Source organism: Acipenser ruthenus, chromosome 15, assembly GCF_902713425.1.
Source record: "Acipenser ruthenus chromosome 15, fAciRut3.2 maternal haplotype, whole genome shotgun sequence".
NCBI classification, from domain to species: Eukaryota; Metazoa; Chordata; class Actinopteri; order Acipenseriformes; family Acipenseridae; genus Acipenser; species Acipenser ruthenus.
Genome location: NC_081203.1, coordinates 2,622,713 through 3,161,664, shown reverse-complemented (window position 1 = coordinate 3,161,664; position 538,952 = coordinate 2,622,713). Strand labels below are relative to the sequence as shown.

Here is a 538,952-nt window from a genome sequence, read left to right as displayed (position 1 = left end):
TCAAACTGGCCTGCCCTCGAACCCTGCAGACCTGGTCTGCTGTCCGGTTTGTTTACATCCCCTAGCGGGCGTTTCAGCTTTCAGCTGTGGGTTTACTTTCGTGCAACCTATTTAAACAGAGCATCTGCCGCTACCTGCAGCATTATGAGGTTATTAACGTCACCTGCAAACTGCAGTTTTTCAAGAACGACATCGTGTTTTTAATAAGCAATATGCTTAATAGGAATTACTGGTGTTGACACTGCACACATATGCATTTATCAACAATTTATACAATAATAATAATACACTTGCTGATTTTGAAAACCTGTTACATCAAGCGAAACCCTAACAAAGTATTATATGTTTCAAGCCTTGTACAGGAGCTCCACAGAGACCGTGGTTCACTACCGGTGCAGCGACAACCGCTCCGTCTCTTACTCCCAGGTCCTGTCCAGCCCCGACCGGTTCGAGATCTTCGTGCAGAGCCCCTGCGCCTGCCCCAACCGCTGCTACCTGGAGGACGTGGGGCCCGGAACCATCATATTAATCATCCTGTGTCTCGCTGCCGCTGCTTACTTCATACTGGGTAAGGGCAGCCCCGCTGACGTCGCAGAATCTGTTCGTTAAATTAGGAACCATAATCAGGAACTATCTTTCTGTCTCGGTCTCAGGGTCCTGTGCGCTCCGACCCATCAGAACTCCCAACGGACTCCAGCTCGTCCCTGAAGAGAACGTGTGGTGCGTTCTGTGCTACGCCTTCGCGGAGAAGCAGGGGCGCAAGCGGCGGAAGAGCTACTGCTTGAAGGGGATCACTTTCTGAAGCAGCGCTGAGCTTGCACGCTGGCCCAGGCGGCCTAATGCGTTCATAGCCAATATTTTTACTCTTGTACAAACGCTGCGCATTAACGTGCAAAACAGATTTCTATGCAAGCAATCTTAATGGGAATGTTCTTAATAGCAACAGTAATTAATTATGTTGTCTAATGCCTAATGAATAAACAGCTTCTCTCTCAGTCTTTATTTAAAAGGTAGAACAGAGATCTCACTAAAAGTGTTTCAGCTTTAGATGATAACAAAAGCAATACCTTTGATACCATAATGGATGCAATGTCTATCGTCAAGACTTTATTAACACTGCAGGATTAAGGATGGCTGAGTGTGCTGGTGCATTGGAATTAGTGATGAAATAAATAAATAAAATAAAAGACCAAACGTTTTAATTGAGGTACCAAAAAGATATCTTTATTTTCCCCAAAATATTACATGTATACTGTTGCTATTGTACTGTTACAATCTAGAATAGGCAACACTGGAATATGTAAATACAAATATACTTTTCAAATCAGGTACAGTACAGTGCTCCATCTACAAGGGAATTTGATTTGAGCAACAAGATAAACCTGCTTTTTTTTAACAAAATATAAAACAACAATAAAAAAGCGCCTTCGGAGCAATAATATTTTTATTTATTTTGTTCTAAACCTTTATGAACCAAAAAAAAAAAAACTTTGGAGTATCATAAAAAATATAGTCTTCTAAATCTCTTTATATATTCTGGTTCCTTCCATTCATGGGAAGAATTCTAGAATTCTTTGTTGGAGTTTTTTGTTGCTAAATTGAATTCTATATGTATTATTTATTCTAGGAGTTAGACACATTATTAATAATCTATCTTACTTGGGAGTCTCGGACTCCTGTGCATAGCTTAAATCCCTTTCCAGAAAGAAAAAAAACACGGAACAGATTTGAAACTTGTGGAGTGCTGTTGGAGCGGGCATCATGCAGCCCCTGAGCTTTCAGAAAACAGACTTTATAAAACCCCATGTGTGCCAAAGAATGCCCACTGAGTGAACAGGGCGTTATCCCTACACCCTACAACACACTGTACTGTATTCAAGCCACACACACACATACAATAGTCCCATCAGCTACACATTGTGACATTACTGTATTACCTGTGATATTTTAACACCTGGGACCGGATTACAAAACCACTGTGATCTGTAAGGGTGGAACCTACAGCAATTCTAGAATCCTTTTTTGTTTGTTTTAATATTGCACAATATTATTGACCAGCCTTAATTTAAAATAGGTTTTTAAAATAACTATTATATATTAGTGCTGCTGCATAGTTTTGATCACTCAGGAAAGCAGGATATTAAAAATATCTATATCAGTATTAAAGATATATATATATATATATATATATATATATATATATATATATATATATATATATATATATATATATATATGGGTATAACTGCCAAACATTTGGTCCCTTTGTCTTCATAAAAAGTGTCACACATTTAAAAATAGAAAAAGCGATTCAAAATATAAAATCTTGTTTTCTGAAAACTCACGGGCGTCCCCGATATTATTTTTGGCATAAGAAGATCCACACAGATCAATCTACATCGATATTGTTGTGCATGGCGCTTCTGTCCCCGGGGTCTGTGTTAATGATCTAAAAAGCGGCGGATCTGATCATCGCCGCTCTCTTAACTCTCCGTCCCACAGGAGCGAGTTATTAAAACATGGATACAAACAGTAAAACACAGGGGAAAGAGCAGTCTTTAGATCCGGCCGTGTTCAGCACACCTGTGGTCATTTATAATTACAATTCCAGCTGCATCGTTTGCTGAAATTACAATGACATTTGGTTTAATTACAATTCTGCTGCAGTGATTTCAATTATAGATTACAATTACACCACCAAAGTAACAAACAGCCACACAGATGAACATGTTCACTGTATCTCTATAAATAACCAAGCCATAACATCACAGGTTCAAATACAGAAACATGCCAGATCGCTTTTTATTTGTGCCATTCAGAAAGATTATGCCGATGTGCAGTGGATCACTTAATTCTGGAAAACCAACAAAAAAAATAGTCGTGTAGCTGAACTGTGAATCGTATAATTACAATTCTGCAGGTGTGCCAATGTTCAAGCCTAATTACAATTATATTGTAATTGATTACGAATTAGACAATTACAATTGACCCAGGTCGGGTGTTAAAATCATTACAATATCCCCTCTTATCTACATACGGTCAAAGTTTGATTGACAGTAGTGGGACTCCACGGCTACACAGAATATCGAATGGCCAAAACACATTTAAAACACACACGCTCACCTTGCAGTGTTTCATCACAGACGAACCACAACGACTACCTGCGGACAGACTGGCAACCCGTTTATTTCAGTCCACAACAACAGCGCTCGATTATGCTAAAGTATTTTATTTATATATTTAATTTTAAATATAAAAATCACAAGTTACAAACAGTCAAGTATGAAGGAAAAAAAAAACTTGTACATCAACCAAAAAAGACGCTCTCGTTTACAAAACAGTATCATAAAACATGACCCACACATAACTGTCGTTTTTAATAATACGCAGTTGTTTTTTCATCCGGCTATTCGGATCTTGAGCCGAATGGGTGCGTGTGGGGGGATTAACATATCAAAAAAAGGAAAAAAACCAGCCCGCTGGTTTTAAAAAAAAAACCCAAAACGAATTAAAATCAAATAATAAAATCTGTGTAACACAGTGAAATGAAGAACCTGTTATTAATACCTACAGACAGCGGTATAGGGTTAAACAGAACCGCCGTTATTAAACAAGACACGTGTTTCAGCGTTCAACTTCAGAACACGTCACCACGACACAGAAAAGGGCACCATTTATACTTTAATACTCGCTTGCTAAACCTTGCAACACTTCGCTATCAGAACAGTGGAAAGGATGAGTGTGTTCCAAGCTGGCGGGATACGCGGTTAATCAACAGCCTAGAAACCTGTGCAAGAACAGTTGCCTGGCCGGTGCACAGATATGCACAATAACGAAAGGAGCTGCTTGATACAGAAAACGCAACGCAAGCAGGTCTAGTCCCTCTGCTGATGACTGTAGGGTTTTTTTGTCATGAATTAATTTCTGGATTTTTTTTTTTTTTTAGGGTAAAACAATTAGAACAATTAGATTTCCAAATTGTGGAAATTACCCCAGTGTCTTATCCACTAGAGGTCGCTGTTTGATGCACCTGCTCTACATCTTAAAACAGTTTGTACCCTCTTGGTTAAAGACAGGGCTCTTTCCAGGTTATGTGGATGGGGCAGATCATTGTTTTAAAAAAATAAATGCATAATGCAGCACCTGGTTTATTTTCCTATTATGGCACATTTCAATCAATTTCTTTATTAAGAACTCTTGTGTTCGCATTGCAAGCCCTGAACTAAAGTCACATATAATTCAAGCTGCACCTCTTAATTAAAACTGCTGTAGAATAGGAAACTAAGGCAGGCGCTGTATTTAACTGAATCCACCCCACACCGAGTAGAGTGGATGCAGAAGAGCCATGCAATAGAGGCAACACAAACAGTTCTGTTGTGGTCTATATAGCTCCACAGTAGCAGCCAGAGTGACCCTAAGAGACAAAGCTTATTGCTAGGAAATGCTAAGGAAGGACCATACAAAAGTCAAGCAGCTCACAGACTTAATGAAGAACTTCACGTTGTTTCTCTCTCGTACAAGCTAGCCCAGCTGGCATGCACGAGAACAACTGTTTTTGTGGAGAAAAAAGAAACCTAGCCGTCTCGGTTCGTTTAGGAGAAGGCCTCCCTGAACAGAAACACGCTGTGCATCGCTCTTCAGGCAAACGCAGGCTCATGTCAAATCACAACAGTCACTGCCTGCGTGAAGCAATCTCTACTCATACTAATAATAATACAACAACAACAACAAGACAGCTGGTTAAGTCTCCAAGAGCACAGGATCAGGGTTCAATTGGTTTAAAACAGTTACAAACTGGACCACAATCCCTGCCCTCACTTACACCAGTATGGAGGAAAACTGCAAGTGGAGCACTGGAAAGGAGGCTGTGTTGAACAGACCCCCTCCACAAGGGAAGAGGCAGATTTCAATGCGCTCTCAGCACTAGCAGAATCCCCCCCCCCCCCCCCGACACAATCAAGACTGATCTCTCCTCTTACACAGGGTTCAAATAGCATTTCACTTCCAATGGACATCCCTTTTCTCATGGAGCCACACAATACAGAATATATTCTGATGATCCGCTGGTTACAAATGCTTCGCACCCAGTATTCTGTATTGGTTCTCTCTGCTCTCACAATACAGCCTTTTAGGCAAAATACTCCCGCAGTTCACTTGAACACTTCAAAACCGCATTTCCCAGACAACCTGGCTGTCCGGAAAGATGTTAATACAACAGAACTACATTTCCCATCACCCTTTGCATCTCAAGAGATCAACTCTCTGTGCGGTGCAGCAGCAATAGCTCCTGGGAAACGTAGTCTTCAGAACATCCTACAAGTCAATACGTAAAACAGCAATATATAGTTCTAGACATTTAAGAGATCTTCCCTGGTCACCCTTTTTGTTTTCAGTGGCTGTCGTCCAGCAGTAGCAATTCTTATTAATATTAGTAGTATAATCTTTAACATGTCACACTGGCATGTCGGAACCCCATTAGTGGTATACAGTATATATAATCTATACATCTATCATTAACATTATGAAAGGTACTAGGACGACACACAGTGAAGGTGGTACAGGAACAGCAGCTTCACAGGTTTGGTAGCTGTTCCACAATGGTCTCCAGTAGAGGGAGCAACTCCACTTGCTCGCACAGTAACACTATGTATTACAATATTTAATGGCTCTCGATTACCACCGGTTCAAACACACCAGCCGACACCCTGGAAAAGACAGGAAAGGAGAAAAGGTTACTACAGTTCACACAGTGCACAGACAGGGGTCGCTATTGAGCAAACAGACACGTGTCATTAGATTGATGGTGGTGTGTATTTACTTAGTCTCTGTAGAACTACACACATTGACATATTCACTCCGTTTATTCTAAATAACCAAAAGCGATTGAAATGACAAATGTGAAACTGAACTGTAAAATCGATCAATTATAATTACAGATACGCAGTTGTGTCAAGATTCAAAAACACGATTACACTAACATTGTAATTGCATTTGCTTCCGAATTGAACCCGGGTGTGGAACCCGGGGTAACCCGTACCTGTTTCTCAGCTGAATCCCGCTCAGGGCAGTGGTGCCGTCTCTGCTGACAAACAGCCTCAAGTTACTGTCTGCAAGCGAAAAAACAGAACAGCCACATTACAATGAAATCAAGAGACAGAGGGCATCATGGGAAAGAACCAGAAAGAACCACACCACAGCATTCAAAAACACAAGGCAATGCAGTAACGCTGCTACCAGTGCCTTTTAATCTGGCTACAGCTGGTATAGATGGTCTGTTGAACCCCAAACTCTGTGGCAAATGTTTTACATCCTAAATTCTCTTTTTATATCTTTATTACCCTTCTTTTTATTCTTATGTAGCTGTTTTTGTGCACATGTTTTACTCATCAACTACAAGTAAATAAATACTAAATACTAAAAGAAATCCAATAAACTCAACGACAGGAACGTTTCCACTAGAAAGGGTTTCCCAGTGCCTGGACTTCCGGTCGAAACGTTTGAAAAATCGATCACGCTTCTCTCAGTATTTTGAAATCTAGCACTGTTGAGCGATTCACAGTCCTGGCTGGTTCACCTTCGTTGTTGCTGACGTCGCTGAAGTCTTGGCTCTGAACGATCTTCTCCACGATGTCGTCCGCGTCCATCCGCGTGTCGTCCACCCAGGTGGGGTGGCTTTCCACCGAGTCCTTCTTCCTTCTGCGGGGCAGAGGCAAGGGCAAGATCAGCCATTGCAAAAATCAAAACTACACGCCCCAGAGCAAGAGCAGAACGAAGGTCAAAAAACACACAATCCCTACACTGAAGACTGCAGCAGCAGGAGTTCTCTAAACGCTGCTAACAGAACCAAGCAGGTTCGACTCTGAACGGACGATTCCCTCTCTAGGAGGATACAGGGGCTGGTACCTGGCAGGTCTGTCTGGCAGCACGGCAGGCCGGGGGGGGCGTGGGGGTCTCTCGGGGCGGCTGGGCTCCCTCTCCCCCTCGGCGCTCTCCACTGCCATGCTGAGCCCCCCCGAGGCGCTGCTGCTGGTGGAGGTGTTGCGACGGTGTGTCAGGTCTGACATGCTGGAGGAGCGCGAGTGCTCTGTGCTGTAACCTGGAGAGGAGAGGGCAGAGAGGGGAGGGCATGAGAGGGGACTGCGCCACGCTCTAACCTGGGACACAAGGCAAGCCACGAGAAACACTACAACCCACGCCGTGGCTGCAAGTCCACAAATCACAGCTACCAGAAATAACCATTTGAGGAATCTCATTTCAGGGATTAGCCCCAGGGTATAGGTAACAAGCTCAGGTGGGCCTTATTAACCCTTTCATGCACAGCGAAAAACACACTTCTAGTCTTTACATGGGGAAATATGGCAGACGCAAATGCATTAGAAATAATGTCAACGAAAATATATATTTGTGTGTCCAAAACTTCTTTTTTCTTTCAATATTTCATGCATGAAAGGGTTAAACTCATGGTCAAATTAGGAATGGGTCAAGCTGCTATGCAACGGGACGCCCTAGCAAGAAGGAACGAAAGTGCAAGTAAATTTTGTTAAAAAGGCAGACATTATATACTCAAAAAAAAAGAAGATTACACCTCCACCCACACCAAGGAAAAACTCCAAACCATGCAAAGAACGGATCAGATTTCACCCTTGGGTTTAATTTCGAAAGGGTGATTATTATTATTATTATTATGATGATGATGATCTGAAAAGGTCATTCTGACAATTTGGATGGATTAGCTGGCAAACCTCTGTCTCTACACGGGGTGACAGGAGTGGGGCTTCCCTCCGAAGAGAGAATGTTAGGAAGGGAGGTGGGCAAGATACCGAGCTGTTTCCTGCCTTGGACACAAGCAAAACCACAAACAGACGTTACCAGAAATCACTGAACGCTTCCCAGCTGCAAACATAAGCCTTACGTCTGCAAGTTTTACTTTACCAAAATCTAGATCGACACACGCAGCACTTGAACTTAATCTCTGTATACTTTTTCAGTTACAGGGGCCTGAAACCTAGTCTCCTGAAATCAAGTTCCAAGCCACTAAGTGGCTTCGTGTTCCCTCAGCTGTAAAACAGTTATCTTTACAATACAATGTCTATCTATAGATACAGCAGGATGCGTCAATGTGCGTGTGCATTTACTGGAGACATCGATAAAGCCATCTAAAGGGTTTTTGCTGTCAGTTTCTTGTACTCCAGCACATGCAGAATGTGTGTGTGTTTCTACACAGTTTACTGTAAAGCGAGACACCCTGTGCCAGCATGCATTGCGATGCTTGATAAGATCGGTCTGCACTGTCCCGCTACCTGATATCTTGGATTGCTGGCTGGCGTAGCTCGAGTTTCTGGAATGACCCGTGTGGAAAACTTCATCTGGACTCGACAGGTTCTGATCCGGTTCCTCGGACAGACCTGCAGATTAGAAAGAAGAGATTGAGGACAGTCAAGTTAGACGCAACACATAGAAAATGGAGCTTCAGCATCTCTGTGGGGAGGAAAAACCACCAAGAAATGGATCCTTTTTAGGCTTCAGGTTTCTTATTTTATATTGAGGCATTATAAAAGCTTCTGAAGGGCTTTATCTGCAGAATTAACAGAAACATTTAGACTTCACTTCTGCGGTTAAGAAAATTACAGCAAGTTATCCTAACAATATAGTTAAAGAGAAAATGAAAAACAGCAGGCAGCTCCAAAAACACTCCAAAAAATTACAAAGTAGCCGGTCTTCAAATGAGGCCAGCAGCACTTAAAAATGGGTTAAACATAAAAAGAGTATTTCTCTCTTTAGATGTGTGCTCTGTGCAGGGGATGGCGTCTGTAACAGCGGCTGCTTGAGTTCTTAATGGTTTAGAATGCGTCACATGGTGCTGAACAGCCAGCACTGTGCCCTGCCCTGGCTCTCTGTATGTGCAGCAGCATGGAGGCTGTGAGGACTCTCCCCCGGCTTACCGGAGCTGAGCATGGAGGCGCGGGTTTTCAGCTGCCTGACAGTGGTGATGCCGGTAGGGGGGACGCTGCTGATGCTGCCCCCTCCCGTCCCCTCCCCCTCGCCCTTGCAGTCCAGCTGCAGGGAGTGATCCAGTCCGGGGATGGAGATGGATTTGGCAGTGTTGGGAGGCCTGCAAAGAGAATACAGTGAAACCCAACCCCCGAACACAGGGCCTTAATATTGAATACTGAACTACATGGACAGACAGAGGCGTCTTTTAAGGTCTACTCAGGGATGCAATCAAGACTCCCGTTGCACAGCAGTTGGATCCATTTACTATCCGCTTGAAATGATTACAGTAAAGCCATAGAGAGGAATACTCACGTTTTGAAGCAGGGGTCTCCGGACAGCAGGGTCATCCCTATAGTTACCTGGTTTCAAATACAGAGAGGAGTCAGCAGAGCCTGCGCTCTCATGACAGGGAAACACTGCCATCTCTCTAACAGTGAAGGCTTTTTCTACTGTAGCTGTAGTTAAACCTGTGGCAGGCCGATCATAATATTAGGCAGTTTACAACTCGTGGTTTTCAATCCCAGTTCTTTTTAAAATCAGTTCCTTCGAAGGAATTGGAATCGATATTTTAGAGACATTATTCAACTGCTTTCATTTGAAGGCAATTTAATTGACTAACAAAAGCGTGACTTCAATTGAAGTCATTTGTTGCCACGGTTACCGAGAAGCTAATTTGAACAGAACACTGCTAATTGCAACTTTGATCACTGATGTGTTGGAATTGATTAAAAGGGAATGGCAATTGGAAATGGATTTTAAAATGGAATTGAAAAACAGGAATTGACCCGAACCCTGGCAGTAGATATTATTATTATTATTAAGAAGCTATAGCAAATACAGCAGGGGTGCCCAATCCTGGTCCTGGAGGGCCGGTGTCCTCCTGGCTTTTGTTGCAACTGTGCCCTAAATTACTTAATTGGACCAATCAAGCACTTATTAGAAGCTTAATTGGTCCAATTAAGCAATTTAGTGTACAGTTGGCACAAAAACCAGGAGGGACACCGGCCCTCCAGGTCCAGGATTGGGCACCCCTGAAATACAGTGTAATGGAAATAAATAACCATGGCATTTCTAAAAATAATACAATAAATGAAAGTGGTACAGCGTGATACAATAGCAGAGAGACATGAGCTCTATGCTGCGGGACGTCCCGGCGCAGCTCACCTTTAGGATGGAGTTGTCTTGCCGGGTGTTTTTGGTGTCATACCCTTCCAGCAAGCAGCAGCGTGCAGTGGAGCCTGAGCCAGCAAACTCCGCCATGTTGAGATCAGCAAAACCAAGCTGCAAGACAAGGGGGGGAAAAACACCTTACAATAAACTTTACATAAACTTTACACAGACCGCCTGAAACGAAGAGCAGGCGCCATCAATCTGCAACGCACACTTTAGCAATCTGTCCAAAGACAGCACTGTGTACAAAACAGAGCAGGTATTTTTTCTGTTTTGATTACTTGACCATCGCACTGTGTGTGTGTGTTTTAATTTTTTCCTTTATATATCCCAGCCCTGTTTTATTCAGCTACTCACTTTTAAACCCAAGATGTGTGTGGAGGTTTTCCTTGCACGTATGTTGAGGTGCGCCACCTCCGTCAGAGATGAACTGCACCCTGACGGAAACCGACTGGCACAGCAGACTGCTACAGAAACTTGATGCACCAAATTAAAAATCCTGCCGTAGCTCAGGAGATGCAAGCACAGGTTCGACACAGACAGGGAACGCTTAGGTTAGATCTTCTAAAGCTGGCTAGTACCAACCAAGACACGAACGTCTTTGAATTAGAAGTGGATTACGGTAATGTGCTCGGCGCTAATGACGCTTCTCGAATATGTTCAGGGACGCTACGGCAAAATCAAATCACATGTGGTTCAAACTTAATCAGCAGCATAGAGAGATCTAAAAATAGGATAAGTCATATCGATTTGTGTATCGATATGACTGGAGGAGAAGCATTGGCAGGAGGTTCGAAACAATTCCCAAATCCGATCTTTAAAACCAGAGAAGATGATCAGCTTCCATCTTCATACTATGGATTTGAACGTGATGATCTGCACGCCAAGCCCATGCCTCAATGTCAGAAGTCTCCAGTCCGTTTCAGTTTATAGGTGTTATCTGGACTCTCGCAGCAGGCAGGCATGCAGGCAGGCAGGCAGTGTTTTTCTCAGCTGCATCCCAGTGATCGCAGCCAGTAAGTGGTTAATTTTCCTCTGAGATGTTATGTAATCAAGGGCATGCTGGCGGAGGAAGGTTACTGTGAAACGCGCTCAGTCATGAACACACACACACACACTCTCTTTCTGCCTGAAGTCGCGCCTCGGTAAACAGCGCATTGTGAAATTATTTCTGGATGTTGTGTAATCGCTAATAGGAATCTCACTCTTGGGTATTTGTACATGCGGGACAGTGCAGAGCAGCGATGGACCATTTGAAATGAAAAGCATACAAAAAGCTTGTCTGTAAAAAAAAACCCTCAGGCTTTTAGTACACTTTCATTCTTTAAATGTACAACAAAAAATGAAAGAAAAACGCTGTAGACCCTGTAGCACTCTGAACAGTATAGTGCGCTGTACTGAGCAGGGCTATTCAATGTGTTGCATTGGTGTGTGTGGATATCTTATATAAAATGCCAGCTGTTTTGCATTTTATGTAAGCACAGTTTTGTGTTGACCTCCATTAAAACTCATTTATATGCTTTGATATTTTAGGTTTCAGAAGCATAAAAGTGAATTGTTTTCTACTTACAGAGATGGACATAAGACTCCTACTGCTTAGCACTTTCATCCATTCCAGACTTTAATACAAGCTTGATTAGCCACAGTGTACAGGTAACAAGCTCTGGTGTGTCTTATTAAACTCACAGTAAAACCTGGAATGGATCAGACTGCTATGCAATGGGAGCTTTTTTCCCATTCCTGACTTAGCTCTAGGAATCTATATGGTATACATTCCCATGTAATAAGCAGTCCAATCACCACTCCCTTCACAAGTTTATAAGGAAAACAAAAAAGATTGCAAGTGCCCCAATTGTTTCCAGAGCCGGTCACAAAACAATTAAAATTTGGCACAGCAGGTTCTTTCACTAGCCTTGTGTCTATTTGAGTTGGATCTGGTTCTCAGTAGCCCTCAATAGCTATTCCAAAACCCCTAGTGACTTTGATACATTTGGCACTCTCTGTCTGGCAGGGGTGCCCAGGACTGACTGGCAGTAGACAGTGTCAAAGTCCCTGGCATTTCACATGCACTGAATCACAGCGACAGGAGCAGGGTACTCGCGATTAGTTTGCGCAGGGTACTGATGCAGTTAACTGTCAGGTTTTTTTTTGTTTTCCCCCCTATAGGAAACTCACTCACTGCCTGCAAGTCTCCACATGATCTCTGCTTGTGGTTAAGCAGGAATGACGCATCTCTTCGTGTGACAATCCTAAGACGTCAGGCTGCCCTTTGCAAGCTCCCGTGGGAAACCAGTTCCTCTGAGAAAATGCATTGCGAGACTGAAGGATTATAAACAAGACTGCTGGCTTTTCCAAAGCGTTCTGCATGATGAAATGCAGCTGTCACCCCCGATCAGCACAGCAGCAAACCGCTGTACGATGAAATTCATACCATTGACTGAGTCCCACAAACGGGACATCTGTGTCACACTGACGCTCTCTGAATACAGCCCTGAATTGCACTCCACGCGCCCTGTGGCAGAAAGGCAGCTCTGTTCTGTGCCCAGGGTTCTGGCCCCACAGCTAGACAATGTTCTCATTTGTTTCCAAGGTGTCTGAATCTGCTGGCACAATGGAAACTGATCTCTCCGTTTCCTCCTGGATTCTGGCAGCAACAGCAGAGACGGGAGGGCGAACGAAGTTAAAATGTAATAAAGGAAACAGAGGCAAATGTTTAAAAGCACAACATCCTTTTCAAGGAATGCCATTCCCTCCGCTTGCTTCCTCAAAGCACCGGGGTCGTCCCCCGATCAGAGACTTCATTAGGCCCGCTGCCAGCTGGACTCCACCGCGTACAACAATTCATAAACAAGAACGAACACAGCGCTAAAAAAATTAAAGAATCGCCTTTTATCACAGGAAAGCAATCCGCCTCAGCAATCAAGATTTTCTCCTGATATACTTAAACAGGAACGATCACCTTTAGCTTGCATTTCATTAACTTTAAAAATGAAAAAAAAAATCACAACTTTCACAAAATCGCATTCATGGGTTCAAGTCTAAAAAGCTCCGTTTTGAAAACTGGTAAATAAAAAGCATCAGTACTTGCATTGATCACTGGGACCGACAGGGCAGAACTCCGCTGAAAACCAAACAATTTACTTTAGTGAATTCCATAGCTGAATCCTTTGGGAAGGAACAGCTGCTGTACAAGTTACACAACAGCCCTAACCACACCATGACTGCGAGACTTTGTGACGACCGCAGAACACACACGAGTACTGGTTGTTTTGATGGCATTTCTGATGCTCTGTTCTTGTTTTCATCTCGTCTCCTTGAAGAAACACCCTCTCAATTCCAGCGTGACATGTGCTCTTTATCATCCTCGATCGCTGTTCCTGCACTCAGATATTCGTCATGGTTAATTAAGACACCAGCATGTTTTACCATTGTGGTCTCCAAGCAAGCCTGAGCAAGATGTGTAGAGACCAAGGCTCCAGAGATGCGTACCACTGGTATCTTCCCCTCCAAACAGGGAGTTTGTTTTACAACGGCAAAAATATAATGTTGGTAAAAGAAAAGTACAGAGCAGTGCCTAGCAATTAACAGAATTCGTTAAACAAACAAACAAAAAAAACACACCTTAAAGCCACGCCACTAATTATTATTATTTTTTTAACCATCTCTATAACAAACTGTTAAGAAGACAAAAGTATAAGCGTACATTTTGATGAAAAGATCCTGAAATCCAACTTCACCGTTAACAGACCCAAACAACGCTTTTCACTCCAACAAAAACAAACACAGCACAGCCACCAGGGTCACAATCGGACACAAAGCTTTGTCCACTCGTTTCAACTCAGCAAATGCCTGCAGCATGTGTTTGAACTCAAGCAAGCTTTCTCTTCCCATACTCTCATCTCCCCTGGGAGTGGTGCATTCCAGTGAGAGGGGGCTGCAGAACTCAGGTCTTTCAGGAACTACTGTAAAAACATTTTTTTAAAGTTTCATGAACTTTTGAATTGTGCCGTTTGTTCCAGGGCACGGGCTCTTGTCTGTACCAAAAATCTGTGATTTCTTATACGCGATTATAAAATCATAACCCTACAGGACGAATGTAGCCCCTGATTATGAGGACTCCAGCGCATGCATGTGTGTGTGCTTTTTATTCATGCAGCTGGAAAGGTTTGATTCAGGCAGCTTGCTTTGCGTTTAAGATCTGTGAATACAGCACAGTGTGCGAGGGAGCAGGAGACGCTGTGTAAAGCTGTGCTCCACCGGCAGTATTGGACCCTGGGGAGTCCAGCAGACTTCCTGTGCGGTCGGAGTGCCGGTGTGTTCCGTCTCCAAGCCTCTTCTCCATTGCATTGCCTCCTCTGGTTGTGCAACGTGTTTGTTCCTGCCCAGCTCTGCTGCCTGCTGTTCTCTGGGGAAAGCAGGGAAGTTGATAGCGATGTCTCTTAAACGCTTCTTACCTTGGAGTAGGTCTTTCCGCCTTTGAGCTCCTGCAATAAAAACAGGAAAAGGGAATTAATCTTTGACTAACTGGACCTATTATTAGACTGTTTCCAGTCGAAGAAGAGTGGGGCAAGGGTAGTGTTAAAACACAGGGCAGAGAGAGAGAGAGAGAGAGAGAGAGAGAGAGAGAGAGAGAGAGAGAGAGAGAGAGAGTCACAACAACACACACCTTCACAGACTAGCAGGCTCTTCAAGAGTTTATGCTTGCATTACTGTTTGATAATGATGCACAGAATCGTTTTGCTCACATCATAAATTAACACATCAGGATCAAATCACTCATTTCCAGCGTTGCTTTCCAATTAGTTCTGGGGGTTCTCCACATGTCAGGGATGGAAATGAGACTCCCATTGCACAGCAGTGTCACCCATTCCAGGTCTTAACACAACCTGGATTCATCACAGCGTATAGGTAACAAGCTCAGGTGTCTTATTAAACTCGTAGTAAAACCAGGAATGGATCAAACTGCTATGCAATGGGAGTCTTATTTCCATCCCTGCATGTTGCCCCTGTCAATTAAACAGGCTTTCTATCAGTTCATCGTAACAAGAACCACATGCATGTTTGTGTAGGACTGGTGTGCACGTTTCTCTAGGGATAAAAAAAACAATACAAAACAACAACAAAATGCATCAGAGTGGCTCTAGGCAACAGATTTAATACATCTGCAATGGAACAATACCATGCTCACTGCAGCACCCTCCAGCTTACTGGTAATAAAACTGGAGCGAGGACTTTGGTGAGACTGATTCAGCACCTCATTAAATAACCATTGCCAGTTAGGAGGTCCAGAGGGTAGCGGATTGGAGAATTCAGAAGCTGCACTGTCCATTAGGTACGCTTCGTGATCTAAAGAAAGACAGCGTCCTTGTGTTGGGAGCAGAGGGCAGGGCTGCTGTGCAGTACAGGTCACTGCTTCCTTTGACTGGGTCCTGTGTTTCCACTGTGGAGTGCTGGCAGGGTTTGACACAAACACACACACTATGGATTCATGATCACCAGCGACCCCTCCTGCACAGGATAGGTCGGTGGTATTTTGGATGGATAAAAACGTACCTTGCGAACAGACACTCTGCAGATGCAGGGGTCCAGCAACCCCGTGGTGGGATTGGCACTCATCTTGCATATGAAGCTGAACCTCTTCTTCCAGCGAACACTGTTCTCCAGCACCTCCTCCCTGGAACAAGCAGAACAGACACGTCAGAGAGAGGGGCGAGCACCACACCGCGGTCATACACTCGCACACAGTGATCCGCTACAACACCGACAGTTAAAACTAGAAAAAAAATCAAGTAGACAGCGTTTCATGATTGTGTTTGACGTTAAAGGATGAATAATTTGTTTCCTGTATTTCTCCTTTCACAGATAACGGTGCTAGGGGTGTGTACAGAGTGATCCCCCGATACCATCAATGGGAAACAAGAAGTTTAAATGGGAGGTGACTGGTGCATCCTTAATAGCCCCACCAGGGGCAAGTTCTTGGAATGGGGGAGGGGGTCCCCTTGAAGGAAAAGCAATTACACTGTTTATCTACCCCAAATAAATTACTATACCACAGACAAGCCTGCCCAATTAAAACCAGTACTAAAAGACCCAATCTAAACTGTTGGACGAGGCTCAATCTACACGATGGGTCTCACAGGAAGACGGGCTGATCAGATCCAACTGCCGGACAATCGCTCGTGTGACTTGCATCAGCAGACTGCAGGACAGTGCGACGGGCATTAATGGGTTAAATCTCCCTGCCGGTTTGCCTCCACAACACCTTCATTCAATAACACAAGCTCAATAGGGGTGCGTCCACTCCTAGTTTATGTAAAGAGCGATCTGGTTCCTACGAGGAGACCCACCAAAAGCAAACAGCGTGCGATGCGACGCACCCGAGCCCAGGTGAGCCGTACCTGCGGATCATTGCACAGCCACTGTATTCTGGTAGACTGCTGATTTATAGCTGGTCTTTCTGTACTGATTGCATTAGTGCGTTCAGGAGAGCTGCAGTGACTCCACCCCTGTAGATGCTCAATAGCGAGGTCTACACCACAGCTACTGAGGATTTAAAAGCACATCAGTAGCTTTGATGAGAGTATGCGCTCCCTGCCAGTGCTGGGGTTGGACGTGGCTGTGGAAGCCAGACTTTCTTTCCATTTAAAAGCACGCATCTATACGCAGAGCGGCCGGACATTACCTGGGAGTACAATGCAGTACGTATCCTTATTTAGTCTTGAGATCTGTCCGTCAAAGCCAACCTTTCAAATCCTAACCACGCACACATTGAGCATGCTCCGATTACCCCACAGCGAGAGCTAAAGTTTATTTTGCAGTCTGATGTTTATTTTGGTTTATGCTGCAGGCTACTCAGCACTGGAGACACTCTGTGGTACGTAGTTTCTCTCTATATATAAAAAAAAAAGGGAAGGACTGTGACAACTCAAAAGCAGGCACATGCAAACACACGAATCTAAAGTTATTATTACATGGAAACCTGCTGTGGTGAGAATAGGTCAAAGCCTTGACGTGCATAAACATCCTAAGCAACAAACCACAATGTTCAGTTAATGTTCAATATAGCCTGTACATAAAAGCCTGGAAACACGCACTCTTATCAGACCTAGGGGCTATTACAATGCAAGCGTAACTGAACCTGCACCTGCGTGATCGCAATTCTACCACATAACTGATCCATTACAGTTCAATTAGGCATGTATTTGTCATGCCATCATTATTCATGTATTTTCAAATCGCTGTTGGTGATCCCAAAAAAAAAAATTCTATAGCATGTTTCTGTATTTGCAGCTGTGATTAATTGCCTGGGTTCTTTAGAGCAAACATGTTCACGTGTGGAGTTTGTTACTTTTTAGTTTGACAGGAACACAGTGTCTCGCGCTTTGTGGTCATTTTCAGTTCTTCTTGGAGTTCAGGTGCAATCCCCTTCTCTAATCAGGACTGTATGCTTCAGCTTTCTGCAGTCCCGGTTGTACTGCCCTATTCATCTCTGTTGTGAAGCAGAGATGTAGCAGCTCTCCATTCTGCCCTCTTCAGAAGCTTCCTCCACTGTGTAATAACTGGGACTGCACTGCATCAGGCATGCATGCAGCCTCTCCATCGCATGAAGTTACACATGAAACTCCTCTCCTCCAGTGCAATGATAAGGACTGTAAACTGGCTGCTCCCATTGCTTAACACAAGCAAAACTCCCCTTCACAGCCTACTGTAGCAGAACACAAGCTCCCAACTGGCTACCGAGAAATGCTCCAGCATGGATTTCTACATCGCATTCCCAAGGCTGCAGAAGGCTTTTTAGACAAATAAGAGATGGAATTCAGCATATAATTGTGCCTTGTAATAAACATGCATGTCAAGGCACTACCGTGGGAGTTCATTAAAATCCCATTACATTATCTGATTCAACAGCGCAAACCACCCAGCGAGCCTTAATTACAGTACAGGAATGAGTTGCTGCTGGAAGATTCATTAATGCTTGCAAGGTGGGACAGCAGCCAGGTTTAACTCTGTGATTGTGCGGGGGGGGGGTTACTGTGTGTTCACAGGTATCGCTCTGTGATTGTGCAGAGGGAGGTTACTGTGTGTTCACAGGTATTGCTCTGTTCGATTCTTCACCCTGCGACACGCAGCACTGGCCCTGGACTGCTGTGCTCTTTCAACTGCAGTGCCTAGCACAGATACAGCAAGTGCTGCAGTACACGTTCACAGTGACTTTATATCGCAGCGGAGAAGATCGCTCCCACCAGCTGCTTCACACCGTCACTGCCCTCTGTTTAAGAAGTTCATAAAGAGCAGGGTGAACCATTTGAAATCATCTGTGTAAACAAAAAAAAAACAACTGTAAAATAGACTAATTTGTGTTTCCCTTGCATGTTGATTTTCTACGGGTCAGTATCTGGCTGTGTCAAAACGGAACAAAGAAGAAGGGCCAAAGGTTAAAGCAGTTCAGTGGACTTTAGAAAAAACAAAAAAAACAAAAAACATGCTTACAGTCCTGTGTGTCGCTCTGTCTAAAAGGAGCACTTCCACCCTGACCAGCTGACTCAGTCACAACGCTGGCTCCCGACTTCCTCCTGAGCTGGGACCCTCCAGGGCTGTATCCTGGAACCCAGCCCCCCATCCCCCCCACCCCCAAGCAGAGAGCCTGTCCAGAGCCCCGCTTCCAGGATACAGCTGTGGCAGAGCAACACAAACATGACAGCGAACACGCAGAGGAAGGAATGGGTTGATAAAACAGCAAACCCTACAGTGCTGCGTGTGCGTTCACAGTTCAGTGTGAAGCAGGGCTCTCGGGGTTACTGCATTCACATCTGCCTGGATACCTTTCCTAGAGTCAAACACACAGAGTGCGTGTGTGCGTGTGTGTGTGAGATTGTGGATTAAGTGCTACAGTATAGACATTAGGGTTTTTTTTTGTGAGAAATGAAATGACCATAAGAAATGAAAACTTGTGAAATGAAACTACAGCTACTACAAAATGTCACCACCAGGGGCACCAAGTGGGAAGTTCAAAAACCATGTGAAATCAGAAGAGGTAAAACACCACCACCTCTTCAGTCCTGATCGGTATTATAATTTCTAGAATAATACATTAAGAATGATCTGATCCTCCTCCTCCTCCTCCTCCTCCTCTCTTTTCCTAATCAAAGAGGGAAATGTTTGCATCCACTCTGCAATGGGTTCGCTGCAGTGTCCTCTCCTGCGGGAAACACACTGAAACCAGAGCGCGCTACACAAAGAAATGTCTCTCTCCGACAATGCAGGCTGAATAATAGCACTGTTGTGTTTGAGTCGGGCTGTTGGGAACATGAATCCTTGACTGGAATGCTGTGTACAGACTGCCTCGCCTCGCCTCGCCTGCTGAAAGTGGGTCACCATGTCCCTGCCAGCTGGGTCATTGCTATGCTGTTTACTGCAGCATCGAAACGAACCCCCTGAGGAGATGAGGGCGATCACCGCAGAGCCGACACTGCGGGGTCCGTCTGCTCTGCGAACCCGCGGTCCAGGTCACTGTATAACACAGAACCACCACCAAGCTGCTTATTCAAACCCAAGCCTGCTTTCAAAATCTAAAAAGCTGGAACTGCATCATCTTCCAGATGGGCATGAAGGTGGCTGAAGTACACCGGCCCTGCCATAACAATGATCCTATCAAGTATAAACTTGCACTGCATTCCCCAGTGCAGTTACTATGCTGTATAAGAGAGCTATACGTTTTCTTGTACTGCATTAACTCCCATGTGTTACAGCTGCAGTGTGGTTAAACCACAGTATAGCCACTACCTGGCTATTAGTAATGCTGAATGCACTTTGACTGTGCACAGTCAATTTTCACATCGGTTATGTAAATGGACCAGACAGTCGCCTATTGACACACACATGGAAACAGGGCATAGCACCCTGGGTGTTACTTAAGACTCCTAAAACAACGTTGCAGCTCAGTGGTGACCGGTTGGCCCTGGTCACTCCCATTTGTGTTGCCACAGGCCCATTAGGACTCCGGGCTCTGCTTTATCGGATCAGTGCGGTCACTATGTGAAAGCCCTGCTACAGGATCAGAACAATCCTGAAAACCACAACAATACAACTGGACTTAAAAAGACACTGAAGAACATAGAGCTCCAGCTCTAAATGATAGCTTGGACGACTACCGTACGCAACTGGAAACACAAAAGGAGCTTTTAATTAAATGAACAAAAACTAGCGATTTATTTCAGCTCTCCCAGGAAAATGACTGTAGGGCAGTAGATTTTAAATGACGTATGTCTTTGAACAGTAGCTTCGGGGCACGGATGCGGTTTCAGATAAATACTTGATTTAAATACCCTCTAACCACATTACATGCTCCAGATTGCTCTCCCCAAAAATCTTGGTTTTCCCCGGGGCGAATCTATGGCTAGAGCAGTTTTTTTTTTTATTTTAGCATGTGTTACAAAGTAACTTGCCATCAGAAAACGGTAGCTTCTGAAGATTTAATTCCCAAACACCTGACCTCGCTTGCTCAGTGTCCGAAGACAAAGGATTTCTAAATCCTTCCCTTTACAGGGAGACGGACACACTCAGTAAATCACCCAGGGAGAAAAGCACCAGCCTATCTCATAACCCTAAACCTTCGGGGGAAGATTAGACCTAATCAGATTGAGAAGGGCCCACGTGCGGCTTAAAAACGCCTGCAGTCTGAGCTAAGAAGCTGCTTTGACCTGCCAGAATACGCAAGAGCAACACAATGCCAGCCAGTCGGCCAGTGAAACACACCAGGCTTGCCACACAAGGTCGTGACGCGGCTCCAGACACTACAACGATAACACTAGCAATAAATCTGTTTTAAAAATACATCTTGAACTGGCTAAAATCACATACGGGCAGAAATAATGAGTTACACCCCAGTCAAACCTTTACTTTACTCTCCGTTTTAGTAAAGTTGACCTCATCTTTACACAGCTTTGCACCACAATGGCAGTGTGTTATTACTGCATGCAGCTGAATTACAGAGGAGCCAGTGCAAATGACACATCACAGACAGGGTGTGTGTGTTTGGAGTCCACTTTGAAATGCTTTGGGAGATCTCTACAGTATAATCAAACCGGCATTGCTGGGCAAAATGAAGGAGTGGCACGCCTACATCGCAGCAGACTCCATATCTACGCAGTGCACAGGACAGAGGAGGAGACATGCTCTGAAACAGATTTCATTAAAGCCGAGACTATAGCTGCAGGCGAGGCCAAGAGAGCTGAAAAGGTCAAACTCTCAGCTGATTTTTCTAAATCAGAAAAGACAAGGATTCTGAACCACTCGGAATAATGTGAGAATCATAAAAAAACACATCAACGAAACACCAAAAATAAAGAGCGACAAAAGGTTCCCTGAAAGTAATCCTATGATAGATGCTTTATATCCATTACATGCGCATCTTTAAAACTATCAATCAGCGAGGTCTATAACAAGATATGTGGGGGCTGCCCTCCTATCTTCATGAAGCACAATACAGGAACCCGGTCCTCGAGCCTGTGTCTGTGGTGTCGCATGGTACCAGGCCCTTCTGGGAGTGCCATTGTTCAATCTGCTATCTTATCCAGCAGAATAGCCAAGCCTTCGGAGTACAAACACAGTAAAGTCCTGACCACGTCAACGACTCTGCTTCCCCAGCGCCTTGCGAGCAAGCCTGGGAGCTTTGTACTGTAGCCATGGCAACAGCCGGCCACATAACACTGGCCTTGCGAAGGAGCTATTCAAACAGGCTGCCTATTACGAGTGTTACAAAACAAGGCCTGGGCTACATTTGATCTGATAACAGGAAAGCTACTGTTCAAACAATGACTACAGTTTTTAATGGACAGCACTTCTGGCTGCTGGGAAGTTCACCTTTAAGATACATACACAGGGAACTACTGTATGCAAGACTGGCTTTCTGACGGGACTATAGGAAAAGCACAATCTCCTGCTTTAAACAAACAATCAGAGTGACCTTACTGTGAAAGTGTGAAGCATTAAGATGTCAGTATTGAACTGCTGTCCCTACAATGGTAACAACCTTATTTTTCCTACCCTTTTCACTGCTCAATTCATCAGTGTGGGCGGTGAAGCTGAATCAGAAGTAGATTTTGAAATCCTTTGTCACTTCGCCTGGAAGATTTGAGGGCAGTTCAGCAGATTGCCACGGAGGGTAAACCACTCCTTGACTCTCTTTAGAAGTTCAGCAGCCACCAGATCATGTGTCAGGAGCCCACGAGTCTTCCACAAGGTGGTTTATCTGGCCCCAGTGCGTGGGACACATATCGGAAGTGAGACATTTTCTAATATTGTTTCACAGAAGAAGGAGGCTTAAAGTTGTTAGCTGTCTTTGGAAGCAACGTCAAAAAGGATTGTCACTGCACACAACACCTTAGATTTTCTTTCATTCCTTTAAAACAAGTATTACAATCTGGCATACTGTACTGTCATTATACTAAAACAAGCTTCCCTTTAGAAATTCTGTGCTATTAACGAAAGTCACAATCACAAACTGCAAATACAATAGTTGGACACCTGGTGGCACTGCGTGCTATGGGAAGAAATATAAAATTTAGGTAAATAAAAAAATACCACTTAAGTGCATAAAAACAACAGATACTCAAAAAGGAACAGCAGATTACCCAAAATACACACACCATGCTCACAAACCAAGGTTTTCAAGTAGGACAGGTCTCCTAATCTGAAATGTTTATCATGGCAAGACCCCAGAACTGAGGGACTGCACCTTCATAAGCTTGAGCTGGGTATCTGCCAGCTCTGTGTCTGGTGGCAGCACTGTTCTCTGTCTCATTGTCTCCATCTCTGCTCCAGTGAAACCCCCTCAGTCCTTCTACACCCTGAGCGTGCGTAACCCAATAGCAAGCCGTGAATGGAACGATTGTGGGAAGGAATTTGGGGCAATTTCGTTTCGACAAAGGACTCGAAACCTGATAGGGGCTGGAGGGGATGAGAAAATGTAATTAAAATGATTTTGTTCCCCACCACTGCCTTTTTTGAGGATGAATGCAGAAGCCAAAAAACGGTTTTGGGGAACAGGGGGTACCCTTTCCCGGCAAAAAACGAATGAACAAACCCAATCTAACAATGTATAGATACTACGTACATAACCATTCAGTAACCCAGTATAAGACATGGAAACTGTTGGGATTAAATCCCAGCATCAGTGCTGAAATACAAATCAAACAGTTCTCTGAACTAACCGTTCGCACACTTCAGATTTGCCTGTTCAATCATGTGGAAGTGGTTTGCATGCTGTTATTTCCAACGATACAGAGGAGTATGGGAATTGTTTTCAAGCAGCAACTGGTGTGCGTGTCATACAGGAAACGTATGGGCTTCAGCCAACCTCATCACAGCTCAGAGTCTCCCTGCTTTAACTGCTGCTGCTGCTGCTGCAGGTGGTCCAGATCAGGGGCAGGTTCTGCGCTTTGGGAGTTAATTACAGTGTCTAATTTCACCGCAGTGTTTAACTCTCTCCTCCAACCCCCCGAAAAAAGAGAAGCGAGTAGAAACTGTGCGTCCCGCTGCCTGCGTGTTTTGCATGCGTGAGGAATCACACAGAGCCACGCTGCCTGAACCACCATCTGTGTGGTTTCACAACACCTCGTCTTTAACACTGTCAAGCAAAGCCTCCATCCTCCCCACTCCAAAAAAAAAAAAAAAAAAGAAAAAACCCATCTTAAACTACTAAAATTACTTTTCAATTTAGGTTAAATGAGTTTACTTTGAGTTACTAATGTCTGTGTTCTTTTTAAGTAACAAAAACGACTTTAAATAAATGGTCAGATCTTTTAAATCACTACAGTAATGCACACCGCGAAGTTCCAGCATTAGGAGATTGAACACATCTGTGAATAAACCCTGTGAACCTGCACTGGGACCGATTTCAGAACCTGCTCTGCAGTATCACTTGCCAGCTAGCAGACAGTTATCCTGCTTCAAAGCTTAATTACAGTGTCTGGCATTTCAAAAGGCAAGAGAAAGATCTGAAACCAGTGTGTCCATTTCTTTAGTGCAGTAGAACTATGGAGGGACCGTCAGTACTTTACTGTGTGAATGAGTCTCGTGTTTATGACTGGAGTGGTGCAAACATCACATTGCGTGACAGCTGCTATTATAAACACTGTTGCTGCTGAGTCATAACCATGTGACAGCCACCTCTGAGCACCACCTTTGCATGTTACCACACCTACAGTACAACCCAGCTATGCAACACTGGATAACTGTGGTCACAGCTGCACTGAACAGCACCGGACACACAAAGAGAAGCAGAAACTTATTACCAGGAATCTAAAAGGCTGTTCAGAGAAATTCATTTTCATTACAGGAACTGTGAATGAAACCAACAGCCGGTGAAAGCATTAACAGAACTGCATGAACACCATAAAATTAGGGTTGCCACCTGTGAGGCACAAATAAAACGTGACCTCTGAACGGAAGGGGGATTGTTAAAAAGATGAAACTCTCTTTAGAAATCCTCTGATCGGAAACATTGATAATACTACTACTATAGGATTGAAGAAACGGTTTAACCATTTCACCCTCAGCCACCAAGAACCATCAAGAACAGTCAAGACACATCTATAGCTCTTACGCCATTGATCAGTGAGATGCAGAGGCTTCAACATCACGGATGATGACTCTGACCTACAGTACAGCAGGTAATCCTACTTAGAAACCTCAGCCCGACCCCGAGCTCCAAATGCCATCCCTATATTGCACTGCACCAAGAAGCGTCTGAAGGTAACCCCATCACAGCATGACACGGCAATCTGCTGCCTTCCATGGCAATTATCTATACACAAACTTAGAGCCCTAGAGACACACTGCTTAATACCCAGAGTCAGGGAGGAGGACGCAGGGGAGGGAGGGAGCAATGACTACATGATGTAGGGGTTACATTGACCTGGCAGACTGGAAGATGCAGACACAAGACTTCATATCCTCACTGCAGGAAAACAAATGAACTGAAACTTCTGGATCGTAGCGATGTAACGATTCATTGTGAATCTATGAATCGCGATACTTTCTTTACATTACAAGTCAGCATTTATCTAGCGAAACTGAAAGGACAGTTTATAGCATACACAGCAGGCGTGTAGTAGAGGATTATAAAGAGCTGATAAAAGGCCTTTGCTAAACTTTTTTTTTTTTGCTTTTCCCAGTAGAACAGAGTGCTTTAGTTACGATTATAAGAGAGGCAGACCCTAGTTCTGGGATTTAGTCATTACTGTACAGTACTGTGTCTTACCAAATAACAGCATTTTGTGCTGCTAAAGTGGCCTACTGTACTTCCCTGGGCTGCTTCCCCTATCCTGAAGCAGATGCAAAGCTATACCCTGAACAGCACACAGAGAAGCATCCTGCCTGCTGTACTTGTTGATCTGCAAACTAAATATCGTATTAGGCACAGCTTTCACTAAAACAGAACCTCTTGGGGAACCGGAGACAGAACAAAGCCTGTGTCTATCGGTTACTGCGAGTTCTGTATACAGGACAAAAAAACAAAACTGATAACAGATCCTTCTCTTTGGACACGGCTTTTCGGACTCCAGTCTAATGGATTTCTAAAACCGCGTCTCTCTCCCTCCATTCCAGCTTTTGTTCTGGTGTATTTTATTATTGATGTAACCCTAGAGCTTTTTACTGGTGCCAAACTGCACTGAGAAAAAAAAAAAGATATATGGGAGCACAGAGTGCCTTGCTGGCAAAGCTCCTCCCTGAATATTAGACACAGCTGTAGGAGTTTAAAAGCTGGATTCACAACAGCAGATCAGAAGACTCCTCTCCTAACAAGAGCAGCCGGGTTACCAACATGCCTTTGAATCAAGAAGGGGTTTCGGGTCCATTCTGTGTGCTGTTCAAAACACACCTTGCCTGGGGTATTGATTGCAGTGCTGAAACCATCCCTCCCAGATTAAACAATGGGCTGGATTCTTCTCATAACCTGGACACACGCCAGGTTAGCCCACATGACAACGACTTACTCAAAACCTACTTGGAAAAGGGTGCAGCATTAGGGTTAAGGAATTTAGGCTGGGCTGGTGTGCTGTGCTGTACCGAAAGCCTTCCAGCTGGAGATAAAACCAAAGACCTGCTCGTCTATTCAGAGTGAACTATACAGTGAAATCTTCTAGCACTAAAGCTCTATTCTGTTGCCTAAGCCCAGCCCCCAATCTGAAAGGAAAGCGTCACATGATAGACTAAATAAAATCAAGGGTCTGTCATTCTGACTGTAAACGTGTTCCTTCTTTTCTGTTCCTGGTGCTGCCGAGGGGGAGGGAGTCTGTATGTCAGCGAGAGGAGCGAAGAGGCAGAGAACAGGCACAGAATCTAAACCGTGTACTCAGGGTTTCAAAAATCAGGCTTCCCCACTGTTTGCGCTTCCCTAGCAAGAAGCGTAATTGCTGCATCAGCAATAGTATTATGGCGATAAATGGAATAAGCCATTTCTCCTGCACAACTAGCTGCTACAGCATTCCATTCATCCCCAGCACTGGTAATGCAAAGACCAATTAATCCAGTCTGTCGGAGTCTGCATCCCCTCCCCCCACTGTGGAGCAGCTAGCACTGAAGGACTGTTTCTCTGCAGCACACCGAGCATAACACAGACTTGAGGAGCGTTTTTCTATTAAAAATAAATTCTAATAAGTTGTAAAATCACGGATGGGCTGATCTGGCAGACTTCGACAGTGGCCTGACAGTCTATGCTTGGTTGGCAGGAGCTGCTGTGTTAAACTATATAGAAGTTACAGATGTTTCTCAAAAGTAAGATTCTGCAGGCTATGGAACAGATTTCCTCTTCCAAGTTCCCTAAAGGAGCCAGAGGTTAAAAGTTGAGGAATGGCTTCTCCAAAAATCAACTGTAACACCTTGCAGACTGTACAAAGCTCTCGCTGTTTCTGGTGCTTCCACCACCCCCTATTCAGATCCTGAAGTGCACTGCGCTCCGTGGGGAGCTAAAATCAAGCTCAAGCGAGGAATTCCACCAGCTACCCAAGCTGGATCTGAACCCTGGACTCCAGAGGGGAAAGGTCAGAGTCTAAACCCACTGCAACTCCGAGTGCAAAACAAGCAGTGAAACGCTCTGTGAATGATCAGGAGAGAAACAGCGGGTCCTGTTTGACATCTTCCTAGCAATCTCTTAAAAGGGTGAAGCACACATTCAGAAATCAGTGGCTTGTTGTCTCTGTGGAACAAGGTCCAGTCAGATTAAAAAGACCCTACCAAGCTGACAACACTGCATCTTATCTAGAAGACTGCGCTTTCCAGATCAGTGCTTCCTGACTCGATGTTAGAATACAGGTTCCACCACGATAGCAGGTCCAAATGCACAAGAATAGCAATGTAATATTTGCCACTTTGGAGCCGCGGGAAACAGAAGCCCACTGTTTAGAATTCCCACACACATGGCTAGCCAATCACAGAGCGAGCAGACAGGAAGTGAGGTCAGAGTTAGTGTTGGATTTAAAAGCGTGCCTGGGGTGGGCAGCGTGCCAGGATATTTGAACAGGAAAAGACTTTCAATAACAAAGCAATAAAGTACAGTACAGTATCCTCTAAATAAGGACTACAGGTTGGGACCCGTAGAGGTGAATGCTCAGGGTAAAAATAAAAAGACAGTGGATGACCTGGAACCTGAAAGCAGGATCTCCTGTTCCCCAGTCCTCAGCCCCCTCAGACAGGCCACATTCCTGGCTTAACCCTGCCAGGCACCCATTGCTTCACACTTCATTACAAAAGGGACTGCAAGTCTTCATCTCAACACAGACACAGCTCTGCTAAACCTCAATTACACAGCATGTCACTTTACAGCAAGCCTCCTTTTTATTACAGGGATCCTGTGCGCAGGTGTCTACACACTGGTCTTGAGGTATATTTTGTAATAAGCTGTAGTTTGTGAAGGTACACAGCCAAAGCTATTTCTGCAAGCTGATCAATGCAGGGCTGCAATAAACACATTCTGACAAAAAAAAAAGGTGCCACCCACTACCCTGAATCCATTAGGCCTCCAGAGTGCATTCAATTTACTGTAGCGTGTGTCAGTGCTTTTAATAATGAAGCAGCATGATCTTACACACCCCTACCCCCTACAGCAGCAGCTCATAAGATCGTGATGAAACTGGACTTTTTATAGGTACACAGGATTCCTATGCAGTAACAATGGATCATTATTACTGCATAGTGATTTGAGCTTTAAACAAACACACAGAGAGAGAGAGAGAGAGAGAGAGAGAGAGAGACAGACAGACAGAGAGAGAGAGAGAGAGAGAGAGAGAGGAGAGAGGAGATGCCGGGTTAGATCCTTTGACCTAGATTATTTTTATTTAACTCCATCTGCTAGCGCGCTCTCTATAGTAAATCCACATTTTTAATCTCGTGCTGCGACTTCTCAACATTACTCATCTGGAACCAAGCGAAACACAGAGCTAAAAATATCATCATGCTTTTAAAACATGCACTTAGTTTAGTTAGAGGAGACTAAAATATTCCCCACAGCAGCTCACACACCCGTATGCTTCATCATCAGTGAGTAAATTATTCTGTAATGTGAGATTTTATAATACGATACTTTGTATTGTGATATTTTGTAAAACACAGAGTGAATATTGCCACTCTCTAGCATTCCGTTGAATTTACAAGACTTTAGAAAGTTCAATGTTGTATAACATTTGTCTACTCTGGTTTTAAATACTGTACCATATCTCTCTCTCTTTCTCCCTGTGATTAGCTACAGGAAGGAAAACCAGATGCTAAACAGACCCAGGATTATGTAGCTTTCTGACAAAAGGCATTAAAAAGATTTCAAAAGAAAACGAGAGTTCAGCCGCGCCAACCTTTTCAAGAATCTCTGCATGTCTCGTGTGTCAAAAACGCACAATTCAATAGATTAGTCATTACTGCCCGGCTTTCATTTGAACGACTTCCTCGGGAGAAAACATCTGCTCAATGAACTGCATAGAAAAAGGAAGCCGTCCACGCGGACCGCTTTCGTAGGAGTCATTAAAAGTCACGCTCGTGGTTCCATTTAAAAAGGAAGCCCCTCTTATAATCTGGAACTAGGAGACAGAAACCCAAAAGAAACCAGCTACTGTCTGCATGAAGTTTCTTCTTGTCAGCCTCCAATCAGTACCTTCCAAACACACAGGCACACTGTAACCGCTGCAATATATCCAAGGGAACGATCCTATCCACTGTGCTGTCCTGCAACGCTGCTGAAACTCTCTTGTTGCAGCATGTTTGCAGGGACAGCGTCAGCTGATCTCTACTCTGGAGATGCACTCCTCTTTCTCCTCTGCTGTAACCTTGCTATTGCTGAGAGATTGCTATTGCTTTGCAGTCAATTCGGCTAATCACTGAATACATCCCACAGCAGTCAAGGAGAGAGACATGTCCACACTGGGATTAACGGATTTAAGTCACACACAATTGATTCCAATAAGAGGTCACTTTTAGATTAATTCCAGCCCTGTCGCTAGTCTATGAATCGTAGAGTAGCTCTACAATCTGGAAGTTCTGCGTCAGCGTTGATGAGAGGTTCTGTACAGATTCCAGCTCAATACCCTTGTGCTTCTCCACTGTCCTGAAGTTACAAGCTTGAAAAGAGATTCATAGGGGCTAAAAACAGGGATAACCGTACAGAACTAAAAGGATGATTCTTGCAGTCTTGGGGCACTCTTCTGAACCCTGTCTCCTGCTCCTCCTAGTCTTACCCGTTTCTGGAGTTCTCCACTCTCTCTCTCCCTGTCCCGGTGGTGTAGGAGATCCAGCACGGCTCACACAGGGAGCCCGTTGACTTCCGCTGCAGATACCAAGCTTTAACCCTTCAAGAACCAGCTGCTTCAACACTGCCAGCTACATGCATATCCTTTTTCTGTTAATGCTTTAGGAACAGACCTCATATATACACTGTACTGTGTTGGCTCATACCCTTGCTGCAGGAGTCTAGCTGTGCTAACTGTAATTCAGTATTCAGTCATGTACTAAGCTCTCAATAGCTCAGATTGTCCAATAAACCATTGAGATACTGTGCCACACACACTGAATATCAAAAGGCCTCCCAGGAGAACCAATTCAATACTTTGCGATGCTCTAGAGCAGTTTTCATCCATCGATTGCTAAATTGCAGGCTTTTAGCAGCTGCTGTGTATTGCTTGCAGTGGGGCTGCCTAGCTGCTGCAGAACAATCTCTAGAGGCTCGGACAGGAATGATGCAAGGGAGGGACATGCTACGGCAAGCTTAACCCTGGAGCAACACAGAGCCCCATGAACACACTCGCACGGAGCCACAGAGCAGACTCCCAGCGCCATGCCCGCCTCTCTGAGCTTGCACACATGAAGTACCTTCATATTTCTACATTTCAAAGCAAACAGCTCTTTGATCCCCCGCTTTTACGAAAACCGTTGACCCTCTGGCATGGTTTGCCTTGTTGATTATTCATCCTCAAAATCAAATCAGTAAGCCATGGGTAAAAAAAATAAAATAAAAAAAAACCGCAGCTTGCAGTTAGCTCAGCTATCACGGAGCAAGTGGACTAACCAAGTAGCTGCAGACACAGAAAGATTCATGAAAATGTGTTCAGTGATCCCTCGTTATTTCACGGATTTGGATACGTTAACAGTAAACCGTAAATTTAGTGCAATTGACTGTACTGTGAAACCACTACCCTTCATATTTCCTGTTTTTCTATGCGTGAGTCAGAGATCACTGTGCTGTACACTGATAAAAATCACATAAAAACGTTATCAACTGCAAGAGCCTATCCGAGACAGGTTTGCAGTACCAGTCGCCATGGTGAGTAGCGTTCTGTTTATGGGATAGCAGCCTGCGGTTTCGAGTGGAGCGATCTCTCATAGAAATCTACACCAGTGTTGAAAGAACTGTTCTAAACGCTTTTGTTGGAGGAGGGGGTGGGGAGGACACCCTGTGCAGTGAACACACTATAACTGTCCGCATACCTTTTAAATAGTGAATGCATGCACCCCTTACAAGGCGGCTTGGGTGCCTCAACATGCTTTGGACGGTCCTCCCAGATCTCATTCGGTTGTTTGTCGCTCCCTGTATGCTTGCCGCTGTTCTCCGGACGCTCTCGTACTGTAGCCTGTGCTGCTGCAGCACAGAGCCAGATTCCACACATACCCAGGGGATTTGAACAGCATCGCTGACGGGCCAGTCCAGGGCACAGCAATCTTATCAATAGGTCCTAAATCCACCAACCCATGTTATTGCAATATGAACAGTGCTTTCTATTCGCAGGTATTCACCATTCTTGATCAGCCCTTTAGGCCAAACAGATACTTAAATCCACAGGCCCTACTACAGTCACAGAATCATGGGATCCACTTGTTTTTGCAGTGGGGGGGGGGGGGGGGGGGGGAGTCCTGATGGATACGAAGGTTTCCAGCTGCTTTTCGTCCAGTTTGATTCATGCATTGCTAAACCATCAGGAGTCCTGAAAGTAAATGGGTGTCACTCCAGGCTCCAGTTCCCCTTCAGAATTGGAATTATTCATTTGCTTTGCAATTATCCAGGTCAGAGAGCTGCTGCACAGCCCCGTCTGCTCCAGTGCTCGTACTGTAACGCAGTCTCACTTCATGCACACGCACAGTTTATGCAGAGCACAGACACCCCGTTTAAACACCACCTGCAGGCACTGTTCTTTAATCTCGTTCGTGGACAGACTAAAACACAGACAATGAATGGGAGGTTTGCTAAATATAAGATTCAACCAACACACCAGGCTCTCGGCTTCAGACAGCTTATAAATCAGAGGAAACCCTCTTTAATTCCAGAGCCCCTAAACACTGCTGGATTACTATGACCAGAACAAGCAGCTGAACTGAGACGAAGGAAGCAGCTCTATCTACTCTACTGGGTCTGAGGAATGACCAGTACAGCATGTTTTAACAGCCCGGGTTAAACAGTTACTTATAAACCCAGAGCACTTCATGACACCCGGAGAAAAGAGATTGTACTTCGAGAGTCTGGAGTGCGACACGCTGTCCTGCAAACAGTATAAAGGAGATCTACTGTCCTGGTCAGTCAGAACTTAATATAACTCAAATAAATACGAACAGCTATACAAATTTAAACAACCTTTCAGTCCCGAATTCTATCAAGCTGAAAAACGCGAAATGAAGTTATGCAATTCAAAAAGAAACTCCTTTATTGAGCATACATGAGAACAGGACAAAACTTTTTTTTCTTTTAACCTATAAGTGGGACTCGATAAATGTACAATATTAGAATAAAGGGAAATAAATGGTTAATAGACTCAATACCAGGATGCCTGAAGGTTTAAATAGAAAGGAACAGTAGATTGTTACATCATTAGCTGTGTAGTCAATGACATCACAAGCACATTAATAGATGTAAACAGAAGTAAGCGAGTGTGGTTGCCATGGCATCAAAAGCCTACAAGCACCTCCATTGTTTGTTTGAAACACACTTTCCTTTGACAAACGGGTGCTAAACACACCGAAACGTTGGGAAGTGAGTTTTCATTGCATGGGGACTGGAAATAAGACTCCCGTTGCACAGCAGTTTGATCCATTCCTGGTTTTACTAGGAGTTTAATAAGACACACCAAAGCTTGATAACTGGTGTTAAATCAAGAGACTATTAAAACATGGAATGGGCGAATCTGCTGTGGAACAGGAGTCTTATTTCCATCCCTGCAACAGGATGGCTTTTTGATCTAGTCCTGCAACTCCATTCCTGAGTTTAATTTTATACAGCAAAACTCCAGCAAAAAGGCAAAACCCTTCCCCCCCACCTTCTACCTTAAATAACTACTTTTGTACAAAAGGAAACCACAGAAAAGGCTGTTAGTCTACAGCTGATGAGGCAGGAAGCTAGAAGCTTCATTTTATGTGTTTTTATACATTTAACTCAAGGGCATAGCATTGTATAGTTCTCACTGCTGTCAGGGAATACATTTCAACCTCCACACTCCCTGCGAACACAAACTACAGCTGTACGGATTTCCTTAGCGTGACCAACTGAACGCTAGTCTATGAAATTCCCAAGCCGTGGCGCCTTTGTTTTACGTGGCACAGGCGGTACAGCCGTATCAGTAGATGCGTGACGCTAGACCCGCACTGAAGGGATCAGATTGTAGATGGTATCGGAGAATCTATTCTCAACGATCCGAAGCAACGACATGCATGAGGGAGCCAGGGAGAATACTTTTCTGGCTTAGTTTGCGATAAAGGTCTTGCGTCCGCCGGTGAAAGAAATCTGGTGAATTTGATGCTTATGTGATAGTGGTAAGGAATGTGGGAAGCGATTGCGACCACTACTGCTACAAATAGAATAGACGGAGAGTCATGTGTGGAGGATGGCTTGGACTGGTTGGGCCTGTTTGGGCACTTCTGCTGTACTGGGAGGGAGCTCTCAGGCCATGACTCACAGACATGAGCTCTCACTGGGTTGGTCATTTTATTGGGTGTGTTTCCACGCTCTGCGAAAAAAAAGGCTTTGAGAATCTCTCCCTGTCTGTGTTCCAGACCACCATGGAGGTCAACTTGTAAACCTGAAATGAAAAAAAACGATGGGGCTGGATTCTTAACCCTATCTAACATACACAAAACAAAACAAACATTTAGACTTCTAAAAGGAATAAGAAAACAACTTCCGACTGCTTCACAAGCCGTTGAATTTAACGACTTCGGACCCGTTTTTATTCCGGTTTGGGGTCTTTTATCGGGGAGCGTTTTTCAATAGCGCCAATGACGATTTGCCATTAAAATCGCTATAAGAATGATCTTCAATGTCTTATTTCTATTGTGCGCACCATATATGAATACAAAATCAGCCACACACACACAATAGTGTTACGTTTAAAAACACTAAAAAGAATGTCAGAAGTTTCTTTTACAATTTTTAAATGTATATGAATATCCTGTATATCCAGTATCTGTATGCATGTATGTATGTATGTATGTATGTATGTATGTATGTATGTATGTATGTATGTATGTATGTATGTATGTAGAAATACAAGTAGCTTCCCATTTAAGGTGAGAAAAAAGCAGTAGCTATAGACTTGTGTGCAATCAGGGATATGCAAATTTCAGCATTAGAAGACGTCAAAAGGCTTCAAATTTGGCTCTTGAACAGCCAACCTACCTACGACTTTCCCATGTGGATTGCAAGCCCTTACTTGACTCTCAGGGCTCCAGGGTTCTGAGGTTCTCAGGGCACAAATGCTCCCTGAAGCAAGCCCTCACCTCGCACAGACCCGGCCCTGTGCATGCGCAGAGACAGTTAAAGCAAGCCGCTCTGAGCTGTGCTGCCTGGCACCTCTCCGAGCCCTTTAGAAAGGTGTCGACTCACTCCGGTTTGAAGTTTCTCAAGCAAAACCTCTTCAAGTCTAATATCCTTCGGAAAAGAATGCAATAATATTTAAAAACATAAAATCGAGGATTAAAACTGTTCATACGGAACCGGTAATTCGTTTTACAATAAATGATCCGAGGGAAGAAATATGTGAAAAACTAGAAACAATTTAAGGCGTATTTAATGTAATTCGCACAGCTGTTGTTTTTTAGACGTGCACAGATTGGCTTCTGGCCTAAAGAAGGTTTTCGTCTGAAATGCAGCTGAATGCCAAGAGATAAAAACACTGAGCACTAAACCACAGGGCAGGTAAAGGAAAACATCTCCGTGACAGCCTGTCCAATCCTCCCAAAAACAAATCGACAAGACTGGAGCCTGGTACCTGCATCTACTGCGGAGCGTCCTGACGCAAGCAGTGCGATAAAAACAGGACGAGGTTCTGGTAGTTTGAGCTATACTGGTGGAAGGGAAGGCAATGGCATTTCAAATCAGTCTACAGAACATGATCAGACCCCGCCCAGCGAATGCCTCTACTCCTTATTGACAAAACATCTCACCCTGAATGTGGAGGAGGCATGGCTCAACACAAAGGGGAGTCTCCCACTCTGTCAACATGCAGGCTCGGTTTTAATGATCTAGGGGAGAGAAGTATAAGGCATGTCACATTCCACATACTTTTCAAAAGTGGAACACCACGATTATTACAGAGAGCAACGCCGATAAACATCTCATCGCTCCTGCTTTGCATCTCAGAGTCTCAGACAGAGACTGCGCTTTACCCAACATGCAACCGAGTACAAAACACTGCATTTTAAACACAGTGCAAGAAAGTTTCAAATGCGTGGAGGGGAGCAGAGTAGACCCTTGTTTTAATCTGAACGCCCCACAAAGCTGCGGCCTGGATTACACATTGAGAACGTTGCACTCGTTATTTGGGACTTGTTTAAGGCTGCTAGGACGATTGCATGGCAGCATCACATCTAAAACCGCTAGCAGTTTGAGTGCTCAGCAGCCAGATCTCCACTGTCCTGACGGGAGAGTGTATCCTACAGTGTGCTCATGGTCACTACAGCAGTGTACTGTAGCCCCTCCCTCCTGCAGAACACATGGCACTCAGCCATTAAAACTGCCCTAACTCCCCAAGGACGTTAACGCCATTAAAATACATACTAATCCGCAACAGGACCGGAACAGGTTTATGCCAGATGTAAGAGAGCTGGGTTACCACCCGACAGCCAAAATAAACATGATTTGTCAAGCACTGATCAAAAGCACAGTGCGGCCGCCTATACAGCACGTATCTGCTGGTTCTAACAATGTCTCAGAGTGCTGTCTCATTAACTGCCTTCAGCCATTGCAGGTCGGGCTTCTTCCTGTAGGGGTCGCCGTGGGGCAGGCTCCAAGGACAGCTCATCACCGATAGGTTGGTCAACAAACCGCGTTCTGTTATTTCATTAAGAACAGCCCGGCATGTGACAGACGCACGCTTTCAAAAAGACTCAACGTTAAAACCAGCAATTTCAAAACCAAAAACTGGTTTTGCTTTTGAAAGCGTCTCTTCCCCACAGGAACTGAAGAGCGTAGTATCGGGTTCTGAAAACAGTCACGGCAATTACTGCGGCTGAGCTTCAAACAGGAACGAAGGTTTCTGAGTGAACTGGAGAGGGAGACCATGGTGACCAGTGTCAGATCCACACCACACCAGGACTTGTGCAAATCTTTAGCCAAAGCACTTCGGACACCCGTGGTTTAGGTATCCTCTAGGATCAATGGGAAAGCACAACAGCTCTGATTTAGTTCAAAGGATCATTTATAAAACACATTTAGACTTTAGTTTAACGATGCATTACAAGGTGTTACACATATATGAATCATCTAACAATAGGTGTTAATATTCTTAATACAACATCATGGGGACGGGTAAAACAAACAAATCAGGAACTGTGTGATCAAACGCCTACATTTCTACATTCATTACTGTGCATATGCTGTGTTCAGCGCACAAAATAGCTGCCATCACACCAAAGGACAAGAACATATAATTACACCTTAATGAAAACAATATCCTCGTCTTGGTTGCTGTAGATAAGGATGCATTACTGTGTCTATTACATAACTACCTGACAAGCAGCAGTTCATATCCCTCCCCAGAGCTCAGTAAACCAGAAGTGAGCATTGCAAAACTCCAGTTCACGATCCCTGCCCATGAACCTACTGAAACCTGCTCTGTCTTGTCACAGCAACCGCTGCTAAGCCCAACACCCAGAGGGGAGAAATAGATTTGCATGGATACAATAACCAGTTAGTCAATAGAATTTGTTAACAGCTTTTGACTCGCTTCTCCTGTTTTAAATTTACCCTTTTAAAAACGTGCAAGGCTTTCGTTACCGGTTTTATGGAGTGCACTGAAGTCAGTATCATCTTGAAGAACTTTCTGGCTTTTATTAAAGCAAAGGCTCCTCTGCCAACACCACAGGCCCGTCACGCAACACAATTCTTATTAATAAACTCTCGGCAGAAGTTTGGTTGTTTGGGACAAGGCCGTTCCAAGAGAAATGTATTTTAACTTTGTGTGAAATATTTCACAGAGCAGAACTGCTTTCTCCAAAACACAAAACAAAACAGTTACCATGGCAATACAGGGCCCATTCCACCGTCGCGTGTGTCACAGAAACAAAAGCACTCTGCAAATGAGGTTGTGTTTATTTTAAATGTTCCTTTAGGAAGCTTTTGGCTATATAACTTTCTAAATATGTGGTACACCAAGTTTTCAGCCTACATTGCAATGCAGGAGGGTGCTCTCCAAACTGACTCAGCAGACAGTAAATCACAGACACATTCCTTGAGAACTGGTTTGTGTGCCGATAAAGAATGCTGCTGCGCTAGGACAAAAAATAGGTTCATAAATACTGTAGGAATGATTGTGTTGGAAGCAGTGATGTAACCAGCATTCAAACAAACACAGCTGGAAATGTGTTCAGTGGCACAGATAACCATGTTCGTATTCTCATAGCAGAACTGACTGCATCAAATATATATATATCATGCAAAGTAGTGCCGCGATGTTGCTGGAAATGCATTCTGCTGTACAGAAGAGAATTCCTCGGCTTTCTTTTATAAGTGATCCGATGGGGTACCAGGGCTACTTCACTCACAAGCACAAACGAGAACGCAAAAAGAAAAAAATATAAATATCGGGGCTTATTTACTTATCCATGTAAGAGTGGAAGTGATTTTTAACTGTTCAACCTAGAGGTTTGGTTTGTCTAGGATTTAATCCAATGCACTTGTTCTGCGGTCCAGCAACACTGAAGCATGAATCTCAGCAGTGTACAAATCACACAGTGCCAAAGAGAGCAGCTTCCTCCCCGGTCTGGGAATAACCAGAGGGCATGACCAGACCTCCGTGGGACTGGGCTGTATACAGGGTCCAAAACAATTGCAACCTGCTAGCAGAAACTTTTGCGAAAGGAATGGGGGAATATTGGATTTTTTAATGACCATCTGACTGCTGGCACAGCGCTGCTTGTCAAAGCCCCTTGTCTCCCAGTGGCTGACGGATGAAAATCAGAACAATCGAAGGCTACTGTAGAAAGCACAGAAGCGGTTTGTGTCTGGGAGGCGTGATGTGAATGTGAATGAGAAAGAGAGTAGGGTTGAGGTCACTACAACAAACTGAGTGAGGGACTGTTTGCACCAGGGTTTACAGCAACACAGGACACAATGCCTTTATGAAAAGACGCATTGTCAGATTAAAGACAGGCGGATTGGCATTTTAAAAGCAAGACTATTCATGAAACCTCCCATCCAGCAAAGGGAGAAAAACCGGTTCTTTTACCATATAAAAAAGGAAGGAAACACACCCCTTCACTTCATTTACACAGCTTGCTGCTACCTGTGGAAAAAGACAAGGACTGTAACAGCGTGCCTGCAGAACAGCACGGTCTGTCTGTGCAGAAGCAGGTGGACTCAAACAAACAAGCTCAGAGCTTTAACCTTCACTCTCATTCTAGCTGCACAGTAGAGCAAGTCACGCAGCATGGAAACTCCCTCCCATGCTTCCAGGAGTCTGTACAGAATGGGTTTGCTCTGGGACAGTGACTCTTCTGTTCCTTGCATTCCTCTGCTTAGTAATCCATCCCACCAAGCTGAGGTCACTCCGAACCGGACATTCGAGTCAGAGTCCTGCTGATCGTCAGCTCTCGGAGTCCTACCTCCCGATCCCCAGCTCATTCCAGTTCAGCAAAGACCCTCGCAGTATTAAAATCAGCAGACGTGTTTGAATATGCACTGGTGGGCACCTTTACAAGTGAAGTAACAGCAAGTGTTGAATTGGTGTTGCAAGCACCTCTCGAATGGCAGGGTAATTAATGAGCTGGAGACAGGCTGGAGAGTCCTCCTAATTAATTAGAACTTCACCACAGTCTCCTCCCCCTCCTGCTCCTCCTCCTCTCAGCGTCTCGAAGCAGACTCCCTTTAATACAGGCTCTGCTCCAGATGGCACGGAGAGGGGGGGAGGGAGGGAGGGAGCTGCACACTCTACTTCAAATCCACGGCTTGCTGAGTTTAGCAACACAGATACTACAAGTAAAAGATTTATAAAGAGATTTAAGTCGGATTTTCTTTGTCTTCAGTTTGCATTTCTTACTGCTAGTGTATATCCCTTTTGGCCAAGATTTTTTTTTTAGTACATTTTTTGAAATTTGAAAACAGGTTTGCGTGAACTCTATGGAGTTGAAGAAGTCGCCCTGCCAAAACTGTGTATCTATTTCATAATGCAGTTATTTTTCATTGATCGGACACTTAACGGGATACAAACTATACACACAGTTTGCAGTTAACAGAGCAAGTTATCATGACAATATAGTTGAAGAGAAAATTTTAAATAACTGGCAGATGCCAGTCAAACCCGATCAAGGGGGATAGCTTGTCTATAATGGAAGTGTAGGCAAGCACAGTTAAAACACAGCCAGGGGTCTGGTTAACAATGTTAGAGCTGCAGAATGGTAGAACGGCAAACTCTTAACAACAGACCACCCCCTGCTTTCAGAGGTGCTGGAGTTTAATGGCAAAAGGAAAAAGTAACTGGAGACTCTGGTTTCATTACATCACCCGGAATGTAAAAATATAATAAAATAAATTAAAAAAAACATTCCAGTCCAAATCACCCAGCGCTCCAGTATTTAACAGCTAAGTAAGGCTTTGACGTCTTGGATCTACACAAGAATAAAATGAAGCTTGCCAAGGGAACAGGGGACTGCGATTTCGCTTGTGAGACCCGACAGTGCTCTCACACATACTGTACACAGGGTCCTCATAATAAACGCTCATAGTCAAATGCAACCCTAACTGTATACAGGAGGCTAGGACTGAACAATCAGAGTTTGGTGAAGTTTCTTGTTATATAAACACTCCTCACTCTCGGGGATGACCTTCGCTCCTCTGAAATGTTGTCTATTGTTTCTGAAGGTCAGAACTGTAAACTCTGGCCAGCTCACCACTTTAAGCTCTGAAATGCTGCTCGGCAGGCAGGCAGACTCCAGGAGCAGCGGCAGGCACTTGAATGCACCGTTTACAAAAAAAAAAAAATCAATTGGGGGGAAAAAAATGCTCAGCGTTTATTAAGTTGAATCCGACGGCTGCAGATTCGCTGGTTTGTAGAAAAACAAGGTGGGAGCATTGTTTGAATTCCACCAGGGTCATGCTTATATAGCAAGGCATTAACTGAGCTGAAGGAAAACATATGGATCCTTTTCAAGTACAACGCACACAGGACAGCGGAGCAGAGGGGTGTTAAGAATGAGCTAGAACCCAATGCTAAATCAGCACAAGAACACAGCCATTAAAATACCCCTGCTTCCTAACTTCACAACAGTTAGCTTTGCATAAAAAAGAAAGCCAGCCCTGCAGGTGTTTTACAAGTTCTACCGATCTGAATGCAAAGATGCTGACAGGTTACTATTCAAACTGGGCAGGCACTGCTCAGAGAGCTTGGATACCAATCTGAAATTCTGCGTCACGCCTACCATTAATCCCATGCAAAGATTCATCATGCAGTCAACAGCATGGTTACTATACTCCAAGCTGAACAGTAAGGTATCTGGGTTCATTAAGAGGGATCATGGTTTCTGCATAGTTTAACTTCAAAACTAAACCCAAAGGATATCGATATCATCATCATCATCATCATCATCATCATCATCACCCCCTGTCTGGTTTAACCACAGCCTGGATTCCTGCTTGCCACAAGATGAAAACATTTGCACACACACACACACACACACACACACACACACACACACACACACTCAGATGCTGAGCTGGCACAGGATGACACACACTTCCTTTCTGGGAATTTCAGTGTTTAGAAAAAAAGAAAACAGGACAAATTATTGAATTAATGATTTCCCTGGGGAAAAATTTGACGGACGGACGGAAAAGCTGAACTGAATGTTTTTATTTTTTTCTGGTATAAATCTGAATTTTCACACACCTTTGTAAGTGATTTTAAAAAGGTATTGGAATTAGAAAACAGAAATTGACCCGAACCCTGCACTAACGTGGGACTGAACATCACAGAAAGGGAAGCTTTGATTCCAAGTACAGGGAATTGATTTCAACTCGATTCTGAAAAAAAAATACACATTATTATTATTATTATTATTATTTATTTCTTAGCAGACACCCTTATCCAGGGCGACTTACAATTGTTACAAGATATCACATTATTTTTTTTACATACAATTACCCATTTATACAGTTGGGTTTTTACTGGAGCAATCTAGGTAAAGTACCTTGCCCAAGGGTACAACAGCAGGGTCCCCGACCGGGGTTTGAACCCACGACCCTCTGGTCAAGAGTCCAGAGCCCTAACCACTACTCCACACTGCTGCCCTTGACATTCAGCAAGCAAGTCAAAAGAAAACACAACATCCCCCATACTGTACATCCTCTCTGAAAGCAGACTTGCCAATTATCCCTCAACTGTGTTGCTAAAATACATTGATAACATATTCCCAGTAGGAGAGGTTGTCAGGTTTATTCTGCAACAAATGAAATAATTAAAAAATCAATCTTTAATGCACATGCCCTCGTGGGTTTGGATTGCAATAGAAAAAGAAATCTATTTCGATTTTTTTTCCCCCTCTCCATTTGGTCCGAGAAACCAAGACGTGCTGCATGGCTGAAAGCTGAATCATCTACACATTACCAAACGAAACACAAAGAAGCCTGAACAGATATTGAAAACAAATGGGCCCCTTTGTTCGAAACAACAGTGGCTGAAGTCAACGCAAACCACTTTTTTTTTTTCTTAAAACCTTTCAGGAAAAAACTGTATTGTTCCAATCTAATTTGAAAATCTGACAGTGTGTTAGGAATTTTGGCAGAATTATTATTATTATTATTATTATTTAATTAAACATTTGCTCTAGTATAAACTGTCCTTCGGCTGCAGTGCCCTAGGTTTGCAGACAAAGACATGCAGGCAAATGCGGGTCTCCGTCTCGCCCGCTGGCCTTGACAATAACACACTCTGTATATCTCAATCTGCTATTGCAATCGTTTCACTGAACAAAGGAGAGAGAGAGAGAGAGATAGAGAGACAGAGACAGAGAGTGAGAGAGAGACAGAGAAACAGAGACACAGAGAGAGACAGAGACAGACAGAAACACAGAGAGAGAGAGATAGAGACACAGAGAGAGACAGACAGAGAGACCACTGAGAGAGAGAGACAGAGAGAGAAGAGAGAGAGAGACAGACAGAGACAGACAGACAGACCACAGACAGAGAGAGAGAGAGAGAGAGACTGCGCTACGCTTTTAATAAAGGTGTGAGGAGGCGGGGGGGGGGGGGGGGATGGTCTTAACAGGAAGTCTCCAAAAGCTGCCACGTTATACTCAGTCCCTTCAGTGACCCGTCGACACAGATTTCGCTGTGCAAGACAAAATCTAAGTTTCTGTTTTGTCAAAGCCCGGTGTTGCTCTAGTAATGACCTGCAGAACCAAAAACAAGGTAGACAGACGGAAGCTGACCGTGTTTCTGGGAGTTTGAAAAACGGTTCCTGTTAGGACAGTCTTTTAGCCCACAGCTGGGCGTGCACGGTCCTCTTCACAAGTCACTGCAGGGCTGGGGAGGCTCGTGCAAAAAACAAAGGCAGCCTGTTTGTGACATCACGGGGTCTTGTACCCCCTGCCCCCCGGGAAACAACGCCTCGCTCTCAGCGTCACGAACGCAGCGCACATCGCCAAGCTTCTCGTTTGAGAAAACAAACAGTGCTGCAATGTGCTGTGACGTTAAACCCCTCGCTGCTCCAGAGGCTGCATCTCTGTAGAGAGGGCAGCAGCTGCCTGGTGCAGCTGCGGGGGGGGGGGGGGGGGGGGGCATCGCCGTTAGGCACTGACTCACAATATTAGGCAATCCACACGCCCCCTGTTGAGAATGGTTTGGGTTTAATACTCAGGGATCATGTATCCAAGGCTAACAGCTCTGCCCATACCAGTGACTGGGAGTCATCACTAATTCAAGAGGGGCGATTACCACTTGAAAAAACATCCATGTGGTGATGATGATGATGGGGGGGGGTTGTGGTGTATTACCGGATGCTGACAGGCTGCTATATTCATGCATGCAATAAAACCAGCTGTGTGCCACACAGCCGCTCCCAGCTGCAGACAGACAAGTCCTGAAGCACCTGGATGCCTGGACTGCAGGTGGATTATTTCACTGCTCAATCCCCTTGCTATGGCGTTAGACACTCCAGGGAGCTCTTGAAAACTAGAGCATCCACCTCAATGCAAACTGCTCTGGTTAAAGCACTTTTAAAATAAGAACTTCCAGCCTCGTTTTAAAAGCCCTGAGACACATTCACAGCACTGGGAAGAGGTTTTAAAGAAAGGCACTGGATTGGAAAAAAGTTTCAGCACATTTAAAACCTAGAACGTGCTGTGAAGCAGTGCTGTGTTGCATCACTGTTTTAGTTTGTATCTTTTGCAGACAATAAAAACACCAGCGTGCTGTTTAGACAAAACGGCACGGAGATCCGTCTGACAGCTCAGAAAATAAACACGTAGACCTTTCGACTGCCCGGGAAGGGAAAGACGTCGAGTTGAAACAGCCACAGCAAGCCGGACAAGGAGGCCTGCCGTTGGGGGCAATTAAGGATGGACGAGATGTAATTGCTTGACCACATCACACAGGCGAAGACCGGAGGAATTATTTAAATGGAGCTGAGAAATGCTCTTTGATCATGTTGTTTTGGTTAGGAACAGCCAAAGCTGGGAGGCAAATTTCTCAAACAGGCTCTGTCGTAGCACATCAACTGCAGAGCGCCAGACACACACACACACACACACACACACACACACACACACAGTTAAACAAGCGGCCTCATTTTAATGCAGAATCTTTTGTTTCTTTGTGAGCACCAATTCCTTACAGAGTGCACTCTCTCAACAGGGAATACCAGCTATAAAAAAAGGAAATAATCTATCAAATCCATCTGCAATAGCAGAAGACAATAGCATTAAACCCTGGGTATTTGAATGAAATCGATGACGAAGAACATCCCATTTCTATGTGCAGCAGAACACAAATGTGTACAAGTGTGCTGTCCTGTTTCAATGATTGGTGTGCTTTTGTCATTGGTTTTATAAATCTTGCCCCCTTCTCCTTTTCAAAGAACTGCCTGGGAAAAAACATTTAACTCAGGGGTTCAACCCTGGTTAAATAAATAAATTAGAAAGTTTATCGGCTGCCTTTCTTAACTCTGGCAACTCCATACACAGTAACTGTACACGGGCACACACACACACACACACAGAGCATTTACAAGGCAATGAGTGCCATGCTGGCAGTGCCTCTTACTCCAGCTTCCAGTGCACTGCTTGCTAATTACTGTCAGGTTTGTAAGCATGGGCTTCGGCTGAGCATAGCAAGCATTGGGATGAGGCCTGGGGGGGGGGGGGGGGGCTGGTGTGCACATCAAACCGAGCGCCGGGCTACAAACCACACACAGATCAAAGCAACGTCTGCAGTGTGGGTCGCATTTCTGAGATTTGATTTTCTTGCAAAGGAAAAGAAAGAAAGGGAGGGAGGGAGGGGCAGAACTCGCTTCTTCCAGTTCTGAACACACAAGAAAACGCAGCAAGCGCTTTATTTGAGTTTATCAGGCTTTACTTTTAGGAGGTTCGTTTGGTAATAATTATGCAATTACCTCCCTCTCTCCGGTCAGGGTCAGAGGCTACCTTTAATTATAATACTCATGCACAGCTGGAAACGCACAAAGCAGACAGCACACAGATACGGGGCAAACCTTTACCAGGAATGCTTCATGACCCAAAATTATTGGATAAGATAGGAGCAAACAGCTGGGAAGCACTGCTTCACAAATTGTAACAAGATTTACATACAGTCGTTTGTAGACAGTAATGAATCATTAAAACACAGGGATGGGAAGGAGACTCCTGTTGCACAGCAGTTTCACCCATTCCAGGTTTTACTAGTACAAGCTTGATTAGCCCCGGTGTATAGGTAACAAGCTCCATAGCCCAACACTCTGGAAGCTTTGACAGCAAGGCTGCTAGCTGTATACCGCCAACCTGGAAACAGTGCAACGCAGCCGAATCAGGTTTGCCTTTGCTGTAGTAAGGATCAAGAAAGAGCATTGTATGAAAACATGGTTCAACCTGAAGTTGAGACTGAACAAACATGGGTTTCATTTCAATAAACAGTGCCGGCTTTGAACTGGGTTCACTACATAAGGCTTCGTGCGTTTAAGATTCAACCTAGGATTTAGCCAGACCCAAAATCCTTTTTAATGATCAAGAAGTTCCATTACTGACTCTTCCAAGCCTTGTGGATTTCAGATGGGTCTGTAGTGCCCTACAAGCGAAGCCTAAAAAACTCTGCATTCATTCCTGAAGGGGATATTTGAGGAGCTCTTCAAAAGGACGAGGACGTTAATAAAACGTGAAAATTCTCAAAGCGAAATGGTGCGTGCGTTTGTTACAATGATTTCAGCTTCTCTTCACATCACAGGTACAGAGCAGTGCTCCAGTCACTGGACATGTGCCATTTCATGGGTATGTAAATCAGTGATCAGCGGCAGGCAGTCTCTGTCTAACACAGGCCTCTATTTCCATACAGATAACTGTGCAACGTAACTGTGCGCTAAACAAATCTGAACAAATGAGGCAGCTGGGAGCTCCAGCAGGGAGGCAATGCTGGCGATGTGTGCACCTGTCATGTGACAGGGGCTCTAGAACTCCTGCACCCGTCATGTGACAGGGGCTCTAGAACTCCTGCTCCCCGGAGAACGCAGCCCTGGACAGTCTGCACAGCGTTTCCTTATCAGAATTGCAGGATAGCTTTATTATTAGATTATAACTTTAGGTTACAATTGCATCTCAGGCTTCGCTCGCATGGTTTGTGGAGTCACCAGAACCCCTTGATGCAATTACAGCCTTGTAATTCACTATTATTCCACTGTATACAAAACAACACGATCACCAGCACACAGCTCCTCACTCTCACACACAGTGAAATGAACAATCACACGGGGAGATAATACTCTGGCACACCCGTTTCGCATCCAACTGAGAGTCAACGACAAAACCGACAAAACCACCAAAACGGTTCTAAATATAATTTTTTTGGGGGGGGCAGGGCTTTCCATGACGTCACAAACGGAACCCCTGATTAGGAACCCTAAACTGAAGGTTCCAAAGAAAGCCCTAAGGGACTCTGTGGTTCCACACAGAAAGCCCAGGGAACCACTTTTCCTAAGTGTGTAGAAGCCCTTAGCGCCTCTGGACAGCATAGCCCTGAACTAAGCTTCAGACACAACGGCACAGAAGACTTTGTGATGTAAAGCCTGCAGACAGACACACCTGCATCGCCAGCCCTGTCGTTAACTGGAGACTGGGGTGGAGCTCAGACAGGACAGCATTACCTTGATGCCAACAACAAGAACGATTACACAGCATCACATCTACAGATCTGTACTGCAGATAAGTCTTTCAATTGTACACGTACAGTGCACGCAAGCAGTCCATAGCTGCTGTGTTTGCTAGGCTGAGTCCCTTCATAAACATGCTACCACGCACTGTAATGCAGCACCGTCACTCTTGACATAGCAATACCAGCTAAAGGCACCCGGCATCTGCAACATGAATGCATCCATCGCCGTGTTTATTACGGAAGCAATGCACTGCACCTATGGAAGCGCCCAGCAGTAAGCAAAGTGAAGCTATAAAACAGAGCGCCCGAGGACCGTCCATGAACGCGCCGCGCATGTGACTCAGCTGTGTGATGGAAATGCACGGCCGCACCGGCGACTAAGATTCGACAAGCAGGGCTCAATAAAACACAATTTGGCATCACAAGTCTGGCGGAGATCAAAAGATCAAAGTGGTAAATAAATAACAGTGAAAAAAGGGCGATGCATCTGTTGTTGGGTTTAGCAGCTGCTGTAGGAAGAATGGGGGTGACCGCTTAGTACAGGTGACTGCAGACAGGTTTCACTTTACCTGTAGCGGCACAGGAACAGCAATACAGGTAGCTGGCTAAGAGGCGGTCTTTATAGGCGGTCCTTATACAAGAATGGTCGCAATAGCGGTCCTTACATAAATGTGCTCTTCGGTACAAATGTAACTAAATATTATTATTATTATTATTATTATTATTATTATTTTTATTATTATTATTATTATTATTAATGAATAAAATGATCTTACCTTGAAGATAGCGTTGTAAAATCCCCTCCATCCAGCAGCCTTACTTTACAGAAAAGCACACCATTGACAAACGGTACAGCGGTCAGCTCCTCCAAGGTAAAGGTCGTCTGAAACTTAAACCTCTTTTTCTTCATTAGAAACGCCATTGACAATCAGTCCCAATGTCTCGCAATTAGGACGAAAACAAACAAAAAAAAAACGTTCTTTAATATTTCCCACGGAATGAAAGTAATAAGACACGCGTGTATGAAAAAAAATAGAATTTAAAAAAGTACACAACGGACTGTAATAAATTTCAATTTAAAAAATGAAATAATACAAAAACAAAATAAAAATAAACAGTTCTGCTAAACCATGAATACAAATCGGTTTCTGGAACGTCCGGTTTTAATCTGGCGCTTGGAAATTCTTTCTGATGATTCGGTTTTGGTTCGTCATTTCTATAAAGGCTGGTTTCGCAGGACACCAGAAGATCTGTAAGACAAATAAAAAGCACAAGACACAACGTCAATATAAAGAAAGTACAGTATCATGCAACCACCCAGGACGTAACTTTCGTCAAGATTCGTCGCTTGAATGGAATTGTACGTGATATCGCAACATGTTGAACCGGTTTGGAGTTCATACAGAATTGTGTAATAATATAGATTGAGCATTAAAGCATATACGTGCACTCGCATTACTGAGATTTATACACCGTGAAACGGATAATTAAAACTCGAGGCGTGTTTATTTATTTTGTTTTTTACCTGATGCAGTATAATGCTATCCGAGAAAACTGAAATCTTCAGGCTGTGCTGAACCTGTGGATCTCACGGCTGGCTGTCAGCGGGAACATCACTTCGGACAGAACCTGAAGCAGCGAACACAACCACAACGCAGTGTATAGATACCCGGAGCAGCACCGACTTCCCCGGTACCGGTCACGGTATGTGTTCACGTTTCTGTTTCTCCTGCAGAACAAGATTAGCCGAAGCGATGCTCCGTTTTGTTGTTGAGTGAAGCTTACTGTTGCTCGCTCAGATTTCTGCCAACGCGGACTTACTCCAAAATATCCTCCTTTTTAAATTTACATTCAGTTCAGTTGCGGCGGGGTGGCTGCGTTTCTTGTGCTGTTTTCGCTGTGCGTTTGCACAATTCGCTCTCTAGTCTCTCTCTTGTCAGTTTACTGTGCGGTCGCTGATTTCATCCCCACCATTAACAGTGCAACGAAATCCAGATTGAGTTTTCTGCCTTTCACTTCCCACGTCCACGCACACACACAAAAAATATATAGACCTCGATTCTTTCTTTAGGTCAGCCTCCAAAGCGTGGGCTTGCGACTGGGATGAACGATAAACAAATAATCGATCACAACAGAATTTAGGGGGTCTATTTCCGAGCCCATAACCTACACCTCTTTCCGCAAGCCGATCTCTCCATCTGCTCCCCGCAGTTTGAGTGCAGATGGGGATATAAGCCAGCCTCCTAAGCACCGCCTCTAGGAGTCACATGCATCTGGTGCAGGACTGTTTGCAACGCAATGGGCTTGCAATGCAACGCCGCTGTTAAAACGCTGCCTACGCATGAGCAGAAACCGTAGCTGGGTTAAAGAATCGCACCGTCCCAAGATACTTACCGAAACATACTGTGTTGTTATGGAGGTTACGCAAATTCCTTTAAAGTAGGGCTGGTCTATATTATTTTTCCTTGGCTATATAATACACTGTCAGTGGGCGTGGCATGTGTAAAGCCGGTTTCGGCGTCAAAACCCGCAATTATTAAAACGATACTGTGCAAAACTCGAATAATTGGCGTTTTAATTTATCCGACGACTTGTGAATTGGAAATGTTAGTGTAACGTAACAGAAGACCCGCTGCTCAAACCAATGCTTGTGCAGACAGCTGTGCACATCCCATCTATTAGAATATGCTTTTGAAAATATCCCAGCTACAGGAAAGTTCTTTAACCCTTTAAAGTGTCCTTCTCCTAATTTGAGGACAGGCTACTTCGTAATTTTAGATCTTGTTTTAACTGGCATCTACCTGTTATTTCAATTGTACTTTTCACTAGTGCAAATTGAGCGCATTCGTCATAGTTTACTGTTCGTCAAAATGTTTGTGTGGAGCGCCCTCTCCTGGATTCGTTGCAGTATCACAGTATCCAACCCGAGTCCCACGCCTCCTTAAGATGCTTGAGTTTTTCTTTCATTATTTAATATGTCCCGATATTAAGTGCAAGTGGCTGACGGTTAATACACTTTAATGCAATTTAAAAACATTATTTACAAATACAGCAGTTCAAGTAGTACAGCGTTATAGTAAAAAACCCCACAGGAATGGAATTTATATTTGAGACATAAATAACTGTTCAACTGCTTTCGTTTCAAGTCCATTTATTTCACTGACAGTGACTTTGTCAGTGTTTGTCGACCTTGATTTCTAATTTCAGATCAACGGCTTTTGAAGTTATGGATTAACAAATAAAATGAGATCCCTTTTTCCCCCCCCATGTTTATTGAAGCACTGTACAAAACAGAATTTAAGCAGGTTTAAATTAAAATATATATTTAATACGCAGTATATAAAGCGTGGTCTACCTGTAGTTTTGAATGTTGTTGTGGAATAATAAAAGGGAATCAAATAAAACAAACTTCCTAATGCAAAAGTCTCCTGTACACAAAAATGTCTCTTGCAAATAAAAAGGGTTGAAACACTTCAATTGAAGTCATTTGTTTTTCCACAGCGAGAAGCTTGTCTTAACGGAACAGTGCTCACTGAAATTCTGATCAATGACGTGATGGAACAGCTTAAAACAGAACTGGAAACTGAAACGCAGAAACTGAGCCCCAACCCTACAACCATTCCGTACCCCCACGCTTTCACTGTGCAGTGTCTGTCGTTCGCTTCTCAGTGTCTGTTTTGACCTGTTCGGTCACACTTTTTCCCCGTGTTAACCCTCCAGGGTCCTCTAGGGCTGCCCGCTGTCCTGCGGTCCGGTTTCAGCGGGCTGCTCGTTCTGCGCCGGGGGGCTGGCGATCGAGTTGTTGCCGGTGCTGCTCTGCAGGAACTTGCGGAAGTCTTTGAGCGCGGGGCGCAGCATCTGGATGAGGGCGATGAGGGCGGCCTGCGTGCCCTCCAGAGCCTGGGCCTGGCGCTCTTGCGCGCACGCCTGGGCCTCCTGCGAGCGACGGATCATCTGCAGCAGGTCGTTCTGGTTCTCCAGGTGCTGCGCGATCTCGCGCACGTGCAGGTTCGTCACTCTCTGCTCCTGCAGCAGCTTGGCCGAGTTGAGCGCGATGCGGCTCTTGAGTTCCTGAGGCTTCAAGGGGCCCTCGCCCGGGCTGGTCAGCACTTCCATGGGGGGCTCCGTGGCGGGGGGGGGCTCCGTGGTGCAGTATTCCACGACCCCCTCCTCCAGCGTGTGGTACGTGGTCTCGTCTGGAGGGAAACACACAAGTGGGGTTCAGAGTTCACTCTATTTGCTGCTGTCACTCTTGGTGGATTTTAATGGTCATTCCAGACAGAACCAGGTCTACACACTGCCACCATTCATCTTTACTGTAAGGCTGGATCTTTTATTGTTTTTTTTTAAATCTTCATACAGGACGTTCCAGGCTTTTCTTGCTAATACATTTAGAATCCTACTCAGAATAAAGCGTTTATAGATTAAAATAAATCAATCAATCGGTTGGCATGACGATATTCCAAACTTAGCATCAAAGATTCCTAGGGTCTTAAAACTAGTATGTTAAAATGTGTCAGGCAAAATAAATAATCAAAGTGTTGCATTACCTTCTAGTGTTTTCTGCACTTCACAAACTGCAGAGGAGGAAGATGTCTGAATGTCTACGAGTTAAAACAATAAAGAACAAAAATACTAGGCTTATTAGGAAAGGCACTATAGAGCTAAACAAAATCCTTTTAAAAGCACCCACAGACACGGCTTTGAAATCGACTTCCTGGCTCCCGCTATTGTCATCACTTCCTTCATTATTAAATTAGGATAATTAGCTAGCAGACGCTTTTATCCAAAGCAACGTACAGAGACTAGGGGTTGAACTATGCATCAACAGCTGCTGCTGCAGAGTCACTTCCAATAGGACCTCGTTTGTTTTACGTCTCATCTGCAGGACGGAGCACAAGGAGGTTCAGTGACTTGCTCAGGGTCACACACAGTGAGTCAGTGGCTGAGCCGGGATTTGAACCTCCTGGTAGCAAGCCCTTTTCTTTAACCACTGGACCACCAAGCCTACCTCCATGCCGTAGGTCAGATTCACTCCAACGACGCTCTGACCTACAGCACAGGAAGTGTGTTGTTTTTTTCAGTGGCATTGTACTTGAAAAAGCTGCGATACCTAATGAGCAATGAGTCAGTGGCTGAGTTATTTGACAAGAGTCCTGAAAAGGAAATTGATAGAATGGGACGTACTAATCTTACTCGAAATTAGACAACAAGATAAGTTTAATGCTTTTGAAGAAAGAAAATATCATACTAGAGGGCGCTGTCATTCGTTAATTTTGTTTAGTACCTCCCCTGTTTTCTTTCTCGCGTTGGAGGAGATCATGTATTTACTTCAGAGCAGCGCGAGTAGGTTCAAACATTTCTAATAACGATGTTAACTTTGCCGGCTTGTCTGCCCTCGTCGGTGGTTTGCTAAATGCAGCGTCACTTCTTCAAAGACTTACTTTGCGTTATCGTTACGGTTGTTGGCGAACTCAGTGGCATCGCTACCGGGATCTCGGTTCCCCCGTCTCCCGCCGGTAAGCTGATGATCGTCGCCTCGCCCAGCAAATTGCAAATCCGCTGCTGCGTGGATGTTAGGATCACCGGGACCGAAGTGCAATCGCCCGTCCCGTCCATAGCCGCCCTCGCCTGGGCTACTTTGCGCCGGACTTCGGTTTTGAGATCGGACCACTTTTTTTTGACCTCGGCCAGCTCTCGCTGGCAGGTGGTCACGGCGTTCACTCTTTTCAGTATTTCCACCCAGGCGCTGTTTTTGGTAATGTGCGTCACCCCGGCATTGAAGTGGTTAACGAGAATGTGTTTTTGTTTTTCCATCTCCTCCAGTATAATCTCCACCTCCCTTTCAGAAAAATTCATTTTTCTCTTTTTTGCTTGAGATGCCATTATATTGCAAATGTTTTATTTATTTTTTTCTTTAATTAATTTTTTTTAAAAAAAGTGTACGTAGTATACGCAAAAATAGTAGGATTTACTTAATGGAGGTGCGCAGCGTAATGGCTACCAGAATTAGCTTCTTCCTCCTGCTTACGTCCGCAAGGGCTCGAACGCCCCGCCTACTCCGGAGTCCTGCATTCCTATTTGTTCAGGTCCCGAGGACCGCGCCGCACTTCTCTGCAGCTATTTGTTAAGTTCTAGTGTCACTCAAAAAAGACTGCGGACACGCCGTAGTCTTGAAAAAAAGTCAATTCAATGGAGAAATAAAACTGCACAAGGTGTGAGTTTTGCTGAATGCAAATGTGTGCGCATTTTACATGCGAGATGCCCCTTAAATACACAGCCTGGTGCAATTTGAATACAACACAATGTAGGTTAAACAGAAACACTGAGAACCCTGGATTAATATTCGTGTGGAAAACGTCACCGAAATGCGCGTATGACTCGCATCGAATCCTACCTACCCAGTGCATGAAGTTCAGCAAATTGAAAAACGGTTCCTCATAATAATTTACAGCTAAACTTGAGACTAGCGTGTACAGAACAACATCGGTTGTTACGTTGCCGGACAATGTATGCATACAGATTCTTATGGTGTGAATTTTTGGTTATCCCAAGCTGGAAAAGTGTCAATTTAATAAAAAAGTGTAATCACTTCCAATGACCACTAGAGGGCACCACAAGTAACTGAACCCAAGACAGCAATGGCTTCAGCCGACTGGGCTAAAATAAACTATAGAGGTAACCTACGGGTTTTAAGGGCCAGTCAGGAGTATCTCTGGTAAATGTTAACCAGATATACTGTCTGCAAAGTGCTTGCAGAATACATGGAAGAATGTGGGAGACACCCCTAATAGCGGTTGATTTAGTCACTCTGTATGCCTCCAGGATAAACCAGAGCTGTTTTTTGTTCTGGGATAACCCCTAACAATCCTGTGGGTTACCTTGGCAGTGTAACGGTGGAGTAACTGACCTCTAAGTGAGTGGTTTTACACCTGATGCAAACACCTACCCACCCCCAACTGCAACGCAACGCGCTGCGCTATTAAAAACCAAATCGTGGGCACAAGTATATCAAATACGGGTTCATTTTTTGTTTTGGAATTAAAACTACCTCGTGCCATTTGCATAACAGATACCATTGTTATCTTAAACTGTATCACTTTTTTTTAAGGTTATTTATTATTCCGAGTATAGTATTTTATTATGGTATTTTTTTAATCGTTGAGAAGGCGGTTATCGAGAGATCATTGGTTGCGTTCCCTGTCAATCATTGCAACCACGCCCACCCACGAGTGAGTGTGACGAACCGTTTCCTGTTCCAGAAACCGAGAAACTGTCCTTCATTTACCGGCGTCTCTTTTTTTAATCTTGCATCAACTGGAGAGGCGAGCGCCAAGTCAAATATATATACAGGGCTAATTCTTGTGAAATTCACAGCAATCCCGGAGATACGGAGTTTGGAATTGCGAGAAAGGGACACCCGAAAGCAATCTGAATCGGACTTTAGCTTTTCAGAAAGACAGATTGCACAGGGCAAGCGAATCCGGGTGGGCTAGCTGAGCGGGAGAGACCGAACAAGGGCGACGTAGACTCCAGCCAAATGAGTACAGAGGCACGGGATCTGCATAGCAAGAGGAGCTGCAAAACCGTGCACGATTAGATTATCTTGTATTTGTATTTAATATCTTGAATCATCGTCAAAACCATCTTTTAAATAGACACTGCGTTCTTTTCTTAACATTTTTTTTTAAACTCAAAGGAAACTGTTTTAATTTTGGTTTTGTTTTGGTGGATCGTTAAAAACACATATATTACATTTAGCGGATACCGGTTATGCAGAAGGAGAGATCGATCATTTCCCCCTTGCTAAGCGGAGTGTTCTGCCAATGCGGTTCGGACCCGGGCGGCGGAGGCGGCACCGCTGTCTCAGAACCTCACCAACACTGCAGCGACGCACACGCCAGTTCGGCAGAGTTCGGGTCCGGTTCCTGTGGCGGGGCGCTGTGTGGTGCTGGTACCGAACAGGAACACCGTCTCAAGGTTCTGTTTCAAGTGCTGGACGTCAACAAAGACGGGGGTATCTGTGTCAACGACTTGACCATCGGGCTGAAGAAGCTGGGAGTTCACCGGACTGAGAACGAACTGAGGGTAAGCTGCTAGTGAAGTCTGCGTTTTATTATATTCAATATCCATTACAATTCATACCGGCCAACGCTGTACTCGAACACATATAGAGTTAATATAAGCAACATGGCTTATTCCTAAATCGGTGTCGGTAAGATACATTGATGCCTTATTATGTATCCCATATGTTTTTAAAATCCTCAACTTTATTATTGAAAGCGTGACTCCAGTACTTAACTACAAGTGAAACAGACTGGTGTGTATTATATTGATATACAGGGCAGTGTTGGTTATTTCTGCGTCCGATGCGGGTAAGCAACCCCTTTGGAATTTCATCAAGGACCCCCAACAGAAACTGAAGTCCGGTAACAGCAGGAATTCCTATCCGGTAAATCCCCATGAGTGACGTCACTGTGTTCAATGCGTCAGCCTGGGACAGTGAGTCCGCCGTCTCTGTTATCATATTACTCATCTAGTCAGGCGAGGAGCTCAGTTATTCACACTGGTATGTACCTGCCTTTTTCGTTTCCTACCTGGTGATCAAACCGTGCTTTTAACTAGCAGCTGGGAAACAGTCTGTCCAGGGAGGGGGAGGGGGGAGGTCCGCAGGCCCTCTGAATGGAAGTTCACAGGAGGAGCAGAGGTCTGTGGAAAGTTTTCAGATCCCACAGGCTAACAGCGTCTCCTCCTAAACCTGACCCGAGATGAACCTGAGATACAGTCAGATTAGGAATGCAGTTAGGTGGTTTTCCTTGGTGGGGTAAAACCGTGGGGGACATTTTGTGCACATGGCCTTCTCTGAGAGACCCAGCTGCCTGTAGCAGTTTGTGGGGTTTGCATTTTACTTGAGTGAAGCAGCAGCTGAATAAAGGTCTCTTTCCATTGTGTGATTGGAACAGGCCTGTTTGTGCAGACCTCACAGCTGTACAGTCCCTTCTGTCAGCCCCCTGTCATTCACAAAAGGGTAGTGCGATAGAGCAGGCGTTGAGAGCACCAGGCGTCATTATCATTATGGGATGGATGTGTGTGAAAAGCACCAGCATTCAGGGATGGGAACAAGACTCCTATTGCACAGCAAGTTCACCCATGCCAGGTTTTCCTATGAGCTTGATTAGCCACAGTGTATAGGTATTATTATTATTATTATTATTATTATTTATTTCTTAGCAGACGCCCTTATCCAGGGCGACTTACAATTGTTACAAGATATCACATTATTTTTACATACAATTACCCATTTATACAGTTGGGTTTTTACTGGAGCAATATAGGTAAAGTACCCTGCTCAAGGGTACAACAGCAGTGTCCTCGACCGGGGATTGAACCCACGACCCTCCAGTCAAGAGCCCAGAGCCCTAACCACTACTCCACACTGCTGCCCTGTAACAAGCTCAGGTGTGTCTGATTAAAAACGCATAGCGAAACCAGGTGTGATGGGACTTATTCCCATCCCTGTGTGCGGCTCCTATTTCTTCCCTATTTATTGATTTCTTTTTAAATGATCATTGATCTTATTTTCTTAAGATCTCTTGGTAGGTTATCATTGTTTTCAGTCAGTGTAAAATGATTAAATATGGGTCAGTATTAGTTTGGTATTTGGTCACATGCTGTTCTGTTAAACACGCACTCACACACACACACACACACGCACACACACAAATCAAAGCATTTGTATTGCAAATTCCGATCTATCGTCAGTAGACGCTACTGCGGTTCCCACGGAAACGGTTTGCATGTATCTTAACCTGATTGCAAAGCAGGCTGGCGCCACAGGAATGTGCACTCGTTTTTCAAAACCCATTTGCATGGCTTCAGTCGCAGCATTTTGAGAGAGTTTGCGTTTTCCGAGCACGAACGCAGAACGTTTGTGTCGTTTTCTTTTGCATTTAATGATGTTGCATGACGGGGGTGATGCGTTGCTGGAGCTTTGGTTTGGAATGAGAGAATAGCGAGAGGGCAGGAAGGGATCAATCTAATACACCCCTCAGGAAGAAGCTATCAAACAAATGCCAAATTCAACAGCGCTTCCCTACAAATGATTGGATTGCTGCCAAGCTGTTTGTCTCTCGTTCGGCTTGCCCTGTTTCCTTCTCCAATCCCTCTGTCTGCAGTTGACGTGGCAGTAGCACATGTTTGCTGCTGCACAGGATTCCCAGTCTAGACTCAAGACCGGTATGCTCCTGTGATGAGGCAGAGTAAAACGCGACCCCTTTTTACTTTGGGGAAGATCAGTGCTAAACTGGTTAGCCTGATCAGAGCCCTGGGAAAGCTTCAGTAGAGCTGTGATTTAAAAGGTCTGTTTGTTTGTGAGCTGGTGATTTAACATCAGCATGATTCATGCTGTAATCCCCAGGGCTGTCCTGTCTTGATACGGAACACACTGTGCAGTACACAGACACAGGACTCCACCAATCACAGGAGAGCTATTCGATGCATCATTCATGGAACCGAAACCACATTCTACTGTATAATTAGAGCTGTGTTTTTGTCCCCACTGTAATTTCACGGTCTAAAAATAGGTATTTCAATCTATTTTATGATTGAACATATTTTTTAAAACATGTGAATTGATCAAACAAAATAAAAACAGAAATCAATGTAAAAATAAGACACTACATATTACACGGCAGTGGGTAAGTTTCCTGTAAATCGTGAAATCTGTGATAGCGTGACACAAATCCAGCCTTGTGGATCGGACGTCAACGTCGTGTTCCCTGAAGAGAGATGTTTTCAAAAGGGACATGCCTGCGTCCTCTCGTTCAGTGAACTGGTCAGCTATGCTGTGGAATCCAGAGAGATCTGCCTGATGATTCACCTCCAAACCTTTCACAACTGTCTGCCCAGCACAGTTCCACCGCCCCATGAAAACCCTGAAGCAATGCAGAGTTTGAAGCCATTGTTGATCATGGAAACATTCACGGCTGTTTCTGAAGCAAGCTGTCACCTGCTGCTGTAGTTCAGGGCCAGGCAAATCCTGAACGAACCTTTCCTGCTGTTCTCAGAGGTCAAGCTACTCCTGCAACTGTTTAAGAGCTGAAAACAAGTACAAGGTTCTAAGTAAGCGAGTTATTAGTTCAGTTTAGGGTCTAGTTAAGTAAATCAGCTGGAATGAAAACCAGCACACAGGGGGACCCCAGGACCAGGGTTGGGAAGTGCTGGTATAGACTCTGCAAACCCAAGCAGCTGTTTCACTTGCAATGGTAAATGAACCCAATCAACACCTGTGACTGCCCCCTGGTGGAGAGCTTATCCCATTAATGGGTACCCGCAGCACTGCAGTCATTGTAGTAGGGGGGCAGGCATAACTGAAACTGAGGGGGGGTGGAGATTGGACTGGATTGTGAGGGGCTTGCAATTCTAGTAGGGCATTTGAAGTTTAATTGACACGTCTGGATTTCCTTCCATGTCTACCTCCTGATCAAAGTGACTTGAATTGTGTTGCTGTAGTAAAGACTGATGCCTGCGGGTCCCGTCTCTCCCCGCATTGCTGTGGCCTTGTCCAGTTTCGTTTGCTGGGTTTGCTGCTGTGCTGTCGACCGGAAACCCCAAATCCACCCTCATAAAAACCCTGAAAGCACTCTCTGTTCATTCATTCCTTTATTGATGGTCTCTGACTTGCTAATGCAACCTCCCCTTTTTGTGCAGAGCACTCTGGGGGATTGGTAGTAGACAAACGCCCCCATGTGACGGACTCCAGCAGCCATGCGGTCCAGGCAGTACAGCCCTGTTGTCTGGCTAGTCTCGTCTCGGCAGTGCACCTCCTTGTGGCTAAAGAGGCTAAGCCATGCCTGTGTAGAATGTGACCCTTCAATTCGAAATCCTGTTTCATTCTTTGAAAAGTATCTGCCCGGGTTTCCTCTTTCCTACATGCCATGTGATTCTGGGATCGTTCTGCATCATTAAAAAATTAAAAAGATTCCAAATCTATGACTGCAGTACCTGGAGTCCGTGTCCCCCCCCCCCCCCCCACAAGGGGGCGCTCTTTGCTGTCTTTACAGCCTCATTTCTTTTTTCTTTCTTTCTCAGTGATACGGCTTGGAAAGTGACTGTTTTGTATTTCTGGTGTTCTTTATAAATGGGAGGAGACAGCAACCCTAAATGACTGGAGTTGGTTGGAGGAGTGACACAGGCAGCAATGCTGATGCTGTACAGCAGTGACTCTGCAGGGTTTAACTGTTTCTTTCTTTCATGTTCTGCCTAGTTCGCTATGCGGTAACACATTGTGTAAGTGCTGTCATTTATTCAGCTTTTTATCTTGTAAACGTGACGTTTACCCACTCCTGTCTGGACTAGATCAGCCAACGTATGAGGCTGGGAGCACTGCTGGGGAATATTGAAACAGACGGGCAACTGAAAAGCCACTGCTTCACAACGCACAGCATCCATCCCCCTCAGGGGAGACTGATGTGCGTTGCCACGGCGATGCATCCAGCCTAATGGAATAGCTGGGAGTCATCAATAACAGACTGCATAGAGAGAGAGAGAGAGAGAGAGAGCCCGAGAGACCCTTTTGGTGATAAGAAATCACCCAGCCAGCGCTTTCTAATTGGCTGGCCCTTACTAATGGACCTGTTAGTGTGGGCCTTTGCCATTGGCTGGGCCACAGCTGCAGTGAGGATGCAGTTTGATGTGCACTGCTTGCTTCCAGACGCTTTTTTTTGCTGCAATATTTCTTCTCCTGACTGGGCCAGGGCTCGCTGGGAACTCTCAGATCTCAAAGTGAATGCGTCTGAAAGTAACTGCGCAGGGAGAGAGAAAGAGGCAAAACCCGTAGCGAGATTCACACGAGCTGGTTACCTGGTGAGAGAAGGCTGCAGGTTGTATACATGTAATACTTGAAAAGTTTATCTAACTTGGTGCGAGTCTCCTTTACATGCCTAGCTTTCGTAAGATGCATATTGTTTTGGCTGCCTATTAAATAATATTGCAGCAGTATTAAGTTTGCTTTGCTCTGGCGTAGGTAGGTAGGTATTGATATAAGGCTGACGGGCTTTGATCTTGCTTTAAGTAAAGGTCCTGGCTGTGTTCAGTGATGTGGTTTGAAAGCTAGACATCGGATAAGGTACTTTTTTTGTTTCAGGGAGACGATTGCCGGCTCTAAAGCAGAAATTATTCACTTGGAGAAGTTTTTTTTTTTAGCATTGCTGCCCTGCATTGGTAATTAACAGTATTCCCTCCCCTTCCTCGCTCTGCGTTGCGTCCACGTTCCTCAGTGCCTGCCTCGAGGAGGGATGCTGCAGGCTGTGTGGGGGTTCCTCTCCCCGTGGATTTCGAGGGCTCCTCCCGCTGCGTCGTGCCAGGCTTCAGGTGGGGTTGAGCAGGATGCAGAGAAAGCAGCTGCTTCTCCCAGAGCCGGAGCGGCGGAATCGACAGCTAAGCCAGCCGGGGACAGCCCTGCGGGAGAGAAGAAACAAACCATACTGATAATGGTGGTGCCCACGGAGCTTCTGAAACAGGTACGACCGCCACAGACCTGGGCTCGGATCCACTTGAACCTGGGCTCACCCGCCTTAGTGTAATTACACCATATACTGTAACTCATCGATTTACACTTCAATTACGCCTTTGTCATTCGCTCGTTATTCACGTTTGGTGATCACCATACGTCAGTACCTGTGATATTTTATTGCTCGGTTATTTAGAATAAATAATGTTAGTATGCGTAGTGGTTTGCTTTTTAGTGCAATGGTAATTTAGAATTGTAATTAGTGCAGCATACTTGTAACTATCATTGGAATTGGAATTCCGGTAAGTAATGCTTCTGTAATTGTAATTACTTGACCCCCGGGTCTGACCAGCAGTGCAGATCTGCTCACTCGCTCGGTTTAAAGATGCTGTGCCCAATGCCACTTCAAATCCTCACGTGTGGCTGGAGGTGATCAGCCTCTATACCTTGAGAAGCCACAGCTGGATTATTGAGCATTTCGCAGACAGAATCGCCCTGAATTGCATCAGCCACCTATCTGGCCAGCCCAGGATTACCCTTAAAGAGGCGTGCTTGATGTAATCCAGGTGGTTTGCTGTAAAATACTCTACAAATCCCAGCAGGGTCTAGGGTGATGAAATCAAGCTCCAGGTCTGAGCCAAGCATCAACTGTAAATGATCCAGGACAAAGTTTTATAAAGTATTGCATAACCACAGTGAAACCAGTCCTGAAGGACGCCGAACAGTTTTATCCGCTTAAAACCGGTGACTTCAAGTGCGTTCGTCATTCACTTGCATTTTGAAGGGGAGTTACTGGCTGGTAAAACAAGTTATTTTGACTTTACAGTAAACTTTTAGTTTCTGTATGATCTTTTCTGTTGACCAGAAACAAATCCAATCTCCAATGCATTGAGAGGAGTGGAGCTCTTGTGCAGGGCTGCACAAAGCTGGCTGTTCCACTCCTGGTCTTTGTTCCAACCCTGTTCTGAATTGGTTAACTGAACCAGTTAAACCTCTATCCAGACCCTGAATTAGTTCTCTCGTGTTGCCTGTTAAACCTGGAGTGGAATGGCTGTGAAGGACCGTGATTGAACACCACCGCTCAGTACAGTAGATGGTCAATTAATCTGGCTGAGCGGATGGCTATGGTTGCGTGTGTGTGTGTGTGCGTGCGTTGTCTCAGGTGCTCCTGTGATAAGACGGATCGCTGGTTATTCTTGTACACAGACACCAACGCACACGCTCTGTTTTTCCAACGCCTGCTGTTGCACAATTTAGCATCGGCGGTCCATAAAACCTGGTAAACAAATATTTATTCAGTGGAGGATCAAAACAAAGGGCTGTGTCCCAGAATGGAAGTTGACCTTGGACCGGTGCTTTGTCATGAAGTTCAGATGGTACACATGTTGGTGTTTTTCTGCTGTTTAATCTTTACCTTGGTGCAGATGTCTGGAGGAGTGCTATCGGGTCCTGTTTGTTTTGTCCTTCCCTCGATTGGTACGTCTGTGCTATGGGGTCATGAACAACTAGGGGGGAAAAACACACTTTCTGATAAATAACACAGTCCTAGGACAGCAGACTAGAGCGTCATCTATTTGGACTCTATTCAACAGGTTTTGTTCAGGCTTGTTTTTCGAGTTGTTTTTTGATTAATTAAATCAAGATTAAACATTTTCAGCTGTGTTTTATTTTTTGAAGAGGGTTTATTTGTTAGTCAGTTACATTTGGCTTCAAATGAAACAGCGATGTAATTCATGTCTGAAATATCAATTCCAGTTCGGTGCTTAGCTCCAGGATCCCCAGTCACGCTGTTCAGGAATGTGCCTGGTGATCTGAGCCAGGGCATCCGCTGCGGCTCCCACAGCATCCCTCTGGAAGCTGCAGCTTGTGACTCCCTCGAAATAACATCCGAACTGGAGTCTGAGCTGCAAGCGAAGCCCGCGAGGCGTCCTGGCTGCCTGCTTTGACCTGCCCTGAATGCGGATCCCTCCTCAGCATCGGGTTACAAGACTCTCCAGAGCTGCGGGGAGGGGTGGAAATGTCCCTCGAATATTGAGGGAGGGAGAACAGCAAACTCCAAGGGGAAGCGCAGGTCCGCAATCTGGACAGAAAAGGCTGTCGGCTTGTTTAGCTTGAGTTGTCAAGCTCCATGTTTAAAGGGGACTGCCCCTTTCATATTAAATGTATTGCATGGTGTGTTTGAACACAGTGGAAAATCAAGCCCTGTGTCTATAAACAAGTTCAACTTCAGTGCAGGTTCAGTTTCGTGATGGTGATTTTTCAGCTCTCCCACGTATTTTCAGTGATTCAGTGCAACTCCCTGGTTGCATGTTTCATGTATTTAGACAGTGGGTGGAACTTCCCATAAGTTCCCAGGTATTGGAATTTATCAGAGAAATCTATAAGATAAATAAGACTCCCGTTGCATAGCGGTTTGATCCATTCCTGTTTTTAGTAGGAGTTTAATAAGACACACCTGAACTGGTTACCTATACGCTCTGTGGCTAATCAAGCTCGTGTTGAAACGTGGAACGGGTGAATCTGCTATGCAATAGGAGTCTTATTTCCGTCCCTGAATACCATCTAAATAAAGACAACGCCATCTGAATTAAAAAAAACGACTGCTAATACTGGTTTTGTTTGTTGTATCATTTCAAAGATGAGAAACAATATTGGTTCCTCCATTAAACCCGTCTGCAATTCTATTATCGCTGTAATATGAGCTCTTCCCTGGACAGCCACCAATTTCAACCAGAAAGGGTTAAAACGGAGACCACGTGTGCCTTCCACATTACGTAAGAGGAGAGTCTGTAGTGATGTCAAGAAAAAAGGAGTGTATTGGTTTTTAACCAATGAAAAGGCAGCATTAGGGTGACGCATTCGGGGCGGGGCCAATAGAACCAAAGAACACATGTGTCAGAAGGCATTTGCCGGCATTTAAGATCAAGCGGCGCTGAGAAGAGCGAGAGAAGGCATCTGTTATCTCTATTTTTTTTTTTTTTAATATATATATATTATCTATTTATTTATATTTAAGAGCGTCGAATATTATTTTGAAATGCTGTGCCTGTGCCTTTACGTGCCCCTCCCGAACGCGGCTCAAACGGAGTTTGAATACTTTGAATCGGAAGGACTTCCTTCCGAGCTCAAGTCGTTTTTCACCAGGCTGAGTGTGTTCGCTCCTTCCGAGGAACTGACTGCCTATCGAAAGTGGAGACGGGTAAGAAGCTCGATGTTTGGTGTGTGCGTTTTTCTCGTGGAGTGAGTGGGATCTGTCCACTGTGTAGGTGGTGCGCGATCTCTGCTTGTAAATACTGGTATTCTTTCCAAGAAACGGGAAGAGGATGTGAAAATTGAAAAAAACAGATTCCCCCATTGAGAGAGCTGTCCTTTTAATGTATCTACCGATACAGATAACTGGTGTTTAATCATCTCAAACTGTGCTCTTTATGTCTGTTACATTTTAAAACCTGGGCTGGGTGGCAACGTTCGTTACTTATGTAAATCTCTATAGAAAAGCTATTTTAAACGGCTGATCTCTGACATTGATTGGCTCGTTATCTGATATAATAAAACGGAAGGAATGAGCAGTTCTAACCTCTGGCAAGAGCAATATTTATTTAACCAAACAATTTAAATCTATTTAAGGTGTATATTTGAATTGTTCACTCGTATCTGTAATTATCTGTTAAATTCATTCCAGCGTTAAATCCCAAACGGCTGTTTTGTGCAGTGTGTGGCTGGACTTGGGATCAATCTTCACACACTGTGTAACTCTTAATCTTCAAGTTCATTGCCGGCTCATGTAGACACACCTCCCACTGTGTCAATTGATACCCTTTGACAACTGGGATGGGAATATGGGAGGAACAGTGTAACGCACTCTGCTCATGTGATGCAGGTACAGTGTAACGCACTCTGCTCATGTGATGCAGGGACAGTGTAACGCACTCTGCTCATGTGATGCAGGTACAGTGTAACGCACTCTGCTCATGTGATGCAGGGACAGTGTAACGCACTCTGCTCATGTGATGCAGGGACAGTGTAACGCACTCTGCTCATGTGATGCAAGGACAGTGTAACGCACTCTGCTCGTGCTATCGTCTCTGGTTACTGCCTGGACTCTGATATTTATCCTCCTCCTGATTGCCTGCTGTGCTGCTCAAAGTTCAGCCACATGCAAATATTTCTCAGGTAGTGAGTCATACTCCGCTGGTTAAAAAAATAAAATAAAAGTGATCATCTCAAATGAGGTTCAGGGATGGCAATAAGACTCCCATTGCATCGCAGTTTGATCCATTCCTGGTTTTACTATGAGTTGAATCAGACACACCTGAGCTTGTTACCTATACACTGGGGCTAATCAAGCTCATAGTAAAACCTGGAATGGGTGAAACTGCTCTGCAATAGGAGTCTTATTCCCATCCCTGTGACAGAGTTTGCTGTTGCTCTCTGTGCGCCCCGCTGTGTTCATTCGTGCAACGTGGACATAGATCCTAAGGCGGTCACGTGCTGTGGAGCTGTGTTTAATGGTGTGGAAGTCGTATTGTACACATTATCTCCTCGTCTGTGATTTGCACTTTGTCCTGAGGTGAGGTGGATTCACTTGTGAGCCCTCCATGCCTGCACCCGGGCGAGCGTGGAGATGCAGGATTCAGCTTGCTGGTTCTGGTTCACAGGGGTTGCAAAAGCAACTGAAACCTGTACACAAGGAAACTACTTGAGGTTGTGCAGGGTTAGAGATTAACTGAGAGACGATTGATATTATTGATGGAAACTGAATTGTGCGAGCCTGCCTGTTCATGTCAAAGATGTTTTGTTTTAGCAGCACAGCTAACATATTTTATTTTTGTTGTTCCAGAAAATCTTGAAGGCTGGCGACAAGGATCTGGACGGCCAGCTGGACTTCGATGAGTTTGTTCACTACCTCAGAGACCACGAGAAGAAGCTGAGACTGGTCTTCAAGAGTCTGGACAAGAAGAACGACGGTGAGGAGCAAATATATTTATATATGAAATCCTTTTGTGGGGGTCGTTGGGGACCTTTTAATAGCTGTGTGTTTTTTGTCCATAGACAGCTTTATTTCTCATATTCAATACTCGACTTTTTTGTTTTCGTTCCCAGGTCATATCGACTCTCAGGAGATCATGCAGTCCCTGCGAGACCTCGGAGTCAACATCTCCGAGCAGCAGGCAGAAAAAATCCTGAAGAGGTAGGTTAAGAGCTGTGGTGTGCCGGTCTACCGAATGTCACGTTTAGGGGAGTGTCCTTCTGTATTGTCTTCATGGTGTGGTCCCTCTCTGTCTCTCTCTCTTTACTGGCCAGATTGAACTGCAGTAAAACCCCAGAGTAATGTGGGGTTTATTAAATGAGGCTGAACAAGAAATGCACCCCTTTTCAAAAATGAATGTGTAACGGGTCAAATTCTCAGTTCGAATCGTGCAATAAAAAATGAGAGCTCTCTTGCTCGGGCTGCATGAGGATTCAAACGTATGGCAATACCAGCATTCTCTTCATGCACCTGATTAGAGTTTTCCCCCCCAGAATTAACCTTCCTGAGGCACTTCTATAGCTAGGTGTAGAGACGAGACTCCCATTGCAAAGCAGTTGGAGCTGTTCCAGGTTTTGCACTGAGCTTAAGTTGCACCCACGCCTGTGTTCTGTGCAGTATGTGTGATTCACATGCGATTGCTGTGCAGTGGGAGTCTCGCAGGTCAGTAGCAGTGCCTCTGCTTGTGTTGAGTAATGGCTTGTCTCTGTCGGTCTGTGCTTCTCCGACGCCTCTTCCTCTCGTTTCTCTTGCCTGTCTCAGAATAAGGAAGGGTCAAGTCTGGTCCCCTGTTACTTAGTAAGTAATTCTTTGTGCTTGTCCATTTCAAACTCCACTGTCTGTGAAACCCTTGCATCATTTATTATTATTTATGACTTTTAGTTTTTGTTATCCATCTCCCCAGATCGTCCATGCCAAACTGTTTGCTCTTGCATGTGATTTCTCTGTAACAATCCGTCCTGGTTCCTGATTTCTAATTAGTTTTTGTTTCTCTTCCACAGCATGGATAAAAATGGTACAATGACAATAGACTGGAACGAATGGAGAGATTACCATCTTTTGCACCCGGCTGACAACATTCCTGAGATCATCCTGTACTGGAAACACTCCACAGTAAGTACAGGGAGCGAATACCCGAGGCTGTGAACTGCAGGCAATACCTGCACAAAGCTCTGTGCATAGACCTAGTGCTGGAGACAAATATACTCGTACACCATCAGCTAAAATGTAGGTGTCTAGCATGTGATAGGATCCTACTTAATCCAAACAGAGCTGGCATGAGAAAAAAATAAAAAAGGGTTGGGTTTTAAAAATAGATGTCCCAGGAATCTCCCTACAGTACATCGTGAACCTGGACGTGGGTCAGTGTGTGGGGTTGTCTGGGGCACGGGTGGTGCTATGTATAGGATACAGTTATCCGTCGCTGCTGACTGAATCTCTGTACTGTCACCTGACCCAGCGTTTAATGTCAGGGAACATTGAGGCTTAAATCATTCAACCCGATGTGCTGTCGTTTTCAGAGCTGCTGTCTAATTTTAAACCCGGGCGGTCGTAAACATCCCTTTTAATAATCACACGGTTAAGCTATTGCTTGTGATGCATTCCGATCTAAAAGAGAAGCCTGAAGGGTGTCGTGTGCAGACAGATCTCATCTGGAATGATCTGGTTTTTATATACAGTACGGAACGCAGTGACCTGTTTTCATACTTGCATAATCTGCAGTGTGTGTGTGTGCTTGCACTTTATCCTTTCGAAGTTTGTTGCATATGGAAGAAGGGGAGTTTTTTTTTTTAAAAGACAGGGGTCCCTGTTTGTCTTTAACATGTATTCTTCAGTTTGCATTGAAGTCGGGGTGTAATAATTACCTTGTATTAACCAGCCCTGTGTTTGACAAGCAAGCCCCATTGCCAGGCACGTTTCCACATGTAGTTCGTCACGAATCAAGGACACCGTTTGGATTTCTCAAGCCCTGTAAATACCACAGTTGGCACATCCGATAAAAATCGATTTCAGGGGTTAACTCGGCAAGTCAATTAAATGAATCCATCGTTCCCCCAGCTCAACTAAAAAGCTGCAAACACCCAGACTCTAATCATTTGTATTATTTTATTCTACATGTTTAAATCCAGAATGGACAACCTTGGATTTCATTTGGTTGAATAAAAAAATAATAATAATAATCTGCTGCCTCCAGTGCAGAAAGACAATCCCACTGCAGGACTTGTAGTTCTGGAAGCTGGCTCTAGTCCAGACTGCAGAAGGACACACTGTCTCTCTCCAGCACTTCCATAAAGGCACAGTTTTACAACAGCATGAAATGATGATGCAATGTTCAATTAATGTTGCATTGCAAAACAAATGCATACCAGTCATTTTTTTACATATCATGAGGTTGCATTTAGCATTTGTTATATTCTAATCGTATAAGAATTCGACTACATTACATTTTTGGTACCAAGTGCTTAAATTAACAAATTTTACAATCTCGTTCTGGAGATTTTTTTATTTTTTTTGCCCGGAGCTGTAAATGTTAATTTAATGGAGATTAAGAGATTTGTTGCACAATGGTGCGTTAGTCCTTGAACAGTGACCAAACTCATTCTCTGGTACTGTAAATATCTGACCTACTTGCAAAGAAATCGCTGCCAGATACTAGATATAATATTGTGACCTAGTCAGAGATTCATTTGGGACTCCCATTGCATAGCAGTCTGAGCCAATCCAGGTTTTCCCACGAGCCTCAATAGAAAGCTACCTGTATAAAAACGTGTGGGTGGTGTAGCTCAGCTTTTCTGTATTGTATTAACAGACGAAGCATGGAAAGAGTTTCTAATGCGCTCCGTTCTTTCTCCAGATATTTGACGTCGGTGAAAGCCTGACAGTGCCCGATGAGTTCACCGCGGAGGAGAAGCAGACCGGGATGTGGTGGCGACACCTAGTGGCGGGAGGGGGTGCAGGCGCAGTGTCCCGGACCTGCACGGCCCCTCTCGACAGACTCAAAGTGCTAATGCAGGTATGTTCTGCCTCTTGAAAATAGCCGCATTGTGGCACCATGGTAGAAAGGCATGCTTTAACAAGGGGCCTCTGTATTTATATAGTTTTTTTGTATTCCAACAACGTTTTGACTAGTTTCATAGCCAGCACTCAACTATCCCTGGTGTGTAAAGAGTGTTCCATTTAGCTTTGCAGTCACGTAATAGAACATTGCCCTGCTGCTGGACTTGCATATCCCAGTGTTGCAATGCCTGTTTCCCCAACGGCTGTAAACGGTTCCAGTTGATCGAGCCTCTCTGGTCACGGAGTTCAGCACGGCCAGCCTTGGCCAATCACAGCGTGGGGGAAGGGGTACTCCTGTCACCCAGATCCTGTGCATGCGTCCGATTGGCTCGTTGCAGAGTGGGTGTGCGCAGGGTGTTTCAGCAACGAGAGTGTTGTGTGCTCATCGGGAGCGGTGCCAGACTGACGTCCGCACTGTTAGTCAAAATATTCTGGCAGCAGTAGGGTACGCAAAGTGGGCCAACAAAGTTTAAAAACAGTTTAGCCTTTGTCCTACACAGACAGTGGACCGGTTGACCTCATTGATTCATCACCTTTTTGTGCAATTTTACTTCCAAAAAATCAAAATGTTTGAATCATGAAATTGTGCGTGTAATTCAATAGTTGTATTCATTTTTTTTCTTATTATTTTTAGGTGCACGGTTCCAGGAGCAGCAACATGTGCATAGTGGGTGGATTCACGCAGATGATCCACGAGGGAGGAGTCCGGTCTCTGTGGCGAGGGAACGGCATTAACGTCGTGAAAATCGCACCGGAGACGGCGATCAAGTTCATGGCCTACGAGCAGGTACAGAACAGAAGACCGTCCCTGCTATTGTCTTTTTAAGGCAGTTCTGAGTTTCCATTCACAGTTTCGCAAACGCTTCATGGTTTTTAAAAGCATGCAAGTCATCGAACGACCAGGTCTCATTTTTCTTGTTCATCTGCAGATAAAGCGCTTGATTGGCACTGATCAGGAGACCCTGGGAATCCTGGAGCGGTTCGTCGCTGGATCGTTAGCTGGTGCGATTGCTCAAAGCAGCATCTACCCCATGGAGGTAAGAAGACCTTTCTAAGATTACAGCGTCTGCTGTCTAATCCCTGCAAGCAAACGAGGAGGGATCAGTACATTGAAATTAAGCTGTGGTGCAAACTTTGAAAGCTTTCATCTCTGTTCTTGAAGATTTAACTAAAATTGGAAGGAAATGCTTTTTTCAGTCGTGCTAACCCTTGACTGACTTTGTACTTGACTGCGGTGGACTTTCTTCACTGCTGTGCTTTATAAAAACTTAGTATCCATGAATATCCGTGGCTTTTAAAATAGTCTGATCCGCCTTCTTCTAAGCTGTAGCTTTTGAAGTTAACAGACAGCGCAGTTTGACAGTGCTTGGCTTCGTTGTTATTCCGCAGGTGCTGAAGACCAGACTGGCTCTGAGGAAGACCGGGCAGTACTCTGGAATCGCAGACTGTGCAAAGAGGATTTTCCAGAAGGAGGGCTTCCGGGCGTTCTACAAGGGATACGTTCCCAACATACTGGGGATCATTCCATACGCTGGCATCGACCTGGCGGTGTACGAGGTTGGTAGAAAACCCAACGCCCATTTTATTGATCTGCTGTTTTAAATGTGTAATATTAAATTGATTTTTAGTTTTCCGTTCCAGGGCTTGGTAATAACCTCTTTTCCCCCTTGATTTTCTTCAGACATTGAAGAATTCCTGGTTGCAGAATTACGCCACAGACAGCGTGAATCCCGGGATGTTTGTGCTCCTGGCTTGCGGGACAGCTTCCAGCACCTGTGGACAGCTGGCCAGTTACCCCCTTGCGCTGGTGAGGACGAGAATGCAGGCACAAGGTAAACATCCAGAGGGGCTACTCCTGGCTATTCAAACACACGGCATGCAGAGTGAAGTTTCATTTCACTAGTTTCTCAGGGGTAATGCATTTGGAATAGCCTTTAATTAAAGCACCTTGCTGCTTAGCCCAAGCAACATCCTCCATATGGAGGAATTTGTTTAAATACTGCTTTCGTAAATTTGCTAGCGATACTAAAGCAAGTTTTTTTTTGTAGCGACGCTTGAGGGAGCTCCTCAGATGTCCATGTCGGGGCTCTTCAGGCAGATTGTGAGGACGGAGGGGGTTGCAGGACTGTACCGAGGCTTGGCCCCCAACTTCATGAAGGTCATCCCGTCGGTCAGCATCAGTTACGTGGTGTACGAGAATCTGAAGATGACCCTGGGGGTTCAGTCTCGGTGACGAGGAGAGACTGAAATGTGACGACACTGGGACTGAAGAATCTCGGGCAATGGGACTCCGGGCTGCATGGTCATCTCATTCTGTGAATGCCTGAAAACACTAGGAAAATGCTACTGAACTGTAGCAACAATCTTTCAGTGTGAGACGCAAGAACCTGGGGGAAGCTGCTGTGTACACTTTGATTTACTCGGAAGTGGTGCTAAAAGGGGCAAAAGATGCAGCCAAAATGCAGGCGCAGATTCAAAAACTAAAGTTGTGCTAGTCTGAAAACGAACATCAATAGAAAACAAATTAAATAACGAGCAGGGACCAAAAAGATGTCCACTTTTGGCCCACTTCCAGATTGCTGCTGCAGAAACACGGATACATATCCAAAAAGCTAGAGCTTTCATTGAGAACAAAATGTGAAGTGTGTGTGTGATCAGAAACTCCCCTCCCCTTGGCAACTTGTTACACCTCTATCGAGCAGGAGGCATGATGGGATACTGGAGGTTTCTGCCTACCTGCACAGCTTCAAAAGAAAAACTTCCTATACTTGTGTGCTTTTTAATTTATTTTTATTTGAGTTTTTTTATTTTTTTTAATTGTGCACGACTTGCTTTATCTTGTTTTTAGTGTTTTCCTGTTATGATCACAAGGGGCTTGTTATTTTGTGTTCCAGCTCTAACACCGTTCAGTCCAGTCACTGCTCGTGAGGTTTACATGTTTTGCTGTTTTTTTTTTTTTGCTTCTTAAACAAGCTAATCTTTCCTCTAATGGAACCAAAACTGTATACTACTTGAAGAGGAAAAAGCTTAAAACTTGCACACGTTATTATTTTTGTATTTTCTTTTTTACTTTCTTTTAAAGCTGTGCAGGTAGGAAGCGAGTGTCTTACACACTGAGCTGTCTTAATGAAGAACGAATCAGAGTTGTTTTAAAGTGTCATTTATTTTTATATGTCTCATACAGTGCTAACCAGATATATTTATTTCGAGAGAAAACATTGTACGTTCTATAAGTTTTGCATGTTATATATATATATATATTTAAATACATGTTCAGTGCTCCTTTTCGAATCGGGTTGCTTTTGTTTCTGAATCGGGTGACTGGAATGATGAGATCTGCTTCTCTTTTGTGTAATTGTCTGGCAAAGAGATATATTATAGACGCAGCATTCAGAAACTAGAGGCAATCGAGGAAGGGTTTCTCGCTTTCATATTTATTTAAAGAACTGAAATGGTCTTATGTGTACAAATTTCTTTTTTTTTTGTGTTTAACATTGATTGTGAAAGATAGAATGAGGCTTGAGTGTGTTTTTTTTTTTTTTTAAATGTATGTTTTATGTGTGACCAAACTGTGTTTGTGTAATGTGTGTGTGTGTGTGTGTATCTAATTAACCATATGCCCTTGAAAAAAGAAAGGCTTAAGCTGAGAGAACACGCTTCAGGAACAGAGGCTTGAAACCTGGTTCCAGGAGACTCGGAGACCTAGTGTGAGAGAATTTTGCTGTATTATTATTATTATTAGTTTATTTAGCAGACACCTTTATCCAAGGCGACTGTGTGAACTATGCATCAGCTGCAGAGTCACTTACGCCTATGTCTCACCCAAAAGACGGAGCACAAGGAGGTCAAGTGACTTGCTCAGGGTCACACAGTGAGTCAGTGAGTGAGCCGGGATTTGAACCGGGGACCTCCTGGTTACAAGCCCTTTTCTTTAACCATCGGACCACACAGCCTCCCCTGGTGTGTCGTGCACTGGCCTGAATCCTAGTCTCCTGAAATCAAGTTCCAAGCCACAAAGTGGCTTTGTGTTCATGCCGCTTCAGTAAGTATTTCTCATGGAAACAGCCTTACTGTGTGTGCTGTGGAGAGCGTGTTAACGTCGCCTGCCGGCTGGGTTCTGTGTGACAAAGTATTTGGATGTGAAGTGATGTTAAGGAAGGGGTCAGGAGACAGGAATGATGGGGATGCATTTTGAATCTCAGGGATGTATGAATGCAGAAACTGGGACTCCTGTTTAATGGAAAGAAAATTGCACTTATTAAAAAAAGGTCTTGTTTTAGACGCTGCTTTTGAACGGTAGGTAGTTCCTATCTCGTTGTTTTTGTTTTGTGTTCGGTCTGTTAACTTGCAGTATAAAACGTTCAGAATCCAACTGTTACAATACACACTAAAACAAAGACTGTTCTGACTTTGTGCATATTCTTGAAGGATTTTTTTTTTTTTTTTCATGTGGTTTTAGAGATGTCTGTAGCGTTCAGTTCTAAACGCTGGTTCAGTTGCAGGACATTTATTCATCATGTGATATGAACAAGGACTGCCTCGGTTCGGAGCGTGTAACAGCGCTGGGAGTCCTGCCCTGTCCTCTCATCTGTATGTAGCTACACCTATGCAGTGGTAAAATGATGAGCAATAAAAATGATTGAGCATTAGAATGAAGAGTGTTTATTTTTCATTAAGGTTAGAGTTATCTTGTCCATAAATGTTCGTTTCTTCTCTCTCTCTCTCTCTCTCTCTCTGTCAACATAAACTATCACAAATGTCAGCCCGACTTAGAAATTGTAATGCAACTGGAGCCAAGATCAATGCAGCAATGTGTTTTGCGTTTTAACAAAAAGTAAAAAAAAAATAATAATTCTAAATAACTTGTCATGCTATAGAATAAGAATTTAATGAATGTAATACAAACATGTTTGTTGAAATTGGGAACAGCTTTCGAAATAAAGTTTTCTCTGAATCTCAACTGTTTTGTTTTCTTTTTACTACTGTGAATTCATAAATCTGTCATTTACTAAAACAGTATCATTAGTAGAAAAACGTTTTTCAACACCTGATAGTTTGTCGGCTAACGTTTGCACACTATACCTGATGTAGGTGTCTGAGTTTGTTTTGCTAACAGGGTAAAGAGAGTCAGGTTGTTCTCTATACCTGATGTAGGTGTCTGAGTTTGTTTTGCTAACAGGGTAAAGAGAGTCAGGTTGTTCTCTATACCTGATGTAGGTGTCTGAGTTTGTTTTGCTAACAGGGTAAAGAGAGTCAGGTTGTTCTCTATACCTGATGTAGGTGTCTCTGAGTTTGTTTTGCTAACAGGGTAAAGAGAGTCAGGTTGTTCTCTATACCTGATGTAGGTGTCTGAGTTTGTTTTGCTAACAGGGTAAAGAGAGTCAGGTTGTTCTCTATACCTGATGTAGGTGTCTGAGTTTGTTTTGCTAACAGGGTAAAGAGAGTCAGGTTGTTCTCTATACCTGATGTAGGTGTCTGAGTTTGTTTTGCTGACAGGGTAAAGAGAGTCAGATTGTTCTCTGCCTGTTTGCTCACAAGTGGAAAGAAGTCCTGGATAAAAACTGATCTAGAGCCAAGTGAAAATTATTCAATAGGGGGATTCAACTTTAAATGAGAACCAAACTGTATTGTGAGCATCCTGTGGCAAATCTCAGGGGCATTAAGCAGCCCTGAGAGTTGTGTGGCTTGTATAATCCTGTTTTTGTTCTGTAATGCAGGGATGGAAATAAGACTCCTATTGCACTGCAGGTTCACCCATTCCAGGCTTTACTATGAGCTGGATTAGCCACAGCGTATAGGTAACAAGCTCAAAGGTGTCTTATGAAACTCATAGTAAAACCAGGAATGGATCCAACTGCTATGCAATGGGAGTCTTATTTCAATCCCTGGTAATTAGAAGCTACACATCACTTTATTAATGTAACTGTGTTTTTTGGTGCAATGCATAGTTTGCCAGCTTGTTGGAAACTCAAATATTGGAGCATCTATTGGAAATGTTGCGTATGGTTATTTCTCCGTTGTTCGTGTTAGTTTAAGGGTTGTTATTGACAGGCTTTAAGGTACAATTGCACCAACTAGTGTTGATATTCAGTACTGTGTCTATTGATACTGAAGAAAAACAAAATGCAGAATGTGATCATGTATCTATAAAGTGGGTGTGTGTTTTTTTTTTTACATTTGACCACAGAGGTTCTAGATTCAAAAATGGGAATTTGTAAATAATTCTGCAGACGTCAATTCAGCGCACTGAGCAGCACATTGCGATCAGAAAGCATTTTACAAGTTTGTTAATAGCATTACATATCCACGTTTAACTGGGAAACGAAAAATCAAAGTGGTAGAAATATTGCAGAGACTTTGAAAATAAGATGGAGTATTTGATGGCTTCAGCCTGAAGGTTATATTCGTAATGGTAACTGAAGGCAGCTAATGAAATGTCTTAATACTTAATCTCATACTACAAGGAAAGAGGCACAAATGCGGGATGTTTGGACAGGATCAAAGTACTAGCAATGCATTTATTTTGAATTGTATTCCAGTCCGAGGGTCGTGACATTCAAACAAGTTTTTTAAAAATCTATGTGATTAGGTATTTATTATTATTATTATTATTAGGCTGTAGATAATCTTCTTCTTGTCAGTGTTGTCACCCAGGAGGGATGTCGTCGGAGTGCTAATTGGGTGAGGAGGCTGCTTACACCCATCTGATCCTGAAGAGTGTGCGCTTCTAATGGGAAGTATTGATCGATCAGACGCCGCTAATGAACCACTGCGCAAACCCAGTAATGAACACTCAAAATTAACAACTGTCCCAAGGGCCAAAAAACGACATGTTAATAATGGTACCAAGAAACAGCTTAGCTGCAGAGCGGATGGAATTGTTCTGAGCAAATCGTTGCTACTTTTATATTTAAATTGGAATTGAACAGCATTTTGAAGTGAAGTTACCCACCGCTTGGGCCTGGAGTTAGCAATTCCAAAAAATAGTAGATATGACATAATCACTTTCTGAAGTCTTTTCAACTTCGGCTAACGTTTTCCAGACATTATTTTTGACGGAGAAAAATATTAAATATTTAGCATGATGTTTTCACTATGCTTTATGACGGGTTGCTCTGTATTTACTATGGTGACATGTTATAATGGTAGATCCACTTAATGAATGAGCTGAAAATACTTGATGCCTGCTTTATTACTGTCAGAGCTGGGTTCATGTGTTACTGGTTATATATGGTATATATAGAATTTTTTGCAGGGTCCGTGCGTATCAAACAGGATCTTTCTGGAATTGGGTTAATGACACCTCCGAGAACGTGGATTACCGGTGTCTGAGTGTAAGCCCAGAAACCCCAAGTGAGCGGCTTACTGGAGAATTAAAAAAAACCCACACGAGCGAGATAACGAACTGATACCCCTATATATATACAGTTCCAGCACTAGAATGCCATAGTCCCGTGCATGGCTAAGACTGATACAATTAGTGTGAAATAAAATTCTACAATATTCATGTAATATTAAAAGCAATGGAATAAAGACTGTCTTTTAAGAAAAGTCATATATTTCTTAACCCTGAATCAGAGGGCGCCTCCTGCCAAATTATTCCGCCACTCTTCGATACTGAAATACCTTGATCCCGACAGAGAATGCTGCTGAAGAGATCCCCGGCGGAGTGGACTCTCCCGCGGCTCTGCGGAGAGCTTCTCAAGCACACCTCGGCGCACGGGATCCCCAACGTGTTCCGCGCGGCGCACTGGTGCCGCCGGTTGCTCTGGGCCGTTTTCGTGGGCTTTGCTCTGTGCTGCGCGCTCTGGCAGTGCACGGAGATGGTGCTCAACTACTACAGATACCCGTCCCACGAGAAGATAACCTTAGTGTCCAACACCATGCTGGCGTTCCCCGCCGTTACCATCTGTAACCTGAACAGCGTCCGCTACTCCTCAGTGCGCAAGAGCGTCACCATGACAAAGTCACTGCAGGTACAGTTCATCTAACGTTATTTACATACCGGTATGTATGTATGTATGTATGTATTATTATTATTATTATTATTATTATTATTATTATTATTATTAATAAACCAGTTCCTAATACATTCTGACAACCCATCAGAACCCCTTTTTCTGTCCCGGTTTCACAAGCTTCTCTCCAAGCACTGCTGTCTCGTGTTTTCTTGTTTGATCGCACGCTGCTGATGCCGAGCAGGATCTGGGGTTGAAGCAATCTCACCGCAGGAACAAGTCCTCGTGCTGGAACACCACCTGCCCCGACGCACCGGCCGAGAGCGACAGCTACCCACGCGCCCTCAGGAAGTTTGCCTCGCAGTTCAACCAGCTCTCGGACGAGGAGAAGATCGCAATGGGACACCAGCTGGAAGACATGCTGATCTTCTGCAACTTCCACGGGCAGATGTGCGACACCAGGTAACGGGGGTTCATCGCACGCCTCCCCAATAGCATCTTTTAATATCGCATTTCAAAATGCACGCGATTTTTAAATTAATTTGTGTTCTGTACCACAGAACAATGAAAAAAACACATATTCCAACAATGCAACTACAAAAATACAACACAGTCAATTAGATGCAAAATCCAAATGGAACAGTCAAAAACAGTTAGTCTTACATGTATAAAGAATCCTATACAGACAAATACATATGACAGACCACAGTATTGGATTCATTTCGGGCTGTCAGATTCCCGTATTATATTACAGAGCTTTTGCATGGTGGTTTTGCAGTTGTATCCAGCCTTTGCCCATGCTTATATACTAGATGTATTTACCACGCACGCTGTGCCCTGGATTTCACTATGCTGTTGTTTACGAGGCTGCTAATGTGTACTGTCTGGCCCAGGAATGGGTTTGAATAGTGAGGATGCATTTGCTAACTCATAGTTTCCACAGTCGCAATGGGTGCAGAAATTACAGTCATTTCTAAATAATAATAATAATAATAATAATAATAATAATAATAATAATAATAATAAAGTGGTTGAAAAATAATAATTGTGCTGGAATAGTTAATAAGTCTGACAAATTAGAGAACATAATATAAGGATTTTGAATTTTTTTGCAGCTTCTTTTCTGGATTCGTCAACTATAAGTTTGGAAACTGCTACACCTTCAATTCTCAGAAGACGACAGACATCAGAGGAGCCCCGATCAGTGGCGCGGCTCTGAACACCACCAGGGCTGGCTTCGTGTACGGTACGAGCCGGAAAAAACGACATCTTTCCTGTCGGATCACATTGCAACGCCCTGCAGCTGAGAACTGTGGATTGCGAAAACAAACCACCCTCGATTAAACCAAATACTGTAGACTAAGGAAAACGCAATCCACATATTTAAACACCGTGCACTAGAACGCATTTCAAATATACTGCAATATATAGACACGTTATTGCCATTTTAATAAATACATATATTGAACAAAAATATGTTGTAAATATGTATGCTAATGTATGTTAATATATTTAAATATACACTGTATATAATCCCTATTGACCATTTCATGCATGGTGACCTCATATGTGGACGAATAAAAAACATGTGGAAGACGCAAATGCATGATGACCTCAAATGAGGATGCCATTTTTTCCCTGTATAAAGCAATGGAAATTAAATGTATTCTGTGCCCAGAGCTAGGTTTCTCAAATTTCATGCATGCAATGCCTGCACGGGTTCCATAAATCTGTACCCGTTCTCTGCAGGGCTGCACCTGGAGCTGTTTATCCAGCAGATTGAGTATGTGAAGGATGTCACTCACTCTGCAGGGATACGCCTCCTGGTCCACGACCACGCGGCCACGCCCTTCCCCGAGGACGAGGGCGTTAACATCCCGCCAGGCACTGAGACCGACATCGGCATGATGAAGGTGAGCGCGGAAGCGCACAGGTGAAGCCCTGTGAACCTGTGCGACGCTGATAAGCTTCCCCATCTCACTTCAGACCAGTTAGCCTTTAGGAAGGTTTTTTATATTTTCAGGTGCAATTTTTGTTTTTGATAGTGGATAGTGATCAATGAGAATAGGATATTAAATATATATATATATATATATATATATATATATATATATATAAAAAAATGTACATGATGTATAAGGTGACCATATGGCTCCGTGTTCAGCGGGACAGTTCAGGCTTTTCAACTCACACCCCCAATGCATTCTGGGAAGCGTAGTCCTGCTTCTCTTAAAGGTAAGAATGGTACCTGAGACAGGTGAAACGTACCAGAATGCATTGGGGTTGTGAGTTGAAAAGCCTGAACGGTCCCGCTGAACACGGACCCATGTGGTCACCTTCATTGCTCCCAGTGTTTTCCTGCTTTTTTTCAGGTCCTGATTAAACGGCTGAAGTCCCCTTATGGAAGTCACTGCACCGACGGGGATGGCATTAAAAACTTCTACCATGATGTGTATGGCTCCAGATACACACGGGAGGTAACAGCAACAGCGCCCTTTCCATGGGCAGTGTTCTGCCCTTCGACACACGGGGTGGAATGCACGCACGCTCTGATCGGGCTGGCTTGATTTTTAAAAACTAGTTTGCAAGTTTCTGATCCAGCATGAACAAAATCAAACAGCAAAGTGTGATGATGATGATGATGATGATGATTAACATAGTAGTAATAGAGTTATCAATTAAAAGCAGAAGGGGGTATCCTGTACTGAATCTAAGTACAGTAAAAACCTGTTTAATCTGGAAATAGTTCAGACTATTTGAACCCTTTTAAAACCCCCATCACAATGTGTGCAGTAGAAGCTCAGTCCAAGCATATCCTGTAATTGAAGTAGCTGATTTGATTGTGCCCTACTCGCGGGACATGTGCGCATTTACAAAACAGACTTCATTACAAACTTAGATGAACTGTACGTTGGTTTTAGGCAGATAAGACTCACAAATCATGCCGGATTCCAGGATAGACAGGCTCCGGATTGTGGAAGGCATCACGCCATTCTTTTCAATAGGGGTTTGATGGGGACGCACACATTCTACAGCATGACGGTTTATAGAGGGGCTGGATTAGACAGACTATTCTCAAGCATGTGCTAAAGCGGTCAATACTGTAATGAGGCCGGCATGTCATAATTATACAAACCTGACTGTGATCGCTGACAAAAAAAATAGAAACACCTGCCATAGCATTGTCAGCAGCAGCCGGTAAATCTGCAGAGTGGCGTACAGCGTCATCTCAATTCTGTAATGAACTGTACAAGTCAGCAGTGCTATTTGGGTAATGCATTCATACCAGGGACTGTTTGCACAGAAGCTTGTCCTACAAGCTGTTTTTAATTTGTGTTTGTAGAGATTAGAACATTTTTTGTTTCTTGTAAAATTGAAAAACAAATAATGGAACTGCCTCTCGCTCCCTGCAGTCCTGTAAACGGACATGTGCCCAGCTGAGCATCATGGAGAACTGTGGGTGCAGGCACTGGGAATTCGCTGCTCCCCCCGACCTCCAGTACCCCAAGTGTAACCTCAGTGCTGTGGGAGTCAGTGAGTACAACGCCCGGGAACTACAATCTAAATGGGAATGCGCTTGGGTCACACGCAAGCCGCAGTAATGTAGCAGTTCTTCTTTATTTGACTCTACCGTGTGTGTTTCAGTGCAGTGCGATTTTTGGCACGGTGGAGCCACCTGCTGGACGCTTTTTGCAGCGCCACATGGCACAGAGCCTGGGAAAAAATCGGGTGGGGTCAACCGAAATACCAACCCAAAAATAAAGTCAATTAAGCTTTTAGTTTGAACCGTATATATGAGACACAAGGTGCTGTGTTTTCCAAGTGTTTTATTCCAGTCCATAACAAGCTCCTATTTTAAAACAAGAAAAAAAACATAATTAGGACTAAACAGCAAGTAGTTTTTAAAGCACTCTCAGTGCATTGATTCAACAGTCTAACATTAACGTTAAAAGTGTGTGTGCAGATAGGGAATGCAATTAGTTTCTTATGTCTTGCAGGTGAATGTGTGGAGCTTTATGGATACAAGTTCGCTCATGGCATGCTGCCTTGCGACTGTCCTCTGCAGTGCAAGTGAGTGAGAGTAGCTGTTGTTTGATTGTATTGCATATATTTAATAAGGAATAACCACCATCAAGCTTTATAGTCCTTAGCCAGGGAACCGCATCTCTGTCCTTGTTCGCTGGTTTTGTTTTAAAGGTAGAGCCAATAGTTTGGCTGTTTTACAAAGATGGTTTAGTCATGAGAGCTAGCTTTGAGCAGGGTTCACTTACCATCCCTCCTTCTTGTAAACTGCTGAGAGAGGTGAGTCTCTGTTTTCCCTCAGGTTGTTGTATTAGTTCTATTTGCTCTGGAACGTAGAGTTTTCCTTCACAGAGATGCCTTATTTCTTCTGGTATGTTTTCAACCACCAGGCACACAGGAGGGGCTGTTCTTAACCGAACTGGAACTGCAGTTTTGCAATCCAGTCCGAGTGCTGCTTGAGAAAAACAAGGTTTTAAAAACTGTGGAATGATGTACGTTTTAGTGCGCTGATAAAATGCAACTGGGTTCGTTATTACATGACTTTAAAGGTGTTAGAACCAAGGGTTTAAAAAACATTTTCTCACCTCTTATTAACTTCACAGCATCACATTGCTGCAGATCTAATAGTTCTCTGCGATTTCTTTTCGCTTTGCACCCTGGTTAAGAACATATTCCCTGCTGAGCTAGTGTACTGTAGACTGGCTTCCTGTGCCACAGGTATTAGGACCCCACCTGAAACACCCACGTGCAGCAAAGTGAGTGGAGATCTCGGACGGGGTTGTAATAGCTGCTGCACAGGGCAGCATGTTTATCCCCTGATCAATGCTACCCTTGTTTTCTTGTTTTTAGAGAGGAGCTGTACCAGCTGACAGTGTCTGGGTCCCAGTGGCCATCATCTGCTTTCATTGTGAGTCAGCAGCATGTTGAAATGACACAGTTATAGTGCTGAGATTGTATATTGTGGAGATTGTAATGTTGAGATTGTATAGTGTGGAGACTGTAATGTTGAGATTGTATAGTGTGGAGATTGTAGTGTTGAGATTGTATAATGTTGAGAATACCATCATGCATTCTCCTGTCTTCTAGGAAAAGTTTTCCAGTGATCTGAGAGAGATGGGTGGTCAGTTGAGTACGATTGCAGACAGCCCTCAGCTAATACGGTGAGTTGAGTGATTGATTCAGGTTTTCAGTTACTATGTCTAGCTGTGTTTCCACGGTTAAACAAACTGGATCCACTCTTACAATATAAATAGGGGCTCATTCTGTAGATCACACACACACATATATATATATGCCTGCCTGCCTGCCTGTAACATTATTAAAACATACATAAATACATGGCAATTTGTTTCTTTAATTATAAATATTAACACTGTTTAGAAAGTGCAATTCTGTTGCATTTACTCATGAGAAGTAAGCTGTAGGGGTTTTTATGTCTTCGAATGATCTGCCGCGTTGCAGTGCTCGTATGTTTTGTGGTTCAGTATTCGTGTAGCTTATCCTAATCAAGCCCTGTTTTTCCTGCAGGGATAACCTGGTGAAAGTTGTTGTTTACTACCAGCAGCTGAATTCTGAGCAGATTGAGGAGGAGCCATCGGTCTCTGTAAGTGGGGTTTAAATAAATATAGATCAGCTGATCGACTGAAGGTTCAGCGGATGTCCTCCGATCCCACGACCGAGCCAGCTTCCTCTCCTACACCCAGGAACTCGAGAGCGGAGAGCCTCTGGAGGACAGAGGCCTGCCCTGCAGGTGTCCGCTCTGAGCTCACTGTACGCCTGGCCAGCAGGGTCCGCTGTAGCGCGATGTGGAGAGACACAGCAGCACGCTGTGTCCTACTGATACGGGACTCTGCATTAGATTAACCATGTGTATTAGTTAAAAAACAAACACTGTGGTAGTAATATGCCAATGCCAGCCTCTCCCCACTGTAGTCGTCTTTGTGTTTGCACAGCCCCGTTGCATTGCTTATCCAGTGCGCTGGCGATCACAGTGTGAGAGAAGCTCTTCAGGCTTCTTTGATCTTTTTTCTAGGAGATCGATTTGATTTCCAGCATGGGAGGACTGGTCGGTCTCTGGGTCGGATTCTCTGTCTGCACGCTGGCGGAATTCTTTGAGCTTTTCGTGGACATGTTGGTCTTCTTCGTCCGGCGATGTCTCTGGAAGGCTGTGCCCAATACCTACGCAAACCCATGCTCTGAAAGAGGGAGAGCATCCTTCACTGGACAGAAAACCACCAACATGTAGCTGTGCTGTGCTGTGCTTTGTTACATTGTAACAGCATTCTTCGTAGGAAATGGGAAATAATAAAGACCATTTGAATGTATTCCTAGTGCAGTAAAAATAGACGAGATAGATAGATAGAGATTGATAGACAGATTGATTGATTGGATATGATTGGGTAACAGTAGATATAATGATATAGTTATAACCCATTATTCAATTGTTTACTGTTCTCCCTTGTCTGGACTTATTGTGTTAAAACATCCATTCTTGAGGGAACGTTCTTACCAGAGCTCCACTTGATGGAACTAAACAGGTAATAATGGCTGATCAGAATCTCTGTTAGAATTGGTATCATTCCATCGTTCTGAATAAATAAACCAAATAAAACTCTCTGTGCTGTTTTCATCATTGTCCACGTGTTTAGGTTTGTGTGAGACAGTCAGACAAAGAGACGTACAGGACTCCTAGACTAAAGATAACGGTTTGTATCTGCGTGATTTAATAAAAATAACTCCTGCAGTTCTCTGCAAGAGAAGCCAATGAAAGAAACCCGCAGGTGTATCCACGTGTTTACCTGGCGCGGTTCAATGTCATTAGGACAGGGGATCCCAAGCTTTCTTGGCTCAGGCCACCAATGACATCAGCGATCCTGATTGAGAAATCCCACCCAATGAATGGGGTATAGTGGTACATACTGTTAGCAAATGCATGATAGGTCAAGACAGGGTTGTATTGCAAGTGACCCACAGCACCTATCATTCATCATTCAGCAGCATGACAGCGGAGAGATGGAGTGCTGGTTTGTGGGGATGGGAGAGAATATTTCTGTATGCTCTACAGGCCCCCAGGCTTCCTTGCTTTAGTAATCAGACTACAGTACAATAAAAACGATGCACGCAAGCCTAGAATTGAAACAGGGAGATGCAGCTTTTACAGCAAAACAGGAACTATCGGCAGCTTCCTTTTAAGGATGTCTCGCCATGGACATATTAACAGCAACACGTGTTTACGCGTGTAAACTGTACATATACTGTAATTAAACCGAACTGAGTAATTAGGCTAATTTTGCGGCATGCATATTTTAACACAAGCGAAATTTAGGGAATATTTCATTTACCAGCAAACATGTAAACGTGTTACAGTATTTGCATAGCAAATGAGGGACGGACAGTTTATAGTTAAGTGCGTGCTGTATAATCCTGGTGTTTCCGTTATTAAAATTGCTTTATATGTCCAAATATATCAAGAACAAATTAAAAACGCATCCTGCGCGGTAGCTCTCTCTGTGTGAGCCCGGATCTGATTGGAGGACGCCATGGGGAAGGAAGTTTGCGAGCTTGTCCGGCGCATAGTCCTTTAAAAGAGAAATATATCAAAACTGTACACGAACAGCGTTTTCCTTTACAGACTTGTTTTATTGTGGTATTTAGATTTGCTGCGGTAAGAAAGGATGCGGTGTTTTTTTTTAAATCACATTGTTGGCTTTTTTCTTGAATATTATACTGGCTGTCACAAGACGCTGGTTCCGTTTGAAGCTGCTTCCCTTGCAGTGCGAGTCACGAGTTTTCTCAGGTGAATCTTTGTTTGAGTTTCCAGTAAGGAGCGCATGAATTAGTACGGTCCGGGACAGGCTGTTTATTCAAGTCAACTGCTTGCATTCGGCTCAGGAGCCAACCGCTGTTCAAATTTCACCCGCAATTTGCTGTGGTGGTCGATAACGCTTTCTATTGATTTTGTTGCTCCGAATGAATATTTGAACAATGATTTCCTTGGAAGAAGTGAGGTCCCGCTTGGAACTGGCCGGCCAGTCACATTTGTTACGGTTCTGGCCTGAGCTCAGCGCCGATGAACGGGACTCCTTCCTGGGCGAACTGTCTCAGCTAGAGCCCGAGGAGTTGAGGGCGCACTGCCGGGCGGCTGCAGAAGCTGGCAGCCGGGATTCGGGTGCTGTGGGGCTGCTGGACCAGCGCATGGAGCCCATGTCCGCGGAATTCATCGGGAGCGTCAGCAGGAGTGACCAGGAGACTTTAAAACAATGGGAAGACGAAGGTGGGTCAGCTGATCGCTTTAACAATGGACATTTTAATATTGTGAACCGCAATAACACACAATACAATAAAATTAAGCACGGGTTGCGGTATTCCGTGTTGCACAGTAACTGTGTAGCACCATAAACTAAAAAATAAAAGCAAGCGAGCAAAAAAAAAACAAATCTGAGAATTTTTTCTTTTTTTATTGCCCACTCAGTATAAAAATATTGCAGCGTTTTTGTTTACCCAGTACAGATCCTTCTTAGCAGTCTTCACTATTACTAACAGTACGCTTGGTACTTTTTGCAGTGATAGCGCGACACCTGCTGGCAAGAGATGGCGGTGACTGGCCTTTCACGGCTCTGCAGCTACAGCCAGTCACTCTCAACACTGCAGACGTTGTAAAGAACTGTGAATAATACCTGCACGCACACAGCAGCTCAGTCCCTTTGCTATAACCCCTGTATAATTCCACTCTACCTGTTTATTTACTTCTGATAGGGCTGTCCTTCTGCAAAGCTCCTCAGAGCTGGACAGTCAAGGAGACGCCCCCACTAATCTTTGTTGTTCTTATATTCCAGGGTTCCGGCAGATTTCTCAGAACAAGGTGGCTGTTCTTCTCCTGGCGGGGGGTCAGGGCACTCGTTTGGGGGTGCCTTACCCTAAGGGGATGTACAACGTGGGGCTCCCGAGTGGCAAGACTCTGTACCAGGTGCAGGCAGAGCGCATCCGCAGAGCAGAGCAGTTAGCAGCTGAGAAGTGTGGCTCCAGCAAGTGCACTATCCCATGGTAAGATCACAGATAGTCCGGGGTGGAAATTAGACTCCCGTTGCAGAGCAGTGCGATCCATTCCTGGTTTTACTATGAGTTTAAACGCCTGCTACCTGTACACACTGTGGCTAATCAAGCTCATAGTAAAACCTGCAATGCAGACCTACCCCATAATCCACATTAACTTAACAATGCACGATCCACACATGTAAATTCAACATGAAGTTATCAAAACATAATGATTGCACCTTTTTTTTAATGTAATTCAAATACAGGTTACCCAACCAGTGATGGTAAGTCTCCCCGAAGCCTGTGGCTCTTGTTTGTTGTTCTCTTTACATTTCTATTGATCTGTGATTCCAGGTACATCATGACCAGTGAATTTACATTGGAACCAACAGAGAAGTTTTTCAAGGAAAACCAGTACTTTAAGCTAGACCAGTCTAATGTGGTCATGTTTGAGCAGAGGATGATCCCGGCAGTTTCGTTTGATGGGAAAGCCATCCTGGAAAACAAGGCGAAGGTGGCGATGGCACCAGGTGAGGGAATATGCTGTGTTCAAAGTGACCTGTGTTCAGCTGGGCTAGCAGCTAGGAATATTCTTTCAAAATACTGTTTAGTTTTTTCATTACATATAAAATAAGCCTTTTTTTGTATGATCTATACAGTAATGCATGTATTACAATCAATACAAAGACGGTAATACATTTGAAGAAATGTTAGTTTGAACCTCAGTAGGATTGCATCTAAACCTGCTGAAAGAAAACAGCATTTATTCATTTTCTAAGGAATTATTTGACACTTTCTTTGTTTGTTTTTGCAGATGGCAATGGTGGTCTGTACCGGGCGTTGGTGGATGGGAAGATCCTTGAGGATATGGAGCGGCGAGGAGTTCAGTACATACACGTGTACTGTGTGGACAACATCCTGGTCAAAATGGCAGATCCACTTTTTATTGGCTTCTGTGTGTCGAAAGGAGCAGACTGTGGGGCAAAGGTATGTTTGATTCATTCATTTGTTGGGTTTTTTTAAGGTATTGTCTGTGGCACATCAATATTCCCCACGCCTCTGCGTTGCGTTGCGTTCAGAATACAGAGCATCTGTTATTGATTAAATGCAATTGATTGCTATTTTTATCTACCTGAACTATACAATTGATGTCTTAAAAAAAAAAAAAAGAAAATGCAGATGATCTTGTACGAGTAAAGTCCAGAGTCCCGCGCGGATCAGGTACTGCTTACCAGCGTGACCCCCTGCTTTGCTTTGCTGGCAGGTGGTAGAGAAAGCCTACCCCACAGAGCCGGTGGGGGTGGTGTGCCGTGTGGACGGGGCCCATCAGGTCGTGGAGTACAGCGAGATCAGCCTGGAGACGGCGGAGAAGCGAAACGCGGACGGGTCGCTGGTGTTCAACGCTGGGAACATCTGCAACCACTTCTTCACCCTCAGCTTCCTCAAGTCCGTTGCAGAGTAGGTGTCCTGGAGAGATCAGGAAAGTCAATTTCAACTGATGAGACAATTGAGAACTGATTCTTATTTGCAACGATGACCCGGCAAGAGGCTCACGCCACCACAAGCGAACATAATCAATGGTGAAACATCAAACTCGGCAGCACCACGGCAGGCACAGATGTCAGTCTGCAGTGAGTCGACGCTGCGGCTGAAAGCAGCCTCAGATACGAACCGTTTTCATTTGAGCTTTTGCTGAAAGTCATTCCAGTCGTTGGCTGCTGCAAACTGAAATGAGGGACGAAGTTTGTTTTTAATGACTGTCTTTTTTTTTTTTTTTAAGGAAATTCGAACCCAAGTTAAAACAACACGTGGCTTTGAAGAAGGTGCCCTACGTGGATGAGGAAGGAAACCTGGTGAAACCTGATAAGCCCAACGGGATCAAGATGGAGAAGTTTGTGTTCGACGTCTTCCAGTTTTCCAAGTGAGGATCTTTTTACAATTTAAATAACAACATAAATTGGGAAAACTTGCAGATTTGGCTGTACCGATATATATCCTTTTACTTTAAGATAACTGGGGTGCACGTTCAGCAGTGTTTCAAAGAACCAACCCCCTCTAAGCAGTAAAGGATACCTAGACAGAACAAGAAACTGTTGATGAGGATGATGATGATGATTATTATTGCAATAACCAGGACGTTCAGATGCATTTTTCTCTGTTTCAGAAAAGCAGGACTTCTCAAGTACCTGCACTGACGGCATCAGTAATGTCATGCATGCCTTCATAGTCTACAACCAGAACTCAAATGATCCGCTGTCCCGGCACGCTGCCATCGGGCACTTTTTCAGCTGCGTCCTCACTTGATTGCTGCTGGTTTACATTCACAGGAATTTCGTGGCTTTCGAGGTGTCCAGAGCGGACGAGTTTTCCCCTTTAAAGAATGCCGACCCTGCGGCCAAGGACACTCCAGCCACGGCGCGCCGGGCCCTGCTGGCACAGCACTACCGCTGGGCGCTGGGTGCCGGGGCCAGCTTCCTGGACGGGGAGAACAGGAAGCTGCCGGAGAAGCCCAGGTGAGAGGTAGCGGCTCTTGAGCAGCCCGATCCGGGGGCTGGTGGGGAAGCAGAGTGCTCCGCTTGCTGTTTCTCTGCTGATGAAATAGAAAGTGTGCTCACTGGCTAGAGCAAGTGCGCTTAGTGAGTCTGCATCACCTGCTGTGGCCCTGTTAATCCGCAAGTGCATTATTTCTTCAGTAGGGATGGAAACAAGACTCCTATTGCATAGCAGTTTCACCCATGCCAGGTTTTACTACGAGCTTGATTAGCCCCGGTGTATAGGTAACAAGCTCAGGTGTGTCTTATTAAACCAGGAATGGATCAAACCGCTATGACAATGGGAGTCTTCTTTCCATCCCTGCTTCAGTTATTTTTTGACCGGGTAACATGCTGAAGCAGTACGGGATCAGCCCCCAGTGAACCCAAAAATGGAGGACAACACTGCCGACTTGCATAAGGCTCTACGAAAGGGCTGCTCTTGCGTTTGTATTGGGATCACTCAAAACAGAAGACCAGTAAATCTAATATACTAATACATTTACCTGTGTCCATTTTAACAACTTGTTTCAGTACAAGACGCTGAAATTTGTTGTCAGTCATCCAAGGGGAGGCTTTCTATTAGGATGACTTGATAATGGACAGCAGTAAAGATGCCTTGACTCAAAGAAGCGTTGTGATGCTATTGTTATCGCAGGCTGGATCATGCACTGTAGATCTGCTGTATATTCTGATGCTCTTTTGTTTTTTTTCCCCTATGGCAGTCTGTCCGAAAACGAAGAGCCCCCTGCGGTGTGTGAGATTTCTCCGTTAGTGTCCTGCTTCGGGGAGGTGAGGAGCAGTAGGGTTTCTTAAACACAGCATGAGGAGGAATGTGATATTTCAGCTGAGCCGTCTGTACCTCTGTTTTCGTGTTTGTAATGCAGGCTGCAGGCTGGGCTGATGAAAGGTACAGTAGTGATGCTGCCTCTATGCTGTTGGTCAGAATCACCTCTCGACTGCTCATCTTTGTGTTTCCAGGGTCTTGGGGTGCTGATGAGGGGCCGGGAGATTCACTCTCCCTTCGTACTTGATGAAAAGAAAGCAGAAGAGATCCGGAAGAGTCAATAACCGCTGGAACTGTTTACAATAAACCTGGCTGGTCACTTTACTGGAGTAAACATTCCAGATTTTAAAAAAAGTGCCTTTTTTTCTGGGAGAATGATCATGATTTATACTGTATTTGATTTTATTATTTTTTTTTTTTAATTTCCTGGCTTAAAATGTATCCTGTACTAATTAACTCCTGCTTATAAACATTTTGTGAAGTTTCATACGCTATGCCAAATGTTGTTTTGTCAATATAAAAGCTTTTATGTTATTTTTCAAATGTAATTACCAAATCCGTGCTTAAGTACTGTATGGCAAACAAGGTTCATGGTGTGAAAGGGTGTCTGCTCAAAAGGGGCTGAAAATGTATCTGCAAAAATAAGTTTAGCAGCTTCCCTTAACAGGGGGAATACAAGTTTACATCTGTCTCTATCAGGAATGGAAGTACGGCTCCTACTGCATAGCAGTTTCACCCACTCCAGGTTTTACAACAAGCTTGATTAGCCCCAGTGTATAGGTGACATGTCTCATTAAACTCTTAGTAAAACCAGGAATGGATCAAACTGCTATGCAATGGGAGCCTTATTTCCATCCTTGCTTTTAAATGCATAATCCTGGAGTAAAAGAGAATATCGTGCTTGAGCAGACTGCTGTCGATCAGTTAATAGCATTAAATGTAGAATTACAATTACAGCAGCGTGGTTTGCTGGTATTACAATTACAATGCTATTTTGTTGAATTACAGTTTATAATTATGCTGCATCAATTACACTTAGAATTACAATTACACTAAAATGTAACAAACAACTCCACACATTAACACGCCTGCTCTGTTTGTTCTAAATAACGAAGCAAGTCTGTCTCTCTCCTCTGCTTCCCTTTTCATGAGTGGTGCTTGTAACAAAACAAGGGTACATTTTTTTCATGTATAAAGGGAATATTATTAAACTGCTGAAGCTGGAGCTCTTCCAGTCCAGCCTGTATAACTGCTGTCCTGCTCTCTGTTGACAGAGAACTACAGCGACACCTCAGTATGTTCCTTTACACTTTGCATCTCCTGTGCTAGCGCTGCTGTACATGTGTATTCATCAATAAAAACGCAATACGACTTCATATACTGTAATTGATGTTGTTTTTTGTGCGGTCGGTGGGTCGATTGGTGAAGTTTCCAGCAAACGAATTTGTTCTGTGAACGTTTAGTTATGAATTGTGAATCTTTGAAAACATCTCATTTCCAAGATGTAACGCATCCAAACGGTCCCAGAAAAAGGACTGCTACGGTCAGAAATGTCATCGCCAATTACAAAGCATGTACGTCTTACTTAAAGCATTTCTTAATATCGTGGTACGCTGTGATCTACCTAGTAAATACTAATATAGCAGAAAATGTATATATACATGATTCGTTTCTTGACGGCTTCCGTAGATCGAGCAAGGACCAATGAAAATGGACCTGGGGTTTGCATCCGCGTTATGACGTTAAGAGGAACACAATCATAAACAAACTAACGATTTTAAATGATAAACACGGCAATGCAATTACATAAAAGACGGGTCGGGTTTGTAATCGGCAGCGTGGAGTATGCGTGGGAAATGCTACAGACTGTATAATCGGATGTTTGTGACGTTGAAAAATGGTTTGATTAATAAGTTAAGGAATACAGGAAATACCAGCAGAGAAATGCCGACACAAAAGAATAGTTTACATTGCTGTAGCCTCTGGAACAGTCACATTAACAGAGAATCGTTTTAAATGAGACGTTATCGCTGTGCTGTCGAGAGAAATGCTCTTGTGTAATAAGACAAAACGTTATTTATTTTCAACAACTCTGGGAACGCTGTTAGCTTTAACACTATACCAGTTCAGGATATGGTAGGCCTGGGTAATTTGTGACATTAAAAGTATTTTAAAACACATTCCATTTCCAGGTTAGCGTAAACTGACAATTGTTTTTAGTTTTTATTAATCCAAGCCTTGACTAGATATAAAAACTATCGCACGTTACTGTAATGCTAGAATGTTCAAAAACGTGTTCGGTTCTGGGTTCCTCGTCAGAACCGCTCACACTGTCCTAACTTGGGCAGTCACGTTGGTGCTTTTCTTGCACGACACAGGTGAGTTAAAAATATCTATTTAAATACACTGTATGTTGTCGTTTTTACCATCCTCACTGCATAACAACTTTAAACTGCATTATATTACAGTATTGATGTCACTGCCTTATGTAATAAGTACCAGGGTTGGATCCATTCCTGTGTTGCCGCTGTGAGAACACTGCTAGTAATTGCAGATTGAATAATAATGTATTGGAATTGATTAATGATGGGGGGAGGCACCAGTCTCCTCTTTGGAGCAGCTGTCAGTTCTTCCTGAAGAGTGTCTCGGTCCCTGTTTGCAGACCTGCGGAAACAGGAGGCGCGCGGGGAGCTGCTGCAGCCCGTGCTGTTTGTCCTGCTGGTGCTGGTCTCGGTGCTGCTGTATTTCGCAGTCTCCCTGATGGACCCCGGGTTTGTCTTCTCAGACAGCGACGTCAAGGTCAGACAGTTTATCCGTTCCAGGAGCTATGATCTATGACCGGGGTCTCCAATCCTGGACCTGGAGAGCTGCAGGGTCAGATTAACATGTGCTCCAGATCTTTAGTTATCGATGATGTGCAGACACCTATAAAACCTGCAGGATTGGAGACCCCTGATCTATGATCTAATCTTTCCACTTTTTTGTTGATTCATATGAAAATGCAGAAACGTTTGCCTTGTCAATGCATTGTGCCTGCGCTGCCTGCTCACTGTCAGTGTAACTAGGGGTTATGCTTCATCAGTTCACCCTGGGAGTGAGCGACGAGGAACAAGAGATGATCCCTCAGACTCCGAAGGCAATGAGACAGAGACGCTGCGGGTACTGCCTGCTGCAGGTACGGTAACCTCCTAATGGAAAGCATGTAGGGAAGCTGCAACTCCTGTTATTTTGAAAAGCTGTATTTTTGTGTAGGATTTAATTATATGTCCATACGTTGGTACTGTTTAGTTTTCCAGTCTTGTTTGGGGGGTACGTTACGGTCTCTCAACCTGTTTTTCCTCCCTCCCGAGCAGCAGCCGATGCGTGCCAAGCACTGCCCGACCTGCAAGCACTGTGTCCTGCGGTACGACCACCACTGTCCCTGGATAGAGAACTGCGTGGGGGAGAGAAACCATCGCTGGTTCATCATCTACCTGGGGGTCCAGCTCATCGCATTGATCTGGGGATTCCACCTGGCCTGGTGAGAGAGTGTGTGTGTGTGTGAAATTGCACTCTCAAAATTGAATTGTCATGTGAATCTTGTTATGGATGAAAGCACACTGTACACGATACACAGGTTGGGATGCATGTGATTGCCATGTGATTGCATCACGATACATGGGACTCACCTGATTGGCTACTTTGTATGATGCATAGTAAGATCAAATAGTCATTTAAAACCAAAATGAATTGACTGTAGACTCTGTTTGTTTTCTTCTTCTGTGCGGTCGTGTCCCTGGCAGGTCGGGGTTCTCTTACGCCCCTACCTGGAATCTCTGGCTGCAGCAGAACGGCTTCCTGCTGGCTGCCTTCTGTCTGGTGGCCGTGTTCTCCGTGGTGGTCATCCTGCTGCTCGGCTCCCACCTCTACCTGGTGTCCTGCAACACCACCACCTGGGAGTTCATGTCCCGCCACCGCATCTCCTACCTGAAGCACTGCGGGGCCGACGAGAACCCCTTCGACCAGGGCATCGTCCGCAACCTGTGGAGTTTCTTCTGCCTGTGCCGCACCGTCGCCTGGGAGAAGGTCTACTTCCGAGAGGGCAGCGACCCCGTTTAACCAGCTTCCTTTCAGCCACGAACAAAACCTGGGAGGTGGGGATCCCTCCCGCACTGCTCCAGCCTCTTAAACTGTACTGGTTTGGGTGTCACTTGACCCACCTTGTCTAATATTCTGGGACATTATTGTAGAAGCTTGACTGGTTTGAAGAAATGACCACTGGGTGACATTGCTTGAGCTGTTAATTCAGTAGGTGAATGCATTCCTCCCAGTGGGGTTTTAGTTAAGGATACAGGCTTGCAGGGTCTCTGGCAGTTTGGTACTGTGGTGCCTGGTGTAAAACAGGACACAGACATGTTTTAAAATTGTTTGCAGCCTTCCTTCATGTGAACAGCTGGGATGAGGTGTAAGTCCAGCTCCCTAGTTCAGTTCAGGTAATAGCTGTGTATACTGTGTTGTGCAGTTTCAACTACAGGGTAATGAATACAAAAGATGTACTGAACAATAAGAAAAGTATTGACATTTACTCCACAGGACTGTACACCAGGCACATAATCTGACTGAATTGTTAGTTGTTTGTTTTTTTACAAAAATGATATTGCGGACAGGGTTTGTGTAACAAGTGATTTTTTTTAAATCTAAAAAGTAATCTCGTTTTAAAATGAACAAATTAAAGCTTTGCAAGAGATACCTTTTAAACGTCGGACTCATCAGCTTCAGCTTGCTTTTATGTTTGCAATGGGTTTCTTTACTAGAAGTTCTGAAACAGTATTGTACCTTTTTATGCAAGCGTAAAACAGCACTTTCCAAATGAATACATTAAAATGTAATTGATGAGTCTCAGAGGATAAATCATAATATATAAAAAAATGATGTTATTGCTGCTCTTTTGTATATGTAGCTTGCTAGTTTGTCAGGTGGTAAAAGTTTACAGCACAGTAATTGTTTGCAGCTTTGCAGGACGGATTCCTGCAAGTTATTGTAACCCTTAAAAGAGTTTGAATGTTCTGTACTGCAGACCAAGGCAGCTGCCGTTGTAGATGTCTTCTAAATAGCAGAGTGACATTTGTCATGTGAGAAGATGTAGGGAACTACCAGTGTTCAGTAAACAGCAATACTCTTAATGGAAAAATGTGCATCTGTTTTTGGGAAACAAAATTCTTTTTGCAAAAATGAATGCAATTCCTAGGCCATCTATTTTTTTGTGGAAGTCTGTTAATTTGTAATTGTAAAACGCATCGATAATAAAATCTGCTCTGGTCCTAATCATCACCCGGGGGGGTGGGGGTGGTAGTTCTATTGAACACTTTGGTTTTTGTTTGTACAAGAACAGGTTTTGCTTCACCCAGCAGCCTCTCCCCATCTGCACACATGCTTTACGTTTAGTTATAAGCAGTCTTTTTTAATGTGCATTCGGTCAATGTACATTCAGAAATGCAATAACTGGATTCCAAAACACAATTTCAACACCAACTTCAGCGCCAACGATTATTCCCCCCCCCCCCCCCCCGTATAATAAGACACAATAAAATAATCTTACCAAAAAAAATGTTAGGTAGTGCTATGCTTCTTGCTGTTCACAGACTAGATGACTTCAGTAGTAAATCACACACATTCATAATAGATACACATTTCAACATACATACAAGAAACGAGTGTTTCAAGTCATTTCCCAGTGGATTCAATACTTTGCCACAGTGGCTTTGGCAGTTCTCAGAACTTGCTTCATTGTTTAAAAAGATATAGAAGGCTCACAGTAGTTGCATCCCTAGGGGGAGCCTGCATTTTAATGCTGGCATCACCTTAAACATGTTGTGAAAATGCATCTGAGGGTTAACGTTACATCGGCCAGGACCGTTCATCACTATTATCAATTTAGTTTTTAAACACACATCTCAGATTTTAAAATGGCTCAACCCAGGCACTTCATTAAACAGAAAATGGTCTTCCTTGATGTAGAGTATAGACTAAAGCCAACCTTGGATAAAGAGTAAATACAAAATCTAAACTACCAATAAAGAGTAATAATATAGAGCTGTCTTCATAAAACAGGGCAACGCTCAGCAGTTCTTGCTTCAGTCAGGCCCCCTTCATTTGTTTTTTATATTTACGTTTGTTTTAAAGTCCCGTTTAGGTAAACTGGAAACCACAGAGATTGAAAAGGATGATCAGGCCGTGGTTGAAAGAACACCCTGAACTGTACATCAACACTGCAGTTCAATCCCACGTCCTGCCACTGACTCACACCTCCCTGTGTGACGACACAAAGTCAAAGTCCTTGAACTGCGTCTGCTGCTCCGCAGTGAGCGGGTAGGACAGGCGAGGGGGGGTCAGGACGGGGGGCAGGGTTGTGAACTCCTCGTCAAAGTTGCTGACGTCGGTGGGGTCCTTTATCGACGGGACAAAGGGAGGCTTCACTTTCTTAGCTAGGAGAGCCTCCCAGTCAGTCTCCTGAGGGAAAATAAAACCTGGAAATGTGAAAACGCTAGAAATAAACGCAGCTACTGAACTGTATTTACAATTGTGATGATGCTCGAGGAAGACTGCACAGGAGATGTCTTTTGCTCTGTGGGCTGATCCAAACACAAACCGAAGTGCAGGATGAAACTTGGGCGCAAAAAGAAGAGATTACCTGAAAGAATTTCTGCTTTTTCACTTCCTCTGCATCTTGTTCTCCTGCTCCGAGGCGCTTTTCCGGATTCTTACGAAGTAGCTGAGGAACGATCAGCATTACATTTCAGTGTCTGCAATCTAAAGATGGATGTATTCTATAATGAATTCGACATTAGCAAGCTTGTTAAACGCGGACACATCCGAGGCAGGCGCTGCACGTGGAAACAAAGCAAAGTTACCTTCTGTATGACGGAGATGGATTCTGGGGACAGGAATCTTGGGTAACGGACTTCATCGTTCACAATGCTGTCAAACACCTCCTCTTCATCATCCCCTGGGAACGGAGACTGAGAAACAAGCATTTCATTTCATTCCTTCATCTGTACTGTGTCTAGACAAGGACGCTTCTCAGAGCTTTTCCCCTGATGCTAAAATGGTATGAACAAAGCCTCCTGAGACGGTCACTTTGTGACAACATTTCAGACTCGGATCCACTCGTTTGTGGCACCAGACGCCCAATTTTCCTGCCTGTACAAGATTAAAGACTCATCTATGCTGGACTGAAAGTGATCCTTCGGTGGTGTTATTTTATACAGACTACTGCAAGGCTGGGGTGTGCCCCTGTACAAAGCCTCTCACCTCTCCCACCAGCATCTCATAGATGAGGACCCCCAGTCCCCACCAGTCCACGGCGCGGGTGTAGGTGTTGTCTGTCAGAACTTCTGGAGCCAGGAACTCTGGGGTGCCACAGAACGTGCTCGTCCGGTCCCCGTGGCCCATTCCTAGAGGGGCACAAAAAACAGGGCATCCCAGCCTGGGCTCTCCTTGCAGCACCAATACTGAACCTATTTTATTTTACGCCTGGCTTATAACAAAGCCTCTCTAAAATATATACTGCATTGTATAAGAAGTGCATTATTACAAGCTTTACTTTATTTATTTATTAGATGAACCCACCTTCTTTACACAGTCCAAAATCTGCAATTTTCACAAAGCCATCCACATCCATCAGCAGGTTATCCAGTTTCAGATCTCTGGGAGACAAATAAGCAAACGTTTGATATTCTGCTCCCAGATTCAGAGACATTTATATACATCTTTTTTACTAGCTGGGATATGTGGGGTTTCATTCTTACTTTTGTTAGTAGCATTATTTTTTTGTTGTTGTTTGTTATGCCGCTTGCCCAAAACCGAAACGTTTGCGTCCGACTACCAAACCTACCTGTAAACAATCTTGTTTGTGTGCAGAAACTGCAAACCCAACACCACACACGCAGCGTAGAACCTAGAAGAGAAAGAACCCTCCAGCATGAGCGAGTGCTCCACAAAGACAGCGCATTCAGGCAAATACTTTGTCCTTTAGAATGTCAGTTTCCCCGTTGTACATCAATCCCTCCCCGGTACCCCGGCCACGCTTCTTACCGTGCCCGTGTCTCAGAGAAGACGTTGGCGTGGATGTGCATCATCAGGTCCCCCCCGGGCGAGTACTCCATGACGAAGCAGACGTGATCGGGGGTCTGGAAGGAGGCAAACAGGTTCACCAGGAAAGGGTGGCGAGAGGAGTTGGCAGTCTGTAAAATACGCTTCTCACTCATCAAGCTGAGCCGCCACACAGACACGCGCGACGAGTTATTAAGGGATCGGGAAAGCTACATGCCGAACAAACAAACTGTGATTTTTTTTTTTTTTGTACCAACCTGTCTACTTCATCTCTGGTCACGATGTCTCCTTTCTTCAAGGCTTTAATGGCGTACAGCTTCCCTGTTTGTATGTACTCTGCAAGAAACACCTGCAGCACAGCCGGGACAAATTCAGCAATAAAAAATATATTCATTTGCAAGCATACATTTAAAAAAAGGGGGTGGTCTTTTAACATGGAGTTTTAGTATTACTGGCCCCAATTTAAATTTTCTGCAACCTGCGCCAAACTCTAGTCCCGTTCCACAAAAGGTGGGACTACTCCACTTTCTGTAAGGAGTGCTCTCGCGAATGAGCTATGCTGTCAATGCCAGCTTACGCCATTAATACACCACAGTTTCACGGTACTGCAGAGACTTTATAAATCTATGCAACGTTACCTTTTAAAATCGCGCATTTAAAAATCAACTATCGCCTGGGAGGCAGGATTGAGTGGGAAAGAGCCTGGGAGCGGGAGAGACAGTAACGTCAACCCCAAAGATCTGCTTACCTTTCCGAAATGCCCTCTTCCGAGCACGGAGACACAGTGGAAATCTTCTATCTGCATGCCTTCTTTCCTAAGCAGAAAATCACAACACAACCACAGCGGTCATGTTTGAAAGCATGCGAATTACAAAATACATGTGATCAAAATATAATGAATCAGCAACTGAAACGGCTGTTACAATACCAAGGAACTGTATAAATGTGAAATACTGTTCGTCCTTCATTGACGAGTTTCTTAAAAACACGTTAATAAGGGCTGTGGATATGTTGGTTTGCAGTGCAATGCGGTCACTAAAAACAAACCAACCAAAAAATACACACAATTTGAAATTTAAAATGCAGTGAGTGACTTTTACTTCGGAGCGGGAGGGCACGGTCGCTGTGCTTTGATGTCGATGTCATCGCTGGTCATCTCCACCATGTGGCTCCTCTTTGCACTCTGAAAAACAGTCAACATGGGTTCGAAAAACCTTTTCACGTCACTGTTTTAGCGAGATAGTGGAGCAATATTAAATTGGATTAAATTAACACATCACTGTCTTTCTAGCCAAAAAAAAAAGGTGCCTGGAATTCTGGGACTAACAAGACAGCAGGGTGTATTGCTGACGTAAGTTTAGCACGCTGCTAAAAGCCGCGCTAATTTTTGTGTGCTTCAATTCAGTAGATCGTGCGCGCAGTACTGTACCGGGGAGAGGGAAGCTTCTGTGGGGGGCGGCTCAAGGTGAAGGCGTGGGGGTTTGGGGGGGCGATCATCGCTGAATGTCAGTTTGACTGCAGGGGTGTCCCTGGAAGAAGCAGAACAAGAATGACATGATTTAATTTTACTTCCTAAACGTTTCAAATTAAAAGATTGAATGTTTCAAACTGCAGCATATTAACAGGAAGTGGAAGAGGGACGTTGATGGATGGAATGTGGCTGCGCGGTCCTTACCCAGGTAACGGAGTGGAGGTGTTGGGCTGGCTCTGGGATATGAACTCCGGGGGGGAGCAGCCGTGCAGGGGCGGGCTCAGCGTTGTCATGGCGCTGCAGGGGGGCAGCACGCTCCGCATGAGCCGCCCCCAGGTAGCTATGTCAATGTTCATCTGAGCTGCACGCAGGAAGTCCTTCCCTGGGAGGGGGCAAAAAAAAGGGTGGAATACCATTCAAAATGAACCACCGTCGTGCGTTTGTGACACTCTTTGAAAACGGTAGATTTGGTGCATTCGTAAGGCGCTGATTTCAGAATAAGGGAAAGCCCAAGGTTATTTATGGGGGACAGGTCTAACTTAACACACAGAATCCAACACACAATGGTTCTACTGTTTAACAAGACATGTGGCATAGTTGGTGGCTTTTAAATCCTAGTGACAGCAATACGCAAACAACTAGGGTAACTATACCGAAAAACACAACACGCAATGAAATCGAGAAAATGCTCGCCTTTCTCTTTGGGGAAAATGCGTTTCTGCCTCTGCAGTTTCAGGTTCCGCTCGATGACAGGGTTGATAAACGTCACCTGAGTAAGAAATAAACTTTTAAAAAAAACGACGGTGCACATCTGCATTCTGTTTTGAAAGCGGTCCTGCTGTTTTGGGGTATGAAGAGTGTCGATTACCTCTGTGAAGAGCATCCCCTGAGGCTCCAGGTAGAGGCACATGCCGTGCCGCTGGTTGTCCAGGAAATCCTCCAGCCGCAGGAAGCTGACGGCGCACAGCTCCCTCCAGTCCCGCCAGTACACCCCGATCTCCAGCTCCCGAGACTGTGGAGGAGAGATGCTTCAGATCACCACAACCTCCGCCTGTATACCACGCGTCAGGCAGTGTAACAGACTAATACAACTACTGACTAAATAAACAAAAGAAAAAATGCATTTGGATTATATGCATTTTAAGAAGAAACCGTTTGACCCTCTCAATTCCCTGTGTACCTGAAGGGGTTAAGAATAACGTCGCTATTGCAGAATGATCGTGGCCTACCCTATTCAGCTCGATGGAGAAGCTCTGGTCCCACGCCTGGTTACTGACTGACTTCCACTGCGTGTGTCCCACCGTTTTATTATCAAGTTTCAGCACAGCGCTGATCTCCACTGTATTTGGGAACAAAGAGAGTTAGCTTCCTCTCCCTCGGCCTCATCGAGTCAGGTGAAGCACACGTCACTGAAACTGTTCAGAAACAGTCCTGTAAAATGCACTGCATCATCTCAATACGCACCGCTCAGCTCGTCCGTCTTGAGGTGGCGGCCACTGCCGCTGCGCCCGATCCGAGCCTTCAGAGACGACTTGGCATCACCGGGGCTGCCGGACGTCAAGGAAAGGCTGGTTACCCGACAACGGCCTGGCACAGTCTCCAACAGGTCCTGGCAACCCATAAGTCTGACCTCCAACTTGCCTGCAAAAAAAAATTAGCATTAACTTTAGCAAAAAGGCGGTTTCATAGACCATGATGTTAAATCAGGGCTTGAGAAAGCTGAGGCCCCTCAGCTCTGCCAGCGCGTGGGCGGTACCTGTGAGAGAAGCAGGTTTGAGGAAGGAGGAGCAGGGCTGGAGGCGGCTGCCCGGGACGGCAGGGGAGGGGGAGCTGCCCAGGGTGAGCTCTGCCTTGATGAGGTCCCGTTTGGAGTGGTCCTGGGGGAGCTCACTCAGCCTGCGCTCCAGAGACAGCCGCAACAGATCCATCTTCTGAGAGGACTCCTGCAAGCGAGCCTGGGCCTGGGGGAGCGGGGGAAACAGAAAGTTAGAGAGCACACAAATACAACTGGGCTTCTAGACTAGCTGCAGGGCTTGGAACTCACACCCGCTCTGCTCTGCTAAGAAGCTTAGCTGAGGTACATCGCTGAAATGATCAGGTGCCAGGAGTTTGCACAGTTCGGTACAGTTGTGTTTTCCACCGCGTTTTCCACCACCTCACCTCAGCCAGCGCCCGCCGGTCCTGCCCCCTCCTGCCCCCCAGCAGCTTCACCACATTCTTGGCTCCCTCTGCTACGGCCGCCTCGATCTGGAGGTGGTGCCGAAGCTCCTCCACCCGCAGCTCCAACGAGCTGACCGTGGCTGCAAGAGAGAGGGAAGGTTGATCTGAATTAAATAAAAAGGGGTTTTAAATAAAGCAAATGTTTTGCGAATGGCGGGGATCAGGACTTGTTTTAAAGAAGCATGTACTGAAGCAGTCGTTGTGTATAAAATGCACACACACCGCCTCCATTCCCGTCTGGCTCCACGCTCTGCTTGCCCCCCCCTGCAGACTGGCCCAGTTTGATGATCTGCATACGGATCAGCTCCATCTTCGTCCTGCTGTCCTGAAGCATCTGCTGGGCCGTCGACAGCATCTTCCGATCCTGAAGCCCGACGAAACAAAAAAAAAGAAACCGCAGATTGTTAAACCACAACGGATTTGAGCCATCGGGCCCCGGATTTACTAAGATGCAATGTCTCTATTTGGAGATGTCCAGCCACAGCCCTGCACCCTGCTTTTATAGAGGCTCTAGAGACCGTTCGACTTACGTCTGAGCTTTCACTCTCCTTCCTGCAGGCTGGTGTTCTCCTTAGGAGTGAATAATGCATGTGCTGTCTTGCTAAATGCCGAACAAGCACACCTGCATTACATAATGCTGCTGTAAGCTTTCAATTACAAAGTAACAGCTGCCTGGCATGTCATTGACAAAAATCACTTGATAAAATCTACTAAATATGACCAACACACATCAGGGAATATAAATAAGACAGGCATCTATATTGATTTGCCAAGTAGAATGATCAATCTATTCTAATACCTCTGATCAGTTTCACTGCAAAAGCATTTGAAACAGAACGCGAAAAAAAAAAAGCAGATAGAATTATTAACACCACGGAATAAGAAACAGCATTGCTAGCACTGTGCCAGTTTGGCTGCTGCTGTGTCTAAGGCAATCCTGCTCCTTAAAACAATCCTGCAGCGCGGACGCCTCTTCAAAGCATTTGTGCCTGATGCAGGTACTCCTCGTGCAGCCTCTCTTACTCTGCAATGCCATCACACATTGCTGATCGACCAGGATCTTCCTCCCCCGTCTCCTGTTTGCAGCCTATCTGTTCCAGCAGCCTGGTGTGTCTCTGCTTCCCAGACCGAGCTACACACTGGGTACTGCAATGCTCTGCTGTCAAATGCACACAACAAACACTCTGCAAGGCACATATAAAGGTATATAGAGCATCAAGGATTTGCAAACAGTAACAGCTTTGTAAAAACGGATTTCTTCGCTGTTCAACAGCCTGTGTGTGTTCTGTATGTATTTCTGTTTGGATTATATGCCACGCTACCTATCTATTTCAGCAAAACCAAAAAAAAAACAAATCTGAAAAGACCCCTGATCGCAGTGAAGAGTAAAAGATTTACGCGCTCATTAAACATGTTTATATCATTTATTTTTTTTGCATTCTGATTTATACCAAACGATAGTGACTCAAAAGCACCGTACTGCGGAAGACAATGACCCACGCGTGGCTGAAGAGCCCCCTCCTTGGGCCGCCCTGGGTGAAGCGAAGCCCGGTGTAGGAACGGGTTCTCTACCTTGGACGCTCCGTTGGAGTACATCTGAATCATGTTCTCGGCTCCCTGCTTGACCTTCATCTCGATTTTCAGCTGCTTCTTCAGGACGGAGATGCGGCTGCCCAGAGCGCTGGTGCTTTCTTCCCAGTGGCAGGGGTCAGGGGGCACGGCGTCACCTAGCAGATAAAACAAGACACAAGAAACCTGGCTTAGGAATAAAAAAAAATACAACGTGTTAGCGTCACCGACGCAGTGGAAGCGAGAACCACTGCAGATCACAGCCGCCCTGGAATGACAGGCCTGCAGTAGCCACTAATACAAAAACTTAAGTTATTTTGAATTTTTACATCCAATGCTCAAGGTACAAGTGCAGTCTAAAGACTAAAACCGGGAGCCAATTTGTGATTGGACAGCCTCTCCCCCCCAGTACAGACCTGCTGGCCTGCTGTTCTCTTTCTCCCTGGCAACAGCCCGGGCGTTCAGATCCTGCATCTCCCAGTGCAGCTGCTCCAGCTTGTGGTTGGAGGCCCTGAGCACCCCCTCCACGTGGGCCAGGTTCTTCTTGTCGCTCACCGCCTTGCGCAGGTTTTCTGCCCCCTCCTTGATCTTCAGCTCCCTCTGGATCTGCCTCCGGATGTGCTCCCGCGCGTCCTCCAGCCGCTGCTGGAACGCCGGGTCCAGGATGTCGGCCTCCGTCAGGCTCAACGGGAAGCCGCTCTGAAGGGCAGGCAGACAAAAAACACACAGACACACGAAGGGTTAAATAGAAAGGCACAGCAGACCGTTACTTTGACTATGGAGTCAATGACATCACCAGCACAGTCATAGATTTCAATAGAAATAAAACGAGTGCAGTTACCATGGCATCAAAGTACCTCACTGCTTCAACCTCAGCTGCAACCACTTAAGAGTGGATATAACGCGGATACCATCCAGCTGCAGCCCTTGTGTGTTTGTTTTAAAGAGGGTGCAGATAGCAAGCGGGTTCTAGTGGCTGGTATTTATCTGTAGATACATCAGCATCACACTAAATACACTGAAGAATGACCATGCATGTATCCATCTTCAATTACTTCACAGAATCAGATACAGCCTTATTGATTCCAGTATAAGCATTTCTTCAGTCACGGATAGCAGAGTATTTGTGGGATCTTTGGAGGGTTATACTCCAGCAGCTTCATCAGATATTATGCTCAGTCAGGGATGGGAAATAAGACTCCTATTGCATAGCAGTTTCACCCATTCCAGGTTTTAATAAGAGCTTGATTAGCCCCAGTGTATAGGTGACAAGCTCAGGTGTGTCGTCTTAAACTCATAGTGAAACCAGGAGCGGATCAAAGTGCTATGCAATGGGAGTCTTATTTCCATATGGATAAACCTCACAATGGCGCATTGGACAGTAATGTGACACCAAAGAAAGAACCTGAATCTGTCTGTGGAGACACATGTCTGCAGCTGTGTATTACCGCAGCTCAGAAGGGTGCTGTTCCAGTTCCAGCTTCTAGATTATGTGCACAAGCCGGGGAAAATGTGAATACAGTACTTTCATTAAAACGGGAGACATGCATGCGGTCGGCTATGCTGAAAAACACTTGCTAGGTTTCAAAATGGGATATTGTGACACATATTGAGAAACGCTGACTTACAGTTATTGCTCATGCTGAATATATTGTTAGTGTTAAAAAAAAAAAAGACAGAAGAGATAGCAAAACAACAAAAATAAACAATTCTATAAAGTAAATAATAATTTAAAATGAGGGAAGAAATAGCCTTAGCCACAAAATCATACAAGTTTTGGGGGCAGCGGTATTAGTAGTGATGCAGTATTCGCAAAACAAGAATATCAATGTGTATGCTTTTAAATCCTGACAAGATTCAATTCATTTAATGTGATAACGAGTAGGTGACAAATCGTGAGATAGGACATGATCAAAAACAAAACGAATGTCTACTTTCATTTCTCGGTCATGTTCACTGAAAACTGAGTGAGAGGGTCGAATAATTCAACGACTCAAAATCGAGATCTGTCTGTAAATACATTATATCAACGACAGTTTATCTGCGACGTCAGTTACTGGTCAAAATTCGAGATCATTTGAGACAGAACTTTTCACACACTTTTACATAATTACCTGCAGCCTCTCCCCCGCCATGATAGTTTGTTGTTGTATTCCTGTCAGATATACTCAGACTCAAACTACATCTCCCAACTGCTCTCTGTGTTAAATATATAGATATCTATATATAGATTAAAAACTGCTTCTAAAGTGTTTAATAGTTCACGTTAACGCTAAGTTATTTTCTGCCACCACCCCTGGATAAACTCGGAAAAGGGGACGAACTTCTCCTGGAAGTTTGAATCTCTCGCGTCGCCACCCTTCCCGTAATTCGATTGGCTTGAGGTGCGATCAATCAGCACATTTCCAACAGCGTTCCCTGAGGTGGGCGGGGACAATTTGAGATGAAAATAATAATCATATGCTTTTTTTTAAATTATTTTTGTAAGTGCATACATCTAGATTTTGTTTTCTCCCTGCAGGGTGGGTCGCATAAACTTCTTAAAACTTCAACTGTTAAATGTACTGAATAAAACAATGATATATAGCTGCAATACCCTGGGGAGCGCAAAGATGGCGCTCTTTCACAGATACAATACGAAAGCACTCATGCAAGGGTACAGTGTGTGTATATATATATATATATATATATATATATATATATATATATATATATATATATATATATATATATATATGCATATCTGACCGTTTGTCACTGTAGTACATACGCCAATAGCACTATAGATTAAATTAATTAGATAAAATGTATGATATCACACAAAACTACTTTTTGCCGTTTTTTTAAAACATATTTCATACACGATAGTGTTAGAGATGTTCAGCACCCCGTATCTCGTTCTGCATCACTTACTCAAGCCCCACTCACTCGCACTGCTCCCCGGGCAACGTTAACGCACCATTGGCCTGATCTCCATACTCTCAACTTTTAGCTATAAGCGCCAATAGGCTTTTTTTTTGAGTATGCGCATCATCACTGATCAGGGGTTGAAAATTGTATTTCAGACCTGAGTGCAATGCAAGTCAACTCTGAGCATTTCAGAACCAGGCTATGCAGATGTCATCCGTATTTCTGTACCTTACGCTCCTGCAACTATCTCAATGAGATTGCATTGGACCCTTTTAACGTTGGCCGTTGAGACTAGAATTGTATTTATATATATTTTTTCTTTACTGGAATTATTAACTCTCGTTATTTGTTTATTTTTTTCTGAGTTCAAACTGTGCAGACCGTGTTTAGGGTGAACCTGGCAGGAGGTGATGTTATTTATTTTATGTGTTATTATTTTTGGCTTGTTGAAGCAGCAGTGACGAATCGCGTTTTAAATGTGTGCCATTTTCTAAAATTAATTTTAATTTCGGGGGCGGGCGGGGGGGCTGAGTCTTTTTCGAGGCCACTTGTGGGCTGCGCAATTTAAAAAAAAAAGTATTTTAAAGCTGTAATGGTCTTCAAAATAATAATAATAATAAACGCTTAGATTAAAACGTGTTCCTAACTAAAGAAGCCGTTACTGCCGTGACATTTAAACGGGGAGGGAGAACGAAAACAATCCGAGGAAAGGACACGTGACCACCTTCTCTTTGGGACGCCGGCCAATCCGAGCACACGCACAAAAAAAACACAGCGAGCGCGCCGCGGAAAACCAAGGGCAAGAACGCGCGGGTCCCAGATTTGACGTCACCCCCCCCCTCCCCCTCCCTTCCACCCCGCCTCCTCAGCGGCGGTTGTCCAATCGGATGGCAGCCCGGGCGCGAGCAGCGGGGTTTGTACCGCGTCCCTCGTGGAGGCGGAGTTCTTTCTTCGATTTCCATTCGGCGAGCTCGAGCGCGTGCGTGAGTGGGTGAGCTCGAGCGCTGGTGTGTGTGAGTCTCTCTCGCTTTTTACGGTGTGGAAGAGCGCGAGACACGCTTTATTCGCAGATTTCCCACCAAGGCAGAAAAAAAAAAACAACAAGTTTTCTCGGTACTGAGGAGACCCGAAAACCAAAACGAAATACATTCTCGGAAGCCGTACGTTTAAAACCCTGCGAAAACATGTCGGCGTCGGCGGCAAAAGTCAGTAAAAAGGAGCTGAACTCTAACCATGACGGAGCGGACGAAACCTCAGGTAAGGAATGGCGGCGTCCAGCCCACCGCCATTTTTTTTTAAGTGTTGGGTCTTTAGTTTCGTTCAAGGGTGTTTGTTCTGTCGGAGAAAACGGGCGTTTTATTGCGGGAAACCTCTCTTGGTGTATCGCCGGATAGCACACGGGAGTAAGCGTGGCTAATCCTGCTGCGTGCGTTGAAGTATAGGGGGCGAGTGGGAGATAGACCGGCGAGGGAGGCCATGTTTTCCATCGTAGCTTCATTGTGTATTTAACACACGCTTGGAATAGATGTAGAAACTCGGTGTTATTGAACAGCGTGGCCGGTTAAAAACGCAATTTAACTCCCAGCTTTTAAGATAAAAGCGGTAGTTTTCTGCGGCGGCTGCTGCGGACCGTGCCCGGCTGTGTTTTGTTGCTGAATGAGCTACTCTGCGGCCTAAGTGCAGCTTATTGTTGTTTTCTAGCTCCGCCATGATGCAGTTGCGTTACTTTAGTGTTACGGGCTTCTTAAAAAACAAGCCGTTTCGTAGCTATTGGTTTGTGAGGTTTAACACTCGCTGGAGCATGTGTGTGTTTTGTGTTCATCATTTGTTTATGGTGGATACTGGCGCTCCTGTCCCGCAGGTGCTGCTGCAGAGAGGGAATGGGAAGCTTCCGAGTGAGGCCTCTCATTCAAACCACGCGGCCGGCTTCAGCAGCAGGAAACCGCAGTTTCGCTCGCTGTTCATTCAAACGCGAGGTTAACACAAAGGGATTTAAAAAAAAAAGCTTTTACGAAGGAGTGGTGGTAGTTATATTTTTTTTTGTAAATTTAAGTATACTTTACAAATACCTTGCGCACTTTGTATTAAGCCCATGTTTTTTTTTCAAGGCCGCGGGGGGTAGTAAACATGGAACATTAGTTATGATATAGCAATAATGTGGTTCACGTTTTTGACAAATTCCTAAACGCGCAAAACGTTAAGTTAATTAAATGTATTAAATACCGGTACATGCCTGCTTAATATATATATATATATATATATATATATATATATATATATATATATATATATATATATATATATATAAAATATATTTTTTACAGGATTTTAAATATGTGATCAATATTTATAAGCGCCACAAGAAGTTTATGGTTAAGGACTGGTGTTAAGGTATACACACTGACTTACCACAGTGTGTTTTCAAACTCGCAGGGCTCCCGGTGTTTTTTTTTAAAATAATAAAACCACGTGGGTTTGCCAAATTCAATCCCAACACGGTATTGCCAGAACCCTACCCGCAAATTGTTTAAATATACCGTGAATAAGTTTTGGCAGCACTGTGCAATCTGATCAGATCTGTGTTGTGTATTGAAGTTATGCTCGCCTTTTTACACATCTCTGTAGTATTACTGCCCTGCCTCGTATGGTCAAGCTTTGCGTTTGTGTAACTTGCCTCTTGTTCTGACAAGTAGAGTATCGGAGACTGTCGATATAAAAGTTGTATAATATTCGCCAAGGAAGTTGATTACTTGGAACACATTTTAATTGGTGTTTCTGTAAAACTACATCGTTTTTGTTTCCATATTTTAAATTGTTTACTACACTTGGCATTTAAAAGCACTTTCCTCCAGTTGATTTTACATGGCGTGTTGACCCGTAACAAGTGATTCTATGTTTGTTTCTCCTTACAGAAAAAGAGCAACAAGAAGCAATTGAACATATTGATGAAGTACAAAATGAAATTGACAGGTAAAGCAAAGTTCATCAATAAGCATACTGCACTGTTTTTTAATGTATGTTGTGTGATAGGGAATTTCATGAAGTGAAACAGTTTGGTAAACTTTGACAAACCTGAATAAAATCTGCATTTATGTAAATTGTGCAAGTCTACTAGAAAGATGACAATTTTTCTATATAAAACTAGAACCACACATAGTTGCTGCTAAGAACACTTATTAAATGAAAGTACCGTTATATTAATCAATCAAATGCATAATCTGTGTTTTAGATTGAATGAACAGGCCAGTGAGGAAATCTTAAAAGTAGAACAGAAATACAACAAACTACGCCAGCCGTTCTTCCAGAAGAGGTCAGAATTGATCGCCAAAATCCCTAACTTTTGGGTCACGACGTTTGTCAACCATCCACAAGGTGAGCTTCATCTCAATGTTTCCTGCACACCATGCTCCACTTAAACTTTTTTTTTTTAATAATTACAATAAACTGGATCTAACGTGTGAAGGTATACTATGGTACATATTAAATGTTCATTGTATAGTCAATGATTCAAACTGGGGGGGAAAATAACAAACTTAATTGTATGTATCAAGCTCAATGGATGATTGTACAAACAATTATTGTCAATGTGTTTTTATGTACCTCTGCTTCCCCCTGTTGCAAAATGAGCCGAATGATCCTGGAAGTAATATTGGGCTTGTGTTTGTAGTGTCTGCTCTTCTTGGGGAAGAGGATGAGGAAGCGCTTCATTACCTGACCAGAGTCGAAGTGACAGAATTTGAAGACATCAAATCGGGATACAGAATAGATTTTGTAAGTGGGCGTTTTATTTTTGTTCTTAAGTGTTCTGTGGTGAGGATCACTTAAAACCTTATCTGAATCTATTTTTATTTCTCTAGTATTTTGATGAAAACCCCTACTTCGAAAACAAAATTCTTTCCAAAGAGTTTCATCTGAATGAGAGTGGAGACCCGTCTTCAAAATCAACAGAGATCAAATGGAAAGCAGGAAAGGTATGGTATCCTTGATCTATCTGTATGTTTTAAATTGAGTTAAGCAGACTTTGTGTGCTCCATAGGGTGTGTTTTTTTTTTTTTTTTTTGCTCTGGAAATGACACCTGTATCTGCAATAGTGTAAACGTATGCAGTAGTTTATCACAATTAAGGTTAAAAGCAAGGCATATAAAACACTCAAACTGTAAAGCAGTCAAATCTTGCTAAGGTGTGGAATTCATGTTTTTATTAATAGAATAGATTTGCATGTTATGGAAATGGCTTGCTCCATATTTGGAGAGATCTGCGAGGACTTTCTTACATTTGTACTTGGAGACTAGGTCTGTCTAATCTTTTTGTTAGTTACTTGCTGTTTTGTAAGGGAGTTATGACATTTATAAAACCTGCTAGCAAACCATTTTTGGATGTGAAAGTGTCGTCTAGTCTTTGTAAAACAGTTGCACCTTGGGTTATGCTATCTCTTCATGATTCAGTAACTGTTTTGAGTATTTGTGGGATTCCCTTGCCATGCTCAGGGCACATGCTGCTAGCCTAACCACTGTGCGAATGACAGTCTGTCGAGACGCATATAGTGGAGATGGCCAGAGGTACAACAGTAGTTCATTTTGTATGGAGGACAGCACATCTGATTTTACAGTAATATTTGGTGTTCACTTTCTTAGCACACTTTCTTGCGGTACCATAATACAGGACACGGCAGCATACCTTTGCATGGATTCTGCCCTCTTCATATCCGCGGGTCCATATTTGATGAAGCTTTGTCCTTCTGAGTATTTGTATTTCATTTTTTAAACCAGTGTGTGGATGTAAATGGAGACTTTATTTCCGGAATACAGGCACGCATGTTAACGGCATTTTTCTGTCCCTCAGGACCTCACAAAGCGCTCTAGCCAGACACAAAATAAGGCAGGCAGAAAGAGGCAACATGAAGAACCAGAGAGCTTTTTCACCTGGTTCACCGACCACTCTGATGCAGGGGCAGATGAGCTCGGAGAGGTCATAAAGGATGACATCTGGCCTAACCCATTACAGTACTATTTGGTAAGTTTAATCGTCCCTAGTCGGTTTCCTATGGCATGGAAGTTTGGGTTATGTGTCACCCTCACTGGAGCCAGAGATGTGTTCACAACGATTTAGACTTGACAGATTTCAGAATCTGGTTTATTAGTACATTTGGCTTGCTTAGAAGTTTCTACTATCCTAAAATCTGTCCAGTAATTTTGCATTCAGATGTAGCCACAGAGTTGGGAACCTGGGTGCCCCAAATCAATTTAAGAATGTATTCCGTAATCTCTGATCATTCTACTTTTAATCAAAAGCTTAGGGCTTGATGGAACAGTTTTGTTTCATGTTTAACCGTTGTATGCTTAAGAGTAAGGCAGTTTTGATTTGTTAGTGTCTTTCACACACTCCTTGTATTTGTAAAGTCTTATACATAAATGTAGTAATTCAAAGGCAACAGTGCTGTATTCAAGAGCTTGTTCTTATGATGCATTTTCTGATTGGCGACCCAAGGTTTCTAATACGCTTACATTAAGAAGTTAAACTTAATCCAACCCCCCCTAGTAAGGTGTATTCATTTGAGCCATTTTGCCTGCAGGTCCCTGACATGGATGATGAGGAGGGAGATGGTGAGGATGACGATGATGACGACGAAGAGGAAGAGGGTTTGGAAGATATCGACGAGGAAGGAGATGAGGATGATGGGGAGGAAGATGAGGAGGATGACGATGGGGAGGAAGGAGAGGTAAGATAATTGAAAATAACCAAAGTGTCTGCCAGCCAGTGGATATATTAGTAGTCAAATATTATCAATCTGTGATGTCACCAGACAGATTGGCCTCAGTGTGGCACTAATGTCACTCTTAAGACTGGGTTCACTAACGTGTGCTTTGTAAAAGTTGCAGGTCTCTGTTTTATACATGGCTGTGTATTACAACTTGGTAGGTTAAAAACATGTCTGATCTAGTGTGTTTGTTACCCAGTTGTTTTTGCTGGTAACTTCATTGTTGGAGTAAAGTTTTATATAATGTGTCCAAAAGGTGATACTCTCAATTCAGTTTGATAACTTCACTGGTCTAGCAGTAAATATATTCTATGTGCAATATAATCTCAGTGTTTTCTTCTCTTTCTTCAGGATGATGACGGAGAAGATGACTAGACCTGAAGACCTATTCCACTCCCCTCCCCTTCTCCCCTTTTAACGATCCTCCAATCTCTGGGAGCAAGTTGCTGTCTATTTTTTTTTTTTTTTTTTTTTTTATATTTTTTGTGCTCGGTCTCCTTGATCTCTCCTTTTTGTCTGCACCATCCTTTCACATTATTACCAGGAAAGACTTGCCTTGGAAGTCAAGTGGCAATCTCTTTACATGAACTTCCACTTACCATTCCCAGCTCCCTCTTTCTTTGAAAAGAAACCCTTAATAGAATCGGCACGCCATCTTCTGTAGCTTAAAAAAAAAAAAAGCAATTTATATATTTTTTTTTTCTCCTGTTGAGAGCTGAAAAGTTTAAATCCATTGTGCAGTGATTTACCTAGTTCTAGATTGTCCATTTTTATTTTATTCTTTTCCCAATCCTTCCTAGGCCCCTAGAGATGGCACTCTGTTTTCCCCATGTGATTATATGGACAGTTAGGAAGTACCAGCCTGTTCCTGTTTCCTCTTGTAATAAAACGTAATGTTTGGGTCAATAGGCTAGGGTGGGGTTATTGTAGACTGTTGGTTTGGGTGGGTACAAGTGGGCGTTTTGACACAACATCACTGACTAGGGGGTTTGTTGATTTGATGCATTGTAATGTTTTACAGACGTCCACAAAGTTTGAGATGACATTTTTAAATAAAACAAAACAAAAAAAAGAAACCCATTCCTCTCTTGTGATTTTGAGCTCTGACACCTCATGGAGTATTTAAAACAAACAAACAAACAAAAAGCGTTACCTGTAGAAACTTAAATGGAATCTACATTCTAAACTTTTTTTTTTTTTTTTTCTTCCCCCCACTGGAAAGAACTGCTCAGTTTTAAATGTTAAAGTGTGCAAGTTGCTTTGTTACAATAAAACTAAATGTGTACACATACTGGCTTGTGGCTGTCTTACTGTCATTGAAGGTCTGTGCAGCAGCAATGACCAGCAGATACAGCACTCGCAAACTTTATTCTAAAGCTGTCTTAAAAGATTAAGACAAGGGAACAGCAACTGCTGGGGTAAATCGAAATAAAAAATGCAGTGTAGTGGACAGTGTTGAAAAGTGGGGGATGAATATGATGGTGTTGCTGATTAAAGATGAGAGGAGGGAGGATTGTATTTGCATGTTAAACAGCAACAGGCTTGTTTCATATGGGATCTGTTCGTGGCTGTATTCCCATTATAGAAGGTGGTGTCTGGATAAAACGGGCACTGTGGTCTTTGTGTAGATTATACATACTGGCAACAATCTGCTATTTGTGTTCTGTTTTTATATGTAACATCCTGTTGACGTAGAGGTCAAAGACTTTTTTCCTCCCTGACTTGATTTTTTTTTTTTTTTTTTGCAAAATAAATGGTTTCACAAAACTATGCTTTAGTGTTTTACCTGCTCTAAGCCTTAATCTTTTCTACAAACATGGTTTCACAGTGCAAATCCTAGTGACATCCTGAAACTTGTCTGTCAAAGGATATTTCAGTTTTGTGAAGGTATTGGATATATTAAAGGAGGGATGGTGTATACTAACTGATTTCAAAGAATTTAAAAAAAAATAAAAAATAATGCTGCAAATGCTTGCACCCACCTCCTATTTAATAGTGTAATATTTCACCCAAATAAAAGCTCACTTTAAGTACAATTGCATCTGGTTTCACAGACGCTGATCAGCACTATTAGGATAGACCAGTATTAGTGCTAACTAGCCATTGTAGGTCTAAAGGATTTAATGTTCAACACTAGAATTGAAATAAAACGTCTTTTAATTTGTTGGAAGTTAAAACCAGGCTCTGCAGTGAATATAATATGTTTCAACATCAGCATTACAGGCTCTGAACTTCTGTGGTAAAAAAGTGATAATGAATCGTTTCTTACCCAACATGACCATTGTATTCAATCTACAATACCACCAGTCAATGTTGACCATAGTAATCGTTTACTTGCACCTGAAAGATGAGGCAGTGTGGTCCAGTGGTTGAAGTCCAGGTCTTATCACCAGTTCAAATCCCAACTGTGCCACTGACTGACTCACTCTGTGACCCTGAGCATGTCACTGAACCTCCTTGTGCTCCATCCTGTTCAATCAATGTCCTATTGTAAGTAACTCTGCATATAATGCACAGTTCACAGCCTACCTCTGTAAAGCGCTTTGTGATGGTGGTCCGCTATGAAAGGCGCTATATAAAAATAAAGATATTATTAAAGAGATCCTCCAAAATAATAACAATTGTAATGTTAAAAAAGTGTTGTTTTTCTTAGAAATAGTTATGGTTTGGTTTTAAATACACAAGGCCACATTTGAGTGAGAATGAAGGACAGGGCAGTTTGGGAATCATAAAAGACAAGTCTTTTTTTTATTTTATTTTATTAATTTTTTTACATAATCTTTAAAAAGTAAAAAGCTCACACGTTACTAACTCCTAAATGTCCTTGGCACCACAAGGAGAGTGGCAGCAAAGTTCTCTTGCAGAAGTTTATCGATTATTAATGCCACAAATGTCTCCTCGGATTCTTCAAAATGTTTCTCTGTGACCTGACCCGGCCAGTTACTGGGCTGGAAAGACCAACCTAAAGCGGAAAACAGAAAGGGAGGGAGCACGGCATGGATAATTAATTCATTAAATACATGAATGGGAACACACGCCAGCTATGGAGTGAAACGTAACTGAAATAAAAACTAGAATGAACATAATATTGTTTATTTTATTTAACATCGTGTAAATCAGAGAAACTACAAATTCATATCGCAAAACTCTACCGGACGCCATAATAGTAGTACAGTATTTCATGTGAGATTTCGAAATGTCACATTTTTCGTTAAGTATATTAGACTACAAAGAATGTTTTTTTACTTTATCCTCTGAAGTATAATCACACTGTATGCTACACTGGAAATGACACTGTTTATGTTAGTAAATACAATCCACACGTCAGCTCCCTCGCTAAGTAAAGCAACTGTTCAAAGCAGTTTATTGAAGAGGGTTTATTTTTCAAACAATCTTCACTAAAGTTTCTCAAATCAAGATTTCCATATCGACTCTTTTAAGGTATTTGACTATTCGAATTTCATTAAAAAAATGCCACAAGCAAAAAGTTGCGTTATATTGGCTAGTGCAAAGGGCAATGTTAAAAGGTCGGAGGTAGTCTACACCACATCATTGTACAAACCAAACCAAACCAAACAAACCCCGCTTACCTAGATGAGCATGGCACCGAGGACACGTGGACATGGTCCAGGAGAATCCGGGGAACCAGCTGAAATGACCGTCGGCCGGCCAGTGCTTATGCAGCGCCGCTTGCTTCAACGTGATAACCTGGAAGCGTCGGCCGTGGGGGTTTTCAAAGAGCTGCAGCGTGACTTTTTGGTCTCCGATGACGGTGTCGTTTCGCTGTGCCAAAGCCAACTTGCTGGCGATGAATTTCAGGTCCAAACTTGATGCAATTTCATAGCCGCAAGACCTGCAGAGCAGGATATCGCCCCCTCTCTTACTGCTGCTGGCATGCACGCCTTCCTCGCAAGCGTTGCTGTAACAGAGCAGCCAGGAAACCAGCAAAGAGACCTGCACCAGCAGCAGCATGCTGGTAATAAAAAGCACCGAGCAGCGACTCGAATAAGAATCTCTCTCAGTTTCAATAATCACTGTTTTAAAAAAAAAGGTGGTTCCTGTTAAACAGACACAAGACAGAACATTTGTTATAATGTTGCCGTAGTTTCAGTTTTTACAATGTGCCATTTTAGCATTTATTTACACGTCAGGATCCACGCGTACTTTTAATTTTAGAATAGTAAAAAAAGTCAAATAATGCTTAAATAGGAGACACGCGAAATACTACCTATTTCAATCACTCGGCTTTTGCGACTCAAATCAGTCCTGTGAAGTCGTAGACAAAAATGTGAGATGTTAATTTAAGCCACAGCGCCGCTTACTGACTGGAGGTTTAAACCTGGAGTTTTTAAGTAAAAATGTTTCCCCTTCTGCACGTACTTACACCTTGTAAATCGTATTTTATTGTTCTTAACGCGTGTATCACATTGAAATTACTTACGTAGCATGATAAAAAAAAAAATATGTTTAGACCCTTAGCAACCACCACTTGCGTTCCTGTTGCCAGGGAAGCAGACGCTCCGGGCGGAAGTGGTTCCGCTGCTGGTTGGTAAGTGCGGATTATTAGCCATGAATTCGAGGATATTAAAACACAACAGATAGTTTGCAGTGTTAATGCTGCCGTCAAAGACATATACACGATAAATAAATACACGTAGCAGCACTTTTAAAATATAAACGTGACACTGAATCTATTCGTGCGTGGATTTATATGAGTTTCCATTGGAATGCATTGATATATTTGGAGCTATTTTAAAAACATGTAAGGACATTGGCGTTATTAAATTGCATTCATGGTTAAGTTTTAAAACCTAACGTATATATTTTTTCCTGTAACAACTAAAGCTAATAAGATACCAGAAGGACACAACGATTTTCTTGTATGGAAGCATTCGCTATATAATTTTATTGTTTTATTTTTACAATGTTTACTGACGAGACTTTGGAGACGGTGGGAGCGCAATCTCTTTGGAGGAAATCACGGCTGCTGCAGCAGGAGTCGGTATGTACGATTTCATTTAAAATAATATCCACACGCCCTTAAATATTGTTAGTTTGTGGTCGTGCACGATCTGGGATAGGGTTTTCATATTGAAAGCAGGGTTATTTCTCGACTTACTGAAGCAGCACATCTCGATCAGATTATTTAAAAATATAAGCGTTCATCAGAAACAGGATTTTGATAGTCTCGTTTGTTCACATTCCCTGCATTTCGTTTAACTCGCTTTTTATATTTTGCTCTCGGTATTTTACTTCACAGTTTATATATTTAAATGTTTGTCTGATTTGTTTACTCTCAATGTATAGCGATTTCAGCCACGCCAGCTGTTTGTTTAAAACCTGGACTGGCTCAAACTGCAATGCAAATTGAGACATACATAGAAAGTGTTATAATGTGGCCGTAATTTTTACTTTTAAGAAAACCTGTCAAACTGCATTATTAAAAACTGCCGAGGTGGAAGTTCAGGCGGGTGACACTTCAGAGAATGCTACGCAGACCGAAGCAGACGAACACCGAACGCAGCACTTTGCCCTGGAGCGGGAGTCTCCGATACATTACCCTGGCCTGGGGGAGTTTTTACACAGCGTGGAGGGCGTGGTCGTTAAGGAGTTAAAAAGGAATGTGAAAAGCCATGCCTTTGAGGGGTTTGAGGTGAACTGGGAGGACCAGAGTGAAACGGTGAGGATTATTATATTGTACCTTATTGTTTGTGTTAACACTGTGGAATTCTGAAAGATTTGCTCAAACTGCATTGATTAAAGTCAAATGGAGAGTTTTTGTATCATAAATATATATGTTGAAAAGCGCCCTGTGGTGTGAAGCACATGGAAGATCTGGACCTGTAGCTCTTGTCTGTCTAGGTGTCGTGCTTACACGCTCTACAGTACTCAGAAGCTCAGGAGAGTGGACTCCAGGTTACCAGTCTGTCCTGGAACACCACAGGGTCTGTGGTTGCGTGTGCATACGGCAGGTAAGCACCCACACTGCAGGAGTACAGAGCCATGACCACACGGAGCTCAGTGTTATTAATCATTCAAACATTTCAGCAGCAGACGCAGGGTTATCATGACTCCATGTTCACTGGGACAGTTCAGGCTTTTAAAACTCACAGCCCCAATGCATTCTGGGTAGTGTAGTCCTGCTTAAAGAAAATAAGTGAAAAGTACCCGAGACAGGTAAAACGTACCAGAATGCATTGGGGGTACCAGTTGAAAAGCCTGAACTGTCCCAAGCTGGCCCAGTGCATGTGGAGCCATAGGTAACTCTAAGCAGACTCTAAAAAATGTTAGTGATTTCATAGTTTTTTTTTTTAAGGTAGGAATAAAATGGTGTTTTCTTGAAGTTGTTACTGCGAGCAGCCAGAGCGAGCCTCGTACTGTGCAGATGCTGGAAGCTGGGAGAGGAGGTGTTTTTAAATTATTATTTTTTTTAATTCAAAGGCTGGACGATGGTGACTGGAGCACGGAAAAATCCTTCGTGTGCACCTGGAATCTGGACAGGAGGGGGTTAAATCCGAAGCGTCCCGATCTGGTTATAGACGTACCCACTTCTGTGATGTGTCTGTCCTTCCACCCATCCAAGCCTTCTCTTATTGCTGGTAGGCAGTCCCTAAAACTGTATTTTCAGTGGCTAAACCTGCCTGCATTGATGACTCGTGTGTGCTGGTGTTTGTGCAGGAGGCCTTTACAGTGGGGAGGTGCTGGTGTGGGATACCAGTCGAACCCAGGACCCTCTGTGTGCAAGGACAGCGATGTCAGACGAGACTCACAGGGAACCAGTCTACCAGGTAATCTTTTTTACTGCGGGTCCGGAATCCCTGAAGCTGCGTGTCACAGGACACTGTTTGTACGCACAGGTCCACAATTAAAACAATTCACTCCTGATAGAAACGTAGTGTGTGCCCCCAGGCCAGCTTATACTGTGAGTGCAGGAAGCAGTGAGGAGTGTGTCTTGTCCCGCAGGTGCACTGGGTGCCAGGAGCCAGGAGAGGGGGCGGGTTCAGTGTGCTGAGCGCTGGGGCGGACGGGAGGATCCTGGTGTGGCAGCTGGACAGCGAGGGGCAGCTCACACTGAGTGACGGCTTCACACTGGTCACACAACAGGTTCCACGCAACATCAAACTGAGCAAGGTGAGTGAGAGGGGCAGAGCAAGCCTGAAGGTCGCTCCGAGCACGGTCAAGGAGGGAGTTACACAGTTTCACAATTTATATATCAATCTTGAGTCAGTAACAGTGTAAAATGCATATATCCTCTTCAGTGACTGCGTGCACAGCTGTACCATGTTATCTGAGTGTCTGTTTTAATGGCTTGTTTGACCCGGTCCCCCAGGCCCGCGGGGACAGCCTGCTTGGCGTCACTTCCCTGTCTCTATGCCCCTGGGACTCGGACATGTTCCTGGTGGGGGTGGAGGGCGGGCTGGTGCTGAAGTGCTCGTTCTCCACGCGCACCCCTGCAGCGGTGAGCTCACCCAGCAGCGGCCTGGCCCTGAGGGCCCCGGCTCAGTTCTCCTTCTCCAGCCACGCTGGCCCCATCCACGCCATCCACTGCTCTCCGTTCCACAGGTGAGTGTGCGGCTGCGGAAAATTGCTTCAAAATGTTAACTGCAAAAAGCTGCCTGGTGTTTCTTAGGCTTTAGGGTCAGAGATCTAGCCTAGGTAAGGTCAGGGTTCAGGGTTTTATAAAGTAATTGTCATAGTAGTAGTTCCACACTGTTCCACACTGATGTTAACACTGTTTTGGATAATGTTAGGCAACATGCAGTAATCTTTGTAAAGACAAGTCCTTTAAATATGATTGAGGTTTTAATTATCTTTTTCCTGTGATAGGTCCAAGCTCTTGCAAAAGGACTACTGCGGCATGTTTTAGGGTTTTGACTATATTGTGAAACATTCCGACATGTTCTAAGAGAGGTGGTTAACAGCACAAACAGAAAAATACAGTTTCATTCTTGATGCGATTACCTTTCTCTATAAAATATGCAAGTGCAGTGCCCTGCAGCCTGTCCAGAGTGGGGTCTCTCTGGTGGAACCTTTGTGTCACAATGTTCCAATCCCTGCGGTTTCCAGGAACCTGTTTCTATGTGCTGGGATGGATGGCCACACCCACCTCCGCTCGCTGCTCCAGGCCACGCCCCTCCTCTCTCTCCGCCTCTCGGACTCTTACCTCTTCAGCGTGCGCTGGTCTCCCACGCGGCCGCTCGTCTTCGCTGCAGCTACAGGGCAAGGTAACACCCCATTCCTGCCTCTCAAAAATCTGTGGGTTTATTACTTCTGACAAGACTGGTTTAATTACAGAATCCAGTTTATTAAACCTGAACAAAGAATGTATTTAAAAGCCTCTTGCTGTTTTAATGCGGTGAAGGTTTAAGTTCCAGTGTGTGGTAGAGAATAGCCTTTGTTATTGAGAGATATCAGAAAAATAATCTGGTAACATCGCACTCTAAATAAACGAAGCAGCAACAGATGTTTTTCCCCCTCCAAACAGATAAACTATACATGTAAAATGCTTATAAATGGATGTTAGGATCACCTTTCCTTCCAGGTGAATTGATGGGGCTGTACAAATAAAGAATTTGTATTTAAAAGTTCATGATGGCACACCCGTGTCACTCACTTCAAAGCTAACCATGTGGTTCTGGACCTTGTGTGGTTTCTAGTAGCTTCTCTGTTGGCTTGCTGGTCTCTCAGGACAGGCTTTGTTGGCTGTTGGGAGCATGAGATTTGTTCAGAGGAGCTCCCAGCTACCCCTGTAACGAGACTGGGTCATTGTTCTGTAAAGAGGCTTGCTGTGAATTGTGTTGCAGGATCAGTAGTGATTTTTGATCTGGGACGGGGTTCTCTAAGACCTGCTGCCACCATTGAGCAGGACGCGGGAGGGAAGCCCGTTTACTGCCTGGAGTTCAACCCCAAACAGCCCCACCTGCTGGCTGCTGGCAACGCTGACGGAACGGTCAAGATCTGGCAGCTGAGCGCAGAGCTGATAGAGCAGGGGCAGAGAGAGGCTGCACAGCTGGAACAGCTGGCCAACGAGGCGACAGAATGAGCTGAACCAGCTTCAGGGTGTGTGTGTGTATATATACATACATACATACATACACCAACCTCCAGCTCACTGTTTGTACAGTTCATTGTAAATTTATACAGTGAAGAGATTTTAATATACATATTTAATAATTTCTTATTGGTTTCTTATTCATGCCTGTGTGTATTTGTATCATAGAGCCATCCAAGTGTATGTATCCCTTGCGACATCTAAAATGATTATACAATTAAATACTAAGTAAAGATGTGTTCAGTGCAGAAATGTCTTTTTAAATGGATATTGCTATGTAATGGTGACGTTCCAGTTACCGCTTACATGAAACACACTTTTGTATTTAGTAATGTTTGTATGTTGCAGGTACAGCCTTCCTTTGCTAAATGTGAATGCTTTAGAATTTAAACTAACTGGATTATTGCAGTGCCAGGTTACCAACATCAATTCCATTCCACTCTGAAATAACCACACACTGTACCACTGTGCCAGTTAGAACCAGTAGCATTTAATCAAGCACACTGCAGTTACAGGAGTGTTTTTTTAATTTCATTCTATAGATTAAAATCAAGCAAAGCAGTTATCAGCTAAAACCACAATAAAAAGCAGGACGATGCACGACGATATTTCAGGAGAAGCACAGAGGAGACAGAGCGCCTGAATCATGCAGATCTGCTGTAGGCAAACGCATCCCGATTGGTCACTGGCGGGCAGGGGGGCATCAGTTTACGAAGAGCGAGCGTGTGAACTCGACGAAGTCGAAGGCTGAGGTGAGCTCCCTGCCCTTGCTGTCCGTGTAGGGCTTCATGTGGGAGATGCAGTAGTCTGCCTGTTCCTTTGACAGGTTCTGATACAAAAAAAAAAAAAAGGAGAAAAGAGGAGAATTGGGTTTGTTACTCAGAAACAGAAGCAAATGCCCGTGCTGCAAATAAAATGGTTAGCTCTTTATCATCTCGCTGTTTATACGAAATCAGTCCCTTCAGGTACACAAGGAATTGAGCGAATGCTCAAACGGTTTCCTCTTAAAATACATTCGAGAGGGGCTCGGGTATCACGAGGAGGAAAGGACCATTTGAATTTGAAACCCTGTTGCGTGCACCTCGTTGGAAAAAGAAGAAAGGTAGCATCCCTTTAATCTTGATTTCACTGCCTTTGCATTGGATTTAGTACTGTTAAGTTGGGAGCACCAGGAGGGTTAATATAAAGAGTACTGAGGTCGTTACAAACACACTCTCTCACGTGGATTGGGGGATAGAGGGGGACCGGTTGTAATTATCCTGGGGCTGGGTCATGACACACTGTGGGCCAAGCTTGCCAGTCCTCCCTGAAGTAGGCTTTACCTGGTAGAGCTCCTCCTTGGTGACGTAGGGCTTGCTTTCGGCGCTCAGTGCCCGGAAGGCGCTCTCGATCTCCTCGCTGGACTTCACGTTCTCCGTCTCCCTGCTGATCATGAAGGCCATGTACTCCTGCAGCGACACGTGACCATCCCTGAGGGGGGGAAAGGAGAAAAAAAAGGTAGGCTGAAGTTTAAACGCACGAGCAAGCATAGAAATGGGGTTCGCCAACTGCAATGTATGTAAAAGGAACTTCCTGCAGTCAAGCACTGTCAGTCATTACCTGTTGGGGTCCACAGTGTTCAGAATGGTCTCGAACTCTGGGTCGGGCTCCCCCTCCTCCACCATGGGCAGGTCGTAGCCCAGCGAGCGCAGACATGACTTGAACTCCTGGTGGTTCAGACGCCCAGACTTGTCCTTGTCGAAATGCCTGGAAGAAAGACGACACACTTGGGGAAACGTGGTTTTGGTGAAATAAAAAACATGTGTTTTTTTTTATGCATTTCTGCAAACTTCCCTTTCATGGATAAATCTAAATAAATGAATCGACTAAACTTGTTTACTCACTTGAACATCATGCTGAATTCTTTGAGGGCTTCTTCCGTTACACCGGTTGTGTTTCTGAAAGAGGGCAAATTAAAAAAAAAAAGTTTAACAGTCTTGATTTTAATAGATTTTAGGGCACAGCATTTTGTTTTTATATATAAACAGATTAATGCAAGCAGTGCATAGCATTTCCAGCAGCCGACTAGAAGACAAGATCCTCACTGCTGCACACTGACCCCCAAAAAAGGGGACCAGCATCGTCTGTTTTTGTGTTACACCCATCATCACACAGCAGGCCTGGTCCTGTAGCAGCTCTTGTAGAGAAAGGCTCGCTATGAACAGGAATGAATGCTGGGCGTTTGTACGCCCGTCACGGTAGCAGCAGCAGCAGCAGCACTGACCTGGCTTGGATCTGCTGCTCCAGGTTGTGCTGCATTCTCATGCCCAGCTGGTCGAGCTGGTCCCACTGCTGTGCCAGCCCCACGGTGCTGTGCTCCGTGTACTTGTTATCCAGGATCAGGGCCTCCTCCATGGCCGCGCCCAGGTCCTCGATCTTCTTCAGCTGGCTGCGCATGGCGCGGATCTCCTGGTGCTTGCGCTGCAGCGGCAGGAAGGAAACACATGCTCAGGATCGGTCCGGAGCCATTTCCCTAGGCTGTCTTTCTATTGCTTTCTATGCACAGTGCACTAAAGGACTGGTGACACTAGGCAGTTGGATTTGACAGGGCACAGAGATTTCACATGTTAAAGACACACAGTACGACATGAAAGCAGTAGAATTGCCTTCTCACCTTCGTGGCCTCGAGCTGAGACTCCAGGGTTCCAGACTCCTCCACCATGCAGGACCTGCACATTAGGACGGGGCGGGGGTTAGAGAGGGAATGCAGTGCCAAAGAGGGGCACAAAGTTACCATGTGGGGGAGGGGGGCTCCAGTAATACAGAGGGGCCAAATTCAGAGGGCACTGGAACTTTCTGTTGTCTGTACTGGGGCATAGTAATGCAACTGAAGCCAGTCAGGGGTCTTTTCCATTCACTGCACTTGGTATAAGGAGGTCTGGACATCAGATGGTAACTTTGAGCTTTACATTATATATATTAGCTCAAAGAGCTTAATAATAAAAATAAAAAAAAACTACACACACACACACACACACAAATAAAAAAAGCCAAGGATTGGAAGCCAAGTGCATAAAAGATAAACCAAAACGAAGCTAAATTAAAAGATACACACTTTTCCACCCCACTGGAAACTAACCTATTTGTCAAATACAGAATTTGCTAAATAAAAAAAAATAAAAAAGTCAGGTATAATTCTACATAATCCTAGGGCTTGCATCAACTCTTACCTGCAATACATTTCAATCTCAGAAAGTACACAGCACACAGAGAAAGTCTCTCCAGGTTTCAGTGCACACCCATTCCCAGCCAGGGAAGCAGTCTGACATCATGGCACCCACACCATGCTTGCTTAGGATCTCAAGTCAGGGATGGAAACTGCAGTGTGCTTTCCCCTCTGTTACAGCCAGAGGGGCTTCGATATAAGAGACAGTCACGAGTCCTATTGGGATTGCAGGGAGCCGAAACAAAAAAACTGCTGCCTTCATAAAACCAACTGATGCTCCAAGAACAGCTGCATGTTGAAATCAAGCTACAGGAAACGTGTACGGAAACTACCTACGAGCTTAGATTCTCATTTAAAAAGACTTGTTGCAACCAAGGCTGCAACAGAACAGCGTGAAACGCAAGCAGCTACGTATGGGCCACTGGACTTATACTGCACTTCAAACATTATGGGGTGTGTCTTGACCTTAACTGTGTCATACAAAGAACACAGGGCATTCCTTCGCAATGGCTTATTCCTAGTAGTGTTGTAAATAAGGACTCGATCTAAAAATTACTTTCCCGTGGCTAGTTAATCTTCTTTATAGTTGACAGTGCAATGGATAGATTTTGTACACCACTGGCAAAAGGTCAGAATAACTAGCAGTGGTATAACTATAAGAGCAATGAAACTTGGTGCCACACAGGATGTTTCATGAAAGGAGACTGCAGTTTCAACCCGTTTTTTTTTTTTTTTTTTTTTTTGGTGCATTCAAATAAAAATGAAGGTCAGACCCAGCAATACTGTATATAGCCAGCCTCTCATAAAACAGTAAGCGGACAAATCAAGGAAACCAGAAGTGCAGAGTGTGTTAGTAACAGAGCCTGTAAGCTGCAAGGGGTTTAGACTCAAGCTGCTTGAGAAAAAAAAAAAAAAAAAAAAAAAAGTGGGGGTAAGAAAAGAGGAAACTTAAGAGAAAAAAGAAAGAAACCTTCCAGAAAGATCATCCCCAACTTCATACTGATAGACATGGATAACCCGTCGATAGGCTATGCTATTCAGGAGAAGGAGGGGAGAAGAGAGGCTGTGAATACCAACACAAAACCAGAAAATCGAAAGAGAGACAGACAAGACATGGAAAAGAAATGGAAAATAAAAAGCACACACACACAAAAAAATTTAAATTTTTTTTTAAGAAAAAGTAGAAAAAATGTATATTAACCCGTCCAGAAGATATGTCCTGTTGAAAGTGATCCAAGCATCAGGCAGCAACAGATAAGCAGAAGAAAAAATCAAAAAGGGAAAAACAACAGAAAAATCGTTAGAAAAACACAGGAGACGCACAGCATTACTGTCCATATACACACACGACAGTTTAACATTGAAGTAAACGTGCAGACAGAAAAACAAAAAACTCTAAAAGCAGCCCTATCTATCCAAGTCAAAAAACAGTCAATGTGATTATTGCCGAGAACTAGAATCGGATTCCTTCATAGTTTAAAAACAGAACGGTTTTAGGAAGCACTACATAAAACAGTCGATGGAAGCACTCTCATACGTGCACGCACAGTCAGTCATTCAATACAAAACTTTCCTTTAAAGCTAGAAAGTAGTTGTGTTTTCAACACTCATCTCTTGTTTCTGTTGTGTGCGTTTCTTGAATCACGCACAGAATCTCCCCTGTCGGGCAGGAGCAGCTGCAGGCTTCCCTACAGCCACCCACCACAAAGCTGAGCCTCTCGTGTGAGAATCTTCCAGAGCAGGCATCCCCCTTTCTGAAGCCCCCCCCCCCAGTGCAGCGCCAGTGCCCCCCCTCACCTAGTCTCCTGCAGCCACTGGTGGAAGGCGTTGGCGTGCTGAGCGAATTCCTGACGCAGTTTGTCGTTCTCTTCCTGCCGACGCTGTTCCTTCTGCAGCTCCTGTTCACGCTCCTGAAGAAACACAAAACAGAGAGAGAGAGAGACAGAGAGAGACAGACACAGACAGACCGTTAGACACTCGCTGCACGGTCAAGACCATGCTTTTAAACCAAGACTGCATTGCACTCAAGACACATAGGAATAATTCAATTAACTTTCCATCCATCTACCCTCCCTACCTATTAAACAGAAAGCCAATAAAAGGTCTGGCTACCTTGATGATCTTCTGCAGGTTCCTCCAGGTCTCCTCCAGCGCCTCCATGGTGAACCAGGTGTAGGGGTTGGAGGCGACGCGGTAGCTCTTGATCTGGCGGTCCAGTTCAGCCAGCTGGTTGAAGTCGGTCTGCGCGGAGCTGAGGGAGGAGCGGAAGGCGTCGTGCGCGTCCCGCAGCGCGCGGATCTCCTCCAGGGAGTTGCAGCGCACCGGGTCCGTCAGGTCCTCCTCCGCGTTCTCGAACCAGCTGTTGAAGGCGGATGCTTTCTTGGCGAAGGTCAGGAACAGGTCCTCCACCTGGGAACACAACAGGACGCAGTCAAGAGTGTACAGGCCTGCGGAGTGTCTAACTTCCCCACTTTGTACCTGGAGGAGGAACTTTTGCAGACTTGAAAGCCAGTGATCTAAATTTGAGAACCATATCCAATTGATTACAAAACTTTGTAATCTAAAATTGTAACCTTGATGATATTTTTTTATATATATATATAAATGTTACTGCAAATGATCCAAGTCACATTTCAAGCCAGTAAAAGCTAACATGTTTAAAAAAATGAAACTAAATAGGTTCTACACACTCATAATTCGACTTGCCACCAAGATTCTGATTTTGACATGGAATTTAGAATTTTTTGTTGCAAATTTCTTTGTAATCTGGAGCTTTATTTTATTCAAAGGGCTTGGGTCTATCCAGATTGTAAACATGTACACAGGGATTTTTAAAAAAAGCATGTCAAGTAAACATTGTAGCTCAAGCATGGAGCCCTTCCCCAGATCTCCACACAGCACAGCAGCTCCCCTAGCCTTCTCACCTTCCTGAAGTGCTCCTGTGCCTCCAGCAGCTTCTTCTTGCGAGCTTCGGAGTTGGAGAGCAGCTGGTTCCAGCGCTTCATGAGCGCGGCGTGGCGCGCCTCGATGGCCTTCGACTGCACATGCTTGGCAGCCACCAGCTGGTCCTTCAGGGCGGTGATGTTGGTGACGCCCTCCTGCTGGAAAGCCTGCAGCCCTGCATCGAACGTCTCCTGCACGCAGGAAGAGGCAGAGGGAGAGGGGTGAGGAGGGAGCAACCAGGACAAACAAACCAACACAAGTCAGCTTGCTGCTTTACCGTACCTGTTTAGTGAGGAGCGTCTGGACGGAGGAGAGATCCCGACCATAGTCATCCGTCTTCAGAATGTTTTCTTTCTCACCTGGGGAAAAATATAAGCAAATGAATGCGTTTCTCATGTCTAGTCTTGCGGTTTAGTATTAACCCTGTAATGGCCATTTCTCCATCGCATATGATACAATGCTAAGCCACCACCTCTTAAGTTTTCTCATTTCAAAAATGCTTGGGCATTGCAGAGTTAAGTTCTTCATGGATTTCGATCAACAGACCCCCGTCCCAGTGTCTGAATTCTGCCCTGCCGTGTCTCAACCCACCGATCCACGACTCAACCACGTCCGCCTTCCAGTTGAACTGCAGGAACGCAGAGTTCTCATCCAGCTTGGCTTTCCTCTGAGCCGCTGCCTTCTCCAGCTCGGACACCTTCCCTCTCAGCGCCTTCATCTTCGCACTAATGTTGTCCACATGGTGATTATTCTGCAGAACAGATCTTACAGGTCAGCTGTGTGCAAAAGGCAGTGGCTCGCCACTTCCATTATTTACACCGTACTGTAGACCACTAGAGCAAAACTATGCATCTTAGCCACCTTCTTTCTACCGGTTTTAAAAAACAGTATGGACTATGTAAAACGAAAGCTACATACCTTCTTAATCAGATCATCTCCATTTACACACACGTCATTCACTCTGTCCCTGTGCACTGTGAAATCCGTCTCAAACGCCTCGTGCTTCTTCAACAAGCCCTGTGCATGGAAAACAGGAGATATTAAAAGAAAAAAAGAAAAACAGGATAGTCAAAACGCCATCCAATGCAACACCAGTTTTGTTAAGCGTGCTGTAGGCTTGTAGTACACTTGGGTTGGTTGCAACGCTTTCAAAAGAACCATCATATTTCGCACGAAATACTTCGCCTGTGCTCGTCTCTTATCTATTCTTACCTGAACTGCGGCCAGCGTGTCTCCATAGTCCTCGCTCCCCACCAGGTTCAGTTTCTCGTTGATCCAGGCTTCCTCCTCCTCCACATTCGCCACAAACTGCTGGTACTCCAGAGACTCCTCTAGCCGCTTGCCTCTACAGTGAGGAGACGGGCATGAGAGAGAGTGAGGAACATCCAGACCTTTAAAACACTCCCTCATGATTCATAACAGAATTGAAATCTAGCTTTAAGAGCTTTCAAGTAGGCAATTGTTTTAGCCAAGGCCTTTATAACTCCGCTGTTGACAGGACTTGGGTTCCAGGCTCAAGTTCATCACTGCATTCTACACTAGCAGCATGAATGCTATCTTGTAAAAAGTGTGATCGATTCTCTATTTGATCTTTCTTTTTTCCCCAGGACGTACCGGGCGGCTGCAAGGTCCTTCAGCTCCTTCCAGTGCTCCACAAACTGGGCCAGACGCTGCTGGATCTCCTCCTGTCCGATCGTGTTGTCATCAGAGAGTTTCTTGCCAGTATCCAGCACAGACTTAAAACAGAGAGCATGTTACACTGTTACGCAAGAGGAAGGCATTTAGACCAATACCTACAAGCAAGCACCTCTCATGGGAATACTGCCTCCCTCCCCTTCCTCTCAAAGAAACCCAGGTAAAACTGAACCAAAAGCAACACATAGTCCTTTACAACATCAGACACAGCAGAAGGAACACACATGTACTGCAGCAGCCCCTTTATTTGCTGCAAGATTATAGCTAATCACGGTATATGTAACCAGAAGCAAGTGATCTGTAGTCAAGTAAGATCAAGTAGTTTCAGTAACGCTAGGCTGGTCCTCCCCACAGTACCTGAATTGCAGGGTCGTGGGCAGCCAGTTCAGCCTCCAGCCTCTTGTGCTTCTTCCTGAGGTTCTGAACTCCGGTCAGATCCCGGCCGTAATCCTCCGAGCTCACCAGCAGCTTCTTCTCCCTGCAGGGGGCGCCACAGAGCGGTCAGAGGATTCTACAGGTCACCTTCTCACATTCAAACTCAAGGGCAAAGGGCTCCCTAAAATTACTCTTCTGGAACTTTATTGGAGCTTCTTAAAATGTATACCGCAGAGTCAGAATCTGACCAAATGAAATCAATAGGTAGCCCTAGGTTTTGATCACATAGTATGCAGTGTATCATTTTCTGAGGGGGAAAACACACTCCTGCAAAACTATAACACAAACTGCCTCTTTGGCTAACAGTCTAACCAACAGGGGGCTCCAGAAAGCCTAGAAGAAGCAGCCACTGATCCTATCCAGTGCGGGTGCAGTAGGAGAGGCGCCCAGCTCTGCAGCAGCAGCAGCGCAGACCTACTTGATCCAAGACTCCTCATCGTCCAGGTCCCTGAAGAACTGGTGCAGGCGGTGAGACTCGTTCAGCTTGGAGCGTCGGCCGCCGGCCATGCTCTTGATCTTGGCGAATCGGCTGTTGACGGCGTCGCGCTTGTCCTTCACCTGGGTGGTGTCGAAGGCACTGCTGGTCATCAGGCTGTCTGCCTGCCCGTTCAGGTCTTTGAGACGATCCTGGAGAGAGAGGGAGGACACACGTCAGCATGGGCTTCACTGAACCTAGACTATAAAACGCTAAAAAAAAAAAACAACACCCACACCAGACAGCATTTAGTTTAATTGTGACTATCCTGGGCCTTAAAAAGGAGACAAATACACAAATTGTATATGTTACCTCATGGGCAGAGATGTCTGCCTCCAGCAGCTGGTGTTTCTTCAGAAGGTTGTTGACAGAGGCCAGGTCCTTCCCATAATCCTCAGAGGCGAGGAGGGCATCGACCTGCGAGAGAAGAGAAAGGGGTAAAACACAGGCAGCACAGCTGGGCACACGAAAACAAAACAGGCTGGAAAGTGGCAGCGAGGGGCTTGCTGTCCTACCAGCGCACCTCACACCCAGATATATTCCACACAGCGAATCCTGCACCGTCACTGCATCCCCGTCACTATTCAAGATCTGTGCCAGTGCTCGTCAACCTCATGCCTTTCACGTGGATGCACCGTTACAAAAACGCCACCATCAAAACGTGCCTGCCAGGGGGCAGGGTGTGGTTTGAGATGCCAGTCCCAGCCCGCCCTCCCTCTAAACAAACTCTTACTGACGCTGCAGTGGCTCAGAAGGGCAGGGGCTCACCTCGGACAGCCAGAAGTCAAAGTCCTTGATGCCAGTGTTGAAGTTCTGCTGTTTGTTGGCCTCCTTCAGTTTCTGGCTCTTTTCAGCCGATTTCTGAACCAGGAACTGCCACTGGTCATCCAGAGTGCTCAGACGAGACTAACGAGAGCAGAGAAAAAAATAAAATGAAAAACAGGACCGGAAGCATTATTCCTTTGTTTCCTTTTCACCGATTATTGTGCCATCTTCAGGATTCCGATCCCTTTCATCTTCACCCGTACAATATTTGATCTCAGTCTATCAAAATCACAGTATACTTTACATTGTGACAATTCTTTGTATTTTTTTAGAATAATCTGTACCTTGACTGCGTCCTCGCTCCCAGCGCAGGCCCCTCTCTGGATCAGCGAGTTCCCCGTGTCAATGACCCCGCAGATCCGGTCCGCATTGGCATGGAGCTCTGCCTCGAACGCCTGGTGCTTCTGGTGTTTGCTCTGGGGAGCCGGGAAGGGAGGGTTCAGCACATTACCACCCACAGCAACAGCACAGCCTCTCAAACCATTGTCTCAGCACTGGCACACACGAGCCAGGACACAACCCAGGCCATAGGCGCATGCTGGAGACCGAGAACTAACTTCCTATGACAAAGCGGTTACTAGAAAACTTTTAAAATATCTAGTTAAAACTGTATCCTGGGTAATTGCTACAAAACACATTAAAAGGCAGCCTACACAATGGAGATCAGATGTGTATTAAATCTATTGAAGTAAAAAACGCTGGGAGCTATTAAACCTGATAAACCAATGGCTGCTAAACATCCGTGCCACGTGGCTACGACAGCTAAAACCTGTCAGCCCGTTAACGGGACGATTTACATGAGAACCAGGGCTGCCTGGAATTACAATTAAATGAATTCAAACTGTGTCACAATGGTTTGAGAGTCTGAACACAGACACTCTCGCACAACATATAAACCAGCAGACGAAGACACTGATCCGTGCCCTAGCACAGCCACAACTGACAGGACGATTCACATGAAGACTGTCCGAGACAGCCAGGATGAATAAAAAAATAAAAAATAAAACCTTAAAGGTCGTTCCACGCTTGAGGTTTTCTGGAGAAAAAACGGTGGACACAAAGTACAGACATTTTTTCAACATACATTGAAATTTCACAGGATAGGAGCTTGCAAACCTCATCCCAGCCTTAATTCTAAATAGGGCTGGCAAAAAAGAGATTCAAAGCTGCAAAACTATTTGTGAAATTTCAATGATGCTCAAATATAGTATTCTTTGTGAACACCTAAACTAACGAAACTTGTTTTATAAAAATCTATACAACATCCCCCTGGAAAATCTCCCGTGTGGAAAGAGTTTAAAGCAAGATAAAAAAAAATGAAATTCCAGCTGTTAAGACAAAACAAATACATAAAACCATACGAAAGCCACAGCCAGCAACTTTAGTACCATTAAAATGGCAACTACACAAGTAGCTAAAGTTTATATATATAAAAAAAAAAAATTAAAACAAAAGCAAGCACTCTGTGTGAATGTGCAGATCGGCAGATGAAAACGGAAAAGATGGGAGAAAAAAAAAAATTTACAAAAACTAAAATGTGCCAAGACGAAGACAAAACACTGGTCAAGTGCTCCTATTGTTAGTGCAGTGACACTATTCACTTACCAGCAGTTTGGACAGCTAAAAACAGATATAGAAAGAAAAGATATTCAGTATTCATTCGGACAGATCTAGGAATCACAAGAGCTGGTAACAGTGCAGGAGAGTGTTACATCTGTATATAGTGACCGGGCAACACAAGGTGTTACTGTTCATTTAAAAGCTTAGAGCTTGGATACTGTGAATATGATCACTTAATGTAAACTGGTATCATCTGCTGAACGCAGGTTTGACAGTAGTTATAACTGGAAGGAGGATGATAACCTACAAGTTCAGATCGTAAATGTACAGTCTTTGCAAAACTGACAGAAAAAAAAAAAAAAAAAAACAGCAATCCCAAATCAATCATATTCTTGCATGTCAAATATTCACATACAAGTTCTGAGATTTAGAAGGACTTTGCAGTCCAATAAAACTGATTAAATTTTTTTTAAAAAAATGACCAAGTTTTACTGCAACAGCTGCTGGAGAAAGATTACAAAACATTTGAACGCGGCAGTGTCTTTGCAGAACAATCGTGAAGTGTGAATCGCTGTTCAACCAGGAGACGAAGGGCAGCAATCTTATTCAAGTGCTTTATAAAAAAAAAAACTAATGTTTTAATATATCAGCAGCTACACAACCTCCACTAAGTGTGCCTGCTAGACATGTTGAACCGTGCAGACTGTCTGCTTCTGTACAGCAAGGGGTCAAGAACAAGTCATTCTTTTCTGATACTGGTGGCAACACTGCACACAGTAACAGAGCCTCAGCGTTCAACACTGCTGTGTTTCTAGCTGGAGAACGGGACTCTGTTTCCAGTGGTCTGCGCTGCCTCTCTCTACCTGGATGTTGGTGGGGTCTTTGTAGGACTCGTCCGTGGCAGTCTGCAGCTTCTCGCTGATCCACGCCTCGATCTCGTCCACGTCTCTGCTGAACTGCTGCAGGGTCTGCGATTCGCCCAGCTTGGACCTCTTCTCGATCATCTGAGCCTTCAGTCGGCGCCACCTGCAGGGCGCAAAGGGAATTGGGATAAGCTTCCAGTGAGGCACCCTAGTCATGTCAATTACTGGAAATGCTAACTCCCCTACGCACAGCCGTTTGAGTCGTTACAGGTTTCACTGCAAGACTAAATCTCCAGACCTTAATGGCTGGTTTCACAAACCCTAATTAGTAGAAATCATACCTAAAACATTTCCGTGCAAATCAGGATCTTTGAAACCAGCTGTTGGAAGGACACCGGCCTTGGTGTTTACAATGAAGCTTGTGTTAAACTCCCCCCATGCAAACCTGCACCCTGTAGAGGGTTTCAGTTTACTTTTCTATCCGCGGCAGACTCACCTGTCCAGGACCTCATTGCGTCGGTTGGCGATGTCTCCTTGGGCGTAATGATCGGCTGCAATCAGCTGGTCAGCGAAGGACTGCAGGGTTGCAATCTTTTCCTCCTGTTGGGCACGGGAAGAACAGAAACGGTTACTCGCGTTCGGGTGGTTTTGTTTTGGTTTGCAGAAAGCAGCCAGGGCTCTCCGAGACGGACCTGCACGTTGATGGCCTTGTCGAAGTCCTCGTGCTTCTTGATGAGCGCCTCCGTGCTGTCCAGGGAGTCTCCCTTATCATCGCTGGCCAGGAACGCCTCGCGGGCTGCCATCCAGCTCTCCGCCTGCTCGCAGTCCCGGCTGAACAGCTGCAGAGACAGACAATCGCACACAGGGCGGTCAGTGATGCGTGGCTCTGAGAGGGGCCACTATTGAAACACACACACGTTTATAGTGTTTGAGGACTTTGTATCGATTTACTATACTATAATGAAAGTTGGGGGGATTAAATAAATACTGACATTCAACATTTTCACAGCATTTGTTTATGTTCTAAATACATCTTTAAATAATGTTGTCCTCAGAAGGCAGTTTTGCCCTTTATGCGATTTCCAGGTATGGGATATAAGTCTGTAACAGTGTAGATATCCCTTAAACTACATTATAACTTTGCAAAAAAAAATAAAAAATCTTCTTTGCAATTTCCCTTGCAGGTTAAAGCAAGCAGACCTTATTTTTACCTGCAGATGCTCCGAATCTAAAACACTGCTTCAATCTCTTTCGATACTGTCTGTAACAGATGTAAACGTATCTCTGTTTCAGCAGCGAGAGCGCCACCCCTTCTCCTTCCCCTTCAGGTACCTGCAGCTCCAGGCACTGATCCAGCATCATCCTGCGCTGCACCCAGGCCTTCTCCAGGTCTGCGCGCTCCCGGTCCAGGATCTGCAGCTTCTCCTTGATATCGGGGCTGGCGAAGTGACCCCGCGCCAGCAGCTGCTGCCCGAACTGCTCGAACGCCTGGAAGGTGCCGGCCCTGGCATCGATCTCCGTGCGGTGCTCCTAATCAAAGCACAGCAGAGACGATGGGTTAGAGTCTGGGACAACTACTCAGATCTGCACATTGTAAAACAATTGTATAGCTGTATTTAAATGGGCCTGTTCACAGAACTTTAAAACACCTGTTTTAATTAGTTTGTGGTTCGTGAAAATTCGTGAAAAACTGTTTTAAAAAGAGGGTTTATTAGTTTTTAAAGTCCTTAAAGTAACATTCCTTAAAAAGCTCAATATTGCTTTAGACAAAATCCTTTCTGTGTGTTTCCCCCAGTTTCACAAGTACCCCGGTTTACCTGGTGTCTCTCCAGCAGAGCTTCTGCCCCAGTCACGTCCTTCGCTAGCTCATCCGAGGAGACGAGACCTCGTATTCCGTTAATCCAGGACATCAGGTCCCTGGGGGAGAAAGCAGGACAGTCCACATCAGACAACTTCACTGGGTCGGTATTATGAAAAAATCTGCCTGCAATACCCAACAAACACTTGTGCAAGGCTAGAACCGTTACTAGGCTTATGCAGCACTCTCTCTATTTCACAATCTGAAATAGTCCGTTTGCTGTACCTGAAGTCGCTGAGGAAGCGCTGCAGGTCGTGAGAGTCTCCGAGCTTGTCCTTGCGCTGGTCCGCACGGCCCACCAGGCTGTTCCAGGCCTGGTTCAGCTCAGTACACTTCTCCTGGATGTCATCCACTGCCTCGGGGTGAGACTGGATGAGACGGTCCGCAGTCTCACCCAGGGAATTCACCTGCATGCATCACACAGACAGAGGCAGGGTCAGCCACTCACTGTACTGCGGCTATCCACCCTAAAGTCTTGCATATGTATCATCCGGCTCTTACCTTGTCTCCCAAGGCCGCCAGGTCTCTCTCAAAGCCCTCGTGTTTGCGCTGCAGGGCTTGCACGCTGGCCAGGTCGTGGCCGTAGTTATCTGTGTTCAAAGCCTGGTTCTTCTCCTCAATCCATTCCTTGGTCTCATCGGCGTCCCTGAAATGAGAGCAGGTTTAGTACACATATCACCGCTTTCTACAGTACTTTTGAATGTAGCTGTGTTAAATCAAATCAGTGACATGTGGGCACACGCTTCTGCCAACATGCGGATTGGCCTAGCCTCCTCCAACCTAATGTTGCACAACGATACATACAGTTAAAGCAAGCTGTTGGCTCTGCAAGGGGACAGAGTTCCCTCCTGTGCTGCTTCCTTACCTGTGGAATCTCTGCACCTCGTGGGCACTGCCCAGCAGATTGCTCCTCTCCTCTGCCAGCTGCTGCAGGGACCGCCAGCGCTCGTTCAGCTCCTGCACGGTGGGGGCAAGACAAAAAGTCAAACTGTGCAGCCAGCACCATGGGCACTACTCCCCAAAACTCCCTTCTAGAACTCACTGCAATAGCTCAGAACAGTTAATATTCAGATCACACAGCTTTTCTTAAATTAAATCAGCTAATAAGGGACTAGGGTGAGCAGTAGTCGCACTATAGGGTATATGAAAGACGCAATAGTCAAGAGATGCCAATGCTGATACACAGTTTCCCCTTGTTATAAGGGAGCAGATCCTCAAGAGGGTTATGGCCGACTATTTAATGACGTCCTTTATTAATCCAATCTAAAACGTGAGCGGACAGAAGCATATTTACATGCCAATGTCTGCTACATTAGAATTATAAATAAGAAAATACATAAATAAATAGGCAGGACATTTACAAAAAGACGTAGAAAGCAGACACAGAATTTTGTCAGCCGAGGAATTTGCCGACGAGGAGAGGCTACAATGACGATGGAGGTGTGTAACAGGGGAACAGCAGCGAGCGTTTCATATGTTAATCTGAAAAGGAGGGATTTCGTGTGAATGAGGGACTTGCACTGGAGTCAGAAGTGCACACAACTGCTACAGGAGCGGGGCTTTAAAACTAAGGACACACCAATGAACAGAAACAGGTTTACATTATATTTTTTTTTAAATGGGGAAATAATGGAACCATGAGAGGTAAAACACAAAGCACAGCTCTGTTTGGGAGCATGGGTGTGGGTTAGTCTTCATGAGGAAACGAGGCACAAGGGGGCCAGTGAACATAGACAGGGTCTGTGTCAAAGTCTTACCTTGATAGCATTAAAGTTAGCCACCGACTGTACCGCCATGCGTACAGACTATATTGAGAATAATAAAAAGAACAGGAAGAGGAGGGGAAAAAAACAAAACAAAACCAGTCAACAAGAGGATTCACCAGGTTAGTACAAATAAATCCAGGTACCTTTGGGAGAAATAAATAAATAAATAATCCATCCCCGAAGTTAATAACCCGCTCCACCCAAAGAACTCAACAGCATGCAATAAAGAAGATCAATCTGGATAGGATCTAGTTTGTGCGCACACTAGAGTTTGGATACCTTGGAGGGGGAGATTCAACCATAAAGGGGGCTCAAACTAGACAAAATACCCTTTTAAAAAGAAGCTGTTTATTACAAAGGGTTTCCAAGCACCCTGTATTAAACTCCTGGCTCAAATGACAAATGTATACGTTCTTCAGGAGTCTTCTTGGACAGCAAAACATGTGGCACTACCCTGTGTTCTGGCTTATTGTACAACCTGTTTCTCTATGGGAGTCGGAGCCTTGTGTCATAAGGAAAGGCGTTCATTAGGATACAGATACGACATTAAATGCGTTTCCAAGGATCCAAACCTAGTAAGCCACAAAAAACAATCCTGCATGTTTTTCATTGTATTCACTGGAGAATTGTGTAATGGGTTAGATGGAAGGGTGCAGAGAGAGAGAGAGAGAGAGAGAGAGAGGTTTAAAAAGTGCAAGAAAACTATATAAAGCCATAGAAAGAGAGAGGCTCCCAGTTCCATTGCAGCTGCAGCAAGAAGGCAGCCTGGTGATCAGCTGTTCAAAGGACAGATTAAAATAAAAACATTGAAATGTTTATATAGTAATTGAATTTCTTTATAATAATCCAATTGGTTTGTGAATAAGATTAGTTATTGATTTTATATATGATCCAGCATATTATATATTTGACATTTTTATGAACAAAAATAAGAAATAAAAAAGAACAATGTATATTTGTAATTGTACAAGAAATTCAAAAACTGACCCCTGAGGTGTGATAAATTCATTGACACTGATTAAGAGCCTTAATCCCAGGGGCTACTGAAATCACTAACAGACTGAATCTTAGACCAGCAACAGAGCCGGGTTTTTAACCCTGACATCCCAGACTATTACTCCCATGGTCTACATTTCTTGAAATGGGTCTCTAGCAGACCAAGACATTTTAGTTGTGATCAACGTTCTCTACTTCGACCCCTAGGGAAGGCACAGCACTCTCGTCCCTGCGGGACACGCTGCATGTAGAGGGACATGCATGACTTGGATGGGAGCTGGGTTGCAGTGCAGTGGTATGGAGGAATGGGATGCTGAAGTTGGTTTATTATTGGGGTTTCCCAGTGCTGTGAGGTTGAAGGACTGGACCAACTTACCTTCCAGGGAGAAGTGTTTTTAGAGTCGGCTTCATCCTGTAATTAAAATTAGCAGCCATTACTGTATTACATTTAAAATGCTCTGCAAAACACCGTTAGCAAAATATCAATGAACAGTGAATGTTCTAAAATCAGTTTAATATCCTAAAATAAATACAAATAGTACCGTTTACATTAAATACAAAATGTTTTATTTGATCTACAAAAGATCCGTTTTAGATCGGAATACAAAAGTAATATGAAAGCAAGTCCTACCTGCGAGACTCCAGGTGCGGAACCCAACATAACCTGCTGTAGGGAGAAAACAGCACGTTTAAAAAACACACCAGCTTCCCTCGAAGCAGTTCAAAACCCTCCTTGCCTAATACGCAGCCACCCGACAGACTAGCCAGAGCCACTGCCCCCACGTTTGTTACAGTCCAGAGTGCTTTTGCTAGAAAGCCCCATACCTGTGTCTGAGCCAATGCCACCTCTGGAGCTTCCTCTGTCATCAGCCCCTCGGACTCCAGCTCATTGGCCACCTTGTTGATGTCCCTCAGCCGGGATTCATTAGCTTTGAGATCCTGCAGAAAGAAAGAGGGGGGGGGGGGGGGTTGATGCTTAACCTCATGCCTTTCCCACTATGCATCTTTCATTGTTGATATAGAAATACTGATTAAGGAGAATACATTACTAGAAAGAAATGCATTTGTACATTTCCTACAACACGTGTAAACCTGGGGCACACACAGAGCGCTTCTTCATTGCAAGGCTGCCCTTTAGACTGCAGAGCCAGTTATAAGCCGGTGTGGTCGTGTCTTCTGCTTGCCCTGTAATTTCACTAGCACTTGCATTCTTCTTGTATGGCAGAACACAGGTTAGGAAAACTACAAGAAACTTAAGTCAAGTCAAGCAAGTGCCGTCTTCAGCACGCTTTGTACTGGAAGCACTAGCTGACATTGTTGTCACTTAGGCTGCTTGACTCATTTTGAAGTTCCGGACGCTTTACCTTCTGGAAGTCGTCAAATTTCTTCTGCAGGACCTCCACCTGCTCCAGGTCGGACCCCATCTCCTCGTTGGTGAGCGTCCCCTCCTTCTCGTTGATCCACTGCTGCAGCTCACTGGCTTCGCGGAACAGCATGAACTTCTTGCAGCTCTTCTCCAGCATGTCCTTGCGCTTCTCTCCCATCTCCAGCAGGGAGCCGTACCTGGGTTAGGTTAGCGTACACAGGCAATCAGCACTCGCTCCAAGAGACAGAGACCAGACACAAAGACCTTCATAAACATGCATGCTCATTTCCAGAAAGGAGACTCAGACCCTCCTGTCCCCATGCTGGGGAGGAGGGGGGAGGCCTTTGAGCATGCATGTTCTTTCCAAAGAACACGGGGATGTGAGTAAAGCATTGAAAAATAAAAAGGCTCAGAGAATCTGGAGCACACAGGCTCCCAACATCTAGACGGTTAGTTCCGATTGCAAAATGAACACAAAAAGGTGTTGCACCTGGGGTATTTCTAGGGCAGGGTAAATCTTAAAAGAACACCAAATGAAAATATCAAATCCAATATTAAATCTAGACTTTCATCCTTACAAGAAAGGTTAAATTCCCCTACATGTTTAGGTTTGGGAAAGTTAAGACCATTGTATACAAAATATAGATGGATGTATATTTGTATTACCCTCCCACCCCCCCCAAAAAAGTGTCCCCAAAACACAAGACAGTAACATTCAGCACAGGATCAGCTACACGACCACCAATATACAACACAAACTACAAAACAAATCCAGGCAATGGATGAATGAATGACAATGAAGATGGGGGAAAAATATCTTGTTCCATTTCATGGGAGATGTACAGAGTTTAAGGTAAACCACTTGTCATGCAGGCATGACAATTCACACGAACTGCAAACGCATCCATTAAACCCTACCGATTCACAGCCATTCGGTCATAATAGCAGCTTAGCAACATCCCTTTTAAATTTAAACTTTGCTTTCTAGAGTTTAGATTTAGTGAAGCTGGACACATTGCTCAGTACTAGTGTTATGGACTGTTTTTAGTAATAGTAATACAAACATGCATGCACACAAACACCCACATAACAAACACAAGCCCCTCCTTTATTTAACAGGATGCTTGCTAATTAATTCATACCCCCATAAAATGTGTAAAAAGACAGAGACACAAAACACACACACACAGGTGAGCAGTGGATTGCTTCTATCCGGTTCTCAATAGAAGCAGCTGTGAAATGTTCCTAATGGAGAATGCAGGAGAGAAGGGAGGGCATGAGCCGAGAGATCGTGTCAGAGAGACCCTGCACGACGTGAGAAACGATCAGGCCCTACTCACAGTTCCTCCACCTGTTTCATACGGAGGGAAACGCTGCCGGCCTCCTTAGTAACCAGAGCCCTGCACAGACAGACAGTAGAGGGAGGCACACCAAAGGCATGCAGATGTTAGTTGTTAAAAACGAATCATTAGAAGCCGAGGTCAGGAAATCAAGGCAGGTTAGCTGTGCAGTAGAGGCAAGAGACGGCACATTACTGCAGCTGTGCACAGGTTAGGTTAGTTAAAGAGTGAGAAAACACAGTTCCCTGTCAGATGTTTCAACTTGGATTTTCAGGTTGAAGTAAAAGTGCGAAACGATTTAGAAAATGCAGACAAACCAAGAAACTCTGAATGCTACACATATATATGCAGACAAACCAAGGGTTCATTCAAATTAATACTACATTTAAAATACGAATAAGCTGGTACTGCAGCACTACAAGTATACTGATTTTATACCAGCACTGGAGCAACAAAGCAATGCATTCGATGTGCTTCTCTTACTGGCTGTCGATCTGCTCCTGCCGCACGGAGATGCTGCCCTGCTCCTCCAGCAGGTTCTCCCGGGAGGCGGACTGGGTCGGGTCCAGCTTCTTCACATAGGCAGCAGGAACGAAGCCCTGGCGGTCGTTCACCTCCACCTTCCACCAGTCCTGCAGCGGACAGACAAGCAAGACGTCAACCAGCAATAAGGGAGGCAGAGACTGCCAGGATATCTACTCGACAGGGTTGGTGAAATTAATAAGATGGGTATGCCTCTGGTCTGACAGTCAGGGACGGGAGGGGAATAAAAACACAAGCAAACCAGATACACAATAATGTGAAGTGCCACACTACTGGCATCGGGAGTGAATAAATCGGTGCTTGAACATCGCTGGCTGTACCTTGTTGGTGCTGTTGAGCAGAGTCAGGATGTCTCCCTTCTTCATGGTGACTTCGCGAGGGCTCTTCTCCTGGTAATCATACAGAGCCAGGACCAGCTCCTTGCCAGTCTCGTCATCCGTGGGGGCCACTTGTTGCTGTAACCGTGGAGAAAGAGAACGTGCATGGCCTTATTGGTATTGATAAAACAGGTTAGCTCTGGAATACAGATTTCCCTTTTGTTAATGTCCGTCTGCAGTATGGATCAAGCAACACAGACAAGCCTAGAGTGAAAACGATGCAAAAAGAACAGTGCTCAATCCCAACGAGGCGACTCTGCACCCCTTGTATAGGTTTATGCTCAGAGACAAAGGCTGATGTAACAGGTACAATACTGAACCCTTGCGCTTACCCTGCAAGACTGTGCCTGCTCTCTCAGGGCTTGAATGCTGCTTCCATAAGCGCTCAGATCAGACATCAGGGCTTCGTGCTTCTTCAACAGAGCCTAGAAAGCAGAACAAAAAGTTAACCACCAAGACCTTCAAGATGGTCCATCTTACTTCCGAGTTTAATAAGACACACCTGAGCTTGTTACCTATACAATGTGGCTAATCAAGCTCGTAGTAAAACGGCTATGCAATCGGAGTCTTATTTCCATCGCTGTACCAGATGGAAACCTAACATTTAAAATTAGCTTCACCGTTTTATATAACATATAGCTAAATAAAAATACTATAGAAGATACAATCGGATCTGAACCGACTCAGAGATGCCAGCCAGCCAGACAGCCCTCTCATAGTAAAGCTACCCTGCCCTTGCATGGAGTGGCTATACAGTCTCATCTGCCTTCATGTGGTGGACATGCAGCCTATCTCGGCATCATCTCCAGCACTCGCCTCTGCAGAGTCCTCATCCTTGCCGTAGTCCGGGCTGCCCACGATTGGCTCCTTCTCCCTCATCCAGGACTCGGCCTCGTTGGCGTCCGCAAAGTACTGCTGAGCCTGCAGGGAGTCCTCCAGGTCCTGCCGGCGCTGGGACGCCTTCCCCTTCAGGGTCTCCCAGCGGCTGTTCAGCTCGCTCAGCTTCACCTTCACCTCGTCCCCGGCAAAGTGTCCTGGAGACCAGGGCAGAGACGGAGACAGAAGGTCAGGGGACAATAAAGAGCCTGCAGGAGGCCGCGCCAATTAATATATTACACCCTGTCCAGTTCAATGAGTGTATTACAGGGATGAAATAAGACTACTGCATAGCAGATTCACCCATTATAGGTTTTTGAAGTTGAGCTTGATTAGCTGCAGTTTATAGGCAACAAGCTCAGGCGTCTTACTAAACTCATTGTAAAAAAGAAGGAATGGATCAAACTGCTATGCAATGGGAGTCTTATTTCCACCCCCCTTGTATTTTCTCTGGTATACCAAGTAAAGCACATCCTTTACAGTTTTTGACTCATTTTATTTATTAGGAAATGATTAACAGGAGTTGTCCATTTTCACTGGTGATGTTAATGATCTTGCACGATGATCTGTGCGCAGGCTTGTCTGCGTGTGTGCGTGCATTTAAAGGTTATGTGCACTTACCCTCCTCGACCATGGCCTGTCCCTTCTGGGAGACGGCTTTGATCCGAGGCTCGTGTCCGGCGATCTCAGCCTGCAGAGCCTGGTGCTTCTTCAGAAGATTCTGGACACCAATGAGATCTTTGCCTGAAAAAATAAAATAAAAAAAATAGCAATACATTTCAAAAGTAGGTCAGCTGTGCCCTTGCTGTACCGTGGCTCTGACATTTTGCCTACTGCAAAGGGCTGACAGGTCTAACAGTATAGAAACTAGCAGGAACACACAATCACAAGAAGGAAGCGTTACATCCTTGCCAGGAACAGTTTCTTTGCTAGTTTTAATACAGATACTTTGAATTCCACTATAAAAAAAGACTGCCCACATTGTGCTATAGCAAGGCAGTCCTGAGGGAGTCGCGCACAACACTGACCCCTGTTGGTGGAGGCTGCGATGGGCTCCTTCTCTCTGATCCAGGTCTCCTCGTCCTCCACGTCTCTGAAGAGCTGCTGCAGCCGCAGGGAGTCGGACAGCTTCTGCTTGCGGGCCACCATGGGGTCCTTCAGGGCCTCGTAGCGAGTCATCAGCGCCTCCTGCTTCTTACGGATGTTGTCAACGTCAAAGTGTCCGGCCTCCTGGAACTGTCGGGCCTGGATGGTGATGCCGTCAATACGGTCCTAAAAAAAAAAAAAAAAAAAAAACCACACACAAACTGGATTCAGACAGACTCAATAATCTTGATCTAAAAGAATGCCCTTAGCAAGTTTCATCACAAAATCGGCCACACAGTTCTCTACATGTTAATGTAAAACACACATAACTTCCTCTCCGAATGAGGGAATTCATCATGTGGTTGAAGGCAGCAGCTCCTTACCTGGTGAGCGGCGATGTCAGCCTCCAGCAGAGCGTGCTTCTTCTGCAGGTTCTGCACGCTGGTCAGGTCTTTCCCGTAGTCATCGGAGGACAGGTGCCCTTCCACCTCGTACAGCCACAGCTCGATGTCCTCCACGTTGCGGTTGAACTGCTGCTGCTGGTTGGCCTCACGCAGCTTAATACCTGAATGACGGGGGTTAAAAAATACCACCATGGGGGTTACAAAGGAAGTCAAACCGAGATCGTTCGATAACACCCATCCCTTGGTCTTTAAATCGGACCCTTCCCGAAATGCCTTCAGTTTCTTGCGGAGCTAAATTACTGGTCTTAGGATCTGGTGTCAAACCTTCCCCGTCTCCCTTCCAGGACCCCTGGGCTCACCTTTGAACTCCGTAGCCTCCAGCAGTCTCTTCCAGAGGGAGCCGACCTCATCCATGCGCTCGGACACCTCTTCCGCGGCGTAGTGCTTGTCATTCAAGAGCTCCTGGCCCGCCTTCTGGAGGGCGTCGATGCGACTCTGATTGGCTGAGAGCTCAGCCTCGAAGGCCTGGTGTTTCTGCACTTTGCCTTGGAGGTTAGATGGGTCCTAAAGAAAATAAAAATAAAATAAAAGCACTGGCAAGTATAAACTGGCAAGTGTTCAGGATGGACAAACACTCAGTTCAGGTAGGATGTGTGATTAACAATAAACAGGGTCTCTACCCTTTCTATCTTTTGAAATGGAAATGAGAGAGACAACGGGTCCTTGCCTTGTAAGCCTCGTCGGAGGCAGTTTTCATTTTCTCGTTGATCCAGCTCTTGAGCTCGTCCGAGTCCCGGAAGAACTGCTGCAGATGGAAGGAGTCCTCGAGAGCAGCGCGGCGGTGCTGGGCTCGCTCATGCAGGGCATTGCGACGGCTCAGCAGCTGCACAGAGAAGGGAAAAGAACAAAACAAATCCGCTTCATTCACTACTTTGCTGGCTGCAACTATATTACTTACCAAGGACTAAAACATAGACTTATGTGCAATAGAGAAATGCACACAGGGTTACATGCATAACATCAGGAACCTTACAAAGTGTGTTTCTCAGACGCAGAATAAATACCGTCTCTGTTTTAAAACAGTTTGTGTGAACTCTATGGAGTAGCCCTGCCATCACTTTGAAAAAAAAACATATGTGCAATATCAAATAGTTATAGGATAGGAAACTTAATGTGGTATAATTGTGCACATGATGACTGAAGTGGATATAAAAACGCAAAAGCTTTCTAAAAGGCGCACAGCACTTTATTGTAGACATTAAAAGTATTGAATACTTACAGCATCTCTGCGAGTAGCAACATCTTCCTTTGCGTAGTGGTTATTCTGAATTAGTTTGGTGGCAAATTCATCCAGAGCCTAAGAATGGAATAAAAACGTGTTAATTCTTGTACGGGGTCAATGCCACATGGAAATTGAAAACTGTATGCAATTACTGATTTTATAAAACCAAGCACTAACCTCAAAAACTGAGCCCCAAGTAATAAAGTCACCGGGTTAATCAGATACAGATATAAAAAACTACCTCCTGGATGAATTAGGAAAGCAATTCGAAGTTCTCTCACCGTGATCTTCTCCTCCTGGGCGCTGAGAGACTTCTCGAAATCCTCGTGTTTCTTCAGCAGCGCCTCCACGCTGTCCAGAGAGTCACCCAGGTCCTCGTTCAGCAGGAAAGCCTGGGGGGGGTGGGGGGGGTAATATATTAACCAACGACGTACTTAAATACTGTATGTAAAAATGAACAAAAAAGTGTTTTTAAAACAAAGGTACCTCCTGCTTGCTCATCCAGTTGTCCACCTGTTCTGTGTCCCTGTAGAAGAGCTGCAGGTCCATGCACTGCTCGTACTGCTGCCTGCGCAGCTCCCACAGCTCCAGCAGGGAGGACCTCTCCTCCTCCAGCACACGCAGCTGCAGAGAGACAGACACACACAGTGATCCAACACCGGTAAAATCAAGCACGAACCAAAGAATTTACTCGGGTATTGGAAGAGAAAAATATTAAAACGAAACATGACATTTACCAATATAAAATAATTAGACAATTGTTTCTGCAAGTGTGCACCAACTCAGGCACTAGCCAGAATATTGATCTGCTTCACTCAAGAACAAACCAGTTGCTGGAAGGAGGTCGGGCTGTGCATTTGTTTCATGCCACTGATCTGCTGGCTGGCTCACCTTCTCTCGGACCTCGTCAGAGGCATAGTGTCCCGTAGAGAGGAGGGCCTGGCCGGCTTCGTCTGTGGACTTGAAGCTGTCTTCATGGGCATCGATCTCTCCCTGCAGAGAATACAGAGGCTTTATAAAAAACAAACCATCTAAAACCAAGGGACTAGCTGTTATTTAATTAAATCAATAATTAACACCTGATGAAAGCCAACCGATTTAGCAGGTCTAGGAAATAAAAGCTGCTTCTGCTATGTGTGCAGTTTTTAGAACATGTGCTTTGAACGTTTTAGAATGCTGTGTCACTGACATTCCGAGTGTGACACGCAGCTGCTAACGGGCTGCAATGGGGACGTGACTTCGTTACCCCTCCTCCAGTACCTTGTGCTCCTGGTGCCGGTCCAGCAAGGCTTCGGCTCCGGCCACATCGTTGGCCAGCTCGTCAGCGTTGATGAGAGCCTTCATCTCCGTCACCCAGCTGGTGAGGTCGCGGAAGTCAGCCAGGAAACGCTGCAGCCTGAGAACAAACAGCAGAGAGAGAGAGAGTCACACGGGATTCATAAGCTGTGCAGGTCCTTTATGATAAAACACATTTTAACATACTATCCCCCTTCCTGTGCATCATAATTTCTTGTACTGGTCACTATTTAAAAATACGTTACTACAAAAATGAATATAAAAACTGTGCTTTCTCATCTGTGACCATTTGTATCGCACGCAATGTCAAACCTATACAAATTTGCAGGATACTCCCCCAATCCCCACTGACAAGACGTAAGCTGTGCTTGCAAGCTCAATTAGCAGCTCTTGTAAAAGGACCGGCCCCAGCTTAGGGAGGGGCTGCCACAGCTCTGCCTCACCTGTAGGAGTCATTGAGGCGGGCGTGTCTCTCAGCGGCCAGGGTGCGGATTTGCTCCCAGTTGGTGATGAGCTCGTCCCGTTTCAAGTGGATCTGGGTCGCGTTCTGCGGGTGGGTCTGCTGCAGCCGGTCAGCCTCGCCGCCGAGAGTATTCACCTGCAGGGACAAGAGTAAGATCCCAGCTCACCCCAAGGAACCACGGGCATAGCTTTACAAAGTAGTGTGCCGCGTGCAGCGACCATGCACAGTACTGGTTATATACAACAGGTTTGTGAAGTAAATCCCTCACCCATAAAGGCATAGAGATGATCGACGACAAGAGAGGCAGTACCTTTTAATTAGACTAAACAATGCAGAAGAGACCTCAGAGGTCTTGAAAGCTTGCGATTAATTATTGTTTAGGTTAGTCCGATAAAAGCCATTACCTCTCCTTCTCTCTGTCTATTACAAAATGTGAAGTGTGGATCCCAACCACTGCTTTACAAAAACAAGGGATCACTATAACCTGTGCACCACCAGTAGATCTTGAAGTGTTCAAATTGTAATTAATAAATCCTGATAAAAATAATGAAGTCTCTGTAGATCAGTGGGGAGGTTTGCTTTGAGCAGCCTGGCATTTTAAAACTCAATGGTCGCAGACCTTGTCCTCCAGTGCAGCCAGGTCCCTCTCCAGCCCCTCGTGCTTGCGGAGCAGCGCCTGGACGCTTGCCAGGTCGCGCCCAAAATCATCTGAAGCCATCAGCTGCTCCTTCTCCTTGATCCAGCTGATTGTTTCGTCTACATCCCTGCATTAAAAAGAAAATACAATGTTGCCGTTCTTTGCCCGTGTACTGAAATCACTCTGTTCCGGTCGATTCTGCCCATGCTGCTCCCCTAGAGAAGGCGTTGTGAAGCTGGTGCTCTACCTGTTGAAGCGCTGCACCTCTGCAGCCCCAAACAGCTTGCCCTGCCTCTGGAGGGCCAGGCCCTTGAGGCGCTGCCAGGCTGCGTTCACCTCGTCCTGCTTGCGGACGATCAGCTCTGCCTCTGGGTGGCTCTCCTGTCCAGGGGAGAGGGGAGGAACAAGGTTAAACACAGCTGCAATTGGCATTTGACTTTATAACATAGCTCTTCTTTATTTTCTACACCCGATCTGACCCTGCAGTAGGCAACCTTGGCTTTTGCAGTTCATTCCATTGCAATACTTTGTTCCGAGGTTCCGAGCAGGTTTTCATTTGACCCTAAAAGGGCCATGGCTTCCTTCCCCCCCTTCCCCGACTTGATCAGAGGTACCTGCGTGAGTTTCCCGGCGAGCTGGTTCACGTCGTTGACCCGCTCCTCGTGTGCAGCCAGGTCTGTCTGGAACTCCTCAAATTTCTTCTGCAGGACCTCCACATGCTCCAGATCCAGGCCCAGCTCCTCCGAGGTCACGATCGCTTCCTGGGGGGCACAACAGACACCAGAGAGCGAGAGATTACTACAACAAAAACGAACAAACATTCTTAACTGGATATCTAGTGAATATATAGCTAACTGAACAAAAAGGTTTCACTGACCTGATTAGCTTGGCTTACTTAGATAGTGCAGGATCAGTGGTAAATCATGGGCTGCGAAACCAGCAGTGAATAACTAACTAAACAATACAAAAATAAGCATGTCCTTTGAACTGCTGCAGAACTTAAAAACAAGCAACTGATAAATTTCAGTTGGTTTTCCCTGCTCTTTCATGCACACAATGACCTCCGTAGTGGATTGAGAGGCGCGTGTGCAGCCCCCTCGCGGCTGCTGGTCCGAGGGCCGTACCTTGTCATTGATCCAGTCCATGGTGTCCTCGCACTCGCGCAGGTACTGAACCAGCTTCTGTGCCTGCAGCAGCCGCACACCCTTCTCCTTAGTCTTCTGCAGCAGCAGCTCCCAGAGCCGATGAAGCTCCTCCAGACGGGTCTGGAAGAAAACCAGCGGCAGCACTTAGAGACTGGCTTTAAAAAACACACACACAGGGCACTCCCGCGCACAACTTCACAGGCATGCTGGCTACATGAAGCACGCACACGTGTAAAAGCCAACGTTTAGGAAACAGAGACGCCTACTGCCTAACAGTTTCACCCATTGCAGGTTTTAGGCTGACAAATTTAAAATTCCAGAAATGGTAGACAAATACAAAATTGATGATAGATTTGTGATCGTCAGGGGGAAACCTTTTTTTCAGAAACATACAAGAAAACGACAAGTTAGATTCCATTAACGTTCCCCCTGAACATTCACAACGCACAACACTCAGATCTTATTTCCACCTCTGTTAAAGGGAAATAAAGAGACACTCAAAAAGAGATTTCCACAGCAACCAGGCACCTACTTTCAAGTAATTACTGATATTGACAGTTTTTACTTGGGGTCGCTGGGCTGTCCGGTAGGGCGTGAAGGACTGAACCAGACAAAGGATTCGGTTTTACAAACCAACAGATATTCACAATACCCAGTGCATTACTGTCCTCAACTACTAAACCAAGCAAACTGGCATCCTTACAGTACATGCTGCTGCACTTACTCAACGAGGCTTCTATAAAATTACTGCAAAAGCAAGATTCATTCTAAATCTCAAATCTAACAGAATTTATTCTGCTTGCATGAGTTGTGCTAGCGTAGGAACAGTTTTGGTGCAGAAGCCGATTTCAATAAACTGAGTTCCAATTCTCATGCTGCAAAGTACCAAAAGGCACAGCACTAATAAAAGCAGCTAGAATTGTCTATAAATAGTCCAAAGCACACTTTTAGTGTCCCAGATATTGTGACCTATGAATACGCAATGTAAAAACTGAACAGCAGCAGTGAACTTTACAATAATAAAGAAAAAAGTTATTTCCAGTGCATAAATAAATCTAGTCCTCACAGCCTCTGTTCTGCACACAGCGTTGTGTTTTGCATTGCGTCTCTGTTGATGTAAAGACTTACTCGGATGATGTCGGATGAGAAGTGTCCCTCGGTAATCATCTGGTTCCCCGTCTCGTCCAGCTTGACGATGGCGCCTGCGTTGGCCTGGACTTCAGCCTCGAACGCCTGGTGCTTCTGCAGCTTCCCCTGGAAAACCCAACACACCACCCCATCAGAACTGCAGCAGCTTGCCCTGCATCTCACCACCTTCATTACACAACTGTAATGTAATGACAGAGGCCACCGATGCACAGTATACAGCAAAACAAAATGCCAGCCTGGAACAGATCTTAAATATCAAGTCAAGAAATTACAGTAATTAAACAGATTCTGGTACTCTCAATAACTCGCGCTAAAGAATGTCCTTACCAAGTTTCACCACAAAAAAAAGGAATGGACGCACTCTACCGCCACCCTCACCCCCCAGCATGTCCCTCCGCTGCTCACCTGCAGGTTGGTCGGGTCCTTGTAGTTCTCATCGGAGGCGATCTGCAGCTTCTCCTGGATCCATTTCTCCAGCTCGTCCGCGTCGCGCCTGAAGAACTGGAAGCGGTAGGAGTCCTCGAGCTTCTGCCTCCTCAGCCCGGAGAGTTCCTTGAAGCGCAGGTAGCGATCGAGCACCTGCTGCCTCCTCTCCTGGATATCATCCGCTGTCTCCAGCACCTTCACCCCGCTCGTATCCATTCTCTAGGGAAACACAGGGCAGCTACAGTCAAACAGCCCTCTTTGTTCACAGCGCAGCAGCACAAAAACAAACACTGCTGCCAACGCAGTTCCAATGCAGTCCTCTAGCCCTCTTAAAATAGGAAGCCAGGACTAAAGAACAGTAATTAAGTGCTGAAACAGTTCACTGGATTCACAGAGCAACGTGCGCCGTAAGATAAACGTGTAACATGATCCAAACGTTCCCTCTCCTCCACCCAGATTTCTTTCTTGCCCTGTTTAACCTTCACAGTTCTCTCTTAACTTCCCAATTTAGATACATCTCCAGCGTATTATCAACTCCTCCCCCCCACATTTTTCAGCCACCGATGTCAGATTAGAGACCCAGCTGTGAATGAAGTCACCATCCACTGCATTCCACAGTGTTTAAACAATAAGTCCAGCAAATGGAGTCCAGCAGCAGGCAGGCAGGCCAATCCAGCATGAGGAGAGGAGACACATGAGAATGGGGGTGGGGAGTTCCTATTTTATTTCTTTTTGTCTGCCAGGCAGGATGCAGCCCCCACCCTCATTTAAAGGCAATCAGAGGAAACTGTGAACCCCCCAAAAAAGAGCCAAAGCTCCTTTTACAGTTTATTCTAAGTTATTGTTTTTATTCAACTGAACAAGTATTTGATCTCCTTGACCCTTCCACGCACGGCACCCTCATAGGAGGACGGATACAAATAAAAATAAAATCTAGTCTTCCTTATATGGGGACATGTGGAAGACGCAAATGCATGATGACCTCGTACGAGAATGCCATATAAAAGCAATGGGGTGAAAAAAAAAAAAAAAAAGTCAATGAAAAATATATTTATTAGTGTTCAAAAACTAAAGATTAAAACTGCGAAAGCGAAAAAAAACAGAAGCTCCCCTCTTGAAACCGCTACAATCAGGTTGCAGAACCAGAAATGTCACGTCACTGAAAACGTTGACAGCCTGCAAACGCTCCTCCAATCACACCACCAGTAAAGGCACTTGGACAGGTGTGAACCCTGGGGGCAACGGCATGTTCTGACAATACCTGGATTCTAACAGTTAAAATATAACAAAACAAGGATCGCTGGGCTTAGCACGTCAACGGATTTCACCGACCTGGGATTGTGAACATTTCCAGGCTGCTGTAAATAAAGTCATGAAAGTAAGCTTGGCTCGAAGTATTTCTTTGGGGCAGCAACTGTAGAAGTTGTTGTTTCCATCACAACCACAAATGTAAAATGAAATCGTGTATTAATAAAATGTCACTTGCAAACTGAAAGATTCACAGTTCAAAAAGCCTTCAAGCTTCATATTCCCAGGATTTTCCTCCCCAAGACGACCATCATGTAAATATGCAATTTGCCTCAAGGACTTCTTCCCCACAAACAGCACACTGACATAAGCCAGCCAAGCAGACAGAAAACATCCCCTGTTCACACGGGTCCCCTGAATAGAGAGATCCTTTGTGCAATGGGTTTTGATAGCACAGTAACGTGCTGGCTTTTATCACGCTGTGGATCAGCTGACAGCAGCTGGTTTGTGTGTGGCCAAAAGCAGTAGGAACTAGCTCCGCTTTCACAGTGCTGCGCCACAACTACCAAGCCATCTAGAGCACGTACAAACTCAATAGCAGGGACGATCCCATTGCAACACGGGCTTGAGAACAGACCTGGGATCAATCACAACTGCACTGGTGCAAGTCGAAATTCACTGCACAATGGAACTGGACGCGTAGTTGAACCCTGGCACACCTGGGTAACTAATACCATAGAACTGATCCACTGCAGTTCAAACACGCATTTGTCATGCAATCATTATTCTTGTATTTTCAACCACTTTTGGTGACCCCCATTTCTTATATAGCATGTTTCTGTATTTGCACCTGTGATTATTACTGGGTTATTTAGAATAAACCTGTTAATGTGGATTTGCTTATTTTACATTTTAGTGCAATTGTAATGCATAATTATAACTAGCTGTAATTGAACAATATAGCAATTGTAACAGTGCTGCTGTAATTGTGATTATAAATGACCCCAGGTCTGCTTGAGAAGAGTCTTGGAGAAATCTAATGATGGATGTGAAATCAAATGAATATCTGGATGGAATCTAATTGGATAGTACAGTCACTATGCAGGCACCAAAAGTCTCCAGGCAGTGTATTCAGTAACACAATACTGAGCTATATTCAAAACAGCTTGACTGTACTCCTTGACGACACCCCACACACACACATCGATCCGGCCCGGATAAGTGCATTCGCACGCTGCCTGGGTTCCAGCACCTCCCCATTCTGTATGCACCTGACAGTACAGCTGACTCCGAGCGATCAGAGGTCACAGCACAGTGGAGCACAGCCACTCCCTCTGCAGCCTGGCTCTGCCTGATAAAGAGCAGCCAGCCAGCAGCTAGAAGCTTCCAGCCAGGCAGAGAACACAGGGAGGAGCTCAGCCTCCAACACACTCTCCACCAGTAAATCAATAAAACACTGGGGAGGCAGTGAGGGAGCCATCCAAAGTTATTAGTCATATGAACAATTTGTTTTCATAGTGATGGAATCAATTCAGGATATTAAGGGTTGAACAAAACAGTTAAAACACCTGCCATAACATTGTCAATAGGCGGTGTAGGGACACCATGGGCAGCAGCAAGACGTCTGGAAGGACATGCATACATCTTTCTGGAGGGATACGCGACTAATCCGATAACCGCGCCGTTTCCTTCAGGGAAGAAGTCGGGGTGAAAAGGCTGTTCTCCAGACAGACTCCCCCCTTCAAAGCCCTCAGAAATGCAGTCATGATAGCGACGTGCCTGCCAGTCAAGCACCTAACCATCCATAAACATCTTTAAACAGGGTGTTCAAACTGAACCCACTGCAACAGCTTAAACCAACAAGACTTTATTAACCCCCCCCCAGTCAAGAACGCAAGACATGTTTCAATAAGGAGCTGTTCTTCTGAAGCGCACCATACTGATTCAGCTGCACAGTACACATTCCACCAGCGGTATTTATAGACCCTCCACTTTGTAATGAAATCACTGCAGAGCAGTTATGCAATGCACAGGTGGAGCAATAAGGAAGAGAGATAGCGAGCATAGGCAAGAGCAACTTGGTGACCATTTCACATCTTGGATGTAGTTTAAATGGGTCTCTTACCACTGGAACTGGGTTCAAACTTGTGTAGAGCAATAACGTGTGTGTGTAATGGGTTACCAGGCTATTGCTGTTACACGGTTTAAAAAACAATTTATACCGTCCCATGGCGAATGGGATAGCCTAAACGAACTGATCGGACAGTTTCTGACCATTCCTTTTGTTCTTCCGTAGTTCAAGAACCAAAAACAAAAAATGAGTGAAAATATCGTTGAAGTAAAGTAGTCGTCTATCCTCTTGGATTGGAAACGTACAGACTTTTTTTTACCTTGAGAGCTGGTTTCAAACAGGGCTCCAATCACCGTGTGACGGCATCAGTGAACAGCCACATAATCCACCAAAACCACATCTGACCTAACAAAAGGTCAAATACTGTGCAAAAAGGACACAGCTAGAGAACGTGCCTGTGGCTGCGTCACCCTGCCCAGGTTTCTAAGAATGTGACACTCGCTTGCAACGCACAGCTGGCGTTTACTGTAGCATATTAAGGAAATGGGTGCGGTCTCGCTCCGAGTCAGTCCAAAGGGTGTGGCGGCTCAATACAGAGAGGATGCAAGTCTGAAGAGACAGGGTGCAGTCACTGCGACAGCAAGAATCTGAGCAACACTGTGCAGACCAGAACAAATGCATGGGCTTTCACTGCACGTCAGAGACCTTATGCACATCACTGCGACACGTGTCTTTAACAGAAGTCCAGATACAGAACCTAAAAACTTTTTTGTAGGGTTTACAAAACCACCGTTGGTAGCCGCAAACAAATACGAGGCTATTTTCTTGTGTGTTGGAGTCGTTCAGTGGTCACAGCTGCAGCCACAGATCACACAGGAACAGGGCTCGCTAACCCTAGCTCTGCGTGGCATGGTAAGGTTTTATCTCTAGGGGTCAGATTGTATTTGTAACTTCACTTTCAAGTCAGATTAGGGGTGTGCTGGTACTCGGAATTGCTTTTGAGTATTTATTTAAAAAAAAAATACTAAAAGCAGGTAGAAAATTAATCCATTCCTTAATGTGTTGATTTCCAAACAAAAAAAACACAAACAAAAAATACTGTCCTTCCCTCACCTTTACAACTGAGTACCAATCAATGGCAATTAACTTCCGCACTTTTAAAAGCCAATCGGAAGAGAATTTTCCTCTCATCCAGGGAGCTGATATTTTTGCTGCCGGACTGAAAATATCGTCAGTTTATGAGAGTAAGGAGTATCACAGCCCTAGTATAGATGAAGTTTTAGGACTTGCAAAGCTACCAGTAATAGTATCTGTACTGATGTTTCCATGAACTGTAGAGCAGTTTGGAAAGGAGTTTGAAGTCAGCCAAGTAAAGCCATAACACCCATGGTACAAGCCTGAAATGCTGAGGTACCTACAAGTACTGCAGTACCGATGTATTACAGTTAACACCAAAATTATATGAAGTTAGTTACCTGAATTTAGAGGCTGCAAATCAGAAGTTACTCAAGAAGAAAAGGCAGAATACCCACTGCAATCCCACATCCATTCAAACCCATGCACTAGCACACGGAGGGTATCATTTCAAATCAAAACCAAAATGTCAAATCTCACACAGATCAGACAGAGGCAGCGGGAGTACTGCACTTTGCAGGACTGCTATATGCATTTGGCGTGCGTGCAAAAATCACACAAGACCTATAGAGCAATCTGCAAGCTATTTAACAAAGAGCTTCATCGATATCAGACCTTCGACTATCTATGTGCAACTCAGGACAGTCAGGAAGAATAGAAAAACAAGAGAGATGTCAAGAGCTTCCTGCAACAAAGCTAGCCGCAGAGCCTCTGCAATGACAGCGCAGAATCACTCACAGCCAAGTCACACCCCCAGCCCATGCACTGTCAGGACTCTGCTCCGCCTGGGAAACACACACGGTGGGTGCTGGGGCCTTTTGGTACTAGAAACCAAAGTAAAGCGCTTCTTGTAATGTATATAACGTTCATAATGCACTCTATTTCAATTCAAACACACACACACGAATGATACCTTCAGGTTGGGTTTACGAAACATGGACTGCATGGTAGCAGGTGATGAAGCTGGCTATAGGGTACAACAATACTGTTAAAGGAAAAAAACAAACCATCAATAAAAATAAATAAACAGTTTAAAAACACAACATGATGTATAGGAAGCAATATTCAAAGCAGTTTCTCAAAAGAGATGCACAACATCGGAAAATAATGCACATACTCCACTGAAAATATCATCCATTTATAGCAAACGCATGAGCTGTCAGTTTTGTGTTGCTGTAGAGTTACACATCGTAGCATTCGGACTCCTGCGTTTACTTCACAAGCCACTTCTTATGCATTCTGGGCATGTACAGTAGGAGTAAAATCCAAACTGTAAATCACCCTATAGAACACATTCAGTGCATGACAAACACTACATGCATGTGCACTTTAAGGATGTGTGCCTGTGTGTATGGAGGACTGGGGCAATTAATACCAAAGCTTAACACAGGCCAAAGTGCTGGGAAAAAAACAGTTCAACACAAAGACGATTCCAGTAAAACTTAATCTCACAAGAGAACACGCATACAATGCAGATTTGAGACCCCATGCACACAGAACAGAGACCTCATCCTTACAAGCCAGCTGGACGGGGTTAACGGAGGCAGCAGGTTTCAGCAGTCCAGTCCTGCCCAGCTCTCACGGACAGAGGAAGAGAGGGAGAGATGCAGTTTCCACATGCCAGAGTCCAGAGTTAAACAGCACGCGATTGGAATATAAATGGTTTTCCCAGCCACTTCCAGCACTGTTAACTAGCAATGGTTAACTAGCAGACCTCCAACTGTGCCAAAAAATGTCACGGCCCACAGCTGCCTTGTTTTTTTTTTTATATAAAGTTGCTGTGCTTTAACCCATGAAGGTGAAATCATATCAGCACCCCCCCTCCAGGAATAAGAAGTGTAGGTAAAGGACTGGGGGGGTGGGGAAGGAGGGGGGGGGGCGCCTGCTCAGCCCAATATTGTGATTTGACCCCAGCAGAGTCCTAGAGAGAGCCTCACAAAGCAAGGAGCAGGGGAATAAAGCAAACATAGAGATATGATTACACCGGAAAACATGCTCGTTATAACTCATCTCTGCAAAATAAAACGCTAATTTAAATAATAATAATAATAATAATAATCAGGCTCGTCATCAGACGGCACTGAAGTACCAGATCCGTGAGGAATTGACTTTGTGACTCGGTGAGGCGTTGCATACATTCCAGATCAGAGGAGTGTGGTCCGGAGAGGCTCGCCTTGATGCGCACACCAATCTCGATACAGACAGACCCAGCTGTGGGCTCCCATCAAGGGCCCCTACCATGCCGTGGGTTGGGGAGGGTGCGGCCTTACATATCCCAGTAATTTATACGGCAACACAGACCTATTTTAAAAATGCGCGACAGATTTTAGATGTAGTTTATTTTATACGTGAAGTCCATGAACTTAAAGCAGAGGGCTTATTCAACTGGTTGATGTTCTAGTGTTACTTGGAGAGACTGCTGCTGCACTCTGTATACGCAGACATTATTCCCATCAGTCCCGCAACGCTAAACCGTGACTGTGGCGTGTGAGTGGACGTGAGCTTTGCCAGCTTCTCAGTTAAACAAGTCACAGTGACAGTTTGGCACAGAAGGCAGCCATTTGCAGTGGTTGCTCTACTACATGTTTATAACGGCGCGCCTTGAGCAAGGTTCGCCGGTCACAATGTATTCGCTCAGGTCAGACGTCGGGCTAGTGCATTTTTTCAATGGGCGGTGTAAGTAAGTCTTCATCGACATTTTATAGCATCATTCTCACAGTAACTCGATATCCCTAAGCCGTATCCATGAATTTGATGAAATTCCAGTAGGCTGGGCGGGTCCTGTTTGCTCTAGAAAAAATAAATACAACATGTCTGCCGTGCGCCCGAGCTAGCCTCCGTTTCCAATTCCAGCTGGAAAATTCAGCAGCATTCACAACAAGCTTTCAATTTTCAACCGGAAAACAAAACCTTAGTCTTTACTCTTAGGAACCGAAGATTATTTTTTTTGTTTTGCAATATATTAATTTAGCTACAGCATTATCAATTTCAATAGAGGAATGCACACTAGCTTCCAAAGGAAAAAAAAAAAAAAGTAGCTCGTAATTTTGCTCACAAAATCAGGTGAATTCATCGAACGAACAACCAAACCAAATACCGTGATATACTACATACACAAACATACATGTTGGTTTTATTTTGAATTCCATGTACATATTTTAACGTGATGATTATGTACTTATAACATTATAAACATGATCGGTAAAGCTGCTAAAAAAAAATACATAAAAAAATAGGCGAGGAAGGGTGTGTCGCTGCAACACGAAAATCAGTAAAGACGAAAAAACAAAGATATTCTGTTTTCACTTAGCAACATAAGCTAAATATTACATTTAATTTTCTAAAAAGCGGCACCCAGGACCAAGTCTGTGACATCTGCTGGTTTGTTTAATGTATAAACAAACCAGTCTACAACAACCCAAAAATAAAGCTCCAAATACGCGGCTTGATCTGCCAAAACACACACAGACATTTGTTGTTCTTACCTGCCGTTTAAAGTCTGCGATCTGTAATATTTAAGGAATGTACGCAAAGCTTCAGCTCGCTTTCGCGCTGCCTCTCACTCTCGTGAATGAGTCGCTTCAACCGTCGAACCAGAATTAATACTCTGCTCGAGCCGGTGACATCATACACCGCAGCAACCACCCGAACGTGAGCCGAGGGTTGACGGAAAGAGCCGTGCAAGGGGGGTGGGGAGGACAGACGTTTGTCCACGAATGCGCATGCGCACTCTTACTGTTCCAGGCCCTTCTGAACCTAAACACAGTATAATTATGCTTAGACACCTGCTTTTATGATTCTTATTTTATATGTTCTAGTAATTAGTACATTACCAGTCACCCACAACTATAAAAACTACCAAATCATAGAGTAGGTAATAATAAAAAAAAAAACAAAAAAACATAAACCCTTATTTCACGAACATTTCCACTGAAATGACATTAGAGTTTTTCTACATAATTAGTCAATTAAACAGCTCTTTTGTTGTTTAATCCTCACTGCTGGCTCAAGAATTCAGTGAAGCCCACGGAGTATTAGCTCTTCATATTCCTGAGTTTTTACAGTTCTCAAATGATATAAGATTATACACACACACACACACACACAAACAGGCAATGCTTTCATTAACAAGAAACAAACACATGCTTCTACAGATACACTGCTCGGGTTTTATTTACACCATTTGCATACACCAGCTTTTACAATAACATATGCGTTTATATCGGACACATTTCATATTTCACATTAATAACCACCTTATTAAAATACGTACATTATTAACGTTTTTTTTGTTTGTTTGTTTTCCACACACAAGCCCGTTCGTAGAGCAAGTGAATTACATTCATGCAAAAATCAATCACTCGGTCAGGTAATACTGTTTCTGTGGAGTACAGTACCACGTCCCTGAATGAATCAGGGGTCACGTCTGTACATAACGGCAGTACAGGACGGTTTCAAACACTCTCACATACTGCTGACGGCTGGTTTCACAAACCCAGATCATAGACTACCTTACCTAAATTAACACTAGGTAGTCCAGGATTAGCGTGAATCAGCGTCTGTGAAACCAGCCAGACAGTTATGTGTCATTCCTGATTTAAAACAGAGATGGTGCCCCCTCCTAACCCTCCCCCGTCGTCTAGACTCTCTAGAGCCGCGGTTCTCAAACTGTGGTCCGGGGAACCTTGGGGGGTAAAAGAGGAGGTCCCAGACACTTCTATTATGTAAAACAGCAGTTATATATATCTGATGTAGATGAGGCATGCTCCCCGGATTCTTTGTATAATTTCTGCACGGATCACGTCGCCTCCTGCATTCCTGCAGCACTGCGGATCTCCTTGCTCTTTTTTTTTTTTTAATATTCCAGCCAGCACACCCATTTGACAACGCACTGCAATTTGCTGACTCAGGTGTTGCTACAGAGCTGTTAAATGTGCCAGCACTAAGAGCCTGGAATGGCAGCGCCGGGCTGAGCTGAATTGGCTGCCCCTTCATGAATTCAGTGCAGAGTCTCAGTTCACTGATCTGTTTCAGAGGGCGGGTTTAACCCTTAGATCCCAGAGCGTTGTTCCTGAACAACCACGATTCAGCGAATCAAAAGGGTGAAAGGGGAGAGGTGGTCAAGTCCAAGAGAAAACCACCATGCCCCTAATTCACATTCAAATAATAATCTATATACACACACACACCTTAACAGGTACACCTTATACAGTTAAATAAAATAAGAGGACTGAAGTTTAAAAAAAAAACTCAAAAAAATAAAACGATATTGCAGAGTACGGCCATTCCGTTGTGTTTCTACAGTTCTGAAACTTAAAATATCAAAACATCAAAATCATCTTAAAATAGGCAATTTTTTAACCAATGAGAGAGGACATATGCATTAAACTTCCTCTTAGGTACTTAAACCCAGAAATAAAATCGCAAACATTTATAATAGAGCGCCATTTCACAAAATGCAAAAGATTTAAAAAAAAAATGTAAGACAGGGCTACACAGAAAAGTAGCTTTTACATTTTTAGATACTTCCCTGTAACTACAGGTATGTTCAAGTTTTGCTTCTAAATCCACTGAGCATAGCAGACTATAACCACTGGCACAACCACGTTTATAATACCATATTAAAAAGAGATTCAAATAACACATGCAATGCAAGATTCACCCAAGACTCCCAGTCGGGGAAGCAGAGAGCTCCACTTGCTGTTACTGGACATGCCCCTGTGTCTGAGGAAAGCCGCTGGCAGTGTGCTCCTCATTCACTACAGTGATGAGCCACACCTGCTCCAGGGGTGTGGGTAAAAACCATTAAACCTGGAACGAGTTTGAAACATCGCAATTACCTTAACTAAGGTATTCTTCTTGTTTAGAAACATTGTGTCTCGTTTTCTGTTTCATTTTTCAATAGCACCCATAGGGTCTCCATAGAGCTCTCAAACATGGCTTAGTTCTAAGTACAGCTGGTACACCAGAGTGTAACCAATAACCTGTCCCCCCTGGAACACTGCCCCCACTGTTCTATATTAGCGTTTCTTGCACCAAGGGCAGGTTTATGATTACACACTGTAGTGCACCAGCTTTGCTCCGAGAGAAGACATGTTTGAGAGCTCCATGGAGCATGGGTTTAACATTTTTAATAAAATCACCAGGATGTGAGGTGTGAGACAGAACATGCTATACAAAACCTAAAAAGAAGAATATATTTGTTAAGAGAGCTGTGATATTTCTTTGTTAAAAAACAAAAAAAAGGAGTTGTTCTTTAACAGAATATGCTGCTTCTAGGGAAGCCCCTGCAATGCGATCATTAAAACACGATCACAGCTTTGGGCAAACGTGACATCGTGAAGAAAAAAGAAACATGTTTATCCAGTGACGGAAATAAGACTCCCATTGCATAGCAGTGTGATCCATTCCTGGTTTTCCTATGAGTTTAATCAGACACACCTGAGCTTGTTACCTATACACTGTGGCTAATCAAGCTCGCTGTAAAACTTGGAAATGGGCGAAACTGCTATGTAATGGGAGTCTTATCTCCATCCCTACAAAATGATCAAGTTACTGGTTTGCATGTGTAATCGGAATCTCTGTTTTAAAGAACAGGCTCTACAGATGCACACAGATCACAAGCAGTGTTGCACGGCTATGAGATCATGCTTCGGCTTGGCGCCCTGTTCCGAGCTGTAAGTCTAAGGTATAAAGTACAAAGAATAACAAAAGACAATTACTTCTACATCATGATTTCGCAATGGGACGATTTCATACTAGATTTGCCCAGTGCTGCTGCATTGAGATCACCTAGTTGCTATTTTTCTTTCTTTTCTAGATCCCAAAAGCGGTTTCAGATTCGGTAACGTCAGCACCACAGCTGCAGATCCCAGATGTTTCCAGTCAAGAGCTTCCTGCCCAAACGCCCTCACAGCACCCCGCTCAGGACCTCCAGAACGATGAACTCAGATGGCCCTTCGGTACAGGAATTTCACGACGTTTGAGGCAGTCCTGAGATACAAAACGAAGCAACAAGAAATTCAGAGATGAGGACTATTGGAATTAAAGAACGTCCCCCTTTTTTTACTCTGATCACGTTTGAAATGTTATTTACGTAAATAAAATAACACTCAGAAACATACAAAAAAAGAACAACATATAACAGTTTAAACAATAATAAAAACCGGGCTTTCTATATTGCTTGCCAAGGCGCTTCACATTGGGTCTGCAGCACAAATACATCACGAGGTGCAATTTAGTCAATTAAATTGGCTTTGAATGAAAGCAGCTGAACAATCACACCAATTATTCTGTCTCTAAAATATCAATTAATTTGAAAGAACTGGAATTGATTTTAAAAAGGAATTGGGATCGAAACCAGGAATTGATCCCAACCCGTCAGCAACAGCAGCAGTAACCTCCTCTACGTGTTTTCTAGGGATCAATTAATATCCTGCACAAACGGGATCGTTTTTACTGTTGCAAACGTGATGAATCGGCCCGTGCTTACTGTACCTCAAGAAACTGCTTCAGTCGCATCACTGATCCCATCTGTCCGGTGGTGGTGACCGCTTCGATCCTACAGACCAGGAAAACAAGTCAACGTCAGCTCATCCCAAATACAATTACCCTGCAGAGATGCAGGGGCCGAACCTGGTGGGATATAATGCATTCCAAAGAGAGAATCAGAGAACCTACTAATATCTCTGTGTGTACTGATCAGATCAGGAAGGGTCAACAGTAAAGAGCACAGCCAGGTAAAGCCTCCATCCATAGGGAGCACCTGATTGAGATTATCACAGATGAAAGCTGCAGTAATGGTTTGCAGCTACAGTTTGAGAAGCTGAACACAGGGAAGTTGGATAACCTTTGCTTTGTGGATGGGGCAAAGCTAGACTACAGTCTGTGCAAGAAAATAAGGAAATACACTACAGGGATGGAAACAAGACTCCTATTGCAGAGCAGTTTCACCCATTCCAGGTTTTACTATAAGCCTGATCAGCGACAGTGTACAGGTAACAAGCTCAGGTGTGTGTTATCAAACTCATAGTAAAACCAGGGATGGATCAAACGGCTCTGCAATGGGAGTCTAATCTCCATCCCTACACCGAGTGACGATCCCCGCTTTGAAGAGAGAGATCGTTCAGTTTATTATTCAGTACCTGGGGAAGTACTCTTCCTTAATCATCAGAATCAGCTTCCAAAACTGTCCCTGATACTGTTTCATCAGAGCGTTCCCGCAAACCTGGCGGAGCAGAAACACAAGCAATCTGTCAGAATCATAAGAGAGAGAGAGAGAGAGAGAGTCTAATACACAGCTCCCTCCCCCCTCCTCCTCCTCGCTCTCTTTACCTCCAAGAAATCGAAGAGCAGAGTCGCTGTGATGTCAGCCAGGGGCTCCATGTTCAGCATCTGTGCCAGCCAGCGCCAGCCGTGGTTCAGCCCGTGGGGGTCTGCCTGTAAGGGGCAGGAGGGATTGGAGAAGTCACAATGTTAATGCATTCAAGCACACCCATTCTGTTATTCTCAATGTGATGAAGAACGTTGCTACCAGCTACTGGATAAGCTGGCTAATAAGACTAATACGACTAATAATAATAATAATAATAATAATAATAATAATAATAATAATAATTACATTATTATTATTAGTCAGTCATTTAGGAGATGTGACTTACAGGGACCCCGGGGGTGAACTATGCATCAACAGCTGCTGCTGCAGAGTCACTTACAGTAGGACTTCGGTTTTATTCGGTCTCGTCCGAATTAGATATATAGTTTCTATCACCCGATTCACTTTGCAGGTGGCCAGTGGAATTTCACATTCCCCTCCCAGACCCTGGTCCCTACCGCTTGTTTGTTGCTGTAGGGCCACCGTAGCTGTATGATGGCGGCGTAGAGGCGGATCATCCCGGACATCCTCTTCAGGAAGCTGTCCTGAGCTTCCACCCCGATGTCATCCACGCGATATCCCAGAATCCTGTGGGGCAGCAGGTTACACACACAACAGCGGTCTCCCAGCCTACACAAGCTTTTTTCATCCGACTGCGAGAACAGCGTTCCTCAGAGATCTCAAAGCTACTTTTTTTTCCTTTCTAAAACTTTAAACATGCATGCAATCTTATAACACAAACATATTCTCAAATATATAACGTTAACATTCATCCATGTAAACCCACAAGCCATACCCATACCTTGTAATTACCCAAGCTAGTTTTTAGTGGCTCAAAACCACACTGTCCACACATCCAGTACACTAGTGCAGAGGGCAGCAGAAACAGCAGATGAGCTGCAAAACAAGGCTAGGTGTGGCAGCCCAACGTTCAAAAGCAGGCACTGACAGGTATTTTATTGCCCTTTATAAATATCAGATATTTATGTATTGGTTTGTTTTGTAATAAAGCTGGCAAGAGGTGTTTTTTAAACCCTTGGTAAGCACTGCGTTAAAATATCACTCCCAGTGTTCTCTCCCCAGCCCTGCCCGCTGTTTGGTGCTGGCCTTACCTTTGGTAGTCCTCGATGGAGGTGCCCTCCTTCATCGGGGGGTAGCAGGGCACGGAGTAGGGGCACTTCTTGTGCAGGTGAGCCAGAATGAGGTCCCCCACCTTGGGATGGCGCTCCCAGATTCCAGAGGCAACAACTGCAATGGGGAAGGCCGCCTCGTGGTGGGAAGCAACCTCCTCCTCTCCTTGTTTCTGGGGAGGACGGGGACGAACGACACAAAAGACGGACGGACAGTGAGGTCACTTCCTGGTTGTAGGCAACCAGCCATGATGTTAAAGGCCAGGCAGAGAAAGTAGGAAGTATAAATGGGGTTTTAATTATCCTGCTTCGAATTTTAACACGGGGGATGTTCATTTTATTATGAATTTTCTTAACAAAAGAAATGTTCTATGGGCAGCTTTTAGCATTAACTTACACCTCCTTTTACACATGTCAAAATAAACCTGGCGTAACTGCAGATCCTTTCAGTTGGGTAATAATACATCTAAACACACAGTACACCACACAGCAACCAAAACCTCAGAACCTCTGAGAAACACACGGCCCCACTCTAAGATCCTAGACCCGTGTGTCTCTGTATCACTCATCAGTGCTGTCCCGGCCTCGGACACTCACCACAAACTTCTCTGCCAGTTTGTAGCTGACGAAGTCCAGCCCCTGGGGGTGTTGACTGGCGGAGACGGGACGCCCTGCCGACTGGACGCTCTTACAGGACAGCAGGACGTCAATCTTGTCAAAGATCTCCCTCAGCTTCGAGCCTGCAAGGCGAACATCACCGAGAGAGGAATGCTTAATGACGGGAAGCAGCGCTCGATGGGGGAGGGGGGGGGGGGGGGGGGGGGGTGTCCCGTTTAAGCAAACGCTCGATAAAGTCAGGGATGCAAATAAGACTCCCGCTGCATGCTTTTTTTTTTGGATAGAAGGCTGTCAATGGCAAAGGATGACTCCCAGACTTGTGCAAACAGCTTGACAAGCCTCTAAGAAGCGGTGCTAAAAATCCAGAGGCAAAATTAAATATTAATAAAGATACACACTCAACGGATGTCAGTACTTAGAGTGAGTAGCAGGGTTCTGAAAAACATAGCGTTACACGTCCCCACGTGTTGCTACAACTGTTTAAATAACTTACCTGGCATTGTTCTTTTAAATGTTAACATCCTGACCGCTTTTAACATTTATAACTTTACTGTTTCACAGCTCTTTTGAAAACACGCGTGTGACATTGAAAGCTGAAGAAGGGTGTAAATGCCTTACAGACAGATAGAGAAGTCTCTAAGCACGCTGACCTGAGATGCTGGAGATCTGGCTGACTGGAATCGAGGCAGCCTTCTGCAGCTCCATGCGGAGCTTCTTGGTCTGCAGAGAATCGGGAAATCAGAACGCGTTCGTTAACAGGAGCAGAAAGAACGAAAGGCTCTGAAATCAACTCGCTGCTCTCCCCATCACTGTGCAGCTTTCATCTCTACAGAGCAGCCCATCTTCTCATGCAAATTACTTATTATTTAGCAGGAGGCTTTTATCCAAAGCAACTTACAGGGACTCAGGGGTGAACTATGCATCACAGCTGCTGCTGCAGAGTCACTTGCAATAGGACCTCGTTTGTTTTACGTCTCATCCGAAGGATGGAGCACAAGGAGGTTCAGTGACTCGCTCAGGGTCACACGCGGTGAGTCAGTGGCTGAGCCGGGATTGAACCTGGAGCCTCTTAGTAACAAGCCCCTTTCTTTAATCACCGGATCACCAAGCCTCCGAAAAGGAATTTGTTTTTTTTTTTAACTCTGTCATTCGCCGGTCTATCAATTTCAGTAAAAGCATTGTTCAGTGCTCTATTCCAAGAGTCAGCAAAAAAATCAACGAGTAAGACTGCCAAAGAGAGGAAAGGAATCAATAGGTGCAAACCATAACAGAGATGCGCTGTAAAGTGTATCAATCAACAATGTTACACACAAGGACAAGAGCGGCAGAGAAATGGGAACAGAACACGGACATTCGATGGTGCAATGAAAGTAACACAGTAGCAGGGATGTTTCAAAGGCAGATTTCTACTGCATCCCCACACGTCACGCGTTATTCCTCTCTCTCTCACACACACACACACACACGTGCACCTGCATGTCCTTGCTGCTGTTGAGCTCCTCGAAGGATGCGGCACACTGCCTGGATATTTCCTGCAGCTCCTTGTACCACTTCAGAGTGCTCTCCTCAGCCGAGGTCTGCAGCCCTGGACAAAGAAACTTTGTATTCAACTTCGATTCCCAGCATAAAAGGTGGATACGCTTCAACAAATGGATTTTACCTATAGGATCATTTACTGCAGATGAAAATAAATCAATTTTGAAAAAAAAATAAAAAATCATTGTAAAAAAGAATTTAGCTGGTTTATTTTAACAATTTTAACCCATTCCAGGTTTTACCATGAGCTTGATTAGCCGCAGTGTATAGGTAACTCATAGTAAAAACAGGAACGGATCAAACTGCTATGCAAAACGGGAGTCTTATCTCTCTACCAGTCACCTGCTTTCCTCTGCTTCCCTTTCTGCTCAGCAGAGGGCGCTGCGGTCCGAGGCTTCACCTCCTGCTGCCTCTGAAGCTCTAGCTGCTTCCTCTTCTCCTCCTCCTCCGCTAGGTCCCTCCTCTTCTTCTCCAGGGCCGCCTCGATGTCCTGCCGCATGATGCCGATCATCGTGCGCATTTCCTGCAGTGCCCCTTCTGCCCTCGCCATGTCCTCCGCGCTCGGGAACTCTCCCTGAGAGTAGAGAGAGAGGGAGGGACGAAATCGAAGGGAGTTTACTGGAGGAGCAATCAGCGATCAATTTCCTAAATCGAATACCATCTTTCATAAAGACTTAGAAACAAGTGCTGGGGAATGTTCTAAACCACCCTTTCAGTAACCCCCCCAGAGCCTGTGGTCAGCTCTGACCTCTGCAGTGGTGCGGATGATCTCGGAGACGTGGCCGCAGAGCTGGTTCCCGCGCACGCTGTACTCCGTCAGGTCGAGGGAGGCCTGGACAGAGTTGGGGTCGATCAGCGTGTTGAGCTGCAGCACCTCCTCCTGGACAGAATTGAGCCTGCGCAGCCTGTCCCGCCCTTCCACCTGCCGCTGGCGTTCTAACTCCGCCTCCCGCAGGCGCTGGAGCTCCGCCTCTCTCAGCTTCAGGTTCTGGATCTAGGAGAGAGGGACAGACTTATGGAGTGGCACATCTCTCTCTCTCACACTCACAGGCACACACACAATGCATACTTAGCGTTATGAAGTCTTTGTCTCGACTCTCAAGTTAAGATCGCTCTACCTATGAGACACTAGAAATGGACAACTTCACTGACCTCATGGTCACTGATCACCAATCTTGAAGGTTGTGGCGCTGCTAAAGAAAATGCTTCCGTATCAAACACTCTACACCAAACCTGTGCCCTGCATAGATCTGTATTCATTTTTAATGACGAGAGATTTCTTCCATGCCACGCTAGTTTTAGTGTGTTCATTACAGTGACGGATAGAGGGGGAGGGGAGTTCTGATACCTTCATTCTGTGGCGATGCTCCTCCTTCAGCTTTTCCTGACGCCCCAGAGCCTCCTGGGAACTGTAGTCAACAAAACAAAAAACTATTGTAAAAGGTGCAATGGTCACTGCAGACACAGTTTTTTTTTTTTTTTTTAAATTGCAATAAAATCACCATTTGATTCCAGTTAGAGAAGGCAGTTCTTGTACAGTGCACACACACTCAGGTGTGTCTGTGCTGTGATGAATGGAGGATTAGCGGCTGAGCTATCCTGTGGTTTCTACCCCTCCTGGGCTGGTTTTACCTGCGCTCCAGCATGTCTCGCACGCTCTGGTACTCCTGCCTTCGTTTCAGCTCCATGAGCTCCTCGAATCTCTTGAGCTGCTCCGACTCCCGGCTGGCCATCGCCCCCACCATCTCCTCCTGCAGCTCCAGCCTCTGCCTCAGCAGCTCCTGCGCACAGACAGGCAGACAGAGACTCGCTCACTAAGCATACAGGCACACCACACAGTCAGGCCTCTACGAGGTGCATTTAGATACTGTAGGGATGGTGGAAAGATATGAATAGTCCACCTCGCAAATCATAAATTAATTGATCGACTGCAGTTGTAATTATACCGTGCAACTGATCGATTACAAGAACAATGATTGCATGACAAATAAATCACTAACTGGACCGTATTTACAACCACTGCGGGCGACCCCATTTGTTCGATAAAACCGTTCTATAGCATGTGTCTGTATTTGTAGCTGCGAGGGCTGCCGCGGTTCTTTAGAATAAACAGAGTGATCATGATACTGTGTGGAGCCGTTGACGTTGCTTCGTTTGTGTCATTAGAATTGTAATTACTGCAGCATATTTGTAACTACGATTCTGCTGTAATTGTAACAGGGATTGAACCCTGGTCTGCTGCCTGCCTTGATCCTCAGAGTGCTTCCTCCCTACCTGTGCCTTGTCCCGGTGGTTCTTCTCACAGACCCGGATGCAGCCCTCCACCTGCGTGGCCCGTGCAGACAGCAGGGAGATGGAGGGGTCGGGGTCCTTCTGAGTGTTCTCCACAGCATCGCCCTGCAAAGCACAGAGTCAGAGCCAGAGATGACAGAGTCAGAGCCAGAGCCAGAGCCAGGGAAGAGAGAGTCAGAGCCAGAGAAGACAGAGTCAGAGCCAGAGCCAGAGCCAGGGAACAGAGAGAGTCAGAGCCAGAGAAGAGAGAGTCAGAGCTAGAGCCAGAGCCAGAGCCAGGGAAGAGAGAGTCAGAGCCAGAGAAAAGTAAAACTCAGTGCAGTAACTCGTTATTTTTTAAGAATTCTCTGTCTCTCTGTTTATGTATTTATTTTATACACAGGGCGATTAGAAAGTCAGTTCACCACATCAATGGTACGGTGCGTTGATGTGGTAAACTCACCTTCTAATCACCCTGTATATACAAACACCAAAACACAAAAACTAAACAGCAGGGTTCCTCAGCCTTGCTGAACTGAAGTGAGTTAAGACAGGCTGCTGCTGGATTGCTGTGGGCAAGGTCGTGCGAGAACAGGAGTGAGAGACGGGACCCTCGCTCACCTGCACCTCCTCCCACTCTACCGCGCCTCGGGGCTCTGCTGGAGGGGAGGGGTCCCGGGCCGGTGCGGAGGGCTCTGCGGAGAGCCCGGTCACAGAGACGGGGCTGGAGGGGGCTGCTTTCTGGGGCGATCGAGAACTCAGCTGCCGGAGGACCCATGCAGAGAGGCTGGGGGTCGTGTTCACACTCTCCAATACACCCTGCAAAGACAAAGGATCAAACACTGTCATCAGGGCTAAACCGAGGACGTGGTAAAACCTGGACTACCCTGTCATCTCTCTCATCAGAGCCTGGTCACCCGGTCATCGCTCTCATCAGAGCCTGGTCACCCTGTCATCTCTCTCATCAGAGCCTGGTCACCCTGTCATCTCTCTCATCAGAGCCTGGTCACCCTGTCATCGCTCTCATCAGAGCCTGGTCACCCTGTCACCTCTCTCATCAGAGCCTGGTCACCCGGTCATCTCTCTCATCAGAGCCCGGTCACCCTGTCATCTCTCTCATCAGAGCCTGGTCACCCGGTCATCTCTCTCATCAGAGCCCGGTCACCCTGTCATCTCTCTCATCAGAGCCTGGTCACCCTGTCATCTCTCTCATCAGAGCCTGGTCACCCGGTCATCTCTCTCATCAGAGCCTGGTCACCCTGTCACCTCTCTCATCAGAGCCTGGTCACCCTGTCATCGCTCTCATCAGAGCCTGGTCACCCTGTCACCTCTCTCATCATAGCCTGGTCACCGTCATCGCTCTCATCAGAGCCTGGTCACCCTGTCACCTCTCTCATCAGAGCCTGGTCACCCGGTCATCTCTCTCATCAGAGCCTGGTCACCCGGTCATCTCTCTCATCAGAGCCTGGTCACCCTGTCACCTCTCTCATCATAGCCTGGTCACCGTCATCGCTCTCATCAGAGCCTGGTCACCCGGTCACCTCTCTCATCAGAGACTGGTCACCCGGTCATCTCTCTCATCAGAGCCTGGTCACCCGGTCATCTCTCTCATCAGAGCCTGGTCACCCGGTCATCTCTCTCATCAGAGCCTGGTCACCCTGTCTGGCTGCCTGCATGGCTTATTGGTTGGGAAAGTCACTTAAAAAAAATATGACAGAATGCATGTCGTTTGGGTTGGGTTTATGTTTTATTTTAGTTTGGAACTTGGGACCAGAAAGTGGATAATTGAATGATGAGAAACATAAAGAGGAGGAACACAAGTCAAATCAATGAAAATAACCCTGAACTATCCTGTATTGAACACTGTTTACCGTCACGTCAACTTCACTGTCTGAATGAATGAATGACACACACACACACACACACACACACACACACACACACACACACACACACACACACACACACACAGTCTAGACTAAACTGAAACTTAAGAACAACGCGTTATAAAAGTGATGACCACAAAATACAGCCGCTCTAAAGATCTGTAATCTGCATACAGACAGTTCAACGTGCATGTTACACTGAGTTTTCACTCTACCTCGCCCTTTTCCAGCCAGTCTGTGTTGTATTTCAGTTTCCCTTTGCTGGAGTTCTTCAGGGCTTCGAGTGTATCCCAACGCAAACTCTCGGCAGGCATCGTTTAAATTCGTGAACACTAAGCAGGAAACTCTAAAGATACGGTGCAGAAGTCACTCCACACACCGCAGACTATCCAATATCAGTCTCCAGCATTGACACTGTACCAACGAATGAAACTCCACTTCCCTTTCCGGGTTATTGTTACTCAGTGTTTTTAAATAAAGATCTGGCGCCCCCTTGTGGAAAAACAGTATAGCGCTTGCATTCTGGTTGCAGGATCCCTGCTGTATGATGGAATCGTTTTTGGAATACACTTCTGATTATTTGCATGCTTCCTTATTCTAAATAGAACACATGATTCTGCAAAAATTCAAATTCTGCCGGCCCTGCCTGCATAGCATATACCCAAGCGAGCTTCCAAAACTTCCCCAGCCAGGCGTGTTTGAACAAGGGGTGTATGTAGTTTGGATTCTAAGAGCAGAGCCAGTAACAGACTTCCAGAGCTCAAACTGGGAAGGTTTTAGTGGTCTCTATAGAAACACCTGGTACGCATGTCATTTAGGTTTTCCGTCTAGATTTAAATGCATAACACTTCATATTGTGATTATTTATTTGAATTTAACTAAGAATTTTCCTGATTCATACACTTTTAAAAAACTACCTAAAAAACTGAATTCTTAAAATGCAGGCATTTTCTTAAATGACGTCTGTCTTTTGTTTAGAGAAAAGTAAATCACAGGGGTTGCAAGGAGACAGCAGCAGTTGAAAAGGAGAGTATTTATTTAGCAATGTCAACAGTCATGAATTTTTTTTTTTTTTTTTTTTACAAATAATTGTCAATTTATGTACAATATATATTTATATAAAAAATACACACAAACAAACATAGGCACAAATCCGATATTTGTACAACACAAGAAACTTGAACCTTTGACCCCCTCGAGCACATAAACACAATGCAGCATGGAAGCCCCAGGTGATTTATATTAACGGTATTAAAACGGGGCTCATTTGAGGTTCATCAGATAGCACGGTTGGTAAATTGCTGCCAATTTTTTTATTTTTTTATCTTAAGATAATTTCAGTTGATTTCATTTTCACACTGCTTTTATTTCTTCGGCATTCTTTGTGTTGAATTAAATTAAGTGGGAGTGCCACGCTAAAATGATATTACAAGACAAGCACAATATATATGGATGGCTGGATTCCCTCAGTGATTTTGGGGAAGGGTGCATCCCCCCTACCCCCTGAGAGAGCTGCAGGAGGCAGGGTAGCCCCTCAGATCGGGGAGGGCGGGCGGAGGGTGGACGAGGTTAGCGCTGAATCCCCAAAGACGTTGGCGTAGGAAGCCTTGAGGAAATGCACGTAGTTCTGCAGGCTGCGATTGGTGCTCTCTGACTGCTCCAGACGATCACGCAGATCCTGCAGACGACTCTGGAACCGACGATCCGCCTGAGGAACAACAATGGCAGAAACAAACAAACAAACAAACAAACAAACAAACAAACAGTCAAACACACTCTGGGCACCCCGACGCAAGACCACCAGAAAGGCATCCGAACTGCCCTCTATATCAACCCAGGCTAGAATGGAACTGAACTTCTAACAAACCAGAGTTAAAAAAAGCAGATGCTGTCTGCAAGGTCTGGCAAATCCACCAACGTGCCAAGATGTTACACCGAGTAGAGAGCACAGGGTTCTAATGTTAAAAAAGCCTCTCTTCTACAATGAAAGACACCCCAGACCCACAAGGTATTCGCTTATAGAATAAACAGGGTCTCCTTACATCCTCTTTGGACCTGCGATGCTGGTTCAGCTCGGTTTTGGTCCGGCTCAGCTGAGTCTCCAGGTCCAGAACCTTTGCCTGGGTCGCTCGCTCCTTGGACACTGCCCTGTCTCTGTTCTGATCCACCTTGTCCACAGAGAACACACAGAACAACCCAGGGTTCAAGGACACTTCTGCATCAGGGCATCACTTACAACAGAGCAGATATGGTGAATGAGTTCGCTGTGCACTGCTTAGTTTATGTAATGGAATCGGTCTATATTAAAACAAAAAAACATTCCACATAGCACTAAAACATTTCACAGTGGAACCCTCTCCTCAGAACAGGACTCCAGAGCCATGCCCCCAGGACAGTGTTTAAAGACAGCAGTGTTTCACCTGGTGCTTGGCATCGTCGATGGCTGCCTCTAGCTGTCGTGCCATGGCACTGCACTCCCGCGTCTTCTCCTCCAGACGCAGCTGGTTCTGGTGGATGCTCTCCTCTCGCTTGGCGATCACCTGGACCAGGTCTCTGTTCTGAAGGTTCGCTTCCTCCAGCTTCCTGTACGGGGGAGGGAGAGGGGTTACGAACACTCACAACACATTGAAAAGATTAAAAAAAAAAAAAATCTTGGCTGGATTAATATAGAGTCATAGAGCGGCTGTGTTTAGATCCGCCGCTGTTTAGATCATTAAAATCCCCCCTCCCTCCCTCACAGCAATGCCTGACCTCTCCAGGCTCTCCACTCTCTGCTGCAGCTGCTTGTTCTCCTCCAGCAGGGATAGGTTCTTCTCTCGGACACTCTCCACCAGGCTCCCCTGCTGCTCCACCTGCAGCACCGAGGAAAAAGACAGCAAACCCCTCTTTATCAGCGCGCTTCTACCTCATTTATCAGAGGTAGAAGTGTACACACACACACACACACACACACACACACACCAGTTAATAATCCTCCTCATCATAATAAATCGAAATCCAGAGATTATAAACCAGTCCGGATCAGCTGTCTTTATTTACTCTCCGGAACCAGGGATCAGGAAGCGAATGGAGGCTTTTTTCACTTCTTTGTTCCTGGTCAGCACTGGGGTTGAGCCCTGCCCAGGGGGCTCTGGTTGAGTTTCTGAAGCGCTCCCCCCTCACCTTGACCCGGAGTTCCGTGAGCGCGCTGCTCTGCTCGGCAGCCCTCCTGTCGCAACTCTGGACCTGCTCCTGGGACTCCTGCAGCTTGAGCTCGGTCAGTTTGAGCAGCTCGGGCAGGGGTTCCAGCTCTGCCATGCGGCCCTGCAGCTGCCTCCTCACCAGATCGATCTCCTTGTTCAGCTCCTCGCGGATCTGCCGGCCCTCCTCCTCTGCCAGCTCCAGCTTCAGGGAGTACTCGTCCGCCTCTGAGCGAGTCTTCAACACCTGCGGAGAGGAGAGGAGAGGTTAGGGTGCATGTATTTAACTTTAAAAAATAAGCCTTTTTGACAAAGCTAACTAAACTCCAATACAAATCAATACCCCCCACCCCCAGTGACTCACCTGGGATTTGTAGCTGTCCACTAGACTCCCGTACTGCTTGACCGATGCCTTCAGCTGCTGGACCTCAGACTGGGAGAGGGTCAGCTTGTCCTCAATAGTGGACACGTTAGCCTGAAGAGGAAAACAAACATTCCTTTACATCTGCAATCTGCAGGTCCTTGTTCTAACATAGATATGGACTGTGGATATTCCCAGCATGCTAGACATAGCCAAAAGCTGACTGAAAGACATTTAAAAAGTAACAGCACTGTGTGCAATTCGATTTGCAGGTGCGCAGTGCCCTTACTGGCTGTTCCCGTGCACCCACCCTGAGCCTCTCGTTCTCCAGCTTGCAGGAGGTGTTCTCGGAGGTGAGCCGGTGCAGTCTGTCCAGCAGCTCGTCCCTCTCGGCTCGCGCCTTGTCCTCCGAGCTGTGCAGCTGCTCTGTCAGGTGTGTAACTCGACTGCGGAGAAGGAGAGGAGAGAGAGAGAGAGAGCGAGCACACTGAATGAAATGCAGGGCCCGAGCACAGCAGCATCGCTGTCAATTTAACACACAAGTACGTTTCACCATCATCTCTCTCAAACCGGAATTGTAACAGCCGTGCTGGACCAGCCCTCACTTGTTCATGACGGTGATCTCGATCTCCATCTGATTCCTGTCCTTCAGCGCCTGGCTTTGACAGCTCCTCCAGCTCTCTGCTGCAGACAGGGCGTCCGCCAGCTGGGTCTCCTGCAGACACAAGAGACACACGCAGGGAGTGGGGGGGCAGGGTTACCAAACTGGGGGTCTCAACCAACACAGGGCTACAAAGACAGAGAACCTGGAAAACCACAACGGCGTTCTGCTGCCCTCATCTGACGGGGACTGATCTGAAGGAGCCAGCTGTGCTTCGCTCACCTTCTCCAGGAGCTGAGCGCTGAGCTGGCCCGCGGTGTCATCGCTGCGGTCAGCCCGCTGTTTCTGGGCGCGCGTGGCTCTCTTCAGGGCCTCCTTGTCCCCCTCTACGCGTCTCTTCAGCTCCTTCTGCTGCTCCTGCAGGTGGTCCATCTCCCCGCGCTGCTGAGCCATCGTCCGCTCCAGGTTCTGTGGGAGGAGAGAGGAAACGAGGGGTCTCGGAGACGGTACAAAACCCACCACCCCTCCCCCCCGAACCATTAGCCTTCCGCAACCCTGTGTTCAGTTACGGCTTCTTGTCAGGTTACAGGTGTAACGAGTTTGTGTGATCTCAGCTCTCCGGGTGGACAGAAGGTGGCATATTTACCCTGATCTGGACATTCAGTCGGTTGTTCTCGGACTCTTTGTTGCGGAGCTGCCCTTGCAAGTGAGCGCGGGTTGTCTCCAGGGTTTTGGAGAGCTCTCCTGCAGTCCTTGCGTTCTCCTGCAGGGGGAAGAAAGCACAACTATTAAATGACCCTGCTCAGCTTCGCTATCGATTGGTTCGGAGTGCTGATCGCAATCTGTACCATTTCTTAACTTCTCCTCGGAAGAGATTTTCCCCCAAGTAAACTCTTTGTTACCTTTTCAGTCTCCACCTGAATAAGAAGCTGATCAACCTCCTGCTCCCTCTCCTGCAGTTTCATCAGCAGAGACTGGAAAAAAAAAAAAAACAACATCTGGTGGTAAAAAAAAAACAGCTATTAGTCTGGTATTAGCTTCATGACGGCCCGGTTTCTCTCCTCGCATGTCAGCACCCAGCCCTGCACGGGATACTCACAGTGTTTTCTGCCTCATACCCGGTCAGTTTCTTCAGAAGCACTTCCCTCTGCTCAGCCAGCCTCATTGCATCTGTCTGCAAACCACAAGTTAATAAACAGAGCGACAGAATACAGTTTGAAGCGTCGCAACACCAGCAGTGTTAAACTAAACCAAACTTCTCAGTCCAGAAGACCTGAAACGCTTTTCTTGCCAGACTCAAATGTTTCTTTAGGATTTGCTCAGATCGGAAGGCAGTCTTTAGACCAACGCCCTCATCAGTTTTATGGGTTCTGCTGACGGTCAAATCATAAGAGAGGCAGTAATAGTAGGTAAAAAAAACTTGAGAGTGAGACAAATTCGATCATTATTCTTGTGTTTTCAAAGTTATAAAGTACGTTTCTGTATTTGTACCTGTGATCATTACTTCGTTATTTATAGTTAACATGCTAATGTGTGTATTTGTTTGTGTTACTTTGTATTGCAATGGTAATTATAATTGTAATGAATGCAGCAGGATTGTAACCCATTGGAATTGAACACAACAGCATTGGAATTGCAATTTGAGCAGATAATGGATACAGTCCCAGAGGACCCCAGAGGAAATCCCAGCCCCGGCGCAGGCTCTGGTTCTGGGTTCTGTCGCACTCCTACCTCGCGGCTGTGCTGCTCTCTCAGGAGGTGGCGCAGGGTCCGGTTCGTGGTTTCGAAGGTTTCCAGCTTCTGCACAAGCAGCTCCTTCTGCCTGGCGATCAGGTTCACCTCGGAGCCGGACATTCGCTTCTCCTGGGCAATGACATAGGATCTCACAGTTACAAACCGGGCCAGACTGCAGGGCTGGGCAACACATCAGGGATGGAAATAAGACTCCCATAGCAGTTTGATGCATTCCAGGTTTCACTACGAGTTTAATGAGACACACCTGAGCTTGTTACCAAGACACACTGGGGCTCATCGCGCTCCTAGTAAAACCGGGAATCAGTGCTTGCAACAGGAGTCTTATCTCCATCCAATTGCTCAGGTATGTCTTATTAAACTCCTAGTAAAACCAGGAATGGATCAAACTGCTATGCATTCTCCTGTGGCGTGGAGAATGCATGGTGTGGGGTTAACTATGAATAAAGACAGCTGCTTCTGTTGCAACCTGGGACTTGAACGCAGTCGGGATGCACTCACGCTCTTCAGGGCGCCGATGGTCTCCCGAAGCGCCGAGACCTGCTTGGATGCTGCAGCTCCATCCATCTCGGTTTCCACCAGCTTCTTCAGAAGAGCGTCCTTCTCATACAGGAGGTGCTCCTTCTCCAGCCTGGGAACACACACACACACACACACACACACACACACACACACACACACAGAGCCGTCAACAACTTCACTTAGGGGTTGATTTGATCAGGTTTGTATCTGAATCCAATTCAATCAGCTATCTTGCAAATCCTGCACTTCCTCTAATGGTGTACCTAATGTAGTCCCGATCTATATTCTCAATACAGAGACGGAAACGAGGCTCCCACTGCATAGCAGTTTGATCCATTCCTGGTTTTGCTACGAGTTTAATAAGACACACTTGTGAGCTACACACCGTGGCTAATCAAGCTCCTAGTAAAACCTGGAATGGGTGAAACAGCTGTGCAACGGGAGTCTTCTTTCCATCCCTGTGGCGCTCAACGGTTCTCTTACACCAGTGGAGTCCGGTACCTGGAGTAGTCTGTCTCCTCTCTCATCTTCTCGATGCTCTGCCTCAGCATGCTGTTCTCCCTCTCCACCTCTGCCAGCTCCTCCTCCTGCTCCTCGATCACGCGCTTCGAGGCTGTCAGCTGCTCCCCTCGCTTCTCCAGCAGCTGCTCCTTCTTGCGCAGCTCCACCTTCACACAAGAGGCAAAGCGTTACCACCCTGCGGGACCCGCACAGGCCAAACGGGGGTGCAGGAGAGGCTCCGCTCCGCTCCGGGGTTCTCTGTCCAGCCCTGGCATCGTTCTGGCAGTCAGTGCACGGCTCACCTGGCTCTTGAGGCTGCCCACTTGGTTCATCAGGCTGTCGATCTTCTTCTCGTACTGCTGCATGCGCCCGTGCACGGCGTCCTCCTCATCAGTGGAGAGGTCGGACAGGCGGAGAGCCGAGGGAGCGGGATCGTCATTCACCGGCGTGATCTCCAGGCGGTGCGTCGGCCCCTGAGGGACGGCATCACGAGAACAACGTTAGCACGGAGCTGCGGAAATCCAGGCACGAAAGCAAGGGCGGCCAAAGCCGGCCCTTCCACTCCTGGTCTGTGTGCCAACCCGGTTCTGAAATCGGAAGCATCTAAACACCTAGCGATTTCACCGGGCTTTTTCAAAAGCATCTCTCTACAAACACATTGGGAGGCTGGGGCATGAAATGACAACATTGCATTTTAAAAGAGACTGGACTGCACAGTACCCACCTCCCAGTTGTAGGCAGCATCCCGGACAGAAGCCTTTCCGGGAGGGATCCACGGGATTCGCGTTTTTACTTTGGCCGTCACTCGGAGATTCCCGGTCTCTTTTTTCAGCTTTGCCTCCCGGATCTTCATCTTAAAATACAACATGTCGCATACATTAGGGAGATCAGAAGGTCAGATGCTTAATGAAACTTGGAGAGGTACTCCGTGAGACAATGCCATTCTAAGACTCATCTGTAACTACATCCTTACTGAGGTTTCCAGTTCTGAATCATACACCCCATACTGTAGATCAGAGGTTCCCACCTGAAAAAGGCAAATTACACACCAGAAAAACTGTACTGCAGTGAAGAGAGACCACAGCCTTCTCTCACCACGGCCGGGAGTTTTAGGGATACCCCAGTTTGAGAACCACTGCTGTAGATGAGGATACGGACCTGAGCAGCCTTGGATGGTGAAGTCCTCTGGCTCTTCTTCACGTGAACATGCACAGGCGTGCTCTCGTCCACGTGGACATGCAGAGGGGGGGACGAGGCACGGGTCTTCATCGCTCTTCTCTGAGAAGAAAATATAGGGGGGGGGAGAGGGTTTACTAAGCTTTTGTCACTTTTATCCCCCCCTATTGCTAACTAATAATAATACTCTTTCCCCACCCTTGCATTTTAATAGATTTTGCAAATTTAGCAATTGATGAAAATCTGTTCCTAATGCACCGAGACTCAAATCAGCTTCGATGGGGAAGACACCCTGTATATTTACACAGTACCCAGGTATCACACCGTGTAAAGTCCGCTGTTCAGCTGCAGCGCATCACAATCGTTTGAATGTACAGAATTTATCTGCATCGCTTTACCACAACGCACACCTTGTTTGCACTGCAGTTTGTTTACATTCCCCAAAGGTCGTTTTTAGCTTCCGTAACACGAGCTTCAATGCAACGTTCTGCATTAGAATCCCCTCGATCTCGAACCCAGTGTTTACACTTATAATAATCCATTTTATTAATCGGGGTCACCGCTGACGTAAAGCAAAATGGAACTTGAAACCCGCATTTAAGAAAAACAACTAAAACTTCGTATTTCTCCATACGTTTAGCAAAATCTGTAAACATAATTGTACCACGTATCGATTTATAAATAACTTAAGTCCAGAATTGGCTGCATATTCCAATAATGGTTTGTTTAAATGTCTATCGATATCAGAATCTGACATCATCTTTTTTTTTGTATCGCATGAACCTAATTACTATGAATACGAGGAGTTTGATGCATGTAATTCGTGTAATTGAACACCGTTCGTAACCTTATTGTAATAGCCAATCTGTCACAAGTACCACAACGTTGCCTACCGCCTACAACTGCATGTCCGTGTACAACCATTCATCAATTTAAATGTTAAATTAAACAAACACCAACGAAAATGTCTATGTCGTGTTCATTTCTGCAAACAGTACCTATACTATGTGTACTATTATTTATACGTTTAAAATGACAAATACAACACATTGATAGCACAGAACAACTATGTCATGCCACGCTCAACAAAACCAAAAAAAAAACATTTCTTACCATGCGAAAAAATAAACAAAACTAATTTCAACCTCCCTTCTCCTGCTGTTCGCTTTGCAGCCCTTGCTTCCGGCACGCTCCTTGTTCGCACCTCATTGGCCCGTTCAAATCTATTTAACTGCTCTGTCGGCTTCTGATTGGGGGAGAAGGTCTGACCTAGGATATTCTATTTTACTGTTGCCGCTGGCAACCGTGAGCTACCCTGTGTTACCTTGGCATCCAAGCCAAACAAGTCTACTGGTTTTAGTGGTTTGAAGCGGTGGTACGTGTTGGCTGTTGTTGCCGACAGGCGCTTGACAACACTATCCGAAACTGGCATTGACGTTAACCCCTAAGGTGCCACAGCTCAGCTGGTGCTGATGTCACAACCACGTTGAGTTGTACAATATGTCTGTCTGGTGTCTGTTTATCATGAACAGCGTCAGACTCTGCAGTTCAACATTACTGTGCCCTTCAAATTTCATTCTCCGATTTTGCACATTTACTAGGCAAAGACAGTTTGAGTAATAAGGCAACGTTTTGAATTCTGCAGATTAATTTACATCTTGAGCTTTTCAGATTGTCATAGAAACTCCGAGACACCATGAAATAATCAGCTATTTAAATAACTTGTATAATCTAAACCCAGGATCTCAACAGCGAACTAAAATTAAGAACTAATAATAAAGACACAACAAGCAAATAGACTTTATTCATCTTTATTCAGGGTCTGCTCCTAGCATCCTTACACAGCCAGCGCTGCAACATTTTTTTTTTTTAGAAAGTCACTTTACAGTATTTATAGATTGCAGAATATTAACAATTAAGTGCTTTTAAATAAACGCGATATTTCACCCCCCCGAGGAAGACTTACAAATACAGATCACCCACCCCCGGTCCCCTGAACATGATCACTGCTCCAGGAAATCTATCCACACGTATAAACAAGGCAGTCTGGCTGAGGGGGCAATACGCTTCTAAAGGTTCCTTAGCTGGATTTTTAATCAAGGATTTAGATATTGACTTCCAGCAGCATACACTTTTCTCTGACCACGAGGAGTTCGTTATTACAGGGGTGTGCAATTTCCACTTGCACAGTAGTTAGGTCCACCTGTACCGTTATTAAACTTCATTGACAGACAACATGACCTGCTTCCAGGTCTAAAGGGCTGCCCTGATCAGCCACAGCTGGATTTTCTTACAGCATTTCACAGCAGTGGACGAAACCCCCATCGCCACGGTTATCCCGGGAATACCTTTAAAAACAGGCTGTTGGTGTAATCCCAGGGGATCCTAGATCAAACCTCGTTAATTAACTAACGATAGCTATAAATCTCGGAGGACTTGCGCACACCTACGTTTTCTGTATACACTCCTTAATGTTCTGCATGGGTTCCTCATTATAAGCTACGAAAATCCGATTAAACATTTGAAGCCAGTACAAAAAAAAAAAAAATGCTCTCTTCAGCTCAATAAGTTATTCAAATATACACACGTGCCTTTTCAAGACCAGGACTGTTTCGCTGTTAAAACTTCTCAGTTTCTCTTTGAACCCCTGAAGCTCAGAACTACACTATGATCGCTTCTACATGGATAACCATGGTGTGTAACAGAAACGACTGAGGTAGCGGAGGGCAGCGCGGAGTCCTGTTAGTCTGAAGATCCTGGAATAGGTTCCTGTATATTGAGGAGCTGCTGCACATTGTCAGGGAGAACAAGCCTGTATACATTTACAGACAAAAAAAAAAAAAAAAATCTGAAATGTTCTTCATTAGAGACTCTCTGCATATGATCACTCTCAATATATCACAGTATTACAATCCCTACAGTTTAGAAAAGAGAACAATGCAGTATCGGTCCAACAGCTCCCCCTACAGGATGGCAGACACACTGCATCTTATAATTTAATCTTTACCATTCTTAAAACATGTCCCGTGCAAATTACTACTGAAACTGTAGGATTACCAATAATACACAATCGATACTGTGAACAGTTTGTGTCCTTCATTGTAGGGTCTGGCATGGTCTTAAGTTTGCCAGAAAACAAGAGAAAGGATCTTGACCCACACCAAATCTAAGGCTGGGGTCTTCAGGAAGATAATGAGAATCCAGGGTTCTGTTTGGGAGATGGATGAGGGGGCAGCCAGGTTTCTAGAACAGAGGATGTTAGGAGACTGCATAGCAGCTGGATCCACTCCATGTTTTACTATGAGAGTTTAATAAGACTCGTCTGTGCTTGTTACCTATACAACGTGACTAACCAAGCTCGAAGTAAAACCTGGAATGGGTGAAGGTGTAGCCATTGCATCTCCCAGTGCTCCAGGTGTGGAACACAGAGGTGATTCTGGCGCCTGTTTCATGCCCTCCTCTGTTCTGTAAGCCTCGGGTCGGGTCACTAGTGCTTCCCCTGGTGCTGCTTGGTCGCTCTCTCCATGCGCTCGTACCAGGGCTGCACGCTGGTGTGGGCCATCATGTCATCGAAGGCCTGCAGTCCCTCCATCACACGCAGCACCCCATACACCGCCTGGGGAGGGACACAGGGAACATTTTCAATATATATGAGTGTGTCCAAAACCTTCAGTATTTCAAGCATGAAAGGGTTTCAACAAAGGTTGTTGCTGAATACGGCCAGATCCTTTTGTTTTTCTGGACTGCAGTGCTGTTTCTAGGGGTTTCGCACAGAGATGTTCCTACCAGGTCGGCGAGGTTGGGTCGAGTGCCTCCCATGAACTGCCTCTTCTTGCCGATGGCTGTGACCCAGTCGTTCACGGCCTTGTACAGGTCCTGCCTGACGTCGCTCTGCAGCTCGTGTCTGGGAATGGAAGCACAGGGCAGGGTGGGCAGTCAGTGCTGGAGCAAACCGAGCCACAACAGGGACACACTACATCTTCAAGCAGTTTCTTTACATTAATGTCCCCCATAGAATCCCTGAAACGTGGGTCTGCTTTAGTTTCCTTCATTATATGCCAGCCAGCTCCCCCGCCCGTACCTGCTCTTGAGCCTCTTGCTGATGATGAACATGGCGGCCGCGCCCAGGTACTTGGCGCAGAAGCCCTCGAAGGAGCCGAACTTGCCCTCGCGGACGATGTAGTCGAAGGAGGCCAGCGCTTCGGTCGGGGTGCGGTACACGTTGGGGGAGATGAGGTGAACCAGCCAGTCATCCACCCAGCGACGCCACTTAACCTCCTCCCTGAGAGGGATGGGAGGAGAGAGAAGCACATCAACACCATTACCAGGGAGGACACTCGCACGCACGCACACGAGCCAGCACACACGCACACACGAGCCAGCACACACACACACGCCCATGCACACGAGCCTGCACACACACACACACACGCACACACACAAGCCAGCACGCACACACACAAGCCAGCACGCACACACAAAAGCCAGCACACACACACACAAGCCAGCACGCACACACACAAGCCAGCACACACACACGCAAACTCAATCGCAAACTCAGGGAAACCTAGAAGAAGAAGTACCCTCTATAACCTAGATTCCAGCCCTCTTGAGACCCTGAGCCAAGGAATGGAGACAACCAGGGCTGGAGTTCCAATGCAGCTCCATTTCCTTTTAAGAGTTCCAAACCCCTTCACCTCACTGATCAGCTTCTCACAGCGGCGACACGTTCACTTGGCTTCGAATGAAAGCAGCTGATCAACCACGACCATGATCACGCCTCTATAACACCAACCCCCCCTTCCTTCCAAGGAATGGGAATCGAAATGGATTTTAAAACTCAGGAACTGACCTCAACCGCGGAGACAACAGACTTCATCCTGATGGATGGAAGGCATGAGAAACGGCAGATGTGACACACACCGCGGATCCCTCGAAGGACTTACGTCATGGACTCTTTGGAAGGGTAGTGCTCTTCCACCTCCTGCTCCCCCAGCATCACCCAGTACTTGTTGCTGTATTCAGTCACCTCCTTCCCTTTCTCGTCCTTGTACTTCATCTCAGGGTAGTACGAGAGAATCTGCTTCAGGTTTTTATCCCTGCAGGATGAAGCAAGGAGACAGTAGCTAACACACCGTGACCTACACTTAGTCTTCAAAGGCCATGAACAGCAGCACGTTGATAAAGCTGCTCATCAATATGCCAACAAGCCTTCACCAGTAACAACTGGTTGCCAAGATATAGCCTTTGGTGTCCACTGCGTGATCAAGGATTGGTATAAATACATGAAATCGACACAGAGGTTAGATGTTCTTACTTCGATATCATGTATGTCTTGATCGCGCTGCTAATCACAGATGAGTCATTCAGCTGCTGTGGGGAACACACACACAAAAAAACACTTTAGCAAGTCCTGGGATTTGTATTATTTTAAAATCACATGTAGTTGCCCTTGATATAAATATCCTGATAGACATGAATTATAATGAAATGGGTGTCATATACCTTTACTGTATATCTCAATTATTATTTAAACAAAAGGTTGGTTGGCATTCAATAAAACACTAACTAACAGGGCAGAACTAGACAGTGAAAGTACTCGGGTGAATGATGCACCTGGATCTGCAGTAGCCCTGTACAGTGTATTTCTTATCCAGACGCTAGTGGTACTCACCAATGTTTCGCCGTCGTCCGCCAGCAGGATGGGCACTTTCCTGTACTGGGAGAACTGGATTTCTTTCCGCATGACTGGGTTGACTTCCACGATGTCATAGGGCAGCCCATGGTAGTCGAGGAAGGCTCGGACCTTGCTGCAGAAAGGGCAGGTCTTATACTGGTACAAGGTCAGCCGCAGGTCACCCGTGTCAGACTGGACCGAAGCAAAAGGGTGTTACGCGCGCACAAACGCAGGCGTTCGGATTCAACGTCATCATTGTGAAAAACAAACGCCAGCTTCCGTGTGTGCACATGGTCTAGCGTCACCGCGCATTGTTTATACACGTAGCTACGGTAGAAATTAATATTGACATTCAGATGTCCTTATAAAGGAACACTTCTACAAATAAAATCGCACACTCAGTAAAAACAAGTCACATTATACAAGACTAGCAATTTACACCAACAGCAAATTATCTGAATACAGCATGTTGCCGAAGCTAAATTAATAAGCAACTTCTTGTCATCCAGATTCAAAAACACAACTTATCTTCTTAAACAAACATTACAAATACATTTTCAATTACGTGCTGCATCAATATTGTAACGTGCAGAATAATGTCAATGCGTTTTTGTTTTAAAATCTAAAAAACAAAACTGACTGTTTTATTGCAATACAAATAAAATACACGTGAATGTACTACTAATAATAGCGGAGATAGAAACTGCAACAATTTAGCGTTATCATTTTTTCTTATATATATGGTTGCGCTCTCATACCTGCGGTGTCATTTGTTGCGCAAATTGATTGTGGAAACAGAATTTAACTGTGTGGTACAATCCCAGTCCTCCTCCACCGAGCAGGAACGCACATCCCAACACCCTGCCGCTAAATCTCCGACCCGGGAGAGTCCAAAACCATTTGGATCGGGACCCCGAACCGCCCCCGGTTCCATACGACCTCCCCGCTCCTTGCAGCGGAACAGGACCGGCGATACCGCCGCGGGTCCGGAGAAACTGCAAGCCGATCCGTCCAAGTGCTCCACCACAGGCAGCTGCCATCTTTCTTTTACATAACCCTCCCACAATGCCCTTGGAAAATAACAAGCGCGATAAGATTGGCTTGCAGCAATGAGCCGTGAGCACATGGCGGAAACAGAGCCTTGGAAATACAGGGCCAGCAAATAACTATAATTACACTTTTCATGATGATGCGAAAAAAATACAGTACATTGGCATGCCTCAGACTAGGCCGGGCTCCTGAAAAAAAAAATGACTTTGTTTTCCCTCAGCTTTAAGGTAAGGAATCCAGGAATGCAATCTAGTTAATTCCAGGGAAGCAAAGGAACACATTTCGATGCGTTTTATTGATTTATTTCTGATGTGACTTTCAGAGAAAGATGAACTGTCATTCTGACCCCACCCCTATACAGTATGCAGTGCAAAACACAATACCAGGGCTTCGCTGAGCACCAGCCTCAGAGGTTTTAATGTGTGATAGTTAGGGGAGGTTCTTGTGCTTATTATCTGTTTTTAGGCATATCACTCATCCCAGGACATGCAGGGGTGGACATGTGTGTGAGAATGCAGACAGACAAGCCCAAACACATGTCAAACTCTTTATATTCACTTTCATCTTACTAAAACGGTACAGCATAAAGCAAGGGGGGGGGGGGGGGGGGGGAAACGATAAACATTTATCATTGAAGGAGGTACCTTTTTGTTTTACAAGGAGATACATTTACATTGAAATGTGATTCGTCAAAGTAAAAACAGCAGCCGTGCATCACCCGCTAAGTTTTTACAAGTTCACAAAAAAAAAAAACATAAAATACAAACAAAAAAGTTTAGATTGTATTATATATAATATTTTTAAAAAAAACAATCAAACCACAGAATTCAAACCAGGCCAGGGCAGAGACAGCTACTGCTTCAATAATAAAATGTTGTTGGAATCTGTCGCTTTTTTTCCCCTTGTTATATTCACAAAGTGTACAAATCTTCTGCGAGTGTTTAAGTGTGCGCATGTGTGTGTTCAATGTGTTTCTGGTGCGCATTGTGCATTTGCATTTGGAGGTTCCATCACTCCCAGCTGTGACCCCTGCTGATGAATGTCTATTAATGCAAGTTCTGCATGGCCTGTGGATTAAATCATTTCCACATCAACCGGACCTAAGGGCAGAGCAAGCATGCCAACGTGCTTCCCAACTGTGCCTAGCCGGTCAACCCCTCAGCCCTGCCCAGGAGGACCACCCTCCACGGGGGTGAAGATGGTTCAGTCTCCACGCTCATCCGATGCATGTGCAAAAGTGCCGCTAAACGCTGACCGTGACGTGTGGGTTTAGAGCTGCAGGTAACGATTATTCCATTATTCAGATAAGCTCTCCATAGGTGAGGGTCACTGTGGTGGACTGGGCTGATTTACCCTTGCAAGTGAAACAATTGCAGAAACAGCTGCTTGGATTTGTGATGATCACTGCTTTTCTCAAGACTCTGTGGAGAACAGCGATCCACACAAACCCAAGCAGCTGTTTCTTCACTTGAGTGTTAAATTAGCCCAGCCAACACCAATGCCCCTCACCTGTGGAGAGCTTATCCGAATGATCACATCATCGTTTCATGCAGCTCTGCGTGGATTATCTGGCCACATAGTCACAAAACAACAGTGCCACACTCTCCAGGGCCGTGGACCGGTTCAAAGCACGAAGACAATAGTGTGTTAAGCCATCAGGCCAGCTACTGGAACTCTGAGGAGGGAGGGAAACTGAGCAATATGATTTCGACAAGCAGTGTTTCTCTGCCCCTGGGCCTGTTTCTGAGTCAAAGCTTATTCAAGGTCTTTTACCCAAGAGCTGTGAAACATTAGGAGAAATACCGGAAGCATGTTTTTTTTTTTTTTTTTTTAACACAGTAAGAGAAAAAGATACAAACAACTCCCATATTTTTTTTTCCTTTAAAAAAAAAAAAAATCATCACTTGTACATGTAAAGTTTGCCCTGTGCAACACTAAAAACCACCCCTCCCCCCACGCCCCTCTTCTCTGCAAACCCCCTCTCTCCATCTCCTGCTGGTGTCTCCTGTGGAGGTTCCTTCCGGCAACGTGGCTGAGAAGCAAAAGTTCCTCCCGTAATAACAGTAAATTGTGAAAGACAAAAAACAATGCTGAGAAAAGTGGGGAGTCTCTTGTTTTTTTTCTGGCGCCTTCCTGCCGTTTTCTTTTCTCTTTTTACCTTGTAGTGTCCATGTGGTCTTCTTTGAAGTTGCTGCACTGGTCAACGACCATCCTGAAGAATCGAAATAAGCATACCATTAGGAAGACTGATGCAAAAAAAAATTCTTTCAAAATGTAAAGGCTTATTAGAATACATTTCGCTGGAGAACAAAAGTATGATTAAAAAAGTATAAAAAAAAAAAAAAAAAAGGGCCACAGTCTTCTGTGTAGCAGAATGGGTCTTATTTATTCCAAACGTCATTTAGGCTTTGATATCCGTTGCATGACGTTCACAGTGGTTCATAAACTGCTTGTTTGAATACTCCGATATCCGACACAGCGCTGTTAATATTGTTTGCTGATCAAGTCCTTACCGAGCCATTTCCTTGGTTTCCTGCCTGGACTTTCCCAGCTCCAACACTTTCTGCAGAAGGACGATTCCCCCTTCCTTCTTCAGCAGCGGGCAATACTTCTCAGCTAGGGGCACAGAGAGATCAGAATCTGCATCCTTAACACAGGCTTCAGTGAAAGAGATCTAACAGGCTGCCTGGTAGCACTGGAACGTCTACTGTAAACGCGTTCTGAAGTTCAGCATGGGGCAGTTAGGGGCACTGGAGATGGACACTGATATTCCGATCAAGTGCTGCACGAAATAATTATTCTGAAAAGCTCTCCACAGGCGAGGGTCATTGGTGTTGATCAGGCTAATTTACCATTGCAAGTGAAACGAGTGAAGACACAGCTGCTTGGGTTTGTGATAACTGCAGCTTTAGACTGTGTAGAACAGAGATCCACACAAACCCCAGCAGCTGTTTCTGTGCTTGTTCCACTCTGAATGGTAACTGTGTCCCGTCAACAGCAGTGATCCACACCTGTGAGGAGCCTATCCGAATTTCAAATGAAACAAAGTGGGATTCCAAAGTGTAAAAAAAGATGCAAAACAAACATCATGCCCACAGTAAAAGTTCTGCTAGCGACTCTGAATATTCAAACGCTGGCCTTAAAAGTTAGGGAAGAGGTGCTTTAAGATCGTGGGTGGTGGTGATGTAGGGATTTCACTAATATATTAGCAGCCATGCAAAGAGCAGATCAGCTTCCCTCTGTGCTGTACTCACGGTAGACTGAGATGAGGTTGTACAGCGCCCAGGTGGCCCAGTGCTGACTGACGGGAGCCAATTCCTGGGGGAGGAGGCGGAGAATTGGCTCAAAAGACCTGCGCGGGGAACAATGTGGGTGAGTAACTGCAGAGTACATCACGGGCTTCTGAACACCGCTTACTTACACACAGAAGCTCTCCACGGCGTGTGCTCCGGCTCCCTACCTGTAGTTGATGTTCCTCTTGGAGGTCACATCCCAGCTCTGAATGGCGGCCCACATGCGATCCATCACCTGCTCCCTCAATGGCTCCTCCATGGTCCAGGCTTGGGGCCCGTCGAACATGATGTGGGACAGGACCCCGCAGGCATTATAGGACACCTCGATGCCGTCCGCCTTGCTGTCCAGCAGGTTACTGTCGGGGACAGGGGACAGGACGCAAAATACTTCAGAGAACGGCTTTCTATGCATCCACCTGACCTAGAAGCTGTGTCGAGTCCCGCGGAACGAAATTCCCACCAGTGCTACTTTTAGTTAAAGTGGCAACGTTCCTGAAAACGAAGTGGGTTATTTATAACAGCAATTGATAAAGCTGTTTGTTTCCAATACATGCATTTGTCTTCTATAAAAATAGGTAAATTATATATTTAAAAAAAACAGGTACCATCACTCTCAATTTTAAAAATGATGGTATTTAAAAAAGCAATGTCATGGTATGTTTTTCCCTAGCAATGAGTGACGAGTGCTCCTCGTGCGTATTTCAAAGCTACACTTCCCTCCTGTCCCCTCCGCTCACCTGAACACGGTGATGAACTGTGGTGTGAGAAGCTGTGGTCGGAGACATCTGACCTCAGCGACATTACCCAGCAGCCCCAGCATATTCCTGTGCAGCTCCTGCTTGTCTGGGAACTCCTGGCAGACGCAGCCAAAAAAAACATGCAAGTGTTAAAATATCCCACTTTTATACATGGATATAACAATCTAGTAATGCGCTTATTGAGATCAGAGGAGAGAGTTTTAATTAGGAAGGGAATCTGCGTGTGTAAATAAGAGGACAAAAAAATATGATTCGGAAATCCTAAAACAGTCAAAAACTATTAAAAAATAAAAAAATAAAATAAAATACACAGCTCACTTTCAGGCATTCCAGGAAGAGTTTCATCCCGCTGTAGTTCAGGAACATGTCGCAGTTATCCGGAGTCTCGTCTGTGATGTTCCAGAGAGCGCTCCAGGAATACTCCATCACCTGATCACACTGTGGAGAGCGGCAAGAAGATACAGCCTTAGATCATCAAGCAAGAAGATACAGCCTTAGATCATCAAGCAAGAAGATACAGCTAGATCATCAAGCAAGAAGATACAGCCTTAGATCATCAAGCAAGAAGATACAGCCTTAGATCATCAAGCAAGAAGATACAGCCTTAGATCATCAAGCAAGAAGATACAGCCTTAGATCATCAAGCAAGAAGATACAGCTAGATCATCAAGCAAGAAGATACAGCCTTAGATCATCAAGCAAGAAGATACAGCCTTAGATCATCAAGCAAGAAGATACAGCCTTAGATCATCAAGCAAGAAGATACAGCCTTAGATCATCAAGCAAGAAGATACAGCTAGATCATCAAGCAAGAAGATACAGCTAGATCATCAAGCAAGAAGATACAGCCTTAGATCATCAAGCAAGAAGATACAGCCTTAGATCATCAAGCAAGAAGATACAGCTAGATCATCAAGCAAGAAGATACAGCTAGATCATCAAGCAAGAAGATACAGCCTTAGATCATCAAGCAAGAAGATACAGCCTTAGATCATCAAGCAAGAAGATACAGCTAGATCATCAAGCAAGAAGATACAGCCTTAGATCATCAAGCAAGAAGATACAGCCTTAGATCATCAAGCAAGAAGATACAGCCTTAGATCATCAAGCAAGAAGATACAGCTAGATCATCAAGCAAGAAGATACAGCCTTAGATCATCAAGCAAGAAGATACAGCCTTAGATCATCAAGCAAGAAGATACAGCCTTAGATCATCAAGCAAGAAGATACAGCTAGATCATCAAGCAAGAAGATACAGCCTTAGATCATCAAGCAAGAAGATACAGCCTTAGATCATCAAGCAAGAAGATACAGCTAGATCATCAAGCAAGAAGATACAGCTAGATCATCAAGCAAGAAGATACAGCCTTAGATCATCAAGCAAGAAGATACAGCCTTAGATCATCAAGCAAGAAGATACAGCTAGATCATCAAGCAAGAAGATACAGCTAGATCATCAAGCAAGAAGATACAGCCTTAGATCATCAAGCAAGAAGATACAGCCTTAGATCATCAAGCAAGAAGATACAGCTAGATCATCAAGCAAGAAGATACAGCCTTAGATCATCAAGCAAGAAGATACAGCTAGATCATCAAGCAAGAAGATACAGCCTTAGATCATCAAGCAAGAAGATACAGCTAGATCATCAAGCAAGAAGACTGTCACCTCTCCACAACGCTGATCAGTTAATCTCAATACAGTCACTGTCTGATTAATTCAAATCTATCCAAAACATAGAGAGTCGCATTCACTCTTAAAGAGATGCTGGCTTTCATAGCCTTGGCACACAAACAAACGACACAGGCTCTTTTGAAACGTTCCTACTCACCATCTTGTCAACTAGCTTCTTCTGAATCAGTTTCAACATGGTCTAAAAAGAGAGAAAACCAACAAACATGCTTAACTCTCCTCTGCGTGACTTCCGTCAACCAGGAATACACGCAGGCATAGCACGGCACAAGCCAAGAACAGCTCGCTATACAGGACCAAGGCGTTGCTCTTAAAGAACTTTCTGTTTCTAGGAAACAGCACATGGGAAACCTAATGAAAGACAACGGTATAGAGATTGCACTGGTAATGGAAGATAAAACACCAGACTGTACAAGACTGGGCGTGTAGTTCTTTTATAACCACTTTGCACCGTTTTGAAGTACGATTTATTACATCCATTTATTAGCTACAGAACTCCCTCTTTTTTTTTTTTAATTAAATGGACCTCTACACTGAATGAATCCCCCTGTGTTGCCCGCACCGTAACGAAGCCCATCTTGCCCACAGCCTCCTTGTGGTCGTTGTCGACCTGGCAGACCAGCGCGTTGCAGAGGTGCACGGCGATGCGCTGGATGGAGTCGTCCTGGCGAGACTGGTTCAGGATGCTGAGCAGCAGCTCGTTCACCCTCCGGTACTGGAACTCCAGCTCGTCCGGGATGGTGAAGTTACACAGCGTCAGGCAGCAGTTCCTCTGGACCTACAGCAAGGGGGAGACAGAGAGCAGCTTTCACGGGCATGCCCCGCAGCGTGGTAGCTGACATGGCACGCCAGCACAGGGGGAGAACCACAACAAACAACATGAACCAGTAAAGAATGTCTACACAAGGTCGTAAAGTTCTTAGCAATGGTAAAGCCATTATTGATTACTGGATATTTGTGGAGACGGGACGGGTCGCACACTCAAAAAAAAAAAAAAAAAGACATGACCACTGATGTCGTGCAGCAATATCTTCTTACATTATTTACTTAAAAACATTTTGATTGGAGCTGAACAAATCTAAAAATGACATGTTCCGACACACGGCGTGTCTTCATCAGGTGTACGGCAATTGCTAATTATTTCAACTATTAAACCTGGAGAAAACCCCTTTTTCAGGAACAGCGGCTTGGAAACCTGGTTCCAGGAGACCTAGTTTGAGGTTGCTGTATGAAAAATCCTGCAGTGGCCTGAAACCTAATCTCCTGAAACCAAGTTCCAAGGCTTCGTGTTGCCCCAGCTTTCGAACCCGGATCCCTCCTCACCGTGACTTCCTGGTAGGACTCCATGCCGTTGAGCACCACCTGTATGACCTGTCTGCGCAGCTTGACGCTCTGCTCCGCGCGGTACTCTGTGTTGGTCAGGTAGAAGAGAGCCGCACTGCCCGTCACCTGAATGCTCTTGTCATACTTGTGGCACCTGAGGGCCGCGATCACCAGCTGGGGGAGCGGGACACAGAGACAATATCCGTTTAGCGCAATCGAGGCTCACACACATTTCTCTTTAATCAGTGACTGTGTGTAAACTGCTATGCAGTCGGAGACCCACCCCTGTGCTGCTTCTCTTATTATAATGACCTCAGGGCATTGCATACACTGCATCTCAAGATATATACGGTTCTAAAAAGAAACGCATTGCAGGGGAGCTGCTCACCTGCAGTGCCCGGAGCAGCTGGCTGCAGTGCTGTATCCGAGCAATGTCAAACAGGTGGTTTATGGCTCGCGATGCGATCTCTGGACGATACTCTGTGTACGCCTCAATCGCGTTCAGGATCTGATCCTCATTCTTGGCACCTGTTACCTGCGGACCCAAGAAAATAGGGGGAGGGGTTAAGCGAATTAAAAACACAAAGAGGTATGGCGATGGGTTGTTAGGGACCGATACGGGATGTGCCGGTATGGGAGATTTCAATGTTTTACGTGATCAAAAAAAAAAAGGCCAAAGATTTCTTTAAACTCCTGTAAGCTTTTGATTTTGTTAGAACGGTGGAGTTCTCGCTCGCTGGGATGGAAACGGACTGCTGCTTCAACAGCGCTTCTTAAGGGATTAAGGAAAGATCTGCAAGTTATACAAAAGAAAGATTTCCCGCTAAGAAAACACAAGGCAAGCCAACTTACGGGGGGAAAGTCTGCCAGTGCATAAAAACATCTCGAATTTCCCTCGTCTCTACTGAAAACACTCAGACCTTCAAATACTTCCACCTGGTGCACTGTCTGTGTGGTCGCTGTTAAACCGGTTCCCCAATCTCCAAAACAATGAGCAAGTAGCTGCACCCGGCCAGGGTTTTGTTTCTTTCGAAGGCCCTACCTACCTTGTAGGCTGGAATGTGAGTCTGGTTGCAGAGCGTGGTGTCAAACAGCCCCAGGAACTGCAGCGGCCTCTTCAGTGCCTGCAGGGGGCAGATGCTGCTCTTTGAGGGCTCCATACTGAAACACAGCAGTGCCAGGATGAGCACACGGTGTGCGCATGGGAAATTTCAACAACAACAGGTATCACAAAGAAAAAGAAAAAACACTTTGCCAGAACTCCAATGTGACGAAAGGCTACATCGACCCTGGGTTTTATTAGAGCAGTTTACAGCATCAGGGAATCCCCTGGACTGTCTCGCCCACTTGTTTTTAGAGTACAGCCGGGATTACCACGGTTAGGTGAGGCAATCCAGGCTGATTCCACAGTGCTGTAAAATGCAGCTGTGGCTCATCCCGGCAGGGTATGGGCTGATCAAATCCCTATTCAATAAACGACAGCAAGGTTTACTCGCAAGGGTTTTGTTTAAGTTATCAGGTCCGTGGGGTAGCTACCTGGGGCGTCCCATGGCTTCCTCAATCTGCGGCACTGCGCAGTTCTCCAGCATCACATGACCCGAGATGTCCAGCGAGACCAGGTTGACCAGGCTCTGGACAATGATGGACAGCACCTTCCTGGTCACTTTGAACTTGTAGTAACTCAACAGCCTGTCCCGAGATATATCCAGATGTCTGAAATGAGAGAAAAAAAAAAAATCGTCTTTGAAAACTAGAAATAGGTAGCTGATATTCCCCAAACTTTTAGTTCAGGGTTTTTTTTTTTTTTTGTACATAAAAAAAAAAAAAAAACTGGCAATGTTACAATACAGTCATTGTTGGAAAGTTTCCTTTTATTTTGGCTATCTGAGAATTTGACACAAGCATAGAAAAATGTTCTTTATTTCCAAATAAAATCGCATTCGCTTTTAACCCTTTAAGTTTAACTGAAGACACTCAAAAAGACCTGTCCTTGAGTTTCTTTACATACTCCTACTTCTAAATTCAAGTGAAGACCTTGAGAAAGACTTCCGGTTTGCCGTGCAGTCTTGGCTGCTCCCCCATACTATACCGGAGCTGTATGAGCTCTGCGATGGTCTGGATGTGCTCCTCAGACAGGTCCATGTTGTAGAGCACCAGCGAGGACAGCCTGTCCTTCCACTGGGTGAGGAAGGTGGCTTTGCAGAGCTTGATCCCAGAGAGGTCCAGGGAGGTGAGGCTGCTGAGGGGCCGCAGCAGGGTCTCCACGTCCACCCCCTCGGCCAGCCTGCCCAGGTTGAGCAACCGCAGCCGGCTGAAGCCCTGGAAGGTGAAGTCCTTGACCAGCACCTGGCGCGAGGGGTTCACCAGGCGGTCGTCGTTCTCGTATCCCCCCGGGTTCTCTTCCTCGTAGAAGAGGTTGCTGCAGCCGAACAGGCTGAGGGACACCAGCGTGTGCCGGAAGCTCCCCAGCGTCTGCAGGCTCTTGGAAGTCAGCTTCTCGCAGTTGGTGAGGTGGAGCTCAATCAGATCCTGATGAGGGAGAAGGCAATGAAGGAACGGTCTTCCAGTGCAGGAGCATGGCCTGAAACTCACACTAGCCCTGTACCCAGTCCTGGGTTTGAGAACTACTACCAAGTATATTATTTAAATGATCATGAGTTTGAAGGTAAATAAATCATTCTTATAGCTCAGTGATTGCATAGCAGTTTGATCCATTCCTGGTTTTACTACGAGTTTAATAAGACACACCTGAGCTTGTTACCTGTACACTGGGGCTAATCAAGCTGGCACCTAAACCAGGCTAGTTTTGAAACCCAGAGCTAGCTGCAGGTCTAGTCCGAGTTTCAAGCCCTGCAGTGATACTAAAATGAAACTAAGCTTCCTATCGGCTTGTAAAAAACGAACACAATGATAACTGCGGGGAATTATTTAACATTAACAGAACTGCATCAATGGGTTGCTCATTTTGTCTTTGAACGTCCCCACCTGGCTGCCGATGGCCTCCAGGTCCTGGTCCAGCACAGTGTCCTCTCTCAGCTGGACCCGGGTCAGCCGGGTACTCCTGGGGTCCGAGAACAGCAAGAAGAAGCTCTGATGGAGCTCGAAGTTATGGTCTGCGTGCACCAGCTCCATGTACCTGCAGGGAACCCGACACAGGCCATCAGTCCATACACACTGCACATTAACAATGAACACACATACACAATCTCTCAATTCAGTGAGCTTCAAGCAGCTTTAAAAAGACAGCAAGACACCAACCTGAAAGAGGTTAAAGAGAAAACGCTGTGAAAACAGAGCAGACTTTGGGCACCTATTTATACTGTAGTAGACCTAATTAACCCTCCTATTATATTTCCGGTCTGTTTGACACAGTGTTTTACAATGATCCTTCTCCTTTTCTGGCGTTAGAAACGTGTACACAGAAAATCATAATCCTACAACAAATGGCATTTCCTTTGGACCTACAGGCCCTCGCCCCCGCTTCCAGGAACTACCAGAAGTTCAGCACTCGCTGATTTAGTGATTGCACCGAACGGCTTCAATTCTAAAATAGGGGTAACCCCCTCGACCCCATCCAGCTCCTCCCACACGTACGCGTTCACCAGCTTGTCGCAGATCTCGCTGGGCAGGAAGATGTCCGGGTGCAGCCGCAGGGTCTCGTTGTCCAGCAGGTAGCACAGCGTCCCTTCCAGGTTGCGCAGGCAGTACTCGATGGACAGGGTCATCAGCGAGTCCGGGCTGTCCAGTGCCATGGCTACTCCTCTCCGTCGCAGGCAAGCAGAATGACGGGCCAGGCGGGGCGGGGCGGGGCGGGTGACAGGCTTAGAAGAGCATTGGGTGGGAGTGGGTCAGGAGGGAGGGAGACAGAGAGAGAGAGAGAGAGAGAGAGAGAGAGAGAGAGAGAGAGGGGAATCCTGGAAATGATCTTCTTTGGAACGCTGTAAACAATAATAATAATAATAATAATAATAATAATAATAATAATAATAATGTAACACTTCTTCCTAATTAAATTATTCTACCAGGGTATACGTAGTTTTTTTTTTTTTTTTAAGTCACTCCTGCAAATGAAAATGCTTTGTTACATTCGAGGACTCATTCATATCAGGCTGCTGGCAAGACTTTGTGATGATGAGCCAGCTTCTGCCTATTAGGACAGACACTCCACCACAGAAATCCTGGACTTGGCTGACCAGCGTTACAAATGCTATGACCCAGGTGTCCCGAAGAAGCACGCAACTCCACGGCGAGGGTAGCTGCCGATTTGTAGTGTGGATATAAATATACAGTATATGGAAGAGGAGAAAAAAAACAACTTTATACGGTCACCTGGTCTTGACAGCAAGGAAATCCCCGAATTGAAGTGTTATGTTTTTATTTATTTAATACGACCTCATTTAGCTGGGCAGGAAGATATGTAACATTTCTACTAAACATTCATTTTCGTTTTGTGTTTTGTTTTTATAGGAGAAATACATATCATTCCAAGCGCCCCATATAACACGATACCAAACTGTATGCCTAAATAATACATTCATAAACAAACAAACAGAATTAAACAACGTTTTTGCCCGACACTTGACGATTTTGAAATGGTCGTACACTTGGATTTCTGTGGTGAAAAGACGTCACCGTTTACTTTACTTATTCAAATATTACGTTTTAAACCGTTAAATAAATAAACAAATAAACAAATAAACCTTACAAAGTGCTGGTTCACCGCCTCTACTCTGATAGATTGATTGTTTCTGTTTTGTTTTGTGGTTTTTTTTCTCTCCAGAGTCGACAATCACCTCTCTCACTTGTAAACTTAAAAATACCGGTGCGGCTTGATTTTGTAGTTGTCTAAAAACACACACACACAAAAAAAAACGGGTTCACTGCGACTAAAAAGGCGTTAGGAAGCTAAGAATTCATAACCATACCACTATGTTTAATGCCACTGTAAGTAAAATTGAAAATACCGTGACCCCCGAGCGACGGTCCAGTCGCTGACACTGTGTAACTCTCACACAGAGCAGTCACGATATATCGCGATAGAGTCTGAAATTCAAAGCTCCTGGCATCGTCTTGCGGATTCTGTCACCCCAGCACGAAATCACGCTCTTTAAGATACACACCTGCCGAAGCCTGGGCCGGGATGAAACTCTTTCGTCAATCTGTTATTATTTTTTAATTTGACAATGTTACGGTTCTCGCTTCGCTTTTCTTTTTTGAGGCTCTCCTGTCAACAAACAACGTCCATTTCCGGGTCAGTCTTTTCCCTAAAGGAAATGTTTCCGGGGAGCAGAAAAAAAGTGTGACACACCAACCAGCTGTCAAAAACGATTCATTTTTTTCCACCCAGAAATATATTCTGCATAATGTAGTATATTGTTGAACGCAATAACATAGAAATACACTAACGTGTCTCGAAGTATTGTGCTATAATTATGAGCGCGCATATTTACACGGAATGAGCATCTTAGCACTAACATAACATGATTATTAACAATACACACACACTAAAAAGAAATGAAGTCAATTGAAATTGGTATTAGAACGATTTACATTGCAGAAGGTAACACAAATATAACATTTTACGTTACACACACACCCCGTTATTTCAGTGGTTTTGTTTTAGGGCTGTAATCTGCAGAGCGTCGTTTCCCCGTCGGAGTGTTTTTGTTGTGATGCGGGGTTCCTGCTGACGGAGATGAGGAAGTCAACATGTCGAGCTCGTACAGGAGCAGGTGAGTGCGGCAGCGGGGAGACGATTTAACGCGTTCAAATCGCCGACAAGCCCCGTGCAATGGGTGGATGTGTAGAAAAGGCGGATAAATAACTCCGGAGTTGGAACAATGCGTTTTGGTGAAGCGCCGGAGAAGGGGGAGGGCTCTTTGGGCTCGCTGTGGGGTATCTGTCGATGTGCGGTGCGGGGACGCGTTTGCGTCAGTCCACTGAATTTAAGGACAGTGTGATTGCGAAGAGGCATTATGTATCTGTTGTATTGTTGAGTGCAATCGAACATTTTGTTACACTGGAGATTCGATTGAAAGTCTCGAAGGTTTGGACTGGGTGCGTTAGTAAGTGAAAAAATTTGAATTACAACAGAGGCTTGTCTTTACGCTAACCACTTGATAAATGACATTAGTAGATGTTAAAATGAAATACCTCACGTGTCTGTCTAACAGATCAAGCTCTGTTGAAGACTGGGACCGAAATAAAACTAACCTGATTTAGTACTTAAAGAGGAATTTGATTTTTTAAAAAATTTTATTTGCGGTTGTGTTTTCAGACTACACAGCACGCTGCATTGTTCTTGGCGAGCCAGTGTGACGTGTCAGAAATAAATACAAGAAATGTACTGATTAATTAATGAATTCACTGATAGCCTTGCACAAAGAAACCACTATTGCTGGTCTTATCACACAAGTTAAAACCTGGTGCGTATTGTATTGGACCAGATTTGACGCTGGAAATCATGCTACAGGCAAATGGAGTTACATACTTGCCTAATCCAGTTAGGCTACACTCTGAAAATAAACACAATTGTGCTTGAAATGTATTTTTTGGGGTGTTATTTTTTACTTTTTCAAAGTTCTTGCAATCTGTGTACCCAACCTGCTGGGCTGATAAAGAATAAAGTGCCCTCAATAATGTACCTCTAAATGCAGGATTTGAACTGCTGTCCTGACCTCCAGTTTATTATACAGCCAGTCTGCAGTCAGAACTTCTGGGTGGTGTTGCCCTGCTGTATGGAGTTCTTCTTGCATCGCCCCCCCTGTCAGTTGAAATGCGGTTTCTGTTCATCTCAGATCATTTAGCTTCACTTAAACCCAGTTAGAGACCCAGCTTAAAACTCAGCGTTGAAGCGGTGGATCTCCGAGTCACTTGGGAGGATTGCAAACATACTACAAAGCTGGAGGTCAAAGGCTCAGATCTTCCTTAACTGGGTGGGTGGGAGGACTAGCCTATGTACAGAAACTCTAGAACAGGGATCCAGAAAAGTCTAGAGATTGCAAAAGCAAAGCAACGAAGCAGCTCTTGCGTTCCTGCGATTGTTCTGGTGTTGTGCCGCTTGGAGTGCAGTTGACCAATTAGGCACAGGGGCGTGGAGCGCGAGAACGCGGGTTTGTCCAGGAATGCCAAGGTCACTGCTCTAATCTCGAGGGTAAAATAAAAGATTAATGTGTGTTTCTTTTGATTGCCTCCTGCTCCAGATTGTCACAGGAGCATGTTAAAAGCATGTTTCCCATGAAGGGAGTGCTTGTAGACTTTTTGCTAATTTCAGATTTTCTTTTTTTATTGCTTGTGCTGCTGTTTCTGTGTAAAGGATTCCTGCCAAGAAGGGCTGTTTCTCAACCAGCTGCGTGTCTGCAAACACAATCTGTTTCAAAAGTATCTAAATATGTACTCTAATTAAGGGTCTGATTGCTAACCTTGGCACACTCTCTATAAAACTGAGACTTTGTTCCGTGTGGAATCTTCCCTGCATTCTGGAACCTCAGTCTGCGCACTCCAGATTCTCAGAATCTTCACTACATTCCGGAACCTCAATCTGCGCACTCCAGATTCTCAGAATCTTCACTACATTCCGGAACCTCAGTCTGTGCACTCCAGATTCTCAGAACTTTCAGACTCTCTAAGTTTCTCTCAATTCTTTTTTTTCACATTCCTGCCTTTATGACATCCCAAGGGTCATGCAAAAGACATGTGATGAGAATGAAACTTAATCAGTGAACCATAAAAGCGCCATCGTAAGAGTATTGCCAGTAGTAAAGCATTCATTTGTAGATTTAACTGTGTCTGTCATTTTGAGGACTTTTTTTTAGGTGTCACAACTGTTTTTGCAAAAAATAAATATACATATGTTAACGTTACAAAACTTTGGTGCTTGATAAAGTCCCTAACTCAGAATTCTGTGTTTAAAAATCTGAAGCCTTGACTTTTTTTTTTTTTAATAATAGGGTTGCAAACTACACTGGAGCAAGAGTTTAGTCATTCAGATTTTTCTTAAAAGGCTTTTTGAGTGTATTGTTCTTTCTTTCTTGAAAATGCAGATTCTTATTTTTTTATTTCCAGGATTCAAGAGTTCAAGGTCGCTTTGAGCCAACCCCAAATCAATCTAAAGAACCTGCGTGAACTCTGCTTCAGTGGTAAGCCGGGGAAATGCAGTTTATCTATTAAACTGAATCCTTACCTGAATCCTGAAGATCTTCTGCAACTCAGACGTTTCTGTATCTGTGTGCATTTGAAGAGATTCAGAGTATTATGTATTTTTATCATAAGAAAAACATCATCCAAGTTGGTTCTTTGCGCTCTGTTCTTGCAGGCATCCCCTTTGAAGGCGGGCTGCGGGCTCTTTGCTGGAAGGTGAGGCTCTCTCCACTTCACTCCTTGTCAATAACGCTGCACCTGGAGTTACAGCACACAGGACGCTGAAGTGTGCATGTGTGTGTGTTCTCTACACAGAGGCTGGCAACAAGACTCCCATTGCACAGCAGTTTGAGCCATTCCTGGTTTTACTAGGAGTTTAATAACACTCCTGAGCTCGTGGCACGTAGTAAAACCTGGAATGGGTGAACCCGCTATGCAATAGGAGTCTTATTTCGTTTCACAGACACTGCTGTGCCAGCACTGTGCCCTTCAGAGTATGAAAAGGATGCGGTGTGAGCGCCTGATGTATCGTGAGGTAGAGGAGAGGAGCTGAGTGGGGCTGTGACTGAATGTCTTGTTTCTTTCCAGATCCTGTTAAATTACCTCCCCACAGAGCAGGCGATATGGGACTCGTTCTTAAAGAAACAGAGGTAAGCAGTGGCTGCTCCCATACATCACAAGGGATGATCGTGATGTTAGATTATTGTTAATGAGTCATTTAGCAGAAGCTTTTATCCAAAGCGACTTACAGAGACTAGGGGGTGAACTGTGCATCAACAGCTGCGGCCGCAGAGTCACTTCCAATACGACTTCGAAAGAGTAAAGTGTGCATCTTATTGACTGTTTTTCAGATTACATCACTCTAGCGATCCTTCCTGTTTGCGGTCGGTTTGCAGAACTGAGCTCTTAAAAAAAAAAAAAAAAAAAAAAGAAAAATTGCAAAAATCTGCCAGCTTTATTAAATAACCATGCAAACTGTTGCGTCTGGTTTGATGCTGTATTTCACATTTGTTTAGCATCTCTGAGCACACTGAACTAATATAACAGGTGGAGGGAGATTTTATTTCTTGCACATATACAAACTGCACTAGTAAGACACACTGAAGTAATATGTGGAGGTGAAAGGATCCATAGTACTGTGCGGCATGTGGATCTGTTGGTATCAATATACAGCAGTGTTCAAAAATACCATATACATAATGTAACGCTGTTTATTATATTTAGCTTTTAATTGTGTAGAAGAACAAAAAAAAACATTTCCTCTATGATTTTAATAACAACTATAAAGTAATTAAAGTATAAGTATTATTTTTTTTTTTTCTTAGGGAAATCTATGCCCAGTTTTTAAGGGAGATGATTATCCAGCCAGGAATTGCCAAGGCTAATCTGGGATTCTCCAGAGAGGACGTGACACTGGAGGACCATGTGAGTTGAAATCGGGTAGAGTCGGGGGTCGGGGTCGGGGGTCGGGGGGCGGGGGCGGGGGTCGGGGGCGCGGGGGGCGCGGGGGGGGGGGGGGGGGGGGGGCATGCTGAAACAGTATTTATCCCACGCGTGTTACACGTTGTTTAAAATGACTCTGTATTTATTTTGTTCATGCAGCCGCTCAATCCGAACCCAGACAGTCAATGGAACACCTACTTCAAAGATAACGAGATTCTGCTACAGATAGACAAAGACGTCAGGTACGGGGAATTCTCACTTTTTTTATCCTTGGTATTTTTTAAACGCATCACCTGTCGTTAATAAGTATTGATGACTGATTTGAAGGGCGTCATTGCTCACGAGTCCTGGTGTTGCGTTTCGCAATTTCTTAATGCAACTCCTCCGGAAGGTAAAAGGACCCATATTGAGCACATTATTCAGTGCATTGTGACCCATGGTGGCAGTAGTAGTCCTAGAATCTAGAATCTGGAATCCACCTGCCCAGCAGCAGTGTTTCAGAGATGGAAACAAGACTCCTATTGCATAGCAGTTTCATTCCATTCCACATTTTAATGCAAGCTTGATTAGCCGCAGTGTCTATGGGACAAGCTCTGGCGCGCGTCTTATGAAAGTCCGAGCAAAAACCAGGAATGGATCAAACTGCTATGCAATGGGAGTCTTGTTTCCATCCCTGTTCTATAGTTTTTTTTTTCAACATCAGCAGTGCTGCAGAGTAGATTTGTGACGCGTTGCTCTGGATTCGCAGGAGACTCTACCCGGACATGGCATTCTTCCAGCGGCCCACGGAGTACCCCTGCCTCCTGATCCTCGACCCCCAGAACGAGTACGAGACCCTGCGGCGGCGCGTGGAGCAGACCTCCCTGAAGGCACAGACTGTGGCCAGGAACCGCAGCGGGGTCACCAACGTAAGACTACAGCCGTCCCAGCGATTGGGAAATAAGACTCCTCCTCTTGCATAGTAGTTTCACCCGTTCCAGGTTTTACTACAAGCTTGATTAGTGTATCGGTAACAAGCTCAGGTGTGTCTGATTTAAAGTCCCACTAAAACCAGCAATGGATCCAACTGCTATACGACAGGAGTCTTATTTCCATTCCTGCGTTCATCTGTAACTGAGAATACAGTCTGTGGTAGAACAGGTAGTAATATTATTATTATTATTATTATTATTATTATTATTATTTATTTCTTAGCAGACGCCCTTATCCAGGGCGACTTACAATTGTTACAAGATATCACATTATTTTACATGCAATTACATTATTTTTTACATACAATTACCCATTTATACAGCTGGGTTTTTACTGGAGCAATCTAGGTAAAGTACCTTGCTCAAGGGTACAGCAGCAGCAGTGTCCCCCACCTGGGATTGACCCTCCGGTCAAGAGTCTAGAGCCCTAACTACTACTCCACACTGCTGCCCAATATCAAAAGGAAGTTTAATATAAATTTGATACATGTTTCCACTTTCAGAGTGTTCTAAGGGCAGATAATCAATCCTTTAAGAACGTCAGTGTCGTCCCTCTGTCCCGCCCAGGTGAGCTCCCCGGGGAAGGCCGTGTGCACCTACCCGTCGAACGAGTACGAGGTCCTGCCCAACGGCAGCGAGGCTCACTGGGAGGTGGTGGAGCGGATCCTGTTCATCTACGCCAAGCTGAACCCGGGCATCGCGTACGTTCAGGGAATGAACGAGGTCGTGGGACCCATCTACTACACCTTCGCCACGGACCCCAACACCGAGTGGAAAGGTAGGGGGCGGGGGGGGGGGCACCTCCTTTGAGATCTCTTGTGTACTAACCAAACAGTACAGTATTTAATAGAGTTTGTCAAATATAAAAGGAGCACTGTGTTTTGTTATCGTACCTAATTTGTGGAATGGCTACTGTACATTAATGTGGAGTGTCTGTAGAGGATCGTAATCGCAGGGTCTTGTTGTGAAAGGAATCTGTAAAGACAGCGGCGCTGCGATTCTGATGTAATCTCTGCTTCTTTGTCTCTTGGTTGTGTCCCTCAGAGCACGCGGAGGCCGACACCTTCTTCTGCTTCACCAGCCTGATGTCTGAGAACCGGGATAATTTCATCAAGAGCCTGGACGACTCCCAGTGTGGCATCACGTACAAGATGGAGAGCGTGTACGCCACGCTCAAGCAGAAGGACGCCGAGCTCTATCTCAAACTGGTCAGCAGACCCCGCCCTGCTCCACTCCAGTGCTGCGCCATTAAGTGTCTCTTTTTTAGCTTTATTTGCACGTTGACGTCTCCCGAGTCAAACCAAAACTGCGGATTTTGCTTGGTTCTTTAAAAATGAAGTCTTAGCATCACTGAGACCTCTAGTACAGTTGAACCACCCAGTCGTTCTGTGTTGGTGCTAAATGAATAATATTTTGGGTACCGCAGCACCTGTGGAACTGCTTACTCAATTAAACCTTTTGCTTATAGTTCAAGATTATTATCTTTATGGTGATACTAAAACTAGGGCAACAAATGCTCCACCCCAGAGTTGATCTGCATTTTATTACTGTGTCCCAAATCTTGTTGGAGCTGTTCAGTGGTGACTGTAGCGTGCCAGGGGGGTTCATGCAACGTCTGTCCTTGTGTTTTAGCAAGAGCAGAATATCAAGCCGCAGTACTTCACCTTCCGCTGGCTCACCCTGCTCCTGTCCCAGGAGTTCCTGCTTCCCGACGTCATACGAATCTGGGACTCCCTCTTCTCTGACCAGGAGCGCTTCGACTTCCTCATCCTGGTCTGCTGCGCCATGCTCGTGTGAGTCCTGCTGTCTGTCTGTCTAGGGATGGGAATGAGACTGCCGTTGCATAGCAGTGTCCCAAGTTGGGACAATTGCTCAGTAAAGACAGAATTGGGACAGCTGAACCTAACTGGTGCTTGCGTTAAGGTTTATGTGTGTGTCTCTTGTTTTTTAGTCTGATTCGAGACCAGCTGCTGGCCGGAGATTTCACAGTGAACATGAGGCTGCTGCAGGTAATGGAGACCACAGGGTGTGCTGCAATCTCTCTGACTCTTGGCATTATCAGTATCAGGGGCCTTCAGGGAATATCCAGTTTAGTACTAGCACTACATTGCCTGAATGCAAAAGACTTTTGACAGGAGCAGGGATGGAAAGAAGACTCCCATTCCATAGCAGTTTTGATCCATTCCTGGTTTCACTATGAGTTTTTAACAAGACCCACCTGTATATGTTAACATATACTGGCTAATCAAGCTTGTAATAAAACCTGGAATGGGTGAAACTGCTATGCAACAGGAGTCTTATTTCCATCCCTGGACAGGTAGCATTGTTTTATATTTGATTGGATCATCTGTATCTGTCGAAAAAAACCATTACAACCCTCTTGACAGGTGTCTTTATCAGTGTCTTGAAGTCTTTATCCCTGACTGGCTTTTCTGACTTCATTCAATATCTGTATAACTGTCGCTGTATTCGATCTCCCATTGAGGACGGTCCTGACTGCTGTCTTTGTTTGAAGGATTACCCGATCTGTGACGTGCACACCATCCTGAAGAAGGCAAAGGATCTGCAGGACGGTGCATAGGAGAGTGCCCCCCTCCACCCCCTCTGCACAGCCCCCTTCGATCAGCCAAAAAACAAAGAAAGAGGACGATGACACAACAGTGTAGCAGTGCGTTCTGGGAGAAGACGCCACATTGCCGTGCATTGTGGGAGCTCTTTCGCTAGCTCTGCGTCTCGACTGTTTTCGCTCTGGCGACCGATCCAGATGGTATTCCCTTTCAAACTGTATTTATTTTGCACTGAAGACTTTAAACCAAAAAAAAAAGAAACAAAACACACATACAAGGTTTGAAAACGCTCCATTTTAAATTACAGAGGGGTTTCTCTGGGTCAGTTGCTGTTTTTTCTTTGTTTGTTTTTATTGCTCTATGTGTAGATCCTATTAATCCTAATGTTTTTTTTTTTTAATGATGAAACAGTGAATTGGGGCTCCCTCGAGGAATCCCTAACTTGGTGCTGGTCTTTGGTGTTGTCATTCTGATGCAGAACGTTGGGAGTTCGGGAGTTCTATTTGGGTTCTGGTTCCGAGACGTTCCCCAGCTCCTCCTATATTAAGCTGTCTCTGCGTCTCTCTTGCTGCCTGTCCAGCATTCAGCCTGAAGGCGTGTCGTGTTTCTAAATGCCTGAGATAGAAACACTACAAACATGAAACACATGAAGAATTAACAAGCTGGCATTGCAGTGCATTTAGGTGTCTCTGTTATATCAGTGCACTCCTGTATATCAGTACAGTGTGTTGGGTGGAAGTTAAATGTTTTTTTTTTTCCCCAACTATATGATTATATATAAGCTTTATCCTACTACAAAAAAGGGGGTCAATTTCAGCTTTGGGACCTCCTTAAGGTAATATGTCTTCATTTATGTGCAACCAAAAGAGTCATTTTTAGAAGCGGACACTCCTCTGATTTGGAGACTCTGCACTCCTTGTGAAAAAGCTCATTGCGTCTGTTTGTTTTAAAGTCTCAGGTATGCATTGCATAAAAACAAGCTCTTGTGCAGCTGGCAGGGTTAAAATGAATGAGTTGGTGGATGCTAATCCTTGAATGAGGCCTTATCTCCCATGCTAGGGTGGTGAACAGCTGGTTAGTTTAATGTTTAGCTTGAAGGAGAGCGGTAATCACTGGAGGCTTCTTGGTACGCCACCCTGGGCCAGTTGCTGATTTGGAAATAGGAGCGATCGTGCCTCTCAGTCCTTCGCTTTTAAAGTGGGGACAGCAGTTTCTTACTCTCCTGAGCAAACCAACTTTCTTAAGCCCCATTTATCTGGCCTCAACAGGTAATAGGAGCTGGAAACTCCCATTGCTGAATGATTAGGTGAGGTCAAGTCAGGGGTCCAGGATCTGGGATACCTGATACCTGCTGCAAAGGGAGTGTGAATCTGCAGAGAGGTGGGACAGGGCAAAATGAGCTGCACCTCGATTTCAAAATGAAAAGGAGGAGTCTGGAAATCCAGGCAAAAGGAAAAAAAAAAAAAAAAACGAGAAGGGGCCTGCAAGACAGTCGCTTAATGAGAAGAAAACGAAGGTGGTGGTTAACCCTTTAACTGCTGCTGCTGCTGTTTCGGGTGCACTGCTCCGTTTTCATATCTGGGGTAAGGAAGGCTGATCAGTGATCTCCAGCCCTGTCTGTATGAACACTAGAATTGCTTACAAAGCTGAAGGCACTACTTTTTATTGAGCTGCGGCAGGCGATCTGCACCTCTGGAACTACAGACGTTGTACACCCTGCTACAGAGGCACAGTATTGCAGCTGCCTCATATACACAAGCCCTCCTTTATACACGGTGACACCCTTAACCCCTATAGAACTAGCCCTATAGAACCACAGAAAGGAAGGTGCCTCTTACACGTAGCAACACTAACTCCTTTGTGTTAAAAATCGCTTGCTGGATTGCGAGGGCTAGGGAGACGTTGATGCAGCAGATTTCAGGCTCCGGACAGCACTTTGCTATAAAGGAACATGGCTAATCTTTGTAGTGGTTTTGTGTCTCGCTGTGCCTTGCATTCGGTGCTGTGATTGCAGGTCGTTGATTGTGTTGCATTTTACAGGTGGTGTAAATGTGCCTTTTTTTAAATTTTCGTTTTCAATGCCGGGTCGTAGGCTCCGTGTGCTAGGGATCCAATAGAACACTACGGCCTGTAGTACAGCTGAACTTGTTAAACATGAGGGGGTAGTTTTTAAATGTTTTTATTCTAATGGGTGGAAATAAGAAAAACTGGCAAAGAGGGTAGTAAAGTCCATCTTTGGCCAGAAAATAGCTTACAGTAACCGCCAGCTGGTCCTAGGCGTTGATGTCAAGTCAGCTTCCAAACCTGTACCCTTCCTGATTTCTGTATTGTCACACTGAGCACTGGTCCTGACCACTCCAGCGCTAGTACCTCGTTTCTACAGAACCAGTCTTGGAGGCTAGTGGAAACGGTACCGTGTCAAGCTACTGGGATTCAGTGCGGATCTGTTGGCCAGTAGAAATGACTGCAAGTAAATTGCTACAGAAACGGGTTTATGAATCCACGAACAAAATGTGAAAGTGTTAGCCAGCGAAACGGAACAGCTCGCACATCTTGTTCCTCCCTGGCTTTATCAATGGGCCAGTAAGCAGCATTAACAGCATCTGCAGGCAGCAGTGTAGCGTTAGGCCGTGGCATCACCTGCTGCTGCACAATTCCACTTGGGCACGGTTGGTGTCGGATGGGCACGGTTGGTGTCGGATGGGCACGGTTGGTGTCGGATGGCCACGGTTGGTGTCGGATGGGCACGGTTGGTGTCGGATGGGCACGGTTGGTGTCGGATGGGCACGGTTGGTGTCGGATGGCCACGGTTGGTGTCGGATGGGCACGGTTGGTGTCGGATGGGCACGGTTGGTGTCGGATGGGCACGGTTGGTGTCGGATGGGCACGCCCGTGCAGTGGCAAATTGTGTTCATTTATTCATCATTCTGTTAAGTGGATTTCTGTACCGAACAGTTTCCAGTAAGAAATCTACATTTCTAAAATTCTTAAGAAAGGACTCTTGAGAGAACAGTACAGTATATTTGGCCACAGTTGACGATGACATCGTTGCAGGACAGTCTTGAAGCCCGACATGAAATGGTTGTTGCAGCAGTTTAAGAAAATAAATCCCACATTGAATTACGTTATGAGTTATTCCAGTTGTTGTTTTGAAGGAGGCATTGTTAATCCTGATGGGGCGCGTCATTGGGCATGGTAAAGCACTGATAGTGACAATGTAAAACACTGTCCATATCTCTTCATTCAGGGTGCTTTGCTTTGGGTCCGGCTCCCCCTATTGGCCTGGTTCTCCTTTGTTGGCTTCCCACACATAGACTGTGCAGTACAATAAAGTCAAATAAAGGGTCAGTTCAGCCGTTGGAATTAAAAAGTTGAGAGAGAAAAAAAAGATGAACTGAACTGAGTTAGGCGGACGAGATACTAATTTATTTTAACCCTTTATTGCCTGTAACGGGTTCTATGTTTGAAAACCGGTGCAGGTTCTTCATGTCTGTGAACCACAGGGAGCTCATTTGACAAGAATCGGCAACTTCAGTGCTCTCTCTCTCTCTCTCTCTCTCTCTCGCCTTGCGGTAAGTTAGGGAATGGTGATTCTTGCTGCTCGATGCTGCCATCTGGTGACGGCCTTTGTGTATGACAAGAATCAATTGTGTTGCGTGATTGGGATCATTAATTGGGGTGTGGGTGTAATAATAATTTTTAAAAAATGACAGGACTGTGTTCAACAGGCAGTAACGGGCTAAAGCAAACTGGTCTCATTTAATTTTCAAGTGTTGATCCTCTGAAGTCTTATTTTATTGTTTGTGTGCTCGTTCCTTGGTTTGCATGTGTGTTGGGTTTTTATATAGGTAGTCTCAGACCTGCGTACTGGGAGTGTAAATGTTTATACAGTGTTTGCAAATATATAATAAAAATGATTCAAAAAAGCATTTTGAAGTTGATGCAAATTGATTATTCCTGTGTGTTTAACCCCAGAACCCAAACATGTTATCAGTGATGAAGGCGTTATCAGAAATGTACCCCATTGACTCTTCTATGTATAATTCCTTGTTCTAGATGTCTGAAGTCTCGCTGCACGAACTGATTATCGATTATTCGGATTGCGCTCTGGGGTTCTTGCAGTCAGGTGAGGGTCATGGGCGTGGATTGGGCTAATTTACTGTTCCAGCAGCTGGTTCTTCACCAGGTTAGCCCAGTCAGCGAGCCTCACCTGTGGAGAGCTTCATCCTATTGAATAATCGCTTCGTGCAGCTCTTCTCTGAATTCACACAGCACCTTCCACTGCCAAAATAAAACACACAATGTGACTCGATCTGTTTGAACACAACGGACGCCAGTGTGGGCTCCCTGGGAATAGGGATGGGCAGGGGTAGCATTGAAGTGTGAAATGACCTTTATTAGGACTGTCCTCTAATACTAGAAGACCTTGGTTATCCCTGCTTTCAAACCTTGCTGTTTTCCGCACAGCCCCCCCCACTTAACGTGTCATCTTGTGCTCAGATGCCATTGAAAACGCGCTCGCTACAGTCGCGATCCATCTCCTGAATCTTACAGCACAGCAGATAAGGGGGTGTCTCAATGTAAATCTGTTAAAAGATTAACAACACCCCCTGGCCCCAGTTAGTTTGGATAACAGGCTTTACTGTACAGTTCTTAACATCCAGACAGCTTGTACGCACTCTCTTTTGTCGCTCTCTCGTCTGGTCTGGAGACGTGGGAGCTGGCAGTCCTTGAGCTGCCTGTTTCTATAGCGACGGCTCACACACAGTGCTCTCATTCTCTCATCAGTAAACCGCACTGAGTGTGAACACCAGGCTCCTGTGGAATGAAGGCACTGTAATAAATACTGTGTGTTCTCAGAAGCGAATCTGCATTATGTAGAGCTAGGTTTGCAGTTTAACAATATGAAGAATCCATCTCTGGCTGGATGACGCCCCGTCTGTTAAGAAGCAGGCCCTGCTGTCTGATTGGGCCGGGGAGGGGTGACTGAGCTCCTCCTGTCTGGCACGCTTGCTCATCGATTTCTCTGTCTGTGTGTCTCTGCCTCCCTCCACTTCCCAGAAGAGCGCGGCTGGTCATGTGACTGCTGCTGTCTCAGAGTCAGGAGTCTCATGATCTCAGGCTCCCCTGTACCATGCATGCTGTATCCTGCTGTGCTGGCTGCACTGTTTCCCTGTCAGGTGGAAAAAAAGGCTCACTGTGAGAGTCTGACACACACACTGTGTGACAACGCGTGTGTGTCACTGGCAGTTCTGTGCTTGAGAGAGTGGGGAATAGAAATGTCTCCCGTCTCAGTGTGCATGTTGCTGACGCCCTGCAAGTGAGACTAGGTTAGAAGCTCTGGAACTGCTTGTGCAAACAAGCCTGGCTGTTTTGTGCAGTGGTTAAGCCAGTCGCTGTGGGAGTCACTGGTTCCCTCCCAGTCTCTGCCTTTCTTGAAACAGAAGTCCCCCTCTCCTCTTTTTAGCTTCATGCAGACACACAGAGACCTTAAAATAACACAAACCAATCTGAGACTTTCTGGTTCCACTCAAATCATGAGACAATTTGACCTTTCCACTCCATTGACCCAGAGAGAAAGAGGAAGGCCACATTGTCATGTGATTTAAGTGGATAGAGAAAATCTGTTCACTTCAAAATGATTGGAAACATCTGGAAACAGCAAGAGAAAAACAATGAAAAGGGAGTTCACTCTAATAAAAAGAGGCGAGCATTAAAACTACAGCAACAGTCCAGTATGTTAAATATAACACCTACTACAACTGCCTGAGGAATCGAAGCTGAAGAGAGAGAGAGAGGGGTAACTAGCCAGGCGGATGATGAACGCTTTGATCAGGCAGGAGCAGTGCTAATGAAGTCTCCTTGGGTACAGTAACGGGAGCCGCGTTGGAACCTGGATGAGAGCCGAGTCCAGTCTCCTCACTTCCCGTTCAGAGTGGAATATCAAACGCGTACAGTCATACCGGGGTCAGTCTTTTAATAGTGCAAGGCAGAGCAGAGCCGCAACCCCCGTTCCGTGCGAGCCGTCAGGTTAGCTGCTGGGGTGCGATGTGAGCAAGTGTGTGCTGTTCGGTTTAGTGTGGGCGTCCTTTCTGAGGATCTCGTTTTTGTACAGTAGTCACGCTGTGCGTGTGCATTCTGTGGAGTGTAAATCGTACTCAGCGTTCTGCCCTGGGGTCGTTCCCTCCCAATCTCCCGAGGAACCGTCTCGCAGAGACACGGGGATTCCCTGGAGCGCATCATCGCGCAAGCGAGCCGGCGAAGCTAGCTTCCATTAGCTGCGCGAAGAGGCTGTAAACCCGGTCTCCCAACCCCGTGCAAACTGCTGCTGTTTCAACCTATTCAAAGGGCGTAAGGGATTTTAATCGCTCGAATCAAAGACGTCCAGCTGTTCTTGAGCGTTCTGTTTTGGCGTCCAAAGCGGACAGAGATCTGTTATTATTTGGGTGCATTGTTCCTTTTTAAAACTAACATCTGAGACGGTCATCCAAAAAAAAAATAGTGACCTGGAGACACACATTTTACAGCTTGCAAGAAGACGGGAGTTTTTTTTGTTTTTTTTCATCGTCTCTGCTGTCATTTCAAAAGCGTTTTATACTTCTGTTCTTTTAAGAGACACATCGATAAAGAGACCGTCCATTTTGTAACTGAAACAAAAAAGCATTTTGATAAAGAAGAAGCCATTTGGTGTTTTTTTTTTTACATGCTATCTTGTAAAAAGATTATAGATAATATATATATATATTTTAATAATAATCATTCTCGTCACAGGTAGGCTGTGACTTGGCGATGGGGCCGCGCTAAGGTGAAGAACGCACTTCGCTTCGTTGTGTTTTTGTTTTTTTTCCAGATTGAAAAAGGAAATCAGATTAAGTGGAAATCAATGGAAACGTTGACTCAGAAATCTGGATTTCAGTGCAAGCGGCTTCCAGCGGTTTAACCGGAGAATGAACACAAACTGCAGCGCTTTACAGCGGAGACCACCGGGCGCTGATTTAAGTAAAAAAAAACATTTCTATCAACCATTTTTTGTAATTAATTATTTTTTTTATTTAGCAGAGCTTTTAATCTTTGCAGTGATAATAAATTCATGACCAGGACGTGATCTGAGCGTCACGTTGATCGTGCACTCACATGCGTGCAGATGATAGACAGATGTTTTATATGCGATCAACATATCAAACACACACACAGGAAACACTATCCCAAAGTGCTTGTAAGAAAACAGTGTAGTGTACTAGTAGTCGACGTAGTAGCTGTGGTGTAGACAGTACAGCACGGTGAATCAGTATATGCTGTCAGAAGCCGACTCTCATAATGAAAAACAGATTCTAAAAAACACGACAGCGAAACACAACGCTGAGCGCTAATGGATCTGTAATGGGAGGCATTTATTATACTGTAATTCTACAAGACCGTGGCTGTCTAGGATCAATATAGAAACCTGTTAGCGTATGCAATGTAACCCTTGTCTTTATGTTTTATAATTCGTATGGTTTATTATTATTATTATTATTATTATTATTATTATTATAAAGAGAGAAACGTAATCAGATATTACGTAATGTTATTGCTGTGGCAAATTAAAGAACATTTAATATATATGTTTGTTTAATTTTTAATGACGGCAAATGTCAATTTTAAATGTCACAGCTGTCCTCATGTCATTTTGAAGTATGTCCAGCCACGTTTGACAGCAGCAGAAGACACGAATGTTGTTTCACCGGCGTGATGAAGGTCAGCGACTGACTCTGCCGCTTTTAAAATGGAATGTCGTTTTCACATCTTCTCCTCCTGTGTTTATGTGAATTGATTTTCCAGCGCCGCGTCCACCTCGCTCTGTCTTGACAGTTTGACTGGAATTCCACGCGTCTGCTGCGCGGCCGATCTGTGCCGTGTTTTATTGTAAATCTATACTCACACAAAATGTGGAGGAGATCGTAAAAAATAGACTAGACAAGCACTCGTCAAAAACTACACGACATAAAGACAAGGAAGGAAGAGGCTATGCATCTGAGAGGATGATGATGATGCTGGATACACAGGTACGATTATTATTATTATTATTATTATTATTATTATTATTATTATTATTATTATTATTATTAGACTTGTGATGTTGTTGTTCTGTTGTCATGAATGTGTTAATAATCTCCGCATTCCTGGGAAGCAGCAGAGTGAGACTGTCTGGATACTGTTAGTATTCACAGACACCCGACTCGGAACCTGGCACCGGCCCATTTCTTTTAACGGACCGCGGTACCAGGGCACCGCACGGGGGAGGGCTGGCGGATTCTCACGCTCGTAGTAAATGGGGCACGAAACATTGGAAGGGTGGCTTGAGGAGCGATTATGAGACAGAAAGGCAGCGTACTGTGGCGTTTAATGGAGGAGGACGTGTAGCCGGTGTGCTGCAGACTGATGGTAGTGAGACACCGGGTCAGGAAGGAGTGAGTTCAGCACCTCTCCGCCGCTGCACGCAGTGACCTTGGGACTGTACGTTATTTTTATTTTATGAGCCGCGTTCGAACGCAGGGGGTGCGTATGCAAATTACATATTTTAATGTTCTTTAAAGCAGTTTTGCAAACTGGACTGATGCGTGAATAAGCAAGAACATATAAATAATGCTGATATTTGCAGGACATTAGCATGCCAGCTACTGATTGAGTTTCTTAATAAATCCGCGTACTTTAGACCTGCACCAGAGCTACGAGAAAATTTGCAAATCAGTGAACCATTGCAATTCACTTCTAACATAGTAGGGGCTTTATAATTGCTAGTCAATTATAATTGTATGCAACAGAGAGAAATGTATTATCTGATGACGAGGTTCAATCTATATGCACATTGCTCCAACATGTCATTGTAAAATGTTTATTATTATTATTATTATTATTATTATTATTATTATTATTATTATGTTCCAGCTAAAAAGTGAATTGCATTGAGGTCCAAGTAATTTTTTTAATTTTTTATTTTTTAATTGTGTGGATATAGACAGCAACCCCACTGTCATAACAGGAACAAAGACCGCATATACCCATTCCATGCACGATAGCAACAAACAAATACATAAATAAATATGAGCAAATGGTTTTATGCAAACTGTGTCTTTCAAGGTAACAGATAGGACCTCCATGGCATTGCGATTCAAACCACTAGCAGGCTATACGTGAACCTAATTAGTTACAAGTGAGCCTGCAGCCTCCAGACATGTTTAACGGAGCTCAGGTGTGGTGTGACTGAGCCATTACCAAATGGCTTCAACGGCAATGCAATGGGATCTGCTACCCGCCCCTCCTGTCGTGTGTCTGAATGTAGGCTAAACAGGTGGAGGTCCAGATTTCTAATGTCACTTGACACCCCAGCTGTAAACGCTTTCCCTCGTTGCCGTATCCCTGCTTCAGCTGTCTCACGCTTAGTGCTGGTTGTGGTTTTCTCATTAGATTTACAAAGAACCCTGCTCTTAAAAAAAAAAAAAAAAAAAATCTGTCACATGTTTTCTTTTTCGTCTGCCAGGGAGCGGTGATTCAATCCACAGACGGCTTTCTAAATGCGTTCTCCAGCCTCGTGTGTCATACGGCCGTTATTTCATTTAGTTCCCCGGTTAGGCAAATCTGCATATTTTTTAGCAAGCCAGGAACCTGATATTGTAATCCGCGGAGGAATCAGCGCACACGCTGGAGCGCGCTTGTAATTCAAACTGGCAATACATTGCAATAAGCCTTTGTGCACAACGAGAAAGGGCTTGGGTCATAACAGAATAGGGAGGGCGTTTCCCAGAGCAAAAGCACAGCAGAGTGTAAGAAAACACAGGTAAGCATTGTAAAGAATAGCGAGGTGTGGGCAAGCATATTAGTACTAAAAGCATGGGAAATGCAGCAATACTGTGGTCAACTTAGCCAGCCAGTGTGGCCTTATTTCAGCTGTTATCATACCCTCCACTGTAAATTCCACAGCTACACACCTGCTACCTTACCAAAACACGCACACGCACATTACAGGAGCATGCTTGTATTCCCTGTGTGTTTGCTTCTGCAGTACATGCTGTTTCATTATAACCATTAATATAAGCACTGGAGTGAATCTAGTGGGACTGTCATCTAGAATAGCCTACAGTATCTGTGGCGTGCCAGTCAAGGAGAGAAACGAAGTCAGCTGCTGTACAATATGCAGCGTTACTGCTTGTTGAAGTGGATGTATTCTTCTATCTATCTATCTATCTATCTATCTATCTATCTATCTATCTATCTATCTATCTATATGTATTGGCTTGGCTACCTATAGCAGGTATGACCTTTCACTGGCCAGCTCTTGTAGGAAATCGCAGTACAGTCTAGATAGAAACACAGAAACTCATCAATCCATAAGCTTTAACCCCTCATAACCTTCAGCCACGTTTTGACACAATTGCCTGCCTGTTCTCTATAACCAAGCAGCAGCCACAAGATCCCATCAATCCTGCATCTGCTGTACCCAGTTAATAGCTGTATGCATTATTTAGTGATTTCTTTTTTTAAAGGGACCAGTATACAGAACCAGAGGGACAGGGAGGGGAAGCAGGCAGTTCTAGAGGAAATAAAACAGTGACAAGGAGCAATTTAGACAAGGGTTTCAATAAGTAAGCATGGTCTGCTATTGGAACCTGCAAACGCAGAGCTGTGGGAGAGTGTATTTTGCAGAGGTATTCGAGGCTGTGCTGCTGTAGATAGCTCTAAGCCAGCAGCAGCAGCAGCAGGTCACCTTGGGAATCTCCTATCCTTTGCTTTTAACTCAGTTGTAGCGCTGTACGGTACATGGATTCAGTGTACAGTGTGCTACAGCCATCAATTATTCAGCTGTGGAGTCTTGCTCCGGATCACATGTGTGGCAAGGGGAGGGTGGGGGAGTGGGGGTAGCTGCGGTTCAGGTCATCCATGCATTAAGATCCAGGCTGTCTTTTTATGCTGCAGTGTGGTTTAGATCGCAGAGTGACCACACTGTGGTCATTTTCGCCTCCCAGGCCCTTTCTCAAGCGCTGAGGGCTCGTGTTCGTAGTCCCAGCACTGGTATGTATTGCTCGGCTCTGGCTGTGTAAAATGAACAGATGTTTTCTAAAAAAAAAAAAAAGAATGATACTCAATCTGGCGCCTCGTACTGAGGTCTAAAAACAGACCTGTTTCTACTTTAATAAAAGACAATGAGCATTCATTACGAAGACTAAAAGAAAACAGCTTTACTGAACACCTGGTGCTAACCAAACCCTGCCAAAAATGTATCTCTGGTGTAAGAAAATGTGCTGGAACCGGAATCAAATCAAAGTGCGTTACCCACAATAAACAGCAGGTGGCGCTGGCTGGCAGTCTTACAAACATTTAAGGCACTTGAAATGATGGCAGTTATTATTGCTTTCAGTAGATATTTTTTTTTTATTATTTCTAATTACTTTGTTACTGCAGTCGTCTCCACAATGCTTTGATAGTACGAAATGAAGCAACGTTTCAGAATTCTTGGACGGCTAATGGATAAACATCAGAACAATGTTTCTTCTGATCAGAACCTGGACAGAACACCTGGCACATGCTGGACTGGACCAGAACTGGGTGGTTCTACATGCCCTGATATATGTGCGTCCCGATTCTGATCTGAGAAAGAGTGTTCTTGGTTTGTGTCCGGGACTTTTCTTGTGATGGTGTTGATTCGAAGTCTAATCTTGCTGTTACTGTGTTGCTTTAGTCACCTGAGGTTATCACAGTTCACCCATCAAATCATTGTCTATGGCGGCTGTTACACAGGCTGGAAGTGAAGTGAATTGTCATGTGTTTCTTGATAGTATCAATATGGGCAGTAACTGTTCTCTGTGCTTCCTCTTTTTCTAGCGGCTTTGATCCACAACAGTATATTAGAAATTAAAAAACAAAACAAAAAAAAAGAATGATGGCTACTGGGTAAAAAAAAAAGTAGAGGAAGGCACGGGTAAAAAAAACCCGGGTAACTATCGAAAAATACCCGGGTATCTTTTTGGGGTAATTTCAAGCACTCATCTGGTCACCTACTGTTAAATTAAACACATAAAAAAGACACATACTGTATCGAGGTCTGTTTGAAGTTCCCATGCTTCCCTCTTTGTCACCGCAGCACTGCAGTGCAAATTCAGAGGCTGAAATATAACAACGTGCAGGTACCTTGGTTTTCAGGTAGCTCCCTCAGGTAGTAAAAACAAGTTTTGATAAATAAATGGCCTTAGGGATGGGTTGAACTCTTGTGTTCCACCAGAGCCGATGCAGAAAACATAATATCTTTTTTCTTTTCATTTTAAATCAGTCTGGTAATTGAAGTTCAGCGCTGTACCCTCCCAAATCATGAACCTTGAATACATTCAATGCCCTCTCTGTTAACATAAGCACAACAGAAAGCAAGTTTCATGCCACGGAATTTTACACCATTGTTAAACTATTGTTGTTGCATTTAGCTTCAGGCAAATAAAGGGATCTTTTGGAAAACAATGTCCGTCTGACGCACGCTAGCGCATTTCCACCTGCGGCTTCTGTACAGAGAACAGCTCTGCCTATACATTTCAATTGAGGTCAGTTTAACCCCAGAGAGGCTCGCTGTGCACATCACAGCTTCAGCTTGCTTAGTAAGAACAGGGACATTTGAGAAGGAATCACGCTCTGCTCAAGTTCTTTAAGTGTAAACGGAAACGCACCTCAGGGGTTGTGTTTAACTGTTTCAGAAAACTAAAATAACTGTCCGAAAACGAAAAATAACCTGGAAACGCTGGAACGAATCACAAGCAAGCAAGCAGATACTCTCTGTAATTGAGGCAGAACATTGAGGCGAATTCAATACAAATTGCAAAGAACAGAAGCCGTCTAAAGCCCTGGAGAAAAGAGAAATGGTCTAGCTGTGTTAATCACAAAAATTATAAAAATCTTGTGGTTAAAGTTTAGATAGAGCTGTGATACTCTGTAACAGGATGTGCCTAATCTACAGAAATCTTATAGCAAAAGCTCATCTCTAACTATTGGCTTTTAGTACACTATGGCGTAGCGATAGTTATTTGAGAGCATCTCTCCTGCAGCAAACCGGGAGCAATGTGTTGGTTATATAAAATAGTCAGTGATTGCAAGAAATCAACATCCCAGCTGAGTTCCTGGGCAGCCTCCTTGCAAACCCAAAGCCATGCACCCTGGCCTCAGAGTCCTTCCCCAGTCCTCCCCCTGGTATGTGCTGCAGAGCTGAGCGTGGGCTGGGTTCTGTTCTCCCTGCCTATCTGTCTGTCTCTTCCTCTCGCTCCCTGATAACGCTGTTTGCGGAGGAGGCTTTCCGGCTTGCAATTTTTTCTTCTTTAAAGCACGGCTCGCTACGCAAAACACAACTGCATCGAAAGCTTTTCAAGCTACAGCGGGCTTGCTGCGTGATTGGATTTGCGTGGCAGTAGCGTGCCAGGAAATACACCCAAGTCAGTGATGGACACAGCCTGTGAGGCTGCAGTTTTCACTTCTCTCTTGCAGCGGTTTTGGAAGTTACCGCAGGATATCATGGTCAGTAAAAGCATGATAAAGAACAGACGTGTGTGTGATTAAAACTAGGGCAACGCTTAGTATGCAAAGGATAGGAAGCAACATGTTTAACTACAAAATGTACAGCACAGTTTGAGATCACTATACTGCACCGTAATGTAAATACTATCCTATACAGTATTCCCACTTTATAAGGCAGACCTTTATATCGTGGAACCACCGGCTCCTTCATTCTCATTACTTAGCAGAACACAGAGAACACGGTATGATAATGGTGGCTCCACACTGTAGCACCGTACAGGGGAGCACCACACTGTACTGTAGGGACCCACTGCCTCTGATGAGAGGCAACATCTCTTTAACCCAGTCCCACTGCTTACTGGGAGACTGGGAAGACAGAAGAGAAGAGCATTGCATCTGAAATGACTGTGGAAGAGCTTGCATGCCACCAGAGAGCCAGTGACAGCAGCTGCTGCCAGAGCCCACTTTGCTCCTGATTGCTGTATTCATTTAAAGGTTGAGAACAGATCACACAATGTCACTCCGTGATTCATTTCTAATCTAATGAACTGAGCATTGCAACGTTTGTACAAATCAATAACCCCTCATGCAATTATACTGTGTGTAAAGTCAGTTGAGTGTGTATTTATACAGTACATGTGTACCAATGCTGATTTTTCGTTATGGGGTATAATTAATATTCACCCCAGCATTTCAGACCCGAATGGTTTTTTGTCTAAGTGTGTACCAATGCATGCGCAACGCTGTGCAAAAAAAATGCAGGGTTTTTAACTGCACTAAATATTGGCTGAAGCCAGTCAGAGACAGAGTGCTCTGTTCGGGTCTCCTTCTCTCTTCCTACATTCACTGGGGACAGTCAGTCAACATTAAAATCATTGACTCCAGTCTTTAATCGACTCTTACAGCGTTAGGTGACATTGCTAGTAAAGCAAATGAAACCGTTTCAGAGTTCATTTAAGACTGGATTAAAGACTCTTTGCAAATATGGCACTTTGCATATAGTGTTCTCCAGGACCGCTGTTTTGTTTACAGCACCCCCTGTATTGCTCATTATTAGGATTATTATTATGTCACGTGTCCTTCTTGTTGGGTGACTGTTGCTCACATGCTCAATTCATTCATTCATGCAACCCTTCTGCACTGACCTTAACCTCAGAGAAACAATTTGCATGATCAACAGCACATGGCAGACCATTTGAACTTGGTCGTCCAGGTGGGTGGGGCCGAGCAACGGCGACGCCCCTTGGTGATCAGCCACGCCCCTTGGTAACTAACCCCGCCTAGTGTTGGATCCAAAACCAGGAAACTGATTGGGTTGGAGTTCCAGTGACAATGCTGCATTCAGCCGGAGTCCTTTGTAAAACGGTCAGAAGGGGAACTTGGCTTGATCCTGTCCTGTATCGTGTTTATCTCTAATGTAAAGCTGGAGTTAAAAAAGAGTATATTACTGGGGAGAAGTAACCTGCAGACTGTAAACTGGGTAAACTGGTTCAGGCAGGGAACTCACTTTAACGTTAGATCACATCACGCAAGCATGAAGCATATTTTAGGTTCTTCCAATACCAGATTAAATCGTCAGTCGGATAGCTAGTTTCTTATTTGTCCTTTTTCTAAACAAGATGTCCAACGATCGGCAAGGAAAGGATTTATATCTTATCTCAATCCACTGCGTCCCTGCTGTGCATCAGAGTTCACCTCCTCCTCCCCAGCCTCCACCTGCTTTTGGGCTTCGTCTAACGGGGGAGGGCAGCTATCCTGCCCCACTGCCCATGACTTCCCTACGGTCAGCCTCTCCACTTCTCTGCAAGGGATACCTCGAGAGGCCAGGCCAAAGGCCAAAGAATGGAAAATCTGTATATAACGTAGCAGCGTTGTCCAGTCTGTTTTCATAAGTATAATCTACCACATGAGTTTCCTGACTGAGCAAGGGTTCTGGAACAGTGGTGTCATTTGAGTAACGTGAAGAGATCCTGACACAACAAGCCCTTTATTGAGCTGTGGGGATCAGCAGCCTGCTTAACGTCAGCCCTGGCAATGCCACCGCGCTGTAGAGAACACTTCAGGAGGCAGTGAGCGTCCATTGCAGCCCGAGGCACTTCACGTGGGAGTGGGGGAGAGAGATAGAACTATAGACCCAGGACACAATGGCTCTTCAGATGGTTTTGTGATTGCAGAGTGAAAGTCATCTCAAGCTGAAGTACTGTTCGCACGATCAGTGCCCAGCTTCGCTCCACAGCCTCACTGTGTAACTGCAGCACATCGTGGCACTGCAAGCTCAGGGGCGTTGATTGGACGTGACGGGGGGTAGGAGGGGTACACACGGGCTTAATGATTGCCTCTATCAGAGAAGCTGAAGGTGGAAATCTGCAGGAAATGGACTAAGATCTGCATTTAAAAGTAAACTTGGTCCAGACAGTACAATCAAAAAAAGCACAGGGGAAAAACAGTGCTGTTTCTAAACGCAATGTGAGAGAGGTGGGCTGCAGCATTTGTCGCTCGTGTATAAAGGTCAGGAGGTGTAACGGGAAGGCTGGATGTAAACAGCAGATGTTACCAGGGTGAGGGGTGCGGTACACAGGGCAGCAGATCAGCACAGCGGTGAAAGCAAAGGATATGAAGTCAGGGGTCAAGTCTCAAAGCTGGGGGTCTTCGTCCGACTTCCTTCTGCTTTCGTTTTTAACACATCAAATTTAAAACATAATCCGGGAAACGGTGTAGGATTTCCGTCAATTACGCACAGACTATTATTATTCTTTTTATTCACACAGTGCTGAAATGTTCCATGGTGTTTTAATGTCGATAACAGGGACCCTGTCTGGCTGTCTGTCCGCCTGGCTGGCTGTCAAGGTGAACACAATGACTGCCTTGATTTCGCAGCAAACTTTTGTCATACACTCCTAGCCTCCTACATTTCAGATTGCTTTTGGCTAGATTATGAAACAGTATTGATTTTATACACTTTGTTTTTTTTTTAACTTTTCAAGTGCTACACTTTTCACTGCGATTCTGCCACTGTGAATACTGTTGTCTATAGTGCAATACATACATGGCCTTGGACCAATAATAATTCTGCCTGCCTTGACCATCAGCCAACCTGTCAATAGCCCCCATGGAGGTGCTCTGCTTACGAAAGCAATGAGAATTGAATCAGCAGCTGAATCCAATCGGATCTCTATTATACCAGCGTCAGAATCCGTTCCTGTCCGCCCAGCTGGGTTGGGGCTGTGCTGGGAGGTGATGCTTTTATCACGGCTGGGGGATGAGTGCTTCTCATACAGTCCAGCAGACAAATGTTTCAGCTGATGAATTCACCCGCTCTACAGTTTCGTTCTCTTCTGTTCAGCCTGTCATTTGTGGTTTGTTTGGAAATCCTTGTCTTTTGAGGGGGGAAAAAAAGTTTTAAATAGAAATCCTACTAAGACTTAAACAACCCTGTAATTTAGTATGTAGAATTGATTCTGCCTCTTATGTTACAAGACTTATTTGTTCTGAGAACATTGGGTGTGTCGTAGAAATGTATGAATTTTGATTGGATGAGATAGACTAAAGATCTATAGAAATGTGCCTTATTTTGTATTCAGTGTTAGTGCCAGATTCTGAGTCCAGTCAAAGAAAAACAGCAGCATCCCTGAAAACAGAAACAATTGTCTTTAGTCAAACACATTCCTGCACCGCTCTGTGTTAAATGTAACACTTTTTGTAGTCAACCCTCCCATTAATCAGCTCAGATAAGGAATGGGGAGTTTACTTGACAAAGCAGAGTTCAGTCTCTATTTGACAAAAAAAAGTAACAACAATAGCAGTGAGAATAATAGTAATAATAATAATATTATTATTATATTATTATCAGGCCTGCCAGTGACGTTGTTGGTTCAGAGAGATTTATCCAGGAAACGTCCGGAAATTCCTGTTTTTTTCCTTTTGAACGCCCTCAAAGGGAGAACCTTTTTTGAAGACCTAGCTGACCATCTCAAGCAAAGAGTGATTATGTAACAATGGAGTTATGATCTTTCTAGACAGTTATTGGATCTGGAAATGGATGTTCGTTCACAGTGCGAAAGGGCACTTCCTGCTTTCCTGCCTGGAGACAGGAAGTGGTCCTCAGTGGTGCCATGGAAACGCCACCTGGCTGCACGGGGATAGATGATGATAAACAAATGGGTAGGCCCAGGAGAGGATGTTTACAGAGAGGATTCTGCACAGCGGGATTTTGCGTCACAGAAGACTGCGCTGTAGTTTTTCCTGTGCGTATCCACAAGCAGTCTTGCGTACTTGAGGTTCTCTGCTTACTCCAGCATTCTAATTAAGTCATTTTGTTTCTTAATAAAGGAAAACAATCTTCATAGAATAGATTCTCTCAAATCCAGGACCCTGATCATATCAGCGATTAATCATAATCTGTGCCGTACTAAAAATGCCTTGTCTAGTCTTTGTTTGACGTTGTTAATATTTACATTTCATCAGTAATAATCCTTGGAATAAAATCATCTAGACACTGCTGTCATTTTGTTTTCCATACATGATTATAGTATTTAATTAGGTTTGTGACCAGTATGCATCTGGTAATGAAAGCATGGCTCACACCATCAATCAGTCTGGATTAACGAGAGTCTCCTGCAGTTTATTTATTGCACATTGATATTGCAATGTGAGCGAGATTGTGATCAACAAACAGAATATCCTCGCTCCTGTTTCCTGTTTTGACCAGCCCTTTTAGGAAGCTGACCGTGGTAAATTTGCAAGGCAATTTCACATTTGCTGCCGTGCATTTCCCCTGGTTTTACCAGGCATCTTCTACCCAGTTACAACACTGCTGGCTGGAAGTGCAATGCCAGCTCAGAGCTTGTTTGCACAGTTTGCTGCACATTCCCCTTGATCCGTTTGAGCGTTTGTTATCTCTACAGGGTTTGACGTGCAGCATTGCATTATTGCATTGAGCAGAGCGTTCAATCTTCTGCTCCCTTATCTGTTGCTGTCTCTAATTTCACAAAGATCACGAAAGCCGTGTCCGTGACTAGCCTTGCAAATGCAATTCACTGGGGTCACAACACACCGGGGCTCCCCCACTTAAACGTGTTCAGTAAGAGAGGTGTATCACCGTCTTGTTCTACTGTTTAAAACCACAGGAGAAATAATGCCTTTAATATTATCCTAGCCCGTTCTAACACTGTCCAACATTGGGTTGTTTGTGTGGTCAGAAGCATTTGCCCATTAAAATAACTGTGCTCTATGCAGCGTTCCTGTCTGGACTCTATACTGCCTTCTGGTCCGGGTCAGTACAAAACCAGCCTGCTTGTGGTTTCAGCAGATCAGCATGGTAAAGACTTGGTTTAACCGCGGCACTGCAGTGAACAGGCTTGGCAGAGGCATGAGAAACAGCACAACCGCGGTGCAGTCTTACCATGAGGAACATGGAAAAGCAAAAGATCTGTCCATTGTGCTTGTGTTTGAATCGCTGTCTGTTTGTAACGTGTGCACTGAATACATTAAAAAGCATTAGCATAAACACTGGATCTGATCTATGGGGCATTTGTCTCTCTTAAATAATAAAGTAGCTGCAGTATCTGAAACTGATTTCTATCATGAGGCTTGTTGCAACACATAGAAATCTTCACGGGGCCTGTAATTAGCAAGACATGTGAGTTATTTCCTTCCAGTCTAAACAACAGCGTTGATCTCTTGTCTGCTCAACCAGGCTTTGTCAGTGTGTGCAAAAGTTTCTCTATGGGGGAAAAAAAAGCTACAAAGTTTCCTGGCTTACTTTAAATGCTAAAGATTTTGACCCCTAACAATAGTTCATCAAGTATGAGCAGCACCCGATAGCCGGTTCAGTGCCATGATGTGTTACTGCTGTTGCTCACGGACAGCGGGAAGCCGAGGGTTAAAGACAAGCTTGGGTCTCTCTCAACCCCGCAGAGGAGGGAGGCTGCCAAGCGAACCACCGAACTGATGAAGTAGATTGGAGGCTTGACTTGCAAATTGAGTGTGCCGACGTGGAGCAGCTCTCTCCTGCAGAGAAAAACACTTTGCAAGGGAAACAGCGGAGAGAGACAGGCTTGTGAACCGAGACCAGGGTTTGTGATCACCAATACACTGGGACTAATTCTTGTTTATTGATGTGTTTTATAACTCATGGATCATCAGTAACCCTTCCATGCATGGCGACCTCATATGGAAGATGCAAATGCATGATAGCCTCATGTAAGGATGCCATCCCCCCCCATATAAAGCAATGGAAAAAAATGTAACACAATTTTAGATACAAAATATATGTATGATGTGTCCAAACCCACTTCCAATGTTCAGCTATTTTCAATATTTCATGCATGAAAAGGGTTAAAGTAAACCAAGCTATTTGTCTTGCATAAACTCTGTGATGAAGAGTCAGATCTATTAAGGGATACATAAGACATCAAAATGCAATTTGCTATGCTAAGCTCCAGCAGAGTCTGGCTAGAGGAATGCTCAGGGGAGAGAGGGGTGTTGTGGGTCTGTGCTGGGGGCAACGACACTCTTATAGCCAGCACCATGGCAACCAGCCAGGACATTTTGAATGGAAGGCCTCTTCTCCTATGCAATTCCAGGCTGAAGGCCTCTGGAGAGCAGAAGAAACTGGAGCATTGGAGAGGACAGGAAAGAGAACTCTACTGTATACCTGTGTGACCTATGTGTAAACATATATTAATATATATATATCATTCAGTAATGGTTGACGTCATGAATCGTGTTTCTCTATGATGGGCCGTGGAACACAGAAGGTGAAACGTGCGCTCTGATTGGCTGAAAGATCCTGAGCAGTCGGTTATATAAAATAATCTGGTTCAGAAGGCCAGCCTTATTAAAACAGGACTGTATTTGCCAGCATTTGAAACCCTTTTGATGAGCAGTAATCGTGTGTGTTTGAGCCCCAGGGTCATGTTTGATTGTATCTGGTATGGGGACACGCATCTCCTCTGCCTCTCTGCTTTCCTGCGGTTAATGCACACACGAAATGCGAAACTTTGTTGCATCTTCTGCCGTTAGAAATATCAGCTCCCTCGTCTCGTTAGTAAATGTCAGGCTTCCTGTTACTCTGGGTGATGGTTTTTCATAGTCACCCAATTGTATCCTAGAGTGTCAGGCCAGCTATCACTGGGGCCTTCATGTTATGAAGGCCTCTGTGTATCCACGGTAACCAAAGCTCTATTCACAGCACAGTCAGCCCTAGATCATTATGTTCTGTCTCTCTCTCTCTCTCTCTCTCTCTCTCTCTCTCTCTCTCTCTCTCTCTTGCTCTCTCTCTCTCTCTTGCTCTTTTTTACTTTGAAAAGTTAAAGAGGAAATATTGCAATGCACCAAAAAAAAAGTGTGAAAATGAATATTTATTTGTATTACCATCTCTCTGTAGTATTCATGTGGGATGAAAGAACCCGCTTTCCAAATCACTCTTCTTGTTTTGAGTAACATTAAAGGGATGGAAATAAGACTCCTATTGCATTGCAGTTTCACCCATTCCAGGTTTTACTACAAGCTTGATTAGCCCCAGTGTATAGGTTAACAAGCTTGGGTGTGTGTTATTAAACTTGCAGTAATAACAGGAATGGATCACACTGCTATGCAATGGGAGCCTTATTTCCATCCCTGCACTATGCACATAAGCATCCTGCTGTATTAATTGCCTGTACTGTAGGGGGTGCTCTATTTCAAGGTACCTACAGTACACCTGATTTGCTATTAAAGGCTACATCTTGGAACCCACGTGTTTGATTTTGATGAAACTGCGTTGGTTTTTTTATAAGATTTTCCTGTGTCAGTCCTATCTAGAGGGAAAGCGTATCCATTCCAGTCTAGCTCTTGAATCGATATTAGCGAATGACCAGACGCTCGGTACTGGGAGTAAACTGTATCATACTGGACTGTATGTGGGCTTCAAGAAGCGTCAGTCTCAGAGGCAGAACTAACCCAGTGGAGCTGGCTCTGCTCTGTTGCAGGCTCAGAGGTTTCCAGTAACTCTCACTGCCTCTCAAGTGGGCCCTCAGCAGCAGCACTTGGCCTTCAAGTAGGAAAATCTCCCCTCATGTTTTTGGCAGAGTAGAGCTTGGAAATGAGTCAGCTGGATGTGGAGCAAAATAGAGAAGGAACTGTAATCCAATCCTGTATAATCCCAGTATTACTGTCTGCAGACCAGGGAGACTCAGGGAAAGTGTTTGCTTGTGCAGCACATGTACGTATATACACGGTCCAACACACACTCACACACACACTCACACACACACACACACTCACACTCACACACACACATAAACTCTCCGTCTCTCTGTCCTCCTCTTTATCCCTTTTCATCTCCCTTTCTCTTCTGCTCCCACATTCTCTCTTTTGCTCTCAGTCTCATTTTCTCACTTTCAATCCTCTTTTTTTTCTTTCTGTCTTTCTCTCTGTGTCCCTCACTCTCTCTCTCACCCCGCCTCCTTCACTCTCCCTCTCTTACCCCTCTGTTTTTCTCTTGTCCTCCTCATAATTTCTAAACCCACTCTCTCTCTCACACCCTCTCCCGTTTTCACCACTATGCTCTGTCTCTTTCCTAAATCTCACACTTCTCTTTTCTGCTCCCCTATCACACTCCTCTCTCTCTCTCTCGTTCTGTGTTCTCATCACTCTCCCCTCTCCCTCTTGGCCTCTCTCTTTAGCCTCTCTCTGGTAAGTTTAAAGTTACACCAGATGTGGAAACAGGAAACTTCACAGAGCCCTCAAGCCACTCTGGCTGTAGTTAACTGTACAGTCTCTTCAGCGGCGTTTGGCAATCCCCGGCTTCTAGATTGCAGCTTGGTTTCAACATTTCTGAGCTGTCTGTCCACACGGTTTACCGTGCTGCATAAATCACAGTGAAATGGCTGCATCGTTCAGGTGAGCTTGTGGCCACCTTTTCTACATTTACTTTCAATTCATCAGTGGACTCTAGTATACTCTAGTATTTGGGCTAATTACAATAGCTACAGTATGTCAATGATATACATCAAGATATTCAATGGTTGATTATTAATCCATAGGATGGCTGTGTCCAGCAGGAGGTATCGCTGAATTGAGATATTTCCATTTATATAGCGTAATAGAGGCGTGCAGCGTGATTCATGTCCAAACCAATACTGCAGCTGTTTGCTGTCCACCAGAAAGGTTCTTGACTGATGAATAAATGTAACTCATAGGTGGGATGCATGCATGCTCCCCCTATCTCACGTGTTGATGTTTAACAGGTCCATTGCTAAACAATCACTGGCTCTTATTCCATGCATACAGTATCCAGTCAAGGCCATGCACAGATTGCCACCTGTATCATGACGTGATACATATTGTGTTGTCGCACCCCTGTTTATAATTGAGTACGACAGTGTGTTGCAGTTATTTGCAAGCAAATCTGAATGCATTCAAGGGCTGGCATGGCTGTTGGGATAGTCCTCCTACAGCTGGGATGGCTCAGAGCTCAGAAGCTTTCTGACCCCAATAGCAGGGATTATGAGCCCTGCAGAATTTCACCATCACTGAAATATAACCCCTTAGTGCCACCTGTCTTAAGCAGACAGTCCTTTTTTAAACAGAGCAGCAATGCAAAAGCTGTAACCCACAAAAAAAAAATAGTGAGTGCCACAATTCGTCCCCCCACCCCCTCATAACCATCTCTTTCCAATACTCAGTATTGTGCAAAGCTATTGTTTTAGATTGAGCCACTGCCTCTGCTGCGCTCTGTTTCAGAGTATATGCGTGTGCGTGTCTGTGTGCCAGCGCTGGTTTGCAACGTGCAGTGGCATGCTCAAGAAACAAGGCTCTGTCTGCAGATGAAAGAGCAGAAGAAGACGAAAGCAGCTGCTGTGCAGCAGACAGACAGGAAGCCCCTTATGATATAGTGCTGTTAGAGAGAGGCTGTGAGAGGGGGAGAGAGAGAGAGAGAGGGAGGGAGAGAGGGAGAGAGAGAGGACAGTGGGGGATTACCCGCGCAGCATCAGATTTCTCGGTATTCTAAAGGCTGTTAAAAGCTCATGTAGCCGTTTGCCGAAGCAGTGGGAATTTCTGGTCGTCCGTTCACCGCAGAGAATGGAGGCTAAGTCCATGTTCAGCCTACAGAAAGCACTGGTACAGCCAGTGAAAATGTGCATGTTTGATTTCCCCGTGTCAATACTGGAGGACCTGGTAAGTGTGCAGCTTGTGTGTGTGTTGGTCTTATTTTTTATTCACTGTGTTTTGGTTCATTGATAAAGGTAACGAAGGCTTATTCCATTAGCCTGGGACTGATCTGTAACGTGTGTGTGGCTGTATTAGTGACAGGTGGCTTCTTACACAAGGGTCCTCTGTCATTTACTTGTTAAACAAACAAACATTAAAACCCTTTTTGCTTTGCTGTCCATGTGTATTGTGACACACAGTAAGAAAAATGCAGTGCAACTATAAACATGCTGGCACAGACAACAGGGACTCACAGTCGCACTTGCACTGCGCTGTGCTGCAGCCCTGATAGGAACTGCCATTCAGAGCCCTTGGATTAATAACAGGGTGGACAGAAAATTAAAAACAGTGATATGTCATACGTACTTATGTTTAAACAGCCTCTCTGACACGCGTGCTGCAATTTATAAAAGCGAAATTGCCTGCCTTTTGCGGTTTCAATCCAAATGGGCAAGAGATTGGCAGTAGCAGGTGTTCGGTTGGCAGGTGCTTCTCTGTCAGTGTGGGCCATTTGATTAGCAGGCAGAGAGGTATGGAGCTGTTCCTTCTCAAAGCATACTGCGGTATAGCAGGGTACAAGCACTGCACAGGAGAAGCATAGTGAAAGCATGGCAAAGCACAGCAAGCAGGCAGGATACATCTCAGAGATGTCATGTATTATGCATTTCTCTGGATTTAAAGTATTATGGATTTTCTTGTTGTTACTGCATCCTGTAAAGCGCTTTGTGATGGTGGTGCTCTATGAATGGCGTTATATAAAATAAAAACTGATTGATTGAAAAAAAAAAAAAAAAAAATGATGGACCAAGCTAAAGTGCCAGGTCTGGAGCATGGCAAACTGTGCAGATCTATATGGTATAGTATATAGAGCTGAGGGACTGGCAGACAGTGTGGTATAGTGGTTAGAGCTCAGGGACTGGGAGACAGTGTGGTATAGTGGTTAGAGCTGAGGGACTGGGAGACAGTGTGGTATAGTGGTTAGAGCTGAGGGACTGGGAGACAGTGTGGTATAGTGGTTAGAGCTGAGGGACTGGGAGACAGTGTGGTATAGTGGTTAGAGCTGAGGGACTGGGAGACAGTGTGGTATAGTGGTTAGAGCTGAGGGACTGGCAGACAGTGTGGTATAGTAGTTAGAGCTGAGGGACTGGGAGACAGTGTGGTATAGTGTTTGAGCTGAGGGACTGGGAGACAGTGTGGTATAGTGGTTAGAGCTGAGGGACTGGGAGACAGTGTGGTATAGTGGTTAGAGCTGAGGGACTGGGAGACAGTGTGGTATAGTGGTTAGAGCTGAGGGACTGGGAGACAGTGTGGTATAGTGTTAGAACTGAGGGACTAGGAAACAGTGTGGTATAGTGGTTAGAGCTGAGGGACTGGGAGACAGTGTGGCCTGCTGATTGGAGCTCAGAGTGGGAATCAGCGTGGCCTAGGAGGTTTTGTAGCTTAGTGGTTAGAGCAAAGAGATTGGAGGTCAGTATGGACTAATGGCAACTGACACCCAGGTCCAGGGGCAACACTGTGTAAGGTCTGTGGAGCTGGAGTTTTTTTTTTTTTCGAAAAACAGCATTACACAGTGCAGGTGCCGTTGTTGTCTAGGAAGTGAACCAGCCCGGACACAGCACTGACTGCAGTGGCTTTCCTGGAACCCGTGTACCAGTGTGATCATAGCACTGCAGACTGGAACAAGAGATACTGAACCTGCTCTCACAGCGTGCGTGGGAGCCTCAGCCCGATCTCCTGGGGACAGCAGTCTGTTCCAGCCCCGCTCTGTAATTAGATAAGACCATGTCGGAAAGGGAAGCCGTCAAGCACTAGCTTCACTGTGTTTACAGCATGCTCTCAGATCAAGTGCAAGTTACATGGTACTGTAATTAAACCTAAAGATGTGAGACAGAAAAAAACCCGCCTGGCCGCCCGTGGTCGCGCAACATATTGACATTGCTATGGCTCTAGCTTCTGTACACAGGCAACGAGTCAAACATCGTACAGTGCTAAACAGACAATTAGAGGAGCATGGAATCATCAGAATTCATTCCCAGGGACATCACCAGTAAGGGACACTAACATTAGCCCAGGCTGGTTCTAAGTGGCACCAGCAGCAATCACAAGCGTGTGTAATGCTTGGCTTATCACATCCAGACAAGGCAGTTTTTGCTGTTCTGCAGGTATCTGCTGCAAGCCAGTGTAAACTAGTAAGAGGAGCAGCAGCATGCGGGCAGGTGTAGTTAGCTTCACGGAGGAGCTGTGTAATGGCTATTTTAAGTCATGATCTCATTTATATTAGTAGCAGCTGCACTTATGTATCAGCTGAGAGTTGGGTCAGGTGCTCAACATATGGACCAGTGTTCACGAAGCAGAATGTCAGCGATTTCAGCGATTGTACAATATCTTAACGTTCAATGCACACAGTTTAAATGATGAACGTGAATGCATAGCTACTGGTTATATCCGCACCTGTGCTTTACTGTGTCAGGTCCAGATCAGTTGTGTTTTCTGGTAACGCCTGTGTAGATGTTAGACTGCTGCCTTCCTCAGTTGGTGTGTAATCTCTCTCTCTGAAGCTCCACCTCACCACAGGACCTCTCTGATAGTCATGCTCGTTCTCTGAATTTCCCTGTGTAAATCCCTTGCTCAGCCACATCTGAAGAGGTTTTGGGTGTATGACTCAGGGCTGTGGTCCGGGAGATTGCTTTAACGAATGCTGACCATGGTTATTGTACCCTACACAGCTGTGTTTTTAGAAGAGGTGATTCAGGGGTAGAAGTGACACGAAAACGTGAGGGCAGCTTGACCTATCTTCACTGTATACGCTTGAAAAACGATCTGACACACACGTACACCCAGATTCTGACGCTGTGTGGAACTAAATAATGTCCTTAGCAAGTTTCATCACAATCGGACAAACTGTTATCTCGGGGCGTAGCAATTGAGAAAAAGCAACATTATTACATTTTTACTTCATAGATTTTAATTCATAGATTAGTGCACCAATGCCATATTTATTTTTTATTGTATTGCTGTACCAGGCAAGACCCCAATGAGTTTTGCAGCCAATTCTACAGCTAGGTTACAGTAAAGTGTGTGTTTTATCATATGACTCCACGTACATTAGGACAGTCTGGGACAGTTCAGGCTTTTCAGCACACATCGCAATGCATTCTGGTATGTTTTACCTGTCTCAGGTATCTTTCACAGCAGGACTACACTTACCAGAATGCATTGCCTGAACAGTCCCAAACTGTCCCAGTGCACATGGAGTCATATGGTAACCCTAGATAGAGCCAAACATCTTCACTAGAACTCCACAGCTATACCTGAAGGTCCGAAGTTGACCTTTCAAGAAGTATCAGTGTCACATTCTTATTTAAATTTGAGCCCCCATGCAACCCGTCACTGTGTGCGTGTGCTTGTGCGTGCGTGCGTGTGTGTGTGGGTGAGGTGTGAATGGACACTTGAAGTGTGAAGCACTGTGTGTGTCACTGTCGACAGTATACTGACATTGAGCCCTCTTACAGGAAAACAGAACTTACACTCTCAGCTTGATTACATGCTGTACATTGCTACATTGTGTGTTGAATATTGTGTCGCCCCAGGAGATAACGTATTGCCCTTCATATGGATAGTGACTCACTGGTGCCCTCACACTCTGCTGCTGCAGCTCCTCTGAGCCTGTCGGCTGTGTCTGTCCCTCGACTGCAAAAATAACCACGAGGAGCTGGGGATTATAGCGAGAGCGCAGGCATGCCACCCCCCTATCCCCCTGGGAGCCCCTACCCAACCCCCTTGTTACTTTCTCAAAGAGGGGAATGGGATAAGGAGCTGAACACCCTGGCCGATGCCTCCCTAACTGTAAACAGCCATGATTGCTGTAAATAGAGTAGGCGTGATTCAGTACCCAGTCATCTCTCTACAATTCGCTTGCTCTGTGTCGGGAATGCCAAGCAACCCCCTCTATCAGATGGGAAATTCCAGCCCAAAAACTCCTCTGCATGCTGATCTGCATTGTGATTAGACTAGGCTTTATAAAGCTGAAGTCATTACCTTCAATAGTGTTGTCAATGCGCCCTGCCCCTCCCTTTGGGATTGTAAGGTGCAGCGCTATGATAGAACAGCTCCTTCATGTTGCTCCCCAGGTATTAGCCCCCCAGTGGCCTGACAGTTTCAGTGCAGCAGGGTGGAACTTGAGAGGGAGTCTGATAGGTGCAGACCAGCAAGGAGGAGATCGACAGTCCTTCTATAGGGCAATATTCAAGATGTTCAGCGATATAGCGATCAGAGGGGGAAGTGAGAATAAATCTAATCAAGGGAAGAGAATTGATCATAAAAACTTAGACATTTTGAACCCTAATCCCGATTCCTCTGCTCTGCACGCACACGCACACACACACACACACGCACACCACTCACACACTCACACACGCACAAACACACATCCACAGCACAATGTTGCATCTGTTGGCCTGTGTTGAATGACACAACTGGGATCAGCCCTGTTTTTAATGACTGGTTGTGGTGGAGAGCTTGTCTGCTGGAAAATCATAACCCTGCCAACTACCTGGAACAGCCTCTGGGCACCCTTCTGAGTAATTACCTAGGAAATGTCTGTTGTTACTGTCACGTGGAGCCAGCAAAACAGAGGATGAGTTACTGCCTAAAAGATCAGTGTATTTCAGGACCATGTTTGTCATCACTAGGTTTGCCAGGTACAAATAAAACGGGACCTCTGACTGGAAGGGGATTGTTATAAGAATAAACTCTCTTTAGAAATCCTCCATTCATCCAGTAGGAAACATTGATAATACTACTACTATAGGACTGACAATCAATTCATATTGCAGTAAGATTGTATCCTGGTTTATCCTGGTTAAGTTGTGCTCAGTTTATGGTGCTGGCGTTTAGTGTCCCGGAAAGGCATATTGAATTCCCGGGACACCTTCCTCAAAACCGGGACGATCTGGGGAAAACAGGGACAGGTGGCACCCCTAGTCGCCATACCAAATATAAGACTGAGGGAGCGGTAGAGAGCGAGGGAGAGGGGGAGACGGAGAGGGAGAGAGAGGGGGAGGGAGAGGGAGAGGGAGAGGGAGAGGGAGAGGGAGAGGGGGAGAGGGAGAGGGTGAGAGGGAGAGGGAGAGGGTGAGGGGGAGGGAGAGGGAGAGGGAGAGGGAGAGGGAGAGGGTGAGGGGGAGGGAGGGAGAGGGTGAGGGGGAGGGAGAGGGAGAGGGAGAGGGAGAGGGAGAGGGAGAGGGAGAGGGTAATCGTTAGCATGGCTATGCTGTCTCTCCCTGTTGGTTTAATTGTTTGCTCGACCTGCAGTCTGACTGACTTCCAGTGAATCTAACACACTTGGGGTTCATTCTTTTGCTAATGCTCTGCAATATTCTTTAGATCAAACCCAGCATTGCTCTATGAACCCTTACAATTTCCACAGTAGTTAGTTCTATACAATGACTTTGGTAGGAAAAACAATTCTGTAGAAAACACACACACGCACACGCACATGCACACACGCACACACATAGACACACACACACACACACATGTTTCTTGTTTAATTTCATGCCAGCACTACCATATGAGTCACACACCAGACATCACTAAGAATACAGAGATGTTTTGTATAACTTTAAGTCCTAAAATACTACCAAAGAAAACAAAACAAAAACCAATTATACAGAATATAGAATACAAAAAGAAATCCCCTCCGCCGCCCCCCCCCCCCCCCCCCCCCGCCCCCCCGCCCCCCCGCCCCGACGCCACGGTGGTGAATTGGAAAGCAGGCAGGCAGAGAAAACTATTTGTAATGCAGGCCTTTCTAGTTACCATGGCGATAGGGGATTTCTTGTCTCCCCTGCAGTTGCTTCCAGAGACCTGCCTTGATGCTTTGAGGGTAGAACTGCATTCTCAATGCCTAACGGGACACAAAGGGGATGAGCTCTGTAATCCTGTCAGCTTGAATTCTCTGTCATTGTGTTCCAGGGGGTGGTTTTCTTTCCTTTGTTTTGTTTAGGTTAAAAACGGTCAATTGTGATCAACAGCTTTATGGCAATTGCATGGCACCGTGTTAACAGCTCCCCAGGATTGCTTCAGCGTATGTGTTGATGAAGTCAGCTCCCAAGAGCCTGATGAAATACTAGCAGGGTGTCAGCCCCTGTGTTATTTATTGATCTCTCCACTTCAGACGTGAATTTAAGTGGCCACCTCATCTGTTCAGATTTATACTTGTGTGGATCTCTAAATAGATATTTTCTCTAAATGATCTAAATAATACAACGGACCCATCTATTTATTCTATGGAAGCATCCTTTCATTAAAGAGCTAGGCATTTATAGAAATAATATATCACTTGGAGTCCATGCCAAGTCATTAAAGACTGCAAGACCAAATATTACCATAGGGGGCGCTGCTGGGGTCTCTCTGAGCATTTACAGAAAAAGTAGACTGGCTGTGGTAGTTACTGTATGTTCTCAACCCCAGTCCTAAAGTACATTTTTTTTTCTTCTAACCAGTTTGAATCTGCAGTTTTTTGAGATCACAGACAACGGTTTTGTAGGATTGCACTGTTAGCTAGTTCCACAGACCCTGACTAGCACTAACCCTGTAATGTGAAGTAAGGCAGTGCACGGCTAGGTATTGGGGTCTGTGAAAACAGATGTTTACTGTATGCACATCAGAAGACAGTACAAATAAAACAATGCAACAAACAGTGGACTCGCACAGGACTGAGAATGCAGAAGCAAGCGTTGTTTAAGTGACAACTATTGAGCCATGTCTCCAAGCTGGCATTCACTGGCAGATGTGTATATATCAACACATGCTCTTTCCAGCTGGCATGCAAGCATGTAGGTAATAATGACCCTTACAGCACCTTGCTGGTATGTCCGTGGATTTCCATCAGGCGACAGGGCTGGCCTTTTATCAAGTGAAGACACGTTCTTTCAAATCAAGCAGCATTCAGGGGGTCGGCCCACAGCCCACAAAGAACTGTCTAATATCGCACATGTTTCTGAAATTGACACTTAGGGGTGCCCAGAGCCCTGATTGGGTTTATTGGAGCTGGTTAATGTAAATGTTCCATTATTCTGTTCCTCTGAACCTGGATTTGAAGGGGAGGGAAGCAGAGGGAACATCAGCATTTCATAGTTAGTCTAGCAGTTTATGTTTCTATTGTTATTAGTATTATTGTAGAATTATTATTATTATGGTGGAAAAGACTCCCTTGTTTTGACTTTGTGCCGGGAGATCTTCTGTAAACAGGAGGAAACAGCACCGAGACAGCCTGAATAATAATATGTTCTCCCTGTTAGCTTTCAAGGACACACACTGAGCCTGACTGTGTACAGTGACTACCAGCCATGCCTTCATGTGTTGTCATGGAAACATGGGCATCCCAACATGTGGGCTCTCAGCTTGCACACGAACTGAAGGAAGGGATCCTCGACAGTAGAACCTTACACTCTCACTCTTAACAATTCAGGCACTCCATATAAATGGGGGTGCCTCGGTCCCTCCTCAATTTAACCACTGACCTTTTAGATTTGATCTGTGATTGTTGAAGGGGTGAACTGGTCACTGTGACTAACGCCATGGCGATGCAGTGTCCTGATGGAAGGGGCCAGCCTTGTTCTCTGACTCACACAGCCGGCTGATCTGCTGCACTGACCTCTGATGAGCGCTGAATACAAGGAGGGTATGAATCTGCTCCTGCATTGAGCTCGCTGCTCTGTGGGCAGACAGAGAATCTGCTAAACAGGGAGTTTCTGGCTGAGGTGTGGAAAACCCCAGAACTTTCTAATTCAGGCTGAGAGGAATGAACTGCAGCACTGCAAAAACAAGTGCTTCCTTCTGTAATTTCCCAAAGCAAAGCCTTTAATGAACTTCTGTTTGATCGTTATCTTATTTAGAGGAGACAATACCGCGGTAATGTTATGAAAACTGAGAGACAAAACTACTTTCCAGGGTGCTATAGTCAGCCAGAAACCTAAAATAATAATACATAAAACAAAAATGAAAATGATTCAATCACAAAAAAAAGGCTTATTAAATAAATTCTAGCATAGCATAATTCTAGCTCTGAGCCTAATTATTGACAGCTGAGTTTTGTTTGTGACTCAAGGATGCAGGACCTGTATCATCAGCCTGACATCTCAACGGCAGAACGCATGACTGAAATGATCAAGCTGAGTTTTTGTAAAAGTATCTTAAATACGCAGTCACGTGCCTGCTTGAGATCCTGGAGTTCTGTATTTAATGGTGTATTGCTGTGACGTGTCGGGTTCATAATAACAGCCCTCAGGTATTGGAGCACAGGTGTTCTGCGTTTTGAACGGACCCCGTGGTTGCCGATGGTTTTATTTTCTCATTATTTTTAGCGTCTGTTTTCTTTTTGTTACCAATAATATACAGTAAAGATAGTAAACCTATTCTAAAATCGTTGTTAGCTCACATTTTGTAAAGAAAAACTCGGGGTAAACGGTAGCATAAACACGGTAAAAAAATAAAATAAATACACTAAAAAATGTACGTTTTTATTATTTATTTATTTTGTACAGTGGACCAGACCAGAAATAAATAACTCAGTGTAGTCTACAGTTCTTACGTTATTAGGTGTTTTAGAATTGTTGACAATTTGAATAATGACAATTTGAAGTAAATACAGTAGATTTTGAAATCTGGTCATTTGTTTTGAAATGTACCAATAACAAATTCTCTCTCTCTCTCTCTCTCTCTCTCTCTCTCTCTCTCTCTCTCCTCTCTCTCTCTCTCTCTCTCTCTCTCTCTTCCCGTTTTAACTGCCCGTTTTAACTGCTGCGGGTTAAGGGAAAAAAACATGGGATGGAAAACGAGAACAAAACAGTACAAAAAAAAAACCCCACTGGAACAGCGAGTGAAAGTTAAACAGCAGATACAGTAACAACATAGAAGCACTTATTTGGCTTGTTTTTTCATCCAAAGTAAAATGTGCACAGCTTGCTCTGTTTCCAAATGGAAAGGAAATGATCGAAAATAAGTTTTAAACAACTCGGGCTTGGGAAGCTTCCCGTTTATGAAGTGATTTCTTATTAAAATGGAACGCGTTAGAAGAATGAAACCCAGTTCTAAAAAAAACTCAGACTTGCACTTAAAATTGATTGTCTGTGAAGTGGTTTCTTACTTTCCCTGTATGAAAAACGAAATTACCAACTGTCGCCTCTCTGCAGGATCTTGAAGCAAGGAACAATGTAATGTAGATACGCAGCGCCTTGCATAGGGTGTGGACTCTGATTCGATGCAGGCACCGTGTCCGTGTGTTTTCCACTGCAGTACCTATCCAGTGAACTCTCTGTGCACCCCTCAGATCCTGCGCGCTGAAATTGATGACAGACGCGTAGGATCTGCTTCAAGACACCGCCTGACCTCGATATAATCGTGTGTGTGTGTGTGTGTGTGTGTGAAATCGGGTCGGATGAGAGGTAAAACCGAGGTCCTACTGTAAGTGACTCTGCAGCAGCAGCTGTGATGCATAGTTCACCCCCTAGTCTCAGTCAGTCGCTTTGGATAAAAGCCTCTGCTTAATGACTCATTAATAGTTAAGGAGAATTCACGAGATTGATTTGTCCCCTATAATCTATCATCATCGTCATCATCATCATCATCATCATCATCATCATCATCATCATCATCATCAGTCAAAATAATTTAGATTATATTTTAGATTCTAAAGTAATTCTTCGTGGCTTTTTGTCAGACCTTTGACCCGTTATCTTAAGCACTTGCGTATTTTGTACCCTGCCGAGACCTTACACAAAATCTATCATTTAAATATATATATAATTTAGTAATCTTAATACGCGGTTGGGGAAACCCTTGCTGCTTAATACAGATTTGTTATTATTATTATTATTATTATTATTATTATTATTATTATTATTATTATTATTTTCAAATACAAAATCCGCCCCGACTAGATCAAAGTCCTCATCGGTGAGGTGACTGAACTTATCAGAACTCCCTGTACGTGAGTCCACAGCACTACGTCACTCCAGTTTGCATCTGTAAACAGAGACGAATTGTGAGTATCATCGCTTCCAGCCTGGGATGATGGTGCAGCACCCACGAATCAGGTGACGTGCTCGGTCACCACACGCAGGGCTATTGTGTTTTATTATGAAGAGATTGTGTGTAGAATTTCTCTCGAGTTCTTCCACCCACATCCCACACAAATATACTGCATCCACTGCAGTAAAGACAACAATACACAATGTGTACTATTATTTATTATTGGGCTAATATAATATCTCCAAAATTCTGACGTGCTTTTTTTTTTTTTTTTTAGAAAGCCAAGAGCTTTGTTTCTATATACGTGCGTGATTACTGTATATATTGCTTAATTGTAAACGCATAACTGACTCAGTCATTTAATTTTTCACGCAGTGTTGCTTCATCAGCGATGGCATTGCATGCATCCCTTAAGAAAGAAATCCAGTCCGTGGTTTGTGAAAACTGTATGCAGTTTGGATTAGTTTGCCCGATCCAGCCTAGAAATGACGTCATGTTTCCTAAAGGGAGGCGGGGATAGGCGACAGGGTGTCTCTGGGGGCGGAGCGTGCAAGGTTTAGTCTCTTTACTGAATCACCATAAGGCAGAGACAGAAGCAACAAGCGGGGAGGGTTAGTTACAGACAGCCTCCATCGCTTCAGTGTGCTGACAATACTGCGCTTCTAGGGGCTGGATTATATACATATATCAATATACCACTCAGCGTACGATCCAGGGCGTTTTTCTGCGATGGAGTAAAACATTACGAGAACGCCGCAACTAATGGTTTACCTAATGCAGTCCGGGTTGCAAAATGTCAAATCGGGGAGCCCCGATATGATGTTTGACGCGAACTCCTGGAAAATCCGGAGCATTTGGGACGGTGTGAAGTTGGAGGTGGCCGGGGACTCGAGCCCCGTAGTCCTGCATAGTTTTACGCAGTTGGACCCAGATCTTCCGCAGCTTGAGGTAAGATCACCAGAATTATTTATCTATTTATTTATTTTTATTTTCCCTTTATAAACGTGACTCAGAGAACAAAAACACGATGCAAGGGCTGAGTGTGTTAAATTGGGTTCCACTGTTTGTTCAGAATACAATTAGTGAACACGTATTTGTTTGTGAAGTTGACATTAAAGGCATTTCATACTGTACAGTCAGACCCTAAATCGTGTTATAAACTACCAGACAGAGTCGCAATCCGGACTTTTATAATTTAAATTAGGATGTGCGTGGAATGTCTATACAGTGCAGCAGGCTTTACAGAACAGCACGGGACTCTAGGATTTGCATCTGTCTGAAAAAATAACGTTTGATCACGCGTGAAGACATTGAATCCATGCATGGCTACATTCAGAGCGCTGTGCCTGTGTATGAAATGACACATGGGGGTTTCCTTGCATGGAGGGGAAACCCCCCCTTCCATATTGACGAGGTTCCAAAAGTACTGGTGAAGACCCTGTGTTAAAAGGTTAGCTGTAGGTCAGCTGTCTTTATCTTTGTGCTGTCTCTTGTGTCAATAGAAAGCAATCCACACATATTTTGCTCAGGTCTTCTTCAGTTATTGTTTGTTCAGTGATAACATGCTTTTTCTCATGCCTTGTGGGCTGCACCTTGTCCATTAAGCTGAAGCTGGTACCCTAACCTATACACTCAGTCTCTTAGTGCCTGCAGTGGGAGTCTTGTAACTAGACACTCTCTGCCTGTTGCATTACAATGCACACTGCTTTGGATATATGCAGTAAGGGCTGAGTCTTCTAAGCACTGCATAATATTACATGCATGTTACTGTCGGACAGATATTCTCTTCTGCCTGGTGTATTATCATTGCAATGGCAGCATCCCCCACCCCCCGCATTAGAATGTGCCGTTTTGTTCTGACCAAATATTACTTTAGAATTCTATTGCCAAACAGGATTTTAGCCTTGAATTGAAATATATAGTTTGCATAAGAGATGTGTGTCTCCCAGTGCTGGCTTAGCATTATTCATGGGATTTGTTTGTTGCAGTCTTTGCATGTTGTTTGAGTCGGTCTAGTGCCTTTTAGCCTAGCTGCAGTGTATTCTGTGCAGCAGTAAGGACTCTCATCCCTTCTCAGATACTGCCCTGTCCTCCACACCCGCCTTCAATCTAGTCTCTCCTCTGATGGTATCAGTGTATTATGGCTAATCTCCCTTCTGTCTGCCCCTAATGCTTTCCCCGGTGCAAGCATACCTTCCACGCTCTGTGTGCAAACTCACTGAACTGCAACACGGCTTCTAGAACAGCATGCTTAATAACGTTCTGCTTCCGAATGTTCCAGACTCCCATGCGCATTCTAAAGATTCCGCAACTAATAGAATGTCTGACCTGCATCCCACACTTTCCAATGGCTCTGTGCTGCATCAGCGCTGTGCCCCATCTGCTCTGAATTAAACCCGCGCTCCAGTTCAAGGCTATAGGGGAATTTGGGTTAGAGATGATCTGCAATTTAGTTTTACCCTGCCTTAAAGAGAAAATGAACTATCAAGACTGTTATATTGATGCATTGATGGCAGCTTGGATTTCAGTCTGTTTGATCACACAGTACTGTAACGCAGCCTATCCGCTCAGCAGAACATGTGTTGTTCCTTCTGGATGAGATATCACGTAGCAGGGTGGGGGGAGTGAAAGGCATTAGCACACCAGGGCAGCAACAGCGCACAGACACAGGCCGGCACTAATAGATTTGATTAGCTGCCGGTACTGAAGATGCAATTGAATCAGGCAGAGACAGTGAGATGGTAACAAGGCTGGGAGGGGGTTGCAGTAATGTGTCTGGATGATGTCATGGGTCAGAATGCTGCCCCTTGCATCAGTTTCCGATCAGCTTCACTAGCTAGCTGGTCCCTATTGTACAAATCTCTTGAACCCATGCCTGATTCCCCCCCACCCCCCACCCCTCCCAAATTTTGTTTCACAATCACACCAGTTACAAAACTTATATTGTTGTTGTTTTTCCTTTAGCAAAATAATCAGGTGCCGAGCAAAATTCCCACAAAGCCCTGTAATTAGAAACCAAGCTAACTCATCAGACAGAGGCTCTATTGTTGCGCCCCCCTCTAACTCCCAAATTGAATTGATTCGGCTCGATGGCGCTATTTTTAGAGCTTGTTTTCATCTGGCCAGCTCTTTTTATTGCAGTTCCGATCATCTGGGCTCTGTGTCCGCTGAGTTATTGCTGCAGGAATTCAAGAGAGACGGAGAGTAAGATGGGTTTCACATGCGGGAATGCCTGGAATGCTCAGTGAAATTCAAATGTGTTTGTGTGTGTGTGTTTTTTTTTTTAGCTGGGCAGGTCTGTGTTTTCAGCGTGCATTCTTTTTTTTGCTCTGCCTCATAGAGCTCATTAGAGGGGTGCAGCGTGCAAGGGGTGGTTATCGTTTTGGAATGCTAGGAGAATGGCGTGTATTTGAGGAATGATTGGAGAAACAGCCGGCAGGCAGATTCCTCAGGGCAGTTTCAGCTCACGATTGTAAGCAGGAGATCCTGCAGGACTGTTCCACAGGGCAGTTCATCTCCTGAAATGACTTATTTACCCCAGGCCCTCTGAACTGTTATCTGCCCTATTACTGCTATAGGCGTCTGTTTTCTATTTGCATTTACTGATAATGGAGCTGGTTATTGTAAGCATATTGGAGTCTATAGAGGGTCACGTGATCTCAATAAATATGCAGAAACTGTTACAAAAATATATATCATTGATACACAGCTAATCTAGATTGGTGATCAATACCCTAATGGCCTCAGCCTTGCTGAGCTGATCACTCGCATCTATTATCCTCAAAGCAGCATTTACCCTACAGTGAAATGGAGAGGCAGTCTGTGAGTGTGTACGATATTGATTCATGAGAAGGAACTGATGCGCACCCAACCCTTTGCCTCTCTTCCTCCCAGCTTCCCAGATCTAGCTGTTGGGGGGGCTGTGCTCTCTGTGGAGCCTGGCTCTGTGAGTGTGTGTAATGCAGTGTCAGTCTCCCCTCAGTGCTGGTCTCCCAGGGGGGCTGGAGGGGCTGTGCTCTCTGCAGAGCCTGGCTCTGTGAGTGTGTGTAATGCAGTGTCAGTCTCCCCTCAGTGCTGGTCTCCCAGGGGGGCTGGAGGGGCTGTGCTCTCTGCAGAGCCTGGCTCTGTGAGTGTGTGTAATGCAGTGTCAGTCTCCCCTCAGTGCTGGTCTCCCAGGGGGGCTGGAGGGGCTGTGCTCTCTGCAGAGCCTGGCTCTGTGAGTGTGTGTAATGCAGTGTCAGTCTCCCCTCAGTGCTGGTCTCCCAGGGGGGCTGGAGGGGCTGTGCTCTCTGCAGAGCCTGGCTCTGTGAGTGTGTGTAATGCAGTGTCAGTCTCCCCTCAGTGCTGGTCTCCCAGGGGGGCTGGAGGGGCTGTGCTCTCTGCAGAGCGTGGCTCTGTGAGTGTGTGTAATGCAGTGTCAGTCTCCCCTCAGTGCTGGTCTCCCAGGGGGGCTGGAGGGGCTGTGCTCTCTGCAGAGCCTGGCTCTGTGAGTGTGTGTAATGCAGTGTCAGTCTCCCCTCAGTGCTGGTCTCCCAGGGGGGCTGGAGGGGCTGTGCTCTCTGCAGAGCCTGGCTCTGTGAGTGTGTGTAATGCAGTGTCAGTCTCCCCTCAGTGCTGGTCTCCCAGGGGGGCTGGAGGGGCTGTGCTCTCTGCAGAGCCTGGCTCTGTGAGTGTGTGTAATGCAGTGTCAGTCTCCCCTCAGTGCTGGTCTCCCAGGGGGGCTGGAGGGGCTGTGCTCTCTGCAGAGCCTGGCTCTGTGAGTGTGTGTAATGCAGTGTCAGTCTCCCCTCAGTGCTGGTCTCCCAGGGGGGCTGGAGGGGCTGTGCTCTCTGCAGAGCCTGGCTCTGTGAGTGTGTGTAATGCAGTGTCAGTCTCCCCTCAGTGCTGGTCTCCCAGGGGGGCTGGAGGGCTGTGCTCTCTGCAGAGCGTGGCTCTGTGAGTGTGTGTAATGCAGTGTCAGTCTCCCCTCAGTGCTGGTCTCCCAGGGGGGCTGGAGGGGCTGTGCTCTCTGCAGAGCGTGGCTCTGTGAGTGTGTGTAATGCAGTGTCAGTCTCCCCTCAGTGCTGGTCTCCCAGGGGGGCTGGAGGGACTGTGCTCTCTGTGGAGCCTGGCTCTGTGAGTGTGTGTAATGCAGTGTCAGTCTCCCCTCAGTGCTGGTCTCCCAGGGGGGCTGGAGGGGCTGTGCTCTCTGCAGAGCCTGGCTCTGTGAGTGGAGCGGAGTCACTGCTGCTGCTGCCTCTACTTGGGCAGCCTAATGGAGCAGTCGGCACTTTGACAGATTACTGGAGATCATGAAACCTCTTGGAGCGTCTCTTAGGAAACTGGAGCAATTTCAGTAAGTAACTCCACAGAGCTGGAGTGTGCTCCCTGCCAGACACAGGCCTGACCTTAAAGGGGCGGCGTCCCATTTCTCTTGTATCTTTCAAGGTTGAGCGACGCTGCACTGTAATTTAGTTTGATGGCAGAGCATTTGCTTGCAAAGGAAGCACATCACTGAAAAAAGGCACAGAGCTCTGTGCTGTTAATTGTGCAGCGAGCTGGTGCAGGAGCAGCATCTATTCCGTGTTTCCTCCACGGTCTGTGGAATCCGGCTGTTGATTCTGGAACAGCTTGGTGAAACTGCGGTGTTGTTAAAACAAAGCAAAACAAGCAAACAGCATGTGACGCCAGCGTGCTGGATCAAGAAGAGTTTGAACTGGGGTTCAGCCTCCCAATCCATTGAAAAAAGCGATCGAATGCATTAGATCTAGCAAAATATGTTTATTATTATTATTCCGAATAAAAAAGAAAGAAGAGCAATGAAGTATCTGTAACCAGTTTGGTATCGGACTTCCAGACCCCTCCCCTGCCCCTACCCCATATAGTACTGAGAGCTCTAATTGCTCATGTGACACAATGCAGCAACAAGCACGTGCCGTTTGGAAAGCTGCTGTCGAGAGAAAGGGACTGTGTGTAAATCACAAGCCTCACTTTCACACTTCAGGATGAGGCTCTGTTTGTTATGTAGACGTGACATCACTGCGACCCAGCATGGGGGCCTGGACTCCTTGTAATTAGCAATGAGTAAACAGGTAACAGAACTTCCCCAGGCCCTCTGCATGCTGAAAGACAACCTGTTGTAGCGTCAGATGATATAAACTGCAGCACTGTCAAATCTGAATGCGTTAGTGTGAAAGGGATGCAGCAATTTTACACATGGTGAGGCATAGGCTCCTGTGTTTTAATGAGATAAATGCACTACCTGTTATATGTGTCACTACTGCAGAAGTATACAAATAAAATGTGAATTTGTATAATTATTATTGTTTAGGACAATCTATATTTTAGTGCGTTCCGGTAGCTTCAGATTTGACAAATGTTAACAGGGATTTATCCACTGCTTGTGCTGTAACCATGGCACCACCACAGTAACCTTTTCACAAGGGGTGGTTTCCCTTCTGTATCTCACCAAGGCAAAGGTTAAAGACGTCACATTACGGGTGGAACAGTCCTTTTTGAGGTGACTGAAGGAAACGCTCGCACGTTTCCCTGGTCTCGCTCAATCTGAATGCCAGTGCCAGAAATAACCATTACCTCTCACAGTTGCAGAAGTGGTAAGCCATTCCGTGATTGTATCTCTGAAGAGCCGTGTAAAGGACTTGCAAACTCGTTGCGTTTACAGTGACTCTTTATGGCAGGTGTTTCCGCTGTTTGCTCTTTGCTGATAATGCTTCTTATCGGCACGCCAGCTCTGTTTTCTTTATCACTTCACATGTGTGTCTTTATCCTCCTATACTGCAGCATAATACTGTGTGTTTATATGAAACAAAAAGGCAGCTCTGTTTATGTAATCAGATTGCCATGATATGAATGCTGACTCGAACAACAGCCACACTCAGGATCTTTCAAACAGTCTGTTTTAAGCCATCACATGAACTTGGGTTAACCGCTAAGCATTCAATGCTAGCCTTTTCCTGCACCTGGGCCGGGCCTGGTGGTGTGCAAGCAAGCATGCCAGATTGTTCAGAGTGCTCTAAATACCAAGGGACCACCATCATACAGCCTCTTAGCCAGATCTCATTGTTTTAAAATGACGTAACGTAAGCACTTGAGCTCTGATGCACGGGATGAGATCAGAGCTGAAAATGCTGGTCGAACCCCTCAAGGTGCAGAAGGAATCGAGCGCTTGTTCAAACGGTTTCTTCTTCTTAAATTACACTGGAGAGCGACTCAAGTATCGCGAGGAGCAAACTGACCGTTTGGACGACCAACCTGTCAGTGAATTTGAAACCCTGTTTCGACCCCTTTTCGGATTGTTTGTTTGAGAGTGTCAGCTGGACTCGGACACACAAAGGGACCCCTTTTATTCTGGTTTCCAGGGCTCGCAAACCATGTGGCTGCTTTGCAAGAGCCTGGCAGCCTCCCCTTTCACTGAGAGAGAAATCACATCGACAGGACACATGTAGCCAGCCTCTCTGATACAGTATGTATTGATCAGTCAGTACAGTGCCAGGTAGCGAGTTTAATGACCTCCAGGCCGATTGAACCGCAGAGCCCTGTCCAGTTGTCGGGAGCAGCAGTTGTCAAGAGCTGGGCTGCGCAGCTGGTCATAGAAATAGCATCAGAGATGGGCATGCTTTGAATATATGCTGTAACAGAATGGAAATTCCTCCACCTTCACTTGCTACAATATTTCCTCCCTCTTCAGTATTTCACTCTAAATACTTTTACATAGTAAGGTCACCACTCCAGACACATTCAGTAATAACTATATCATTTGCAGTTTTACTGAATGCAGTAAATAATAAACTGTCAAAATAGTTTAATTGCATTGATTTCTTAAGAGATGTCGGTGATCCTGAATATTTGAACATACCAACAGTGAGAAGTTCTGTTGGAAGGCAGGCTTTTGCTTTTTCTGCCCCCCTCGGACTGGATAAACTACCCACAGAACTCGGTAACGCTCTGGTTTCCGGGTTCTATTGAGGAAAGTGCTCGGCTGCTCCAGGGCTCCTGCACGGCTGGGAAATTCTGCCCAATTAGAGGGAATTCTTTTGTGATGCGTGGACGGAATGCTGGGGAAGGCAGGAGGTGAGTCAGAGCTGAGGTGCCAGCCAATCACTGCTTGTCATCTGTTCAACACCCACCTCAGGGTTCCAAATATACATGGGCTCACACTAGACCTGGCTCAGTAATTGTGTCATTTACAATTAATTGCAATGCAGTGTAATTGGAGGTGTGGTTGAACCTTGGCACACCTGCATAATTGTAGCTGCAATTGTAATCATTGATCAATTACACACCTTTCCCAGCTTAATCAATGACAGCTCCACGTTGTGTTTTGCATTGAGCGAACGTTATCCCCTTGACTGAAATGTCAAATCTAACCAGCCTTGTTGCACACAGCAGACCCACAGTTCCTTCATTTCTCGTTGGGACACACAAGGCCTGGTTTCAGATCCCGGACCAGCAGAGAAAATATTGACCTGCAATGGAAAGCAACATTGAAGCACAGCTGCTGGAGTTTGTTAGCCTGCAGGAACAGCCTGGGAAGGATTTCTAAAGGCGAACTTCATTGTGTGGTACAGTACAGCAGGCCTTTCTGCACTGAAAACAAAAACAGCTCCATGAACAATATAATTACAGTGAGATGTAGGTCAGGCTGATTGCTGGTGCATTAGGAGCTGGGAGCCGGGAGAGAGGCGGGGGTTGACCTGGTTTTGCTAACAGTTAGACCGAGGCAGGGATATCCACTCCAAACTCTCTGCTACTACAGAAATGCATGGAGGAAAACCATAGAGTATAAAACAATGTCGTGCATTCTGAAATCAAATCGGGGTTTGCTGGCTGCTGTGGTTGGTAGCTGCCAGTAAGAGGAAGGTCGGTACACGGAGTGTGTTTGATCACTAACTTTATAGGGTGACTGACGGTCACACTGTAATTAACATCAGACTGAAGCGGAAACTGTTGAAAGCAAATTACTGCAACATGTCCAGCATGTGTATTCGGCTTTGACGTTTTTGCACGAAAGAGCCAACTGCCTAACGTTGCAAAACATACCTTTGTCAAGGGAAAGTGTGTTTGAAAATAAACCGTGGAGGTACTTGTAGATATATCTGTGCGTGTCTAAATATATACATACATGCTATTAACACCCCTCGTTTCCAGGTTAACGTCACAGATGTGAGCCACAGATACAGCTCAGAGTAATGCCACAGATTGTGAATTGCTGCTGTTGCAGTATGCACAGGGGATATAGCCACGGCACACCCTGGATTTTAACCGGCATGGGAAAGCCAAGCTGCTTATATATAATTTCTCTTATTAAACTCCTAGTAAAACCAGGAGTGGATGAAACTGCTATGCAATGGAGTCTTATTCCCATCCCTGAGTAGGTATTCTGTTTGAATCTCTGTATTCTAGGGTGTAATCATTTTTGGGATGGTTTTGGATAGGTCTATTGCTCAAGGCATGTACTAGGGTTCAGTGGACCAGTAATGGCTTTGCATGGTATATCCTCGTGCTGTAGCTGAAAAACATTTGCTTTGTGTGTTTGCATGTAACTATGTGCCCACAGTCTATCAACACTCATAAATACTACAGTGCTGAGATGATTGAACAATCCAGCTATTGCGAATGATGTGTTCGCAAGACGACAGCAAGGGAGACGTGTTCTTCCACGTAATCTCTCCTGTGTGACTGTACGCACACCCTCCTTATCAGGGTTCCACTGCCACCACGCTCTCTGATGTCACTCTGCCACTGCTCAGGGAGTTCCCTCTGTCTCCTGCTTATCGCCATGGCGATGCTCTAAACAGATACCAAATAGCAGAAGCTATTGAATTGGAGTAGGTAGGTCAGCCTGCATCTCAGTACTTGACTTTAGTAACTTCTGGGCTGTGTTTAAGAGGGCAGCGAAGTTGCTTCAGAAGCAATCCCCAAGTTCAACAATAAATATATTTTTTAAAAAAACAGTGGCCTTTAAGCTACAAGAGACCTATGCGTCCCACAAATAAAAATGATACCAACTTTTTGCAATGAGGTGCACGAAAAACCGGATTTAAAATGTACTGGCAGGTTGGATCTGGTCATCCAAACAGTCAGTTTCCTCCTCAAGTATCTCATTTTAAGAAGGGAGGTGTTTTGAACAAGCGGCGCTCGATTCCTTGTGTACCTGAAGGGGTTAAATAGAGTTAGACACATGGCAGTAAAAAACAGGAAGTTGCTCCAGTCTGTCTGGGGTGGTGTAGTTATTCCCATCCCCTGCCTGCTGGGGCTCTGCGCACACACACACACACACACGCACACACACACACACACACATACACACACACACACACACACACACACACACGCTCTCTTCAGTTAAGCTGATTATCTCTTGTAATGCGTGTGGCTGAATTCGAGGCATGCGTTCCATCGGTGCTCAAAGGCAGCGTCTGGAAACCACAGATTTTCCTCAGGCCCTCCAGTCTACAGTTCTGCTAAAGCAAATCCTCCTAATGTGATGCTAAAACCCCTGCCCGGAATTAAATAAGGCTGTTATTTAATTTAGAAAAAAACAAGTCCCACGGCCTATCGCTTCATTACGAAACAAATTAAAACCCATTTCAAATCAAGAGGCCTGCTCTCAGAAAAACACTCCGATCAGATTCGTAGAACTGCGGCGGCCGTCGCCATGGAGACGCGAAAGGCCTTGCGCTGCTTGTCTGTGTTTTAATCGTGGAGTGCTTTCTCTGCTTGTGTAATTCAGTGGTACTGCAACAGCCTTCCCCTTTAAGAACTCATAGTGGAGGGGAGTGTTGTCAGGTCTGTGGGTTTCATTACAGAAACAAAACAAGGCCTGGTAGCCATGGGAACTGCCAGTGAGTGTGTGTGTGTGACTAACCTTGTGAGTAATACCATTACTAGGGGAGGGGTTTCTGCGTGGTATGCAGGAAGTATACACAGATCTTCAATGATACAAAAGCACAAGATAAACTCTGTGTTAGAATGCAAGTTTATTCAGTGGAAAGGCATGCCATGTCTTTCTTCATTATTGTGAACTTTGTTTATTTGCATACCAGCTTGCCAGTTAAGTTTGTGTGTATAAGTTGTAAGCCCAGCTTTCTAACCACAAAGCACCATGAAACCCAGTTTAGTTAAACACAGTAATTGCTGGAGAGCAACTATGTATTTTGTGGCAATTACAGTAATGGCTAAATTGCATTAAAGAAATTAACCCATTCATGCATGACGACCTCATATGAGGATGGCATTCCCCCCCCCCCCCCCCCCCCCATAAAGCAATGTCAATGAAAAATGTATGTATTATGAGGTCGCTGTGTCTGGATGCAAAACAGAATCTTCGTGGAGGGAGTGCTGTTTGCTTGTTCTCCCCAGAACAAGTAACATTGGAACCCTGTGTGCTGTACATCCGTCCTGGCGAGTTGAATTCGCGCCGGGACGGTTTATCTGGTGTGTTTTTAATTAAACGGAACAGTACAGCACAGGCCGTTCTTTCAGCGAGCAGCTTTGAGAACGCGCTTTTCCTCGGTGGAACAGACACACAAGGGACAGAGGAGAATGATTACAAAAACACACAGCACCCGTCTTACACAATGAAAAAAAAATAATAGAATGCCTTGAGATTCTTATCTGCTGGGATTAATAAAACACGTTTAGCATGCAAATAAAAAATTGGACACCAGCATCTAATAATTCTTGTTTTATCAGGGTGGCTGCCGTTTTTAATCCTGCTTCGTTCTTTGAAATTGGAAACTGGACACTGCAGCGGAATATCCCTCACTTAGAAACCTCAAACTGTCTCTAATCTATCATGTATTTAACACACAACCAGTATTAATGTATGACTGAAATGTATTTGGTGCTCCAAGGGGTAACACAGCGTAATATAATGGGAGTTGTTTTGCTGCTGTTTCAGAGCTCGACCCAGGAGATCGGCGAGGAGGTGGAGGAGGGAGCAGTCTACACCATCACACTCAGGAAGGTGCAGGTGCACCAGGCAGCCAGCAAGGGGCAGCGGTGGCTGGGGGTGAGTACTAGGAAAGGGAAGGGGGGGGGGGGGTTATCTGACAGATGAGGTGCTTGATATGTAAAGGCACGCTATTAGATTCATGTGTTTTAAAAGTGGGCACGTCGTTTGATCTCCGCGCAGCGGTGGAGTCCCCTGTCTCTGACTGTGTGGTGCTCTGTGTCCAGGTGGAGACGGAGGCAGCTCTGAGCCTCTACGAGACCTGTAAGGTGCGCACCATCAAGGCCGGCACTCTGGAGAAGCTGGTGGAGTATCTGGTGTCAGCCTTCAGGGGAAACGACTCGACCTACGTGACCATATTCCTGTGCACCTACCGCTCCTTCGCAAGCACAAAGCAAGTGCTGGATCTCCTGCTGAACAGGTACGCCAGCCCCGGAGGTCGAAGGTCAAGAACAAGGTGAAAGGACCTGAGGGGGTATCGTTGTGTGACGTCACGCCTGGTGAAACCCGGTGACAGATAATGACCTCATCGTCTCCACTTGACTCTCTGTAGTTGGGGGTGGTGTGGCTTTTTGTTTGGAAACTAATCGTTTTGTTCCGCTCCCCTGCTTGGTTCCAGGTATGCGAAGCTGCACCACCACTCCAGCGCAGAGGGCTCCAGACTGACCGGGGATGACCGGACAGAGCTCAAGAAGTAGGTAGCTTTGCAGTGAAATGCACCCGTGTCTTTTTCTGCTGGCAAACCCGAGCCCTGTGTAATGTTGTCCTGTGTGACTGTGTCGCAGCACTATCTCGTCGATCCTGGGCGCCTGGCTGGATCAGTACTCGGATGATTTCTGGAAGCCCCCGGAGTACGGGTGTCTGCTGCAGCTCATCTCCTACCTGCACCTCAACTTCCCCGGCTCGGACCTGGAGAGGAGAGCCTGCAACCTGCTGGCCCAGTTCCACCAGAGACAGCACCGCACGCCGGAGAATGAGGGTACGCAGCACGCTGGCACTGGCACAGCCATGCATTCGCACACACACACACACACGCACACACATGCACACACTGATACACACTCACACTTTGATGTGATTCAGCCATCTGACATTTCTGTGTATCAGATTGTCTCTACTATTAGATAGTTTGCATCAGGAGGAATTGATGTCACGTTTTAACGGTATATTATAGAAAATACAGTATAGTGTGCTGATACAAGCTGATACAAGTTAATCTCCACCCAACAAAAAGTCAAAGCATCTGAGTTCTAGCAGGTCTCCCTTTTAAGATTGTGCTGCGTTTGAAGGCAGTGGTTCTCCGTTTCTGGGTGCTTGGTGTATTGAAGCTCTGTCTCTCCCCGCAGTGCTTGACCACAGAGCCTGCACCTTCACCATGCTGGAGGAGAACGGATACGAGGAGGAGCGGCCCGACTTCCTGTCCTTCTCGCAGGACGTGGTGGCAGAGCAGTTCACGCTCTTGGACGCGGTAAGAGAGTGCAGCCAACGCACATGGAAATCTGCTTTCATAGGATGAAATGCATTTTCCGAATCTCCCCACGATCTCAAAAGCCTGTTTGAAGAGAGCGCGCCCAATTCACAACGCTTTAATGAATATATTCATGAAACTGGTGTCAAAGAAGAAAGCAGCCCCCCAGAACAGTTACATAGACATCAAACTATATTTTAATAATAATCGCAGAACAGGCATGGATCTCGTAGCGATTGTCTGATTTTATGACTCGTTTAAATATTTGAACGTCTCCCTTTTCTCCCTTCGCCTCCGACAGGAGCTCTTCAAGAAGGTGGTGCCCTATCAGTGCCTGGGCAGCACCTGGTCTCAGAGAGACAAAAAGGGGAAGGAGCACCTGGCCCCCACCATCCGCGCCACGGTCACCCAGTTCAACAACGTCACCAACTGTGTGATCAGCACCTGCCTCAGCGACAAGACCCTCAAACCCACACAGAGAGCCAAGATCCTGGAGCGGTGGATCGAGGTGGCCAGGGTGAGGCGCTGCTCCTGCTTTTAACAGCCTTTAGAAAAGTTTACCGCAGTGTTTTTGCAGTTTTCCCATGGCTATACATTTACCTTACTTTACCCTGGCTTGCCATTTTTAATATGCCTTACCGTACCTCGCTATTCTTTACAATGCTTTCACTGTGCTTTATTACGCTTTGCTATGCTTTTACTGTGATAAGATTGTGTATCTCTGGTTCTATCGAACATGAATATTGTTGTGAAGGCATTAGCTGACACATTAGTTAGTTTGCTTGTCATGACTGGCCAGTTATTTTTGTGCGGTCCGTCCTTTTAGGAATGTCGGATCCTGAAGAACTTCTCGTCCCTCAGAGCGATCCTCTCGGCTCTGCAGTGCAACTCCATCCACAGGCTCAAGAAGACCTGGGACGAGGTGTCCAGGGAAAACTTCCGGATATTTCACGAGCTGTCGGAAATCTTCTCCGACGAGAACAACCACTCCCTGAGCCGGGAGCTGCTCATCAAGGTGAGGGACTGACTGCTCGCTACAGCGCAGGGGCCAGCTCTGTACTCTGAACTGACCACAGCCGCCACTAAACAGCTAAAAGCACTTCCCCTTTAAGGTGCTATATTCATATTACAATTGCTCAATTTCATTCTTTCGTTTTTCTTTGAAGTATATATTAAGTCGTTCTGTGAATCTGAGCCCCAGTTGGGTATTGATTGATAACTGATGCCCGCGCGCTTGCTGGTGCAGCCCCCCGCTAGCAGGCTGCAGGAAGTCGATGCCAGATGTACGCAGGGCGGGCCAGCTGCTGTGGTTTTTAAGCGGGTTTGGGTCATTGGTTACTGAGAAGCCAGCTAGTCAGTTCAGCGAGCTGGTGTGGGTGTATAAATATATCTGTGATTCTAAGAAATGTGCAGCGCTCAGCAAGGCAGGATGTGGTGGATCGCCGGCCGTGCTCTGCTGACTGGAACTGCCTGCTGAGTGACCGCAAAGGTCAAGAGCAAGCAGCCCTTCGATCATAGAGATGTAATGAAGCCCCCAGCCTGCCGGAGGTCAGCCGCTTTCCAAACATTTTACAATATGCTTAAGCGGCTGTGTTTACATCACGGACCCCCATAATTACTGCAGGCTCCTGTAGTGAATCTGACAAAGTTTCAGTAACTGAGAAATATTGCCAGCGTTTGTCTCATAGAAGAGCTCCATCTTCAAAACATGACAGGGACACACAGCACTTTATTTATTTATTTATTTATTTATTTATTTGATCCCTCAGCATCAATGTAAAATACCCACCCTGGTACTCCTTTGAGCTCCAGGCATCTTACCTCCCTCCCGCTCAGTAGGTTGTGAACGGCGCATTCCCGAGATAGAATGCGTGACTGATGCCGTTCCTCCTGGAGCCAGCGGAATTCCCTGCCAGGAGGAGGGGGCGGGGCTTGGGTGGAAGGTGAGGTGAGGGAGTGGGAGGGAATCCCTGCTGATGTCACAGCAGGCTGCCAGGTCTGATTAGAGCCCCACCTCAGAGCTGGCTGGAATCCACATGTGTAAGAGCTGATTACAGAGGGATATCCCAGGAGGGGAGGAGAGGGAGGGAGGGTGCTGGCTGCACCCTTATCTCCCAGTCACAGTACGCATGAGTCGCTATAGAAAGTAAATTCAACAGTGTTGCACAAACTATTAAAGCAAATAACACACACAGGGGATTAATACACCACACGTCTAAATTAAGTAGGGTGTAAGAGATCCTCTAACAGTTTATAATCTAAAGTAAATCATTTTAAACACACAGATCCAAATTAGCACCGTCTGCCCTTCCCTAAGATTACATTAGGTAGCCCAAGACGGGTGCTAAAAAAGTTTTACCGAAGCATTTCTAGGGTTATCCCGTTCAGATATGCAACGCAAATATAAACCGTTAATCAAGAAATATTTTTCATTCTGTGAGTGGAAGCAGGGATTTCAGAATGACGCTTGACTAAATGGTTCGCTTGAGTCGGTCATATATGCTTGTTTAAATTGTAACTGCGTGTTATGTGAAGTGCCTAAAAACGCTTATTCGGTCTTTTCCATTGTGGAAGAAAAAGACAGCGCTCTAATTTTAGACTGATCGGGTCCTGCCTGCCTACCTACGCGGGTTTCGGTCGCTGGAGGTGTGCAGTTTCTCATTATGACTCAGTTTGATCTCTTTTCTACCTAAACGCTTTTTTTTTCTCTCTACTAGTTTCCGATGACACTGTTGTGTATTTAAACAGGAGAGACATCGGCAAAGACACGTCTTCACCTTTTGGGGTCTCCTGATTGTGTGTGTTTTTTTGAAGGCACGGCTCAGTAATGAGCCCCCGTTTGTGTTTCTCTCTCCAGGAGGGCACCTCAAAGTTCGCCACGCTGGAGATCAACCCCAAGCGGGCACAGAAACGGCAGCAGCAGCAGAGAGAGCTGGTAGGTGGACACTTCAGCAGCTGCCAGTCGCATGTCTGGAAAGACCCGACTCGATCTGAAGGCGCCCTCTAGTGTTGCGATTTCTGTTCGTGGTTGAGTTGCAGGCTGACTTCTGCATCATTGCCCCCTAGTGGTCAAGCCAGGTCTGTAGAGGGTGCAGGCTCCTCAGTGACCAGCGAGCCCCTTGCACCCTCTTAGTACAGAAACCAGGGAGGGAAATAATAAAACTCTTTGATCCATGCCTGGTTTTACTGTCCGTTTAATAGAACACACCTGAGCTTGTTACCTGCACAATGTGGCTAATCAAGCTGGTAGTAAAACCTGGAATGGGTGAAACTGCAATGCAACAGGAGTCTTATTTCAGAAAGCATTACAAAGTGGCCCAAAGGTAGCTTTTTGATACTTGGCATAATGCATACAAATGAAATCGACAGTAAAATGCACATCAATTTGATCTTTTGCATGTTGTAAATAATTGTAAGAATCATTATTATCATTGATGGGGGGGGTCTGGTTCAGTCGGTTCCAAACCCCCTCTCTCTGTGTTTGACACTGGCTCCTTCCCTTGCTGTTTCAGGGTGTGATGCAAGGCACTATCCCCTACCTGGGCACATTCCTCACTGACCTGGTCATGATGGACACTGCCATGAAAGACCATCTCGAGGTGAGTGCTGACCTCGGAGTGCTTAGTAAAGCAATCCTGGTCACTGTGAAGCCTGGTCAATCACATGCATGCAGAATGCATGGTACAGTGCAAAAGTACCGTGCAGATTTAGACTGCTGAAAAATGCTGAACATTCCTTTTGTAAGAAAGTCTATCTTCAATGAACCATTGCTTGTATTTATACTCCATTCAATTAAAGGGAACAGAGTTTCTATTTTTTTAACCTTCTGCTATAAAAGAATTTCAATATTCAATATTCTACCAATATGTAGTGAGATAATATTGATTCATAAACTACAATATATATTTTTGTTTTTATTTCACAGGGAGGATTAATAAACTTTGAAAAAAGAAAAAAGGTAATTTTTAAAAAAAAAATTTTAAATGATCTAACAGGTGAAGTAGCCAGCGCTTTGTAAAGCGAAGCAGTCCGACGATGAAGTAACATTGAAGACTACCTCCACTACATTAATCTGAAAATAAATGGAAATGGCTATAGATCTATACATCACTCTATTAGATTAGTTTACTGGTCTGCTCGTCTGAGTGGAGTTCTCGTTCTCTATACAGTACTGCAGTGTTAAGAGTGAGGCTATCATTGTAAAATAAACTCATTCAATTGTGTTTGAGAAGCTTAACAAGGTAGACCTACAAGACTCCTCAGAGCTAGTTTTTTTTACAAACCTTACCCTGTGCAAAATGACTATTAATACTTTATTAATACTGCCTGCTGGTCCCTGCCTGTAATCTAAAGCCTCATCGATTACTCCTTTATTGAGATGATTAGATCTTCTCTCTCTCTCTCTTCCCCCGCAGGAGTTTGAGGTGATCGCCCAGATCAAGCTGCTGCAGTCAGCCTGCAACAACTACAACTTTGTCCAGGACTCCCTGTTTGTGGAGTGGCTGTCCGGGCTGGAGAGGCTCAGCGAGGCAGAGAGGTGAGGACCGACAGAGCCCTGTGCTTCCGGGGGAGCTGGGAAATGCAGGACCACGGCCACCATAGGGTTGGGACAATGATCGTTTGTGTAGTCTTGATTAGTCAGACCTCAAAAGCTAATCAGTGCTTCTGCTACCCAGAGGAGTGTGATCCTCTCTCTTCCTCTGGACAATTTGTTCATAAAGAGAAGGACTAGGGAAGAGGGGGATGTGTTAGCGTGTGAGCGGGGAAGAGCTCCTAACTCCAGCAGTGAATAGGAGTTTAAACCTGATACCTCACATTCAGAAAGATGGGTGTCTCCTCCCACCCTCGTTCCCAGTCTGGCTGCTAACCCCTGGCTTGTCTTACTCACTCCACAGTTACAGCCAGTCGTGCGAGATTGAACCCCTGTCTGAGTCCGCCAGCAACACCCTGAAAGCCAAGAAAAACACGGGGATCATCAAGCGATGGAGCGAGTGAGTGTTTCTGTTCTCTCTTACATTGCACGCCCTGGGTCCGGTGCTGGGAATTGCTCATGGAAATGTGTTTGATGGTGGTGTTGTTTTGCAGTCGGCAGCCTGCCAGTGCGGAGCCGGGCTGCAGCAGCGCGGGGAGCTCCCACTCCAAGTCCTTCGAGCAGCTGCGCTACGGACCCTACCTGGGGGGCGGAGGGGGGGGAGACGGGGGGGACTCCCTCAGCGTGACCTCGGCCGGCTCTTCCAGCTCCGACGTGGAGGAGATCAACATCAGCTTCGTCTCCGAGTCCCCCGACACGACCGAGAAGAAGGTGGGTTTATACTGACCAGGCAGTATTCAAACCGAGCAGGACTGTGGGCCTTGTTAGGGTCTTACTGCGATAACATGTCAGGCAATATATAGATTCCTGGAAAAACAATCTGGCATTATTTTAATATTGACCAGGCAATATTCAAGCAGTAAGGCCTTACAAGATTATAGGTCCATAAATATAGAGATTTATTTTACAATATGTTCCTGATTTTGTATAAATTGTGCTTTTCATTATTATTATTATTATTATTATTTATTATTATTATTATTATTATTATTATTATTATCTATTTATTTATTTATTTATTTATTTATTTTCTCTCAGCAGTGTTTTATTTCTCAAATATTCATCAATGATTAATGTTATCAGAATGTTGTTACTAATATTAGTCATAGCTAGAAAGAAAAAAAATGCGAAGCATGTCTTAATCGGGCAGTGCTGTCCTGCAACATCCTTAAACACACACACTGTTTTGTTTTTAATATACAATTGCTGTACCTTTTGTGACTGGCGTTTAATTCCTTTGTAGAATGCCACGTCTACTGTAAAACATTCCAACTCTGCCTTAGGCAAGGGGAGCCACCTTCCAGAGCAGATTCTCACGGTATATATACTCTAAGAATCTACTTCCATCAGCTCCATGAGGGAGAACTGCAGCCAAACATTCCATTCCACTCATCCGCATCATCGCAAACCTAATAATAATACCTAATATAACACACTTAACTAAAAGTAGTATAATATCCCTTTATCATTTTAATGTGATTAATAAAAATTTCACGTTTGGTTCCACTGACCCTCATTAGCACTAATCTTGGGCTGCATTGTAAACATAAAGATATTAAAAACCTGGCAAGACTGCAGCAGCTCAAACCTGGAACACAGATCACTGCCTAGAACCTAGAACAGAGATGAGTGCCTAGAACACAGATCACTGCCAAGCACCTAGAACAGAGATGAGTGCCTAGAACACAGATCACTGCCTAGAACCTAGAACAGAGATGAGTGCCTAGAACACAGATCACTGCCTAGAACCTAGAACAGAGATGAGTGCCTAGAACACAGATCACTGTCTAGAACCTAGAACAGAGATTAGTGCCTAGAACACAGATCAGGAAGTGTGCATTGCGTCTGTTAGCTGTGTTAAAAGCTCCGCTCTGTTCTGTCCCCTCAGTTCTGGGAGTCCACGTCCATCTCCTCTCTGGAGACGTCTGGGATCTGCTCAGGCTCGGGCTCGGGTTCCAGCAGCGCCTCGTCCTCCTCGTTCTCCTCCACTCCCGTCACAGCCTCACGCTCGCACAAGCGCTCAGTCTCCGGCTTCTCCAGCTACTCCTCCCTGTCCCTGCCCCTCTACAACCAGCAGGTGGACGACTGCTGCATCATCCGGGTCAGCCTGGACGTGGACAACGGCAACATGTACAAGAGCATCCTGGTGAGGAGGACGCCCCCTGCTGGTGGGCTGTATTCACACCAAAAAAATCTAAATACTATACTGTATATAGAATGCAGGCTTTTATCTTAACAGATTTTTTTTATTACATTTTTAGAAATTTGAACCCAGCTTGTGTGAACTCGATGGAGCTGCCCTGTCAAAACTATAAAATATGTATTGAATTTGTATCTGTTTGCACTGGTGTCCAGTAGAGATCCTGGAACCCCAGTAAAGACACAGACTCTCGTTTCCCGCAGGTGACGAGTCAGGATAAGACCCCCGTGGTGGTCCGCAAGGCCATGGTGAAACACAACCTGGAGCGCGAGCGGCCGGAGGACTACGAGCTGGTGCAGGTCATCTCCGAGGAGAAAGGTGAGTCTGTCCCGTCTGAGCTTCAAACACAGCAGTAGAAAAACAAGCACGAAACATACATGAGATTACAGAACTACTGACTTCTTTCTATTGAAATCTATGACTGTGCTTGTGATGTCATTGACTACATAGTTAATGATGTAACGATCTACTGTGCCTTTCTAGTTAAACCTTCAGGCATCCTGGTATTGAGTCTGTTTATCCATGTATTTATATAATACTCATTGCAGGACTAAATACTAATTGAAAGAGGCAGAAATAACCCCCCCTGCCAGAATGTAGTAATAATGAAATAAAACATATGTTCCCTGCAGAACTGAAGATCCCCGACAACGCAAACGTCTTCTACGCCATGAACTCGTCGGCCAACTACAACTTCATCCTGAAGAGGCGGGGCTTCCCCAAAGTGGGCCGGACCAAGCACGTGGCCAGCTCCACCCTCCCGCGCATGAAGCAGAAGGGCCTGAAGATCGCCAAGGGCATCTTCTAAACCCGGGACCCTTCAGGGAGGCTGTGCCCACCCAGCCCCAGAGAACACAACCCTATCAGTGACATTAAAAAAACACACCTTTTATAAACCTGTGCAAACGAGGTGAACTGGACAGCGCTTACCCTTCAGAGGGTACATGTTTACAGATCTGCGTGGAGGCCCCCAGGAGCCGTGGACACCCCAGCTTTTGGGGTGGCGAGCCCTCGCGGGCCTGCGATGGCGCAAGATAACAAGAGAGAGCTTTTTTAACAGGAATGAACTGATGAGGTGCCTGTGCCGTGGAGAAAGAGCGGCTTATTATCCTTGCTTCGTTGTCGAAGGACACTGTGTCGGCACTAGCCCTGAGGAGAGGAGGTGGAACACCCTGAGGTCGGGGGTTCGAATAGCCCTCCTCTTGCCAGCTACTTTTGAGTTTAAACTCTTTCCCTACAAGAAAAGGGCAACTCACCTTTTAAAATGACACCAGAGCTTCAAGACGGAAATCCGACACTTCTGTAGAAGCTGGGAGTTGATTCAACACTAAATCTCACCGGGGTAAAGAACACACATCACTGCATTGTTAGCAGCTGTCACTCTGCACCCTGTGGTGTTGAAATGATCTCAACCACTACAGCATTAGAAAGAATTCCCCTAAGCCTACAGATTACGGATTTGTTACAGGGAAACAGGATGACAGAATCCTAGGGACATGTCTGTGGCTTTAAAGGAAAGAGGCCCTTTGAAATGGATACAGGAGTTCTGTATTAAATGCAAGCTGACTTTAAGGACTCTCCTGTTTTCTGTAATGTAAAACACAAGGCCTTTGTGTTGAAAACCCCTCCACCCTTTCTGCCTTGCTATTCTTCAAGTGGTGCTAATAGTTGTTGTTAATCGCTTGGGTCTTCTGTTCGTTTCCAGTGACTGCAGTGCACAGCGATAGAGGGAGAGGAAACAGTACAGCGTGCGTTCAATGAGGACAGTTCGAATGGCTACAGCCTCGCCTGGGCACGTTCCCTGCTTTGCCAATAGAGGGAGCCCCAGGCTGGTGGTTTCCACGTCAACCCCCGTAACCGTAAGGTGACGCCGGAACTCCGGAACTGTCTGAGGAACCAATCGCTGGAAGTCTTCTCTCTGACTGTGTGTGGCTGAGCAGGAGGAAATGCGCCCGTGCTAAGACCCAAAGGAGAACGCTTTTTTCTGTGTGTGCTTTTCTGTCTGTGGTGACCTGAAATGTTCAGACTTGTGTGTTTTTTTAATTTTATTTCATGAAGTGAGAGGCGGTGTGTGTGTGTGTGTGTGTGTTAATCTGAGACGTTTATATGAAGGCCTGGTCAGTTCCTGTGCTTATCTCGCTCTCTGAGAAGTGCAGAATGCATCTGTTGAGTAACCTTTAGTTTTACTGTACATGTGATGGTATAGCGCCCCCTGCAGTAAGTATTGTTGGAAAGACTTATAAATAGATAGAAAGATGATAAACAAAAATAATGTAATAAGAGGGGAAAAAGGAGACAGTTGAAATGGGCTATTTACAATGAAGGATTGATCATTTGTTTAAAAATTTGAAAAGAAAGGACGGTTTGCAGATAAGGAACCTCAGCGTTCCTTTAATAGATTTCTGTTCTGCTCCTCCAGGGGCACTTTTGGGGTTTGTTCTGCATGTGCCAAAGACCAGGGGGTGCTTCCCTCAACCCAGTGGACACCTCTCCCGACCTCAGCACTGTTTCCTGCATGGGGCTGGCTTCTGGCTTTCGTCAACAGGGGGCGCTGCTTTGTGGTCAATTGGGACCTTGAGCCCTGTGATCCCACACTTTTGAGATGCACTGAAAAAGGAACACTAACACAGATCGAGACAGTGCAGCCCTTTGAAACTGGCTGCCTAACAAGAAACAGTGTATGAATATCAAAAATGAAAAGTGGAGGCACAGACGGGATAAGAAACTGAGATAAGAGTGGTCCAGTATTTAGGGTTTGCCTTTCACCCGCGGTCAGTTTTATAAATGCATACAATTAGACAAGGGGTGTGAGGTTAAAGGGCGTCTAAAATATTGACCCCAAATTCTCCAGCGCTAGCTGGCAGTGGCACTTTATAAGTGGCACCACCTGCATATGGCAGGGACAGCCATGTGACAGCAGATGTATCGCCAGATTGGTGCTTGCTGTGGTACAAGGAAGCACGTTGATCTGACAAGTACTGTGGCTGTTTGATCCTTAATAATCACAAGGGTCTGTCTGTGTCAAGACTAGGGGAGGAAAGGCATTTTTTTTTTTTTTGTAAAAAGAAAAACGAATGAAAAAACGCTCTTTCGTAACTTGCCTTTCTTCCCCCTGCAGTATTTATTGATTTGTACATAGTGTCGTTGTGTAGCATTGTACATTTTTTTTTTCATATGAAATTATAAATATATATATGAAATTTATAACACAACAGTTGTGAGTTCTGTTCCGGTTTAAAATGCTTTTTGTTTTTCTTTGTCTTTCCTTGTAAAGTCTTTTGTATATTAGAGTGACTGCCTGTAACTTTAAGGCAATGTTTATTATGTTGGGGAAAAATAAAACCTGAACTTAAAATCTACAGCGTGCTGTAAAGTGCTGTGGCTGTGAGTTTGTGGTGCAAAAGATGACAAATGAAACTAATTTCAATAGTGTAGATATCGAGAGCGTCTGTGTTAGTGAGCTTAACAAGGGCAGATCTAAATAATATTATTATTATTTCATATAAATATAGCGTGCCCACTTATTTTACCCCTGACTTAGAATATCTAATTATGTTCCCTCACTGCAGCTCCGCAGAATTGCTGCTGTTTTCTTGGATCTCATTAACCTGGGACATGTGCATTAAAAAAATAAATAAATAAATGACCCACAATATCACATCCTTTTGATTGCATCAGAGGCTCCAACACTAGATTTTATTGAAAAGCAAACTGGGAGGGGCGAGAAAATACAGAAAACACCAGCAATAAAACAAATTCCGAATAAGGTACCAAAAAAAATATCCCTATATTCCCATTTTCCTACATTTTCAATAACTTGTCTCTAACGATTGTACCAGATTCAAAAGAAATGTGTTAAATCAGGTCTGTGAAAGCCATACAGATCAAACTGTAGTGGTGTGCTGCAGATTAGAAGTTTAGTTGGTGCGTTTAGAAATACCCTCTGTGCTGACAATGGCTTCAGTATACCATAAGAACGTTTCCCGCTGGTTTGTCAGAGCCCAGCGCTGTTCTGGGGGTCCGGGGGGTGCAGCACGTCTCAGATAGTGGGGGGCTCTGATTCCACAGACGGCAGGCTCCTGAAGGTCTCGCCCCAGTACTTCATGAAGGGGCTCCTCAGGTTCTCCTTCACTGAGCTGGCTGTGATCTTGGTGTTGATCTCCAGGTACTGCTGCTTGACCTTGGTGTAGGCTGGCCAGGCGCTGGGGACCTTTGACCCTCCGTCGCTGGGGTTCCTGCAAGAAGCACGGAGCAGATTATCAGAGTGAAAAATTCAATCACGCCGTATCAACTCAGAAAAATAACTGCAGGTAACAACCCATACCTGCGTGAATTTATTGTATGTTTATATATATATGTGAACACAATAGCATCTGGACATCTGGTGACCCTACGGTAACAAGACAACTAGATCTTAAGAAAATGGGCTTATATCAAGTATCACCCCAGTAAGGCGCCAGTGAGGTTCTGCTTACCCGGTCCAGGCGAAGTTGGTCCAGTAGGCAATGAGGTACCGGGAGACGTCCCTGTGCCGGGGGAAGTATGCCAGCGGGGTGGTGAAGGGTTTCCCGAAGACGTACTGCAGGTCCTCTGCGTGGTCCGCCCCCATCCAGCTGGGGAAGAAGGGGATACGAGACGGCACGCTGAAGACGTACGAGTACGTCCGCCCGCCCCTGGGAAAGAGACACGGGGTCAGTGTACAACAACACACTGCTCTCTGCAGGCACTACAGAGACTGGGAGTAGCGGCTCACTTTGAGTGCTTGAGGTGCAGGTGTGTAGCGGCCTGTGTCGGAGCCAAAAACAGGAAGTCTGTCTCCAGCTCCACCACCGTCTTCTTGATGGTCTCCTTGGTGGGCTCGGCCCCCCAGCTCTGGGTGTACAGAGCGTACGAGGTGTTAGCGGCCCGCTCCCCCTTCTCCTTCGTCAGCCCCCTCAGTAGGCCGTACAGGTCCTCCCTGCAAGACAACGAAAGCGGATTCCTGGGTCATGCATTTAGTTGTTGGTCTGTGACGCGCTGACCAAGGCCTGGAATGGTCTCTCTCTCCTTTGCATTCGGCTCTTGTTTTGAATTCTCTGATGAAATGGATTTTTGAACGCTCACTCACGGGGGGGTTGGGGTCCAGCGCTCGTTGACAGAGGGGATGTCGAATCCTGCGAATAAGTGCCCATCCATGTCATTGGTGCCGGCGATGTAGTCCACCTCCGCAGCGTTGTGGAACAGATTGCTGGGGTGCTCTGGTATGAAATCCCCATCCACCACCGGGGCCAATCCTAACCCGTACACCACAGGCTCTGCAAATGAAATGTCCCTAATTAATGGTAACTTGGCACATCTGCGTAACTGCAGTTGTAATTGTAATTTCAAACAATGCTGCTGCCGTTATAATTGTACAGCACTGCTGTTTAGACACTCAAAACAGCTGAAACTCAACAAGCCACAGCTGGACCCCTGGACCCTGGACCCTGGACCCTTCTCCCGTCTTACCGTTTAAGTTGAACAGCCTGAGGTTCCCGGCCAAGGTGAGGGCCACAGGGTCAGTGATCTTCAGGCAGCCCATCATGCTGGTCGTGGTGTCAGTGGGACAGCCCACCTTCTGCGCAATCTACAACACAGACAGGAAAGCATGGGGTTGGGGGGTTGGGGGTTTGGGGGTTTGGGGGTTGGGGGTTGGGGGTTGGGGGTTTGGGGGTTGGGGGTTGGGGGTTGGGGGTTGAGGTTGGGGTTGGGGGTTTGGGGGTTGGGTTGGAGACAGCCCACCTTCTGAACACTGAGCTAATTCTGGAGATGCCTGATTCGGGTGCTGTCCTTAGTCATCTCGCTCGGGTGAGAATGTTAAATTCTTTCTAGCAATGATAAGACAGCCGTTTCCCTGTCACTGACCTGTTTTGCCCAGTAGAGGGGGTCTTTCGAGAGGGCCCAGGGGCTCAGCGATACCCCACTCTGAGAGATAGCCCTGCGGACTAACCCTTTGTTGTACGGTGTGAGGATCTGGAGAGAAACAGACAGCGGACAAGCTTGATATAATGACTAACTGTCCAAACATTTGTCTTAAGATATTACTGAGGGGTCGTCCTGATCAAAACCCTGCCACAGCTGGATTTTTTTTCACAGCATTTTATAATATCAGGGGATCCCCCTGATTGCATCATCAACCACTTATTTTGAGGGATTAACCTGGCTAGGTGAATGATGCAATCCACAGGGATTCCCCAGAGCAGGCTACAGAGAGATCAAATCAACCCCTATGTTTCTGTTCAGTACTTGTATACCCTCAAAGATCTTTTCACAGTATGTGGATGAATTTCTTGCTAAATTACAGAGAAACGTTAAGGAAAAATCAACGTCAAAATGCTAAATTCTTCAGACAGCATGAATTCAAGAGCCCAAAAAAAACAGTATGAGATTTCTAGCTTTCATATCGGAAGCCCTTTCTTAACGCACCTGGAAGTTGACGCTAGCGCTCCCTGCTGACTCCCCGAAGAGGGTGATGTTGTCGGGGTCCCCTCCGAAGGCCTTGATGTTGCGGTGGACCCAGGCGATGCCCATGTGCTGGTCCCACAGACCGTAGTTACCTGCAGTTTAAATACGACAAGAACATACAGGAGCTGTCTTCACATGCCCCTGCTGGTTGACTGATTCAAAACGCAGCACTAACTTTTAGCGAGCACACACACTTTGTACCATTATACAACTTACAGTTAAGAAATAAATAATAATAATAATAATCTACAGTGCATTTTAAAAATGGACAGTATTTGGGGTTTTTGCAGTAATGGTAAAAATAGAGGTGGTTTGTCACTGAAGCTGAAGCTGGGAACTGGTAGGTAAGCCGTCTCTGAAAGTGCCTGGTTGCTGATTCCCTGATGCATACCGGGCCCGTTGGCATCTCCAGTGCTGAGGAAGCCCAGGGTCCCGACGCGGTAGTTGAGGGACACCACGATGACATTCCCGCGCTGCACGATCTCCTCCCCGCTGTACAGGTAGTTATCCATGAAGTTAGCCCCCTGAGACCCCCCCACGAGGAAGGCTCCCCCATAGAGGTAAACCATGACCGGCAGCCCAGTGGACACTGAAAGAGAAGGGAAGAGGAGAGGCAGCTATTGCACAGGACTTTACTCCTTCATTCAGTTTGCAGTGATATCAAGAGACATACAAGTCAATTGATCTGGGGATCTACCACCATCCCCACCCCTCCAATCCAACCCTGATGTTAAACGCCCCAAAATGCATTTGAAATCCAGGCTCCTCTCATACCTTGCGCCCCATGGGGCACCCAGATGTTCAGGTAGAGACAGTCCTCGCTGCCCCGCGTGGAAGACTGGGTCAGAGTCATCTGCAGGCACCGCTTCTTGAACTCCGTGGCCTTCAGCAACCCTGAAGAACACAGAGGAGCGTAGAGGAACACTGCGTTAGCAAGACCTTCCACAGCATCACCGTCCCGTCACTGAGAGAGGACCCTGGAGATACCAGCCAGGTGCCTGGGTCCCAACACCAATACAAAGCTTCTTAACATACAAATCCAGGGTGCAGCAGAAATAATATTAATAATACAAAATCAATGATATAACTATACTTTATAACATGAGCTAGTCCAAGATTAGTGTGCTTTATAAAGCTTTGCCATATTACTTGCAAAGTCATTTTGCAATATGCTTATACTGTGCCATGCATTAATGGCTCTTTTCCATGGCTAACTGTGGAATTGACCGTGTTACCAGTGGCTTACCACTCTTTCACTATGCATTAGCTATCATTTACTGCACTTTTTCAATCTTTTACTGTGGTTCACTGCAGTTTTTGTATAAGGCTGAAACCAGCTCAGCCACAGAAGTTCCAGACACTGGGATGGGAATGTCTCAGAGAGGCTTGGGAAGGGGAGTGTGGGAAGCGGGAATGCTCAGTGCTGGACAGTCTTACCGCTCCATCCCGGGTGAGGTTTAGCGACCTCAAACCGTCCTGGCTGGGCTGCGAAGGGAATCCCTTTGAAGACGTCCATATGTTTTCGGAATCCCAACTTTTTACTGGTCCCCTCGACCATACCCCCTTCGGTTAACACCGCACCTAGCTGACAGGCAGACAGACAGTACGTTAGCAAGAGAACGGGGGAGGAGTGGTGTTAAAAGGACACCTGCAACAGTCTGTTTAAACTACCTGAACAAGACCCACATTTTTACAGTACTGTTTTCTTCCTGGGTTTAGCCCATTATGCAAAACTATTTTCTATGCAGATTCAAGCTACCTATATCAGGAATCGACTTCCAAATATGTACCCTACATGCAAACCAGTTCCAAGCTGGGGTTCAGATTGGAGTTTTAATGGAATTCAGAAGCACTGATTCCCCCGAACTCCACTGAACTTGGCATGGAAACTCTCCTGCTTCATTTTTGCCGTTGCCCTTATCATAGCTGATGTTTTTCGTTCTAATATTCAGGGAATCGAAAACCTAACTTACGACGCCTTTAAACGCAATGCAAGCAGCACGACGAATCAATCCCCACATCAGTAAACACAGCAGCCCTCGACACATGCTTCTCTTACCGTGGCTGCTGATGCAGTTCCCACACAAACGGCGAAAGCCAGACACACCATCATACCCCACGATCCCATCTTGAGTTTCTGCTGCACAAGACTGCTCTTCCGCAGTTAAGTCCTCCTATATATACACGCATGTACATTTTCATATTCCCGTGCCAAATCTCCGATGACAGCTCCCATCGACCAGCAACGTCCTTCATCCCCTTAAGACACCTGGCATGATCAAGGAACAACAAACAGTGCCTTATCTTTTATCCCAGAGAGGTGTGTGTCCGGGCTGTCCAGTGTGTGCTGGCAAGCTTCCGATTCCCAGCCACCACCCCTGAAATGATTCGCCTTGGTTTGATTTTTTTGTGTGTTTTGGATTCTGATGACACTCTGTAGCCATTGGTTAAAGAACGACCCTCAGTTCTGACTGGTTTCACAGACCCTGATTAGATCAGGGTTAATTGGGATCTGTGAAACCAGCTGTTAAAGAGACACAAAAGGGGCAGCTCCAGAAACTAATTGAAGTACTCCTCACTTCTGTCACAATTTAGCATAATGAGCACTAGGCTTAACAGCATGCTCAGCTCTCCAGGGCTGACGTTACTCTGCAGCTTAATAATGAGCACTATCCTATACACTGCATTCTCAGCTCTCCAGCACTGTCGCCCCTTATAAAGGTTTCCTGCTGTATTTTTTGCAGTTCGCCCATGGTTATACTCTGCATTCACCATCGTTCACCCTGGTTTGCAGTGTTTATTACAGTGTAGCTCTGAAGTGTGCATGGGTTCATAATGTTTTATCTGTGCACCTGGCTGGTTCTCAGGTCTGGTAGAAAATGTTCATTTATCAGGCTGCCCTGCTGTTCTTATCTATATTTAGCATTTACAGAACTGCTAAAAAACTATTTCAAAGCATTTTTTTCCCCATTCAAGGGCAATAAACAGAACAGCTGACTGTTAAAACACCATGGGTTTTATCAATGACCTACAGCTTAGGCCAAAGGTTTTGCATCCCACTATAGAATTAAATCATTTTGCTTCATAAAGTCAGATGAAACCGGCTGAATAATGTTGAATTACACACCGCTTTGTAGTTTCCCATACACTTAGCAAAAAAACTGACAAAAATTGCACAACTATTGGCCATAGCTGTATATATTTTTAACAACCGTTTAGCAATAACGTGCCATTAAATACAGTGAATTGTTCTGTTTTGATTTTGTCGAAACGGTTTGGCTTGTGTTTTTTCCAAAGATTTTAGTTTTGTTGCAATGTTGGCTTTGGGTTGTTATTCACGTGGAAGTGAAGAATCGTTCTTGTGCTGTCGAGGTATGGAGATTGTGTTTCAGACAGTATTCCAGGGCAGTTCTTTATCGTTTTGTATCCTTGAAGAACAGCTTCAAGCTGCTTTCACTCGCTGTACAAAGTGTCCACTAGGACAGCCACACTGTTGCTATGGAATAACCAAAGCATTGAAGGTCATGGATGAACTCTTATGCAGTTTAAAGAAGCCAAGGAACAAAGGGTAGCAAACAAGATCTTTATTCAGACTTTGAAACGGTGGTGCAAAAATCCACTTGTAAAAAAAATTATTGGAGGGGAATAAAGCAAATGCGACAAGCAAACAAGTGGATATTGTTCCCAGTAGTTTCATTCTGTTACAATTCTGCAGGTTTTGAGATTCAAGGCATTAACCTTGAGTTGACTCACCCCCAATAATCTGTCCCTGATTCAGTCAGGTATGGACTGCTCAGCGTCTCACCTGTACCTCTCAAGGCTTTACAACCCTGCTTAGTGAAGGTACAGCTGTGTGTAAAACACATGACCTGTCCAAACTGCGCTGCAAGTTCACATCTTTACAAAAAAACAAAAAGATCAGGTGCTGCCAATACAGCACAATTTCAACGACTTCCTGCTGAATCTTTCTGATCTCTATAGAGGAAGAGGGGGGGGGGTGGGGGGAGTCACATGTAATCCAGGATTTCAGTCTCCATCTCGTTCTCGCTCCCCTCCGAGGGCTGGAACTCCTCTTCCTCCTCGTCTTCCTCCTCCTCCTCCTCCTCCTCTCCACTCTCCAGCTCCAAAAGCCCCTGCTCCTTACCCGATGACTTGGTCTTGGTGGGGAATAGAGCTAGAACACACAGAGACACACAGAGACACACACACAGAGACACACAAACACAGAGAAACGCATCAACACGCAGACAGAGACCCACAGTAGTACAGGAGTTCATTCGCCTTGATGTAGCGCAGGTTCTTATTTAGTTCCTTAGTGTTTAAAAAGGTGTGCTAATGACACATTTTGGAATAAATATCTTCTTGAATTTACCTCCCAGTTTTTTATAGCTTAACACAATGTATACGATTTTAGAAAAAAATACAAAAAGGGGGGCTATACAATGTTGAACGAGACATTCAAAAAAATTAAATACTATAATATAATGTCATCTGATCTAAAAGGATATGGGCAACGACGGGCGCTCGCACAGGGATCATGCCCCGTGGCACTGCAGGGAGGGAAGGGTGGAGAGTGGAGGGGCGTCTTGTTACCTGGTCTCTTGGAGAGGATGATCTGCTTGATCATGCTGAACATGATGTCTCAGAGAGTGGAGGGGCGTCCTGTTACCTGGTCTCTTGGAGAGGATGATCTGCTTGATCATGCTGGACATGATGTCTCAGAGAGTGGAGGGGCGTCCTGTTACCTGGTCTCTTGGAGAGGATGATCTGCTTGATCATGCTGGACATGATGTCTCAGAGAGTGGAGGGGCGTCCTGTTACCTGGTCTCTTGGAGAGGATGATCTGCTTGATCATGCTGGACATGATGTCTCAGAGAGTGGAGGGGCGCCCTGTTAACTGGTCTCTTGGAGCGGATGATCTGCTTGATCATGCTGGACATGATGTCTCAGAGAGTGGAGGGGCGTCCTGTTACCTGGTCTCTTGGAGAGGATGATCTGCTTGATCATGCTGGACATGATGTCTCAGAGAGTGGAGGGGCGTCCTGTTACCTGGTCTCTTGGAGCGGATGATCTGCTTGATCATGCTGGACATGATGTCTCAGAGAGTGGAGGGGCGCCCTGTTACCTGGTCTCTTGGAGCGGATGATCTGCTTGATCATGCTGGACATGATGTCTCAGAGAGTGGAGGGGCGCCCTGTTACCTGGTCTCTTGGAGCGGATGATCTGCTTGATCATGCTGGACATGATGTCTCAGAGAGTGGAGGGGCGTCCTGTTACCTGGTCTCTTGGAGCGGATGATCTGCTTGATCATGCTGGACATGATGTCTCAGAGAGTGGAGGGGCGTCCTGTTACCTGGTCTCTTGGAGCGGATGATCTGCTTGATCATGCTGGACATGATGTCTCAGAGAGTGGAGGGGCGTCCTGTTACCTGGTCTCTTGGAGCGGATGATCTGCTTGATCATGCTGGACATGATGTCTCAGAGAGTGGAGGGGCGTCCTGTTACCTGGTCTCTTGGAGCGGATGATCTGCTTGATCATGCTGGACATGATGTCTCAGAGAGTGGAGGGGCGTCCTGTTACCTGGTCTCTTGGAGCGGATGATCTGCTTGATCATGCTGGACATGATGTCTCAGAGAGTGGAGGGGCGTCCTGTTACCTGGTCTCTTGGAGAGGATGATCTGCTTGATCATGCTGGACATGATGTCTCAAGAGAGTGGAGGGGCGTCCTGTTACCTGGTCTCTTGGAGCGGATGATCTGCTTGATCATGCTGGACATGATGTCTCAGAGAGTGGAGGGGCGTCCTGTTACCTGGTCTCTTGGAGCGGATGATCTGCTTGATCATGCTGGACATGATGTCTCAGAGAGTGGAGGGGCGTCCTGTTACCTGGTCTCTTGGAGCGGATGATCTGCTTGATCATGCTGGACATGATGTCTCGCAGCTCGTCGTTGGTCTTGGGCAGGCACCAGCCGTCCCGCTCCGTGCACTCAGACTCCTCGCCGTCGTTGCGATGGACGATCTTCGTCAGCCTGAGAATGCAGAAACGAAGCCGAGTGAGCGATCCAGGGCAGAGGAGTGTGGTTTCAGCACGGCACTGGGGAGCTCATGCAGAGTGCTGTCCAACTCAGGTGTGTAAGAACTTCTCATGAGAACATCTCTGCTCTGGAGTCTCTATGTACACCAGATATAAATGCATCTTAGGCAGGCAAGACAGAAAGCAAACCATTGAGGTCCAGTTATACCAAAGCCAGAATGGTCCATAATGATCCAAACACTGGAGCATCATAACAGCACCACTATTTAACTCCATATTTAGGGATGGAAATACGACCCCTATTGCATAGCAGTGTCACCCAGTCCAGGTCTTACTACCAGCTTGATCAGCCACAGTGCGCAGGTAACAAGCCCAGATGTGTTTCATTAAACTCACAGTAAAACCTGGAGTGGAATAGCCCTTCAGCACCATGACTGGACAGTTTCTTACCTTTCCACCTTCAGATCGCACAGCTGGTAAAACATCTGTCTGTAGGGAGGCAGGGTCGCCTCACGGAAAACATACGCAGACTCCTGGAGAGGGACAAAAACGTTTCAGCTGGTCACTCATTGCTTTAATGCATTTCATTATTCTATTTACTGAACCCCACCTTAAAAACTTCAGAGTTTTATTAATGTATATTTATTACATAGTACTGTAAGGATAGGGATATGACTCCTTGCATAGCAGTTTCACCCATTCCAGGTTTTAATACGTGCCATGGTGTATAGGCAACAAGCTCAGGATGCGTCTGACCAAACTCCTGGTAAAAGCAGAAATGGATCAAACTGCTATGCAATGGGAGAAACAAACAAAAAAAAACCTCCCAAGCAGGTTTAGCATCACTAAGCATCGACTCCAGTGCAGTATTCCCAGTACTTGTGTTTCTAAAAGAAGAAAGCGAAGGCACGTACTTTGAGTTTGTACCTGGAGGGGGCGGGCTTCCTGCCGCTGGTCGTGCTGGAGATGGTCAGCCCCTGGGTGAACTCCTGCAAGCTGGCTGGCTGCGGCACTGGAGACAAGCACCACCAGTTCAGACATTGAGAAATACAACAGCATCAGGCAGTGAGAATGCAGCACAGGGCACAAGCACTGAGCACGCATGACCGCGCTTCACTGAGCTAAAGTAGTGACTGTATCGAATGAGTTCTGAATGCAGCATTAAATAAGAGTCCAGTTTTACCATCCTTTTCCTATGCATTAAGTTTACCTTTTTAATATGCTTCACCACAACTCGCTGGTCTTTGCAAGGCTTACCTAACCAAACCTCCACTTAGCTTTGTTTAACTGTGCTGTGCTTTTACTATGGGAATCTTTTTATAAGGGCCTGTCCTGTACTCTAATGTTCTTAAGTAATAAATTCAATGAAATATTAAAGAACTGCACTGAATCACAATTCAAATCACTGCGTATTAAACAATGGGATGTGCAATGAGTCACAATGCATTCCCTTTGATGAACAGCCCAGCATGAGAAGTCTATTGGACCCAGCCTGGCTGCTCTCTGAGCTCCTACCTGCCTTCTTGATGGTGACTGGCAGGCTGTAGTTGTAGGTGCTCCTCTTAGCCTTCACTGGCATGTCGTTCGGAGCATAGCCTGGAAATGAGACGACACAGAACCACTTATCATGCCCGGGAGCAGGCACCTCTGCAGGTCTAAATCACAGGCTTTCTGGAGCTCTTTAATCAAGGGTTATGTAATGGAATAAGCTGGTACCGTGTTTCATTCCGCAGCGGATCCTGAAGTCCAAGACCTGGTACGCCTTTGCCTTGGGGTCCTTCCTGGGATCATAGCCAAACCGGACCCACAGACTCCTCCAGGGGCCGGTGAGCTGAAAGAGGAACGCAGACGCTCAGCTCAGCCCGGCCCAGCCCTGCCCAGCCCAGCCCAGCCCAGCTGCTCCCTCTCTCTCTCACCATGTAGTAGGCAACGTAAGGCAGCAGCAGCTTCAGTTTCTCGGGGTGGATCTCCAGGTTTGCCTTCACCGCGTTCCGGGACCAGACGGGCCGTGACTGAAACAGCTGGGAAGAGGAGAGAGAGCTGGAAGCACATTCTGAGCAAGGATTTCTTTAGCACTGGAAACCGAGCATGAGAAACGGACAGACACAGCTCCGTGCACGTCAGTCTCTCAGTGACGGGGGTTTTGTGACAGCGGGCGGACCGGTACCTAAGACATGGTCCTTAGGTGTATCGCTCACACAGTCAACGTCTTCCGCTACAGCAGCAGACATTGAGGACCGAGATTAAGCACGGTCACAACATTCAGGAGAATAAAATTATTTATTTATTTTTTTTAAGAGGGCATTTATTGGTAACGAAGAACTGGAAACGAAGCACCCTACTGATGAAACCCCTGAATCCATCCACACGGACAGCGCTCCCCGGTGGTGGCACACTGTACCTGCCGCAGCTCCTCCTCGCTCTGCTGCTCGTTGGGGTGGCTGCAAACACGCTTCCAGTTCAGCACGGCGGCCTCCAGGGCCTCGGTGGGAACCGCCTTATCCTCGAAATTCACAAAGATTGCGTTGTGGGGGCGCCGGGCGCGACTCAAGCCAATCAGATTCTCGCTGGACAGCTGGGGGGGCAGGTACCCTTCTCTGATTGGACAAGGGAAAGCAGCAGGAAGAATCTGTGAGCTCAGACATGACGGTTCTGATTAGGATAGAAACTCATCCCAGCCCTGCACACCCAGTGGCTCTCACAACATGCTGAGGTATATCACATGACATGACAAGGAACCAGCAAGCGGGGCACTGCTGAGTCTACTCTGAGCTGATGGCACAAACTCCAGCCTCTTGCCCATTTCCAGAATACACTCAACTGCAGGCCGTCCTAAAAACCCAGGACTAGCGTGAGCTTCTAACCCTGGTGTGCAAACACTGCTTAGGGGTAAGTGAAGCGGCGCTCCACCCATCTCCTCACTGACCTGTGCTGGATGTCAGGCCGGTAGAAGTAATCGACAGGGTTATCGAGGCGTGAGAAGATGGGCGGGGGGATGTAGAGAGGCATTTCTTGATCGAAGAACTCTTTCTTCTCCGGGCGCCGCAGCAGGATCTTATTGTACATGGAGCTCTGGGTGCCCTCGGCTTCCGTGTGCACAGCCAGGTACTGAAAATCAGCCAGCCCTGGGGAGCAAAGCAGGGGTCAGTCAGCGTTTCCACTGTGAGTTCAATAAGACTCACCTCAGCTTGCTACCTATACACTGTGGCTAATCAAGCTCAAAGCAGTAAAACCAGGAATGGATCAAAGTGCTATCCGATAGGAGTCTTATTGCCATCCCTGCACATGATGACATAAGCAGAAGCCACTACAGAGAACCATACGGTTAGACATTGCAGGACAGCACGTCTGCTTTCAAAATGCCATCACCTTGAAACTTGTATGTGGTGCAGATGACCCCCAGTATCTCCATGTCGATCTGGCTTTGCTGCGCGGTGTCTCCTGCAGGGGGTGCTCTGTCCCCCTGGCCCCGGGGTTTGGGGACTCGTCTCCGGACCCGCAGCAGCATGCTGGTGGAGGGGAAGCGGTTCCCGCACACGGGGTGACAGTAGGGGTCCCGCGGGCGGAAGTACAGCTCCAGGCGCTTGGAAGGATCGGCGTAGGTCTGAAACACACCACCAGAGGGCAGCACTGTGACTTGAGGTCATAGCTTTCCAATGTTTTTGGCCGTACAACAGATATGTATTTCAAGCCCCTTTTTATAAGGCAGGGGTGGGCAAAGTTGGGAACTGGACTCTAACTGACCGGTCATAAGATATAGCACACATATTAAAACCCTGACATGGTTTACACTGAACAGGTCCATTTAGGCGTGATACACAACTAACAGCTGGCTTTACTGTACAGCAAAGGAATTGTTAAAGACCTATTTTTTGTGGGAACCATTTTAACCAGCACGACCATCTGAAAACCGGTCAAAACCACCAGCTCGGACCAGCATTCATCAGTGCTGCATTACTGCTGGCTTTAGACTCGACATCATTTCGGGGTGCGTTTCGGACCGTGTTCCTTACTCTGGACATCCCTTCCTCGCCCCCGAGCGTCTCCAGCATCTTCCCCACATTCAGCACCCGACACGGGTACTCAGCGCACACCATACGGCGATGCTGCGGCAAAGACAGGACAGCCGTGCTGCGGGGGGGCGGCGGCGGCTCTTCGAGTCGAGGTGCAGCCGAGGTTAATCTCTCATCTCCGGCTGCCCCGGTCTGCGATTTCCCTTCTCCTACTCCATCGAGCTCAGAACCTCCTGCACTCGGACTGGCCATATCAATTCCCCTTATTAAATATAAATATTACTTTTTATGGGTGTCGATTTTATTTAATTTATTTTTTTTTTCTCTCATTCTTTTGCCTCCAAAGTTGTCGCATACGCTCCGCACATAAAATACATCCGACCAGCACACCAGTGACACAAAGACTATAAGAGATAGGCCTACTTCCTAAAACGTTCAAATTCAAAGTGTATGATATAGTAGCAATTTTTGCCGTTTAAGGGAGAGTTCTATGTATGTATGTATTTAATTTTTTTTAATTATTATTATTTTACGAACATACTTCCTACCGACTGTATTTTTTCTTTTGAAGCCGGACGGAATATAATGTTACACCCGTGTAAATCCATTCCTTTTTCTCAACAGCTAGCTGCTTCATTGATGGGAAGTAAAACAAAAAACAAGAAAGTCTGTAAAATATCTGAGTAAAAATGGTCGTGTAGGAAGCAAGAGGATTTCTTTGTATAAATGTGTCGGGAAGTCCCTACTTTACCTGCTGCGTTTGCTTTAGGTGACACAGGCTACAAAATGTTTTTAGGGGGAATATTGTTGTTCTCACTCTAGCCACACGAGGGCAGCAGACCTTTTTTTTTTTTTAAGCGGTATAGCTGTTGACGTCACTGACAGATTCTATTACATTGACGATCTGTCTCTATTAGACATCACATAACAACAGTCTGTAACTTAGAGAGAACCAACTGAAAAATAAATAACTCCATACATTACAGGGAAGGAAATAAGACTCCTCTTGCATAGCAGTTTCCCCCATTCCAGGTTTTACAACAAGCTTGATTAGCCACTGTGTATAGGTAACAAGTTCAGGTGTGTCTTATCAAACGCCTAGCATAACCAGGAATGGATCCACCTGCTATGAAATGGGAGTCTTATTTCCATCCCTGAATTAAAAACCACTATACAATATGCTATCTTTATGTTTAATGACATGAAATATTTTAATGCCAGTTGTACAGAATTGTGTAAATGTTTTGTGTCACCAGTACTAACTGGGTAACACTTTACATTAAGTGTGTTAACTGTCTCTAATTACTGTGTATTTACATAGTAGTTACATAGTAAATAGATGTGCACTTACACACAATTACAATGTTATTCTGCATAATATAACCCTAACCCGAATCCTTTTCTGAAACAATTGTGTATTTATATGTATGGAGCAAAATGATTAGAGACACTTCATGGAAAGTGGTACCCTTGAAGAGAAACTCAAAGTGCCAGCTTAATGCGGGTTGCCTGTAAGAGAGAAGGGTCATGGAGGAAAAGCCGATGGATTTATTACTGCCCTGACTGGCTCATCCTTAACCTTGCACCAGATTGACGACCTGCTGTCAATCGCAATGCAAATCCGCTCCACGGATTTGCATTGGTGAGATGTGGCCCGTGAGTCTGCTGCCTGCAGTGGAGGCAGTGTCGTTTGCATAGGGAGCAGCTCTCAATAGCTGCTGGTTCAATTATTATTGTTTTTTCCTCCACCTGGTACTGAATCCATTAGATTCGGGGTGTAGTTATTGCATCACTTTAATTCTTTACCATAACTGTAGTTTTTGTGTATGTATATACTGTATATATACACTGCTGTGCAAAAGTCTTAGACATGCTGTATTTTTCTACTCTGATGCATTCAACAATTTCCTCAAAGCCTCCACTAGTGTTTTCTACTATTATAACAACCTTGACTTGCATAAAGAAGGAAAAACATTGAGTGAAATAGCTCGCATCACTTGATTTTCAAGGTGTGGTATCTGAAGCATAATCAACAAGCACAGAGAAACATCATCTGTAATTGACAAACCCAGGACTGGAAGACCCAAAAAACTGTCTAACAAGGATGAGCAATACTTGAAGATAATATCCTTAAGGAATAGAAAGAAGTGTTGAATTGACAACAGAACTGGCAGTCGTTGTCCATCAAATCAACAGTACGAAGGTCACTCTTGAAATCAGGACTTGAAGGATGTGTTGCAGTAAGAATACCTCTGTTAAGAAAGGGGAATGAGACTAAAAGACTAAAATATGCACAAGAACACAGAAACTGGACTATGGAACAATGGTCAAAGGTGCTTTGAGTAAATTGTTGATGCTCATAATGCATGTTCTTCCTCCTGCGGTCGCGCCCCTGCTGTCTCTTGCAGTGTATCTGTATTGCTCACTGCGCGAGGCTGTGTTTATTCTCTGCTGGGTGCAGTCAATCCTGCCACAGTGTGATTTGCTGCAGAGTCACTGGGCTGCTCTAGAGATTTGCTGAGTCACAGCGGGCAGCTGCAGGGTCCTGATTAGCCCTCACTTCCCTGCCCGGCTGCACGTCTCCCTCCCTGTGTTGCACTGAAGACAGGCTGGGTGCTGTGAGACCCCACTGCTGCTTTTCAGCTTGCATGCCTGGCTGGTTCAAGGGAGCTGCTCGATCATGATTAAAAGTCAAAGAAACAGGGGGTTCTCTTCCATCTAAACGACACCAGTGTTTGAATAAGTAATAGAGGCTCCAGTGTGATTAAAGTCAAGATCCTATCCATGTTGAGTTTATTTCTAAGCTGGGAGTTTGGTGGAATCCGTAACCTCAAACTCACAAGATAAATAGGTGCTGATATAGTTCTCTGGTACTGCTGGTAATGCCATGCGCATTCAACCATGCAGTGATATGTTATTGACTGTCATTTCGAAATATTAAAAAGTTCTCCCCGTTTATCAATGGCTTCTTTCTCAAATGCCTCAATGGATTACAATATACCATAGTGTCACTGTCTCCCTGCCATTGAAGACAATCTGGGGAAAAATATGTGTTTACCCTTATAAAAGCTTCCCATAGTAATAGCACTCCAAAGTGTTAATAAAGCATTGTGAAATTGTGGTAAGCATTGTAAAGAACAGCAAGGTATGGTGAAGCATATTAATAACCATAGCAACCCAGGGTCAATGCATAGTATAAACATGGGAAATGCTTGGAAAAAAAGTGTAAAAATACCAGCAGGAAAGCTTTTAATAAGAGAAGGGATCTTTGTTTTTTTTAAACCACAAACGCAGTAAGTTTGACAACAGATTACAGACGTGGAGGTCTTGCAAACATTTCTTTCCAAGCAGAGTGACAATCTGTCTGTTATGTTGGCTGTGGCTGAGGCTCATGTCTCTGGGTGCTGGTCCTGCGCCGCCCTGATTAGAGCGAGGCGTGCCCTATCTGCCCCTCCCAAGCCCCACTCCTCTTCACCACAGAGCGTCTGAGAGCCGGCCGTTACAAGCAGGCCGGGGTGATAAGACTTCACTTACCAGGCAGCCCAGTCCCTGCCCTCCGGTCTCCCAGACCTCAGATTTCACTGCAGCTTCTGATGTGCTCCCTGTTTCCTCTCTCTCTTTCTCCACGTTTGCCTTTGTCCGCATTTGAGGACAGGCTGCTTTGTATTTTTTTGGAGAATGTTATTTTAATCCTTTCACTAGATTGTTATGATAACTCTAATTTTGTTAACTGCAACAGTTAAGTCTAAATGTTTCTGTTAATTCTGCCAACACAGCCCTTCAGATGCTTTCAATATTAAATAAGAAACTGAAGCCTAAAAAGGATCCGTTTCCTGGTGTTTTTTCCTCCCCACAGTGATGCTGAAGCTCCATTTTCTATGTGTTGAGCTTCATAGCCGACGTGAAATTTCACTGCTCTGATTCCAAGCATGTCTAACTTGACTGTCCTCAAAATAGGACGCAACAGTTTACAGTCAAAACGAAGGATTTACAGTTTTTTTTTCTGTGCATGATTTAGATTAAATTACATAAATGCAGGTCGTGTTCTGATTTTTTCAAAGAAAACTGAATTTGGTACTTAATGGGTGAACGGGACAACTTGTACCACGCCTCACCATGCTGTCCTAGGATGTACACTGCTTGCATCAGCTTCACTATATTGTGAATATGCTTTACTGCTCTTCACTGTTCTTTTACTACGGTATACTGCAGCAGGCTTTAGACTGGAAATACAAGCGGCCCATTGAGCCTCTGAACACAAGCTGAATAAACAGAGTAAAGCAGCTGTGATCTTGATATCCCCTTTAATCAAGCCGCAGTGCCGCAGTGCATTTCCATGCCTTCAATCATTATTACTGACCCTCACTTTTATTACACTGATTATCTTTTGTTTCTGTGCTTTTAAAAAATGTTTTACTTTAATTCAGAATATGCAAATACTTCAAATACAAATACTGTGGATAGACTTCTCCTGCACCACTGCTGTGAGTTTGCACAACGCAACACGAAGTGATTAGGTAACAGGTTTTCATTCCTAGCGCTAATATTCAAATTTTTTTTTCCTAATTGAACAGGGATGAAAATAAGACCCCCCCCCACTCCCCCCCCCCCGCTGCATAACAGTTTGATCCATTCCTGGTTTTACCATGAGTTTAATCAGACAGAACTGAGCTTGTTACCTATACCCTGCGTCAAATCAAGCTTGTAGTAAAACCAGGAATGGATGAAACTGCTATGAAATGGGAGTCTTATTTCCATCCCCATTGAAGCAGAGAGATCTGCGACAGAAGAAAAGGCGGGTGAGCCAGTAATAACGTTGCCAGTGCTCACAACAAGTTGGCTGTGCCCACTTTTGAACCGCTTCTCCCTCCATCTGCATGGGCTCTGATAATGCTGTCCTGAATCTGAAGCGAGTAACCAGTGTGTCCAGTTCCCTCAGCCCTCGGCAGAGAGTTTAGCCTCTGGCACTGTAAGCACACATTAAGCAGAGTGGGAGAGGTACTTTGCATGCAGCTCATTTGCTAAGCAAAATAACCTCACAAGCCCTGTGTGTGTGTCAGGGTTATACAGGCACCCTGCAACTCAGTAATAAAACAGTAACAATAATATGATGTGTCAGTGCTGAGAGATTGTTTTTGTAATCTCTTCTCCCCCTGTGTGAAGCTGTTGCCTGATATAGCTGCTGGTCCAAGCGTTTAAAGTGATGCAAGCAATGGTGGGGTATAACTAGCAGTGACTGTACAGCTGTGGCCAAAGCTTTCGCGTCACCCTATAGAATTAACTCATTTAGCTTCATAAAGATGAATGAAACATGTTGAATTACATTCTGTTTTTTGGTTTTCCCGTATTCTTAATGACAAATGTGACATTTGGAAATCTAACATGAAATACTACTGTGCTACTATTATGGCTTCCGGTAGACCTTTTTTTTTTTTTTTGCGATATCATTTTGTAGTTTCTTTGATTACATGATGTTAAATAAAAGATCTAAATTGTGTTCCTATAGTCCTAAGATTCTTGGTGATGCTAAACTTTTGGCCATAGCTGTAGCTTCACCCTGAGGTTCTTAGAACACGAGGAGATTAGCAAAGTCCTGAACATTCTAGACTTTTCCCCCGCGTGTTACAGGCATGTATTTGAATAAGGGTTGGGTGACGAGGCTGACGGCTGTACGAATGCATCATTTATCATTGGGATTCCATGGCATTCTGCTTTGTAGGTACAGTGAGCACAAACTGTGAAAGGACCAGCTCCGGTTAGAAATGCCGGCCTCGCGACTGAAGCGTGAAGCAACAGTGTGGCTGAGTGTGGACAGACAGGTTCCCCTGCTCCTCCCTCCCCCCTCCTTCTCCCTCACTATCCTGATTTGCATTTCTCTCAGCTCTGGGGTGCCTGGAAATCAAACCGCAGCCCCGAATGGGCAACTGCATCTAAAAGTAGATTTGATTTTCCCGAAATTAAAAGATACTGATGGTGCCAAGTGATTCCACCTTCCTGAAACAAATGCAAAAAAGATGAGACACAGCAGATAATGCAGCAAGGGGTAGTGGGACTGTGTTATAGGGAGGCAGCGTGGCTTAGTGGTTAGAGCTGAGTGACAGGGAGGCAGCGTGGCTTAGTGGTTAGAGCTGAAGGACTGGGAGGTGGTGTGGTCCTAGTGGTTAGAGGTGAGGGACTGGGAGGTGGTGTGGTCCTAGTGGTTAGAGCTGAGGGACTGGGGGGCAGTGTGGTCTACAGAGCTGAGGGACAGGGAGGCAGCGTGGCTTAGTGGTTAGAGCTGAGGGACTGGGAGGTGGTGTGTTCCTAGTGGTTAGAGCTGAGGGACTGGGAGGTGGTGTGGTCCTAGTGGTTAGAGCTGAGGGACTGGGAGGTGGTGTGGACCTAGTGGTTAGAGGTGAGGGACTGGGAGGTGGTGTGGTCCTAGTGGTTAGAGCTGAGGGACTGGGAGGTGGTGTGGTCCTAGTGGTTAGAGGAGGCAACACCTTGTCCTTTACCCACCAGGTAAGTTAGCTTCCCTGAGCTCTCATCACATGCCGTCCTGGTACTTCCCCACAATGTATTAATAAGTAAGTGAAAAATTCCCTACATTTTGATTGATATGAATCCTGCTGTGAAGTTACCACCCTAACTGTTTTTAGCCCCATCACACCTTAACCAGGACGGCAGTACAAACAAACATTTGCATACAGACCACAGATTTGTTTACCAGCCATAACAGACACACAGCCGTGCTTTCCAACACTGATTTCTTTCTTTCTTTCTTTCTTTCCAGCTTCCTTCTGTGGTTTTTTTAAACATTATTTCTCATACGTTTCATTCCAGAATTCCCAACTGCTTTTTTTGGGGGTTTTTTTGCTGTGTATTTAAGTGTTGGAAATTAGCCAGAACAAACAAGCTAACACCCAGCTCCTCTCTGCCATAATCCCACGGCTCCAACATAATCAAGAGATCTGTAAGACAAGCATCGATCACACCTTTCACACATCTTTATATGGGAGACATATGAAAGACGCAAATGCATGATGATCTCAGATGAGTAGGATGCTGGGTTTTTTCCGCTATATAAATCAATGAAAAACTTTTTTTGTTCCGCTAGTTTCAATATTTCATGCCTGAAAGGGTTAAATAAAGTTATAATATGGAAGCCCAGCAATACACACGTATGGCACGAAACAGAAATATATATTAAAACATATTGTAATACATTCTACAGGTGAGAAAATATATTTTGGAAATTCATTTCAAGACAACTAAAAGCATTTTTTTAAACAGGTTTGCACAACGGAGATGCCTTTTTTATACAGCTATGAGTTATGCCATGAGCAAAACCAAATGAATCTAGCCATGTGAGCGACAGACCAGTGCCATAAAAAGTGTGTGCTATACCTGGCGGGTGTTTCCAATTCCTGGTCTTCTATAGCCTAGTTCACGGAATCCTCTGGTGCTGCATGTATATGTGGAAGGTGGTGATTAAGTCAGATTACAGCTGATATACAGTAATTTGTCAGTATACCGTAGTTGCTTATCAAGGGTTTTCTGTGACAGATTTCCTCAATGCTGCCCTGCGCAGGTGAAGCAGTGCTTACAGGTGAGATAAGATTGCCTGGCAGCACACAAAGGGCAGGCTGGAGCCTCATTTGCATGCATGACGTGAGAGGGTTTGAAATAAAAGAAAACAAAAAGGTCCATTTACCACAGGGCTGAGTTTGTCTCCTGTACCTACCTCCTCTCAGGTACTGCTGTCAAACATCCAGACCTTGAGGCTGAACCTACCTGCGCCCCCCGAACAACATTAGATAGCTGCTTTTATTTGCTTATCAACAATTTTAATGTGGCTGGGTGAAAAGGGATCATTGTAGCCTGTGGCAATCTACAAACATGCAAGATTTAGTGCTTTCTAATTGTAAAGCTGAGGGAACACAAAGCCCTTTTCTTCAGGATCAGTGGCTTGAAACCTGGTTCCAGGACACCGGGAGACCTTTGCTGTATCAAACCCCAAGTCTCCCCTGGACAGACCGAGGTGTCACTAGTAGGGCTGAATGTTTAAATGGTGATGCTTGCACAGCTAGTTTAAGAAGCAGAGCCTCGATGAATGGCTTCAGTTTTTTTTTAGTATTTGAAATTGGTTGGCAAGTGCGATCCAGATCCAGCTGCTGCCTGCGTTGTGTTTACTTGGAGACGCTGCGAGGGAGCGCCGCATGACATTTGTTTGGCAAAACAGTTATTGTAAATCATGAAGTGGAGCTGAGCGGCAGGTTCCTGGGGCAGAAAAAAAACCTGCACATGAGGTGTGTTCACTATAATTCAGTGATGCAGTTTCTGCTTAAATCCTTATTTACCGACTATGGGGGGCAGCTTCTGGAAAGACTCCTATAAAGACTGTGGAATACCTGAAGTGAGGTGGTTTAATAAATGGGGTTGTACAAAAATCAATGTTATTTGTTTGATCTATTCAGAGATACCAGGGTGTTTAGTAAGTAAGGGGTCTGAGTGAGGAAAAATATACAGCCCTTTCTGAACACACCTGGTACATAAATTATGCAACCGAAATAGCAAGCATGATACACTGGTCCTGGGTTTTATGTGAACTAGCTGTACATCATCAGGTCTTTATGTAGCTGCTCTTTAATTCTCTGCCAGGGTTGCCAATACAGTGCTGTATAGCATATGGCTCACTGGTGCCACTAAATACAATAGACATGTAGTGGAAAGGGCTCATGGATAGAGCAGGCATTTGCATTTTAGTGTGGCCTTATCACCGATGATAACACGCGCTGGTAAGGTAGTCGTTAACAGTTTATAAACGAGCGATCCCAGCTGAACACTAACTACCAGAGCTAAAAATAAAACCTGCTGGTATTATTACACACCACTGAGTGGGAACAGCCCTCCCTCTCTATGGCTGTTGCAGTTCTTATCTGTACAGGCCATTTGCAAACCCGCTCGACGGAAGAGATTTGCATTGAGTTCTAGGCACGTATTTGAATAGAGAGCCAGGAGGGCCAGTGCTTTGGAGCCACGGCTCTCAGAGATTTCGGACAGTTGAATATTAATCAGAACACATCTGTTATGGCATAAGAGTCTTGTAATGTAGGTTCTGGGATGGGTGGACCGCAGTGTGGGTGACTCGTGTGTTATTTTGTGTGTGGTGTATGCTTGTTTGTGATTCCTGGCTGACTCAGCAACTGTATCGCAGTTTGCAAAAGGAAAAAGGGAGAAAACAAAGCTACAGCCTGAAGATAGCAGGAAACAACTTGGCTGCAAGAAAGCTAAATTATTGCACCTGCTTTGCCTCGTCGTGGTATTAGCACCTGTCAGCCCAACAGGCAGATTTCAGGACGAGTTGTTTATTGCTAGTTTTTAACAATTTGATTTTGCTTCTACACAATGGAGCCTATTTACCTTGCTGGTCTGCTGTCTTTATTACACAATTACATGAAGATCAACACGGCAAAGCATGGAGATCCTATTCATTTATTCATGTATTTACACACATATTACATAGTTTTACACTGTCTTTAATAAATAATCCAGGAGACAAAATACACAATACATTTTTTAAATACTTTTTAATGTTTTAATTATACTGGTAAATCACTTCAAATATATATATATATATATACAATAATGAACTGTGCATCCCTAATTAGCTGCAGACTATATATACTGTATATATATATATATATATATATATATATATATATATATAGTCTGCAGCCTTATATTCTTCTTGACAAATATCTGTGTATATTTAGGTCATATTTTTTGGTTTAGAATATATTTCAATCAGAACTTTCTTGGTCTCGTTTGAAGCTGGCCAGTGCTGGTGGCTTTGTCTGCATATGAAATCTGTTGAATGAAGTTAAGTGAATCAAAACCTGAACTGCGTTTTTATAATCCGATGGGATAACCTTAAAAGGGAGAGTCTGCTTGCGTCAGGGGACTCCTCTCCAGTGCTGGACTCAGATATTTATATATATGGAAATAAGGTTCCTATTGCATAGCGGTTTCACCCATTCCAGGTTTTACTATGAGCTTGATTAGCCACGGTGTATAGGTAACAAGTTTGGGTGTATCTTATTAAACTCCTAGGAAAACCAGGGATGGATCAAACTGTTATGCAAGGGGAGTCTTATTTCCATCCCATAGTAAACAGTGCAGATAACCACTGAAGCATCAAGTTCTCGTTCTGTTCGGCCTATCGAAGGTCACAACGGATGTGATCTGAAGAGCCGGTCAGTGATTTCGGATGCTCTAAACAGCCCTCTCTAGAGGCAATCATGGAGGTTGGCTCGGACGGGCTGCTGGTCGCTCGCTCGGCTCACTTGAGTCCGTGCTGGCTCTCGTGGTGCCTCCGCAGGTCCACCTTCCTCTGGAAGCCCTTCCCACAGAGCTCGCAGCCGAAGGGCTTGAAGCCGGTGTGCTTGCGGCTGTGTGTGATCAGGTTGGAGCTCTGGCTGAATGATTTCCCGCACACCTGACACTTGTGGGGCTTCTCTCCTGCAACGCAAACACATTATAGGGAATCAGATTTTTTTTTAAAAGCTCGGGAATCGGAACACGCTGACGTTCGTCACTTCTAAGTATGTTTACTTGTGTGACAGGGTGGAGCCCACACCCCACAAGAGAGCATCTTAACCGCTGTGCAAAAGAGTGGGGATTTTTACAGCTTTAACCTCATCTTATCTCACACACATTGAGTATACAATCTATAAAGGCAGTTTGTCACACAATTACACTTGCAAGCTATTTACAGAATTAACCCAATCATGTCTCTTAAATACATCAACATTAGGGGAGGTTAAGGCGTCCTTTTGGATCAGACTGTCTTGTACTTTTTCAAGGTCTCCCAGGCTGGCTGTTGAATCTTCTTTTCTATAACGCCTGGCCCAGGGGAGTGTGTCAGTTCCTTACCGGTGTGGATGTAGGTGTGCTTCTTCATGTCGGATTTCTGGTGGAAGCGTTTGCCGCAGTACTGGCAGGGGTAGGGCCGCGTGTCCGAGTGGATCAGGAGGTGAGTGGACAGCGTGGACGAGCGCTTGAAGGTCTTCCCACACATCTTACACTCGAAGCTCCTCTCCTGGGGGGGTGGGGGGTGCAAAAACAGGGGTGCAAACACAGCGTTATTATTTCAGTGGATAAGCTCTGTGTTTAGACTGAGGTGTTTACAGCAAAGGATAATATAAATATATTAGAAGTCATTCAAGTTTAATAAAAAACAGACAAAAAGCTTATATTAACATAATCTATTTATTTAGATTCTGTTGTGGTTTAAACGTTAATACGGAGATGTGACTTATAATGTGATTATATATATATATATATATATATATAATTGATTAGGTGTCTCTTGTGAGATAATAATATAAGGAGACATTGCAGGTAAGCAACAACGCATATACATTTTTATATACAGTACAAGTTATCTACAGAAGCCTGTGCAGACCCGGTCAGTGGCAGGTTCTGATTGCCAGGCTGGTTTCTCATACCTGGGAGTGGACGTTCATGTGCTGCTCCAGGCTGACCGCATGGCCGAAGGTCTTCCTGCAGATGCTGCAGCCAAAGGGTCTGGTGCCGCTGTGTGACCGGCGCACATGGACCTCCAGTCCATGAGGAGTGGAGAAGACCTGGGAATGCAAGAACTACCACGCTTAACAACCGCATCGCAAACCCAGCACATACTGCACAGCTAGCAACCTGTCCACAAACCCAGCACACACTGCACAGCTAGCAACCTGACCACAAACCCAGCACACACTGCACAGCTAACAACCTGACCACAAACCCAGCACACACTGCACAGCTAACAACCTGACCATAAACCCAGCACACACTGCACAGCTAACAACCTGACCACAAACCCAGCACACACTGCACAGCTAACAACCTGACCACAAACCCAGCACACACTGCACAGCTAACAACCTGACCACAAACCCAGCACACACTGCACAGCTAACAACCTGACCACAAACCCAGCACACACTGCACAGCTAACAACCTGACCACAAACCCAGCACACACTGCACAGCTAACAACCTGACCACAAACCCAGCACACACTGCACAGCTAACAACCGGACCACAAACCCAGCACACACTGCACAGCTAACAACCTGACCACAAACCCAGCACACACTGCACAGCTAACAACCGGACCACAAACCCAGCACACACTGCACAGCTAACAACCTGACCACAAACCCAGCACACACTGCACAGCTAACAACCTGACCACAAACCCAGCACACACTGCACAGCTAACAACCGGACCACAAACCCAGCACACACTGCACAGCTAACAACCTGACCACAAACCCAGCACACACTGCACAGCTAACAACCGGACCACAAACCCAGCACACACTGCACAGCTAACAACCGGACCACAAACCCAGCACACACTGCACAGCTAACAACCTGACCACAAACCCAGCACACACTGCACAGCTAACAACCTGACCACAAACCCAGCACACACTGCACAGCTAACAACCTGACCACAAACCCAGCACACACTGCACAGCTAACAACCTGACCACAAACCCAGCACACACTGCACAGCTAACAACCTGACCACAAACCCAGCACACACTGCACAGCTAGCAACCTGACCACAAACCCAGCACACACTGCACAACTAACAACCTGACCACAAACCCAGCACACACTGCACAGCTAACAACCGGACCACAAACCCAGCACACACTGCACAGCTAACAACCTGACCATAAACCCAGCACACACTGCACCGCTAACAACCTGACCACAAACCCAGCACACACTGCACAGCTTGAGTGTTTAAAGAAATGGATGAAATATCTATCTGTTCAATTCCTGTTCCGTTGATCTGCATACCTTTCTCATCTTCTAGATTTCATTTTAAATTGCATGTTACTCTTTGTGGAGGGCTATATCACATACTGAAACCAGTAGGAAGTATTGGGTTGAGGTATTGGGTTGAGGTATTGGTTGAGGTATTGGGTTGAGGTATTGGGTTGAGGTATTGGTTGAGGTATTGGGTTGAGGTATTGGTTGAGGTATTGGTTGAGGTATTGGTTAAGGTATTGGGTTGAGGTATTGGTTGAGGTATTGGGTTGAGGTATTGGGTTGAGGTATTGGGTTGAGGTGTTGGTTGAGGTATTGGGTTGAGGTATTAGTTGAGGTATTGGTTGAGGTATTGGGTTGAGGTATTGGGTTGAGGTATTGGTTTGAGGTATTGGTTGAGGTATTGGTTTAGGTATTGGGTTGAGGTATTGGGTTGAGGTATAGGGTTGAGGTATTGGGTTGCGGTATTGGTTGAGGTATTGGTTGAGGTATTGAGTTGGATTCATCATGCAGGTCCCTTTCTCTCCTCTCCAGCACACAGTGAATAGTGAAACCCCAGTACCTTGTTGCAGGTGATGCAGTGGTAGGTGTCGGAGCTGGGGGAGTAGTGGGTGCTGTAATCCAGGGGCTGCTGGGGTTCGGGGGTCTCCTTCATGCGGGTCCCATACAGGCTGCTGGCTCTCTGCAGGAGGCTGGACTGGAAGTTGCAGGAGAGCTGGCGGAAATCATAGGCAGCGTGCAGAGAGTCCCAGGGGAACGAGGGCTTGTAGTAGGGAGGGGAGGGCAGCTTATGCATGGGAGGCACTGAGCATAAAGAAAGAGGTGGAATTAGTATCACAGAGTAATACAACCAGCCCCCTGGACAACTCGCTCCTGCCAGATTAGGCTAGATGCACCTTGACTAAGTACCTACCGGCTTTTCTTAAGCAACTACAAAGGTTCAGTCCTTTTGGTGACCAGTAAATGAAACTGACTTTTTTTTCAATAGAGATGGATTTGACAGGCCACAATGAAAATTATTAAAGGGTTTAAGGGTGTCATGATTTATTCTTGAGTGTAATGGGATTTTACTAATTGCATAGCGCCACCTGGTGGCCAGAACAGAATTTTAAAATCTTCCTTACCGGGACTGCAGTAAGAGGGGAGCCCCTCGCTGGGGTGCTCTTCCACTGTCACCCCCCCTTTGGGACTCCCCTCTTGTTTAATGTAGGGGTACTCCAGGCATTGCCCGTTGACAGGGGGCATGTCCTCCTCTGGGGGCGATGGCAGCAGAGCTGTAGATTAGTTAATGGTTATCAGTGCCATCCTGCTGTAGTCATAATCGTGAAAATAGTGAAGCTATGGAACGCTGCTGTGTTTCCTGGGGATTTAGGATTTATGGAGGGCACCAAGTTGTTTTGGGGAGGGCACCTTGTGGAAAAGGTCACCCAAGTCAAATAATTCACACCGTGAGATGACGGCGCCCTCGAAACACGCAGATTAGAAATCGTTATTGTATTTTGATATTTGTGTTTAACTTTATCTTTATTGATCATATGTCATAGATTTTTTTTCTCAATCTGGGTTCTGAACTGGATGGGGGGGGGGGGGGGGGGGTGAATGGTCCCCTAGGCCCTTGGCACAGGCAATGCATTTAGGAACCCCAATCTCTTAGAAAACAGGGTCCGATTCTAGGGCGTGTTCTGTATTGAAACATGTGGTCCAGGGGAACACCTGTTATGTTTAGAAACGACAGAGGGTTCTATATACAATATAGAACTATTAGGGGTTCCGTGATTGGATGTTTCATATTTGGAACCTATTTTTAGACGTTAGTTATGAAATAATAAGTTGAGTAACTGTTTGTGAAAGTTACTATTTTACAAGTCCCAAAGTGATTGCTGGCTGACTGGATAACAGATATAAAGGAACTAGGATGTTGCCGATTGTTTTAAAATATTGCATTTTTTTTAAGTGGTGTCGCATAAACGGGCGCCTCGAATATCGGTGATTCCCCTAAATATTTGGAAAAAGGAACTACGTGTGTTTTTTTTTTTTTGCCTCACATCGCATCCGAATACAGACAGCGCTTTCCTGGCAAAAAGCCCCGCAGCAAACTGACAACCGGATCAACTCCCTGCCTCTGCCTGGGTGGGATAAAAAGGTAGAACTGTCTTCATTTGAATGCAGATGTTTTGCATAAAGTCCCACAACCGCCTTGTCCTAACTGCTTTCACGCCAGGGATTTTAATGAAGCAAAGCCGTGGCAGGAACTCGAACGCAACCCGACCCTGGAAGTTACTGCGTTTGGAAACGCTGCAGCCGGTTCGCGTGCTGCCCGCTTGTTTTTCTTTCAAACGGCAGGCATTTCTTGAGTGACAAATTGTTTACCTTGAAAACCACGATAACAGACTCTGAGACCGGTTAGCTTTGTCAACTTAAAAAAACAATGTTTAACCTAGTCATTAAAAACTAATATATATTAAAAGTTTAACACATAAACAGATCAGTAGAATAGAGTAATATACGATGTATGTTCCATAATATTAACTAATTCCTATTTGAAGGCGGTTTATACACGTGCTTACATGAATTTATAACCCAAACGTGCTTTCTAAATGTCGTTAAATGCAGTATTGATAGTGCAGCGGAGGGACTTACCCGTGCTGTCAGGTACAGTTGATGGCTCCAGTGATGTAACCGGATCATCCTTCTCATACCGGTGCAGGTTGTAAGTGTGAGCCTTCTTGCTCTTGACGAGGAATGAACGCGGCATTGTGGAGCTGTGTCCTGTGGATCAATGAGAATACAGTGACATCTCTGTGCAGCTGTGTGCTGGGCAGTCATTCTGTACAGCGGATAGAGCCCTAGAATCCACCGCCTTCAAAGCGTGTCCACTTTCCTTGGAATAAAACAACACTTAAAGCGTCTAGCAGCATTTGCATTGATTTTACTCTGTTTTATTGTATATGTTAAAGGTAGCCAACTTAGACAATCAGATAAGTGGAATTGAGTTAATATATATATATATATATATATATATATATATATATATATATATATATATATTAATGTTTTCAGAAAGAGAAAAACTGCACATAAACTTTATTTTTTTGGAGGGTCATTGTGTCGACTAGGGTTTTAAATATGATATTGTCGAGGCACTCTTAATCTATAATATTCAGATTGTTTGCCCTATTGGTTTTTAGCGCTGTCACCAATATAAGACTAGGCAAGAATTTAAAAAAAAACAGTTTTAAGTGAATAAAACAACAAACTGTATTTTGTTTGATTTAAACTTAGAGATTTCATATTTTATCTTTCCATATCACACTTGTAATAAACTGACGAACGTCAGTGCTTTCTTTCAATATCGTTTAACCCGTCGTTTTAATTCAGTATAACACACATTAACATTAAACCCCGAAGAATGAACTTTACATTTGAATTCTGTCACGTTAGTTTTCAGAAATCTAAAATCATTCTGCCTAACTTTAAAGACGCAACTGACATTGTATACTGTAATAGTCTGTTTTACAAATAACAAAACGATCGAATGTAAATGTTTTTGCTGAATGATTTAACACTAACACATAAATGTTTTTTTTATAGTAAAATATACACTTTAAACGAGAATATATATATCTATACAATTATATAATAAAAAGCGTGAATACAAAGAAAGCGTAATTAATATAGTTTCGAACTTACCCGGAATTTGAAATTCCTCTTTCAGTGAATGTTTAAGAATCGTCTTGCTAATTAATATTCTTGGTGTTTAAACGAATTCTTGTAACTTTTTCTTTTCGTCTTGCTCTGTCCTGGCGTCCTATATCCTTCTTTCAAATTCTACAGAATACATAAATAACCCTGTCGCCCTTTTCTGTCTTTCTGTCTCTCTCTGTTCCCTGATTTTTCAATCTGATAATTCTGTGGTAGAATCTGACTCTGGTGAGTCAGCCAATGACAGCACAGAGACGGACAGGAACATTTGCCTAAAAAAATAAGAAACAACTCTGGGGACTACGGGATCATTAATTTGCTCAAAACAGTTACACAGCGTGTTCAGATTACTACACCGTTTCAAAAATTCAATTGAAATGCGTATTTACCATATTCTACACGTTCCAAGCGGTTTGAATTGCATAAGCAGACACTGCATCTCTCTGATCTCATTTGAATTGCTCAACATAGCTGCACTGTGCCTTACCTGTAACACTCAATTGAACCCTCTGTGGTTCAGTTAATGTAAATAAGAATGGTTCTTTATAGAACGTAATATAGTTCCAATAAAAGCATATAGATGCAAAGCAGGATCGTTCTTTTTATGTTGAACAATATAGTGTGACCCAGGCAAAGACATAACGGTTTAAAAGATGTTTTGAAAACATTTGTAACATCTGACATCTTATATTGGAAGCGCTCGTGCTGTATGAGTATCAGCTCTTGAAACAGGATGACGGTGGATTGGTAGAGGACAGCTTTAAGCTGTTTGTATCAAAGTCTGGTCAATAGTTCAAATCGCCAGTGCGTAATGGAAAGGTAAACACACGTTAAAACGGTCCCCGGTCTCCTCTGTAGCATGCGCCACGTCAAAAAGGTATACATTCATACAGAAGCTGAATACACATTTAAAATGATATACCACTGTTATCAAAGATTGGAAACGTGTAGTAAAAAAGTTTATTTTATCCTCAAAAATATATATTTCATGATATTCCATAAAAATATCGCAGTGTCAATTGGCTATTTTCACTAGAGCTTGATTTGTGAATTTATTTATGTCTCTGAATCCTCCCCTTTTTTCGAATCCAGTATACAATAAAAACAAATGTATTATTTTAACAGTTTTAGAATATACTTTTGACGTACAAAAAAAACTACCAAAATAAGAATGACATTATATAAATAGTAAAATGTCTTTAAAATATGTTAGAAAATATGCCATTCTTATACATTTACAGTTTAGGTACACTACACCAAACACCAAACACGCACTGCCGACTGCGTGCGTGCGTGTGTGCGTGCGTGTGTATTGTATCTATCATAGTTTTTTTTTTAGTTTTTTTTTTTTTTATGAATTATCATGATAACCACCATGAAAATACAAAGCTGCGTTCTTGTGTCGTCGCGGTTAATCAGTTCACAATAAAACACTGGAATGGTCCAGTCTGATATTTGCTGACAGCAGGACACGAGTTTACGGGGTTTGCATTTGGAACGGTGTAGGGTAAACTGCACACTTGCTTCGTTGTTGAATATCTAATTTCCATAACCGTGGCGCCTTGATTAATTATCTGTTGAACGTTAGCGGTGTTTGGATCCGTCGCCGTTTAGATCAATTGAATACTCCTAGAAAATGTGTTTGAGTACAGCGGAAACACATTGTATAATAATAATAGTAATAATAATAATAATGTATTTTTTAGCCGACGCCCTTATCCAGGGCGACTTACAATTGTTACAAGATATCACATTATTTTTTACATACAATTACATTATTTTTTTACACATTATTTTTTATTTCAAAATAGCTACCGGTAATCATAAACACACACACACACACACACACACACACACACACACACACACACACATATATATATATATATATATAATTAAAAAAGGAAAAATTAAGTATACTAAAAGGAGCAATATTTTATATTTTAAAAAATAAGGTAATGTAGGCACACTAATATGTGATTAATTGATTTTATATATGTGTGTGTGTGTGTGCGTGTGCGTGTGCGTGTGCGTGCGTGCGTGCGTGTGTGTGTCTGTGTGTGTATTTTATTTTTTTCAATACACCACACTGTAATTTACTAATATACCGTGTCCGGTCAATGTGTTGTCCACACATGCATTTACTCTCTTTATTATCCCTGTGGTCAATTCACGGGTTGCAATAAGATTTGTGTGAAAAACACAAAACAGTTCTTTATTAGGTAGTAGGGTTGTCGAGATCGTCCCGGTTTTGAGGAAGATGTCCCGGGAATTCAAAATGCCTTTCCGGGACACTAAACGCCAGCACCATAAACTGAGCACAACTTAAATAAAGCAGGATACAATCTTACTGCAATATGAATTGGTTGTCAGTCCTACAGCAGTAATCAGTTTCCTATTGGATGAATAGAGGATTTCTAAACAGAGGTTAGATTAGGTAGTCAGTTGACGTTTTAAAGACTGTACTGTATTTGTTTCAACAGTGTAACAATATAAACGATTTGTTTCACTCTGAGTCACTGATATGTTTTCTGCACATACCGGGTGCTGCTTGTATGTGTTTGAAACCTGTACGTGTGAACGTTACTGTTTAACCGGTGTGATTTTATCGACGCCTTTTCTCCGCTCCCAAGGCAAAAAACAAAAAAACAAACTCGAACGCCACCTGGTGGCCGAACCGCACTGCAGCCTTCCAACAACAGTACGGTACGTCGTGTTTGTGGTATGGTTTTTAAACTCCTGGTTTTGTTTTTAGTAAAGTGTTCGTCTCTGCCCCAAGACTTCTTTATAACGCACAGCAGTTCAAACTCAATCAGCAGCACGCAGAGATCAAATCATAGAAAAATAGTGTCTATTTGTGAATGTGGGCTGAAGGAGAATCATTGGCAGGAGGTTCTAATTCCAAAATCCGATCTTTGAAACCAGGGAAAGAAATGTATGTTCTTGCACTGTGGCCCCACACAAACTTTTACTGATGTCCCGCGATCTGAGCAGTCTGCCAGCACCCCAAAAGCTCCTCAGGAACCCCGAAACGAAAATGTGCAGAATGCGCCTGTAATGTGTCCTGCCCATGGCTTCAGAGTGTGCAGGAGTAGTGTACGTGTTTGAAGTTGTAATGTAGTAAAATGCCCAGTAGATGGCGGTAAAGACATCAAAAGCTGTCAGTGTTGGTTGTTCTATCCGCTATTTGTGTGTGTGTGTTTTTTAAAATGTTTTTCTATAACATAGTGATTCTTTTTTTTCCTTTGGCTATATCCTGATAAAACAAAATCATATTAACTAGATAAACAAGGCGTGTTTTTGTAACATGCAATACCCCAAGCTAGGAATATAAATTACACATTGCAGGTCTCAGTCAGTAACATGACACAGCAAGCCACCATGACCCACAGTCACAGTATGAGGACTAGAAACCCACAAAGCATCTTCTGTGGTTTACAGAGGGAGAGTCAGAAGATATCACATGAACTTCATGATCACTGATGACTGTGGTTACCATGCAGGCTTGCCACCTGTCCCTGTTTTCCCTGGGATGGTCCTGGTTTTGAGGAAGGTGTCCCAGGATTTCAATATGCCTTACCCTGGAGTGCCAGTCTGACACTGACCCCCCACCAGCCATTCAGTGGTTCATGGACGATATCGCCCTGCAGGTGAGTGAAGACGTCAGGCAGGCAAGTATGAAAGAACCTAAGAAAATGTACGAACGAGAGGTGGCCGTTCGGAACATCAGTGCTCGGTTCCTGTTGGCAGATTGATCTCAATGCTTTGTCAAGCCGGGTCTTAAAGGATCACAATGATTGAGCATCGGCAGCATAGCTTGGTAGCCCCATTCTCGTTCCGTCTGTCCCAGGAGTGTCTCCACTTATACAGGACCCGTGAAAGAATACCTTGCTATAGTTCTGTTTGGATTTGTGCCGTGCTCAGTGATCATCAGTCTGCCTGACTGTGGATGAATCTAAACAAGGCCTGCTTAAGGCGATAGGAGAAAGCACAAAACACAAATTATATTTCAGTATTCATGACTGAGAGGCACCGCTGATTCAGAATAAAGCCACTTTGAGACTAGGTTTCAGGCCACCAGGGGAGACTTGGGGTTTGAAACCACAAACCTGGAAGCTGGTTTCAAGCCACTGTTCATGAAAAAAATGGCTTTCTTCCCTTAGTTCAATATGTATCAAAACTTCAGTTCCACAACGATTGTGAGCGGAGGGAACCACATATTATTAAAAAGGGGTTGCACACTTTTAAACAGCACCGTGTGAGAGTGCACAGGGCTCACTTCTCCCGCTCTCTGTCTGGGATCACAGAGCCGCAGCAAAGCGCCCGTTTAGCAAAAACAAAAACAGTTTTTCATTTCAATCAGGCGCCTGCGCGGACAGCAAGAGTCACGCGAAAACCGCCTCGCACATAAACACATCCCTCCGCTCGGGAGAAAAACAACAAAACAACAACAACATTATTACAAGCCAGCCCCAGCGCGCTTCCCAGATAGAAACGGACACAGCGGATATGTACTACCCGTGACACTTCTGTGCTGCCGTTTGTTTTTTGCAGTTCACTCCCTCAAAGTAAGAGGGAGATTTGGGGGATTATTTTTCCTGCGGGGCCGCGGAGGAGAATTGCAGCGGGAGGGGTGGTGAGGTGTCCAAGATGGCGGCGCCCTGTGCAGTGGCGGAGTGTTAAGAGGTAAACAGCGCTCTTTAATTTTTATTTATCCGAACAGATTTGAACGCTTTTAATCTTTCACGACGCCCTACGTGCGCCGCCTGGGTCGTTATCTAAACTCACTTGAGTGTGTCATCGCTGTCACACCGGTGCTTTTGTTAGTTTTGAAATTATTCCGTTGGGGCTGCACTGGAAAGGTAAACCGAAAAAATATATAAAAATAAGACCATTTATAATGGAACGTTTCACGAAAGGAGATTACATCTTAAATTCTGATATGCTTTTTTTTTTAATGCTCATTGAAACGAGTTTGTCTCGGTGCAGTTGTTCTGTAGTTAATTGTTTACGTCAGTCTGCTCAAGCTATCGCCGGTAAACCTGTTTTCACTGCAGGAAAAAACCCTACTTGAATTGATAATATTTTACCCATTCAAGTGAATATATTTATCGAGTTTGGTTTTACATTGTACAGATTAGGTTATTTAGGATGCTAAAAAAAAAGTAACCAAGATTTAATAATTAGCACTGAATTAAGCTATTTAAAAAAAAAAAAAGAAAAAAAAAAGGCTAACGTTTACTTTTTGTCGGATCAGATCTATGGTTATTGCTGAGAATTACATTACATCATGTTTGCTATTGCAGAAGATACGTTAAAAACGTCCGATGCATTTTTCCTGTTCATTTTTTATTTATTTTTTGTTAAGCCCTATTTTTACTGGACTGGCCAGTCGATTGGTAATTTCATTAAAAACCACAGAGTCCTTTTGAACTTTTTAACCGTGTTATTAAACCGTCAGCATAAATCCATTCTAGAAATGCGTTCAAGCGGATGGATTCTGCTGACCATTAACGATACTGTAAAATGACAGGCATTTTGCACCGGGCTTTATGTAGCAGAGGGGAAAAAAATGAATGCATAAAACTACTTTAATTTAAAGCGGGTTTAATGTAAAGACATCAGGTTTTGTGCTTGTAAAGCAAACGACACTGTTGCATAATTTAGAAATAACTGCAACTTGTATTTTGCTGCAGCAGATTCTTATTTACAAAGCAGCATGCCAGAAACTGACGTGGAAACTGGAACCATGTGTAGCAAAGGTGGAGGGATTGGGTAACCTTGGCAAGCAGTGCCAATATCTACAACCGGCAGTGATTGTCAGCAATTTCACAGCGTTTCATTTAAATAGAATCGAGATCTAAAAGTGCAACTCTTAACAAATACGCTACATCCCACTGTAGTCGTGGGACTGAGTAAAAGCTTCAGTTATTTGCACAGTGGCTTGATCCTCCAAGCCATTGTTAATCTCGATATGTGTGTGTTGTTTTATTAATGGGCTGCTATGGGAACAAGGTGAATGAATGTGTTTGGAACTTGTGTTTTTATTTTAGTAGTTGTGCAGTTAGGGATGATTAAACAGAAATGTCCTCCACACATAATATCTTCTCGCCGAGACTTGAACTTGTTTTCCTGTTTTCTCATCAGCTTTGCAGTAGTCAGATAAGCAGTGGATAAGATTTGGCATCCCCCACAGGATACCTATTGCAAGTTATTTCTTGGACGTGTGTTACAAATAAATATCCCTATACCATCCTGCTAGTGACAGTCTTATAGAGAGACACTCTGCTTTGCTGTTATCCCTTGACAGTATGTTCTGCACATCAGTTTCCTGTCTCGCAAACCATTTGAAATAAAGACTGGTTAGATAAACATCTTGTGCCAAAATTAAGAGACCTTGCCCCTGTGATCCAATAGTTTTCAGCTTTCTGGTTTCCAGATGGAGGCAAACGCTTTGAAGATATTGAATAAACTGCTGTGTTGTTCTTCTCTAGTGCAGGTTTGATCTGCATCTGTGTCCTATAATGCAAGGGTGAATACGTATGCCCAGTTGGTGATTGGAAAATATAAACATAATGGCATATTGTTCACTGATTCGCCTAGACTAATACTCTCCTCTGTTCATAATTGTGTTATCCAATGGCAGCAAACCCCAAATTTGTTTCACACTTTCTATACTAGGTAACGTCACATAAATACTACCAGAGAATAACAAACAAATTAAATAGCACAGACTACTTCTACAGACAAATACACAGAAATGGACCGTTTACTGCATGTGGATTAGTTTACTGGTCTGCTGTTTTCTGTGCCTTTCTTTCCTAGACCCGTATAAAGGTCTGTATTGCTGAAAGAGTTCAGGTTATTAGAGCAAGGACAAAAGTAACTGTGCCTTTTATACTGTACATATCTCACTCTTGTTTAAGTTTTGCCTCGAGGCATAACATTGTTCAACAGGTCTGACTATCTGTCTTGCATTATGGAGTTGTTCACCAGTCCGCTTTTGCAAAAAAAACTGGATTTTCTTAAGACTGCATTTATGTTGCAGTGGTGGGACCCCATGACTCATAACTGTGTTATGCATGAGAAATTAGATTTGTTTAGTCTGAAATCACATAGGAAATATCATGGATGGGCCAGGTGGCACAGACAATGTATTTACAGTTCTTTCCTGAATACAGGTCAACTCTCAAGTGAGACTGTAGGTCCCAGTTCGGCCCGCATTGCCACCACAAAATTAGGCAAAAAAATTCAGTCCCTGATTTAAAGTATAAATATGAATCAAAACCTGCCTGGATATTCCAACCAGATGTTTCATTAAATGGCTATTTCGCTGCTTAAATTTGTTGCCTATAAAATGTTTGCTTTCCCCTAAACTGTTGCTGTTATAGGCTTTATCCTGGCCTAGACTGATCCACAGCATTCTTGCATTCAGAGCTGTCATCCGCATTCATTTTGGCAACCTTTGGCAATGTTGTTTTTTTCTGTAACCCTATGCATTACTTTGCTGTTGTGTAAAGGACCAGACACTAATGTAAGTGTATACAGCACTGTGGCAGGGCTGACGTTCCTGGGAGAGCATGTCTGTTGTGTGGGATTGTCAGGTGTGGAATCTAAATCAGCAGGTAGGTGTGTTCCAGCGGGGAGTCAGGTATAAAAAGGTTCCGTTTATTCAGCTCAGGGCTGCTGCAAAACCAAAGCCAACCGGGCTAAAGCAGCTGAAATCCACCGACGTGTGCGAGACAGAGAGAGAGAGTGAGAGAGACAGAGAGAGAGAGAGAGAGAGAGAGAGAGAGAGAGAGAGAGAGAGAGAGAGAGAGAGAGAGAGAGAGAGAGAGAGAGAGAGAGAGAGAGAGAGAGAGAGAGAGAGAGAGAGAGAGAGAGAGAGAGAGAGAGAGAGAGAGAGAGAGAGAGAGAGAGAGAGAGAGAGAGACAGAGAACCAGAACCAGGGCTGGATACCGCAGAGAGAGTAAGAAAGCAAGCTGACACCGCCGTCAGCCGGGAGAGTAGCCGGAGTTTGTTTATTATTGAACAGAGACGATTAGTTCAGAGATTGTAGATCTCAAAGTGTTTGTACACTGTGTCGTGTGTACAACCTGCGGGGCGTATCAACTTCAACCTCAGTCTCGATCTCCTGCCTGTCACTCTGCAGCGAATGCACCCATCACACAGCTACCCTGTCACAAGCATGAATACTCAGTATCTTTCTAAACAAGGGATTTGGGGGCGCTCCCTAATAAAAGCTGAATCTCAAAACAACAACTGTGTAGCAATTGTTACAGCTATGTCTAATGGCATTTAAAACAGGATTGATTTCTCCGACTTTTCACATCTCTGCCCTTACTCTGGTCCCACCGCAGTCGGATACGCGACAGTTTACTGTATAAAATAATAAGAGATTAGTCTTATCCTTACTGTACAAACCAACTGGTACTTGCAATTAAAAAAAGTCTTCAGTTTAATGGAAGGGATGTTTAATCTTTTATTGGTGTTATGGAAGAGCCAGCTTTGCACCTGTTCAGTGGAGGTCCTGTCTCGTGTAATATAAACCCCCTTCAAGGTAATACAACTCTTGTTGTAATGGGTGATTTGCCAGCAGATCGTGTGTTTATTACAGGTTCTGAATACTTCCTGGAAAGTGTATCTGTGCGTCACTACAGCTGGCCTTGTCTGTCTATCACCCATCCACCCCCTGGGACAGTTGGGTTCGAAGACAGAAAGATTTCTTTAAAACTGCAGCTGCATGTGTGTGTTGTTTTTTTTTTTTTTAATTTTATACCGGAAATCCTTTATGGTATGTTTCTGGGTTAACTTTGTGTTTTTATACTTTGTTTAAAGATTTATACATTTTTCTCAGTGACCTTAATATACAATTGCGAGCTCTGTAATGCATTTAAAATGGGGTAAAGTTGAGCCAGACTTCACAGCTAAGATAATGAAATTAAGGCGGGTCTAGCTAACAAAATGATGTCATCAATATTATTGTGGCTTCCATTTGCTTTTTAGGTCACATGGGTTGTGCAGCTTTGAAAGAAGCACCATTTATTCATTTTAATGACATCATAATCTGGTGTCATGCTAGGTTAAAGAAAGTTTGCATGCCCTACTTTCAAGCAGTCTTGCACTTTTTTTTGTGGTCTGGAAAGTGGAATTGTCCCCCGTGGTCATGCTTAATGACGTGAGCTTTGTGGAAAGATTAAAAGAAGGAAATCTCTTCAGCCTAGAAGAATGAAGGGAAAGAGGGGACTTGATTTGTAACTGGTATAGATACAGTTAACCCAAGAGACAACTTCAAATTTAGCACAGAGAGAAGAACAAGTGGGCGTAGATGGAAGCTGAGTAAAAGTTTAGAACAAGGTAGGAAGCACTTCTTTTAGACAGTTATAAATGCATGGAATAGCCTACCAGGTGACGTAGCAGGATCTAAAGCACTGGGAGCATTTAAAAAAGGGTACATTCTGTGCTTTTAAACCTGAGTAAGGGAGAATGGTGTGCTAACAAGAGACGAGCCTTGATGGGCTGAATGGCCTTTTCTTGTTCTCAAACGTTTCTTATGTTCTATAGGACTTAATAACCAGTGTTTGCTCTTAAACCCAGATGCACTGCTAAGATGAAATAGTGTAGCCGGCGGGCTGTAAGAGGCACACAGAGTTCTTCTGTAACACAGTGTGCTACAAAATGTGTTTGTACAGGTGCACAGCACGTTAAGATTATTATTTGTTTATTTAGCAGACGCCTTTATCCAAGGCGACTTACAGAGACTAGGGTGTGTGAACTATGCATCAGCTGCAGAGTCACTTACAACAACGTCTCACCCGAAAGACGGAGCACGGGGAGGTCAAGTGACTTGCTCAGGGTCACACAGCGAGTCAGTGAGTGAGCCGGGATTTGAACTGGGGACCTCCTGGTTACAAGCGCTTTTCTTTAACCACTGGACCACACAGCCTCCTGTTCATGGAGTTGTTACAGCTCTTTCAGATCGATTTAGTCTGGTAAGAAATCTTTTATTTATTAATTTTTTTGGCTTGGACACAGGTGGCTGAGCTCCAGATCTAAGTGATCCTGCAGATGCAGGGGTGGTGATGTTCCACATGGCAAACAGCTCCATTGTTGGAGAGCTCTGATTAGCTCTGAACAGTGTTGCGTAAACAGCTGTGCTGCAGCACCAGCATGCTGTCTGCAAAAAAAAACCCTCATCCTTGGAAACCAAGCAGTCTGTGCAAAATATGAATAGTTTCCTGGTAATACAAACACTGCAGACCAAATGTGTTGGTGAACTTGATCTCTGACCCAATACGATTGCCATATTGAGGTCATGTGACTTCTTAGGTTCCTGCAGAAAAATGTTGATACACGTTCTGTTGCAGGTTCTGTCCAGATAAAAGTAACACGTTCTCACTTTCAAAAATAACTTCATATCGGAGAGAGATGGCAAGCTACCACTGCCAGTTATCGATCTAGGAGAACACAAACATTATCTGTGTTTTCTGTATCTCATGCATTGCATAGTCAACACAAGCGCCTCAACTGCATTTTCAAAAATGAAATCCCTTCTATTTAATGCCATGAAGCATGATCTCGTTGGACACAGTAGGCCCAGTTTCTTACCAGGATACAGTGAAGGGTTGCTAAGTCTAGTGGCAATAAGTTGTTTTGTAAATAACAAAACTAAACAGGAATGTTAAAAACAGACATGCAGATACAATAAGGGGTGTAGACTTCCACGCATTTTATGGAAAACAATGTGAAGTACAGGCTTAACCAAGGAGTGTGGTACTGTTAGAAACTCAACTACTGGCTGCTAGACTCGCCAGATGCTAGACTCTAGTAATAGAACCCTTTTATTTTAGTTGACTGCTTTTTTGATTGCCAGATCAGTGTTTCATTAGTAAGTTAAGTAGCTGAGTAGAAGGTTAAGCTTCTAAGTAAAAGCCATACCAGGTTTTACTAGGAGCTGCATTACACACATCTGAGCTTGTGGCCTGCTTTACAGAAATATTCAAGTATTTTTATTTCTATGACTGTGTGGTGTTATTTACTGCAAGTACAAATAAACCATTTGTGATTCAGTAGCAAACGTGGGGTAAAGATGGCATGCAAAGTACTGGTAATCCAGATACCTGCTTGTTATCCTGGGAGAAACAAAGGGAGATCCGCTAGTTTTACAGCAGCTCCCTGCTGCCACTGAAGGAGTCCGCAATTAAACTGTTCAATTTAGATACATTGAGTGTGCGTGCATGTGTGAACTTATGGTAATCTTTATTCATTTTGCATTTTCAAATCTTTTAACCTTTAGTAGAACCCTGTATAATCTGAATGTCTTTTTACTGCCAGGCTGCAAGCTTGAGCAGGCTTGTGCACCATGCTGCAGGGCAGAGAAGGATTAAGGTGAACGCTGTCTGTTCAACAGGAAATAGATCCCTCTCGCTCTTTAGGAACCGCCTGAGTCATTTTGTGTCCAAATGCGTTTTGCGACATCATTTGTATTAGTTTGGCACAAGAAACGTTAGCCGTGGTGGCAGGCAGTTTATAAAATCAAACCGTTTCGGAGATAGATCATTGGTGCAAAACAACACACAGCTACAAAACGTAAGTGGAATGAAATCACAGGGCAGGTTGACGTTCCTAGCCTTAAAAACTGCAAAGACCAAAAAGTGCTTCTTGCTTTTGAATATTAAAGTTCTCAATTCACTGTTACCTGTCAAATATTCAATGAGGAAATTGGTCCACCTTTGTTACAGTAGTGAGCTGCAGCCTCAAGGGCTCTGTACAAGTTTGCTGTCTTGACTAGCTGTGCTGTTCTCCCTTCTCTGTTTTGTCAGCGGTGTCTGCATGCTGTGTGTCGGTGGCCAGCTGTGGAACCTGCTGCAGGCAGACTGGACTCTGTCGGAGTGAAGATCGAGACTCCCAAGCCTCTAACAGAGAGACCCTGAACCCCAGTCCCTCTCTGGACCCCCTGCTGCAGACAGACAGACAGAGAGAGAGAGATGATGGCGAAGGAACAGCCCAGCTTAGTGGATCTCCTCCATCTCCTGGAATCCTCAGACCTGCACGAACTGGATGAAATCAAGGAGATTCTCAATAACAACCTCAGCCAAGGTAAACTGCCCTGGAGTGCCTGCATGCTTTCCTATACCATGTGCGATTAGTCAGTATGGGTGCTATAGTGTTTATACAGTATGCACATACAGGTCCCTATACGGTACACATTCATTTTGCTCATCCTCATTAATGTTCTAGTATATCATTGTGAGAGGGATTGCATATTTATCAATTGCAAAAAAAGTAATTGAAATCCCTCCATCTGAGCTGACAGTTCATTCTGTAGCCTGGAATTAAAGCCCTGTTGTGTTTGTGTTTTTTTTTTTTTTTTTTTTTTTTTTTTTAAACGGTCCCTTTTCTTGTAACGGACGGAGCGGTTTTTGCTTTTTGTTTCTTCAGACAGAGGGTCCCTCCTCCTGAACAGTCTGGTGGATTATTACCTGGAAAGCAGCTCCGCTCAGGCTCTGCACATCCTGTCCTCTGTGAGGGAGCCCCATGATAAGGTGGGGAGATCGTCTCTGCCAGATCCAACCATGCACCAAATTCACTGGAGACACGAGTCACTTGGGCTCAGGGACTGACGTGGCACTGATGAATGCACCAGGCACAGGCTGCGTCTGCTTGACCTAGGGGTTGATGTGGGGTCTCAACCGCTTGTCTGTAGTCTTCCTGAGTATAAAAAATAAGTACAGTGCTCCTTTGCTATTTCACCGTTAGCTAGGCATGTTGACAGGTAATTGTACAAGCCCTGTGTTTTCCTGTATAAGAGCCCTTCACTAATTCAGTTTAATGTGTAATTCAGTCGGTTAAATACATAGGGAACACTGTAGCTTATGCAATATAGATGCAGTCTCTGGTAATGTACAGTTTCATATACTTATAATCCTGCTGTGCCTGATCCTTTAGGTGGGGTGTAGGCAAATCAGTTCAACCGCCTTAGTTTCCTTTAACCCCTTCAGTCACTGCGTGCACAATTGTACCATGTTAAGTTTCCTATCAGTGTATCTCTTTTATAATGCTTGGGTGTTTTTTTCAAAGTTATGGCAGGGCAACTAACTGAACTCCATGAAGTTCACACAAGCTGTTTTTAAAGTATCGTGAGCGAAGGGGTTAAGTTGATGATCTATTTCTGTAGATCGTTAGTTTAATGTGAATTACAAGAAGGATGCCTCGGAAATATGCGGTGCGGTCCATTTATATATGGTGAAGTACTGTTCATTGAAACGGGGCGTGGACTCTGTGCAGTGTCACTGCTGATGTTCTGAGAACACTGTGGATTCCACTTTCCATTGCACTTGATTGCGGTCAGGTGGAAGAGCCAGAAGAGAACCGATTTTGCATGAAATGATGTCATCGTCAGCGTTCACACAGTTCTGGAATGCACAGGATCGTATTTTGGGCTTGAAAGATGTTGCTGTGCACAGAAGCAGCTGCTTTGTTTGACAGTTTAATTTGTTTAGGTCTGAATTTGCCTCATTTAGCAAAGGGGGGGAGGGAGGAGAATACGATTATGAATGGTGTGTTGCTGTTCCTCCTTTCTGTAAACCTATGGGTGACATTTCGCCCTATTAGAATCGCAGCTTTGAAAGATCGGCTGTCAGGCTTCTGGCACCCAGCCTGCTCTTTGAGTCTAGAGCGTCGCTAATTGCTTTTAACTGTGTGATCTGCATGTTGAACTTCAGTTTGATTTGAAAGGTTAAAAAGGTGCACTAATGAAGACACCTGACGTGGTTCCCTTTAAGGTCTCTAGAGGATCATGCAAATCAACTACAGTACAGCACATCATGAACCTGCTGACATTTCCTAACCCTGTCCCTCCCCTTTTATTAAGGAAGATAATTCAGCTGAGTGGGCAGGTTTGTGCACTGATTCATATATATGTGCCAGTAGCTCATGGGTTTTGATGCTCAATTAAGCTACCCTGGAAAAATGTGTCGTGCAGTCTGAAACCCGTGGCTGGAAATTAGACTCCCTCCCGTTGCGTTATAAGCAGTTCAAACAATTTCAGGTATTGCTGTGATCTTAATTGAGCACACCTGAGCCTGTAACTCCTATAGTTTCTTTTAAGCTCCTGTGTGATTGCTGTGCTACGGGGATGGCTGGAGTTGTCTTTCCATCCCTCTAGCTGGGGCCAGTCTGTGTCTGTCTCCTGTCTGTGTAACAGCTGGTGATAAGAGGCCCGTTCTCTTGCAGCACCTTTTTGACAAAATGAACGAATGCATGGCGAAGCCAGCCTGCCGCTTGGCCACTCTCACACTGCTGGGTCACGTCATCAGAAAGCAACCGTCCTGGATCCACAAGATCTCCCGGAGCCCTGTGCTGCCGTCGCTGCTCAAATGTCTCAAGGTATACACAGGCTTCAGTATTGATGTGTGTTTATGTGCTAGCTTGCAGGTGTCTGGATTATTCACCTGGAAACATGCAAATGCCTTTTTAACCAAGTGGTTGCAGTGGCTGGGGAGGGGGGAACTAACCACACATCTGCAGCATTATCCAGGATTTAAAGGGTTAAAGTAATAATATTGTGGCAGTGAGCTCTGAATGTTCTAAATAGAGGTTTAGATATAATTTAGATGTAACTGTTTAGATATAATTAGGTCCGTCAGTGTTCAGAGAAGTTAGATGATGATCTGTGCAGTATATAAGACCCAGTGCAGTTAACCTGCAAAAAAATTAGAAATAAATAAACATACCATGTATCTGGAAACTAATCAAGAAGTACAAAATAATGCCACTCCAGTTACTGTTCAGCCCGTACAGACGGCTTTGAAAGAGTTTCCGTTGCTTCTTTCGTCTCCGTCTCCAGACCGATGGCGACGCTGTGGTTCTCATAACTGGAGTCCTGGTGCTAATTACCCTCCTGCCCATGATCCCTCAGGCTGGCAAACAGCACCTCTACGAGTTCTTCGATATCTTTGGACGCCTGGCAGCCTGGAACATGAAAAACCCAGGTAGCAGCTTCAGGGAAAGGGAACCGCTTCGTGTGTGTCGGAGAGTCTGTGGGAGAGGGGCTGTCTTGTAAGGGGAGGGGTTTGTGTTTTCTCTTGAAGAGTTGCTAGAATTGTTTTAAGAGAAGTTTCTACTTGAGTAAAGGATAACTGCTGTGGAAGTGGTGTGGGTAAATGTGATTTACTTAAAAAAAGAAAAAACGGTAAGAGGGAACATTCATTTTATACTAGCCAAAAATATAAGCAGTACGTTTTGGTGGGTACAAAAAAAAAAATCGAAATAGTACTATAAAAATCAAATAGTACATGCAAGCGTTTAATGTTAAAAGTGGTGATCTGTGCAATTGAAATATTTCAGGTCTTGAAATGATGCAGCAGCGCGGTGTGTTAACTGGTGTTGTCTGTCTGTAACAGGGCACATCCCGGAGGTGTACCTGATCCACCTGCATGCCAGCGTGTACGCGCTCTTCCACCGTCTCTACGGCATGTACCCCTGTAACTTCGTCTCCTACCTGCGCTCGCACTACAGCATGAAGGAGAACATGGAGACCTTCGAGGAGGTGGTCAAGGTGAGCCACAAAAGGGCTTGTTTAGCAAACCTGCGGTTATCATCTTCATTGTCTTCTTTCTGGGACATCAGTGGGACATTTCTTTTCTTTTTTTTCTTTGTTTCCTTTTCTTTTTTAGCCCATGCTGGAGCATGTTCGTATACACCCCGAGTTAGTGACTGGGACCAAGGATCACGAACTGGACCCAACTAGGTACTGGAGCTGTAGGAGCCAAGAACCGTTTGATACCCTCAGCATGCACTATTAGAAACGCACGCACAGTGACCACCTGCGGTACCTGGATTGTATATTAATATGACCCCCACCCCCCCACTGTCATGGAATGCAACAGGGATGGAAATAAGACTCCCATTGCATTGCAGCTTGATCCATTCCTGGTTTTACTAGGAGTTTAATAAGACTCGCTTGAGCTTGTTATCCAATACGCCGCGGCTAATCAAGCTCGTAGTAAAACCTGGAATGGGTGAGTCTTATTTCCATCCCTGTTTTATCTTTTGAGATAGAAACCTTCCTTTGTGAGTAAATGCTTTGTAATTGTTCATTAAAAAAAAAATAGTTGCAAGCTGTTATTCAATGCTCCCTCAATATTTAATCGTTCTGTATTTCAGATTAAAAGTCCCATATTCGGCTGTATACGTGCCCTGCACAAATTCACTTTTTGTTGATGTGCAAGTCGGATAGCGAAATAAAATGGGAGCATGTACTTGTGCCTAGATGCCCTGTTGATATTGGTCATTTTTATTTTTTATTTTTTATTTTTTTTTCTTTTGCTTTGGCTTTGGCTCTCCCTGCAGGTGGAAAAGGTTTGAAATCCACGACATTGTTATCGAATGTGCCAAAGTGTCCCTCGACCCCAAGGAGGCCTCCTGCGAGGAAGGCTACTCCACCATGCCGGAGCATTTCTCTACGCACGTCCAGCACCGGCAGGCGGACCCCACTGCCAGCCCTTTCACTGACCTCCAAAGCAGTTTCGGTGAGTGAGATCACCCGCCACTGTCACGCTAACCTGTGGTTTGAATCAGCTGCCTTTCCTCCCTTCCTTGTCCTAGAGAGCTGGGGCAGCAGCTTTGTGAGGGTCCCTGATGGCTGCTGAACTGTCTATTCCCAGCTCAGTGGAGGTGTTCACACACATTCTCTCTGGCATACAGCAAATCTTACAGTGTTTCATATGCTTGGAGGATGCCACCCTCTGATATGTTTTTCCTTAATACTACTACTAATAATAATAGTAGTGTGGACCTGGGCTGGCCCTTGGGGCACAAAGTGAATAAACTGAATAATAATAATAATAACAGCATCATGGATAGTAAAAGTCTGAGGACTTGTTTTTTGGTAGTAAGGGTTATCTAGACTGGTAAGTACTTTTCGTTTCGAAGCCGTTTTGTGATCACAGCGTGTTGTTTTTCAGGGAGTTCCTCCTCGACCCCCTTCTCCACCCCTCTGCTGGCCTTGTCTCAGCTCTCAGGGACCCAGCCCCCGTACCGCAGCCCCCAGACGTCCCGCCGCCTGCCTGAACCCAGCCAGGTAACTGCAGCCCATGCGTCCTTCCCTTTCCAGCGTCTCTGACCTGTCCTCTGCTTTTTTTTTTTGTCTTCACTAAACAGTTGGGGTGTGTGCAAGAATACTCCTACTCATTTTGTCTTTCAGAAGTATTTATCGTCCGGTTCAGTCCAGGCACAAGCTCAAGTGCCAATTTAATGATTGCAAACACTCTAAAATAGCATAAAATAGAATATAAAAAAAACAAAGCTTGCATTGAACAAAAGAAAATATGTTCTGGGGTTCAGTGGCTGGCGAGAGCAGCTTCCCAACGGCAGTGTTAAACTGTGAATCGCACTCCAGTTTCAAATGGCACAAAAGAAAAGCAACTTATTAACCCCGTGCTCCTGATGAGTCAGCGATGTGGGTGTCAGCTTGGCGCCGTCTTTTATATAGAGGATCATTTCACGAAATCCTCAGCCCATGCATTTACATCAAACGTTACCAGCAAGAAAGCATGCATGTCAAAAGAATAATGAAGGAAAATTATATATACATATCCTTGCCAGTTTAAAAAAAAAAATAAGCCCCTTAATTTTGCTGTGGATGCATTTCTTGACTCGGTTGAATCTCGTTCTATCCTGTCTGTGAAACCAGCCATGAATGTTTTGTGGTGTCATGTCTGTGGTGGGTTTCAGGAACTCTTCTGGAGCCCCTCCTCTGTGTGCGGGATGGCTACACCGCCCTCCTCCCGGGGGATCTCTCCCACCAGCACCCCCTCGGAGCTGTCCCACAGCGCCTCCCACCTGCCCGGCCGAGTACAAAGCACCCTGGGTATGAGCACCGAGACAGACACACCCCCTCTGCTTCTCTGGAAAATCTCTTATTAACCAGCCTTTGAATTTCAAAGAAGCTCAATTTTATTGAACATGAAAGAACAAGACATGCCCTTTTATAGCACAGTGTCATTTTATTTTATGTTTGATTACTATTAATTTTGGAAGTTAAATGAGTCTATTAGCTTTATTGTCCATGCCGGGTAGAGAAAGATTACAATTTGTTTCTTATCAGCAAACAGAGTGAAACGCAGGATTCCAGCATTTCAGATTTTAATTCATTAATGTTTTTTACTGTTGTTGTTTCTGCAGCCGGAGGCAAAGGCACCCCTTCTTGTAACACACCAGCCACCTCCTCTCCCCCGCCTCTCATTTCAGACGAGTTTGAGCACATCTCCCTTCCCCCACGAGCCGCCTCTCCAACACGCAAGGTACAGAACCATGATGCTTTCTTTACATGATTTACATCGTATCGTAATAGAGGTCTGCATCGTTTGTGTGGTGATAGAAGACCAGAAGCATGGCTCAAGGCACTTCACCGAGCGGTACTTAAATGTAGTCTCTTAACAAAATGGTCCATCAGTAATGACCATTTGATCATCTTATGCATCCTACAAGTAGCTCATCAGGACCACCCCCTGTATTGTGATGCTTACCGTGATACGTGCCGTAGCAGGGATGTAGGGATCATTTAAAAAGTGGTCCTACTTTTTGCAATGGTTTATTCAGGATAACTTCTGATGAAACATCTTTGTGGGAACCTGGCTGTCTCCTACGCCTGAAAAGTTAATCATTAAACTGCAATGCTTCCAAAAAATGTTCTGGTGTCCTAGTTTTTGTTCCTATTGCGAAACTATTTATAGTTAACATGTGCCGTGATTGTCAAGCGCTTTGTGGTTTTTATTTGAACGCGGTTCGTTTTTTTGGAATTCTTGCAGCATCCTTGTTATGCAGAATGTTTTCCCTAACTGGGAGGTTTGTTTTCCAGAATGGAAAGGCAGATTCCTGGAAGCCTGGCCTGACGAGACAGGAGAACATCAGAGACTCGGAGAAAGGGACCTCGGACGAAGCCAATAACCTAGGTAAGCAGGAGTCCCTCTTTGGAGATTCGGAGCGTTTCTTTTGGTGTGGGTTTTGTCTTTTTGTTTTGTTTTAAGCAATTTCCTTCAGATATATTATTTTTGCTTTTTTAAATTTTTTTAAACATCATATGTTTTAGCAATGCAGGACAAACAGGATCCGGTAAAAAATAAAGCACAGTTAGTAGCTATTTAGGTAAGCGATTTAAAATGTACATGGCTAAATCACGGTGACCGCACGGATCAAGGTAACTTTCTTTTCATGAATGACATAGTGGACGTGCCCGTAGACACGTTACAGTGTTTTGAACTTGATGCATTGCTGTCACTGACGTACCTTCTGGTTGCTGTCTCTGTTACTAGGTGGGGAGAGCGAGAACTTAAAGACTGTGACTCTAAATGAGCTGCCGGAGTTCATCAAGGAGCTGGAGCTGGAGCAGGACCAGCGGAAACTGGAGGAGCGGGAGGAAGGTAGGTGAAGTCACTTGGCAGAGCCTGCGGGCACCGGGGTGTGTCTGTGCACGTGCACGTATACCAGAGCTGAGGTTGAAAAAGTGGAAGACAGCGGAGGTCGCTTTTTCAACCTGTGGGGAACCGATTACAACTAAAAAGGGGGGGAAATTCTGCAATCCATATCTGTTTTATTAAACTCTTCATTATTCAATTCTTTTCAAAAGCGATCCATGCAGAGAAATCTGTGATGCTGTTGCTGGACTGCTATTTTATTGTATTTTATTTTTTAATTGCGGGCTGATGTCAGAGAATGTTGTTTTTTTTTTTTGGTGGGGGTACAACTGTATTAGCTCTGTGTTACCCATATTGGGCATGTGAGGTTTAGGGTTTTAAAATCTAGTTGAACGCCTGCCTTGCAGATGCCTTCACGGAGGAGCTGTACGAGATCACAGCAGCCAAGCGAGAGTCCCCGACTCTCAGGGGCGGCTTCGACTCTCCCTTCTATCGCACGACGGAGACCCTGACCGGCAACCAGAAGAAGCCTGTGGCTCACCCAGCCCCGATGGCAGCGTCGAGCTGCGGGCAGAACACCAACTCCACCCCGGACAAGCAGGCAGGGCAGCCAGTGGGGGGCCAGGAGCCCTGCTTCTTCAAGCCGGTCTTTACCCCCATCGAGGGGCCCCTCCAAGAACCCTTCCGCAGCCACTCCCCCCCAGCTGCGGATGAGGGCAACAACCAGGGCAAGTACAGCCTGTTCACCCCCAGCCCCTGCAAGGCACAAGCAGCCCCCTACGAGCCCCTGTTCGACCTGGCGCTGCCCAAGGCCGCCGCGCTGTTTGTGGGCAGGAGGACGGCGGAGGCGGTGCGGAGGGCTGGGGCGGAGCGTCTGGTGGAGGAGGAGGAGGAGGAGGAGGGGGAGGCATCGACCTCCCCTCTGGAGGTGCTGGACCGTCTCATCCAGCAGGGCAGCGACATGCACGTCAAGGAGCTCAAGAGGTAAGCCGGCAGATCCGGATATCACAACGGATGCTGGGAATAAGTAACATCCCAGTTTTATAGTTTCCTTTTTTTAATTGCAATTCCATACAATACAGTTTATGAAAAAAAAAATATATATATAATAAAATACTTTAAAAGCAGGTTTAAAAATGTTTTGGTATTTTTACTGGAATTTCTTAAAAGCTCCGTACTTCTGTAACAATTGCAGGCTTTATCGCTCTAGTAAACTTGTCAAACTTGCTGCTTCTTGAAGCTGGATTTTCAGCCCCAGTTCCCTTTTATTTAACATTCCTGCAGTGAGATTTTACTGTATATTAACCAAGCTTTGAGAGTCGTACAGAGCTGTCTGCATTAAGTTTGCCTGTTCCGAGATTCCTTCTCCGGACTATTCTAAATTGGGAACAATTGCTGGCATTGTCTGTTTTATCCTCCTACGTTGGACGATGAATGCCAAAAAAAAAAAAAAAAAAAAAACTCAAACAAATTGGCTTCCGTTTGTTGTTTTATTTTAAAGCTGAACAGCTGTTTAGCCACGTAGAATCGGAAAAATAAATTCATTTTTGAAATGAACTAAAGCACCCTGTTGAAGCATGACAGTGAAGTGCTACGGTACTCCCTCGTTTTTTCACAGTTTTAGTAAAGCAGGAATTCAGTTAGTTCTCAGTTAGGCACTGTACTATACGTGACTGTATGAGGGCCCTGATTTCACTGTTTTCATGTGCGAGTCAGGTTGTGAAATGCAGAGCACTGTACGTGGGAGTTAATGTTGCCCTGGACAGGTTGTATTTGTTGATATTGTAACCTGCTGGTTGGAATGTGTTTCTTTGTTCCAGGTTACCTTTGCCAAGCAAGTCAGCTGACTGGACTCACTTCGGAGGTAAACAAGATCTAGAAACACACCCAGACAACCCCAGTCCACAGGCTGCTTTTGAATTGTGCCTTTGTTACATTGTGAATTGGAAAGAACGACAGCTGAATTATGGCTCTCATCACACCCAGTTGGATTTTAACTCGGTTTAGCACTCTTTATCTCAACGTAATAACCAGGGACGAAACATTTGTCATTGAATATATTTTAATATTTCTCAATTCAGAGATATGTTTTACACTTAGTGATGGATTTTCAACACCGTGAAATTACTTTTACATAAGCACAAAAATCCAATATACCAGCCGGTGTTAACTACAGGGATGGAGATACGACTCCTACTGCATAGCACTTTTACTCATTCCAGGAGTTACTGTCGGCTTGATTAGCCCCAGCCTCTGGGTAACAAGCTCATGTGCGTCTTAGTAAAACCAGGAATGGATAAAATTGGCTACACAGCGTGTCTTATTTCCATCCCTGCATTGATTTCACCAGCATGCTCGTTATATCCTCCCTGTCTCCCCGCCCCAGGCACCGCCCCGGTGGATGAGCTGCATACCCTGCGCAGTCAGCTGCTCCTCCTGCACACTCAGCTACTGTACGAGCGCTACAAGAGAGAGCAGCACGCGACCCGCAATCGCCGGCTGCTGCGCCGCATCATCAACGCCACTGCGCTGGAGGAGCAGAACGCAGCCATGGTAACGCCAGAGACCGCCTGCCTGGCTCCTGTCACTCTGCTAGATACAGACTTCTACAACAGCTAGCGTTCCCCCCGCCCCCCCCCCCCCATGCTGTGAGAGTACAGGCCTGGTGGTAGCCCCCCCCCCCCGTCTTTGTTTACTGCTTGACTTGTATATTGCAACATTGTTGAGGCAGACGGGTCAACACACCAGCAGCCTCTCCTGTTGCAAACGGTTTGAGCACTCCAAGAACGGTGCGTCCTTTGCGAACCGATTCGAAGGTAGACCAACGTTGCGGCTAGGAGTTTTGCCTTGAAGAGTTTGCTAGGGTACTGCCTCTTCTTGGAACATTGTGTCCTTTAGACACCTTGCTTTTTCATTTAAAAAGAAAAAAAACAGGAGTGTGTGTTTTTTTTGTTGCTGTGTGGCTGCAGAAGGACCAGCTGAGCCTGCAGGAGGTGGATATGCAGTCTCTGAAGGACAGCCTGCAGGATGAGCAGCTCCGGTACCAGCAGCAGAGGGAGGAGCATGAGATGATGGTTTCCCGGCTGCACAGCCAGACCAAGCAGCTGCAGCAGGGTCGTGACGAGTACTACGCCAAGAGCCAGGAGCTGCAGGTAGGGAACGGCAGCGAGGCACAGTAATTCAGATACTGCTTACCCAGGAGGAGACCCAGCTGAGGGTCCGTGCAGCACCAGAAACAGTCGCTCGGTTTCAAATTGTGTGAAATATTACCAGTTAGCTTGGATATATGTTGAACAAGTTTCAGGTATTGAAGTTTCTTCGCAAAGGATTTGGTTTTAATTGTTCCAAGTGTTGAATTGGAAACTGATCCCAGTCCAGTTTGACTACACGTGTGCTCAGTTCTGCTAATAGAAATGTTTTCATCCTGAATGTTTTTATTTCTATAGAGTAAATTGGTGGAGTGCCAGAAAGAGATGGGGATGCTGAGGGCAGAATTACAGAAAGCCAACAAAAAAGTGTGCAACAAAGGACACCTGCTGAACCTGCTCTCACAGAAGGTGAGGAACCATGAGACTTAATCAGCCCTGGCTTACAGATACTGCCAACCAGCCTGTAAATCATGACGAGAGATTCAAAACAACACATTGATTATACAGCATTTATTTCCATCACTGATCGTTGAATAAAACACCTGAACAAAAAAAAGAAAAAGGGTTATAGATGGTTGTGGGGTTCATAGCAATATAAGAATGCAGACTATAGAAAACAATCCAGGGATGCGTTAAGAAATTCTGTTTCTTCGAGAGCTTCAGACTTGGGTTTATTGAGTTGTTATTTATTTATTTTTTAATAATTGTCCGTTCCCGGGTGCGTCCCCACTTCATATTCGGGAATGCTGTGCTATAAATTGACATGCAGCAAATTGATCACCCAGGCAGTGCCCTCCTTTCACCTTCCTCACGCTCCCTGAGCTGGAGGTGTTGAGCGCTGGGCTTTGCTCTCTGTTAACGGCTGCTGTGGTCATTCCCTCCTGCCAGCTGACCAGCAGCGAGACGGTCCAGCAGCAGCTCGAGTTCCTGAACAAACGGCTCCTCCTCCTGGGAGAGGCCAACGAGCTTTATGCGGAGGAGCTGCGGCACTCGAACCCGGACAACACAAAGGTAGGGGCGAGAGAGACTGGGGCTTCATCACCCAGCACCGGCACAAACACACCAGGGTTATTCCAGCTCTAGTGAACCACATTCTGGGGAGGTGTTTGTGGTTTACCATATTTGATTGATTAAGAGGTGTGTAACTCGTGCCCCTCCTCACATGTGAGAAAGTGTTTGAAGGCTGTTACAATGTTGATGTGGGGGATGACCTAAGCATATAACGTTTCCGTTTTAAAGCATATTTCAAGGGCTTTCTAACATTGTCAGTTGAAGCAAGTGAGCTGGAATGACCCAGCAGCTATAAAGGGCTTGGCGATTCTGTGGCTCTCACAGGTATGGAGCCCACAATTCAATCTCCTGACGGTTAAGAAGTCTAGATCGTTGTGGTTGGGAGGAAGCTAGATGCTACATTTATTTTTCTGCAGTTAACGGTATCCTGCAGCCTTTACAGTACCTGTGCACGTCCCACTGGGATATGAGCTTACTCTGTTTATCTGTGTGTGTGTCAGGAGGTGGAGATGATGCAGGCGTCCCACAAGAAGGAGCTGGACAAGATGAAACAGAGCGCGGTGCAGCAGAGCCAGCGGCTGGAGGCGGCGCAGAAGCGCATTGCGGAGCTTGAGTCCCATCTTGCCAAGAAGGAGCACCTCTTACTGGAGCAGAAGAAGTACCTGGAGGACGTCAAGACCCAGGCCAAGTAGGAATCAGGGAGTTGCACAAGTCCTGTGAGAACGAACCGATCTGTTTGGACCTGCTTTTTATTGGGTCCAAGAAACGCTGCACTTGAATTGATCCCTTTGATTAGCATCGCTGATTTATTATTATTATTATTATTATTATTATTATTATTATTATTATTATTATTATTATTATTATTTATTTCTTAGCAGATGCCCTTATCCAGGACGACTTACAAGATATCACATTATTTTTACATACAATTACCCATTTATACAGTTGGGTTTTTACTGGAGCAATCTAGGTAAAGTACCTTGCTCAAGGGTGCAGCAGCAGCATCCTCCACCTGGGATTGAACCCACGACCCTCCGGTCAAGGGTCCAGAGCCCTAACCGCTACTCCACACTGCTGCAGATAACACGCAACACGTGTAGTGATCCTGCCCTGCTGATATCGTTCATTTAGACACGCATGTCTGAATGGATCCTTTAACCCCTGGTTGTTTAAAGCAGGACTCAGTGAAATAGGGTGGAACACAATTTTACTATGGCAGGCAACTTTTTGCTACATTGTGCTTTTGGCACTGTCAGTTTGTCATGCTGTGTAACAAAGCCTCTTGCTTCACCGGTACGCATTGCTGTGTTACAGGGGCCAGCTGCAGGCGGCGCAGAGCAGGTACCAAGCTCAGAGGCAGATCACCCAGGTGCTGGAGAAGGAGATGCTGGAGCTGTACAGCTGGCTGGAGAGGGAGGGAGTGCCACAGAAACCAGGAGCAGCGTCCTGCAGTACAGGGGCAGGAGGGGGAGAGACCGAGGCCTGCATGCCCACTGACTCCAGGTAGGGACCCCTGAAACACAGCTTCAGAGCATCTTCTCAGGCTTCATCTCCGCCTTTCACTTATTAGTGGCTCTGAACTGCAGCCTCCGAACCACCTCCTAGTCTAATCCCTAGTATGCACAATCCCTGGAACACACTGTCTTTTAGTCACACAGTGCAGCGTTACATCCACTAAGCTTTTGCACCAGCATGTTTATTTAAAACAAAAACTAAAAATGATGCTTCTAAATCTGCAGTGCATGAGTTCAGTAGAATCCGAAGCAGTCTTTTTCCCCTTTCTTTTCTCCTCCACAGGACAGACGGCAGTGCTGCAGTGTCGATGAAACCAGGGGTCCCTGACGGTACAGCCAGCGGTCAAGCTAATTCACCGAAGGCCAGCAGCAGCACTTTATCGCACGGACAGCAGCAGCAGCTGCCGCAAGCTTCGTTGACGGCAGGCAGCGGTGGCGGCTCTGTGAACGGCAGCCGGCATCCACCCATCGTCCTGGAGCCTTCCCCCTCCCACTCCTCCTCGTCCTCCTCCGTTGGCGACATCCCGATCACCGTGGGCTCCTACCCCAGCGCCAAGAGCTTCCTAGGCATGCGGGCCCGCGAGCTGTTCAGGAATAAGAGCGAGAGCCAGTGCGACGACGACGATGGCCCGCGCCTGGCCAGCCTCGCCCAGTCGCTGAAGACTGACCAGTGCGTGGAGCCGTCAGCAGCAGAGGGAGTGGGCCAGGGCCAGGATCAGGGGAGGGGGCTCCCAGCCAAGGAAGAGCAGACTGCCGGACAGCAGAGAGCGCATCACCGGGAGCGGCAGAGGCAACAGCAGCTGCGGATCATGGACTACAATGAGGCACATCATGAGCACAGTTAGAGCTCTGAGAGCGAGCTGGAGAGAGAAAGAGGGGACTCCAGTGTTATTATTCTCATTCCCTGAATGGACAGCAGGATTTGACCCTTAATGCATCCCTGACCCCCATTGCACTCATCCCCACCCTATCCCTCTTCATTATCGCAGCTGAGTAAGAGTAAAATGCAGCCAGAAGCGGTTGGGTTGGGTTGGGTTGGGTTTGTTAGGTTGCTGTTTCGAGGTGGCTACCGGTCTAGCATCAGTGACATGGAAGGGTGTGGGGCGAAGAGTTAATGGTTAATAATAAAAAAGAAAAGATTTTATATTGTATAGCGCTTCACTGCGTTTACCATCAAAAGTGCTTCTCAAAAATTCAAAAATAAAATAAAAACTTACCCCCCCCCACCCCCCTGCTTTGGCTAACCAAAAATAAATACAAAAACAATACACAAAAAAATACAAAAAAAAAAAAAAAAAACCAACAAAAAAAACAAAGTATAAACTATAAGATGAACCCCAGTTAGACTGGGACTCGTCTGGAACGGATCGGACTGGGGATCTGAGCAGCAGGCTTGTTGGGTCTCTTAGTGACACAGGAGACTACAGATTTTGGGGATAGCGCCGTGCTGTGTCCACAGGGTGGACTCCTGTTCAGTTCAGGCACTGCTGCTGTTGTACAGTGAAGTATAGGAGTCGGCTCTGGTTGGGCTGCATTTGTTTTGTGTTGGAATCGTGCATATCTGCACAGCGCCCCCTGGTGGTGCGGTGCTCAAGTGAAGTATCAATAATAAATCAAAGCTCTAGAAAGAAAACACAACAGATGTCAGTCTTTCTATTTTATTCGGTTTTTTTCCTTCTTTATTTGGACTAACTCCCTTTCCCAGTCTATTAGACTTCTCTTAAAGAGGTGTTTTCGAATGTAAAAACGAATCTAACCCTGCTGAAGCGGTGTACGAGTGAGCACATGCCCGTACAGTATTTTTTCATTGGAGCCACTGTGATTCGGTTGCCAAAGTGATACCTGCAGCATAAGCTTCTGCCTGGAGCAAAACATGCCCAGGTCTGATTTTTGAAGTTCTCGATTAAAGTGCCAAGTATTCTTCAAGATGCTAGAAGTATAACGTGTGAATGGTTTTTGGAAGGTAAATAAGTGTCTAATAATTAAGAATGCTAGTAATCAGCAGAATAAGCTCAATCCTAACGTGTGGTATTACTAACTTTCACTAGGTTGATATATTATTTTTTTCTTGCCTTAGGTTAACGATAATATAGATGATCCCATTTAATTCATTTCAAACCCTCCTGGCTTCATGCTGGGCTGTGCTTGTGCTCAGTTAGGCAGGGCGCAGGTAGGTGAAGTGGCCCACTGGCTCTGCTCCCCCACCTACCTTTGAAGCTAATGCCATTCCTGCTTCGCCCCAGTCCTTACATTGATGCACAGTCACTTTAGACGGGGAGTCTGTATTAACACAGAGTGCATTCTGTCAATAAGGACAGGTTTGAAATACGATTCCCATAGCAGATTGTCCCGTTCCAGAGTTTACAGCTCAGAGCTCAATTGGTACTGGCGCTTATGACTGCTGTGACTAATCCAATCGTAAGAGACAGAATTACACTGCAGCGCAATGGGGTGAGGGAGAGGCGCAGGGGAAGTATAATATACTATAGAAATAAAACACGCAGAAACATGTGCCTCTCTTGGCTTTATTATTTTTTTATTCTATGGCTTTGAGATCCACTCGGGGCAGATGCAGTGCCGGTGGTCTGAAGGACATGGAAACTCATTTTAGTTGACTTAATTTGCTTTAAAATTGTGCTCAGTCTTTCTCAAGCAATCTGTATAAAATGTTCTATATTAAATATGTTTACGTTGAACTAGCTTCTCTAAACGGGCAGATAAGAGAATTGAAATCGTGCTGGTAAAAAATTGCAGCGCTTTTAAGACAAATTAAGGGCTAAAACTTTTTTTTTTTGCACACATATACAGCTATGGCCAAATGTTTTGCATCACCCTATAGAATTAACTAACTTTGCTTCATAAAGGCGAATGAAACCTGCTGAATAATGTTACTTTAACATTTTGAATTACATACCGCTTTGTAGTTTTCCATAGACATAAAGAGAAACTGGCAAAAATCTCACATGAAATACTGTACTACTATCATGGCTTCCGGTAGACTCTTACGATAACATTTTGTAGTTTCTTTGGTTACATGATGTTAAATAAAAAATCTAAATTATGTTCATAAAGTGTCTCAGTCCTAAAATTCTAGGTGATGCCAAACTTTTGGCCATAGCTGTACATACATACATATACATGCATGCATACATATATACATACGTGCATACATACATACAATAATCAGTTTGCGTTCAACCTCTAAACCTCTGTTGTGGTGATGTAATAATCAAACATTACGAAATGCATTATCGCACTTCTCTCTAGAGGGTTCAGCGTAAAGCACCCAGTGTTATTTAGACAATCCAGCTAAGGCACTGGGTTTAAAATCCCTTAACAAGGCTTTATTCCATTGTGGTCTCGATGTACAGCGCTCGCGTTTTGATTGAAGGAGCGCGTTTCAGTTGTGCCACACCAGCAATGCCACAGAACCTCCTGTTCACTTATAAGTGTGACTGTTGCCCTCCCACATGCACGGCACAGTGCCCCCATCAAGCACTGCTCTTCGTCCAGGCAAAATCCAGAAGTATTGCTTTGAGCCAACGTTACTGAAATCTGTGTACAAGTGCCAAGCTTAATGCAATAGGATTCATCGTTACCCAGTAGTATCTGATGACACAGATACGCTGGTTTGAAGATGCGAAACAAGCATCCTTGTTTGTTTTTGGTTTTAATGAAATGCGATTGAATGGCGTTAACCCACCTCTGATTCTAACCTCCTCTTGCTGCAATGGCAGCTTCACGTGTATGCTGCAGTTACTCCGCCCCTGACCCAGGGCATGTCGCACTACCCTGTGGTGCTCGAACATGTCCTTCCTAATCCAAAGCAGGCATATTCGGCTGGTCCCTGTTTTGAAGGAGCTTGGTGAATGTTATGCCCAACTTCAGACTTCTCCAATAGGGAAATCTGGGCATAGGAAAACCAGACTATTGAAGGGAAATGGTCTCTTTTTAAATACCCCCCTTTTAACACTACCCCCCCCCCCCCCCCCCCCCATTTAAAACCACCATACGGTGTGTTTGACTTTGCTCTGCTTCCCAGTTACTTGACCTAATGTCTGGGGTTTTTTTTTTTACGTTGGCTAAAATCAACAGTCTCACAGTCAAACGCCCAGGTGGTAGGGTGACTGATCCACACAGCGTCGTCCAGTTGAGATTTATTTGGAACTAAGCGGTTCTGTGTTTGCGATTGCCTGTTCTCTCCTGGTTACAGGATGCTAACCACCCCCCCCCCCCCCCCCTTTCCGTCCCCTTAGAAACTTGAAATAAAAGCGAGACAGCTAGCTGTCAATGGTTCAAACAATGCCATTATCTTTCAGAAGTGGTTATTATACATTATATCGTACTGTAGGTGATCACAAGCTGTTTTGAAAGGGTTATGATTCTGTGGGATAGATTCTGAAAACCTGGCAGCAGGTCAGCGTGCACAAAGTCTACATATAATACAAATCCTGTTGTCCGCTTGGGGTTTAAGACTTTGCCTTGCTATCATAAGCATGTACAACAATCCACTTCAAATGCAAATAACATTTACAGACTTGCAAAGAGAACCAATCTGATACAATCGGAGTGAAAGAAAGTTCCATCTCCTTTTTCAGTAGAATGTTCTGAACAAACAAACCATTCTAAATGTAAAAGAAAAAAGCAGTTGCTTGTGTTTAACTGTGAACAAAAAATAAAAAATCATCTTCAATGTTTTGCACTACAGGTTTCTGGGCTCTTTTTCTGTTTAATTTGTTACAGTTGTCTCTCTCTCTCTGATCATTAACTGTAACTACTTTGTCTATGCGTACTGGAACATTTTGCTCAAGTGCTTTAGAGATTTTGGCCTTTTATTTGTAAGTTAATTCCCCAAATGCTAATAAACAGTTAGATTCTGAAAATACCCAAATATTTATTTCTTTGACAATTTTAATAGAGCATTAGTCTTGGTACGTTTTGTGAAAGTTTAATTTTAATACTCTTGGTATTTCTTTTAGCCCATCTGTAACTCATTTTAGTAACCAGAGTTTGGCACTTGATTCTATAAAATATGGAATACACCAATGTGGAATAGATAGAGTTTGCTGTAGGTGTTCTGTCAAAACCTTATGTCTCCAAAATCTGAAAAGCATGGACCAGGGTTTGCATGAAAGCTGTTAATGAGAGGTAAGAGAATAACAGTTTGATCAGAATCAAAAGCTTGGAGGTTTAAAATCAACAGAAACTCTACTTTATTCTCTTTTTCTAGAAAGCGTTATTCTTTATCCTAACCAGAAAGTGGATTTTAACAGATCGCCGGCACAGAGAGGAAGGGTCTCAGTGTTTATTGATGGGGCCCGGGGGCCTCCAGGCTGGCTTGGTGGTGTCCCAGGGCCCGGCCTCGTTGTAGGGGAAGCAGCCCCCCTTCTTGACGGCTCCGCTGCCCGCCTGGGTTGCCGAGGTGTTGGAGAGGGGTCCTGCCCGGGAGCTGCGGGCCGGCTCAGCGCCCTGTTCAGCAGCCAGCCTCCTCTGGGCTCTCTGGGAAGACGTCACGCCCTGCTGCAGGAGGTCCAGGACCACCGGGATCAGGCTCACCACCCCCCCGTAGTAATTGCGAGCCTCGTTGCAGCTCAGGTGGTTCACCTCATCGTGAGGGTATCTGAAGGGAAGGAAAGCAATCAGCAGTCAGTAAAGCCAGACCTATTAATGTCACCCTCCGATACAGAATGACCACAAAGAAAAATGTCCTGGGAGTCCACAGGACCTTGTGATGGATGCGTATAGATGTTCGGTGGCTGTCTAATCAAGCAGAGAGTGTATTTCTCTTTGCTGTGTCTAGCCACCGAACACTTGTCCAGTCACAGTCCTGGAGGGCCATTCCATTTCAGGTTTAACAGGTAAAATGAGATCATTGATTACTAAAGGGTATGGATGGAGGTTTAACTGGTTCAATTCAACAATTCAGAACAGGGTTGGAACAAAAACCAGGAGTGAAAGTGCCACCTTTGGCCACTCCAGGGTTAATATCAGCCAGGCCTGTAGCATTGCAATGCAACGCACAGCACGCTGCAGTTTGTATGTAAGAGCAATGTCTCGGGGCTGCACTCACTTGGCACGGATGTGGCTGAGGTCATTGTTGTGATAGAGGAGAGTCCTGCAGGCCTCCAGGCAGTAACTGGCCGGGCTGTCCTCGGTCATCACGCTCTCGAGCCGCTGGAGAGTGTGGCTCAGGTCGCGCACGATGTCCAGGAAGAGCGTTAGGATGCCCTGGTCAGTGGTGTTGTGACAGTGGTGGTCAAGGTAGTTCTGGACCTGGAGGAGGGGGTGGACAGTTCGATTGATTTCCTCTAATTGTAATCACAAAGAGAGCAGTATCCTCGATTACAACGGTCACCATAACCACTGGCGACTCTTAAGATAAAGCCCAGAAATGTATGTCATCATTTCAACTTCAGAAAAACAAGACGATGGCGTTTCGACCGCTAAAACACATCACTGATCAAAATCCCAGTATTCTGTTAAAATGAGCTTCTCACAGTGGCAACAAATTACATGGAAGTCACTGCTAGCCAAAGAAACTAGCTTCAAATGAAAGCAGCTGAACAATCACGACAATTATATAGTTGCCTTCGAAAGAATTGGAATTGGAATTGATTTTAAGAAGGAATTAGAATTGGAATTGGAATTGATTTTAAGAAGGAATTAGAATTGGAATTGGAATTGGAATTGGAATTGATTTTAAGAAGGAATTAGAATTGGAATTGGAATTGATTTTAAAAAGGAATTGGAATGGATAACACAGGAATTGACTCCGACCCTGACTTTGTCTCAGACAATGCGGTCAACCTTTATTTTGTGAATGTATCATTGTTTTTTGATGACGCCCCTCCCCACAATGTTGATGAGCAGTATACCCTTTTGTGATTAATAACTCTAAGGCTGAGGGAACACGAAGCCACTTTTTCAGAAACAGCAGCTTTCAACCTGGTTCCAGAAGACCTAGTTTGAGGCAACTTTACTGCATCAAACCCCAAGTCTCCCTCGGTGTGCCAGGCCCTGAACCTTAGTCTCCTGAAACCTAGTTGCTTCGCTGTTGCCCCTGTCGGCTGCTCGCTGGTACCTGTGCCAGGGTGGAGACGGGCTTCGTCCTCTCGTGGGCATGCTCGCGGGTCCGCTCCAGCGCTGAGATGAACGTGAACTGCTGCTGTCTGAATCGCCTGCAGCTCTGCTCCAGGCTTTTTAAACTGTCCTGCAACTCGTTCATTCTGACCGATCAGCTTGAGTGGGTGTCACTGAGAAAATAATAACAACGATAAATGAGAGACACCCTGATGCGTTCTGTAGAACCAAGAAGCCAAGGATAGAATGATTCACCAGGCATTGCAAGAGAATAAAAAAAAACACAAACCAATCTAGAACAGCCTTGGGGGTGGCCCTGCAAGTAGCACTCTGGAAAACACATCTTCCAAATATTTTCCTGAGCCCGCAGTGCATGTTATGATCCAGGAATAAGGGCGGGCTGAGGGAGAAAGCCTTTGTTTGGGCACAACGGTTTCTAAGGTGGGAGTGTTGAAACAATACAGTATCTCTCCTTTGAAGCTCCGTTTGCCCAGTTGAACATTTTCTTCCTGGTGAGTTATTAACTAGGACTGGGAAATATTAATCTGCGGTGTAAAGTGTGCGTCTATTGTTACTAAAGACTCCCTGGCTGTGTGGATACGCTTCCAAGTTCAGGTGTAAAAGTTTTGCATTGTATCATTCTTCTTCATTACCTGTATTATTCAATTGTTATATTTGGATTTTGTTATTATTATTATTATTATTATTATTATTATTATTATGATCTATTGTTACTTTGTAATTTTTACTACTTCTCGTGATTGTCAGCCGATTTGATTAAAATCAGTCGATTCAATGGGACGTTATCAAGCAAAATCATCCCATAGGAATGAGCCAGTAGGTACCTACTAGCCTCCTAACCCCTAAATCTACCCTCTACCCCTAAACCTAATCTCTACCCCTAAACCTAATCTCTACCCCTAAATCTGATCTCTACCCCTAAACCTAATCTCTACCCCAAAATCTAACTGCGTCACTATTAAACATTTCAACACCGCTTGTTTAGCGCCCTCTAGCGGCTACTACAGCCGACGCCCATTAACCGACATGTAAAGCGCTTTGAGATACTGTGGTATGAAAGGCGCTATATAAATAAAATCCAATGAAATTCAATTAAAGGGGTCAGTTGAGATCTGCTCCTATGGTAACATTTTAAATAAGGAATACAAATCAAGCTGATAAAAATACTAAGCAGATTTTCAACAACCCTCAACAGATTCTTCAAACAACATCCCAGCAGACGTGTGTAGGACAGCTCTGGTGTTCAGGAATCGAGGGCAAACTGGTCTCTAAGATTCACACTCATCGTTGGTAACTGTATAATGTCCAAACAGACAGAGTGAACAATGCTGCTTACCTTCTTCGGGTATTGAGGAGAACGCGGTGTTTGACGCAGCCTCGTTCTTCGTTGGTTGAATTATTTATTTGAGTGTTGTCTTTTTAAAGCACAGTTCTCCCTCGCATTTACTTTCTACAGAAGGACTAGGGGGCGGGGTTTAACTGTTATTTACAGTGTTGCCTGGCTACGGGCAACGTCACTTAGCAACTAGCTGACTTCACTAGCAACGCAGACGCTTCAGAAAGAACGCGCCCATTGTTTGCTTGCTTAAGTTTCTTTCGACATCATGGACGCAACAGCCAAGCCCCTGCGAATCCCCCCTGAAATGCGAACCTATGCAGAGCAGCATGGCATCTTCGATTTGATACAGGTATGTTTTGCGTTTCAAATGCTCACACTGAACCAGCGGTTTATAATGGATACAGCGCCATATATATTTTAGGATGCGACACACGGTATATAACTAAGGAAATGACTAGTAGTTTTACACTCCAAAACGCCGAACAAACAAACTAGCGCCCTTAACACAGGGTCGTCGCTCCTGTAGGTTAGTCAGCCCCCTGCTGGTACTGTTCAAACCTGAACATTGTATTAATGGCCAGGCAAAGGCCGGCATGCAGCTACCAACGACAAAAATACGTCATTAAACCTTCACGCACATGGGAACTTGTAGCACAAGTATGCTTCTGTAAATCAAGGTCGGCATTTACTGCATCTTGAGAGCTCTATAGAGATAGGATTGCTGCCATAGATGTGTTTTATTTTGTAAGAAGCGTTATTGAAGGCAGCTGGCGGCTTTCCTCTCCACTGCTATAGTATTATGTAAAGTCACAGCTGCTGTACAGCCCTGTCAATCATGTTTATACTGTTGGGTATAGTGTTCCACAGTGACGTCATCGCGGTAAGGAGAGCCGTTTGGAAGCCCCTCGGGTGAAAGTGGTGTGTTTGAATGTATGCAGTGAGTGCATCTTCTTCAGCGTTCACCTGCGTGGATTTACCCACAGGCGATGATGAAAAGACTGCTGATGGAGAAGCCAGAGGACCCCATAGAGTACCTGATTGATCTCTTGAAGAACAACAGCATTGAAGGTAAGTTAGGCAGTCCTCGTTATGAGCAAAGTGTCCAATGGAAAACACACAAACGCCGACAGCTTCAAACGGAGTCGTTTTGAATAGCAATCGCTATTCATTGGTATGATTAGGACGCTGTAAAGTTTTCAAAAGGCTTGTCTTGTATCCCCGTTAGCCCTGCTAGGCCTGTCAGTCAGTATTTTTATGTCATGATTAAAAACTTACTTTTATAGCTTAGCCTTTTTAACCTGACTTGCAAATTATAATTGTTTTGATCGATTTATATGATTGAAAGACGTGCGTATTCCCAGAAGCAACACCAGATGGCACTGTTGTTCTGACACAATCCGTTCAGGCATTCAAAGGCTCGGCTGTGAAGGCCACTTGAAACTTTGTTACCATCTTTTTTTAAACTTTGTATTAAGAGCCACACACTTTTTCTGCAGGCTGATTCGGATTGTTTTGAATCCCTTTCTGTCTTTAGTTCCAAGGATTTTCGTGTTAGGCCCGCCAGCTTCTGGGAAAAGGACAGTGGTGAGTGTCATGATCTGTTATGCTTGTATTTGCAATTAACAAATGGGTTTGATCAGGATTGATAACGCATGCAGTATCTCCAGCGATTCTATACTTTCCAAAGAGAAGACTCTACCACTCGGGCCCTTCCTGTTCAATGCCCTGAACTCTTATTCTTTGCCAACTAAATGGCAGGACCAGGAGCTAAAGAATGCATTTTTTTAAATATCATGCTTACTGATTTTGAAATGAAGCCAGGATTCTGTCATTGTTTTAGGGTCAGAGAACGATCTGCATTGCCAGCGGCATTGAACAGAACCAAAGAGCAGCAGCTTCTATAGCTTAAAAACTCCACACTGATGAAGGCGTGAGACACATTGCTTGTCTGCTTTAGAGTTTCTTACACAGTTTTGCCCTTTTTTTTTTAACAGCTTAAGGATGCGATGCTGGCATTGAGAAAGCTTTGAGCTGCCACAGTAATCATGACATTATTAAACACCATAAAACACTAAATAAATACGTAATACAGCTTTAAATATAGGAGTCAGTGTCTTCCATTACAAAACCATATAGAGCTTGTGCAGCTGAAATCTTTACTGCTGGTAGTACAGCAGTATGGAGAGCACACCCCTTGGTCCCATTGTTCTGGCACATGTGCTCCATCTGTGCTGCCATGCCTGGGGCACTGCCCGGTACCACAAACCGATTTGATTCCACGGCTCTGCGACTCACTGCTTGGCAAACTTTGTTTCTGTTAGGTGAAGCAGCTTTGCAAGCACCTCGGAGCCACCCGCATCAGCACAGAGAGCTTGCTGAGGGAGGAGAGTGACCTGGTCAAGGAGGCCTTGGAGTACAAAGCAAATCAACAGGTACCGTTCCAGCGCTGAGCAGTTTAACCCAGGAACTCTGCACCGACTCTCCCCATTACTGCTGTGTCCGCGGGGCTCATAGAAATGCAACTGTGCTTTAAACTTGGATAGAATCTGCAGAGAATTTTACAAAAAACCCGTTTTCAATTTATTTCAGAAATGCAGTGTGTTGTATTTAATTTATCACAGGGTTTAGAGTTGCACGAAGATGTTCTATACTGAATTCCAAAAAAAAAATCTGATTGAATATCATCATGTTTTTTTAAATAGATTTTTCACCATGCTTAATGTGGTCAAACTTGTTGGAAACTTTTCTGGTGGTAGCCAAGAGAGATTTAAAAAAGAAAGTGACATTCAAGAAAATGAGTTCATTTGTCCTCATTAAAAACTTAAAGAAAACACATAAATAAATCATTCTGATAAGTAAAATGCTACATGTTTTTTTGAAGGGAGTTCTGAATAGGAAATCATCTTCCACAGACTGGTGTTTTAAAAACTCCATCACACATGTCCTGCCTTATTCTCTGCTGTCAGGGACACCTCAGATCAGGTCTGCAAGCTGAGCAAAAGTCTGGCTGCATGGACCTTTGAGATGAGTGTTCAGGCATACATGATGGTAGAGGCCGCTCTCCTGTCTTTGAGTCTGCAAGCTCAGAGAAAGAAAAGAAAGCTTGAAAAGCCAATCCCAGCGGTTTAATTATTTTAATTATCATCCTCTTTCTGTTTAAAAAAAAAAGCATTAAAGGATGCCCATTTGGGTTAATCTGATTAAGAACTGAGATGGAAAGCAAGATAAAAGGCCAAAGACGTCAGTGTTAATTAGGCGAGCTAAGGCTGCCGTTTGTGAGCTGGGAGTCTGTTTGGAAGAGGGTGCTGTTTTCAGGATTTGAATGTGCGCTCCACACATTTTTGTGGAGCTGACTGCCATATTTTGCTTTTATTTGTTCCAGTCTCATATCCCGTAACACCCAGTTCTCCTCGCTACACTTCGGAGAGCGTTGGGAACCCCTGAAAGTCATCCACGGGTGCTACACTTTTTCTCAGCCCGCTGTTAAATTCATATTTGAAGTATCATAAAAGCACAAGCATTGTAGAAAAAAAAAATGTGTTCATGTCGCTTTTAAAATAAACCACAAAATAACAAAGAAAGAAAATACTCAGATTTTCAGTTGAGATCATTCAGCCACGTTGGTAACATTTAAAGCTTTTCATAAAGTTAAACTACCAATGTAAATTAAATAAATACATAAATACATGGTATACAGAAGTATTGTACAGGAACTGCTTAGGAAGTGCAGAAGCCCTTACCATCGCCACTAAATGACTGTACCTGTGGCCTGATTAAAAGTTTAATATCTTTGTATTAAATCAAAAAAGTGTCTAAAGAAAAGAAGCCCATGTAATATTTAAAAAGTCAGTCTGTGAAAGATGTGCCGAGTGCCCCTCCCCCCTCCCCGGCACAGCCTCCCCCACACGGCCCCCATTCCCCTCTCAAGGTGACACATCAAAGCAGCGCAGCAGACACGCTCCGTCTCTGAAGCCAGCATGGAGCCCCTGCACTCCAGCACAGCCCTCCCCTTACCGTGCCGGTCAGCTTTAACCCTGCGGGACCCCCCGTCGAAAAGAAATGCATTCAAATCCGATAGAAAATCGCCTTGTTATTAGTTCACCTGCTTTGAGTGTTGGGTGGTTTGAATTTCTATTGAAGTAAGGGTCTGAATATTAAACCTCTTATTTCCTCATGTATTTATTTCATATTTATTTATATATTTCGTGTGTGTGTGCTGTCTGTTTAGGAGATTCCCAGCATGCTGTGGATCAACCTGGTCCAGCAGCGCCTGTCAAAAAAGGATTGCATCAAACGGGTAAGACTTGAGCCTTTGATAGAGAGGCCCCTGAACTCAGGGGCAGGGGTCCTGCAGTGCAGCTGGCTGCAGTATTGCAGCGTCATTAGATACTGGATGCGCTCCGTATCCAGCAACATCCAAGCTAAAGTTTGAGGGGGAGGCAAAGAAATCAAGTGGAGGTGCTCCACCTACCAGCAGATTTAGAGAGTGTGTGTGTGTGTGTCTCTCAGTGTGTGTGTGTCTCAGTGTGTGTGTGTGTGTGTGTGTCAGTGTGTGTGTGTGTGTCTCTCAGTGTGTGTGTGTGTGTGTGTGTCAGTGTGTGTGTGTCAGTGTGTGTGTCTCAATGTGTGTGTGTGTGTCAGTGTGTGTGTGTGTCTCTCAGTGTGTGTGTGTCTCAGTGTGTGTGTCTCAGTGTGTGTGTGTGTGTCTCTCAGTGTGTGTGTGTGTGTGTCTCAATGTGTGTGTGTGTGTCTCAGTGTGTGTGTGTGTCTCTCAGTGTGTGTGTGTCTCAGTGTGTGTCTCAGTGTGTGTGTGTATGTGTCTCTCAGTGTGTGTGTGTGTGTGTGTGTGTGTGTGTGTGTGTCTCTCAGTGTGTGTGTCTCTCAGTGTGTGTGTGTGTGTGTCTCTCAGTGTGTGTGTGTCTCAGTGTGTGTGTGTGTGTGTGTGTGTGTGTGTCAGTGTGTGTGTGTCTCTCAGTGTGTGTGTGTCTCAGTGTGTGTGTGTGTCTCTCAGTGTGTGTGTCTCTCAGTGTGTGTGTGTGTGTGTGTCTCAGTGTGTGTGTGTCTCTGTGTGTGTGTGTGCTCGTTTATAGTGCTTGCTTGGTTAAAAAAAAAGTCCTCACAAGGAAAGAAACTCTGACAAAAGCTACCTTATGAGGCCACAGGCCCTGTAATGTTTAAACAGTTATTTCCCCCCTGTACCTTTCATGATTGTATTATGTACTCAGAACGGTACACTTTTAAAGACATAACTAAACAGCAAACACTCCCTGTTAGAGACGTGGGTTTCAATAACCTTGGAATACAAACTAGCCTATTTTAATAATCTAATAAATGTGTTGAGGACGGCTTCTGTTTAGATCAGTAGAGAGTGAAAGAAATATTTCCTGTTTACAAGTTACCCGTTCCATTCCCCGAGCGCTTCGAAACCCACACAGATAGCCAGCAGAATAACGTGTTCCACTGGTGAGCCGTGGAGCAGTTCCTAAACCCTGACTGGCAGCACACAGGCAGAGCGAGTGGGCTAATTGATTTGTTGCCCAGTGAGTGGCAGGGTGGCAAGGGACGGGTTATAGATTTATTAGGGGGCTAAGGAAAGGGAGGAAGGGAGCGTGCATATTATTATTATTATTTGTTTATTTAGCAGACGCCTTTATCCAAGGCGACTTACAGAGACTAGGGTGTGTGAACTATGCATCAGCTGCAGATTCACTTACAACTACATCTCACCCGAAAGATGGAGCACAAGGAGGTTAAGTGACTTGCTCAGGGTCACACAATGAGTCAGTGGCTGAGGTGGGATTTGAACCAGGGACCTCCTGGTTACAAGCCCTTTTCTTTAACCACTGGACCACACAGCATATGTTAATCCACTGGCTGAACGGTGATCAAAGGCTGGAACAAGTCGAGCCCTGCTGCTTGCCTCGGGGCAGACAATGGTCTCTAACAGCCAGGAGTAGGTGCAAAGTAAACAGATAGTTATAAAAATCAATACCCAGCAATTGGGTCTGCGAGACACGGGTGATGAAATGCGGGGAGATTTGTGGCTGGGAGGGGAGGGGAGGGAGGGGGAGCAAGTGAACCGTGTTTAACTCTTAACTGCTTTGCAAGCTGTGGGGAAACATGCTTGCTTTGGCTTGTCCACGTTGCTCTTCGTCAAAAGCCCAGGGTTTTGCCCGACCGCTGTAACCACTAGTCTGATGCTGAGGTCTTTACTGCATACATAGTGGTGGTGGATTAAATCACTGTAGTGCCCTTACAGGAAAAAACAAACAAACCAATTAACATTGAGATCCCTTTATAATATTACCTAGAAGAAACCGGACCAGCTGCATTGTTACCAGCAATAGCCACACATTGCCAATGCCATTCTAGCTGCCCTGTGTGCCACTATTGCCACCTGCAAAGAACAATCTTAATGCTGTTACTGCATTGTCACTGTAGATCATTGGGCTTCTGCAGGGCAATGGAAACTGCCAGGTGGTGCCAACAGGCTACGGGCAATACGATTGTAATAAGACTGGCATAATAAAAGCATTGTCCCTGCTTGAGACACATGGGAGTGTGCAGTAACACTCAAATAACCCTGCTGTCTTGTGCATCCTCATACCAGGATCCAGTGCTCTGCAGTGAATGCTTTTTCCACAGCAGCATCTGCACAGCCCTCCTGGTTTGTGAAAGGAGGTGGATTACACTAGCCGGGAGATATGACTAATGGGGAACTCAAAATAGAAGCATTTGAGGAGGAGCAGCTGCATGTTACACCAGTGTGCACCTGCACTCCCACAAGGACCACAAGAAAGCGCTTCCAATCCCAAAGGCCCCCAATGACTGCTGAAGACAGCGCTCTCAGACAGCCCTCTAAAGTGTACCCAGCCCTGCCACTCTGAAACTTTGAATGCCAACGCGTTGGCTCACTGCAGCAAACCGACTGAGTCGAGCAGATCTGCCAACCAATCAGCTCAACTGTCTGTTTCAATAGAATCGACTCGTTCCAGCCTTTGATCATCGTTCAGCCGCCGGATATATAAATCGTGCTGTAGTTTATTTTTAAATATTTTTTTGCAAATTGCTTTTTGCTCAAGCTGCATTACTAAACTTTCGCCTGGCATCCTTTAACTTCAGCTTTTAAGTTGTAGTTTATTTTAGTTATTCTTTTTAAACTGGTAATGGATGTTTATCCCTTCAGGCTAAATGTCTGAAGGTATTTTTTTTTTTTTATTCTACATAAATGCAGGGAATTCATCAAGGAATACAGTCTCTCTCTGTAGCTGCAGGGACTGTAGTCTGGAGACAAATACCTGCAATCTGCTGCAGTTTTGGGTGGGGGTCGTTGCAGCGCTGGGATCAGCCCACTGAGCTGCTCACAGAAGTGATTCCGTTGCAGACTGCAGGAAGACTGACACATGAATTCATTTCATTAATGAATAGTGTGCTTTTTCACCCCTTTGAAAAGGGGTTGACACATTAGTACTAGACCTGGGACCAATTCCAATTCCAATTCCATTTACAATTCCAATTCCATTTACAATTCCAATTCCAATTCCAATTCCAATTCCGCAGGTGTGCCCAGGCTCAACCACAGCTACAGTTCTAATGAAATTCCGAATAGCACAATTACAATTGAAGCAGACCCCCGCTCTGATTGGCACCCTTCTATCCTTCTCTTTTGCATCTCTGTTCTTTTCTGCTATCTGCTTTCTCAATCTGTATATTTATCTCTGCCACTGCTGTACTCAGTTCCCTGACTATATGAAACCAAATTAATTAATTCTACAGGGTGATGCAAAACGCAGTGGTAGGGTTACAGTACAAGGAGTCAGGGAATAGTTGAATACAGATCATCACGGGTCTGTTAGTTAGCTCGTTCAAACTGTACAATCACGACTCCTTATCCGACCGACTAGAGATTAAAAAAAAAAAAGAAATTCTACTTTAAAAATCACTTTTGATTTTTGAAGAGTGCCGTGTTCAAAGCAGTCAGAGGTGCCGTTTTCAAACAAAACAAGGTGATCTGGGTGAAGCTGGAGCAGAGGAATGATTTATTCTAATCAACAGCAATGCCAGCTTGACTGCACTGTCAGGCTGTGGCAGCTAGTTCTACAGGAAAGCAAATCCACAAGGTCATCCTTACAAAGATTATTCTATTTCTAAATGTTAACGCTTGTTTTTGCAACCCAGTTAACACAGTATTCTAGTTACACACGTTGGACTGCAGTGTGTAATCCACATACTGTGTACAGTATATGCAGATTCATTTTGAAATCTCCAGGGTGAAATCTAATTGTCGTGTTTTAACTGCTCTATTTTCTTGTATTTCTAAAGGATTGCTTTGCAGCGTTTGAGGATATTAGTCGCCTATCATTTTTTTTAAAGGGCTTCATTTTAGGTTGGGTTGTCTGCTCGAGGCAGAATGCAATTTGATGTGCTTTTATGTAAATTACTGAAAGTGAGATGAGAGAATATACAGCATGCAACTCGTTTATTAGTGCAGAAAATAAGCTTTATCAGAAACTCATTGCTCCTTATTCAGAATATGGGTTAACATCTGTTACTAGTCCCATTTAATTCAGACAATAATCAGCATTATCAGGATACATCTCCAATTCATATTTAACATAATAGAACTGTACGTCACTGTACATGGATCCTATCTGAATTTCATGTAACTACATAAGATCCCAGTGTAAATGAGGCTTAGGCATCAATGTCCAGTGGTTAATGAATGCATAAATACAGAACACACTGTAGATAAATTATTACTTTATTTCATATGTAAGGATTTTTTTCCCTGAATGGTTGTGAACTTGTTGAATACCCCTAACCAATACATATACATATATATAAAAACAACCACTTCAAACATGATGTGCTGCTGGGAATCACTTAAGCTTGACGAGACTGATGCCTCTTATTTGACCCCTTCTCAGTGTCAGAATGAATGGCTATTTGCTTTTGCTTGGGGGGGGGGGGGGGGGGGGGAACAGCTGTCTGATGATAACAGTGCGCAGTGACAAAAGAAAGATGCTTCTTAGCGAGGATAACGGTTTGCCAGTCCCTAAACCCGCAGGGATTTTATTCCATTCAATGCACATGCATCAATTTCTGTTTAATCTCTTATGAAGCTGTAAATGGGAGTGCACTGATATTACTAGCCTGTTTATTAAACGTGTTTCAAATGGTTTGAATCACTAAAGTACTGGAAGAGAAACCAAACTGCGGGATCATAAAACTGCAAATTCATTTATTCTTGTTATTTTATTGACGTGTGTAATCTGGAGAAAGCGTGGGACGTGCGTAACAAGGGAGTCAGTTAAAAAATATATATATATACTGCGTGTATATATATATATATATATATATATATATATATATATATATATATATATATATATATATATATATATATATATATCTATATATATATATATATTAGCTCAAAGAGCCAGCTGCCCAACGTTTCGATATGTTGTACATATCTTTCTCAAGGGAGCCTGTGTTTGAATCAAAACATTGGAGGTATTTATAGGTTTTTGACAGCATGACTACTTGTTATTTTTTACATTCAAATCCATGATTTATTCTTACATGATGTAATGGTGTTCTATATATTGTGACATCATTTTTACTTCTATCTTTGAATCTGTATTAATTCTAATTAATACTACTTTATATAAACTTATATTTTTATTATATCATGCAATGCTGGCTCTGAGGATCAGTCTAGATTTGGCCTCCCCAGCGCATCAGCATGCACAATTTTTGAATGAATGTTGTTTATTTATTTAAATATTATATATTTATTGAAGTTAATTAGTTCATTCTTTTCTGTTGAGTCCCGCTGGCATAATCGTGTTCAGTCTATTTATCCATTTACTTTCTTTTATTCTTCTATATGTCTCATTGTCTAATTTGAGCTGTTCTAATACTACAAACTTTACATCATTTATGTCATGTCCTTGACTGGTGAAGTGCTGCACTATTGGTTCATTCATTTTTTTTTATTTCTAATTAATGAAAGGTGGTTCTGAATTCTTTTATATAAAGTAGTTCCAGTCTCTCCAACATATTTGATTTCATCACATTTTTCACAGGCTATTCCATAAACGACATTGCTATTTTTACAGTAGGTATTAGTTTTATATATATATGAGTGTGTGTGATCTGGACCACCTGATTAAACAGCCGCTGTGAACGTGATGCTGGATCACAGGTGAGCCATTATTAAACATTACTAAACACATACATGAACTGATATCTGTATCTGTGTGAAGGGTCTCCTTCTCCTTAGCCATGAACCTGTATTAAAAAACACTTAGGACCACCTGACCTGCAATTGTTTTCTATGTATACATGAGTGTTAGGAATGTCAATGGATCTGCAGCAGCTCCCAGAGGGGCTGCCTATAGAAGACCTGCCTTTTTAATAGAAAAAACACACAGACAATGATTAGCTGATTGACTGCACAATTAGGGGATTAGTCACCCCAGCGTTAAAGGGAGGGGGGCGCGGGCAGCGACAGAGCCGGGCTGCTGTACGCTAGGTGTAGGTCTCGTTCCACCTTGTACAGCCTTGCTCCCTGTTGCCTCCCCAGCCTGCTGTTCGCTCCCAGTGACATCTGCTCTGCGCTTGTCCCTTCTGTGATCGGGTACCCCAGTGCAGATGTTCCGGTCCCTGGGTCCTGCGCGAGCCAAGCAATGCGGCCTTTTGATGTGTGATGAAACGGAGTGGAGCGAGCCGCTGGGGGGAGGGGGGAGGGCGGTGGGGGCTGGCTCATTAGAATTTCAATCAGCGCGGCTCTTGCCTCGTCCCCGCCGCGCAGCTCCGAGGTGCGGAGGGCTGGAGATGATCCGCTCCCCAGAAAATAATCAGAATAAAACAACCACCTTGATACAAATTCAAATTAAGAGTGTATGAGAGCAAGACCAAAGGCAAAAAAACAACACGCCAGGGTTCTCTTATTTATTTTTTTGGCTCTTACGGGAGACTGGAGCAGCCTGGCTTAAGTGTGGTCTGATTATCTCTCTGGATTTTGATATGGAGGGGCAGTGATTCGAGTACTGTGGGTACTAGATTTGCAATGGGTAAAGTGCTGGACGGTATTGGAAATAAAGTGCATAACATAACTATGAGTCCCCATTCCTAGCTGGGTTGCAGAAGTACTGTCCTTGCCTTGTGATTCCCAGTTAATTAAGAGGCACTTGAACTTGACACCATGCACTACACTTCACCATGCCTCTCAAACACACAGTCCTGCACACCACAGCCCAGCAATCTAATAGCAGAGGTATTTAAACCTGCAACCTTTGGCGCTGCAGCGAGGCATTCCTACCACGGCACTATTCGAACGCACACCATGTGGTCTTCACAACACTGGGCTGAATGTCCAGCTAAGGAGTCTGCTTCCAACACCAGAGATCAGTATGTAGATTACTCACTGCGAAAACCCCGGTCTGATAGGGATCTGAACACAATCCAGGCCAGCTAAGCACTTTGAATGGAGGAGCCTGTGGCAGAGCACGTGGGGGGGTCAGGTAACGTATGGAAAGGTTAGCAAAGCGAAAAACAGAGGCAGATTTCAAACGAGTCCGGGAAGCTCAATAACGAACCGGCGGCTCCTCTGATAATACTTAGATCTATAAATGTGTGTTTTATTTTTAAGATATTCATTGTAATAATAAGCTGGCCTTAACAAGCACTTGTGGGAGATGGCTTCTTTTTCCTGTGTTTTTATTTTGTATCTTTCTGCTCTAAGCTCTGGGATTTAGGGGACTATTAGAGTGAATTTCTTTTTTTTTTTTTTTTGTAGCTAATGAATGTTCTGCATAATATTTTCTTTCTTCTTATGTTTTTTTTTTATGGATAACAGCGAGAGCTGGGGATCGGAACGAGAGAATTAGAAGCATCTTCACTGATTTAACCCTCCTAGTGCCTGGCCATGTGAGGCAGGAAAGATATATTCATCTCTACAGATATTTATGTGCATAAACCCAGGAGGCTTGGGGTTTCTCGTCATTTAGATCAGCTCTTGTCAAAGCTTCTTGCTCTAGTCCTGCACCTGTTTTGACCCAAGGCTATTTCATTGATTTTTTTTTTCTTGCCTCCACTTCATAATCCAAAGCTGCGTGTCATAATATGTAATATATTATCCTCATCAATATTTTCAGCATTGAAAAACCATTTACAGGCTTTGCAAAATGCTCCCACCCCGTCTCAATACACTAAAACTGCCCCTCATCCTTATTAACTCGCTAGCGAGGAACTAAAAGGACCATGACTGCCTCAAGGTGTAGCCTGTGCTGAGGTACCTGTTGCGTTGGTGCCGTATCCAACACGTACAAACCGGGATGTTTCTCTTGTATTCTGTGCTCAGGGCTGGGTTTTTGAAGGTTTTCCCAAGACCCGCGAGCAGGCTTTCCGACTGCAGGCAGCAGGCATCGCGCCGGAGCATGTGGGTATGTGACATGAATAAAACCGCTGTTTGGGTATCCTTGTCTATTTGAACCTGTTCCCCGTGTGCGTTTGCATGCAAGGCTGAGGCTGCTTTCCTTTTCTCCCTGCTCAGTGCTGCTGGATGCCCCAGACACAGTCCTAATTGAGAGGAACCTGGGGAAGAGGATTGATCCCGTCACTGGAGGTAATCCTACGGAGGCTTTGCCTTTGTTCATCGCACTGTTTTCTAGGGCTTCCAGTGTTTCCGAGTGATTTTGAGTCCTGTTACTCCAACGCTTTGTTCTCTAAATCTTCCTTCTCCTGGGTTTGAGCTTGTCTGGAGAATCAGAATTCCTTATTCCATTCAGATCATGTGACAGTGTGACCTTTCAACCCTGCCTATATGGATGTAGCGGACATGGTCATAAAGTGACTCACTCTTTAAGTTTGTAGTTTGCAAAAAAAAAAAAAAGGGAACATCTGTATCAACTGCTGTGACACGGTGTGTTTTAAACTTAAGGCCAACAGAATGTTAACGTGAGTTTCTGTCACTGTTGCTAATACAGAAGTGTGCTAAGGAGGCTGTGTCTGAATAGCACCATAAAACTGATCTGGTGCTGTTTGATTGACGGCGCCATACAACAGGGGGAAAAAAAGTGGGTCTGGGTTATTTTTTGGGTCTGATCCCCACCCGTCTGTTCCACGTGTTCCTTCCACTCCCCAGATGTGTACCACACATCCTTCGACTGGCCCAGCAGTGAACATGTGGAGAAGCGGCTGGTGGAGGCGGATGGGATCTGGGAGTCTGAGACGGTCGCCAGTCTGCTGGAGTACCAGAGGAACCTCAAAGGACTGGAGAGCACCTACAGCACCGTCTCCAGAGTCATCAACGCAGACCAGCCCAGCATCGACGTCTTCTCACAGGGTAGGTCCTGTCACAGAGCCCCTGCTCCCACTGTAGTCGCCAACACTGAGAGCCACGCCCAAGGGCAAGACTTTTACCTTGAGTTCCATTCCTAATGGTGCCATTGATTTGAAAGCCTTACTGTTTGACTCAAAACATGCATCAGGCATAATGATATAGAGTTTAGTAGGACATGCACTGTATTAATGTCCTATAAATAAAAGCCTTATCACATCTATCTGGTAATAACCCCTTAAAATCCATTTTATAGGCCATGGGTATTGACAAGATCTGACCTCACTCAGTTCATCTTGATTTTGAGATCTTGAATACACAGACATGCATGTAGTATGTACTGGATATACATTTTTACAAACAAAAAAAAAAACAACAACAGATTTTCTTATTTCAAAGATGCTCTTGTCTTCTGCAATGCCGCTAATTCCTTTTCGGGAGTGTATACCCACTTCCTGGTGTTTTTCTTAAGCTTTATTTTGATCCAGACAGACAGGTTTTCCCCACGGACTTTGTCAGATAGGAGTTCAGCTTCTTTCATAGCCCTGTACTGACCTTCATGCTGATCTGCTCTTGACTTTCGAACCCTTAGCGATGGTCTCCTCCTGTACAGGAGGTCTGTTGGCGTGGTTTGTCTGGCGTGTGTGAATTCTGTGTGGCTGGTGATCTCATTGAGGTTCTTCACAGCTGATAGACCCTGCAGCGTGCCGGCTTTGTTCTCAGCAGGGAGGCCCTGGTTTGAGTCAAGCTTCTTTCTCTCTTCACTGACCCCTGCTGGTGGTGGAGGGGGGAGGGCTAATGCTGCAGTGGCTGCACTTGGTTAGCCATGAAGAGGGGATGCTTTGCTTCTCCTCTCCATCAACCTGCCCTTCGTCTTATTGCTTTTGATGGTTAGCCCAAGGTGAAGCCAAAGGCTAAGTGCATCCCAGGTGGGCTGAAACCAGGATAAACAGCACTCGCCGAGGCTAGTGAAGCCATTTGAATACAATCTCTACGAGATTCTACTTGGCAACATTTATTCTTTCTTTAATTATTCGTTTAATTTGTGAATTCACGGCTCTGTATGCAGCCTAGTTGCCTTTGTTCCAGAATTGTTAAAAAAAAAAAAAAAAAAAAACCCTCTGCTTAGGGGATGATCTAGATAATGTTTACCAACGGTGCTGGAAACTCAAAACGCTACCCAGCCAGAGAGATGAGCTGCTTCCAGTCTGTAACACTGTATGTCAGACGGCATGCTTCTACCTGCTGCTAGGGCTGTGGCATTAAGGTGTCAATTTTCTTGTTTATAATGGGGTGTGAGCACAACTCAATCGAGTCTCTGTCGGATCACTGTGTGCTGTGGGGTGCTGTTCTGTCAGGCGTGTGTCATCGCTATTATATATCCATTTGCCTTCCAGCCACAAGCCCCAGTCTCCAAGTGAGGACTTTAGATTTGGGCCCCTTTTTTACAGCTAACCCACTAACCACTCCAGGCCTTATATAGTGCACAGTGTGATCACGTGACACTTCCCATGATTCCTCAGCATAACGGTGCTGCCAGCGTTTGGTCCTAATCTTCTCTAATTCATTGGCCACAGCTTTTTGTGTGATGTGTAGCGTACAGCCAAGTAGACTTTCTGATCTCCACTGGTAACACCACTAATGCTAGTACTAGGCTTTCAATAGGAAATAAAGATGTTTAATATTTAAGATAGCCTGTGGATGTAACCTTAAGAGCAGCCTCATGTTTGTGGTGTGATTTGTTAAAGCGAGGTTTGGGGGGGGGGGGGCATGATGTCATGGTGTGATTTTATAATTAATCCCTTTTGATTTACTGATTACATTAAATGAAAGAAAAAAAGAGTTTTCGTATTTCCTTATTAACTATTCATGATTTATGATTGAGATACAAACTGCGATAAAGCAGTCGCCTTGAATATTGATTATTGCTAATTAAAAATGCACTTTGATTTGCGGTTACGAGCTGACTTCTCTTTCCTTTTCCCTGCATTTTCATTTTTTTTTATTATTTGTTTCTTTAGCGTTGGAGTTTTACACCGCTGCTTGAGGTTTCGTATACCAATTAGCAGCCGAGACCATACAGGGAGTCATTAGTGCTAATTAGCCTGTGGTTAATTACTATACATTAAAGGATCACATGGCAGAAGCGTATTGTTCAGGAGAAGCCCGACTGCAAGCAGCTGTTAACATGCTTGAGAGGGTCACGCTGCAAACAAATCCTCCCTTGGAACAGAAAGCAAGGCTTTCATGATTAATTGATTGCCTATTTTATTTTCAGATTAGCCGGCTTTCTGTTTATTTTTCGTCTGTTACATTTCTAATTTTGTGACTAAAAGGTGCTGGATTAAGAGAGAGAGAGACTAGAGGGTTCTCTTTATCCACACGGCAGGGTTGGGGCACTCTGTAAACTTGCCCCTATGCTGCCAGCGTGCCACGGCTCCGCACTGTAGGGAATACGATTCAAGGGTAAGTAGTCTTGTCCCCGATGCCCATTTGAGTTTATCCCACGTGACATACCTATTAACCCATGACCTTGTACACACAGCCAGTGCAGCTGTGGTAAAAGGGTTTATTCACAGGTAGAGCTTGGGAGACTGATGTGCTGAACAGTGTCATTCTGTCGAACCAAGATCGGATTAAAATCCTGTTTAAACTCTCCTGCTATGTCAGTTAGGTTATATAGTCCTGTCCCGATTAGTTTTTCTGCGCATTATAAGCAAGGCAGAGTATGGACAAAACACGGTAAGATACAATAAATGCATACTGCACATTTACTTTGCAAATCCAGATATTGTCTGGGGTTGCTTGGCCCAAACAAGAAATAAGCTAAACCGTGAATCACACAGACCCTGCAACAGTGAGCAGGTGCAAAATCACAGCGGGTTGCAATTCTTGTGTCTTCTGTGAGCTAAAGCAGTTGCTTCTTCAAGTTCAAACCAGGACCTTTTTTTGTTTTTGTTCTCGTGGGGGGCACATGGTTGATCATCCTGCTTATTTGTCTCCCCAAACAGTCCTGACCTTTGTGCTGAGCCGGCATCGATCCGTAGCCCCCCACACTCCACGGATCCTCCTGCACGGACCCCCAGGCAGTGGGAAGAGTCTCCAGGCAGCACTAATAGCTCAGAAATACAACATTGTCAACAGTAAGCCCTCAATTACAGCAGCGCCTTCTCTTCTGTCTCTCCAGTATCGATCCCCCCATCTTGCCACTCTGTCAGTCAGCAAATGTAATCTGTACAGCTATGTCAGTCCTTGTTTTATTTGTGGCTCTCTTGTGCTCATTAAACAAGGGGCCAGCACTTCTGGATAATTTTAAGTACTTATTGGGACTGGTAATACAGCTTTTCTGAACAGCTGCTCTCTGCAAACTTGATTTAATCGATAAAGAATCATTGCATTGCACTTAGGAAGGACATTTATTTTCTCCAAGCATGCCTTGTCTATTGTCTACCACATCCCCACTGAGACCCAATTCCAGACCTCTCAGATTCAAATACAGTATAAACTACATACTCCCCTCACACGAGGTCTGGATAATGAAATGCAGGGATGGCCGTAGTTAATATATGCGAGTTCCTTGCTGGTTTTCTAGCCCGGTTTCCTCTGCTCTACGTGTTTCCAGTTAAATACCCTTTTTTTTAATGTCCTATGCGCTTTCATTTTGCAGTTCCATCTGCCTTTCGTAACCCCCCACAACACTGGAACAAGCTTGTCTTGTATTCTGTTTGCCTTTTCGTTCTAGAGGGTACATTGGGTATGCTGTTTCTTCAAACTTTAATGCACCTTTTCCCTTTCTTCCCTGGTAGTTTGCTGTGGGCAGGTTCTGAAGGCGGTGGCAGCAGATGAAACAAGTCAAGGAGAGCTCATTAAACCGGGTCTGGAAACCGGACAACAAGGTACAGCCGTGTCTCGCTGCAGAATGCGCACTGAAGCTGATCGCAGGGCTGCTTTTGCAATGCTAAACTGCATACTGCTCACCATAATAGAGTGAGGTTGTTTTAACGACTTCCGCGCCACAGGATCTCAATGCCCCAGCACATACATGGGAACTTTCATTAATACATGCAGGTTAAGAAGTAGGACCCACTGTTTAAATGTATAATAGACCATTCCATAACTTTCAACAGCAAATCATAAGATACATAGTATTGCAGTTATAGAAAGAAGCATGCATGCATTCGTGGGGGTAGAAACCTTTTGTTATAAATTCATGCATACACGTATGTTATGACACACAAAGGCTTAGCGATACGTTTAAACAAAAGAAACCTTTATGACAACTGGATGCCAGTGTAATCTACTCCAGAATGCTTCTCACGCTCTGTGCATTCTCCTACGCCTGCTGTGATCATAGCCTTCTGCATTGCACAGTGCAGGAGCCTGACGCTGCTCAGTAGCATTGCACAGTGCAGGAGCCTGACGCTGCTCAGTAGCATTGCACAGTGCAGGAGCCTGACGCTGCTCATTGGCATTGCACAGTGCAGGAGCCTGACGCTGCTCAGTAGTATTGCACAGTGCAGGAGCCTGACGCTGCTCAGTAGCATTGCACAGTGCAGGAGCCTGACGCTGCTCAGTAGTATTGCACAGTGCAGGAGCCTGACGCTGCTCAGTAGTATTGCACAGTGCAGGAGCCTGACGCTGCTCAGTAGCATTGCACAGTGCAGGAGCCTGACGCTGCTCAGTAGCATTGCACAGTGCAGGAGCCTGACGCTGCTCAGTAGCATTGCACAGTGCAGGAGCCTGACGCTGCTCAGTAGCATTGCACAGTGCAGGAGCCTGACGCTGCTCAGTAGCATTGCACAGTGCAGGAGCCTGACGCTGCTCAGTAGCATTGCACAGTGCAGGAGCCTGACGCTGCTCAGTAGCATTGCACAGTGCAGGAGCCTGACGCTGCTCAGTAGCATTGCACAGTGCAGGAGCCTGACGCTGCTCAGTAGCATTGCACAGTGCAGGAGCCTGACGCTGCTCAGTAGCATTGCACAGTGCAGGAGCCTGACGCTGCTCAGTAGCATTGCACAGTGCAGGAGCCTGACGCTGCTCAGTAGCATTGCACAGTGCAGGAGCCTGACGCTGCTCAGTAGCATTGCACAGTGCAGGAGCCTGACGCTGCTCAGTAGCATTGCACAGTGCAGGAGCCTGACGCTGCTCAGTAGCATTGCACAGTGCAGGAGCCTGACGCTGCTCAGTAGCATTGCACAGTGCAGGAGCCTGACGCTGCTCAGTAGCATTGCACAGTGCAGGAGCCTGACGCTGCTCAGTAGCATTGCACAGTGCAGGAGCCTGACGCTGCTCAGTAGCATTGCACAGTGCAGGAGCCTGACGCTGCTCAGTAGCATTGCACAGTGCAGGAGCCTGACGCTGCTCAGTAGCATTGCACAGTGCAGGAGCCTGACGCTGCTCAGTAGCATTGCACAGTGCAGGAGCCTGACGCTGCTCAGTAGCATTGCACAGTGCAGGAGCCTGACGCTGCTCAGTAGCATTGCACAGTGCAGGAGCCTGACGCTGCTCAGTAGCATTGCACAGTGCAGGAGCCTGACGCTGCGCAGTAGCATTGCACAGATGTACAAGCTGTGAAGTGACAGTTTTTGTATTTCATTGACCTTTTTTGCAATGTGGGCCGAGACCACTGGAGTTGAATGAACTTGTCCTTCCTGTATTTAAACCAGTTTTGTTGTGAATTTCTCAAAAATGTGAAGATCGGTTAATCAACAAACTAAATATTAATAAAAAAAAAGTCTTGGCTGAGGTTAAGTTATACAGTACGTGGTTGACGGTTGATTCTGCAGGTTCTTTCTTTCTTTCTCTGTCACGTTTTTTTCTGTCCTGTACAAATGTATACAGACACAGTATATTAGCAGGTTTCTATCTGCTGATACAGACGCAGTTACAGTACATGCATTCAGTCATGCTCAGTGCTGTGTATATAAACGAATATGGGAGTCCCTCAGCTCTCAAGTGTTTTCAGAGCCACAATATTTCACAATAACATTTTTACTGAAGGCAGCTAGCGATGAAGCTTTCGGTTGAGAAGCAATTTATGCAAAGAGCGCTAATGTTATCGGTCACAACTGGTGTAGGGGTATTCCTTGGGGTGTGCCTCGGCTCTTCTGCGCCCCGTTTTCTAGCAGTTTCGTGCTTTTAACGTCACAGTTGAAATGTAAACAGCATCGCAGGGGGCACGATCTTTAAGTGTCTGCTGGGAAGGCAGCGAGCGAGTCGCAGCTCTGGCTTAATGAAATAATAATGCACAGCTCCAGTGGCTGTAATTTGCACATGAAAATCAGATCCTTTCCCATCCTCTCCATTTAATCTGAGGGCGATGACAATTCCTCGTCTCAGTTTACATGCAAATTACTTTGTCAAGGCTTTCCTCAGAGATTAGGCAGAGCCATTTTTTTTTCTGTAAATGAATATTTTCATGGTGCAGAGACATTTATCTGTGTTATTAAAAAAAAAAAAACTGCATTTTATTTTTAGTACAGTAGGCTTATGGATTCCTATAAAATAAAATCTCTGGGCTGTTTGACAGCTGAAACCACTGAGCCACACTGCTGCCCAGTCTTTCACTCCAACCGCTAGACCACACTACTTCCCAGTACATCAGCACTAACAAGGCTGAACTACTTCCCAGTCCATCAGCTCTACCCGGTAGGCCATACTGCCTCCCGGTCCCTATGCCTTACCCACTAGGCCACACAGCTTCCCAGTCCTGTGGCTGTAACCACTAGGCCACACTGCCCTGCAGCCCTGAGCTGAAATCTCTAATTTAGTTGAAAGACGCTTCCCTTTACCGCAGCCCATCACAAGCAGTTAGTTATAACGGACCCACTCCAGAGACAGAGACCTGCGATGGATGCCAGTCACTGTGCGACTTGCCTAAAGCAACTTCTTATTAATTTAATAAACATCCCGCAGAGACTCGCAGCTCTGTGGCGTGTAAAGATTTGCTGCTGGTGTGTGCCGAGTTCAATCTAATCGGATGTGTGCCCCACTCCACCACAAGCAGAAGGAAAGGTCTGTGGCACTGTGGTTGTGGCGTGCTGCTGCTGCTGGTGCTGCTGGAGCTGTCCTGTGCTCATGACATTCAAGAGTCCCGTCTGCTGTATAGGTTGCGCGCTGCGGTTTCATTTCTGCTGTAGCTCATGCGTTTTAACTGTCTGGATTTATGAGATCAATATGTGGTCTACCAACGACAGGACCGCACTCTTCCGAATGCTAGTCTAGTTATAGAGAATATTCTCAAAAGAAAAGAAAAACAGCAAGTTATAAAAAAAAACCTGAAGAAAAAAAGGCATTTTTTTTGCCCAGAAGCCGTAGGAGTTTTGACATCAAAAGTACAGTAAAAATGTAAATTATATTCCGTTTAATTTTACTTCTTTTTTAAAAAATTTTAGTTATACTTTATACCAGCAATGGATAAGCAGGTAGTTAAAAAAGGAGCCTCTCTTGTCTGAATTGTTGGCTCACAGTCCACAGGGAGTTCCCAGCACTGTTTGCAGACTCCTCTCCCTCTCCCTCTCCCCCCCTCTCTCTCTCTCTCTCCCTCTCTCTCTCTCTCTCTCTCTCCCTCTCCCCCTCTCTCTCTCTCCCTCTCTCTCTCTCCCTCCCTCTCCCCCCCTCTCTCTCTCTCTCTGTCTCTCTCCCTCTCTCTCTCTCTCTCTCTCTCTCTCTCTCTCTCTCTCTCTCTCTCTCTGCCAGTGTCAGTGTGCGGAGCTGCAGGCAGAGAGCTCTCCGCCTTAAATAATTTACAAGTTGATTAATAGACTCACATGGGTATAATTATGGAAGGGAGAGACGGCAGGTAGTGTAACCAGTACAGTGCTTAAGGGAATTAGAGACCAGAATTATTAAGAAAAGAAAAGAAAAAAACAGTGTTATATAAAGAGAGCGAGAGAACCCCTTTCCAGGGCTGCGAGGCTTTTGAAGCTGGTTCTAGAGGAGCTCGAAGCCCCAGCTCTTTTGAAGTGGAAATTGGACAGTTTGGATCCATCGACTTTAATTTTTCACAAGCTCCAGGGACCCCTTATTGAAAATAAATTCTTTCTTTCTTTCTTTTTCTTTTTTCTATTTCAGTTTTTTTTTCAGAATTCATCCTTTAGAAGTCAAAATATCTATATATTACAAAATCTTTTTTTTTAATATACACGTATAGCTGCCCCAGAGCCAGACTGACACTGTGCAGATCTATACATCTAAATGCAGCAGCCTGTGCGTGGGTGGCTCAGTGTATGCGTGTGTGTAGCTGCAATACTTTTATTGATTAATAAAAAATAAGGAATATATAGGATCATTTTTACAATACAAATCCTCACCTCAAATTTGCAGATCAATCCACAGCTTGCATTTTTTTTTCAACCTAAACTACTAAACTAATACATTAGAATTGAGCTGTGATTTTGTATATTTTAAAATCCTAATTTGAAACCCAAGTATTTCTCTGATTTCCGTTCGTATTTTTTCTGTAAACTGCAGAACAGTTTTATGTGTCTTCTTTGGTGACAGCGTGGTAGGACTCATGAAATTTGAAAGGGCTGGAGACTGTGCCTTGTGTAACAAATACTGTATCCGTGAATTTCTCCCCCCTTCTGACACATTTAAACCACTAGATGGTGATAGTGAAGTTAAAATAATGAACGTGTAGTGTTGGTTGATTTATTTATTTATGGTTTTAGTCTGGAATAACAGAAGTGGATAGCAGTATATCTTTTGTGGTTGTACACAAAAAGGTTTAACTTAATATAAAATTATTTATTTCAGGACGTTTCGGACAATGGCCCTTCTTCAGCTGTGTAGAAAAAACCCCCAAAAAAACATTACCTGTACAGGTTGAGGGCATAAAGCACACCTTCCCCTCCCAGCCTGCAGAGGGCGCTGATGGTGTGTGTGTGTTGTTTTCAGTGCCTGACAGCACGGTGCTGAAGATCCTGACTGAGCGCCTCAGTAGACTGGACTGCACCACCCGCGGCTGGGTCCTGCATGGCTGCCCTCGCAACCTGGAGCAGGCAGAGAAACTCAACAGTGCCGGCTTCACGCCAAACAGGTGGGCCTCACTTCCAGCGCTCTTCATATAGATCACAAGTTATAGCCTAGTTGTTTTAGGGCGTCTGCAACAGTTCTGAGCGGTTCGGAGTTCTGTTTCTCCTCCAATTGAATGGGAACATTTTTTCTCACTATTCTCACTATCACAATCCATTATCTGATCCTGCAGAACACTAGTAAGCTTCGTTTGACTACTTCCGCGTACCAGAGAAATCACGACACACGCAGGGATGGGAATCAGACTCCTATTACATAGCTGTTTCACTGATTCCAGGTTTTACTATGAGCTTGATTAGCCACAGTGTACAGGTAACAAGCTCAGGTGTGCTTTGCTAAATTCACAGTAAAACTAGGAAAGGATCGGGTTTTTGGACATTGTAATACCTGTGCTTTACTTTCAAGAAACATTAAGAAAACTGTTAGCAGACCACAACATTACCAGCAAAGGCAACACAAAGGATCTGGAGCAAAACCCGCACAGCACAGCTGTCCTGATACGATAGCGCATTGGTTAGCATTATAGACAGGGGATATATATACGACTTGGGTCTCGAGTGACATCAATGCAGCACTTTTCACCAGCGCTTAACTCATTAAAAAAACAAAAAAAACAATGTGCATACCAATATGGAAAATAAAAGCTTGTTTTAAGCATCGCAATGCTGCGAGAGACTCTTAATGGCTGCAGGCAGTTTATTCGCAGCATCAGCAGCGTGGCTTGGAAAAAGAAGCCCCTCCGGCCACAGCTTTAGCCCTGGGAATTGAAGCAGAAAAGCAGCCTGATGATCTCGGGTCGGCTCTAATTGGATCCTGGATAAATAAGGACTCCGGGGGACTCCAGTGGGACCTTTCCAGAGATGCATCTGATTGAAACAGACAAAAAGAACGAAGGACAGAAAGTTGCAAGTGGAAAAGCCTCACGCTGGAGAGCCAGCTCAGACCTCTGGACAGTAACTGAGTCCAGTGACATTCTACCACAGGTTTCCATTGTGGGAATGCGACTTGATATTTTCTGCATGTCGCACATTGAATAAACATAATGCATTCCCAACCCCAAACCGCTGTATACATACTGCTTTGTAATTACACGCGCCAGCCTGGCCCTGGAGACAGGATATCACAGGGCTGACTGGGGTTTGTGCGGGATGTGCTTGAGAATCAGGTAGATGGTAAATAAGATCAGCGAAGAGCTGTATGGAAGACGGAATTTTCACTGGGATATAAGGGATCTGCGTTGAGTCTATTCAGTGGTATCTGGGATGGGACTCTCTGATTGGGGTCTATTGAGAGGCTTATGGGATTGAGTCCCGAGATTAGGGGGCGATCGAGAGGTATAGACTGAGAATAAGGACCAGCTAAGCGGTATTACTGGGGGCCTTTCCCTCGGTGTGGTTAGGAGGGTTAACAGGGATTTGCCTGTTAGTGCAGAGGCAGAGTTCTGTGGATAGCGGAGAGGGCAGCGCAGGTTAATTAGTCCATTACAGGGAGGCTCAGCCCAGAGCTGTTTAAACAACGAGGTGCAAGCTGGGGCTTAGTCCTCATTACTCCAGCTAAAGGAGCACCAGCAACCCAGCGAGCTGCCATTTACAGGGAGTTTGTCAGGCGTGGAGGAGAATATTCATCACAAGAGAATCAGGGAAGGGGGAAGGGGGGCGGATCTTGGACTTGTCAGGATCTTTATTATCACCTGAGCCAAGCAGTGCTCCGATTATCCGAACTACCTGAGCAGGTAGGTTCAGATCTCCGACTCAGATTACCCAAACTATCTCAGCCCCTGAGGATCTGATCACAGGCTCAGATTATCAGAACTGCCTCTGGAAGCTCGCCTGCCTTGGTGGTGGCACGGTGGTAGGTGCGCAGAGCTGGGTATCAAAAACAAGGGCAATAGGTTTGACTACAGAGGCCAGGGATTGGACAGTATAGGCTTGAGTCGTGCTTACAGGGCAATGTGGCACAGCTGCCAAATACACTACATTTCAAACACTGCTTCAAACGAAAAAAAAAAAAAAGCTCCACCTGAGTTCAGGATGGGTTAGATCTCAAAGCGCACGTTCCTCTTGTAATCGTAGGCTTGCATAACAAGCACAATTATTTTTTTTCTACACCCAGGGGCCCTAGAACAAATTCCATTTTGAACTCCAAATAAGATACAGTAACCTTTGCACTTTTCAGCCGGGAGTGTGGGTTAGCAGCTGCTCTTGCAGGCTGGATGCCGCCCATCCACTGTCGTCCCAGAGGCTCCACAGTATTGATATAGCAGATTCAGAAGAGATCCGTCTGAATTGTGATAGTTCAAACTTTAAACAGAAGCTCCATTACAGCACTCGGGGAAAATCAACATTGCCAACTAAGTCACGCGTTGGTGAGCGTCGGCACGTTAATATTGAGAGGGCGTGGGCTCGGTCCTTGCCTTGGATTGGCTCAGCTTTGAACCTCACAGTAGTGCATAGGATAGATAGGCTGTGTGGTTAGGTCTTAAAGTCGATCAAATCCTACACACATGGTCGTTTTATAAAATATATCAAAGTTATAAATCAGTATTTTAGGCAAATGAATAAAGCCTAAGGTTGGCGCTGGAGCTACTTTGTAGAGTAGCTTGTAGCGTTTATGACGCAGCAGAGTGCCGCTAAGCACTGTGATTAAGTGTTCGTCTATTGCAAGCCTTTGATCGTCCTGCGGTTCATGGGCCAGTGCTTTACCGGTCTGGCATGAGGAATGACTCAGCTGACTGGGCAAGCTACCACAGGCCTCTCACATAGTCTACACCACACTCTCCACCACAATGAGCATACAGCAACAGACAGCTCACTCAGCAGGAATGTATGAATACCATCTAAAACAATGCCAGTACTGCTAGTAGTGGCAAATACTGTGGGAAACCGTACTGTTTGTGGACTATGGGCAGACAGATTTCTTAGTAAAGAAGTGAACCTTACAAGTCGTTTGCCCATAAAGTAAATGACCAGTGGGCCATAAAGTGGGCCAGTCAATCCAGCTGTGAAAGCGTTCTAAAATCAAGGGCATGACTCTGACCAGTTTACCCTCCTTCACAAGGAGGTCCACTGATTCATAGTGCTGTAACAGTGCCCTATGACTCTGCATAGTATTGGCAAAAGCCTGTAACCTTTGGACCCACACCAGATGCCCACCTCATCCAATTGGACATGTCCGCACTGCGACCCTAGCTGCCCCCTCTCTCTTTTATTAACAATAATTAGACTTGTCGAACTAATAGAGGGGAATCAACTCTAATTACCCTGCGGAAAGCCCCAATTATACCATTAACATCCCTCAGTGTGGACTTAATGGCGAGAGACCTCATTTGCATAGCATTAGCTTAATTGAGCCGGAGGGCTGTGGTCTGCTAGCGCTACACAATGGAGAGATAATGTTACTGATGGGATGGCAATGGTCGGGTGGCAGCGATTTTAACTGACAGCTTTATTAATTAACAGCTATCTGGTTACTTGGACTTTAAAACAGATAAATAAATAAATCAACAACACAGCGGTGTGCCAACCCATGTGGTGCAACGGGCCGCTCGCCAGGAGCTGGGGTGCGTGCCTTCAGAAGGTCTCTATACCCATTGAAATCCGCTCTGTAATCTGCCTAATTGTGGGTCTTTCATATCCTCCAGACAAAACACTTCTATCACGCCCAGCCATTAAAAATGAGAGTTGCTGCTTTACCTATTTGTAATGAGTGGCAGGCTGTCAGGACGCTGTGTTAGGTCCTTGTCAGGTCTCAAGACAGACCACAGTTGAACCTGTTAAACCTCCGTCCACACCCTGATAAGCCCACAGTGGAATGGCCCTCCAGGACAGTGACTGGACACCCCTGGGTTAGAGCGCTGGACTTTGAGTAGCTTGCTAACGTCCTGGTCCGGCAGCAGTTTTGAACAATATCCCAGAAGTAGTTTTTTTTCAGGAATATGTATCCCTTAGTACCATTGCAGCCTTTAACTTCAGCCCAAAGTGTAATGCATCTTAAAGGTTAAACAAAGAGCACGCTGGTCCAGGGGCTGAGTTAAGTCACTGTGTAATGCTCTTGTGCTTCTGTCACTTCCCACAAACCTTTTTTGGTGTGGGAAATATCCTAAGCATAAGAGCCAGGTTGGAAGCCACGTTTGTTCCTTTCCCCCCTGCCTCAATTCAGAGACGGCTATACTGACATGAACATCAGGCATCAAGACTGTCTATCAGTCAGCGTTCCGCCTCTCTGAAGACCGTGTTTCCACAGCGGTGCTAGCATGACCCCTTGACGAGGACATCCCTCGCTTGTTAGTGGAGGCTTTGAATGCGGCTTTAAATAAACCAGGTAGCCAGAACCGAGGCGCTTTTGTTATGGAAAAACCGCCATTTGATCCTATTAAAAAAAAAAACAACAAAAAAAACACACACACACAAAAAAGTGCCTTTAGATAACTCCCCATCAGATAACGAACGCTGCCTGTCCTCCGGTTTCCTTCTTTGCATACCTGCCCGCTCCCCTTTCAAAAAGCCGATCAGTCATTTGGAGATATTAGTAATGAAGCTGAGATGGGTCAGGGAGATGCGGGCTCTGTCTCTGAGCCCGGGCAGTACAGTCACAGACCCACCATTATTTATTGAACCGTGTTGTTGATATTGGGTTTCATGTCAAACCACTGAAGCTAAAGGAGTGTTGCAGTAAAGGATCGTTCCAGCTACGCTGACGCTGTACGAACAGAGAGCGATATGAAATCCTAAATTCAGTGCAGAGTGGTGGTCAAGGGGGGAAACAGCCCTGTGCAAGTAAAAGAACTCTCTACTGCCATCCTGCTATTTGCTATCAATTCCATTTACGCAAAGTGTGTGCTACATGCAGCAGGTGTTTCTTGTTTATGTTTTGTCCAACCCCATCAAGCCTGAAGGATCGGTCTAATTAAGCTCATGCTGGAAGCTGCGTGGATCAATCTCAGTGTCAGGATCAATCGCAGGTAGACTGCGATGGGCAATCAATAGGTTAAACCTGCCCCCACCACAACCCCCTCTTCAGCTAGGCCGCTGTCGGAGGGGAGAACTGATGGCAGCCCGTCCTCCCCTCCCTCTCTCCTTCTCTCCTTCCCTCCTACCCACCCACAGCCAGTCTTTAACTACACTGCAGCTTGGCTGGGCTCCTGCTTGTTACAGCTGCAACACGAGTGCAAACAATGGAAGTCTTTGAGAACAATGAAATATGCATGGCTATCCGTGACAGTCAGATAAAGTAGAACAATTAGCTGCGTTATCCTAGAGAGTCGTGGGCAATCGGCAGCTTTACCCTGCCTCCCCTCCTAGCTATGTTCCCTCTTCCCTCCCTCTCTCCTCCCTCCCTCTCTCTCCCCCCCTCCCCTCTCTCCCCTCTCTCCCTCCCTCTCTCTTAGTTAAGTGTATTTTGTGTGTCTGTATCCCATCAAATCAAGCAACACTTCCTCTAATTGGCTTATAAATAATAGAGCCGGGCCCGCATTATAATTTAATCGCCGGTAAACATTGCAGGGGCCCTCTGTAAAGAATCTATCTCTCATTAATTTCTTAATTTCGGGAGATGGAACGGAAGGGGATCGGATGAACCGAGCCACGAAGATCACCTCAGGCTGGGAAGGGGGGATAGTTAAAAAGAAAAATGAAGGAGGAAAGACGTTGTTAGTTCTTGTTAAAGGTTGGCAGAAATTCAAGGACCCCCCCCCCCCCCCCCCCATACAAATGGTGCAAATGAGTGACAGGCGCTTGTCTGCTCTTTCAATCATCTGTCTGAAAACATCAAGCTGTCAAGTAAACAGAACAGAGTAAATTAATTCTTATGACCACCCCTTCCCCCAAAATATATCTTTTCTTCAGCCGGGCCTATGAATATTTCATGTTGAGGGGCATAAATATTAATTCTAATAGCTTTGCACAGTATTTATTATTTATTTTTTTAAGACAAATATTAATAAAAAATTCAGGAGTACAACCCCCAACCACCCCATTTCCCCCTTTTCCAAACACTTCAGAAACGTGAGGCTGAGAGCCAGCTACCTGTGACAACACACACACACACACACACATAATTATTGGTGGAACAGATCAATAGACAGACTTGACAGGTATAGACAGTACAGGCAAAGAGAGCAGTCATTCACTGAAGAAGCCCAACTCACAAGAGCCTGGGCCTCAAGTGACTTCTCCAGGAGTGGAAATAAGACAATGGTCTCTTTGATCGTCAGTCTGTATCCCACACTGTTCAACCCACATGAATATTTACCAGCGAAGATCTCACTGAAATGACACATTTAGAAGGCAAGACTGCTTGTAAAGGCTTTGAAGATGTTAAAATGTTATTAGCTTCAAGCTACCCTTCTTTCACTTTCCCATTGCATTCATCATTGTTCAAATTGGTTGTTACCAAGTACTTTTGATAAAACAAAATAGATATATTATTTAAGGTGGCTTGGTACAGTTTTTAAATTAATCTTTCAGTCTTCCCCGGACTATGAAAAATAGTTTGTGTCTGTCGGGATAGGCAAGGCATTGAAATCTTTAGGAATTTCTAATTAGGCTGAGATGAAGTTTGTTGTTTATCATTGTATAACAAGTTAACGTAATGGTAACTGAATGAATGACAAAACAGACACATCAATCAGGTGTGAGGCATGGCAATTCTTCTTTTCATCTCTTCAGGGTGTTTTTCTTGGATATGCCTGATGAGGTCGCTGTGGAGAGGGTGACTTTCAGAATGACCGACCCTGTCACAGGCCAAAGGTAAGACAGGATGATTTCATTTATTTTTTAATGAAGCGGTCTTAAACTGGTACTGCATCTTAAACAAATACCTACACCCCAAAACCGTACAAGGGTGCACAGGCAGATAATGCTCTCCTCTGCTCTCCTCTCCTCAGGTACCACTCCTTGTACAAGGCGGCCCCCAGCCAGCAGATCCAGGACCGGCTGCAGGTGAACCCGCGGGACTCAGCTGAAAGTCTGCAGCGGCGTCTGGACCTGTACCGAACCAACCTCCCGGAGCTGCAGGAGCTGTACAGCGACGCCATCTACGTCAACGCTGACCAGGACCCCCACGCCATCTTCGAGTTTCTGGAGAGCCACATCGTCAACCGGCTGCCCAAGCCCCTCTCCCACAGGTGGACTCCGAGCCCCTCGGACTGAGCCGGGCGTAGGGACTGACAGGGAGAGGGCAGACAGACGCGCACGCAGAGCTTATTCCACTCCGGTATGGTCTCTTTGCTACAGCAAGGCTGTTTAATGCAAAACACTTATTGTTTGCTGTTAGTATTTAACAAAATTTGAGTTAATTTGTAATTACTTTGGAATTCCAGACACTGCTTGTAAAGCAAATAACCAAATAAACAAAATGTATACAACTTGGATTTAGGTTTTTGTACAAAAGTGTCAAAAGCACGTCCAACCTTTTCTGTCAACTCTAGCGAGTCACTGTGGAGGCACTGCTAGATCAAGCATGTCCAGGACAAGCCCTAACTCCCACAGGACAGCAGCTCTGCCACTGCGTTTACTGTTCTGTTCATGCATTTGAACCACTTTGCCCACCTACACAAACGTTAGCCTGCTTTCTGCCTGCGTAGCTATTCCCCTATTCACCAGAACAGAACCCTAGTTAATTAGAAGTTTGTTGAATTAATGTAGCAGTAAAACGCAGGCTGCTCTTGCCTTGTCGTGGGTATGTATTAGTTCCACCTCAGTGGTCTCATAGACACTGCAGCAGCTCCACTCTGGTTATTGACATCTCCCCACTCTGCTGCACGCAGTCGCGGGTCAGTGGCCATCTCCCACTGGGCCTGGAGAGTTGAGTGTAACGGTTAGAGGAACGTGTTAACAGCCTTGTTCAACTCCCCTTAGATAAGCCTACAACCGACTTAATTACTGCAAATGAGTGACAGGATATGCATGCCTTTTGAATACTTAAATAAAAAATGATTCATTTAAAAAGATAAAAAAAAATGTTTATAGGAAATCTCTGTTGCTGTATTAAATTATATATATATACACACATACATATAAAATATGTTCTTAAACCGAAAACTGCCTCCCTGCTCTTTTGCAATCCTGCTGTAATTTATGTATTAGACAAGGCTGGGTTTTTAAATAATTTGGGTTATCTGATGTTTTAATAATTTAATGTTGAAATGTCCTGACTGGGGAAACGTTTCGGACTTGGGAGAAGAAATCCCCTTCAAATTGCAAGGATTTATTCTGCATTACAGTCAAATGGAAATTTAACCATGACATTTAGCAAAAGTGTTTTTCAGAAGCATTACTATCCTAAGGTATTACTATCCCCCCTCCAAACACGTGTGATCTTGGAGCTTTGTTCTGAAAGGACTGATCGCTACACCAAAGCGCAAGATTTAAACCCACCGGGTTCCGTTCAATTGAAACAGTGACAGCTCTAATCACAGCACTGTTTGAATATTAACAATAAAACCGAATCTGGAACGTTGCTTACGTTCTTCAACCAACGCGCTCTCTCTATCCAAGCCGTTCCATTGACAAGCAGAGGGAGGGGGGTCTTTTTTATTTTTATTTAGAAAAAAAAATCCACTACAATTTCAGTGTACAAAAGACTTACAAAACAGAAGCTTATTTACAAGAACAAAAGAAAAAAAAATTCTTGACAGACATAGAGTGCCAGATGAAGAATTGGATCCCTCAATAGCAGAGCTGCAGGACAGTTTCGCATGCCTGCAAAGAGCACCATAACATTGACGGGAAAACACACATTGAGTTTACATACCAGGAGGGTGCTGTGGGGCCACATGTGATTGTCACTGTTAGAAAGGGTTAGTATTGCTGTCCAGTCCACTGAACTGGAGCAGCAGTGGTACTCAACATTCCCATAGCCTGCTTCTCTCGCTCTCTCTGTCTCCACTGCACACTGGATAAACTGAGACAGGGTATCTATGTTCACCACGGCCAAAACAGTACCATTAATCCTATGAGAATCTCACACATTTTTATTTCATTTTAACGGCAGAAATTAATTTTTATATAACACCACTGTCTGCTTAGCACCAGGCAGAAACATAGCTTAAATACTGGGAATCCTATTAAAAAAAAAAAAAAAAGTTAATATAGCTACACGTTTGTGTTTGTTTTATTCCATTTAATTTACATGAGCTGAAAAATGAGACCGCGCAGCGCGTGCATCGAAAAACTGCAACAGCCATGAACCAACCTTGTGTAGGTGTTCACACTTTACATAGCGCCTTCTGAAACTACACTGTATCCTACTCAAGCACGCCTCATCAGCCTAAATTTAACAAACCACACAATCCACACTGTGTTAGACTGTCACCAATTGACACACTAATGATTACAGCTTAACACACCAATTAACACATTACAATTACAGCTGAAAAGTGACCACAACTCCTGTACTATCCAGAGGGGAAAAGGGTAAAGATGGACATTTAAAACATCACGTTTAGCCACTTTTGACAGCCTTTTTACGAACAAGTGTCCGCCTTCACCCTTTAATCCAGCCAATATGTATGGTATTTGGCCATCCTATTGTAAATGTAATTCTTTGATATAGGATATTCCATGAGCTGCAACATTGCAATCTCATTAAGGAGGCGGCTGTGTGGTCCAGTGGTTAAAGAAAAGGGCTTGTAACCAGGAGGTTCCCGGTTCAAATCCTGGCTCACTCACTGACTCACTGTGTGACCCTGAGCAAGTAACCTCTGCAGCTGATGCACAGTTCGCACTCCCTAGTCTCTGTAAGACAATAAACAAATAACAATAAAAATAAGATCATTCACTTGGGAATGGTCATAAACAAGTGGGCTTCACTGCCTATAACAAACACCTTGTCCCCAGTCCACTGCACTATTAAAAGACCCTTTGAATTCCTGTTGACGTATTTACAGCTGTGAGAGTGGTTTTACTCTCCAGGGTCCAAAGGTACACTGCTGTCGTGGAGCCCAGGCTGCTAAGCTCTTTGTTGTAAGATCAGTTAGGGGAGTATGAACTTCATGTCCTGTACGGCAACGCTCTCCCAAGACCCGTGTTTTTCAGCAGGGTTAATTGTATTTAACAATATGCGCCATAACCCCTGTAATTAAAAATAAAAGGCTTGCGTCTGCCGTTAGGAGCTGTCCCTCGTTATGGGGGAATCTCATTAAGAACCCCAGGAGGTTCCTTACATGCATTTTTTAGTTTTGTATATATGCAAAGCCTCAGCCGATCACTAGCTCATATAAATTAACCAGCACTCTCATTAAGTATTGGTTCAATTATATTATATGATATATACTGAGCATCAAAAGAAACGTATCATTTATATTTGGATAAAATTCACTAGATGTGATTGAAAAATGACACACTCTGTTTTAGATCAGGTACAGTGACTTTTTATTGTGCTGATTAACAATTGACATCATGAAGATGCTGCAAAATGATCTGTCGATCTTGGGCAGGTGTTGTGACTCTTGGTCTCTCGGTTCGTGGGCTGTCATTGACAGAGTGTGTCTGGTTATACCGTCTCACCAGGTTTGAAATTGCTGGCTGTGAGCACCCAAGACGGCGAGTCACAGCACGCTGCCCTCGTCCAGCCTCCAACATGTCGATCGCACGAAGGCGCTGCTCTCTTGCCAGACGTGGCATATTGTTTTTTTTCTGTGATTTTCTTTATTGCTTTTATTCAAGCTTGCAATTCAACAGCTTATTCAACTGCATATGCTTCAGTCACAGTCAGTAATGATCGAGTGCTTAAAAAGAAACCAAAAACATTTTCTCAATGTCTATCACTTATATGCTTTATTTTTTTTTTTTAAATAAATGTGTTATAATAGTGATAGGTTTCTTTTGGTGCTCATATATTTTTAAAATATTCACTTTTGTTTTTTAAAGGGCAGTTTTGTGCTGATGAATGATAGGGTGGTGGACAACAATTACAATACTGTGTAGTCTTTTTTGGAGCCCAAGTGAAATGTAATATTTGTCAATATGACATTCTAGTTCAGCACAGATCCTTTAACATGTGAAGCACTGGCTAAGCCCGTTGAACACTAAATGGTCCATTGCCATTTCTAATCACTATATTGATAAAGGGTAAAGCACACAGATGTTTGACAGGTCTCAATCACATACAGAACACTTACACACCCCTTCATGAACATTATACAGAATCTACTTTCCGTTTGAGCCGACAAGGAGAGGAGAGGAGAGGGTGGGGTGTACAGATTTCTCAAACCCTTGATCATCACACTTTCTGCACCAGAGTTCTGAACTGGAAAGTCGAATTACCCATAACTTACATTGATGGGATTTTTAATATATATATATATATATATATATATATATATATATATATATATATATATATATATATATATATATATATATATATTATATATATTTTTTTTCAAACATATAAAAAATAAAAGGGCATGTGGCAGTTAAACTGTCTGGACAGGAGGTTGGTTTTCCAAAAAGCAGAGTCTCTCCCACAGCAGTCCCTAAAACCATACAGGAGTCCTTTAGTTAGAACAGCGGGGAGTCACAGAAAGTGCAAGGTCCTTGCAAAATCCGTTTTATCCAATCGGGGTCTGGAGAAAAAAATAAATACTAATTCAACATTTGAATTATTTTAATACAAGACGACTTTCACAGCAGTTTCACCCATTCCAGGTTTTACTACGAGCTTGAGTAGCCACAGTGTATAGGCAAAAAGCTCGGGCATAGCTTACTTAAACTTACAGTAAAACCAGGACTGAATTAAACTGCTATGCAACGGGAATTTCAAGCCCTGAGCTTTGTATTTTTATATATTTATACTGCTTCCATATACTTCAGAAGAACCTACTTGACTAGTGTACATTTAAATATTTCTAAAAATAAAAAAAGCAAAAAAAATAATGGTTTCAAAACATTACACTACTGAGAAACTCTCCAGCAATTACAAAAGATTACTTTGGTATGAGACATAATGGGATTGTCAGTGTATAGTGTATAGCACAAGCGTTTAGGTCCAGTTAAACAGTTTGTAAAATAGGCTGGCCCACACAACAGAGTAACGGAAGATCCTTACCATCAGGGACGGGATGCCTGGCTATGCTGTCTTGCAACAAACACCTTCTGTAAGACAGCGTCTGACAGGCCTGGTATGACAGCACGCACCTGAAAGAGAACATGTTTCAAACACCGAGTGCCGTGCCTGCGTTTGATGTAGCAGCGCTTCTAAAGGGAAAGCCTCAGCAGCCGAGACGCCTGCCTGAGACTGGCAGAGCTACAACAAGAACATGACGTCCCGGCTCTGCAAAAGCAGGGACGCAGACTCAGGGACCAAAAAAAAACAAGAAAAGGAAATCAAACAAGTCAGTACGCTTGCGTTAATTTTCAGAATCAAAATGTTTAGATTTTCCCAGTCAGCTTGGGATCTGAACGTTCAAAATAAAACAGCGAGCTTTCCAGCTCTGCTTTTGAGGCTTGGATACAAACCTAGGCACAGCTGAGGAAGTCCCTACGTCTGCAGGCTTTCATATCAAACAGCAGCTGATGTTCCCACCCCTAAATTAAATGTAATTTATACAATGCCTCCGAATCCGACTGCTTGAAAATCCTACAGTGTTAATGCAATAATACCTGACAAAAAGGGAATAACAGACCAGGCTTACCCAGCATTATTAACCAATTAAAGAAGAACCCGTTCTCTTACTGAAGGGATTTAAGTGAAGCAGCGCGAGTTTACCTTAGCCACATATGTCCGTTGGAGCAGACTGCCTGCCTACGGTCTGTGAAAGGCAGGACTTCCTTACAGAGGCTGCAGTACTCTGGAAACGTCTGCTTATTCATCTTCTTGAAGATGTGACCAATCAGCACCTGGAGACAGAGGAACAATTAAAGGGCAAAAGGCCCTCTTACTTGGGTGCAGTTACTCCAACTCTATACTCGTAAAGTACATTAACGACTCCTTTCAGACTTGCAATACTACCAATACATAATAATGCTGACATTTAACGCACAACACAAAGCTGGTGTGTGCACTTTGGCATGCGAGTATAGTCCAGTAGTTTGAAGCATATTATCTGCAAGTAAATAAGTACATACATGAATGAATAAATAGAAAGAAAGGAGTTCCTCTTCTCACCCTGGCGGCCCTGTCCTCATAGGTGGGGTCGCTCATGAGGAAGTCGCAGACTCCCCTGGTGGGGATGCTGGTGTTCTCTGTGATCCAGGTGTGCAGGTAGACCTCCCCCAGGACCCTCTTCATGTGCTCCCGCGTGAGGTGGGACTCCACGGCCTCGATCCAGGCAATGATCTCACTCATCTGCTCCTCCGACACGCTGTCCTCCTGACTCTGTCCTCCCATTCCCTCTGAGGTGGAGGCTGTGGGCTCCTCCCCGTCCTCTTCCTCATCCCCCTCCACCTCCTCCTCCTCCTCGCCTCCTCTCCCCGTCGACCCCGCCGAGCCCCCTTCCCTGATGAAGACCTTGGAGTCTTCGTGCGAGGGCTTCCAGCGGGCTTCAGAGGGGGCTTTCTGGAGGGACTGGTAGAGCACCCTGAAGAGGAAGAGCTTGAACCTCCAGAGGTAGGTGGAGCCCGAGGTGTGCACCTTCTCGTCCAGCTCCTCCTGTAGCATGGAAGGGATGCGCTTGTCCCTCAGCACCTTCCAGCGCACCAGGTCTACCAGGTCGGCCTGCTTGAAGAGGTTCTGGATGCTGGACTCCAGGAGCTCAGCAGCAGCCTCGTCGGGGGTCTTGAGGGTGACGAACTGGACCCGGTAGCTCCGACTGACCGGATGCAACCCGTTGGTCAGTCCCTCTGTGGTCACCAGGGCCAGATACGCCCCGTTGGGGCTGGTGGTGATGCCATGCGTCCGCCGACCAGCCACACCGTCGGGCAAGCGGATGAGCTCCTGCTCAAACATCACCGCCAAGTCCGTGAAGATCGGCGTCAGCTTTTTGACGCTGCCATCCACCGAGGACGTGTATATGGCGCCCCCGTATCGGCTGGCAGTCATTGAGGTGATGGGCGTGGAGTGCAGGCCCGTGACGTGAGAGTTATGGACGTTCAGGCCGGCTTTGGAGATGAGGAGGAGGCACCAGAAGAGGTAGGAGCCGCGGGCGGCCACCACCAGGCTGCAGCTGCACTTCTGGTAAGGGTGGTAGAGGGAGATGCACTTGATGTTGTGCACGGGGATCTGGTCTGTCTCCTGCCACAGCACCACGGGCTGCCGCAGGGTGAAGTAGCCCTTGACCGCTTTCAGGTTGACCGGCAGGATCTTGACGGGCCCCACCGAGCTGCCCACGATGAGCCCGCTCATCTTGCGCCCGCTGTGCTCGTACTCCCACCACGCCAGCACGCTGGGCGCCGAGACACCCGACTGGATGGTGTTGCAGGACACGATGGAGTCTCTCCCGAGGAAAGGCAGCTGGAACTGCCAGACCGCCACGTCTCCGTTCTCCAGCAGCACGGCCAGCAGCACCGTGCCCACGTCCTTGCACTCGTTGTTGGTCTGGACCTGCTGGGTGGTGCAGACGCTCGACCACTCCATCCGGACGGGGCACTGCATGCGGTGCCGCCTCTGGAACTCGGGCAGGTCCTCCAGCTCCCCGCAGGGAGCCTCGGCCCCCGACAGCTGGTAGGATTTCTCCTCCAGCATCTCCCCGTACACCTCTGTCAGGTTCACCAAGGAAGTCCACTGGAGGCGGTTCAGGTTGCCATGGATGGTCAGCTGGTTGTCCAGAGTCAAGGAAGCCAGGAGGCAGCGGCCGTTGCTGTCGCAGCCCAGCGGGGACCAGCTGGTGTACTTGAATCCGCGCTGGGGCGTCAACGCCCCTCCCTCGGGGTTCAGCAGCCGGTCCAGCATGAAAGGCTGGCTGACCGTCGGGTCCTTGGAGTTGGCGAAAATCTCCTTGATCTCAGCCACCTTCTTTTCAGGGCCCACCTGCAAGAAACACAATGCAGTTAGAGCGATTCTTACTAGGACCTGGGGCATTCACACCACCGTCACATTGAACTGCAAGTTCACAAATCAGTTCTGAACCTCCAAAGGCATTACAATGGAGACCCCAGTACCATTAGAAATGATGCTTTACTGTGAACAGTTACTACGCCCCCATGTGAGCAGAGTAATTATTACTGCACTGTGCCCTTTGTTTCAGTTGTGGTTATTACTTCTCCCTTACATGCATTTCAATCTCTCACACGCAATACTTTGTTATATTGATTTCACACATGTAGTGGTGATGGGTGCAGTGCAATCACAGGTCTGGTGCAGTAGTTTTTGTGCAGAGAAGTCCAGGTATTCATGCATAGGACAACATTGTTATATTGTTAACAACTACAAATAAGACAGACAAACAGACAGACAAATTAGATGGGCGCAGTGTACAGATCAAATGAACATTTCGTCCGAACCATTCAAATAAAACCAGGTAATGTTCTGTATAATTATTCGTGTTACAACTAGAAAAAAAAAAACACATTTTTATTTTAAAAAGCATAAGAGTGGTTATTTTAATGATATCAAGTGCTGACTGTTATAATACGGTAGCAAAACTTGATTTCACTTGAGCGACTGTAATTAGTTATCGCTACTGTAAACAGATGATGCGGGTTGTGGCATGGTCCGATATATAAGCTACTGCCAATAAGTGTCTAAACAGAAATAAACACAATACGCTATTTTTTTGTTGTTTGTTTGTTTTATTAGAATGCCTTCATTAGCATGCAGCACTCAAGGAAAACACCTACCCAACAGCAACGCAAGCATGCATAATGAGACACTCCACGTTTTGTTTATATACACAACGCACGCCGAACCAAAACATGCGTGCACACGACGCGGCATGCGTAGCGTGCTCGGTTATCGCTACACGCTCCCGTCGTATGAAGCGACCCTTACCTTGAGCACGCAGGTGCGCTCCGGGACGGGGATGGCTGTTCTGTGGATGACCAGATCCTGCCCGTAGCCGTGGACGTCGCAAACGATTTCCAATAAAGAGATGCTGCTGGTACTGGAGGCCGAGAGTCGGTGGTCTTCGGACCACGACAGCGGTTCCAAGCCGCTCACGGGGCTCTGCAGCTTCACCTCGGGGTCCCGTTTGACTACTGACCCCAGTCCCCTCCATGGGTCCGGCTCGGGCTTCTCTTCTGCCTCTAGTTCAGGTTCCTCTTCGGTCAGAGCCCGCTCTGAGCTCGCCGCCGCCATTTTCCATAGGAGAATTAGAGCCGCGTCTCCAGGAAGTGACGTCGGGCAACCGGAAAAAAACACAACCGAGGACCTGGGAGAAGTGGTTGGTTTAGTTGTTAAGTCTTCTGCCTGTTCCGTAAAATATATATATATTTAAAATATAAAACAAATAGCAGCATAGTGCTTGAAACAGACTGTCAACGCAATATTTAATTTACAATTTGCTTTTGTAATTTTATCAACAGACCACGTGATAATTCCACTAAAAATATTATAGATTAAAAAATCATGACCTTTGAATTTGGTAAAGCATTAAGATACGGTTAAGTAAAAAAATAAAATATCTACGGGGCATTTGAAGAGGTCTGAAAGTAAAATGTGCCACTGTCGCACATTCTTATCTGGAGTTTGTGATAGCCATTATAGAGGTCCTTAATCATTACAAATTACACGTGTTTCCAGTCACAGAAAGCTGAGGTACAGTACGGATCGTTGATCTAAGTCGGTGTGTTTCAGGTTATAATACTAAACGCTAATATTCGGATTATTCGGATAGAGCAGTAACGTTTTCAGTGGTTGTCCACGCTGGAGTCTTTTATTAACTTTGTAATACAGTTACCAGTACAGCACTATGGGGATGAGTCTCAATGTTTAACTAGTACTCTCCAAGACAGCGTGTCCTACAAATTAGTACGCGTTTAGTGAAATTCATATTTACAACAATACATAAAAACGAGAAATCTGGGTTGTCCACGTTAATTTTTCATAATGATATGGCACCAAAAGGTTTATTTAGATAACGTTTTTTTTTAAAAAAAAAAACAACTTTATATTTGAGGACTCAAACGTTCAAAGTATTGCTATAAAAAAAGGAGAGCTGGTGTAAAATTAACACAACCACGGTTATCCAAACCACATTTAAAAAAAAAAAAAAAACAGTATTTTGAAACAAATTTACAGAGGAATAAAAAGCTATGTATTTAAAATGAGGATCATTAGGGGGTGTGTGTTTAATTTTCCCTGTTCGTTAATCTTGCATTAAATTGTCTTTTTTGAACAAAAGTAAAGCTGTCTTTTTTTATTAGGACGGTTTATCCTGTTGTGCTAAAATGGCAGAAGATGGGTTAATGTTGAACATCAGTGACAACCATGTGCTTCACAAGGGGAACAAGATGTTTAAGAAATCCTTCAAGCTTGCTGATAAATGGGTACATTCTATCTATTTGTCGATCTGACTATCTTTCTGATTTTCTGAGCAGTGGTCCACAATAATCTGTAACACAGTACTGATGTAGCCCAAGATGAATCTTCTGTTCAGTACTCTTAATCTCTGTGTTTGTGCCATTTGATGAATTTGTACTTAAATGTCATTTCAATTTACAATGTGAAACAGGATAAGGATAGAATTACATTATGTCCCTGTCTTAAGTGGCGATGGTCAACAAACTGGAGCACGGGTTTAGTGAACTGGTGTCTTCTGATTCACTGTCATATTAATCTAACGTGGCAAATCCCAGATTGAACCAAGAGCCGTATCCACCACCATGTGACTTCTTTCCATACCCAGCTGCTTAATTGGGCAGACCTACTGTGTATCCCGAGTTGTCTCATCCCAGGAAAATGTTGATTAAATAAATGCTAATCTGCTATTTAAAATTGTTTTGCGCTGCATGTTAACGTTGGAGTTTAAAAGGTAATTTTTTTTTTTTATAAAGTTTGAAACACAGCAGCATGTGTTGCCCGAGGAGGGAATGCATCTCCAGAACTGTTATGCTTACAAAGCAATGACAATTAAATCAGATTTTTCAGGCTGGTGAAGATCCCAAAGGTGCACATCTCTTATGTATGCAAATCACATTTTTGCATTAATAGGCTGTTATGAAAGCATTTACTGTCCTGGATATAAACAAACCAGAAGCCTAACGCTGCAGATTTTATATTCCTGCTTTAGAAAGTCAGAAAAGCTGCAAAGCGAGCTGCAGAGGGAGGAGACTTGGAAGGGCCCCCCTCGAAACAGAAACCAGGGTCCCCTGCAAAGAGGGTGCCCCAGACTGCAGAGAAAGCGACACTAGAAAAGGGGACCCCCAAATCCCTGCCAAAGATCCATCCCAAGAAGCAGGTGAAAGAGGGGGGCAGAACTCCAGAGACCGCCCCGAAGGGCAAGGGAACCCCGAAAAGCCATCCCCAGACCCACACAGCTGGCTGGGAGGACAGAGAGGGAGGGGAAAGGCCGTTCATCAAGACCTCGTCCCTCTTCAGAAACAACCCAGAGATCCCCGAGATCCACAGGTGAGGAAACCTGGTTCGGGATATTCTTCAGCACACTGAGAAAGAATACCAGAGTCAGGGAATAATCAGAAGTGCACGTTCTTCTTACTAAATCACGCTTCAATTTTTACCTGGAGAGGAGGGATGACACTTTCTTTGTTATTGAGGCTCTAACGATCTAGGACACTTCGATTGTAACCCTTACATTTTCTACAGTGTGTATACGCTGTGTATGGAGGATGTAGGGGCTGGCGATCCACATCGTCTCAATGCTGATTGCTCTAGTTTTATATTTCCAGTCACAACAGGGTCGCTGACTGTTTGTTTGCTTGCTGTCGTTCCTCCCCAGGCCTGCGGTGGCCCAGCTGAAGGAGAAGGTGTTCACAAGCGACTCGTTCAGTGAACTGGACCTGCACCCCCACCTGGTCAGTGCTTGAATGGAAACCCCATTTCTTCTTATTGACCCGATGTAGTAACTGCGGTTACAGTTACCTCCCTTTTTTACTGCAGTTTAGCATGTTAAAAGCATAGCAGAGACAGTGGCTGGTAAATGTATCGTAAAGCCTTTGTGATTTAACTTGGTATCTTTTTAAAAGAATAACCCTCTTATTTTTTTCTCTGGTTTGCCGTTTTCCTCTCAGCTCTCCACTCTGAACAATGTGTTGAAGGTGTCCAGTATGACCAGGTATGTTTTTATTAACTCAATCCTCTGCAGGGATGGAAACATTGCAAAAGCAGTTTGATCCATTCCTGCTTTTACTCTTGAGTTTAGTAGAACACACCTGAGCTTGTTACCTATACACACTGTGGCTGATCAAGCTCATAGTAAAACCTGGAATGGGTGAAACTGCTATGCAATAGGAGTCTTATTTCCATCCCTGCACTGTTGGCTTCAAAGAATTCACTTTTTCAATATTTTCTTCACTTGTTTATCGGATGCCGTGGCTCCCTTGTGCAGAGATTGTTTCTGTCTCCAAAAGGGAGTGATTGCGCTCTTCAGTGTTCTTGTCTCCTGCGTCTCTTCATGTGTTTTTCTTTTTAGTGTCCAGAAGCAGACAATCCCAGCACTGCTTGATGGGCGGGACGCTGTGGTTCGCTCCCAGACCGGCTCAGGTAGACAGTGAATTTTAGATTTTTACAGATGTTGGTTATTATTACTTCTGTACTACCAACAAAAGCAGAAAATATTTCCTATACCCTGTTATTTAACCCTGCAGGGGTCTGTTTGGGAGAGACGTCACATTCATGGTCTATGAAGCAGAATTGTTATTTGTTTTAAATATTGAGACGGGGTGAAATGGGAAATTCCACACACAACTAGATTGCTGTTTCATTGCTTAGAAACTGAGGTCTCGATGAGCTTTGCAGTTTCTTAGGCACAGATAATTACAAATGACAAACATTTTAAGTGTAAAGGTGTTGCTGATGTGACACGGTGGATGAGATGTTTGGGTGGTTGGGATTAAAGAGAGTCTGATGCAGTATAGTTAGTGCTATCACAGTGCTTTGGCTGAATGTGCGCTCGTATCTTTAGGTAAGACCCTCGCTTATGGAATCCCATTGGTGCAATCCTTACAGGCTGTGCAGCCCAAGATCCAGGTAAGGACTTTTTTTTTTCTCTCCATTATTTTTGTATGAACCGTTAGTCATTTCATCAGGAAAAACAAACAGTATGTTCTAGTGTTTCTTCTAGTTTCTCAGGGAACGTCTTCGTGGCTCTAAAGCGCGGGTTAAGTCGCCAGCCAGTTGCTTAATTAAATTGGTAGTGAGTATCAGTGCTGCGTTTGTAACTGGAGAGTCCTTGGAGCTGATTGCTGAACCTGAGGCATGAAAACAATGCTTTTAAAATCTTTCAATTATTCATTTACCACTGGCATTGTACGTTTTTATAACTGGTTACAGCGCATCGCTAAATAAAACTAAATACCCTGTAGGGTCAGATTACTGCTCCTGCTCGTGCTGTGACACGGGCATAACAGAATGCTAATGGATCTTTAGTCCCTTTCCAATGGTACTATATCACAGTGCAGTTCCTTCACTGGACAGGGATGGTAAAACTCAGTTCTGTTGCATGTCAAACCTGGTCAGATAATGTTAAACCAAGCGCTCAAACACGGCACACAAGTCCGGCACTGTGTCTAAAAGGCAAACGGCGTCCAGTCATTAAAAAAATACATCCGATGGGAGGATTTGATGGACTTTGTTGTTCTCGTTGCAGCGCAGCGATGGGCCGTTGGCTGTCATTGTGGTCCCCACCAGAGAGGTACATTCATAACCTTATAAATGCATTGTTTAAATCTCCTTCAGGCACCTGCACACTGTATATTGTACAATGCAACGTGTGTACTGTAGACACCCAGTCTGTATCTGCGGTGCTGTATTAAAGAGCACCTGTCTATAGTATACCTGTGTATACTGTAGTGCTTGTCTATGGTCCCTTAAGTGGTCATTGTAAGCAGGTCTACAGGTTCTTTAAACTCAGGACTCCTTAAGCTCATACTTGGCCTTTCCGTAAGAGTATAAGATTTGTTACATCGGAAAACTAATATCAGACTACTGGCAAGCCCAGTACTTTTTGATGATCAAAATTCTGTGCCTTGTGATAGACCCAATCAGCAACAGCTTTCTGGGCTTGACTTTTCAGTATAACAAACCGTTGCCCAGCTGTAGAAAAACCTACTCAAACTGCTTAGTCTTATTCCTGCTGTTTCTAGTCCATCCCGGCACACGTTGATTTTATCCCTGAGCGTTGCAATCAGTCGTCTTCAACGCAACGGTGTCTCTCTCTCAAAGAAGAAGAAGTTTGTTGAAAGGTTTTTTTGTTTTTTGTGATCTAGTTCAATCAAGAGCATGGCTGGATCTTTCCCAGGCACTGAATCAATCCTCAGAGGGGTAGTGATCTTCCAGGCAGACTGTTAACTGCTGTCTCTCTTCTGTCTCTCCCCACAGCTGGCCCTGCAGAGCTTCAACATCATCCAGAAACTGTTGAAGGTGAGGCTGTAGATGGGGCGGGCTGAGGCTTATAGGGACCAGCGCCATGGCTGAGTATCTATTAGAGTATAGCGATCTGGGAGGGAGGACTCCACTCAACACAGTCCCTGTCCTGCAAATGTCCATTCAGTTTAAAGGATGAGAGAACTGGATATATTTCATAGGGTCTATTTCAGAAGTTTGATTTTCATTGTCTGCCTGCCTCTCGTTTCACAGCCATTCACCTGGATTGTACCTGGAGTCCTGATGGGTGGGGAGAAACGCAAATCTGAGAAGGCCAGGTAAGAGACGGGAAGCTCTGTCACAAAGCGGTTCATTTCAGAAGCTTGCTGCATGGTCGTTGCTCGCTGCAGGAAGTAACCTGCACTTGGATGTTGCCCACAGGTTGCGAAAGGGGATCAACATCCTGATTACAACCCCGGGCCGCCTGGTCGACCACATCAACAACACCAAGAGCATCAGCTTCAGCTGCGTCGGGTGGCTCATCCTGGATGAGGCTGACAGGTCAGCAGACGGGAGCAGTGTCTCCTCTTCTTTTCACGCTCGTGGTTTCCTTTACTCTTGTGTGACGGGTACATTCTGTGTGTGTGTGTGTTTGAACAGGATCCTGGACCTGGGGTTTGAAAAGGACGTCGCAGTGATACTGAACGCTCTCAATGCTGCGCGGGAGCAGAGACAGAACGTGCTGCTGTCTGCCACGATGACAGAAGGTAAGACACTGGATCCCCACTTCATGAAGTCTCTTCAAATCCGATTTTATTAATCTAAACAGCAGCGGAATGTAATACAGCCGGTCCCGAAACAGGGATGGAAACAAGACTCCTATTGCATAGCAGCTGTTCATCTGTTCCAGGTTTTACTACGAGCTCGATAGGTAACAAGCTCAGGCTTATTAAAATCACAGTAAAACCTGGAGCGGATCAAACTGCTATGCGATGGGCCCGCATACAGCCCTGATTCAGTACAGCAGTGGTTTTCAACCCAGGTCCAAAGACTAGAGCAATGACTGCAGCTACTGTAAGCGTTGGAAAGCAATGCGTGTTTAAAACAAATATTCAGTGCCTGGTTGAAAAAAAAAACTTGGACCGCTTAGGGTATTTCAGGCCACTGCATCGTAACTACCGTGTGAATTCTCGAATGGGGAGACTGGAGGGAGCGCTTCACTGATGCTCTGTGTGTTTTGAGAGCAGGTGTGAGCAAACTGGCAGGTATCTGTATGAAGGAGCCAGTCAGCATCCAGGTGGCTGAAGCACCCGCGGAGCCGCGGGGGGGTGGAGGGGCCTCACTCGGGGCTCCCTCCGGAGGTCTCTCGGAGAGTTTCGCTGTCCCGGAGAAGCTGCGGCAGCACGCGGTGGTCGTCCCCAGCAAACTGCGCCTCGTCACGCTGGCAGCTTTCCTCCTGGGGAAGTGCAAGGTGAGCGGAAGCTCTGGGGTGGGGGGCTGGTTTGGCATTTCCTGTGCTGAGCAACATAGTAACATGGATGTAGCCACTGGCGTTTGTCTACTGGACTAAATTAGCATTAATCTTTAAATTTAACAATAATCTTTTTTTCAGTGTTTTAGAAAGAATCCTGTTTATTTAATTCTCCGTTGTTCTCCCCCCCCCCCCCCCCCCCCCCCTCCATACAGCATGAGAAGGGCCAGAAAGTTATTGTGTTTCTCTCCAGCTGTGAGTCTGTGGAATTCCTCTTTGCCATCTTCAAGGAGGTTCTGTGTAACAATGCAGAGAACCAGAAGAGCGGGGCAGTGTCCCCCCAGCGCCCTCTGCTGGACTTCATGAGACTGCATGGCAACATGGAGCAGGAGGTGGGGACCACTCGCTTTTCCTCCAGTCCTCGGTACTAACCCCTAAACCACACTGCTGTCTAATCTTTAATCTAACAAAAATGATGTGGTTGTTCCAAGACCCCCCTACAAACTTTTCTGAACCCCGGCAGGTTTGAAGACCCTGCTCTAACCACTAGGCCACACAGCCTCCCAGTCCCTAACGTCCAGGTGGTATATTATGTCTAGAATCTGCCTGCCGGTTCTGTCCTCTAATCCACACGGCCTCCGAGTTCATAGTTCTAACCTCGAGGCTTCAGTGCCTGCCGGTCCTTCCCAGTCTCCCCTCTGCTCTGTGTGTGCTGGGCGGCCTCCCTGTGTTGTAGCTGCTGCCCTGCTCGGAGCCGAGGCTGGCTGAGCCCTTCTTCACCCAGCTGTCGGTGGGCAGTGCCAGGGGACAGCAGGGCTGCTTGGGACCGGTGCTGTAATCACACCTTTTTTGTTCTCGCATTAAGAGCACTAATGGAACTAAACTGGGCTTCCCATATGGCACTTCTGGGAACTGGGGCAGGGAGGCTGGCACGCTAATCTGCTGTTTTTTTTATATTTAGATATTAAAGAATAGACAACAGGACCAGCCCTTAGTAGATACAGAATGTAACAGTAAACGTGGAGATGTGCATACAGTATGCTGAATAAATACTTGAATATGTTTCCTCTTTGTCATCTCATTTGAAGTTTTTGCAGTACGATTCTGCATGTATGCTGTGTGTAATAATTCTGTTTGTGCATGCAGTTTGCTGTCTGTCAGTATTGTAAAATGAACTCTTCTCTGTGCAGGAGAGGACGGAGGTGTTTCAGAAGTTTTCCCAGGTGAAGTCTGGCATCCTTCTCTGCACGGTAAGTCGACAAACGAAACAGTTCGAGGGCACTGAAAACAAACTTGCCAAGACCAGCGAGGAGGCCAGCACAGTGTTTTAACGCACGGTGAAGCACTCGGTGCAACAGAGTGGAAGAGCACAGTACCATGGCACAGGTCCTTTGACTGGCTCCCAAGTACGTTTTTATGGACGTTTAGATTGAGATCATCCCTTTAACTTGAAACACTCTAACAAGCTCATTCAAAGCAGGCTGATAATTCCGTGCAGCTGAGAGATATCATTATTACAGGTTAAGATTAGATGCAGCCGTGGGATGGCTGATATCACATAAAAATCATAGTATATCACATAAAATGATGGTCAAGCCTGATGAATGCGGATATATATATATATATATTTATTTCCCTCACACAAGAGCACAGACACTCGGTACATTACGTCAGCACTCGTATTGTTTAAAGGAATTTAATTAATATGCTAGTACTCTGTACTTGCGACTCCAAATTCCAGTGCCACAGCACATACAACCGTTTCATTCTTTCAAGTAATAATACAAAATAAAAAAAAAAAAACCCTTCCGTCACCTCTTTCGAAACCAAAACAAAAAAACAACCCTGCTGTTATGCAGGTCACTGTCTGTTCCTCATCTCTCTCCCTCTAAATCAAACCAAACACCCCTGTTTCATTTATTGGTGACAGCTGCCGCAAAACAAACTCAAGGAGCGAGAGAAATGATCTGTCAGTGGAAAGTCCTTTAGCCCGCGCTGCTAATCTGTCACACGCGGTTTGTTGTTTACCGTTCTCCTGCTCGCTCGCTGCCCAAGGTGGCATTTGCCGCGGAACGGTGACAGATGCTGACCTGCAAAAGTGTGAATCTTGCCGCTTTCCCCTGCTGCCAACCTGTAAATTACAGCTATCGGGAGTAATTAGACCTGATAAAATCCTTCTAAGCTCCGTCTTCCTCCCCCCGGCTGTGACACGGAACGAGGCTTAAAAGGGAGAGGGTTGATCTCTTATCAGGCACCGCGCTTTAACCCCGTCCTGTCCAAGGTGCACCCCCAAACAGGCAGTCACGGCCTCTGACATTGCAACCGATTAGCACACAGGGAGCCCACTTGTTCACTATGATTTTAACTACCTCAAATACTAATACAAAATTATTATTATAACAATATTCTACGGCTTTAATATTACGGTGAAGTACTGTGAATAGCAGAATTGAAACGCAGTGTGATGCCCACACTTTATTAGCTCGAGTGTCCCTTGTCACTGTTTAATTCAGTGAGAAGGGAGGAAGAAAATGAAAAACGTAATCCAGCTTACTAAAATGAATTTCAGAATTATACAATTGTCTCCCCCTCAGTAGACGTGGGGGGGGGCGGGGTGGTGTCTTAACATGGCAGCTCTGTAGCGTTGTACATACAGAGAAATCAGAAATGACAGGTTCAACTGCACAATTAACAAACTAGTAAAGAGCAGAAAACATATTTTTGAATACAAGAAGAAAAGATGTTACTATAAATGCGGTTACTATAAATACTGCATTGCAGTAAATAGCACAGCACAGGGTTTTTTCTGTATAGACTTTACACTGTCTATGCCAAATAAATCTTTTAAAAAATAAGAGTCGGTTTGCCTTTAAGTAATTCACCTGAAGCGAAAGGTCACTCAGTGAGTGCTTGTCATTCACTGGCCCCCCCGGCGCCTGTTTCCTGGCTGCCTGAGCCAATCGCCTTCCACCCTCGTCTCACTGCCACCGATTATGTGGTGCAATCTGTCGCCCAGCCACCGGGGGGCGCCACCCTGCCGGCCGCCTTCCGCACACGGCAGTAATGACTTTTGGCAGCCCGGGACGATGTGCGCGGGGAGGGGGGCAGTTAGGAGCTCTCTCTCCCCCCTCGGTTCAGTCGCTTTGCAAGATTCTTTGGTGAATAAATGAGTCGTTTTAATCCGGCTGACAGGCTGGCAGTGCCCGGCTCTGCCCTCCATCTGTACTCCCGGCCAGCGCTGTGCCAGACCCCAGGCTACCTAATGTGCCAATCCAAGACACAGCTTATCCTGGCTGCAGCATCGGGGACAGAAGGGTTAGAGCGCCACGATCCAGCAAGCGACAGCAACACAAGCTATTTATATAAGAGGAGAGATTAGCCCATCTTTAAAGCTCACTACTAGATCTGGAGGTAGAAGACTCGTACTGTACACTGTGTTTTAAATGATTTTTTTTAGCGACAGTATGTCTATAAAGAATCTGTCGATATTACTGTTTTTTCTCAGTGCATCATCTGAACAGCTTCTTCAATGCAGAAGCACCGATTGTTACTTTATAACAGCATAAGCAGAGCTTCTCAAAATCTATTGAAATGACCCTGCTCTGTTCATCTGTAACTTTGCCCTTTCCCATTTCTAAGTGAGATTCAGAAATCAATACTGTATATAACATATAGATTACATACCTGAGGTGTAATTCTTTATTGTGTATTGTATTGATAGGATGTGGCAGCGCGTGGGCTGGACCTGCCCCAGGTCACCTGGATTGTTCAGGTATGTTTGTTTGAACGCCTCTCTTGAGTTTGTAGATTAGCTTCTTTTGTAAAGCAAATGATCCCAAACTTTTACTGAATTTGTACTGTACAGGGATGGAAATAAGACTCCTATTGCATAGCAGTTTCACCAATTCCAGGTTTTACAACAAGCTTGATTAACCACAGCGTATCAGTAACAAGCTCAGGTGTGTCTTTACAAACTCATAGTACAACCAGCAGTGGGTCAAACTGCTATGCAATGGGAGTCTCATTTCCATCCTTGCTGTATATATAAAAGGCAAAATACAAATGCAGTGCTGTTCATCATGCTTGTCTTTTGGGAAAAAAAACAAACTTCGTGATAATCTGTATCAGTATCTGATTGTATCATAGTTCGTATTTCCAATCGCTGTGTCTCCTACGAGTTAACAGAGGCTGTGCAGTCTCGGGGGAATCCCAGTGCTGTGTTAAACCCACACAGAGACACGCCGCCCCCCCCCCCCCCCCAAGCCCCGTAACAAGTTGGCCGTTGTTTTGCAGTACACAGCCCCGGCCTCGCCCGCAGAGTATGTGCATCGCGTGGGGCGGACCGCGCGGATCGGCACACAGGGGAGCAGCCTGCTGTTCCTGACCCCCACAGAGACAGACTACCTGGGGGTGCTGGGCTCTCACAACATCAGGTCAGATGCAACAGCCCTGTACTACTGCTTGCATGCTATTATTCCAAGGTCACTAGCAGCTGGCTGGCGGACGTTTTGGCGAGTGGACCAAAACCGAATAAACAAATAAAATTAGATCTCAATGGGTTTGAGTGATTAGTTTGCTGGACTGATTTCTTAGAGATAATTGCATTGATTTGCACCGAAGTGGCATCAGATTGCTACCTGGACAGCTCTAGTCTGTGAGTCCTTGTTGCTCTTTGCCCTGCCCTATTCGAAGGGCGAGAGTCCCACACGGGCACAGAGGCACGCTGCAAAGCTAAAGCAGGCTGAACTGCTAGTCCTCTGTGCTCGTTTTTGGAAGGTGAATCTCTGTTTTGCCTCCTGTCCAAGGTGCACGGTGAGCCAGTGTGCACATCAACGAGGGCTGACAAATTACCCAGAATATTCGGATAGGCAGCCATCACCGAGCAGCAGCAAGTGCCGTCACTGTAAATTGCCGTCTGCCTTTATGAAGGGGAAATCATAGAGACAGCGCTGACAGCTTAATTTAGCACCAGGGCCGGGAGGCGTTGTGTGACTGTGCTTTGTATAATTGATAACGCAGTGATCCTCCCCGTTCAAGGGAGCAGGAGCCCCTTTCACCTTCAGGCATGTGCCGCTGGACTGGGCTGCTCACCTCCGAACCCCCTCCCCTCTCTTAACCTCTCATAGTTTCGTTTTTTGGTTGGCATGATGGACGCGGGTACCTTTTTTTATTGCACTGGGAGGGCAGCCAGATTTTCTGGGCTGTGTTTTTCTTTCCGGTACACCTGTCTCTGTTTGTCAGCCAACCTGTAATTCAAACCTGTTCAGCCGTGAATCGTTCTCAGTCCAGAACCTAGAAGTTTTTGTTCAATGGAGGCTTTGGCAAAACTATAAATTGATATAGTCAACGGAGTGAACGAGGACAAGAGTGTGTGTACAAATGTCATGCATGATACATTAAAAAGAAAGAAATAAGGATGGTGGGGTTATTACAATAGAGAGGTTTCATCTCCGTACTCTCCCTTTGCCAAATGTGCAAATTGTATTACAGATACGTTTTTTGTTCTGTAGATAAATACCAAGATATATATTTAATTTAATTAAAAAAGTGAACCAGAATTATTAATTCAACAAATATACAAAACAACAGATATACACTTGAGTGATATTAGCGGTTATCCCCCTGAAAAAATTCAAAGAACACATATTGACAGATCCTTATAAAATTCAAGCAGTTTTTTAAAACAGTTAGTGTGTCCAAAGGAAGCTCGTTCCACTTAGAGGGACCAGAGCATGAGAAGGCTCCTGAGCCAGCTTTAGTTCTGCTTCTTGCGACAGAAAGAAATCTCTGCTCAACACTTCTTAGGTAGATTAAATACAAGACACGATGCTGTTCAGGTACTTCGGGGAAAGGTTATGATAGCAGTGCGCACCATGCACAATTGCATTTAGAAATGACACACAGGAATTTAGAACAGGATGAGTAAGTGAGTGATGGCAGACAGTTCCTCAGAGCCGCGCGGGGAGTGTGTTTTCCCCCTGCGGAGTGCCAGCTCCCTCCAGTGTTAGAGAGAGAGAGGCAGGCGCTTCAATGTGTTTCATTTCTTTAGAAGATCCTAACAAAGAAATGGGACGCATGTCATGTGAAGGGCACAACAGCTTGTTGTTGAAGCTGGTTTCTTGCTCTGTTAGCTAGTCATTATTTCCAGTGTTTATTTTGTTGTTGTAACTCAGCATCAAGCTGTATTCCTTCACCCTACCTGAGAGGTTGCATGAGTTCAGTTGATCTGAAAAATCAAAGCTGCAATCAATAGATTGTTTGAGCAGCGTGATCATTGTTTCACGCGGCACTAATGTGTGAAAAATTCGAATGTCTGTCTTCCAGCATGTCGGAGATGAAAATGGAAGATATTTTAGCAAGCCTCATGTTGGAAGACGGGGTTAAAGGACGGGGGCAATGGGGTAACAAGGTAGGTGTTCATTTACACAAGCCAGTTGCTTGCAGGAGTTCATTACTGATCTTGCAGTGAACTAGTAAACCTTTCCTTTTAGCAACAAAGGCATTTATGTACACGATAATTAATATTAAACAGTGAAAATGCAACGTATTCATCAATCATTCTAATTTATGGCTGGGGGGGGGGGTGTCATTCAAAGGAAACAAGTTCTTATTAAAAATCCCCCCCCATTATTAATAAGACTATTCCCAGAGGATATCGTATTGATACAATTGAGTCCTGAAGGTCTGCATTCTATTCAATGCCTCCCTGCTTCAGCACTAAATCCTCTGAAACACAGAGAGCACCGCTCAACAAAAAAACAAACACGTGAAACCCTAGCAAGTGCCGTCCAGTCCTAATCCCGCTTTAATTTCCTTTTGGAACCCACGCCTGTAATTCCAGGCGCTCTATCTATATTGGATTTGGGGTGGCCGTGTATCCGCCAGGCTGTAGGGTCTGCACAGAGCTCAGTGATGAGGACTACACAATAACCAGCCAAGAGATCAGGGCCTGCCTGTGTTTGTTTTACACTCAACTGGGATTTCTGCCTGTTTAGGAATATATAGCTACAGATATAGATTTAGATATACAATGCTGTGTATATCTGGACCGAGTCGACCCTGATTCAATCATCCATCCACAGGCATGATGCCTCCTGCTTATTCATTTCAAACAGTTTCTTTATTATTATGGTTGAAGGATTGTTCAATCCAGCAGGGGAAAGGGCAGTCATTTTCATTCATATAAAACAGAAACAATATATATACATTGAAACTGTATTGATATTGAAATACTGTTGATGCAGAGAAATGTTTTATGGATATATTGAGTATATGCATGTATTTAATATGTGTTTGTGTTTATCACATAAATAAAAATATTCATACTGAAGAAAAAAATATTTAAAAAATATATATATATTTAATCTCATGAATACTTTTATGTGTTATATGTCAGTTTATATAGTGTATGTGTCAGTGTGTGATATTAAAAAAAGAATACAAATGAAATGATGTATATATAATCACACATATATCATTTTTTAAATATATATGTGTTTTTCTCGGACAGCCCCACGCAGTTGTATTAGCACACAGGCCATGTACTGTGTAGAGAATTCTACCTCCTCTGTCCTGTTTTAAGTCGCTGGCAGGTGAACAGAGTGTCTAGATGAAAATGCAATAGCGACACTAATCCAAACGCATACACACACTGCTGAGTGTTATATTTTAGTCTCTACAGTGTTTTTCAGAATGTCGGTCTGACCAGCAAATCCGTTAATTTAACGCTATTAGAAAGCCTCAAACAGTTACAAGCAGAAAGTTACTGTGAATGCGTGTTTCTGATTTGAGAAGTTGCCGAATGTTCTGCCAAGGGTTTACTCTGCAGACTTCAAACAGGCTGTCACAGAGATATGTATCAGGTGTTTACAGTTACCTCCAACAGGTAGAGATTTCAGCTCATTGTAATGGGTGACCAGTTACAGGCTTCGTTAAGTGTGTCGGAGGAGGCAGAAAAGGCAAACTGTAATCACGCTGGCTTGAGATGGCCTCGTCTCTGAGGCACAGATCTCTCCCTTTTCTTTTTAGATTTTCAGTAATATTGAAGGGATTAACCCAGCCGGCCCCTAGGTGGTTGCTGTTTCATTTTACTCTTATTAAAATCTTAAGAACCTGCTTTATTATTCCTGTTTGAAACTGCCTCAATTATTTAGTCGTCTTTGTGTGTGTGTTTTTTTTCTCATCTCTTTGTAGAAATCCCATGGGGCCGTGCAACAAGAAGTGCGAGAGCGGGCCACAGTGTTACAGACGGAGTTTGAGAATTTCGTCCATTCCTGCGAGGAGAACGTCCAGGCAGCCAAGAAAGGTCCGTCTCCATTTCCAGGGATGGAAATAAGCCTCCTATTGCAAAGCAGTTTCACCCATTCCAGGTTTTACTATGAGCTTGATAAGCTGCAGTGTATAGGTAACAAGCTTAGTTGTGTCTGATTACACTCCTACTGAAACCAGGAATGGATCAAAGTGCTATGCAGTGAGAGTCTTACTCCCATCCCTGTATAGGATATGCAAGAACAGAAATGGATATCAGCTTTTCTGGTAGCCCTGGAAATGGGTTGCTGTCTGTTTAAGAGTCATGTTTTCCGTGCTGCAGATCTCGCTGATCAGAAATGAAAGCGCTTTTTTTTTTTTTTTTCCCCCAGCAAACAGAGACTTAACCGAATCCCTCGCTGCTACACCAGGGCCGTCCTTGAAAATTACTCTTTTTTTATTACAGTTCATAAACGCTCGGTCCCACAGCGCTCCCGGGAAATTTCACATAAACTTTGAACAAACAGACATTAGCCTCCGAGTTTTAACAATCCATCTCCGCACACGAAAATAACTCAGTCAATCACGGCTCCAGAAAACTGCCACAGCTTCTGCAAAAACGAAGTAAATAGCAAGGCGGCAATACATCTATCAAACATTATTGAACTGAAAGGGTAGGACTTTCATATAAAACAACAAGCCGTTTTTTATTTTGAAGGGGATATAAACTTTATCAGCCAACAAGGTGGTTTAGTGGTTTGCAAAGATTATTTTAGTTGGGAGGCAGCAGGATTCAATCGAAGTCTGAATATCTTGGGTTGCGGTGGGGAGTAGGGTAGCTCAGTAGTGCGCAATCAAAACGTAATAAAACCATGCACTCCCCTTTGACTCCTTACACAACTGGCTTTTCAAAATGTGGTCATTTGGAAATGTTTTTGGTGGTATGAACAGGGTGCTAGACTTAAAACAGTAGCACACGCATGTGGATCTTCCAGTACATTACAGTACAGGACCGTCTGCTTCCTTAATTGTTGAATTGAGCGGATCAGAGCATTGTTGCAACCTGAGCATTTCAAAAGATTTGTTTAAGAGAACATTGGTGTTCAATAAACAAGGTCCTGGAATAGACTGCCTGCCACAAATAAGTATCACTGATTTAGACTAATACTCCATTCACAGTCCCTGAAAATCCTCACGTATTGAAAACTGTATGATAAGCTGCAGTGTTGGAGATGGAAAGTGGTAATATTGTTCTGTGCTTGTGTGTTCTTGAAGACAGAAACTAATAAACAAACAAGGGCTTTAAATGTTTTTGGTTTTTTTTATGACTGTTTGTTCGGTCTCCAGCCCTGCAATCGTTCGTGAGAGGCTACGCCACGTACCCAGCCAGCCTGAAGCACATCTTCCACATCAAGACCCTCCACCTGGGTCACGCGGCCAAGAGCTTTGGGCTGAGAGACGCCCCACAGAACCTGAGCGCCAGCCTGGGCAAGGCCAGGCACAGCAAAGCCAAGGAGCAGAAGAAGAGGTGAGAGGCTGGAGTGGGGAAGGGTAGGGTGGGAGATCGATCGCTAGGGCAGGCACACCTGATCACAGACATACCAAACTTAGTTATAGCAGAAGTATTTTCGAACTTCACTTTGATTTTAATTATTCTTTAACCAGGAATAAACCAATTGAGATCGAGGCCTGGCAAGATGACCAGGAACAGTAATTGAATATAATTAAAAAGAACATTGCTCTAAAAAACCCCAATATCATCACACATTCAGTCTGGGAGCATTAACACTTTGATCATTCTCGGAACCTGCTCATTAAAATGGAATTGCAGTCATTGTTCTAGCTGATACATTTGGGTTATTTATCGGAAGCATCCTGTATGCTCTGGTCCAGACTGTTCCATGCTGTAACTAAATGCCAACGCAGGACCTTCTCCAAGGCACTTGATAATTAAGTGTAAGACTAGATCGTAAACTGTACTTGGGTATATTAACCTGTAACATCGAGCCTAGGTAACCTGGTACACATTACCTTAGTAGAGGCTTTGCAATTTTACTTTACATGTTTAAGCAGGTGCAAGCCAGTGCCGAGGAGGGTCTAGCAAACTTTCCTTTCAAGACCCTGCCATAAAGAAACTGCACAGACAAAAAAGTCTTTATTTAAATTAAACTACAGGTAAAGCACTGGAGGCAACAACACTGAAATACACTGGAGAGACATGAACTGTAGATGGCTCTCACAACGTCCTCTTTTTTTTTTTTTGATCGCTTGAAAGCAGCGTTCATCTTCTTTGTAACACAGATTAATTACTAGCAACATGTTTCCCAGTCGGGTAGGTGTGGAGCTGGCTTCGGGGAGAAGCCTCGTCTCGCTGGGGCTTAGACTGCAGTAGCCCTGTAGCAGACAGGCAGTTCAGTCCGAGGGGGCCCTGGTGTGGGGCTGGCTGGTCTGAGGTGCAGCTGCCAGTGATTCAGGGACCAGCTCTGTAACACGAGAGACTTTGAGATAAAGATGCGCCTGACAGCTGCAGAGCTAGCGGAGAATCCTCTTCATTTCCACACCTTTGTTCCACCCTGAATGTCCACCTACCCCATATAGAAACGGCTCCCTGATTAGCATGCAGAGCTCCTATATCCAGGGCTGCTCAGGTTAGCTCTGGGTCTTGACAGGCTGTAATTGCAGCGAGTCTGTGTTGTGTCTCTCTTGAATCTGCTGTATAATGTATACGAACAGGCCCTGCTTATTGATCTTCCATCTATCGTGGTAACCATCAACCTGTCCACTCCCCCTCTCTCTCTCTCTCTCTCTGTTTCTGTACTACTTTCACTCTGTTTGTACAGTATATATCTGCCACCACCACATTCTTTTACCTCTGAGTCCTTCATTCTGTCTTATAATCGATGGATCTATCCTTTCTACTGTTGTTCTATACATCTGTTCACCTCTCTCTAAATATATGTGCATCTTTATTATTTGTCCATAAAACATAACCTACATTTGTCTGTAACCTGGGAATCTGTGTGTGTATCAAGTCATCCCTGTCTGTCTGCATAGAGATTGAATGCATGACCTGCAACATTTGTTGGATCTCTGAGTCCTGGTCAGCATTTGTGTAAGAGAACTCCGAAATAGACTGTTACGCTGTGCAAAGGGACAGTTTTATTGAGGTGTCGTTTCTGTGCGTTTAGAATCATTCAGAAGTGATTTCCGATGACATGCCCACCAGGATAATGCACCCCATCATTGAGAGGGGAGTCCCAGGGAGGAGAGCAGCTCATACTGATGCACATTACAGCAAAACGATCACGTTACAATCCTGCTGTTACACTGCATTCCTACTGAGAAGCCAAGGAGACTGCGAGTTGCATGGCATGGGTGTGCCTGTTTGTTTTAGCGTGGCCGGACCTGCACAGCGCGTCTTTATGCCTTCGCTGGGCTGGTGCTCTGGGGTCCTGGCCCCTCGAGTGGTTTAAGCTGGAGGGTCTGGGTACTGACTTGGCAGACGGGAGTGCTTGCATTCATATCAGATCAAAGAACTCAAGCAGGGGGAGGGAGGAGGGGATACGGCCCTTAAGTTCAGTGATCAGAATGCTAATGTGCCAGATTTTGGCAGGCGGTTAGCTGCCTTCTTTTTGGCAGAGCTAAAAGACCAGAAATTAGAAACTGGAGTTTAAAATCCACTTCAGTAGCGAGTAAAGTATATTGGGTGGTTTGGTGGCTTTTGTTGCCACATGTTTGATGCTCGTGGTGTGCAGCCCACGTCAGAACTCTGCCACACAGTTTGGCACATGTATGCCCACAATGAGGGCAGGGGTTGAGATGGCATGCACACAGGTTAAGGCATTTGGGCAGTGCAGGAAGGTGAAGTCTACATACTAGAAAAGATCAGCTAGAGGATGGGAACAGTCGAACGTTGCAGTGCTTTGTAAGACGCTGTCTTTTCAAAAGTTTAATTAAGTTAGTAATAGTAATGTCCTGCGTCCGTAGTAATTCGCCTCATTAGTACTGCAGTGCTAACTCGACTGGAAAAAAATGTAGATGTTGTGTTTTTTTTTTCTTTCTGGCAGGTGAAGGGTTAACCCCAACTAGCACACACCTGCAGGAAATGCTGTGGTGTGCTGTTTGTATTTCACACCATTAATGAGTCTGAGAAGCCAGCCCTGTCCACACATACCACTCTGTGGTCAGTAACGGTCACCTGTGCTCCAGGTGGTCAGCGTGCAAGCCGTGGCCTGGCTGTGATTACGAGTCCCGCTGTCTGTTTGGTAAGAGGTGATCAGCGAGACTCCCCAGGGGCATCCTGGATTGGCAGAGAGCAGGGGCAGACCTCCCTCTGAATCAACACATATTGGATATTAGATACTCGTTATTAACCCTGGCAGCTTGTGCTGCTCCCCAAGGAACCATTATTACAACTCTTTAGTTTTCTCTAGTCTTGTGACTTTTATGTTCTGCATGTAGCTTCGGAAAACATACTGGATCTTGAGAATCCAGTATTGATTTATATAATATTGGGGATGGCTTCGTTTTGATCAGTTCAGTATAGATTCGGTCAATACCGAGTCAGTGTTGGAGATCTTGGAGCCGGTCAGTATAACACAGGGATCTCTGTATAATCTCTGTTTTTTATTATTTAAATTATACAATGGAATGGTAGTATTACAAAACACATAATGTTTCTACATTACTGAGTAAGGAGTTTTAGTTTTCCGATTTCGTTTGCATTGGTTCAGGATTTAAGTGGCAACTTCTGTTCGGACAAAAAGATCGGCTAGCGTAACTACTCTTGTGTGAAATTCTATACATCACCTGTGTGAGACTCAGAGAGAGAAAGAGAGGGAGTGAGAGAGTTAAAGAAGCCCAGCTCCTCTGCCCTCTCCCTGTATCAGTTGCTTTGGAGCCCCGGTCAGGTTGAGGTCAGCCAGCGTTCCTGCTGCCTGGCTGCAGGTGAAGGTCGCGTCTTCGGAGGCAGCAGGTTAATGAGTGGTCAGCTCTGGAGGCTGGCAGCACAGCGGGCAGCGTCAGACTCTCAGGACCAATTAGCGGTCACTTAACCCCTGCAGCACCTCGACACAGCTCTCTGCAGCCCGCACTAGCTTTAATTGGCTTTTTCTAGAGCTATTTTTCTCCAGTAATTGGCATCGAGTCAACATGATAAAGAAGTTCAAATGAACCCATCACACAGGACAAAGAGCCAGTCCCACTGGGCTTGTTGCCAGCTGGATGAAGAGGTGGCGTCGGGGAAACCAGTGGTTTGACTGGGAGTCTAGTAATTGCAAAAGGGCGTCTTTACTCCAGTTAACTATAGCCAGGGTCCCCCTTGCATATGAGATGTTTATCTCCTTTGGGGTTGATATGATTTCCACGCATACCCATTTAGAATCGGCACAAGTCATGTATCAAGTGAGGTCTTCTAGGGCTCAGAATGTGTGATAAACAAGCCCCCCCACACACACACTTAGCCACTATGTCCAGCAGTGACACCTTGCTCCTGGCAGGTGAGACTTCATTACAGGTGTTTGTGGCTCCAGCTTTCTCCTGCCCTAGCCCAGCCCTCCAACAGACAGCTCTTAATGAGGTGATTACAGGAGAGGCAGAGCCTCTCCTCACGGACACCTGAATCACTTTCGAGTCCAAAGAATATACCAGCAAGAAGCGGCACGGAAAGCCCTAGACATGAGCTTACATACGTAGGCATCAATATACTGTATTCATATAATCTTGTAAATACTCACTGAGGCATTACAGGCAGACAGTAAAGCGCAGCACATGATCATTGTTGTGTTTTTATACCTTTTCCATAGATTTCCGTGCTTATTGGGAGCAGAGGTTACCTGTAAATATGAGAAAGAGTGTAGAAACTCACAGCTGTATAATACTGGGCGGGATATTGCTGTGGGATGGTTTTGTGATGTGGACTGCTTTCCACTTTGTTCAGACTGTTAAAACTCATTTTGCTTGTGACCTGCACCAGAATTAAAGCCAGGCTGAATTTACCTTAAACCTTACAATGCATACCGCCTCCCGACTCCCACCACCAGCTTTTAATGCAAGAATACATTCTTATGAAGTAAAGAAGAACACGCTAGTTTAGAGTTAAAGAAGTGTAGAGAAATGTGATGCTCATGTATACCAAGGGGACCAGCGACTGGAGTGAGAGGGTTTGATAGCTGAGAGTGGAGAATCATTGGGAGTTACGTGGTGTTGAATTACGTGCACAGTAAAGCATGTATGGAAGGCACACACATCAAGTGGAAATGACTGAGTGTAAAGAATACTTTTTATAGTCACCTTTTTTGTAATTTGCACATGCTTATACCTACCTTTATTATTATTATTTATTTCTTAGCAGACGCCCTTATCCAGGGCGACTTACAATTGTTACAACATATCACATTATTTCACATTATACAGATATCACATTATTTTTACATACAATTACCCATTGATACAGTTGGGTTTTTACTGGAGCAATCTAGGTAAAGTACCTTGCTCAAGGGTACAACAGCAGTGTCCCCCACTGGGGATTGAACCCACAACCCTCCGGTCAAGAGTCCAGAGCCCTAACCACTACTCCACACTGCTGCCCTACCTCTACCAGCAGGAGTCAGTGTGGAAGGAAAGCGCGTTTAAGGGAGAGATACAAATGCATGACAAATCTGAGCCTTTAAATGCAAAGGGCATCCCCCTTTCAGACCAGGTTGCTTATCCCCTCTGTGGCTTTTGTCTTTGGAATGAAGGCTTTGGCACGGGCCCCCAGGGGGATTGGGGCTCTGATCCCCTGTCCCTCTCCTCCCTGCCCTTGCTCCGAGACGGACACGAACGCCAGGAGTTATTGATCAAATAATCACTCCCGATCTAAGGGCAGCCTGTTTTACATTGTCCCCCTGCTGTGGGACATGGCTTTGTTATTGCTGGCTGGGGGATTGTTTCAAAAGCACCTTTCATCTCTTTCTTCCAGTCGTGTTTGCTTGGGGGGCGGGATTAAGCTGCAGTCGGATGGTTGAAATCTGCAGTTCATCTATGGTGTATGACCTAGTCTTAATGTTCCTGCTGTTTTTATTTAAATTTTATTTTTTTATGGAAAAATCCTTACGCAGATTAGATATATCTAATGATGCGAACGCAAAATCTTGTTTCCAACAATGCCTTATCCCTGTAGAAGGAATGGCAGGATAAATGTAATGGGGTGCAAGTTTATTTGTTAATTTACATATGACGTGCCTTAGTTGGAATTTAATACTGTTTCCAAAAAGTGTTACAGTGCTCCCCAACACAATGTACTGTGATTTATTAAGCCACCAGCACAGCTAGTATTCATTGGAGAAAGCAACAGAACTACTGCACTTAAACACCGTCTGTTTCCCAGGCCTGTCAAGAAGATGAGCAACAAGGAGAGAATGGCTGAGATCCTTCGCTCCGAATATTCCAGCGGGATCGAGTCCGCAGCTCCCAACAAGCAGAAGCAGAAGACGGGCTTGAAGATGCACAGAAAGCCAGGCCAACGCAAAGTCAGGAAACAGCAGGCATAACCAAATTGCTCCCTGCTGGCCTTAGCGGAACACCCCCGCTCTGTGAGAGCGTGGATCAGGTCTCTGGAAGAGCTGGAGAGAGACGCCGCCGTCATTGCCCCCCCCAAGAGCCTGTCTCCCTGGCCTCCGTTCTGAAGGTGATGTCCTGCAGAACGACTTTTAGCTTCTCTTTGAGACAGCCTTTGCTTGTAGCTTCAGTGACTGGGAAGAGACATCCGGCAATGATTGTCTGAGATGGGGCTTGAGCCTGCACTGTAATGCACTCTAATGTGGTCCTTGAGTGTAAGAAAAGAAATGATGAGTTGCCACTGGCACACGACACAGCTGCGGTACTGTATTTTGATCCAGTGGCTAAGAGAATTACAACTTGTACTAGCAAACATGCATACTGTCTAAATTAAAAGTTTTTTTTGTTACGATTTGTGACAGCTTGTCTGTGCAATTATATATATATGTATTGTATTTTTTTTTTTTTATCATTTTCCAGAGTTCTGGTAGATAATTACCGATATGTTGTGCAATTTGGACCCCAAACCAGGCTGAGAATATGGCACCAGTAGCATTGCCAGATTTTGAATGCACTCCCCCCAGTCTACTCCAGCACTGCCATAGATATGACAGGAAAAGCTTCTGTGATGTTTGGTGCCACCCTCCTGGCTGGCATCGGACTGGTGGCTCATGCCAGCAGCCTGCCACTCGACTCCAGGGCTGGGACAGTGATTAATTGCCTCAGGATTGTTGATGTAACGTGGAATTTTGTTACAAGTTGTAAATGCGTGCAGGTGTAATTCATAACTTCCTAGATAGCATGGGCTGGCCTGTGTTGGCTAGTTAGAGGGAAGCTTGCCTGCATACATTTTTGGGTAATGCAAAAAACTAGAACTGATCCCTTGTGTATAAGTGTAATGGAGGACAGAAGGGTCTGATCAGACAGCAAGAAATGATTTTCTCGTTTAAAACGGAGCATGACTGCAACAGAGCAGCTTTGACGGGCTTGTGTCTTTTATGGGGCATTTGAATTGAAATTAGCATTACGAAACGTGATGAACTCTAAGGTCAACCGTGAGCATTGGAGGGTGTCGGTTTAGGGTTTGGAAGAGCGTACCAAGTTATTTACAGATTGTTGTTCCAGCAACCTTTGTACATTAAGAGTGTATTATGTGCCATATTGTAATTCTGCATTGTTTAATATTCTCTCTTATAAACGACAGTGTTGTGTGGGGCTACAGAGGTATGCCCTGACTTGCTGTTCATTTGTTTTAATAAGATTCTGTAAATAAGTGGAAGTACCCAGAATAAGGGAAATGACATGGATCATACTTTAAATACACTACATTCATTTTATGAGCTGTACTGTGCTTTTTTTTAAAAAAAATCTGAAAACCAATACAAAAATATACTTCTGGAAATATATTGAGTCTTTAAACCGAATTTCAGACAGATTCAGGTTTCTGTGTGTTCCATGAAGAACCATGAACACATAACCACCGGTGCTATTTAGAACATGGAATCCCTCACATTCTGAATATAGTTCCTGTACTGTCTTATCCGTTTCACACAGCTTTCTTTTTTTAACAAAAATAAGTGAAAACATGTATCCGAGGTGTGCAGGATCAAAAACAAACCGCACTGGATCGTTCTTCTCAACAGGCTGTGAAAGAACAGCCCCCCTCAAACCCTGAATCGCACCCACACACACACACACCGCACAATGCAAATTGGTCTTTGATTGACTCCTAATTTGATTTGAAGTCTGTTTTGTTTGGCTTTATTCTGAGTCAATGAGATTAATTTGAGTCGCTGATCCTCTGGGTTTAAGTCTCTCCGTGTTGTGGTTTTTTGTTTGCCGGGAGCTCAGCTAGACTCTATCCGCACTTCATTAACCCTGAGCCGGGGACAATCTGCAGTAAGAGCCGGGGGGGTTACCAGTATCTTTTCAAATGCAAAAATCTCCGCGCTTTCCGACAAGAATGGGGAGCTTTTGACTTAATTAGGTGCTGTGCACTTCGCAAGAATAACCCTTTTCATTCATATCAAGGGGTATCAGTCCCTTTTACAGGAACACAGAACTATCCGCCTTTTAATTGTTCGAGCATGTGTAGAAGTAATTTAGCGTGCAGCGCGTCTTTTCAAGCTGTCCCAGAATAATGCGTTTTATTAAAACGAACCTTCCATGTAAAAACAGCATTTAAAGATTCCTCACACCGTTGAACGTTCGGTGTTTTTTTTATTTTATTTTTTTATTATTTTTAATTTGATATATATATATATATATATATATATATATATATATATATATATATATATATATATACACTGTATTTTTAAAGTTGTATGCAAAATCATTCTATCGCTTTTATTTGTTGTAATAGCTTTGTATGAACTGACTAACAAAAACAGCTTAAAACATTTTATATTTTACTTTGTAAAAAATGTAGATAAATCTGCATATATGTGTGTGTGTGTTTTATTTACTTGTTGATTTGAGTCGTTTTAAATCTAGTATATGCGCCTCTGCGCTTTGAAACGCTTTCCCGTTCATGTGTTCTCGACAGAAGGCTGTCTTTCTGTAACGCGTGCTGTTCCAGTGCTGCAGCAGGGAGGAGACCGGGCTGACCACGAGGGTAATGCGCATTTATCGAGTTCCAATTATAACCTATTAAACACTTTTGTCTAAACGTTAGAAAATCTGTTCAGCCTCGAACTCCCCACACACCAGGTAGAAAGACTAATGTTTTGGATAGTTTAAAGCAGGCAAGAGTGGGGGGCAGGAGGAGGATGGGGTCCACGGTACTACGCTGACCAGCTGTCCGCTCTCCTGATCCATCCGACAGTGAGCTTCGCCCGGCCACCAGCTGTTAGCGGTGCCTGGCAGCCACCAGAAAAGCCACACTCTTTAGGAAAGGGTGGAAACAATCCATTTCAAATGGGCTCATTTAGACCACTTAAACAATTACACACTTTGGCAGTCATTAATATTTCATCGACTTCTATTGTTTATGAAAGAAAGAAGTGTTGACACAAGCCGTTTGGTGCTTGTATTGTTCCCCTCCTGAGTCGGTATCATTAGTTAAACCGTAATATATCAGATAAACTCTACCAGCGTGCTGCCCTGGAGCGGGGAGATCTTGCGCTATCTGACTGCACGTTACACATTGAAGCATTTGTGTCGCTCATTTAGTGGTGGTGTTTTCTTATCACACAGAATACTTTCACTCTGGAATGAATGAACATGATAAACCGCGTATAGGATCCACGAATCCTATATTATTAGAGCGCTCTGCATTTTCTGAACTATATAGACATGCTTGTGAAGGGTTTTAAAAGAGAACGCTATATTCGGGGAGCGCCGGGAAATATATCAGTTACGCGCGTTTAAAGACCTAAAGAAATCGTTGTTTTATGCATGTATTTATTTTAATGATAACATTTTAAACTTGCATGCAGTTGCTGTCACACATATAGTGATTTGGATTCTGTTTTGTAACTTGATCCAAGAAATCGCAAGTTTAATATTTCACTCACTACACTGAAAATGTGTTGAAGCCTGTATCACTGACTTTCAGGAATTCCGCTTGCGTTTGTTTTTCTAACTCGACGAATTTAATAAATAAATCGCAATGTACAGTCTTACTCCCCGTCTCATCGGATAGTTATTAAGCCAACGTTGAAAAATGTAGTTTTCTGTGCCTGTCACGTTTCCAGAGCCTGCCACACCGCAGTTGAAGCCTGCATGGTTTTAAACATCATGTCTGTATATGAGAATGAAATATATCATTTCATATAAATTAATAAGGCTGAAAGGTTAACTGGATGAATGCATTTATAAGAAATGAATAACACATTAAATCGTAATCTGGAAAGCAAATAATGCTATAAATTTCACTGAACTGTATAGACTACAGTGTTTAAAATTGCATATTTTTTCAGTTCTCATGTGCGTTCTTTTCCTGAAGATGGACAGAAATAGGGAGTTTTCCTTGCCCGTTATTAATTGATAGGCACTTTGTTTTCCTAAAGTTAAGCCAGGCTGAATTGTTCAGTGTTTTGATTAGATGTTTATAGGCTAGGTCTTCTTCAAATACAGCAACACGTTTTCTATTTTGAACTTCCGTGGTAGTAAACGTGTGTGTTGAGTAAAAAGGAAAGGCGTCTTCTAGTATAATAACGAAAATGCTTCAAAGCTGATTCAAGCCCTGTACCTTTCAACTGTCAGTGCGGCACATTTCTATCGGGATGACAGGTGACTGATGCAGAAATGTCCAAATAAATACACGGTGTCGCCTATTTTAACATTTATATATATAAATGTACTGTAGTTTAGATACTTCTTTATGCCATATTATTATTATTTTTACAATTGTTTTACAATTACCCATTTATACAGTTTGTTTTTTACGGGAGCAATCTAGGTAAAATACCTTGCTCAAGGGTGCAGCAGCAGTGTCCCCACGGGGGATTGAACCCACGACCCTCCAGTCAAGAATCCAGAGCCCTAACCTCTACTCCACACTCCACAAGCACTGTCCTGATGCTGTAATCACAATGGCCTTTTTATTAAACATGACAATTGTTTCATTTTTTATTTTTTATTATTATTATTATTATTATTATTATTATTATTATTATTATTATTATTAATATATATTATTAATATATTAATAATAATAATAATAATAATAATAATAATAATAATAATAATAATATGTATTTTGTGAACTGATATATGAGAGAGCAGTAAGTTCATGTTTTGACATATCTATTGTTTTTTTTTGTTTGTTTTTTTAAACATTTTCATTATTTGTGTGTTTTTATAACGATGCGCAGTTTGGCTTCTAGCAAGGCTGTTTGTAGGTTGCAGAAATAAGAAATCTTTTAGGTGTGCTTGAAAAATGCAAATGGATGCCAGCAGAGCATCTCAACAACAGACTCTGAAGGAAAACAATCCAGCCCTGAAAGAATTTAAATCTACAGTCCTGTAAGAAGCCCCGCTGTATCACATTGTGGGTTTAAATCTACAGTCCTGTAAGAAGCCCCGCTGTATCACATTGTGGGTTTAAATCTACAGTCCTGTAAGAAGCCCCGCTGTATCACATTGTGAATTTAAATCTACAGTCCTGTAAGAAGCCCTGCTGTATCACATTGTGGATTTAAATCTACAGTCCTGTAAGAAGCCCCGCTGTATCACATTGTGGGTTTAAATCTACAGTCCTGTAAGAAGCCCCGCTGTATCACATTGTGGGTTTAAATCTACAGTCCTGTAAGAAGCCCCGCTGTATCACATTGTGAATTTAAATCTACAGTCCTGTAAGAAGCCCTGCTGTATCACATTGTGGATTTAAATCTACAGTCCTGTAAGAAGCCCCGCTGTATCACATTGTGGGTTTAAATCTACAGTCCTGTAAGAAGCCCCGCTGTATCACATTGTGGGTTTAAATCTACAGTCCTGTAAGAAGCCCCGCTGTATCACATTGTGGATTTAAATCTACAGTCCTGTAAGAAGCCCCGCTGTATCACATTGTGGGTTTAAATCTACAGTCCTGTAAGAAGCCCCGCTGTATCACATTGTGGATTTAAATCTACAGTCCTGTAAGAAGCCCCGCTGTATCACATTGTGGATTTAAATCTACAGTCCTGTAAGAAGCCCCGCTGTATCACATTGTGGATTTAAATCTACAGTCCTGTAAGAAGCCCCGCTGTATCACATTGTGGATTTAAATCTACAGTCCTGTAAGAAGCCCCGCTGTATCACATTGTGGATTTAAATCTACAGTCCTGTAAGAAGCCCCGCTGTATCACATTGTGGATTTAAATCTACAGTCCTGTAAGAAGCCCCGCTGTATCACACTGTGGATTTAAATCTACAGTCCTTTAAGAAGCCCCGCTGTATCACATTGTGGATTTAAATCTACAGTCCTGTAAGAAGCCCCGCTGTATCACACTGTGGATTTAAAATCACCAGCTGGAAGGGTCCTATATAGGGTAGTATGCATTTAATTATCTGAGCCTATATTTCTATAGGATTGCTTTCTGACTAGGCTCACTGTTTCAAAACTACAATGACATCACATTTTAGTTCAAAGGAGGTACTTCATAAGCTTTTAAAAAAAGTGAATATAAAACTTACTGAAGTTATTTTGCCATAGGTTCACCATCCCATCTTTATTTGTATAGCTCCTGTGTTTGTATGGTTGTGTTTGTTCAGATGTATTTTGCTTCAATAGATTTTAATAAAGTACTCATTTATAATTTACAGTGTGCTAAGAGACTAGCACAAAATAGGTTGGATGCTAGTACACGTGTTCATTTATCCCACGTTTATTTGCATGTTATACTTAAGATAATTAATAATACCATTTTGCAGATAAGGAAGGCGAGATATAGGATTTAATTATTTATGAACCCTTTTAGAAATTAGGCATTCTGTGGCAGTTCTAAGCACAACCTTTGAGATTTCTCCGGAACCCTAATTTTGTTCCGATTCTACGATCCATTCTTACATTGAACCGCAGAGGGTTGTGTGTACATTACTGGACTCAATTGAAAGACGAAGAGATCCGAATTCCCATTCATTTGGAACGTTTGGTTTGTTCCATGACCTCATTGTTTCATTGTTGTTTATTTTCTGTTGCTGGATATTAATGACGCACTGAAACTCCCCCATTAAGTCACAATTCAACAGGTCCAAAAATTCAGTGGCGGCGCTAGGCATAGGCAGACGGGCGTCTAAGCTAGGAAACCTCATGTGTAGCCCTCGCTAAGGACAAGTTTATGAGTTCACACGAATAAGGTTGACTGGTGCACCAATTTAACTGCTGTTTTTTTTTTAAGTATTTATACCGGTTATCAAATATAATGTCTTCTCATAAAATTATTGGTGTACATTTATAAACAGCAGTGTTTCCTGTGACAGCAGGGTCTTCACAGGGCACATGCAGAAAATATTGCCGCTTATGGCCCCCAATCAACTCGCATCTATCTGTCTATCCATCCATCTAGCTGTCTATCTGTCTTCACCCCTTGTTCTCAGTAAAATTGAGTCTGGTTGTTTTTTTTTTGTATGTAAGAATTTTATTTGTACATTTAAAAAAAGTAATTCTCTTGAAGTAAAATTCCCCATTCCGGTAATGTCTAAACCAGTGTTTTTTTTTTTAATGGGGAAAAACTTAAATATACAGAAGTACGAGAACCACTTCACAATATGAGCCGTTTCACAAATAAATAGTTTCAGTATACATTTTCACCAAGAAAAGAAATATATTTACATTGTTGTTACACATCACATTAAATTAAAAATTGCGCAATTCACCCGCTCAATGGAGGGAACGCCTCGTCTCGACAGACGATTCAGGCGCAAAGGGTTAATCGATTGCCTAATTAAAACGGACTATTAGTGGATTGTTTAATTATTAACAACCCCTTCAATTTCAACCCTTGTGGTTCCCGTTAGGACAGAGGTTTGCTCCTGAGACTTCACAGACGGGGTCAATTGCGTTATCAAATAATCATTGAAAAAAAATTGTACGTCGCCTCTGTAACTGAATATATAAATAATTATGACGATAACTTACAAAAATAATACATATACGAACACCTGTTTTGTTTAATAAAATAAAATGAAAGAAAAATACCAAAGTACAAGTTTTGAAATATATGTTTGCACCAGAGCAGACAAAGAACAGTTCCTAGTAGATCTTATTTGATACTGTGAAGTTATTATAGTGACGTTATTATAGTGTAGTTATTATAGTGTAGTTATACCTCCTGCATTTTGGTTTCAAATTCCACACCTGCTATGAAGCATACAAAATAGCACTGCGGTGTGAACAGAATATATATATATATATATATATATATATAATTTTTTTTTTTTTTTTTTTTTTTTTAATAATGAAGTTTCACCGCCACCAAATTATGTTTTTTGTTTGATAACAGGAAAGTTTTAAAAACGATACTATTTATTTATTCAAATTATTTGTATTAAAATGTTTTTTTTTAAGTACAATAGAAGAAATGCGCTGAAGAATGTTTTATAAACGGACAAAGTAGCCAGATTTGGGATCCACTTTAAAATGGCTACACGTGCAGTAGACAGCAGTGTGGAGTAGTGGTCAGGGCTCTGGACTCTTGACCGGAGGGTTGTGTGTTCAGTCCCCAGTGGGGGACACTGCTGTTGTACCCTTGAGCAAGGTACTTTACCTAGATTGCTCCAGTAAAAACCCAACTGTATAAATGGGTAATTGTATGTAAAAATAATGTGATATCTGTATAATGTGAAATAATGTATAATGTGATATGTTGTAACAATTGTAAGTCGCCCTGGATAAGGGCGTCTGCTAAGAAATAAATAATAATAATAATAATAATAATGGCTTGCACACATACAATTCCATTTGGAGAACATCTTGCAGAGAGAGAGATTTCCCTCCTGTTTATAACGGCTTGTATCTGCAAGCTCCATGACTGGCATTTTGAAGTCAACACTGTAGGAAATAGTTTATCCGGGCTAGTGTCAAATTAATAAATAGATTTGTATTAACCAGTAAAAATAAAATACAAAACCATGCCTATGGATGCCCTTTTTAAACAAAAGATCCCTGCATAGATTCGATGGGAGTGTTTTAAAAGGTTTCAGAATCCTTACAAACTCGGTGTGTTTTCCTCGCGGTGGCTTGCCAATATGTCAGCTATATCTGTTTTAAGGTGAACTTGTCAATCTTTGTTTCCAGATAGATATCGGATAAATATATGCATTAGATTTATTATGAAGTGTTAGTGCAGTATCCTTTCTATTATACTTTGTTCGTCTACTGTGCATTAACCCTGTTGAAATGTATGGAGGCCTATATGACACGTTATTCAATACTAATTACGTGAAATCTTTCAAAGTGCCAATGTATTTTTGTTTTGTTTGTTTTTTTAAATATACAGGCCAAGTTTCTGCCTCTGTTTAAAAATAAATAAATTAAAAAAAATAATAATAATTGAAAACAAAATACTTGTGGTTTGAGCTGAAACAAATAAAATAAAATAAAATACGTCACATTTATTAGTTTTCCCCCTCAAAAACAATGTGCGGGGGTATCAGTTCAAAATATTTTTTTTTTAAAGTTCTGAGTGGTTTAAAGGTTTTGTAATGCCACCACCGTTTCTGTTCTTTTTGTTAAAAAAAACTAAAACAAAAAAAAAACAGTTTAAATGCTTCTCTTTTTCCCCCATAAATAAAGTTCTGAGCTGCCGTGTGTTGAACGTGTCTTTCAGGGCGGTTCACCGTGGCTGCGCGGCCCGGGAGAGGACTCCAGCAAGCGAGGGGAGAGACTGGGGAGGTTCGCTTCCTCCTTGCAGGCCGTGAAGTAGGATTCTTGGGACGAGGGGCCGCTGCAGAGCCGGGGGAGGAGCGGACGGGCCCCGGTACAGGTACAGGGCTGCCCCGGGGTCCAGGTTTGACACGAGGCTCTGCGGATAGAAATAGGGCGAGGGAAACATCCTTTGCAAGGCCGAGTAATTCCCAGCTTCTGCTAAAAGTTCGAGTCCCACTGCTGTCTGTCTCTTCCATTTTGTCCTTTGAGGTGGAAAAAAAAGAAGAGATGAAAAATAAATTAATACATAGACTTTATGTATATATTAAACAAACTGAACAAAAAATAATTATACTGTATAGTGTAGTAAAATAAATATAATCTATAGTGTAGTTACAATTCACAAAGGCACGTTTTTTATTTTATTTTTTAGTTCCTTTTAGTTTTGCGTCTGAAATGCTGGTTTAAACTTTTTTTTTTTACCTGCGTGAGTAATTGAGCAGCTGTTTTTTTTTTTGTATTGGTAGAATACGTCACTGACTGTTTCAGACATCGATTAGACTGCATATTTTTCTTTAATTTATTTTCTCCTTTTCAGAATTATTTTAACCGGGAAATGTGTCCGTTTCCTTGACGCTATGTCCTGTACTGGTTGACCCAGATAAAATGTAAACTGAAGTATATTATTATGCAGGCTTTTCAATAAACAAACCTGCAATTTAATTTCACTACCTTTCCACTCATTGACATATCTGAGACTCTGAGCAACCAGTGTGTGTAATAATAATAATAATAATAATAATAATAATAATAATAATAATAATAATAATAATAATAATAATAATAACCTTGACTGTAATTGGGCCAGTGGCGTGAAGACAAAAGCGTGGTTTAATATCAGTGGCCTGTACTGTGTTTACCAGCTTCATTTTGTAATGGGTCCAAACACGCATTTAAGTTTCAGTTCAGTGCCCTTTAGAGTTTTCAAAGTCACGCTGCCGCTCTGAGCTCTCCTGGAGTGGACGATATTCTATATATAACATATCTATTTATGCGGTTATATTTCTATAATAAAAGAGACTGTAATATATTGAGACTAATCGGTGTGAAATTCAAACTTTAGAGCTGAATCGAGGAGTTGTGCCGACAGGTTTTGTTCCTTGGTTTATTTAATAAACCTATGGCCACTTCTTCATTAATAGCAAGCGATTATGCTCGTGTCAGATTGTCGCGGACAGTTGAAAGCCATTCGCACAGGTAAATAATTCATAATTATAATAACTGTGTAATTACAGTACGAGGGGCTGAATAATGCATGCGCCGCAAGCAGTAATCTGCATGTATTATTCATTCTTAAATGGGTTATGCTTTTATATGTGTTTCATGCCGTTTTGCAACATTAGTGTTTAATCAGATAACCATGTTGATAAAATTGCAGTTTCAAATTGGTATAGAGTTGCTTTCACAATCCCACGCTTTCCTCGTCGCTTGGACTACACTTGCGTGTATTTGGCTGAAATCGTTGTATTTGAATATACATGTTTTTCTTTGCAGTCCCGCTTGCAGTCCCGTGTGTTGTATTACTCGCCTGCACGCCTGAACCGCACCTTGCTTTGTATCCTAAAGCAAGGACAGGGGTGTTAAAATCGGAGACACTTCAAACACGGAGAGCATCTACCTCGCTGCAATCCCTGGCGTGAGCTGCTTTGTAAAATGCGTCTGAATACACGGCCTGTTCTTTTGAAATCGTGTTCGGTCGAGATCATTGTCTCGCCTCGCTTTTATGCTCGTATCATATATGCATTCAGTTGATCATGTCTGGCTGTATCCACCTGCCAGCTGTTCCCAGTTTACGCCCATTCGTTGCCCCCCTACCGGGGTGCATTTAACTGCTGGTTAGCTTTAAAAACGACTGAGGTCGTGTAATTGTGCATCTTGAAAAGACTCCGCTCGGAGGCTGTCTGTCGCGACACTAAGCTTTTGTGAGGTGTCGCTGCTGGACCCCTTTATTTGGCCTCCTTTGCTTAAGTCATCCGACTAGATAGAAGGCTGTAGCTGTCAAGAGGGTCAGAGATAACTTTATTAAGACTGATCTGCAGAGACGCACGTTTATGACACGAAATCAGAGAGCGGCATGGCTCTGTGCAAAGAATGGTGTTATTATTTACTCAGAAAAAAAGGGCGAGACGCTGCACTGTACTGGCACTCCGCCCTGGAACTCTGTTATCAAAGTTCTCTGCATGAAGAACACGCTCCAAGTGTGACGCATTATGGAATGCGGAATATATGGTTCTCTGATTGCGTTTTGCATTTAACCCTTTATTGCTACCCCCAAGTTGTTCAATCAAAACAATCCAATAATCTTCGTTCTCCAAAAGAATGCACGCTGTAAGAAGGTCGTTTTTAAACTTGCATACCAACCTATGACCCTGCCCCTAATGACGCAGTCTGAGTCGCACGCACTCGGCTCTTCCTCTTACCTGCGGTTCTGGTACCACGTTTTGACCTGCGTGTCGGTGAGGTTCAGAGACGCCGCCAGCTCCATGCGGTCCTGCACGCTCAGGTACTTCTGCCTCTCGAAGCTGCGCTCCAGCTGCGCCAGCTGGTGGTCTGTGAACGCGGTCCGGGCTTTGCGAGGCTTCTTGAGCCGGACCGAGGGGCTGTCCCGACTGCTGCATCTCTCCTGGTCGCCTTCCTCTTTCACTGAAAACGCATGAAGTTTAATTGTTAGGAACGAACAAGAAGAAATACATAACAAAAAAAAAAATACATTTAGAAATTATAACAAACTAAGCCGGGATGCAAATAAATGTGTCTATATTGATACAGAAACGCGTTCCAGAGAAATATTTAGAAAAATAAATCCGCTCTCGTAAGGCAGACAAAACCATTTAAATGCCATTGCCAAATGCCATTTAAATAAATAATAATAATAATAATAATAATAAACCCGTTAAGAATGAAACATCAATCTGATTCAAGCGTGTTAATACACATTGTATGTAGAGGCGGTTTCCTGTAGTTACCTCTAACTTTACTGGGCGTATGCAAGTATATTCTCAGACAATTACAATATCTGTGTTTGGTTCCTCAAAGATGTAGTTTGGTTGTATAAAAGAATGGCTTTATTTTACACACGGTTTCGCTTATAAAGATACAGTATTGTAGGCTAATATATACATATTGAGTTGAATGACTTTTTATCATAATCCTGTGTATCACTGATTCAATAAAAAGTTATACAAAGCAAAGTTAAAACACGGGTGATGCAGATATTGTAGTGATGATTACTGTACTTTAGTGATGTATTATTATTATTATTATTATTATTATTATTATTATTATTATTATTATTATTATTATTATCATTATTATTATTATTATTATTATTATTGTTAATAGTGAAATAAAAACCAATCTTAAGGAACTTAATATCAATGAATGTTCTAATGCGTTCATTCATTTTGACGCTGGTTTAAGTTTGTACCCGAATCCTCGCAGTAATATAGGGACAGAAAAGCCTGTAATAAACTATCAGATTCCACTCATTTCTTTGTTTTTGTATTTCCGAGGTCATTTCTTTTCGACTGTTTGAAGAACAGCGACACGGGGGAGCGAGCGAGTTGAATTCGAGTTGATGTGTCTGTCCACGAGCACAATAATCCGGTTAATTGAGCCACGAGGGATCCTAACCCGTCATGCAAGAGTCGAGCATCTTCACAGAGACACGGATAAACCCGCAAACAGGACCGCAGCAGCACTCCGCGTTACAAATGTGATTAGAACGGGACGCATTGCACCGAATCCCTCAAATATTATAGAGGAGGAATCTACAAATCACAGCTTACACTGTGCAGCACAGAGGAAGCGCTGGGCTTAATGAGAACGTATTTAACACGCACACACACACTAGGCTATTATTATTATTATTATTATTATTATTATTATTATTATTATTATTATTATTATTGTGTAGCATTAATTCCAGATATTTGTAGAACATTTTCTTGTGAATTTAAAATCACTAATCTGACTAAACATTTTAGTTAAATATTAAAGCAACCAAAATATTGAAACCTTAAGCAGTATAAAATCATGTAGTTGTAAAATATATATATATATATTGTACCATAGGAAACCTGCAACTTTATAATAGATCTAATCAAATACAGACGTTCTCATACAAATGAGTGTCATTACTGCTTTTGTTATTTTATAATAATAATAATAATAATAATAGAGTCGCTTCAGACTCTGTTGTTCCATCACGCTGTCGAGTCAATGAGACATGCGGAGAATGGAGATTTGTTTGTGCGTGTTTGTTTTTCTGTACAGTCTATCGCCGCTGTTGTTTTCAGTGCGGTTGTCAATGAAGAGGACGGGTTTCCCTGTCCGGATTTTGGGAAGATTTTGTGAAGGGGTATCTCCTGGGCTTCATTGTCAACTTTTTTTTTTGCAAACATCAACGGCCGCTTCAGAGAAAGCTTTTTTTTTTTTTTTTTTTTTTTGACAATACAAATGAAACCATTAAAAAAATTGATCAAGGGATTATTTTTTTTAATTATTAAATGATTTTATTTTTCTTTCAGTCCTGCTCCTGAGAAGATTTTTAATAGCTATTGCACTTACAAGCTAATGATAAACATTATATTAATGTACTTTGATTCATCCCAGTCAGCACTGCCATAGATCATGCTTTACTGTCTCTATCATAGACGATTATGAATGCTGAATATTGAAGGGATTGGCTCGATAGAATATAACAAATTGAGCTCAAACACTTGGATGACGGCTTGTATATATATATATATATACACTGTATTGTTATTGATATATTTGTTTTTATATTAGTTAGTATTTAAACCCAAAATGTGTTAAATTATCATGTACTAATATTTACCCATTAAGATAATAGCACATTATCGTTTTTCGTTACAAGTAATGAAAGAGAAAATAAGTCATTTTTGAAACATCATGTTGCTTTTCATATAGCTCCTGTTGGCATAAATGCTCCTGTTGGCATTTCACCTTTGTGAATTTCTACAAAACCAGATTAATATCGTCTCTTTTTTAATATCGTCTTTTTTTATTAATCTGTAAAGCGAGGTCTTGTAAAATATTTAAGCACAGGTTTATGTTTAATTTAGATTTGCAAGATTTAATCCCCCGATCCGTTATTAATTTGAAAGAAATGATGTCTCAAATCCTGTGCTCCGTAAGGTTTAAACACGAGCATTTATTAACACTTAAAACAGGAATCGAAACGTAAGAGCCAGTAACGCAGTGCGCCGGCTGTCCTGTTTTAAAACAGTCCTGTAGCCTCGCATTGTTTAACTTTCTTAACGTTGATATTCAAATGACCAGTCGAGCTTTAATCTGCGGTGCATTTTACTAACACGGAGCATTTCTAAACACGCGTTTTATATACAAAATGATTATATTCAATCAAATAAAAAGATCACATACGGTTGTCAGTACAAAACAGAACAAGCAAAATTGAAAAACTTCTGAACAGTTGAACCAAACTCGCAATCGCACTGAAAACACAAGAAGCATTATATGTGTTTTCTTAAAACAGGGATACTATTAGGCGTTACAATTACCGTTAGATGTCACATAAAATCATCAGTTACTTGCGCTCTGCAGTCCCGCTTACCTCTATACTCTGTATCGGAGGAGGAGTTGCTGTGAATTTTGTCCGCTTTGTCAGTAAAGTCGTCTGAGATTCTAGACGCCAGGCTCCCTGGATCTTGCGTCGGTTGGCAGTGACTGGAATACGGGGCACAGGCTGCCAGCGGCTTGCAGTCCGCTAAAATATCTCTGATGAGAAACGAAGATGTGACGGTCCTGGGCTGTGAGCCGCCCGAGACCTGCCCTCCGCGTTGGAGATGGGAGTCCAGCCCGAGTGGGTGAGCTTGTCTTTGCACGGCCGCTTCTACGCACTCCCGCCTCGGGGAAGGAGGAGACGAGCAGCCGCTACCCAGGTCGGAGCCCGGGCTGAGCTCCAGCGGGGATCTGCATTCTCCCATCAAACTGTCCCCTTTGGATAAAACTGGACTTCCTGGTCTGTGGGACAGTAAAGAGTCGATCCCAAAACTGGAACCGTTGGCGGAGGCCTCCATTTCCAAAAACTGCTGGACTTTCTTTAGACTAGCATTTGGAGTCTCTGCCGGCAGACAGTTCCAAGGCAGTATCTACGCGTGAGTATCAAACAGATAAACAGGTAAGTCAAGCCACTCCAGATCTGAAAGCACTCGAATATTTTCTTCTCCAAGGGAAAATAAACAAAAATACTTTTTTTTAAAAAACTTTGGATTTGAAAAACAATAATAATAAAACAAACACAAAAAAGTCCAGACGTCCCTTGTAGACGTAACCTTACAAAACAAATCAATGCTGCTTTTCAGCTACGTTGTCCGTGTATCATTTAAAAATCGATAAAGTTTTGAAACATTTTCCAGCTGCAAACTTTAATTGATTTTCCAGAAATACAAAAACAAAAATCCCCAAGCAGAACCTTGAAGAAAAAAAGTGATGCCGTTTATTTTCAGATGATATTAAATTAATAAATATGATTGTTAATTTTGACAAACAGAATCCCGAGCTGACAGTGAAGGAGAGAATTCAGAACCTCGGACAGCGACCGGCGCGGTCAAAGTCAATGGGAATTCATTGACGACCTGAGAGTGTCGATGAAGCAGCTAACATTGTTGAAACATTAATCAGATCAGAGATAGCTGGCTATAGTGACCTTATTGAGAAGAGAGAGCAATAGAGAGAGAGAGAGCGATAGAGAGAGAGCGAGAGAGCGATAGAGAGAGAGAGAGACACACACACACACACAGGGAAAGGCGGTTCCAGATTCAGAATCGTGGACAGTCGAGATCTTAAAGGAGACAGAAGTGAATAGTCCAGAGGTAAAACGGGTTAAACACAAACATCAGCCAACTAATGCCTACCGATGACACTTTCCCTAAAAAATGAACCTGTGTCACACACACAAGCTAGGTTTTAAAGGTGTCCCGTCCACGTGTGTCCCCAGCCGCGGCCTGCCATTGGCTGGATCGTCTTTTTTTGGGTGATGACTCGCCTGCGATGAGCAGGCAACTCGACCCCCCCCCCTCCCCCTCCCCCTCCCTCACTTTGATTAAAACAGACACTGAATTAATTAGGAGCCCCAGATCCTGGTTACTGGCAATTTCCACACTGTTTGCTTTCATTACATCATTGATGAGGCTTATAATGGGGTTATTATCTGGAGAGGCTAGCGCTTTCCCTACCCCTCCGCTTCCGGCAGGATTTATTTTAAATCTTAACTTGGCTGGAGTTCTTCGTCTTTACTTCTTCTATCATTCTGACCCTCCCCGCTCATTAATTGTACTTAGCATAGCCACTATTGCGGTTTCTTATAGCTTACCATACTGCATGTATGTATGTATTCATGTGGATTTATTTTCGTATTTATTCATTGTAAACGATTGTTTCTTTCTATATATTAAGTACATTTTGCATTCAGTGTTTTGGTGTAAACTACCACTGTATAATGTGTTTAGATTATTATTATTTTTTATTCTAAACTAATTCTAATGGAAAGACTCGTTTTATTATTATTAATTTCTTAGCAGACCCCCTTATCCATGGCGACTTACAATTGTTACAAGATATCACATTATTTTTACATACAATTACATGATTTTTTACACATTGTTTTTACATACAATTACCCATTTATACAGTTGGGTTTTTACTGGAGCAATCTAGGTAAAGCACCTTGCTCAAGGGTACAACAGCAGTGTCCCCCACCTGGGATTTAACCCACGACCCTCCGATCAAGAGTCCAGAGCCCTAACCACTACTCCACACTGCTGCCCTGGGATATTTAAGTGAAATATCTCAAATTCGTTAGCTTTTGGCTGTGGGAATTCTGGAGTAATTATTATTATTATTATTATTATTATTATTATTATTATTATTATTATTATTATTATTATTGTTATTGTTATTATTATTATTATTATTATTATTATTATTATTATTATTATTATGTATGCAACTGAACCATTTCTGAATTAATTTATGTACTATGCAAGTTACCCATGAACCTTAATCGCATTTAAACCAGTGGCCTATATTATACGTTAATCACGGTTGTGTAGTGTTATCTGCCTAAATTACATTTATCCTGTTTAAAATCTACCGCTTCAAAAGATAACGAACGTACAGTCTTTCCCAATATAAAACTTTATTGTGCGTTTAGAGAGTATAGGCTAATATTTCCCCCCTCGGGCACTTTCAAACCCTTTCCCCTTGTTCGGCTATACCTTTCCCGACAGTCCCTCACAGTCAGACCCCCTTCCTTCCTTCCTTCCCTCCCGCCCGGCAGAGCAGATTGGAGGCGCTCGCCTCGCAGACACCGGCAGGTTAGTGAAGCGTTGTCCGTTCCCACGGGGGCCCAACCCGACTGCAAGCTGTCATCCCAGAGCGGGGACACACGCAGGGCCGGCCCACAAATAGCCAACTGGACTTTTAAAATACTTTTACATTTAATTGTGACTTTTGTTGTTGTTGTTATATTATGGTGCGGATTTCTTTCCCCCATTGTGTAAGTGCAACATGTTAATCTGATCAATAAGTACAAGATTGTTAAACGGAACGGGCCGATAGATCGATCGATCAATACAGATAGACTGAAAGCGCATTAGTGGGAGCCCGGGTGAGGGAATACAGTGATTTGACTCCATTAGTTTTATTCATATGCCACCAGGCAGGCCCGTAATCGACTCAATTGTTTTTAAAATAAATATTAATAGATATACGAGTATATAGATAAATGTTGGCTCATCATGAGGCATGACGGACTGTTACGCTACATACAGATAATCAACCAATCTCTCACACAATCATTCACATAAAAGTCCATACAAGTCAATATTATAGAGTTATCATTCATTATTATGAGTAGCGTCCCCATTGAAGCATGCTTATGTAAAGTTAAGCGGGAATTTAATTATTCAAAGGATAATAATATCCTAAAAAAAAAAAAAAAAACTTATTGGACGTTCTGAATGGAACGTCATACCAAAGATTTAGCATTTGATTTTTTTTTTTTTTTTTTTTGCAGATCACATTAATTTGTTAAGACGATGCATTTAATACTGCAATGAGAGAGAGAGAGAGAGAATGAGAATGATCTATTAACATATAGCGATCCATTAAAAAAAACGACGCGATACAGTTTAATAGGAAGGGATTGACGTTTCTGTATTCAAGTCCCTGTCACTTCAGTTTGCTTAGCAGGTGCGTTACACCTGCTAATGAAGTGACATACAGTAGCTACCTCTGTGTTACTCCCTCGCTTTTACAAGTGTCCTGTTTTTGATATGTTCCCAGTACATGTTGTAATTCCTGTGCTTTTCAATGTAGAATATACAGTGAAGGGTTTTGAGCAGTCTGCATTATAATAACACACAGGAGGACACCCATGCAGTCTGGGTGCTCAGGTAGGCTTCATGGGTACAGAATGCCCTGCCTGCCTTCCCTGTTAAAGGATGGTGCCTTTTAGAGTGTCTATGTGCTCTGCATGAATAAAGAGGTCTCCAAAAACAAAGTTTGCATTCAAAGTCAGATGGCTTTCCTTTTCAGGGTCACTGCAGCAATATTTGCCAAGAGTTGGTACTGTTTGCTTAGTGAAAGATGCATTATCCCACAACCATTTCTATTTCACACAAGATACTGCTTGGTATTCACTACATACTTCCATAGGTTTAGCATTGCGCATGCTGTACTTTAAAAGAAAGCTGACCACGTTGACACTCCTGTTTGTTTAATTCCCCCAAAGGATGGTTGCCATAGTGGTTATAAATAACATCAAGTTATACCTCCATAGAGCTAATGTTGAACCATTAAGAAACTGCAGTTTAACACTTGGCCACCAAGTGTCACTGTGTGCTATTCAAACGTTCCATTAGAAGTGGATGTAAAAAAAATAAATATAAAAGTAGAATATATATATGTATAGACCCCAGAGGTAGAGGAATAAAATACTAGTTATTTCTTTTTTTTTATTTTGGACCACTTCTAATATACAGGACATGTGATAATGCACAGATGCTTTAGCCAGCCAGCTCGTTCAGCTGGTGGTATACATGCCCTGCCCCTGGAGCCCGCACCTGGCCACTGAGTCAGAGAAGTGGCTGCTGAAGGCTTTCTTCCGCGCCTCAGGATTCCGGAAGGTTTCCAAGTGAGGACCCACCTATCAAAAAAAAAAAAAAAAAAAAACATCACAAAGGCTCCCATTGATCTACGGCACTTTTTATTCAAATCCACCTGTTGCATGACAGCTACAACTAAAGCATGTCTCCCTCACTAGCATAAACACCTCAACCTCATTTCATCCAGCTAGGCTGCTCGGACCCTCGGAGCGCCCTCTGGTTATAACCAAAGTGAAATCTGCATTAACTGGTCATTTGGCTGCTTACCCCAGGTGCCTCTCTTATTCACTTCTGCATTGGGAAGAAAAAAAACGATATTTTTATATATTTGGAATCCTGTTTTCCATTGTGTTGGGACTGATCAGTCGTCCTAGTCAGAGATGCGCCAGACCAACAGACTTGCGTTAATGAAAGCCTGACATTATCTTGAAAGTCTGTTTAGCATTTTCGTAGGTAGAATTTAGCAGATTATTATTTTCCATATTCCACAATCAAAGTTATTGCACAATATTTCATTCTAAGGGTACAGTATGGTTCACTATTCATTTATACATCTATATCTGTGTGTATGATACCACTGATCTCTATATGAATCTATATGATGCGCTAACGCGTGGCTCCGGTGTGCTAATATGTGTCAGGTTAATTGATTGATGGATGGGTAAACAGCTCTGTGCCTGCTCAAGGTTTGACTTCCAGCACTGAAGTCAAGCTTGATGTGGGGCTTTAGAATGAAGTTTGTCACATTCAGAAAATTGGTGTTTGTGACAAAATAAATATATAAATATGTATAACAGTTCAAACCCACACAAAACTCTGTCACTCAGTCATTCCTTTTTGTTTTGTTTTCTTTCATTTTTTTTTAACTATTTAACATGTTGCAATCTGCTTGCAAGACGCTTCAAAGAGACGGAAATTGCTCCGATCAACTCTCTCTCCCCCACCCTGTGAAAAACCACAAAGAAATGTTTATTTGTTTCCCTTTTTTAAAGTTTTGTTAAAAAAAACAAACAAACAAAAAAACGTGTCGCCTTCGGAACAATTTTGGCATCTCGACATCTTTTAGAAATCCGAAAAAAGAAAGAAAGAAAAAGAAAAAAAAACGACAAACAACAAACAAACAAACGGAATGGGCTCGCTCGCGAAAAAGAAGTCAAGGGTGTATATGTCTAACCCATCAGAAATGCTACTTGACAGAAAATAATGAGAATTGCTAAATCTTTTATAAGGTTAACATTCGCCTTTCACAGTCAGCTGTCATACAAGAAAGAATTTAGCACATGCTTGCCGGGAAAATAAACCTTGATCGGCTCATTAAACCTGACAGGCCCGGACGGCAGTCCTTGGCAGCCAAACGCGGCCCGATTTGTGTCGGTAATTTGCAGCGAGGATAAAAAAAAAAGAGAAAAAAAGAGGGAATAAAAAAGCGCGAGGGGAAGACAGAGGGAGGCCTTGGGGGAGGGAGGTAGGATCGTTAGCGCACCAGGAGCCTGATACCCTCCTAATTGGAAGCGTTGGGCATTGTCAGCCGAGGATTTTTGCCGGCTTGCTGACAGGTAGAGCTGTCAGGATGATAGCCCGCTTGTCACTGCAAAAGACCAATAAAAACAAACCATTTTTGATTTAATTGGAGGCTTGTGCTGGCCGGGGACTGGGGGGGGGGGCTGGGGTATCCACCCCCTCCAACAATACACACACACCCCCTCCCCAGGTTTTGACAGGAGTTCGTATTTGTGATTCAGGTGTCTGATCTGCATAGGGAGCCAGGATGGCACCTCTGCCTGGGGTCTCTTTCATTTAAGAGTCCTTGTCAATTATAACAGGTGGCTTAAAAACAAAAAGAAAGGTTTCACTCATTTATATTGCGCATGTATATAAATATAGACAGTTCCAAAGTTTCAAAAACTTACTGCTCCCTACCTCCCAGTCCCTGAGCTCTAACCAGTAGGCCATACTGCCTCTCTGTCCTTTAGCTCCAACCACTAGTCCACACTCACTCCCAGTTCCCCAGCCAGAGCCATTGAGACTCCTCCCAGTCTATTAGGTCGAGCCAAGCTTTCTCCCATTTCTTTTAGACCTGCTTTTCCGTCCTCGTGTCTAAGCCGAGGGCCACACTACCCTACCAGTCTCCCCTTCTCTAATCTCCAGGCAAGCCTCCCGCTCCTTGGCTCCAGCCACACTGTCCGGCTCCTCTGAGCCCCATTAGCAGAGACATGGCTCCTCCACTCCCAGCAGGGCTCCTGGTCTCTGAGCCCTCCTGAGCTCCGAGTCCTGCTGTTAAACATCAAGCTCCCAGCAATCACTCCACAGCCTCTTCATCTCTCTCAGCCTTGCGCATTTCAAACCGCTGTTTTATTATTTTTGACAGAGTTCAGCTGCAGACATCTGCTAGCAGGGAATGTGAGGGGGTAGGATGGGGCCTGCAGGTGGAGATGGATCAGCCCAAATCATCCATCAATCTGGGGCACAGCGATTTCAGGGGCAAGGAGAGTTCTGCAGCTCCCGAATACAAAGCAGGGACCTCATTCCTGAACAGCACCACCCTTCTCCCAAACACAGACCCCCATACCCCCTTCTCCAATGTCTCTTCAGTGCTGCCACATCCTCAGAGGGAAGTATTGATTGTTCACTCGGAAGGAAACTTTTAATTTGCCCTCCGCGAGCTGGTTTGTCCTGGTCTTTAAACAACACTGTTTTCCAGTTTTTTTTTAATGTACAAATATGTCACAGTAATGAGAACCCACTGCAGTGACACTGTTTGACTATACAAAATAAAAAAATAAATACATGAATAAAAAAAAAAAATATATAGATAGATAGATGGATAGGCAGATAGACAGGCGAATCTACACAAAGAGGGCTAGAGGCAATAGCCACATAGAGACAGGGATATAAACAGCAGGCATGAGCGCATGGAGAGAGTGAGAAAGAGTACGGGGAGGAATGGGGGTTGTAGTTTAACCAGAGGGGATCCAGGCGTGGGGGTGAACTCCGGAGCAGGCAGGAGAAGGGTGGTCCGTGTTCGGCTCACTCCAGCTGTTGATGAGTGAGCCGCTCAAGCTGTCGGACACCGCGAGGCCGCGCTCTCGCCACGGGGCTCCGCGGGATTGGAGGGGAGCGTCTGACACCGATAAATGAGTGTAGAGGAGTCTGACTTAGGAAGGACGCGGGAAAGGGGTCTCTGAGTCAGATTTCCCAGCAAGAACAAACAGGGTCTGGTTTCACAAACCAGTTCCAGGTAGCAATCCAGTTCACTTCCATAACAATGAAAAAAAAGTGAAAGAAAATAACACATTTATCCTTTAATCATACAGACATGCTGAGTGGATTTGTACTAAACTTTATCGTTCTGTCTTAAAATAGAATTTTTTTGCAGAAAAGCAGATAAGAGTGGCCAAGAAGGGAGGGCAAGAAGATGAATGTGAACAGACGCTGATTGGTAAAATATTATTATTATTATTATTATTATTATTATTATTTTTTTTTTTTTTTTTATTTTTTTTTTTTTTTTTCAAAAAAAGTCTGAAGAATGCTTAGCTACTTTACACACTGGCTTCGGGACAACATGTTTGTCAGTGAAGGACAGTGTAGATGAAGGGTACAGTAAAAGAGATTCTGCGTGCCGGACGGAAGGCGCACCCAACACACACACACACTGTACACAGCAACGCTTGTGTAAATACTCTGTGTAGTGTGGGATAATGCTGCTGCCTTCTGGTTTACACTGTCATCACTTACGAGTTATGTTTTGTTCAGTACGGTCAGGAGCTGTTAGATTTAACGTCAGCACAAATCTATTTAAAACCCAAACTGAAAAGACAACTGAGGTGCTATAGATTGTGCACACTGCACAGTGTTTCAAGCAGCCACACGTATAGATGGAGGGGCAGGCAGGCAGGCAGGGAGCAGGCAGGCAGGGAACAGGCAGGCGGGCAGGCAGGGAGCAGGCAGGCGGGCAGGCAGGCGGGTACAGGACCTTACCTTCTGGAATCGTGGGAGCTGCCAGAGAGGGCGGGGCTCCACGCTGGGCTGGCTCTGCCGGAGCAGCGACGTGCGCGTCTCGTAAATCTTCCCCAGCTTAGTCTGTCAGGGAGAGAGACCCGGTGACACTGAGATGGGAGACTGGGGCTCGGAGCACTGCCTCAGCTAACCCTGCTGTGTGTGCGTGCGTGCGTGTGTGTGCGTGTATAACTTGGGTGTGGACAAGGATAGTAATATCAGTGACAAACGCTATTTACTGTATGCAGGCTTTTTTTTTGTTCAACTCAAAAACTGTTTTCTTTTTTTCTCTGTTCATGAATGAGGGGATCCATGCGTGCAATTGTGCAGGGGCAATATCTGTGTGTAAAATTACAGCCGTGTCTGAATACAATATTCAGAGCATTGTCCACTTGCCTGGCTTGAGAGTGTAGTAAAGGAGTAAGTAGAGATTAGGATAGGGGGGGGCTAGATTCTCAAAGCTATTTCCTACAAATCATCATTAGCTCCACAACAACCTGAGCCTGTTAACAGAACCATCATTTCAACCTCTGAGTTGTTTATTTCTGGTTTGATACCTTTATTTATTTTCTCTTTCTAAACATGCTGATTTGGAGTAAAGAGTTGTGAGAATCCAGCCCGGGGTGTGATTGGGACCCAGCCCGTGTCTTCGTGTCTTGGGTGTGTGTTTCCGTGCCTGTGTCTGGGCAGCAGTGTGCCTGCAGTGTGTGGAGATGATTGCAGTCTCCTCACCTTCTTCTGTTGCTTGGCCTGACTGGCCTTCTGTGCAGAGTGGCATTCCTCCAGCCAGCGCTGCTGGTACCTGTGCTCCAGCAGGTCGAAGATCGGGGTGGAGGGGCTGGGGGGGGGGGGGGGGCGAGAGAGAGAGGGAGAGAGAGGGGGGTCAGCTGAGAGACACGGAGAACTGCTGCAAAGAGACTGCGCAAGGAATCTAGCCATAGTGCCAGGGCCTTCTTTGAGAAGCGGGAAGTCACACTGATTTGGAGATCCCAGTTACCCTAATCAAGTGAGCTAACTCAATGCAAAAGAGAGAAACCCTTTGAGGAGTGGCACCTGGTCTACCACTGCGTTCAGGAGCACAGCGTCACAAAGATATGAAGAAATGCTAAAAGAAACTAGACTTTAGATTTACTAGTTTCTTTTAGTATATTTTCGGAATGTAAAATGAACACTACACGGCTCTCCTAGACTCTAGTCCGTGCGGCACCACTTAACATACAAGCCAGTGAGCTTTGAGATCTGAATGATTTCGTTTCCCCTTGGGCGGTGATCAGTGCAATATGTAAGTAATACGCAGGGCTGGAACGTCTCAATTATCACTCGTGCCGTCACTGGCAGTCCAGGAATCCAGCCGAGCCGCCCCTGCGGTGACTTTTATTGCTTAATTAGAGGACGCCACATGCCACAGAGCACCTCCACCCCACGCCAGCACAATCTTAATGAGGTTGGACAGGCGCTTAGAAAGATGCCCTGCTCAGGCACACGATGAGGCAGACTGTCCCGCACGCCGAGCCCAGGACAGACCGGCCCTTCTGCCCCTGCAATCTGGAGAGCTGGGACTGTGAGCAGAGCCAGGGTTAGAGTGCGTTACTCTCGGAGGCCCAAAACGCTTCAAAATATCCGCTTCGCACTGCCTGCGTTTCCTGGCAAATATCAAGTGTAACAAAAGCACTCTTTACTTTTCATTGTTGTTTTGCTTCCCCGATCAACTTTATTACCTACTGCAGCTGTGTGCCTGTTTAGCCCCCAGCAAGAAGGGTTGAGTCTAAATTATCAATAGATTGATGTAAACAAACTGGACAGCAAACAGCACTGAAGTGTAAACCACGGAAACGTGCATTCAACAGCCATACCCAGGAATCATATTTTAACTATAAAACCGATGATAGTGGGGGAAACTGTAGCTTTAAACACACAGAATCTTTATTTTTTTATTATTTGAAACTGTGTTTCAGGTGCTATTACTCAGAATCCTTCCTCTGTCACAAACTTCTCTTCACCAGAGGCAGGGCAAAGAATGCCCAGCACAGATCGGAGAGCGGTGATTGGCTGGTGGGATAAAAGAGGGAGGGGGGAGGGGGCGGGGTTTGAGTAAGACCCCAGCACATGCTCATTAGAGTTGACCTTGGCACCAGCAACCAGCGTTTGATGGATAAGGTACAGGGCCAAACAAGCCCCTAGAGAGACATGATCTTATCTTTTATTGTACGCTCACCTCCTTCTACTGGCTCCCCTCCCCACTCTCCCACACTCCACAGCTCTGCAGGCATCAGGAACAGAATAAATCTGTGCCTGACACTGAAACAGAGCAGGAGACAGAGCGCGAGAGAGGAGGACACAGCCGAGCAAGAGAGCGAGCGCAATTGCATATCGTACACAGGGATGTCGTTAGCTAAATAATTCACAAGGAGGCTGTGTGGTCGAGTGGTTAAAGAAAAGGGCTTGTAACCAGGAGGTCCCCGGTTCAAATCTCACCTCAGCCACTAACTCACTCTGTGACCCTGATTGATGGGTCGCAAGGAAACAGCCTTGAAAGTAAAGACTGTGGGCAGACCATTCTGAACAACATTAATGAAAAAACACTATCAGCCATAATATAGACAGGCATAATTACAACTAGAGGTTATATCAAGTTATTGGCTTTTTTTTTTGGTGCTTGTTAAGTAATTATCGCTGGCATCCTAATTGCCTGATATGATTATACATTTAACCTCCACTTACTGGAATGTAAAAGCTGATTTTGTGTGATTGGAGTTTCCATGCCTGGAGTGGCGCTGGGGATTAAAAGCTCTGAGAAGACAGTTTGCTGAATCTCCCTGTCAGGTTCCTAAAAGCCCCTCTTAATGGAATGGAGCATCTTAGCCCGACATTAGCATCTTCCTCATATTAGCACGGACGCCCTGGCCAGCGGAAGCAGCTATTAAACAGCACTTTAAAATACGCGTCGCAATTCAAACGCAGTGAGTGTTGACGATCATTTTTTTATGGTGCGGTGCTGTTTGATTAACAATTTAATGATCGCATGTATTATTTATCTTTTTTTAGCACATCTAACAGTCTCGACACAGTTTTACAATCAGGGGGGTGGTTTGTAAAATGACTGCATGTAGGAAAAGTCCATTGCTCCAGCCACTTCACACTATAATGTCTTTTGATGCATAAAATACAAGCAAAGAACCAAAAGATCAGTGGAAATGAGAGATTGCAGTTTAAGACCTCGGTTGGCCCGCCTTTCAGCTGAAGGAGTTCCGTGTGGTGTTCCTCACCGCGTGTGGACCCCGAAGGTTATGTCGGGGGGGCTGTGGTCCAGTCGGGCCTCCACCTTGGGGGGGCGGAGCTTGAGGTTGTGCGTGGCGCGGAACTGGTAGTGCTCGTGTGCCGTCACCAGACCGGACTTCACCGCCTCCCGGTTCAGCGCCATGAAGTCCTGGCCAGCCTTCCTGGGTTTGGAGTCGGAGTGCGTCACGGGCACCAGGGTCGACCAGTGACTCATTACTACAAACAAACCAGAAAAACAACAACAGATTGCACAAGACCATCTTCACAGCATTTACAATCAAATCTGCTTTTAACCAGCGCCATCCAGGAAACATTGCAGCAAGGCTCAAGTAAAAATATTCTTCATACAAGCGTTCAAAGGGTTCGCACACAGCATGGCAAGGGAAATAATGTGAAATGAATTAGATCAGACTGCCATGCAAGGCAGTGGAGCAGCGATCGCAATAGCGATGCATATTCGCTGAGACATCGCCCAGGCCTCTGGTGGTACACAGGTGGCTCTGTACAGAAAGCCACAGGACGGTTTCTGAACGTTACCATAGTTTAACATTGTCTGCCAATTTGTTTGACCATTGCACTCTGGGATTTAAAATGTTTACCTGTGCTTTATTACACTGTTAGGCTTTTGCTATGGCAAACTTCAATAAGGTAGTGATTAAGTGTGGCTCAGTGATTAGAGCTGAGGACTGGGAGACAGTACCTTCTGGGACACCCCCATCCGTGGTGACGTTGGGCTTCCCGAACACAAATTCTTTCCCAGGTAGAGTGAAGGCTCTCGATCGCGACCTTCCTAAATCCACCTGGTGGGATAATTTAAAACACAGGGATGTGAGGAGGAGAAATGGAAGCAGGGCCGCTAACATTATAGTCTGCTTCATACAATCTACTGATAATTGCAGTTTTGGAAAAGTGCTGGATAATTTCAAGCTCAAGTCTTAAAAAAAAAAAAAAAGAAAAGTTTGAAACTTAATGAAAAGTTTCATCAATCGTTTTTTATATCTGTGTATTTTATTGCAACATGCTCTTTAGAGCTTATGGTGCTTGTTAGATCATAGGAGCTATAAGATAAGAAACCGTGAAGACTGAAAGCCCTTCTTTCAACATGATTAGAAGATCAAACAAAGCACACTTTTTACAATACAATACAATACAATTCACATTTCTGTATAGCGCCCTTCATCACAAGGATTCCCAAGCTCTTCACACACACAAAGAACAATACAAACATTAAAAACAGTCTAATAAAACACAATAAAACAGAAATTAAAAACAAAATAAATACATTTAAAAAAAGTTTTTTGTGGTCGTGGATAAACATCTAGAAGATCACTCATTAGTTACCCAATATCATTTCATCATCTCATTTAAAAAAAAGCATGTTATTTGTTTAAAACATTTTCCTTTACAAGAACAAATCTCAAATGAGAATGACTTTGTTACAATGGCACAGGTGAAGACTGTGTGTGTCTATTAAAACACAGCCACCTGAGGATAGCGATTATCTAACACCAGAGACATCAGGGAAGGAAAAGGTCACAGCACAGGAACGAAGCTAAATTCAAAGTTATTGTGGTCCTGGTTTAATTCCTGCAGGAGCGCTAATCTTCTGAGGATCCTTGGACAGAGGCAACAACTTGAAGAATGTCCAGGGAGATAAAAGAAAGAGATTGCTGGTGAAAGTCTGATCTGGCTCTTTGCCTTCGAGTTTCAATAGCGTACAAACAGAGAGACAGAGAGAAAAGCCCTGCTCTGCATCCAAAGAGAAGCTTATGTAAGCCAAAAGCCTCTTTATAGTCTCGTTTACAGATTATCTGTTCTTTTATTGTGTGTTAATTAACAAGCCATGACCCTCTATAGAAAGCCAGGCCTGGAGCTGGGAATGGGCCTGCAACTTTATTTGAAGAACAGCCCAGGAATGATCAACAGCTCATTGGAAGCCTATTCTGTGTGACTAGGAAGGGAGTGGAGTGGGAGTGGGGGGGGGGGGGGGGGGTCAGTAAATAATTCACAGACCCTCACAAAGCACCAGCAAAGGAGGGGACATAATCATCTCTTTAAAATGAACTCTCTTTTTTTTTTCGTTTTTTCGCGTCGTGTACATTTCAGCTTTTCGTCATTTTGGGATTAGCTGACTCTATTCCCTCCCCCCAAATAGGTTGCCATAGTGAGGCCACTCTGTCAATTCATGGCTTAATCGGTTGCTAGGAGGTTCCTTATCCCAACTACATGGTGTCCCAACTTACATTTCCATTCCGCATCTCTATTCAAACCAGCCTGCGAGTCTAAACTTGATTTTCCCAATCACTGTGTATCTGAACTATAATATAAAACCCATTACATTTAAGTCTTTAGATGTATTACCCTTAATTACCCCTATCCTTTATTACCCTTATTTATTAAAAGGACATCTTGTCTGAATTGCAAAGGAGAGAAGAAGGACATTTACTGCCACCACAGGCTGATTGATGTAACTGCAGTCCCAGTGATTAGAATTGGGGCTCGCAGTTGCTCGACGTGTCTCAAATGTCTCTGATGAGAAGCTTGACAGCCTTTAGTGATCTTTATTAAAGTTTGACGCACAGTAGCCTTTCCCATCGTTTCAATCCCCGACGCATCCTCTTGCTTCTGTCTTCTTCTTCCTCCCTTCTTCCCTCCCTCTGGGGTTCTCAGCTCTGTTACTCTCCGTAGTTTTCCGGATGAAGCGATTGATGCTCCCGCCCCTGCTCTGATGTCAGCTGGACGGGGGCTCTCTCATTTGCATTTACACACTCTCGCTGTGCAGTTTATGAGTTGGGAAGATTGATCTCGCAGCTCGGCTTGATGTTTGATTACACGTCAGTCTCAAGACGCGCTGAGAGCAGACGGGACAGCCCACCAGAGGAACGAAGGGGGGGGGGGGCATAAAGAGGGCATACCAGGGAGAAAGGAGGGGGAGGGGGTTGATTAACGCTTAGCGTCCCATCCCAGGATCCCAAGATTTGCTCAGAAATACACCAGTGCTTTGAAAGGTTACAAATTGCATCGTAACGCGAATCCAACTCCCTCTTAACCAAAATCAATTCCCCTCTACTTAACACCTCGAGAACCATAAATTGGATCAAAACTGTATTTGGCTGTGTCTGTTTAACGTCACAAATTCAAATCAAGCATTCTTCCATTAGCAGTGACATCTGACACTTGTTTTTTTTTTTTTTAGATGGAAACCGTATTTCTTTTCCCTGCTCAGATTTCAGTCACACGCTGTTCATCCCCACGACAGTCGAGGTGAAACTGCAGTAGGAGACTTGTTAATGCTCAGGTGGCTTCATGTGATTGCTTAGATTATTATGCAAAATAGTGTATGCTTGACAAAGTGCTGATAATTAAACAGAAATGTCACATCTTAGTGCACGCTTATGGGATCAAACACATGGTTAACCGTATGTCAGGTAATGGCAAGCATAAGTATAGGGAAGGACTCCTTTACATGGGTGAGGACCGAGAGGCAGTATGGCCTAGGGGTAGTGATGCTGATGTGGTTAGATCTGAGGGGCTGGCAGGCACTGTAGTCTAGTGGTATGGGCTGGGAACCCGGGGGGTCTGGAGTAGACTGGTTCCACTCACAGAATGGGGGTGAGGGGTGAGGGTTCATATCGCTTTTTGTGTCGGCCAGCTTTGGAACTGGATTTTCACACAAGCTGCCTTTTTCAACGGACGCCTCCTGTAAACATCAAGGTTCTCCCCCAAGAAATGAAGTGTAATCCTCTCTTTAGGATAAATGAAGGAGGACAAGCAGAGGTGGGGGGCTGGCTCCTTCCGCATGCAGCTTAAAAAGCGCTTGCTGTGCGATCCTTTTACACAAACTCTGGGATAAACACTCTGCTGAAGAATAATTAGGAGACAACTGGAAGTAATGCCCCCCAATCTGTCTGATTAATTATCACCCGGCCCTGCAGCACAGCGCCATCTGCTGCCTGAGCAAGAGAGGGCGCTTTGATTGGCACCTCGGATTTGCACTGCTTAGGGATAATCCTGGATAACACCATCCAGCGACAACACAGCAAGGTGTGTGCGTGAGACAGAGAGAGCGGGGATTGTGCAGTTTAGAGGCGATCTCAATGTACTCCCAGCTACCAGGGCTCCAGCAGCATTGTGTGCAGACAGCATGCTGTGCTATTGGTGTTCAGGCTGGGGAACTTGGATAAACTACATCTTGTCTGCTTTGCATGTTAAAGACCCCTTTTGTTTGTAGAAGAAAAAAGGAATCCCTCTCACTCCTCCCACCAGCACGCATGTATTTGAATGGGAACTTTCTTCCTTTCACTGAAAAGATGTTCAGTGGCACTCTGCTCTGGAGCGGCGCAATACTTCAGTCCCAAAAGAGCAGCAGAAAGGTAAACGCTGATGAATCCGTCAGCACTTTCTGTTTGCTGGTTGGGAAAAAAAAAAGACATGCTTTAAAAACAAGCGCTCGATTTCAACTGGAAGACAAAGTAAGTGTTTGGTTTTTGAGAACAAGTCATTTGCAGTTCAACTCTATTTTTTAGTGAACTCTTTAGTGATATAAATGGAATAAGTACATACACTCAGTTTCCTTTCTCTCATCTTAACTGCTGCCTACTCTTCCTCTCTCTACTAAATCTCATTATCTTCGTCCTGTGTACTTCTTATCCTCTCTTCCTCCCTCCCTCCCTCCTTCCATCCCTCCCTTCTGTTCTCTCTCTCTCCCATTCTCTCTCCCTCCCTTTTTTTTAATTTAGTAGTCGCCAATTATTTAATTATTTTCTCCCAATTTAGAATGTCCAATTATTTTTAGGCTCAGCTCACCGCTACCACCCCCGCGCTGACTCGGGAGGGGCGAAGATGAGCACACGCTGTCCTCCGAAGTGTGTGCCGTCAGCCGCCCGCTTCTTTACACACTGCGGACTCACCATGCAGCCACCCAGAGCTACAGCGTCGGAAGACAACACAGCTCTGGGTAGTTTACAAGCAAGCCCGCAGGCACCCGGCCAGACCACAGGGATCGCTGGTGTGCGGTGAGCCGAGGACACCCTGGTTGACCTAAGCCCTCCCCCCCCCCGGCCAATTGTTTGCCGCCCCCTGGGCGCTCCTTTCCACGGTCGTCAATGGAATATCCTGGACTCGAACCAGCGACGTCCAGGCTATAGGGCGCATCCTGCACTCCACGCGGAGCGCCTTTACCGGATGTGCCACTCGGGAGCCCCCCTCCCTTCCTTTCTCTCTCCCTCCCTGCCTCCCCAACCTGGCTGTTTATTGAGATGCTAACTCTCTTTCTGAAAGTCTAATCCTGCAGCATCGGGGATAATTTATGAAGCATTTACATTAAGAAGAGCGGCTAATTGGGAGCATGTGTCTCCATAAGCCTGAGCGACACCAGCTAACTGCAGATGAGGCTGCAGGAAATGAAGGCGTTGGCGTGACACTTCATATTTTGCACCCGTTTCTATCCAGGCTGCTTTGGTTTGAGAGGCAATTTGCAGACAGTGCAAAAAAAAAAAAAAAACTTTCTGGGTGACGTAGATTTTCTTGTGCTGAAGCCCATCGCTTTTGGCTGTGGTAGTAAATGAAACGTACGTCTCTGTGCCGGATACAGAGGCTGTACTCTCAGCCTCATTAACTGAATCTGTCCCAACAGTGCAGAGACGCCAGGTCCAGTCACGACTGCAATGCTACGTCCTTGGAACCTACACCACATATTAGGTTACAATCAAAAAACTGTTTGATTGTAGACCCTGTCTGAAATTCCTTTGCATCAGATCATTTGTATGGCGATGACATCCCATTAAAATGTCATTATTCTTATCTAACAGTACTGTATATGGGGCCGTGTGTAAAGATGCAAGCTGATTTTCACTCACTCAAGGCCACTAAGCGTCCACCGGCTCTGACCTATTGTGAAGAGGTTATCAGCTTTTCTATATACAAATACATACGTGCACAATCTGGAACATACTGACTGTGGAAAGCCTGAGCTGACCCTGACTAAAGCAGAGGCAGGCTGTTCAGAGACAGAGCCCTTTGAGGGGCTCTCACAGCTCCACACTCCGACAGAGGCGGCAAATCTGCTGTCCTGGTCCCCCCGTTTAGGAGCCAGGAGGGAATAAAGCCATGAACAGGAGGATTTATTTAGCATGCCTCATCAAAAGGGAATCGGGGTGGGGGGGTGGGGTCAGGCCCTATTGTGGCCCAGACAACAAGAAGCTGCAGCATCAGGCCATCAGGGCTGCGTTTAGCTAGACAAATGCTGGCCAACATGTTCTTCGCCACACATTATCTCTCCAGCCAGCATGTTAGCCAGCAAGAAAAAAAAACAAAGTTGGGGGGAACTGAACGCAGTAAAGACAGCCACTGCTGAATTTAGGCAGGCAGACTGTTCTAACTGTCCCCGCACTGTGTTTGAACACGACGCAACCCACTCCCAAAACCGCTATTCTGCCCCGCAGACCAATGCAACCTCTGAGCCCACAAACTCCCATTCTTACTACTGTATCAGGTAAGCCGCTCAAGCCCCTGTGTGCCAGCCGGCAGCCTAGCTCTCTGAACTGCTGGATAACCCAAACCGGCAAGCTTTTCACTCTACAGCCCGATTCATTTAAAGACCTTCCTTTAGATTCACAGGAACCTTGCTTTCCTGACATCGTGTCTAAGAAATAGGATATCAGGGTAAAGATATCTGGACCTTCCTTTACTTTCCATTAAAAAAAGAAAAGAGAAAAGAATACAGTACAATGGCATCCCATTCCAACGGGACTGAGTAAAATGTGGCTTAGAGAGATCTTTAAACGATCTCTAAGTGATCTTTAAGTGTCCTTTTGTTGGGAAAACGGCATTCAAAGCCTCACAGAACCACCACGCAAGGGTAAATGCTCTTCTCTTTGTTCCTTACCCATGAATCATTTGGAGCACAGCCTGCAGTAAATCCCAGCCCTTGCTATAACCAGTACGCTACCAGCTCTCCTTCCCAGCTTGCTTGCTCTCCCTCCGCCTCTGTCTCTCTCACTTCAGCCTGTGAGCAGTAAGCTGTGTGTTTTTTTTTTTCTTCCAGAAGCACAGCAGGGCTCCCAGGAGGGCTAACCCAGAGCGCGAGAACACGGGTACGAAAAACAAACATCATCAGTAACCTGTCCACAGAGCCCCAGCGGCGAGCCCGACACCTCCCCCCTCTCGCTGCCAGGGCTGCCTGCTTGAATCCATCTCCGCCTGCTCAAAGCACCATCATCGCCGTGGACGCATTACCATGATTTATGGCTCCCACGGCTGCCGAAAAACCAATAGATCAGCCTGGATAGAGAGTGCGAGTGTGGGGGGGGGGGGGGGGAAGCGAGGATTGGAGGGGACCCAGAGAAAAACCCACAGATGATAAACTAGTCTGAAGCGTGGAAGAAAACACAGTTTCGGTGCTCTCTGTTAATTGCTCAAACGCAGCCCTAGTATGTTTTTATTCTGTCCAGGCAGATGTAAAGATACATCTGTACAGTTTAAGTGCATTAGGAAGGCTTTGCTGTTTGCCAGTGGTAGCAATTAAAAGGCAAAGGAGTCGTCCTATGGTGGAGTCTACAAGGGCGTTGGATGTCTGATTGAGACGATACTTAAGGTTTGTAATGTTTCCTATATAAGACATTGGAAGTTAGTTGGAAGAAAAAACTGTAGAAGCAAATACTTATTGGTGGAATGGTAGAGGGCGAGGGACTGGCCACAGCAACTGAAAACTGGATGATATCGAGGACTGCATATCTTAAGAGTTGAAAATGTCCCACAAGACAACGACTAAGAGTCCCTAATAAACCCTGTACAAGTCAGTCTAACTACACCTTCTTTTTCTACCAAATTGCATTCACTTTAACCACACTTTACCTGGGATCAGAGCAATAGACACCAACGCTGTCAAAATGATCTATTACCACTTTTTCTTTCTGCAAGGACACACAGCAGCACCTGTGGTAGAATACATTGTGCTACTGATGCAGAGAATTTCAATGTTTAACATTTAATGGAAAGTCAAATCTACTTTTAGGCTCCTGCACTGTTTATGAATACAGAATCGAACAGTAATGAATGTGATGAAATCGGGGCCCCTTTTATTCTTACACGGATCAAGATCTATTTATTTATTTCCCTTTCTGTATACCAGGCCTGCATTTGTACATGTGTATGTTTGTGTTTACATGCACATGTGTATATCTATGTATATGCATGTATATATGTACATGTATGTATATGTTCATGTGTGCATATATGTTTGTGTAAGTATGTATATATGTATTTTTGTGTTAATGTGTGTACATATGGTACACACATGTACAAAAGTTAAATGGAAAGTCAAACCTCTCTTTTTTTTTAATGCTGCTGCTCTGTTCAGAAATACAGAACCCTAATCTCCAGCACTGTCAATACAGCGCAGTTCAGAAGCACAGAAATCATCGCGATTATTCTTTAAAAAAAAACAAAAAAACGAACAAAGAACTAAAAGAACCAAAAGAAAAGGATAAAGAGCCCAGATGACATTCGATTGAATCAGCGCGGGGCAAATCTGCTGAGCAAAACGGAAAACAAAGAAACAGGAACAAAACCTGCTACCCAACAGAGCGATTGCAGTCCCCTCTGGATTATCATAGCTATTTAAATACAGTAATCTCATTTACAGCATTAGCCAAAGGGCCGTGAAAAATAACAGGGAAGATAGAGGGGGGGGGGGGGGTAATGAGAGAATCCAAAATGAAGTCTGGCAACGACAGGGAGGGAGAGAGAGAGAGAGAGAGAGAGAGAGGAGAGAGAGAGAGAGAGAGAGAGAGAGAGGAGAGCGCTGCTGCCTCATTCCTTGCCTCTTCCAGTCCAATGGAAAAGTTGATGAAGTTTAAATGAAGCAGAATTAGGAGATCAAGACACAGAATGCTGGCAGGATCTATAAGTCCCTGTGTGCCTCCCCGGACAGCCTAAAGCATGTGCAATTCTACAGGGGCCAGTTGCACTGAATGGAATTAAGAGAAGGAGGGCGTGGGGGAGCAGCCTAAATGTGATAATCTCCTATCACGTCTAACATCAATTCTGACAAGGCTTCGGTTAATGAGCTCAGCCGATCAAGCGTGCTGGGTGCTGTTTTGTTTTGTTTTTCTATTTCTTGTTCTTCTTCCTAGATTTAATCCCCTCTCACACTGCAGCTCACATTGCAAACCCATTAAACAGGCTCCCCTGCTCTCGTCTATCTAAATGCTAACTACGTGGGGCCGGGGGGGGACCGGATTGTACTTTTCATTGTGGGGGCTAATCTGATAATGATTTTGTCTCTGCAGAAACACAGGTGGAACGAGGAGAAAACAAAATCACACTTCTGATCTGTGGGTCCTCAGGAGGCTGATGGATAATCACATTTGGGTACATGTGTTGTTAGACTATTGAAGAGAAGAATATAAATGCTTTTTCACTTTCTTTCTTTCTTTCTTTCTTAATTATTTGCCATGGCTTTTGTCTCTGGCATTATTATTATTATTATTATTATTATTATTATTATTATTATTATTATTATTAACAAGGTCGTTTTAAATTCTGTTTGCCATTTTGGGCTCTGTTTTGAGGTAATTACAAAGGCACAGTTATCGCAACGAATTGAAATGAGCACAAACCAACACTTAGCAGATAGCAGTGTTGTTCAGGGTAGCTTTGTACTTGTTTTATACTTGCAAAAAAGACCCTTTGTCACTCTGGTAGTCCAACAGTTTCACCCGTGGCTGCTGCAGTGGGAGAAGGTTAGGAGTGTCTGAGTATCTTCTACAAGCTCTGATACAGCTTTTTATTTTTACGTCTGATTTTCTCCCCAATTTAGAATTATTTTTCCCCCCTCTCACCGCAGCAGTTCCCCACACAGCTGCTCAGGAGAACCGAAGGCTCAGCGGGCGTCCTGCGATCCCACGAGCGAGCCAGCTTCCTCTTCCACACCCAGGAACTCGAGAGCTGATGTAGGGTCCGAGATGAGGAGCACCAGACCCAATGCGACTCTCCCTCTGTGTATCTTGCACAGCAATGGCTTGTTCGGTACATTTGTTACATACAGTAGGTCTGTACGCTGCAGTTTTATGTGTTCTCTATGTAGGGCCCCAGAGAGAACAGCTGTGCTGCCATAGACTTTATAAATGAAATACATTGTAGAAGAAAAAACATTACAAAGCCACTGTTTCTCACTCTGTGCTTTAGTCCAACAGCCCGGCTTGCTGTGATCATTCTTCATTACACTGAGTTTGTAATTTACCATCGCTATTTTGAGTTGGTTTACTTAGCGATTTACAGCCCCTGGTTTTATCTCTCATAATCTTTTTACCTCACAGTTCAGAACTGCTTTCTCCTTTTCTAAGCAGACAGTATTTAAGAAGACAAACTATGATGGTTTGGCTAATGAGTTTGATAAGATATCAAAAATACAAACACACACATTTTCGCACCATACGCTAGTTGTATTTTTACAATTATAACGGTGTTTTATTGTGGGGGGTTGCAGTCACACTGAATAGCGTTTCTGGATTCATTTTAGAATGACAATGGATTATTATGCACGAAGCATTACATTTGCAAATGAAGTCTGGATTCAAAATTAAGTTTGGATTCTTTTTGCATTCATTTTCCTGTAACCGTTTCACATTATAAAGGCATTCATTAAACAGTCACTGTATATTGATGACAGTATTTACAGTTACTTTTCATTTAAGAAAGCCATCAATTGAAAAGACGTGCAAGTGGTGAGGAGAAAGCCATCCTGAGAAATGACATGATGCGGATTTCTAGAGCATTGCTCCACTTGCTCGGTGCAGTATTTGCAGGCTGTGGACCTCATGCTGAAAGGCACTGGGCATCAGAGAAATGTCAGGACCCAGAGCAGGCACACCTAGCTCCCTGAGCATCTGCCCAAGACCAGCCCCTGGTTGGTGGAAAGTGATTGCGTCTCCTGATCAAAGGTGTGCCTTGACGTGACTCAGTCAGGAACAGGTGCTCCTAACAGCCATCGCGAGGACCCCTGCCAGCTCACTAACAGAGAAACCTGCTTAGATGTGATATACGTCTCTAATAGAGGGAACTACTAGACCAAGGCTGTTAGCAGCTCATTCAGGTATTTTTAGCTCATTGGTAGAGCACTCAGCTATGAGCTAGAACATACAGCACTCAGTTCTAGGTCACATAAACAAATCCTGCTTTGAAAAAAAAAATAATAATCACTTGATCATTCACGACCATGACACGCTTGAGTGACTATGACTGAAGCATATGCGCTTAATCACCTAATTAGTGAGACAGTTGATTGGACTCTGGATATGGAGTGATTTCAGCTGTTGAATAAAGCTTGAATAAAAGCAATAAAGAAAATCACAGAAAAAAAAAAACAATATGCCACGTCTGGCAAGAGAGCAGCGCCTTCGTGCGATCGGCATGTTGGAGGCTGGACTAGGGCAGCGTGCTGTGGCTCGAGACGGTATAACCAGACACACTCTGTCAATGACAGCCCACGAACCGGGAGACCAAGAGTCACACCACCAGCCCAAGATCGACAGATCATTCTGCAGCATCTTCGTGATGTCAATTGTTAACCAGCACAATAAAAAGTCACTGCACCTGATCTAAAACAGAGTGTGTCATTTTTCAATCACATCTAGTGAATTTTATCCAAATATAAGTGATACGTTTCTTTTGATGCTCAGTATCAGAACTATTAGCAAAGACGATAGCTGCTGTATGCAACTGGACTCAAAACGTTGACCAGTTCAGTTCACTTCTCATTGGACTGTGAAGGACAAAAACGAGTGCTGTGGATTGACACTAAACTCAGGTTGGATCTCTACACCTCTCCATCAGCCTCCATTCTATCATAAATGACCTCTGTCCTGGCCTGGCTTTCAAGCCTGTTATAAATGATTAAGGACAAAAAAGCCCCCAGCATTACAAAGCATTTCCCAGCTCTCTGATTTACTAATTTCTCCCATTTGTCTCTCTTATATTCAGTTCCCCATTCACCTATATCAAACGTGCTTTACGGGTCAGAGGAAAAACCGCAGTACGACTCAGCACAGTAGTTCGTTTGAATTAGGAAGAACCCATACTGCCATCTCGTGGTAATGAGGCAGAGGTACCATTACATCAGAGCATTCACTGTGGTATCAGGATAGGTCTTTTGGTTTGAGGAGAGTTAGACTGCCCTCTAGTGTTGGAAACTATAGTCACACTACAAATGTGGCAGAAAAAGGGAAGAACGTATAACTACAAGCATGCTGTCAAATTAAAATGTGAAGTCATTTTGTAAAACTATACTGCTCTTTCTGGACATTGCGTTGAAACTGACCCAAGCGTTGCTTTGTTTTCGTGTTACAACAGTCGGGTATTAAAAAATCTCTGTAAACTCACCCCTTACTGTTACGCGGAGAGATAAGAAATAAGCAAATCAATCAATCAATACATTAAAAAGGGTCAAATCTCCTAAACAGAGAAAAAATGAAAAGCATTTTTTTTTTTTTCACGCTTGGAAAGGTAATATTATCCCTAACAGGCAGATGCCAGCCAAAGCTGTGCATGCGTCCCCGCTTGGTGCTTTGTCAATGTGCTGTGACTAATCCGGAAGGGGTCCCCACATCCCAGCTCCTTACCCTAATTAAAAGAGGATTAGCCAGCATGGAATCCCTGATCACTCCGACTTGCACAGCCTCCATTCCGTCTCCCAGTCTAATCGGGCCGCAAGGAATCGCAGGGAAGAGCTTCTCTTGGACTTTGGCCTGGAAAGAAAGTGTAAGCCGGCATGTGTGCTCACTGAACAGCAGCTAATGGCTTTACAGGCTATACAGTGTGTACTGGAGCCATGCACAGAGGGACAGAGAGCATGGAGGGGTTATACAGCTAGCTATAAGGGATTAGAAACGTCAGCTAGCCACTTTGCTATGCTGCTATGGGGAAACAAAATATGATGGCATCCAGTGTCGATGCACACACGAAATTAATATCCCCTTCGGTCTGTGTAAACTCTATGGCGTTCGTGAAGTTGCCCTGCCATAACTTTGAAAAAATCTATAAAATAGATACATTGATTGGAAACTTTAACATGCACGCAGGGACTGAAGAGGGTGTATTAGCATCATATAGATAACAACACATTCATTTTCAATACGATATGCTCCCGAGCAGCGTGCAGTAATTGTTTATTTTGAATGCTCTAGCGCTGGGGGTGGAAAGGTCTCGGTTCTTGGTCCATGTCCCAGACTGGATCCGATTTAACATTGCTGAATGGAGATCGAGAGGCTGGGAGTGAGCAGCTGAGAAGGTGAGAGGAATCGACAAAAGACACCCGCAGACCAAGCCTGTACACGCGATTTTACACCTACTTCATGTCAGTGTGTTTGTATTGTACTGTAAGCAATGATAATAAGAGGATCATTGTGGAAAAACTCGAGCTGGATAGAGCGGCGGTATTTAGATCATCCACCTTATAGATCAATAAAATAGACTCCTGGATATACTATTGCAGCAATTTGACTTTAAACACAAAACCAATTCTAAGATCACATTTGCATATCTGTTTTGATTTTGGGGCATCGTGGATTGTATTGATTCGAGTCCGCAGTACACAGTGACAAGTCAAGAAAAAACCTCAATGTGCTACATTTCTATATGCACGTTACCTCCCTTTCTATGTCCTTACTCAAATTATCCACATGAATTGCTGGTTTAGCTGTTCATAAATAAAAGTGCCTACCTGCGTTTGATGAACACGACCTGGGAGTCCCCAGACACACTGGCGACCCTGGGGCGAAACCAAAACACGAAAACAAAAATAAAAACGACCTAATATCGATTTTTAAAACTTAAAATAAAAATAATCATTATAAATTGATGTTTTAATAACGGACGTGTTCACCTGTGGTGTTTGTTTCCTTTCTTTAAACACAAATGATATATATTGTCTTCTCGAGTTCATATGGTATGCTCCGTTGCTATGGCGATTAAAGACGCTAAACTTTGCTTACGTTTGAGTTATTGTATTGTTTCGTATGATTAAAAGTGAATAGATCATGTCAATTTTTATTTCAACAGTATCGTTAATTTTCTATTGCACGTTTATGAACATTTTAAAAACGTACTTACTACTTAAACTTTGTTAAATGTTCATACATTTAAGTTTAACTTTTTAAATGGATATTTAAATATTATTTGTTTATTTTGGGTGTGGTATAGCGACAGTGTTTAGCTGCTGTAAGACTAAATCCTACACACATGACATGAACAATAAATAAATCAATAAATTTATAAATACGGCAAAACACACACAGGGATCACTGTGGTCTTTTCCAATAGTCTATTTATTGTTATTTTTTCTATACTCCGTATCGTAAAATTTATTCTGAAAAAAATAGTAATAATAATAATGCATATCTTGTTATAATTCTTAGTTTAATTTGTGTTGAAAAAAAAGTACCCAACGCGTCTCGTTTCCATGGTAATAAACAAAAGGCTGATTGACCTTTCACTTAAAGGGTTTACTTCCGGTAGTCGAGCACTTCCTGTGCAGTATGGCGCGCAGAGAAGAGAGCGGCTGTGAATGAGACTGGACTCATTTATAACTGAAAATAAAAACAATATTAAAGGTAATAGGCAGTTAAGTGACTTAAATAAAAAATAAATCCATGAGCATGCCACAGTGAACCATTAAGAAGTTACTTGTTAAAATAATAATTAAAAAATGGGCAACTTTTCAACTAAGCCTTTTTTTCTGGCGTGTGTGTGTGTGTGTAATATGCTTTGTGTTTCTGTTGGAGACGCGTATTCAAAATGAAAAGTTCATCTATAAATACGTATATAAATAGTAATACCAGTGCTAAAGCCTGCTAGTTCATATGAAAAAGAAAACATTCTAATTGTGTTGCGTGGGGAATTGACACCATTACCTGTGTGTGTGTGACTTGCTTAATGTTCATTCTCCACACTGTGGGCTGAGGCTACCAGAAATAACTGAATATAGACCCCTAACAGCTTATAAATGAAAACAGCTGTGGCGAAACCAAACCCGAGGCCTTGGTGAAACAAAGGCATCATGTTTTAAACACCACTGTAGAAGTGTCTCAGTTGCGAAGGGATGCAGCCACAACAGTGTAGGTTCAAGTTCAGCATTACTTCTAAGATTAACTACAAGAGCAAACTCCAGAATGGCCTGGTCTGTCATCTAAGGTTTCCTAAATGATTTCATTGCGCATTTATCCTGCATAACGTCCATTGTGTTACAAAAAAAAGGTTCATTTAGCTCACAAGGTGGTGCATACTCATTTCTAATTATTTCTGTCTGATGTTCTTGAAAATGATGGAGGGCATTAGCGAGGCCCGGATTGTTTTGAATGATAGACAGCAACTTCTTTACATATCTTGTTAAATATAATTGTAGCTGTATTAAAAGTCCCTTAGAAATGTAAGATGACAAGTAAATTATTGTTTTTCTTTTTTTTTTTCTTTTGTGCACCTGTTAAGACTGGACGAGGCTGCAGGCATGACCAGAGGTTCAGAAGGAGAAGCAACTCCACGCAAGCGTAAGGGGACTGTCCCGGCACGGTCTTTATCGCCTCTGCTTTTTGTGGACAGTACTGGGGAGGACACAGAGTCCTCTGCAGCAGCGCATGAGCACAAGAAAAAGAAGAAAGTGAAGAAAAAGCGAGCAGAGCATGAACAGCTGAAAGAAGCGGGAGAGAGAGACGGTGGGCACAAGAAAAAGAAAGTCAAACACTCAGGTGGAGATGAAAATCTGGAAGCAGAAACGACTGAAGAGGTGGAAATGCCCATGAAGAAGAAGAAGAAGAAGAAAAAGCACAAGAGAGATGAAATGAAGCAGGAAGGTGAGAGCAACGGTGACGTCAACCCTTCTGGTCAACCGAAGGATGAGGAAAGCTGTTTGGAAGCCGTTGGGTCTGAAAGAAAGAAGGTGAAGGTTGAGATAAAGGGAAGCTACCCCGTTACGCCTTGGACTGCAGAGGAAAAGAAGAAAAAGAAGAGGAAGCAGAGGGAAGCAGGGCTGGAAGAGACTGGGCAGGGGGCATGTGATCAGAGCAGCGGAGATTTATCTGCGAAAAAGAAGAAAAAGCAGAACCCGACAAACAGCATCCAGGTGCTGCTGTCGGACACAGACGAACCAGTCGAGGCGAGTTCCTCCAAAGACCCTGGACGCCAAGTGGACCCGACACGGAGAAGCTCCAAAATGAAAAAGAGGAGGTCGGACGTTGACGAGCCAGCAGAGCGGAGTGGAGTCGACCCGGGCCAGTCTCCAGGGGGCTCCGGAAAGGAAAAGAAACGGAAGATGGTGAACGAGAGCCAGCTGCTTGAAACTACCGTCGACGAATCGGGGGAGTCGGTCATAGTGTACCGGGCTGATCTTATCCAGACCCCAGGCGGCTCTCGAAAGAAAACGAAGCATGAGATTGAGAACCAGAGCCAGGAGCCGCAGCTGGACGTCGAAAACCCAGAAGCAGCTTCGTGGTTATTAAGTTCCACCGAGATCCCGTGCGGATACCAAGAGAAGAAGAAGAAGAAAAAAAAGAGAGGAATAAAGATGAAAGACATTGCGCTCAGGACTGCTGATGACGATAACACCGATGGGTGGGAGACTGGGTAAGAGGGGGTTCTGGGCAGCCCACTCGTCATTGATTAAGCAATAGAACGCTGAATAGAAGTTACTGTCTGGTAGTTGCCAGTGTCGGGAAGACATTGTCGACTACCCAGATACTGCCTGATAGTCAGGGTTTAATGTTATTAGAAACTGGTGCATACAGTGCCCTTAATGGTTACCTTTTCGAAGTTTTGCTTTCCTTCTGTTTCTTTAGATGTAAGTTCTGCGGTCATTTACCAAGTGGTAGTGCCCAGCAATAGAGCTTCCTGATTGGTGAGAGGCAGTTCTGAGGTTTCTAATGCCATTTTATTACACATCATTCAGAGAAGCCTAGCTGTTGCATTTGACCAGTTCATGTTCTGATACCTATCGCCTCCTCATTTTTAGTAAGGCTAAATCGTCCCCAGTAGGTGAAGAAGAGCTAGCAAGCATGATGGAGCAGCTGAAAGAGTTTGTTCCGAACGTGGAGAAGCTGTCGGCAGCGGTCATTGTCGAAATGGCCAAACACGACCTGAACAGGTTCCGGGAGTTTAAAAAAAAAGGTAAGGAAATCGTCAGCGATTCTCCATTGCTGCCCCAGAAGAGATTGCTGAGTTTAAAAAAAAAAAAAAAAAAAAAGATTTAAAAAGCTCTCTACAACATTGAAATACAGCTTTTGTTTAAAAAATAAATCTTACAAAATAAGTAATCCAACACAAATGATACAATTAAGGAAACATAAAATGTTCCCTCGTTGTTTATTACTAGTGATATGTAACAGATACAGAAATGAAGGCCATTGTGATTGCCTTGGCACAATATTGTCACCCCCCCCACCCCAGCATATCTCTTGCTTCCTAACCTCTTGCTAACCTTTCCATTCCCTAGGCATGGCTATAAGGTTCGGGAGGTTTACTGCAGAAGAAAACGCTAGGTTGAGGAAAAATGTGGAGGACTTCCTTTCGCTGGCCGGAATCGACTGCCCCCAAAAGCTGTTTTATACATCACGCTACCCTGAAGAAATAAGCACGATCAAGCAGCTCAAAGTGCAGTATAGATTCTTGACACGAATCTGTAAGTACTATAACCCGCAAAACTAAAACGATGGACTGCAAAAACCAGAAAGCATGAAAAAAAAAAAAAAAAAAATTCAATCAAGGCTACTTTTTGCAAGGTGTAGACAGAATTTGATCTCATCTGCAGGACAGAATCTTCCTGCAGCACGATGACCCCCTTATACTGGAACTTGTGTTAAACTCAACAGGGAGAGTGCCCTGTATTGCAGCACTTCCCAACCCTGGTCCTGGGGACCCCCTGTGTCTGCTGGTTTTCATTCCAGCTGTGCTTTCAATTACTTAACTAGACCCTTAATTGAACTGATCATTTGCTTAATTAGACCTTTTTACTTGTTTTCAGCTCTTAAACCGTTGCAGAGTTCAAGCTACTTATAAAATGTTACAGCTAGCTTGAAATCTGCAACGGTTTAAGAGCTGAAAACAATTAAAAAGGTTCAGTGAAGGGTCTAGTTCAGTAATTGAGCGCTCAGTTGGAATTAAAACCAGCAGACACAGGGGGTCCCCAGGACCAGGGTTGGGAGGCGCAGCTCTATTGGATGGACCACGAACACTTCCTGCTGGTCGCCTTGTCCAGCTACTGACCAGACTTGACCTTGCTTGGCTGTAGCGAGAGCTCCTTTTTGACATGTGTTTGTGTTTTCTTTCTTTTCCCAGGTGAAGGAATCCCAAGGGCTAGGAATCTTATTTACAAGCGAGGAAGAAAGATGTTTGACGAATTGAATTATAAAGGCAGGTTTGTACGCAAAGAGATTCCTGCAATAGGTTTTGTTCTTATTTTGGTATTTTAAGATTTGTGTCGTACCAATTAACCTGAAGTTGCTTGTCCTTGCAAGACAATTATATATATACACACACTGCTGACATGTTGTATTTTTCTACTCTGATGCATTATGAGACTCAACAATTTCCTCAAAGCCTCCACTAGTGTTTTCTACTATTCTAACAACCTTGACTTGCATAAAGAAGGAAAAACATTGAGTGAAATAGCTCGCATCACATGATTTCCAAGTGTGGTATCCGAAGCATAATCAACAAGCACAGAGAAACATCATCTGTAATTGACAAACCCAGGACTGGAAGACCCAAAAAACTGTCTAACAAGGATGAGCAATACTTGAAGATAATATCCTTAAGGAATAGATAGATAGATAGATAGATAGATAGATAGATAGATAGATAGAAATATAGATAGATAGATAGATAGATAGATATACACACACCCAGCAGGTTTCCCCCTGTCATATAGATTGATATGTTTGCAGCTTAGGCCTGATGCAGGGATCTGCAGCGTTTTCTAACCCTTCACTTTAACCCGTGTGCTGCCTTTGCTCTGTCAGGTACACAGAGGAAGAGGAGGCATCCTTGAAGAGGTTCCACACTCTGTATGGGAACAACTGGATCAAGATTGCAGATTTGGTGGGCCGGAGCGAGCAATCTGTAGCTCTGAAGTTCTTGACGTTTGACCGTAAGTAAGCAAAATAAAATGGGACCGTAACTTTTTAAAATCACTTATAATAGCATAAAATCTAGCCTCACAGATTTTGGTCAGTAGTTAGCATTACTGGAAAAAAAAAGATGGAAATAGAACTACCATTGCATAGCAGTTTGACCCATTCCTGATTTTACTGGTGTTGTATTAGGACACACCTGAGCATGTTACCCACACGCTGTGGATAAGTTTGTCATAAAACCAGGAACGGGTATAACTGCTGTGCAATGGGAGTCTTGTTTTGCATCCCTCTATAGGGACTAGAAGAAGACCAGCATCCTGAAATCAGACGTTACGAGCTGGGGCGCAGAGAGTGAGAAGCGACACGATTTATGGGTACGAATGTTGTGCAGCAGGTCTGTGTTTTGTAAGCTTTCCCTGCTTGCTTTATGCAGGCAAGAATAAAGGACGCTGGAGCTACAAGGAGAGAAGGATCCTGTTGAAGGTGATGGAAGACGAGCTGCGCAAGACTCTGGACCCAGCCGAGATGAACAGCCTGGAGCAGGGAGCGACCCCTGAGCGGAATGCCAGGCTGCTGACCATCATCAGGGAGAAGCTCTATCAGAACATCCACTGGGTGGACGTGGCGGCCAAAGTGAAAACCCGCAACTGGGTGCAGTGCAGACAAAAGTGGTGGGTGTGATGTTGCGTGTGATGTTCAGAGATGAGGCATTCTCTGCCCACAGGGGAAGCGATAGTGGGGTGAATTGTCTGTCCAAACGATGATGACATGTTTATTAATAAATAACAATAACCACCAAATTTGGGATTAAAAAGTAAACAGTAGGAACAGGCAAACTCTGCACTTGCTTTTGAAGTTGTGATCGCTGTCCTGTGATGGAGAGCCCACCTGTATGCAGTGCTGCGTATGGTGAGGACACTTGGTGAGGGCATTCTTTTTTTTATTTTTAGCCTTCATGGATGACAGTAAGAGCAGCTCAATGGTTGCAGCATGAGAGTATCAGAATCAGAATTGTCTGTGTGTCACGCTTACAGTTTTGCAATGCACGTCTGTGATTTGTTTTTATTGGTGAGTTTCATTTGTTCCTTGACTGAAAAGTGTTTGCTCCCGACTCCAGAACCTCTTTTTCTTTCTTGTCCCTACTGATTTGTGCAGGATGCATTTGCTAACACACAGGATGAGCCAAGGGGAGGCCATGTCTAAGAGTAACAAATGTGTCCAGGCAAAAATCAACTTGATAAATAGGTAAGTTTTCTTCTGAACGTTGTGTGAATTATGATTGATTAATTAATTAATTGATTGATTGATTGATTGATTAATTGATTAATTTCTATGTGTATTTTAAATGAATTTACTCATTTTGCAGAGAGAGACAGAGACATAACTAATGGGTAAACAGACTTCAGCTTATGCTCTATGAATTACTACACATATTTTTTGTAGGTTGCACTCAATGAATGTGGAGGATCAGTATGACATAGACTGGGAGGACCTCACAGATATATTTGGGTAATGTACTATTCATTCATTTGCTAAGCAGTGGGTGTCTTTTTTTTTTTTTTTTTTTTTTTTTTTTCAGCCAACCCTGTTTGTGTCGCATGTTTTAAAAACAGAACTTGCTTCGTCCTCATTCTAGGGATGTGCCCCCTTACTGTGTTCAGCGCATGTTCACCAGGTTGAAGGTCAGCCATGTCCCCATGTGGAAGAGCAAGTCCTTCGGAGGTCAGTATCGGGCGGGGGGGGGGGAGGTGGGGGGGTGCTAGTGGGTCCATACGGGCAGGTTTCTTTGCTTTCCAGAATTAGTTTTTTTTCACAAAAGCAATTACAGAACACCTTCGCTGTAACGTCCATCTTTATAACGAACCTTCGGCTATAACGAACCTGGCCCTTAGACCCCAAATAGAAAAATATAAAAAAGGTTTATATAAACACACGCTGTCAGCATCCTGGTCTGTACACACGGGATGACACCTCGCAGTGAAGTCAACTCTTAATAAGAAGCGCGCCCTGTGTAACTATGCTTCTGGAAGGAAAATCATTTTATGTTGCAACAAAGCTGGAAACGGTATTGATTGTTTTAAAAAAAGGAGTAACGCGGGCATGTCTCTGTCGTGAATAAAGGATGTCGAAAAATACTTTTTTGGCTTGTTCAGCAACCATGCGGCAAAGCAAAATTCATTAAAGAAATAAAAATAATAAAAACTTGAGGATCTGAACTTTTCATGTCAAACTTTTCATGTCAGGGTGATTTGGAATAAACGCTCAGTTTGGGATTCTTGCATGCTGGGTTAAGATTTGCTGCACTTTGAAACGATTCAAAGACAGATTGATTTTGAATAAATGTTCAGCTTCAGTTTGGGATTTGTGCTTTTTCTGTACTGTGTTTTAATTCTTTAATGAATAGGATAAAGCAAAGGCAGAATACTGCATACATGAGACAGACAGGTACGTGTAATTCTACTTGTGTTCACAATCTCATCTCTTTAACTTACTCCCACAGTTTATCGTTCATTTTGATTATCCTTTCGCTATAACAAACCCCTCGATATAGAGAACAAAAGGCTTGGACCCCAACAGGTTCGTTATAGCGAGGGTGTTCTGTACTTTCACCTTAATGGAGTGCTGACCAGATCACATTTCTTACCTCTGAGTTACCTTTATTCCCATCATAACTAATGCTAATGAGAACCCAAGCAACGAGAGACAGTATGCGCAGTTGACATCGGCCACACCACCACAGTTCCCCTGCAGCTTCTGTGCAACAGCTGCGCACAGTTCACGTGGTGCTAGAGAGCGCTTTGAATAATTGCACCAGACACCAGAGCCTGTTTGTACCACTTCTTAATAGCCACGTACGGCTCCTGTGATTTCGCTTGCAATTTCCAGCTAATATTTACACTCTCACACAATTTACCAGCACTGCAGTTATGCACAGTGGAGAGGTTTTGTGCCTGTTTTTAAATGAACAGTACTTGTTTTTTTTTTCTCTGAGTGATTTTACAGTAACTCTGGTGGTCTTGGGAAGTGTTTTGTTTTGTTTGTTTGGGTGTGTTTTTTTTTTTTTTTTTCCCAATACTGTGAGATGCTTGACCACTTCAGAGCGTTCTCAAAGATATGCGAGCTGAGCGGGAAATGAAGCCTGTGACCTACTTCTGCCAAGACACCCACGCAAACCACAAGGCTCTTTATATTAGTACTTGTTGGTGGATCAAAAGTATTGAGAAACCCCACGGGGAGTATACTAGGGGCGCACCGAAGCTCGCTCCCCGCACTCGGAATTGTCTTTAAGAAGCATTTATCGGCAGGTATCAAATAAATCAATGCATTCCCTATTTCAAAAACAAGACAAGCTGTCCTCCCCCACCTTTACAATGAAGTGCCAGTCAAGGGCAGTTAAAGTTCCGCCTTGAGCATTTTAAAAGCCGATTTGGAAGAATGTTTTTTTTTCTCATCCGGGGCACTTACATTTTTACTGCTGTGCTTGCGTCCCGAGGCCATAAACTGACAATTGATGTTTTTGTTTTTTTATCTGAAAGCAGCGCGTTAATGAATTGGTTTATTGAATACCTGCCGTTTCTTTTTTTTTTTTATTTTAAATACTTCATAAAGACCTGGCTGTATTTTGTAAAGTGTTATAACTGTGCAATTATTAAAGGCTGACACTGCGCATAATGCCACCAACAAATCCTCCTTCATCTCATCTCTCTCTTTTTGTTACTTGGTGCTTTTTAAAAGCCGCTGCAAGGCTCATGATGTCACAGATAAATACAGAGCGAAAACTTGTTTGGATTTTTTTTTCCTTTTTTCTTTCCTTTAGATATCATTGACTTCCTGTATGAAAATACCGTGCCGGCTTTAAAAGAAAAGATCAGTAAATCAAGAGGGAACAACAAGGAAAGTGTTAGAGACTCGTACGAGTGCCACAGAACTTTCAATTTCTCCGACATTTTTTACGAGAGCGATACAGACTTGGAGATTGAAGAATCGGACCAGGAAACGTAAAGAAAATGAGAGAAAGAAAGAAAGAAAAAGCCTTGGGGGAAGGTTTTTCCAAGTCGACAGTCCTGGGGCTGTCCTCCAAAGCATATAGCAACAGTATAGTCCTACTGTGAAGGACTGCGACAGCTGTACATAACTACCCAGTGTAAGAAAGTACACCCTCTTCAGTGACTGTCTAGGCATCTGTTTTATAATGCATAATGTCATGACCGAAGGGGATACGTTTATTTTGAGCGTTTTTGTTAAGAAATAATATGTATGAAAGCCCTGTTAAAAATAAATAAAAAGTGTGCCTTTTGTTTTCTGTCCTTCATTGGACATGAGGGACGTGCTCGATCTGTGACTGCGTTTTAAAATGTTCACCTGTTCCGATATATCCCCCCTGGTTGTAGGATGTGTAGAAGGAGCTGGTAAACGTTTCTAAATGTTTACCTGAATGCCCAGAAGATTTCTACCTGCCCTGTTGGAAGCTTGTGAATTATTTGTAAGAAACGTCCAAGTTTTTTTTTTTTTTTTTTTTTTTTTTAACTACAAGGATTTGTGTGTTGTCCTTTTCTTCAAGTCTTTGTTTGGGGGCTGGGACAGGATTTTAATTAAGGAGATGCTCTCTCTGAAGTGGCTGAAAGGTTATAGATACAGGTCATTTAAAATGTGTTGTGTTAAAACACCTGCAGTTGCTGTTAATACTAGCATGGTGTGCTTTTGAATTATTTACTAGATTTATTTGGAACATTTTGCAGTGATGACCTGAGTTAAATTTTTCACTGAGTTATGCAAAGTTTCCTTGGACTAAACAATGTGGTGTGGAGCTAAACTAATCGAGTCACGAAGCAGCCACACAGTGTGCAAATCTATGCAAAATGGGTTTATGAACGTGCCTTATTGTATATATTGTGTTAATATGCTACATTAATAAATAATCTCTTAAGAGAAGTCTCAATTCAAAAGTGCGTTTGCTTATAACCCTATGAATACCGGCTTAATCCATGTTGTGTGGCAAAACCAGGAGAACTGTGTCTGGCAAGAAAATTAACTTTTTGATATCAATAAAACATGTCTGGGGGTTGAAATGTTACATGCGCTTGCCATTGAGAACACACACACACAGTGCAGTCCCGTTAGCTGCAGAGTGTCCCTCTGCTAAAGTCGGAGTGTGAGAGGGGGCGTGGTGTAGCCACGCTGTTTACATACCATCCAGGGAGGGGAGAGGAGAGGAGAGGAGAGAGGAGAGCTGTTCACTTCGTCACTCACCAGACCAGACCAGACCAGACCAACTCGGCGTAGTTTCTTTATTTTTGTTTGAGGGTATTTTTCTCGACAATAGTTTTGTTGCACCATGGACGTGAGAGAAAGCCGGCAGCTACAAAAGCGAGAACATCAGATAGGTATTTTTGTATACTTGTATTATATAATATATATTTTTATTATTGAAAAGTGGTACGTGCTTGTAGACTGTCGTACTGTATTAAGGGTTATTTATGTGTTTATGTGTTGTTTACAATATATCTGTATACAGTGTGTAACAAAACCACGACGCGCAGAATTTTAAAAAAATTCCCTTCAAGCTGCGCAACAAGTTGTTCTTTTTGTGTGGTTTGAGTTGAAATGCATTCGGTTCAGCGACCGCTGTGGTATAGCAGTACGTGTGCCAATACTGACTAGTGAACGTTTTCAACAACAAAACATCGTAGTGTTTTAGTAGTTGTTGAGTTATTTTTAATATGCAGTTATCTTTATGAATGCACATTTTATTACTCTGGACTGCCGCAAAGATACAGGATTTTGTCCGCATGTTTTTTGTTTTGTTTTTTTCTGAAGAGAAAATTAAGCCGAAGCCAGACGTATCTTTCTAAAAGCTAAGCCAACTATGTGTTTTTATATTTATTTATGAATTACACAACTACAGTCCGGAATCAAAAATCTAGCAACAGCAGCATCCTTAAAATATACTACTGAGAAACAGAAATAAAACAGAACAATTCTTGTGAACGAACACCTTATGTCCTAAAACGCTCCTAGCACCAGTCGGTATAATTACGAGAAACAGTTCATTAAACTGTAGTCTCGGGATATTTACATTCATTGTATTTCTAATAAATTAAGATCTCAGTAAGTTGTTTTAAACGAAGGGAGTTTTAAGGTCGTGACCTGCTCAAAATGTAACATGTTACCGAAAATGATAGTGTTGAAATCCACAATTAAAGTTCTCATCTGATCTGCATTAAAACACGTTGCTATCCTTTTTTTTAAGTTTACTTTTTTTGCAAAACACAACTGTCATAGTACCCGAACTCTCTTCTTTATTTATTTCAGTCGTGTGGCATGTTGTCGTGTTACTGTAAATACGCCGCACCTGTTGCAACGTCTTCCCAAACAGAGTGGATTGCATGTGGGTAAATATTTCGTACATAACCTAAACCACGATCAAATAAAATTTTGCAGTTAATCTGCGTCGTTTTTAGACTCGATACAGAGTTACGCGTTGTACGGTGTCTGTAACAGCACACCAACAGTGTTGTGAAGGCTGGCCTCGCTTGGGATCTGTGTCAGGACGGTCTTCATGCGGTTTAACCGCCATGCTCATGGCGTTTTGGGCATGTTGTATATTGTAGCCGCTGTCCCTGCCGCTTCAACAGCTGTTTGCATATTCTCTGTGTGCGCCATGTGCAATGCGGGCCAGCGCAGCAGATAACCGCGCAGTTACAAGTGAAGTGAAAGATGACTATGTACAGAATAGAGTAAATGGTTAAACGTGCCTCACCCTCAGCATTTATTATATTCTGACCCAAAACAAAAAGCTTCTTCAGATAAATAAAAAAGCGAGAATGTACCCAAGTTGGGCGGTCAGTGGCGCCTGTGTTCAGTCAGACTGCAATGCAGACAGCTGTGGAATCCTGGCCTTGTTTGGTGTAAACATGTACTGTTGTTGTTTGGTTGGTTGGTTGTTTTTTTTTTTGTTTTTTTTGTTTTTTTTTGCTACACTGATCTTTAGATAGATTCCCGTAAAAGGATCTCGGCTGATGAGTTCATTCTATATTATATATAGAATGAACTAATTGTGCTTCAAAAAGTCGAATGAATCCTGCTGAATAATGTTGCGTTAACATATTGAATTGCACACCGCTTTGTAGTTTTCCATATACTGTACTTAACGAAAAACTGACAAAAATTTTAAAAAGTGACGTTTTGAAATCTGACGTCACTACTGCTGTTATGGCTTCCGGTAGACTTTTGCAAGATCATTTTGTAGTTTCTTTGAACACATGATGTTAAATAAAATATCTAAATTACGTTGTATATATTCATTAATTTTGTCTTAATCCTAAAATTCTAGGTGATGCAACACTTGTGGCCACAGCTCTAGGCCATGCTTAGGTTTTACTATTGAAGAAGCATTACCTGTATTTCTTTCTAAACCTACACATTTTGTCTGTAGGTGTCCTGAAGGTCAATGGTGATGAGGTTGAAACAGGTACAAAAACCGTGTGTGTGTGTGTGTGTGTGTGTGTGTGTGTGTGTGTGTGTGTGTAGCATCCAGCCTGCTCAGATAACAGCAGTCAATATGAGATGAAACGTAGGGCAATACTACACAGCATCATAGCTTTCCATGCTTGCACTAGTTTCAGTGTATTTGACACCATGCTTATAAATATAAAAAAATAACAATAAAATCATGCAAATGTTTTATAAAAAAAAAAAAAAAAATCTGTTTTTAGTAAGGCTTGGGTAGCCAATTTGTCCGCTGGCCAGCCTACAGTAACACCTACGAGTGTGGGAAATATTTTCCACTCTCTTCTCGCTTTAAACAAGATAAACACCTTTTTACAAATCTAGATTCCATTACAGGGAAATAAATGAGACTCCTTTTGCACAGTAGTTTCACCCATTCCAGGCTTTACCGCGAGCTTGGTTAGCCACAGCGTGTAGGTGACAAGCTCAGGTGTGTCTTCTTAAACTCCTAGTAAAACCAGGAATGGATCAAACTGCTATGCAGTGGGAGTCTCGTTGTCATCTCTGCATTGTCTTTTGTTGACGAATTAATGGAAAATTCACACCTGACAAGCATGACAAAATGACATATAAAGTTGGTAGCCCATGTAAACGTTTTCAGATGCGTGTCATTTTCTGTAGGCTGTGATGCTTGAAGAAGAACAGTAACAGCTGTAGATAAACAACTTGAGCCCCCCAAAGTCGGGACTTTCCGTAATCAGAAAACAAAAACAGATCATCAAAGCCTGGGTGAAACGCTTTGAACGTACGCCCACGTGTTGTTTTATTAATGCCACGGTAACCTTGTGCTTTCTGTTTGTTTCCAGCCTCAGACAATAGTATTGGTTTCTGTGGGTGGATCCTGGTGTTGTTCTCCTTGCTCTTGAGCCTGCTTACCTTCCCTCTCTCCATCTGGATGTGTATCAAGGTAAATCACCTCGACCAAGCTTGGAAAGTCCCTTACGGTTTTAAAAAGCACGTGTTTAATGGTGCCCCTGATTATCTCATCTGGAAAAAGCAGGGGTGAGTCATACAGTCGGGGGAGCGCAGGGGACTGTCCTAGCTGTACGAAGTAGGCCCGTGCTGGGGATTCCACAAGGAGCACTGGCTGTAGCGCTGCGGCGAGTTAGGGAGGCGAAATCGCCAGGGACCTCTGAGGTTTCTCTGAGCGCAAAGCGGAACCCTGCAGGGCCGGCCTTTGTCCACTAGGGGCCGGTAGTGCACCGACCATCCGCTGTCAAGCTCCGGGGTGCACAGAGGCAGTTGTCTTGGTCGTGGGATCGGAGGACGCCCACTGACCGCCGATCTCTGGAGCTGATGTGGGGGTTGTTGCTGTGAAGGAGCATGATGGGACGTTCTAAACTGGGGAGGTGAATCAGGGTTCTGATGAAGGGAAAGTGTCCCGCTCCATTGTAACACAGGACACAGTGCATGCTTGCATACTCTCAGCTGCTGCCCTCATTTACTTTCCTTCTCTGCTGCACAGATCGTGAAGGAGTACGAACGGGCGATTATTTTCAGACTTGGGCGTATCTTGCCAGGCGGTGCCAAGGGGCCAGGTAGGTCGGGTTAACTCTCCTGCTTTTCTGCCACGAGTGGTTTTGTTTTAAAATACTTGGAAAGGGATACAAATATAAACCACATTATGAATAAATGCTGCCACAGGACTTAGCAAAGCAGGGGCTGCATCAACCCTCGGTGCTTTTCAGTGGATTAGGAAGAAAGCCGTTATCATTTGAATAGAACCCTAAATCAACTAGTGTGCTTGCATGTGTTTCTCATTGTTTAACATGACACGGCTGTCAGTTCACGGGTACACTTTATTCCAATAATCTAATGCTTGGGAAGCTGGGGATGCATGGGAATCCACCCGGTTAAGGAATGATAATAACCAAAAATAATAAAAAAGATCTTGTATAGGAAGCAGGGCACTGTATTGGGACTCTGCTTTTGGCTGTGAAACAGTGGAATTGTCTGTTTCCTGACTAGCACTGCTAGCAGATTGTTTGTGAGGGTGTTTCTGTACAGAGGTCTTCTGTTCTGTGTTCACGCTCATGAGGGTACTGGCCTCCTGGCCTGCAGTGATGCTGGCTGGGGTTAGAAAGTCAGCTGGACACTCTGCAGAACATTCACCCCAGAGCAATGAAACAAGAGCAACAAGACTACAAAGCTCATTTAATAGAATTACAATAATATACATTACAGTGTATATAAACCACCAGCATGCTACGTGTGTGTATTATAGAGGGATGCGACAATGAATTGATTATTGATCGCCATGGCTTTTATTTTGTGAGCCTCAGTTATTGATTGATTGATTGATTGATTGATTGATTGGTGCCCTATTTGGGTCCCCACTCCTCGCACACATATTTCTAGCATGTTCCACTGTACAGAAAAGTATTTTAATTGCTTTCTTTTAATAGACATTTTGATGGGGTATTTCATACTGCAATAGGGCGTGAATTCTACTTTTGAAAATCCCACGTTCTGTTCAATTTCTGTCTCTGGCAGGTCTGTTCTTAATCCTGCCCTGCACTGACAGTTTCATCAAAGTGGACATGCGCACCATCACCTTCGACATCCCCCCTCAGGAGGTAGGGAGAGCCAGCAGTTTGAGAATACACGGAGGAGTCTGTCTGCATGTCACACACACTTACAGTGGATCGCGAGGAGCACTGGTGTTACTAGCAGACTTGCTCGTGTTATCTCAGTAATTGTGCCGGAATATTTTTTTACATTGGAGGTGGAACAAACTGTGTTTGCATAAAGAAAAAAAAAACTTTACGGTAATACAGAGCTATTTGAGTGTGTAATTTGTATAAATGTTCACGAATGGCAATGCTGATAAAAACTGCCTCCTGTTTGCCGTGGCTCCCCGCGCAGGTTCTGACCAAGGATTCGGTGACTGTGTGCGTGGACGGCGTGGTTTACTACCGCGTGCAGAATGCCACCCTGGCCGTGGCCAACATCACCAACGCAGACGCTGCCACGCGCCTGCTGGCACAGACCACACTGCGCAACGTCCTGGGCACCAAGAACCTGGCAGAGATCCTGTCCGACCGCGAGGAGATCGCTCACAACATGCAGGTACTACAGGGCTGGATACGCGCCATTATATATATTTATATACAGGGGTATGTATCCAAAACCAAAAGTTAGGTATTTTTTCTAGATTGCGCTAGCACTCTTCTGTTTTGAGTGTTTTTTTTGTTTTTTTTCTAGACCTCTTTAGAGTTTCGCAGTGCTGAAAGAGGTAAAGCTCATCTGTCTGGAGTGAGCACTCTGAATCTCTGTGTATGCACAAGGATTCATCACATTGAAACACTGCTACAGAATTTATCAGGCTATCCTAAGCAAAAGCCCAAATTATCTTAATAAATGACCCATTACCTCTAGTCGTGCTTATAATTGTACATCTCGGGCTGTGGTAAGTTTTTCATTTCCTGAAATCTGTACGGAATTTGGAAAATGTTTTCTTACTCCATGGTCTTGGAATAAACTTCAGGAAGAACTGAAACGTGTCGTGATCCCTTTCAAAAAGTTCAAACAAGAGACATGTAGCTGAGGCGTGTTTTTGCCGGGGCTCCTAAGTTGTTTCTGGTAATTTGTTGAACTTTTTTATTGGTTGTGCTCATTTGAATTTGGAGGTGGGGGAAGGAGACCTGATGTCTCCTGCGCTGTCTCCTCGCTGACTCACTGCTTCCTGTTTCTGTCCCTCCTGCAGTCCACGCTTGACAGTGCCACAGATGACTGGGGTATCAAGGTGGAGCGAGTGGAGATCAAGGATGTCAAGCTGCCCCTGCAACTCCAGAGAGCCATGGCAGCTGAGGCAGAGGCGTCCCGAGAGGCCAGGGCGAAGGTAAAGAGTGCCAGCCCCTCTCCCCAGCCCCTCGCACACAAGAGAATGAGCGGAGATGAAAACACTCACTGCCATTACAGCATTTGAAACCCACGCTAGCCATGCACCCAGTCCTGGGTTTCAGTGTCCCTCCCTTATATGTAGAAGCATGAACAACTCCTGTTGCCTGCAGAAAAGTGTGATCCGTTCAGAGCAGATTTACCAGATCTCCTGACATGGTCATTTCAATAATATACCTGAAACCCAGGACTGGGTGCTGCTGGCTAGTTTATGCAGCACAAGGCTCTCTGTGAAAACAACCCCACTATTTATACTCTCCGTACTTTGGCATGTAATGGTCTGATTTGTAAATGTGCCTGCAACCACGGTGTCCTTCAAGCTTACCACTGGGGTGTACAGGCACACTGTTCCAACACAGCTCCATATTAACAGTCCAACGTGTTTTTCAAGCACACGCTGTTGACAGTAATAAGTATATTGAAACCAGAGGCTGGCCGGATTCTGAAGTGACGTCTGGTTCTGGTAAAGTCTTGTCTGTGTAGGCTCACTTTTCCAGGTGTGAAGCCAAGGACAGGATCTCTGCAGGGAGCTCCACATCTCCAATTCCTCCATGCTGGCTGTATGCTTTCCACTTTGAATGCTTTTAACTAATGCAACTTGCAGCATATAAATGAAATAACGGCATTAAAATAATAAATATATATAATATATATATATATATACAGTGCCTTGCGAAAGTATTCGGCCCCCTTGAACTTTGCGACCTTTTGCCACATTTCAGGCTTCAAACATAAAGATATGAAACTGTAATTTTTTGTGAAGAATCAACAACAAGTGGGACACAATCATGAAGTGGAACGAAATTTATTGGATATTTCAAACTTTTTTAACAAATAAAAAACTGAAAAATTGGGCGTGCAAAATTATTCAGCCCCTTTACTTTCAGTGCAGCAAACTCTCTCCAGAAGTTCAGTGAGGATCTCTGAATGATCCAATGTTGACCTAAATGACTAATGATGATAAATAGAATCCACCTGTGTGTAATCAAGTCTCCGTATAAATGCACCTGCACTGTGATAGTCTCAGAGGTCCGTTTAAAGCGCAGAGAGCATCATGAAGAACAAGGAACACACCAGGCAGGTCCGAGATACTGTTGTGGAGAAGTTTAAAGCCGGATTTGGATACAAAAAGATTTCCCAAGCTTTAAACATCCCAAGGAGCACTGTGCAAGCGATAATATTGAAATGGAAGGAGTATCAGACCACTGCAAATCTACCAAGACCTGGCCGTCCCTCTAAACTTTCAGCTCATACAAGGAGAAGACTGATCAGAGATGCAGCCAAGAGGCCCATGATCACTCTGGATGAACTGCAGAGATCTACAGCTGAGGTGGGAGACTCTGTCCATAGGACAACAATCAGTTGTATACTGCACAAATCTGGCCTTTATGGAAGAGTGGCAAGAAGAAAGCCATTTCTTAAAGATATCCATAAAAAGTGTCGTTTACAGTTTGCCACAAGCCACCTGGGAGACACACCAAACATGTGGAAGAAGGTGCTCTGGTCAGATGAAACCAAAATCAAACTTTTTGGCAACAAGCAAAACGTTATGTTTGGCGTAAAAGCAACACAGCTCATCACCCTGAACTCACCATCCCCACTGTCAAACATGGTGGTGGCAGCATCATGGTTTGGGCCTGCTTTTCTTCAGCAGGGACAGGGAAGATGGTTAAAATTGATGGGAAGATGGATGGAGCCAAATACAGGACCATTCTGGAAGAAAACCTGATGGAGTCTGCAAAAGACCTGAGACTGGGACGGAGATTTGTCTTCCAACAAGACAATGATCCAAAACATAAAGCAAAATCTACAATGGAATGGTTCACAAATAAACATATCCAGGTGTTAGAATGGCCAAGTCAAAGTCCAGACCTGAATCCAATCGAGAATCTGTGGAAAGAACTGAAAACTGCTGTTCACAAATGCTCTCCATCCAACCTCACTGAGCTCGAGCTGTTTTGCAAGGAGGAATGGGCAAAAATTTCAGTCTCTCGATGTGCAAAACTGATAGAGACATACCCCAAGCGACTTACAGCTGTAATCGCAGCAAAAGGTGGCGCTACAAAGTATTAACTTAAGGGGGCTGAATAATTTTGCACGCCCAATTTTTCTGTTTTTTATTTGTTAAAAAAGTTTGAAATATCCAATAAATTTCGTTCCACTTCATGATTGTGTCCCACTTGTTGTTGATTCTTCACAAAAAATTACAGTTTCATATCTTTATGTTTGAAGCCTGAAATGTGGCAAAAGGTCGCAAAGTTCAAGGGGGCCGAATACTTTCGCAAGGCACTGTATATATATATATATATATATATACATCTATATCTTTCACATAGTACCTTAAAAACTGGTTTACCCTAATTTAAAAAAATTAAAAAAAATAAAAACTTAGGGGGTGGAAATGAAGATCATTGGATCGAGCCCTTAGATCTTTAGTGTTTGTGTTTGGCAGGCTGTGTAGTGCTTTGCAGGGCGTTCCAGAGCACTCCACTCTGTCAGTAATGTTGCTGCAGAACAGAAATAGCCTGGGCGAAGGTCAGCACTTCCCATCAGCCTGGAGCCAGCCCCTTTTTATACTCTTCCTGTACTAGAAATAAACCGAGTTACTGTCTTTCAGTGGGACCAGGCCACACACACACACACCCCTCCTCCACTGGCTGCTTTTTATAAGCCAGCCTGTCCCTTTGAGAGAGAGAGAGAGAGAGAGAAAACGAGAACTGTTATTCATTGTTGCACGGCAACAAGGAGTGTTGATTTCAAAATCTGCATCCCCATCCTGATGCATAGATCTGTGTCTGTTTTCATGAAGGCATCAATCTATGTGTCTGTCCTAATGAACACATCTACTCTGTGTGTGTGTGTGTGAGCGTGCTCCTACCCAGGTGAATGTGAGGGGCAGGGCCTCTCTGTCTGTCTGTCTGTCCTATCCGTGTCCTCCTGTCCTGACGCGCTGCCCCTCTCCAGGTGATCGCAGCGGAGGGGGAGATGAATGCATCGCGGGCCCTGAAGGAGGCGTCCATAGTGATCTCAGAGTCCCCCTGCGCCCTGCAGCTGCGCTACCTGCAGACCCTCAATACCATCGCTGCCGAGAAAAACTCCACCATCATCTTCCCCCTGCCCATCGACATGCTGCAAAATTTCATGCGCCAGTGAGCAGGTGGGAGGAGGGCTGGCGAACCACAGCACGCTTCTCCTTGGTTAATCTGCAAGCGGTTTTTGCAGGGATCCTCTCTCTCCTTTTTTATTTTTATTTGAAAGTCATTGCTCTCGACAGAAACCGAAGCACAAACTTCAGATCTTAATAAATGCCGCTTCGAGAAACATCGACGAAGTGAAAGGAGTTGATCTGTGATGGCCGTGTCTTACTACGTCACAGTGAGTCTGCAGTGGCAATGCAGCAGTCTAACTTGCAAAAACATTAGAGCGTAGATTTGCACTTTCTCAACGTCAATGCAAACACATGACACAGCCCCATTGTGCAAATGTATTGAAAATAAAAAAGTCAAACCACAGCCCCGACACATTGCAGCTTTCATAAAATGTTCAAGTGCAGTCCAGCCGGACCCAATACAGCAGCAACGCTGGGCAGAATCATCCCACAGATCATTCATTATAAGCGCTGTAAGATCAGAACAATGTGGATTCATTCCATTAAGCCAAATGAGAAAGAGAGAGAGCTCTGCCATTATTTTTCTATCTTGTATAAATCGCATCTTCATGCAGTCGTGTGCCTTCTTTCTAACTGGACTATTTTTGTACGTGTTATTTTCTCAGATTTATAGTACAGTACTAAATATATAGCTCCATATCAAGTGCAGATGTGATCTATGTTTAAAAATGTGTCAAATGAATCAAGGTAAATGTTAATGACAATATTACACAGGTTGAAGGCTGGTTCAGTGAATTTTTAAATGGAGTTGGCTGCCTGTTCTCCATGGCATCCACTCTCAAACCCAGATTGTATCCCAGATCCATAGAGACTTGAATCAAGTCCCTAGAATTTGTGCATGGATCCCCCTTGTAGTGCCCTGAACCCAGCCCCTTTCACCCGGAAAGTTATTGCAGTTATTGTTATTGTGAGAACTAGTTATTTTAAGCTGGAGTTCCGAATGTATTTATAAATATCCTGAAGGTCATTCTTCAAAAAATATCTGTGTAACTTTTTTTAACCCCATTTGAATATGCAATTGCCTTGCCCTCCTTGTTTTCCCTTGCTATTTTAATAATGCATAATGTGTTGCGCAATAAAAACTACTCTACCAGCCGAATGATAAAAAGACCATGTTTGAAGGAGACTATCTAAACCATTTCTAGGAATCTGCCTGTCCCTTCTGTCCATGTCACCCTTACATTTGTACATGTAAATGCAGTTGGTGTAGTGCAGGGTGATTGACTTTAATAGGATCGCCCTAGTATAGGATTCACAGCCGTGTCCAGGATGTCGGGTCCTTTATACAGGGAGTCGACCAAGACCAGCATGCTCTGCTCACGTGTGGCCTGATCTGTATTTAGACTCTGGGCCACATGTCAGAGTTGGAAGGACACGGATCTCTGATGGGGGAAAGTTTTAGAGAGAAGTTCACCAGTGTTCCCCTCGCTCTGATCGATACAATGCCAATTCTAGGTACAGCATTATAAAACTAGGGTTCACAGACCAGAATTAGGATTAGGGGTCTAAGACTACCGCTAACCTGCTGTCTATGTAACACTTCACTACTGTACCTTTAAAAACGTGTTTGTTACCAGCAAAATGTTTTGGTTTTTTTATACTGTTTTTCCTCTGCTGTATAAATAAAACACACACAAGATGTCTCATTCCAGCTTTACAAAGTTTATTTATTACTGGTTTATAAAGCTCATTGAAGTGCCGATGCAAATAGCTTGCCGATAAACAAAAACAAAAAATATTGCACGACTGCATGGGTATTTGTAATAGAAAAAAAAACCAGCCACCCTGACCTGTTAAGACACTGAAGGAAAAAGGGGAGGGGCAACATCCAGCTGTTTTCTCAGTCCCTCCCAAGAACTAATTTTCCAACTAAGGTGACCTCCGGAACTATATGGACTGCCATCTAGTGGGCTAGGGAAAAGTACTGCAGTCTACATTCTTAATTGAAAGGATCTAGAACAAAACACCCACCCTAGGACTCCTGTGACTCTACGTGGCAGTGTTAACACCACACAGCACCGAACCCCAGTTCACAAAGGAAGAAGCAAGACTTTTACTGGCATTATTACACTGTAGATTGCACTAACTCTAGCAGGGTTTCTCCAAGAGCAGACCGATCAAGGGCGGATTTGGGATTACACTGAAAAATGTGCACAAGAATACCGCTGTACACACAAAGTCTGTTGAGTGAATTCACTCGATTCGATCCTCCGAACTGAATCCACCTCTTGATTTATAGGTTTAGAATTAATGACCCCCCCCCCCTCCCTCCCATTTGCAAGATCAGGCTTTGTAATAATGATGTTCTAACGCAATGCAGATTCGTGCAATTTTAAATAGAAAAAAAAGGCGTACTTACTAGAATGGTACGAAGCTTGCAATAGCACTGGTAACTTGACTACTACTGACTGTGCTTAACTTTTCAGTAACCAACAGTAAAAAAAAAAAAAAAAAAACAGTGGAGAAACCGTGAACTAGAGTCAGTGAACCGGAGCAGAACAGGATGTGGGTGGGATGGCAGTGTGTGTGTGTCTTGACAGGTCTGGGACTCCCTGGTAAGGGGGGGGGGGGGCTGCAGACAGAAGCTTGTTGGTAAGGCAGTGGGAGGTGGGAGGTGGGGGTTGGGGGGCGGCAGGTCCTAGAGTGTCCCGGCTCAGACCTCCAGGCTCGCCATGGCCCTCTCCAGGGGGTCGACCGTCCAGTAATCGTAGTCCCAGCCCAGGAACCAGCCAGTGAAGGTAGGCGGCTCAAAGCCCTGCTTGATCACGATGATGGACGTGCGCTGGTCTCGGTTCGCAGGGTCGCTCTTGATGTATTGTGCAGCTAGCAGGAGGGAAGAAACAAAACAAACACACACAGAGTTAGAACGACAACTGATGATGATGATGGCAGTTAAAAATAAAATTAAAAAAAGTAGAAAAATGCCAAGCACTCAAAACCACTAGCAAATTATGCTTCTGTTTTATTTACAAATTTAAAAAAATCTGAAAATTCAAAACTAGAGCTGAAAAAAATAAAAATTCTGTTCAAAGCAAATTAATTCTTGCTACAGGCCTTCTTCAGAAGATCGTACGACTGCAGAGACCGCGTGCGACTGAAGTATGAAACAGCCATAAGAACGTTGCATTATGAATTCAAATCAGAAGTGGTGCGTTAGTTCATCCGTAAATTTGAGGATGGAGCAGCAAAAAAATCCCATTAAGCAATCTACATATACAGACGTATTAACTGTGAGCCCTGCCCTCGTTATCCAGGGTTACCTGAAGCCATGGCCTCGGTCTTCTCCTCCTCCTGGGCTTCGTTTCCAATCCAAACAAACACCTGAAAAGAAAAAGGAGTGTTAATAAAAGCTGTGATAAACCAGACTAATCACACAGCTCTCAGTCCGTACAGATCTGTTTTTGGGAGTGGGTGGGGTACAGAGTCTTGACTGAGCAGCTCACAAATCATTACCCAGTAGGTAAGCACCACTTGAAAGGTTTCAGTGTTTCCAAGCATGCTTCTGGAGAACATTGGCTGGATCCAGACAAACAATTAACTTTACCCCGAGGTGCCAACTGCGACAGTAACCGTCTGAAAAGCGTATTGTGATTGGGTGCCTCTGTTGAGCGACAGATCTTGCTTTGTAATCAAAAGCAGTGGGATTGCTTAACGGCAGGTGTGAACTTTGTATGTGTTGAGATGTTCCAATAAGACTGGATGAAATGGCAGCAAAACCATTTCAAAAGATATGAATCAACAGCCAGAAGTTGGCATCTCTGCTTTACCTGCTCCCAGGTGTCGAGAATCATGACATCATCCTGTGCGAGGTCCTCCTGGATCATCTCCCCAGGCACCTCCTCAATCTGGAAAGGACAGAAGAGTTACAACACAAACTGATCATTCAATTCTATTACAGCTGCACAGCCAGATCCACACGTGAACCAGCTTTAATGCACGCGGTGTACCCTTACTGCACCCGGGGGGTTTCAGTGAAACAATCAAATTACTGAAGCCCAAGGCGAGTGTGGAGTCGGGACGTCACTCACAATGAAGCGGCCGGTCTTGTTGGAGCAGGCGAACAGTCTGGGTGGGTGAGAGTCCATCTTGTCCTTCAGCCTGGTGGAAGTGCGGTACAGTTGCTTCCCTCCCAGAGCAGACCAGAAATCATCTGGACAAGACAGGAAACACACGTCATATCACGCTACAGCATTCTGCAACTGTAACAGGGCGCCGGCTGGGCTCGAACCCGCGACCCCGCAATGCAAAACGAGCCGAGCTGGTCTGCGGTCGTGGTGTTAGAGCTTTAAACCTCCTCTCACCGACACTGAACGTAATCCACAACGACAGCACATCACACAACACTGCTGAGGAGACAGCAAACCCACGCACACCTCTACAAAGCCAGGGCTGCAGCTGCTATATCCTGCACTGGTAGTTAACTGGATGATTCCATGAGGTTTGTCAGGTCAAATCCATAGTGGCCAATATGCCCTTCAAAGACAATAATCATTGGAGGATTAGCTACAGCTTTGTTTTGCAACTCAGCACTTGAAGCTTCGCTAGGCAGCCTGGCTCTAATTAGTTCTGTTGGAAAAAAGTCCTCATTGAAGAACACAGAACAGGACAAATAAACAATCTTTTACAAGATAAATACCCAACTACACAAAACTGAAAGGTCACAAATCCAGACTGTTCTGTCTGAACGATCTGCTCCAGCTGCCCAATGCCTCCCCTACCTGTCTCTCCCCCCTCCTGCAGCTTGGAGGCAGAAGCCCCCAGGATCTGGAGCAGCTTCTCGGCCCCGTCCTTCTCCGTGTCACAGGCGCCCTGTCCCACCCAGACAAAGGAGGCGCTGGGGGTGAGCAGCACGAAGGCATCGTTGGAGTTCAGGCTGGAGGCACAGGCATCAACCTAAACAAGACAAAGGACCATGAAGCAACAAACATTTCAACACGAGAGAGACTTCCAGGTCAACCGTTTGTCATGCTTTTAGTATTTCTAAATTTAGCACTGTTGAGTGTTTTACAGTTACTACAAACCACATGCACTCACCTCCACGGCGCGGGTGAACCCTGCAGAGTTGGCCCTGACCTGGAAGAGGCGGGTCTCTGCGGGGGTGGACTGGCCCCCGTCGCGGGAGGTGCCCCCCTTGTACACCACCATGGGCTGCCCTCCGAAGATGCTCATCAGGTGGGCTGGCTCCTTGCCCTGGATTACCCGCACCTGGGACCAAGGAGAGCAGGATTAGCAAGGACACTGCAGTCTCTTAATCTGATAAGCATGCATTTAATTCCAACATGCCTGTAAAACACACACACATATGCAACATCTGACAATATAATAAACCAGGCATTAGACATCACTGCGGATGGCAGCGCAGTATAATCAGCTTGCACAGGCTTCCAAACAGCTCTCTGGTGCCCGACAGTCTTTTTAAAACGGGCAGGTTAGTTTGTGATCCTTCCATACAGCCACACAACCTCTACTCGTGTTAGGGTCCTGTTTCTTTGCAGACACTAGGTGGCAGCAGAGGTTCCGGCTGAGAGACAGCGTGTGGTTCTTGAACTGCACAGGAAGGTAGCATTCTTACTTATAGTTGCAATGAAGCAGCTCTGCTGAAATCATGCAGGGCAGGCGGTTAAGTGCAGGTAACGTGTTTTAAAAATATTAAAAAAAAAAAAAAAAAAAAAGGGAGAGAGAGAAAGGGCTTTTGCATGACAAATCAAATAAATAAAATCCGATAGAATTTTTTTTTTATTTATTTTTTGTGCCACCGCTGCAGTGTGGAGTGGAATACCTGAGTGGTAATACGCGACCCCCGGATCTGAAAGGACAGAAAAAGCATGAAGTGAACAGGGAGAGGAAAGCAAAGCCTGGGGAAAACGAGACAGCAAGGAGCAGACAGGAGCGCTCCTGGAGAGCAGAGGAGCTCAGCTTTCAAGACCAAAAGTCACTGCAACAGAAAACTAGAGACAGTTTCAGAGTGTGTTTTTAGATGGCACGCACGCTGTTTGCAGTCAGCACTGTAAAGTGTGTGTCGAAGCCTGGCTTGCTGTGTGATTACCTGCACCGGACCCCCTCCCAGCTCCTCGTCCAGCTGGGCGCTGAGGATGGCTGAAGCTCCAATCTCATCCTGGGAGGAGTCTGATCCTTGCCTGCAGAAGGGTTAAAAAGATATACATCAGATGTCACAGACACAGACACAATCACAGACATCTGAATCTCTCTCACCTCCAGAACCCGCACAAAGATAAGACCAGGAGCACCTCTGTGTTTGAACCCCCAGAGATTTAGTTTGTCCAACATAGTTTCACAAAGCTATTTCATTCATCACATGACATATAATGTCAAAGTTTAATACAGTTGTTTCAAGGAAAAATATAAATAAGGGAAAGACTTGAGTAATGTAAATTATTTTTTTTTAAGCTTAGGAAAAAAAAAGTAATATTAAAAAGAAGCCAAGAACTAAGTGAATTGTATTTTACGACTGCGGACTTGCAGAAAGACTTCAAGATGAAAACGTGTGTTTTTCTGTTCATCTCTGAAAGTCTCGCTGCTGCTCCACTCACCATGTGTAGATGAGGTGCCCCTGTCTGCCTGCGTGACTGTAGCTGTACTGGGTGATGTAGCTGTCTCCTCCGTAGAACTGCCCGTATGTGGAGGGGTCCACAGGCACCTTATCCGAGTTCTCAATCCTCCAGATCTGCCCACAGAGGCACAGAGTTACCAATCGCTTCACCTCACAATCACTCACCCCAGGGAATAAAGCATTCATTCACACACACACACACATCTTATCTTCACACGGACACTGGTTTGGAAACGCGTGCCGTTCCAGACGTGCGCCAGGGAAGCACGTCAACATGAAACAGTGAAGGCTGTCCAGGAAAGCTTTTCCGATGCTAAATGATTCCAGTTCATCATGAATGCTAACCCTCACCGTATATATTCTTTCTAATGGTTCATTGTCTATTTAATAAATCTTTCCACAAAAGCAAGAAGATGGATCTCTAAACCCCACCCCACAATCATGTGAGGCTTGCTAATGTTTTGTGGGAATGCAAATCTATCATTTGCCTATATAATAACCTCCAGCTGCTATTCTCTCTCCACTTGTGAATGGTCTTCAGCTTCCTGCTCTGATCTTGCCCATTGCATTCCTGCTTGTATTCTCTCATCTACAGTATATATTACATTGTGCCTTTCTCCATCTCCCAGATTCTGAATTATCAATCTGTATATGAAACAAATGAGAGAACGTACAATACAGAAGAATAAAAAGGACAATAAATGGATAAAATACGCAATACCACGATGCCTGAAGGTTTAAAACAGAAAGGAATAGTAGATTGTTACATCATTAACTATGCAGTAAATTTACTATTTTAAACATACAAATGTGTTTGTGATGTAGTTACCATGGCATCAAAAGCCCAGAAGTACCTCCACTGTTTGCTTTCCCTTGACAAAGGCGAGTTAAACATGCCGAAATATTAGGAATTTGGCTCCGAGACCCTTGATCATTCAGATATTACACTGCAAAAAAGGGGTTGATTTGATGACCCTATACACTGTTGGGGTGAATCCCTATAGTTGATATTTGGATCATTCTGCTAAAAGGATCCAGAGAGCCGGCCCACCTGTTTCTCCCCCTGCCCGCCGTCCACCATCCCGTGCTGCGCTGCCATGGCAGGAGAGTCGTGCAGCGAGGAGGCGTCGAAGGGCACCTTCTCGATCTTGGCGATGTGGTTGGACACGTAAGCCACGCCCATGCCCTCCGTCTGGTCCCGGTCGCGCCAGTTCTTGAAGAACTGCTTGAAGAGCGGAGTCTCGCCCATCTCCGGCAGGATCTGGATCTGGAAATCATTCAGGAGCGCACGAATCCAACGCGTCACATCACTTATAAAAATGAGGAGAGCTCATCGATTGACAGCCTGCTTGGATTCATGAATAAAGAGGTTCAGAGTGGATATCAAATACCGTGGTGCACCAACGAACGATGACAGCTATCTTAACTACGCATACTTCTGGTTTAGAAACTCAGACGTTTTCATAACTCCTGTTGCCTCAAGAAGGGCTTCTCTCTAAGCTCAGGTGGTACACCAGAGTGCAACCATTAAACTGTCCCCCGTGCAACACTCAAGAGGTAAAAAGGTTCCCAGAACGTGGAGGCGGAGACAGTAGACCAATTACAAAATCGAATGAAGAATACATTAGTTAGAGAAGTGATATTCCATACCCGTTCTTTAAACAAATTCATTTCTACCATTCTGCACTGGGACTCCGCTTTGACTGCTGACCCAATGTCCGAGCCCAAGCATTAGGAGGACACCGCCTGCTGGCTAGCTCAGCTCTCATGGAGGACCGTCGTCCGCTCAGATATTTCCTCATCTAAACCAGCAGCCCAGACTGGGCTAGCTCACACATGCAATGCTGTGCTTTTCAATTCCCCACCACTTCCAACCCTCACTGAGCAGATTCCTCGATTTGCATTGCTTCTCTACATTCTGAGCCAGCATGTTCCTTTCATCGACGGGGTGAACAACCACAATAAACTTAAATCATAGCTTGCAGCTCTCCCAGTCCCCCGTCTCCATTGCTGGTGCAATCCCCTGCCGATGCCTTGCAGACTCACCTGGGTGTGTTTGGGGTATCCCATCTTCTTAATAAACTCCTCTGCTGCTTTCATGGCTGCCTTTCTCTCCTCGGTGTTGGCATCCTTGCCTTTGAGAAACGCACAAAGGCCCACAGTCAGCTACGGAGCACAGCGCACACATCCAAGAACAAACGACACGACAGATCTGAAATTGCAGGTGAATTCCGAGGCCCGAGGCCCCTGGCTCACCTTTCCAGACGAAGATCTTGTGGTCAGAGCCGTGGTCCAGGATGAAGCAGTCTCCCGACTCCAGGGAGCTCTGAGAGAAGGGGTTCTCTGCAGCCACCAGAGCGATGGCCATGTCCCCACTTGCGTCCGACACCTGCAGAAGGAAAGGGGACAGCTGAACCAGCAGAAAAGGACTGACACACAGTTTATATACAGCAGGTGAGACATCAGCAGATCCAGGTTTCCTTAAAGCCTGCTGTGATGTTCCAGCAGGTCTCACCTTGTACAGCTTGGCCAGCTTCCTGTTGGATGCATCAGCCTTGACATCATCAGAGCTTCCTTCTGGCAGATCAGGCTTTGCTCCCAGAACCTGAATTTAACAAAACCAAAAAAACATTACAACGTTTAATACAAAAGAGATTAAAAAAAATCATCTTGAGCTTACTGGAAAGGAAGGATCATCAAAACCAGCTGTGCCAGACGAAGGCTTCCCATGAAGCCCCTTCCCGTGGGAGCAGTTACCTCCAGCATCTTCTCCCGCTCCCTGCCCTCGTCGCACACGTAGACCTTGGCCCGGCCGCTGCGTTCATTGTCGCGGATGTCCTTGGCGACCTGGGTGGCCTTTAGCTTCTCGAAGCGGTTGGCCTGGGAGCCACACCACTGGAAGATCTCCTGCGAGGGAGAGAGAGGGGGCGCACCCAGACACAGCTCGTTAGCAAACACCTTCGCCAGCAACCAGACCCTGCTTGCAACAGTCGGATAACGAGAGAGAGCACGGAGAGCTTCCTCACATCTCCCAGGTCCAGAATGAAGCAGTCTCCTTGGTTGAAGCTGTCCCAGCTGACCGGAACCTCCGTTGCCCTGACGACGCGCCGGCCCTTGACCTGGAGCACGCGCTGGACGATGACCTCGTTGGTTACCACGTGCCTGAGCCCGGAAGCCACGCCCCCTTCCTGCAAAGACATGCCCCTTTTACTCAACAAAACTGACAGTGCAGGAAACAAATGGGATTATGTGTCACTTTTAAAAATCTACAATAATGATAGCGCTGTCATAACTAAAAGGGCATAATGTTATAAGACTTCCATGCATGTGACCTCATATGGGAACGGATACAGAAAATCTTCTAGTCTTTATATGGGGACGCATGGAAGAGGTAAATGCAGGACAGCACACTCTCTCTCACCTTGTACTTGAGGCCCGCTTTGAAGTACCCGAGGAAGGTGTGGGACTCATGCCCTTGCACCTCCCTGTACTGGATGGGTTTGCCCTGGAGGTAATCATCCAGCTGGACTGTGAAAATGGCAGCCGCCCCACTCTCGTCCTGGGAGCAGAAATCACCTGGGGAGAGGACAGAGGGTCAGCATCACACCGTGACAGACAGGCAGAATGGACACCCACATCCCCTTCGCTCAGGACTCAGTCAATTGTTATTTGTACAATTACACATGCAGTGAAAGAGGAGGATATTCTCAATTTAGTTCCTGCTGTCTGTGCTAAATGAAACAATGGCAAACGTTTTATGATGCCTCAACGAATCGTTGCCATTGAATTGACAGTTTCTTTGTTGTAAAACGTTGACGGACAGAGACAGCGCAGTCCTACCGAGCCAGAAGTGCAGGTCGTACTGCAGCTGTCCGGATCTCTGCTTGACGGTGTTCATGATCACGTAGGCGTCTCCGGTGAAGAAATCCCCGTAGAGCTTCTGCGGCACCGGGACCAGGTCCATCTTCTCGATCCTCCACACCTGGAGCCCCGCCTGCTGCCCCGCCTTCTCGAACTCGGGGTGGTACACCATCCTGACTGCGGGAGAGAGAGAGGGGGCCGGGATCACAACGAGAAGGAAGGATCGGACAGGGTCAAGAAAACACTCTGCCCAGCTGGACAGCCGAGAGGGATGATAGGACAAGCAAAAGAGAAATAAGGGATACGGGGAATCAGGGGGTGCACCACCTTCGAGGGTCCTGTACTATTAACAAGGGCATGGGATAGGAATATTTATTGCAGCAAGCTATAGAAACAGAGTTCGATTCTCAATGCCTTTATTGCGAAATTTTCATTTGCATGATTTTAATCTTTAGATATATTCAGGATTGCTGATTTCATTACCGCAGCCTGTACTCCGTGTGTGTGTGTGTGCGTGCGTGCGTGCGTGTGATTTCAATTCCACAGGGACGGCTCTCCGATTGGACGAGGAGCAGCTGTGTGATTTACACTGATCAAGGCTGTCTTGGAAGGAGGCAGGGCTGAAAGCAGAGACTGTAATCAGGGGGACTGACTCAGCAGTGAAGCGCACTACCGGAACGACCCAGCCCCCAGCCTGGGACGTGTCACTGCAGCCCAGGCCTGCTGATCTCATTAATGTGCCTTCCTTCCTATCGGATGACTCAAAGCTTGAAAAGGGGCTGAGATTTATTTTCCTGTAAAAACAGACCAGAGGCCTACCAAAGATTGCCCAGACCTACTGCAGGAAGCTTTGTTTAAAATTACTGGCTGTAAGTAATTGAGAGTGAGTCAGCGTAGCATAAATACAGTTGAATGAAATGTAAATAAACCGCGACATGACTGCCTGCCTAGACACACACAATTCAGGCACCACGCTAAAAATGTGTTTTTTTTGTTGGCTGCAGGTGTTCACTTAGATGCAGTTTCGTGTTCTTATAAACAGTGAACAATAACAGCACGCTACAGGGATCAGTTTTAATGAGATTTGTAATACTACAGACTGTTGCTCCACATGCTAAACCCCTTTTCAGAGACCCCCACACTAACATGTTAGCAGTTTCAGGTCAGTTTAATAAGATTAAAGCTTATTTAATTGCGTTTATTGAATTGCTGCCACACTACGTCATGAGTACCAAAAGTTGTTTACTAGTTTTGTAACATTTGATATTGAAAGATAAAAAGAAACAAACTTTGTAAATCTGTCCCAATTGCCTGCCGTCTTTTCTTCAACAAAACCCAATCTGGTTTCCTCATCTCAAATCACATCAGCGCCTATTTACAGTCATCCAGTGGTGATTTAATAAGGAAGACAGCCGAGAGATAGAGATTATATATATGTATGAGTGATTTTCTGTTTCAGTCATCACATCCCACTGACTCTGAGCACCCCTGTGGCCTCATTAAAGCTCTCAAACATGTCTAATCTCAAAGTACAGCTAGTACATCAGAGTGTAACCATTAACCTGTCCCCACTGCAACACTCCGGCCCTAGTTGATGCAAGAAACACGTCAGTAAGAAAATACAGCAGGAACTGTGGAACTTCTCACATCCACTGGGGGCAGAGTGTTGCAGGGGGGACAGGTTAATGGTTACACTCTGATGTACCAGCTGTACTTTGAGGGGTGCTCTTAACTTACCAGGATGTGATGTGATGACAAGCAGGAAAAGATAAATCTAAACAAGAAGAATGTCACAGTTAACTCCAGTTAAGTTCAAACCCAATACCGAGCACTTTGTGAAACGTTTGGAGGGACTGTCCCTCTCGGACACCTAACCACTGGGGGCGGTCACAATAAAACACTTCTGGGCTTAAGAGAAAGGCTGTATTGTCTGTGCAGCTCGAGTCAGCTGACTGTATTTCAGCTGAAGAGCGGTGACTGGCTCAGCGAACATGGGACTGCAGAATCTTCCAAAACAATGAATCACTCGCTCCAGTATCCAAAACACAACCAGGCTTCCCTTTTTGGTTTTATATAACATATGTGAAGATTCTCTATTTTAATCTTCAGTGGCAAACATAAAAAAAGGAAGTCAATATAAATTGCATGCCGTTTCTTGGCAACCACAGATACATGTTGCCATGCCACTTGTCTCGGTGCAAGCTCTGTCTGTGCCAACTTTCCTTTCCATAGCAATGCTAGTCCTGGATTATACACCAGGCACCCAGTCTCTGCTGGGATGGCATCCGATACAGACACCTCTTAGTGCTACTTTGAGGGACAACATTCTCTGCTAAAAAAAAAATATGTAAAATAACTGGGTTCTCCAAAGACAAAAAGTTTTGGTACATTCTGAATGGCAAATGCTTACATTTACCAGATTTTATTAATAAAAATGTCATTGATAAAATGCTATTTATTAAAAAGGTATCTAAAACCAAGGTACAGATAAGATATTGTGCTAGACCAAAAAAAAATCCACACACACTAAATTAAAAAAAAAAGTTAACCCGTCCTTCTGGCAAACACTTCCAAATTATTTTCCCCACCTAGTAATATTATACTCTTCTCAAACTATCCCACATGAACATGAATGCAGGCCATGCATAGCACAGCCTGGCCCCTGCACTGGCCTGGGCTTGGTAATGCCATGTGCGTGCGAGTGTGTGTGGAGAAACGCAGAAGGAACTCAACCATTTGATCTCTCCTCAGTGAGATTTAAATCTGAGCACGCACAGCTGCCCTGGGGTCCAGCCTCAAACCCAATCTGCAGAGACTTTCAGTGCAGCTTCCCCATTTCAGGGAGAAGCTTTGAGAGTCCCAGCGCTCTCCTGTCCACTCCTGTCTCTAATCGCACGGTACCACTCAGGGGAAGCTACGGAAATGCACTTCTACAGCTTACTGAGATATGACACCGTGACTCAAGGTTAGTGTTATAAACCTTGCTGTCTAGCCATCGATATGCCATTGTTCTGTAACAAGGTTTAAAGTCTCCCGGATGATGGCTATATCCTGTTCAAACTAACCCTTTCATTCGACACATTATATATAATGTTTATATATATATAATTACCTATATTCAAATATATAGTATAGTGGATCTAATTAATGTATGTATTGTTTGTATTTTAATGCCCTTTAAAGATCAGGAGCAATGCATCAGCAGTATTATTGCTACACCAACATGATTGCAACAGGTCTACAGGTATTTGCAAGAAACATATATAATATAGTTTGAACAAGCAGAGAGAAGCAGTCCTCCAACGCTCCACCGCAACCAGGATTTAACAGGCTGACAATCACAGCAAAGAACATGCAAAGCGGAAGAGATTAAGAGAAGGCATGCCAGCGCTACATCAGCTGCTGGCCCTGAAGCGAGGCTGGAGAATCTCTTTTGAAAGCCAGGCTCCAGGACTGCTCCAAACCACATACTGCTAGTCAGCCTTGCAGCAAATCACTGTACCCCACCTGACTGTGGTCCAGCCAGTCCCACCCCAGCAACAAAGCAGAGTCATCCACGCAAGACAGTGAACAATACACCGTCCACTCACGCAACACACCTCCGTCTGGCTGCTGGACTGGAGTTTCTTGTAGTTTGTCCTGAGATTTCTGATTGAGCGTGGTGTATGATGTGTTTGTTGTTTTCTCAGGTTTAGATACAAGAGGACTTTTTTCACGCCTTCCTTTTTTTGTCAGTCAGTATACGGACGTATTGCAGGCTCAGTAACGCCTGGTTGTTTTAGTGCAGTGAAGTGTTTTACTGCACAGGTGGATACGCTGCATTGGGAGTCACCGTTTGCCTTTTAAATAAGCAGCTCATAAAAGTGGGTGAATATCCTGTTTTCAGTTTCTTTTTTTATGCAAAGTTATTTTTGTGCTGCTAGACCCTATAAAATATAATATTCATATATTGCCACTAATTGCAATCTGATCTATCTGAATGCACTATCCCTGCAGGAAAGGAATCACTCTGCTGTACTCAGAGAGAGATCTGTTTATTCCGGTTTGGGTCGGTGTAAGTTTCCATGGCAACTCCATGATAGATTGCAGGAAACAGTTACCATGATGATTCACAATTGTTCCGTGGTTATTCATATTTGAACGGCATCGCTTGTATTTTGGGATGTTTTCAGTCAAACATTACCATAGTTACCAGTTCTCAAAACGTTGCCCTGCTCTCGTCTGTCCCGTGTGGCGATGGCTAGGTCCCAGAAGAGGACAGCACCTAAAATTGTCACGACTGCAAAACACTTGCTTTTTTTTTTTTTTTTTTTTGCTCAACTCAGAGTTGAGTTTCCTAAAGCAGGGTGGTGAGGTTTACCTTAAACAATCACATGACAAACAGCTTCTGTCTTTGAAAGGGGAACTAGACAAAACCCACCCATGCCCCAATAAATCATACAACATACATTATCTCCACAGGGCGCACTAAACAAAGGGAGTATTTGAATTTAGTTCTGCAATTCCTTGTGAAAGACTCCCATACAATGATGTGCACAAACAATACCTCAGGCATACAGTATAGAATCACAACCGGCTAACTTTGTAGAGAAGCCTGGGAGATGAGAAACATGAATGCAATGCTCAAGTGACACGCCTTTTATAAAAGCAGCTCCACCACACTGCATTGTGCAATTATCAAAAACATCATCATCACATATTACACATCCGTATATTAATACTGGTGCAACGTTAATTAAGTATGCACAGGAACGTGCCTATGGAAACCATTACACAACATGGAGTAGAGTCATGTTTACTTATGGTTTAGGACGGATGATTTTGTGCATATATATGACTTTTAAAAGGAGGTTTATTTAAAAAAAAAAACACTTAATTTTACAAAACTAACAGTTCTATATTTAAAGTTCTCTTCAGCGCTCTCAGTGAATTGTATTTCGTTCTATAATTAACATGATATTTTTTCTCCTTTACAAAAATATTCAGATAAATTGATGGAGGCAATGCTTTTAAAATACTATTGAAGGTTTAAAATGCATATATTGTTTAATAAGATGACAACCCACGTCAAAGGGCCATCTATAAATATATACATGTAATGCATGTACCTCACAATACAGACAATGCAGGATAGCATATTTTCCTTCAGTCAATACTCAGCTGTAAACTGAAGCACAAATGGGAAAGTGCCTCATAAGGAGCTAACATTACTTTCCAGGCTTGACTGTGTCTCGCATATTTCCCATCTTTCTTTATCGGGCGTTTAAAAGACTTCGGATGAGAAACTTGGTACTCGGTCTACAAGACACTGTATAAAAGTTATGCATTTTAAAAAAAGGGCAGTCAAAGCTGCAGAACACACTAGACGTGCCAGTAAAGGCTCTACACAACAACACACAAACTGCGTGTTAACCTGCATACACCCCGCAGAACACGAAGCAGCTGACTGCATCAACCGCTCGACGCAAATGTATCTATACATCGAGAGAGGTTTAGAAACGAGTAGCCGCGGATACAAAGTTTAATAATAACAATAATAATAATAATAATAATAATAATAATAATAATAATAATAATAATAATAATAATAATAAATAAATAAACAATTGCGTTTATATAAAATACATGTCAGCACTCGAACCCAACATCAATAAACTGTTGATTTAAGCGTTAAAACAGAAGGGAAAACAAACCCGTTTACCTTAAAAAAAAGTGCAACTCTTTAACGAAGCAAAGTTTAACACCGCAGTTCCAGTGTGACGGTCACACCCAGTCCCCACAACTAGCAAACAGCGACTGCGAACGAGTGCACGACACTACTGACACGAAGAGCCTGAGAAAGACATCTTAACAAACACACAAAGCGGGCGCTTTAACCTCGTTATTACCTTCAGCTGCGTTGATACGTTCTGCGATGTGTGTATGTGTGTGTGTGTGACCTCCTTTGTGCAGGCGATTTATGCTTTTTTTTTTTTTTTTTTTTTTAAATCTGACGGGTTACACCCTTTTTTGAGGCAGCAGCTACCGACCACTCAACCAGTCAGGCTTCCCGTACAGGGCACGGAGAAAAATACAGGCTGGCGCCTCCCCCCGGCCACGACAGCGGGGTTTAAAATAGATTACGAATCAGCGGGCATAACTGGAACACAGAGCCGAACCGCTGTAATGGGATGTTTAAATTACATCCAGATGAAAAAAATATATAATCACTGACTTAACGACTCACCTCTTCAAACAGCACCTGTAGAACTCCTCTGTTTGTATCCTGGGACACTATCACCCTTCATTTAAATATGCTTTATTTTGCTCTTATCTGCCCCCTATTTTACTGCACTTAATCCTGTACTTCAGAATACTGTAATCTGCCAAGTGTTTAACCTGTAGTATTTTGTATTTAATCATATCCTGATGTAACTATCACTATTATCTGCTGTATTATTGAATTGTGGTTTGTCACACTTGTACTTTGCTTGAACAAAAGCTATTGTATTTCTTGCTCTTATTGTATTACTTGTATTGTAACACTTGAAATGTATTTGCTTACGATTGTAAGTCGCCCTGGATAAGGGCGTCTGCTAAGAAATAAATAATAATAATAATAATAATAATAATAATAATAATAATAATAATAATAATAATAATAATAAATACGATCAATAATATTGATAGCGGCGTTGTGAAGCTTGGCAGAGCGGTACAACCAGCTTGGTATACTGGTCGTTATACCACTGCGGCGTGTAAATAGCGAGCAACACCACGGTCTCTATTCACACGCTAATGTTATATTCCATTGTATTACCCTCGCCTCAACCTTACACCTCAGCCGAATCATTCCTAATATGAAAACGACAGAGTACTGCAGAGTGGTGTAAATAAGGGAGAGGTGTGACTTTAATGAACAGTGGTGTGAATAGAGGGGAATGCACAAACATTTAAACAGCAGTGCACGATGAACTTTTAAATACGCACCCAAACGCGACGTTACTTATAGAATTAGACCACGTTATTAGGAGACCGTACCTCTCAACGAATTATTAATACGTCCGTGTAAGCCAAGAGCCACCTGCCACGGTGAATTGCAGACTGTCTGTTTGATGTGTACTATTTGATTTGATTTTGAACCACTGTCTAATCAGCACGATCAGTTCAAACAGCGATGCTGACCCTAGCTGAGAAGGGAGAGGAAGATCGCAGCTGTCTTCCAGCTATCCAGCTCTACATATACCGGCCGCACAGTAAGCCTGCGCTTGACCTTGCACGCCTCATCATGAATGCACCCTGAACAGCTCGCTGAATCACGGGCAATCACAGCCTCTCATAAATGTGATGCGTCAAAAAGGGCGTGGCTGATACTCTCGTCACTTGCACAGTTTTTTTGTTTTTTTTAAATTCTATAGCATTTCCTTCCTTTAAAGCCTCACCACAGTCTACATGCATTTAAAACACGTCTCTCACGGTAGCGGCGGGCGCGGGTGATATCTGCAGTGCTGTGTTTGATCGTGACAGGCAGCTGCCAACAATGGAATGCATCGCTCCAGGGAAACGTGACGGAAGGGCGTTCCCAGTAAGTACAGTCCCCTCTGCCAACAGCCAGAGCCGGTTCAAAGCGATATTGTGTGTGGGTTCAGATCCTCGGTGTGCAACGCTGTTCCTTTAGAATCTACCGCGGTGTGTGTATATTACAGGAAACAATGTACCACACAGAACTACTGCATTGCTTTGAAACTGTACTGCCCCGAGGAAACAGACTTCTGTTGGGGGCGGGGGTCTGAATTAGCAATTTACAGCGAGGACAAATTACCAGGATCCCCCAACACCTGCAGCTGCACTCCCCAATACACTTCAAGAGAATGCAGTTCCTCTTCCCAGTGTATAATATATCGTTCATTGTATACTGTGATAGAGTATTGTCATGGGCATTCCTTATATGGTTAAGACACGCATGCCCAAAACAGAATAGGGATGCTAAGAGACAGAACTATAAATAATAATAATAATAATAATAATAATAATAATAATAATAATAATAATAATAATAATAATAATAATATTCTAATATTCTTTAACATTGATAACAGATAAATCAAGTGACGGTCATGGAATGCACAATTAATAAGTAAATACAACTTGCTAGTGTTGTAAGCAGTTCAATTAAAACATGTAAAATGTAAAAACAGCTAAGTCCACAGCATGTGTCTTTCCTAGCCTGCCGAAGGATTAACAAAGACTGTAATAGTGTAGTCTAAGATTACTATGCGTGAGTGAGTGAGTGAGTGAGTGCGTGTACAGTATGCTGCATCACAGTGGAGAGGAATTCCAGACGCCTTTTCTAGTTTATATTGTGTTAGGGCGCCCTCTAGCGGATTTTTTTGTTGAATATTTTATCTCTTAACAGGCATATCTTTCCATTTACTGTACTGGTTTCCAGGTCAGGTCTTACAATAACCACACCAGTAGACCAAATGCATCCCCGCTGTAAAAACCTATTGCCTAACATTTCTTGGCCCCGGTATCGTTTGCACGTACTCCCAAATTTACTCTCCAAAATTAAGTATGCCTGTGAGGCTTACTGTAGTAAAAAACATATAATTCTGCAAAATCATGCCGCGCGTAACGCATCAGATTATTATTATTTTTTTTAAATCATTCCACCGACGTCAGAAAACGTTTGCAAACTCGAATCGAGTCCGTGAATTCATTTAGTTAGTGCTGGAAAAGAGACACCGCGGAGTTTGCTGTCCGTGACCTTGCCCTAATAAAGGGATTGCATTGGCGTGTTTTTTTTTTAATATTTCTATTTCACGTATATCTCATAACAATAATAAGCGCAGTTTGATAAGGTGTCGTTATTGTCACATGCGTGCATTTCGGTGCAGCTGCGCGGCGCCTCTCAGCGTTTTGCCCTTTGTCCCACAAGCCCATTGTATGTGACGGAGGAAACCCTGTGCAGCGAAACCCGCCATCTTGGAAAGGCAAACACTTCTAGCACCAGGATAACCCGCAGATCCCCTGAAAGAGCCGAAATAAAACGAAAATACCCACACAATAACGGTAAGGAACCCCTTAACAACCACCAATAACGATGTCTTACACCTTCCACCGCGGCACCGGCCCGGGGCCAGGGCTCACGGACCCGCAGAAAATGTAAAAATTAGGCTAAACGTGGAAGAAAATTGTCCATTGTCGAGGGGGAAAAAAAGCAGGAAGGAGGAGGGGTGACTACACCCATATATCCAAACAGAGCCGAGGTCGAAATAATCATACTGTCGACAGGTATTAATGGCATTACTCTGATAACCGGTGCATTGCAAAGGCGATTTCTTAAATTGCATGTATGTGTTTTTATTCGGTTTTTTTACCAGCTTAATTGCGCGGCGCTTAGTTCTGATTCTTGCTATCCGGAAGAGATTTTGTTTTGTAAATTAAAACCCGGTTGGGATGTCATTGGAAGTTAAGCGGCGTTCAGTTAACAGTTATAACGACGTTAAGGTTTGGGAGACGAGTTGCATTGAAGTGATATGCAGTGGCTGGTTTCATTTACAGTTTGTGTCAGTCGGTATTAACGACTGGGATATAGCAAGGGACTAGGCCTTACCCTACCAGACAACAACAAAACCATTTCATTACTAAAGCGTTTTTAAACCGCACTCTTAACTGCTGTATTGTTTCAGCAGTTCATAGATTGCATTTCGATTCGTGCCAGAATATGTTTGCACTGTTTAGTGTTGCTTTTGCTGAAGGAAGGATGTAAATTTCTCGGTTTTGTTTTTGACATGTCATTCGTGCCCCGGTGCAGCGTTGTTTTTTTGTGTTAGTATGTATTTTATACTGCTGGTTGGTGAAAAAGAATTAAACACGTTGTGTTTTTTAGGATTGTATTTTAAATTCACTGTCGTTATTTTTTGTACCGGTAACGCATAGTGAGTGAAGCTTTATATTATCCATGCCTGGCTATTTGGGATAATATCGGTTATTTGACAAAAGGGTTTACACAAATTTCAACAAATTAAGAATACAGTAAATAAATCAAAGTTAAAAAGGCGCACCAAAAGCATACCCGGTGTGTGTGTGTGTGTATTTTTAGCTTGTAAACAAGGTTAATTTCATGAATGACATGCCTGGTATTGCTACGGTACCAGGCCTGGCTGTGTGTCATTCTCGGCTCAATGGGAACACGACAGAGACACAACAGCGTCCTTTGAAATGTGTCTTGTAAAATACGGGTTATGTTATCTGTTAGTTCAAACGTTTTAGAGTTTGTGTTTTAAAATGTTTTCAGATTGATTGTACAGTACATATTTTTCAAAATAAGGTAGTTTTTTTTTTTTTTTTTTTTTTTTTTTTTTTTTAAGTAAAACTGTCCGTGTAGGACAAAGTGCATGTGACGTTTCAACTGTGCAAGCCTCTAAAATATTTGTAAATTAAATAACCTGGTAATTTTTTTTTTTTTCTTCTGTCACTTTGTCAGTTTGCTGTCTTGTCTGTCAGATGCCTTCTGTTAAGGCAGTGTGAAATACCACTTGTGAAATGTGACATCATATTTTAGATCGAGATTTCCAGCAAGTAATGCAATGGTACAGTTGAACAGAATATTAAGACAAATGGTCACAGCATAATACTGGTCGTTTTAAGGTAAGTCCAGTGTGAAGTATTGTGCTTTAGATAACGAAGAAGGGTTGGTATTGATTCATTTTCATCAGCGTCTTTTTTTCTGGACAATTGAGATACTGCAGGAGTAAGAACTGTAATTAATCAAATTAAGGTTCCCCCTTTCCACTGTGTGGTATCATCTAAGTACAGACTGTGTCTGTCAAAGTGACTTATTTCCATTCATTGAATGGGTACAATCACTGGAACCGCATTCACAAGTCAGCATTTGCTGGGTCAGGTGTCTTGTCATGAATGGTATGATGCACGCCAGTATTTGCCTTGCCAATCAAAAATGCCTTTCGTTTTGGTATGGCAGCTGCCGATACTCACTCGGATCTGTGTCAGTCACTTTTAACACTGGTCCTTTCTCGCTTAACAATGCAATTTAGACTGGGGTGGACGAGAAGTTGATCTAGAATTAGGGAGAGTTTCTTTTGATAAGAGTCTTGCGAATGTTAGACAAAGGCTGAGGGAATGCCTTGCAAAAACATGTGACTGGTTAAAAAGGTCTTTGACCCCAGAACAAGCCCATAGTTACAAGCCAAGAAGTGCAATTAAACATCCAGTAAATGCTGGAAACATCAGAAAGTGTGTTACAGGTGCACTCCACTTTTGGAATATTTCAATTAAAAACAAAAAAAAACCCATGATGAATTAATAATTCGTGCATGTCCAGTTTTTATAAAATCTTATGTGCGTATGTGTATCGATCCTATGATGCTTGATTTCTGACTCGCCCAGTAAATTTCTAGTTGATTGAAATTAAAACCATGGTGTACTGTGCATCTCTGAGGTGGAGAGAGGTGCTATGCAGTCTTCACCTACATTAACAGAATTATGAACTAATCCCTTAACATAGAGGAAGCAAGCCTACATCTGGGAAGTTAAATATCACATGACTGTCCTGTGCAGCCAGGATATGAGATTGTCTGTACACATGAAAAAGGACAATAGGATCTTTCGCTCGCTCATAGATAACCATAAAGGGATACTGAAAGCAATTCCACCATAGATTGACTGCAGTTATGTGAATGTACTTATTGGGGTAAGGCAATATAATCAGCTTGGAACCGGGAATGTATCAGTTTCACAACTTGTGTTCGATCGTCCTTGTTTGAGTTTGCATTTTTTAAAGTAAATGCCTCTCATGTTTTGTTTAAGAAAGATGAGATTACAGGTAAGAAAGTGATCTCTTGGTGTTCCCTAATTCTATTGCCTAGTCTGTGCTTGCAGGCAATCGCATGCTGGCTGTATCACGCTTGACTGTTTAGCCTTAAAGCAGAATATAAATGTCTTTGTTTAATTTTGTTATTTGCCACTTTACGTAGCATTCCCGTTTCTGCCTCTACAGACACCTTCGTTTTTCTGCTGTTGAATTGCATGCCAGATTAGAATCTGTAGCTGCTGTTTAAGACACTGACCTAGTGGCTTTATGAATAATGCAAGTAATTGAAATGCTTAGTGGACTGTAGGTTTTCTTTAGAGTGAGATTAGAGAGGTTTAGCCCCTCTACTGATTTTGCGCATGAGTAATCTAAGAGCAACATTTTGTTAAATGCTTGATCACTGGCACTTTAGACTCTGTGCTGCGTAAGAATGTGATTTGCACTGCGATGCGTTTTTGTGCCTGTAAACAGTCTTGTGTGTTTTGCATGTTTTTTTTAAGTACTGTTTTGAAAACCTGAATGAGTTTTCTTACTCTTAAGCGTGCCCTAACATTTTTGCAATGCATTTACCTAGTCCTTAGGATTAGGAAAGTGATGTTCCATCAACAAACTCCTGGAGTGAAATGCAATAGAGCTGCATGTGGGAACAAAACCATTTCTCAAGCTAGTAGTGGTGCATATTAAAAAAAAAAAAAAGATTTTCTGTGTTTGCAAGCCACTTTTAATGGATTTGTACCGAAGACAGCGTTACAATATCCAGGTTAAGTGTTGCTTTTTTTAATGGAATTGCCAGAATATAAAGTCACAAACCTAACACAATTTATGACTGAAAAATGTGTTTAAAAACCAATATGCTTGCTTGTCAATCTCTGAAGGGTTATTTATTTATTATTTTTTTGCAACAAACACAGTTGTCTAAATGTAAAACAAGAATTGCACTACAGAATAGGCTATCCCCTCTCAGGAACTTGGCACGTCACTGTGAAAATTGCCTTCAGTTTTTAGCTAAGAGATCTTTTTGAAACCTAGGCAGAACGCTGGAAAACACTTGCTTTAATTCTCACCACCAGGATAGAAATTTATACATTCTGCAAACATACCGACAAGTTCCACTTGAAATCTTTGCCTGCAGCCATTATTTGTTTAGCTTCCACCTGGCAAATTAAACATGCGCATCTTCGCTTTTTTTGGTGTTTTTGGAGAGCGTGTGCTTTGCGTTTGTCCTCTTCAGGCTGTGCTCAAAGACCAATAAACAATAGTCTGTATGCTAGCATTTCGCATTACTGTTGCATGAAAGGTAAAATAATGTACCTCTCTGGTGCATCTTAAAAATCACATGTACAGTGACATCTAAACTATTATCACTTGATGGATTAATTTCCTTGCTTGCTTCCAACCCCTTTCTAAATAATCTTTCTCCACAGTTTTTCTTAAAGACCCTACTTTGAAACTTCACACGCTTATCTCTTTTACATCTTGTATTTCTTGTGTGTGCGCACACACACACACACACACACACCGCTTGCCCCATGAACTAAAACTTGCTCATTTTCACCACTTTGGACTGGAACAGAGGCAGTGTGGCTGATTTTCTTTGCATTGGCTTCTGACAGTAAAACTCTGATCCATGTTACAGATTATAATACTGCTAAACAATTTCTTTTTTTTATTCTCTCTCTTCATGCTTTGCCCTGAATCCATGTCTTCCTCCCCCAGCTGGATGAATTGCGAAGAATTAAAATCAGGGTGCTGTCACTTAAGAAATATGGTGATTCATACGTTGTTGGCAGGGAGAGAAAGGGGGTTGGTGAACAGTGAACATGTAAGCCCAAACTGAACGCATGCACCAAACCCTCCAGCTGATACTGGTTTGCTTATATACAAACCATCTTCCAATATCCTGTTAAAAGATATAAAATATATATGCTGTATACTAGATCAGCAACGCCTGCCTCCACTGACAACCAAGTGTAGAAGTTCAGCCATTCAGGGGTGTGCCAGTAAAAACACCTGCCTACAGACAATGTTTAAGTTTCCAGCACCTGGCCAAATGTAAGATGTTCACCGCCATAGCATTCCATTTTCTCAGGGATGTTAGTTGTGTTCTGTATTTAGGGTCGATGACAAAGAGCCTTCAACGATACTCTGTTTCTTCAGTGCTTCTGTCCTTCACTGCAAGAAGTCAGTCACTGGGTCATTTCACTGAATGCTTTGTCTGCAGCATTATGTAACGCGGTAACGTTAATGAAGAAAGGGTTCCTTAAGATTGATACACATGCGCACAGTAGACGCTGCAGTACCTGTTCTATACACATGACCACAGTCTCTCAGATGTAGCTATAAAGGCAGATCATAAGAGTGGCGTTCTGTACAGGGTGGAGTGTGTTTTTACTCGGGGAGGTGGGGGTATTTCCTGTTCGGTAAGCTCTTGTTGTTTCTGAACAGCGCAGATTGTTGACTCCTTTATGAGCCAGTTGCAGACAGGTATTTTGACTAGTGTCTCCCAGCTTGTTGGTGCTAGGGAGCAGTGCTTGCATTCAGAGGGCTGTAGAGTCAGTTAGGTTTGCATTCGTTCAGTTGTCGTGTTTGTTTTGTGTTTTTTTCTCATTCTAAACCCAGGGCTGGCTTTTTCTGTCCAATGCTTTGTAATCAAAACGAAGACATACAAACACGATCACATTGAAACGTTTTCATCGTATGGATCGTCCGTCCATCCATCCATAACAAACACTCTTCTCAAAATCTGAACTAAATGGCAACTTGGCATGGTGTTGAAACTTTTGGTCTTGTTTTATTCCGGTTTATTCAAGTTGAAGTGCTCCGTTTGTTCTGCTATTTTAACAGTAATGATTTAACAAAAAGCTTCTGTATTGTATTTAGAATATGAAAGTAAACTGTCAAGATCTCCCGCATCTCTTCTTTTGATAATGTCTTTTATTTTTGACCCCCAAGGTGTAATACTCAGCATGAAAGTTTTTTTTTCAATGCCTGCTTCCTCAAAGCGAGTCTTTCTTGAGCATGATTCGCACAGGACCAAAAATCAGGTGTCCTCAGAGGAGGACGTCTAGTTAAGCTCCCAGGCTTGGATTTGTTTTTCATCAAGAAAAGTCTGTAAATTCAAAATGAAATGCGATGTTGTGGCAAGAGAAGGTGCTTTTGTGAATGATTTGTAAACGGGGAAACCGGGTGTAAATAAATAATTTCGTTGTACCTTCTTTTCCTAAGGCTAGAATAACCATTTCGTCCTTTTTGAGTGATATGTATTTCCATACATGCCTTCAAATGAACGTTCAAAGCATCCATTTAAGAGTCGGTGATTAATATTTTGTATTTTCCCCTGATCCCCAGTTTGGTTCTGCCCAGTCGTTGCATTTTACTGAACTGTAGAATCTCGGGACAGATCGTACCAGTTTTAATATTATGATGTATTGTAAAGCCTGGTGTTGCTTTGAGACGAATACCCCGGAAATGCTGCATCAGTTGTGACATAACCCTGACATTGATGATCCGCACGGGAGTAAAGACACAGGACCCCTGAGTTTGAAATTTTACAGAAGGTCCCGATGTCCTGTAAAGAAATCGGAGCACCTCTGTGAGAATTATCTGGGATAAAAAGAAACAGACGGTTCGCACAGGACTAAATTTCACCGATGTCAGTAAAAATCCTGAAACCACCTGTTTGTGGGGATCTTTAGTCCTGTGCGAGTCAGGGCTGTGGTCTGCTTTCCTTTGTAAAACACACTTGTATAATATTTTGTGCTCGGTTTCTTTCAGAGCCAGAATGGCCACCGCTCCGTACAACTACTCCTATATTTTCAAATACATCATTATTGGTAAGTGTGGGACGTGGCTCCTCATCAGTTCCATTTTTCTTTCTTTATTTCTTTTAATCTAAAGTTACTGTATGGGGATTATGTTAATCTACATTTGCAAAGTGTTTGACATTTTAAAATCTGTGTAAAAAACAGGTTTCTCTATATATACAGTATCTTTTTTAAACATAATATCGATACAAAAATTAGTACAAGGTCTTTCTTTTTCATGTATGCATTTGTTCCATAAACCGCTTCTCTGATTTTGCGCTAATTATATATACATTTCTCTTTTTTGCAGGGGACATGGGAGTGGGGAAATCATGTTTGCTTCATCAGTTCACAGAAAAGAAATGTAAGTTTGTGGACCCTACACCTGTCTGTGTGGTTTTACATGTGTGTTACATTCAAAGGTGTGTGAAGACATCCAAACGAGTCAGAAGAATGCCTCCCTGTTTTAGTTCACGTGACCCGAATTCAATAGAACATATGGTCAGCCTTCATTTTAGTGGTGGGAGAAGGGATATGAAGGGAACATTTAGTGCATCTCCGGCTGAAATACATGAAACACCCACAAAGCCCTTCCAGATTTCAACGTGGGGCTTGGGAGTTGAATTATGCGCAGCCATGTGGAGGGCAGTACTACCTTGTGTTTTTAATTCCTGCATTTCTTCTGTCGCAGTTATGGCTGACTGCCCTCACACAATCGGAGTGGAGTTCGGGACGAGGATAATCGAAGTCAGCGGTCAGAAGATCAAGCTGCAGATCTGGGACACGGCAGGACAGGAGCGGTTCAGAGCCGTCACACGGAGCTACTACAGGGGAGCTGCGGGCGCGCTGATGGTTTATGACATCACCAGGTGAGACGCTCGCCGCTGCCGCTGTCAAACGTGAAACCTTCGCCAGCATCTCCGCGAAACATGAGGTTACGTGCAGATACTTGGATTTTATTATAGTCACAAACATTCGTTGCTATGATTTATGTCCGTAGTGGGACATCGGTAAACATTTAGGTTGTGATTTATAAAGTAACGGAAATTCTAGATTTCAGAGCCTCCTCGGGGGGGGGGGGGGGGGGGGTAGCTTGGACAGTCCATTTGCCAGCACCTCTGAATGGTATAGCAGGGTGTCCTTGAATGAAAGCTTTTGAAGTCTAATAGTTACAATAACTACTGCTGTGCTAACTTTATTTGCTAACACACATTATTTCCAAATCTCCATACTGTAATGTGTTGTGTTGAGAGAAGGGGGAAACCAACACGTATCAGCTGAAAACATAAAAACAAAACAACGGTAAAGCTTTATGCTTGCATTTACTGCAGAAAATAGCAGCTTCTCCAAGGACAGCGCTCTTGTTTTCGGCTTGTATAATCTCCAATAATGAAGTCCTGGACCACAACCTTGCCTTACTCCATAGAAACAAAAGAATGGTGTCTCTGCTGAGCACCCGGTAAAAAAAATAAATAAATCGAGCGGCTCCTAGCACTTGGTTCTTTGTAATGGAGTCCCAAATGTCAGCCTTCTCAATATTTTTTTTTCCATGACATCACTTGGTACAAAGAACACATTTCTGAAGCCCAAGAGTCAGATGGAACTGGCACTGAAATTCTTCTGTTGAGCAAAAGCTTGAATGCGTATCTGCATTTTAAAATGATACTGCCTTTTAGATCCTGTTCAGGGAGCCGAAATTGACATGTTAATGCAGAACAGCTTGACAATCATGAGTTCATCTTAATTGGATTGATTTTGTATCTTTTTAAATGCTTGCAGTGACCGTGCAGTGACACCCTTATAGCTGTATATGACTGTTTGCTCCTGCCTAGACGACCATGTTGTCTGCAGCAGTGACTCTGCAACCTCTTTACAGAGCTTTAACTCAAGAGTACACTGTACAGCTTTGCACGTGATAGAAGGCTGTGTTTACATACTGTCAGAAATGCAAAGCCTCTTCATAAACGGAAACCTGTCACACCAGTCTCTGTTAGAACTGGAGCAGAGTGGTTTTGGTACTGGGGTGTGGTGATGGCAGGTATTTGTATTCAACGATGCTTTTTAACTTTTTTTTTTAATCTTTATTTTAGGAGAAGCACGTACAACCATCTTAGTAGCTGGCTGACAGACGCAAGAAACCTCACCAACCCTAATACTGTAAGTGAACAGATTGGTTAGATAGCGTGTGTCTAACACCTTCGTCACTGTGCTCAATCCCTATCAGATTGGTTAGATGGCGCGTCTCTAACACCTTCGTCACTGTGCTCAATCCCTATCAGATTGGTTAGATGGCGCGTGTCTAACGCCTTCGTCATTGTGCTCAATCCCTATCAGATTGGTTAGATGGCGCGTGCCTAACGCCTTCGTCACTGTGCTCAATCCCTTCAGGTGGTGCACCACACAGTCTTTTTGTATCCTCCTCCTGTAGTTACCATTACTACCACCAAGGGCCTGAATGTTACACCACTGGGATTCTTCTAGTTTCATAGCTAGGTGTTGCTGGCAGTGTCTGCTCTGACTTATAAAACAGCAGTCTGTGTCTTCAGCATATTAACTTCCTGCAGTGACTGCCTGTTGCAGCGTTCTAACCACTGCAATCTTTTCTTCAGTCCTGAGCTGTAACCTCTATGCTGCTGCAGCCACAAAGCTGCTTTACCTAACAGCCTCTCAGTTCTAACACTGTCTCCCTGTCCTTGGGAATCACTGGGCTGCACTGCCTCCTGAGTGTCTCTCTCTGCTGCTTAAGTACTGGATTACCTCCCATCTCTGTGACAGATGCTCTGATCTTCTGTAGAGAGGAAACATCCATGAACTCTGTGCCTACTTTTTCTAGGGAGCATTCCAGGGACCTGTATTGGAAAGGTAACAGACCTGCACAATTTATCACCCCCCCCCCCCAATAGAAACACTTTAAACACACACACACACATCCCTGTTTGCCACTGTCCACTCCTGTTAACAGAGATGCTAATGCAGCAGAGCTGCACCTTTTTGTGATGCTTGAGTCCCATGTAGTCAAACTAAAGCACAACCAGGAGCTGTGTGCAACAGTGTGAGCACTGCTAAATACTAGCCTGCTTTTTTTCCTTTTCAGCTCTTCACAAAACTCAGCATAACTCGATATCCCATCGAAATGAATTGAGCAATGTACCGGTGTGTTAGGAAACCACAGACTGGCTGAGTGGGAAGTGAAACACACTGTAGTTGATTTTTTTTTTTTCTTTTTATCAATGCCAGTTTCTAGAGGGCTATTCAGACTGTTTTGGCGTGGAGGTTATTGTTCAAGGGTGCTTGCGCTATACATCACGATCCAATTATGTGTCCGAAGTCTCAACCCGGGTCTGTTTCTTCGACAGGTGATAATTCTTATAGGAAATAAGGCAGATCTAGAGGCTCAGAGAGACGTCACGTATGAGGAAGCCAAGCAGTTTGCAGAAGAGAACGGTGGGTCTGTTTACTGCGGATCTGTTGGGCTGCTTTCACGGAGCCCGTCATGTTTCACAATTTGTATAGTAATAGTTTTGTAGTTAAATTTGTTTTGACATAATTTACTCATTTGTACCCCATATCCATGTTGTTATTTTTTAAACCATCCTATTAGAATAGTTCTTACTGTACCCCCAGGGATACTTTGTTTTTGTTCACATAAACACGAGTCTAGTTTCCCTGTTATTTTATTTTTTTTCTACTTTAATATTTCATAGGCTGCAAGCATCGCTAATGTGAAATTAACACATGCATCTTATTTCACAGGGCTGTTATTCCTCGAAGCTAGTGCGAAAACGTGAGTAATGCTTTACCTGTTTGTTTAAACTGCAGAGGAAAATGATTTTATTTAAATATCAAACACCAAATGTTTTTTTTTGGATAAGCGACTACAGTTTAATTACACACAGAGATTGTATGGTGTGCGATTCTTCTACCGTTCACATGCTCAGATCGTGTTTTTTTTTTTTTTTTAAGGATAACATTTAACTGTTGCTTAGCCGTGTCTTTGCTCTCTGTCTCCCTCTAGAGGCGAGAACGTTGAAGACGCATTCCTGGAGGCCGCGAAGAAGATCTTCCAAAACATTCAGGACGGCAGCCTGGACCTAAACGCAGCCGAGTCCGGGGTACAGCACAAGCCCTCTGCTCCCCAGGGAGGCCGGCTAACAAGCGAACCACAGCCCCAAAGGGAAGGGTGTGGCTGCTAGTGACGTCCGCAGTGGGGAAGACCCAACCACCTTCACCTCACTTCTCCACAAGTGTGTGTGTGTGTGTGGGGGGGGGTGGATGGAAGGGGGGAGGCTGTTAACTCCTCCTGCCTGCCTCCCTCCCTCTTTCGCTCTCCCTCTCCTACCTTACCTTGTCGTCGCCCCCCCCCCCCCCCCCCCCCCTCCCTCACCACTATACCAGCCCCATTCGATAGTCCATTATGTCTGGGATTTAAAATTTAAGAAAAAAAAAGATGTATGAAAAAAGATATTCAAGGTTAAAACTCACCACTGAGACGTTGGTAACATGAAACTAAAAGAAATAAGCATCTCTTTCCATTTATTTAATTTAAGTCATTCCGTTACTCTGTAAAGCATAATTTACATCAAACAACAATGTAAATCCAGTGCAGCAGCCTGTCCTATTCACATTTTTGTAGTAGTCCGAAACGTCCTGATATATATATTTTTTTTATCAGTGATTCACCTACATGACCTTTTTTTTCTTTTGGATTTTGCACCTTAATGTCCTCGTGATAGTTCCAGATCAATAGGTAATGCATCTGAAGTGGTTTGCCTAAACAATGGTGGAAAAATCCCTTCCCTTCTTCTCTTGCCTAAGAGCTTACTATACAAATTCTGAAACGTGCTGGGCTCTGTGAAAGCAGACCTGCAGAATGGCAGATTTGAAAAGCTGGAGTATGTGTTGTGTTTGCTGGTATATTCTGCTGTGGAGTTTAGAGGCTGCCTGTTGTGATGCAAACCAAGGGTTAGGGTTCGAACCACAACCCCCCAATCAGAGGAACAGCCCCTGGTCACGTGATCTGCTGTTAAAAATGTTAATAGAAAGGAAACGCCTCAGACAGGTCAGGGCACGTGCTTGAAGCACTTACGATTCACACGTGGAATCCTTCTTGATACCTGTGTTTAGGCAGCACTGCTTGGGGCGAGCCAACATGATGGATCGCTGCTTGTCCTGTATTTCCAGCTTGTATTGAACTTATTAGCGACCTCTGGTGGCAAGATTTGGAAATTACAGTTCAGTGATAATACGGTAATGAAAATGAGGACACATAGCATTCATGTGCTCTCCATTCCTGTATGCAGACACGGCTATTGGTTGTATCTGTATTCTGTTACCGATCAGCTGTAGTTAAAATGACAGCTGTCTTGATACTTTAGGAAATTGTGTTTTTTTTTACCCATTAAGTTAATATATTTTTTTTTTCTCGAGTCTTAACCTGAAAAAGCAAAAAGGGTAAAAATAATACTTTTGGTTTTGTTTCTTCTGCACTTCTCTCATCAACTGTAGCCCCATTCCAGACCCTGTTTTATGTATTTCCACGTGTTTAAAAAAGAAAGAAAAATGTGTATACATTTTGAAGGAGCTGTGTTATAACATATAAATGCATTCTGCGTGTAATATGATTTTAATGAAGACAAATTGATTTTAAAAGAAAAAATACATTATCCACTCTCTTTGTACAGTATGACCTCTCTTTAAAACTGTGTCATGTTGCCCCGTGAAGCACAGAAATAGATGTGATCACTAATAATAAAAAGAAACGACAAAACAAAACCCAACTTTTTACAACTGTATTGAGATTTGCTTTTAACACCAGTTGCATTTTCTTGTATAATGTGTCTGTTTCTGCTTTGTTCCATCATTGCACTATGGTCTGACCGGCTCTGCTGTGTGTATCAGTCCCTTGTGATAACATGCTTCTCCCTCCTTGTGTTGGTGTCTTGCAGTTTTGCGTCTGGCTGTATTTTCTCACTTCGTTGTTGTATACATGCATAAGAGCCTTGACTAAAATACTGGCCCGGAAATACCTTTGCACAGGAAACCTGATTTTACTATACAGTAGAAATATTTTAGGGTGCATTTAGATTTTTTAAACTGATTTAATGAATGAATAAATTATTCTTATATTCTAGTGGGTTGGGAGAGGAAGATGGTGGTAGGGGGAGACTGTGAACTATGTTAGCTGTGTTGAATATAACGCTGCAATGTGTCTTTTTTATTTTAAGATTTGGAAAGAGACCGTGATCATTCTCAACATGGGGCTTTTTAAGTTTTCAGGAATTATGAACCCTCCCTGGTCTTTTGGAGAAGGGGATTGTGTTGTATATATTGTACATTCATCCAGAAGCAGAGGCTGAGATGGAATGAATTTTGAAAGGTTTCTAAGAAAGGAAGTTGGCTGCATTTCACCGCTGTTTTAAACTATTACAAGGTGCAACGTCAGGCTGTTGATTAAACATGCATTTTAACATACAAGGACTGGCATTTTCAGAAAGCGTGCTGCAGAGGTTGAATCGGAAGGCTTGTTAGCAGCAGCATTTCAAAGATGGCGAGGGTTAGCGAATTCCAGATTTAAAAGGATATGTGAATTTCAAGACGGTCTCAAAGGATCGTAGGCCGATGTGTTTAGTTGTTTGGTTACATGCTTTGCTGCATTCAGTATAAAAGTACGATCTGCAAGGCACTGAGTGTGACATCCCCAAACGACATAACTCCCTGTATCCATGCCCAGACGACATAACTAACTGTATTCAGTAATTCAGTAGAATTACTGGGCGGTCTGTTTTGGATAATTTCTTGTTGGATTCCCTTCTGTTCATGGAAGCTGCTTTCTGTGCTACCAGTCACAGACCCTGCTCTGCAAATGATTATATTTTTAATTTTATTTGGGGTGGGCCGTTGTGTTGTCCTTGACATGCTGGATTGAGAGTCATGCTGCTCAAGTGCTGTGTTAAATCTGTGCCATTTCTCATTATACACCAGCTTTTAATGTGCAGCCTGCTCTGTATGTGTAGAGATGAACTTCCCAGCTTCTGAATCTGACGAGACCACTGTAATGCCAAACGGGGAGGATGCTGGGTTGTGCTCCGAAGAAAATAATATGACAGCGTTTAAATTGAAAAAAATATTTTCAATTGCAGGAGTTTTTTTTAAGAGTAAAAAGTCCCCCCCCCCCCCCCCCCCACTGGAACTACTCCAAGATTAAATAAAAATAGTACGTATGCTTGAATGCTTGTTTCTGAATTAGTCATTTTTTTGTGTGTCCCCCCCCCCCCCCCCCCACTCTATATGTAGTTAATTAATAAATTTGGTGTCTGTTGAGGGTGGAAAGATCACATCGCAACATGCGAGGAGAAGTAAGAGGTTAATGTGACATAGCAGAGGTCTTAAAGAGGGTACTGTCCATTCATTTTTATTTTTAATGAGTGCAATTATTAATAAGCAAACATTAAACATGATACGTAACCAGCTATCTGCCTTGGTACTACCTTTCTCTTAACCGTTTGGAATTTGTATTTACCGTCTCTGAATTGGAATGCGTTTTGACATACTGTATTTTCAAATGAAATGTAACCTTTTTCTTTATCATGGCTTTAGTAAACGCAGTCCTTGGTTTGCCCTAAACTCTGGGCACATTGCTGCTTGGCCCTGTAGAAATTAGTAAAAAGCATGGGAGCTTGCGCTTAAAAATAACAAAAGTCCTAAAAAAAAAAAAAAAAAAAAAAAAACACAGATAATTTTGACACTAAGCGAAAGCATTTTTGTTTGATGTGGTACCGGGACACGGCATGTTATGTAAAGGCCAAAACTGGACTCTGTAGTTCCTCAGGAACTTTCCCTCTGCTCTGTTTTGTTCTTCGTATTGTTTAGTCGGAGCATGTGCCCTTTTATTGAAGTAGATGCAAGTAATGTTAAACCAAACTTTAATTACAGCTCGTGTCTTGGGAGCATATATGAAATCTATATTAAAAAAATATCACTTTTTAATGATTTATTAAACAGCCCAACTCAAGGACCACAGCCTGCTAACATAAATATATAATATTTATATGAAATAGTCATTATAAAGCCAACTCAAAAGACATTGAAATTGGCTGAAGTCATTAAATGTGTGCTTGGTTTTCTGTTTCTATATCTCTTTTTTTTCTATTTCTCATTAATGTTTTTTTTTAACTCTTAAACCGCTTACAATAGGTCTTGTTATTTATATCGGTGACAAACCAACTTTCTTCGGACTGCTGTACTTTTCATTTGATGGAACAAAATTGCTATTAATCTGAATATTTGTAAATAAAGTACCTGTATCTAGATCACTCTGTTGGTCTTTCATTTCCCAAGACCTGTTTTTATACAGGACTGTGCAAAAGCAGCTGCAGCCAGTGTCCTTATTGTGTATAGCGGACAGGTAACCAAATCAGCAATCGATGCATTCAGAAAAAAACTCTTCAACTACTAGGTATGCACATATTACTGTACATAGTAATATATGCATTTAGAAAACGTTATCATTAAAGGGTTTTTTGTTTAGCTTTTTGATACAATTTAACTGTTAATGGATGGGTCCAGTGTTCCATTAAAGATGAATGTGCAGACATGGATGTTCAGCCTGAGGAGAGGGTGGTGCAGAGCTTGTCATTCATGACTTCCTTTTTACAAAAGGCCCATTCAGAGTACCACATACTGACATCAATTAATAAAATCAAAAAGAAACATCTGTAAATGTTAAAACGTTTTAGTTAAGAGAATGCTTTGCACATATATATAAAAAAATATATATATTTGTGTAGTGCAATAAAATGCACCAGCAGTACATACAGTACAAATCACTTAAAAATAATTAATATTTATTTATATAAACCTGCATTAAAAATAATTTACAATTTGTACAAAAACTACTTGCAGAGAAACTGCAGTGGTTGGTTGCATAGCACAGCCACAGTTATGGACGTTATGTAGCCCAACGACTGCAGAGAAATCATGCTGTGATTCCAACACTTCACTTATTTTCTATGCACAGTCAGATGGCACGACGACAACGGGGCACTGACATTAACTTATCCGAGTGTGCCACATACACTTGGAAGCAAAATAGTTTGCTAACAGCATTGTTCTTTGCGTTTTCAAATTCAGGTCTTTTTCATGTTTCTTTAATAAATAATGTTGAAATGAGATGTTGGTGCCTCTGTTCAGCTATCCCTGGCACACCAAAGAACCTCAGGCCAGCTGGAGGTAAGGAGGTAAAACTGCTGTATTTGTAAGGAAGATGTGAAAGATTGAGGCAGCAGGGGGATCTCTTCAGTTCACAGTTGGTCTGCCATGTAGGTAATTGTGTCACCAGCTGCCTCCTAATTAAAAACGAGAAATTTGCATGTCAATATACAACCAACATAAATAGTACACTTGCGTTGCATTCGATTTTTTCATCTGAACTGTATATATTTTAAACAGATGTCTCCCAAAGACCTTGATCCAACAGATACAATCACATGTAATTAACTGCAGAGCACAAAAACGTATGGTCGTGGTTTCTGACACACACACTCCTTCCCTTGAGAAAAGCAACAGGAGCTGATTTTACCAGTATTAAAAAGGGTTTAGGGAATCCATGTCATTCTCGGGTATATTACCTGCATCCCTCTCTGGGATCACCCCTGTGGACTCGAGACCCAGGATGCTGTGTGATCGGGGTGTAGTACCTGGCGCTCTCCTGCTGGGGGAGCTAAGACTCCCACGCTGCGGAGACTGAAAACAACAATACATTTCAGTTCCAGGACGGCAGAAAGAACCTCGACTTCCTGCAGTCTTGCCATCCTTGTATCTCTGACTCTTACTGCACAATGCACAACTTTACTCAGCGTGGGTTACAACAAATGACTATATTATTAGCCAGCTCTCAACCAGCCCATAGGCTCCAGAAAAAAACACTTCCTAAGGGAGGGACCTTGGTTATAAAATGAATGCAAAAGGCTGCTTGGTTACCCGGCTGCTTCTGAGCTGGTGGTCTCCAGGGTGGTGCTGGACGGCGGTGTTGCTGACCAACTCGTCCAGTGCGTCCACTCGTCTCTTGAGGCTGTGCAGGCTGCCCTCGGTCTGCTTCCTGTGCTGGCTCAGAGCCTCCGCCTGCGACCACATGCGCTTGCGCAGCTGAGCCTGGGAGCAGAAAAGCACAGCCTTCGTAAAACTGCGCAGCAAAAACACACTAACAAAAACTCTGCATGCAGGCTTGCACAGAAATATGTCTAGGAAATGTATAAATCGTTTTTTTAATGAAGATATAAAAGCCTTAACCATCCATCCAAGCTTATCTGTAAATGCAAAAATGTTTTCTTTTCCCTCCTCCCAAACACGGACACTCTCAGTATGAACTAGAAGCTGTTCGGAAGCACACCTTCAGATGGTCCTCCTGCTGCCGCAGTTTTTCTCTCTGTGCTTCCCCTCGCCACTGTTCATCCTGCAGAGAGTGAAAGGACGGCAGAGAATTCGTTAGTCCAGGACAAGCCTCCCGTTCGGGCACAAAGCCTGTTGAATACTAGAACTAATTTACAGCATTAAAAGCTGCTGAATAGAAAGAATGGTTTTCTAACGATACTGCACACAGAGAAATGCGCCACCTTGAGGTTGAAGCGGGGCTGGCCTCTGCTGTCCTCCTCGCGCAGCAGCAGCTGGCTCCCCCTATTGGCAGAGTTTTGGTAATTCTCCTTGAGGCTGTCCGTCTGAGCGTAGCCCGGCTCCAGCTCTCTGATCTCGGCCTTGATCTCACAGCGCAGAGACCGCATGGCCTCCCTGATCTCCCGCTGCCGCTGCTCCACCTCCTCCTGGCTCCGCAGCTGAGCACAGAACAGGTTACACACCTCCCAAAGCAGTCTCATATGCACAGGATATTCCATACAGCCTTCAATTCCCCTCTACGGGTCTGAAGAGGCATTGACCTTTGCTATCTAAAATCCATATATACATGTATAAACAAAAGGCACACATAAAAATGTACATGTATTGTATGTGCATATATGTGTGTGTGTGTGTGTGTGTGTGTGTGTGTGTGTGTGTGTGTATATATATATATATATAAAAAATATTGTACAGCCATTTAAATACAGTCAAACAAGTTTATCATCTGCCTTAATGACCTGATGAATTTCCTATCAAATCACTAGCAAGAATATTGCAACTAATTCCTGTTTTGTACTTTTAAACGCTTATTATGATCACATAAGTACAGTTTCTGTTAGTTGCCATGCTCTTGCTCTTAGCCAGCAGTATGTACTTGAGGCTGCCTGGTACCTTGTCCTTGAGCTGCAGCAGCTCCTGTCTGGCGGCGCTGAGCTCTTTCTGCAGGCTCCGTGCTCTCTCGTGGTTATCGTGGGCTGCCTGCTCCACCGCAGCCAGCTCTCGCTGCAGACGCCCCGTCTCCTGCTGCTGTTCCTACCCCGGGGGAGAAACAGCGCAGATCAGCACCAGCAGCCTCTGTGCATCAAGGACGTTTGTTTTCAGTGCAGTTGAACACACTCACGTGCAGTGCCTTCTCAGCCTGGCCTCTCTCGGAGTCGTTCTCCGCTCGCAGGGCTGCCCCCTTCCTCTCTGCCCTCCTCCTCTCCGAGCCCAGCTGCTCCTGCAGCCTCTCCACCTCCTCACGCAGCAGCAGGGACTCCTGAGCGTTCCGCTGGGCCTCGGCTTCTCTTTCACACAGCTGCTGTCCTAATAAAACGTACGAATCAACGAATGAATGAATCATTTCCTTAGAAACGGAAAGATTGGCATGACCACAGAGTGACAGCTGGCATGGTTTACACTGCCATCCATTTTAATACAAACACTGTTGCCAAGCAGAAAGTTCTATGGACAGACATGTTGTCACACAGTTTGGCCAACATTTAAGTAGAATTAAAAGCAATGCAAACCACGATTACTAAAATCACCCTGTATATAAACCTCCTATAAAGGTCATTCTACTACCAGTGACCCTGAATTCTACAACCCAGCAGGGAGAGAAAAAAAACGCATAGCCTGTTTCTTAAAAATCGAGGTCTGCAATGATATGATTTATAAAACACTGCACAGGTTAAAATAACACAAGGTAAGAGAGTCAGCTGCTTACTGATGTCTGCCAGCCTGTCTTGGAGGAGTGCACTCTGCTCCTGGTCTCTCTGCAGTGCCCTGCCTTGCTCCTCCAGCTCAGACACCCTGGCTGTGACCTGCTCCAGCTGGCTGCTCCTCTCAGTCAGAGCGGCATCTACAGCTCCCAGCTGGCTCCGCAGGGACTCGATTCTCCGCTGCAGGGACGCTTCCTCTTCCGCCATCTCCTTCCGCAGAGCCTGCAAACTCTGAGCAGGATCTTCAGTCAGTTCAGATCCATCATTACAGAGCAGGGCAAACCCCAACCGCAACCCTGTTCACCCATTCCAGGTTTACTACGAGCTAGATCAGCCCCAGTGTGTATAGGGAACAAGCTCAGGTGTGTTCTATTTAACTGATCACAGTCTGATCCATTCCTGGTTTTACTATGCAATGGGAGTCTTTTTCTCAACCCTGTAACCTCAGGTAAGGAAGATTCTGGTTTTGTGAAACCGGCCAAAAATGTCTCAATGAGGAATTACTGAACACTGATTCTATGAAAGATTTTTCTTTAGTTTTTGAACAGTTTTATAAAGAAAAAAAACAAACAGACTGACAAACATCAGCTCAATATACCTGCATTTCAATAAAAGACCTACCTTTTGTTGCTGGTCCACCTTGGCTCTCCGGTCGTCGATCTCCCTGTGGAGGTGCTGCAGTTCCTGGCTCAGCTTCTCCTCCCTCCACTGGCTCTCCTGGGATTTCTGAGCACTGTGGCTCAAGGACTCCTTCAGCGCTGCCTGCTCGGACAGCAGCTCGTCACGCCTCCTAGTGGCAGCTCTTAGATCCTGCACACAAACCACAACAACCGCTGAGGGGTCAGCGAGATTGACTGCAAAACGCCGATTTCAAAACGTAGAAATCTCGAATGAGAAATCAACTGAAGATCAGTGATAAAAATCGGGCTGTTAAACCAACCAATTATTTTTAATAGTACTGTAGTTTCCAAGTACAATCTTCATTTTTTGTGATTGATAATAAAGTTTAGGACATCTCTTATTATAACAGAAAGCATTAACAGATCAGCTAGAGCCCACACTGCACAAAGTGACATCTCTTATCACAGTATGAGACACCCAGCACACAACAAATAGAGATATAGAGCACACTACTACTGCCCCCTCTCCCCTGTATTACCTCCTCCCCCCCTCTCCCTTGTATTACCTCCTCCCCCCCTCTCCCTTGTATTACCTCCTCCCCCCCTCTCCCCTGTATTACCTCCTCCCCCCCTCTCCCCTGTATTACCTCCTCCCCCCCTCTCCCCTGTATTACCTCCTCCCCCCTCTCCCCTGTATTACCTCCTCCTCCCCTCTCCCCTGTATTACCTCCTCCCCCCCTCTCCCCTGTATTACCTCCTCCCCCCCTCTCCCCTGTATTACCTCCTCCACCAGATGGAGCTGTTCTCTTGTGTCATGAAGGTCATCTTTCAACAATGTCAGCTCTTCAGTTTTCTCTGAAAGAAAATAAAAAAGGTTGCATCCTCCTTCAGCTTCAATCCTACAGGCTGACCCTTTACTAAACCCTACAGTACATCCTAGAAAAAGTATCCAGGTGGCGAAGGTCATTCTGGGATAATGAAGTTTGTTTGGTGAAGGAATATTTTGAGATTGAAATGACACCGCTCTCTCTTCCCTGCATGTCATGCTGTACCTTGCAGCTGCTGCTGGATGGCTGTGGTTTCCCGGCTCAGCTCCTGTCTCAGGCTCTTTCCCTGGTTCACCTCCTGTCTCACCTGGGACGCCTCAGACCCCAGACCCTCCAGTTTAGACAGAGCCGCCCTGCAGCTTTCCTCAGTGGCCGTCAGAGCTCTGAAAACAAACAACCCCTGTGTAAAAATGAGCCTGCATGTGGTACGAGCACAGTGAGGAGGAGGCTTCTTACAAGCTTCCAACTGAATAAGACAGGTGCATGTCAGGCTTAAACAACAGTGTTCAGAACTCATGAAAAACTGAATACAGCGTTGCAGTTTTACTAGGAAACATCCAATAGGCACAGCGGGCTGTTGATTTTTTCACTGCAATTTATTTAATTAAATTGTTTCAAATCCACACATTTCGGTTGAATTTCCAGTGCTCTTATCCCTGCTCATAACCCACCCAAACAGGGTACGAGAAAGCTATCCAGTAGCATGAGACACAGGGTGGGCTGTACCAATCAGCTTCAAGTTACCCCCGATGGTCTCACCTCTGGGACTGGGCGAGCTTGGCTGCCGTGCTGTGGCACTTCTCCTCCAGCTGGCTCTTGTCTTTGCTCAGCGAGTCAATGCTGTCCTGCAGGCTGTGAGCTTCCTGCCTCAGCCCCTCCAGCTCCTGCCTCTCCTTCTCCAGCAGCTGCCTGTGCCTCTCCCCCTCGGCCCTCTGCCGCTGGGCTGCCTGCTGCAGGGCTTGCAGCTCCACCTTCTCCTGCAGATCACAGAACACAACGGGCTCTACGTTAATGATCTCAACAGCGGAGGATCTGAACACTGCTGCTCTTTACATTAACTCTATATTAATCTTTACATTAACTCTATAAGACCCACCTCTTAACAGCATTACTACATACAGTAATAAAAAGATCTATACATATAAAACACCCATTAGTGCTTAATTTGGAAACACTAGAAGAAACTCAATGACAAAATCAAGACATTGAATAGAACTAGTCAAAACATTTGTCACTGAATGTATTCAGTTTCTTTTAGTATTTCAACACACAATACAAATACAGTAAAATGAGGTCCAGGTTTTAAGGTGCCGCTATTACGGTCCGCTATCGTTCAGATCGTTAAAACAGATCCCCTTGTACGGTTTGCTGCAATGTTCAAATGCAAGTGATCTGCAATCCCAGTTTGATGTTTCCTGAACCCTTTGACCCCAGCTGTGGGTATACCAAGGGAGAGCCTCACTTGCAGCAGTGCCACTTGCGTTTTCTCCAGCTCGTTCATCTTCTGGTCATGCTGAATCTTGACACCCTGTAGCTCATTGTCCTCCAGCTGTAGCATCTCCAACACGTGCTTTAGCTCTGTGAGCGTGGAACGAGGAAGAGTAGTAGTTACAACAGCAACAGGAACTGCACTCACTCCCGGAACACTGAGAGGACCAGCATGGAAAAACAGCTGCGTTAACGCAGGACTAAAAACGTACTGGCTCCCCAGTGTCACAAGCTTTCACCTTGTATTCAAAACGCAGTGTATTTCTAAATGCACTAAAGCCGCCTCTACAAGTTATTATTGCACTTTGATACCAGCTTGCATGGAGCTTCAAACAGCAGCTTGTTACGGGACAGCACCAATGCCACTAGCTTGATGAAGCACTTGTTCCCAGTGCAGTGCATTCAGATGTTTTGGACGGGAGACCCCCTCACTCACCTGCTTTGTGTTTGTTGACCTGAGAGAGAGCACTCTGCAGGCTCTCCTCCTCTCTCAGCACCTCCTGCTTGAGCAGGGAGAGCTGAGACCTTCTCTCGCTCAGCTGAGCGCTCAGCTCTCCTTTCTGTGCACTCAGGGCTTCCAGCTCCACGGTCAGCTCCTTGAACAGAAACACAAGACGCTTCTGTGACTTCCAAATGACTGCAGTTTTAATCTAAAAGATCCGACATTCGTTGCCCCTGTTCTAACACGATCAGAAGGATCCCGAAAACAAAAAAGGTCCTAACAGAAGAGGGTGCAGCTATTCCGATTTTTGCTTTGTTCCAACCAGGCCCTTCATTACTGAACCTATAAGGACTTGGTTGGAGCAAGGTTCTGGACTGGAACAGCCACAGTCCAGTGAACTGTCCCCTCACCCAAGCCTTGATTCAACATGCAGAAACATCCAGCTTGTCCTCCGAAGGTCTGTTCCCTTGCTAGAACACGGGAGTCAGCGTGCGGAGTGTCGCTGTGTTCTGTGGTAGCTGAGCTGTGAAGCCAGCATCCCAGCTTCTCCCTTCACCTTGATCTGCCGCTGCTTCTCCAGCACCTCCCCCTCCCCCTCTCGCAGCACCCCTGCCAGACTGGCTCTCCTGTGCTCCACACTCTCCTGCAGGAGGCGCTCTTCCTCCTTCTTCTTGCCCAGCCTCCGGTCCAGCAGCATCACCTCCTCCTGCTGCAAGTGCACCTGCAATGGTGGGAAACGCAGGGAGGTGGTCCATGACTTCAATGACTTCAAAAGCAATCCCAGGTACAACCACAGGACACCAAGTCAATTGGACAAGTGCCTTTATGAGTGAATGAATTAGCACACTGCAGAAGGCACTAGCTGAGTACACTGAAGGGGGCACAGAGCTGAAAGGTTTGTCTGCTTGACTTGGTTTCTTATATCGTTTTATCTTGGAAACATAGGGGGCAAAGGGGAGTAAAGAATCCAGAATGATAAAACCCAAATACAGACTTAACCGTGTTTGAAGTAGGGAAGTGCTAGGAGATGCAGCAATGGGAATTCGAGTTCCCCTGCAGAAGCTCGCCTGGTTTACCTCGTTGTTGAGCTTTTCCAGCTCACTCCTTCTGCTGGAGAGAAGTCTCTCTGCCTCCCTCAGCGTCTCCAGATGTTTCTCCTCCTTGCTCTCAGCCAGCTGCAGTTCTGCATGCAGTTTCTCCAGGCTAGACAGAGAAAAACAACAGCTTTCATTACTTATTGCAGCTCAATCTGGCACTGATTCTGCCTTCATTTTTGATCTTCATTCAAAACCCCTGTAAGACCAGTGGTGCACTGATGCAGAAAGTAGAAACTGGAGAGGACATCACTTTATTTATACTCTGAGAATGTAATTTGTTTCACATGTGAAGATCCTCGGGTTATTAAGTCAAATACGCGGTTTCTTTTTTTTTTTCTTTTGTTTATTTTGCATTTGAAGATCAGAGCCTGCAAACAGGTGCCCACCTCTCAGTGATGTCGTGTATTTTGTGATTGAGAGCCTGGAAGTCGGAGTCTCTGGATGACACCACTGCGTTGATCTCCTGAAGGATGCCCTGCTGCTCACCCTTGTGCTGCTCCAGCTCCTGAAGATCAGCCTGTACAATCCTACAGGAAACACTAAGTTGCTTATGTGTATACAAACACACACACACACACACACACACACACACACACTGAAAACCTCATTATATTTATGCATACTGGCGTTAATGGGAAAATGGGAGTCACGACCATGGTATGAAGTGCTTCCTTATACAGGGGAAGCATTGTACCTTCACAATAACATATTCAATATTGTTGCTTCCTACCAAACTTCTCAGTGTAACATGACCCGCTTGCAAAACAAGCGGGCGTGTTCCGAGGACATCTTTGTAGAAATGTCTTCTACGGATGTTGAGACGCCTACACTCAAGTGATGTCACCACAGCATGCTTTCCAGGACCGCCCCAATACCTCAGCTGCTGGCTGGCCTTCACCAGCTCGGTGGCGGTTTCCTGGGCACGGTTCTCCAGTTCCTCTGCGTCCTTCTCTGTATTTGCCAGGTGCCGCTTCGCATCGCTGTACTGCTGGATAGTGTCTTTAGTCTGAAACATGGAAGGAGCCCAGTTTACGAAACGTTGGACAGGAGTAGTATTGAAAATCCTACTGCTCCAAATCACAAAGACTGCAAAAGATCATGACTTTGAAGAACACAAATATAAATACAGAGAAAGATTACACTCAAGTGTGCCGGCATCCTTTTGCATTCCTGGTGTATTTTATTTGACTTTTGCAACAATAGCATTTTGATAAATAGATGCTCGGTGTGTTTCGTGCAAAGCCGTGCTGGCTGCTGGGCTGGCACAGTCCTTGCTTACCCTCGCTTGGGTGCTCTTCAGTTCGCTCTCGGCCTCCATGAGGAGCCGGTCTGCCTCCCTGAGCTCAGCCCTCCGTTTCAGCAGAGTCTTCTCAACGCACTCGATTTCATCCACAATATCACCGTGCTGCCTCAGAGACGTCTCCATCTCCAGCTCGGTGACCAGAGAGCCGAGGGTGCCGTCGAGCAGGTCCCTGAGGAATACAAATACACATATCAACACACACACACACACACACACACACACACACACACACACACACACTGCTGTAGCCGTTTTATGAGTGATGCACATTTTAGAAATGAAATATTACAGTTGGAGATAATAGTTGGAAATAAAATGTAGTTTATCATCAATTACCATTTGTTGAACCAGAAACGATTAATTAAATCAAACCTTTCTGAAGGTAGGCTTGGTTTTCACATTACAGACCGGCGGGCTGCTTGAAATCCACCAGCTCAGCACATTTTCCTCAGGTCTGTCTCTTACTTGTGCTTGTGGCGCCTGGGGCCGGCCCTGCGCAGCACCTCTGCCTCGCGCTCCAGCGTGTCTCGCTCCCGTTGCAGGGTCTGGATCTCGCAGTGCAGCCGCTCCACCTCCAGCAGCTGCTGGCGCTGAGCCGAGCCCCCCTGCCTCTCCTCCTCCCGTCGCTGCCTCCGCAGCTCAGCCACCAAGCTCTCCAGCCTCGAGATCTCGTTCTCCTGCAGCAGCAAGTTCAAGACAGGTGCAAAAGCACGTTTAATTATTGAATTTGATTTTTAGAAAAAACTGTACAAAAAGTTACATCAAAATGGTTTACCAGCTCGTGGTGATCAGGCACGTTGCAGTGCAGGACTCCAGCTGGGATGAGGGGGACTGAGAAGTTGGCAGGAGGGGGTCCGTACACCAGCTGGGCCCCCGTTGGAGGGGGCCCATAGATCACAGTCCCGGGGCTCACCGCAGTGACACTGCCTAGGGGAGGAGGTCCGTAGATCACAGTGCCCTGAGGCAGGGGTGCCCCATCCGGGAGCACAGTGTATATCACAGAGCCGGGAGGGGGGATGAAAGGACGCCCAGATACACTACTGACACTACCGTCGCTCTCGCCTCCACTGTCAACATCGCCACCTGCTGTAACATACCAGACACGATGCTCACGTTACAACAGGGCTTCCAGACAGTTTTACTGGCTTTCTCATTTACAAGGTAAAGCCATGGTGAGATGCATCCTACGTGATGTGCTTCTACAATTTAAGCCTGACTAGGTACCTGTAAATTCAGCTTGAAAAGGGTTTGACACTTTGACTATTAGACTGACTACCAAGGTAACTTGAGTGGACATGCCCTTCCACTAATGGTTTTTTAAAACAGGTCTGACAAATTTCAACCTTGGCAAGATATCTCAAGACCGATTTTGCCATTTGCAAAATGCAGCGTGAACAATATACGCACTGAAATTACGCCAGCAATCATAGTTACCTCTGCGACTATGTGTTCTCCAAGGCCCGTTCCTGACTGGGGAGTAAATCCAATAGCCTCCAGTAGCAGGTGCTGCAGGCTCCTCTCGTTCTCTTTTTCTTTCACGCCTCGACTGGCTATGCCCCCTGCTGGGAGAGGCTGGGTACTGCGAGCCAAGCCCAGAGTCTCTGGTTCCCTGTGATCCAGTACTCGGGGCCTAATGCAAGCAAGGACAAAACGAAACGAATGAAATTTGTCCATTCATGTTAATAATGCTGCGCCAGTATTTTCATGTTTAGAAAGAGACACTTTGGAATTGAAGCCCTATTGTACACAGCTTTGTTTTTGCATTTGATGCATAATAAGTAAGTTTAACAGCTGTAAATATCACCCAAAAGACCACTTCAAAGTGGCACTTCTATACAGCTAGTCATGAACATAGTTTTGGCTGCACTTTTTTTTTTGGGGGGGGGGGGGGGGGGGGGGTCTTTAAAGAATTACAACGTCTGCAAGAAGAAAAAAAAAAAAAGAGACTTCCCTGTTCAAACCCAACATCCCTAAAAGAATCCAAGAGGTTTAAAACAAACAAAATAAACTTTGGACGTTCAGGCACAGCTCTTGCTTTTTTTAAATTGATATGCAACGATATGCAGCAATGCATAGGGAACACGAGCAAACAGAAGAAAAAAGATGGTTCACAACTACACTGTTTCTTACATTGGGTGGCGATGACACATAGTACCAGTGTCCTCTCCTCCCGACAGGGTCAGTGAGGCTGGAGACATATTCGTTCTGCTGGGCCAGGGAATCCCTCAGTGCCCTGATCTCGTCCACCAGCTTCTCCATCTCACCAGCGTTATCTAAAACCACAACAGGGCAAAGTCAGGACTTTAAGGGTGACTCTCTCACTTTGCGTTAAAGCGATTCCAACCAGTGCAAAGAAAAACAGGTTATCATCAAATACTGCATTTCTATTTTTTTTGCAACAGAGCAAAAGAGCACCCTCCCTCACCCTCCTTGGCTTGATTGAGCAGCCTTCGAAGGCGCTTGGTCTCTGCCCGCTGTCTGCCCAGTGTCCGGCCCTGCCTGTCCAGCTCCTGCTGCTGTGAATTGGCTGTCAGGGTCCCTGCCTCTGTGCGATCCACCTCCTCCAGCATCTGCAGAGAAAAACAAAAAAAACCAGAGGGTGCGTTCAGAAACTGAGCGGCTCAGAGCCAGAATTCTCCCGCTCACCTCGGATCACCGATGAAATCTGCTCTGCAGCGCTCCGAGATGCTCAGGGGGAGCAGAACTGAGCATGTTGTTAAGTGGGCTCTTTTTACCTGCTTCTCTTTGTCTTTAAGCAGCTTCTGGAGCAGATCGATCTCAGCTTCTGCCCTGCCGAGGTCTCGGGCTGCCCGGCCTGCCTGTGCGCGGAACCCCTCCAGCTCATTCAGTTCCTGAGGCAGGAGAACAGAGTCACACATTCATAGAGTTACAAGAGCACCTACAGGCTGTAAGTTATAGATATTATACACATGCAAAAAAAATACTGCTATAGCCTGCGCGAAACTGTTGGAATACACTCGAACAGTTTCTCACATTCGGTGGCGATGGGACACTGTACCAGTATCCTCTCCTCCTTAACCCTTTGCGGTCCATTTACTAAATGCGCGTCAGGCACGCCAGGTCTAATTTATTTTCACACACGCAGTTAATTTTAGACGCGCTGTTTAAAAGTATTTTTTTTCACAGTCAAACAGGTTTAAAAGGCCCTGCATAACAACAAAGCACTCACTAGGGATCTTCAGCCCCGCCCCACCCTTTCGTTCGCTATAGCTTTCACCTATGTAAGAAATAAATAATAATAATAATAATAATAATAGTCGTGCATACCGATCGATCATCTCCTGATCACTCGTTTTATCACTAAACTCCTCAATAATGCGATCCAAGTCATTATTTTATTACTATAACATCTCAAAAAAGCTCTGCAAATGTCCGTGTTCTCTGTGCGCTGACTCACTATCAGCCAGCTTGTTTACTATGACCGTCCCGTTATCTGATACCAGGGCCATGTATGACTATTCATGAGATACGCCTTTTTTTATTTTTTCGACTTGTCTCGGCTCCTGTCGTTCCCACTCAGCCATTGAATGGTTTTCTCAGCTTTTTCCAGAGAAAAAACGACTAAAACCCGTTTTTTGCGTTTCTATAATGATGTCGGACAGGGTCCGACAATGGACCTGATAGGAATAATTGCAATGTCGGACCAGGTCCGACAATGGACAGCAAAGGGTTAAACATGAAATTATTACGATACATGTCATGTTTCTTTTAGTTAGCTGGGTCTCATATTGGAGTGTTACTTGATGAATAATGGAAAAAGAATTGGAGAAAAGGAAGAAGGAATAAAAAAATTTAAGATAAAAAAAAAAGTGTAAGAAGAAATTACAAAAAAAGAAACAAACAAACAAACAAACAAACAAACAAATAAATAAATAAATAAATAAATAAATAAATAAACAGCCCACCTCTGCCCTCTCCTGGTTGAGTTTGCAGACGGTCCCGTGAAGAGATCTGAGCTGCTCCTTGGCCTCACAGAGCTGCCTGGCTGCCATCTTGTCAGCAGCTGCCATGGCTCCCTTCAGATCACGAAGTTCCTTGTCGAGCCCCTGCAGCTGCATCTGGGTCCTCGAGTCCTCCAGATTTATCTACACAGAGAGAATTCTTTTTTCCCCTCACAGTTTTATGCAGTCTAAAAAAGCAGTAACATTTTTACCGCTTGCTCGCTCGCTCCCGCTGTCATTATAACCATGGTGTACTTGCACTCTACTACACTTTCATTTGCTTTTACCTTGCTGTTTTAAACAAAGAGACCCCGGCTATCGCTGCCGTTACCTTGCGGTCCCGCTCCTCCAGCTCAGCCAGGAGTTTGTGCCTCTCGTCCTCGGCCTCCTGCAGCTGATGGTCAGTCAGTGCCTGCACGTCCTCCATGCTCTGCAGCTTCCCCTGCACACGCCGCAGCTCCTTCTCCACCTGCCTCACCCGAGCCACACTCTCACGCTTCTCCGAGTCCATCTGGAAATGAGAAACAAAAAAGATTTGCATGGATCAGGGACACGATTTTTCTTTTTTTTTTTTTTTTTAGCAAGGATCTTATTCTTTTTAGTGTCTTCGATTCAAATGTTCTGCCCGTCCGACTCCACATATACCTTTTGGATTCGATTTGGTTATAATCCGAGACACCGTTGATTTTATTGAAAGAAACAGGACCAAGGGGAGACCATGCAGTTTGTTGCTCTTGTCACCATAGGAAGATCCCAGCCCGACAGTCCCAGATAGCGAGAAAGCTAAAAAACACAGGCTCATTTCGCTTGTGATCCAAGCCACGTTTGAATCCTACAGGAATCAAAGTCGAACACACTTGGACAGAGATCAGACAATTACACAAGGCAACTGTTCTTACCCTGGCTGCTTCATCGCAGACTGCCTTGTAATCGTCCTGGGCCTTCCGCATCTTCTCTCTGAGCTCAGCCATCTCGTGAGTCAGCTTGTCCTGCCGCTGCACAGCCTCCTCCTTCTCCCTCTCCATGCGGGACAGGATCTGCCTCATCTCCTGCTGCAGCTCCGCCAGGCTCCGTCCCACACTGTCCTCTGCGTTATAGGGCCTGCAGGAACAGAGGGGCTGGCTGTTACAAGGGCTGCATCACTATTCAGTCTCGGGTAAGCGCTAGCAGTGGGAAACATGCAAGCAAGCCAAGCAGGCCAACACTGTTGAGTCACCAAACACTGCCCTGTAACAATCTGTAACTGACTCCTCTGATCTCGTTGGCGTTGCAGCAGGACCGAGCCATGTTAACCTGAGCGTCCGAAAGCTGAATTTGGGGAAAGTCAGAACACTGGTACGAGATGTTTACTCGAGAGTTTTTACAGTGCTTCCTTTCAGAGTCATCCTGGCAAACTTACAGTTTACAGAAGTAGTATCTCGAGCCATCTACCACAGCCACATTTTCCATGGGTAAAACCTTAGCATTTAAACTGCCATCCATCAGCATCCGCCTCTACTGAGCTCTGGGTCTTGCCTGATTTCACCGACCCCTGACTTCAGTTTTCTCCGGAGCTCCCCGACGCGGGAGGTCACCTCTTCGGGCTGGAGCATCGTCTCCCTTGCCTGGTCCAGCTGGTTCTGAAGGTTTTGGAGCTTCTCCTTCAATGAGTGATTCTCCCCCTGAGTGCGAGACAGGAATGCAAAACCTTTCAGAATGTGTAAACTGTCAGAACCAGTGCACAAGCAAAATTGTACATAGAACTTAACCCCCCAGTTTAATATTAACAAACACTATGTTCTAGATTACTAATAACCTGCTCACACTTGACATTTTGAATTCCCCACACTGGTGTTCAGATCCCCCTGGTTTAGGATACAGTATAGCTCACACCTGCTCAGTCTTTCTCCTCCTTAAAACTGAATGCCTGCACTCATGTGATCAGTTCCCCCTTCACCTCCTTATAATTTCATTAGCACTTAACAGCATCTTCAACCAAAGCCTCTGACTGTGTGAGCACCCAGCTCCTAACACCCTCTCCCTCTCCCATGTCCCTCTAACCCTTGTCCATCACCTGCAGCCTCTCGAGCTGTGACAGCATCTCCTTGTTCTCCTGCTCCCTCTCTGAAGCCAGCTGTGCCTGAGCCATCGCGTTCTCCAGAGCTTGTCTCTCTTTCTCCAGCTCCGACTTCAGGGCAGATTGCTCCATCTGAATTGAAACATTGACGGATTTCATTTTGCACTTGGCTTTCCGACTAAAAACATCACAGATCCTAAATGATTTCAGCCGGCCGCTGATCAATGATTGTTAGGGAAGTGGCCCGGAGGGAAATTCTGATAACCTACGAAGGTTACTGTACCATAAAGAATATCAAAATCCTTGCCATCTTCCTGAAATTCACTTCCCACAGTAAACTTCAAGACAGAGGTAGCTTTATTTTCTATTACAATGGCCATCTCATAACTACAGTCCCGTTCTGATTATGTTATTTTGCTGGTGTCCTCTGTGTGCTGGGAAAAAAAATCACTGAGCATTTTATCCAGTACAAAGTTAATTAGTTTTATACATGTCATTTGACTTTATGTAAAGTTAAAAGTTCCTGTTAGATTACATGCGTTTACAACAGACTGGTGCAAAATTTAGCCAGAGCAAATGGTTTAGGACTCTGGTTCAATGCATTTCTCTTTAGTGCACAAAAAACTGTAATTTGACTCTATCCTGGCAAACAGAGAGCTCTTTGTAAGTCATTCTGCTTACCTGCTGTCTTTCAGTGCCCCATTTCAGGGTTTGAATTCAATAGTATCAACTAGGCAAATGTAACAGTTGTACGATAAATCTTTTATAACACAGAAATGAGAGATGGAGAGAGGAGAGGGTTCAAATTAAACCAAAACTAAAATACAGTTGCTATTGTTGTTTTTGAACCACATCAAAACGTTTGCTAGCTGGTCCTGTATAAATCAATGATAACATGGAGTATTGGCTGATCTATACCATTTTTTCTGCTGTTCCAATGCAAAGCATGGTGTAAATGTTACAAAACTATTGTACAAAAAATGTTATTTTTAAATGAAGCACTGCTACAAATATTTCCTTATAGATGTGTACTACAGGGATTGAAATAAAACTCTCGCAAGGTTTACTCGCTCTCAGAGGCAAACCAGAGGAATCTCCGGCTCGCAGTCACCCTGGAAAGCCTCACAAATGATCATGCAACGGGAGTCCTATTTCCATTCCTGTGGTGCAAACTTGAGCAAAAGCCCCACAGCCCTCTGGTCCTCCCGCCTCACCTGGCTGAGACGCCGCAGCCTGCCCAGCTCCTCTTTGAGCTGGTTAGCCTCTGTGTCCCTGTCCTGCAGCTGAGCCTCCAGCTCTGCCTCGTAGGCACTCAGATCCCCCTGGGCCTGCCTCAGCGTCTCATTCTCCCTCCGCAGCTCCTGCATGGAGCGCTGCAGCTCAGACAGCTCCTGCGGCACAGAAACAACACGCTCAGCTCACAACATGCATATATATCTGAGAATACACTTCTACATACAAACCGCACAACACTCTGTGCATAAGGACTATATATATTTGTTCTATTTGCCTTGTTTGTTTGTTTGTTTAGTTTAAAAGGATTGTGTACAATAAAGAAAAACAACTTTACAGCAGGTCCCCAGGGTCTCTCTTCCCTGCTGGTGTGATCCCTTTGCGGGCGACGCTGCCCCTCACCTGTGTCACATTCTCTGCGTCCATGGCAACAATCTCCAGCTGGTTCCTCTCTTCCTCCAGCTCAGCCAGCTTGTGGTGCAGCGCCTCCCGCTCCCTCTGCAGCTCCATGCACTGCTCCTGGGCATGCCGGGCCTGGCCCTTCACACTGTTCAGGTACTCCTGCAGCCCAGAGATGATGCCTTCCAGGTCCTGCTTCAGAGCCTCGTTCGCTGCGATCTGACCTGTGCACAAACACAACCTCACATACCGCGTGCCCTGGACCACCGTCCTTCATCACTGCACGCAACACTGAGCTACTCGAACCCTGTGCAGTACCTACTCTCTACGCACCCAGAAAGACTACAGAAGTTCACAATGCGGGTGAAATGCAATAACTCTGCTCTCGTAAGACAAAAAATGAAATTTGACATTACTGTTAAGTTACTTTTTTCATTCGTCGTACATATGCAAACTGAGAAGACGAAAAAAAAAAACAGAAGAGCTGTTACTGTGTTCTGTCCCCTCCCATCTGCAGCTGTTGCTGGCTGCACTACAGCCTGGCGCCATAAAAGATTTAGAGATGTAAAAAAAAAAGTGGTGTTTTTTTTTTTTTTAATTTATCGCTACCAGTCGTCACTGATTTATCAGGAAGGCGGCTCTCAGGCGGCCTGTACTTGCAGGGAGGGCTGGGGCTGCCTTACCCTCAGTGAGCTGCTGCTCCAGGTCCTTGATCTCCTCCGTTTCCATGGCGATTCTGGACAGCATCTCATCCAGCCGGTTCTCCAGGTCCCGGTACTGGTTACTCATCATGTCCAGTTGCTGGCTTTTACTAGCCACCTGAGCCTTCACGTGAGCCTGGGAGACAAGGGGCTCATTCTCAGGGTTACCCTCAGGAGCACACACACTCACACAGTTTAGGAGCACATTATTAGGCCCTCACTAAATGTGGGGTTTGCTGTGACTCCAGGGGCTAGTTTCACAAAGCAGTTGTAGGTAGCAGCCTGCCAAATCCAATTCACTTCCATTTTTAAAAAAAAGTATTAAGAAAATAACACATTTATCTTTTAATCAGATAGACGATTTCTGCTAAACTTGTTCTGTCTTAACATATTGTTCTTTTGAAACAGGTGAAAATAAGATAGCTTACTAGCCACTGCTAAGTGCTGACAGTGCTTTGTGAAACTGGCCCCCAGGTTTCTAACGCTGGGTAGGTAGAGGATTTTCTGCTCAACACAAGTTTTTTTGGTATTAAGTTTTCTGGTATAAAGTATTTGGTTTCAGGTTTATGCATGGTTTAATTTTTTGGTTATAAAAATAAGAAAAAAATTAAAAGCATATTAAAAAAAATCTGGGAAGAAGCTAAATTAATGGGTGAGGTGTTTTACAGCAAACCAATGCATTTATTATTATTATGGCACAACATTAAATGATTATTATTATTTTATTTTTTTTCCCAAAAGGTATAAAAACATACGGTAACAGAGTCAAGGACCTGACTGGTCCTTTACCATGAGATGTTTGCATCTTATATAAAAATACAGCATTTCAACAGAACAGCATCTAAATAAACACCTTTCAACATCTTCATACATGGAGTCCGCTGAATATAAAATCTAAAAATCGGTGATAAAGCTGGGCATTTGTTCTTTTAAATCAATAAATTAAAAGTGTCAGTGTAAACTGAAGGGTAGCAAGACTGTAAGCACCCCTCTACACGATATGGCAGTAGATCTTGTAATTGGTATTAATTAACACATCAAAATAACTCCCTGATCTGGCAAGCCTGTACATGCCAAACTCCCCAAGCTGTACGATCACGGGAGAAACTGCAGTCGTATAACCTTAGCAACACGCCCGGGCTGCACAGTACAGGTGATAAATGAACAAACAGAACATCTACCATTTACACACAATGCATGTGTACACACATGAATACATACAGCATTCACTTATCAGCTAGTTCCTCTGCTCTAGCTCCAAAGAGAGCCTAGCCAGCTTGAATGCTTATCTGATGCAACAATGGGTGACCAACAGCGACTGAACCGAGGCAGCGCTGCTGAGACAGTGAAGACAGAATCTAGCATTATCACAGAGTCAAGCTCGCAGGGATGCTAGCTCTTAATGTGGCAGGAGTCCAGCTCCCGATCATGTGTGTAGAGACAGGCTGGGGCGTTGTTTTGGGCTTACATAGTTTCTTTATCACCCTCCACTCAGCCGACTGCTGATCTAGAGCAGACACAGACAGACACAGCCTGAAAAACTCTTAAACACGACAGTAGATTGCATCGATATTAAATTACACTGGCACTGCAAACACTGTCATTAAAATACACTTAACATTGCAAAATACTGACAAACACAAACTTATCGTGAGTTACCTTAGATATAAAATAAATAAAGAAGTGAAATAGAACATTGAATCTTGTTCCTAAAGAAACAAATGCACCATTACACTGTTAAAGTATCGTTTACACATACTAAATAAAATGTATTTCGGACCCTTTTGTCATTGAACTGAATATCATCAGCTTTCGTTCTGTGAACTATTACAGAAGTTACACTATTACAGTATTACAGAAGACAGCACCTACTTGCACACTTGCAGATTTGGTCCTGCAAGGCAGGGCTGCATAGTTTCCTCAGTTTCCTTTCTGCCTTCCAGCTTCCTCTTTCAAAGCACTTTGCATTTGATCTGCAGTGTGCAGTTTCTCAGCACCTCAGTAAAGTTCTCCTAACTCAAGCCCACATGCTTCTCTTTCTGCTCATTTCAGCACAGCCACTGCCCAGCATTTCTTTTGCTTTAAATCACAACACAGGAAGTGCTCCCCCAGCCAATCAGAGGCACTGCTCTTAACTGAAACAATAACCTCTGGAAAGGCTGGGCCTCTTGAGCAAACCCTGGCTTGTCTGAATCATGCCGTCAGATTCCTTAAGGGGGGGCATGCCTAAGTTCTTAAAGGAGCCACACCCTATTTTTTTAATGGCTTTCGAGCTGTTTTTTCAAACCATATCTTGTCTTAGAAAAAAAAAAAATCAAAAAAGCTGCTGTAGCATTATTATTATTATTTATTTCTTAGCAGACGCCCTTATCCAGGGCGACTTACAATTGTTACAAGATATCACATTATTTTTACATACAATTACCCATTTATACAGTTGGGTTTTCACTGGAGCAATCTAGGTAAAGTATGTTGCTCAAGGGTACAGCAGCAGTGTCCCCTACCAGGGATTGAACCCACAACCCTCTGGTCAAGAGTCCAGAGCCCTAACCACTACTCCACACTGTCTGCTGGTTAGATAACAGGGTAATGCAAATGCTGCAAACTAGCTCTACCTCCGCTACGCTCCCCTGCCTCCAGAGCCCGCTCCTTCTCCACCCTTGCTCAGCAGTGGTGGAATGACCTTCCTACAGATGTCAGGACTGCCCAGTCCCTGACCACATTCCAGCGCCTCCTTAAGACTCACCTCTTCAAACAGCACCTGTAGAACTCCTCTGTTTGTATCCTGGGACACTATCACCCTTCATGTAAATGTGCTTTATTTTGCTCTTATCTGCCCCCTATTTTACTGCATTTAATCCTGTACTTCAGAATACTGTAATCTGCCAAGTGTTTAACCTGTAGTACTTTGTATTTAATCACATCCTGATGTAACTATCACTATTTAATCATATCCTGATGTAACTATCACTATTATCTGCTGTATTATTGAATTGTGGTTTGTCACACTTGTACTTTGCTTGAACAAAAGTTATTGTATTTCTTGCTCTTATTGTATTACTTGTATTGTAACACTTGAAATGTATTTGCTTACGATTGTAAGTCGCCCTGGATAAGGGCGTCTGCTAAGAAATAAATAATAATAATAATAATAATAATAATAATAATAATAATAATAATACATTCATCATGCCTGTCAACTTTTGAAAATACAAAAACGGGAGTGGGGGGGGTCCTAAACCCTGCTATGTACAGACAGGATATTGCAGTAATCACACACCAGCCATGAATTTTGTAGACATTAATGGTTTGCTGACATAAGGGGGGTTTTAACAGTAGAATACGGGAGAAAATCTGTCCCGGGAGATGTCCGGGAGAAGGGTCCAAAATACCGGAGACTCCCGGTGAATACAGGTCTGCATTCATTCTGGCATAGTGTTATTTATAAAGCCATTGCTTTAGTGGGTTGGTATTATTATTCTTCTACCATTAACAATAATCGTGGAATACATACAATCCCAATTCCTATTTCCTTACTTTTTGCAAACTCCACTTGTCTTATAACTTGGGTATTGCTATAAAACACTGACAGTGAATTTTACCAGTCCTCCAACACACTTTCTGTATTTTAACACAGGAAATAACATGATGGAAATGTTGCAAGAGTTTAAGAAAAAGCAGACCAAGGTACTGTTCTCTGCAAAACCATCTTATCAAAGCATTCACTGAGTGGGCTATTATAAGCAGGTTATCTGAAGAGGGTAAGTCATTCTGAAAAGACACAAGGCCAGTCTGCATTCTTAATGTGTGATATCAGTCCTGCTCCCCCTAAAGCAGTTCACGTGCTGGGAAGGTCTGCAGTCCAGTCTGATTTCGTTTTTCTTTAACGCTACATATTCCTTGATTCTGCACTGTGATATCCACTGTTTAAAAAAAGTCTAGATAGAGAAAAGTCTAGATAGATTGACAATACAATTAGGGACACTGCCATCAACACCACTGTATTCCATTTGTTAAACATCACAAATGCAACACCCCTGCTGGTAGGATTGTTAAGGTAGCTATAAATGGAAGACCTTTGAGTCAAATTTATCAATCAGCATTATGCAGTACAATGCACTGTCAACATGGCTCAACTGTTTGCAAATTACCCAAACCAGGAAACAAAACTGCCTGTTTAACTGTTTTGTCAATCCAATGGCTTGTTCCCCAAAGAACAAACTGGAAACTTTGGAACGTGTACCGTACATTCTAGAGACTAGCCCAGCTCCACAGGTTCCTGGATCTACCTTGACCTTGGCCACACCCTGCTCCAGCTCACTGATCCCATGCAAGAGCACTCACATGTCTGGGGTTGTTGGGGTCCATGGAGTCCAGCGCCCTCTGCAACTCATCCAGTTCCCCCTGCTTCCTGCTCATCTCTGCCCTCTGCCGCTCCATCTGCCGCTCCAGCTCCTGGGCCTCCTGCCTCAGCTGGTTCAGCAGCTGGATCTTCCTGCGCAGCTGCTGTCGGAGCTGCTCCTTCTCCGCCTCCGAGATCTAGGCACAAGGAAAAACGCAAGCGAAACAGGGTTTCGAGACAGGCTGGTACACGCTTAATAAAACCGCTCTGTGTAGATGAAATGCAATGACACTGGGCCCCGTCTTACCCGTTTTTGGGACACCGCCTCTTCCAGCTGCTTCAGCTCGGACGTTGCTCTGAGGATCTGCTGCTCTGCGTTGCCGATCTCTCTCTGGAGCTGCTTCAAACGCTCTTCAGCTGTCGAAACGCGCGTTATTACTTACAACAAAAATATACAGATAACCAAACAATCTCCTATGGATGGATGCTATACTAAAATCTAGGCTTGAAATGATCACACGTGCACCGTTATTACATAACAGGGTGAAAATACCAAAAAAAAAAAAAAACACACACACACAACTGACCATGAACAAAAGGTTGATAAGTTAACTAGTCATTATGCTATACAGGAAGTTTTTTTTTTCCCCTTTACGAGCTACTACAATAGTATTTTCCACCCAAGCTGAGCTTCTGAGTTTCCGTTACCGGATTGCTGTACAAGCAGGGTTTCCTGAAGCACGGAGTTGTCCTCCCCTGCCGGGTCCATCTCCACACGTCCGCCTCTCGCCTGCTGCTTGCCCTCGGGAAGGAAGCTCTCCACAGCGTACGCGTTCCTCTTGTACCTCGCCTTCCCAATGTAGGGGCTCTCACCTGGGGAGTTCTCCAACTCCAAGTCCTGCAACAAGGCAAGGTGTAAAACAGCTTGATAAAAAAAACATGTGGCGATACACACTGTACCCCAATCTACTGTGAAGCATATTGGGGTAGGATCTATTCTGATCTAAATACTGCCACTGTTCAAATAATGACTAGAGGCCATGGTTATTAAAACACTCAACAGTGCATGTAAAGAGACTAATTTAGTTAATTTGTAAATATATGAATGAATCATAATTTAAATCAATGAATGACAGCAGTTTTTAGATCGACTGCTGTTTTGATCACTTGAATAGTCCTCATTATGTGATAACATTAGAATAAGCAGAGAGTACGATGCTTGCACGTTACCTCATTTGGGTAAAAAGCCAGTGGCTCGAACTTTGCATCAATTTTATAAAAAGCCAGCTCTTGCTCCAGTTCGTACTGCTTTTGGCAGGCTCGGGTCAGCTCAGCGGTCTTCTGTTTCAGCTGTTGGTTAAGATAACAATACAAGAAAAATCAGACAATTCAGCATGCTTGCAGCACTGAAAACAAAAACAACAAATTCAAAAACGATCTGAACTCCTCGGCACACTGATAACAGAATACAGTGCCTTTACATCACAAGGATTTATCGTTTTTAGTAAATGTAGTTTTTAGCACACATAGCAAAAAAACAAAAAATCACTAACAACATTTGGACACCAGGTGGGGTTATGCATGTCAAAAATCAAGCCAAAACACCTTCAAGGGAAAATAATTTTAACAAAACATGTAAATTGAGAAGTCCTGCAGACAACAACTGTTGTGGCAGGAAAATACTTCAATACCCATCCCTGCTGTAACCCCAAAACTACTGATGGTTACCCTCCACCCCCCCATCCACCCCCATCATCATCACTGCAACCAAAATTAAGAAACTCTCATCCCATCGGAGTTTGGATTCAAGCTCATTTACTGTACTAGGATATTCAAACACACAGGCACAGCAACATGCTTCCACACTGAAAGATCTTCCACACAGTACATCGTGCTCCTACCATGAAACAAACCTCTCTTTAACAGTTCCATCCTAAAAGGACATCAAATTATTAAACACAAAATTACAACTCCGGCTAAAATTAGACAACAGACGAGACAAGTTCAGCGAGTTGGGACTAGATGGAAATCGGAGTACCTGACAGACAGCATGTAGCACGCATCCAGGCAATGAATGCAAAAACTGGAGACGAGAGGCAAAAGAAAAAGGGATAAAGAAAAGATGAAGAAGAAGAAGAAGGAAAATTAACTATAGCAAAAACCTCAAACCAAGTCATGCAGGGGTGTATTAACATGCGGTCTCAAAGTCTAAGGTATCAAAACAACCAGGTTGAAGACTATAACACAAGCACACGATACAGCATCATGTGCTATAACTCAGCCTTACCAAACTGAAAAAGAGAGAAGATCCTTCTACAGGTAACTGACATTTTATCAGCTGCTAAATTACATACATTACAAACCCTTTTTCGATTTTACAGTAAAATACTGCATATGGCTCTTTCAAACACAAACCCTGTATCCACATTACTCTGAACACTGGCTCACAAACTGTCATGCGGGTTGGGGGTACAGCCTGTTACAGAAACTAATAGATAAAGCTGAAAATGCATTGCAATCAGAAACATATAGGCTACTACCTGTATTGAGAAACAAAGGGTTTGGCGGGCAGGGAGCAACACATAACCAAGATACCAGCTAAAAGGAGGGAGAGATCGGGAGAGATCGGGGAGGGACAGGAGAGGGAGGCAGGGGGAGAGAAAAGCAAACACAGGCTGTCAGCACAACAGAAATCAGAAGCGCTTTGTCAGCGTGCGTAGGCAATACAAAACCGCAAAAAAAAAACCCAAAAAAAAGCCACTTCAATGCAAAACCCACAGCATGCAAAATAATGCTAAATACCAGTACAATTTTCCAGAACATTTCAAATCGACAGCCCAAGACATTCCTGTGGTGTACTTCAAATTGAATCTTAAAAACTGAGAATAATTTGGTTACAACAACATGACATTTCATTTATCTTTGTATAAAAAAATAAAATGTAAAAAAAAACAAAAAAACAAACGGGTACAGTGGTTGATTCCCCACTTAACCACAAATGCGTGTTTACAGCAGGAACATGCATGCCAGATGAACTTTGCACAGTATTATAAGTGCAGCCTAGCACTCATGAGTTACTTTACAAGCCAGGGTTTCTGTAACAGTGCAGTGTAATAAGAAGTGGCGCCCCCACCAGCTGGTTCTTGGTGTCCAGCTCTCTCCCCAGCTCCTGGTGGCTGTGTTTCTGCTCCTGAGTCTCCTGCTGCAGGGACTTGTTGAGTTCCTCTTGCTGGCCTAGCTCCTCTAGGGCCATGGCCTGCTCTTCCTTCAGGTCCTCAATCTCCCGGACCCTCTTCTCCAGCTCCTGCTCCAGCCGCTCCACCACCTCTGCAAACAGAAATAAATCCATCCATCCATTAACCACGCTGCTCTCCCTCCAAAACTGCATGCACAGCAAAGGGGAGATCTCTGCCTGCTTTTTTGTAACCAGATCATAAGTACAGTTAATGTGACACCAGCTTATGAAAATAGCAAGTGGAGTCCTGTATGGGAGATTAAGGTTCAGGTTTGATATATTATTCAATGTCAGGACGGAGGTCCTCATGAGCACAGCCCATAGGGCAGATGAAGAAATGCTCCGATTAAGGCTGGTCTTGAGCCTCACCCAAATGGAAGCGCTCGTGCGCCTGCTGCCTCTCCTGGTCTGTGATCGGCTGCCCGTCCAGGCGCTCCAACGAACGGAGGTGGAAGACGACGAAGGCTCTGTAATGAGGTAGGTTGGCTATGGGGTTCTCAGCCACAGCCAGCGTGGTGAGATCCTTCAGCGGCTTCAGCCTGGCGATATCCTGGAGCTGGGGCAACAAACACATACAAACGAATGGTTGATCTTCAGGGCTCATCTCTCATTTGTATTGTATTTAAATGGAATTAACTAGGATAGGGCATCTCAAGTTAAAGGTACCAAGATGGTTTGACTCTTTGTTCAGTTTGCACACAAAAAAAAACAAAAAAACAACATCATTTAACATTGAAAACTAGGACTGTAACTAACAAAAGACAACAGTCGTGCAAACTTTGCGTTAGACCAAAAGCTTAGTAAATCTAGTCCCTTCAAAAAGAATCAACACCCAAGGATGAAATTATATATATATATATATACACACACACACACACACACATTTCTCTGTTAAGCCTAACATGCAGTGTTATTGCACACACATAGACTCTCAGGGCTCCTTACTTACTGAAGATATTCTGTTCTGTTTGAGGTTTAAGTTACGTATTGCTCGCAGCTTCTTCCCAACCCATGCTGGCACGTGTTCGATGTCGTTTCCTGCTAGATTCAGGTAGGTAAGGCTTGACATGTGCTCCAGACCTTCAATTTTACTGAAATGCAGGGAAAACAGTCACTGCATGTACTGCAGCACAGTGGGCCCCTTGAATTATTACTATTATTTATTTTATTGATTTATTTTTTTGAAACGCAAGTTCCATTGGCTCCAGTTCGGTACCTGATTTTGTTGTGGGCCAGGTGCAGCTCCTGCAGCCTGTGCTGTTTATCCAGTTTCTCAATCTTCTCAATCAGGTTGTTACTCAGGTGCAGGACCTGCAGCCTCTCGCACTTTTCAAAGTTTTCAATAAACTAAAAAAGAAACGGAATGCGTTTTTATTTTTTTAAATTTAGATAGGAAAATCTAAAGAAAAGGAACAAACTATTATTCTGTCATGTAAAAAAAAAAAAAGAAAATATCTACCGGCAGTACAGCGGCTTACCTTGAACTTCTTCCCCCCACCTTTGGCTAGAGAAAGATTTACAGACTGCACCAAGGCTAAGTTGTCCTGCTTGGTTAGTTTCTTAATCAGATCCTCCGTGATGTACCGGACACCAGGACTCGGGCCTGCTCCTGTAACAAAACAAAACAAAACAAAACAAAAACAGAGTCACGTATGTGTTATAGAACTACAACATGCTATTAACATATTTGATATTTAAAGGCTTTCGTGAAGTCATGTTTCTTTTTATAAACGTTTTCTCAACGCATATATTGTAATAATTTGAAGGCTTTTGTAAAAAGCGTGCATATTTTTTTTGCTCTTGCGTTTTAATAACAAAGTGTTTTCAATGCGTTCATTCCTGTCTGATGCTCCATAAGAGAAATGGTTGCAGCTTTAGAAATGATTGAGTCCCTTATTCCAAACATGGGTAGATCCAAGTCACCATTACCATGCACAGCATCAAGCACAAGCAAAAAAAAAAAATCCATTGCTTTCTGATGACCCGACAAAGCAACCCGTTAGTTCAGCTGCAGGGGGTCTTACCTGTCTTAATAACATTACCTTTACTCCTCTGCAGCTCGGCGACTCCTCCATCCTCACTGTCCTCCGTCACGTCCAGCGGCTGGCTGCTGCTCTGCCCCAGGACCCTGGGGAAGGTGCCTGGGGTTTGGGGGCGGCTGGAAGGGGAGGGGGACCTGGTCCTGGGGTCAGACAGAGGGGACCCCGGACTCAGATTACGAGGCCTGGTGAACATACCCCTGCCCGGTGTGGTTTTGTGCTGCACTGCCTTTTTCATACTGCCCGCAGCAACTTCTTCAGTGAAGCATTTGGTAAAATGAATGCTGCATGACAAAATAAGTAAAACGGTTAAAACGACTTCACATCGAGGTTCTTGTTTTTCCTCTGGCTGTGCCATAGATATGGAGCAAACTGAATAGTCAAAAATAAATAAAAAAGACAGTAAAATGTTATGGGTAGCTAGCTAACAGAACTAACCACAGACAAGATGCAAACGACTCTATCTAAGAAGTAAAAGAAACGGACAACCGTTGTAACGTTCCCAGCAATTATATACTCCCGGATCCCAGAAGCTTGATGGAGCACCTTATTTACAATATCTCTATCACATCAAGACGGATCTCTGTCCTTGTCTGCGGTTACTGTAAATGCAATCTGGACTGCGGTGATTCGTTACCCTTTCCCTCGTGTTTATCAAAAGAACATCTAAACATACTAATATACTGTACTAATAATAATATCGCTCAACCAAAAACACCATTCAAGTTCAACTGTCAAATTAACTCGTGTATTTATCCCATAGGATTAAACAGAACAATAATATTAATAATACCCTAAACGTGAAACCGATATCTACCGTATAAACATACACGTGGTTAAAAATGCTTTTATATCCTAGTTAACACGTTTAATGAATTACTAATGAATTACTAGTAAACCAATGGTTACAGTAACACTATCAAATCAGAGAGTGAAACATTAATTCATTCCATTAAAATCATGCTATGCGGTAAATCAAATCGCACGATAATTAACGATTAACACATGAAGGCTGTACAGTACTTACAGAAGATTTGAAAAGAATTAAAAGCCGCCAGAGGCGTCCACCTGCAAAGGAATTTGGTTATGTTCGTTACCATAGCAACCCCCCTCTCCTTTGACCGACAACCAGTCAATATTAACTAACTGAAGGCAATTAAGACTAAACCACAACACGGAGACTCTTCAGCTGTGCGAAATCGTCCGTTGCAGCGGTTTCTAAATTCTCTACAAACTGTTTTTCGTAACAATTTTGAATTGCCGCTATAAAAAAAGGAAGTTCACACAACCGCAACAGAAAGCGCAGCCATCTTTTTTCACTTCAAAGCGCGTCCCCGCGACTTACCCCCTCCCCCGACGTGCGCGCGTCTCCGCGACGTACCCCTACCCCGCTCCCCCGACGTGCGCGCGTCTCAACGGAACTTCGCGCCCACAGAGTGCAGGTTTGGCGCTTGAAGATGCTGCAGCTACTGCTGGTTGCGAGGAGTTGGGATATATCAGCAATATAAACAAGACCAGTAAAAAAGATTACAAAAAAATCCTGAGCTAAGTTTTATAAAAGTGTGTTTACCTTAGTAAAAGTATGTGAAAGCATGTTAAAACATAAGTAAGCTTATTTAAAAAAAAACAAAAAAAAAAAACATTTCAAACCAAGGTAAACTATGGTAATTGAATTGCGTTGTACTTACAGTGCACATAACCGTGGCAAACTTGTATGAGGTCAATAGTACCAGTTTAGAATTATTACCCTCTTGCAAGATGTATTCTGATATTTGGCACTATTTTAAAGCAAGTGGTTGCTTGCTCCCATTTTTTTAAAACCTTAATAGTTTACTGAGGTAAAAGCATAGCAAAGCAAACTAAACTAGAATAAATAAAAACCTGGGTAAAGCATAGCTAAGCTTTAATCTTGCCAGTTCTGTAACAGTTTGTTTCATTTTTAAAATAAAGGCTGCAATTAGTCTAGTGGTAAACGTTTGATAAATCCAGCCCATGTTCTATAAACGTTTTGCTATGTGACTCTTCACCCAGCCCCTCTAAGCTATCCTGTCCTTGTCTCTGTTGACTGACCCTTCCCGTAAATCCACTGTGTACTTTAATGACATCGTCTTTTATTTCGCTTTACGCAATAGCACTCCTGACTAGAGGTCATTAACGTCAGGTAGTTGACCGCGCCGCAGAGACAAGCCCATTATTCCCCGATTTCATCAACCGTGCCTTTACTGCAACTTTAATAGTCTTTAAAATTCAGATTCATATACAGTTTCTTTAAATTTCTCATTGCTGATACTTTTTAAAAAGCTAGACATTATATCTTAATTGTTTCACTCTCAACTACCGTGTGGCTATGCTTTCTAAAGGACCTTTCTAATTGGTGGATGAAAGTTTAAATTCTACTCAAGGCATACAGACTGCCGCTGTTGTGACTTGGTACGCAGTTGGGTGACTCACAATTAATAACACGTATACCATCTGCATTTTAATTTATGGTGTGTTTAATATCCTATAACATGCGTGTTCTGTATGATTCAATAGTGTTGCTTCAGCATAGATCATTATTATCTGTGCTTAGTAACTACTCCAGCTAAACGTTGCTTCTGAAAAGACTCCTTCTACGCTGTCTGTTGGGAAGTGAGGTGGGGACGAGCGGGCATCATGTTACGCACTGGAGCCCGCACAACGCTGAGGGAGTCTTATCAGAAGCAGTTTATGCTAGTATAGTCATTAAGGACGGTAGGTAATGCATTGAAACTGTGTGAAGCGTTTGATAAGATGCTCCTCTGAAGCTGAACACACAATTCAATAGATCTATTTTTTTTAATCCATAGTTGTCTGTATTGCTGTCCATTTGAAGGTTGTGTGGGGTCAGTGGTGATATTAACTGGAAGTACACAATGAAGGCCATGTCAACAAACACGCCAGGTTTTAACTGGATTCTGGAGAGCCCGTGCAGTTCCAGTAAACGCTTCAGTCCCATACAGCCTGCGTCTGACCAGCAATGAAGCTTTTGGGTATTCTTAGTCTTTTACTGTACTGGAGGGGGACCAATGCCCAAGAAAAAACGTAAGTATGCCTATTGGCGAATTTATTTGTTTTATTTTCTTTTTACTGCCTAGAGATACTTGTTAAATAATAATAAAAAAATGATTATACTTTTACAAAATGAGAGAGAGAGAGAGAGAGAGAGAGAGAGAGAGAGAGCGCACATGAAGCTGGTCAGTAAGGCTCGTCACATGCTCCATAGTGTCCCGAATTAAAAGTATGTGCAGTTGTATTAAGTATCTAGCATCCGCGCTGCATAATAAAAACCAGCTCTCAGTTCACAAACAGTCTACGAATCTTCATCTCCCTCTCTGTGACTTACACCTTGTCTACTCCCATAGTAAAAGCACAGCAAAGTATTGTAGCGTCCCTCGATTCCCGCAGGCAGGCGCATCACACAGAGCGAGAAAAACCGCACACAGGCGGAGGGCGGATCTCACACTGAAGCATAGCGCCGATACCGCTGTACAAAAGATACGGCTCCTTTGCAAGGAGCGTATATCGGGTTTATGTCTCTGTGTGTGATTACGTCACCTACCAGCCCTACTGCGCCTTCCCCCGTGCACGCTACAGTATAATGAAGCACAGTGGAATCATGGTAAAGCGCAGGTAAGCACTGTAAAGCCCAGAGAGGCATGGTAAAGCATATTAAAAAACATGGTAAACGATGATAAATCCATATGTTATAAGTCCATGGAGTGCATGGGAAACCTGCAAAATTACCATGCAAAAATACCATGGCAATTTTTTTATAAGGGTATAAATACCAGTACATTTTGACATGAATAAGAAAAGTTACCGAATGCGTAGTTTATTGTGTGTTGGCGCACTATGTTACCCTATCATTTTCTGAAAGTTTGTAAACTGAATATTCACCCACCCACGTGGCAGGTACCTCATCACGGCCCCCAGAATCCTGCGCGTGGACGCCTCGGAGCGGGTGGTGGTCCAGCTGTTCGGGTACAAGAGCGAGTCCAAGTTAACTCTGTCCATCAAGAGCTACCCGGACAAGAAGAAGACCTTCGCCACAGACACGGTGACGCTCAACGCAGCCAACCGCTACCAGAACTCCGCCACACTCAAGGTACCTGTCCAGGGTCACCTGGCGTCCTCTGAGGCCAGCAGGACCCCCTGCTGTAGGTTTGAATTATATACAAAAGCCTGTCTGTCTGTTTCTATCATTGCTTCTCGATAGCTGCTGCCCCAAGACTTTCCCAAAGACGACGCCCTGAGATCCTTTGTGTACCTGGAGGCGCTGTCAAGTGACCTCAACAAGGTGGAGATGCTGACTGTGTCTCACCAGAATGGATTCCTCTTCATTCAGACAGACAAGCCCTTTTACACCCCTGAGCAGTCTGGTAGGACATTCACATACACTTCATCAATCAATCAATCAATCTGCCAATCAATCAATCTGTCAATCAATCCATCAATCAATCTAGCTATCTATCTATCCATCTGTCTATCTACCTGCCTACCCATCTATCAGTCTATCTATCTATCTATCTATCCATCTATCTACCTGTCTACCCATCTATCCATCTATCTACCTGTCTACCCATCTATCAGTCTATCTATCTATCTATCTACCTGTCTACCCATCTATCAATCTATCAAGCTATCTGTTTGTCTGTCTGTCTGTCTGTATCTATCTATATGTCTATATCTGTCTGTCTGTCTGTCTGTCTGTCTCTATCAATCTGTTTATCTATATCTATCTGTCTGTCTATCTGTTCGTTGTACAATGGCCGCGTCCTGTATTGATTTATTTATCTGTATTTGCTTGCCTTCCGTTTCCAGTGAAAATCCGAATCTTCTCTCTGAATGAAGAACTGAGGCCGGCACACAGACCCATTACTGTCACGTTCATGGTGTGTATGCGCTAGCGGCGCCTTTATCTGTTGGTGGTGTGAGCTCAAATGACCAAGAGAAGACTGGCTGTGTTCTTTAAGCTGACCTGGGTTCCGTAGCCCAGCTCAGGCAGGGTTTCAGGAGAGCTGGGGGAAGATTAGATTCATTATTTTTGGTCGCTGTTTATTATCAATTTTATAACAGTACCAGTACTTAGGGCTTTACAATTAAATCATATTCCACATTGAATCCCAATGTTGTTTGTTTGTTTTTGTCCAGGATCCAGATGCAGTGAAAGTGGACATAGTGGAAGAAAAAGATGTTACTGGGATCATATCCCTGCCGGATTTTAAGATCCCTCTCAAGCCTAAGTAAGATGGAAAAAGAAAAATCTCCAATTAAGATCCATTTCCCAAGCTTTTTGTCAGTACCTTTCCCAGCAGCTCGGCGTGACAGTGTTATGTTGATTTGTGAAATTATTCAAGGGCTGTGCCACTCCGCTTTACTGTGTCCGACGCAAAAGAGTGCTGGGGGACTCTTAATATCTGCGCGCCAACATGGAGGAGAGGGGACACTTTATAGCGTTGCACTATCAGAGACCTGGAAGCTGAATTCATATTTTTTGACGCAGCTTTTCGTTGGATGAGAATCTCGCCTCTCCTGTTTTCTCTTCTAGGTACGGAGTCTGGAAAATCGATGCCACCTATACCAGTGACTTCACCACCTCTGCTACTGCGGAATTCGAAGTCAAAGAATATGGTACCTTTACAATGAGAACTGTGATACTAACCACGGAAAACGTAATCCTTTCTGTTTATTTGTTTTAACTGGATCCCCAATTAACCCTTTCATGCACGGCGACGTCATATAGGGACGGACACAAACAAAATCTTCTAGTCTTTATAGGGGGGACATGTGGAAGAGGCAAATATGCATGATCACCTCATTTTTTCAGTTTTTTTCTCTGTTGAACAAAAGTCAATGAAAAATATATTTAGTCCAAAACTACTTTTTTCAGCAATTTTGTATATTTCATGCATGAAATAGTTCAATTTTCCCAATACCTTATAAAGTGTTTAGGGTACATAACCTTTCAATATCTAAGGTTGACTGTGGAAAATGTGCCTCTTCAGTTTATCATACTTTACAGCACTGTTTTGTAAACGTTATCAATAAGTATTAAATGTAAGCGCAGTGTACCATAGTATCTAGTTTTGAATCAAGTGCGAAGGCAAAGGCACATTTTCAAAGCAAATAAAATGCTTCTCGCTCTGTAAAAACGACTACAGTTAGAAAGTTCAGAACAGCGTCCTGTATCCTCAGCAGTAAGTGTGGTCCCGCTCTCAGTCCTAACCAGCGTGTTTCCATTCTCTGCAGCTCTGCCCAGCTTCTCTGTTACAATCCAGCCGCAATCCAGCTTTATCTGCTATGAGCAGTTTGAAAACTTCAAATTCACAGTCCAGTCCAGGTGAGTGGGCACACAGGCGCGCCAAAACAAAACAGACAGACAGATGGTGATTTTGATCATTTTCCAAAGTGCGTCTGCAGGGCTGGCCTTTGTTCTCTGAAGGCCGGCAGCTGTGGGATACAGGTGAGCTGTCCTGTTTGTGGGATCGGAGGACGCCCACTGCCCTTCAGCTCTCCTGAGATTTTGTATCGAAGGTTGCCGTGACGAGAGAACACAGAAAGAGACGGGTTAAATAATTGGGCACGCCAAAAAAAAAAAATACATTCGGTCTTTTGAAAGTACGATATTACACCGTAGCAGAATGATGAGCCCTCAACTTATTTATAATATAAATCCCAGCATCAAAAAAGACTTACCCTTGTGTACCGTTGTTACTCTGGCAGCTACTTCCATGAAGCACCGATGTCCGTGTTTATCCGCTATGGGATTATTAAAGGGAAAACTACCAACATGATACCACAGGCAGTGCAGCATGTACTGGTAAGAGGACACACACAGAACATGCATCCCTTAGGTCTGATACATTGCCTCCTAACAGGGATGGAAATAAGACTCCTTTTGCATAGCAGTTTCACCCGACCCAGGTTTTGCGACAAACTCGACTAGCCCCAGTGTACAGGTAACAAGCTCAGGTGCGTCTTATTAAACTCCTAGTAAAACCAGGAGTCGATCAAACTGCAATGCAATGGGAGTCTTATTTCCATCCCTGCATAGAGTGGGCAGGCTTTGTGGATTTTATTTACCGTTATGTCAAACTTGTCCCACTTTTAAGGCACACCTTTTAAGTGTATATCTTTTTAGCTAATTAACATATTTTTTAAAAGGTTTTATTAGCAGTTATTTAAAATAACTTCTTTTTTTTTTAATAATAAAATAGGTCGTTAGCCAGCTTGGGAGTTATCAAGTCGGGCATACAATTGAAATTGGTTTGCATTGATTCCATCGAAAACCAGATTGAGTTTGGCATGAAAAAAAATCTTGTAACACAAAAGGTAGTAAGTGTATCTCCTCCTGTGCCTCTCCAGATGGAGCAGGGGAAGGTGGAAGTGGTCTTTAACACAAAGACAGCCCTGGCTACTCTACCCGCTCTGAAGATCAGCAGCCTGGAGGACCTGGATGGGAGCTTCCTTTACATTGCAGTCGCTGTGCTCGAATCTACCGGTAAAAACACACCGAATCCCAAATCCACGCAGAGATTAAGCAAATTGAAACTGTTAAAACAATTTGGGGATATCTCACACATTTTATTTGGTTGATTGAGCGTGGGGGGAATGAACGCTGGGTGAAGCTGTATCAAGGCTTAACTGATAATGAATCAACAAGGTCAATTCCCTGATGAAAATCACAGCAACTGCTGTTGAACTGGTGACCAGTTAAGAGCTGGGAACTACAATCCCAAAACAGCAAATATATTCAATTAGCAGATTACAACAGACATTGAGTTCAGCAAGTTGACTTTGGAACTTTTCAGTAAAGGGGTTTTTAATGGACCTTTTTTCTCATGGGTCAGTTGTGTCGGCAGCTCTTCAACCAGTACTGAGTCTCCTGAACCAGCATAACCAGCAAAGTACCAGTTAAACAGTGCTGGACTTTCCCTCAGGGTTATCATGAATCAGAACCTGGCAGAGGGCTTCGCTCCAATCAGGAATGGTGGCTTGAAACCTGGTTCCAGTAGAGCTAGTGTGAGGCAACTTCGCTGTATCAAACCTCAAGTCTCCCCTGGTGTGCCGTGCAGTGGCCTGAAACCTACAGTCTCCTGAAACCAAGTTCCAAGCTATAAAGTGGCTTTGTGTTGCCTCAGCTTTCAACCCATGTTCAAATAAGTATCTGCAAACCTTTGGCTATGCACATGGCTGTGTCGTGACAGTTCTAAACAGGCAGCTCAGCTGAGGCAGAGCACTGAGCCACACTCCCTACATGCAGTATACTGATGAGCAAACCCATAGCTCCCCTTGCTGTGTGTTCCTAGACGGGATCTCCGAGGAGGGCGAGCTGGACAGCGTGAAGTTCGTCATCTCTCCGTACTCAATCAACATGGTGGCGACCCCCTTGTTTATGAAGCCCGGACTGCCCTACTATCTGAGGGTAAGTGAGCTGGCTGCCATCTGAACCACTGAGTGGGTGATGTACAGCAGGCAGCAATCTCACTGAAATATCCAGCGGGATACAGAAGTCCAAAAAAAACAAACAAACAAAAAAAAAACAGGTTAATTAATTATTAGACAAATGTTTGGACAAGCAGTGTTTGTCAGTGTAACTCCAAAGCAAGCACTCTGAACGTGGTAAAAAGCAATTGTACACTGTTGTTTTTTTTTTTTTTTTTAATGTGCTGTGGCTGTAAGCGTTGGAAGATGATTCCCCCTCTTTTATGTTTTGCACGGCTGTGGATTTTCATGACCTCACCCCTTCGCCACCCCTTCTCCTGTGTGTGTCCGGCAGGCTCAGGTGAAGGATCATCAGGGTAACTACATGGGGAAGGTCCCGGTCAGGTTGCGGGCATCTGCGTTCAGCGAAGGGCACGAGGAAACGCAGATCATCTCGGACGGCTCCACGGAGGGACTCCGCTTCACCAGCGTGCAGGACGGCACCGCGCTCTTCGTCATCAACATCCCCTCCACCGCCACCAAGATCGAGTTCACGGTCAGGAGCACCACAACTGCCAAACCCTGAGAAGCTCAATTTGCATGCATAGTGGCTTGAAACCTGGTTCCAGGAGACCGGGAGAGATCGGGTTTGAGGCAACTTTGCTGTATCGAGCTTGGCTGAAATGGAGCCACAAGTCTACCCTGGTATGCTGTGCAGTGACCTGAAACCTAGTCTCCTGAAACCAACTTCCACTCCACAAAGTGGCTTAGTGTTACAAGGTTCATTAGATGCATGTCAAGGCTGTGACATACTCCTCTATAGCATATCCTACATTTCCAAGGATATGCTTCGAGGGATATCCTCAGTCAGAAAAATAGGGTCCTTTCTTTACATACAGGTTACTGTTTTAAGATCTGTCGGATTATTTTAAAAAGTCACGATTGAATTCAGATGTATGAAACATTCATTGGTCTTATTTATACAGTAGAAACGTTTGCAGTTGGGGTGTGGGTTTCGGGGTGCGACGGGGTCCCAGTGAGAGGGTTTTAACATGGGCTCACGTGATTTCTAACTCAGCTGGAGACCGAAGACAGTAGCCTCCCTGAAGAGAACCGGGCTGTGCGTACATATGAGGCCGTGGCGTACAAATCACTCAGCAGCAGCTACCTCTACCTCGACTGGGCCTCCCAGCGCAAACAGCTGCACGTCGGGGAGTACGTCAGCATCAACATCTACTTCCCCAGCCCCTACAAAAATAAGGTCAAATTCTACAGCTACCAGGTAGGAGTACACATTGCATTAGCATTTCACAAACACTAACCTAAATGAATGCAATGACAAACTTGTGCAGTCGCTTGCAGTGTTTCTAACGGAGCGTTTTTTTTTTTTTTACAAAGTTTTATACAGTAGTTATCAAGATGAAAACCTCTGCAGAACAGGTAGCCGTTAGCAGCAATTTCAACACTACGGCTGGCTTTGTAGCCGCTATTGCACAGTGGTCCTGATGCATCACTGCCATGTGGTATTGCCGTGGCATAACATTGCAGCTGCTCTAACAGGGCAGAGGCTGGGCTCGGACCGGCGACCTGACACACCGCGAGCGAGCATCTCAACCTCAATGCAAAAAGGGCAGGGCTCCTCTGCATTCGTGGGTTCAGAGCTTTTAACCTCATCTCGTCTCAGGACAGGGAACAGGACAGAATCCGTGCCGGCAGCGTATCATGCAACACTGCCCTTTTTCAATGGGTATATTTTTAAGACCATGCTTGTCGTTCATTACTGTTCCTGCACTCGGGATGTTTAGCAGGTTTAACAAAGCCTGGTGAAGGACTGAGGGGTGTGCAGGGTAAGTCATACAAGCAGGCGGGCACCTTTCATACCACAGTGTCTCCAAGCGCTTTACATGTCGTTTAAAACAGCAAGAAGTGTGCATTTTTAAAAAATGACAAAGTAACAGATAAGTAATAATAATAAACTGGGTTCCCTTTACTATGTAATACTTTGTAATACTAACCCCTCAATTAAGGGAGACCAGCAATCTAAACCTGGGGGTGGGTGGGGGCTCTCACAGGTGTGGGGCTTCAGGTAGTCCCGTATTCCTGATGGGACCCATTTCTTTGTTTCCAGGTGATCTCCAAGGGCAAGATAGTGAAGTTTGACTCTATAAGTCGCATCGGAGAGTCCAACTCTCAGAACCTGAACTTCAGGGTGACCGGTGACATGGTGCCCTCGGCCCGCCTCCTGGTGTATTACATCATCACTGGGGAGGGCATGGCGGACCTAGTCGCTGACTCCATCTGGCTGGACGTTGTGGAGAAGTGTGTCAACAACCAGCAGGTGTGGCAGTTCTGCTGCGTATTTCACAAGGTCTCTTTACAGAAGACCCATTGAAATGTCAGATTACCAGGGTAAAGCTCCAATAGGCTTGGTTGTGAGATCGCAGGACGCCCGCTGAGCCTTCAGTTCTCCTGAGCTGTGTGGGGAATTGCTGTGGTGAAAGGGGGAAAAAAAAATAGACATTTTAAATCAGTGGGTAAAATATTTCGGCACTATAAAATAAAACAGCCTCAGCATTGCAAATCTTTTAATATCTACTAAAAGGAATGGTCGTTTTTAAAGTTAGGAATGCAATATACATCTTGTTCCAAAGGGCACAACAGGCAAAAAGCATGAAAAAAAAATAAATAAAGCTTGCCCATATTGTCTGTGCAGCCGCTGTCTGAAACGAGATCGTCAATGTTTTCCAGGTGAAACTGTCAAGTACAGAATCGGAGTACCAGCCAGGGAATCGGATGAGCTTGAAGGTCCAGGCAGAGCAGAACTCCTACGTGGCACTGTCCGCTGCTGACAGTGCCCTCCATGGGATCCGCAGCAAAAGCAAGGACTCCATGGCCAAGGCGAGTCCCAGACCAGGAGCGAGTGCTTCCAGGGCTCTGCGTCACGTCCTGCAGCAGCCCAGCAACACGATGATAGCCTGCAGATATGAGTCATTTCAAATGATTACACAGCACCTGTCCCTCATTGTAATACAGTGGTTTATAACGCAGAACTGGAATCAGAGCAGGGGGTATATAGAGCTGTATTGTACATGTAGCCAGTTTTTGGTAAAATAAGGGTGTAGGCTAATAGCTCAGAGATTTTTTTTTTTTACTGATCTTGTCTAGAAGCTAATGTATCTGGACCAGAACTAGGATTGTGTTCAGCTTACATTGTATACTGTAGTACAGGGGTGGCAAAACCTGGTCCTGGAGAGCCACAAACCTGGTCCTGGTATCTTTGGATCAATGACTAAAGACCTGAAAAAAAAAAGGTTAGTGTTGACCCAATTAAGAAAATAATTGGTTCAATTAAGTAATTGAGAAGTTGGGTGGAAGGAAGACCAGAAGCCCCTTCAGGGCTCTTCAGGACCAGGGCTCGCCCCCCCCCCCCCCGATCTAGTCGTTGGTGCGACAGCCCCAGGTGTTCCAGTTCTCTCACGTTGATTGGTGTGTGTGTGCGTGCGTTGATCTCAGGTGATGCGTGTTCTGGAACAAAGTGACCAGGGCTGTGGTGGAGGCGGGGGGGCTAACAATGAGGACGTGTTTCGCCTCGCCGGTCTCACCTTCATGACCAACGCCACCGCCAAGGCCCGGGACCCCAAAGGTACTCAACCAGGCCGATCGCAGGTGAAAGGGGGCCGCCCTGTTCCTTATACCACCTTAAAGTGTAATAAAACAGAATTGAAGAGTGGTAAAGCATAGGTAAGCACAGAGAGGCTATTCAGAAACATGGCCAACATACTGAACTATGGTAAAATGACTGTAACCTTTGAAACAGGCTCTTTTTTTTTATAAAAGCAGCAATATTTGTTCAAGTGAACCTATGAGAATGAACGTATGTAAGGCAACACTGTTTTCATTGCAGGGGAATTCTGCACAGACATCAACAGGCCGAAGCGATCAGTGAATCGCAACAAAAAAACCAAGACAGGCAAGTGACGAGAAATCAGCCCATGGAGTTTAGAGCAATGCAATCGAGGAGTTAGTGAAGGCAGTAGAACAAGCCATTTAAAAACAAAACAAAACGAACAGCTAATACCTCGAAGGAAACCAACTCCACAACTGTTATGGGCGAGAGACAGCAACTGAACTGAATAAATGCTCTGTGCTAGTTTCGAGGGCTCTGACAAATAAAGTAATAGCAGTTTTTTCTTTAACATAACGCAAGTCTGTTTCCCTGCAGGCGACACGAATGCAAACAACACCAGGACAGAACGATCATTGTATCTGAAAACAGAAATCCAGAGGAAAGGCAAGACAATAGAAACCAGAACCCTAAGTAGCGTAACACTATTGAAGACAACCTGTTAATAAAGAACACTCCATAGCCTGCCGGGGAGAAAGAGAAACGCTTACAAGCTGCCCTAAAAATAGCTAGAGTAAAGTTTAACAAAGCATGCTGAAAGCATGTTGAGGCATACTGTAGGCAACTACTGTAAAGCCCAGAAAGGTATGACAAGCTATGCCAACTTTTATAAATTTACCAACCATTGGGAAAGCATGGGAAACCTGCAAATTTTTTTAAAAAAATGCTCTACTTTTCTTATTTTCAAATCCATATTGCATTGCATGTGCAAACTGACAGAGAGATGGAAACAAGACTCCCCTTGCATAGCTGTTTGATCCATTCCGTGTTTTACTACGAGTTTAATAAGACACGCCTCAGCTTGTTACCTACACACTGTGGCTAATCAAGCTCGCTGTAAAACCTGGAATGGGTGGAACTGCTGTGAAATAGGAGTCTTATTCCCATCCCTGTGACTCCTCTTTCTCTGCCCAGTCTCCTACAAGGACCCCCGAGTGCAGCGTTGTTGCATGGACGGAGCCCGCAGTTATCCCATCAGGGAGTCCTGCGACAGCCGGGCTAAGAGAATTGAGACAGTGATGCAGTGCAAGAACGCCTTTAAAGTGTGTTGCGAGTTAGCCAACAAGCTGCGGGAAGAGTCCCACAGAGTATACGTCCTGGCGCGAATGGGTAAGCCCCCCCCCTTTATCTTATTCACGGTAAAAAATAACCAGAACCTAAAGAAGATCTTACGTGTTCTGGTAGGGTTAACGAAGCAGGAAAAAACCCAGCATTTCTGGTCATGCTGTAACTCTTAATTTATTAATTTTGTGTTCCGAAACATCTATAACGCTTGAATCTATCAACGGTGCTAAATTTAGAAATACTAAAATAAAATGAATCAATTCATTCGATTTTTTTTTTTTCGACTAGAAGAGAAGATCCTGGGTGTATAGAAAAAGAAATTCTTAAAAGAGCCTGTTTCTCTGTAAGGCCAGGGAGCTGGCAGTGATAAACTGTACCAGATAGTACTGGGGGTAACAAGGAGGGATTGTCACCAGCATCCCTTCTGGGTTGTGTTTCTGAATTCAGAGCTGGCCGCTATGTTTGGACTGGATAGCGCACAGGTCCGAAGTTACTTTCCTGAAACCTGGCTCTGGGAGGTCCATCAAATCAGGTAATAATCAGATTATTATTATTAATAGCAGCAGTAGTACAGCTAGGGCCAGAAGCTTTGCATCGCCCTATAGAATTCATTAATTGTGCTTCGTAAAGTCGAATGAAGCCTGCTGAATAATGTTAACACACTGAATTACACAACGCTTTGTAGTTTTTCCCCCCACATACTTTTGCATTTACAGCTGTACAAACCGAGTCTACAGCCTTGTGTCTGCCGCCTCATACTTCTTCTCTAACCTCCTGACAGTTCAAGCTCAGGAACGAAGACGCTCTCTACAGTCTTGCCTAACTCTTTGACAACCTGGGAAATGAAGGCTGTTGCAGTTTCAAACAACGGTAAAAACTAAGCTGTGTCGTAATTTATAATTGCATGGTATGACCATTTGTGCCTCTGAAACTGATAGATTAACCCAGCAGACCTGCAGACAAACATACAGACATACAGGGGGTGCCATCTCTAGCACTCAGGCAGGGGCTCTCCGATGCAGAACGGCACACCTCACCTGCCCTGTCTTCTGGAAGATGTAAAAGCTGCACTCCCTGTTGCAAGTCAGTTTCTGTTGTGATGGGCCAGGAAGCGTTTGATAGGCTTTGATAGAGGGCTGATCTGGGATAGTGTCTAGAACATACTTTCCTGCAAAACTCCACCCGAGCCTCTCTGTTCTCTGTCTCTCTCCCCTGCCCAGGTATCTGCCAAGCTGACCCTCTGAAGGTGCGGGTCTTCAAACAGACCAGCATCAACGTGCCCATGCCATACTCCGTGGTGCGCGGCGAGCAGGTGGTGCTGCAGGTCTCTGTCTACAACTACAGGGATGAGAGCTCCAAGGTGAGCCAGGGCTTTAGTATGCTGGGCTGGGCTGGGCTGGGCTGGGCAGAAGGTGTGCTGTTTCTTTACTCTGTTCAAACTCTTTTACCCGCTTTCTTGCAACACTTCTCAAACCATCTCACTAGCGCTAGTTCCAGAGAGACCTTTGCGATTGCTACAGTAGAACTGGATATGGTTCCGTATACATCTCATCTGCAATGCAGAACTGTTCGCTGTGTGGGTCTCGATTGTGCATTTGAATTTCTGTGCTTTGAATGCGTGTTGAATTGATATGTATAGGACGCTTGCAGAGACATTTTCCCTGCTTGTGATTCCTGGGGTCAGTTACCACCAATGTGGCTTGGGTTCAGACCATGGGGAGAGGAAGTGGTCCTAGCGACTGGCTTCTAATCCTGCCAGTCACAAGGAGAGACAACTGGCTGAGAGGCGGCCCGAGTGTATCTTGAACTGGTGTTCTCCCGGCAGTACTGCGTAACTCTGACGGTCGAGGAGGGGATCTGCCTCTTCCAAGGCTCCAAGACGGAGGCCGGGACCACCCAGATCACCCCCTGTGAGTACAGTGTCATCCAGGGCTTGTCAGTGAGAGCCTTCACCCACACCATCCTGCCCCTGGAGACAGGGCTGCACCGCCTGAGATTCACACTGCGCTCCCAGCTGGGCTCCGAGATCCTGGTGAAGACGCTCAAAGTTGTGGTAAGACAAGCCGACGCACAGAGATGTACGGGCAGGGATATTTAGTGTTAGCAATTAGGATGCCTGGCTTATGTACTGTACCTGTACAGTGTATACAGACTTAACCAGCTCCCCGTTAAGACAGTCTCTCATTGTTTAATGTGGATGCAATTCAAAGATCTTCCTCTGTTAGGATCAGGCTGTGATTTTGCTTCATACAACTGAAGGCAGTTTCCCTGTTAACTTTTCACTTGCAGCCTGAAGGCATCAAAACTGAAATCTCCGACGCTGAAACGTTGGACCCCCAGGGTATCTATGGTGAGGTGCTGAGTAATTATGGGTGATCCCTCTCAGAGAGGAGAAAGCAGAGCCTGGTAGTAATTAACTGTTTCTAGAAGTATTCTTTTCATGTGAAATATCTCCATCGTGACTCTGTTTCTGATGTCTGTGGTCTCAATACAATAAAAAATATTTTCTATTTGAATAAATGAAATGAACGTTTATTTTTTTTTTTTTATTTCATCACGATATGCCCCAGCTACAGAAACTGCCCCACGGTTTTGAAAACCAAAGTTTACCCCATTGACACCTGCTCCCCGTTAACACTCAGTCCCATGCAGTGTGGATATAAATCAGGGAGGCACAGCGTGTGACAGCGTGGCCTCTGTGTGCTCTCTCTGTATCCGACCCCCTCGCTTTGTGTTTCAGGGCCCCTGAAGAGGAGGGTGGAGTTCAGGAACAGGAGCCCTAGGGGCCAGGTGCCCAGGTCCAAGGTGGAGCGCACACTCAGCGTGAACGGTAATGTCTCTACTGCACAGCATAATGCTGGTTTACGGTACATTAAAGACTTTAAGGGAGCCGTATTTGAAACAGTTTATTCCTGACGCAGCGGGGCGCACTAGAGCAGGGGCTATCCTGCTCCCATGTTTAAGCGCTTTGATTGGTTCGATAGAGTCGTGTAGGCATGGTGAAGGCGGAGTGAGTTTCTGAATCACCCTGCAGATGCATTGGTTTCTGAAATCCCTGTGTCCTCCCCCTCCAGGGGAGCTGCTGGGGGAGGTGATCTCGACCGTGCTGAAACCCAGCGGCCTGCAGCAGCTCACCAGCCTGCCGCGCGGCTCCGGGGAGGCGGAGCTCATGAGCATCGCCCCCATCTACTACGTCTTCCACTTCCTGGAGAAGAGCGAGAAGTGGGAAATGCTGGGTCCGGACTCCTTCACCAACCGACTGGAGCTCCGCAGGAAGCTGAAGCAAGGTGGGCCGGCCCGACTCCCTCATCTGTTTCTGTATCATGGGCACCACGCACGCAGCCAGAGAGCCTCCCAGCCGCCATGCAATAGAGACGTCTGCATTACAGAGCGTCTAACCTCCCCTCACGGGCAGAGACTGCAGCGCATCACGCAACGATACATCTCCCTCTATCTCTCTCTCCTATTGTCTTGATTATTCTTAACTGCCTTACAGCGATAAACCTGATCAAGTTTTTATGTGTAGAAGAGCACATCTCTATGTGTGCAGCAGCTTTTTAACTGACTAAATCTAGTGTGTGAAAGCATGCTAGACTCCTGCTAGGCAGGATCACTAAACTCCTCCTCCCTGGATTCTTTGCAGGCATCGCCAGCATTCTGTCGTTCCAGAATAAGGGAGACTATTCTTACAGCATGTGGCAGGAGGGGGAGCCCAGCACATGGTGAGCTGTTTAATAAAAGAATACATACTATTGCATTGCACATTACTGTAGCAACCAAAACGGGGGACAAAACAAAACATTGAAATGCTGTCATTTTGTGCCCTACAGTTTGCATTAGATTTATGATAGTGTAGGGTTTGTATTAAACTCATCAAAATGTAAACCTCAGCGGGGCGTTGTAGTAAGAAGTGGGGATTTTATTTTTTTAGCAAAGCCTGCAGGATGCATGTGGATTTTAACTTGGTGCACACCCACAGCACCATCCGGTGAGACGGATCTTAAAGGGGAAGTCTTTCTGTTCCAGGCTGACGGCGTTCGTTGTGAAGATTCTGGGGCAAGTGAGTCAGTACCTGCAGGTGGATCACATGTCGGTGTGTAACACCATCTTCTGGCTCACAGGCAAATGTCAGAACCAAGACGGGTCCTTCAGGGAGCTGTCCATGTACAAGCCTGTCAAAATAAAGGTAACCCAGGCAACAAATAACGCATGACCTTCAACTGATGCGCAATGTAAATGTGTTTATATTGAGTGCAAACACCCATTCTATACTTTATAAAAACCAATGCAATTACGTTGTTCTAGAATGCATTGTTATTTAAAATGGGCAGCAGTGTGGAGTAGTGGTTAGGGCTCTGGACTCTTGACCGGAGGGTCGTGGGTTCAATCCCCGGTGGGGACACTGCTGCTGTACCCTTGAGCAAGGCACTTTACCCAGATTGCTCCAGTAAAAACCCAGCTGTATAATGGGTAATTGTATGTAAAAATAATGTGATATCTTGTAACAATTGTTAGTCGCCCTGGATAAGGGCGTCAGCTAAGAAATAAATAATAATAATAATAAAACACAGGATTAACGGGGGCAAAAAAATCAACTTTTTTTTTTTTTTTTTTTTTAACTTCATGGCAGGGCGCTGGACCAAACTCAGACGAACAAACCATATACCTGACTGCCTTCACTGCTATTGGAATTCAAAGGGCTATGAAAGCATGCCCCCTGCAGGTAAGGGAGGGAACTGCTAGCGCGCCGGTGTTCCACGATGACAACAGTGTTAATTTGGGCAGGGTTTGTAGAAAAGGATTTGTTAGAGTATCACTGAGGGGGTGGGGTGGGGTGTTTCGTTCAAGTCATTATATTTGGTAGCTGCCTCTTGATGCGCTTCACAACGGTGCAGTTCACTGTGTTCCACCAGGGGGTGCCACAGTGCATCCCATCAGTTTGCAATAACTAGCATCAACGCTGTGTAAAAGTCAGCTCTTAAATTCACTCATAGTTCAGGAGTGAACTCACAGTGAAGAAAGATGTTAAACCGGGATCCCATTACATTAAAAGATCGTCAAGCTCAGTGTAGTTACTATTGTAACACAGTCTTGGCTACCTCTTCACTGTGAGCCACGGAGGGCCTGCTTCACCGCACTGGCAGGGCTGGAGGCCTGACTGGCTTGTCTCGCTCGTTATCAGGAGTTTCGTGATGCCGTCTATAAGGCTACAGACTATCTGCACAGCAACGTGAAGAAGGTGAAGACTGTTTACACGCGGGCCATCACTGCGTACGCACTGGTCCTGCGGGAAAAAGGGGACAGGACTGCCTACTCCGTCTTCGAACAGCTGAAGAAAGATGCCCAAGTCAAAGGTAAGGAGGGAGTGAGGCTGAGCGGTGAGCCAACACTGCTTCCACTCCCACTGCATCTCCAGCAGCTCCGCCACAAGGACCGCGGGTTACCCGGCCCGGGGGGTAGCAAGGATTATAGAAAAAGGGTTTGCTTGGGTGCAGTTTTCTTTAAGCAGCGACGACGATGTAAAACACAAAGGCAGTTATACCATCAGGCTTTTGCAAGGGTGGGGCGTCGCTGCTTTTAACCGTTAACGGGGAACGACGCAAGGGCTAAGTTGAGCAGTAGGGATGGTCCGAGGGGTTCGACTGGGTTTGCATGAATCGGACCAGCCTGTGCTGTGTTGCCCAGGCGAACCCCCTGTGCTGCGGATGTGGAAGGAGAAAGATGACTCGCTGGACTCCTTCCTGCCCAACAAGGCCACGGCTCGCATGGTGGAGACCACGTCCTACGCCCTGCTGACTAGCCTGCAGTACGGGAGTGTGTCCTACTGCAACCCCATCGTGTCCTGGCTGTCCGACGAGCAGAAATACGGGGGCGGCTTCTACTCCACGCAGGTATGCCTGGGCCCTGGCGGCGTTTCACTGCACTTCTTGTCTCTTTTCAGCAGCAGTAGATTAGGAACTGTGCGCTTTTCTTTTCAGAGGCCGCTTTGACTTATTTGATTGTGAAACGATTGGAGACGGCTCGCCGTGAAAGGCGCTATATAAAAAATGATTTGAAATGACCGATTGATTGTCCACCAAGCTGCTCTCCGCTGAACCCACTGCAAGTCTAACCGCTGAGCTACTCAAACCCAACAGCCTTCCGCACTGGAGGTCAGCAGTCTTCACACTAACTGACAGCACCCCAATCTCTGTACTCTCTGCTCTTCTACCTTCTGGGTCTCCCCAGGACACAGTCATCGCTCTGGAGGCCCTGACAGAGTACACCTTGCTGGCTAAGTGCTCCAGTCTAGACATGGTCATCAACGCTGCCTACAGGAAACAGGGGGACCTGCAACGATTCGAGCTCACTCAAGCAAAGCCACTGGCAAAACCAGTTGAGGTGTGTAAATGGAGTGTATGCTGCGTTAGCCCACAAGTGCTGCCTGTAGCAAGTCACCTGAGACCCGGCTTCTTGTCTTTCCAGGTCACCAAGGCAGACGATGTCATTGTGAGCACTGGCAGCAGCCAAGGGGTGTCTGTAGTCAATGTAAGTGCAGTCAGCTCCTCTCTGTCTTGTGCAAAATGACAGTCCGCTTTGGGGTTCCTACGTGCATTAACTGCGAGTCGCATGTAAAGCTGAACATTATGATCTGTACTTCAAATGGGATTTTGGCATAGCAGACATCACCACCTGGTGGCCAGGTACTGCGCCATGCTGTCGAAATTATTATTTGATTTATTATTTTTGAGCTCATAAAGGCTTTTAAAATTACATTTCAATTTAGTAACATTTTGATGCATTATGTATATCTCATTTCTCAAATAAAAATTTGATTTCAAAACAGCGCTCGCAACACTGTAACTGGTCCCCTTAGCGATGGATCTTTTTGTTTGCTGTCACAACGCTGCGGGTCAAGCAGACCCTTCAAAGCGATCCTATTAAAAGCAATCGAGATCCTTCTTGCTTCTCATACCACCCTTTCCCTCCTGTAGCTCAGGACGGTCTATTACAAAACCAGCGACCCCGACGACTCCTGTGTGTTCGATCTCAAGATTCAGGTTTTACAGGATGACCGTGCCCTGAGATCGGGGCCCACACGTCGGATCGAAGCGTGTGCAAAGTGAGTTCTCTGTCTGTCACAAAGCAGCGCGATCACACGTCTCTGCATGCTTTCATCTACAGTACATGCATGGTCGTTTTAGAAGGACGGGAGCACAGAGTTAGATGCATGTAGTTTCCTTTTCTAAACTTAGTCATACAGTCATGGATTGCTGGATAAGGAGGACCACTTATCACTTATCATGCAGTTACACGAATTGATGGAGCACACTGTACAGCACATGCTCCTAGAATATAATATAATGAGATATAGGCATCCGTGCACAAGCACACACAATGCATTTGTAAAGTCCAAGAAAGACAATTGCATGAGAAGGATAAGTTTATTGTGCAACAAAAAACTCACATGGGCTTACAGAGGAACCAGCCGTGCTGGGGTCGCTGTCTTTTAAAGCATTGTGTCCGTCCCAGATACGTGCCTGGCGAGAATGAGGCCCTCTCTGAATCCGACCTCAGCGTCATGGAAATCTACCTCCTGACTGGTATGGAGCCGGTGCAGGAAGACCTAGCCACAGTAAGGAAAAAACAATGATGACAATTAAGACATTGGATTCGTGCATGCAGGCCGTTCTTTGAAAAAGATACACCGACGCTGGACGAGATCTGCTTTCAGCGCTGCCTGTTGCAGTGGCTCCTTTTGACACAGAGTGTAATACACATGACTGTAGTACTGGGGATCTCAGGGAGCTCTCTTTGTTTTGCAGCTGGCGAGCGGCGTGGATCAGCTGATTGCCGACTACGCCATTGAAGACGGGCGCGTTGTCATTCAGTTGGAATACGTGAGTATGTGTTTTCTGCTGGTCTGATTTCGAGAGGCTGGCAGGCATGGCAAGCTGGTTAAAGAAGGTACCGAGTCTGATTTGCTGCAGTGTCGCTCGGTCGTGTTCCTGAGAGGATTCCTGGGTGCAGGTTTGCTGTATTCTTCCGTGCAGTACAAACAACCTACTTAGCCCTACTGAGAATTAGATAAGGATCAATGACTCAGCTCAGCAATGTTCGAGCAACGGTTTCCTGCGGATACGCGGTGGAAAACAGTGAAACTGAAAATGAATTGCATGGACAGGATTTGAGTTTAATACAGTTTTTACAGGGTCTTGAATAATAATTAAAGCGATTTTGAGTCATTAATGTAAAAAAAAAAAACTGGCGTCTCTGGATCTTTGAACACAGATCCTTTTTTCACTTTGCTAAAGAGCTCTTCCAGCCTCCGCCACTAGGTGTCACTGTTTCTCCCGTTTCCTCCAGATCCCAGCCGATCAATACCTGTGCGTGGGGTTCCGGGTTCAGGAACTCTTCAAGACTGGCATGGCAAGCCCCGCCCTTTTCAAGGTCTTTGAGTTCCATGCACCAGGTAAGCCTTCACTCCCTTCCTAATCGGCATGTAGTTGAAGTTGCTTAGGAACTCTTTAAGGCAGAGCTTCTCCGCTGGTTTTAGGGTCACCACGTTTTATTGTCCAACCTCTTTATAATGGAAAAGAAACAGAATAGAGAACGCTTTACTTTTGAGAGCGACATTAATTCCGTTTTGCACACAGCTACATGGTATCTGTACAATACAATAATATTGAGATCGGCATGCCTCAGCCCAGATCAGCTGTTCCCTGTGCAGTAAACCCTGCTGTCTCTGTTCTCTTGGGCTGCCAGATCGCCAGTGCTCCAAGCTGTACACGATAGAAGAGGAGAAGCTGGTGAAGCTGTGCCAGGGGAAGGAGTGCCAGTGCATGGAGGGTGAGTGAGGCAGTGAGTGCTGCTGCTGGTGCGGAGTGCCAGTGCATGGAGGGTGAGTGAGACAGTGAGTGCTGCTGCTGGTGCGGAGTGCCAGTGCATGGAGGGTGAGTGAGACAGTGAGTGCTGCTGCTGGTGCGGAGTGCCAGTGCATGGAGGGTGAGTGAGGCAGTGAGTGCCGCTGCTGGTGCGGAGTGCCAGTGCATGGAGGGTGAGTGAGGCAGTGAGTGCCGCTGCTGGTGCGGAGTGCCAGTGCATGGAGGGTGAGTGAGGCAGTGAGTGCTGCTGCTGGTGCGGAACAGGCAGTGCCAGTGTGATTGCATCGCATTACCTCATCTCACCTGCAGGGGTCAGCGCTCTCCATAACCGCAGCGCTATCGGTAAACACGTTTTTACTCACATTAATTTAAGCTCTACTCTTCATTGTCGATTGTATTCATTTACATGGCTGCTCTTAGATAAGCTGTTTGTTAAGGATACGAAGTTTCCATTGCAAGTCGAAGTTTGAAGGGGGCGCCACCACCCCAATGCATCTTCATTACACAGGGCAGTCCCGTTCGCGGGGTGCTCTGCTGACGCCGCTGTACCCACGTGTGGCAAACCTCCCCATGCTGCTGCGAGTACTTGTAATAACACGCCTTGCTGCCCTCAGTGTGTCGCTCTGTCTGGTTGCCCCCCCCCCTCTCTCCCCCCCTGTTCCCAGTGCAATGCGGTCACACGCAGCCTCACCTGAGCCTGACCTCCACAGCGAACAACAGACGAGAAGTGGCCTGCAAAGCCGACATCGAGTACGGTACGGTCAGCCCTCTGCCGGAGCTGTGAAATCACACTCTTTCATCGCATTTGAATTATTGTTATTAATATCAAGAGTACTAATCCTGGATAAGTTGTCTGCAAGGGATGGAAGAAATCCATTAGCTATGTGTTTTGGGCATTTAACATCCTGTTAGTATTATTCCTGATGGCGTATTTTGTGTACATTGTCTGCCTCGGTCTGGTATTACTGCTGAAGCCTTGCTGTTTCCTATGCTTTAATATTCAGTATCTAGAACAGTTTTTTTTTTTTTTTTACCCGTTAATATTTCAATGAAAGGAGCCTGCCGTGATGTTTAATTGTATTTTTGTTCTTGTCTTTGTTTCAGCGTACAAGGTGAAGATTCTGTCCTCCAGTGAAGAAGGACATTTTATTAGTTACAAAGCCGAAATGGAAGACATATTTAAAAAGGGTACGAGAGATTCGAAGGCCGTTTGAATAAAGGTTAAAACGAGTCTGAACCGAGAACTGACACCCTTCTCCTTTTCCAAACAGGCTTGGACAGGGTACGAAAAGAAACGGTCGTCACCTTCATTAAAAAGGCAACGTGCAGCGACGTGAACTTACAAGAGGGCAAGTACTACCTGATCATGGGAAAAGAAGGAATGCTCTCTGTGGAAAATATGCGATTCAAGTAAGAGATCTATTGGATCTGTTTCCGTTACATACCAGTTCTAATGAGGATGAACTGAAGTAAAAAAAAAAAAAACTAATCAAGTTAACCAACCAGCCCTGTACAATAGTATTATTCAATAGAGCTAGTCGAACCGAGTTAAAATAAAGAAATAGGCAAGTAGTATATACTTAAATAAAATGCCTGCAGTCCATGTGATCTCATTCCAGTCCAGAGAGGTTTAAAAAAGTGCTGGATTTGAGAAGCACTGGTGTAGACAAGACAGTGGAAGAGGAACTGAGACAGTGAAAGTGTGACGGGCGTTCCTCTGTCCTCTCACAGGTACACCTACCCCTTGGACCCCCTGTCCTGGATCGAGTTTTGGCCGTCCGAGGAAGACTGCGACAGCCAGGCCTGCAGCAACTTCCTGAAGATTATGCAGACGTTCTCTGAAGACTTTCTGATCTTCGGCTGCACGGACATCTAGCCGGGGGGAGAGGGAGGGGGAGGAGGGCAGGATAATTTTGGCGAGCGAGACAGTGTGAAAACCTTGTGCAAATGCTACCGTGTCTGTTACTGGAGGAATCGGATATTTAAAGCATGAAAAAACAGTGTGCTCACAATATAGAATGTAATGTGTATTAAAGATAAGAGAGAACGTTTTCATGGCTGGAGTTTGGCGCACTCTCATTTGAAAGGTGTCCCAATTGCAATTGTTAAACAGTGTGTAGGAAGCTGTTCTGCGGTATGATGTATTCAGTCTGATAATGATAAAGAAAAATAAAAGTAATCAAATCCCAATCCACTTTCGATTACAGCACCTAGAGCAGGGCTCTCCCAGCCGGGTCCTGCCGAGGCTGCTGGGGCTGCTGGTTTTCATTTCAACCAATCTCTCAGTTACTTCATTGAACCAATTATTGGCTCAGTCAGTCAAGATTAAACAGGAGTTCCAGATCTTTAGCCACTGAGGAAGTAAAGACACCTATAAACCCTGCTGGAGAGGGCCTCTCCAGGTCCAGGGGTGGAGAGAGGGGCGCGCCAGGACCCTGACCTAGAGTATACCTTTACAGGCGGTGTGGGAATTGTTCTATTATAGAACATACCGTGAATTATATTGTAATGAAATTAAAAGATGGATGAGATTTGCTGGAGCAGTTGCAAAACAGACAGCTAATCAATCATGTCTTCGGTAAGGAGTGTATCATTTTTAAAGTTGTGTTCATATGTACCTGTCCGAACATCTCTCTTCTTATAAACAGTACCTAATAAAAAATGCAAGGCAGACAACAGCCTTCCCCAGGTCATGCATGGACTAGACTGGCAATGCAGACTAATCACCTGAGCTGGGATGAAAAGAACTGGCTTTATTGGCAAATGATGGCTCCATTCACTCTTCCAGGAACCCAGGATACCGACAGACGGGCCTGCATTGTAATCGCACAGTAATTGCTCCGCCGTCACGGCGGCTTTGCCGTCACTTGGCTGAACGCTTCTGGCATTTTGAAGTGCTTTATTCTCATCATTCGTTACTCTCGTCGTTTGTTTAAAAGGGATCGCAGGGACTGGAATGCCCATTATAGCCAAGCAGTCCGTCTGACACACGCAGAGCCCTCGATCATCACGGGCGTTTAGTCACCGCTTTGATTAACCTCGGCTTATATAAACTTCACGCTGCAGAGACCCTGCACCATGAAACAAACAGTACGGACAACTCTGCAAAAGAGCTGCCCCAGCCGATCATTCTCCAACACCCAAGAACTTGCGCAACGTAAGTATCAATTATACTAACCACTGGGACGTTTCTATCAGCAGCAGCTTTTTAAAATGTTATTTAAATGCTGCAGGCATGCACGAGTTTAATCGATTAGGTTTTCTGAACGTGTTGGGTGGTATTTGAGTGTACTGTTTTTTTTTTATAAAAGAAAAAGTGTTTTTAATAACTGCATTGACAAAGAGAAATATAATACATAAACTAAATTTAAGCATTTCTTTTTGAAATTTGAACATTTTTACAATATTAAACAAGCGGTAGTGTAGATATTTTCCAGTAACACGTGTGTTGTGGTTTAAATGAGGCTTTTCCGTCCCTTTTTACTTAAGATTTGGTTGGAAGCAACAGTTCCTGCGGTATGTAGTTCTAAATAAGTTCCTACACAAGAAACAGCAAAACGGTTTAAAACGACGCCATTCGAACTCAGACATGCAAAACTCATTTGCACTCAATTCTATTTGCTAAATTGGATCGCTGAAACTAGAAAAGGTATGGAATGGTTACAAACACGAAGTTAAGTGCGTGTTAAATATACGGTCGTGGTTCGTGCGTGACACTTTTGTTCCCCTATCGCTTTATAGGGGGTGTAAATCGTATCCTCATATGAGGCTGGCATGCATTTGCGTCTTCCATAGGGTCACCATAGGAGGTCGCCGTGCATGGGTTAATTATCGCATTGAAAAAAAAAGTTTAAACAAACCTTGTGTGAACTTGTAAGACCCGTTTCTTGACCACGTAATCGTTTGTCAAATTGCAATAAACGCAGATGTGTTCCTTTCATTGAAGAGTCTGAAAATGTACAATTTTACTTTTAGCCACTGGGTGGCACAATATGCTTTGCAACCCTATTCACATTTTTCTTGCATCTCAAGGTTGGCTTAATTTTTTATTTCAAATGGCTAAAACAAATGCAGCTGTAGCCATGACTGGCTCATTTTGATGTGTTCTCTGTGCAGATGAAGGGTGCTTGCCCCCTGCCCATCCTGAGTGGCTCATTTTGATGTGTTCTCTGTGCAGATGAAGGGTGCTTGCCCCCTGCCCATCCTGCTGCTCCTCCTCGAGCTGGGCAGCTGTTTAGTTGCGCGCACGAGTCTCAAGGATGGAGCGGCTTTGGAAGACCCGCAGCGCCTGAACGCACAGCTCAAGGGCTTCCCCCGCTTCTGGCTGAAAGCAGAAGTGGTCCGGGAGAAGAAATCGGATGATCTGAATTCGCTGGTGAGCGTCGCGAAGGAGCTCCAGGGCTACGGCAAGGAGCGAGCCGGATTTCGCTTTCGATTCGGGAGGGGAGAGGAGCTACCGGGAAGTGTCAGAGTGCAGGAGGCACCCGAGCTGCTCCGGTTGATTCTGAACCCTGTCCAAAAACGAGCCGGCGACCTGGAGTCCATCCGATGAACTGAGCGGGTATCGCTTTCGATTCTGGAAGAAATGATCCAGACTGCTTCTCATACCGCAACAGCAAATAACACTAGGAGCTAAAAAGTAAAAAAATAAATAAAAAAGCAGTGTTTTTTGTTTTAATGTGGTTTGTTTGAAACTCGTATTGACCAAGATTTTGTCAAAAAAAGCTTGCATTGTGTTTTTATTTCTGTATTATTATTTTTTTTGCATAATGCGAGTTAGATTGTACGGTAAACACAGCAGGTCATTTGACTAGTCGATGGATCTACTATCCTTGGAACAGCGTGTGGGCGGTTGGTACATGAAACTTGGCAGGTAGCCACTGTAGAACACGGGCTGTAGTTGCTCGTTAAAGTTTTCTGGCCATGTTCTGCTAAAGCTACGATACCAGATAAACATTTCATTAGCGTTTCAGTGAGAAGCTGCCCTGTTAAATTTCTGGCTTGCATAGTACTATTGCAACACGAATGACACATTAAACAGCAGTTTGTTTTGCTCGATTCTGCGGGTAGTTATGTGTCGGCATTGTGACTACATTGACTAACATATAGAACTCGAGTTCCCCTTTTACTTAATAAAATACGTCCTGGTTGCCGGCAGTGTGGTATACCGACCACAACGGTTCTTGTTCATTAACTTTCCAACTACCGATAAAAGCGTTACCAAATAATTCCATAAATCATAGGGAAACCCGCCCTTCCATTCAGTGTGTAGGTAATCCCATGTGCAGTATTGAAAGGAACACATGCATTTCCATTGTAAAACACAGCTACACGAGATCAAAGAAACGTCTGTTTGCAACCAACCTAAGGATCGTTAAGCAACCACGGTGCAGTTTTACAGTATAGTGTGTTACACTTCCATTGACTTTCATGTTGCTAGTAAATGACCTTCTATTTAGAGACGCTCCTGTTTTCTGCCGCTCAGCTATTTCGCAACACGTTCTATTGGCAAATCTGTGTGCAGCTTCAGGATTGCAACATTCCCATCGTTATACAGGGAGGAACTGTTTCCAGTGTGTTTATACATCACTCATGTTTCAGCACTTTAATAAAAGCGATAGAAAATGAAGCTGGGTTTCTTTTCTCTCTTTCTAACACGAGTATGGCAAATTTTTATGTATGTATGTATGTATGTATGTAATTGAGAAAACACTCAAACTACAAATCCGAATACAGTGTACAAACACAGGAGGTATCGAAAAGAGAATTCCAGAGCAAAAAAAAAAAAAAAACCGCCAGGGATGCATAACCAACAACCAAACAAAGTAACAAACTTAAATGAATTTCAAGTAACATAAACGCTTTGTATTTTATCGAACAACAAAAAAGCACCAAAGGTATTACAGAAACAAGAGAGACAGCACAGATATTTACAAAGGAAAAAAAAAAAAAAAAAGAAAAGTCTACTGTAATGGCGTGATACAAAACGAAACAGGTAGTGGCACATTATGTTTCCTTGAAAGAAAATAAATCAAAAACTAAAAAAACACAGTACCATGATTTAAAAAAAAAAAAAAAAAGGCAGCTTGCGGTAGCTTGTGTTCCGAAGTTACGGCCGTCAGTGAGGGCAGAGGTGATGCAAAGATTATGAATACTGAAAAATAATTACAAAGTTAAAAAAAGGGACAGTCCTGGGAAGAGAACCTCTGAATGCAAAAGTCTGACATTGGTTTAGTAAATATACAGTTCCTCTCAACAGTCACCCCCAGTGCACAGTGACTCCAGCATTGATCCGACAGACCAGGCCAGTGTAGTGTTCACAAAAATACATCAGTCCTCAGTTCTTCTCCAATGTGCAGGGGACAGTAGTGTGTTCTCATTATGGTAGATGATAGCTTTAAGGTCACTCAGTATAGTGGATGGCTATGTCCATCATTTGCGGTTCTGTTGGAGGCGTTTTAAGGCACTGGGGAGGAATGTGCACAGAAACTAAAGACCATCGTCTGGTTACTTTTCCCCCACCCTCCCAGAAGCAGCACTGTTCAACCTCCCTCTCTTCAATCGCTGTCCAAGAAAAAGGGTATTGTTTCCACCCCACAGCGCAGAAGGAAAGCTACCAGAGACAGACACGAGGCAAAAGAAAGGCAACAATAGCAAAATCACAGAGAAACGGATTCTTGTAGGGCTTCTGTTTTTCTGGTTTGAAGGCAGACCGCTTGCAAACCAGCAGCAAATCTCGCATTCTGCAACTCTCCTTGCAAATGGAATAAAAAAAAAAAAATGCGACACACAGAGCTGTGGGGCAGTTCTCAGGACATTTCAAGTGATGCTCAGCCGGGCCCAAGCTATTCACTGAAATGGCTGAGCAAGTAATAGTACACCTTCTGTAATAAAATTAACAAGACAAACAAACAAATGAAGAAGCAGGCGCCTGTTTCTGTGCACAGAACCTCCCCTTGTTTTCCATCTCCAGAGCTCAGTCGGTCCAAATCGCGAGCCTCATTCCTGCACCAGATACCGCATTCTGATGCGTTTTTCTTTTCTTTTTGTTGTTATTACTACTACTACTATTATAACATTTTTTAAAGATGTTTTATTTTTTTAAACAAAATCGTTCCTTCGCTACCTCTGGACGATGTCGCTGATTTCCTTGACGGATGAGAGCAGTTTGGAGAAGTCCTGTGCCGAGGAAGGGCCCCCCGAGCTGGCAGGGCAGATCTGCAGCTCCCTCAGGCTGACCTCCAGCTTGTTGATGGCCTCCCGGAAGGAAAACTTGTTCCTCATCTGCTGGATGGAGTCCACGTAGCCGACGCAGTAGCCAAAAAGGTTCTTGCCGGCCTCCAGCACCGCCCCGTGGCTGCCGGTCTGCTCCGAGTTGCGGCCGATGGCGGCCCGCAGCTGCTCCGTCCCCTCCAGGACTGTGTCCCGGGTGATGGCCGAGCTGGAGAGCTTCTCGGGGGGCTGCCGGGTTTTCCGCAGGGAGACGCGGGTGCAGATGAGTGGGATGAAGGCTGTAGGGGACGGCTGTTCACTGCCGGAGCCTGGTGATGGCTGCTGCTGCTGGTTGGAAACGGACCCCACTGCGGTCGAAGACTTGCCTTGCTTGGGAGCGATGGGGAGCATCAGCTTCTTGCCACTCTCGGGGGGCTGCAGGGCTTTCCCGGATTCTGGGTTAGAATCCGTGGCCTGAGACAGAGCTTTGCCTTTGGCCTCCGCTGGAGGAAGAATGGGCGCGTCCTGGGGCGGGCTCCGGGACAGCTTTCCTGACTTGGAGGAGGAGGAGGAAGGCGGAGGGGGAGGGGGTGCCGGTTTTGGTTTCTGCAGCTTCCCCTTGTCCTTCGGGGCCAGGTGATCGGGGGGCTGTTTGACCCTCCTCATCCTGGAGTCCTCAGACAAGCCGAGACCCGAAAAAGCGTTGGGTTTGAGCATCAGCTCCGCCTGCAAGGCGCTGGTCTTGGTTCCCTCGGCGTGCCTGCGGATGAGTTTGGGCGTCAGGTTAGGGGGGCTGGAGCCGGGACTGGATTCCGTGTCCTTTAAAACCTCGTCCCCCGGCTCCTCTGTCTTTTTAGGCAGCCGCGGGGGCGGGGTGAGGGTGCCTCCGCAGGGGACGGGCTCCGCTTTATACTCTGTGGCTCTCTTGCGGGGCAGGGCGGGCTTGTTGTTCCTGCCTCCGAGCGTGCCGGAGTCGAAGTGCCGAGCCGAGGACTGCAGGTCCCGGGGGAGGGTGACGGACCTCCACTCGCTTTTGTCGGAGCTGGGAGGCATGGCGGAGGCGGAGCAGGAGCGCAGAAATCGCTTGGAGTTTGAAACGGGGTCCTCCTCGCTCGGGGTGGGGGCGGCTCTGCCCCCCGCGCTGGAACCCAAGGTGCTGGATTTCTTCCGAGTGCGGGGAGTGAAGAAGAGCCCTGCGGGTCCCGGCACGGCCGCCACGCCGTTCGGGATGCTGGCGCCGTTGTTGTTGGCGGCGGCGACGCTGTGGAACTTTCCGGGGTCGACGCCTGCCAGGGTGTCGTTGAAAAAGGTCCCATTGTTGAATTCGTCCCTGGCCTCCAGCCCCCCTCGCCTCTCCGTGTGCCCGTCCATCTCGCGGAAGGAGCTGCTGCGCTTGGGAGGCGCCGGGGCCGTCTTCTTTTTCTTCTTGATCAGGGCGCTGAACAGGCTGGTCTTCTTGTCCCTGGGCAGCAGCCGGTCATCCTCGTTCAGATTGCTGTCCAGGAAAGGCCTCTCCTTCCTGGGGAGCATTGGAGACACCGCCACCTCGGGCTCCGCAGCATCTGAAAAGGAACAGATACTTACTTTATCAACGGAAACAGTTCAACTGTCCTTGTAACCAATATAATCCTGGCACCACTCTGCTCCTTGCAATCAGGGTTGGGGTCAATTCCCTTTTTTTCAATTCCCAATTTCAAAGGAGGAAATGGAATTGGAAATTATTAAAAAGGGAATGGGAAATGGAATTGGGTATTGATTTTAATGACAGAATTAGAATTGAAAAGG

The 538,952-nt window shown here is 44.5% G+C and overlaps 34 protein-coding genes and 1 long non-coding RNA gene across 81 annotated transcripts in view; 16 read left to right on the top strand and 19 right to left on the bottom strand.

Moving 5' to 3' along the window:
* Nucleotides 1-3,170: 3,170 nt before the first annotated feature.
* Nucleotides 3,171-48,784, bottom strand: LOC117422283 (early estrogen-induced gene 1 protein). 2 transcript variants are annotated; one of them, XM_034909108.2, is made up of 13 exons: nt 48,000-48,784; nt 47,251-47,724; nt 15,718-15,838; nt 14,619-14,648; nt 10,159-10,275; nt 9,307-9,353; nt 8,943-9,112; nt 8,301-8,405; nt 7,743-7,835; nt 6,904-7,096; nt 6,575-6,696; nt 6,038-6,107; nt 3,171-5,705 (listed from the first exon to the last, which is right to left on the bottom strand). In XM_034909108.2, the coding sequence occupies exons 2-13, from the start codon at nt 47,394-47,396 to the stop codon at nt 5,660-5,662; spliced, it is 1,260 nt and encodes a 419-aa protein (XP_034764999.2). In that variant the 5' UTR covers nt 47,397-47,724; nt 48,000-48,784; the 3' UTR covers nt 3,171-5,659. The 2 variants fall into 2 exon arrangements, with proteins under 2 accessions (XP_034764999.2, XP_034765000.2); XM_034909109.2 differs by lacking the exon at nt 7,743-7,835 and having other exon boundaries at nt 48,000-48,779.
* Nucleotides 48,785-49,475: 691 nt separating this feature from the next.
* On the bottom strand, nt 49,476-52,536 carry LOC117422246 (nuclear apoptosis-inducing factor 1). 2 transcript variants are annotated; one of them, XM_034037007.3, is made up of 3 exons: nt 51,919-52,534; nt 51,025-51,078; nt 49,476-50,670 (listed from the first exon to the last, which is right to left on the bottom strand). In XM_034037007.3, the coding sequence occupies exons 1-3, from the start codon at nt 52,358-52,360 to the stop codon at nt 50,201-50,203; spliced, it is 966 nt and encodes a 321-aa protein (XP_033892898.2). In that variant the 5' UTR covers nt 52,361-52,534; the 3' UTR covers nt 49,476-50,200. The 2 variants fall into 2 exon arrangements, with proteins under 2 accessions (XP_033892898.2, XP_033892899.2); XM_034037008.3 differs by lacking the exon at nt 51,025-51,078 and having other exon boundaries at nt 51,919-52,536.
* A 1,141-nt stretch (nt 52,537-53,677) lies between these two features.
* LOC117421832 (calcium-binding mitochondrial carrier protein SCaMC-2-B) lies at nt 53,678-73,030 on the top strand. 4 transcript variants are annotated; one of them, XM_058986852.1, is made up of 11 exons: nt 53,678-54,562; nt 64,825-64,951; nt 65,088-65,175; nt 65,776-65,811; nt 66,015-66,126; nt 67,868-68,026; nt 68,705-68,857; nt 69,000-69,107; nt 69,460-69,627; nt 69,752-69,902; nt 70,119-73,030. In XM_058986852.1, exons 1-11 carry the CDS (start codon nt 54,248-54,250, stop codon nt 70,301-70,303), a joined length of 1,602 nt encoding a protein of 533 aa, XP_058842835.1. In that variant the 5' UTR covers nt 53,678-54,247; the 3' UTR covers nt 70,304-73,030. The 4 variants fall into 4 exon arrangements, with proteins under 4 accessions (XP_058842835.1, XP_058842833.1, XP_058842834.1 ...); XM_058986850.1 differs by lacking the exon at nt 65,776-65,811 and having other exon boundaries at nt 53,774-54,562; XM_058986851.1 differs by lacking the exons at nt 53,678-54,562; nt 65,776-65,811 and adding an exon at nt 59,717-59,994.
* Nucleotides 73,031-75,713: 2,683 nt separating this feature from the next.
* Nucleotides 75,714-77,983, top strand: LOC117964663 (amiloride-sensitive sodium channel subunit gamma-like). Its single transcript, XM_034908949.2, has 4 exons — nt 75,714-76,046; nt 76,273-76,490; nt 77,144-77,274; nt 77,778-77,983. The coding sequence occupies exons 1-4, from the start codon at nt 75,714-75,716 to the stop codon at nt 77,963-77,965; spliced, it is 870 nt and encodes a 289-aa protein (XP_034764840.2). The 3' UTR covers nt 77,966-77,983.
* A 437-nt stretch (nt 77,984-78,420) lies between these two features.
* LOC117421902 (degenerin unc-8-like) lies at nt 78,421-82,657 on the top strand. Its single transcript, XM_034036382.3, has 7 exons — nt 78,421-78,505; nt 79,442-79,562; nt 80,027-80,099; nt 80,901-80,958; nt 81,138-81,211; nt 81,579-81,654; nt 82,084-82,657. The coding sequence occupies exons 2-7, from the start codon at nt 79,475-79,477 to the stop codon at nt 82,294-82,296; spliced, it is 582 nt and encodes a 193-aa protein (XP_033892273.1). The 5' UTR covers nt 78,421-78,505; nt 79,442-79,474; the 3' UTR covers nt 82,297-82,657.
* Nucleotides 82,658-83,540: 883 nt separating this feature from the next.
* Nucleotides 83,541-88,890, top strand: LOC117422096 (UDP-N-acetylhexosamine pyrophosphorylase-like protein 1). The gene is made up of 9 exons (XM_034036752.3): nt 83,541-84,324; nt 84,887-85,094; nt 85,440-85,615; nt 85,900-86,072; nt 86,350-86,543; nt 86,866-87,006; nt 87,413-87,598; nt 88,342-88,408; nt 88,598-88,890. The coding sequence occupies exons 1-9, from the start codon at nt 84,036-84,038 to the stop codon at nt 88,685-88,687; spliced, it is 1,524 nt and encodes a 507-aa protein (XP_033892643.3). The 5' UTR covers nt 83,541-84,035; the 3' UTR covers nt 88,688-88,890.
* A 1,184-nt stretch (nt 88,891-90,074) lies between these two features.
* Nucleotides 90,075-93,710, top strand: LOC117422142 (palmitoyltransferase ZDHHC12-B-like). Its single transcript, XM_034036830.3, has 5 exons — nt 90,075-90,781; nt 91,066-91,202; nt 91,486-91,578; nt 91,757-91,923; nt 92,186-93,710. The coding sequence occupies exons 1-5, from the start codon at nt 90,685-90,687 to the stop codon at nt 92,499-92,501; spliced, it is 810 nt and encodes a 269-aa protein (XP_033892721.1). The 5' UTR covers nt 90,075-90,684; the 3' UTR covers nt 92,502-93,710.
* A 112-nt stretch (nt 93,711-93,822) lies between these two features.
* Nucleotides 93,823-104,148, bottom strand: LOC117422140 (serine/threonine-protein kinase N2-like). 2 transcript variants are annotated; one of them, XM_034036825.3, is made up of 22 exons: nt 103,869-104,146; nt 102,171-102,453; nt 101,758-101,912; nt 100,408-100,549; nt 100,126-100,265; nt 99,722-99,926; nt 99,430-99,606; nt 99,195-99,304; nt 98,834-98,977; nt 98,659-98,734; nt 98,170-98,347; nt 97,924-98,023; nt 97,595-97,677; nt 97,243-97,309; nt 96,752-96,843; nt 96,477-96,653; nt 96,277-96,339; nt 96,012-96,088; nt 95,694-95,836; nt 95,294-95,401; nt 95,074-95,154; nt 93,823-94,892 (listed from the first exon to the last, which is right to left on the bottom strand). In XM_034036825.3, exons 1-22 carry the CDS (start codon nt 103,887-103,889, stop codon nt 94,683-94,685), a joined length of 2,832 nt encoding a protein of 943 aa, XP_033892716.3. In that variant the 5' UTR covers nt 103,890-104,146; the 3' UTR covers nt 93,823-94,682. The 2 variants fall into 2 exon arrangements, with proteins under 2 accessions (XP_033892716.3, XP_033892718.3); XM_034036827.3 differs by lacking the exon at nt 93,823-94,892 and having other exon boundaries at nt 95,080-95,192; nt 103,869-104,148.
* A 1,463-nt stretch (nt 104,149-105,611) lies between these two features.
* On the top strand, nt 105,612-111,713 carry LOC117422141 (protein SET). Its single transcript, XM_034036829.3, has 8 exons — nt 105,612-105,921; nt 107,577-107,634; nt 107,894-108,036; nt 108,332-108,435; nt 108,522-108,635; nt 109,507-109,677; nt 110,237-110,383; nt 110,774-111,713. Exons 1-8 carry the CDS (start codon nt 105,849-105,851, stop codon nt 110,795-110,797), a joined length of 834 nt encoding a protein of 277 aa, XP_033892720.1. The 5' UTR covers nt 105,612-105,848; the 3' UTR covers nt 110,798-111,713.
* Nucleotides 111,714-113,140: 1,427 nt separating this feature from the next.
* LOC117421814 (uncharacterized) lies at nt 113,141-114,718 on the bottom strand. Its single transcript, XM_058986849.1, has 3 exons — nt 114,651-114,718; nt 114,013-114,480; nt 113,141-113,384 (listed from the first exon to the last, which is right to left on the bottom strand). The coding sequence occupies exons 2-3, from the start codon at nt 114,392-114,394 to the stop codon at nt 113,230-113,232; spliced, it is 537 nt and encodes a 178-aa protein (XP_058842832.1). The 5' UTR covers nt 114,395-114,480; nt 114,651-114,718; the 3' UTR covers nt 113,141-113,229.
* Nucleotides 114,719-114,840: 122 nt separating this feature from the next.
* On the top strand, nt 114,841-119,711 carry LOC117396911 (cytoplasmic dynein 2 intermediate chain 2-like). Its single transcript, XM_058986847.1, has 9 exons — nt 114,841-115,424; nt 115,842-116,102; nt 116,285-116,394; nt 116,864-117,021; nt 117,101-117,210; nt 117,386-117,553; nt 117,753-117,985; nt 118,490-118,647; nt 119,227-119,711. Exons 1-9 carry the CDS (start codon nt 115,347-115,349, stop codon nt 119,463-119,465), a joined length of 1,515 nt encoding a protein of 504 aa, XP_058842830.1. The 5' UTR covers nt 114,841-115,346; the 3' UTR covers nt 119,466-119,711.
* Nucleotides 119,712-119,944: 233 nt separating this feature from the next.
* Nucleotides 119,945-156,578, bottom strand: LOC131696782 (spectrin alpha chain, non-erythrocytic 1-like). Of its 9 annotated transcripts, none has more exons than XM_058986838.1 (58): nt 156,424-156,578; nt 148,465-148,704; nt 148,039-148,164; nt 146,890-147,030; nt 146,380-146,526; nt 146,013-146,146; nt 145,748-145,892; nt 145,109-145,263; nt 144,630-144,765; nt 144,261-144,362; nt 143,856-143,993; nt 143,651-143,761; nt 143,367-143,444; nt 142,815-142,970; nt 142,447-142,651; nt 142,067-142,248; nt 141,626-141,869; nt 141,219-141,341; nt 140,538-140,755; nt 140,054-140,146; nt 139,665-139,799; nt 139,285-139,433; nt 138,802-138,861; nt 137,460-137,658; nt 136,921-137,034; nt 136,727-136,762; nt 136,472-136,507; nt 135,091-135,138; nt 134,199-134,290; nt 133,835-133,979; nt 133,559-133,740; nt 133,293-133,392; nt 132,808-133,005; nt 132,168-132,314; nt 131,972-132,075; nt 131,476-131,638; nt 130,658-130,672; nt 129,337-129,468; nt 128,996-129,133; nt 128,540-128,644; nt 128,171-128,379; nt 127,675-127,795; nt 127,237-127,358; nt 126,835-126,967; nt 126,541-126,639; nt 126,214-126,373; nt 125,905-125,981; nt 125,604-125,813; nt 124,792-125,088; nt 124,477-124,589; nt 123,881-123,898; nt 123,650-123,712; nt 122,128-122,182; nt 121,738-121,934; nt 121,358-121,411; nt 121,074-121,220; nt 120,797-120,944; nt 119,945-120,303 (listed from the first exon to the last, which is right to left on the bottom strand). In XM_058986838.1, exons 2-58 carry the CDS (start codon nt 148,699-148,701, stop codon nt 120,178-120,180), a joined length of 7,518 nt encoding a protein of 2,505 aa, XP_058842821.1. In that variant the 5' UTR covers nt 148,702-148,704; nt 156,424-156,578; the 3' UTR covers nt 119,945-120,177. The 9 variants fall into 9 exon arrangements, with proteins under 9 accessions (XP_058842821.1, XP_058842819.1, XP_058842825.1 ...); XM_058986836.1 differs by lacking the exon at nt 156,424-156,578 and adding an exon at nt 153,852-153,899; XM_058986842.1 differs by lacking the exons at nt 123,650-123,712; nt 156,424-156,578 and adding an exon at nt 153,852-153,899.
* Nucleotides 156,579-157,093: 515 nt separating this feature from the next.
* On the bottom strand, nt 157,094-169,185 carry LOC117396910 (mRNA export factor GLE1-like). Its single transcript, XM_058986846.1, has 16 exons — nt 168,969-169,185; nt 167,489-167,686; nt 166,871-166,993; nt 166,229-166,377; nt 165,945-166,005; nt 165,345-165,590; nt 164,939-165,170; nt 164,533-164,645; nt 163,711-163,780; nt 163,040-163,182; nt 162,425-162,615; nt 161,771-161,900; nt 161,273-161,377; nt 161,083-161,165; nt 160,436-160,499; nt 157,094-159,931 (listed from the first exon to the last, which is right to left on the bottom strand). The coding sequence occupies exons 1-16, from the start codon at nt 169,065-169,067 to the stop codon at nt 159,863-159,865; spliced, it is 2,076 nt and encodes a 691-aa protein (XP_058842829.1). The 5' UTR covers nt 169,068-169,185; the 3' UTR covers nt 157,094-159,862.
* A 589-nt stretch (nt 169,186-169,774) lies between these two features.
* Nucleotides 169,775-178,113, bottom strand: LOC117422126 (outer dense fiber protein 2-like). 3 transcript variants are annotated; one of them, XM_058986834.1, is made up of 19 exons: nt 177,959-178,110; nt 176,828-176,947; nt 176,394-176,522; nt 175,972-176,142; nt 175,652-175,836; nt 175,148-175,277; nt 174,626-174,757; nt 173,994-174,068; nt 173,797-173,868; nt 173,541-173,657; nt 173,177-173,362; nt 172,899-173,008; nt 172,604-172,739; nt 172,297-172,407; nt 171,916-172,179; nt 171,505-171,605; nt 171,174-171,336; nt 170,796-170,921; nt 169,775-170,461 (listed from the first exon to the last, which is right to left on the bottom strand). In XM_058986834.1, exons 1-19 carry the CDS (start codon nt 177,959-177,961, stop codon nt 170,288-170,290), a joined length of 2,505 nt encoding a protein of 834 aa, XP_058842817.1. In that variant the 5' UTR covers nt 177,962-178,110; the 3' UTR covers nt 169,775-170,287. The 3 variants fall into 3 exon arrangements, with proteins under 3 accessions (XP_058842817.1, XP_033892685.3, XP_058842818.1); XM_034036794.3 differs by having other exon boundaries at nt 175,670-175,836; nt 177,959-178,101; XM_058986835.1 differs by lacking the exon at nt 169,775-170,461 and having other exon boundaries at nt 170,872-170,984; nt 177,959-178,113.
* A 527-nt stretch (nt 178,114-178,640) lies between these two features.
* On the bottom strand, nt 178,641-183,661 carry LOC117964674 (prostaglandin E synthase 2-like). The gene is made up of 7 exons (XM_034908977.2): nt 183,281-183,661; nt 182,520-182,714; nt 182,163-182,218; nt 181,792-181,944; nt 180,927-181,127; nt 180,632-180,749; nt 178,641-180,461 (listed from the first exon to the last, which is right to left on the bottom strand). The coding sequence occupies exons 1-7, from the start codon at nt 183,560-183,562 to the stop codon at nt 180,333-180,335; spliced, it is 1,134 nt and encodes a 377-aa protein (XP_034764868.2). The 5' UTR covers nt 183,563-183,661; the 3' UTR covers nt 178,641-180,332.
* A 392-nt stretch (nt 183,662-184,053) lies between these two features.
* Nucleotides 184,054-197,363, bottom strand: LOC117422176 (protein zer-1 homolog). Of its 6 annotated transcripts, none has more exons than XM_058986829.1 (16): nt 197,281-197,363; nt 194,231-194,574; nt 193,622-193,772; nt 192,726-193,165; nt 192,173-192,349; nt 191,683-191,797; nt 191,025-191,171; nt 190,637-190,810; nt 189,876-190,091; nt 189,453-189,494; nt 187,942-188,061; nt 187,603-187,718; nt 187,033-187,221; nt 186,827-186,924; nt 186,086-186,188; nt 184,054-185,784 (listed from the first exon to the last, which is right to left on the bottom strand). In XM_058986829.1, the coding sequence occupies exons 2-16, from the start codon at nt 194,386-194,388 to the stop codon at nt 185,727-185,729; spliced, it is 2,304 nt and encodes a 767-aa protein (XP_058842812.1). In that variant the 5' UTR covers nt 194,389-194,574; nt 197,281-197,363; the 3' UTR covers nt 184,054-185,726. The 6 variants fall into 6 exon arrangements, with proteins under 6 accessions (XP_058842812.1, XP_058842814.1, XP_033892766.2 ...); XM_058986831.1 differs by lacking the exon at nt 197,281-197,363 and adding an exon at nt 196,233-196,343; XM_034036875.3 differs by lacking the exon at nt 197,281-197,363 and adding an exon at nt 195,757-195,941.
* On the top strand, nt 196,262-207,685 carry LOC117422177 (TBC1 domain family member 13-like). 2 transcript variants are annotated; one of them, XM_034036877.3, is made up of 12 exons: nt 196,262-196,368; nt 198,701-198,774; nt 198,951-198,991; nt 199,364-199,425; nt 200,101-200,200; nt 200,378-200,460; nt 200,967-201,126; nt 201,757-201,967; nt 202,234-202,397; nt 202,822-202,982; nt 203,141-203,198; nt 203,705-207,685. In XM_034036877.3, the coding sequence occupies exons 1-12, from the start codon at nt 196,346-196,348 to the stop codon at nt 203,768-203,770; spliced, it is 1,203 nt and encodes a 400-aa protein (XP_033892768.3). In that variant the 5' UTR covers nt 196,262-196,345; the 3' UTR covers nt 203,771-207,685. The 2 variants fall into 2 exon arrangements, with proteins under 2 accessions (XP_033892768.3, XP_058842815.1); XM_058986832.1 differs by lacking the exon at nt 196,262-196,368 and adding an exon at nt 196,425-196,693.
* Nucleotides 207,686-209,575: 1,890 nt separating this feature from the next.
* Nucleotides 209,576-261,083, top strand: LOC117422410 (ral guanine nucleotide dissociation stimulator-like). Of its 4 annotated transcripts, none has more exons than XM_034909200.2 (18): nt 209,576-211,801; nt 249,415-249,525; nt 249,693-249,886; nt 250,085-250,159; nt 250,251-250,444; nt 250,812-250,933; nt 251,235-251,450; nt 251,760-251,948; nt 253,791-253,868; nt 254,446-254,532; nt 254,859-254,891; nt 255,349-255,470; nt 255,829-255,924; nt 256,019-256,235; nt 256,768-256,842; nt 257,413-257,670; nt 257,928-258,042; nt 258,357-261,083. In XM_034909200.2, the coding sequence occupies exons 1-18, from the start codon at nt 211,778-211,780 to the stop codon at nt 258,530-258,532; spliced, it is 2,382 nt and encodes a 793-aa protein (XP_034765091.2). In that variant the 5' UTR covers nt 209,576-211,777; the 3' UTR covers nt 258,533-261,083. The 4 variants fall into 4 exon arrangements, with proteins under 4 accessions (XP_034765091.2, XP_058842805.1, XP_034765089.2 ...); XM_058986822.1 differs by lacking the exon at nt 209,576-211,801 and adding an exon at nt 227,063-227,444; XM_034909198.2 differs by lacking the exon at nt 209,576-211,801 and adding an exon at nt 238,106-238,460.
* A 301-nt stretch (nt 261,084-261,384) lies between these two features.
* LOC117422185 (bile salt-activated lipase-like) lies at nt 261,385-267,644 on the bottom strand. The gene is made up of 11 exons (XM_034036889.3): nt 266,267-267,644; nt 265,645-265,792; nt 264,982-265,101; nt 264,599-264,796; nt 264,169-264,299; nt 263,608-263,715; nt 263,212-263,329; nt 262,832-263,018; nt 262,478-262,681; nt 262,200-262,397; nt 261,385-261,959 (listed from the first exon to the last, which is right to left on the bottom strand). Exons 1-11 carry the CDS (start codon nt 266,333-266,335, stop codon nt 261,764-261,766), a joined length of 1,677 nt encoding a protein of 558 aa, XP_033892780.3. The 5' UTR covers nt 266,336-267,644; the 3' UTR covers nt 261,385-261,763.
* Nucleotides 267,645-267,776: 132 nt separating this feature from the next.
* Nucleotides 267,777-274,789, bottom strand: LOC117422024 (general transcription factor 3C polypeptide 5-like). Of its 6 annotated transcripts, none has more exons than XM_058986823.1 (11): nt 274,255-274,713; nt 273,611-273,845; nt 273,168-273,366; nt 272,643-272,838; nt 272,158-272,262; nt 271,958-272,072; nt 271,757-271,837; nt 271,156-271,253; nt 270,692-270,774; nt 270,094-270,236; nt 267,777-268,381 (listed from the first exon to the last, which is right to left on the bottom strand). In XM_058986823.1, exons 1-11 carry the CDS (start codon nt 274,504-274,506, stop codon nt 268,215-268,217), a joined length of 1,674 nt encoding a protein of 557 aa, XP_058842806.1. In that variant the 5' UTR covers nt 274,507-274,713; the 3' UTR covers nt 267,777-268,214. The 6 variants fall into 6 exon arrangements, 4 of the variants coding, with proteins under 4 accessions (XP_058842806.1, XP_058842808.1, XP_058842807.1 ...); XR_009307338.1 differs by having other exon boundaries at nt 268,245-268,381; nt 269,257-270,236; nt 274,255-274,785; XR_009307337.1 differs by having other exon boundaries at nt 268,347-268,381; nt 268,877-270,236; nt 274,255-274,785.
* Nucleotides 274,790-283,747: 8,958 nt separating this feature from the next.
* LOC117964704 (zinc finger protein Gfi-1b-like) lies at nt 283,748-291,177 on the bottom strand. Of its 2 annotated transcripts, XM_034909099.2 has the most exons (7): nt 290,772-291,177; nt 289,722-289,850; nt 288,206-288,355; nt 287,644-287,885; nt 285,744-285,881; nt 285,169-285,334; nt 283,748-284,754 (listed from the first exon to the last, which is right to left on the bottom strand). In XM_034909099.2, exons 2-7 carry the CDS (start codon nt 289,834-289,836, stop codon nt 284,576-284,578), a joined length of 990 nt encoding a protein of 329 aa, XP_034764990.1. In that variant the 5' UTR covers nt 289,837-289,850; nt 290,772-291,177; the 3' UTR covers nt 283,748-284,575. The 2 variants fall into 2 exon arrangements, with proteins under 2 accessions (XP_034764990.1, XP_034764992.1); XM_034909101.2 differs by lacking the exon at nt 288,206-288,355 and having other exon boundaries at nt 283,753-284,754; nt 290,772-291,174.
* Nucleotides 291,178-295,349: 4,172 nt separating this feature from the next.
* Nucleotides 295,350-320,581, top strand: LOC117422291 (hamartin-like). Of its 2 annotated transcripts, none has more exons than XM_034909110.2 (22): nt 295,350-295,469; nt 302,607-302,883; nt 303,226-303,329; nt 305,020-305,172; nt 305,633-305,777; nt 306,189-306,343; nt 306,462-306,535; nt 307,138-307,316; nt 307,752-307,867; nt 308,521-308,656; nt 308,971-309,089; nt 309,647-309,740; nt 310,101-310,208; nt 310,610-311,186; nt 312,023-312,066; nt 312,589-312,755; nt 313,172-313,354; nt 313,649-313,759; nt 314,240-314,362; nt 314,863-315,050; nt 315,680-315,868; nt 316,163-320,581. In XM_034909110.2, exons 2-22 carry the CDS (start codon nt 302,772-302,774, stop codon nt 316,722-316,724), a joined length of 3,639 nt encoding a protein of 1,212 aa, XP_034765001.2. In that variant the 5' UTR covers nt 295,350-295,469; nt 302,607-302,771; the 3' UTR covers nt 316,725-320,581. The 2 variants fall into 2 exon arrangements, with proteins under 2 accessions (XP_034765001.2, XP_058842790.1); XM_058986807.1 differs by lacking the exon at nt 295,350-295,469 and adding an exon at nt 295,488-295,645.
* A 493-nt stretch (nt 320,582-321,074) lies between these two features.
* On the bottom strand, nt 321,075-324,447 carry LOC117422660 (sperm acrosome-associated protein 9-like). Its single transcript, XM_058986820.1, has 4 exons — nt 324,317-324,447; nt 322,961-323,132; nt 321,950-322,152; nt 321,075-321,499 (listed from the first exon to the last, which is right to left on the bottom strand). The coding sequence occupies exons 2-4, from the start codon at nt 323,102-323,104 to the stop codon at nt 321,178-321,180; spliced, it is 669 nt and encodes a 222-aa protein (XP_058842803.1). The 5' UTR covers nt 323,105-323,132; nt 324,317-324,447; the 3' UTR covers nt 321,075-321,177.
* Nucleotides 324,448-324,453: 6 nt separating this feature from the next.
* On the top strand, nt 324,454-354,066 carry LOC117397014 (adenylate kinase 8-like). 2 transcript variants are annotated; one of them, XM_058986817.1, is made up of 13 exons: nt 324,454-324,668; nt 325,303-325,387; nt 325,854-325,903; nt 326,641-326,751; nt 328,548-328,616; nt 336,690-336,771; nt 336,882-336,953; nt 337,473-337,673; nt 340,679-340,810; nt 341,474-341,563; nt 346,566-346,707; nt 353,369-353,449; nt 353,587-354,066. In XM_058986817.1, exons 1-13 carry the CDS (start codon nt 324,585-324,587, stop codon nt 353,849-353,851), a joined length of 1,464 nt encoding a protein of 487 aa, XP_058842800.1. In that variant the 5' UTR covers nt 324,454-324,584; the 3' UTR covers nt 353,852-354,066. The 2 variants fall into 2 exon arrangements, with proteins under 2 accessions (XP_058842800.1, XP_058842801.1); XM_058986818.1 differs by lacking the exon at nt 353,369-353,449.
* Nucleotides 354,067-354,407: 341 nt separating this feature from the next.
* Nucleotides 354,408-361,857, bottom strand: LOC117396746 (general transcription factor 3C polypeptide 4-like). Its single transcript, XM_058987208.1, has 4 exons — nt 361,852-361,857; nt 359,811-361,610; nt 359,412-359,542; nt 354,408-354,498 (listed from the first exon to the last, which is right to left on the bottom strand). Exons 1-4 carry the CDS (start codon nt 361,855-361,857, stop codon nt 354,408-354,410), a joined length of 2,028 nt encoding a protein of 675 aa, XP_058843191.1.
* Nucleotides 361,858-362,584: 727 nt separating this feature from the next.
* LOC117422338 (probable ATP-dependent RNA helicase DDX31) lies at nt 362,585-385,726 on the top strand. Of its 4 annotated transcripts, none has more exons than XM_058986812.1 (21): nt 362,585-362,961; nt 363,944-364,066; nt 364,810-365,147; nt 365,476-365,551; nt 365,768-365,811; nt 366,169-366,239; nt 366,661-366,725; nt 367,345-367,389; nt 368,076-368,117; nt 368,334-368,398; nt 368,502-368,621; nt 368,721-368,827; nt 369,308-369,531; nt 369,747-369,923; nt 370,722-370,781; nt 373,253-373,303; nt 373,825-373,964; nt 375,856-375,940; nt 377,725-377,836; nt 379,126-379,306; nt 385,148-385,726. In XM_058986812.1, exons 1-21 carry the CDS (start codon nt 362,671-362,673, stop codon nt 385,308-385,310), a joined length of 2,580 nt encoding a protein of 859 aa, XP_058842795.1. In that variant the 5' UTR covers nt 362,585-362,670; the 3' UTR covers nt 385,311-385,726. The 4 variants fall into 4 exon arrangements, with proteins under 4 accessions (XP_058842795.1, XP_033893124.3, XP_058842796.1 ...); XM_034037233.3 differs by lacking the exon at nt 362,585-362,961 and adding an exon at nt 362,999-363,335; XM_058986813.1 differs by lacking the exon at nt 362,585-362,961 and adding an exon at nt 363,318-363,363.
* A 6,368-nt stretch (nt 385,727-392,094) lies between these two features.
* On the bottom strand, nt 392,095-401,724 carry LOC117396662 (barH-like 1 homeobox protein). Its single transcript, XM_034928157.2, has 3 exons — nt 400,266-401,724; nt 397,090-397,312; nt 392,095-394,872 (listed from the first exon to the last, which is right to left on the bottom strand). The coding sequence occupies exons 1-3, from the start codon at nt 400,729-400,731 to the stop codon at nt 394,578-394,580; spliced, it is 984 nt and encodes a 327-aa protein (XP_034784048.2). The 5' UTR covers nt 400,732-401,724; the 3' UTR covers nt 392,095-394,577.
* A 2,932-nt stretch (nt 401,725-404,656) lies between these two features.
* On the bottom strand, nt 404,657-426,005 carry LOC131697516 (cilia- and flagella-associated protein 77-like). The gene is made up of 7 exons (XM_058986819.1): nt 425,819-426,005; nt 424,719-424,844; nt 412,799-412,898; nt 412,086-412,314; nt 409,552-409,657; nt 408,802-408,903; nt 404,657-404,861 (listed from the first exon to the last, which is right to left on the bottom strand). Exons 2-7 carry the CDS (start codon nt 424,779-424,781, stop codon nt 404,739-404,741), a joined length of 723 nt encoding a protein of 240 aa, XP_058842802.1. The 5' UTR covers nt 424,782-424,844; nt 425,819-426,005; the 3' UTR covers nt 404,657-404,738.
* Nucleotides 419,415-423,661, top strand: LOC131697517 (uncharacterized). Its single transcript, XR_009307336.1, has 3 exons — nt 419,415-419,692; nt 421,389-421,470; nt 421,946-423,661. It is a non-coding gene; the product is annotated as an uncharacterized LOC131697517 (long non-coding RNA).
* LOC117974013 (stomatin-like) lies at nt 425,369-447,440 on the top strand. 4 transcript variants are annotated; one of them, XM_058986808.1, is made up of 17 exons: nt 425,369-425,386; nt 427,582-428,712; nt 429,098-429,252; nt 429,578-429,763; nt 430,420-430,498; nt 431,103-431,230; nt 431,650-431,887; nt 432,372-432,461; nt 432,660-432,725; nt 432,853-432,938; nt 438,652-438,687; nt 439,532-439,632; nt 440,191-440,263; nt 441,219-441,301; nt 441,591-441,794; nt 442,432-442,566; nt 445,590-447,440. In XM_058986808.1, the coding sequence occupies exons 2-17, from the start codon at nt 427,601-427,603 to the stop codon at nt 445,776-445,778; spliced, it is 2,961 nt and encodes a 986-aa protein (XP_058842791.1). In that variant the 5' UTR covers nt 425,369-425,386; nt 427,582-427,600; the 3' UTR covers nt 445,779-447,440. The 4 variants fall into 4 exon arrangements, with proteins under 4 accessions (XP_058842791.1, XP_058842792.1, XP_058842793.1 ...); XM_058986809.1 differs by lacking the exon at nt 425,369-425,386 and adding an exon at nt 426,615-426,707; XM_058986810.1 differs by lacking the exons at nt 425,369-425,386; nt 427,582-428,712; nt 429,098-429,252; ... (5 more) ...; nt 432,660-432,725; nt 432,853-432,938 and adding an exon at nt 435,220-436,600.
* Nucleotides 447,441-462,275, bottom strand: LOC117422239 (gelsolin-like). 2 transcript variants are annotated; one of them, XM_058986815.1, is made up of 17 exons: nt 462,115-462,275; nt 456,206-456,403; nt 455,787-455,941; nt 455,392-455,553; nt 455,123-455,272; nt 454,881-454,970; nt 454,622-454,754; nt 454,412-454,500; nt 453,417-453,632; nt 452,346-452,479; nt 451,841-451,931; nt 450,829-450,999; nt 450,513-450,687; nt 449,823-449,944; nt 449,562-449,639; nt 449,055-449,115; nt 447,441-448,617 (listed from the first exon to the last, which is right to left on the bottom strand). In XM_058986815.1, exons 2-17 carry the CDS (start codon nt 456,396-456,398, stop codon nt 448,448-448,450), a joined length of 2,190 nt encoding a protein of 729 aa, XP_058842798.1. In that variant the 5' UTR covers nt 456,399-456,403; nt 462,115-462,275; the 3' UTR covers nt 447,441-448,447. The 2 variants fall into 2 exon arrangements, with proteins under 2 accessions (XP_058842798.1, XP_058842799.1); XM_058986816.1 differs by lacking the exon at nt 462,115-462,275 and adding an exon at nt 461,928-462,076.
* Nucleotides 462,276-465,057: 2,782 nt separating this feature from the next.
* Nucleotides 465,058-480,153, top strand: LOC131697513 (ras-related protein Rab-14). Of its 2 annotated transcripts, none has more exons than XM_058986805.1 (8): nt 465,058-465,277; nt 471,816-471,874; nt 472,155-472,208; nt 472,536-472,713; nt 473,935-474,001; nt 475,201-475,288; nt 475,598-475,628; nt 475,860-480,153. In XM_058986805.1, exons 2-8 carry the CDS (start codon nt 471,823-471,825, stop codon nt 476,035-476,037), a joined length of 648 nt encoding a protein of 215 aa, XP_058842788.1. In that variant the 5' UTR covers nt 465,058-465,277; nt 471,816-471,822; the 3' UTR covers nt 476,038-480,153. The 2 variants fall into 2 exon arrangements, with proteins under 2 accessions (XP_058842788.1, XP_058842789.1); XM_058986806.1 differs by lacking the exon at nt 465,058-465,277 and adding an exon at nt 465,476-465,499.
* On the bottom strand, nt 479,108-508,988 carry LOC117422064 (centriolin-like). Of its 3 annotated transcripts, XM_058986802.1 has the most exons (44): nt 508,705-508,988; nt 507,681-507,961; nt 507,117-507,247; nt 506,855-506,985; nt 506,588-506,729; nt 506,008-506,194; nt 505,537-505,730; nt 503,634-503,753; nt 503,112-503,301; nt 502,711-502,820; nt 502,406-502,600; nt 498,044-498,197; nt 497,364-497,584; nt 496,943-497,119; nt 495,726-495,860; nt 495,188-495,333; nt 494,572-494,773; nt 494,004-494,183; nt 493,637-493,816; nt 492,446-492,562; nt 492,136-492,280; nt 491,841-491,983; nt 491,145-491,340; nt 490,486-490,796; nt 490,176-490,387; nt 489,687-489,879; nt 489,283-489,413; nt 488,794-488,934; nt 488,387-488,513; nt 487,867-488,031; nt 487,305-487,464; nt 486,843-486,958; nt 486,140-486,357; nt 485,606-485,763; nt 485,335-485,408; nt 484,555-484,743; nt 483,939-484,164; nt 483,354-483,538; nt 483,125-483,265; nt 482,455-482,670; nt 482,232-482,294; nt 481,823-481,993; nt 481,471-481,585; nt 479,108-481,188 (listed from the first exon to the last, which is right to left on the bottom strand). In XM_058986802.1, the coding sequence occupies exons 2-44, from the start codon at nt 507,913-507,915 to the stop codon at nt 481,175-481,177; spliced, it is 6,957 nt and encodes a 2,318-aa protein (XP_058842785.1). In that variant the 5' UTR covers nt 507,916-507,961; nt 508,705-508,988; the 3' UTR covers nt 479,108-481,174. The 3 variants fall into 3 exon arrangements, with proteins under 3 accessions (XP_058842785.1, XP_058842787.1, XP_058842786.1); XM_058986803.1 differs by lacking the exons at nt 479,108-481,188; nt 481,471-481,585; nt 481,823-481,993; nt 482,232-482,294 and having other exon boundaries at nt 482,652-482,781; XM_058986804.1 differs by lacking the exons at nt 505,537-505,730; nt 506,008-506,194; nt 506,588-506,729; ... (2 more) ...; nt 507,681-507,961; nt 508,705-508,988 and adding an exon at nt 504,305-504,322.
* Nucleotides 508,989-509,950: 962 nt separating this feature from the next.
* LOC117396959 (complement C5-like) lies at nt 509,951-532,006 on the top strand. 3 transcript variants are annotated; one of them, XM_058986799.1, is made up of 42 exons: nt 509,951-510,107; nt 510,506-510,740; nt 511,611-511,803; nt 511,915-512,077; nt 512,520-512,590; nt 512,850-512,941; nt 513,247-513,329; nt 513,948-514,038; nt 514,422-514,518; nt 515,064-515,199; nt 516,008-516,123; nt 516,478-516,678; nt 517,201-517,404; nt 518,251-518,460; nt 518,871-519,020; nt 519,636-519,765; nt 520,027-520,092; nt 520,345-520,413; nt 520,942-521,136; nt 521,539-521,623; nt 521,873-521,961; nt 522,312-522,451; nt 522,917-523,144; nt 523,381-523,441; nt 523,832-523,921; nt 524,166-524,378; nt 524,735-524,813; nt 525,118-525,277; nt 525,722-525,814; nt 526,274-526,445; nt 526,777-526,982; nt 527,320-527,472; nt 527,557-527,619; nt 528,066-528,193; nt 528,604-528,706; nt 528,897-528,971; nt 529,438-529,543; nt 529,837-529,920; nt 530,621-530,710; nt 531,060-531,143; nt 531,227-531,365; nt 531,687-532,006. In XM_058986799.1, the coding sequence occupies exons 2-42, from the start codon at nt 510,676-510,678 to the stop codon at nt 531,829-531,831; spliced, it is 5,118 nt and encodes a 1,705-aa protein (XP_058842782.1). In that variant the 5' UTR covers nt 509,951-510,107; nt 510,506-510,675; the 3' UTR covers nt 531,832-532,006. The 3 variants fall into 3 exon arrangements, with proteins under 3 accessions (XP_058842782.1, XP_058842784.1, XP_058842783.1); XM_058986801.1 differs by lacking the exon at nt 520,942-521,136 and having other exon boundaries at nt 509,952-510,107; XM_058986800.1 differs by lacking the exons at nt 509,951-510,107; nt 510,506-510,740 and adding an exon at nt 511,177-511,328.
* Nucleotides 532,007-535,796: 3,790 nt separating this feature from the next.
* LOC117422371 (tyrosine-protein kinase ABL1-like) overlaps nt 535,797-538,952 on the bottom strand; it is a 28,505-nt gene continuing 25,349 nt past the window's right edge. For both annotated transcript variants that reach the window (XM_034037324.3, XM_034037325.3), the window contains exon 11: nt 535,797-538,729. In XM_034037324.3, the coding sequence (XP_033893215.1) occupies nt 537,078-538,729 (1,652 nt within the window). In that variant the 3' untranslated portion in view covers nt 535,797-537,077. The remainder of the gene's footprint in view (nt 538,730-538,952) is intronic.

Excerpts from the sequence above, each read along its gene's own strand:
- LOC117422283 (XM_034909108.2), bottom strand. The coding sequence starts at position 47,396 with ATGGCGTTTCTAATGAAGAAAAAGAGGTTTAAGTTTCAGACGACCTTT. Across the intron at positions 9,354-10,158 it reads AAGACAACTCCATCCTAAAG|GTAACTATAGGGATGACCCT; the intron begins GTGAGCTGCGCC and ends ATTTGAAACCAG. Across the intron at positions 8,406-8,942 it reads CGCCTCCATGCTCAGCTCCG|GTCTGTCCGAGGAACCGGAT; the intron begins GTAAGCCGGGGG and ends TCTAATCTGCAG.
- LOC117422246 (XM_034037007.3), bottom strand. The coding sequence starts at position 52,360 with ATGGCATCTCAAGCAAAAAAGAGAAAAATGAATTTTTCTGAAAGGGAG. Across the intron at positions 51,079-51,918 it reads AACCGTAACGATAACGCAAA|ACATTCAGACATCTTCCTCC; the intron begins GTAAGTCTTTGA and ends TTTAACTCGTAG. Across the intron at positions 50,671-51,024 it reads AGTGCAGAAAACACTAGAAG|ACGAGACCACGTACCACACG; the intron begins GTAATGCAACAC and ends GTTTCCCTCCAG.
- LOC117421832 (XM_058986852.1), top strand. The coding sequence starts at position 54,248 with ATGCAGAAGGAGAGATCGATCATTTCCCCCTTGCTAAGCGGAGTGTTC. Across the intron at positions 69,628-69,751 it reads TCGACCTGGCGGTGTACGAG|ACATTGAAGAATTCCTGGTT; the intron begins GTTGGTAGAAAA and ends GATTTTCTTCAG. Across the intron at positions 69,903-70,118 it reads GACGAGAATGCAGGCACAAG|CGACGCTTGAGGGAGCTCCT; the intron begins GTAAACATCCAG and ends TTTTTTTTGTAG.
- LOC117964663 (XM_034908949.2), top strand. The coding sequence starts at position 75,714 with ATGCTGCTGAAGAGATCCCCGGCGGAGTGGACTCTCCCGCGGCTCTGC. Across the intron at positions 76,491-77,143 it reads GGGCAGATGTGCGACACCAG|CTTCTTTTCTGGATTCGTCA; the intron begins GTAACGGGGGTT and ends ATTTTTTTGCAG. Across the intron at positions 77,275-77,777 it reads CAGGGCTGGCTTCGTGTACG|GGCTGCACCTGGAGCTGTTT; the intron begins GTACGAGCCGGA and ends CGTTCTCTGCAG.
- LOC117421902 (XM_034036382.3), top strand. The coding sequence starts at position 79,475 with ATGGAGAACTGTGGGTGCAGGCACTGGGAATTCGCTGCTCCCCCCGAC. Across the intron at positions 79,563-80,026 it reads CCTCAGTGCTGTGGGAGTCA|GTGAATGTGTGGAGCTTTAT; the intron begins GTGAGTACAACG and ends TATGTCTTGCAG. Across the intron at positions 80,959-81,137 it reads GGCCATCATCTGCTTTCATT|GAAAAGTTTTCCAGTGATCT; the intron begins GTGAGTCAGCAG and ends CCTGTCTTCTAG.
- LOC117422096 (XM_034036752.3), top strand. The coding sequence starts at position 84,036 with ATGATTTCCTTGGAAGAAGTGAGGTCCCGCTTGGAACTGGCCGGCCAG. Across the intron at positions 86,544-86,865 it reads TTCCTCAAGTCCGTTGCAGA|GAAATTCGAACCCAAGTTAA; the intron begins GTAGGTGTCCTG and ends TTTTTTTTTAAG. Across the intron at positions 87,599-88,341 it reads AAGCTGCCGGAGAAGCCCAG|TCTGTCCGAAAACGAAGAGC; the intron begins GTGAGAGGTAGC and ends CCCCTATGGCAG.
- LOC117422142 (XM_034036830.3), top strand. The coding sequence starts at position 90,685 with ATGTTCAAAAACGTGTTCGGTTCTGGGTTCCTCGTCAGAACCGCTCAC. Across the intron at positions 91,579-91,756 it reads GCGGGTACTGCCTGCTGCAG|CAGCCGATGCGTGCCAAGCA; the intron begins GTACGGTAACCT and ends CCTCCCGAGCAG. Across the intron at positions 91,924-92,185 it reads TGGGGATTCCACCTGGCCTG|GTCGGGGTTCTCTTACGCCC; the intron begins GTGAGAGAGTGT and ends TGTCCCTGGCAG.
- LOC117422140 (XM_034036825.3), bottom strand. The coding sequence starts at position 103,889 with ATGGCGGGGGAGAGGCTGCAG. Across the intron at positions 99,607-99,721 it reads CAAACCTGCTTCTCTCACAG|GCAAGTTGGAGGTCAGACTT; the intron begins GTACCGCCCACG and ends TTTTTTTTGCAG. Across the intron at positions 98,348-98,658 it reads CATTTTCCCCAAAGAGAAAG|GGAAGGACTTCCTGCGTGCA; the intron begins GCGAGCATTTTC and ends GCCCCCTCCCAG.
- LOC117422141 (XM_034036829.3), top strand. The coding sequence starts at position 105,849 with ATGTCGGCGTCGGCGGCAAAAGTCAGTAAAAAGGAGCTGAACTCTAAC. Across the intron at positions 108,436-108,521 it reads CGGGATACAGAATAGATTTT|TATTTTGATGAAAACCCCTA; the intron begins GTAAGTGGGCGT and ends TTATTTCTCTAG. Across the intron at positions 110,384-110,773 it reads ACGATGGGGAGGAAGGAGAG|GATGATGACGGAGAAGATGA; the intron begins GTAAGATAATTG and ends CTCTTTCTTCAG.
- LOC117421814 (XM_058986849.1), bottom strand. The coding sequence starts at position 114,394 with ATGCTGCTGCTGGTGCAGGTCTCTTTGCTGGTTTCCTGGCTGCTCTGT. Across the intron at positions 113,385-114,012 it reads TCGGTGCCATGCTCATCTAG|GTTGGTCTTTCCAGCCCAGT; the intron begins GTAAGCGGGGTT and ends TTTCCGCTTTAG.
- LOC117396911 (XM_058986847.1), top strand. The coding sequence starts at position 115,347 with ATGTTTACTGACGAGACTTTGGAGACGGTGGGAGCGCAATCTCTTTGG. Across the intron at positions 117,554-117,752 it reads GCAACATCAAACTGAGCAAG|GCCCGCGGGGACAGCCTGCT; the intron begins GTGAGTGAGAGG and ends CCGGTCCCCCAG. Across the intron at positions 117,986-118,489 it reads CACTGCTCTCCGTTCCACAG|GAACCTGTTTCTATGTGCTG; the intron begins GTGAGTGTGCGG and ends TGCGGTTTCCAG.
- LOC131696782 (XM_058986836.1), bottom strand. The coding sequence starts at position 153,884 with ATGCAGTCCATGTTTCGTAAACCCAACCTGAAG. Across the intron at positions 143,994-144,260 it reads CTGACGAGGTCCGAGAGAAG|CTGCGTGTGCTGGAGGAGGA; the intron begins GTGAGCCAGCCA and ends GTCTCTCTGCAG. Across the intron at positions 125,089-125,603 it reads CACAGGAGCACTTCAGGAAG|GTGGAGGACCTGTTCCTGAC; the intron begins GTGAGAAGGCTA and ends TTGTGTTCCCAG.
- LOC117396910 (XM_058986846.1), bottom strand. The coding sequence starts at position 169,067 with ATGCCTGCCGAGAGTTTGCGTTGGGATACACTCGAAGCCCTGAAGAAC. Across the intron at positions 166,006-166,228 it reads CGAGACATGCTGGAGCGCAG|TTCCCAGGAGGCTCTGGGGC; the intron begins GTAAAACCAGCC and ends TGTTGACTACAG. Across the intron at positions 162,616-163,039 it reads AACTGGCAGAGAAGTTTGTG|AAACAAGGAGAGGAGGAGGT; the intron begins GTGAGTGTCCGA and ends CGTCCTCCCCAG.
- LOC117422126 (XM_058986834.1), bottom strand. Across the intron at positions 173,869-173,993 it reads GGTATGAGGCAGAAAACACT|TCTCTGCTGATGAAACTGCA; the intron begins GTGAGTATCCCG and ends TTTTTTTTCCAG. Across the intron at positions 171,337-171,504 it reads AGAGTGGAGAGCCTGGAGAG|GAAGCTGGAGGAAGCGAACC; the intron begins GTCAGGCATTGC and ends TCCCCCGTACAG.
- LOC117964674 (XM_034908977.2), bottom strand. The coding sequence starts at position 183,562 with ATGGCAGCTGCCTGTGGTGGAGCACTTGGACGGATCGGCTTGCAGTTT. Across the intron at positions 181,128-181,791 it reads CCTTCCAAAGAGTCCATGAC|GGAGGAGGTTAAGTGGCGTC; the intron begins GTAAGTCCTTCG and ends CATCCCTCTCAG. Across the intron at positions 180,750-180,926 it reads AGCAAGAGGCTCAAGAGCAG|ACACGAGCTGCAGAGCGACG; the intron begins GTACGGGCGGGG and ends TTCCATTCCCAG.
- LOC117422176 (XM_058986829.1), bottom strand. The coding sequence starts at position 194,388 with ATGGCACTGGACAGCCCGGACTCGCTGATGACCCTGTCCATCGAGTAC. Across the intron at positions 190,811-191,024 it reads AGCTGCTCCGGGCACTGCAG|CTGGTGATCGCGGCCCTCAG; the intron begins GTGAGCAGCTCC and ends CCGCTCCCCCAG. Across the intron at positions 188,062-189,452 it reads AGAAGCTAGTTGACAAGATG|TGTGATCAGGTGATGGAGTA; the intron begins GTGAGTAGGAAC and ends CGCTCTCCACAG.
- LOC117422177 (XM_058986832.1), top strand. The coding sequence starts at position 196,542 with ATGTGCGGTGCGGGGACGCGTTTGCGTCAGTCCACTGAATTTAAGGAC. Across the intron at positions 196,694-198,700 it reads GTCTCGAAGGTTTGGACTGG|GATTCAAGAGTTCAAGGTCG; the intron begins GTGCGTTAGTAA and ends TTTTATTTCCAG. Across the intron at positions 201,127-201,756 it reads ACCGCAGCGGGGTCACCAAC|GTGAGCTCCCCGGGGAAGGC; the intron begins GTAAGACTACAG and ends TGTCCCGCCCAG.
- LOC117422410 (XM_034909198.2), top strand. The coding sequence starts at position 238,275 with ATGGTTTACCTAATGCAGTCCGGGTTGCAAAATGTCAAATCGGGGAGC. Across the intron at positions 254,892-255,348 it reads ACTTTGAAAAAAGAAAAAAG|GAGTTTGAGGTGATCGCCCA; the intron begins GTAATTTTTAAA and ends CTTCCCCCGCAG. Across the intron at positions 255,925-256,018 it reads ATCATCAAGCGATGGAGCGA|TCGGCAGCCTGCCAGTGCGG; the intron begins GTGAGTGTTTCT and ends GTTGTTTTGCAG.
- LOC117422185 (XM_034036889.3), bottom strand. The coding sequence starts at position 266,335 with ATGGGATCGTGGGGTATGATGGTGTGTCTGGCTTTCGCCGTTTGTGTG. Across the intron at positions 265,793-266,266 it reads GAACTGCATCAGCAGCCACG|CTAGGTGCGGTGTTAACCGA; the intron begins GTAAGAGAAGCA and ends TCTGCCTGTCAG. Across the intron at positions 263,330-263,607 it reads CCCTCTACTGGGCAAAACAG|ATTGCGCAGAAGGTGGGCTG; the intron begins GTCAGTGACAGG and ends TCTGTGTTGTAG.
- LOC117422024 (XM_058986823.1), bottom strand. The coding sequence starts at position 274,506 with ATGGCCAGTCCGAGTGCAGGAGGTTCTGAGCTCGATGGAGTAGGAGAA. Across the intron at positions 270,237-270,691 it reads TGCGATCTGAAGGTGGAAAG|GCTGACGAAGATCGTCCATC; the intron begins GTAAGAAACTGT and ends CTGCATTCTCAG. Across the intron at positions 268,382-270,093 it reads CATCCGCTCCAAGAGACCAG|CTCTATTCCCCACCAAGACC; the intron begins GTAACAGGACGC and ends TGTGTGTTCTAG.
- LOC117964704 (XM_034909099.2), bottom strand. The coding sequence starts at position 289,836 with ATGCCGCGTTCATTCCTCGTCAAGAGCAAGAAGGCTCACACTTACAAC. Across the intron at positions 288,356-289,721 it reads AACTGTACCTGACAGCACGG|CTCTGCTGCCATCGCCCCCA; the intron begins GTAAGTCCCTCC and ends ACTAATCTACAG. Across the intron at positions 287,886-288,205 it reads CCCCTCTTACTGCAGTCCCG|TGCCTCCCATGCATAAGCTG; the intron begins GTAAGGAAGATT and ends CTTTATGCTCAG.
- LOC117422291 (XM_034909110.2), top strand. The coding sequence starts at position 302,772 with ATGATGGCGAAGGAACAGCCCAGCTTAGTGGATCTCCTCCATCTCCTG. Across the intron at positions 309,090-309,646 it reads CCGCCTCTCCAACACGCAAG|AATGGAAAGGCAGATTCCTG; the intron begins GTACAGAACCAT and ends TTTGTTTTCCAG. Across the intron at positions 315,051-315,679 it reads GACGTCAAGACCCAGGCCAA|GGGCCAGCTGCAGGCGGCGC; the intron begins GTAGGAATCAGG and ends GCTGTGTTACAG.
- LOC117422660 (XM_058986820.1), bottom strand. The coding sequence starts at position 323,104 with ATGAACGAGTTGCAGGACAGTTTAAAAAGCCTGGAGCAGAGCTGCAGG. Across the intron at positions 322,153-322,960 it reads CCGTCTCCACCCTGGCACAG|GTCCAGAACTACCTTGACCA; the intron begins GTACCAGCGAGC and ends CCCCTCCTCCAG. Across the intron at positions 321,500-321,949 it reads CTCAGCCACATCCGTGCCAA|ATACCCTCACGATGAGGTGA; the intron begins GTGAGTGCAGCC and ends CCTTCCCTTCAG.
- LOC117397014 (XM_058986817.1), top strand. The coding sequence starts at position 324,585 with ATGGACGCAACAGCCAAGCCCCTGCGAATCCCCCCTGAAATGCGAACC. Across the intron at positions 325,904-326,640 it reads CTTCTGGGAAAAGGACAGTG|GTGAAGCAGCTTTGCAAGCA; the intron begins GTGAGTGTCATG and ends TGTTTCTGTTAG. Across the intron at positions 336,772-336,881 it reads CATCGCGCCGGAGCATGTGG|TGCTGCTGGATGCCCCAGAC; the intron begins GTATGTGACATG and ends CTCCCTGCTCAG.
- LOC117396746 (XM_058987208.1), bottom strand. Across the intron at positions 359,543-359,810 it reads ATGAGGACAGGGCCGCCAGG|GTGCTGATTGGTCACATCTT; the intron begins GTGAGAAGAGGA and ends CTCTGTCTCCAG. Across the intron at positions 354,499-359,411 it reads AACGGACATATGTGGCTAAG|GCCCAGTGGGAGATGGCCAC; the intron begins GTAAACTCGCGC and ends TCAACTCTCCAG.
- LOC117422338 (XM_058986812.1), top strand. The coding sequence starts at position 362,671 with ATGCTGCTGGTACTGGAGGCCGAGAGTCGGTGGTCTTCGGACCACGAC. Across the intron at positions 365,148-365,475 it reads GAGATCCCCGAGATCCACAG|GCCTGCGGTGGCCCAGCTGA; the intron begins GTGAGGAAACCT and ends GTTCCTCCCCAG. Across the intron at positions 369,532-369,746 it reads TCCTCCTGGGGAAGTGCAAG|CATGAGAAGGGCCAGAAAGT; the intron begins GTGAGCGGAAGC and ends CCCTCCATACAG.
- LOC117396662 (XM_034928157.2), bottom strand. The coding sequence starts at position 400,731 with ATGGAGGCCTCCGCCAACGGTTCCAGTTTTGGGATCGACTCTTTACTG. Across the intron at positions 397,313-400,265 it reads CTCCGATACAGAGTATAGAG|TGAAAGAGGAAGGCGACCAG; the intron begins GTAAGCGGGACT and ends ATGCGTTTTCAG. Across the intron at positions 394,873-397,089 it reads ACGTGGTACCAGAACCGCAG|GACAAAATGGAAGAGACAGA; the intron begins GTAAGAGGAAGA and ends TCCACCTCAAAG.
- LOC131697516 (XM_058986819.1), bottom strand. The coding sequence starts at position 424,781 with ATGGAGGCTGTGCAAGTCGGAGTGATCAGGGATTCCATGCTGGCTAAT. Across the intron at positions 409,658-412,085 it reads ACCTTCGGGGTCCACACGCG|CCCCTCCACCCCGATCTTCG; the intron begins GTGAGGAACACC and ends CCCCCCCCCCAG. Across the intron at positions 404,862-408,801 it reads AGCTCCCACGATTCCAGAAG|GTGGGTCCTCACTTGGAAAC; the intron begins GTAAGGTCCTGT and ends TTTTTTTGATAG.
- LOC117974013 (XM_058986808.1), top strand. The coding sequence starts at position 427,601 with ATGACCAGAGGTTCAGAAGGAGAAGCAACTCCACGCAAGCGTAAGGGG. Across the intron at positions 432,939-438,651 it reads GAAGAGCAAGTCCTTCGGAG|GTGTCCTGAAGGTCAATGGT; the intron begins GTCAGTATCGGG and ends TTTTGTCTGTAG. Across the intron at positions 441,795-442,431 it reads AGATCGCTCACAACATGCAG|TCCACGCTTGACAGTGCCAC; the intron begins GTACTACAGGGC and ends TCCCTCCTGCAG.
- LOC117422239 (XM_058986815.1), bottom strand. The coding sequence starts at position 456,398 with ATGGTGTACCACCCCGAGTTCGAGAAGGCGGGGCAGCAGGCGGGGCTC. Across the intron at positions 453,633-454,411 it reads GATACCCCAAACACACCCAG|ATCCAGATCCTGCCGGAGAT; the intron begins GTGAGTCTGCAA and ends AATGATTTCCAG. Across the intron at positions 452,480-453,416 it reads GCGGGCAGGGGGAGAAACAG|ATCTGGAGGATTGAGAACTC; the intron begins GTGGGCCGGCTC and ends CTCTGTGGGCAG.
- LOC131697513 (XM_058986805.1), top strand. The coding sequence starts at position 471,823 with ATGGCCACCGCTCCGTACAACTACTCCTATATTTTCAAATACATCATT. Across the intron at positions 471,875-472,154 it reads TTTCAAATACATCATTATTG|GGGACATGGGAGTGGGGAAA; the intron begins GTAAGTGTGGGA and ends TCTTTTTTGCAG. Across the intron at positions 475,629-475,859 it reads CTCGAAGCTAGTGCGAAAAC|AGGCGAGAACGTTGAAGACG; the intron begins GTGAGTAATGCT and ends GTCTCCCTCTAG.
- LOC117422064 (XM_058986802.1), bottom strand. The coding sequence starts at position 507,915 with ATGAAAAAGGCAGTGCAGCACAAAACCACACCGGGCAGGGGTATGTTC. Across the intron at positions 503,302-503,633 it reads TGGCTTTTTACCCAAATGAG|GACTTGGAGTTGGAGAACTC; the intron begins GTAACGTGCAAG and ends GCCTTGTTGCAG. Across the intron at positions 484,744-485,334 it reads AGCTCCATCTGGTGGAGGAG|GATCTAAGAGCTGCCACTAG; the intron begins GTAATACAGGGG and ends GTTTGTGTGCAG.
- LOC117396959 (XM_058986799.1), top strand. The coding sequence starts at position 510,676 with ATGAAGCTTTTGGGTATTCTTAGTCTTTTACTGTACTGGAGGGGGACC. Across the intron at positions 520,093-520,344 it reads CAACAAAAAAACCAAGACAG|GCGACACGAATGCAAACAAC; the intron begins GCAAGTGACGAG and ends GTTTCCCTGCAG. Across the intron at positions 525,815-526,273 it reads TGAAAGCATGCCCCCTGCAG|GAGTTTCGTGATGCCGTCTA; the intron begins GTAAGGGAGGGA and ends GCTCGTTATCAG.